Source organism: Peromyscus maniculatus, chromosome 5 (genome assembly GCF_049852395.1).
Source record: "Peromyscus maniculatus bairdii isolate BWxNUB_F1_BW_parent chromosome 5, HU_Pman_BW_mat_3.1, whole genome shotgun sequence".
NCBI lineage: Eukaryota > Metazoa > Chordata > Mammalia > Rodentia > Cricetidae > Peromyscus > Peromyscus maniculatus.
Window position 1 is genome coordinate 11,101,756 of NC_134856.1, and position 576,716 is coordinate 11,678,471.

At 45.2% G+C, this 576,716-nt stretch overlaps 8 protein-coding genes, 2 long non-coding RNA genes and 1 pseudogene across 27 annotated transcripts; 6 read left to right on the plus strand and 5 right to left on the minus strand.

Annotated features, from left to right (window-relative positions):
• Nucleotides 1-6,947: 6,947 nt before the first annotated feature.
• Nucleotides 6,948-48,006, plus strand: Bbs2 (Bardet-Biedl syndrome 2). Of its 4 annotated transcripts, none has more exons than XM_076571689.1 (17): nucleotides 6,948-7,290; nucleotides 15,980-16,207; nucleotides 21,113-21,238; nucleotides 22,148-22,210; nucleotides 23,772-23,849; nucleotides 27,881-27,985; nucleotides 28,090-28,176; nucleotides 32,172-32,307; nucleotides 32,392-32,531; nucleotides 33,277-33,421; nucleotides 33,504-33,675; nucleotides 34,665-34,794; nucleotides 36,974-37,105; nucleotides 38,848-38,985; nucleotides 39,710-39,822; nucleotides 44,659-44,807; nucleotides 47,545-48,006. In XM_076571689.1, the coding sequence occupies exons 1-17, from the start codon at nucleotides 7,174-7,176 to the stop codon at nucleotides 47,649-47,651; spliced, it is 2,166 nt and encodes a 721-aa protein (XP_076427804.1). In that variant the 5' UTR covers nucleotides 6,948-7,173; the 3' UTR covers nucleotides 47,652-48,006. The 4 variants fall into 4 exon arrangements, with proteins under 4 accessions (XP_076427804.1, XP_076427807.1, XP_076427806.1 ...); XM_076571692.1 differs by having other exon boundaries at nucleotides 6,970-7,290; nucleotides 15,980-16,211; nucleotides 21,117-21,238; XM_076571691.1 differs by lacking the exon at nucleotides 44,659-44,807 and having other exon boundaries at nucleotides 6,972-7,290.
• Nucleotides 48,007-50,461: 2,455 nt separating this feature from the next.
• On the minus strand, nucleotides 50,462-110,524 carry Ogfod1 (2-oxoglutarate and iron dependent oxygenase domain containing 1). 3 transcript variants are annotated; one of them, XM_006985205.4, is made up of 13 exons: nucleotides 80,538-80,951; nucleotides 79,138-79,283; nucleotides 73,939-73,985; nucleotides 70,487-70,587; nucleotides 66,279-66,395; nucleotides 65,457-65,548; nucleotides 65,118-65,246; nucleotides 64,627-64,740; nucleotides 62,314-62,393; nucleotides 61,771-62,084; nucleotides 54,416-54,538; nucleotides 53,883-53,941; nucleotides 50,462-53,187 (listed from the first exon to the last, which is right to left on the minus strand). In XM_006985205.4, the coding sequence occupies exons 1-13, from the start codon at nucleotides 80,689-80,691 to the stop codon at nucleotides 53,026-53,028; spliced, it is 1,638 nt and encodes a 545-aa protein (XP_006985267.1). In that variant the 5' UTR covers nucleotides 80,692-80,951; the 3' UTR covers nucleotides 50,462-53,025. The 3 variants fall into 3 exon arrangements, with proteins under 3 accessions (XP_006985267.1, XP_042133237.1, XP_076427808.1); XM_042277303.2 differs by lacking the exon at nucleotides 80,538-80,951 and adding an exon at nucleotides 110,370-110,524 and having other exon boundaries at nucleotides 52,423-53,187; XM_076571693.1 differs by lacking the exon at nucleotides 80,538-80,951 and adding an exon at nucleotides 80,243-80,317 and having other exon boundaries at nucleotides 52,423-53,187.
• Nudt21 (nudix hydrolase 21) lies at nucleotides 81,068-100,845 on the plus strand. The gene is made up of 7 exons (XM_006985204.4): nucleotides 81,068-81,200; nucleotides 84,995-85,195; nucleotides 85,903-85,966; nucleotides 90,143-90,232; nucleotides 97,131-97,206; nucleotides 98,597-98,711; nucleotides 100,599-100,845. The coding sequence occupies exons 1-7, from the start codon at nucleotides 81,085-81,087 to the stop codon at nucleotides 100,618-100,620; spliced, it is 684 nt and encodes a 227-aa protein (XP_006985266.1). The 5' UTR covers nucleotides 81,068-81,084; the 3' UTR covers nucleotides 100,621-100,845.
• On the plus strand, nucleotides 109,476-160,903 carry Amfr (autocrine motility factor receptor). Of its 2 annotated transcripts, none has more exons than XM_076571687.1 (14): nucleotides 109,476-109,910; nucleotides 122,116-122,208; nucleotides 126,964-127,128; nucleotides 128,253-128,405; nucleotides 133,907-133,947; nucleotides 134,114-134,246; nucleotides 139,872-140,005; nucleotides 140,941-141,051; nucleotides 143,439-143,629; nucleotides 146,675-146,778; nucleotides 154,237-154,371; nucleotides 155,578-155,661; nucleotides 157,969-158,153; nucleotides 159,354-160,903. In XM_076571687.1, the coding sequence occupies exons 1-14, from the start codon at nucleotides 109,656-109,658 to the stop codon at nucleotides 159,499-159,501; spliced, it is 1,932 nt and encodes a 643-aa protein (XP_076427802.1). In that variant the 5' UTR covers nucleotides 109,476-109,655; the 3' UTR covers nucleotides 159,502-160,903. The 2 variants fall into 2 exon arrangements, with proteins under 2 accessions (XP_076427802.1, XP_076427803.1); XM_076571688.1 differs by lacking the exon at nucleotides 109,476-109,910 and adding an exon at nucleotides 110,055-110,299.
• Nucleotides 111,052-113,985, minus strand: LOC143273244 (uncharacterized). Its single transcript, XM_076571694.1, has 2 exons — nucleotides 113,811-113,985; nucleotides 111,052-112,986 (listed from the first exon to the last, which is right to left on the minus strand). Exons 1-2 carry the CDS (start codon nucleotides 113,966-113,968, stop codon nucleotides 112,731-112,733), a joined length of 414 nt encoding a protein of 137 aa, XP_076427809.1. The 5' UTR covers nucleotides 113,969-113,985; the 3' UTR covers nucleotides 111,052-112,730.
• LOC143273112 (uncharacterized) lies at nucleotides 112,056-117,525 on the minus strand. The gene is made up of 4 exons (XM_076571471.1): nucleotides 117,390-117,525; nucleotides 116,669-116,829; nucleotides 113,992-114,985; nucleotides 112,056-112,256 (listed from the first exon to the last, which is right to left on the minus strand). The coding sequence occupies exons 1-4, from the start codon at nucleotides 117,523-117,525 to the stop codon at nucleotides 112,201-112,203; spliced, it is 1,347 nt and encodes a 448-aa protein (XP_076427586.1). The 3' UTR covers nucleotides 112,056-112,200.
• A 2,583-nt stretch (nucleotides 160,904-163,486) lies between the features above and the next one.
• On the minus strand, nucleotides 163,487-324,428 carry Gnao1 (G protein subunit alpha o1). 2 transcript variants are annotated; one of them, XM_006985202.4, is made up of 9 exons: nucleotides 323,566-324,300; nucleotides 323,322-323,364; nucleotides 237,901-238,042; nucleotides 188,841-189,001; nucleotides 183,639-183,767; nucleotides 182,692-182,821; nucleotides 169,781-169,934; nucleotides 165,557-165,772; nucleotides 163,487-164,565 (listed from the first exon to the last, which is right to left on the minus strand). In XM_006985202.4, the coding sequence occupies exons 1-8, from the start codon at nucleotides 323,681-323,683 to the stop codon at nucleotides 165,585-165,587; spliced, it is 1,065 nt and encodes a 354-aa protein (XP_006985264.1). In that variant the 5' UTR covers nucleotides 323,684-324,300; the 3' UTR covers nucleotides 163,487-164,565; nucleotides 165,557-165,584. The 2 variants fall into 2 exon arrangements, with proteins under 2 accessions (XP_006985264.1, XP_006985263.1); XM_006985201.4 differs by lacking the exons at nucleotides 163,487-164,565; nucleotides 165,557-165,772; nucleotides 169,781-169,934 and adding exons at nucleotides 172,790-176,884; nucleotides 178,904-179,057 and having other exon boundaries at nucleotides 323,566-324,428.
• Nucleotides 324,429-324,764: 336 nt separating this feature from the next.
• On the plus strand, nucleotides 324,765-467,038 carry LOC121829328 (uncharacterized). 4 transcript variants are annotated; one of them, XR_013051158.1, is made up of 7 exons: nucleotides 324,765-325,704; nucleotides 326,174-326,332; nucleotides 327,870-327,991; nucleotides 406,774-406,847; nucleotides 408,056-408,185; nucleotides 452,474-458,149; nucleotides 466,994-467,038. It is a non-coding gene; the product is annotated as an uncharacterized LOC121829328 (long non-coding RNA). The 4 variants fall into 4 exon arrangements; XR_013051157.1 differs by having other exon boundaries at nucleotides 408,056-408,150; XR_013051156.1 differs by lacking the exon at nucleotides 408,056-408,185 and having other exon boundaries at nucleotides 452,474-453,076; nucleotides 453,766-458,149.
• Nucleotides 339,389-408,131, minus strand: LOC143273245 (uncharacterized). 8 transcript variants are annotated; one of them, XR_013051150.1, is made up of 6 exons: nucleotides 407,847-408,129; nucleotides 406,261-406,785; nucleotides 405,489-405,689; nucleotides 402,000-402,091; nucleotides 399,141-399,282; nucleotides 398,071-398,203 (listed from the first exon to the last, which is right to left on the minus strand). XR_013051150.1 is itself a non-coding variant. In XM_076571696.1 (5 exons), exons 1-5 carry the CDS (start codon nucleotides 407,896-407,898, stop codon nucleotides 339,742-339,744), a joined length of 324 nt encoding a protein of 107 aa, XP_076427811.1. In that variant the 5' UTR covers nucleotides 407,899-408,130; the 3' UTR covers nucleotides 339,389-339,741. The 8 variants fall into 8 exon arrangements, 2 of the variants coding, with proteins under 2 accessions (XP_076427811.1, XP_076427810.1); XR_013051152.1 differs by having other exon boundaries at nucleotides 406,554-406,705; nucleotides 407,847-408,128; XR_013051149.1 differs by having other exon boundaries at nucleotides 406,261-406,705; nucleotides 407,847-408,128.
• On the plus strand, nucleotides 464,177-466,568 carry LOC102921866 (forkhead box protein H1-like; annotated as a pseudogene).
• A 24,025-nt stretch (nucleotides 467,039-491,063) lies between the features above and the next one.
• Nucleotides 491,064-512,763, plus strand: LOC107402241 (uncharacterized). Its single transcript, XR_006072771.2, has 3 exons — nucleotides 491,064-491,145; nucleotides 493,543-493,623; nucleotides 512,406-512,763. It is a non-coding gene; the product is annotated as an uncharacterized LOC107402241 (long non-coding RNA).
• The last annotated feature ends 63,953 nt before the right edge of the window (nucleotides 512,764-576,716 follow it).

A 576,716-nucleotide genomic window follows, 5' to 3' on the forward strand; every position in this document is an offset into this window, starting at 1 on the left:
AGAGCAAAAAGTGCTCTTAACAGCTAGGTCATCTCTTTAGCCTTTATTTATTTTTAAGAATTTTGTGTATATGTGTTTTGTCTGCATGTAGGTCTGTGCACCACATGCATGCAGTGCCCCCAGAGGCCTGAAGCGGGCGCTGCATCATCTGGACCTGGAGTTACAGATGGCTGTGAGCTGCCATGCCAGTGTTTGGAATTGACCCCTGGTCCTCTGGAAGAGCGGCAAATGCTTTTTTACCAATGAGTAATATCTCGAAAAAGAGCTGATTATTACTTTTCTTTTTAAAATTTGAGACAGGATGTCACTAGCTGGTCTGTAATTGTAGACCAAACTGCCCTCGAACTTACAGCAATTCCCTTTCTGTGCTGGGACCATGGGTGTGTCCTGCCACACTCCACTAGAAAGCTTTTCTTACAGTTTTTTTTTTCTCAACTGTATTCAGCTCAAAATGATCCTCATGCTGAAGTGGCATGCTTGGAATAAACTGCTACTTGTCCACAGGATGAGCACTTATGGCACTATGGGCATGTTAAATTGAACTCAGGAGAAGTGAAGAGGCATCTGGGAATTGCACAGAGGGGACCTGTCACCTCATCCCTGGGCCCCAAGGAATAAGAGAAGGAGGTGGTGTCATGGAGCACAGTGATGCTCCAGCCGGGACTGAGAGGATGCCTCCTGGAGCTAAGGCTGGAGACGGGGGATCACAGACGGCTCTGCCTCATTATGCTCAGCATCGAGGCGAGGCGGGGAGCACAGCTTTGACCTTCCTGCCCTCCCATGCTCTGATCTGGCAGAGCAGAGGGGACTCGGGGACCACATCGCTCATGTCAGCTCCCCAGGGCACCGGCTGGGACAGAGGAGGGAGGGAGTGGATCTGGAGAGGCAAGCGGAGATGATGCCACCAGAAACACAAGTTCAAAAACGAGTCCCAAAGGAGCTTTAGAAACGGTTCCTTCCTGTGCTGCTGGAGGTGCTGGGGTTTGCAGCGCTGGTCCCATTTTAGTGTGCTTCTCACTTTGTCTAGCATCTGGACATTATTCAGACTTAAGCTATGAGTGTCTGAATATTGTGGACCCTAGCCTCACTAAGTCAAGAAAGAGCCCTTGGAGGAGGCTCACATGACACTTAAAAGACTATGGGACTCTGGATATTGGGATGTGTAGCTTTCTAGGAAGCGACAGAGACTCTCCTCTGAGAAGAGACCACCAGGAGTGTGGGTAGACAAAGGCATTGACACTTACCACAGGTCCCTCGTTGTCTGGCCCTACTAGAACCTTTCTGGTTCTAATGGGTTTCTGAGGTGGGGAATGGGCACACCTAATACCAACGTTGGTGGTCTTTCCTTACCAGTTCTGTGGTTTGTCTGGGGCCAGTGAACTAGGAAGAATCTGGGGTTGATATTAGTTTCTCCATCTGGAAAATGGAGGTAATAATGTTACTTATTTCACAGGATTGGAGGTGAAGTGAGATAATCCAAGAGCTTCAGCAGTCTGGCACATGGTGACTGGTGAACAAATGCTAGTTAGTATTCTTATAGGCACTCCTTCCCCATCCACTGGCTGGAGGTGACTGTTCTTCCTATATGACAAGCTGGTGATGCCGAAACATACATGTTTCATGTCTTTTCTGACACGCATGTGTGAAATGAGCTGAGAGAAGAGACTGACATGGTCAGTCTCACCTTGTGGCTCACATCACAGAGCTACCAAGACTTCTAGAAAGGGAGGATGGAGGCTGGGAAGGCAGTGAGAGCTGCTTCTGAAGGGAAAGGAGGACAGCACACAGATCCTGGCCCTGGAAAACCTGTTCCGCTCCAGTGGTCTCCAGGCCCCTTTCCTTCCATGGATTGTGGAATGCCCACTCATCTTAAAGAGTGTGGGGACACCTAAAGCTGTGCTTTACAGACAGGCTATGTGGCAGCAGGAGTGGGACGAGGCATGGACTATCCCCAGATTGCCTCCATCATCATATTATGTTATTTTAAGGGGAGACAGAGGCGAGAAGATTGCCAAGAGTTCAAAGCCAGCTGGGCTACATAGTAAGACCCTATCTCAAAGACCAAAGCAGAATAAACGTCCTTCTCCAGCTGGCTCTCCTTGGAATGCACCCCATGAGTTTCAGCACCTTTCTCTAGCCCCATCAGGCCTTGGGAAGCAAGCTTTGCTATTGTTGGAAGCCTCCTGTCTTGCAGGACCTCTTGGTCTGTTTTTTACACCTGCACACCCTCTAGTGGAGATGCTCAGCAAACTCAAGGTGAGGACCAGGAGCGGGCGCTGCCTAAGGTCCCCTTTCCCTTTCCCATCAGTCAAGATCTTATACTTTGGTCCTAGTACAGCCTAGTAGAACTTGACTAGCTAGACTGGCTTTCCAAACCCAGGGCTGAAAAGAAAAGTGATACCATACTATCTGCTAAAAAGAGAAAAGCAAAAAGATGCTGAATTTATTACCATGGACACCCCAACTAGTCAGATAGCCCAGTCTCCTAGATGTAATATTAGTGACTATTTCCGGAGCCCCTTTTAAGCACTAGACATTGGCTTAAGCACCATTTGGTTTGCTTTCTTTTGCTGTGATAAAGATCATGACCAAAAACAACTTGGGAAGGAGAAGGTTTATTTGGTTCTCATATTCTGGGTCATAGTCATTGAGGGACTCCAGAACTCAAGGCAGCAACCTAGAGGCAGGTACCGGAGCAGAGGCCATGGAAGAATGCTGCTTATTGGCTGGCTCCCACGGCTTGCCTACTTTTGTATACCATTCAGGACCACCTACCCATGTCCTGATTATAGCACATCGTTGAGGGAAGTCAGGGCAGGACCTCAAGCAGGAGCAGTGACAGGAACCATAGAGGAGTATTGCTGGCTTGCTCTCCACGGCTTGATCATCCTGCTTTTTTATACAACTCAGGACCACCTGCCCAGGGGTGGCACCACCCACAGTGGGCTGGGCCCTCACACATCAATCATTAAAATCCTCCCCGCCCCCCCACGTGCCTACAGGCCAATTTAATGGAGGTGACTTCTCAATTGAGGTTCCCTCTTCCCAGATGACTCTAGCTTATTTCAAATGGACAAAAACAAAGGGAAAACTAACCAGGACAAGATCTACTAGTTCATCTGAGTCTCATGACATTCCTCACACATGGCACAGTTACCCACTCTCTTTTTTAGATGAGCACACTGGTACTCAATTCACAGCTGTAGTCTGTATGTGTGACTCTTCAGTGCTCTTGGGCTCTGGAGTCTGCCTGCCTGGGTTTGCCATAATCATTCTGCAGCTTACCAGCCATGTGACTTTGGGCTTAAGTTACAAAACCTCCAAGACTCAATTTCCTTCCTTGTAAATGGGGATGATGACAGTCCCTCCCTTTGAGAGAGGCCATGAGAACCAGTGACTTAAATCGTGTGTGCCAGCACTTGGCAAACAGAGTGAGTATTAGAGCCAACCTTAGTGGAACAGGCCTTTAGTCTCAGCACTTGGGAGTCCTGTTAGGAAGAACTGTTGCAGAGTCACAGGCCACCAGGGCAATGCATAAAGCAAGTTTGGCTTGGCTGAGTGGATGGAGTCCAAGCCCAGTCTTGCATGGAGATCTAGTAGGCATGGGCTTGTCTGACCAATGAAGAGGAAGTCTCAAGCTTGGTGTAGACCACAAGTGCATGGTGGCCTGGCCCTTGCCAACATCTCTTGGTCTCACACAGTGGGCTCCAGTCATATCCTTAATCTTGCCCATCCTGGCCCTTTGTCTCTGTGGTCCCCTCTATCTGGAATGCCCTTCTGTTACACCTTCTTGTAACTGCCACTTTTCTTTTATAAGCTCTTAATCCTAGTGCTATTTGTTTTGAGAGGCTCATCAGCCTGATGATCAGATAAAATGACCTTATTTGTTTTCATGTTTAATGTCTGTTATTCTCTAAACCTTATAGGATCTGTGATCCTTAAGGGGACAGATTATGCCTTCCCTGCTTGCCACTATATCTCTGTCTGGAACAAGCAGACCTTCGATAAATGTTTCCCAGAAAAATGAAGGGTCTCAAATGATATCTTCTAGAGACTCATTCTTTTCAAGTTGTTCCCAGCAGAGGTGACCTATCAACCTCAACCAGAAATTAACATAGTTCAGTGAGTTCAGCGAGCCGAGGGCTTTGTGGACATACAGTCCTTGAGCTAAAGAGAAAGGATTACATAAAAATGAAGTAAGTTCTACTGCAGAAGAACAGATTCAGGGCAATTTTCATCAGTGGGCTGGCCAGGAAGATGCTCCTGGTCTTCGAGAGTCTGCAGGTGATCTGTAGGGGTCAGGTGAAAGATGCTGGTGGAACTCAGAAGCATGGGCTACTAGAGAGTCCTGGAGGGCCAAGGCATGGATCTTGCCTTCCAACAAGCCACTCAAAATTAATCTTTTTATATTATCCCCAAAGGAGATTGCAACTATCCACAGTCACAACAACAGACTTGAAAAATGTTCATTCATACAACTCTACACAATGCAAACATCAAGCAGAGTCTGGGCTCATCTTTCAGCACTCACTGCAGAGCCTTCCGGTTGTTCATTTGTTCCTAGAAGCTCTGTCAACTTGTCTTCCAGGCCGACATCCTCCCGAGTCTGTCCCCCCATTCCTGCTCCCCGGTCTCCTATGGTGGTGGCTGCTCATCTCATTTGTCATTAGTAAAGGCCTATTTGAGAAGGCAGCTAGATGAGCCCCAGGCTTTAGCACTTGCATTTCCTCTGCTGGAACTTTCTCCCTGGAAGCTGGCTCCTTCACTGACTTTCTTTGCCTGAATGTCATTGTCTCAGGAAGGTGTCTTCCCTACAACCTTACTAAGGATTGTGTTCCCCTCACCCTTCACCTGCCCTTCTCCTAACCTTCCTGTGGTGCCTATCCTAACGATTGCACGTTTCTTATTTTCTCTGTCTACTGTGTTAGTTCCAAGAGCGAAGAGATTCGTCTTTTACTGTTGTTTATTGTCTGGAAGAGCGTCAGGCACACAGTAGGCTTTTGAAAATGTGTGTGGGGTGAATGGTTGAAACTCTTCAATTTTGCATATTTGTATTTAAAAAATCTACCAGTAGTTCAGAAGCAACCCTCCAACCCCATTTATGCCTGTTTTAAAACGAGATTATTTCCTCACACACCTGTAGCCAGAAGTCTGAAATCAAGATATTAATAGGAGAATGTTTCCTGTGAACATTCTAGGGAAGAATTCCAAGCTCCTGGAGCCTTCAGGCATCTTCAGTTTCGAGTAACAGCTTCAGTTGCTGCCTATGGCTCTTTCTGTCTTCTCTCCCTCTTAAAAGGATACATATCATTAGAATTAGGGGCCACTCTAATCCAGGATGACCTCATTTCAAGCTCTTTAACTCACATCCTTATTTCCAAATAAGGTTACCTTTTGCCATTAGCAGTGAGGTGTGGGCCAGAGACACAGCTCCACCCTGCCACCTGCAGCAGCCTGAGGACTTCTTTCTAGAGACCCCTTTCAAGTGAAAAATGGGATTCTTAATTTCATTGCAGAAAAGAATTCCAGGGCCAGACAGTTTGAAGTAGAATTCAGATTTTGGTCAGCAAGATGGTTCAGCACATGCCATGGCCCCTAGAACCCATGCTGTTCTTCTCTCTCTCTCTCTCTCTCTCTCTCTCTCTCTCTCTCTCTCTCTCTCTCTCTCTCTCTCTGTTATGTAATATATATATATATATATATATATATATATATATATCTTTAAGCATAGTGGGAATTTGGGGAGTGGTTTTATAGAGGTGCTCAGGGAAAGAAGAATACACAGCCAAGAGCTTGGATGTGGGCTTTGCAAGGAAAGTTCCACTTAAGGATTATATCATCCACCATATAGACTACTTGGTAGCTCTCAAGTTACACCTCAATGAGCTGTTAAGAATTCCCCCTTCTTGCTCTCTTTTACTTTAAAAACTAGCTTACCAAGTAGCAGGTTTCGTCATGACATCTTCATTCATACTCCGTTTGGTTGACCCTTCTCACCTGCTAGCTCCTCCCTCTCCCCTGTCCTCCCTGTTACCCCCCCCCCCATGTCTACCGTTCCTTCTTTCCTCCTGTTTTGATAAAAGAGATTATAAGGTGACTTCAGAGGTGCCTCGAGTAGGGTTTGCAATCTGATGGTAGACCCACGTGTCACAAGGATGTGCACAGGGGTTAAGACATGTCATTTACTTAAGTCGGGTTTCTTGAGAGGGTTCTAGCAAATTGCTGCTTTTCAGCTGGGAAAGGAGAAAGGCCATACAGGTTTAAGACTTCAACATTCTTAGTTGAAGTATCTTTACATAAAGGGAATGTTATCTCTCCGGAGGTAACCTCCATAGCAACTGCTAATTGTGCTGGAATTCTTAGCTCTCAGCTAATCCTTAACTAGACTTGGGAGAGAAATGATCTTTCTTTCCTGCTTACATTCACCGCCTAAACCTAAACTATTTAAACATGAGTTGAAAACATTTTTATTTATTTATTTATTTTTAGTGAGGATTGTTATTTTCAGGTTACTATTGTCATTTGCATAGACATAATAGCTAAAGCAACGGACACAGCAGGCACTTAAGTGTTATTTATTTTTTTTTAAATATTGCATCTTATTTATTATGTGTGTCCACCTCACGGAGCTGGTTTTCTCCTCGAACTCAGGTCACCAGGCTTGGCAACAAGCATCTTCATCCACTGAGCCATCCGCCGGCTAAAGCCATTAGTTCTTGAATGAATGACCCTTTGGAGTGGGTGGTATAGTGTTTGGGGTGTACGGGATGCAGCTTGGCTGACGTGACAGAGGGATTCCTGGGGAGGTACTGGCTCAGACACCCGCAACCAGACGCCAAGGTCGGGTCGCACCTAACACTTATTTACAGCATCAGCCTGCGTCCACAAGGAAAGAGCGCGGTTCAAGCCGGCAGGACGCCCACTGCGCAGTCGCAGGAGCTAGTCGAGGCCTGCGCAGCTCTGCCGCTGGGCGGGTTCGCGCAGGCGCAGAGGGAGTCGGCGACTCGGGCAGTGCTCTTGCGCGCTCCGGGCGCGGGGCCTGGGGCGTTCGGGGTGTCCCGCGTGTCTGTCTGTCCCTTGCACCCCTCTGCCGCTGCCAGGCAACTGGTCTGCCAGGCTGTCTGCACTGCGCCTGCATCGGGCGCCTGCCTTCTGCCCCCCGTCGGCGCCATCATGCTGCTGCCCGTGTTCACCCTGAAACTGCGCCACAAAATCAGCCCCCGCATGGTGGCCATAGGGCGATACGACGGGACTCACCCGTGCTTGGCGGCTGCCACCCAAGCGGGCAAGGTAACCGGTCCCACCCGAACTCCGCCGGCGTCCAGATCCCGCCTCTCACGCTGCCCCGCCCCCAGCCCGCATTGCCTAGCAACCGGTCGCTGCCGTCCTTGGCCTGAGGCCTGTCTATATGGGGTTTCAGAGGAGCAGCTTCAGAGTAGTGACGTTTCTTATGGGCAGTTCTTAGTGTTGGACAGTATTGAGACCAGATCAGGAGCTTAGGGAAAGGAAGAGCTTGGCCAGGATTAGCAGTGATCGCTGACTCCAAATTCCTGCCCATAGCCTATGCTTGCTGCATGGAGTCTCTTGCTTCTTTACAGGGAGGGGAAAAAAAAAGACTACACAAATCCCAACGTTCAATTCAGATTGTACTTTTGGTCCTTGATTACAAGTACATTCAGATTCTCCCCCATAACTTAAGTATTCACTAAGTGGTTACTAGGAGCCACATACTGGGGTAGGTATCAGAGTCACAGTGATAAAAGATCATTTACTAAACATTCATATTTACATTTGACACTTCTACATGCTTTCTAAAAGTATTGACCTCTGAATCCCCAAAATCTAGTATGGAAGAAGCGTCAAATGTAAATAGGAATATTTGTTAAATGACAAGGTGAATCAAGACATTGATGGAGGCATGCACAAAATACAAGGACTATAGGGACTTCAAAAATGCAACTTCTAACAGGTACAGAGCCTCATACATTAATTCACCCAGCATCATTGCTACAAGGCCAAAAATACTAGTGTAGTGGAGGTATAGTGGATTCTTGCTTTACTGACATCTAATTCCATAACCTTCAGCAATGAATAAATAACTATGATGTGTGGGAAGTGGTCACTAATTGTCAGCTGCTGTTACTTTCTTTTTGTTATCCCCACTTTAGTGATTAGAAATAGTTCAGAGAAGTTCAATTTAGTGTCTGAGATTGCTCAACCAAAAAGTTCTAGAAAGGAAGCTTTATGTGGTAGCTCACACAATTCCAGTAATTCCAGTACAAGAGAGTGAGGCAGGAGAATTGCCACCAGTTTGTGATCAGCTTGGGCTACAGAGCGAGACCCAGTTGGAAAAAGGGGGGAAAAAAGTGGTGGGAGTGAGATTGAAAGCATTTTGTCACCCCCAGGGTGGTTGTCAGTCACACAGTTACATGTTGTGTGCTACTTTCTACGCGATGTCTTGGGATACATAGCTGGAGTACGACGATTCATTTCAGTGGGTTATGATTTCATTAACTGGTATAATAGTGAAGTGCTGAGCACTGGGCCTGATATGTGATGCTCTGGTTAGGAGGCACTAGGCAGCCTGATAGAGTGGTACACACTTGTTATTCCAGCTACTCAGGAGGTTGGGATCAAAAATTCAAAGCTAGCCTGGTGTCTTAGGGTTCCTGTCGCTGCAACAAAACGCCATGACCAAAAAGCAAGTTGGGAGGAAAGGGTTTATTCAGCTTACACTTCAGCATTGCCGTTCATTAATGAAGGAAGTCAGGACAGGAACTCAAACAGGGCAGGATCCCAGAGGCAGGAGCTAATGCAGAGGCCATGGAGGGGAGCTGCTTACCAACGGTTTGCTTCCCATGGCTTGCTCCGTCCACCTGCCTTCTTATAGAACCCAGGACCAGCAGCCCAGGACCAGCCCACCATGGGCTGGGCCCTCCCGCATTGATCACTAAAAGAGAAAATGCCCTAGAGCTGGATCTCAAGGAGGCATTTCCTCAGCTGAGGCTCCTTCCTCTGATGACTCTAGCTTGTGTCAAGTTGACACACAAAACCACCCAGTACACCTGGGAGACCCCCGCCCCCCTCAAAATTAAAGTTTAGAAAAGGGGAGAGGGTGAGGAGATTCCTTTCTGGATAAAGGCCCCTTCTGCCAGGCCTGATGACCGGGGTTCTAGCCGAGGGGCACACAGTGGAAAGAGAACTGACTCTTGTGAGTTGTTGTCTGGCCTCCACTGGTGTGCCATGGAGCCTGAAAACACACGCAAGGAAAGAATGCAGTAAGATAAAATTGAAAGGCTGGTGATGTAATCCAGGGGTAGAATGCTTGCCTAACATACTCAACACCCTAGGTTCGATCTCCAGTGCTGCCCCTGCCCCACGCACTGACAGACATTCTCAACAGATTCATATTTGCATATTCATATTCATGGATAGGAGCACAGCAGTAATAAAACAGGCTGAAGATATCCCATTGGTCTTACCTTAGCCGTTCTCAACCTGTGGGTCACATATCATCTATCTTGAATATAAGATATTTACATTATAATTCATAGCAGTAGTAAAATTACAGCTAAGAAGTAGCAATGGTCGGGGTTCCCCACAAATGAGGAACTGTGTTAAAGGGTTGCAGCATCAGGAAGGTTGAGATCCGCTGCCCTAGCCCCTAATCTGAGGCTTTACCCTGTGCTGGGCACTTTTCTTAACTGGCAGATACTGTGAGAAATGAAGTTTCACCTCTGGAGCTTACATTTGAGAGTACCAGACAGTTAACTATGTATGTGATGTGTGCATGGTATATCATGTTAGAGTGTATACTACGCTATGAACTGTTTATGCTATAGACACATTGATATATGCATTTGAATTATATACATATTATGTAGGTTAGGAGGAAAGAGGAGTAAGAGAATTGATGGGAGCTTGCTGGTTGAGAGAGGGTGATCAGGCAGGACTGGTACCATTAGTTCAGAGGTTTGAAGGAAACAAAGCAAGCTTGTAGCCATGTGGGCCGACTGCTTTGTAGGCAGAAGCATCAGCCAGTGCAAAGGTATTGGTGTGAACCAGAACACAAGGAGACTGTAGGGCTGGAGTGGAATGGCCAAGGCCAGGAGGTAGCCAGGAGTCTTGTTAGCCATGTTTTTGTTGTTGGTTTGTTCTGTATTGTGCAGAGAATGCTCTGTGATAGTGTACATTCAGATTGAAAGGGGTGAATTAAAGCACGTAGCAAGCGAAAGTAAAGGAAAAATTAGTAGACAGCAGGTAGGTAGAAGCAGCAGATAGACTGCAGAACATCAAATCAGGAGCTCACAACATCCAGCAGAAATGACTGGAGTAGCCTGACTAAGGGCGCAAACAAGACAACATTATCAGATCAGCAGAAACGACTGGGGAAGCCCTATTGGACCAGTCATACTGGGGTTCTCATCTGGGCAGATGAGAACCAAAAACCAAGCAATTAGTTCTCCCGTGGAATGTGGCTCAGCAAGTAGAGGTTTGCTCCCTGGGACTCAACGTGGTAGAAGGAGAGAATGAAATCCACAAATTGTCCTTTGATATCCATATACACGCCACAGTGCAGGTATGCACAAACAAATTAAGTTTTAAAGATTAGTAACATTTTATGATCCATATAAAATGTAAACATATTCTTTAAAAACAAACATTCCAGCTGGGTGTGGTGGTATATGCCAGTATACATGGAGACAGAGACAGGATTATCAAAAGTAGGAGGCCACTCTGGGTCAGCAAAACTAAACAAACAAAAAGCTCAGACCAAACAGCCAACCAAACAAAACCCCACAAAAGCACATTGCAGCCAGACCCGGTGGCATAGGCCTGTATTCTTAGCTACTCGTAGGCAGAGGCAGGGCTGCAAGTTGAAGACTGACCTGGGCTATGGAGCAAGACCCTGTCTCAAACATGAAAAAGAGCTAGGATGTAGCTCACTGGTAGAATGCTGGCCTAGGATGGTCAATCCTCAGCGTTGCAAATGTGATAAAAATAGAAGAGACATTCCCAGCTGACACTAAAACCTGCTCTGCCTCATCTCAGGAGGCAGAACTTCATCACTACATCCAGACCCTGACTCCGCCTGACAAAGATATTTTTTATTATTGAACAAAATTTCATACTATATATTCTGATCTTGCTTTTCCCCTCCTCCAACTCCTCACAGGTCTTCCCCATCTCTCTACCACCCAACTCCATGCCCTTCCCACGTCCTTAAAAAATAAGCAAATTAAAAAAAAAAGCCAAACACACGCACACAACCCCCCAAAATATACAAGCAAAACAAAACAAAAACAGTAAGACAAAAAATGTCCACACAAAGCAGTATGACACAAAAAGTCTGCAGAAACACCACTGAGCTTGTTTTGAGTTAACCATCTGCTCCTGGACAGGGGTCTGCACTGCAGTGTGGTTAACATACCCAGTGAGACTCCACTGGAGAAAGCTGTTTGTCTTTTGCAAGTAGGTACCAATTGCAGAGAGCTTCTTGGTTGAGGGTGGGAGCCCGTGTCCACTTCCTACTCTGAGCACTGAGACCCCATCTGGCTTGAACTTGTGCAGGCCCTCTACATGCTGCCACAGTCTCTGAATTCATACATGCATCGGTCCTGTTGTGTCTGGAGGACACTGTGTCTTTGCAGTCATCCGTCTCCTTTGGCTCTTAACAATCTTTTCTCCTCCCTTTCTGCATGGCTCCTGGGCCCTGAGGGGAAAGTTTGATGAAGACATCCTGCTTAGGACTCTTAGTCTCTCTATTAATTTCCATCTACTGCAAAAAGAAGCTTCTCTGATGATGGCTGAGCGAGGCACTGATCTACGGGTATAGCAGAATGTCATACAACTCATTATATTGTTCGGTTCTTTTAGCAGAATAATAGTATTTGGTTTTCCCTTAGCACAGTGGTTCTCAACCTTCCTAATGCTGTGACCCTTTAATACAGTTCCTCATGTTGTGGTGACCCCTAACCATAAAATTATTTTTGTTGCTACTTCATAACTGTAATATTGTTTCTGTTATGAATTATAATACAAACATCTGATATGTGACCCTGTGAAAGGGTCTTTCGACCCCCACAGGGCTCACAACCCACAGGTTGAGAACTGATGCCTTAGGCCTGGCCTATCCAGTCTCAGGTTTTGGCCACCTGAGCAGTATCAGGCCTGGGTTCCATCCCACGGCGTGGGCCTTAAATCCATCAGAGGATGGTGGGTTACTCCCCAATGTTCGTGCCATCACTGCACTGGCGTGTCTTGCAGGCAGGTCGCCTCTGTAGATCACAGGGTCTGTGACTGGGTTGATGGTTACCTTTCCTTTCTCCTCTGGTATTGTGCAGAATACTTTCCCGTTCCATGAATGCAGGTCAGTAGGGGTGAAGCCTCTCATTGGGCATCAGCTTGACTTCTCTGTGTTTGATGACATATGTAAGTGTTGTCTTCAAAGGTAGGGTCTTAACATTAGTTCTAACAAGGATACTTTAGAAAGAAGTTTCTTTGGGTTTTTTAAAACATATTTTATGTATAATAATACAGGTTACATATTAAATAGCACTCTAACAGAATGGTTTTGGTATACCTTTAAATAGACATAAAAGGGAAAATCCAACAGAAAAGGATTTCTAGATGGGTCATTGCAACAGATGTATTCAGTGACTAGTTATGTCTTGTTCCTACTGTACTAATGGCAGTGGAGTTCAAAGCAAGCCCAGTCCTGGCCTCAAAGGACGAACACATGTTGGATTCTTTTGCAATGTAAAAATGGTTCTTGCTTTTCAGTACACAGAAAAATGAATTCACAGGTCCACCTCTCTCTCTCTCTCTTAGAAAAATGAATTCACAGGTCCACCTCTCTCTCTCTCTCTTAGAAAAATGAATTCACAGGTCCACCTCTCTCTCTCTCTCTCTCTCTCTCTCTCTCTCTCTCTCTCTCTCTCTCTCACACACACACACACACACACACACACACACACACACACACACACACACACACACGAGACTGTTTTTTTTTTTGCCTGCATTCTGTTCTTCCTTATCATCTGATATTATTCTCTGTTGGTCTCCTTTCTAAATTTTAGACTACACCCCACTTATACCTGTTTACATATATACATTGCAAGTTGGGATCTACATATGAGGGAGAACATGCAGTCTTTCTGAGTTTGGGTCACCTTGCTTAATGTTATAAACATTGGTGTTTTTTTCTTGGGCACCTTTTATCTCTCTTTATAGATCTGGGGAATCAGTTGACTTAGATCACCAGTGTCTCAGCTAGGACAATGCTCTGTCACCTACAGCCATTCCTTTGGAAGGAAATGTCTGTTCATCATGCAGTTGAAGGGACAGGAAGCCTCCCTCGGGACTCTTTCCATGCAGATGAGACCAGGAGCAGTCTGACTCCGGGGTTTCATGTTGCTTTTGGCAAAAACTTGACTCTCATTCCAGACTCTGGGGTGCACGAGTTACTTCCCTTCTGTTTTTTTTCTCAGTGTCTAATTTCTAGAAGACTTTAGGAATTCCTTTGTTCAGAGCTATTACAAAATGAATATGATGTGGTGATTCATGCCATTCCTGGTCTGGGTACCAGGCCTCTTGATTGAGCCCTGTCACTTACAATCAGGGCCTTAATCCTTCTGACCCCATAGAAGTCAAGTGCAATTAATATCACACAAATGAGAACATTAAACAATATTCAAATGCTGCACACATTTTCTTCATGTTTTCTGGTTAGTTCTTTTGAATATATTTTAAATTAATGTGTGTGTGTGTGTGTGTGTGTGTGTGTGTGTGTGTGTGTGTGTGTGTGTATGATGTGTGCAGTGCTACAGTGTGTGTGGAGGTCAGAGGAAGTCACTTCTCTCCCGCCATGTGGGTCCTTGTGATCGAATGCAGGCGTGGTGGTGAGCTCCCTTCCTGCTGGGCTTTCTTGCTGGCCTCATTTTTTTCATATATATATTTGGTTTTTTCGAGACAGGGTTTCTCTGTGTAGCTTTGCGCCTTTCCTGGAACTCACTTGGTAGCCCAGGCTGGCCTCAGACTCACAAAAATCTGTATTTTTTTTTCTTAAACTAATTTGTGTAGGCAGTAGCTTAAAATTAATACTGTCTTTATACTAAAGTAATGAAATATTTAAAATTAGGGCCCAGGAATTTCCAATTTAGTGTTTTTCATTCTTCTGGCATGATGATCCCTTAAAGTTGGTGGGTTTTTTCTCTTTCTTTTTTCATTTATTTATTTATTTATTTATTTATTTATTTATTTATTTATTTATTTATTTATTTATTTATTATGTATACAGTATGCCTACAGGCCAGAAGAGGGCACCAGATCTCATTACAGATGGTTGTGAGCTACCATGTGGTTGCTGGGAATTGAACTCAGAACCTTTGGAAGAGCAGCCAGTGCTCTTAACCTCTGAGCCACCTCTCCAGCCCCTCTTTCTTTTTTAAAGATAATAAAAATTTTCTCAGTGAGAGGGAGCTGGAGAGGTGGCTCTGGGGTTAATAATTTTACTGTTCTTACAGAGGACTAGAGTTTGGTTCCCAATACCCATATCGTCAGCTCATAACCCCTGTAGCTCCAGCTCTAGGGGATCTAATACATTCTTTTGGCCTCAGCTGGTGCCCATACACATTTGTACAGACAGGCACAGAGACATACACGTTAGTAAAAGTAAAACCTTCGGCAGTTTCTGCAATGAAGTCCCACCGTCAGGCTGTAGACCCCCTTGCTTGGTAGCTCTTTAGAAGCCATAGGCCATTCTGATATTTAAGACACTCCACCCCACAGCCGGTTCTCTGTCTCGGGAACAGTGAGAATTCATTTTCTGATGTAAGCTTCATTTCCACAGGTGAAGCTCAGGGAAGTTGAATGATGAATGAAGTCACTCAGATGATCAAATTTATGATAATCAAAACTGTTGAATTTCTGTCTTTGGGACTAATTTGAATTCTTGGTCTTACTAGTGAAGATTATGAAACAATCTTCAAGAATTTGATTTAAATGATGTGTTTTAAGTTTGTAAAGCACATTAAACCGATGGACTATTCTAGGAGCTAGGAAGGGAGATTGGTAGGGACTGGTGTGTGGAAGGTACTGTGGGAAGTGCTTTTCTGATTCCTGTGATCACGTGCTGTATTGTACCAGCTCTGAAGCTGGTTACCAGCTTCCTGTGCTTAACACTAGCAAAGATGGATGCCTCTGACCCATTTGCATCCTGCTGGTGGGGAGCATGCATGCAGCCCTCTGAACCATTTGCATCCTGCTGGTGGGGAGCATGCATGCAGCCCTCTGAACCATTTGCATCCTGCTGGTGGGGAGCATGCGTGCAGCCCTCTGAACCATTTGCATCCTGCTGGTGGGGAGCATGTGTGCAGCCCTCTGACCCATTTGCATCCTGCTGGTGGGGAGCATGCGTGCAGCCCTCTGAACCTTTTGCATCCTGCTGGTGGGGAGCATGCATGCAGCCCTCTGAACCATTTGCATCCTGCTGGTGGGGAGCATGTGTGCAGCCCTCTGACCCATTTGCATCCTGCTGGTGGGGAGCATGCGTGCAGCCCTCATAAGCAGTAGCTGGAGCTCCCTGTGCACTTTCACGACAGGTCTAAGAACCCTGGGACTTCCATAATTCACCAAGGATGGAAGCTGGCTACCAACAGAACTGAGTGTGAATATCTTCTCTTTGTCTTCTGAGACAGGGTCTCTTCTCTCTCTGAGTCCTGGCTGTACTGGAACTCACTCTGTAGACCAGGCTGGCCTCGAACTCACAGAAATCCACCTGCCTCTGCCTCCCACCTCTTCTGCTGGAATTAAGGGCATGAACTACCAGGCCTGGCCTTGTATGAGTATCATAAGCTTTATAGATTAAGGTGACTTCTTGTTATTGTTGGAATCAACTAAACCAATTTTTAAAAACATACTATGTGAATTTGGCATTTTTGGATGTCTTAAGGGAATATGACTTTGTGTTTTTCAGATTTTTATTCATAATCCTCACACACGGAGCCAGCATTTCAATGCATCCAGAGTCTTCCAGAGCCCCCTGGAGTCCGACGTTTCGCTCCTCAACATTAACCAGACAGTGAGCTGCCTGGCTGCGGGAGTCTTGAACCCTGAGCTTGGCTGTGATGCTCTTTTAGTGGGAACACAGACCAGTCTTTTGGCTTATGATATCTACAACAATTCAGATTTGTTCTACAGAGAGGCAAGTACACCCCCTCCAACCCATCAATGCCCATGGTTTGGTTTGGTTTTTGTCAGACAGGAGGTTTTTGTTGATTGGTGGTGTTGGGCACTGAGCTCAGAGCCTGGGCTGTGCGCACCGGTTAAGTGCTCCACATCTGGGCTGCTGTGCACACGGGTTAAGTGCTCCACCTCTGGGCTGCTGTGCACACGGGTTAAGTGCTCCACCTCTGGGCTGCTGTGCACACGGGTTAAGTGCTCCACCTCTGGGCTGCTGTGCGCACCGGTTAAGTGCTCCACCTCTGGGCTGCTGTCCCCGGCCCTCGTCACTTGGATTGAAGCTGTTTGCTGCAGTGTTGTCTTTGTGGTGACAGTGGGAGCTCACCTTCACCCCGGTTTGTGCACATGTAGCCTACTTGTCCGGTTATGGTTGTCACACATTTGGTGACAGTTGGGAGTGTCTCTAGCATGTGTCTCTGTGACACCCTGTCTGTCAGACAGCCCTCTGGTTTCTTTGCGTTAAGCACCACAGCTTGTTGGAGGCCTCCCTGCAGCCTGCCGTCTCCATGTGTCTGCAGCTTTAACACTGAGCTGTCTGTATTTATTATAGGAAAGATAGGGAAGAAATAGTTTTTCAAAAGAATCTCCTATAAACAAACAGCATTTGAATTTATCCACCTAGGTGTGTGTGTGTGTGTGTGTGTGTGTGTGTGTGTGTGTGTGTGTGTGTGTGTGTGTGTGTGTGTGTTGAGATTAGGTCTTCAGTCTCCTGAGTGCTGGGATTACAGACATAGACCAGCTGTGCCTGGTTACACACTTTGTTCATTCATTTTAGTTAGTATATATGAGTACAATTTTTAAAAAGTTCTTTTAAAAATACTTTTTATTGGGGCTGGAGAGATGGCTCAGAGGTTAAGAGCACTGACTGTTCTTCCAGAGGTCCTGAGTTCAATTCCCAGCAACCACATGGTGGCTCACAACCACCTAATGAGATCTGGTGCCCTCTTCTGGCCTGCAGGGATACATGCAGACAGAACACTGTATACACAATAAATAAATCTTTAAAAAGAAAAAAAATACTTTTTATTTATTTTTTGAAAAATGTCTACATTTATACAATGTATTTTGATCATATCCACTGACTGCTCCCCTCTGGATCCACAGCACGTCTCCCTCCTCTTAGCCACTTTCTGCTCTGCTCTGGCCCCACCACCCAACTTCATATCCTCTATTTTTTTTGGTCCTCTGTTGTTTAAATGACACACGGAATCCAGTTAGTGCTGTGAATATGTGCGTTGGTGTGGGGCCATCCACTGGGACACCCACCAGTGGCCATACCCCAAAGAGAAGTGGCCTTCCCTCCCCAGCAGCCAGCAATTGTCCATGGTCCTCAGCTCGTTCCTTATAAAAAGGAATCATAGTATATACATACATTTAGGCTTTTATGTGTCCTGTATTAACATATAATTAAGATACTATACAATTCATCTAAAGTCCCTATTAATTAGTTTGGAACTTTTCAGAGTTTTGGAACATTTGCTACAATCAGTTTTAAACATTTTTATCAACTCAGAAAACCCTCCATACCCCAAAACAGGCACCCTGTTTCCCCTTAGCTTCTGGCCTTAGACAGCAGCAGTCTGTTTTCTTGAGTGCGGAACCATGTCTGTGGGTTTGTGATTGGCTTGTTTTTCCCAGCATGTTTCCCAGGCTAGCCCACTTTGTGCCGTGTGTTAGTGTTTCTTCACTCCTTGGTATGGTAGAATAATGTGCCGTTATATGCATATCCGGATTCCACTTATTGTTTGTTTGTGAGTTAATGGGCAGTCTGCTCTCTGGATTCATCCATCCATCCATCCATCCATCCATCCATCCATCCATCCATCCATCCGAGTTAATGAACATTCTGCTCCCTGGATTTCATCTATCTGTCTATCTATCTATCTATCTATCTATCTATCTATCTATCTATCTATCTACCTATCTATCTATGAGTTAATGGACAGTCTGCTCCCTGGCTATTTTGGGTGTCCTTTACAGCCAGGCGTAGGTAGTGTAAGTTTGTAATTCTGGCACTTAAGAGCTGAGTGAGGAGGATTGTGGATTTTAAGCTAGCATGGACTATATAGTAAGTTTAAGGCCAGCCTGGGCTATAAAGCAAGATGCTGTTTCAACAAAACAAAACCCCCCAAAGCCCTTTTAATTTGGTAATATACTGTTAATGTCTTTATTTGAAATTACTGTGTATTCTTTTTTTGTTGTTGTTTAAGAAAGGGCTTCTCTGTGTAGCCCTGGCTGTCCTGGATCTCACTCTGTAGATCAGGCTGGCCTTGAACTCACAGAGATCCACCTGCCTCTGCCTCCTGGAATTAAAGGTATACACACCACTGCTGGCTACTGTGTGTTTTTGTGTCATTCTGTTGCTCCTGATAAGCACCATGACCAGAAGCAATTTAGGGGAGGAAAGGGCTTATTTCAGCTTACAGGTTACACTGTTGCATGAAGTCAGGGCAGGAGTTCCGGAGAAAGGCTGCTTTCTGGCTCTCATGAGCTCATGCTTAGCTAGCTTTCTTTAAAAGTTGTTGTTATTATTTTATGTGTATGGGTGTAGTGTATGTATGTCTGTGCATCACTTGCATGCCTGGTGCCCTTGGGTGCCAGAAGAGGGTGTTGGATCTCCTGGAACTGGAGCTACAGCCTTCTGGCTTCTGCAGACTCCACAATGCACTTATACGGACAAATACACATAAACAAAATCAATTAATCTTTAAAAAATTAAAAGCCAGAAGTGTAATTGTGAAGCCAAAGGCCTTTCTCCTCCTCCTCTTCTTTCTTTCCCACTTCTTCTTCTTCCTTTTTCTCTTGTTTATTTTTGAGATAAGAGTCTCACCAAGTTGCCCAGGCTGGCCTTGAACTCATGAAGTAGCCAAAGATGCCAGCTAGTTTTTTGTCATCTTGACACAAGCTAGGGTTATCTGGAAAGAGGGGACCTCAAATAAGAAAATGCCCACATTAGACTGGCCTGTAGGCAAGCCTGTGGGGGCATTTTCCTGTTTAAGGACTGATGTGGGAGGGCCCAGCCCACTGTGGGCAGTGCCACCCCTGGGCTGTTGGTCCTGGGCTATATAAGAAAGCAGGATGAGCAAGCCATGGGGAGCAAGCCAGCAGGCCACACCCCTCCATGTCCTACATCCGGGTTCCTGCCTTGGTTTCCCCTGATGATGGACTGTAAGCTGTAAGTCAGATAAACCCCCATGAGCCCAGTTGACCTCAAGCTTGCAGGCTGTCGTCAGGGATTATATCCCAGCACCACTAAGCTAAATACATGTTTGATAGTTATTGTTAAATTGCTCCCTAGGGGACTCTTGTTTTCCTACCTCCCTGTTAGATTATGAGAGTACCTCAGCAGGCGTGGATTTTTTTTTAACCACTGCTTATGTAAGAGGGGGAAATGAATACCATTGGCTGTTTATTTATGCTTCCTTTCTACTGAGTTTATTGTTCATTATTTTCTTACTTGCCATTTATTAGCAGAAAATTAAGTTTGGTGTATTTATTAATTCATTTTCCCAATTCATTATTACATATTATGTTCTATCTATCTATCTGTCTATCTATCTGTCTAGCTATCTAGCTATCTAGCTATTTAGCTATTTATCTATCTGTTGTTGTTCTTTGAGACAGGGTCTTGATGTGTTTGCTGATCTCAAACTCCAGAGCTCAGGCAATCCTCCTGCCTCAACTCTGTGCTTAGCTGAGACTACAGGTGCAATCCTGACTACTTAATATTTAACATCAAACTTTATGTTTTGATTGGCTGGTCTTTTGGCAATTTAAATTTATGAGTGCTGTCTTTTTACACACACATATATATATGTTACAAGCTTTCTTTTGGGCCACCAATCAGCTCCCAAATAAAGACATGGAGACTTAATATTAGTTATGAATGCTCAGCTTTAGATTATGCTCATTTCTGGCTAGCTTTTTTTCTTTAACTTAAATTAACCTGTGTCTCATCATCTATGTTTTGCCTAGGGCTTTTTTTCCTTTCTTTCATTCTGTATGTCCTACTCTTCTGTCTGGCGGCTGCCTAACTCTCTTGTTCTCCTCCTATTTATTCTCTCTGTCCACCAGCCCCACCTATCCCTCTCCTGCCCAGCCATTGGCCGTTCAGCTTTTGATTAGACCAATCAGGTGCCTTATGCAGGCAAGGTGGAACAAATGCAGCACATCTTAAAATAATTCAGCATAAACTAATGTAACACATCTTTACATCGTTAAAATAATATTCCATACACATATATTTCTTTAAAATCTTTTAGGTTAGCATACAATGTACTGGGTTTCATCCTGCATGCTCTCAATTGCTGTCCTTCCCACTCAGCTCCCCATCTGCCCTCCAGCTGCTCCCTTTTTTCTCAGTTAGTAGCCAATTCAATTTTTTTGCATGTAATCCACTAGCCTTTCTATTTCCTACCTATTTTCTTTTCATGATAACCAATCTTTTCTTTATGTACAATTATATATATGTAATTTATGATCTATTTCCCTACACACACACACTCACACATATTTGAATGTTTCATACTTAAAGATTATATAGTGCTGTGTATGGTGGCACAAAAAGATTTCTATCTAAAAGAGGTAAATTTATTTCAGAACTTGGGTATTTAAAGGTGCGTGCCTTGGTCATCGGGAGATGACCAGAACCCCAGGATCAGAAGTCCTGGAGAGCAGCTTGGCATGGGAGCTGGGCTCTCCATGTGCTGGATTCTGCTTGTTCTGCCCGAGTCACAGTGTGGGCCCAGAGAAGCCTGGATGGCCCTTAGGAGGCGAGGGCAGAGTCCGTTGAGTATCTAGAGGAAACACTGGTAACTTCCCCCTCAATGTTCCTGTGCGTCACTGTGTCCTGTCTTTTCCTTCCTAGGTAGCAGATGGGGCAAATGCCATTGTGCTGGGGACACTGGGAGACATCACTCCTCCTCTTGCAATCATCGGTGGCAATTGTGCTCTTCAGGGTTTTGATCATGAAGGAAATGATCTCTTTTGGACGGTATGAAGAACTAAACATTTTGATACTTTTAAGCATTTCCACTTTTAATTTTCTCTAGATTTTTTAAAAAAAGATTTATTTATTATGTACACAGAAGAGGGAGCCAAATCTCATTACAGATGGTTGTGAGCTACCATGTGGGTGCTGGGAATTAAACTCAGGACCTCTGGAAGAGCAGTCAGTGCTCTTAACCTCTGAGCCATCTCTCCAGCCCTCTCTATATGTTTTTTAACCACTGATTGCATTGAATAATGCTTTCAAAAAACTGAACGGACTGATAGGGCTGGGGAGATGGCTCCATTGTTAGAGTACCCTCCTCAGGCAAGACCTGAGGTCAGTCTTCAGAACCCACATAAAAATGGTGAGTTTGGCTGCCTGAACCTGTGTCTCAGCACTGGGAAGGTGGAGACAGGAGGATTCCTGGAGTTTACTGGTTTCCCACCCAGTCTAATCCAGTTGGGAACTACAGGCCAGTGAGAGACCCTGTCTCAAAGGAAGTGGATAGAGGGTGACACCTGAGGTTGTTGTGATATCCCTAGGCATACACATATATATACATATACATACACATATACATATACACATACACATACACACACACATATATACATATACACATACATACACATATACATACACATATACATACACATACACACATACACATACATATACACACATGCACACGCACACGCATATGCATATGCATATACATATACACCCATGCCCACACAAGAATATAGAATATGTACACGTATATGTACACACAAAAAGAATAATTTTTAAAAGCAGGATAATATGTATATTAACTGTAGGTAGTATTGAGAACTCACTTCCCTTCATGAGCTGATATTTTTTGGATTAAATGAAAAAGGATGGTTTATTAATGACTTTGTGTTTTATTTTCAGGTTACTGGAGACAATGTTCATTCCCTGGCTTTGTGTGACTTTGATGGTGATGGGAAGACAGAGGTGGGAGGCGAAGTGGCCGTCAGTGCTCTGTGCAGCTGAATATGTTTTCTTCCCACAGTGACATTAGCTTCTCCTGGCTGTTTTTACATATGAGCTCACTGGTCTCTCTCCCCTGGCCCTTGCCCCCTCCTTCCCTCTCTTTTCTCCTTCATCTCTGCTCCTCCTCTTCTTCCTCCTCTCACTGTCTCTGTCTCTGTCTCTGAGACATAGGAAGAGAGAAGGCTGACAAAATTATTTCTTTTGACATTATTCTGATAATTCTGTATTAATATAAGAAATCACCCTAGAACTCAGATCCTTGAGAAGCTGGTATGTGTACAGTGTCTACTGTGTCCTAACGTAGCCCACTTTCCGTGGTGTTTGAGACAGGGCTCTGTCTTGAGCATACTATGTCAGGAACATAGACAAAAATGTGTTTGTGTCTTTCCACAATTCCAGAATTCATTAGAGATCAATAAATTCACAGGGTGCCAGGGTTTTTTCAGGTGGTCATTCTTTCCTGGCTGGCCCTGCCTGAAGCAAGCAGACTTCTTTGATTACAGTCGTACTTGCTAATGTTGCTCTCAGCTCACACACTGGACAGCACAGAGTAACCAGAAGTCTGCCTGTGTGTGTATACACGCAGGTTACGGTGTGGCCACACAGGGCTAAGGGCTCGAGAGGCAGGGGAGGTAACAGAGTCACATAGTCTCCACCATGCCCTGGGGAGCTGAGGTCCGATGCAGGAACTTCTGCAGCAGCTGCTACCCCTGTGCTGCCTGCTTGTCTGTCTGTCTGTCCGCTGTAGAGTCGGAGTACAGCTGCAGAGGAGTGATGGTCAGGACCAGGGCTGGGGGATGGACGGGCAGATGGCAGATTGAGTAGACCGCATCATGTCAGGGACTCAGCTAAGCTGAAGGCCCCCAGACCATCAGGAACGTGACAGGTCACTGCACCGTGGCAGTGTTAAGTACCCACCTCTTTGTGGGGTCCAGGTGAAGGAGCTGCACCCTTTCCTCAGGCTGGTAGGGCCAGTGAGCTCTCAGGCCTGGTTTTCCTGGTGTTATTTTGACACAACATGTGCCCCCACAGTCCAATTTTACCTCAGGAAAATGGCAGCATTCTGTTTCTAGAAATAAGTCATTTATCAGTCTGTGTGGCATGGATGGGTGCTCCTGGACAGATGGTACATTCTTGTGTTTACAGTCTCTGAGGGCAAGGCAGTTCTGACACAGCATGGAGCACGCAGCGGGAGCACACAGCGGGAGCACCCAGCGGGAGCACCCGTGCTCAGGAACCCAGTCTGAGCACAGCAGGCTTCCATCAGCAGCAGGGGGCGCTGCTGCCTCAGGAAGGCACTTGTCCTGGCAGGCTTGCCCTGCACTGTGGGACTGGCTGTGGCTTTTTCTCTCCCTACCAAAATCAGTTACATCCCCCCTCCCCCTGAGCACTGGATTTCTAGAAGGCTGGAACTGGTGGGTAGCAATAGCTGCAAAGGGATGGCTTTTGTTTTTAATTTATGAAACTTTGCTGGGTTTACACATTAGATTATGATCCTGTGACCCTCTCTTCCCTTTTTCAGCTTCTTGTTGGATCTGAAGATTTTGACATCCGGGTTTTTAAAGAGGATGAGATTGTGGCGGAAATGACAGAAACAGAGGTAGGAACTGCTACTTCAGATTGGTGACCTCGGGCTGCTAGAGAAGTCAAGGGTGCAGAATGGTGACCTTGGACTGGGTAGGACAGCAGTGCACTCAGGAACACCACAGCCCACAGTCTTCAGGAGAAAAACTTACATTTTTTATTATTTACTCATAATTGTTGTTATAACTGACAAGTTCTGACTATGTAGTTCTGGCTGGCCTGGAATTCGATGTAGACAAGACTGGCCTCAAATTCACAGGTATCCGTGTGCTACCATGACCCCACGTTTTTGTTTTTTTCTGAGTCTCATGTAGGCCTGACTGTTCCCACAGTTGAATGGTGGGACTACAGGTGTGCACCACCATGCCTGGCCCAGACTTCTTATAATGTGAAATTACACTTGTGGACAGAGAGGTGAAGGTGAGAAATGAGTGCAAAAAGCAATAGTGTAAAAGTGTGTGTGTGTAGAGGCACCGGGGACCCAGTTCATGAGAATGTGCTTATGTGAGTTTTTCCAGAAGGTGGGGCCTTGCTGCCACTGGATTCTTGTTGTTTTGTCTTCTGAGACAGAGTTTCACTCTGTAATAACCAAGGCTGGCCCAGAACGTGAGTAGCCCAGGTTGACTTTGAATTCATGGATTCTCCTGACTCAGCCTCCCAAGTGTTGAGATTACAGATGTAAGCCACCATACCTGGTTTTTCTGGATTTTTTAAAACTTGTTTTATTTTTTTTATTTTTGGTTTTTCGAGACAGGGTTTCTCTGTGTAGCTTTGCGCCTTTCCTGGAACTCACTTGGTAGCCCAGGCTGGCCTCGAACTCACAAAGATCCGCCTGTCTCTGCCTCCCGAGTGCTGGGATTAAAGGCGTGCGCCACCACCGCCCGGCTAAAACTTGTTTTATGTATATGGGTCTTTTGCCTACATGTAAGTCCGTGAACCATGTGCTTGCCTGGTGCTTGCACAGGCCAGAAGAGGATGTTGGATCTCCTGGAACTGGAGTTACAGATGGTTATGAGCCACTGTGAGGGTGCTGGGAATAGAACTTGGGTCTTCTGGAAGAGAGGCCAGTGCCCTTAGTCACTGGATCATCTCTCCAGCAGCTTATTTGATTCTTAGAGGGATTTATAGCTTTCCCCAAGACCCCCACCCCCCAAAAAAGCACCACTCACTGACCTGCCAAGGCTGGGTTGTACTTTATCATCTCTTTCGTACTAATTTGTAGTGAGTCTTTTCCTATTGGGTGGTAATCTTTTGGAAGTGTTGGATTTCCAGTTTTGTCACTATTAGATGTGATGCTAGAGTTCTTTGAAGCACCTTTTCCCTGAGTCCTAGAAAAGGAGAGTGGACCATGGGATAGAGCCAAGGATCAGAGGGAACTAGTTGCTACTCTGTCCACAAAGGAAGAAAGGGAAACCTTTCACTAAGGATCCGCTGTCTTAGTTAGGTTACCATTGCTGTGATGAAACAGCATGACCAAAGCAGCTCGGGGAGGAGGGGGTCTCTTTGGCCATCCCCTGCATCACAGTCCATTGAGGGGTGCCATGATAAGAACGCAAACAGTCAGGAACCCGGAGGAAGGAGCTGATGAAGAGGCCATGGAGGGGTGCTGCTTACTGGCTTCCTCCTCATGGCTTGCTCAGCCTGTTTTCTTATAGAACCCAGGACCACCAGCCCAGGGATGACACCACCCACAGTGGGCTGCCCCCCCCCCCCCATTGATAATTAAGAAAATGCCCTACAAGCTTGCCAACAGCCCCATCTTATGGAGATAATTTCTCAGTGGAGGTTCCCACTTATCAGACGAATCTAGCTTGTGTCAAGTTGACATATCCAGCCAGCACTCACAGGGAGTCTGGAGCTAACTGGAAACATAGACTGTAGAACTGCTCATTTGCAGCCATTTTCCTGTCTTTTGGTTTGCTGTTGGATGGCTCTTCTGTAGATGTCTACCCAGGCTCGACAGTTAACAGTACACAGTACTAAGTACCACAGGAGGGTGCTTTGGGCTAAGTAACCCTGGAACCTACTCAGTGCTTTGTATTCAGTTAAATGACGTGTGTGGTTTGTGGAAAACTGTAGGTGTGAAGGAGATTACATAACCAGTCTCTGCTTTACACAATTTGTCTTTTAGTATCTTTTGTATTGGGGCAAGAATTAGAAATAGGTCTGTAGGGTCAGAGATCATTAAACCCTGTTCAGCATCACATTCTACCCTTTAAAGTGTGTTCAGTCCTTAGAAAGTCCTATAAATGTTTCTGTGTGGTGTATGCATTTCTGTTTGTGAATACGCACCATATGAGTTTGCATGTTTGAGCTTTTAGTTTGGAAAAGATTGTACATTCTTTTACCTCAGGCAAACAATAAATTATATTATAGAAAAAATATGCAGATAAAAGTCAGTTGTGGATTACAATTTTTGTTTGTTTGTTTATTTTCTCAAGACAGGGTTTCCTAGCCCTGGCTATCCTGGAACTTGCTCTGTAGACCAGGCTGGCTCTGCCTCTGGAGTACTGGGATTAAAAGCATGCACCACCACCGCCTAGCCGATTCTTGAAACAAACTGTAGTCTAAGTTAACTAGTCAGTCAGTAAAGCCTTTGGTGTTGATGTGTGTAACAGCATCTATTGTGTGCTTGGTTCATTTCCTCCTAATTACACATCTGTGACTTTTTAAAAATTTCCCCATGGCTTGATCTAACTTTGTGAGTTTGTTTAAATTTGATTATCCATCTGTGAAGTAGATGACGCGGACGGTAGAGAAGAGGACTCTTTTTGTTGTGCCCGTGTTGTGAGACCTCTAAGCAAGATCACCACAGCCAATACCCGATGCAAGTAGAAAGGGGTTTATTGATAGTAAGCAAGCCCGGGCTTGGTCCACGTCCAACACACTGGCTAGCCAGGTGAAGGAGGACGGCCCTGAGCTCTCAGAGTGAAGGGTTTTTAAAGGGAAAAACCACAGGCTAGGGGGTACAAGCCTTTGCATTTCAGGGTCATACTTCAGTTAACAGGGACATTTAGCCAAGAGAAGAACTATGGAAGACAAAATACAGTTGGAGACTCTCCCAGTACTATCGGAGACTTTGATGGATTAAGCCTTTGTTTGAGCTTCATGACTATTTCTTGGCCAGCAGCCTACTCACCCTGGGTGGGGAGGGGTCACCTTGACCGGAGTATTAGCTGGGTGTTTATGTCTCTGGAACTTGGTTCAGCTAGAAATGAAGTTTTCTTTAAAATGGAGTTTGTCTTGCTCTCACTTTCCCCAGCAATGGGTTCGAGTGCCACTGGGCTGGCGTTTTTTCTTGGTGCTTGTCTTCTTGAAGGAAAGAATTCACCGTGAGGCACAGTTCAGGTGGTTCATTTAGCCATGTGAAGCAGAGAGATCTTGGGCTTGATGTTTTTATGATTATTTATGAGGTAGATGCCATATTCATAGAAGTCGGGTGATGTTTCTTTCACAAAGTGTTTGGGGGAGAGGGACTCAAAAACAGGGGTCTGCTTGGACACAGAGCCTTCCTTGAGCAGCCCCTGGGGAGCGCCTTAGTTCCTGACACCGTGGGAAGAAGCTGCCTGAGCTTCAGGGCTGTTCGCCCTCCAGCGGGCACTCACAGCTCTCAGGATCCCGTGCCCTAACTGCCTGCTGCTTGTTCCGGAAGGGCTTTCAGATCTAAATACAGATACCACAGGGAGGTTCTTGACTCTTCACCCAAGATTGAGAGGGCAGTGACGGACCAAAGAAACTAGCCCCCTTAAATCTGGCTTAGTGAACCAGTGACTTTGAGGCTACAAGCTTCACCAAAGAAAAGTCTCCCGCCCCTCGACTGTTAGCTCCATAAACTTGGGGAAGGGAGAGGAGAGGCCCTGTGCTCCTTATGGGCCCTACCCCTGCTTCCATGAGTGAATGTTAGTGGCCTGTGTCATGAGGATCTTGTGTAAATACTCAAGGAGGCAATGGCCATGTCAGGCCTGGAGAAGCGAGTGATTTTATAAGGTTACACGTGAAGTTGAGTTGATCCATACTGAACAACTGTCTCGTGTGTTCTTGTTGCAGATAATCACCTCTCTGTGTCCCATGTACGGCAGCCGGTTTGGTTATGCCCTTTCCAATGGCACAGTTGGAGTTTATGACAAGACAGCCCGATACTGGAGAATTAAAGTTAGTGCAGTCCAGCCCTCCACCTCCATCCCCCACCCTGTTCAGGGACTGTATATCTCTGACACTGAGAGACTCCTTTACTAATTATTGGAATTCTTTTTCAGTCCAAAAACCATGCCATGAGCATTCATGCTTTTGACATTAACTCTGACGGCGTGTGTGAGCTGATAACCGGGTGGTCCAATGGAAAGGTAAGTTTATGTTAGGGAATGTGTGTGTGACTCTAGCATCTGCTTCTGGCATTGGCTGAGTGCCTTAGATAGAACCTAAGTCTGTCTTTCCAAGGTGGACTTGTCCTTTCAGCCTTGTAAGCCATACTTAGGAGACAAATCTCTTCTTTCTAAATCTCTTCTGTGAAGGCATGAGAATCCATTCATCAAACTGACTGTAGGTGTAGGCCAGTTTAAAAAAAGAAGTTAATAATCTAATAATGAGCTGTGTGCACAGAAACTTAGAATTTAACAGGAAGAATCATGTTAGGATGTTGATTTCCCACCTATAACTTCAAATACAATCCTTTTGCTTTCTTTACTTTTTCAACTTCACATCAGAATTTCTTAGTGTTTTGGCAAGTCAAGGTTGTCTTGTTAGCTTCCAGATCTCCATGGGTACTGTTGTACTAACTCCTCTGTAAGTGTGGACTGCCTAGGCCATCAGCTAATTCCTGCCTTTTTCTCTGTGCTCTTCTTCACTGTTGGCTAGTGCCTCTGCCTTCCTTGGATGTCACTTAAAAATCAGTTCTCACTTGTCCTTGGCACTTGTAAGAGAAGACTGTGTTATCATCACTTACCCAGACATTTCAAAGTTCATACGCTGATTATGTTTGCTCTGTTAGGCTGTGGTAACAAATGCCATTGCCTGGGTACCTTGTAAGCGGTGGGAATTTATTTCCCCTTGTTCGGGGGCTGGGGACTCTAACATTCAGGTGCAGTAGGTTTGGTGTCTGGGGAGGGTTGCTTCCTTGTAGGTGGCTGTCTTCTTACTGTTACCTCACACAGCAGAAGGAGCTGCAGGATCTCCCAGGGTAGGGAATGTTTTTAAAAATATTATTTATTTTTCTGTTTTTGAGATATGGTCCTGTTAATGTTGCCCAACCTGGCTTGGGAAACTGTACAACCCACATTGCCTTCAAACCCTCCTCTTTTTTTTTTTTCCTTTTATTTTATTTTACAATAACATTCAGTTCTACATATCAGCCACGGGTTCCCCTGTTCTCCCCCTCCCACCCCCTCCCCTTACCCCCAGCCCACCCAAACCCTCCTCTTAACAGCAGTTAAGATTCTAGGTGTGTACCCCCACACCTGGCTTTGGGGGCGTCTTATATGAACACTAATCCCACACATGAGGGTACCTTCCAGTGGCACTGTACTATCATCTTGTAGGTGAGGTTACAATGTATGAATTTTGGGGAGAAGCAAACATTAAGATCCTAGCCAACCACATTCTTGGGGAATAGAAATTGTTATGATTGAGTCAAAAATTTGGAGTTACTACCAAGAGCCAGGCATAGTGGTATATGCTTATAATTCCCACACTTAAGAGGTAGATGAAGGTCGGGCTGTGTTGGCGCATGCCTTTAATCCCAGCACTTGGGAGGCAGAGGCCGGCGGATCTCTGTGAGTTTGAGGCTAGCCTGGTCTAGAGAGTGAGATCCAGGACAGGCAACAAAACTACACAGAGCCGGGCGGTGGTGGCGCACGCCTTTAATCCCAGCACTCGGGAGGCAGAGCCAGGCGGATCTTTGTGAGTTCGAGGCCAGCCTGGGCTACCAAGTGAGCTCCAGGAAAGGCACAAAGCTACACAGAGAAACCCTGTCTCAAAAAACCAAAAAAACCCAAAACAACAACAAAAAAAAACACTACACAGAGAAACCCTGTCTCGAAAAACAAACAAACAAACAAACAAACAATCGAGGTAGATGAAGGACGATCCTGAATTCAAGGCTAGCCTTGGCTATAGAATGAGACTGTCTCACTAAGCCAAGGATAAAAGCTACCCTCGATGACAGGACCTACAGTTTTATAGTAAACGTTTTCAAACTAAGGATTTCTTATTATCGAATCTGTTGGAGAGTGTACATAAGAAAGTTATACAGTTATCCATCCTTGACAGAAATAATGAAGCGCCGGGCGGTGGTGGCGCATGCCTTTAATCCCAGCACTTGGGAGGCAGAGCCAGGCGGATCTCTGTGAGTTCGAGGCCAGCCTGGGCTACCAAGTGAGTTCCAGGAAAGGCACAAAGCTACACAGGGAAATCCTGTCTCGAAAAAAAAAAACAAAAACAAACAAACAAACAAATAAATAAATAAATAAATAATGAAGCAAAGGAAAATGCACAGATCCCACTGCGCATGTCCATGTAAAGATACTAAATAAATGCTGCTAGCCCATTGACTTTGTCAAAGTCCATTACTGAGTTGAGGGACACCTGCTCCTTCCATATCGGAGAAGCAAAAGCGTAGAGTGGTCACAGAAATAAATGCAGTCCTCCTTAGTTAGCAAAGGAGCACTCTTGTTTGCCACACATTGTGGAGCTGCTTGGTAGGCTCCACCGGAAAGAAGAGGTTCACTCAGCCTGAGCTAACGGGGTGGAGATGATGTTTGAGAGTTCTGGTGAAGCGCAGGCATGATGTGTCATAGATAACGTGGTGGAGTTAGTGAATGGGATGTGCTCCAGAGAAGGCTAGGCTGGGAACCTGTGTATTTGGGTTGTAAAGTTTTGCCCAGAAGGATATTTCTGAGAAGATAAACGTAGGTACTAGCATTGGCTGCCTGGCCTTTGGTTAACACCTGCATTGTTATCTGGACCAGTCCTTTCACGTGAACGTCCTTCGTTAGTGTTTTTGAGATGTCTTTGCAAGTGATCAACTGTCTGTTTTTGGGAAGAGTCCTAAGAAGTCCAAGGGGTTTTTGTGAGGAGAGGATAATGTTATTGAAAAGGTTGTATAGTTGTACTGTGCATGGTGGCACACACTCTTAATCCCAGCACTTGGAAGGCAGAGGCAGGAAGATCTCTGTGAGTTCAAGGCCAGCCTGGACTACATAGAGTTTCAGGACAGTCAGGGCCAGTGAGACTGTCTCAAAGAAAAGGTTACTAGAAGGTAGAAGATTGGGATAATTTGGTGTTGTTTAAATGTTATGTGTAAATATATTTTTAAGTGTACAAATCATAATGGTACAGTTTAAAGAAATTATATGTATCTATTTAAGGGGGAATCAAGTGTGCCATGGAACACTTGTCAAGATCAGAGGGCAGCTTGAAGGACTCCTTCAAGTTCACTCCTCCACCATGTGGGTCCTGGGGCCTGACTCGGGTGTTAGCGCGAGGTCATTGGTACCTCCCACTGAGCCATTTTGCCACAAAGATGTGATTCATATGTAAACCTTCTTTCGTCTTGAGATAGAGTCTTACTATATAACCCAGGCTTGCCTCAAACTATATAGCCTTAGCTGGTCTTGAACTCAGGGCAGACTTGCAGCATCTTGATTGCTGGAGGCAGAGACGCACAGCAGCTTTTAGGGCTGGTGTTTATGTACACCTCTGTGTGTGTGTCTGCGGCCCAGGCTGTGCCGACAGCTCCAGGACTGTGCCCTCTGCCGTGCGGGCCCCGTTGGCATGCTCGTTCTGTTATTGATCTCCATGTGAACCTGAACAGAACGGTAAAAAGCTTTCCTAAGATCTCATAAACGGCATGTGGCAGGGGGGAATCTGGGCCCGGGCAGGTGGGCCTGGGAGCCCACGCCTTTTGTCCTGTGCCTCTCAGCGGACCTGGTTCTTCACAAGGAACATTGTGGGAAGGGCAACTTCTGTTGAAAGAGAGCGAAGTGCATCTCTGTTGAGGACACTTTGGTCCCTCTGGCCCCAGCAGCTGAGGATGTCTATAGGAGAAGCCACAGGCTTCATGGTATACTCTTAAAAACAAACGAGTGTGTGTGTGTGTGTGTGTGTGTGTGTGTGTGTGTGTGTGTGTGTGTGAGTGAGTGAATGGCAAAGCCTTGCATAGTCCAGGCTGGCCTCAAACATAAAATGTAGCTGAGGATGACCCTGTAGCTATCCTCCCAAGTGATAGGATTACGGGTGTGTGTCACCGTACCTGGCTGGACTATGTAACCTGTGGAGTTAGCTTTTTTGTTGCTGTTGTTTTAAAACGGCAGCGTAAGTGACTTTGATGTTGTTTCATTTTCAGGTTGATGCTCGAAGTGACCGGACTGGAGAGGTCATATTTAAAGACAACTTTTCTTCTGCGATTGCTGGTGTGGTAGAGGGAGATTACCGGATGGATGGCCATGTGCAGTTAATCTGCTGCTCAGTGGATGGGGAAAGTAAATGGGGATAAGAAAAGTCCTTGAAAAGTCAAAATGTCGAAAGTAGACGTGGCTGTGCTTAGGGTGGTGTCCTCTGTTCAGTCCGAGGCTACCTGCCAGGCACAGCGGAGATGAAGGGGAACCTCCTGGACACGAGTGTAGAGCAGGACCTGATCCGAGAGCTGAGTCAGAAGAAGCAGACTCTGCTGCTGGAACTCCGCAACTACGAGGAGAACACCAAGGTGGGACTCCGCTGGGGGGCGGAGTCTGCAATGCTGGGACTGGCCAGGATGATTCGCAAGTGTGGGGAGTGCAGGGTCAGTGTGGGGCCCCCTGACCTCCTGCAGAAGTGGAGATGATGGCCTCAGCCTTTTGGCCACTACCATAGTGAAGAGGCATGAATGCTGGGCACCGTGGCACTCAGTGCAATCCAGTACTCAGAGGCTAAGAGGAGGCGCCTAAGGTCTAGCCTGGATTACATAGCCAGACCTTTTCAAAAAAACGGAGCAAGAAGGGCGGGAGAGATGGCTTAGCAGTTACTGTGTCTACTGCTCTTGCAGAGGACAGAGCCGCAGGTGGCTCACAGCTGCCTGTAACTCCAGCTTTGGGAGATGCTGTACCCTCTCTGGACTCACCAGGCATTGCACTCACACATGCACAGTCCTCCCTGCCCCACACATGTTCACCTAGTTAAGATTAAAAATAAAATGTTTTTAAAAGGAGAAATAGAGATGAGAGAAAGAGACAGACAGACACATTTGTAAAGGGCATGATGAGGTGCAGTGGACCGCAGATAGGGACAAGGAATGGGAATTTCTCAGAGCCAGATACAGCAAAGGAGTGCCAGCATGGTGGATGGATTTCAGAGGAGTCACAAGGTCAGATTGTAGGGGAGGGGAGCCCGTCCTGAAGTGAATAGCCGTTGTATTTAACTTGGACTTTCTTCTGAGTGACGACTAAGCTGACATTGTGCGATGGTGTTTACAGGCAGAACTGAGCAGTCCCCTGAATGAGGCTGATGGGCAGAAAGGCATAATTCCAGCCAATACCAAGCTCCACACCGCCCTCTCGGTTAGCCTGGGGAGTGATGTACAGGATGCCCATGCGGAATTGCGCATCTCCACTTCCAATGGTAAGACACTACCTCGGCTGGTACTGCTAGGTGCCCGCGCTGCCTTGGAGTAGTTCCTAAAACGTCATTCCTTCTCTTCCAGATACCATCATCCGAGCAGTATTAATTTTTGCAGAGGGGATTTTTGTGGGTGAAAGCCATGTGGTTCACCCCAGCGTTCACAACCTCTCTAGCTCCATCCGTGTCCCAGTTACACCTCCCAAAGATGTCCCTGTGGATCTGCACCTGAAGACCTTCGTGGGTTACAGAAGCAGGTGACCCTTTTTGCCACAGGTCATTTCCATAGAGACTTATGAGGGCAAGATGGGTTGGTTGGCTGTTAGAATTACCCTCTGTGAGACCAGAGCAGCCACTGAAGATCTGCCTGCTACCAGTCAGGGTTTTCCCATGACCTTTTATTTTCCTAATTTGAATTCTTTCCAAAGAAAAAGGAGGTGTGTGAGTTTCCGATGGTTATTTAACAACGTGTTTGAGTTCTTGGTGAAAGTCGGTGGTAGAGTTCATGCTTAGCACACGCGGGGCCCTGGGTTTGAGCCTCGGCACCACACGTGGAAGAATAATTTGATAGTTATTTAAGTCTAGTTTGGCCACTAACACTCTGAGGGGTGGGAGACATTTATATGAGGTGCAGTGTTGAGAGGCTGGTGGGAGCCCTGCTGTACCCATTGAAGATGATGGCCTGTTCATGCTGGGCACGGTGGTGCAGGCCTGCAGTCCCACTGAAGCAAGAGGATCAGAAGTTCCCGGCCAGCCTGGACTACAAGAGAGTTCAAGGCCATGCTGAGCAACTTAGTAGACCCTGTTTCATAAAAACAACATCAACAAAATCTGTTGATCAATAAAAGTCAAAGGCTTTTTGTATTCTTTCAGGGTGTTGTAAAGCCCTGGCGCATGAGTGTATGTATATGTGGACAACTTAGATTATTTCTCAATCTCGGCCCCGTTCGTTGTTACAGAATTTTAACCCTCAAGTTTCCCTCTTCCTTCAGTGTAACCCTTAGATGTCAGTCGGTGGTGACCCAGGAGTGAGTTATTTTCTGGGCCCTCGCTTTGAAATAGCATTGTACTGAGTCAGGCATGGTGGTATATTGTAATCCTAGTACTCGGGAGACAGAGGCAAGAGGACCAGGAGTTCAAGGCCAGCCTGGGCTACAGGAGACCCTGTCTTAAAAACGTAGGAGGTGGGGAGTACAGATGTAACACTACACCAAACACTTCTCTTGTGTTCATTGGCTGGCTGTAGCACCCAGTTCCATGTATTTGAATTGACAAGACAGCTCCCCCGATTCACCATGTATGCGCTGACCAGTCCAGACGCGACTAGCGAGCCTGCCAGTTACGTGAACTTTATCATTGCAGAGCGGGCACAGAGGGTGAGTGTTGTCTTTTCTTTCAGTTCAGAGTTGGAACATTAGAGTCCTTTCGATGTTCTTGGTGGAAGGGAGAAATGTGAAGGCCATGCTGGCAGCAGTGAACATGAACTATGTGGAGTTCGCCAAGAAGCTTTTAAGCTTCACTTACTTTATTATTAACAAGTGTGTGTGTGTGTGTGTGTGTGTGTGTGTGTGTGTGTGTGTGTTTATGATTGTGTGGTACATGTGTGCATGCCGTGCTGTGTGTGTGAGGGTCAGAGGGCAACACCGGCAGCTGGTTCTCTCCTTCCTCCTTCCTCCGTGGGTTCTAGGATTCAAACCCATGTCATCAGGCTGACATGGTTTACTGACTGAGTCATCTTGCTGACCCCGGCTAGTAACTTATAATAAAACATTACTAATTTTAGGTGTGTGGCACAGGCCTGTCTGCATTCCCAGAGCTTCAGAGGCAAGAGGGTTATGAGTTGAGAACAGCCTGGCTTACATCATAAATTCCAGGCAGCCTGGACTGTATATTAAGACCCTGTCTCAACAGAACAAAACTCATAATTCACTGAAATTTTTCTTCTTTGAACTTTGAAAGTTACACACACATGTATACACACACATGTACACATGTACACACACACACACACACACACACACACCCCTTAATTAGAACTGAATTCTTCCTGTTCTTAATTCCCCCCTTTCTTTTGTTATGGAATTGGTCGTCTTGACTTAGTGTTTCAAGAGAAGCCCAGGATGAAGTGCAGAGAGGGGTCTAGGGTAGCACTGTGCACCTGCATTCCCAGCGCCTTGCAAGATGAAGCTGGAAAGATCACCTGAGTTCCTGACCAGCCTGGGCTGCATAGGAAACGTCTTGGGGGAGGGGAGGGGAGGGAAAGAGTAGGATTTGGAGGTGGGGGAGGTTTGGGTTTTTTAGCTTAAGTGCTACCTTAACTTCATTTTCAGTGATTTGAGGACTTCCCCTCACTTTCAGTTTCCTTATCTATAAGGGGAGGAGCCTGGAAGATTCCATGACTGGTGTCAAAGGCCTTATAGCCTTAACATGTGTGGCAGTGGAATGTACCTTTGATTGGGTGTCAACTCTTCTTTTCCTTCTTATTAAGTCAGTACTTGCTTGTCTTTTTCCTGTCCAACCCTGCGCCCATAACTTTCCCATAATTCCTGGGGGGGGGGTGCAGGAAGAGGAAGCAGCAGGGCCGAGGAGGCCTGGGAGGGAGAACTGTGGGAGCTGGAGGTGGAGACAGCTGCTTCGCATTGCAAAGAGGGGGAGAAAGGCCACCAGTAGGCAAAAGGCCACCCCATGGCCTCTGAGAGGGCAAAGCCCAGAATCACACACCAGAAGAGCTGGTGCTTCAGGGAAGGCTTCCCCACACAGTCCCAGCCCCAGTCCCAGCCGCCACCACAGCTCTGGCAGCCCAGCCCCAATGACTCGGCTGCTGTGCCGATGTCCCCTGAAATGGCAGCTGGTGTGGGAGCTGCAGCTGGGGACGAGTCAGTTCAGGAGATATGGGCTGCCGGGCTGCCGGCCCATCAGTCAGTGTCTCTGGTTGTTGGTTCAACACAACTGCAGACGGTGGTCGGCTCCTGACCAAGGAGCGGATGGAGCACAGGTTGGAGCAGACCTGCATTTTGAGGGGTGAGCAATGGCGGGAGAGCCGCTCCCAGGGCAGAGAAGACGGTGGGAATGTAGTTCAGAATTCTATGTAGATTTCAGACCACTGGGCAGGCCCTTCTAGATGGCCCCCTGAGTGAGTCTTGCCTGGAAGGTGACTGCAAACCACTGTGAAGTATTAACACCAGAATTGTGTGCAGGTAACTTCTGTCTGAGTGTGCGCATATACACTTAATCAGAAACAATGGCACAGTAAAATGGAGCGCCCTGTGCAGACAGTCCTGTCCACCTACAAAAAGCTTCCAGATAAACAGAAATAGCACTTACTGCAAGTGCCGCACAGTTGTGCCAGCTGTGGGACCAGCTGTAGTTATGAGTGTTGCTGAAGATCAGGGGTTAGGGAGAGGGGGTATGATTTACATGTACTTGACCTGTGTGTGGTGGGGGGAGGTGAAGTCTAATTTTTTTAAACCAAGCAGTAAAACTAGAGAAAGGAATTCCTTCCACGGTGACTGTACTTTAAAAACTGAAGTGTACTTTGTTCTGTTCATTTCTAAGATGGTCATGTGGCTCAACCAGAACTTTCTGTTGCCAGAAGACACTAACATTCAGAATGCCCCATTTCAAGTCTGTTTCACATCCTTACGCAATGGTGGCCAGCTCTACATAAAAATAAAATCAAGTGGCGAGGTAATGTATGGTGCCGTGGAGTTCTACTGTGTGTGCAAAGTGAGACGTACCATCAAGATCACGAAGCAGGTTTTCCAGCCTGGTGTCAGCACCATTGTAGACACTGGGGTTCACTCTGGAAGAGAGGGTTCCGCCTCGTTCTTTCCTCTCATTCCTTCCATGTGTAATTTGGTGAGAGTTGGTGTCTTCCTTCATGTTACCGTGACAAAATCCCCTGGCGAAAGCAACAGAGGAGAAGACTTTGAGCGTTAGTTCCAGGCCACAGGCCACTGTTGTTGTTGACTGGCAGGAGCTGGAGACAGCTGGCCACATTTCCGTCTCAGTCAAGACAGAGAGCAGAGTGGATGTGTGCTCCTGCTGTTTGCTCGCTCTGTTTCCCTCAGTCCAGGCCCCATTTCCGGGTATGCCTTCCCAGCTCAGGTAACCCAACTGAGAAAATCCCTTAGAGGCATACCCACAGGCCCTCCAGTCCAGACCATTCAAGTTCCTTTACAGTTGGTTCTAGATTGGGTCAAGTTGACAGTTAAAAATGACCACGAGGAGCAGAGTGTGCTGGCTCAGGAGGCAGAGGCAGGTGGATCTCTGTGAGTTCAAGCCTGAGCTGTCTCAAACAATAACAACAACAAAAACCAAAAGTAAAAATGTAACCGTGATGGCTGGGAGTGTAGAGGGGTACAATTCTGCAAGGTCTAGAGAATGATCTATTATAGCCATGATGGCCATGCTTTTAACTTTTATTTTTATTTTGAATGAGTAAATTTACTGAGTATATTGCAAGCAAAAGTGAGAGGATCAGTAGCGGGCAGCAGAGACTGTAGTAGCCAATAGACAGCAAAACATCTTCAGATCAGGAGTTGACAGCATCCCACAGAGATGACTGGGGTAGCCTCACTGAGAGAGCAAACCAAGGTAGCGCCATCAAAGGAGGTACACACCGTCCAGCAGACATCCACTGGAGAAACTGAGGCAGTCATTTGATGTTCCCGACTGAGCTTCCCCTTCATGACTGAGCTGCACATTGTGGAACTTCCAGCTTCCATTCCCACTGCGGGCCTTTTTCTATCATGAGAGAAAAATGTCAGAGATCACTTACCATCCAGCTGTTCTCAAGGACACCATGTTTTTCCTGTTAGGCTGTTTGCTGTGTTTCTTTCTCCTGGTGACAAAGCCAGATGCAGTGGTCTGACCTGTAGTCCCAGCTACCCGGGGGGGTTAGCTTTGAATGACACTTGGCATGAAATCATTTTCATTGTTTGCCTAATGTTGCCTTTAGTTGATAAGGGTGGAAGAGCGACCTTTTAGCCAGCTGCAAGCAATAATGACTGTGGTTTATAATTTCCTAAAAGGAGCAGCCTCACTTCATCACTGCACATAAACACATTCTCAAGAACTGTGTGTGGGTGGTGGTGGTGGTGGTGGTGCATGCCTTTAATCCCAGCACTCGGGAGGGAGAGGCAAGTGGATCTCTGTGAGTTCAAGGCCAGCCTGGTCTACAGAGTGAGATCCAGGACGGTAGGCTACACAGAAAGACCCTGTCTTTAAAACAACAACAACAAAAAAAAACAAAACAAAACAAAACAAAAACCAAAACAAAAGAAAAACAAATCCAAACAAACACCCCCCCAATAAAAAAACCCCCAAACCAAAAAATCAACAGTAACAACAAAAGAATTGGAGAAAGTTGGGTGCTATTTCTCATCTGTCTGCAAAGATGCTAAATTTGCCCATTTTTCTCTGGGTAGATCACTGTCAATACTGACGATATTGATCTGGCTGGTGATATCATCCAGTCGATGGCATCTTTTTTTGCTATTGAAGACCTTCAGGTAGAAGCAGATTTCCCTGTCTACTTCGAGGAATTACGAAAAGTGCTGGTGAAGGTGAGATCATGACAGCCTCAGAGCTGAAGTATTTCTCTTAGAAAATGAGTAAAGATGTGCATGTATAATGCATGTATAACTGCATGTATATAGGCTATATAATAATCATGGTCTAAAGAACTTTGTAAAACCTTAGATGAGCATTGGTGAGTTCCTTAAGGGACTTCTGTAAAAGTGGTTACCTCTTCAGCCCCAGTGTTTCCTGGTTCCAGAGGATGCTCTTTCAAGCACAAATCACATCATTACTTTCTCTCCATCTAAGCTGCTGTTTCCACTTTGGTCTTGAGATCATTCCTTTCCAAAAGCCCAAATTCAAAATTATAAAAAGAAAATAAAGCTTATGATCCGCTGCAGTGTAAAGCGACACTCTTGGGGCAGGCAGGGGCTGTGGTGGAGCACTTGCTGCCCAAGGTTCAGTTTGTAGTATTACACTGCCCCTCCCAAGGTAAGACCCTCCCAGAAGCCAGAATCCCACCGTCATCATCATGAATCACTAAAACCTTATGTTGCTGGGACTCTTGGTGCTGACACAGGAGGTCTAACCTGGGGTGTCATCACTGAAGGTAGTGTAGCCCGTTTGTTTAAAGGAGGTGAATGTAGGGTACTTAAGATGGTATGGCTGAGTAGGAGGGGCTCTGTATATGGCAGGCAGTGTCTTCTCCGTCTTCTAGGCTTTCCAGAGGTTTGGGAATCTTGTTAATTTCTGAGTGTTCTTGGTCTCCAGGTGGATGAGTATCATTCAGTGCATCAAAAGCTCAGTGCTGACATGGCTGATAATTCTAATCTCATCCGAAGTTTGCTGGTCAGAGCTGAGGATGCTCGTCTGATGCGGGACATGTGAGTATTTACCATAGCTGGGATTGATAGACCCCAGATCCAGGGTACTACCTTCTCAAGTGGGCGCCCCAAGAACCCAGACTCTGGTCCAGTTGATGCAAACAGCAAGAGGTTTATTGATGCGGCTGTACAGTTGGGCAAACTCTTGTCCTGAGAGCAAGAGTTGCATCCTACTGCAGCCACATGGGTACTTTTAAAGGAAAAACCCACAAAACCCACAAGATCACAATTCCCATACAATTTTGTTTTGATTGATTTATGTCTAGAGGCTAATTTCACAAGATCATGGTCTGATCAAAAAGTGGGTATAGTCACGCCCGCATGCACATTCCTCCCGAAACCTCAAGGGGGGTATCAGGGTGGGAGTGAAAGTTACACAAAGGTCACAGTGGTCCTTCCTGGAACACTTGCAATTATCCCAGTCGCATCTCTTAATAGAAATCTCTTTACATTGTTACATTGTGGCAGGGGTGGCTGAGTCAGTTTGCCCTTGGAACTAGCTTTTTAGTTCCTCATTCTCCTGGGGCTTGGGGTGTGTGTAAGCCTGAAGGGTTAGGGTCTTTCAGGATAAATGCACAGTGAAACAAGTGAGCGATAAGGAGTAGGAACTCTTAGATGCTGCTGGGTGGAGTCTACATTGATTCGGTTACTGTGGGAATAAGTTGGCATTATTGGTAAAACAGAACGCTACATTGATTCGGTTACTGTGGGAATAAGTTGGCATTATTGGTAAAACAGAACGCTACATTGATTCGGTTACTGTGGGAATAAGTTGGCATTATTGGTAAAACAGAACGCTACATTGATTCGGTTACTGTGGGAATAAGTTGGCATTATTGGTAAAACAGAACGCGTACTCTGTGACGCAGCAGTTTTGCTTTCAGTGTAAGGCGTAGAGAAATCTGTGCTCATTATAGCGTGCATATTTACACAATATTCATAAGGACATTTTTATAAGAATCCTGTATTTGTCTGCTTCCCATTGCTATAATAAAATGCCTAAGACTGAATAAGGTATAAAGAAAAGTGGTTCATTTAGGTTTTGGAGACTCAAAGTCCAAATGCCGCTGCACTGGTCCTGGTGAGGGCCTTCCTGACTGTATTGCCCAGTGCTGGATGGCATCATGGCAGGAGTACATGCAGAGCAAGACATTGCATAGCAACACTGGAAGCCAGACAGACTCATCTTTCTCTTTTATAGCAGTTCTCTTGAGAAAACTGAGATCCAGTGATATCCAATGAGACCTTCCTAATCCTTTTCAAAGGCAGAACCCTTAGTGACCTAATGACCTCATACTATACTGTTTAAAAGATCCTACTACCTCTTAATATTAACACACCGAGGACCTTTGGAGGGCACACTTAAACTGTATCAAAATCATAGCAAATCTCTATAGCAAGAAATCCAGGAGAGTCTGCTTAAGAGTTATAAGGAATTTATTAGGATATAAATCAGAAAAGACAACTCACTAAACAGAATAGGGGAATCACCACAGGGTTCTGGAAGGCCGAGGTCCTGTCCCACACTGCTCTTGCCACGTGAGCCATCTGCACCATCCAAGCCCAAAGGGGAGAGAAGAGCTCGGCCTGGCCTATGTGCTCGGGCTCGTGCCTCTCTCTCTCTCTTACACACACACACACACACACACACACACACACACACACACACACACACACACACGGTGCTAGCCTTTTAAAGATCCTGACCTCAATTCTTCTGGATAGTAACCATCCTCACACTCAGTCCTCCTGCCTTAGACCTCCTGCGTGCAGGGGTGGGGATGGGGTGTGTGTGTGTGTGGCTACAGTCCTGCGGGCTTCATCCTCCTTGGTCACTTGCTCTGTGCAACTTTGGTGAATCTAATTATGGAGAAAAAGTATTACTAGTTTTTAGATTTATTAATTTTGGAAGTGACATTAAAATGGTGTTACATTAGCCAGGAATACAGGACAGGGTAGGATGGCTTTTTATTTGTTCCAGTCCTGTTTGTCTCTCAGGAGTGCTCTGAGGCTTCTTTCGTTTGGTATCAGCTACTTCAAGGTTTTTTAGTCTAGTCTCTAAAACCTGTTCTTGTGCTGGGCAGTGGGCCACGAGGTGGTGGTGGCACACGCCTTTAATCCCAGCACTTGGGAGGCAGAGGCAGGCGGAGCTCTGAGTTTGAGACCAGCCTGTTCTACAGAGTGAGTTTCAGCACAGATTGGGCTACACAGAGAAACCCTGTGTCAAGAAGCCAAAAACCAAAACAATAACAACAAACTGTCTTGTAGCCATTTTTTCCATGTTAAGTTTGAGCCTAAGTATTATCTATTCTTTATTATAAATAGTAGCTTTGTTTTACATTGCATTTTCTATAATTATAGTTTTCTGTGTTAATGCACAATTTATTTTATAAAATGCTATTTAAGAATTTCCAGATGTGCCGGGCGGTGGTGGCGCACGCCTTTAATCCCAGCACTTGGGAGGCAGAGCCAGGCGGATCTCTGTGAGTTCGAGGCCAGCTTGGGCTACCAAGTGAGTTCCAGGAAAGGCGCAAAGCTACACAGAGAAACCCTGTCTCGAAAAACCAAAAAAAAAAAAAAAAAAAAAAAAAAGAATTTCCAGATGTGACCGGTAGTGCACACTTTTAATTCAGGAGGCAGAAGCAGGTGGACTGAGTTTGAGGCCAGCCTGGTCTACAGAGCAAGTTCCAGGACAGCCAGGGATACACAGAGAAACCCTGTCTTGAAAAACAAAAACAAACAGAAAAAAGAATTTCTAGATGTGTCCTGTAATGAAGTAGAGTTTTGCTTTTGATAGCCACCTACTTCTGGGTCTCTAGCTCATGCTTTTGTTTCTCTGACACTGATATCCTGAGCATTTGGTTTGCACAGGTGGAGTTCTGGAGGAATGAAGTGTGCACAAGCCTCCATGTTCTCAGAATCGTTTGTGCCTCCCTTGCAGATTCTGTCTGTCTCTGTCTCTCTCTCACACACATACACACACTCACACACATACATGTGCATTTTAATTTATGTAAATATAGTTGATATATAACTTGTAATATGCATATAGAAGTCAGTTCACAGAAACTTCCCTGATTACTGCTAAAATCAGCGTGTGGGATGTTTATTCCTTTGGGTTTCTGTTTCGATACCTCTTCCTTCTTCATCCCCAGGGTCCATTTCTTACCCTGCAGTTTTACCCTTTCCTCATACCATGTAACCTTTTTTTTTTTAAAGATTTATTTATTTATTATGTATACAGTATTCTGTCTGCATGTGTGCCTGCAGGCCAGAAGAGGGCACCAGATCTCATTACAGATGTTTGTGAGCCACCATGTGGTTGCTGGGAATTGAACTCAGGACCTCTGGAAGAGCAGTCGGTGCTCTTAACCTCTGAGCCATCTCTCCAGCCCCCACCATGTAACCTTTTAAGTTGGGCTTTTTTCCACTTACCATCGTGCCTTTGAGGTTTATCCATGTTGTTGCATGTGTCAGCAGTTTTTTTCCTTCTTTATTGCTGACTACTGTGCCACACAGAGACATGCAGTGGTCAGTTTATCTTTTCACCAGGGGGTGGATATCAGTGTTCCCTAACTTTGGTGGTTACATTTTTCATACAGGGTTTTTATAGACATGCCTCTCCCCTCCCACCCCCCACCCCGCCCTGAGACAGGGTTTCACTGTGTATCCCTGGCTGTCCTGGAACTCACTCTGTAGACCAGGCTGGCCTTGAACTCAGTGATTCACCTGACTCTGCTGGGATTAAAGGGTGCACCACCTCCACCTGGTTTAGACATGCATTTTACTTTTCTTGGAATAAGACTGCTGGTTTATATAGTAAGTATATAGCAAGATGAGAAAAAGAACTGAAGAGTTTTTTTTTTTCCTTAAAGAGAAAACTAAAGCTGCATATGTTATAAGAAGCTGCCACATTTGCAGAGAAAGAACCATTTGTACTCATCACTCATGAGTTTCAGTTCAGCATTTTTACTTAAATAATTTTCATTGTGTTTAGGAATATTTTGTGTGTTTTAAACTTTTCTTTTACATTCATTTACTTTGTGTGTGTGCATGCTACTGTGCATTGTGTAGAGGTCAGAGGACAACTTGCAAGAGCTGTTTCTTGTGGGTTCTGGGGATTGAACTCAAATTATCAGGCTTGGTAACAAGGACCCTTATCCACCGAATCACCTCTTTGGCCCATGTTTTTTTAAACTTTATAAAATATGAAGCTGAGTCTGTTCTCTAGAAATATTTTATTAATAAGCCTCTTTATCTAATAAATTACTAAATTTGAAACTTAAAGAATACCAGCCAAGCAGGGATAGGCTTCTAAATCTAAACAAGTCATAGCCCAATTACTCAGAACGCTCTCTTGTTTTCTATTTATCTGGAAGAAAAAGGCTTTTTTTTTGTTTTTGTTTTTATTTTTTGAGATAGGGTTTCTCTGTGTATCTTTGTGCCTTTCCTGGAACTCACTTTGTAGAACAGGCTGACCTTGAACTCACAGAGAGCCACCTGCCTCTGCCTCCTGAGTGCTGGGATTAAAGGCGTGCGCCACCACTGCCCGGTGAAAAATGCTATTTTGATGGGAAATTTTGGATGTTTTCAAAGCAAACTTCATTAATTATTCTATGAAGATACAACTAAAAATGTATTTTTCCTTCCTTCCCTCTCTTCTGAGACAGTATCTCATTGGTGGCCCAGGCTGGCTTTGAATTTATAATCCTCTTGCCTCAGCCTGGCAAGTGCTGGGATTAACAGATGTGTGTCATCATGCCTAGCTGTTTCCTTTCTTAATGTGTCTAAAAAGTCTATTAAATGTTAATGGTAGGTTTCTGTTGATTTACACAGGAAAACAATGAAGAATCGTTATATGGAACTCTATGACCTTAATAAAGATTTGCTAAACGGCTATAAGATTCGATGTAACAACCACACAGAACTGCTAGGAAACCTGAAGGCAGTGAACCAAGCGATCCAAAGAGCAGGCCGCCTCCGTGGTGAGTCTGTCCCTGGCACCGGGGTTTGTCTGCTCTGTTTTGAAAGATGAGGATTGTGGAGGCTGTGGCTGCATTGTGGAAACTCGCAGGGGGTCCTAAAGCAGCCTGCCTTCAGCACCCCGTAACGGCTACACCTGGCCTTCTCTCACTCAGACCCAGGGATTTGGTTTTGTCCAGATTTTTTTTTTTAAAAGAAATAAAGTCTTGTGGGGCACACCTTTAATCCCAGCGCTTAGGAAGTAGAAGCAGGCAGATCTCTTGTGAGTTCCAGACCAGCCTGGTCTACGAAGTGAGTTCAGGAAAGCCAGAGCTGTTACACAGAGAAACCCTGTCTCGAAAAACAAAAAAAGGAAATGAAACCAAAAGAAACCAAGCCTTAAATTCCTTTTCTAAGGTCTTGCTGTAGCTGCTAAAGTTGTGGTTCCCAGCATGTGGTGGCAGCCCCTTTGGCCCCTTCACGGGGGTCGCGTATCAGATGTTTACATTACAATTCATAGCATAGCATAGCAGGATTAGTTATGAAGCAGCAAATCAATAATTTTATGGTTGGGGCTCACCACAGCACGAGGAACTGTTTTAAAGAGCGCAGCACTAGCAAGGTTGAGAACCACTGTTCTAAAGGGAAAGTTAGTGTTCATTGACGGGAGCCATAGAGCCTAGTGTGGGATCAGCGGACCAACTACCGAGCAGTGGGTTTCCTGGGGCAAAGCACCCGAGGAAATGGACTCTTAAGTGTCAAGGCTCAGTAGTCCACGGGACAGCGTAGGGGTTTGTAAAATCCATGCAGCTTGCAGGCTCTTTTCTCCATTATATTGGTGATTCTTTTGGGTGGTTTTTATTTTTTTATTTTTATTTTTTTCCAAGACAGGATTTCTCTGTGTAGCTTTGCGTCTTTTCTGGAACTCGCTTTGGAGACTAGGATGGCCTCGAACTCACAGAGATCCACCTGGCTCTGCTTCCCGAGTGCTGGGATTAAAGGCAGTTTTTAGTTTTACTGTGTCGGTCACACATGCAATAACTGTAATCTTCCCGGGAAATTCTGTTCTTTCTCGAATATTTTCTCCTAAGATTCAGCAGGGGACTATTGCTTCTCAAGTCTCTTATCTGGAATTACTAACTACAACTCTCAATCCTGGGAACTTTTCTGACTCAACAGAGATAATTAGGTACATGTGAGAAAACAACACTTGAACCATTAACCATGTCTCACAGTTCTGGAAAGGAGAGTAAGGCGTGCATACACAGAATAAGGAAAAAGCCCCAGGAATACACATGGTGCCAACTGTTGAGAGAAAGTTCCCTGGGCACCAAGCATATGGAGTCAATGATAGGATCTAATGTGATCCACTGAGAAAAATGCAATGTAAAATCTGTAAAATCTTTACCATACACAGGAGCTTATATTGGTATGGTATAGTAGGATGGAAAAGAGTGCTTTGTCAAAGTCTGCCTTTTGCAGAGAGATTGAGACATGGGATCCTCTTGCAGAAAAGGGAACTCTGTAAAAGCATACCTTGCAGACATGAAAGAATTGTCTGGGTTTGAATATTGTTGTCCTTAAAGCATTGTGCCCCTGTCTATTACTTTTTAACATTGTAACCACAAGTAGCTGCCAGCTGACATACGTGCTGTGAGAGCAGGATGTGTCTGGCTCAATATTTAGTTAAGCTGTAAAAATGCTGAACTCTATGACTAGAATAAGGTTATGTAAGGGATGGGAAGGTGTATTTGGGGAAGGACAAAGGGGAACAATGGGGGCTTTCATACTGATTACAATGTATTTCTTAAAAGTCAAAAATAGGAGCCAAGCTGGGCAGTAGTGGTGCACACCATTAATCCCAGCACTCAGGAAGCAGAGGCAGGTGGATCTCTATGAGTTCAAGGCCAGCCCGGTCTACAGAGCGAGATCCAGGACAGGCACCAAAACTACACAGAGAAACCCTGTCTCAAAAAACAAAAACAAAAACAACAACAACAAAGGAGCCAATAATAAAGCTGTTCATGTAACCCGGTAGAGAAACTCTGTTAAAGTATAAATAAAGACAGCTCAAGCCACTGGGAGCCACTTGAGTGCGATCCACTTGGTGATCAGAATTTTCCTTGAGCCGTCATCCCTTCCCTGCTCAGGACCTGAACCTGAGCCAAGGCTGGACCCCGGCAGTTTATAACCCAAAGGAAGCAAATAGCCTTAAATAAGAAAAAGAAAAAAACAAAAACAAAAACAAAACAAAACAAAAAAACCCTGACTGAAAATTAAGGAGGCAAGGGTCCAGTTTGGAAGTGCAGAGAGCAAGCCAAACCACAGGAGGCAGAAACACAGCCAGAGAGCCGCTGCTGCTGTTCTGAATCAGTGCTGGGAGTGGGAGAGCTATGATTCATCTCTGCAGACTTGCTTTGATTCTGGCTTGAGATGATGACCTCAGTTCTCTAAATTCTGTCTTTTCTAGGGGGTAACAAGTGAGTAACTCATGTAACTCTTTTCCTTACCTCGGTTTTATGCTGTTTTCAAACTGGCCTTTAATGTCTTTCTTTTTTTTTCTTCCCTGGTTGAGATAGGGTCTCACTATGTAGCTCTGGCTGTCCTGGAACTCGATCTGTAGACTAGGCTGGCCTCAAACTCAGAGATCTATCTGCCTCTGCTTCCCAAGTGCCAGGGTGAAAGGTATGAGCCACTATGCCTGGCTTAACTTTTAATTGGGACACACTGACCAGATGTTTTTTTTTTTTTTTTACACAGTTGGAAAGCCGAAGAACCAGGTGATCAATGCTTGTCGGGATGCCATTCGAAGCAACAATATCAACACACTCTTCAGAATCATGCGGGTGGGGACTGCTCCTTCATAGGAGAGCAAGACCAAGGAAGGAAGCGCCTGCGGAGGTTTATGTCTAGAAATCCAGGCCGATTTGCTCCCAGTCGCATCCTGGTGAGTCCAGGCTGCTGAGAATGAAAACCGTGGTGACTTAAAATGAAAGGCAGGTGTTCCATCTGACAGTCGGTCTCCTTTCTTTTGATATCCATAGTAAGGTTGCTGATTTGTGAAATAGTGTGACTACCTTACAATATCAGGCTGTCAGAGTTTAGCTTGTTCTTATATAAAGTTAGTGTATGAGTTTATCTCCTTCCCCCTTGAAATTGTAAGTGAATTTTAAAATTTGAAATGAAGTATTTACTTTTTCATTAAAAATAAAAGATACTGGTCTTTGTTGTTGATTATAAATTACCACCATAACAGAAATGCACAAAACATCTTTATTTTGTGGGGAAAAACAAAAATACAGACATTCAAAATTTTTAATCATCCAAAGGTGTGTGTAAACAAATTTATATTAAGGAAAACAAATTTCAAGGCGGTCTGTCAGTTGGGGTAGCATTAGTTGGAATACAGATCTCCAAAGGCATCACTGGCTGAAGCTTTTCATTCATAAGGACCTGAGAGAGACTTGCTTAAGGAACCACTCAGGCAACTATTTCATTCTTGTATGGAGTGGTAGCCTTTATCACTCGCTCGGAGCCCTGCCTGTAAGGCTGCCCCAGGACCTTGTGTTTGTCTCTACCCAAGGAGAAAGGGAAGAGAGGACAAAGAGGAGCCATGCTTCCTAACAGTGCAGGGTAGACACATTGACACACTCAAAGTGGTTATCACAGGACGAGATTGCAGCTGACCATTGTGTTTTCAACATAGTTTGAATTTCTCAACAGTGAACATGCATATTTATATAATCTGAAAAGATAGAAAGCAGTTATCTAATCCCAGCACTCGGGAGGCAGAGCCAGGCGGATCTCTGTGAGTTCGAGGCCAGCCTGGGCTACCAAGTGAGCTCCAGGAAAGGCGCAAAGCTACACAGAGAAACCCTGTCTCGAAAAAAAAAAAAAAAAAAAAAAAAAAAAAAAAAAAAAAAAAAACCAGAAAGCAGTTATCTTTGGAGGGAAGTCCACCTTGAGGAAAAGGAGTTACAGGAACTGGAAGTTCACAGCTGGACACAGAGGTGTACTTCTGTAATATTAGCAGTTGGAGGATAGGGTGTACACAGAGACCCTTCTCAAAACACCAATAAATAAGAAAGCAAAGTAAAAGGAACTAGAGGCTCACTATTAGGAACTAAAAGAGACATGCCACTGTCACACAGACACGGCACAGCGTTGATCGAGAGGAGGTGCTAAGAGTCCACATTCCTCTTTTGTCCTCTGCCCAAAGCAGCAATCAGTTAGGACCAAGAATGGAGCAGAGTTCATGGGGTGAGCAAGTTCACTGTGCAAATACGACCGTGTACTTGAACAAACAAGGCGGAAACTTTCAGGCTTCCAATGTGTACACGTTAAAAATACTCTATATTCAATAGCCTTAGTTTACAGAATAGAACTTCTTTATTGTAAACTATAATTTTTATAACTTTGACTTATAACAATGCTTCACACTGTATAACTGTACAAAAATATTTCCTTCAAGTTATTTTCAAATTTTTAAAAAAACTTTCTGAAATTTTTGTTAAAAACTAAGACACACGCACACTGGCTCAGGCCCTCATACTTAGGATTAGTATCATCATCATCACTGCCTTTCCCTTGTGTGTTCTGTTCTACTGTGGTCTTCAGGGGAAGTAATGCCTTCCTCTGGAATACCCTTGAAGGATCTGCCTGAGGCCACATGGGAGTTAGCGCCTTAACAGCAGTGCACCCTGAGCGGCTAGTGTGTGGTGGGCACACAGTGGCGGCTGCTACCGACTGTTCCCTGCACAGCTGCATGCGCTGTCCTCTCATGCAGTGGCAGCACAGGTGGCCTGTTCATCACCATGACCATGCGTGATTTCGAGTATGCAGACTTAGGGGCTCACTGTCATATGCCGTTGATCTCAATGAAACATCAATAACGTGGCACGTGACAAGTGAAAAGAAGCAGCCTGCAGGTCCTACTGTTCTTGCAGGCCAGGAGGCTCTGCAAAGACAGAAGGACCCTTCAGGGTTCTTTCTGTTCAGGCATTTCAACTCAGGCTTGTAAAGATCCTGTTGTGCTGACAGACCATAAGCATATGGGGATGAAGGGGAGAGTTTAAGATTCAGCCACAGGTCTCCAGAACAGGAAAAGCTAGGTGGTGTTGAATAATGCTAAGAGATACATGCTTTGGCTCACAGAACGCTTTCATTATCTAGCACTTTCCCCTGGGTCTTCCTGGAGTTAATCCACTGACAAAATGTTGGCTAAACTCATTCTTTCTCCCCCACTCATGAGAACACACCAAAAACTAAGGAGTTGGATGTAGTAGTACATCGCTGTAATCCTGCCATGTGAGGCAGGAGGACCTTGAGTTTAAGGTCAGCTTGGCCTGCAGAGTTGAGTACCCAGTTCAGGAAAAAACAAAAACAAAAACAAGAATGACTGGAGGTATATAGCAAGTTCTGGGTCTGAGTCCCAGCACCCTAGACAGAGACAGAGATGGGGGTTGGGAGGAAGAGGGAGGGCAGAGAGCGCACCTGCCTTTAGTCTGCAGCAATTCAGAAAGGGCAAGCTTCAGAATTAACCCGCAGCAACAAAGTATTGGTAGTACCGCTTGAGCACAATGTGGTTTATAATGCTGTGGAGTCCAACACAGTATACATGGACAATGCCTATCACCTCTGGCATGAGAAACTAGATCTGGATAGTCTTTGGTTTTGGTTTTTGAAACAGGACTTGCTATGTAGCCCTAGCTGTCCAGGAACTCACTCTGTAGACCAGGCTGGCCTCAAACTCAGAGATCTGCCTGCCTCTGCCTCCCAAGTGCTGGGATAAAGACATGGGCCACCACTCCAGCTCTTTGTTTTTGAGATAGGATCTACTATTGCCCAGATTGGCCTTGAACTCACTGTGTAGCTGAGGATAGTCTTGACTTCTTGATCTTCTTGCCTCTACCTCCTGGTCCAATTAAAGTTGTCTGGACATTCTCATCTCATTATTTAAAAATTACTTTGTTTTATGATTAATATCAGAACACCTAAAAACTTGTAAGTATCCATTAGGCTATGGCTATGAGTGTTAAATGTGTTTTACTCAATGGGGCAAAGAAAACAAACTGAAGCCCATCAATGTAAAAGACGATGATGTAGTGGGAGCTGTTTGAGCCATGCCCTGAAGCACCGCCCCTAGTGAGGTAGCAGGTAACTGGTACACCTGCCTATGACCTTGAGGTACATGCCCCTGGGGCATGGCCGCTGTGTGTGTGTGTGTGTGTGTGTGTGTGTGTGTGTGTGTGTGTGTGTGTGTGTGTGTGTTACCTTTAAGACCTGGGATGCATGTACTTGGCTCTCTCTTCACTACCTCATGGTTTTGGATGCTGGGATGGACCAGGGCAAAGCTCTCCAGAGAACAGCATTGGACCATGCCTCACCCTTCCAGGATCCTGTGACAAATTCCTTTATTCTGTCTTGTGAGTTAACCCCCAAATAAATTCCTTTGATCATTAAGCAGACTCCATGGATTGCTAGCAATATAATCCCAATAAGATGGTATTTGGATGGAGTTTTAAGACATGAAAGAGAAGTGTGAAGGAGAAATTTAAAGGTCCAGTGATTTTCTATTAGTAAGTAAAGTCCACACTGACACCTGCAAGGATGGTCAGAAATGGAGAAAGCAGCAGACAGACACGGGGTGGGGCGGGGCGAGAACATCTGGCAGCCATCGTGCGTACCCCACAGTGGGAAGAGCTGTGTCACAGCCCCTGGAGCAGAGCAGGAGAAAGAATGAAAGGAAATGAAGGCTTCTTGTAATTCTGACTCAGCCTCTTAGTGCTAGCCTTTCAAAAGGAAGAAGGAAAAGGCAACAAGCTTACACCTGGCCGGCAGCATGTAGGAACAGTCACTGCAGGCTAGACTCACAGAAGCCACAGCTCCAGGTCTGGAAGGCACAGACCAGTGCTTCTCCACCTTCCTAGTGCTGCAACCCCTTAACACAGTCCTCATGTTGTGCTGACCCCCAACCATTAAGTTATTTTTGTTGCTACTTCATAACTGTAATTTTGCTACTGTTATGAACTGTAATGTAAACATCTGATATGCAGGATATCTGATATGTGACCTCTGTGAAAGGGTTGCGATCCGCCGCAGTAGACACTTGAGAGTAAATAAGTAGGGCAGTAAGCAGCCTGTCTTCTTTCTCAGCCACGTAATTCCCAGGGCCACGTTAGTTTTCAGCCACCCCTTTGCCAAGCCCCACTACCCATCCGAGTCTACAACCTGAGAGTCAGGGTGGAACTCAGCCCACGGTGGGGAGCAGTGTCATGACTGAAAGTGGGCCACAGCACTCAGACTCAACATGAACAGGGTTATACACGTTTCTACAACCACAGATGAGTGAAAAAGAAATCACTGGGAACGCTGATAAACCTCGAGGGCTCTGTGCTAAGTGAAACAAGCCAAGTATGAAGGGATAAATACTGTGTGATTCACTTAAGAGGCAAAGAGTCAAATTAATAGAGAAGAGGCAGTAGCCAGTGAGACTATTAAAAGGGCATGGAATTTCACTTTGGGGAGACAGAAAACATTTGGATATGGATGGCAGTGATGGATGCTCTGGAGCACTGTCAGTGTGCTCAACTCCACAGATGTACATACATACATACATACATACATACATACAAGAACTGGTGGCCCTGGTGGCTCATGCCTATAATTCCAGCATTTGGAGGTTGGGGTGGAAGGATCAGTAGTTAAGAGCTAGCCTGGGCTACCTAGTAAAACTCTGTCAAAAGAAAAACAAAACAAAACAAAACAAAAAAACCTCAAACCAAAAAATAAAAATGTTATCCTGCTAAATGTTATGTTATATATATTTTACCACAATAAAAAAAAAATCACCAAAGTTAGAAGTTGCTGAGGCGGTCACTATAGAACCAAAAGAATTCAGTGGGGGCGGGGGCTTAAAAAACAAAACAAAACAAAACAAAACAACCAAGGGATAAGTACATAGCTGGCGACCGATGTCTGGGTTGAGGACAATCATGAATTCCATAAATGGGACGACCAAGATTTGTTTTGTTTTGGGGTCTCACTGTATAGCCCACACTGACCTTGAACTTGAGGTCCTCCTCTTTCTGCCCCCCAAGGCTGCATTACAGGTGTGCAGCAGCACAGCCACTAAGGACAGCCTGGCGGAGGGCCCTGGTACCTGCACGCTTTCTTCCTGCACCCCATGAGGACCCCAGGCTTCCCAGCACTGAGGAATGCTGCTGGCTTTGCCCAATCCTGTTACTCATAATAGACGAATGCAAAGTCCCAGAAACCACTTCTGTTTGGGAAGGTTTTCTGTTGCTCTAGGCTTCGGTGGTTAATGTGCTTCACAAATTTCAGAGTTTCTCTATCTCTGTAGACCAATGCCAGAGAATTGTTTTCTGGATTCACTATGAGCAGCTGAAACAGGAAACATGAGACACATCAGAATGCAGAGCTCATTCTCAGCTCTGCAACGATTCACCACAGGTAGTTTCCACAGCAAGGATTTAAGTTGGGGATGAGGCAGCCTTTTAAAGATCCTTCCTTAGGAGATGAGCTAATGAAGAGGTCAAGACATTTTCCAACAGGCTCTGCCTCACTAGCAACACTCAGAAGAAGTTTTGCCTAATGCATTTTCCCCCAACTATCTAGAAATGTGAGTGGGCATGAGCCTCTTAACTCATAGGTTGTCAGTAAGGTACAATACTTGGTGATTTTCCTTTCAAAGCTTTACTGTAAGCTGAGTATTTTTTTTTTTTTTTTTGTAAAATTAGAGCCACAAGGCAGGCCAATGTGGATTTATCAGCTAAAAACACTGGCTGAGGTAATAAATTTTGTATTTCTTGTCAGCCATGGTGATTCACACCTGTAACTTCAGCACTTGTTTGGTGGAGGCAGGCATATTGCTGTGGAAAGTATGAAGCCAGCCTGGGTGAGCTAGTGAGCTCTAGGACAACCTGGGCCATATAGTTAGACCCTGCCTCAAAAACAAAAAACAAACAAACAAAAAAACCAAAATGAAAAGCATCGAGTAACTAAATGACCAGGTGTCGTAAGAACAGAACTGTTTCAAGAGCTAGAGAGGAGAACTTGCTTTGAGAAGGGCCACCTACCTCTTCATCTTCACCTTTGGCGATGTAGGAAGTAAAGCCGCCATACTCTGGCTCCCAGCCTGACAAGGGAAAGACAAACAGCACTGAGCTCACACTGCACGCACTGCGTGCTGAACAGCAAGGGCCCTGGGACTTCTGTCCTGGCGTCCAGCATCTGCCGTTGTGGACTCCCTTTCCCTTACATGCCTCATTTCCCAGACAGCTGAACCTGGGAACACAGGCTTACTAAGTAACACTGAATAAGAAAATTAAAGGAATTAAATGTTAGATATACTGGAAGGGCAATTATATTAAAAAAATATAGACCCCATGGTTGTGCTGAAGATTTAGGGAAAAAAATAAGGTATGGTCTACCTTTCCACACTCAGATATAAATCTGATTTTGGGGACACTGAAATTCATGACCCCCAACATCCTTTAGAACTGTGAGAGCATGGCCACAGAAAAGTACTTAGGAGTTGGATCAGCTGGAGAGAGTCCCCCTGGAGAGCCTGCCTGAACTAAGGAGACAACTCTGCCTTGCTCCTTCCTACCTTCACAGCCACAGTAGAGAAAGAGGTCCAAGGCAAATTCAGTCTTGCTGTTGTCGTGGACTAAAGTGTAGTGACCGGTCTTCCAGTGCCTCAGCTCCCCCTGGCACATGGGCACACCTGATTCTAAGAAAACACAAGAGGACGTCCAGCAGATTTTGTACAACTTTGATACAAATGCAGGACTGCGAGGGAGTGCTGATAGGGATGACAGGACACCATGTGGGAACTATTCCCACATCCTTCAGCCGGCCTGCAGGCCCACCACACAGTCTAGTGACAGTCAGCAGTTATCAGGTCTCATTATTTAGTGTGTGTGTGTGTGTGTGGGGTGTATTGACTTTCAGTCTCTCTCTCTTTTCTGGTCTCTATGATGATCTTTCACTCTCATCTGAAGCCCTCCAGTAGCATGCCTGCAAGGGCTCCCCCTCCCATTCTCTGAGGACCTCACTTAAGTCAGAACCCAGCTTAGCTCTTTCCTGCCGATCCAGTCAGCTTTCCCTTTTAGCCTATCTCCAGTCCTTTATCAGCTGCAGACTCCTAGAAACGTCTTCTCCCGGGAACCCGGGGCCACACCTGCTCCACTATCCTCCTTGCCCTCCATTACAATCTTTCATTCCTACCCTCAGACCACATGTGCAGCAGCCTGCTTTCAAGAGCTCCTCCTCCACCTCCCCTCCCCCTCCCCGGGGACCCTGCCCCTTAGTGTGCAGAGCATGCCCTAGCTCTTCCCACAGTTCCTCTCAGCCCTTTCTCCTAAGCACCCTCTACCAGGGAACCCAGAGCCACACCACTTTCCTAAGATCCAGAGAGGGCAACAGAAGCCAAGGAGTGGAACACCCACCCAACAAAGACACAACAGACAGCAGCACCTAGAGTGATCTCAACCATCCTAACTCCAGATGCCTAGACACCAGCACAAGAAGATAAACGTGGAGAGCCAGGACAAAATGCCCGCACCAGAACCCAGTTACCCTACTACAGGAGGCCCTGAGAGAGACAAGACAGGGACTTCAAGACAGCAATATGAATCTATCTGTTCAGGACCTTCAAGAGAATATGAATAAATATTTTAATGAAGTCTGAGAAAACACAAAGAAACCGTGGAAAGAAATAATGAAAACAGTTCAAGATATGCAAGTTGAAATAGAATCACTAAAGAAAAACCAATCTTGGACTGGAGAGATGACTCAGCCATTAAAGGCTAGGCTCACAACCAAAAATATAAGAAAACGCAATCTGAAAAACTGGAAATGGGGGTTGAGGATTTAGCTCAGTGGTAGAGCGCTTGCTAAGGCCCTGGGTTTGGTCCTCAGCTCCGGAGGAGGGTGGAGGTGGAGGGAGAAAAACTGGAAATGAAAATTTAGAAAGTCAAACAAAAAAACATCAGAGATAAGCCTCACCAAGAGGAAATGGAATAGAGAATCTCTCAGGCCCTGAAAACAAGGTAGAAGAAACAGATACTTCAAGGAAAATGTTGAACCAAAAAAAAAAAAAAAAAAAAAAAAAAAAAATCAAACAACCCCCCCCCCCCAAAAAAAAAAAAAACTTCAAGAGAAAGACAAAGCAACATATAAGGGCAGACCCATTAGAATAACACCTGACTTGTCAATGAAGACTCTAAAAGCCAGAAGGGCCTGAATGGATGTTCTACAAACTCTTAAGAGACCACAGATGCCAGCCCAGATTACTATACCCATGAAAACTATCAATTACCATAGATGGATAAAGTAAAATATTCCACAATAAAACTAAATTGAAGTAGTATCTACCTACCACAGAAGGCACCAGAAGGAAAACTTCAGTCTGAAGAGGTAACCACATATGGAATCTCAGACCAGTCAATCAAAGGAGTCAATCCCCACATCATAACAAACAAACAACAGGAATCAGTAAATTAATTCTGCTCATGGGTAAATCTTAACATCATTGGTCTCAATTCCCCAGGAAAAAGATACAGACAAACAAAATGAATGGGAACACACGACACACCCTTCTGCTGCATCCAAGAAACACCACACCACCAAGGACGGGCATTACCTTAGGGTAAAGGGCAGGAAAAGGTTTTCTAAGCAAATGGACTCAGGAAGAAAGCAGGTATAGCCATTTTCACATCTGACAAAAGAGATGTCAAACCAAAACTAATCAGAACAGATGGGAAAGGACACTAGAAAGTCATCAAACGAAAGATCCACAAAGAGGGTACTGGAATCTTAAACATTTATGCAGCAAACACAAGGGCACCCAAGTTCACTAAGAAAAAAAATACAGGTAAAATCACATACTGACTCACACAGTGATAGTGGGAGACCTCAATACCCCATTCTCACCAGTAGCAGGTCATCCAGACAAAAACTAAACAGAGAAATACTGGCGTTAATGTTACAAATGAAATGGAACTAGCAGATATTTACCAAATATTTCACCCAAAGATAAAAGAATATACCTTCGTAGCAGCTCGGGCAACTTTCTCTAGAGTTGACCGCATATGTGGAAACAAAGTAAGTCTCAAGATTTATCTGAAATAACCCCTGCATCCCATCTGACCACCATGGATTAAAGCTGGGTATCGACAACAGAGAACATACAAACATATGGAAACCAAACAACTCACTACTGAATGAAAAATGGGTCAAGATAGAAAAGAAGGAAATTAAAAACTTTAATTTTTAGAGCTGAATGAAAATGAAAACACAAATTAGCTATGGAACACAATGAAGGCAGTTCTAAGAGGTAAGTCCATAGTGTCAAGTGTCTACATCAAAAAAAAAAAAAAAAAAAAAAAGAAAAAAGAAAAAAGAAAAAAAAGGAATCTCATATTAGCAACTTAGCAAAACACCTGAAGGCTTTAGAACAAAAAGAAGAACTAACACCCTAAAAAAGTGGACTGCAAGAAATAATTTTTTTAAAAAAAATTAAAAAAATAATTTAAAATTAAAAAGAAATTCAGGGCTAAAATCAACAAAATAGAAACAAACAACTGCAAAAATAATACAAAGAACCAATGAAACAAAGAATTGATTCTTTAAGAAAAAACAAACAAAACAAAAAAACTGTGGCCAAATTATCTAAAAGATGGAGAGAGAAGATCCAGATTAATAAAATTAGAGATGAAAAGGGGGCATCACAACAGACACCGAGGTAATCCAGAAAATCATAAAGACATACTTTAAAAACAATCTGTTTTCCACCACACTGGAAAACCTAGAAGAAATGGATAAATATCTTGATATATATGACCTGCCAAAGCTAAATCAAGATCATAGAAGCAATTTAAACAGACCCATGACACCTAAAATAGAAGCAGTAATCCCAATCAAAGAAGGCTCAGGCCCAGATGGATTTAGTGTAGAATTCTACCAAACCTTCAGCGAAGAAATTAAGCCAACGGTTCTCAAATTATTCCACAAGATAGAAGGTGAAGAAACATTGCTTAGTTCTTTTTTTTTTTTTTTTTGTTTTTGTTTTTAAACAGGATTTCTCTCTGTAGCCCTGGATGTCTTAGACCTTGCTTTGTAGACCAGGCTGGCCTTACACTCAGATAGGCCTGCCTCTGCCTCCTGAGTGCTGGGCTGAAAGGCATGTGTCACCATACCTGGCTGCCTAATTCTTTTTAGGAAGCCACAGTTACCCTGACACCCAAGCCACACAAAGACCCAACAGAGAAAGAAAATCCCTTCTGATGAGAGATGCAAAAAATTTCAGTAAAGTACTTGCAAACCAGATCCAAGAATACATCAAAAAGATTACCTACCATGATCAAGTAGGTTTCATCTCAGAGATGCAGGGATAGTTCAACATAAGTAAATTCATAAATGTAATCTACCATATAAACAGACTGAAAGACAAAAACCACATGACCATCTTATTAGATGCAGAAAGGACCTTTGGACAAACTCCAACATCCCTTCATGGTAAAAGTCCTGGAGAGACTAGAGATACAAGGGACATACCTCAACATAATAAAAGCAATTTACAGCAAGCCCACAGCCAACATCAACCTAATTTGAGAAACTTGAAGCATTTCCACTAAAATCAAGAACAAGACAAAGATGTCCTCTCTTTCCATATCTATTCAATATAGTATTTGGAGTCTTAGCTAGAGCAATAAGACAGCTGAAGGAGATCAAATAGGAAAAGAAGTCAAAGTATCTTTATTTGCAGATACCACTGTATATAAACAACCTGAAAAATTCCACCAAGAAACCACTATAGCTGATAGACACCTTCAGCGAAGTAGCAGGATACAAAATTGACACACAGAAATCAGTAGCCCTCTATATACAAATGACAAACAGACTGAGGAAAAAAAAAATCAGAGAAACTATCATTCACAATAGCCTTAAAAATATCTTGGGGTAACTCTAACCAAGGAAGTGAAAGATTTGTATAATTAAAAACTTTAAGACATTGAAGAAAGAAATTGAAGAAGATAGCAAAAGATGGAAAGACCTCCTAGTCTCCTGGATCAGTAGGATTAAAATAGTGAAAATGGCCATCCTACCAAAAGCAATCTACAGATTCAACATAATCCCCATTATAATTCCAACACAATTCTTCACAGAAATTGAAAGGACAATTTTCAGGTTCATACAGAGACACACACAAAAAAAATCCAGGATAGCTATAATAATCCTGAATGGTAAGAGAACTGCTGCAGGTGTCACTATCCCTGATTTCAAATTGTACTACAGAGCTATAGTGATAAAAACAAACAAACAAACAAACAAACAAACAAAAACAGCCTGGTATTAGTAATGAAAACAAACACATTGATCAATGGAATTGAACTGAAGACCCAGACATAAGGAATTTCACAAACCTATGGACACCTGATTTTTGTCAAGGAAGTCATAAATACACACATGGAAAAGACAGCATCATCAACAAATGGTGCTGGTCAAACTGGAGGGCTGCATGTAGAATGCAAATAGATCCATATTTATCACTGCACAAAACTCAAATGGTCAAGGTCCTCAACCTAAGTTCAGATACTCTGAATCTAAGAGAAGAGGAAATGGGGACTAAGCATGAACTCATTGACACAGAAAAAGACTTTCTCAACAGTACACTCATAGCACAGGCACCAAGATCAACAATTTATAAATGAGGCCTCATGAAACTGAGAAGCTTCTGTATGGCAAAGGATGCTGTCATCTGGGCAAAGTGACAGGCCACAGAATGGGAAAAGATATTACCATTTACACATTCTAATAAAGGGTTAATATCGAAAATATACTAAGAACTAAAAAAACAAACGAACAAACAAAAACAACATCTGGACAACAAGAAAAATAAATAAGCCAATTTAAAACTTAGTACAGAACTAAGCCAAGTGTTCTCACAGGATGAAACACAAATGGCTGAGAAACACTTAAAGAAATAGTCAACATCCTTAGTCATCAGAGGACTGCAAAACTACTTTGAAATTTTATCTTACACCAGTCAGAATGGCCAAGATCAAGAAAACAAATGATAGCTCATGCTGGCGAGGATGTGGGGAAAGGGAAACACTTATTCATTGGAAGGGGAGTGCATACTTGTACAGCCACCATGGAAATCAGTGTGGTAGTTCCTCAGGAAGCTGGGAATAGATCTACCTTAAGATCCCCCTACTCTTGGGCACATACTCAAAGGACTCTACATCCTACTACAGAGATACGTGCTCATCCATGTTCATTGCTGTTCTGTTCCTAATTGCCAGAAATTGGGAACAGTCTAGATGCCCATTAACCAATGGATAATGAAAATGTGGTGCCTTTATACAATGGAATATTATTCAGCCATTAAAAATATGAAATTTGTGGGTAAATGGATAGAGCTAGGGAAAGTCACCCTGGGTGGGGTAACCTACACCCTGATATGGATGTTAACTTTCAAGCACTGGGTGCTGCAGTCCGTAACCACAGAGAGTAGGTATGGAGTAAGACTAGCGAGGAGGGGAGTCTCTCCCATGGGATACAGGGAGGGACAACTAACACCAAGGGCCATCTGAGGGTCACAAGGAAACCTACTACTGTAGGAGTGTCCTAAGACAGATACAAACATGCAAGAAACAGAAACAGAGTCACCAAAGAATGGGGAAGACAATGCCCCAACTAGACATCTTTTGCCACCAAGTGAAACTTCCAGTACCAGGAAGGAGTTACATCTAATTGAGTTGTTGCCCAAAGCATCTCACACTATTGCCAAGACTACTGATCACTCTCCACAAACTGATGGTAAGGCCCTATCACTGAAGACAGCGCTTACATATCTCATTGAACATGGAGAAATCAAGCTGGTGCCTAACTAGAGGCTTCACCCCAACTGATTAGTGTTCATGGTACTGGAAGGTTCCCCACATGCTATCAGAGGAGAAAAGGTAACCATCAACCCAGTCACAAACTCTGTGATTTACAAGGGTGAGCTGCCTGCAAGACATGCTGATGCAACAGTGGCACAGCACTATGGGAGTAACCCACCACTCTGATTGGTTTCAAGGCCTATTCCATGACATGAAACCCATGTCTGACACTGAGTGGGTGGCTCCAAACCAGAGACTGGATAGGCCACTGGCCTAAGGGAAAACCAAACACTATTGTTCTACTGCACCCATAGATCAGTGCCTCGCTCAGCCATCATCAGAGAATTCTATTCTTCTTGCAATAGATGGAAAAAATACAGAGACCCACATATGGACAATATGGAGAGACTAAGAGATTTTGGAAAACTCAGTCCTAAGTGGGATGTCCTCATCAGACTCTCCCCTCAGGGCCCAGGGAGCTATGCAGAAGAGAAGATGGGATCATTGTTAAGAGCCAAAGGGGATGGATGACTCCAAACATACAAAAATAATGGCTCTAAGTGACTCCTCCAGACACAGCAGGAGTGATGCACACATGAATTAAGAGATGGTGGCAGTATGTACACTGCACCGTAATGAGTCATGTGACAAGGACTGTCTAGGACCGAGCAGCCTCACATGAGAGTGTGGTACAGAGGCTTCTCTGAGAAGTGACGCTGCTCAGATCTGAAGAAGAAGAGATGCAGGATGAACATTTTCGGGAAGAGGACAGCTAGTACACTTCTTCAAGTGGGAAGAGTAGCAGTGGCGAGGAGCGCTTCTGCTGGAAGTGAACACAACATGCTGTGTGAGCCTGTAGCACTGTTCGCGGCTCCTTCGCTTTCTGGGTATAGATGTGACCTCTGCCATCTCCTAGAACAACTCGGGATCCAGGAGAGCTACCTTGGCTTTGTTCTCCTGTTCCTGAGATGGAGGCAGTGTTCAGCAAGGATCTGTTACATGCATAAGGATAAATCACTGGAATGTGAATGGTTTCAGGTAAAAATAAAGGTGAGTCCTAACACTAGCTTACCTTTCTTTGCTTCATCTTCCTGTGGTTCCAGGTCTGTCTGTTCACCACTCTCCTGACTGGGGCTGCCCATAGCTTCCTGTTTATCCTCGGGCCCTGAGGGGCTTTGGCTAGTCCCTTCTTCAGTGCCATCAGCAGCACAGGCTGCTTCTGCCTCTCCTTTGTCCTCAATCTCATCATCTTCTGACGGGGCCAGGAAGTGGAGTTTCAGGCCGGTGAAGTTGGAGAGCAGCAAGAACAGTGCCTCGGAGCGGAAGAAGCCCATGCACTCCTTCAGTATATCGGGGAGACTGCTTTCTTCCGCTTTCTCATAGAACCTGAAAAGCAGCAACGGCGAGCTCCTCAGCCCCACGTGTGAGCTCACCCATGCAATCAAAGCTGGTCTCCCGAAATGATGGCACGGCCAGGAGACTGGTGAGACCGCTAGGACTGCTGCAGCATGTCCTGGGGACTAAACATTAAGGCAAGTGTCCTATGGAGATGACTCATGCGGATGGAAGGGAGGTGCTGAATACAGATGGAACCATCTGTGATGGGGACCTCTACCTTTTGTTGGGGGGACCACGGCTATTCCATTCCACACCTCCTTTCTCCAAGGCTTCACAGACCTTTGCAAATTTCTCAGGCTGGAAAATAAACACAGAAGTTAGCAATTCTTCCTGCAATCCCTCCCTCTTCTGACAGGAGAAGCAGCTCTGCAGAGTGTCAGCTGGCTGACTCCTAAGGGGTCCATTTCAGTATTTCCTCTTTCATACAAGATCTTTGGGGCAGCTTTAGCTAAGAGAGCTAAGTGCCATTGGGCTATTCCATTAAGTGTTTGTAAGTTTATTATTAAAGAATTTTAAAGCAAAGTGATGGTGGCACACACCTTTAATTCCAGCCCTGGGGAGGCAAAGGCCGGTAGATCTCTGTGAGTTCGAGGCCAGCCTGGTATATAAAGCGAGTTTCAGGTTCCAGGACAGTCAGGGCTGTTCCACAGAGAAACCCTGTCTCAAAAAAAAAAAAAAGAGAAGAAAGAAAGAAAAAGAATTTTTGCATGTATGTGTGATGTATGCACATGAATGCACACACCCAAGCATATGTGTGTGCAGACTAGAGAAGGACCTCTTGCAGACAGGGTCCCTCACTGAACCTGGAGCATGTGGTTCCCTGGCCTTCTCCCCACTAGGCTGGTTGGTAGCCAGCAGTTCCAGTCTCTTGTCTCTGGACCCAGAAATAAACAAACACATGAACACATGGGCGCTAGAGATCTAAGCTCAGATTCTCACACTGTGAGACAGATGGTCTTACTCACTGAACCATTTCCCCAGCTCCTAGTGGTTGTGTAGTGTATGTTAAGTGGCCAATTGCTAAATCTCACATTGCTAGCGACACCACCTCTTGGATTCTCAGGCTGTCATGAGGAAAAGTCAAACTGTATTAGCTAGTGTCACTATGACGCAGCTTGTCCCCTCACTTAATAAGCTTTCAGATTTTGAATCGTCAAATACAATATGGAAACTTTCTATTGAAATGTATTCACAAGAGGCTTTAATTAAAAAAATATTTATCATATATATGGAGGACGAGCTCTTGGGACTATTATTTCACACAGCTCTCCCGACCCTGCAAGAAAGCCCAGGCAGGTGTCATCCCAGTGCAACCAATAATACAATAAACACCTAGTGTGCTCACGTGCTCAGCTTAGGGAACCTGAGCAGGACGTGACTTCTGACTTCAGCTCCTGTACTCAAGTTGCCTCATCATGATCAAACATTCACTATAAGTAACAACATATCTAAAAAAAACAAGCAAATACCATATTCATCAAATGAATAGAAAGAAAACAAACTAGGTACCAAGTCCCTTTTAGGGAGGAAGCTTGTGTGTGTGTGTGTGTGTGTGTGTGTGTGTGTGTGTGTGTGTGTGTGTGTGTCTGGCCATTACAGTCCTGGGCAGGTTCAGTGATTAAAAGTGTTTATTACAGAGGACCCCCCCCTGTAGCTTCAGGTCCAGGGGATCTGATGCCCTCTTCTGGCCTCCTTGAGTACATGTAAATAAAATGAAATATAAACCTTAAAAAAGTCCATAGAGCCAGGTGGTAGTGGTGGCGCACGCCTTTAATCCCAGCACTTGGGAAGCAGAGGCATGCAGATCTCTGTGAGTTCGAGGCCAGCCTGGTCTACAGAGCAAGTTCCAGGATAGTTAGGGCAGTTACTCAGGGTTCTCAAAAAAAAAAAAAAAAAAAAAAAAAATCCATAGAGTCCTAGGGATGTCACGCACACACCTGATAGCAATGCTTATTATAATTTGTGCATTTGATTTGAAGAGTGTTGTAGAATATAATTTCAAGGTGTGTTACTTTTGTTTATGTTGCATTTGGTTAACTCTGTGAAGCTGTGTTACTGTGCCTGTCTAAAACACCTGATGGTCTAATAAAGAACTGGCCAACAGCAAGGCAGAAAAGAGAAAGGATAGACAGGGCTGGCAGGCAGAGAGACTATATAGAGGGAGAAATCTGGGAAGATAGAGATCTAGCAGCTAGAGAAGGAGGAGGACACCAGGGATCAGCCACCCGGCTACACAACCAGCAACTGAGTAAGAGTAAGATACAGAAGTGAGAACAGGAGAAGCCCAGAGGTAAAAGGTAGACAGGATAAGTTAAGGAAAGCTGGCAAGAAACAAGTCAAGCTAAAGCTGGGCATTCATGAGTGAGACTAAGCCTCCGTATGTGATTTGTTTGGGAGCTGGGTGGTGGGTCCTCCAAAAAGAGTAATAAAACAAACAACAACAGGAGAGACACATAAACATCTGAGCTAGGAAGGAAAACAGTCTAGATCTACGTCAACAACACATATAAAACCGGCTATGGTGGCCTACCTTAAGAAACTCCTTCAGGAGAATTTCAGACCTTTCCTCAAATTCTTCTTGAATTTGCATTTGATAATCCATCTCCAGATAAGCAGGGTTGATCCACTCATATAAAATCTCATGCTTATAAAAAAGCAACAGATACACGAGATCCATTAATATCTACAGCTTGTCATTCCACAGTCTTCACTTTTTACATTCCTCCTATCAAGCCCAAAGTACTAGAAAACTCTGAGAAAACATTTTCAAAATGTATCTAAGAAAAATGCAAGTTCAACGTCCAGTTTCAGCATTGGCAAGATCTAACTTTAAGATCAGAAAAACAGGTTGGGTATAAAGTTCATTGGTAGAACACTTTGTTAACATATGCAAGCCCCTTGGTCTAATTTCTAGTACTGCAAAATACGTGTCAGCTTGCATGGTCCTCACAATAGTAAAATCAGAAAAACAACGAATATGATAGAGTACATAAGATAGGAATCCCAGTAATTTATGCTTACGTCTTGTGGGATGTGAGGGTGTCGAGGAATTGGGGGCTCAAAGTAGGTGGGAGGCCTGGCTAATGAAGGACCATGAAACCAGCCACTTATAGATAAACGGGATGTTTCTTCAGACAGAACTTCAGACACCTGCAAGAGCAAGAGCAGCAGCACATCAACCCCAAGGATGACGAGGGAAGAAGACACGAGCTAAGTCACATTAACTTGAGAACCCATCAAGCTAGGTATGAAAACAACCTCGTGCGACAGCCCAGCAGGAAGTGGACACACTTAGACAGAGGGTGACAGGAAACAAGCTCTTGGTCCTTAGTGCACTACAGACTTGTCTACAATATTTACCTGGTGGAAGGATACCGGAGACACTTCAAAGAAAACCAGTTTGTTCCACGAAGGGATAAGAGACTTGACAATCTGCTTTGGCTGAAAGTGTTCTGCATCAGGAGAGAAGACATCCGTAAATGGGTTCATTAGCATTACCACTTACAGGCTGCCTCATCCAGCTGTGGACGGTCTCAAATACTCCCTTCTAGCTGTGTGACTCAAACTTGCTAGTCTCTGGGTGACATGCTTCCACCACACTGTCCAGCTGTTAGTGAGGAGCGTGGATGAACTTGTCATTTTCCTGGTGTCAGCCTGTGGGAAGTCACTCAAAGAACCCGAGCCCTTGTCAGACAGGCTGCTGTTGGCGGACTCACAGACACAGGTCGCTCAGTATGCCTTTTGCCTTTCCATGGCCAGTACAAAGAACAAGATCTCCTTCTCATCTTAATCAGCTTTGTCTCTGAACAAGTATTTGGAATGTAATTTCAAGAGGTGGTTGTTAAGGCTAGCATTAATTCTACCTGTGGTAGTCACTGTGCCAAGTACATGGTTTCTTTTTTCTTTTGGAGTTTTGTTTGTTTTTTCGAGATAGGGTTTCTTTGTCTAAAAGCTCTGACTGTCCTAGAACTCGCTTTGTAGATCAGGCTGGCCTCGAACTCACAGGGATCCACCTGCCTCTGCCTCCCGAGTGCTGGGTGGGATTAAAGGCATGCACCACTACCACCCAGCTAAATACATGGTTTCTATTTCCTTTGACACATTATATGTCAGACTGGTGATCCTGAGGCTACTGGTTGGAATTCAGGAGTGGCTACTGAAGGTGGTAAGCATGCATTTTACCATCAGTGTCGTAAAGGTCCAGGGTGCCGCCCAAGCTCCTGTCCCAGGAAGGAACCAGGTACAGAATGAAGGCGATCCTGCGTCCCTCCAGCTCATCGTCATGGCAGAGCAGAGCATCTGCAATCATTTAAAGCATAATTTAGATCACTGTACACAGAGTAGCTGCTATCTGCTTCTGCTTCCAATCAGTCCCCCTGACATTCATCTGTAATGTCAACTCTAGCTTTAACTGTCGCTTTAGATGACACTTCTTCTCTTTTGTAAATGTAGCAATCAAACCCATGCAATATAGAAAGCTTTAAACACAGTGGATACAGACAGAGCTACAATATAGTTACCAACACTATTTTTCGACTTATTTTTGTTATATTTTTCCCTCATATGTGCATTCACTTAAAGAAATGGTATGCTATAGCGGTGAGTTGTAGGCTGACTTCTTTAAAATTACAAATTTTTATGGAGTATTTTTCCATATCAATATACACCCTAGACATCACTTTTAATGGCTGCACAATTAGTGTACTATATAGACTGTAAATTTACCTTTTCTCTAATTGCAATTCTAAATTAAATTGTTTGTATTTCTTGGCTATTCCAAAGAATGCCTTAACAAATTTTACTGTTCATGTGTACATGGACCCCTCTGTCGTTTATTTTTTTTTTTAAACATTTATTTATTGTGTGTTGGTGGCGGGAGAGGGACATGTGGACCAGAGGACAACTTGCGAAGTTGGTCCTCTTCCACTGTGTGGGTCCTAGGACTCAAACTCAGGTTGTCAGGTTTGGAGGCAAGTACCTTTAACCCACTGAACCAAGCCATCTCGCTGGCCTGGCTCCTTTGCTCTTGTTCTCATTAGCTGCCTAGCCTAATTCTCTAAAGCCATTGGTGGGGTTGAGCAAGGGGGGCATCTATGCAGGATGGGACGGGGCAAAAGGCTACACTGAACTGGGACCGTTTACACATGAAGGGATTGGTCCAATACGTAAATATGTCGAAGATAACGGGCCTAGGTGCTGCACCATTGAAGAAGGTTTACAGTTAAGGAAAAGAAATCTAGAATAAACCCTGTAGTATTCAACTAGCACTGGAGAAAGCAATATGAATTCAGTTTCCTTTATCTACAGCTATGTAGGTATAGCAATGCAGAAATGTTATGTGTATATGTTTGTGTGAATATGTAGAGGTACATATTCTAGCATTTTCACTGAAAGGGTCTAGGTGACAGCCTAGTGACACAGACTGAGTCCAGGCCTTGACTTTCAAGTACAATTCTTCACTAAAAGGAAACAGGATGCATGCACTCTAGGTCATTCTAGACCTGGCATGGGAAAGAGGAGGCAAGCCTTGAAAATCCTGCTTTGCAGAAATTAGGAAATAAAGAATAAGAACTGGGCTGGAGAGATGGCTCAGTGGTTAAAGTGCACTGACTGCTCTTCCAGAGGTCCTGAGTTCAATTTCCAGCACCCACATGGTGGCTCACAACTGCCTGTATTGAGATCTGATGCCCTCTTCTGGCCTGCAGGCATACATGCAGGCAGAACACTGTATACACAATAAATAAATAAATTAATTAAAAAAAAAAAAAGAATGATAAGAACATAGCAAGAGGGCCCCAGATCAGCTCTAGGGTACTCTCCTCGACCAAATCAAAGACAATATAAGCCTCAATAGAATAACAGCAATTGCAATAGCTCACTACATAAACAGTAATCCACAAATTCGTACTGATATAAGTAAATTGATGAATAAACATTGGGGAGAAGTTTTCAATACAGTGGAATGACAACTAAGGAAAGCAGAAGAAATGACTACTAGAAAATCATCATTTGGCAACTGACATTGCAGTAATTTAGCTATGAAAATCACCTGTGAAAATAACTGAACCAAAGTTTGGTGAGAAACATCATAATTACATAATCTTAAAGCAGCATGTGCAAATTCCTGGTTTGACTCCTACAAATCCTTAGTCAGGTTTGGTAGCAAAGTCTTACAGTCCTAGCTACTGCAGAAACCAAGCAAGAGAATCAAGATAAGGCCAATCTGGGCTCCAAGGTGGGTTCAAAGGCAACCTAGGCAACTTAGATGACAACTCCAAAAAAAAAAAAAAAAAAAAGTAAATGAGGCTACAGCTCAGAGGCAGTGTTTGCCTAGCAAGATGAGGCCCTAGGTTCAATCCCAGTAGCAAAACAAACAGCAACAGCAGAGGATCTGCACAATCTGCACACTGACAGGAGAAGCAAAGCAGTGGCCACATCTGACACCAGGGTCCCAGAGTCATTCAAGGCAACATCACTAATACTGTGGGCGTCACTTTGAGCCATCTAGCAGGACTCAGAAAAAAGAAAGCTCAGCATTAGCTATGACACTCCTTCCAAATGCATGTCTTAAGGAGAATCACCCAATCACAAGGAAACACCAGAGAAGCCCAGACTGAAGGAGCTGTTAAAACACAACTGCCTCTAAGTCTTCCAAAGCATCAAGGTCCTGGAAGTCCAGGAGAGACCAAGAGGCTATTTTAGAATAAAGGAGGCTCAATGGACAGGACAGTGAATGCAGTGTGCCATCCTCAAAGAGACCCCTTGGTATCAAGGACCAAATAGTGACAGATGAGCAAGGCTTACGAATTTTCTCACTCTGAAAGCCCATTATAGTCATGGAGGAAGAATATCTGAAATGTTCAGGCCTATGGTATCCCAGAACTGCAACTGTCTTTCAAATAAAACAGGAAAACAAGTTATTTGTGCTATGCCTGCCACTTCTATTTAAGTTAAACTACTTCAAATTAAAAAAAAAAAAAGAAACAGAAAAACTGGATGTAGTAGCTCACACCTACACATCCCAGCACTCAAGAGGACGGGCAGATGATCTCCATGAGACTGAGACTAGCCTGAATTATAGAGTGAGATCTTGTCTCAAAGAAAATAAAATAATAAAAAGTGAAAGACCCTAGCCCTTCAGGCTTACACCCCCAAGCCTCAGGAAAAGAGAAAATTCAAGCACCAAGAAATGAGAAACTAAAAATCTAGTTCCAAGAGCAACCTGACTTAGCCATTGTTCAATCTCCCCTGCAACCATATAACAATGTAAAAAGATTTCTAATAAGAGATGTGCTCAGCCGGGCGTGGTGGCGTACGCCTTTAATCCCAGCACTCGGGAGGCAGAGGCAGGTGGATCTCTGTGAGTTCGAGGCCAGCCTGGACTACCAAGTGAGTTCCAGGAAAGGCACAAAGCTACACAGAGAAACCCTGTCTCGAAAAACCAAAAAAAAAAAAAAAAAAAAAAAACCAAAAAAACCAAAAAAAAAAAAAAAAGAGATGTGCTCAACTGTGACTGGGATAGTTGCAGGTGTTCCAGGAAGGACCACTGTGGCCTTTGGGTAAACTCCACTCCCGCTCTGATACTCCCCCACCCCTTGAGGTTTCAGGAAGAATGTACCTGTTGACATAACTGTACCCACTCTGTGATCACTCTGTAACCAGACCATGATCTTGTGAAACGAAATTGTATGGGAATTGTAATCTTATGGCTTTTGTGGGTTTTTCCTTTAAAAGCCCCCATGGGGCTGCAATAAGAGGCGGCTCTTGCTCTTGGGAGCAGAGTTTGCCCTTCTGTATAGAAGCTTCAAAAATAAATCCTCGTGCTTTTGCATCAACTGGACTGGAGTCTGGGTTCTTGGGGCTCCCACTTGAGACCCTAAATTTTACCAATTTAGACTTCCCCAAGACTATACATGATAGCAAACCTGAATCGAAATTTAGTAAAACAAAACCAAGCAACGCTTCCCTCTAAAAAGGCACACATATTCCAGCGGACATTTGTGCATTTGAAGGGGAAGTGGAAGGCAACAGTCACCACTGAAACGGCAAGGCAGGTGACAGGGACTATTACTAGTTACACAGTCCATTTCCTATATTAACTACTAAATTCAAAATAAAGAGAAGGAAACTCAGCATTAAGGGAACTTTAGAAATATAAGGACAGACTTATAGCATCACCTGTGGAGTTTTACAATACTGTATGCAAGTTGGCATGAGAATTTTTCTGAAAATATGATTAATAGCTGTCACATACCCAAAGAGAAGCACGGCTTTATCCTTTGTGATATGATGGCTATTTCTGCATAGGAGCTGAGTCCTTACTAGGAAGACCCTGATGCTGCCTTTCCACCAATGTGGAGTTAAAGCCTTGAAATCTTTATCCTCCTTACCAGTGAACTCGTATTTAGCACAGGACATATCAATGGTTGGTTCTAGGTCAATGCTGGAAACCTTAGAAAGCCAGTCCCGAAAATCTTCAAACATAAGTTTCCTAGAAGTGTGAACAAAAGACAACCTGTTATGCCACAGCATAGGTTCATCTGGAGCCCCGCCATTCCTATGCTCTCTAAAGGTCGCATTTCATTCAAGAGACCATTCTCAAATTTCATTCATGAGACCCTGAGCGACTGAGAGACGCTCTGGTTTAAATTTGCATGGTGTCAAGTTCCCAGGGAAATCATGGAACTCTCCAGCTACCACAGTGCGCTTGCTCGAAGTCTCGCCATTTTGTTCTCTAGCAGTTTGCCTATGGCATGACTTCCCACATCAGCACTCTGGTTTTGTTGTCCATCACTACATCACTGTTCCATTATAAGTCATGCAGTTTCACACAGGCTTTTCAGGAGTAAATGTGAAAACTCAATTGCTTTTTTTTACACCAAATTGCTTCTGACACCAAATATGTGGGTTTTCCTGTTAACTACTTAAGTTTGGAAACAATCAGGACCCCTTAAAACTCAGTTCAATTCTTACACTATCTACAGGATTAAGGGCTCAGTCTCACAGGACTGGCTGCCTTCAGATCTAATTAGAGGACCAGCTCATGAGTTGTGCTGATCCTGTATAAACAGGAGGTCCCTACAACACCCTCCTCAAGTTGGATAATTTTTTAGGTAATTTTTTACTTCACCCACATCAGGAAGCTCACAACTATAACTGCAGTTCCAGGATCCAATGTCCTCTGGCCTCCAGGGGCATCTACACACAGATGAACTCAACTAGGGCACACACACAAACAATAATTTTTTTTTTTTAATGACTCAACTCAGGAACAGCTAAATACAAAAGATTGACAGCATAAAGCCCTGGGGAGAGAAACAGAACCTCTCGCATCTCCTTGGCACCTCAGGAACTTAGGGACGCTTTGCTGCACAGGCATGGTTGACTTAACAAACCACTGGCCACTGGGGATGCATCCAGCCAACTGTAAGCCTTTCTTCTCTTTGAAACAAGGTCCTGCTTTTTAGCCCAGGCTTGGCCTACAGCGTACTATGTAGCTCAGGCTAGATTCAAACTTGTAGCAACCTGACCTGACTACCCTCCTTGTTTTTCTGGGGCTGGAATGGTTAGAGCTGAGAGCTGCCGCCCTCTTGGTTATCTTCTTGGCAACTGTCCCTTCTTCTCCAGCCTCTAGGAGTTCTCCATTACCAGAAGCCCAGGTGTGATAGAAAGTTGTTTTTCCCTAACAAAGGTTCTCCATTCACCTTTATTAATCTTGACACTTAAATTTTAAATCTTAGCCGGGCAGTGGTGGTGCACGTCTTTAATCCCAGCACTCGGGAGGCAGAGGCAGGCGGATCTCTGTGAGTTCGAGGCCAGCCTGGGCTACCAAGTGAGTCCCAGGAAAGGCGCAAAGCTACACAGAGAAGCCCTGTCTTGAAAAACAAAAACAAAAACAAAAACAAAAACAAAAAACCAACCCCCCCACAAAACAACAAAACAAACAAACAAAACCAAAACAAAACAAAAAACAAAAAAAAAAAAAAAAAGAAAAGATAACGAACATTTCCATTATAAGATAAGCTGGCCCTCTAGTCCTTTGTATAGAAGTCTCTTTAATACAAGTCATAACTAGTTCAGCCAGTCAACCCTGAAATAATAATAACTTTGATAAGTATAAACTTTTAGCTGGACATGTGGCACATAACTGTAATCCCAGTACTGAGGAGGGTAAGACAAGAAAGTTGTTATAAGCGCTGGGCCAGTCACTGAAAACAGTAAGAACAACAAAAACAAACACAGTAACAGCCAAAAAACAAAACAAAACAAAACAAAAACCACCACCAACAAAAACCAACCAAACAAAAACAAAAAACCCAAAACAACCCCCAATCCAAATGTTTAAAAGTCTTATATTTGATCAAATTATACACATGAAGATATAGTACTTTTGGCTCATTCAAATGCACAGAACAGAAATTCCTATAAAATGCAATTGTGCTGTCAGTAACTACTCCTGGGAAATCTGTAAGACCCACTACCATTTTCTTCCAACGGATACTCCTCAAACCAGAACATCCCATAAGGTATTGTGCTGGGGCTGGGACAACCCTGGAAGTGTTCTGTAATCTCTAAGGCACAGCTTCCAATGGTGCATAATGAGTCAAGGCAGCCAGCTGCTACACTGGGCCCCAGACAATGGCAGTGGGTAAGGGTGGGGATAAACATTTCTGAAAAATCAACTGCTATCATCAACTCCCAAAACTAATGCTACAGAAAGCTCCTTTCTATACACACTGTGAAGTAACACAGGGACAGGGACAGGGACAGGGACAGGGACAGGGACAGGCTTCTATCTTCTCTCATCTTTGGCATTTTTTATTTTTATTTGTGAGAACACACAGAACACACATGGCAAATAAAAAGGCCATTTTCTGTAATAGTCAAGCATGTCCAAGTCTCCCATTATTTAGTTGTGACTCTTTGAGTATGGGATAATGCTCAGTCATGGATGACAGGTGTTTTGGACTAATGAGACCAAATGTCTGAAAGTGAGATTGTTTCTCTTTAGGAGTAAAGTCTAAATTAGTATGAAATATGAGTTATAGTTAACATATAAGCAGTACTTCTAGATAGAAAGAAATAACCTGTACAGGCTACTATCATATAAGGGACTGTCTCAGAGAAAAAAATAACTCTTTGCACATAGATGAAAAGCAGCTACTATACAGCATGTTCTCATTATTGAAAAAAAATCCTAAAGAAGTAAAAAGAAAATGTTTTTAAAAACTCTAATCCTATTATTCTACTTGAAGTCTTTCAGTTTGTACATAAACATACAGTTTATGTCTGCAGCACATTCTTTCCTTTTGAAAACAGTGTATCCCAATGATCTAAGATGCCTTTGTTTGTAATAACCATCCTCTTATACATCCCTAAGAGGAGAAAATATTGCTAATTAAACTAGAACAAAATAGCAACTATAGAGGACACTAGATTTTAGAGTTTTTTTTTTAAAGTATGATTGAATTAACAAAATAAAATGTGACTATCTTGTTTATTAAAATTCACACACATATTCATGGTTGCATAGTTTCCTGTATGGTATCTTTGTGTACTTTTTTTTTTAAGATTTATTTATTTATTATGTATACACTGTTCTGCCAGCATGTATACCAGCAGACCAGAAGAGGGCATCAGATCTCATTACTGTGGTTGTGAGCACCATGTGGGTGCTGGGAATCGAACCTGGGTCCTCTGGAAAAGCAGCCAGAGCTCTTAACCACTGAGCCATCTCTCCAGCTGTTACACAGAGAAACCCTGTCTCGACAAACAAAACAAAAAGCACTCGATGCTCTGCTTAACATATATTTGGTACCCAAAAATGTAATTACTTGCTTACCTTAAAGCTGAGATGTGAGGCTCTTTTCTCTTCTTCAAATCATCAGACTTGATCATAAAGAAAAAAAAAAAAAGAAAGGAAAAAAAGGATTTCCTTGTTATAGCATATTGGATGCAAAGAAGAACAGTGAGGACTCTGATAGTAGAACATTGTGGCTGAGCCTAGACTGAAGAGAACGACCAGGTCTGATAACAATCCCTTCATCTTACAGCTATGATGTGGGCAAGTGACTTAGTGTCTTTGTACCTTATTCATTCAGCAAACACTGAAGTAGTTACTGCAGAGAAGTTGACATTTGTTACGGAGTCATACAGTGAACATAAAGTGTAATTCATTAGCATAAAGGTGACAAGTGCACAGGAAAAACCAACAGAGAGAGGAATGGGTTGAGCCGAGAGTAGGAAAGGCCTGCAATTGTAAGTAGGTGAGTCAGGTAGACTGCAATGAGGAAAAGCACAATTTGCCCCAAATACTGGAGAGACTCAGTGGCTGGGGGAAGCGCAAATGGGGGAGCAGTAGGTGAGAGTCAAAGGCCTATTAGAAGGCATTGTGTTGGCCTGGAGGCAATCTGTGTATGATGGCTTTTACCCAAGAAAATGAAGAGTTATTAAGTTGTCAAGCAAAGGAGAAACGTGAGGTGATATCTTGAGAGAAAACTCCCCATTATGTAGAATCTAGTATTTTCATCACTTGAAAACCATACAGTTCCATGGGTTTCACACATTCATCATGCAGCCAACCATGCTACATAAGCCCAGAATTTAACACTACAAAATGAAATCTTGTATCTATTAGGCAGTTGCGCTCAATCTTTTCTACTACCAGCTCCTAACAAACACCACCCTATTTCTTGTTTCTATGGGCCATCTGCCTATTCTGGACATTAAAAAAAAAAAAAAATCATATAATACACAGCATTTTGAGTCCACAATTATTTTAATTTTTTTTTTTTTTTTTTTCCCCCGAGACAGGGTTTCTCTGTGTAGCTTTGCGCCTTTCCTGGAACTCACTTTGTAGACCAGGCTGGCCTCAAACTCACAGAGATCCACCTGGCTCTGCCTCCCTGATTGCTGGGATTAAAGGCGTGTGCCACCACCGTCCGGCTATTTTAAAATTTTCTATGTATTATAAGTAGTAGGTGTATAAACGTAGATATGGCTGTGCCATGGTGCACGTGTGGAGGTCAGAGGACAACATCAGGGTTCAGTTCTCCCCTCCCACCTGGTTGAGGAAAGGTCTCTCTTGTTTCTACTGTACTGCATACTTTGGGCTAACTGGCCCACAAGCTTCTTGTCTCCACCTCCCATCTCACCAGAGGAGGCCTAGATTACAGATGCTTGCCACCATATCTCACTTTTTATGTGGGTTCTGAACTCAGTGGCAAGTGCTCTCACCTACTAAACTATCTCAGTGTTCCCAGAGTCTCACTGGCTTCTATTAGTTAGCAAAACATTTCTAAAGTTCATCATGTTGCTGCTCTGACTTACTTTTTATGATTAAATAATACTCCACTAGATGGGCATACTGCATTTTGTTTACCCATTAATCAGTGGGTAGACGTCTGGTTGCTTCTATAAACATTGTTTCTATGAATATCTGTGAGCAAGTTTTTATGTGAACAGGTATGTTCTAATTCTCTTGAATTCACTTACATGAAAAGAACGAAATGGTAACAGTTAGATAAGTGGGTGAAGGTAGGAGACGGGTTAATACACTCAAGTGGTTATCATGGTGAGAGATACAGCTTGGAGGGGTGAATGCTGTTGATGGTGGAAGTGTAGGAGGTGTTGGGGATGCAGTGAAGAAAGAAAGTGTCCTCAGTGGATGGGACATGAGGAGTGAACAAGGACTTAAGAATGGCTCGTTTCGAGCTGAGGTCAAGAGGAGCAACAGAATTAGAGGGAGGAGACTAGGAGTTTAGTGTTGGTTGTAAACCTGTGACTCCTAGACATCCAAGGAGACAGAAAGCCATGAGACTCCATGGAAATCTGTGCTCAGTCTTAATTCAGGGATCAAACTATTCAGGATCGGGTATTCTGGCATTAAGGACTCACCTGGAAGTTGGGTCTATGGACTGGTGAGATGGCTAAGTGTGTAAAAGCGCTTATGTACAAACATGGTGACCAGAGTTTGACACTCAGATCCTACATAAAGATGGAAGGTGGGGACCAGTTCCACAACACTGTCCTGTGACTGCCCCTCCCACCGTGCCCTCCCAATAATATTAATTAAAATACAAACAGATGTTGGTGACAAGGGGAAGACTTAGTAAAGGAAATTAAGAGCGTATGTGTGGTAGTTTGAATGAGAATGGTTGACATGGGTTCATATATTAATTAATATATATAATGTAATTAATATTAAATGCTTGGTTCCCAGTTGGTGGACTATTGGGAAGAGATGTGCCCCTGGGAATGGGCTTTGAGGGTTCAAAAGCTCACACCATATCTATTGTGGATGAGATTTGAGTTCTCAGCTACTGATCTAGCATCATGCCTGCCTGCCTGCTGCCATGCTTCCCACTATGATGGTCATGGACTCCAACCCTCTGAACCTGTAAGCCCCCATTAAATGCTTTCTTCTCTAAGTTAAGTTGCCTTGGTCATGGTGTCTTTTCACAGCAATAGAAAAGTAACTAACACAGCATGGTATCCTGAAAGGAAAGTGAAAATATGTCCCTAGGAAGGAGGCATGCAAATGCTTCTAAAAGGTCAAGGATTATCTGCCTTTGTAGCATAGTAGGTATTGTGTTGGTCTCTAAAAAGTCAAAGAATAGCTGGGTGTGGTGGTGCACGCCTTTAATCCCAGCACTCGGGAGGCAGAAGCAGGCAGATCTCTGTGAGTTTGAGGCCAGCCTGGTCTACAGAGTGAGATCCAGGACAGGCACCAAAGCTACACAGAGAAACCCTGTCTCAAAAAAAAAAAAAAAAAAAAAAAAAAAAAAAAAAGTCAAAGAATGACAAGTGAAGGCTGTATTTACTAATGCTGAGGCTGAGAGGAACCTTGGCAGGCACAGTGGTAAAGGTAAAAGAGTGATCGAGTGTGCTTACAAGAGGAGGAAAGGAAAGGACGTGAAGCAGTTTGGACAGCCCTTAAAAGAACCGTGCTAGTAGATGTGATGTCACAGGCTGGTAATCCAGCACGCAGGAGGTAGAGGCAGGAGGAGAGTCAGTTTGAGGCTAGCCTAGACTATATCTAGAGACCTAGCCTCAAAAAAGAAAACAAAAAACAAATAAATAAACAAACAAACAAATAAATAAATCTCGGGTGATGGTGGCCAGGCCTTTAATCCCAGCACTCAGGAGGCAGAGGCAGGCGGATCTCTGTCAGTTTGAGGCCAGCCTGGTCTACAGAGCGAGTTCCAGGACAGGTTCCAAAGCTACACAGAGAAATCTTGTCTCAACAAACCAAACCAAACCAAACCAAACCAAACCAAACCAAACTAAACCCAAAACAAGCAAGCAAATGAATAAAAAACAGGATGGAAGCTGAAGGGGAAAATTAGATCAAGATCTTTTAAATTTTCATTTAATTGAAAAAATTTTAATGGAAAAAAAACCTAATAGAGTTTTGTTATTGTTGTCATATTAAATTGAATGATCCAGAAGAGAAGGAAAAACTTACATGGTTTCCTATTTGTAAAACAGGAATAGTAGTACACTCTGTCACAGGACTCTGATGAGGACTTAATAACCAAAACGCTTGGGCTGTCATCAAGTATGTACTAGTAATGCTTAAAAAATATAGCCAGGCAGTGGTAGCACACGCCTTTACTCCCAGCACTGGGGAGGCAGAGGTAGGCAGATCTCTATGAGTTCGAATCCAGCCTGGTCTACAGAGTGAATTCCAAGATAGCTGGATCTACACAGAGAAAGCCTGTTTCAAAAAACAAAATAAACAACAAATACAATATATATTATATAATATAAATATATATAAAAATATTTTACAAATCCTAATGTCAGAGATCCAATTATCTGTCAAATTTATAGCACATGCAAAGAAAAAGTATACAGGTGAAGAGATCTTGTCCAAAAGTGAGCAAGGCAAAAAAAAAAAAAAAAAATTATTCACAATGGGTAATGGCTTTTTTCTTTTTTTCATCACCCAGAGCCATTTTTTGCTTTTTTCTCAAGCTTACTTTCACTTGTCAAACAGCAACAACTAAAAACCACCCTGGGGTTGAGACTGCTCAGTCATTGCAATGCTTGCCTTTCCAGCCTAAGAACTTAGGGCCGATTCCCAGAATCCACAGAGAAAAAGCTGGGTGGCATGTGCTTTTAATTTCAGTGCTAGGCTCACAGGTCAGTCAGTCTAGCCTGCTTGATAGCTTCATTCAGGCCAATGAGAAACCCTGATTCAAAACAAAGGTGGATGGTGCCTGAGAAATGGCACACACGTATATCCACAATTGCTGAACACACACACACACACACACACACTCACACATACACACTCACACACTGGTATCTCAATTTAGTAATCAGAGATCACTTAGGATTGAAAAGTTGGTATAATTATAAAAGCAATAACTTGTTTTTTCATTAACCTGGTAAACTTTACTGGAATAAAAGTTTGATTTGCATTAGATTTTATGGATAATTCAATCATTTGTACAAGGCCTATAAATTAGAGTGGAGTAGGATCCTGTCAGCTGACCAGATGATCAGTTCCAGCATAAAAGAATGAGGTATTAATTAGTCACCCTCTTATTCCAGATAAAATCAAAAGAGAAGTGCAAAAAATAATAATAATTCATCTGCTTCGTTTTTGAATTTTCAAAATATTTCAGTTTTATTTTATGTGTATAGATGTTTTGTCTACATATATGTCGTGTATCACATGGTGCCCTTGAAAGCCAGCAGAGGGTGCTGGATTCCCTGGGACTGGAGTTATAGATGGGTGTGGGCAACCATGTGGGAGCTGTGACTGGAACACAGGTCTAATGGAAGGGCAGCCAGAGCTCTTAACTGCTGAGCTATCTTTCCAACCCTTTTTTGAATTTTTAAACCCTGACAGCCTTTTAGAGTGAGTGGTCCCTGTATTGAAGATGACCCCACACTGGGGACACCAATGGCTTGTATTTCTGTGCTAGACCTGGGTCTTCTGGAAGAACAGTAAGCACTCTTAACTATAATGAATTTTTCTATAGCCAAAGACTTTCTGAGGAGGAAGAGCTAAAGTAATAGGAATAAATACCTGCTGGAACTTATATAAATCATTGTACTTTTCATGGAAGTCCAGGCTCAAAAGTTCCATCTGAAGTCCTTCCAGGAAGTCTTGGCTTTGGATGAAGTTGGGGATTACACAGTGAAGAAAAGGATCCATGTCCAAGACAATAGCTTCTGTTGGAACAAAAATATTGCCCCTTGTCTTTCTTCTCTTCCATATTATACCAAGTAGCAAAACAGAATACAAAAGGAGACAATCATGAATTTTTGGGAACCTAATATTTAAAGTTTAAGATTCAGAGAAGAGCCGGGCGGTGGTGGCGCACGCCTTTAATCCTAGCACTCGGGAGGCAGAGGCAGGCGAATCTCTGTGAGTTCGAGGCCAGCCTGGGCTACCAAGTGAGCTCCAGGAAAGGCGCAAAGCTATGCAGAGAAACCCTGTCTCGAAAAACCAAAAAAAAAAAAAAAAAAAAAAAAAAAAAAAGATTCAGAGAAGAATTGTGAGTTGTGTCATTCATTACTCATTCAAGACTACCGTTCTCAGATACTGTGCTTACATGCTAGTCTTTAATGACTCTGTGTGTGTGTGTGTGTGTGTGTGTGTGTGTGTGTGTGTAGGGGGGGGAGTATATCACTAATGGAAGCTCTTGCTTTTTTTAAAATTTTTTTAGTTTACTGATTCTTGCATCAATGCATTTTAGATTAACTCATTTTCTCCGGAAGAAGTAAATCAAGAATAGCAAATTAAATGAGAGTAGCAAAACTGGCTGGCCATTTTCTCTTTAATCCTACCCTTATTTTCCCCAAGTTTTCTGTGGGGAGGGAGTGACTGCATTTATATATATATATATACTCGGTTGGTTTCTAACCTTCTAATTCATTTCACTTCCACCAGATTCACACTGTATAAGGTAATAGCTTGTAGCTAAGTCTGGAACGATGGTTCCTTTCAAGATACTTTCGTTTCATGCGTCACGTAGCCCAGGGACAAGGCACCTGACAGTGGTAGCTCCAGGTACTAGCTCTCGGGCAGCTTTCAACATCTGTGCTGGTCATGCGGCATTTGCTAGATGTTTACTGGTTCTCTGGGAAACATTTGTGAATGCCTACAAACATTAGTTTGTCAATCCTACCTTCCCGAGGGGAACACTATTAACGATTCCGTTTTATAAAAGAAACTGACGCTTAAGCAAAGTTAAATACATTGCCCAGTGACGTATCATCAGCAGAGGGATTCTGATTCTAGAATCAATCCTCAGTTTACATGTCTCCTACTTGCCCACACTCCCGGGTCTATATTTATTTTCCTCCCCATGCTTGTCAAATCAAGCAGAATTTGGAAAGAACCGAGCAGCCAGAGTCGGAGGTGGCTAAGGTCCTTCCCACGCCTCCTCACGCGGCCGCTCCTCCCTCACAGCACCTCATTACCATGGCTGAATGGTGTCCGGCGGCTCCAGGCCTCAGCCACCTGCTTCCTCACTGTTTCTTCCGTGACAGCGTCCGAAAATTCCGCCGCTACCTGCTTCTTTCCCTTCTTCATTGGCCGCGCGGGGCCCGGATCGGCGGGCCGCTTCCCGTTCATCTCCTCACCAAGCACAGACCCACGCCAAGGAAGTCAGGACGCTATTTCCCTCCAGAAACTACAGTTCCCGAAATGCCCCAGTCCTTAGTCCCAGCATCACCCAATGGGAAGGCACCAAAAAATAAAGAGGCTGGACCTATACAAAATTAACCAATAAAAGATCAACATATTGCGCCGTCTTGCTAGCAATTGGCTGAATAGTCGCGGAGGAATGCCTCCCTACTTCCTGCCGCCAGAGCCATTCACTTCCGGTGTGCGTTCGCCTCCTCTTGCTGTCGACTGTTAATGGCGGGCGGCGGGTGCTGAGCGGGACGCAGATAACCGCTGTCCGCCCCGCGGGCGTCTCCCCTGGCCCCCGCTTCCTGCACGTCGCCAGTGTCGGAGCTGTTCAGCATGTCTGTGGTGCCGCCGAATCGCTCGCAGACGGGCTGGCCCCGGGGGGTCAACCAGTTCGGCAACAAGTACATCCAGCAGACCAAGCCCCTCACCCTGGAGCGCACCATCAACCTGTAAGTTCGCCGAGGCCCCGGCGGGCAAACCCCTCCCGAGCGCCCTCCCTCACCCCGGATGCGGGGCGGCCCTTCCGGCGTGCGCGCTTTCTTCTCTCCCAGACCTCTTTCTGGCCCCCGATGTGGCAGTTTTCCTGTTTTTGAGGAGAGACTTTTTCCCCTTTCCCTTTATTCAGTCATGGTTAAAACCCACGTTTGCCTTGAATTAATCATAATGTGTATGTTCTTTCAGTCCATTGTTGGTGTTTTCTTTGCACATGTACTTGTTTTTATTTGAATGAATAACTATAATTTTTGTAGAGTGTACATTTCTTTTACAGTAAGTTTTCCAGATTTACCTCTAACGGCCTAGAGGTTTTTTTTCTTTAAATGTGTAGTATTCCATCAAGTGACCACATTTTATTCATTTTCGTGCTGTCCGGTCCATGTCTTGTCTACCGAAGTGACACTATCATCGCAGGCACCCAGTGGACCTAGACTGAGAGTACACACTCTGTCTGGTGTTCTTTGGGACTGTTAGAGGTACCTACATGTTGCCCAGGGAGCCTATTTGTGGGCTGGTTTGGTTTTTAACACGCCTTTCTCTTAAGCAAATCATTGCTTTTCGAGTTCTCTCTCAAACCAAGTTTTGCTGTAGCAAGAAATTGAGATTGGGATATAGCTTACTCAGTATTTGGCATCCCACTGCCCAGTGTGGAGCTGATTCTAATGGAAGAAAGTGGCCAGTTTAGGCTGGTTGTTTGTTGAAAAAGTGCAAGACTTTGCTGGTAGTGGTGTTTTGGTGTTTCTCACTTTCATATTCAAATAAATGAACTTTTCCTTCGCGGTGGTGGCGCATGCTGGGTCTCAGTGAGTTTGAGGCCAGCCTGGTCTGCAGAGTGAGTTGGAGGACAGCCAGGACTGTTTTACAGAGAAACCCTATCTTGAAAAACCAAAACAAACAAACAAACAAACAACAACAACAACAAGTAAAGAGAAAAAAAGAAAGATTACTATTATTAGTTTTGGCAAAACAAGTACCGTCTTGGTAACAAAATAGGAGATTTATAAAATCTGCATATAGCTGATAGTTGTGTCTATGCAAATTAACTTTTGTACCAAAATACATAGTAGCACTTCAGTTTCCTGTCACATAAATACAGGATTTCTATGAGCCAGCCGGCAGTGGTGGCACACACCTTTAATCCCAGCACTCCGGAGGCAGAGGCAGGTGGATCTCTGTGAGTTCAAGGCCAGCCTAGTCTACAGAGTGAGTTCCAGGACAGGCTCCAAAGCTACAGAGAAACCCTGTCTTGAAAAACAAACAAACAAACAATTCTTACGAAATGGAGAAGGCAAGTGCTCTTTAAAAAAAATGAACGAGCATGGGAGGGTTTTGCTAACTGGTAGACAGTTTGCTTAGTGTGCACAGACCCCGGATTCATCTCCAAGCACCTCAAAAAGTATAAACTGAAAGCACAAGTTCCGTACTACTTCAGTGATAAGCCAGGACCACGGGTTTTATATATACTTTCCTTGATTCCTCGATCAGGCGACTGTGTGTGTAGAATTGTTGAAATAGATGTGCTTTCAGAGATGTTTTACAGGTGATCATGTTACTTTTCACTTCCCGTGTAAATGCAGTGTTGAGAAATGGATTGCTGTGAACTTGAGTTCTCGGGGGTGAACTATCTATTAAATGGTAAATCTTTGTTTCTGCAGTGTATTTCCATTTAGGGAAACCTGGTTGGGTGCTTTTGTAACACAGTGTGCATACACAATGTACACTGTACTTTGAGATGCCCACAGTATGATGTGGAGAATATGTTCTGTGTCCGGCTCAGATTTCACAGCCTTCGGAAATGCTAATGTTTCCTTCCACTGATATCTTGTGATGTAGGAGATAGCCCTTGCAACAGAAATGTATTGTAGTTGGTCTTAATTCTTTTATTTTTCTTTCTTTTTTTGGTTTTTCGAGACAGGGTTTCTCTGTGTAGCTTTGCGCCTTTCCTAGAACTCACTTGGTAGCCCAGGCTGGCCTCAAACTCACAGAGATCTACCTGCCTCTGCTTCCCGATTGCTGGGATTAAAGGCGTGCACCACCACCGCCCGGCTTAATTCTTTCTAATGCAGGTGGAAAACCAAATGTTAACACATTTAAAGCATTGTGCAGTACATAAAGCTATATGTGTAGTAACTTTTTCCTAATAATGATGGTTATTAGATCTACTGCAAAACTATTTGTAATCTTTAAAGACCCCTGAAAATGGTATATTCTCAGTATTTTAGAGTTACTTTGTTTATGCTTAGAATTTGACTTTTGGAATTAATGTTTTTCTTTTGGTTACCTTGATTTCCCTTCTCAAGAAAACTGAGGAAAGTATGTAGTTGTCTATTAATATCAAGAGTTTTGTGTGTGTTGCATATGTATGCTATATGCATTCATGCAGATGTGTGCACGTGTGCACGTGTGTGTGTGTGTGTGTGTGTGTGTGTGTGTGTGTGTGTGTATGTTTGCAGTATTTGTGACTGTATGGGTGTGCCTGTGCCCCAGCACACGTGTGGAAGTCAGGACAGTCTTGGGTTTCATTTCTTACTTTCCACCTTGTTTGAGAATAGGATCTCTCTATGGGATCTTGTGGGGCTAGCATGCTCAGATTTGGTTTGTTTGGTGCTGGTTGGGTTTTGTCTGTTTTGGGGGGTGGGTTTTGGGGATTGACTTTAGGTCCTCATGCTTGATAAGCACTTTTTTTTTTTTTTTTTTTTGATAGATGAGATACTTTGGGATTAGCCATGTTCAATCAAAACATTCTTTCTGGAAAAAAAACAACAACCTATAATCAAGGGGCTACAAGGTAGAATGTGTGATAAAATAAATGTGGATTTTAAAGTTTAAGGAAAATTTGCTCTTTACTAAGCAAGATGAAGTTTTTAACACTTTAAATCATCTTTTGAAATAGGGAAAAGAGGCTATTCAACTTAGCTGTGGGTGGGAAGAGTAAGCATACTGGTAGGGTAAATGCAGAAGTCTTAAGTAGGCTCAGCGGGAGAAAGAACAGGTCTAAGCCACTATGGTGGTATATCCCAGCACTTGGGAGGGAAGGGCAGGCTGGTCTCTGTGGTCAAGCCCGGCCTGGTCTTCCAAGTGAGTTCCAGGCCAACTCTGTTTCAAAAAACAAGCAAGCCAGAAGAAGAAAAGTTGATCTGTAAAGGAACTAGAAAAAAATCTGAGTATTGCTTCCTGGGAGAAACAGAAAATAATTGGAGAGGGACCAGTGAGGTGACTCTTCAGGTGAGGTGCTTACTACCAAGACTGGTGGTGTGAGTTGAATCCCCAGAGCCCACAAGTTATCCTCTGACCTCTGTACATGTGTCGTAGAACACCATGTGTACACGTGTACAAAAGCACATTTTTTAATTAAGAAAGCAAGAGCGATACTGATAGACAGTGGTAGCTCAGCATATATGAGAAAAGAAATTAGCTGTCAGTGCCAGTTAGTTAATAGAAATTATAACTAGGTTAATTTGAAGAACCAGGTTGGTCATTTGGTGTCATGAAATGATTGAAAACCAGTATGGAACCTTAGGACAGTGTTGTGTGTTTGACATATGGAAGTTCTGGCTTCAAGAGTCCAGACAGCCGCAGGATTGTGATCTTTGCTGTCTCGGAGCTGGTTAGGAAGCCTTGGGCCGATCGTCTTTGAGCACAATGTAGCTTTGACCACTGTTTTGGTTTTTTTTTGTATGTTATTTTGAACTGTCCTGGTAAATAAGACCATCTGTTCTCATGCTAAATGCTTGTCTTTGGTTCACAGGTACCCGCTTACCAATTATACCTTTGGTACAAAAGAACCCCTCTACGAGAAGGACAGCTCTGTTGCGGCCAGATTTCAGCGCATGCGGGAGGAATTTGATAAAATTGGGATGAGAAGGACTGTAGAAGGGGTTCTGATTGTACACGAGCACCGGCTACCCCATGTGTTATTGCTACAGTTGGGAACAACTTTCTTCAAATTGTAAGTAGTGTTAGAAATTAACAGTGTGACAACTTGTAATAAAATGCAGCTTGAAACACAATTTTAGCCCTTATTTATTGAAACAAATACTGTGAAAGAGTCTTGAAAGATAACAGTCATGGTTAACAGTGTAGTGCTTGTTTCCTTTCCAAAGTAGAAATCTGCATGTTTTTATATATTGTTGATGTCCTTGAACTAGATCAGTCCCAGACCCGATGGTAACATTACTTAATGTGGTTGTTTTCATGCAGTTTAATCACTTGAGCCCATAACTCTTTAAATATTTACTTGTCCACTGATAAGATTGTGCCAAAAAGAAAGGCCTCAAAACTAAATTAATATTTTTGAAAAATGCACCATTCCACAGACCTAAAGAACGTAGTCTGTTCTCTGGGCATTTGCTAGAGTCCATTAATTATAACTTTCCTGTGAGGAGGCTGTGGTGGATTGCTGGCCAGTGACTGTGTTTATTTTATATATATTGGTTTTTCTGTTTAAAACTAGGATTGTATACGATGGTCTGGTACTTAACATTATGTGAACTTTTTATAGCACATCTCCTGCCTTTGGTCCTTGTTTGATTGCCTATCGAATGGTACTGAAATAGGTCTTACTGAGTTACTTGATGGAAACAATGATCATTGTGTTCTTGCTATTATCCCCAAATTGTATTAAGTTGAAAGCTGAAATTCTTAACCTTTTTACAGACCTGGTGGTGAACTTAACCCAGGAGAAGATGAAGTTGAAGGACTAAAACGCTTAATGACAGAGGTATTTTCCTGTTTAACCACTTCAATGATTTTATTTCCATCTGAATGCCACCAACTTTATAATTGAGTTTTCATATGTCTTATGAAAATAAGTTTAACTTGAATAGTTAGTAGTTAGTAAATATAACTTAAACCTGTATTAATATAATTTATTTATTAGTATATTTATTTTCTGCAAAATAAGTGTATCTAATTTTAGTGCTTGGGAAGCCGAGGCAGAAGTACCTTGAGTTCGAGACCACTTAGGCTACACAGTAAGATCTGTGCCAGCTGGGCCACAAAATGAGACCGTGTTGCTAAATAAAATAAAATAAAATAGCCGGGCGGTGGTGGCGCACGCCTTTAATCCCAGCACTCGGGAGGCAGAGGCAGGCGGATCGCTGTGAGTTCGAGGCCAGCCTGGGCTACCAAGTGAGCTCCAGGAAAGGCGCAAAACTACGCAGAGAAACCCTGTCTCGAAAAAAACCAAAAAAAAAAAAAAATAAATAAAATAAAATAAAATAAAACAAAATATTGGGGTTGGGGATTTAGCTCAGGGGTAGAGTGCTTGCTAAGGCCCTGGGTTCGGTCCTCGGCTCAAAAAAAAATGCTGAAACAATAATGGTAAATTGCCTTTTCACAAAAGTGAAAACCAGAGGAAACCTACTCACTTTTCCTCTGGTTCTCCTAAAAACACTACCAACAAGTCAAGAGAAAGGTAACATTTGAAAGCTATAGATTCAGGGGTATTTAAGGAAGGCAAAATGAGACATTAGCAAAATTGTAAATAAAATAGTAACAGTAAGTTGGAAAGAGCTGGAAGGTATTTGAGCTCACCATGGCAGTTGGCAGAGACTGGCTCAGCAGGAGGGCAGCCCAGAACGCAGCACTGAAGAACAGCAGGAAGGCTGAGGAACTGCAGGTGCTAGGTTCCAGGGTCTATGAGCCCATCCATGAGCTGGCTTGCTTGAATCTATAAAGGTTCTATTTATCTATCTACGTTGTTTTTTCCATTCGGTCCAGTTAAGCAGCAACTGACTGGTGACTGAGGCTGTAAGAATTGGATAAGCCAACACTTACCTGTAAAAGTTTAGGAGATGGGGAGAATATATGAAAGCTTTCATCCTAAACAATGAGCAGTCTTTGAATCCAGCTGTGAAGGGGGTTGAGAGCATCTGTGCGGAGTGGAGCACAACAGTAAAACAGAGAATGTTACTCTGTGCAGAAGGCTGCACATTTCTGCTCTGAAGAGAGTGGCTAGTCCAAGAAAAAGTAGGTGATGTTATTTGGAGTCTTCTAAGGAAGGAGCATAGCTGTTACAAAACTCCTGCACCCTAGCAATGCCCATTATTTCACTGTGTTGCCCTTACTTGTGAGCAGATAATCATGCAAGCATCGCTGGCCTGTGAAGAAAGCTTTTTAAGAAAATAAGGCCTACGCCGGGCGGTGGTGGTGCACACCTTTAATCCCAGCACTCGGGAGGCAGAGGCAAGTGGATCTCTGTGAGTTCAAGGTCGGCCTGGTCTACACAGTGAGTTCCAGGATAGCTCAAAGAGTCACAAAAATTAGGATTTTCTTGAGTAATAGAGGAGATGCTGTCTCTATGAAACAAGGGGCCATTTGAAAGACTTTAGCAAGGCTGGCAGGGTGGCTCAGTGAGTAAAGGTGCTTGCCACAAGCCTGGTGACCAGGGTTCTGTCTCAAGAGGAGGAAGAGAATTGACTCCCCAAAGTTGTCCTCTGATCTCCACATGTGCACTGCACACTTGCCATGCATACATTGTGCAATAATAAAACTAAAAAAGAAAGTCAATGCCTCGGATCTCCCAGAAGTAATACAGGAAACTCAAAAATCTGAAGCATGCCTTCATAATTCTGAAAGGATACAATTTGCATACCAGAACTCTCTAATATAACTATAAAGCAACAGTGGGAGAAATAATTATCTTAACATTTGCAGAAATTTCAAAACTGTATTATCTCTTATACTCTTTCTCAGGAAACAATAGAGAAAGTTTGCTTCCAAGATGAAGGAATAAAGTAGGAGAGATGATACAATAATCAGAACATTAAGGTCTAGCCCTGAAGGAGAAAGAAAACCCTCGTGTCCTAGCTGTGAGCTGGGCTATGCACAGAGCAGAGCAGTGTGATACAGAAAAGTGAAGCTAGATAGTGATTGTTGTTTGAATTGAAAAGACATCCAAGCTCTCAGATAGTGTGGGAACAAATCTGTTGATAGCAAATGAAATGCAGCAGTAACTCTAGAGGATAGTTGTCCAATTTAATTATAGTTTACTAGTTGTTCTTTTGTGAAGGTAGTCATTAATTTAAATACTGAATACTTATTTAATCAGATACTGATAATGGGAGGGTGATGGGGAAAAACATGAATGAACACTATGGTTTTAATACCTAAATTCTAATCTACAGTTGAGGGAGGTGAATCTGGTAAACATCCCCTCAGCCAAGTAATCATGATTCACATTAATGGGGAGTCATACTGATAGCAGGAGCCTTTGATGTGATTTGATTTGCTATAAGAATGGCCTTTTCCCTCTTTTGTCTTCCTTGCCAGAATCTGTAACCTCAGTCTCACTGAGAAATACTATACAAAGTCCTGAGCAGTATTCCTCAAGACTGTCAAGATCCTCAAGCTACAGAACTATACTGTCTAGAGCAGTTCAGGGAAAGTAATGACCACATGTATTGTATCTTAGATGGGATCCTGGGCCTGAAATGGGACATTGGATACAGAATTAAAGAGACTGAAAACTGTATGGGTTTCTTCGGTATAGTATTGATTCATTAGTTTAACAGATATGCTATACTGATATTAGATGGTAACAGTAGAGGAAAGGTGTAGGCATTATGGGGAGTTCCTGGCTCATCTTTGAAAGGTTTCTTAATATGTAAAACTATTCTAAAACAATTGAAAAATAAAAAGAATACTTTTAAACGTAGAGGCAAATATTGGGGAAAACAACTAGGAGCTGTGTTGTAGCCAGTTAGGAGTAAGTGAAACAGGACAGTTGATTGCTTACTCACTCTGAACTTCCGTAGAGCCATTTTTGAGCAGTGAAATGGGTAGAATATAACTGTTAAGTTTACTTACATTATGGTATGATTGTTTGCATTTATGTGTGTATGTACACCACGTGTGTGCCTGGTGCTCTCAGAGGTCGGAAGGATGGAGATAGATTCCAAGAATTGGAAGTACAGATTGTTGTGAGTCACCATGTGGGTGCTGGGAACCAAATCCAGGTCTTCTGAAAGAGCAGTCAGTGCTCTTAATCACTGAGCCATCTCCAGCCTGAATCTAACTTGATCAAAATGAGTTCATGTTATATTACAAAGATTAGTAATGGGATTTTGTGAGACTGGAATATATACATTCTTGTAACTTTAGGTAGATTATTTGTAGAAATGATAGTTGATTCTAAAAAATCTGTTGTGTGCTATTTTTCTGATGTTAAATGGTCATCTTTGATTTTTCCATGCATAGCCAAAGCAAAGAACAGATTTTTTTTTTAATTTTATTTTACTATACCATTCAGTTCTACATATCAGCCACGGGTTCCCCTATTCTCCCCACTCCCACACCCTCCCCTTACCCCCAGCCTACTCCCCATTCCCACCTCCTCCAGGGCAAATCTTCCCCGGAGGACTGCAATTAACCTGGTAGACTCTGTCCAGGCAGGTCCAGTTGAATTGTTGATTTTTTTTTTTGGATTTTTCAAAACAGGGTTTCTCTGTGTAGCTTTGCGCCTTTCCTGGAACTCACTTGGTAGCCCAGGCTGGCCTCGAACTCACAGAGATCTGCCTGGCTCTGCCTCCCGAGTGCTGGGATTAAAGGCGTGTGCCACCACCGCCCGGCAGGACAGATTTTTTGAGACAGGGTCTCACCATGTAGCCCTGGCTAGCCCAGAGCTTGCTTTGTAGATTGAACTCACAGAGATCCTCCTGCCTCTGTCTCCTGAATGTAGGATTAAAGTAGGTTGATAATAGATTTTGAACTAATCTTGTCTATCTTGACAGATTGAAATGGGTAATACATTGCAGAGAAGAGATCTATCAGGAAGACACTAGCTGACTGATGTCTCCGTTAGGAGTATCACTGGACTAAAAATAGTCTCTACCACAGAAAGGTATTGTTACGTGTGTGTATTTAGTTTACTCACTGTATTGTATACTTTCCACAGATACTGGGTCGTCAAGATGGCGTCCTGCAGGACTGGGTCATTGATGACTGCATAGGTAACTGGTGGAGACCGAATTTTGAACCTCCTCAGGTCAGTGTTCAGTTGTGTGAATCAGGCATTTGGTTAAGCAGAAAGCTCACTTAATTCCAGACTTTAAAAAGATCAGGGCCAGCAAGATGGCTCAGCAGGTAAAGGTACTTGATGCCAAGCCTTAGGAACTTGAGTTGGAACCTTGTAACTCACATGATGGAAGCAGAGGATCAATTCTCTTAAATTGTTTTCTGAGTTCTACATGCATGCTGTGGCATGTATACACAGACACAGACACACACACACTAAATAAGTAATTTTTAGAAATGAAAAATAATCAAAGTAGACCATGGCTTCCCATTTCTCATTTCCTTAATTTTGATTTAAAAAGCATTTTCAAAACCAAACAGCTTGCTGGACAGTGGTGATGCACACCTGTAGTCCCAGCACTTGGTGACAGAAGCAGGCAGGTTTCTGTGAGTTCAAAGCCAGACTAGTGTACACACAGAGTTCCAGGACAGCCAGGGCTGTTACACTGAGAAACCTGATCTCAAAAAACAAACAAAACCAAAACCAACACCAAACAGCTTTTCCCTTTCATGTGTATGAGTGTTTGCCTGTGTGTGTGTATGTGCTGATGCCCAAGGAGAGGATTGGATTCCCTGGAACTGGAGTGAGGATGGTCCTTAGGTACCACATAGGTGCTGGAAGCTAACCCCCACCCACAAAACAAATGGAAAATTTCTAAAATTAAAAAAAGATCAAAGTAGACCTTGACTTTCAATTTCTCTTTTTTAACTCCTTAATTTAGATGTAGGAGACATTAACAAACCAAGCAGCATCTCCTCCTCCTATTTTAGTGTATGTATTGATATTGAATGCGCTGTATTACAAGTCTGGCCTGGCACTGCTCTCTTACCTCTAGCTCCAAAGTGTTGGGACTACAGAAGTGCACAGATAGTAAACCACAGTTTCAGGGTGGTACTGTTGGTTGTTTTCTTCTTTTTTGGGGGTGTGGGGAATTGAACTAGGCCTTATGAATGCTTGGCCCACCGCTTTCCTTTTGAAAGAAATTTTAACATGTAAAAGTAGAATTGCAGTAAATAAAATTCACCTTAAACAGCAATTCATGGTGAAACATTTTTCATTACCTCCCTCTTCCTCCTGCTGCTGCTGCTGCATCTTCCTGTCCTCACCATGGACTCCCCCGCCCCATCCCCCCAGACAGGGTTTCTCTGTAACAGTCCTGGACGTCCTGGAACTCGCTTTGCGACCAGGCTGGCCTCAAACTCAAGAGATCTTCCTGCTGCCTTCCTAGTGCTGGGATTAAAGGTGTGCACCACCATGGACTATTTTGAAATAAATACTAGGTATCATTTCAATTGTGAATATTTTAGTGTGAATTGTAAAAGGTAAGGATTTTATTTTATAAAAAGATGGCAGCCAGGCAGTGGTGGCAAGCGCCTTTAATCCCAGCACTCGTGAAGTAGAAGCACTCGTGAAGTGGATCTCTGTGAGTTCGAGGCCAGCCTGGTCTACAGAGCGAGTTCCAGGACAGGCTCCAAAGATACACAGAGGAACCCTGTTTGGAAAACAACAAACAAACAGATGACAGTGGAGACTAGAGAGGTGGTTCAGGGGTTGTGAACATACACTGTTCTGGTAGAGGACCAGAGTTCCATTCCCAGAATATATCTTAGGTGGTTCACAACTACCTGTAACTCCAACCTCAGGGGATCTGACACCTCTCACCTCTGTGGGCTCCTGTGCCCAAGTGTACAGACACATGCATACACATAACTAAAAATAATGAAAGTAAAAGGATGGAGAGATGGCTCAGCAGTTAGGAGCACTTGCTGCTCTTGCAGAAGACCAGAATTAGTTCCCAGCACCCACAAGGTAGTTCACAACTGTCTATAACTCCACTTCCAGTGGATCATACCCCTTCTGGCTTCTGAAGATATCAGGCACACAGTTAATTTCTTTAAGGGAGTCTTTAGTAAAGTGGTCTGTGTTTGGGACAGTGTGAATACATTGACTTTCCCAGTGCTCATTCCCAAAGACCTTGGTGTGTGTGAGAGAGAGAGAATGTGTGGGTTTCCCCATAGAGCAGGTGCCTAGTGTCTGGACTCCCAGGGAATCACCCACAGCGAGAGACTGGTGGTGGACATAAAGCCACACGGCCAGCATGTACATTGGAAGAGAGTCTGGCTGTCTTAGCTAAGTAAATAGCTTGTTTTATCTTAAAACTGAAGCAGAACTTCCTTGTACTTAAGGACAGTTCTAAGTCCTGGGTCCTCTGGAGGACATTCAAGTAGAGGAAGTGATACATAGCTTTTACAAGTCCTGCTTTTGAAAAACGGCTGTGTGGAAAAGTTTCTTCATAAATAAATGAATTAATTAATTAATTAATTAATTAAATGAATGAATAAATAAATAAATAAAAGCTGGGAATGGGACCTAGGGCCTTGTGCATGCTATATAAGTATTCTACCACTAAGCTGCATTCCCAACATAAGAAAATACAGTCATTATCATACTAAAGCAATCTCATCAAATATATAATCACTATTTTCATATGTCTTGATTTTTTTTGCCTTTTTTTTTTTTTTTTTTTTAAGGCTGTAGTCCTGGAACTTGCTATGTAGATTGGACTGGCCTTGAGCTTACAGAAGTCTTCCTGCCTCTGCCTTCCAAATGCTGTGATTTAAAGCATGTGCCTATGTCTTAGGGTTTCTATTGCTTCGATGAAACACCATGACCAAAGAGCAAGTTAGGGGAGGAAAGTTTATTTGGCTTATACTTTAGCATTGCTGTTCATCATTGAAGGAAGTTAGGACAGGAACTCAAACAGGGCAGGATCCCAAAGGCAGGAACTGATACAGAGGCCACAGAGGAATGCTGCTTACTGGCTTGCTTCACATGGCTTGCTCAGCCCACCTTATAGAACCCAGGACCAACAGCCCAGGGTTGACACCACCCACCATGGGCTGGGCCCTCTCTCATTGGTAACTGAGAAAATGCCTTACAGCTGGATCTGAAGGAGGCATTTCCTCAACTGAGGCTCCTTCCTCTGATAACTAGCTTGTGTCAAGTTGACACACAAAACAGCCACCATGCTTGTCTGTTCTAATTATTTCTGTATGTTTTTGTATTTGCTTAAATTAGGATAGTGTCATGTTTCTTACATTTACAGGGTTGTTAGCCCTTTTTTCCTACCCTATAAATCATTTTGAATGAAAATAGGTGGTCTTGTGTTTGAATTGCCAATAGGATCCATGTATTGTTGGAACACATGTTCCTTTTAAATGTTCCATGTATTGATAAATCTGTTGATTGGATCTGGCCTCCGTTAATGGGGCAAAGGGAGCAAACAAGGTAAGCTAGTGCGTTGCTGCTATGTAACAGACTACAGGCTGAACATTTCTAATGCAAACATCTGAGATCCAGAGGCTTTGGTTGACATGAAAAGGTTTTGGATCTTATAATTTTGGACTTTTAAGTTGTGGATACTCATGAGTGTAAATATTCCAGAGTTTACAAAACTTCAGAATTGGAAGCACTTTGATCTTGTGTCTTTCTAATAAGGGATACTCAATCTATCTCCAAATTTAGTAGCCTAAGACAATAGATATTTATTAACTTGGAGTTTTCAGAACCTCATGAAGTCACAGACTCTTAGCTGGGACTACATCATGAAGCAGATCGGGACAAGGATCTAATCCCTAATTCACATGCATTCAGACTTTCTTAGCTAGTAGACTAGAGTCTTCAGGTTTTGCCAGTTGTTGATAGAGCTAGCTTCCCAGAGTTTTTTGTCATCTTCAAAGGAGAACTCCCTTGAAGACAGCTACCTTCCCTAGAGCATGTAATTGAAAAGAATGTAAGAAGTGATGTCAGGGAGTGCCCTAGAGGGAAGCTGTGGTGGGTTAGCTTCCTGGTCTTGGCAGTGGTAAATGATCACTTCTGTATTCTATCTGTCACACTCTGGTCAATAGTGGGAGAGAGTCCATCAAGGTGTGAATTTGGAAGACCTGTATGTTTGGAACATCTTGAATGCTGGCCTCCATAAGATGTGGTTTGTCCTTCTGTTCAGGTCTCATACTGTCTGGATGGGTGTGGTGGCCCATGCTTGTTTAAATCCTGCTATTTGCGTGGCAGAGGCAGGTGGATATCTGAGTTCAAGGCCAGCCAGGTATGCACAGGAGTGCCAGGTCAGCTTACAGTAGTGAGACTAGTGCTTACAGTAGTGAGACTTTGTCTCAAAAGAGATATAAATTTTTTTATACTATTTGGTTGTTTTTTGTAATGATAACAGCTCATTGATGATGGTTTCCTACAGTCATGAAAGCACTGGAGATGCATTTCTTGTACACAGAGAAACAACCTCACAGTTATTTGGTTACTCTGGGGTATATGGTTCTAAAGGAAATAGTAGCTGCTGCTTTTCCTTCCTTAAGTTTTCAGAATGCATTCATCCTTCAAAGATATATTATGGGTGAGTAGGACAGATGTGGATACAGATTGCTTGAGAGGTGAGACAGGAAGTAGCAAAGTATAGAAAGAGGGGGACCAGAAGCAGCCCATGCTAAAAAATAAATAAAAAGCCGGGCATGGTGGTACATAACTACAAAGTCAGTATTCTGGTAGTAGAGGCAGAAAGCTAAGGAGCTCATGGCCAGTCTTAGCTACATACTGAGTCCAAGGCCATCTCCAGCAACATGAGACCCTGTCTCAATAAAACAAAAACCACCAACAACAAGAAACACCAGAGCAAAGCCAAACAGCACCACATAATAGTATTGATCTTACTGTAGCCATGAGCAGCTAGATTAATACTGCTAAGGGCTGTCAAGGAACCAGTGTTGAACATCTCCAAATTGTCAATCAGAAAGATAGAAATCCAGGGACTCCTCCCTTTGGGTAGGGCTTGAATGGATTCCCTACAGTTTCATGAGTTGAAAAACTTGACAGACTCCAGAAAAGCTTGGAGGCTTTTAGAAAGCAGAGTTGAAACTATGAGAGCATGGAGCACATTTCCTGTTACTTCCAAATATGCCTGGCTAAGATCTGAGGGGGAGGACATGAACACCTCATTAATTACTGTGTCACTATGACCACATGAATTTAAGTACATTTGCTGTATTAATTCTGTTATAATGATTGATAATGTTATTGATGCTCAGATTTTCATACATTGGCTAGTAAGGCGGCATCTTAAAGTTGGACCTTAATTCTTTGGACAGATCAAAAGTCCTTTGTTGGAGAGCTTCTTTTCATAACAGTGTGTTCCAGGTCAAGTGTTACACAATATTGCCAGCAAAAGATGTTCTGTCCTCTCCTGACTGCCTCATGTAGCTAAGGACGAGCACACAGGGCTCTGTGGATGCTGGTGTTCCTGAGAATTGTCACAATACATTTGTGTTCTAGCTTTAGGAAGCAAAGTTTCATACACAGATGGTGAAGTTACTATTTCAAAGATAAACAACAATTATTCTAAATGGGCTTTGGTTTCTTGGACATTCCTTGATCTAATTGGAAGGAAAGTGCTCAGTGATAACTAGGAAGTCTTCCAGGTTGGTTTCTGAATACCCTCCTTTATCTCCTCACTATGGCTCACTGAAGCCTAAGGTTGGCCCTGGAAGTAAGGATGTAAGTAAAGTGCTGTGTTTTTATTTCGTTTTAGCCAGCTTGCCTGCTTTCATTGGGTGTCATTGTGGAAAGGTGTATCATGTCCTTGTTTCAGTCTTTTCATGGAAACTGCACTGGCTTAGTGTTAGGACCAGGACTGGAGGAGAACAGTCTTTCAGAAAGGGGCAGCTGCAGATAGAAGGAAATTACTTTGTTTGGCCATGATCTGTTGAATTGAAGCATAGGTGTTTCTTCAAGTGTGCTGTTTGAACTCCTTCTCACCTCTTTATCCCTCCACTGTTAATATTCTGGTTTTCATGTAGACCTCCAAAATCTGGGATAGTTGCTTCATTTGTACTTTAAGGGTAGTGCTGGTGAGTAATTATCCTAACTTCAGTACTGGTTGGGTGCCAGTGAGGAATAAAGAATATGGCGTAAGCAGTAGACTGTTGTAATGACTTAAGGACTGAATAGATGCAGTGTCAGTGTGGCGTCACTAAACTGGGTGTTCTTGGGCAGCCATGGCCTTTAGCCCACTCTCCCTGTATGTCTCTTTTCAGCCCTTTGTAAGTCCTATGCCCTCAAATACAACTCCAAAAGGAAACAGATTTCTGAATATATTGTTGGAGAACTTGGGGGAGATTTGTGTAATACAGACATGGTAAAGGAAGAAAAAGTCCTCTCTTACCCCCCCCCCCCCCATGTCAAATTGTTGTCAGGCAGTAGTTCCTTCAGTTCTTTCTATCCCTTGAGTTTTTCTAAACATTTGCGTCTTACCCAGCAGTTAAGACTCGCCCAGCCGGCAGAACTCCACTTAGCTCATCTTGTGTTCTTAAAGCATGTGCCATGTGTATGGTGGGGGAGTAGGAGGGACAAAGAGCATCTTGTCAAATATCTCAAGGACTGTCAGGTTTTCATGGAGTAAACATGACCACATCAGGATTCTAGAGCATTTTAGTGACACTTAAAAATGGCAGCAGCAACTTTTGTTAAAACCAAAATTTGATTGTTGTAAATTTCTCCAGTCATACATTCTTTGAGTGTTTTACTTGAACAACTGATGGATTTATTGCTTGTTAGTTCATGGGTGAAGGCACTTGATGTGTCTGTTATGTAGGTGTTCAGTCCGGAAGGGAAGCCAGACAATAGTGCCCACGGTAAGTGTACTGGAAAAGTGTACACAAGAGAACAAGTGAAGCCATGGCATGTGTGTTACAGTAAGACTGAGTTAGGATATGAGGATAGTGGAGAGCTTGATAATTAGGATATGAGGTATAAAGAATAGTGATGCTTGAAGCCTACAAGTTATTCTCATTTTCTGTTTTAGTATCCATATATTCCTGCACATATTACAAAGCCCAAGGAACATAAGAAGTTGTTTCTGGTTCAGCTTCAAGAGAAAGGTAAGGCATTTATTTGTCTGGAAGACAGCCATTAAAAGCTCTTGCAAAGCTCTCCTCTCGTCTTCTCCGTTTTCCTTGACTAGCTTTAGGTTCACTGTAGGACTGAAAACATATCACACTCAGGCCTGTTAGGTTTTAACAAGTAACTGTTCCACCCCAACATCCTATCCCCACCCCACTCCCCAAAAAGCAAAACAAACCAACCTGAGATATCACGTAACCTAGACTGGCCTTGAAGTCTTGACCCTAACACCTTCCCTCTCGAGTGCTGAGGTGACAGGCTTTCGAGGCCACCCTTGGCTTTTGGTTTTTGTTCTTTTATATTGAGACAGGTTCTTGCCTCCAGATCAGTCAAATCAACCTTTCTCTTTGATTTGTTTTAATTATATGTAGGTGTGTGTGTGTGTGTGTGTGTGTGTGTGTCTGTCTGTCTGTCTGTGCACTCATGTGTGCTGGGGTGAGAACTAAACTCCAGTCCTCTGGAAGAACAGCATTGCTCTTAGCTGCTGAGTCATTATCAACCTGCCTGACAGCCTAGCCTGCCCCTTCCCTCACTTCCTTCTCCCTCGCTCCCTCTCTGACTGTGAGTATCCTTAGGAATACTGTCATTGACCTGAGCTCACCAATTACGCTAAACTGGCTGTCCACCTGTCTCCACTTTCCTGGCACCAGGATTACAAACACACACAGCTTATGGGTTTTGGGGGTTGAACTCTGTTCCTCATACTTGGAAGGCAAGCCTCCAAATCTTGATCTTCCTGCTTAGCCTCTGAAGTGCTGAAACTGTCACAACACCTGGCTCCATTTCTTAACATAGTTTTATATGAGAATTAAAAATTAAATTACAATTCCTGGCCAATTCTCATCTTGCTTTTTAAGTTGTTTATGTCATTTCTCTCGAGAGGATGAGTTTTGAATATATGTCCATAATCTCTAGAAGACACAGATAACCAACCCAAAATGACTGATTTTTCTTTAAAAGTTTTTCTCAGGACTGGGGAGATAGTTCAGGTAAAGTGTTCACTGTGCTGCAAGATTCCGAACCTGAGTTTGGCTCTTCAGCACCCACGTCAAGAGATGAGCATGGCGGTATACCTCTGTAACCCTAGACCGCTAGCTAGGCAGAGACAGGTAGAATCTGGGGGTTCTCTGGTCAGCTAGTCTAGCCCAAACAGTGAGCTCTAGGTTCACTGAAACTCAAAACATAAGGTGGGAAGTACTTGAGAAGACACCCTGATGGCAGCCTCTGGCCTTCACATGTGCTTGCATGAGCAAAGAGACACACATCAAAGCTTTTCTCAAATGTAAAATTGATTAGTTATGAAGTGGGAGTAAACGTTAAGGAAACTGAATACTATGTTGTTGGTTTTTTGTTGTTGTTGTTTTGTAGCTTTATTTGCAGTACCGAAAAATTACAAGCTGGTAGCTGCACCATTGTTTGAATTGTATGACAATGCACCAGGATATGGACCCATCATTTCTAGTCTTCCTCAGCTGTTAAGCAGGTATGAAAAGTTGAACATTTCTGATAGAACTATGTAAAATATCTAATTAAAAATATTTGGAATCACTTGAGAAGTGTTAGTTTACAAATTTTAGGGCTTAAGGAAAATAAAGACATTTGAAGGTTTTTGTTTGCTTTGTTTTTCCCCTTTCTGGTATAAGGTTTCTCTGGGTAGCTTTGGCAGTTCTGGAACTAGACCAGTCTGGCCTTGAATTCATAGAGATCTGCCTGCCCCTACTCCGAGTGCTGGGAGTAAAGGTGTGTGCCACCACTGCCCAGTCAATCAATGTATTCTTAAGTTGTATGAAGTCGATAGATAAAATACAACTAAAAGTACCCCGAGACTGAAATTATAGCATGATGTTCTGATATTTATGCAGTGGTTCTTCCTCAGATCTGCTGTCTTCCACAGTTAAGTTTGCAGTCTATTCAAAGAGATGGTAAAACAGTCAATATTTAAAATATGACATGGTTGTCTATATAAAAATGGAGATAATGAAATCTTTTAGTATAGTTTATTCTCTTTCTGTTTTTGGAACTTACTGTACTTAGGCTTGAATTGGCAAATGGGAGACAGTCCTATAATTTTATATGGAGTCTGAATTTTGAGGCAAATAGGATTTTTTATTTGGGGGAGAGGGATTGTTTTGTTTTTCTACAGTATCTCTACACAGCCCTGGCTGTCCTGGAACTCACTCTGTAGACCAAGCTGGCTGAGAACTTAGAGAGATCTACCTGCCTCTGTCTTGGAGTTCTGGGATCAAAGGCGTGCGCCACCATGCTCCACTCGAGTATGCATTTTCAAAATGGATTTGTATGGTAGTATACTATGAGTTCAAAGCCAGCCTGCTCTACATAATGAGTTCTAGGCCAGCCAGGGTTATGTAGTGAGACCCGTGTCAAACAACAAAAGGAAGAAAAGAATATGGATTGTATACTGGAGAGATGGCTTAGTAGTTAAGAGTGTATACTGCTTTTGCACTGAGCTTAATTCCCGACACCCATGCTGGGCAGTTCATTACTGTCTGATGCCTCTGGGGCCTGTGCTCACAGGTGTGCACACAAACACTTGCACTCCCAAACTCTCGCACTTGCTTTTAGTTAAATCTTGTGGATTGTGCAGTTAGTGTTTGGATTTGAATCCCACCTTTTTATGATTTATTTTCTGTTTTGTGTGCATTGGTGTTTTGCCTGCATGTCTGTGTGAGGGTGTCAAAGCCCCTGGAGCTGGAGTTACAGAGAGCTGTGAGCTGCCATGTCTGGACTGGGAATTGAACCTGGGTCCTCTGGAAGAGCAGCCAGTGCTTTAACTGCTGAGGCTCTCTCCTGCCCTTCTCAATACTTGCTGGTAGTAAAACTGTGGACAAACTCTTATACTGTGTGCCATATGCTTCATATGCTAATGAGGATGGTCGTTTCTTCATAGGACTATGGGAACCAAGTCAGATAACATAAAGTACTTAGAACATAGTACCTGGAAGTGGTTAATACATGTTAGTTTAACAGCACCCTAGTCATTGGCCTTTTTACTTTGCCACTAACCACCCTTCAGCTTTTGCTCCTCTGCTATATAGGCCTCTTGCTGTATCAGGTGCACATGAGCATATATCTGCACAGAGCAAAGGATTGTCACAACTTTTTATGTCTTCAAGCAAATTTTGTAGTTCATAATTAACCATATTTACATTCTTAATGTTTCTCGTGGTACGTATTCAGCTGCACTTCTGCAGTATATAAGCATGACTGATGAGAATAAGCTGTCTTAGTATAGAAATGCTAAACATGTTTAAGGAGGGGAGAAACGGCCAGGTCATTTCCTTCTTGTTTAAGGTGGAAATTGTATAATTAGTAGTGTTTTTAATAAACTTCTTTTTTTTTTTTAACTCAGGTTCAATTTTATCTACAACTGAATTCCTGCACACAGAAGTAAAGCCGTCTCTGTGAGCACAGCTTACACACACAGAAGAATTGTAGAGAATTTTTGGTTTTCTCTTGTTCCCTAAATTGCCACCTCCTTACTGTTCAAAGAGTAAAATTAATATGAACTAGGTAGTGGTGTAAACATGTGACAGTGTTCATTAATTGTTTGTTCTATTCATACTTTTTTTGTACAACATTAAAGAAAGTGAACTTCCTATTTGTATTATTATTTGTAAGTTTCTCATTTAACTCTGAAAAGTCTTATAGTTGAGGATCCTTTTTTTCATGCTTTAGACTGGGGAATGTTAAAACATGATTGTGGTTTAGATGAGTGGAACTTATGGGCCTTTTACTCCAACACTGCTACATTAGGCATATAGTCTGAGACTTCCAGGTGTTTGTAATGGTGCTTTCCATTTCTCTGGGAAACTAAATTTATCTGATTAAGTCCAACGCACAGTGTGTACCAAACTAAACTCCAGTGAGTTCTGTTACAAAGAATCCCCACTTTATTATCTGATGAGTATATTTCATGTAACTGTCTAGGCCTTACTTCACAAGTCAAAAGGCATTACACATTTGGGAAACCATTAAGATTAGGTAAGTTGAAAACCACTGGAATTGGTATAAAAAGGTCCATTTAGAACTCATCATTGCAGTATTTTGCTTTGTATAGTGGAACAGTGATTATTTGCACTGCCGTGAACTGCTTATTGGGCATGACAAAAATAACATCAGGTTTTAAACTCTCAGACAGTTACAGTTATGAGAATCTGAAGTGTTATATACATAATGATAAAAATTTTTATTTTTAGCAAGCAGTAAAGCTTTTCAAAAACATTTTAAAATAGGATAGGTATGGTGGTATACACACATGGGAGCCTAATGTTGGAGGATCAACAATTCCAGGATAGCTGAGTACCTAGCAAGTCCCTACCTCAAAACACAATACAGAGGAATAGTTTGAATCATTAGATTCTAGAGGTCAGGACAGGTTTTGTCAGCCTAAGAGAAAATAGCAAATTTAAACTTCCAATACACTGCCCAATTAGGATGAAATAGGAAATAAAGTTTTAGGATAAAGATGGTTGGGTATGGGCCATACACCTTTAATCTCAGCACTCCAGAGGCAAAGGCATGCAGACCTCTGAGTTCCAGGCCAGCCGTGGGTACATAGTGAGACCCTACCTCAGCCAAGTTTGAAGGGCTGGGGAGTTGACTTATTGGTTCAGAGCACTTGCTGCTTTTGCACAGGACTTGGATTTGGTTCCCAGCACTCACATGGCTCACAGCCATCTGTAACTCCAGTTCCAGAACATCTGACATGGCTGACCTTGGGCACCAGACATGCATGAGGTCCATATAAATACATGTAGGCGAAACACTTACAGAAATAAAAAAGAACAAAGGACTTGGCTGGTTGTGTCGTTACTTATGGTTAACATAGTTGTTTATTACAGACTTATTGGTTGTAGGCTTAATGTCATGAAAGTCTTACAAGGTGTAGCAAGTCGTTAATAGGCAGAAATATGCTTGATTAGATCTCACATTTTTATGGTCTACCACAAGGCCTATCTTCTGAATCCTGGGCAGTAGCAAATGTATGCCAATACAAAGTTCTCTGTTTAGCTTTGACATGTCAAGAGTGGCGGAGGAATTAAACTCATTCAAGTTTATTTAGCGTCAAGTCAGCCCTGGCAGTGACTAACCATGCCCATGCTTCATTGTGGGTAAGCACTAGTCTACATGACCAAGAGTAACTGATTTCCTCTGAAAAGCCACTAGTTCCTTGAATACTCCTTTCCCTCAGGGACCAACAGTTTCTGCAGTGGTTTATGTTAGCATATTCCTAGTTTAGCATGGTTTTATTGATTAGAATCCAGCTAATCCTTCAGACTGGGGAAGGCAGACACCGATAGGTCAACTACGCTCATCTTCTGTGATTGGGCACTCAGATGCTACAGCACCTCAGTGTCACTGTTGCAGTCCTGGGAAGGTGGAGAGGAATTTTTTCTCATCTGTGATGGAGTGTGCTGGCAGAGAGCAGTTCTTAAGTTGAAGAGTCATCTGATTCAAATCTACTCCTGTCCCTTGTAACTTAAGCTTTGACCCAGAAATTCTTGGTCACTTCTTCCAACTCTAAGTGCTTGAACCAGCCACTGATGTTCTGAGATCTTTGATTTACATTACCTGGTGTTCTAATCTTGGGATGTAAGGGAGCTAGTTTTAAACCAAGTTCCCATCACAAAGTTTTAAAGCCTCTTGGTCAATTACAGGTGGATCCCAATACTCTTCAAGTACTTCAAGTATTCAAAAAGAGCCCAAGTGTCAAGGCTTTTTTGATGAGCCAGGTGGTGGTGGCGCATGCCTTTAATCCCCTTTAATCTGCACTCGGGAGGCAGAGCCAGGTAGATCTCTCTGAGTTCGAGGCCAGCCTGGTCTACAGAGTGAGATCCAGGACAGGCACCAAAAATTTACACAAAGAAAAAACCTTGTCTCGAAAAAACTGAGGAGAAGGAAAAAAAGACTTTTGATATGTAACATCACCCTCAGGATATAAATCTTGGAATGTCATTTTAATGATGTATATACTAAATGATGGAGAGTATTACACCCCACACACACACACTTTTTTTTTTTTTTCTTTTTCCTTTTTGGTTTTTCAAGACAGGGTTTCCCTGTACCTTTGGAGCCTGTCCTGGAACTCAGTCTGTAGACCAGGTTGGCCTTGAACTCAAAGAGATCTACCTGCCTCTGTCTTCTGAGTACTGGGATTAAAGGTGTGAACCCCTACTGCCCAACTGATGTTTTTTAAACTAATTTCTTACAGATGAAAGCACTCATATTATTTTCTCATTAATGCTAGTAGTAAATGCTCTATACAAAACTAAGTGACCCTAGGAAATGTTTAAGTCAGTAAATGGAGAAAAAAAGTTTAACTCAATTGCTTAAAGTCATATTTAGGATTGATCTACCCTTTTGGAGAATTGGGGGAAAAAATTTCCAATGGATGGAAGACCATTGTGCTATCTTTTTTTTTTTTTTTTCCCTCTTTTTTCCCTTTAAGAGTAGGCAGAACTACTAGGTGGTTCAGGAGGCAGAGGCAGGTGGATCTCTGGGAGCTCAAGGTCAGGCTGGTCTACACAGTGAGTTCCAGAGCAGCCAGGACCACACAGAGAAACCCTCTCAAAAACAAACAAAAAGAGTAGGCAACACTTCAATGACACAGAATCTGAACATTAATTTGTATTCTTTTAAAAAGATTTATTTATCATGTATACAGTGTTCTGCCTGCAAGTCAGAAGAGGCCACCAGATTTCATTATGGACGGCTCTGAGCCACCATATGGTTGTTGGGAATTGAACTCAGGATCTCTGGAAGAGCAGCCAGTGCTCTTAACCTCTGAGCCATCTCTCCAAGCCCGTATTTTTTTTTTTTTAATATGCAAGGGTGTGATGCCTGCATGTACATCTATGCACCATATGTGTACAGTGTCCACAGAGGCCAGAAGAAGGTATCAGATCTCCTGGGACTGGAGTTAGACATGGTTGTGAGCTGCCATGTGGGTGCTGGGAACCTAAATCCTGTCCTCTGGAAGAGCAACCAGCAGCCAGTTCTCTTAACCACTGAGCCAAGTCTCCAACCCTCCCTCCAGGTTCTTCTAAAGGCCTGCGGGATAGAGTCCCCTGTGTTTGAGTGCCCCTCAGTGTACCAGGGAGTTATGGCATTTAGGGCTTCATTTTTAAAGTACCCGCTTAGTCAGTTGACATGAATACTTGAGTAGTCTCTCCTCCATATTTGAGATCACCAAACTTAAAAGCTCTAATTCTTAGTGTTTGGAACAGTATGTGGATTGCTGACTGCTGCAGAGAATTTTCAGTTTTCTGTGTTACACTGTTAAAGCAGCTTAGTCAGCTTCTGTAGCTCAAGATTTTCCAACACATTCCGATTCTTTGCTATCACTTGGGTTAAACTGGACTCACTTGAGTTTGCCTCTGTTTAAATATAAGCTCTAATTCAGCTTGAGCCATAAAATTCACTTTAATATTAAACATACACATAGATGCCTATTTTGAGAAAAAATTTAGCAAAGCACAGCTATATCAAGACTAAGTTAAATGCATCTTGTATTTTAGTGAGGAATTAAGTCTAGATTGAAGAAATGCATGAAGTATACTGTTCTGTTGAGAGAAAGAGCAATGTGTTCAAAAACTTGAACTTTGGCTAGGGATATTGTTCAGTGGTAGAGTGCTTGCCTAGAAAGCTCTGGGTTCAATCCATGTTCACCCCAAACAGGAAAGCTGCTATTGTGTTCATATACAGTACACAAATACTATTTATAGTTGTGGCTCTGACAACTTTCTTAGTTTGTTTATAGGAATGTATAAAGAAACTGAAGTTTTGTTTATATTTTTATATTTGTAAAGCAAAAGTTTGACTAAAATGGTCATTGCTCTTTTTTAAAATCTTATTTCAGTAAAAGCATTTAAAACTGAACAACCAATTGCCTGGGATAATCCTGTTTGGTGGAGGGTCCCTAAACTTAGTGTATTAGGAGTGATCCTGCAAAGTTCTGTTCCCTTGTCTGTGGTCAGGTCCACTGGGAAAGGGACCAGTTTGGCATAATGGCAAGGACCTGATGGTCTGGACTATGGATGCTGTCCTCACCTTCCTTTTTTCTTGTCCCTTAGCATGGCCTTAGTAGAGTCAGTTACCTGCAGTTGATGGAGTCACTGGGTTTAGAGCCTAAAGACTGAGATAAGTTGCAACACAGTTGTGTTAACTGCATATTGTTCATGTCATTAGTGACTGGTTCTTCATCTACAGGAGTACAAGTGTGAGCTACTTTAATCTGGTTTCTGGTTAAGACTTTAAAGGGGGTGCTGGAGAGGTGGCTCAGCAGTTTAAAAGCACTGGCTACTCTTTCTTCCAGAAGACTCGGGTTTGATTCTCAGCACCCACATGGCAGCTCACAACTACCTGTGATTGCAGTTCCAGAGGATCTAAAACTTGTTGGGCACCTGCACACGTTACACATAAATTCATGCAGGCACACACACATAAATACTTATAATAAATAAATCTAAAAAAAGACTTTAGAGGGTTTGTTTAGTCCTTGAAAAAAAAAATCATGAGTCTGGTACTTACACTGTGGCATGCTCAAAGTCTTAGCTATTTAGGAGAGGTTAAGGCAGGCTGATCGCTTAAGCTTAGGAACTCAAAACTATCCAGACCCTATTCAAAATAAATAAACCTTGCAGTAGTGCAGAGAGAGGAGAGGGAGGGAGGAGAAGAAAGGGAGGCAGAGAGAGATGGGTGCTTGTTGGGTACGGTGGTTCATGTCTGTAATCCTCTAACACTTGGGAGGTTCAGGTGGAATTGCCTCAAGCTGGAGGCCAGACTGGGCCAGAGTGAGGGCAAGTGTCTCAAACAGGTCCTTGACAGAGGATGAGGTGCACAGCACTTTTTTGAGGGGAAAAGGAACAGAACAATGACTATTCTAGTAAATACAAAAAACCACACAAACAAACAACCCAAAGACCATTCAAAGTCTTTTGCATTCTTTTAAAATGCAGCTTGGCGGGGCTGGAGAGATGGCACAGCAGTTAAGAGCACTGGCCGCTCTTCCAGTGGACCCAGGTTCAATTCCCAGCACCCACATGGAAGCTCAAGCCTGTCTATAACTCCAGTTCCAGGGGATCCCATATCCTCACAGAGACATACATGCAGGCAAAACACCAATGCACATTAAAAAATAAATAAATAAATTTTAAAAAAATAAATAAAATGCAGTGTGGGTTGGATTAATTTCATCTGTTATGCATGTTGGATTTTCAGAAAGCCTATGCTTCTGAGATTAAAAAGGCAGCTCTGGGCTGGAGAGATGGCTCAGAGGTTAAGAGCACTGACTGCTCTTCCAGAGGTCCTGAGTTCAATTCCTAGCAGCCATGTAGTGGCTCACAACCACCTAATGAGATCTGGTGCCTTCTTCTGGTGTACAGATAGAATACTGTATATATAATAAATAAGTAAATCTTTAAAAAAAGGCAGCTCTGTTACTGGCAATATGAAAGGACAAGTTTGGTATCTAATATTACTGTTTTGTGGCTTAGATTGGATGTGAATCATAAATGAGTATGGTTTAAAAATCATGGTGACTCACATCTGACCTTGTGAAGTAGAATACTTCCCTGGAAATTTACCATCCTTATTTCTTCAGAATAAAGCTTTCCAATATTTGGACAATAGTTTTAAGGCTCAGTTGTAGTTTTGTTTTGTTGTTTTTTTTTCCCCTTGGGGGCCCTGCCATATATATATATATATATATATATATATATATATATATATATATATATATATATTCATACCAGGCTGGCCTCGAACTCACAGAGATCTACCTGGCTCTGCCTCCCAAGTGCTGGGATTAAAGGCGTGCGCCACCACTGCCTGGTGCTTTTTACCTTTCTTTATTCTATATCTTTCTTCTTACTTCATGGCTATGTGGCTGTGTGGCTGGCCTCTGGTGTCCTCCTCTCCTTTTCTCACTTCTCGCTCTCTTCTCTAGATTTCTCCTATTTATTCTTTCTGTCCAAAGCCCCACCTATTTCTCTCTCCTGCCTAGCTAGTGGCCGTTCAGCTCTTTATTAGACTTGTCAGGTGTTTTAGGCAGGCAAAGTAACATAGCTTCACAGAGTTAAACAAATGCAACATAAAAGAATGCAAAACATCTTTGCATCATTAAACAAATATTCCACAGCATAAACAAATGTAACACATCTTAAATGACTATTCCATAACACTCAGTGTTTTATTTTTACATGGGTGTGCGTGTGTGCACATGATATGGAAGTCAGATTATAACTTCTGGGAGTCATGGAAATCAAACTGGGGTTGTCAGGCTTTGTAGCAAATGCATTATCTGCTGCTCAGCCATCTTTCGAATGACTGGGGAGAGAACCAAAGAGAACTTAAGCATATGAAGCCCTTTGACAAGGTGTTTATATATATTTATTTACTTACTATGTACACAATGTTCTGCCTATTTTATTTACTTACTATGTACACAATGTTCTGCCTGCAGGATAGATCTCATTTTAGATGGTTGTGAGCAACCATGTGGTTGCTGGGACTTGAACTCAGGACCTCTGGAAGATCAGCCAGTGCTCTTAACCTCTGAGCCATTTCTCCAGCCTGACAAGGTGCTTTTTTTTTTTTTTTTTTTTTTTTAAGATTTATTTATTTATTATGTATACAGAAGAGGGCGCCAGATCTCATTGCAGATGGTTGTAAGCCACCATGTGGTTGCTGGGAATTGAACTCAGGACCTCTGGAAGAGCAGTCGGTGCTCTTAACCTCTGAGCCATCTCTCCAGCCCCCATGGTGCTTTTAAGACGTACAAAATGCTGGTTAATTTTCAGATTAAAAAATAATCTATAGATTTCTATAAGTAGAAACAGAGCTGGACAGTGGTGGCACACACCTTTTAATCTCAGTACTGAGTAGGGAGAGGCAGGTAGATCTCTGAGTTCAAGGCCAGCCTGGTCTACAGACTTGAGTTCCAGGACAGCCAAGGCTATACAGAGAAACCTTGTCTCGGAAAAACAAAACAAAATCTATCAAAAAACAAAACAAAATCTGTATTTGGCATAAAAATACTTTAAAGGCAATTTAGCCCCTTTAGAAAATTTGGAAAATCCACCAGCTACTTACAGAGCATACATTCTGGGATAGGCATTATTACATGGCTTGGGAATATAATGACTAAAAAGAATGCACCCCATGTTATTTTATGTACTTCACATATGAAGGTGTACTGTGCTGTTTATAGTGTATAATTGTCTTTTAGTGTAGTAATAGGTGTGTAACAGCAAATTTGAGAACTTCACTTCAGGGAACTGGTAACCCAACCTGTCACTTCCAGTTCTCTCATTTACTCTACAGTTATTATTTTACATTCCATGTATTTGCCTTATCAGTGGGATCACATAGTATTTAGATACTCTTGTGTGGCTTGACTCAGGCTTATCTTCAACATTCTCTTTTACTGTAGCATATCTCTGTACTTCATTTTCAAATCCTATATTCCATTGGAGCTTACCTCCTCCGGGTTACTAGGAATAATGCTACTGTCAACCTCTGTGTAGGAGTTCTGTGTGGGTGTATGTTTTCATTTCTCGTACATGTTTAGCCAGGTAACTGCCAGGTCAGATGGTCACTCTCTGGTTTACCTTTGAGGAACAGGCATTGTCCAAGAAGCTCAGCACCATTTTACATTCTACTTGTAACCTATTTTTATTTCCTGTTCTACTGGCTCCGATTAAAAAAAAAAAGACAACAACAACAACAACAGTCTATTTTCGCGGCTATTTGTAAACAGAGACAAGACTTGATTAAAGTGGTGCTCAAGGCTTCTATTCTTTCCTAAGCATCATGTCCCCTTTTAGGGACACCACGGGAAGCCGCTAGTCCGCAAGGTGGTGGAACGGGTTTACCTGCTCTGCCCGGGAGGAACAAGGGCCCGGGGCCGGGGGGCCTGGGTACCGCGCCCTGCCGCCTGACCACACACACAGGCCTGCCGTCATTGCCCACGGGCCCGGCTCACTCCGGAGTCCAGCCGGGGCCGAGTCGGCGGCGTCAGTGGGGCCCAGGGTCGCCAAGGATGCTGCAGGGGGCCGGGACGCGGGGCGCTAGGCCGGGTCCTGCGCCCGCCAGGCTGCGGCGCGCCCGCTGGGGGCGGGGGACGAAGGCCGCGCCCCCGCGCCCGTCCCGCCCGCGTCCCGCTAGGGGCGGCGGCCCGCCCCGAGTCCGCCGAGGCTCTTCCGCGCCGGCAGGGGCAGCAGCGGGAGCGGCGCGGGGCGGAGCGGCGCGAGCAGCCAGGAGCGGCCCGGCCCGGCCCGGCGCGGCGGCGGCGGCAGCGGCGGCGGCAGCAGCGACGCCAGAGCCCGTGGGCGCCGTTCGCGAGGCCGCCGCAGGCGCCTGGCCGCAGCGCGGGGAGCCCCGGGCGCCGGAGCCCGCCGCCGCCGCCATGCCGCTGCTCTTCCTCGAGCGCTTCCCGTGGCCCAGCCTCCGCACCTACACGGGCCTCAGCGGCCTGGCCTTGCTCGGCACCATCGTCAGCGCCTACCGCGCCCTCAGCCAGCCGCAGGCCGGGTCGGCCGAGCCGGAGCCGCTAACGGCCCCGCTGCAGCCCGAGGCGCTCGTGCCGTCGCGCCTGGCCGCCGGCGGCCCCCGGGCCCGCGAGGTGGCCCAGTACCTGCTGTCGGACAGCCTGTTCGTGTGGGTGAGCGAGGCCGCTGGGCCGGGCGCGGGGGCGGACGGACGGGCGGGCGGGGGCCGCCATGTCACCCTTTATCCGCGGGGGGCGTGGCCGGGCCCTGACCCGGGCCGAGGAGGCCCCGGGGGGCTGACACCTCGCGTGGGGCCCGAGGCCGGGCGGCGCTGCGAGCACTGCGAGCCGCGGCGGGAAGGAAGGGGTCGGGCCTCCGGGGAGAAGGGCCGAGGGAAGGGCGGTCGGGCCCCGCGGACGCCAGGGCAGCAGCCGAGTGGCGTCCGGCTGGGCGATGTGGTGGGCGAGTTCTCGATGTAGAGAGTCGGGGGCACATTTTAAGCCTTTGAACGGGTTGGGACAGTCATTCTCTCGACAAGACAACTTTGAAACGTTGCTATTTGGTAATGGATTACCCTCCCGTGGGCGCTACTTAACGAAGCAAACAAACCAGCTGCGTCCTTTTTCTTTTACCTGGTGGTTGGTGGCTGTTCCCTTTGACGGTCGAAGGCAGCCAAACATCCTGATCGGTGTGGCAGCGCCTCCTTTGAACTCGATTACTCGGTCTAGCGATCCATTTTAAAACAAGGTTTCTAGTTCTGCCCGTGCGAGATAAGCAACGTTCACCAGGCACAAGGACTGTCTTCTTCGTTTATTACATCATTTCAGGCTGGGCAGAGCGGAGGAAATTTTGCTCTGACTTGCACTTGAATGCGTCTTCTCTAAACCCTCAGAAATGCGACAAGCTGCTCCAGGATTTAAAATTTGTCACTTGGATTTACTATGGCTTGTGGGATCTTATCTCCTCCCGAGTTCTCGCTTGGTGCCTGGAGTAGGCTGTAAATGACTGAGGGGTTAATCTTCTAAGTTTGTAGAATTATATGCAACTCATTTGTTATAATTATTCCCACTGTGCTTCATCAGGAAGCAGTGGGATTTGTGAACTCCGGGGGCTGTAGATTAAGCCTCCTGGTCCTTTGATAAATCGTTTAATAGAAGGCGGTGAAGGGTGAAGTTCGCATTTCCCCACTCCTGCGTAAAGATGAGCTGTTCTGTACCAAAAAAGGGAGGAATGAAAGAATTCTGAAAGACCCCCGGCTGAGATCTTTCTCCGGGAGAGACCCCAAACCCAAGGAACACACCGAAACCACAGATCAGATGCAAAAGCAAGAGGGTTTATTTAGACCAGGTACCTGGGGCGAAGTCTCTTGGAGGACTTGCGCACCTTCTTAGGGCAAGGGGGACTTTTTATGGGATCCCAGGGGCAGAGGCGCGGTTACAGAAGCGAGAAGCATAGTTACAGGGTCCCTATTGGTTGTTTCAAAGAAGGCCAGGGTGAACTTGGGGTCATATGTGTGTGGCTGATTTGGCCTTGTCCAGGCCAGCTGCTTATTCCTCAAGGCCAGGGGCCCGCCATAAAATATCAACTGTCTTACTCCCAAGGCTGCTGACCACAGTTATCTCTCTCAAGGCTGGCCATAGCTATCTCTGTCAAGGCCGGGTAGCTGGCTATGGCTGTGAACTCCTGTTTTTCTGATTCCTGCAGAATGGCGTTTCTAAGGCCAAGTTATTGGGGGGGGCATAACATCGGCCCAACGCCCCATATCCTCATAATGGAGCGGGGGTCTTTCATTCCCCCATTTTCTTTTGTACCAAATGAAATCTTTCATTTTAGGATGGAGAATAAGGGGTTAACTCTATCTCTGACTGTCTGAGCCTCTGATATTGCTGGGTTAGGATCAAAGCCTGGGCAACAGAAACCTTATCCTTGATGAATTGCACCAATCTGTTGAGGATGTATGACCCAAACAATAAAATGAGCAGGAGGACGATTAGGGGGCCCATAATGGTGGAGACAAGGGTCGTAAACCATGGTGACCTTTGGAACTATCTTTTAAATCTTTTCTGTTGAGCATGGCTACTTGGAGCTGTCTGAATTGGCCGGTCTCTATAAGGGCTGCAGTCTTGTATCTACCCCAGCAGCTATTCCGCCCATGGTAATTTTTTTCAGTAACAGGGCCAGCGTCAGGGAAACAGGCTCTCTGGTGATGCCCCTCCCAATGTCAGGAGGACTATTAGGGGGATCAAGGGGACCCCCGGGTGAGTTTTATCTTTAGTGGGTTTGGAGAGCGTTGAACTAGATGTCTCGGTGCCCTCAGCTTCGTCGGGTTCCTTGGCAGTCTTTACATGCGACGCGTGGACCCAAGCCGCTATCCCGTCAACCTCGGCTCTAGGTTCCTGGATTGATGGCGTCGGACCTAGACAGAGTCCCCAATCTTGAATGGGTGAGGCACCACCGGGCGGTTCAGTTGCTCCCGGCAGGCAGGGGTTTTTGCACCGTCTTTTGCATCAGTTGGAGGGCTAGTGGCAAAAGAGGAGATATCAGAGTAAAGGAAATTTACAATTGGTGGGGGAGCCCCATACATGATCTCGAACGGGGTTAGGCCATGAGGCCCAGGAGTGTTCCGGGCTCGGTAAAGGGCTAGGGGGAGTAGGAGCACCCAATCTCTAGTGCCAGTTGCAAGCGTTAATTTGGTTAAAGTCTCCTTAATGGTTTTATTTGCACGTTCTACCTGTCCTGAGCTCTGGGGGCGGTATGCACAATGAAGTTTCCAATCAATCCCCAGTAGCCTGGCCACCTCCTGACTTACCTGGGAGACAAAGGCGGGCCCATTGTCTGACCCCAATATCTGGGGTATTTTATACCTGGGAAAGATGTCATCTAGGAGTTTCTTGGTTACCACGTTAGCGGTCTTTTTCTTGGTAGGCAAGGCCTCTGTCCATCTATGATGTAAGCGTGTCGCTCGGGGCTTTATTTCGCCCCCATTTTCTTTGTTAGTTCCTGGTCCTCCGGGCTTCCGCCATCCGGAGGGCCTGGGTCAGCGCGATCAGCTCTGCCTTTTGGGCCGATGTTCCAGGTGGCAGTGGTGAGGTCCAAACTATCTCCGATTCGGTGGTGACGGCTGCTCCAGTCCTCCGTTCTCTTTCTTGGAGGAAGCTGTTCCCATCCATGAACCAGGCAGCAGGGTTGCGGGGTTGAGGGAGACAACTGGTCTGCACACCATTCGATCTGAGGGCTGCTGGACCAGAGCTTTTACCGCATGGGAGGATAACACAGTTAATGGCTGTCCCAAAGTCAGTTTCCCTGCATCCTTGAGCAAAACAGCAATAGCGGCTTCCCCACGCAGACAGGGGGGCGGGCCATCCTGCAGCTACCGGGCTTTTATGGCCCCAATCTCTGTACCAGCATTCCTTTTGCAAAGCCTGAGTTCTCGTCCACGAACAGTTCAAAGGGCTAGGACTTGTAGGGGGGTCCCTTTGGGTCCTGTCCAGATGCCAGCTGAACCTTTTTCTCGGTGGTCCTTTGATACCTCCTGTTACCTGTGGCCCCCTGGACCAAAGCTGTGCGGTCACTGAGAGAGCTTCCGGTATGGGTCAGGACTGAATGTTGAGCCCCGGTGTCCACTAGGAAGGTCACTGGCTGCCCCCCCATCTTGAGAGTTAGTCTGGGCTGGGGGGGGGGCGCTCCTGGCCGTGACCTTCCCAATCTTCCAGATTGAGGACCCTTGGCTTAGGTCTCCGAGACCCTTGAGGCTTTTTTTTTTTTTTTTTTTTGATCAGTCACGAGCCCAATGTCCTCTCTGTTTACAGTAAGCACTTTGTCTTTGTCAAGCAGTGTTCTTTTTTTGATCTCCCGTCCTAACTTCCTAACTCCCTCTCTGACCTGTCCCTGAGACATTACAGTGGCCAGGACTTTTTTGTTTGTTTTTCCTCTCCCTCCGTGTCTCTCTAAGTTCTTTTTTTAAAAACGCGCTGCCGGCGTCTCTTTCTGGTAACCTGAGCCCAATCGGTAGGGGGTTAGAGCCCCTGGAGACCCGCTAAGAGCAACTGGCCAGAGATGTAGGTGTTCCCTACCTTCGCTGCTTTGTCCCGCCTTTCTCGTAGGCGACCGGCAATTGGGGAGGAAGCAGGAACTCATCCTCCGCTGTTTGGGGGCCGCTGCAGGAGCCGCCGGTCCCTCCGGCGCTGTCGGGGGGGTTGTAACACTCGGGGCGGGGTGACTCGGCGTCCATGGGTGACGCCGCCCCCTAGTCACCTTTTTCATATTGGGCCGGAGCCGGTCGTGGCACATCGCTGCGGGTCGCCGGCCAGGGGGCGGTCCCTCGCCGACCCCATCCCCGGCCCCGCCTGCGTGCCCCTGCTACATCCCATGTCCGCCTGCGCCGCCGCTGCCGACTGCGCCGCTCGGCCGCCCTCCGCGCTATCCACCGCCCCTCCGAGCGAGCGGCTGTGGGGCGTTGCCGGGACCGAGGCCGCCTGCGCCGCCGCAGGCTCCCCGCCACCCGGGTCCGGCTGGTCGCCGGCCCCGCCCCTGGCCCCGCCTGTGCCGCCGCGGGCCTCCGCCGCCCGGGTCCGGCCAGCCGCGCCGGGGGCCGCCGCGCTCCATGGCGGCTGGTCGCCGGCCCCGCCCCTGGCCCCGCCTGCGCCGCCGCGGGTCCCCGCGACCAGAATCCCCTGGTCTGCACCAGCTCTAAGTTGGCTGTTAGGCGCCACGCGGAAAACCACGGCCCGGCGGGGCGGACTCCTCCGCCCGCACGGGAGACATGGACAGCCGGGGAGAGCGGGGAGTGAGGGGAGCCCCCCCCAGCGCCGCCCCGGACCCCCGCGACCGCACCGCGGCCGCGCGGACGGGAGGAGGCGCGGGGAGCTCCGGCACCCGCCGCCGCCACCGCCATCACCGCTGACGGCCTGCGGGGACTGGGCAGGGGGCGTCCCGGCGCCCTAGCTTCCCGGCGGCCCCGCCTGCGCGTCGGCGCCATAACCTGCTGCCACCTGCGCACCCGCCTGCGCGTTCTCTTCTCCCGCACCCGCTTGCAAGCCTGCCCGCGCGCCCGCCTGCGCCGGAGCAGCGGCCTGCGGGGAGAGGAAAAGACTTGCTGGTGTGGGGTTAGGGAGGAACAGGGAGTGGGAGGGATCCGCCGATCTGGCTTCCTCGGCCCCGGGATTCGGCGAGCGCTGCTGCCGCCGGGGGGGGCAGAGGGAAAGAGAAACGGCTTAACCCATGGGGGAGGTTCTGTTGTCAGGAGTCTCTACATGGCAATGTATGGGACCTGGTCCGGGTGGCCATGGGGACTGGAAGCAAAAACTTTTTTTTCTCCACCTGTGAAATAAGACTGAGGTTAAAGGTTCCCTGATGAGGCCATCTTATATCTATTTTTTTCTTGATTACGACTCCTTCGTTGTTGGCTCGTGTCTTTACGTCTGACCAGTGTTTAAGCATGAGGCTCAAGGGGGTGATGACAGTCTGTCCTATGGCTGTTTTTAGGAGGAGAACGGTTAAACAGAAAACAAAAAACGACAGACCAATACAAATAACACTGACACGCGCTGCGCGGCTTCGGTTCCAAACCGAAAGCAAAACCAGAAAAACCGTGCCCCCGGAGGGGTCTTTAAACCGTGCCCCCGGAGGGGTCTTCAGACCGTGCCACAGAGGGCACTACAGATCGTGCCTCAGAGGGCACTTCAGACCGTGCCTCAGAAGGCACTACAGATTCCCGTGGAACTCCCTTCCAGGGTTTCAGATTTCCCTAGGACGTCTCCTAGGGTTCAGCGGCGAAGTCCAGACCCGTCGGTCCCCCCTTTCAGATCCACTGACACAGACAGATTATCAGACGCAGGCGCAGAGACAAACAAACAACATTTAACATTCAGACAAACAGACAACCCTCAGACTGGACAGGGATGACATAAATCAAGGCCGGCCGGCTTACCTCCTGATGGTGGGTCGGTGGTCCCAGGGAGGGGTCTCAATCCCCGTACGGGCCACCAAATGAAAGACCCCCGGCTGAGATCTTTCTCCGGGAGAGACCCCAAACCCAAGGAACACACCGAAACCACAGATCAGATGCAAAAGCAAGAGGGTTTATTTAGACCAGGTACCTGGGGCGAAGTCTCTTGGAGGACTTGCGCACCTTCTTAGGGCAAGGGGGACTTTTTATGGGATCCCAGGGGCAGAGGCGCGGTTACAGAAGCGAGAAGCATAGTTACAGGGTCCCTATTGGTTGTTTCAAAGAAGGCCAGGGTGAACTTGGGGTCATATGTGTGTGGCTGATTTGGCCTTGTCCAGGCCAGCTGCTTATTCCTCAAGGCCAGGGGCCCGCCATAAAATATCAACTGTCTTACTCCCAAGGCTGCTGACCACAGTTATCTCTCTCAAGGCTGGCCATAGCTATCTCTGTCAAGGCCGGGTAGCTGGCTATGGCTGTGAACTCCTGTTTTTCTGATTCCTGCAGAATGGCGTTTCTAAGGCCAAGTTATTGGGGGGGGCATAACATCGGCCCAACGCCCCATATCCTCATAATGGAGCGGGGGTCTTTCAATTCAATTCGCATCTTGTTTAATTTCCAATCTCGTTGCACTTGAATTAAAGGATAAAAATTTAGAATGATGTGACGAATGCTTTTGACAAATACGAAGACTAAATAGTGTAGTTCTTGATGCATTGTTTTAGGTCTCAGAGAGCAGGACTTTCAACAGGAACCACCATTGCAAAGCTAGAACAGCCAGTAGTATTGTTTAATGATTTTTTTTTCGTAAGTTTCTTCTTGCAAAACCCATGTTCAAATTCCAAGGTTAATACCGCTTCATAAAACATTACCTAAGGCCTTTTGGGTTTTCTGAGAATTGTTTTTAACAATTTTTTTTCTTCCTATGGTCTTGCTGCATGCAAATTGATCATCATCATCCCCCCCCCCCCCATTTCTCAGTTGAACTCGATGCAGTTTTTCTTCCCTCTCTTCTGGAGTTTTGGCATGCTCATTTTGGTTGTACGGTGGCTGCCCAGACCTTTCTTGTGCGCACCGAATTTCTTTTTCTTTTTCCTTATCATCTAGCACTTTGTGCTTCAGCACTCCCAAAACACCTCCCCTGTGGCCTGCCGGGTAACAGTGAGTGACTGTGTGGTGGGCCTTTGTGGATGCTTCTTGAACCCTACTCCTAGGCATTTATATTTTACCCCCCCCCCCATTAAAACAAAAATGCACCACTGCCCAGGTCAAGCTGGATGACAAGAACTGGTCCTTTGTCGGTTGCGAACCTTACTCGTTATTATTTTGTTTATTAGGCTCTCCAGAACGTGCCTTTGTAGAACACAATCAGTATTGCAGGAGGTTTTGTATTAGCACACCTAGGTGGAAACCCTTCAGAGATGCTGTTTTCAGCACTGTGGAAGCCGGCCGTGAGCAACACTTTCCCCCTACCCTAGAATGACTCACATGTAACTAAGGCAGACTACGATAGGTGGTGATAGATACACAAAACCCAGTGGGGTTCGGAGGCCGGGGAAAGCAGTGCTGTGGGGACGCTCAGCCTCGGGAGATGGCAAGGGTCTTAAGCAGAGAATTGGGGCGGGGGACAGGTAAGGCTCAGTGTTGTGTGGGGACGAGTGTCAGGTCTGCAGAGTGCTCCCTGACCTAGGCAAATCTTCGGACTTACCGGGACATTGAGAGGGTGGGATGGAGCAGTAGGTACCCGGAGGTAGCCCTGCTGTGAGGAGGGAGGTGAGGAAGCCTTGAAGCTCTCGCTGCTCCAGGGGTGGTGCCCGGGTTGACTTGTAGCTGGTGACAGCCATCTTCAGTTGTCACTCTTGGGCCACATGTGGTGAGAAAAGGAATTTCAGAACTGGTCAGGTCAGTTCTAACTTAAAAATTTTAAAGACAGACTCTACAAGTTCATCGTTCAAAGGCCAAAGGAAACAGAAGTGATAGACAGTGAAAGTCAGTCTCCCTCCACCTGTTTCCGGTTGGCAGCTTCTTGTAACTGGTGCTGGCTTGTAGTGGGAACCTGCATAACATCCAGATTGTCTCAAGTCGTTTACACTGTTCATTTCTGTGCATTACACGTGTGTCCATGGGAACACATTCTTTGTTTCACATCTGAACCCCCCCCTCCCCGTGGTCGCTCCTTTGAATTTTTATCTAAAGTTACCTTGACATACCAATTACATATCCCTTCCTGGGATGATGTTAGGGCCTCATGTGGATCCACTGGATGTGTGTTTACCTAGTGAATAAGTCTTCAGTGATGGACACGAGCGCTCTATTTTTCTGCTGTTATACAGGTGAACGCTTTTAGCTTGTTTGGATTCTGCCTATGAGAAAAAAGTAGTAGCTGTATAGAGCAGATAAAATATTAAAACAGCTCTTCACTGTTGTCTAAGTGAAGGAAGCAGTTGCTCAGATCAGGCTTACTGCAACTAAGCTGCGTGGGGTTTTTGTTAGTTTGCTGTTTTTTGAGACAAGATTTCCAGGTTCCTGTCCTGGAACTCACTCTGTACCAGGCTGGCCTGGAACTCAGAGATCCGCCTGCCTCTTTCTCCCGAGTGCTGGCTAAGTTTTGACTTTATGGTTCTTGTTTGTTCCATAGCTCTGGGACTTGAAGTGTTGCTCCAGTTAGGGACACTTGTTTTGATTTGTTTTTCTTTTCTGGTTTTGGAGACAGCTCTGGTTGCTCAGGACAGACTGCGCTGCCTGCTCTCCTTGCCAGTGTCTGTGCCTCAGCCTCCCCCCCCCCCACCATAGGACTCCTGTAGACCTGGGCCGCCCCCCCTCCCCGCATAGGACTCCTGTAGACCTGGGCCGCCCCCCCCCATAGGACTCCTGTAGACCTGGACCGCCCCCCCCCTCCTCGCATAGGACTCCTGTAGACCTGGGCCGCCCCCCCCCCATAGGACTCCTGTAGACCTGGGCCGCGGCTCCCCCCATAGGACTCCTGTAGACCTGGGCTGCACCCCCCCCCCAGGACTCCTGTAGACCTGGGCCGCGGCTCCCCCCATAGGACTCCTGTAGACCTGGGCTGCACCCCCCCCCCCCCGGACTCCTGTAGACCTGGGCCCCCCCCCCCCCCCATAGGACTCCTGTAGACCTGGGCCGCCGTGCTTGGCTCAGTCGTTAGTTTCAGCTGAGATGGAGAAATTACTATATTTATTAAAATGACACAATACTTGTGAAGTTAAGGCTTTTTTCTTTAAAATGTTAAGACTTATTTTTATGGGTATGAATGTTTTGCCAGCATATATAAATGTGTACTAATGCATGCCTGGTGTGTTTGGAGGGCAGAAGAAGGCATTTAGATTCTCTGGAACAGGGGTTCCCGGTGGCTGTGAACTATTCTGTGGGTGCTGGGAACTAAGTGGGTGCTTGCAAGAGCAACAAGTGCTTTAACCACTGAGCCATCTCTCCAGCCCAGAGACTTTGTCCTATAACTAGAGATGTAGACTAGTCTGTTGTTAATAGTCATTAAAGTATTCCAGTAAAGCACTGTTCAGAACCTTTAAACAATGTTAGTTCTTCCAATTCTTTGTTGGTTTCCTTTTCTTGTGAAGGTTATTTCTTTTTAAATACATTTTCTTCCTAGTGGTTATCTCCTTTCTTCTTCCCTTCCGTTTCCCTTCCCCTCCCCTCTCTCTGTTCTTTGAGTCAGGGTCTGGTTAAGTAGCCCAGGCTGGCCCTGAACTTGCAGCCCTCCTGCTTCTGCCTCTCATGTAGCTCGATGAGAAGTCTGTCACCAGGAGTGGCTCCATCGGCTTTTTCAAGCCCTGTTTTGCTTAGACACACTGATTTTCAGATCTCATTTGGATTAAAATAGAAATGTTTATCATGGGTTGATGGGATTATGAGAGACTTTTGCTGTTGGAGGTGGGAGAGAGTATAAATTGAACTTTTCAAAAAAGACTAAAGAAAAATTGTGTGTGTGTGTGTGGTGTGTATGTGTGTGGTGTGTGTGTGTGTGTGTGTGTGTGTGTGTGTAGGGGGGGAGGTGAGTGCAGGTGCCTGTGGAGACCAGGAGGTGTTGGATCCCCTGAAGCTGAAGTTACAGGTGGTTGTGAACCTGTGGTTGCTGGGGACTGAACTACCTGGGGTAGAGGAGGAAGAGCTCCGAACTGCTGAGCCGTCTTTCCAGCCCTTCAAAGAAACTTTCTATACGTACTTTCTTTAAGTCAGAAACTTGAAAAAGCTTAACTGAAAGTGGTAAAACTGAAGTTTGTTTTGTGGCCGAGGTACAAAGGTGCTGTTTGGGGTAGAGAAGGAATGACAGACTCTAAGTTTGGTTTCTGAGTTCAGGGTCAAGACCTCATTTTTCTACCTTTCTCCCGTTCCTTGAGCACTTATTGGATGTATTGCATTTGTGTTTTTAAACTCACATGATGATATGTAAACCAGGAAGAAGCCTTTTTTAATAAACGTGTTGCAGTTAAGCTGGGGGTTTTGTTGATTTTTAAAAATACCCTGTTTGCCTGGTGAAGAGAGATTGGGTATGAGGGCTGTGGTTTTGTGTGCCAACTTCTAATTTACATGACTGAAGTCCTCATTGACTGGCAGAATACAGGGGACATGCACCTTTTGTAAGTTTACTTCGGCACCTTAAAGAAGAGTATTGTCAGGTCTCTGAAAAAAAATTTATTTAAAATTCTATTTGAGATTTTATTTATTTTTATTTTATAGGTGTATGGGTGTTTTACCTGCATGTATGGTATGTCTGTGTACGTGTGCGTGTGCGTGTGCGTGTGTGTGTAAAATGAAGGGTGTTAGATATGAGACTGGCAGTTGTGGGACACCACATGGATGCTGGGAATTGAACCCAGGTCCTCTAGAAGAATAGCCAGTGCTCTTAACTGCTGAGCTATCTCTCCTTTTTATAAAGATTTGATTTTGTATTAAGTACTCATGTGTGGCCATGGAGGCTAGGGATGGTAGATCTTCTAGACCTAGAGTTTAAGGCAGCTGTGACCAAACTGTGACCGTATGATTCTGGGGTTTGTTTTGTTTTATTTGTGACTGGCTCTCACTTTGTAGCCATGCTGGCCTGGAACTCTGCTCTGTAGACCAGACAGACAGAAAACTCAGAGAAACCTGCCTGCCTCTGCCTCTGAAGTGCTGGGTGTATAAGGAGTCAAAGGCTGTAGGATTTTTGATGAACTATTTTTCCCCACCTAATTAATCGAAGGATTTAAATACCAAATCCTTCGATATCAAACAGTTCTTTCCCCCAGTGGAACTATTTTTATTTTAATCCTTTAAAAATATCTTCTTGGCCCCATTAGGCAACAGAATAGAACTAAACATGATTTAATCTTTTTGTATTGAGTTAGGACTGCTAGTATGTGCTCTACCACTGGAGAGCTGGTGGGAGATACAGAGGAACCTGGAGAGAGGTGAGGGTGTCATATTCCCTCACCTCTCCCCTTTTCTCCCTCACACTTCGTGCGGGGGGTGGGGGGTGGGGGGGCACCCCCACCCCACCCCCTCCCACCCCCCCACCCCCCGTTACAATTTGCTTTTGAAAGTAGAGGGACAGCCAGGTGGGGCATAGTGACACATGCCTGTCATCCTAGGTGGGAGACTAAGAAGTTCAAGACCAGTCTGGAGTACATGAAAATCTGTCTCAAACAATGACAGGAGCCAAAGTGAGGGAAAGGTGACTTGTCCCATTTGCTGGTTAGGTTGGAAAATACCACTTAAATTTTTTTAAAGAAGACAGTTTTCTTAGCATATGGAAGAAGGCCTTGGTTTTGACACTGGTCTCTATTACCTGACTTTTTCTGGAAGTCCTCCTAGCCTCCCTTGCTTGTCGGTCAGCATATTTGAGTTCTGTCATGACGGCTACCTAAATGTTCATGTAGGGACATACTTTGTGTGGTGATTGATTGATTGATTGATTGAGACGGTGTCTGGACTGGGCTTTCAGTCCTCCTGCCCCAGCTTTCCTAGTGTGTGGATTCCAGGTGTGTGCCATCATGCCAAGCTTGCTACATACAGTTTTATAGAGACAGTGCAGAGTTTTTGTAGGGGCCCGTCAAGTCTGAAGGGAAGGTGGCCTGCTGGAGGGTACCCCCTGGGCAGGGGTGTGAGGAGGGTACCCCCTGGGCAGGGGTGTGAGGAGGGTACCCCCTGGGCAGGGGTGTGAGGAGGGTACCCCCTGGGCAGGAGTGTGAGGAGGGTGGCCTGTTGGAGGGTACCCTAGGACAGGTCTGACTCAGTGAGCCATGAAGCGCTGCTTCTTCTCCCCACGTCCCATCCTGTGTAGCTTTGGTAGCACGGGTTTGCACTGGGGAAACCAGAAGGGTTCCAGCTCTGGGAATGACGCCTAATTCCCCAGAGGAAACCTTACACTGTGTGTGTTTTTCCCCAGAACTAAACTTGTTTCTTTGATGTGTGTACAGGTTCTGGTGAATACTGCCTGCTGTGTTTTGATGTTGGTGGCTAAGCTTATCCAGTGTATTGTGTTTGGTCCACTTCGAGTGAGTGAGAGACAGGTAAGTGAACAGATTCATGTAAAGAAACTTTAGGGGCTGGAGAGATGGCTCAGAGGTTAAGAGCACTGACTGCTCTTCCAGAGGTCCTGAGTTCAATTCCCAGCAACCACATGGTGGCTCACAACCATCTGTAATGAGATCTGGTGCCCTCTTCTGGCCTGCAGTCATACATGCTGTATACACAATAAATAAATAAATCTTTTAAAAAAAAAAAAAAAAAAAGAAACTTTAAAAACACTATTATATTTGGTATAATTTCCAGTATATAGAAAAGTTCCTTGAATACTATAAAGAATTCCTGGATGGGCTTTATCCAGATTCACTTTGTAGTGTTGCGCGTGCGTGTGTGCGTGCGTTGCATATATTATGAGTGCACTCACCTGTACTTGCACACATGAGGCCAGAGGAGAATTTTAAGTCTCCCCCTATTTCTCCTCCTCAATTTTTCAGCTGGGGGCTCTTAGTGAGCAAGGCTTAGTCATAAGTGCTTGTAGTGCTGAGCCATTTTCCCAGTTAGTCCTCAGACTCACTTCTTATTTATGCAGATTTTCTCGTCCCTTTGGAATTAAGTAGTGAACATCATACAGTATTACCCTGGAACTTCAGAGTATGTTTTCAAGAGCAAGGACATCTTCATGAGTAGTCAGAGCACAGTGATAAAACCAGAAATGTTAGCCTTGATCTTTGTTTCATTGTACTCGGGGAGCCCGTCTGTCCCATTATAACTGTTTCTTCAGGATTTTGATTTGTTGAGACAGGACCTGGCTGTGTAGTTCTGCAGGTCTGGAGCTTGCTCTGTATACCAGACTGCATTGAACTCCACAGTCTTCACGTCTTAGCACCCAGTGCTGGAATTATTGCTACTTCCGGCTCAGAAGCTCCTTTTGATACTTTATTCTTCAAAATCGCCTTCAAAATCTCCTCTTCAAAGCTTTGGGTCTTTCTGAGTTGGAAGTGGACCAGGCTGTGGCAAGCTGAGTGGCAGCAGTTGGTATCAGGTCACAGTTTGCAGAAAACATTACCTTCAAGCATTTGAAACTTTTGCTATTAACCCAACTCAGCCTTTTCAGTATAGAACACATCTTTTATGCTGTTCTTTGTTGGCTTATTTTATTATTAATGGCACCCAGTAGCATTTATTATGAACTATTTTGAGAGCCAAGCAGTGATGGCACACATCTTTAAATCCAGCACTCGGGAGGCAGAGGCAGGTGGATCTCTTGAGTTTGAGACCAGCCTGGTCTACAGAGTGAGTTCCAGGACAGCCAGGGCTGTTAGACAGAGAAACCCTGTCTCAAAAAACAAACAACAACAACAAAAAGAGCTATTTTGATTTAAGACTCCAAGAATTGACATAGATTCGCTCCATGGGTGCTTAAAGTTTAAGGAATAAGAGTAACCTTAGAGGCAGAGACACTGCCCACCTAGGGTGGAAGAAAGACTAAAAGTGAAGCACGTAGAGCCTGAGAGCAGTGAGAGGGTGTTTAGTGTCTCTCTCTCTCTCTCTGTCTCTCTGTGTGTTTTTAAAGATTTTTTTTATATATACGAGTGTCTTACCTACATGTATGTACGTGTGCCATTTGCATGCCTGGTGCCCATGGAAGCTAGAAGAAGGAATTGGATCCCCTAGAACTGGAGTCATAGATTACAGAGGGTTGCCAGCTACCATGTGGGTGGTAAGGTAGTGTCCTCTATAAGAGCAGCAAATGCTTATAAGCACTGAGCGTCTCTCCAGTCAGAGAGTTTTTGATTTTAAATATATTTAAAACATTTAATGCCTATTATGGCATTTTAAAAAGCACATTACAGGCCAGGTGGTGGTAGTACATGCTTCTAATCCCAACACTCGGGAGGCAGAGGCAGGCTGACCTCTGTGAGTTTGAGACCAGCATGGTCTCCAGAGTGAATTCCAGGACAGCCAGGTCTACACAGGGAAACCCTGTCTCAACAAATAAACAAACAAACAAACAAATGAAAAGAAAAAGAAAAAGGAAAAAAAAAGCAGTTAAGCATTAAATCACTTAATTCACCACCTATTCTGTGAGACACAGAATTATACTAAGTATACTTAGTATATACTTAGTATACTTATTGTACTAAGACCTATTTTGTAGCTTGGGGAGCTGAAGCATGAAATGTCAAGGACCCCACAGTTGTGCAGTAGCAAAGCCAGGAATTGTAACCGGCAATACGTCAAGTTCTCCTCCTTTCCCTGCCCAGGAAACAGACATCCACCCAGGATTCTAGGCTTTCTCTGTTGGGGCATGGTGTTTGGAACCAGGGTCCACACTAGCTGCGTACACTGTGTAAGGGCAGAGGTAGCTTTGCTGCTGGGGTCTGCCTTTGCGGTGGATAGAGCTAGAAGAGACTCTTTTCTTTCTTTTTCCAACTTAACTTTGTTCTTTGAACACAAGGTATCTAGTCAGAGCCCTATTTAAATTCTTAAATTAATTCTATTCTCTGTGTTGGGGTCTTGTTGACCTCAAACTCAGGACCCTATTGCTTCCGTTATCCAGTTCTGAGTGCTGGAATCAGAGGTGCCCCATAACCATACTCTGAGCTTTAACTTTATTTTAAATTTGTAAGTATTTACAGTCCTTAAAAATCGTATATTAAAGTCCATTTTGAAGTCATGCTTTTGCTGGGCATGGTGGCGCACGCCTTTAATCCCAGTATGTGGGAGGCCGAGACAGGCAGATCTCTGAGTTTGAGGCCAGCCTAGTCCACATAGTAAGTTCCAGAACAGCTAGGGCTACATAAAGAGAGCCTGTCTCAAAAGAAAGAAAAAAAAAAAGTCATTCATTCATTCTTATCTTTACCCAGATTCTTACTACCTCCATCAATAGCTGGGTAGTCAGATATTTTAATACCTGTAAGAGCTAGAACTTATTTGTTGTCCCTTTGCCCCAGGAAAGTGTCAGTGTTTACAACTGAAAGTTTTTGATTTGAAAAAGATTATAAGGACTGGAGAGATGGCTCAGCAGTTAGGAGCACTTATTGCTCTTGCAGAGGACCAGGATTTGATTCCCAGAACCCACATTCTGGCTCACAACCATCTGTAACTCCAATGTTGGATGTTCCAACACTTCTGACCTCTAGGAGCACCAGGCACTCACGTGATGCAGATATAATATGCAGACATTTGTACACATAAAACAGTTAAAAAATAATATAGCAAAGAAATAACATAATCTGCTGCTTCTGGAACACCGTAACAGTTAGTTGTTTAGAAAGCAGGTGACTATTAGAAATACTAAGACCTTTGTAATCTTCCTTTATATAGTGCTAAAGTAGGAACTCATTCAAGTATATGTAACTTCATAAAATATTCTTTGGATAGGGGAAAATTAAAAACGATTTGAGTCCGCTTGTTACCATTAAGTCAATATGCTGATATAGCTGGAGAATATTTACATACATTGGTAAAATTCTCACACTAATAGGTGAGAGAAAACTGTTAAAAATTAAAATATTTTTATATTGGGGGGGCTGGAGAGATGGCTCAGAGGTTAAGAGCACTGACTGCTCTTCCAGAGGTCCTGAGTTCAATTCCCAGCACCCACATGGTGGCTCACAACCATCTGTAATGAGATCTGGTGCCCTCCTCTGGCCTGCAGTCATACATGCTGTATACATAATAAATAAAAAAAAAAAAAAAAAAAAAAAAAAAAAAAAAAAGGGCCGGGCGGTGGTGGCGCACGCCTTTAATCCCAGCACTCGGGAGGCAGAGCCAGGCGGATCTCTGTGAGTTCGAGGCCAGCCTGGGCTACCAAGTGAGCTCCAGGAAAGGCGCAAAGCTACGCAGAGAAACCCTGTCTTGAAAAACCAAAAAAAAAAAAAAAAAAAAAGAAAAAAAAAAAAAAAAAATATTTTTATATTGGGCAAAGAAAAAAGATAAATATTAAGGACATTATTATTATTATTTTTTTTATCTTTTTTGGTTTGGTTTTAGTTTTGGTGTTTTTATTTTATTTTATTTGTTTTTTGCTTTTTGAGACAGGGTTCTGTGTAGCCCATGCTGGCTTCCCAAGTGCTGGGATAACAGGCAGGCACAACCATACTTAGCTGTGTGGCTAGACACAGTTTTAAATTTTTTTTTTTTTTTTTTGGTTTTTCGAGACAGGGTTTCTCTGTGTAGCTTTGCGCCTTTTCCTGGAACTCACTTGGTAGCCCAGGCTGGCCTCGAACTCACAGAGATCTGCCTGCCTCTGCCTCCCGAGTGCTGGGATTACAGGCGTGTGCCACCACCGCCCGGCTAACAGTTTTAAATTTTTTCTTGTTTAAGATATTTTATTGATTACATACTGGCAAGTGACATTTTAATTTTTATTGTTTTCTTGTGTGGAGTATATGTGTGAGCATGTTTTATACATTGTATGTGAGCCATCCCCCAGCTCTGCTTAATATTTTGATTCTTTAGAAAGTCTAATCTTTTCTATTGTTGATTAAGTCAGAGTGCAGAAGTTTTAAAATAATATGATAACCCTTGCTGATCTTTTCTACTGTACATGTAAATATAAAATATTTCCCTTCTTAGTATATAAGGACTAGACTAATACAACTACTTTTTAATGGCTGAAACTTCCTAGTTGTTCCAGATCACAAGTTTCAGTTCACAGATCACTTGGGCTGTCTTACCTCTGTTTTCTTCCCCTTCTGTGCGGAGTGCTCCATAAGCTTGCTTTTGATATGTTAACATCTCTTAGGTAGACTTGGTATGATGGGACTCACTTTTACATACTTTTTTCTTTTTAGCATCTCAAAGACAAGTTTTGGAATTTTATTTTCTACAAGTTCATTTTCATTTTTGGTGTGCTGAATGTCCAGACTGTGGAGGAGGTGGTGATGTGGTGCCTCTGGTTTGCCGGCCTTGTTTTTCTGCATTTGATGGTTCAGCTCTGCAAAGACCGATTTGAATACGTGAGTTTTTAGCCAACCTCTTTCATTGCTCAGTCACATATGTGTGCCAGGTTTGATGTGAGAAGGAATGTGAGAAAGTCACAGGTTGTGTGCTTGGGACAACTCTCAGAGGGGACTTCTAGGTCATGCATCACGGCCTGTTTCTTGAGGCGCTTCCCAGTTCCTCAAGCACTGTGGTCACTCCCTACTAACCTTGCCTTAGGTCAGTGTGAAGGAGCTGTGATGTATGCATTGTATACAACTGAACTCTTCTGCATGTTTTCTGTTCTTGTCTCCCACTTCCCCCCCTTTGCCCTGGTTGGTGGAGCTTTTCTTTCTCATTGGTTTGCACTGTTTTTCTTGGGGTCAAGACTGAGTGAGCTACTTCTGCTTCCTGTCTGGGTGTAAGATCTGCCTGTGACTTCAGGCCAGACCTGCACAGTGAGCACCTGATACAGGCTGAGGCCAACAGGTTTGAAGTGCTGCCTCCCCTGAACCCGCTCTAGGACTTTGTCTTCCTCGGTGTTTATGGAGATGGCATTGCACTTCTGTGTGAGTTAATCTCACTCTTAAAGGCCTGCTTTCTTTTCCAGTTCCATTCTTGTTAAAAATAGGAGCTTCTAGCCTTCTTTTCTGGGCTGGTTGTAGACTACACGCAGTACAGAAGGAATTGTAACTCCAGGTCTCTTTTCCAGACAGTCACTTGTCCTTGCCTGGTATTAACATAGCATTATGAGTAGTAGTTCTGTACCTGATTCCTTCCGTTGTTCTATCCCTGACAGGCTAGGCCACAAGTGAACTCTGAGGTGGAAGATTAGAGCAAGACAAACAGAAACACAGCAGAACAAGACACTGTTCTGAGCCCTATATACTGTTAGAGGAGATAACTGAGCATCCTTCTAGAGATTGCAATCTCATGGTAGGAGGATACTGGAGAAATGAGGTGAAAATATAGTGTATATTGTATCTGGTGAATTAAATGATAAAGACTTAAAAATCTCAAAAATTCTCACGGCAGACTTTGGGCTTTTTGTGTTAGTGTAGTGCCCCAAGCGAAGCTCCCAAGCTTGATCTTGAACTCTGAGTGCAGTTGCCATGGTGGTGGAATGAACAGTTGACGGTCTTTCCTCTTTTGTCCCTTTCAGCTTTCCTTTTCTCCCACCACACCCATGAGCAGCCATGGGAGAGTCCTGTCTCTGTTGATCGCGATGCTGCTCTCCTGCTGCGGACTGGCAGTTGTCTGCTGTGTCACAGGCTACACCCATGGCATGCACACCTTGGCTTTCATGGCTGCAGAGGTAAGGTGCTGGACACAGTCATTAGATTCCTAAACACTTTCAAGGAGAACAGAGTGTTGATGAGAAACTATTTTAAGAGGCATTTTGTCTTTGACTTTAACAGGCATTTTTACCCCCAAGACAAGGTTTTTCTGTGTAGCCTTGGCTGTCCTGGAACTCAGAGATTTGCCTGCCTCTGCCTCCCTAGTGCTGGGATAAAAGGCGTGCACTAACCACTGCCCGGCTTTAACAGGCATATACTGTATTCCTGCTTTTTTGGGTACTGGTACCGAATGCTTTTATATGTGGCATTTCATATAATCCTTGCTGTAGCCTAGTAAAAGAATTATTTTTCTCAACAATTCAACAACTAGGGAGCTGGGTTGGCAGGTAAGCACACTTGATGTGCAAGTATGAGGACCTGAGTGTGATTCCAGCACCACTGTAAAGAGCTGGGCATGGCTGTCCGTACATACTTGTAACCCCAGTGCCGTGTGGGGCAGAGGCAGGAGTATTGCTGAGGGGTGCTGGTTACCAGCCTTGCTCTAGAGAGAAACCCTGTTTCAGGATAATAAGACAAAGAGTGACAGAGCAGAGTACCTGACATCGTTTTTGGGCCTCCACGTGCACATACACCACATACAGCAGTTACCACATGCCAGGGACTGTGGGGGAAACTTTTTTTTCTGTGCTGGAGATTAAACCTAGGGTTTTGTTCATTCTGGACAAGGGCTTTACCACTGGGCCACAGCCCAGGAGGAATCATTTAAAATTCTTTACACGTATTGACTCATTATTAATTCTGCTTGTGGAAGAGACCCTGAGGCCTAAGGTATGAACTGTTTGAGGTTTCAGAGTGGCTAATGCAGTTCAAGTCCTCTCACTCCAAAGTGGGAAATGTGTTCTCCTTATGATACGTGACAAAAATGGTCTGTGGTGAATATTATATATATACATACGTACATATATATATAAATCATTTTAGAAGCTGAATTAAAAATTTATATAATAATCATTTAAATGCTGTTCATTATTTTATTTTAAAGGAATTTTATTTTCGTGTGTGTGTGTGTGTGTGTGTGTGTGTGTGTGTGTGTGTGTGTGTTGCTGGAGATTGATCTTAGGGCTTTTAGTCATGCTAGGCAAGAGTTCTACCACTGAATTATTTCTAGCTCTCTATGATTTTTTCTTTCTTTCTTTCTTTCTTTCTTTCCTTCCTTCCTTCCTTCCTTCCTTCCTTCCTTCCTTCCTTCCTTCCTTCTTCTTTTTTTTTTAAGATTTATTTATTTATTATGTATACAGTATTCTGTCTGCATGTATACCTGCATGCTAGAAGAGGGTGCCAGATCTCATTACAGATGGTTGTGAGCCACCATGTGGTTACTCGGAATTGAACTCAGGACCTCTGGAAGAACAGTCAGTGCTCTTAACCACTGAGCCATCTCTCCAGCCCCTCCTTCCTTTCTTCCTTCCTTCCTTCCTTCCTTCCTTCCTTCCTTCCTTCCTTCCTTCCTTCCTTCCTTCCTTCCTTCCTTCTCTCTCTCTCTCTCTCTCTCTCTCTCTCTCCCTCCCTCCCTCCTTCCCTCCCTCCTCCCTCCCTCTTTCTTTTCTTCTCTTTTCTCTTCTCTTCTCTTCTCTTCTCTTCTCTTCTCTTCTCTTCTCTTCTCTTCTCTTCTCTTCACTTCTCTTCTCTCTTCTCTCCTCTCCTCTCCTTTTTCTTTTCTTTTTTCTTTTCTTTTCTTTTCTTTTCTTTTCTTTTCTTTTCTTTTCTTTTCTTTTCTTTTCTTTTCTTTTCTTTTCTTTTCTTAGGGCCTCACTATGAAGCTCTGGCTGGCCTGAAACTCTTTATAGACAAGGCTGGCCTCAAACTCAGAGATATCCACCTGCCTCTGCCTCCAGAGTGCTGGGATTAAAGGTGTGTGCCACCACCGCCCCACCTGAAAAAATTTTTTACTGGCATTTATTTATTTCATGTGTGTGCTGCAGCGTCTGTGTAGAGGACGACCTGTGAGAATAGTTGTCTTCTTCCACCCCGAGTCCAGGGTTAAATTACAGTGTCAGGTTAGTGACAAGTGCCTCTACCTGCCGAGCTGCCTCACCAGCCTGTTAGTTATATAGCGTATTTCTTTGTTCCTTGACAGTTTTATCCATGAGTATAATATATCTTGCTCATGTTCATCCCCAGCTTTCCCCTGGACTCCCCCTGGACCTCTGCAACATGCCACCTTTCCACCTTCGCATTCTTCCTTTTCTTGAATACCCTGTGACTGAGTACAGTTGGTACTTCTTGCATAATCATGGGTGCAGGCTATCCTCCCTGAATATTTAAAAATAAAAAATAACTTGTTAAAATTTATAGGAGATACTATTTTTTTTCTCTGTTCCATAGAAACACAATTAAAAATTAAAGGTTTGTTTATTTTTATTTTATGTGTATGGGTGTCTTGCCTACATTTATGTCTGTACCATGTATGTGCAGTGCCTATGGAGGCTAGAAGGGGGTGTTGATCCTCTGGAATTGGCGTTATAGACAATTGGGAGCTGCCATACGGGGGCTGGGAACTGAACGTTGATCCTCTGGAAGAGATGAGCTGTCTTCAGCACCCCAAACCCAAAGTTTTTGTATGTCTCAAAATTTTTTTAGTTTTTGGTTTTTCAAGACAGGGTTTCTTTGCACCTTTCCTGGATCTCGCTCTGTAGACCAGGCTGGCCTCAAACTCACAAAGATCTGCCTGGCTCTGCCTCCCAAGAGCTGGGATTAAAGGCGTGTGCCACCACCGCCTGGCAATTATTATTATTATTTTTTTAGTTTTATTTATTTACTTTTTATGTGTCATAGTGTTTTGCCTGCATGTATGTATATGCACCATGTGCATGCCTGGTGCCTGCAGAGGTCAGAAAAGGGCATTGGACCCCTGAAACTGGAGCTGCAGAGAGTGGTTGGGAACCACTGTGTGGGTTCTGGGAACCAGACCTGGGTCCTTTGCAAGAGCAGCAAGTTCTGTAAATTCCTGAGCCATCTCTTCAGCCTGTTCATACTCTTTATATTTCAATAACTAATATTTACCTTTTCCTCAGCCAAAGACAAACTTTATAATTACTTTTATCTATAATTGCTAATTAGAAAAATGAAATATAGCAATTCCTTTTATTTGTGATTTTACTCTCCATGTTTCTGTCATCTTCAATAAGCTGCTATCTGAACTTATTAAGTGGAAAATGCTGGAAATAACAATTCATGAGTTTTTTTTTATTTTTAAACTAAGTGTGGTGTGTGCGCTGCTCCTCAGCTCCCACACTTGGCCCCACAATGTAAGCCGTAAATTCTGCACTGTTCTGAGGAGCACAGTGACACTGGGAGCTGTGCTGGCTGAAACCTGAGTCGTTTCCTTGTTTAGGGCATCCACATTGTATGTGCTACTCACCCACTAATCGTTCACCTGCAGTGGGTCCTAGTGCTTGTGTTTGAGTCTCCTAGGTACTTTTTTGTTGCTGTGGTAAATACTCAACAACGCAACTGAAGGGAGAAGGACTTTTTTGGTTCTTGTATATACTGAGGGATGGTCCATCTTGGCAGGAAGAGCTGGCAGCAGGCAGAGATGCACGGTGGCAGGAATGGGAAGCTCGTTGTCACACTGCGTCTGCACTGAAGAAGCAGAAAGCAGCGGATGGACGCTGCTGCTATAATCTCTCTCTGTCCAGGCCAGGGTCCCAGTCGGGAGATTCCCAACGGATGGGTCTTCCTACCCCAGTTAACCCAATCAGGATAATCATCCCTATAGGCATGCGTAGAGGCCATCTCCAGGTGGTTCCAGATTCTGTCAAGTTGACAGTCAGTACTGAGTATCTGCTTAGTAACAACCACGGTGTACAAGAATAACAAACCAAAGGTAGCACAGGTATAAACCAGGAGGACAGGCTACCTTTAGTGTTATGTGGTAATGCATTAGTGCATATAGGAAAAAGCAGTCTATATAGCAAGCACACTTTGTATCCCAGTGCTCAGGATGCAGAGACAGGCTGATCTCTGAGTTCAGGGCCACCTGGTCTATATAGTGAGTTCTAGGACACCCAGAGCTATATAGTGAGACCCAGCCTCAAAAAAGAGAAAGAAACAACATACCTACTTTGGATAAGAGAGATCTATGTAGTAGCTGTTCTGAAGCTAGTTATCTATTCTCAAAAGAGATTAGGTGTAAATTTTTAGGAATTTGTTAGATGCAAGGTGAAAGTTTCTTTTTGCCCAGAGTATAATGTGGTGCCAACAAAGTTAGAAAGGGGGCTGGAGAGAGGACTCAGCAATTCAGAGCACTTACTGTTCTTGCAGTGTATCTGGGTTTCATTCCCAGCCACCCACATGGACGCTTACACTGTCCTTAACTCCAGTTCCGGGGATCCCACACCCTCTTGTTGTCTAAGGGTACCAGGCATACATGTGGTATGCGTAATGCACATAAAATAAGTATTCAAAAATTTTAAATTAGGAAAACATTTAAGTACTTAGCAAAAATATTTGTGGTCCCAGTTGAATATATCTGTGAAAGTATATAATAGTGCTCCCTCTTAAGAAGACCTATTTGAAACCATACAGACATAGTAATTAGTTTGCTTTAAATATATTTTATTACGAAGTATTACTTGAATGATATTATTACTTGCTTTTTTGTTGTTGTTATCTTTCAGTTTAATACTCAACCGCACTGAGAAAAGGTATACCTGAAAGTAGACACATTTAAAGTAGCCTGAGGGGCTGGCATGGTGGCACATACCTATAGTCCCAGAACCCAGGAGGATCTCTGAGCTTGAGGCCAGCTTGGTTTACATACCCAACTTTAGGCCACCTGAGACTAAAGAGTGAGACCTTGTTTCAAAAAAATAAAACAACAAATAGCCCACCTCCCTTTTTTAGATGATCCCCAGGCAGTATACACTCGCCTTGAACTGATTCTTCATGTGTTGGGGTTATTGGTGTGTGTGATCATGTGTGGCTTGAGGGAATATTTATCAAGGCCAGCTTGTATTAAAAAAAAAAAAAAATACCGAGCTGGGTATGGTGGTGCATACCTTTAATCCCAGCACTCAGGAGGCAGAGGCAGATCTCTGTGAGTTTGAGGCCAGCCTGGTCTACATAGTGAGTTCTAGGACAGCTAAAGATACACAGAGAAACCCTGTCTTGAAAAATCAAAAAACAAACAAACAAATAAATAAATGCCACGAGAGTCTTGTTTTTCGTTTGATTCCTTTGTTCTCTGTTGTTCCAGTAAATGAAGGGTACAAAAGCCTGAGGGTAGAGCTGCTGCTCCTGTGTAGTGTGTGGCTGGCATCACAGTGTTACCCTAGGGAGATGCCCTTGCAGGGGCCCGAACATGGTGACTTAGTGACGTGTCACCAGAAGAAGATTCCATGGAGACTGGGGTTGAGGAAGTAAAAGGGCGATAAACTTGACCATTTACTTCTCATCTTGTTGGTTTTATGGAAATCTGCTCTTTTTAAGTAAACTAAGAAGTATTTCTCTTTTGTAGTCTCTTCTTGTGACAGTGAGGACAGCTCATGTAATTTTAAGGTGAGTAGAAATTTGGGAGGGGTGATTGACATTTATCTGTTCAGTTGATTTTGAGATATAATAGTATAAAATAGATAAAAATGTGACTAAACTATAACATGTTTAAGTTAAATCTTCTTGTGATGGTAAGTTAGCATGTTTTTCTCTTTTTCTGTCTAAACTATAGATATGTAATTCACCTCTGGGACCTCAACCATGAAGGGACTTGGGAAGGAAAGGGAACCTATGTGTACTACACCGATTTTGTCATGGAGCTCACTCTCTTGTCCCTGGACCTCATGCACCACATTCACATGCTGGTGAGTTCCCTCAGAAAGAGCTCTGACAGAGGATGAGATTTTCAAGACAGGAACCCTGGTTTGTACGTTTAAAAAATGAAGTTAAAAAAAAAAAAATGGCGGTGACACCTTTAATCCCAGCACTCAGGAGGCAGAGCCAGGCAGATCACTGTGAGTTTGAGGCCAGCCTGGACTACAGAGCGAGATCCAGGACAGGCACCAAAACTATACAGAGAAACTCTGTCTTGGAAAAAAAAAAATTGATGAACCACTTAAAAAATTGAATGACTGTGGTTGAGCAACCTTCGTGTTTGGCAGCTGGGTGTAAAGCAGTGCTGTGGACTGCTTTCCTTGGTGCCCAGCTCAGGAGGTGAGGGCTGTACTAGGAGACTTAGTTAACTCTGCCGATAGTGAGGAGAGCGTTCTTTGAGAACAGTAAAAGGGGTTTTCCCTATAGTGTCTGTGGCCTTCCACTGAACACTTGCTCCTTAGTGGTAGTGGGAATTCTTGCCGCATTTACCTCCTTATAGATTTACAGTTTTTCACTTTGTAATTAAAAACAAAGTGCTTGTACTTCATATCTTAAATTGGTGTGTCATAAATTTCAGTGTTCAAACAGGGTCAGACTAGCACTTGTGAGGCAAAGGCAGGAGAATCAAGGTCAAGGCCAGCCTGGGTATATGCTGAGGCCCTGTCTCAAACATCAAGGACTACCTGGGCATGTATCTGAGGTGGAACACTCACCTGGCATATTCAGTGCCCTGCTTTAGTGGTCCCCAGCACTAAGGAGGGAAATGTAAGTCTCCGTGACAGGTGAGCATTTTAAAAGGAATCTAACCTTTTAAAGGCTGGAGAGATGGCTCTGCAGTTAGGTGTATTGACTGCTCTTCCAGAGGACCTGGGTTCAATTCCTAGTACCCACATGGCAGCTTACAACTGTAACTTCAGTTCCATGGGGATCCGACACCTTCAGACAGACAAATATGATGGTGAGAATCAGTGTAGTCATGGAGACCTATTTAAAAACTCGTCACAGTGACGTTTAAGTCACTGGGCAGAGTGCCCAGTTCACATTTATAAGTGAAGAAATCGGAAAATGAAGAAAACAACATTTTATATTTTTTAATTTTATAAATTTTATCGTAAAAATCTTGCAAGTAAATAAACATTACATACCAAATTAAACAGACCCAAAGCCTATACAACATAATGAAATTATATATAGTTAGAATTGACATTTGAAATGGAAGCTTCACATTTTGTTGTATTTAACTGCTTTTTTAAAAAAAAAATGCTCTGTTACATTTATTGTGTGTGTGTGTGTGTGCGCGCGCGCGCGCGTGCGTGCATGCACATGAGCGTGTATGTGGATGCATGTGTGTTCAAGCCACAGTTTATGCGTGGAGGTCAGAGGACTACTTGGTGGAGTTGGTTTACTTCTTCCACCATGTGAGTCCTGGGGATCGAACTCACATTGTCAGGCTTGGCAGGAGGCACCCACAGTTACCTACTGAGCCCATTTCACTGCCCCTTTAAGTGATTCTCATATATTTAAGTACATGTTCATAAATTGAGTTCATATTTTGGACATACAGTTTTTGTGTGTGTTTACTAATGTAGTGTGTGGTGTCAAACCCAGAGACTCATGCATGGCAAATGAGCATTCTACTTGAGCTACATTCCCAGCCAGCTCTTTAATTACTGTGTTATAAACATTTCCTATGCTAGCAGCCATTCTTCCAATCATCCTAATATCTTCAGATAAAACTTTTATCACAGCCGGGAGGTGGTGGCACACGCCTGTAATCCCAGCACTCGGGAGGCAGAGGCAGGCGGATCTCTGTGATTTGGAGGCCAGCCTGGTCTACAGAGCAAGATCTAGGAGCAAAGCTACACAGAGAAACCCTATCTTGAAAAATCAAAAACAAAACAAACAAACAAAAAAATACTTTTATCACATAGCTACACTATGATTTAATTATGTGCACCCTGAAATAGGCTGTTTAAATTATATTCGTTCCTTTGCTATTTCAAGATTTTATATAATTAAAAAAGATCATGTTAATATATTTAAGGTAGTTATATATTGTCTTTTTTACTCAAAAATATTATTTTCTTAGTAAATTAATATTCAAATCTACTTTGTATAAAATGTAGCATTAAAATATATTCATAAATTATTCCAATAAATATAATCTATATTTTATATACATATAATTCAAATACACTTTTATATAAATTTACAACTTGCCTGTTTTTCTTTTTTTTTTTTACGTTTTATAAAATCTTTATTGACAAATAATTCACATAGTATACAATTTGCCTGCTTGCACAGTTTGATAGACTTTAGTCCAGCATCCTCATAGGCCCATGACACCATCACCACTTTCTATTTTAGAACATCTCTGTCTTCAATTTCATACACACATATAATGTATGGCGATTACATTCCACCTTATTTTTTTAAATGAGCATAATGTTTGCAACTGTAACCATTTTTAAGTTTACAATTCAGTGGCAAGAATTACATTCAAGATATTAATTATACTCATTCATTAATTATACTCATGATATTAATTACATTTGTGGTATTCATTGATTACATTTGTAATACCCATTCAATAACTATATTTATGATACGATTTATTACATTCATGATATATCCTGATACTATTGTCTGTTTGTGGGGCTTTTCCATCACACAAAACAGAAACTCTATACTTAGGAAATTATTGCTTTATATTCCTTTCTTCTCCATTTTGAGATAACGTCTAATCTTTCTGTCTCTATGAATTTGTATATTCTATATATTTCATGTAATACAGTTCTATAGTATTTGTCCCTTTTTTTTTGAATGTAAAAACATTTTATGGGGCTGGAGAGATGGTTCAGAGGTTAAGAGCACTGGCTGCTCTTCCAGAGGTCCAGAGTTCAACTCCCAGCACCCACATGGTGGCTCACAACCATCTATAAGAAGATCTGGTGCCCTCTTCTGGTATGTAGGTATACATGCAGGCAGAGCACAGTATATATAATAAATCTTAAAAAAAAAAACAAAAAAACAAAAAAAAACCCAAACATTTATGCACAACTGCAGGAGAAATAATATACAAATAGCTTGAACATAAAAACAGGTTATATTTCAAAAGTCCAGGGTTATTTGAAACTGGAAAATATTTTCTCTGTAGAAAATAGTGAAAATGATAACATTTCCCAATAAGCCCTTTTAAGCCAAATAATAGTTGAATTATACATAGATTAGATTCTGGGATACAGAAGAAACCTATCTTCATCTGTTCAGAGAGCTATGTTTTACTTAAGTTGTGTAAGTGAGATTCCTGTTCATCTTCCCCTTCACGTTGGATTTATGGCATTTTTCTGTAGGCTAATCCATAATCTAAAAAAATTTTAGCCTCCCATCCTGAAAGTACAGCCAGCATGTTCTTTCATCAGCTTGATATGGTACAAATTCTTAATAGTGAAATTTTTATTAAAGCTTGCCCAGTGATTGGGCAAAACCAAAACTTATTATAAGCCACAGTCATCCTAGGGTCCCCTCTGCTAGGTAGCCTCCCTGGATCTGTGAGTTGCAGTCTGATTGTCCTTTGCTTTATATCTAGAATCCAGCCTGCTTTTCATTTGGGCATCTTCATCATTTCCATATTTCCTCTTTTATAATCTCATGGGTGCTTGGGCTGGGGATATAGCTCAGCTGGTAGAGGGTTAGCTTAGCATGAATAAACCTGGGTTTGATCCTGGCACTGCATAAACTCAGGGTGGTGATACATGACTATAATCCCAGAATTTAAGAGGAAGAAGCAGGAAGACCAGGAGTTCAAGGTCAACCTTCACTACATAATGAGTTCCAGGAGAGTCTGGGATACAGAAGATTGTTGTATGGTATGTTGTTTGTGTTCTGAAAAATAAAGCTTGCCTAGAGATCAGAGTGCAGAGCTAGCTACTAGTTAACCATAGAGGCCAGTCAGTGGTGGCAACACCTTTAATCCCAACACTTGGGAGGAGGAAGCAGGAAGATTAGGAGTTAAAGGCCACCCTGGGCTACAGGAGATTGAACCAGTCTAAAAGAGAAACAGGTGGGAGGTGGTAGTGGTGGTGGTGGAGGTGGTTCAGGTGGTGTACACCTTTAATCCCAGCACTAGGGAGGTGGAGACAGGAATATAAGGTGGGTGGAGACAGGATCCTCCCGCCCCCCGGCCCCCCCCCCCCCAGTTTGGTCAGAGGATCCAGAGAAGTAAGAAGTGACTATGGCTGCTCTTTTGCTTCTCTGATCTTTCAGCTTTACCCCAATATCTGACTCCTGTTTTTTGTTGTTGTTTTTACCTTTATCTGCATTTATTTTATGCTGAATTTATTCCTGTGCCATAAGTTTTTGTTTCCTCAGTTTCTTCTGAGATATAGTTTTCTTCTGTGCACCGTCCTCTTCTGGCTTTGGAACAGCTTGTTCTTTTCCAATGAGGATCATCTCGATGTGGCAGGGGAGCTCATGTCCGGGTTCATCTGCTCATGAGCTCCATAAGTTCATCAGTACATCTTGGGTGCTTCATTCACTGGATGTGTTCAATGACTAGAGAAGCTGCATCTAAACCCTTCAGTTCAGCATCACTCTCTGCATTTTCAAGCATGCGCAGCAAAAATTCAGCAGTCTTTTTTGGCTACCAACCCTGTGTCCAGCCCCACTGTTTGGCCTGGGCGCACCTACCAACTCCACCATTATACTGCCGGAAAGGCACACATTGTTTCTTTAAAGTGATCTTTCAGATATTTAGCTTTGTGGATATGCATACCCTTGATGGCCTGGGCAATTTCAAGGGTGTTTGTAAAGTGAACCCGAAGATTTGAACCTCTTGATTTGCATAATTTTGTAGGGTTTTCTGGGTCCAGAGAGTAGCGAACCATCTTCACATATCACCTCAGGCTGTATACAGGAACCTGACTCCTGGTTTTTATTGAATAAGACTAATTAGGATCACGCATCAGAAGATCCTACTCCATTCTACAGAAATGTGTGTATGTATATGTATGTATAAGTCTACATGGCTGGACATCTTTTTGCATTAAACTTTTAAATTTCTGGTTAATTACTCAGGAAAGGCTGTCAGTGGGATACCTAGACTGAAGAGCCAAGTGTATTGTTTAGGACAATCAAGTAAATACATGCATTTACTTCCTGAAAGATTGTTCCATTTCCCTTTCATTAAAGAGCTTCTGTCATACATGCACCTTTATCACTAGCAAATTCACTTGTGTGTGCATATGTGTTTGCGTGTGTGTTCGAGAGTGCACGTGTAATTTCTATACATGTATGTGTATGTATGCTCACCTGCATATAGATGTGAGTGTGGATGCATGTGTGGAGGCTGGAAGTTGATGCAAGGTGCGTTCCTCTATTGTTCTCCACCATTATTTTTTTAAATAGGTTTTCATTACTGAATCTGGCGCTCACTCATGAACTAGGTTTCTCAGTGAGTTTCAGAGTCCTGTCTCTGGGGTTACAAATGTGCATGGCCATGCCTGGCTATATGTGGGTGCTGGAGACCCTAAGTTAGCATTTTACCCACTGAACTATGTCTTTAGCTCCTCACATTTGTTTTTATTGTATATTTTACTTTTCCCGTCTCTCTTTAGTTGTTTGGCAACATCTGGTTATCTATGGCTAGCCTGGTCATCTTTATGCAGCTCCGTTACCTGTTCCATGAGGTACAGCGGCGAATCCGTCGGCACAAGAACTATTTACGTGTGGTAGGCAACATGGAAGCCAGGTAAGACAGTATGGCTCGATGCTGGCCAAGTTTACTCTTTAGCTTTGTGTGTGTGGTGCTGAGACAGGATCTCACTGTAGTCTAGGCTGACCTCCTACTCACTCCTACCAAACACATCTTCTAGGCCAGCTTTAAATTCATAATCACCACTCCCACCTTTCATTTGAGCTCGTTTAAGGATAACAGTTTCTGTATTCCACCAAAACTTGCTTTTGTACACTTGTAACTAGATAGAGAGTTCAGGCTGTCGTGTCAGACCGCTTAAGTATGTGTCCCACTTAGCTGCAGGGCGGTCTGGGGCAGTTTACTAACTCCATGTAGTACTCCAGTGACCTTATCTTTTAGAGATGACATAGAACCTTCTTACTGGCATGTGGGGAGGGTTCCAGGAGATACAACGTTCTTATTTTTAGTCACTGTTGTTACTACTGAGTGGAAGCACCTGTACCATCTCTGTTTTGGGAAGGTGTGTCTTGATTACACTTTATGCATGCATGTTTTGGGCATGGCTCACTGAAGATACTCACTTGCCAGCCTGAGGCTAACTAACCCAAACCAGAAAGTGCAGGAATAGTGGGGGTACCCTTTTTACTTCTCAGGGACAGTTTGGATCTCTGGGGTCTGGTTCCTCTGATACGTCCATAAATGTTCTGAATGTGTCACAGCCAGGCGGCACTGCTGCTGCAGGATCAGTGTTTGTGCTGAAGTTTCTCACTTTTCTAAAGGCTGTGAAGAAAAAGTTACTGTCTTTAACTCATCAGTTCTGCTGTGTAATTGTGCCATTATTGTGGTCAGGTGTGGAGCATGGTGTCATCATGGGATGTGTGTGAAACGGAGCGTTCCTGCCATTGTTGTGGTCAGGGGTGGAGCGTGGTGTCATCATGGGATGTGTGTCAAACGGAGCGTTCCTGCTGAGCCTGTTGTGTGTTTTACAGGTTTGCAGTTGCAACTCCAGAGGAGCTAGCTGTCAATAACGATGACTGTGCAATCTGCTGGGACTCCATGCAGGCTGCAAGGAAGCTTCCCTGTGGACATCTTTTTCACAAGTAGGAGCTTTGGACAGGGTATTTGGGAGTGGCCTTCTGTCCCGGGGCTCAGGGCTTTTTTTCACATGGATTTGAACATAATCCCAGCAGCAGAGCAAGGATGTTACCTCAGCCTGGCCTTGGGGATGTTGCTCGGGGCCTGAGACTGGCTTCTTTTTTTTAAACTCCCAGCCTCCTCTTTTGCCCTCAGACCATTCTTTACCCACATTTGCCATCTTACTTTCTATTTATTAGTTTTCTTCGTAATTTTTCTCCATTTAAGTTCTAAAGTAACAAATATGTCTATAATATTTTTTAAGAGTTTTCATCTTCCAGGGAGAGACAAGTCTGTTTTTTGCATTTTGCACATGCTCGGAAGCAGCGTGAAAACACTACAGAGAACTGGGTTGAAATGGGACTAGACCAAGGCCACTCAAGTGATCCATCTGCAAGGATCACAGGCTAGGCCATTCCATAAACCTCCACGATTGGAGAAGATCTCATATTTCAGAGAGCTCATCAAGGCTATTTAAGCTAAATAATTATGCACATGGAATTTAGAGGTATCTTTTGGCCCCTTGACTCTTGAATTTTTTTTAATCTTAAGGCTTTCAGTCTTTTCCTTTTTAATATCAGAAAGGCTTTGGAGCTGGAGTAGCCCACTCAATAAATGTGCTGACAGACTGTTTTATATGCTAGGATTAGGTACTGTGTTAGACTGTGAGGGTAAAATGGAGATAACATGAGGTCTTTGAGGAGCTTGTGTCAAATGTAAGTGCTGAACCTGAATTAACCAGCACATTTAGAATGTGCAAGTCTAAAATGACCTGTATGCTTTATAGAAAAGAAAGTGTTGTGTGATATTTTGTGTTCTGACAAACAAACCTTGCTTGGAGATCAGAGTGCAGATCTAGCTTCTAGTTAACCATAGAGGCCAGGCAGTGATGGCACACACCTTTAATTCCAGCATTTGGGAGGAGGAAGCAGGAAGATCAGAAGTTCAAGACCACCCTGGGTTAGGTGAAATTGATCCCGTCTAAAAGAGAACACAGCCAGGTGGTGGTGTTGCACGCCCTAAATCCCAGCACTAGGGAGGTGTCGACAGGAATATAAGGCGGTGGAGACAGGATCTCAGCCCCCCCCATTCATATTATTATTCATTCTAATATTTCATAGAGGTAATAAGGTGGCTCCTTTGCTTCTTTGATCTTTAAGATTACTACCCTGATATTTGACTCCTGGTTTTTATTGATAACACTACTTAGGATCACACTTCAAAACAGGGTCACCTGAAGGGGTGGCACTCGCCTTTAATCCCAGCACTCTGGAGGCAGAGGCAGGCAGATCTCTGTGAGTTAGTAGCAAAGGGATAGGATTCAAATTTGGAGGGAGTGACTTTTGAGGAGGAGCAGAAGTGAAATCTGTGAAGGATGTAAAATGGGAGGTGCAGGGAGCCGCCCAGCAGTGGGGAGTCGGTGTGTTGATGGAACTGGGCAGCAGCCGGTATGTGAACTCATGGAAGAGGAAGGAAGGAGTGTTTCTGCTGTGGTGGGAGTAGTCAGCAGGGTCTCAAAGGCCACTGGGTGGGCAGAACACCATTGAAGGTTTTTTTTTTAAATTTATTTATTTTTATTTCACGTTTATTGGTGTTTTGCCATGGGTTTTGGGTCTCAGGAACTGGAGTTACAGACAGTTGTGAGCTGCCATGTGGATGCTGGGAAATGAACCAGGGTCCTCTGGAAGAGCAGTCAGTGCTCTTAACCACTGAGCCATCTCTCCAGCCCCCCATTGAAGGGTTTGAAGTGAGGTTGGTGGAGAGAGAGGAGTGGATTAGTACATCTCCAAAGTCACTGTTTTGAAGACAAGGCCATGGTTATAACCACATTGGTCAGTAGCTGAAGTGGTAAAAAGAAAGATCACTTGAGTAGAGGACTCAAGGATGGAAGACGCCGGCTGATTAGGCCACCTGCATTCTGAAGTAGCTGACTGGAGTTGGGGAGGTGAAGCTGTGTGCAGGGTGAGAGGAGAGGCCGTTACCAGCGGTGTGATGGGTACCTGTGTTAGAGTGAGGCGGGGAGAGAGTTATCTATAAATGTTTGTCAGCATTTAGATCTGGCTAGTGGTAAATGGAAGTAAAGTAAAATGAGAAAAACTAGGGCTGGAGAGATGGCTCAGCAGTTAAGAGCATTGGCTGTTCTGCCAGAGGACCTGGGTTCAATTCCCAGCACCCATATGGCAGCTCACAACTCTGTAATCCCAGTTCCAGAGAACCCGACACCATTATACTAATGCACATAAAATAAAATTAAATAAATTATTTAAAAAACTAGTAATTCTGGTGAATTCTCACGAGTATGCTCAAGAGCAATGGAATATGTTCATATCTTTTCCTTTGAACTTTTTGACAGCTCCTGCCTTCGTTCTTGGCTAGAACAAGACACATCTTGTCCAACATGCAGAATGTCTCTTAACATTGCTGATGGCAGTCGAGCCAGGGAGGACCAGCAGGGGGAGAACTTGGACGAGAACTTGGTCCCTGTGGCCGCTGCTGAGGGCAGGCCTCGCTTAAACCAGCACAACCACTTCTTCCACTTCGACGGTGAGCTGTCTCCACCTCTGCAGCTCTCTGTCTGGGGGGTGAAAACTGCCCGCTTAGGACTGTGTTATAGAATAGACGTTCTATTATAAACTGCCCTAATACCAGACAAATGTAGTATCACTTGTAGAAATTCTTCTTATTACATATGTTTATTATACTCGTTTATTCTGTGTATGTATTTATAGCACATGTGTACATATATACTCCATGCACTGTGGAGGTCAGGGTAGTTAGTGAATGTCGGTTCCATTCTTGTATAATGTGGATCCTGGGGATTAGATTTGGCTTGTCAGGTTTAGCATTGAGTGCTTTTACCTACAGGGTTATCTTGCCCCTTAGTATTACATTTTAACTTCCTTTATTTGGTTTTTAATACAGGTTATTTTTTTCTCTCTGTGTCCCAGACTGGCCTTGAATTTAAGATAGTTCTGCCTCAGCCTCCCTAGAGTTAGGATTACAGGCATGTGCTACCCTGCCTGGCTTATATCTCAGTTCTAAAGTGTTTAGGGTGGTAGGTGGGTAGGTTGAACTGAGGGATTATTCTGTGCCATTAAGAAGTGGGGTGAGGTGGGAGGTAGAGGTAGTAATATTAAGTTTACCTCCAAGGAGCCCACATAGCTAGTTTAATGGTTAGCTTTTGCTAATAATTGGTTGTGTTGGTGTGGTATATAAGCATGTGATGAAGGCTCCTTGAGTTGGCTTCTCAGGGAGCACCACAGGTGGAATCAGAACTGGAGCCCTGTTCCTTTGTCCATAAAGCATGACTGTTCCTGCAGTCTGTATTCTGAGCTCATGGGCATTGTATTGGGGGAGGTGGAGGGCTGATTCTCTTCACTGGATTCACATGCACCCAATGGATATTGAGCCCATAACTTCCAGTGCCACATGCATGAATTCCCACTCTGGAATTTTCTTAGGAGGGGTGCTGTTCAGACTCTGATTTAAGTCTCTGAGGGTGAAATTTGGTGAGAGTATTGGTGCAGTTCTGGAAGGCCCAAGGGGAGTAGAGGCAAGTGTCTGAAATGCGGTGGAAGAGGGACCTCAAGGGGTTGGTTGATTGTGCTAATTAAGAAGGTGTAGTGGGCACAGACCTTTAATCCCAGCACTTGGGAGGCAGGGGCAGGTGGATCTCTGTGAGTTTGAGGCCAGCCTGGGCTACAGCGTGAGTTCCAGGACAGCCAGGGCTACACAGAGAAACCCTGTGTCTCATAAAGAGAACTGTACCAGGCACAAGTTTGATCTCTATCAGTGCTCACTTGAACCCAGGGCCTTACACATGCTAGGCCAGCCTTCTGCCACTGAGCTGTATTCCCAGCCTTTTCCTGCTGTTTTGAAACAGGATCTCATTATGCTTCCCAGGCTGGCTTTTCACTTGTTAATTCTCTTGTCTTAGCCTCCCAAGTAGCTAGAATTACAGGCCTGCACCACCAGACTTGGCTTGCTAGTACAGCTTCTGCAGTGTGTTAGTGGATTTCGGAGACAGAGCCTGGTTCTATAAGCTGTCATTTTATTAATTGCTGTTACTACAAATGTAGTCAAACAAAGTCACTTTGTCCCTTGTGTGTTCTTGAAATAAACAACCATTGTATATTAACTACGTTTTATTTGGCAAGACCTCTTGTATCCCATGCTGCTACTTGGTTGTAAAGGACTGAAGCAACCCCTATACATGAAGCTTGATATTGAATTGTTTCATAGCTGGCACATGATGGCTTTGTATTTTGAGCTTCCCTTTCCTAAAATAACAGAAACAGCACCATCATGATTATATTACCCACAAACCTAGTATTATAGAATCTTTGGAATTTTTAATCTGAAGACTAAGGTAACCCCTCCCCTGTCCCCAAGCCATTGTCTCACTGTGTAGCTCTTGCTGGCTTGGGACTGACTCACTGTGTAGACTAGGCTGACCTCAAATTTACAGACATCCTTCTGTCTCTGTCTTCCAAGTGCTAGGATTAAAGATGTGTACCAGGGACTGGAGAGATGGCTCTCCAGAGTGGTTAAGAGCACTGCCTGGTCTCCCAGAGGACTTGGGTTTGGTTCCTAGCACCTATATGGTTTACCACCATCTGTTAACTCCAGTCTCAGGGGATCAAACACTCTCTTTTTGGCCTCTGCAGTCACTGCATATCCGCAGCATACAGACATACATGGAGGCAAAACACTCATATACCTATTAAAAACAAAGGTATGAACCACAATGTCCAGACCAAGGTCAAATCTTTAATCATATTATGTAGCTGGAGTTTTCTCCAGTCCTGCCTGGGCCCACAGCCACTCAGACCCAAATAAACACACAGACGCTTATATTAATTAAAACTGTTTGGCCTAATGGCTCAGGCTTCTTGCTAGCTAGATCTTACACTTAAATTAACCCATAATTCTTATTTATGTTTAGCCACGTGGCTTGGTACCTTTTCCCAGTTCTGCCTTCACATCTTGCTTCCTCTGTGTCTGGCTGGCGACTCCTCACTCAGACTTCCTGTTCCCAGAATTCTCCTCTCTCTTTGTCCTGCCTATACTTCCTGCCTGGCTACTGGCCAATCAGCACTTTATGTATTAACCAATCAGATCAACACATTCACAGCAGACAGAGCAATATCCACAGCAATATTAAGCAGAAAATACTTCATAAAGGTAATTGTGTAAGTGAGTCCCCCACGTTAGATGTGATCTGTGCTGGCTGTAAGGGGGAGTGAAACTCAGCTGTACCAGGTACAGAGTCCTAGGACCCTTTAGGGGTTCTGCTGAGAGAATGGATTAAGGTGGAATAGCTGTTTGGCTTCACATCCTGCCATATCATTAACCTGTCGGATCTTGGATGTGTTACCTAACTTATCAGTGCCTCAGGGACCAAAGGTCAAGGCTGAGGCCTAGAGTCCTATCTCTAGAGGGATGGGAGGCACAGGTCGGTTCTAGTGAGGACAAAATAAGGTAACCTGGGTACAGCACTTGGCAGAAAGGCTGGTGTGAAGGACTACATAGATGGCACTGGGACAGGGAGCAGGCACTAATTCTGTGTTGGATTCTGACTTGTTGTAGGGTCCCGGATTGCAAGCTGGCTGCCAAGTTTTTCAGTTGAAGTGATGCACACTACCAACATTCTTGGCATCACACAGGCAAGCAACTCCCAGCTAAATGCCATGGTAAGAACCGATAACCGCTTAAGATGAGAAGTCGTGAGGGCATGAAGAGTTTAGTGTATATGACCCTGCTGGTTTCTCTCTTTCCTAGTAGAACAGCAGAGTTTTTCAGGGACCACTTCCCTTTCTTTCCTTTTCCTTCTCCCTCTTCTGACTCCCCTTCCTCTCTTCACAGGAAGTTGAGTCCAGGGCCTTCCCGTTGCTGTGCATGCAGGCCATCCCTGAGCTTTACACTGTGTGTCTTTCAGGAACGGTGGTTTCTGGTTGGGGAGCAGCTTACAGACACAAGAAGCTAATGTGTTGGTGACGACTAGTGAGTGCTTAGGCAGCTGAAACTAGTCTGAAAACTTGCTGTCATTCACTTGTGTGGCAGATAATCTAACCTTTGTGTGTGCTACTAGATTCATGTAACTGTGACCTAAGCCTACATTGAAACTACTTGAGTTAAGCAAGAAATTGAGAAGGAATTATTGACAGAAGTGAATGATATAAAAATTGTGTAAGAACTGTCAAGTATACTTTTTGTCCCTCTGCCTGGGGGCAGGGGAGGGAGAGAGAGAGAGAGAGAGAGAGAGAGAGAGAGAGAGAGAGAGAGAGAGAGAGAGAGAGAGAGAGAGAGAGAGAGAGAGAAGAGAGAAGAGAGGAGAGAGGAGAGAGGAGAGAGGAGGCGGGGGAGAGAACCTTGTAACTTAGAGGCATTGCTGTTGGCTCAAGGAGATTGTCCAAATACTTTTTTTTCTTTTTCTTTTTTTTTTTTTTTTCTGAAGCTGTGTGTTTGTTTGTTTGAGATAAGGTCTCCTGTCTGGTGGGGAACTCTCTATTGTAGAACAGTCCTGCCTTTGCCTCCTGAATTTGGACCCGAAGGCATGTGCCACCATACCTGGCCAGCCTAATTTCTCCATTGAAGAAATTGGTGCTGAAAGTCTGTCCCCGTGACTCGACTGGACTCAGCTTAGCAATTGTAATGCCAGCAGGGTAGCCAGGAGTCTTCTCAAGAAGGGCAGTTTTTTGGTAAGCTGAGAGACTGGCAGGATGGCTATTGATCTGCAGGAACTGCACAGTGCACCCAGCTGCAGAGGCGTTGGGTGAGGACGTCCTGGGAACTCGGAGCTTACCTTGTTGGAGCAGAGCGAAGTTCATAGCAGACTTAAAGACAGAATAGAGAATCTTACACACCTTTCTGCTACATGTGAGTTTGGATGGATATGTAGTCAGGTAAAGCCACTATTATAGTACCATCTGGAGCATTTTTCATTGCCTTAAAAAAGCTGTGTGCTCTGCCTCATCCATCTCCATAGCTTTGTTTTTGTGGAATGTCAGACAGTTGAATTTGACCTACTAATTCCTCCATGCCTTATCATGGGTCAGTAGCTCATTTTTTTGAAGAGTGAATTATATACCTTTATCTGGATGTATAATACTTCATTAGCTCTTGTACTTTTTTTGAAATAAGATTTTTTTTTGTTGTTTTTTTGTTTTTCGAGACAGGGTTTCTCTGTGTAGCTTTGCGCCTTTCCTGGAGCTCACTTGGTAGGCCAGGCTGGCCTCGAACTCACAGAGATCCGCCTGGTTCTGCCTCCCGAGTGCTGGGATTACAGGCGTGCGCCACCAACGCCCGGCCAGAAATAAGATTTATTTTATTTTTAGTCTTGTGTGTATGTGTGTGTGTAGAGGGGTTATTATCCATGGAGGCCAGAGGTATCAGATTTCCGGGAGCTGGACTGACGTGGATGCTAGGAATTGAACTTGGGTCCTTTTGGAAAAGGAATGCATGTTCCTAACCACTGAACTATCTCTCCAGCCCTGTCTTGATTTCTTTATCATGTAGTCATGAAGTCCTGTGGCATAAGTCCTCTAGTCTTCCTTTTCTTCTTCAGTGGTGTGTTGGCTATCCTGGGTTTGGGTTTTCCCACATAACCTTTAGAATCACTTTGTCCATGTCTGTAAAGTAGCTGGGGTCTGGGCTGAGATTACATTCACTCTAGAAATCAAGTTAGGAGAGCTGACAGACATCCACCTGCCTCTGCTGGGACTGAAAGTGTGGACCACCATGCTTGGCTACCTTATTTTATTGTTTGTCAAAGGGAGTTCTTTTCTGTTCTTTCCCCTTCCCTCCCTCCTTCCCTCCCTCCCTCCCTCCTTCTCTCCTCCCTCCCTCTCTTCATTTTTCCTTCCTTTCTTTTGAGACAGGGTCTTTCTATTTAGAAAAAAGGAAAAAAAGAAAAAGAAAAGAATCTCGTCGTGGATGCTGTAGTGTGGCCTGTTGAGTCTCACAGTTTACCCTTTAGTCCATCTTTACTTGGAAATGTTCACTGCCAGTCGTTGGTCTGGCAGACACCCGGCTTCCGCTGTCCCGCCTGTAAAGGGCTCTCCCTGGGGCTCCTCTCGGCCATCCTGTTGTTGTTCTGTTTCATGGAGATCCTGCTGTTTAGATCCACAGATTTGTCCCCGTCCTGCCCCAGCAGTTCATAGATGAGGCAGATGTTGAGGTAGGCCAACCCACAGCCCTGGTTCTGGGCTGGGGTGGTAGCTGGGTTGGTCAGCTCGCCAGCTTTCCCTCATCGCTGCCCTGGCAAGCTTTTCAGCATTGCCTCAGGCTAGCTCACCCAGGGTAGCCTGTGGCAAGGAGCTGGGCCACTTCTCCTGCTCTTAGGCCCTCAGATCTGGCTCACCACACTCACACCACTAGGGTCAGCTCTACTGTTTTGCCCGGGCGAGGTGCAGGGCCCGCTCTTCCCCATTGCTCTAGGGGGCATAAGAGAGCGTGTGTGTGTGTGTGTGTGTGTGTGTGTGTGTGTGTGTGTGTGTGTGTGTGTGTGTGTTGGGGGGCGGGGGGCTCTGCTGCTCTCAGGCCCTCAGGGCTGGCTCACATGCATCCCTGATAAACAGGGTCAGCTCTAGTGTGCTGGGGTGGGGGTGGGGCGCAGGGCTAAAGTTCTCTCATTTGTTGGCAGAGCATCTTTCTGTCACCCATGCCACCATATGGCCTCCGAGGGAGTCGGTCAGCTCTCCTGTTTTCATGCTCTCAGCGTCAGCTTACCTCTGTCTCTAGTGTGCTGGCCAGGTGAGGTGCATGTCCGTGGTGAGGGGTTGGGCCATCTTTCTTGAATGTGTGTGTGTGTGGGGGGGCAGCTATCCCCTGAGAGGCAGGGCCAACTCTCTTGCTGCAGTATACAATGAGGGGTAGGGCCAGTTCTCCCAGAGCCAGTGAAGGGCAGGGCTGGCTCAGTACAGCATGGTTCCTATGACCCCTGTGCTAACATGGGCCATGGCTTCATCACGGACCCCAGCTGTAGCAGCACTACGGATCCAGACATGGCCCTCCTAAGCAGCTTGGGCCCTGTGGCACCATGGCCCCAGTGGCAGCACAGGCCACCCAGATCAGTATGGCAGCAGGAACCATGGACATCACCCCAGACCCTGGCTGCTGCAGGGCCATGGACCCAGACATGGCCCTAGGCTCGGATGCCTCCATGGCTCCAGGTGGCAGCACAGGCCACCCAGGTCAACACGGCCTCACCTGCCTGGCTTCTTGTGTGGTTGTCAGGGTCTGAATTCCGACCCTCATGCTTGTGCAGCTCTTAGCACCAGGTCATCCTCCAGCTCCTCCTCAGGTCTGAGGATGCCTGAGCAGGACTCGCAGTTCCAGGTGCTTTTTCGTTTGTTTGTTTCTTGGATTTTGTTGTTGTTTGCTTTTGTTGTTGGCTTTTCCCTCAGCCACTTCACTGTTCTCTTGCTTGTTTAGTGTCTGAAGAGAAGTGGATGCAGTTCTCCTCTTTGCTTCTCTTCAGGGAAGCTCTTTTCCCCTTTGCCTTCTTACAAAGATTTTGGTTTTTTTCCCTTTGATTTTCTGTAGCTTGAAAATGATTTGCCTGGATAGTTTTTATTTATTTTACTGTTTTGCTTATTTTGGGGCAAGTTTCCGACTTAGTGTTCCGGGAGCTCCTGGGCTGACTTGGTAGCTGACATTAGTTTGGGGGAAGTTGTCCTTTGTTGTTTGTGTACTTCCTTCTCCCCTTGCTTCTTTCCTCTGAGTGTTCGTCCCGTATGTGTTCACCTTTGTACTTGCCTCAGTCTTCAGATATTCTGCTGTCATTTCCAGTCTTGAGTCTCTGTCTTTGGGGTTCAGAGTGGTGCAGTACCCTCAAGACCAGGGTTCTTACGCAGCTGGGGCAGGCCTGCATCTCTGCTCTAGCGGGCCGGCTGGCTAGCTTTGCCGTGGCTCTTCCGCAGGACTTGTAGCTGTTCTGCTGCACCTTGTTCATCTGGTTTTTCATGCCGTCTAGTTAGCATAGACACCAAGGACTCTAATGGGTAAAGGAGTCAGTGTAAACTTGAACTCATTCAACTCCCAGTCTGGACACCCCTGTCATGTCTTTTCAGATTGTGTAGTCTTTGAGTTTATATTTTTTCCCATCATGCTCTGTGCTAGTGTGGAAATTGAACTTGATGAAAGTGTCTAGGGATTAGGTGAGCCAGAGGCCTGGGATATGGTTTCAAATGCTTCTCAGCCTCCTGTCCACTCTTAGGAGAGGCAGAGTGACTGGAGAGCCCTGGAGTTAGAATTAGGGAGGTAGAGCCAGGTGGAGTTGGGTGTTCCCCACCCCCACCCCCCACCCCCAGGTAATCTGGACTCTCACAGCCTAACCCAGCAGAGTAGGCTCTGGTTAACAGAGTTTTTCTGGAGCAGACTTGGTTAAGAAAGAGGTGCTCTGGTTGGTGAGTTTCTCCCTTCCTTGCTGGAAGCAGGAAGAAATGTTTCTCAGCTATTTCCTGCAGGACCCAGGCAGAGTTCCTGGGGGTTAATCCTGGGTATTACTATGTGTGAGGGCTCCTTCTTCTCTCCCCCATGCCTCTGTTCCCCTCTCTTCTTCCTCCACTCTGCATGCTGAGGGCCTTGTGCCTGCGAGGCAAGTCTCTTGCTAACACACTACACCCCTGGCCCTTGCTTCCCTGCTTTTGGAGGTAGGGTCTCTTAATCCAGGTTGGCTTGAATTAATGATCCTCCTGCCTCAGCTTCCTTAGAATTGGGATTAGAGAGCACAGCCACGGCTATTTTTAGTGAAGAATGTGTGACTAGGAGTGATCTTTGGATAACCAGAGGTTGAGGGCACAAAACCTGTAGAAATACTGACTGAAAGGGCAACATCATCCTTCAGGTGGAGGGTGGGGCTGGAGGGGAGCAGGGAAGAGGAGGGCTTCACCGGTGGAAGGAGAGCCGCAGACAAGGTGTGTGGGTGAAAACGAAAAGATTGGCCCATGGTAGGCAGATGTTAGGAGCAATGGAATGTGTACCAAGATGTGCAGGGAGAGGAAGTGTAACGTGCGTGCGTGCGTGGGGTCGGGAGTGTTCTGCCTTCCACAAAACAGTGGCCATTCTGGCCCAGCTGCACTGTGGACAGACTTGAGGCCAGTGTGCCAAGGGGAAAAGCCAGGGACAGAAGGACAGGTTGTAAGTGGTTTTGGGTCACAGCCAGCTCCTGCTAGATCCTCTTGCTCCTGCGCTCTCTGAGATCATCACCATGGTCGGTATGGGCGCTCTGGAGTGGATGGCCTAGTGTGGCCACTGGGGGGAGGGGGGGAGCTACAAGCCAGGGGTTATGAGCCTCCTGAGAGGGAGTTGGCTTAAAAACTTAAGTGGGCCCTATCTGTTTTTTAGCTATTTGAATGGTCTGAAAGTGACTATTTTTAGCACAACTAACTTACTGGAACTACACATTTTTAATTAAAATCCAATATTTAACTGATTGGATTTTCTGGTAGAAAGTGTTAGTCTAATAAAATGAATCCAGCTTTGTTTCTTCTTTCTCTTTTTAATTGGGGGTGGAGAGCCAGGTGAGAAGAGAATAATTTAATCTGCTTGTAGAGACTTCCCACTTGGCTTTGGTTTTGTTAGGGTGAATATTCCACTCCACAGACAGTAAGGGTCTGCAATGATGTGCAGTCTTGGGGCCCTCTGGGCACTGAACATCTGCCTTTGTCTACCCTGAGTGACTCAGCAAAGCTTTGGGCAGTTTGACCTGTTCTTTCACATCTGTGTGTTGAGACACCCTCCTTCCTGGGTGCAGTTTGTGGTGCTTTTCCTTTGTCCTGTTACCCCCAGTTCTGTATTGTACCCAAAGCAATGATCTTTCCTGCCTCCATCCCTTTCGCTTTTTTCCTCTCTTTCCTTTTCTCTCTCCTTTTTTTTTTTTCCTTTCTCTCTTCCTAAATTAGGGAGATTTTTCTACAATTGAAACCTAGAATGTAAACATTTCTTTCTTTCTTTCTCTTTTTTTTTTTTTCAAGACAGGGTTTCTCTGTGTAGCGCCTGGAACTCACTTGGTAGCCCAGGCTGGCCTGGAACTCACAGAGATCCGCCTGGCTCTGCCTTCTGAGTGCTGGGATTAAAGGCGTGGGCCACCACTGCCCGGCTCTGAATGTAAACATTTCTAAAATACACACACACACACACACACACACACACACACACACACACACACACGTTCTAGGGTACTTGGGTTGAAGTATGGGACATTGTTTGGGCTTTCGTCTGCCCTTCCTATACACATGCCTAAAATTCCAAGTGCACTCTGAGATGGATCTAGAGAATAGTTTGAAAATCACAGTTCTAAGGCAGTACACTAGGTATTTTCATGATCCTACTATGTACCTAGGTTGGTCTTGAACTTGTAGACCCTCCTGCCTCTGCCTCTGGATGCTAGGGTTATAGTGGAATGTCACCATGCCTGGCTACTTTTAAAAAGTTAAAAAAAAATATTTTAGAATTTCATATGTGAGTACTCTATTTAAAAATTTACATTCTTTAATTGAATTTTTCTAAGTTGCAGTATAATTTACATACAGTAAAATGTGCTCTGGTTAATTCAAATTTAGCTTTCAGAGCTGTGTAGGCCTTACTCAATCAAGATTCAGAGCTGATCTAGTCGTCTTGTCCTGCTTCCAAGGCCCTTTTGGAGTCACCCACCCAGGGCCTCTTCCGAGTACTCCCCTGAGCAGCACCCCCAGCCTTGTGCATTGATTTTCTTTTCCTCTACTTAGTCAGGTTTCCTTCACCTTGCACAATGGACATGAATACTATGCATGCTATATCTGAACATTGAACTTTAAAATGATCCCTTGTACATACAATACATGTAGGTAAATACTGGCATACATAAAATAAGTAAATCTTTTAAATGATTCCTTTTAAAGCCAGAAGATTCTATTTGAGCCTGTCTTGGGATCCCACTAGATTTCTCTCTGCCCTTTATTTTGAAATTGATGCCGTTCCAGAGGTCTGGTACCTTGGAACAATGAAGAGACAGTGGTGTGCAGGTAATCTGCTGAGCCAAAGTAGCTTGCCTTGACCTGTGTTTTCAAGGTATGATGTCACCCTCTGTGTCCAGGACCTGCCACACACACTGACCTTGGCATGCTGCCGAGAGTGACCTTTGCTGTGGGTTCTTTTTATTCCTCCAGGCTCATCAAATTCAAGAGATGTTCCCCCAGGTCCCATACCACCTTGTGCTCCAGGACCTCCAGATGACACGCTCCGTGGAAATAACAACAGACAACATCTTAGAAGGACGGATTCAAGTTCCTTTTCCCACACAGGTAGAATTAGGGCTTTATACAGGACAAATGTATTTTGTTTTTCCAAAGATTTAATTTTAATACCTAGATGTTACTTATGATTTGAGGAAGGGTTTCTGTAAACTTCGTTTTATAAACTTTGTTTTGTTCAAATCCTGCATGAGAACAGACCCACTAAAGATAAGCACAGATAACAGGAGTAATTTTTGTACAGAAACGTGCCCGGATCACCCTGCCCTTGCTGCAGGTTTGTAAGGGAATACCATTGGCTCCTGTCAGAGGTTGACATCTGTTTCCCTTAAGAGCAAAGAATGAGTATTTAGGCTTGGCTTGTTCCATAGTTTGTTACAACTAAAGCAGCCACTGCAGTGAGTGTGCCGATGAGCGAGACTGTGGTCCAGGAAAGCATGGCTGTAGAAATAGATGGGAGGGTGACTATGGCCCTTGGGCTATGGTTTATGGATCCCTGGACTGGGAAGTAAGGCTGATGTGCATTGTATTGTAGGCGTCTATTAGGTGTAGTTTAGACTTTGAACTTAGTAAACAGGTCAGAGTTCCTGCTCCTCACTGACTTCTTTGATGGGCACAAGAAATAGTGAGGGAGGAACACTGAGACTTGGTATATGGCCAGATAAGCGTCTACCAAAAGTTACTCTGTACAGTCGGTGCAGATGTGTAGAAATCTGTCAGTCAAATTTAAGAAGATGGAGCTCTTTGGAAGAGTGCGGCATTTGGAGTCAGCTGGGCTGAGGTGCTAGCCATGGTCCCTCAGGCCTCAGCTGGCTGGCTGGCTGTTAGCTGTCTTTGGAGGTGGCAGAGCTGCCTCGTGTGGCCCGACAAAGTTGTCAGTTAAATTCATAAACCAGCTGGCGGGTCTGGAGGTGGAAGATCTGAAGGGAATATATGGGCAGGATCCAGAGAACCCTAACCTGGAGACTAACCGTGAACCTGCACCCCAGTGCGTGAGGAGAGCTGATGAGTACACTGGAACAGTGCTCACTTGGCACAGTCGACATTGGTCGTTGTTGTTGTGCGGTTGCTAGGATTGACGGACGCTGAATGTGGAGTAGTTTGCTAACCACTCAAACATGCCACTCTTAGGTGGGCCTCTGAGTCCTGGGTCTCACCTCTCAAGTGTGAGCTGTGTTGAGAACCGTTGCCCCTCTGTGCCCTGGTTTTTCCTGTGCCTGTCCCTTCATTCTGCCTGCCTGCTGTGTTTGCTTCCAGCGGTCAGAGAGTCTGCGGCCTGCACTCAACAGCCCGGTGGAAAGGCCCAGCGCTGATCCAGAGGAGGGAGAAGCTTCTGTCCAGGTGAGGTCAGCTCCCTAGGAGCTGGAGACTGTGGCGTGGCCCTGGGTCTTAGTTACCATCACCTTGCTGTTGGCAGCAATCGCTTACGGGAGGAACTGTTCACTTTGGCTGACAGGTGGCGAGGGTGGGGTGGACTAGTTGAGTTCATGGTGACAGAATTTCGTGATGAAGGACATTCTTATCACCATCGGCTAGGAAGCAGCGAGCAAGGTAGAAATAGGCTGGATATCATCTGCGGATTTACCTGCTAGGCCCCACTGTTAGAGCTGACATTTTCATAGCCACGCCTGGAACTGGATCAGGCCGTGGTAGTGTGTTCCTCTAATCTCAGCTCTCAGGATCCTGAGGCTGGAGGAGCATGAGTTTGAAGCCAGCCTGTGTGAGACCCTGTCTCAGAAAACAGAGTTCTGAGGATATGTGTGTGTGTGTGTGTGTGTGTGTGTGTGTGTCTATCTACATACACATAAATCTGTCTATCTATCTATCTATCTATCTATCTATCTATCTATCTATCTATCTATCTATCTATCTATCTATATATCTATATATCTATCTATCATCTATCTATCTATTAGTGTAATGAAAGCAAGGAATTTTTAGGAACTTTGCCATGCACAGGAAATGTCAAGTCCTTGGCTAACAGTTCATTAAAATGCCAGTCTGATAGATGGCTATGACCATAACTTGACCAGATTAATTACACTTGCATAATTATGTGTAACCTTTGCCCTCTGTTCAGACCCAGAGTCAGTGTCAGTCCTGCAGAGGTGAAGGTGGGACCACGGGACCCCGTTATTTATCTGCTCCTCTTCCCAGTGTAGCTAATTGAACCACTGAAAGGGAAGCAAGAGGCCTACTCCAGCCTGGCTTAGTAGTGGTCATTTGCTCTGGGGTTGGTGGTAAGTCTGTCCACATGGGGGTCTGTCCGTATGTCCCAGCAGTGAGTGAGACTTGGAGGACACGGCAGGGCAGGCCTGAGGCAAACCAGGTGGGCTCTGCCTTGCTTCCTTTTTCCTTGTCCTCTCCTGGCTAGCTGCTCTCTTTGGCGCCCTCAGAGGGTTGGAGTGAGGCTTTATGACTGTCTGTGCTGTTGTTAGTTCTTACTGCCCCAGACAGAACCAGAAGCCTCACTCATACTTGGCTTGCATTTCTGTTGGCCCTTCATGAACACCCCTGTACCTCTCCTGGGAGCAGATCACCCCCCAGTGATCCTTTTGGGCAGGGTCTGCTCCCTCTGTACGGCTGTCACCTGAGCTCTGGGACATGTGTGCCCACTGCCATCAGGCGTCCCACTCGCTGCCGTCACACCCCATCTGCTTTTCCCTTTGCTCCAGCCAGTTTCTTTGAGACTTTGAACTGTCAGGTTCCAGCGGGTGTGAGCGAGGCTGCCCTCATAGCTCTAATCTTCCCTGCTTGCTTTCTTCCCACAGTTGAGTAATACCCCATTCATGGGTATCTAGGCCCCTCCTCTCTCTCTGTGGCTGTGGTCCTGGCGATGAAACCCTAGGCTTCCCACGTGCTAGCTAAGTCCTCCACTAACTTACATCCCTCCTCTGTGGAGACAAAGTCTCACTAAGTAAGCCTAGACTTACTGTGTGGGCCAAGTTCCATATGGCTGTCTTAAAATCCACTCATGGGCTTGGCTGAAGGCAGAGAGAGTCAAGGGTGGGAGACGAACAGGTACTCGAAGTGGAAACACTGACATGAAACGGACTCTCAGCTCTGCTGCAGCCATGAGGTGGGTGGTGGCCTGGCTCTGGCCCATAGAAGTCTGAGTCTAGGAGCAGGAGCAATGTAGGTGGAGCGTACCTTCTTAAAGACGTTTGGATATGTGACTTGGCTTTTGAAGCTTCAGCCCAAACCAGGAAAGTCCTTTGTTACCCTTTAAACGCACAATCTGCTGTATCTGTTTTCACAAAAGATCCTATTTGACTATTTTCAGTTTGGGGACATGCAGCATTTAAGACTTGTTTAAATTCTTAAGCAGCTGGTGGAATTGAAAAACATTTTGGAGTGCTAACCAGCAGTTTACCTTGTTCTGTTCCAAGAGTGCAGGTTGGAGGTGTATATTATGTTTCTCATACTGGCAGCCATTTACTTACTTCACTGACAGTGAGCATCATGAGTCTTAGCATCGTGTGAGCCCTGACAGCTGGCATGCCTTCCCAGAGCCCAGGTCTCCTGCTTCGGATTCCTGTCTGGCAGAAGGGCCCTGTGGTCCAGCAGAGGCCTGTGCAGAGATGCCCTGGCAAGGGAGGAAGCTCTCGGGAGGGAAAGGCCTGTGCTAACAGCTGCCTCTCTGTCCAGACGGAGCGTGTACCACTGGACCTCAGTCCTCGCCTGGAAGAGACCCTGGACTTCAGTGAGGTAGAAGTGGAGCCCAGTGAGGTGGAAGACTTTGAGGCCCGGGGGAGCCGCTTCTCCAAGTCTGCTGATGAGAGACAGCGCATGTTAGTCCAGCGCAAGGATGACCTCCTGCAGCAGGCTCGGAGGTGAGTGGGCTCTCCAGTCCTGTCAGCAAACGGAGGTGACAGGGAGGGATGGCGGCTTGGCACCACCTGTTGTCAGCCCTGGCCATGAGTTCTCTCTCTGCCCTGTGGTTCATCCACATGGCAGACATAAGATAAGAAACTGATACCTAGGGTGGTTAATCCTGCCTTTAAGACTCCTTGAGCACTCTGCCTCGAGTGGGCCAGCAGTGTGAACAGAGCACCTGCGTTCCATGAGTTCCCCCATAGTTGGTGGCAGCTGGGGCACAGAGTGTTCCCTTGGGTTGGTAGAATCCTGTTTCAGTTCTTGAGGACAAGACCAGTGTTATTCATTCAGGTGGGTTTTGTGCCTCGCACAGAGCTGTCACTATAAGTTCCCATGCTGTGTCTGTGGGAAGGGAGTAGGCAGAGGAGAGTCTTCTCCCCGGGAATTAGGGTCATCCATTGAAGCCTATGCTCTGCCCTTCCTCCCTGTTCCCCACACCCTTCTTAGCCCGTCTTTCCTTCTTTCTTTCTTCCTTCCCTTTCTTCCTTCCCTTCCTTCCTTCCTTCCTTCCTTCCTTCCTTCCTTCCTTCCTTCCTTCCTTCCTTCCTTCCTTCCTTCCTTCCTTCTTCTTTCTTTCTTTCTTTCTTTCTTTCTTTCTTTCTTTCTTTCTTTCTTTCTTTCTTTCTTTCTTTCTTTCTTTCTTTCTTTCTTTCTTTCTTTCTTTCTTTCTTTCTTTCTTTCTTTCTTTCTTTCTTTCTTTCTTTCTTTCTTTCTTTCTTTCTTTCTTTCTTTCTTTCTTTCTTTCTTTCTTTCTTTCTTTCTTTCTTTCTTTTTCTTTCTCTCTCTCTCCCCCTTCCTTCCTTCCTTCCTTCCTTCCTTCCTTCCTTCCTTCCTTCCTTCCTTCCTTCCTTCCTTCCTTCCTTCTTTCCTTCCTCCTTCCTCCCTCCCTCCCTCCCTCCCTCCCTTCCTCTCTCTCTCTCTCTTTCTTTCTCTTGTCCTCTCTCCTTTTACGGCTTTGGGTTGAGCACAAGGCCTCACACATGCTGAGCAAGTGCCCTGCTCCTGGGCTGCACTGACCCCAGCCCACACCAAGAGTGTTTTAGGTGACCTTGAGTGACAGCTTGTAAAGGTACCCGTGGAGAAGGGAAACTGAAAACAGCAGCCTGCATATCTTCCCGTTTCTCATCTTTCTCTTGCGCCTTCCTCATTTCTTACAGGCGGTTCTTGAACAAAAGTTCTGAAGATGACATGGCCTCAGAGAGACTCCTCCCCTCTGAAGGCACGTCCTCTGACCCTGTGACCCTGCGCCGGAGGATGCTGGCAGCTGCTGCTGAGCGGAGACTTCAGAGGCAGCAGACGACCTAGTGCTTCCTCATCTTCCTCAGCCTCCTGCCCGCCTGCCCTCCCGCCCTCCCGGAAGAGGCCTGTCCCAGTTTTGCCTGCCGTGTGGAGACCCGCGACTGCATTGCCGCTGCATAAAGCATGTGGTCTTACTAGTGTGTGGACAGCTGACGAATTTAATCCTTTGTAATACTTTCTATGTGGCATTTCTCTTCCCCTTAGAAACTGCACATTTTAACTCTAGGCGTGACCTCTTCTGGTGTTGACTGGACTTGTTGGGAGGGGGGCAAGCAGGGGAAGTGGGCACTTGGACACTCAACTGCCTGCGCAGGTCGTTTCAGTTTCTGCTTTGGTGTAAGCCACGGCAGATGTTAGTGTCTTTAGCGCCACAGCTGGAAGGAAGCGTGGGTCCTGGGGAGGGTGCATCCCAGCAGCCAGGAGGTGCACAGCAGGAGTCTGACTACACCATGACAAGCTACCCTGTTGTCAAATGCTGTGCCTAGGGAGGAAGCATCCACCGTGTTCCAGAGGCCAGTCCCACAGGCACCTGGACCTCTAGACCAGCAGGGCATCATGTAGAAAGAACTACTTTAGTACCTGGAGCAGAAAGAGAAAGCTCAGGGCTGCAGAATGAGGAGACCCTTCTCTGCTCTTAATATTCAGGACCGACCTGAGCCCCGATCCACAGCTGGCTTCACTTCCGTTCACTCTGGTGCTCCTGCATCACACAAGCGTGCCCCTATGGCCTCCTCCTTTTTCTTCCCACTCTGCTTACTCTAGGCATGGGAAGGGATGAGCAGCAAGCTTTGCTTATGGTTTTACTTCCTTGGTCAGCCCAGTTAGGCTATGCTAAACATATGGGTTTGATCCTTGGATAGGTATGGGCCTATGTTTTAGAGGACATTGCTGAAGAAATACCTTCTGTATCTTTCTCCCCTGGAGCCCTTCATTCCCTGCTTTTGTTCCTGTGGGTCTCATTAAACAGACAGGGAAGACACTGAATAATCCACATGCCTCAAGCAGACTTGGTCCTGGATTTTCTCCAATTCTCCGCGTATTTAAGGATTTGAAACACGCAATCATAGGTTACATAGTTTTATGTCCCACTGGATTTTTTTTTTAATGTTTCAAAACATAGTTTTATGGTAGTCCTTTTGGGAAGAATCCAGTATTATCTAAAATTATTGGCAAAGTTAAATGTATTTTACATACCGGAAAGTTTTTAGAATGTTGACAAGTAATTGAAGAAAGGGTAATAGGTGAATAGGCGAAGATAATTTATTTCAATAAATCTTCCAAAAGCCTTACCTTGAACTGCTGTTAGTTAAATTCCTGTGGTTTTTTTTTTTTTTTAAATTTGTTTTGCTGAGAGCATAGCGATTTGTTTTTATTGTAAAGCAACAATAATAAAATGCAACCTCTTGTAGTGTGGTGTGTGGTTGGAAGCTGAGGCAGCAGCAGTCTTCCGGGGCCGCTGGAATCCCGTTCTGCTTCTGTCTCTGTTTGGGTTGGGATGTCTTCTCATCCTTGGGAACTGGAGGGTGGGAGTGAGGTTCTAGTGTTTTACTTGGAGAAAGGCAACACTGAGCTTTTCTTTGCCTGGTATTCATGATCTCTTCCCATACTGCCCATGAAAATGAAGGTGAAGCAGATTCCACTCGTTACCTTTCAGATGTGCGGAGGTGGAGACCACTTAGAGTCAGTTTCAGAGGGTCCTGAACGTTGTAGAACATTGAACAGCAGGAAGCAGAAGTGCTTTCCCATAGCTTAGGAGAAGGCCCTTGATTTGCCCCTCTGGACAGCTTGGGTCAAAAGGAAGTTGGTAGAGAAATATCTGGACAGTCAGGGCTTCTGGCTTTCACCACTTCTTGGGGACACTGGACGGTGGTAAGTAAAGGTGGTGAGATTGGTTCCGTTGCTATCACTGTCCTCTGGCAGCCAGGCCATTGGCCCTCCAGCTCAGCTGTGGAGCAGCAAGGCTCCAAGGAGCTTCTGGGAAATTTTGGAACTATTCTTGTGCTTCTGTTTTCCTCATTGGTCATATTTAATTTTTGTCTTCTTGGGTCCTTACTTTTTGGCTTTTAAAATTTGAGGCTTTTATGTAGCAGAGAGAATGATAGTGCACATTCATTTTGCCGGTGGTGGTGTGACTCTTCAGTGCCTGGGTAACCTAAACCTGACCTTCCCTAGAGCAGGGTAGAGAATGCTTTTAAGTTGGGAGCCAGCAGGCTTGATCCTATGTTGAGATTTTAGGAAAGGAATCTCCTCCAAGCTATTTGGGAGCAGGGCACACAAATGGGAGGGTCGCTCTGTCTGTCTGTCTGTCCTGGAAGGCTCCTTGTCCTACCTGAAGGTCTATCTCCCACCTCTGCTTTCCATAGGGTTTGAAGTGGTTCTGACCCTGCTGTATATGGAGTTTGTGTGTTTTTGCTTTTTTTTTTAAAGATGTATATAGGTTCTGCCTCGATACTTGTACTAAACCTTCCTCTCCCTATCCTTTCCAAAAACTGCTGACTGTCCTGATCTTTCTCTTAAGAAAGAAGACTGTTGGGGTATACCATAGTGGGTAAAGACTTGCCTAGCATGCATGGCATCCTGGATCCCATGCCCAGCATGAGGGAAATAGAAAAATAAGGTCAAAACAAAATAAAACATTGGCTTTTATCTATCTGCAAAATCCACTTGCAGGTTGGAAAGTTGGGAAAGAACTCAGTAGACTGTAACTTATTTGGAGGTAAACCCAGACCTGGCAGGAACAGGTCTTCTTCAGCCTCCCATTGGGGTCTTGCTTTGGGTGTAGGTTGTATGAGTTCTGAGGGAACTGGTAGAGAAAGCACTGGAGAAGAGGCGTGGCTTGGTTTGGGGGCGGGCCAGGGATTGCATTTATTAGGTATTCAACATGATGACAAGACAGGACTGTTAGCCTTGCTCTGAAACAGTATTGTGCTCCCTTCACACACACCATGCTGGATTCAAACAACCAAAGGCATGTGCCATGTGTCAGGGAGAGGCCTTCCTGAACTGAGAATTTCCATTTGGGTGCTGTTGAGTGAAGATGTGACTAAGCAGACCCCTGTAAGGTCCCCCTCTCACTGCAGACACAGAACCTGTTTTTAACTGCTTGCCTAACGACTGCCCTGTGCGGTGAGGCATTTGGTAGCCCAGTGTCAACCCATTTGCTAGTTCTTCTGCAGAGCCACGGTAGCTGGAGTAGCGAGCCCCAGCAGCTGGAGAGCCAGGCTGAGAGCCAGGCGGTGTTGTCTTGCTTCCCGTGGGGTCTACCTGCGGAGTACCTTGTACCCAGCTGCAGTAGGCCAAGCAAAGCAAAAGGAAACCTTCCGGGAAGTGATGCAGAAGGCTGAGGCAGTTTGGCCCTCTTGGAGGGAAAGCCTGGGCACCGGAGACAGGAGAAGGGCGTGGCTTGTTTTTTCCCCTCTGCTTTTCCAGTCTCAGACCCACCAGAAACACAAAACCCGCTGACTGGAGGAAGCTGCAGCCAGAAAGTAGCTGCCCGACTCCCGGCACTCATTTCTCTGTGTGTGTGTGTGGGGCGGGGGGGACCACATGGTGGGGGGGGGGAAGGAAAGACGGATGCCAGGCAGCCTTCCCAATTACTGTGCTCTCCACTGGCTCCCCTCAGTGACAGTGTTGAGGGACCTGGAAGATCATGTGGAGAGATTCCTTACCCACCACCCTCCCAGGGTGTGTGGCCAGGTGGCTCCTTTCCTGTCACAGTGACGCTCGCCCTGGCACCGGCGTCTGGAAGGCAGAAGGTCAGACTCAGTACAGACAAACATTCTCTTTATTGAGCTACACATGAATTTCCATTAGAGAAGTAGGCTGGCAGTGTGTCAGTTGTCACAGAAACCCCACCGATTGGGAATAGAAAGGCTTACAAAGACCCGCGGGCTTTTGATTCATTATTATTATTATTATGTTTTTTTTTTTTACTTTTTTCCTTTTTTCAAGTTTTTTTTTCTGTATTTTTAATTTTTTTGTTTTGTCTTTTCGCCTCCATTATTGAAATGGCTGTGACTGGTCTTCAGCAAATCTTGTCTTAAAAGTGAAACTGTGAACAGGTCTGGGATTAGATACTAGTCAAGTAGAAATGACAGGACTGATCATGAAACTGTGGCTTTAATGTAAACACTACATTCCATCTTAAATTTTTTTTGTTTTTCTTCCATCTTGTGGTATTTAAAAACTTTATTTTTTTTGTTCTTTTTTATCTGCAGCACAAACATCCCAACATGAGAGAGCGAACACAGATCACTGGAACAGAGGAGAGATCAGGAGAGGGACACGTGAGGGAGGACTCCTGCCCGAGGCTGGAGGCTGTGGTGTGACAGGAGAAACCCCAGCCACACAACCCCATTCCCCAGATAGCAGTAGAGCTGGCCAGGTGTGTGATGGCAAGTACTCATTAGGACAAAAGGAAACCCGAAAAGTAACAACACGCAGGGACTCAGGAGGGGGCGGGGTTCCTCGCTTCTATGGGGCTGGGTTTTTATAGATGGGCGTGGTCTGTGGCAGCTACCCGCCAGAGCTGTGCTTTTTCTATGCCAACCTGGAGTGACGGTGTGTGGAGTTGCGTGGGTGGGCAGGGCAGAGCTGCCACTGCCTGGTGGCATATGAGGTTTCCGGACAGCCAGCAGGCATGGGGGGTTGCAACAGGCTGCAGAGAAGCCCCGGGAGGCGCCAGGCCCAGCACGGCTGCTGGGTGCCGGGCTGCTGGGTGCCGGCCCCAATGGGAGCTGGGGCCAGGAGGGGGAGGGGACTGATGTGCATGGTTTTTTATTTCAAAATAAAAGGAAATATGGATGAAATGATGAGTTTTCCTTTTTTCTTTTTTTTTTTTAAAGCTACAAAGCACATGAGAAATGTTCTTTTTTTAAAATTCTTTCAAGTTCTAAATGTAAAGACTCAACTAAAACCGGATTCTACAGCATTCTACAGAAATACACAGCCGTCAGTCACTCTGGGGTCGTGGGTTAGACAGGGCTTGGTACAGAAAGGCTGTGTGTCTTACAAAGGCCAAAGGTCATGCTACCAGGAGATGAACATCAACAGCAAAGTCCATGAAGCAGTCTGTAGAGAGAGAGATAGGGCCAGTCTGACCATGTTCTTGATTTTAAAAACCAACCACCCAACAAACCCTAGAACATTGCAACTAACGCAGGGGTAGGGCAAAGCGGGGTGCCCTTTTTAGAGAAGCCCATCTCTGCCTTGTACCCTGCTTCTGGCCCTGCCTGCCAGTCCAGCCCTCCCCAGACCACTCACCCCTTGTCCACATGCCCTCTTGGAGGGAATCTGGCTTCAGCTCTGTTAGGCGGGTTTGGGCAATGGCTCATGTGTTTCCTCCCCTCAGCTATTTGAAAAGGCAGACCAGGTTTCCCATCTCTCTCATTTTTCTCTGTTCCCATAAATAAAAAACTCAGGAGACAATGGATTGATTGGAGCAATGATTCTTCTAGATTCTTGAAATAAACAACCACCACCACCACCCAAAAGAGAGGGGTCCTTCGAGTTTTCTGTTGGGGCTGTAAGGTAGGGGGATGTTTAGAAGTTGGCGATTTCTTAAAGGGTTTTGGAATTTGAGCAGGGGCAGGGCAGAGCTGAGCGGGCAGCCTCGTGGTAGGATGCAGAGCAGGGCAGGCAGGATGGACAGACCCAGGTCTCCCTCTGCCTGCCCTGCTCAGAGAGTGGGGCTCGGAAAGTAAAACCCTGGGGCTGTCCAGAGGATTCCCAACCTAGGCTCCTACCATGCCCGGTGTGTGCGCACGCACGTGTGTGCACGCACATGTGTGCATGCTCATGTGCTGTCCCAGGAAAACTGACGAGCTAGGGATGGTGGTCAGTTCTGTCCGTAGCTCTTTCGAGTATTAACTAAAAACATTTTTCTAATATATACTTGTGTATAGATAAGGTTTTTGTTATGCCTCTTTAAAGTTTATTTACCAACTTGCACTGGTTAGTGGTGTGTGTGTGTGTGTGTGTGTGTGTGTGTATGTGTGTGTGTGTGTGTGTGTGTGTGTGTGTGTGTACACGCAAGCTGTTCTGTGAGTGCTGGAATCATTACCAAATAGGTTGCTATACAGGACAAGAGATCAGTACAAGCCGCAGCCCCGGAGATTGTTGGCAATGATGATGTCGGTGACAGCGTCGAATACCACCTGGATATTATTCGTGTCTGTGGCACAAGTCATGTGACAATAGATTTCTTTGTTGGGCGAGCGGTTTTTGCTTTCAAACTGTGTTTGGATGTAGGCAGCTGCATCTTCATAGGTGTTGGAGCCTGCAGGAAGATACAGAAGAATCGGCAAGAGGCCCTAGTGAGAGTTGGGGGTGGACAGGGGAGTGGTCAGGAGGCAAATCCGGGAGGGGGTGGGGGGCGAGAGGAAGGAACAGCAGGAGTGCCACGCCCTCCTCCAGGGTAAGGCAACACTGGAAGGTAAAAACCACGGAAGGCCTGGCGCTGCCTGCCTTCTGCCTCCTCAGCTCTTACTTACGTGTTCGTTTAGATGTGCATGATGGCTCGGGGACGAGCAAGCCACAGGAGATCTCATTTGTTTTAGATTAACAAATCTGGATGAAGCCCCTCTCCATGACCTACAGTTGAAATCTAAACCAACTCCATGACTTTTTTTTTTTTTACATTTAGTTTTCTGTGTATGGGTGTTTGCCTACATGTATGTCTGTGCAGCACATGTGTGCATATGTCTGCAGCAGCCAGAAGATGATGTTGGTCCCCTGGAACTGGAGTTACAGACAGTTGTTAGCTGCCATGTAGAAGCTGGAACCCAAGCCCAGATTCTCTGGAAGAGTAGCAGGCGCTCTGAACCATCTCCCCGGCCCATTGGAGACTTCTAAGATTTATTTGTATTTATGTGTATGTATATGCGCCTTTGTGAGGATATGTCCATATATGTGCTGTGCTGGAGTCTATGGAAGCCAGAAGAGGCTTCGGATCCCCCTGGAGATGGAATTGCAGGTAGTTTTGAGCCACCTGGTGTGTGCTAGAAACTCAACTTGGATCCTCTGGAAGAACAGGAAACACTCTTAATCCCCGAGCTATCTCCCTCTGCAACCCTGCAATTCTAACAAACCTGTAAATGAAGCCTAAGGAAGAACGGCACCAAAGGGTCTTGTGGTACTTCACATGTGGTGGGCACCAAGCCAGCCTGCGCTCTGCTGCAGGAGGTCTTTCTGAGAGGTCCCTGCCTGGGCTGGGCCACCACTAAACAGCGGTTCTTGGGTGAGTAGCCAGGTCATGGGAACAGTGAGAGGCTTAAGGGATATCATCGTGTGAGGCACCCACCAGGCTCTTTCAGTGCCCCTAACAATTCCTTGGGTGTCCCCTTGGCTCTGGCAGGCCGGGTGGGGTTAATGGGCAGATCTGTGGGTAAGACAGGGATGTTTTCCAACCAGCTAGTCTAAGAGCTTGCGGATCTGCCCCATAGGAACCTTTTACTGAATACCATGTGATAATGGACCAGGACAAAAGTATGGAAAACCCCAGAACAAGGAAGATGCCCCGTCTCCTTCCGTCTGTCAGGATGTGGCCTAGTACAGAAACAGCAATGGTATTCTGGGAGCGTGTGAGCACAGGCTGGTTGGCCAGGGGTGTGGGCCCACTTTCCCTCTGAAACAAAAGATAGTTCCAGGCTGGAGTTCCAGGCTAGTGGTGGGGCACCCCTCAGGTGGGGTCGGGGCTAGCCTCCTCCACCCATCATCGCTGAGAGCAGAAGCACATTCAGTGCTGAGCCACAGCAACGCCTCCAGAGTAGAGAGAGGGTGGCCGGGGCTGCCTGTCAGGGAGCTTCTCCGCTGGAAAGCTCCCAGAAGAGCAGGAGGACTTCCAGATGCAGGCGCTCCCACACTGCCACATCTGTGAACCCAGTGTTTTTACACAGTCCCACTGCGACCCTGACCATGTTGGCCCACGTAGTCTCTCAGCCACCGCCTAACGCCCCTCCTACTTGTTCTGTGTCCGCGTAACTCGTGGTGGCATGTCATTTGTGACTTTATTATCCCTCATGCTGTTTGAACTCCATCTGTATCCTCTGCAGGCCCCGGAGAACCGGGGACACCCAGCAACTGCTCCACATCAGTGAGACCTGACCACTCAGGCCACATTCCTAATGAGCCTTAAGACAGCACCTGAGGCCGTTAGGCCTCCTACACAGCCACACTTTTATACAAAGCCTTAGGAGTTGGGGGGTTCTTGCTGCAGCTGAAGAATTCAGCAGTGGCTGCCAAGAGCTGTGCCTACAGGTATGACCTCCTTGGCCTTTTGGGGTGTTTTTGCACCTGCTTTGCCCGCAGAGGGCACCTCCTTGGTCCCCTCAGACTTCACCCTCTCAGAACTGTGACAGCAATGACCAGCAGTTATGTAAGCCAGGTACTACACACCGGTCTCTCTCACCACCCTTCTAGCCACCCTGAGGTACCATCATGGTCTGCTATGGTACCCAGATAAAAATGGGGTGCCGCGGATTAAGTAACTGGCTCCCTCTGTACCTGGCAATTCGCAAGCACCACAGTGCATCCCAGCACGGGCTGGCGGGTCCTCTCCTCACAGATATTTTTGGTAGTGAAGAAACGGGGAGGGGCTGTCATCCACCTGTGCTACAGTTTAGGACCCTTTTGGCTGGTTTTGGGGACCTGCGTGGCCCCAGGACCTGAGTCCAGTACTACAGACCAACTCCAGGGCCATGTCAGTGAGTTCCATGTTCATGCAACATGTGCTCATACCTGGAGGATGGGGTACATCCTCTGCCTTTGCAGGGTGTTGGTCCTGTCCTCAATTCTGCCCCAAGGGAACCCTAAAACTGTCCAGTCTCTAGAAGGCTGGCCTCTGGCACTGAATCAACCCTGCCTTTCGCCTTTCCCTCTTGTACTCGTTTGGAAAGAGTTTTGTGGGGTATGGGCAGGGGGCTGTCTGTGATCCATTCCCCTAAGAACCGAACGAAGTGTGTGTCTGGGGGGGGGCGGGGGGGGGACGTCCAACAAAGGCAGAGGAAAAGCAGGCAGGTGCGGAGGAAGCTTGCAATACATGGAGTGGTTTCATCTGGGTGAGGGAAGGTGGGGAGAGCTGGGAGGGGGAGGTGGGGAGAGCTGGGAGGGGGAAGGTGGGGAGAGCTGGGAGGAGGGGGAGGTGGGGAGAGCTGGAAGGAGGGGGAAGGTGGGGAGAGCTGGGAGGAGGGGGAGGTGGGGAGAGCTGGGAGGAGGGGGAGGTGGGGAGAGCTGGGAGGAGGGGGAAGTGGGGAGAGCTGGAAGGAGGGGGAGGTGGGGAGAGCTGGGAGGAGGGGGAAGTGGGGAGAGCTGGAAGGAGGGGGAGGTGGTGAGAGCTGGGAGGAGGGGGAAGTGGGGAGAGCTGGAAGGAGGGGGAGGTGGGGAGAGCTGGGAGGAGGGGGAAGTGGGGAGAGCTGGAAGGAGGGGGAAGTGGGGAGAGCTGGGAGGAGGGGGAAGTGGGGAGAGCTGGAAGGAGGGGGAGGTGGGGAGAGCTGGGAGGAGGGGGAGGTGGGGAGAGCTGGGAGGAGGGGGAGGTGGGGAGAGCTGGGAGGGGGAAGGTGGGGAGAGCTGGGAGGAGGGGGAGGTGGGGAGAGCTGGAAGGAGGGGGAAGTGGGAAGAGCTGGAAGGAGGGGGAAGTGGGAAGAGCTGGAAGGAGGGGGAAGTGGGAAGAGCTGGAAGGAGGGGGAAGGTGGAGAGAGCTGGGAGGAGGGGGAAGGTGGGGAGAGCTGGGAGGAGGGGGAAGTGGGGAGAGCTGGAAGGAGGGGAGAGGTGGGGAGAGCTGGGAGGAGGGGGAAGTGGGGTGTGTGCAGAGCAAATTGGTGGCAGAGCACAGGTTCCCGAGCCACCCTCACAGGCCACCAGGCCACCTTTTCCTTTCACAAGGAGGTGGCTGGGCTGGGCCAGGGTGAGAGAGGCACCTCATGAGAATTTAGGAGGCTTTCCCACTAAGTCCTGGGACGTCAGGAATGACCAGAAAGAAAGCAAAGGGACACCAGTGGGCTTGTCCCGCCTTCATCCCTGAACCATTCACTATGACACCCGTGGCTCTGGAAAGGCCACTGCCTACTCAGGGACATGTCCACAGCTGGTCATGTCTCAGTGCCTCTCCAACATGCCGACAGACTCCTGCACTGGCCCCTTGCCTTCTAGCTGCCCTGCAGAGCAGCCTGTCCCTGGAGTCCACAGGCTGTGGGATTCCAGTTGGTGTCTTGTGGGTGTGCGTGTGTGAGGGGATCCAGGTCCACAACCAGGCCTGGGGCTTTCTCGTGTACAGGGCCGTAACACCCACCTGGGTATTCAGGAAAGCAGATGGTCAAGGGCGACTTCTTAATCTTCTCGCCAAAGAGGTCTTTCTTGTTGAGGAAGAGAATGATGGAGGTATCGATGAAAAACTTGTTGTTACAGATGGAGTCGAAGAGCATGAGAGACTCGTGCATGCGGTTCTGCAGCCCCGGGGAGGGGGAGGGGAGAGAGCAAGACAGAGAGACACAGAGACAGGGAAGAGAAGAAGAGAATTAGGTGTCAAGAGAGACTGGGCTGTCCAGCACCCAGGAGGCCCTGGGCTCCAGGCTCCTCCATGAGGTCAGTGTATAAAGCCTGGAGTTGGAAATGCATCACGGTGCATCTGATGCTGGCATGCCAAGCACCCACCGTTCCTGGCCAATGGGAGACTGGCCTGGGAGCCAGCTGTGGCTCCCTGGGTGAGGCTGAGGTTAGGAGTCCCAGGATCAGAATGGCAGAGCCACCATCCCTGTGATAATCTCCCTAGGATGTGTGAGCACAGTGCTGGACCGGAGTCAGGGAGCCGGATTTCTCTGTCTGGACCCTTCTTCTTCGGCCCAATCAGGCTTCTCTCATGGGATGACAGGGGGGAGGGTACATGCCAGGAAGAGGATGGGGTGACTGCTACTAGCATCCTTGAGAGTGGCCACTCAAGGAGTGTGCGGAGCCATTTTCAGGGATGGAGACAGGGGATGCCTCCTCCTGCTGGGCCTAAACCAGCTACAGCCAGACCTACAAGGTCTTAAGCATGGCAGATATAAATTCCTATCTTGTATACAGAAATTTGTTTAGTAAATGTCTGAATGTGATGAGCACCCAGAATAAAGCCCGAGTTTCAGGAGAATGGCCTTTTGCCCTGGGTAAAGGTCAATTGTTTTACTTTAGAAGCCAAGCACATTCACCTGCTTCTTGCTATAGGCCAGCCTGTCACCCTGTCAGTGCCCCCTGTCTGCAGAGAGGTGTGGAAAGAGACAGCCTCTCTTAGTGTCCCAGATAGTCTGCCCTCGCTCTGGGAGGCTCATCACCTGAGTCTGAACTCAAGTGCTCGGCAGTCCACACTAGATCTCTGGCAAGTGACAGAAGGACAGACGAGTGTGGATGCCCATGGACCTGAGATGAAGAGCAGGAGCTGGGTTCACTGCAGGCCTAGGGTCCATTCTGCCTTCCTGTCCGAGCAGGAGGTGAAGGAAGACGATAGTGATGACTGCTGGTCCCTGAGACCCACCCTGTGCCAGCACCCTTCCCAGCACTCTACCTGTCTAATGTCATTTAGCCTCATCAACCGGTAGGGGACAAGAAGGTGATACAGGTATGACCCTCAAGAGCAAAGAGTAGTCCTGGGAGGTGTGGCTCAGTTGGTAGAGTGCTTGCCTAGCATGCCTGAGGCTCTGGGTTCTATCCCCTGCTCTGCAAGAAAACAAAAATGAACCAAAGCGGACATGCCCTGGCCCTGAGCTCCGCCCAGAACTTCTTGGGGGTGTTTTCCAGTTAGTGTGGCAATCTGGGCCTTTCAAAAAGGAATCAGGGTCACAGCTGACTCCATGCCCTGCCTACCACTGTCTCTCCCAGCCTGTGAGCCCTGTTCTTAGGGCTGACAGTAATGTGGGGTGCACAGCCCAAGTTCTCAGCTGCTTCCCACATCCCCGGACAACAGAAAAGCCACAGTGCCTTCTTGTATCTGTAGTGAACTACTGCCCTTTGAGTCTGCTAAGCAAATCCAGTGGCCTTCATTCTTACTCTCCAATAAAGCCTCCCTGTCCTTTGCACAGGACTCACTTGCCCACGGAATCTTGGTGGAGGTCGGGCCATGTCGGCCTATGTTCAGGGCCTAGCACCGTGACACTGGCCATCACTGTGAGCCTAGTAGGGAAGCTCCGAGACCCCAAGTATTCAACAGGAAAAGGCATTGCATCCTCTAGGGCACCATGTCCTATAGCTGTCAATGCAGAGCCTCAGCCAGAAGCAAGTTCTCATGCTCAGCTCCACTGCACATTGCCCCAAGAGCTGCTGAGTCGACAGATGCTGGCGGACACAGGGCAGACATCTGGAACTCTAAGGACCAGAGGGAAACCACAGAGGGGTCACCAGAGCTGCCCAAGCTAAGGTTGGGGACCACTTGCTATGGACAGGGCTGAAGGACTCCTCAAGGGTTGATATGCTGAGGCTTGGGGGACTCAAGAGCAGTTCGCCAAGGCTCCTGGATCCCTGCCTGCTGCGTCTCGGCCCACCAGTCCCTACCCCCACACTGTAGACCACTCACAGGCCCGTGGTACAGTGACCACGTGCACTGACAAGGTCTGAGGGCCTGGGGGCAGCATGGATTAGCAGAGATTCTGGGGTCGGAGGATGTACACAGACCTGCTCTGCATGGGTGGGGCGGGCAGCAGGCCTGGACAGAACTCTGGGAGGGCAGTGAGAAGGGGAGCTGCTGGTGGGGGAGCGCCGGAACCGAGACCCCTCCACACTCAGTCTGACAGCCACCCCTCAGGAACCCATTACCAACATGCCCAGAGCACAGCCTGTACTCACAGGAGGAAAGAGATGCCAGGTCCCTCATATCGGACATTACCATCTGAGAGAAGCCAGGGATCACAGATGGCCAACAACCACCTGCCTGCCATTACCTTCGCACGGAGCCACTGCAGCCTTCCTGAGGCTCAAGTCCTCCCAGCCCTCTACCTGCCCAGGTGGAAGCAGAGCTGAGAACAGCAGGAAGCCATGCCACAGTGACCGGCACCAGCACCAGATCATGCACCATGGTCCTAGGTATCTTCAGACACCAGGTGCTAGGGTGCTAGGACCCTGGGCCTGGGAAGCAGCTCAGCACAGGACAGATCCGTCTTCTGCCTCGAAGTGAGCGGAGTGCCAGGGGCCCGAACCCGGCTCCCAGCAGTGCTATGCCTACTACTCTGCTAGGCTGCCCACAGTCCCGAGACTGGGGAGAACAGAGGACTCTGTCACGTGGGTTTCTCTGGCAGAAGCTCCTCGGCACTGACACAATACATCACACTCGTGCTAGAAAGAGCTGGCATTTTTATTAATGGAGGGTGACTAATAAATACATTATGGCAGCCAATAAATTATTACAATAACTAGGTATTTATTAAACCAGCAAGTCACTCTTCTTACAAAATTACAGTTAATGAGGGTAGGTGATGGCAATGGGTGGGGGGGGGCACTGCACCTAAGAAAGGCTCCGCTAAGGGGAACATGGGGTACCCGGCCTCTGGCCTGGGACAGAAGGTGTGCATAGGCCACAGGGGTCGAGTCAGAAGCCAGGGAGAAGCCTGGGAAGTGGGGGGCTGCTGCCCATGCAGGGGAGGCAGCTGTGGCTGGTGCAAGAAGCTAAAGCGGGGTGGGGGAGGAGGCCGAGGGCTTCTGGGAAGGGCACTGTTTCTGCTGGTGGCCTTTTGTACTTGGGGAAGAGAAGAAAGCTGCCCCTCATAGGGTACCCCACTCCGACTACTGGGCCCAGGACTTTGGATGGAGACTGTTATTTCTGGTTTTCCTCCACCTGCTCCCTCCTTGACATGGCCATCATCTGGCATGGGAGAGTGTCTGTAAGCCCAACTCACTCTAAGCAGGTGTGTATAAGGCTTTTTCTTACTGAGGGGTGGGGTGTGGGGAGGCCTGCTTACAGTCCTGGCCATGTTCTTTGGGATGCTGGGGCTTTCTCTAGGATGTAGTCAGACAAGATCAACAGCCTGGAAGTGCTTGCCTCCAGTAGTCCAGACCGAATCTCTGGTGAGAGGTGCCGGAGTCTGAGGACTGGGTTCCTGAGAGCCCTGGGGGTGTACCTGGAGCTTACCAGGAGGCTCAGAGAAAAGCGATGGCAGCTAGAAGATGCTCTGTGCCCCGGAATCCTCAGAAGAGGGTGGCAGGCTACTACTGGGCGGGGAGGGAAGATCTGGAGGCTTCCTGAGTCTCTCCTGGGTGTGGGAGATCTCCTTGTCAGGAGGCTGGGCCGATGGAGAAGGGGAGGGGGTCAGAAGAGAGTGAAGTCTGCCCTCAGGGCACTGGCTGTTTGTTAGCAGGTAGTATGTGGGATCTGTGGGTGCATCTCTTGCAGCAGTACTTTCTGCAGAAGGCAAGGGCTGGGGTGAAGCAGTGTCAGCCTTCCCTGCGGGGGAGAGGGGGGGCTGTGGATAGCCAGGTTATGGGGTTGAGGGGGACACTCAGTGATATCCAGTGCAGTCCACACAGGTCAGGTGCCTTCAGCTCCTAACAGTAGGGTGTGGGCCTGGACTGGGAGGCTGAGACGATGGAGGTCTTTTGCCTGGTCCTAAAGGATCCAAAGGGACAGGGCTCTAGGATCTAGGGGCTGCACAGAGGGGATCATGGGAGGCTGAAGGCCAGCGCTACCACTGAGTGGCTCAGACTGGGAGGATTCTGTCTTCATCCCCAAAGCAGAGTTTAACAGCACCCTCCACAACTCAGACCAGACCCTTGGGGTCCTCTACCCGTGTTTAGAGGGAAGATTCTCGAAATGGTTGTTGGTACAGGCACAGGACTTGCCCACAGGCATCTAGCAACGAGCACGGTCCCACGAATGTGGTGAAGGCACTCTTCCTAGAAACTGGCTCCTGGCCTGCTGAGTTAGACCACTCAGAAACCGTAGGGTGGCCTGACATGGCCCCTACAGATAGGAGACGGTCCTCTGGTCTGGTCACTTACAACTCTCCCCAACACCCAAAGCCACGACGGAGCCAAGCCTCATCTATCACACACGTTTGCCCCCATGGTAGAGCTGCTGCTGGTGATGACAGAGACAGGGAGTCTTCCCTGCGGACCACGCTCTTGAGGGCTTAGAGGAGGCAGCCTAAGAGCTCCCCCTCTCGATGGCCAGAGTGCGAGAATTGAGAGCGGTACAAGACACTAGGCACAACACGGTGGGTCAAACAGGAGTGGAAGGCTGGGTCCAGGCCCTGGTCTGGCTGAGGGCTCTGGCCGCCATGCTGCGGTGATCTCAAGTGGCAGCCTGGGGAGCGGGAGCTGCATGTTGACAGGAATGGAGACTTCCACCTTCCTGGAAATGGTCCTAACAGATGGGGCATGGCCAGTATCCCTTGACTGCAGGTGCTTTTAAATTTGGGGTTACAGTCTGGGGACTCAGGTGTCCACACACAGTGGGTGATGCTGAGAAATAACTGCTGTATCTTCAATGTGGGGCCAATGAATTCATTGGCCTTAGCCACCACATCAGGTCACTGAGACTGTAGGCTCCGGGAGTCTGTTCTCTGCTCCCTCCCAGTACCTGGCACAAGGTCCTAAAATATTGGCCGTGTAGACAATGTGGGTTCAGGGGGAAGTGGCAGGGCAGCCAGACTGGGGTGAGCTTCCCAGAGGATCAACTCTGCAAGCATTTGGCACTGGGGAAGAAGGTCCCTGTGTTTCGCTGGACTGCCAGAGTTCTGTTCTTGTTGGAACCAACAAGCCCAGAGCTGTTGGCATGGCCGGGGAGGGCGGGGGAGAGACTGTGAAAGAGCCAGGGTCCTGCCTGGCCTGGGACTGAGCACTGTTCTGAGTGGAGGTCAGGAGAACACAGGGCTTGAGGAAGGCAGAGGCCCTGCTAGGTGCAGCCCTTTCCCCCACCCACCTCTGGACACATCTGCATCCCTAGGTCCAGCCTTTGCGTGAGCACACAAGCCTGCCTGAGCCACAGGCCGTGGTACGGCTGACTGCAGATGTCAAGGAACAACAGGGAAATGTTCCGACTGTTCCAAGTCAGCTGAGGCCAGGGGCGCCAAGACCATCCCAGCCCTTTTTGCCTAGGCACCTCTGCAGCCAAGTCCCTCCCTGGGCTCCTAAAGCTCTTCCCCCAGGGGGCTGGGTGTATGTCTGAGTTGGCTTATACGCCTCCCCAGCTCACACTTCGGGGTGCGGATGGCTCACTGCTTGCTCTCTGTATTCAGGAGACCAGGAATATACCAGGGCTTCCTGACTTCTTGACCAAGGTGGAGTGAAGTACGGCACTGGCTTCAGTAACTGGCTTAGTAAATTACTTAGTAAATTAAAGTCTCCTGTGCTTGACTCAAGAGGCTTCGGTCCCAAGGGCTCTGCCTACTCGGGCTGTGACTGGAGAAGCAGATCTATCCACTCACACTCAGGGCAGCCGAGCCTGTCTGAGCAGAACCAACAGATGGCTTTCAGGACTTACAATCAACCTATGCAGGAAGAGCTGCCCGCCCCTCAGCTTCCTTCCCACCCTAACGCATGTGGCACAGGACTGTTTGCCCATCCATGTACCACTGCAGTCAGCCAGCTTTAAGGAATATGCTCAGGTCCACAGGAGTCAGGGCTGAGTTTTCTGGGGAGTCCAAGCGCAAGGGAAGATGACCAGAGAAGGGCTAAGATCCAAGATGAAGGAGGAGGGAAGCCTTCCCCAAGGTCCGAATCTCTGCACCCCAAAAGTGCCTTGATTCCATGTTGGCATTTGGCGACGGAACTGCCCTCTACCAAACAGACGCTAAGGAAAGCTGAGAGATGGCATCTACTATCCCCTAATCAGCCAGCACCTGCCACAGGGCCATCACCAGCCACCCTATCACCCCAGCTGAGGAAGAGACATCAGGACTTTGAGTAGGAGCACAGGGCACAGGACACGCCCATTCCTAACCATATGGCAGCGTTGCCCACTCAGGCTCTGAGTAAAACACTTAAGAGACACAGGTGGCCAGCGAACAGCTCTCAGGTGGCATGCAGCTGTCTCTGGCCTCGTGGTGTGTGGCGCTCCACACCTTTGCCCAACCCTGTTCCCAAGTGTCATGCAGCTGGAGTGGGGTAGTGTGGGGATGCTCGAAGGATGCCTCGTCCTCCCCCAGGGCCAGCCTCTGGGTTTTTCTGCAGTGCACAGAGCATCTGAGCGGTGGCAGAGCTCTGGGTCCAGGGGAGAAGTGAGCAGCAGGCTGGCAGGAGGTCAGGGCTCAGTAGAGTCCACAGCCCCGCAGATTTTTGGCGATGATGACGTCCGTCACAGCATCAAAGACAAATTGGATGTTGTTGGTGTCCGTGGCGCAGGTGACATGGGTGTAGATTTCCTTGTGAGCTGATTTATTCTTACTCTCATACTGCCCCTGGATGTGAGCCACAGCTTCTGTGAAGGCACTGGGGCCTGCAAGACGAAACAGTCAGTGAGGGGAGTCAGTGAGGGCAGGAACCTGGAGCCATTCAGCATGGAATCCCTGGGCTGGCCATTGTGTCATTTAGGGCAATGGCCATGGAGCGGGTGCCAAAATCCTCTCAGGACCACTAGAAAGCAACAGGCATATGGAGTGGGAGCTTTAGGGCTCAGCTCCAGCAACAGCGGTTCATGCCGGCCAGCTGGTGCTTGGAACCTAGTGCCGCTATCACCCTAGGAAGCAACAGAACACCGGCCGCCCAGTGACTGGCTGCCTGAGGCTGGGGATTGCCTGCGAAGCTGCTGTTTTCTCCCCAAAGGCCTGCTGGTTGCAGAGTCCAATTCTGTCTTACCACAGCGGCAGGTGGGGGTGAAAGCACTGCTTTGAGCAGGTACTGCCTCTCTGTGTGCCCGTGAGGCGGCAGAGAGGGCCAGGACCCGCCTGGCACTGTGGGGCGGTAGGAGGACCGTGTATTCTGCCTGGCATCCTGAGCTGCTGTGGCCTCCTTCCCCTGCTCCTGGACGCTTCCCTCTCTTCCCTCTTCGGACAACTGAGAACTGACTTGCTCACATTCTTCCAAGGTGTCCCCACATTGATCTAGTTCTCTGGTAAGTCCAGGGAGAGGATGTCTGGGAGAAAGCAGTGGCTTGGAGAAGAACAGAAAGGCAGCACTTGACCTCTGCATGGAAACCCTCCCTCCACTGCTCCATCTTCAAGAATTCAAGGCTAACCTAGACCAGACGGGGCCACTAGCTAAGGGAGGAAGAGGAAGAGAACTGGAATTGGAGCCACAGGCAGAGCTAGGGCAGCACATTTGAAGGAGGAGTCCCAGCCATTTCAGGCGTATGTGTTTAGACCACAGCCTGGTTGTGAGCATCTACCAGACCATAGCTGTTCGCTAAACCAGGGCTGGAAGTAAGGCCAGTCTCCTCTCAGGGTCCCTTCCTGCCCTGACTCAGTTCCAAACTGATCTTGGTGACCAACCCATGAGGGCCTCTCACAGGCCATCTTAGAGCTGAAGAAGAACGTGGCTGGTTGGTGTGGTGGGCTAAGCACTATTCTCCTCAGTTGAAAGCTCATGGGGTCCTTGCCTACAGAACTACCAGCCTGATTTTGAGAAAGGAAGGGCAGGCTGGAGAGCACTGTGCTGCTTGCCTGATTTTGGGTCATGACCCTACAGGCCCATGCTGCTGGAATCTGTATCTTCTGCTCTCTGTCCTCCAGGACCTGGTCAACTGAGACCAGCTGACAAGGGCTGGCTTGTCCTGGGCTTACAACAGCCCACCATTTTTGAAGGGGCTGCCATTTTTGAAGCTCCTGGGCGGGGGCGGGGCTGGTTAGGCTGCATATCTGGCCGTCTCACTTAGACCGCTATGTATCACTGATGGCTGGCCTTGTCCCTGCACTTCTCTGCAGTGTAGGCAAGGCCCTGGGCTGTGACAATCTTGTGGCCACTTGTGTGGGAGGTGCCGTTAGAATGGCTGTTTATCATTGTGATCACGGCAGTGACAACAGATCCGTAGTGATCACAGACTTCAGCAAATACCACGCTTGGCATCGTCATGGGCTTCCTCCATCCTTATAGTAAGTCTACAGGGGGTGGGGGAGAGAGTCACTGTGACAGCCTCCATCTCATGGAGGGAGAAGCCAACCCAGAAAGGCTATGTGACCTGTCCAGGCCACTCTCCAGGGGCTTAGTTGGGGCTGGACCCTGCTAGACTACTCGAAGACCAGGTTATTTGTCTCTTCAACATTGTGGGTTCCCACTGTGCATGCACCCTCTGCTTATAGACGACTGACTGGACCTCCCTAGGGCTGTTAATATCACACTGGAGACTGAGGCCTAACAAGCCAGGGGTCCAGGCCTTAGCTGGCTCTAGTCCTGTTGTTCTGTGGGGGTAGATTCTGCAGGGTGAGCTGGGTGCACTCAAGCACAGTAAATGCCCGGAGAGGCCTGGTTTCTTGGCTGCCCCGTAGCTGCAAGGGGCTGTGTGGGATGAGGAGGGCTCTACCTGTGTACTCCGGAAAGCAGATGGTCAGTGGGGACTTGGTGATCTTCTCCTCAAATATGTCCTTCTTGTTGAGGAAGAGGATGATGGAGGTGTCTGTGAACCACTTGTTGTTGCAGATGCTGTCAAAGAGCTTCAGGGACTCATGCATGCGGTTCTGCAACAGAGCGAGAGGCAGGTGAGGGCGCTGGCACCCCGCACCCTGGCCTACGATGCCTACGGCATAGCGAGACAAGCAGGGGACGAGCCACCAATGTTCTTAATGCATTACTGGGGACAGAGACAGAGGGCCCACGTGGACAAACAGGACATGTCCCTGCTTCATTCCACACACAGGCAGGTTCGGGTGGAGCTGGGGTGGGTCAGGAGTGCTGTCCCTTCCAGAGAGAGCTGGCCTGGGCGGGGCACTGAGGTCACTGCAGAGGCTGCAGTCCCTGGAGAGGACATGCACCATGCACGTAGAGGGCAGGGGTGCAACCACCATCTGACATGTCTACACGAAACCGTGGATCATGCAGACTTCTCTATCAGGGTCTCATTCATTTTCGCCAGCGAGGTCAGGAGGGTGCACGCATTCAGTTGGATAACATTAACCGAGGACTGAGGCCCTCGAATTAATCCCGAGTTGGAAGCAGATACCAGGGGGACAGCGTCTCGGGGGTGATGTTGCTGTGGCCTTGGTTGGTTGGGTGACTTTGTTGGTTGACTGGGATGTGCCTGGGCTGAGGGAAGCTCTCTCTGAGAAAGCTGGGAGTTGGGGCTGGTTTCTCAGAAGAGGGGTCAGGAGAACCCCAAGAAGAAACTTCGCAAAACAGATTAAAACTGAGAGGAAGCCAAAAACCCAGTAGCAAACCTCAGAGAAGGGAAAAGAGAAACCCTGAAAATTGATCCAATCAGTCTCAGACCCAGGAAGTCCAGGGCAGCTGTGCGAGGCGCCTACACAGGCCTCAGCGGCCTTGTGACAGGTGCTGTGCCCCTGGGATGGACGGCTGTGGAAAGGATGGGCTCAGCTCAGAAGCCAGCATGGAGCACAGGCCTGGGGCCGGCAGCGGCGTTCACAGCAAAGTCACCCAGCGGGGCCCTGAGAACCTGCTGCTTTCAACTCTTAGCTCATGTTTGATCAGAGGGAGGTGCTTCATACCTGCTGGGCTTGGAGGGTCTCTCAGAATCTGCCATGGTTTGGGCCTTGCTTTGGTAAGGAAAGGCCCTGCAGGCGCTGGTGGCAGTAGTGGTGGAGAAGCTGTGGCAGCCTGTGGCCTGGCTGAGTGGCGCTGAGAGCAGGCACGAGGACAGGATGAGCCCGTGGGGTCCCAGGGTGCAGCGGGCAGGGTGGCTGGTCCGGTGGTGGGCAGCCACTAGCCGCAGGGCCTTCCTGGCCTAGCTCCGGGAGCTGCCTCCAGACATCTTTGTCTCTGTAGCCCCAGTTTTCCTCCCCAGGCCAGGGAGGAGAGGGCAGAGCTGGCTAGAGTGGAAGACTGAGGACCAAGGACTGGGCCGTTGGTGCCTACATCTTGCCTCTCTAGGGAAGAGCATCCACACTCTACCACCTGTCCCCTGGCTACGCCATCTAGACAGAGGAGCAGGACTGCTCCTTACTGTGTGGCATCTGTGCAGACGCTTTCAGCTCTTAGCCCATGAGGCTGTTTGACCATCCTCACCCCATAGCACACGCCTGAGGAAGGTGTGGCGATTACGCACGATCACGCAGCTGGCAAGAGTGATGCCAGGCCTTGGGTTGGATCCATCTACTCCCAAGCTGTTCAGTTCGCACACATGTCCGTCCCCCATACACCGACGATTGCTAGTTCACAGCAACAGTATTGTTTTACGGCCACTACAGCTCGGAGGCACTGCTGTGGGCCGCTGGTAAACTGGAAGGCAACCCCTGTTCCCTGGAGGCTTGGTGCTTTCCCCTGGCTGTTGGGTGGCCAGCCTTGGGGAGGGAGAACCCTGGAAAGAGCTTGCTCTGACTTTGGCCCATGTGTTTTTCCTTCCTCAAGGTTCTTGCCTCCAGCCCTTGTGGAGAAAAGCAAGGGAAATGAACTGGAGGGACGGGAAGGGCTGAGAGAGCAGTAAGTTAGGAAGGACCCTGGAGGGCAAGTGTCTCAGGGCCTGGGTGCACAGCGGCAAGGCTGCTGAGGAGCTTATGGGGAAGTAGACAGGGCCGGCCACCCCGACTTGGACATTCCTGTGTGTCTGCTCTGAGGACCTGGCCCCACAGTTTAAGGTCCTGGGCCTTTGCTCTGGCAGGGCAGGTTCAAAAGAGAGGCCATGCTCCAACGTGAAGGGTCTCTCACCATCCAGCCTCCAACTCCTTGACTCTTTTTCAATCCCATGCTGGATGTAGCATCTACTCCCAGAAAAGAGAGGCCCCAGGGAGCGGGCACAATGGCTCTCACAGCACAGAGGCATCCCACAGTGGTGAACTGTGTACTGGACCAGCCATTCTGATGGATGTACTAACAGGAGAATGTCATGGGCTTTGCGTAGTCACAGAGTCTAGGGTTCAAAGGAGTCCAGGGCATGTTTTCCCCACTCCACACTGGGGCTTGGGACTAGACCACTGTTTGCCACAGCCACTGAGAGTGATAGCACTAAAACTCAGCCATCACTTGATGAAAGTCTGGTCCACCCCTCCGACCAGCAGCTTGGCTTCCATCTGCTAAAAGCCCCATCACTCGGCGTGAACTACTCAGGACGGCGGGTCCCCCTCTACCAGAACTGTACCCTCTCAGCACATACCCCAAGAGCTCATCCACCCCCTCCATAGACACCAGTAATGACCGGACTGGAACTGGTAAACAAATAAGACTCATAAGGAAGACAGGCCTTGTTCAAGGCCAGCATGACCACAGGCCCCTCCTCCGACCCTTGGTGTTGATCCCAAAGGCTCAGGGTGAAGCATTCGGATTGTATTCCATACAGGAGGGCAGACACCAAAGTTGAGTCCACAGCCAGGTACCCCACTCTCAGAAGTGGGCTTGTCTCCCATGACCCAGTAGGACATAGTGAGGCCTGGGTCCCTTTCCAGGCTTTGTGCACAGGCCCACAGACTTGTGGGCTGAAACTCCAATGGTAAAAGCTCAGTGGATATACCTAGCTCAGGGCAATCACCAGCAGTAATATCTGGCTAGCTGGGCACTGTTAAGCAAAAATGCTTCCATGACTGGTAGGTAACCTTAGACAAGGTGGGTGGTATTACTGTTCCTGCTTTTCAGACAACAGGAGCCCAAGCAGAAAGGGTGCTGCCTGAATTTAGCTCACACCAGTGAGCAGCAGAGCCAGGGTGAGACCAAGGGGAAGGCTGGCCAGGGCCCTCTCAAGCCAGGTGGCAGGTCTCAGAGGCTGAGTTTGACAGAGAGCCCAGAGCCACACTTGACACTCACCAGTATGCCTGTTTCTTGGTGCCCCTCTTGGCGAGGGAGCCCCACACCTCTCCAGCTGGCCAGTGAGTGTCCCAGCAAGCGCAGAAGCAGCTAAAGCTGCCTTTCCTCTCACACACACGCTCTTCTCGGCCGCTGCCTGGCTTTGTAGAATTTGCTCGATTTTTTCCTGGTCTGACAGCTCTGTGACTCCACTGTTTACTAACAAGGTGCTTACTGGCAAGACCTCAACTCTGGTAAGTTATCTGCAGCAGTTTGCATACAAGCTGCCTCTGTTGTACTGGGCTCACTGGCATTTGCCTTGACAACACAGGATGGGCGAGGGCACCTGGCACAGGCCATCTGTGAGGCCTGAGGACACTGAACACGGGCTTGTTCTGTGGCCAGCTTTCACTTCAGCTCACTCACCGTGGTTTCGTCCTCGTGGAGCACCTGGTCATAGCCGCTGAGTGCGACACAGAAGATGATGGCCGTGACATCCTCAAAACAGTGGATCCATTTCTTGCGTTCAGATCGCTGGCCTCCAACGTCAAACAGCCTGCAGGAAGTCAGGGAAAGCTGGCTGTGAGGGTGGGGTGCTTGTGATCTAGCAGTGAGAGTGCTGAGCCATGGGAACACAGTACCTCATCCTGAGAAACCAACCGACTGATAGATGAACTCTGCCACCCTGGGCCTGAAGGCAGTTCTCATTACCCGAGACCTGTCCCAGGACTGAATTTGTACAAGTAGGGTGACTCAAAGACCTGCCTCACCTCTTGGCCTCTTTTCTAGTTTCACCTAATGTTAAGAAACCACACCTGGAAGATAGCCCAGGGGTCACCAGGCCTTAGCCCATGAGCGTTACTCTTGGGAGATGCAACCCTCCAGTAGGGCTCCAGAAACCTGGTAGCATAGTTCAGCTGCTGTTCTTAGTCCTCAGAGCCCCTGGATCTTAGGCATGTTCTGTGTCTGGGGAACCCCACTTTTTAAGGCCTTCTTTCTGTAGGTTCTCCAGGATGTGAGAGAATCGCTCTCTCAGCCTCTCTAGCTTAGAGACTGTAGTGGTGTTTGGGGTCTCCCTGGCATTGCTTGGGCCTACTCACCTGGTTCAGGCTTACCCACCCTGTCCCCTTCCTGGGGCCTCTGAAGTAAGGCACCTGCTGTTTTCTGCCTTTGAACTTGGCAGAAAACAAGTTCTCAGATGGGCTTCTTCTGGTACCTAGCTGTCTGACCAAATGAGACAGATCCTTGAGGGAAGACACTGTCTGGCTACCGAGATGAGGCGAGGCAGGGTGTGGACATTTCCCCATCTCTCTGGCTCATCACCAAGCCCATCACTAGGGCCTGTCAGCAGGCCCCATCTCCATAGGCCTCACCTGAAGTGAAGGTTCTTGAATGTGAAGTGGGTTTCTACGATGCCGGTGGTTTTGACCCTGGTTCGGAGGATGTCCTGCTCAGTGGGCTGGTAGTCAGCGGCTCCAATCCGATCCAGGCTGTCCAGGTAGCTGGGGATGACAAAGTACAAGAGTCCATGGACCTGGGCTCTGCTTGCTTGCTACCTTTGGAGTCCAGTGTCAGCCACAGTTTTTTTTTTTTTACAAGGCTCACTGTGGGACCAGTTAGTGAATGTGAGGTCAATCAAGAGAGAACGTGAGGGTCTTAGACTTGCAGTCTCTAAGGTCCCCAAATTCAGACTCAAAGGAACAAAGCATGAGGCCCAGCTACCCTGGGATGGACCTGCAAATGAGATTGCCAGGTTCACAGCACAGTTCTATTAGATCTTCATTTAAAAATAATACTGGCCAATAGGCAGGATCTGCTCTTTTAAAAATGTATTTATTTACGTTTATACTATGTGTATGGGAGTTTTGTCTGTATGTATGTCTATGTATATCTGTGCACCACATGCATGTGCACCACAGAGGCCAGAAGAGGGTGTCATATCCTCTGAAACTGGAGTTACAGACATGTGTGAGCTGCTATGTAGGTACTGGGAATTGAACCCATGTCCTCTGGAAGAGCAGCCAGTGCTCTTAACTGCTGAGCCATCTCTCCAATGCCAAGTTCTGTTCTTTACATGTATTCACGTTCCATCTTTAATTTCCCTGTGCCAATACTGCTTTACACATTAAAAAACAGAGGCTCAATACAGCCAAGTCCATGGCTCCAGAGTCTTCTGTGTGCCTCTCCCATTTTATGTATGCTCTTGTAAGCAGGGATCAGGGGGTCCACCTCAGCCGAGCAGTGGTAGGGCCTCCCTGGAACCCAGATCTTTAGGATCAGGGTTCCCCAAATGCTCCCAATGGAAGGCAAACTGGGGATGTGACAAGGGGAGGGGCTGGGGGAGCAGAGCAGATCAGTGACATTGGACTCCCCCTGCCCCACAGGTTCCTTCGGAGGCCGGAGTGCATCTGGGAAGGTTCTGCTTTCAGTCCTCTGTGCCCGACTCTCCTCGTCCATAGCTACTAACTAACGGCCTCTTCTGTCAGGCTAACATCCTCCAATCTGGTGGACACCGGCCTGGGGAACCCTTTGTCTTGCTGTCCCTACCTCAGCTGGGCAATGTCCTCTGAACATACAAGCTGGCCCCTGGTCTCACTTTTTGCTGGCTGAGTCTCACCAAAGCCTCCCAAACCTGGTATGCTAGTTGCTTTTATTTTCAATTTGACACAAACCTAGACATATTTGGGGAGAGGTAATCTTAGTTAAGAAAATGGCTTCATAACAAGATTGGCCCACAGGCAAATCTGCATGGCATTTTCTTGATTGATGATTGATGTGGAAAGGCCTCACCTAAGGTGAAGAAGAGTTATGGCCCACCAAGGGAGTGAAGACCAGGGCAGAAGTCTAGCAATGGACTGGGTCCCTTTCTCTCTGAGCTCAGGATCCACAAAGGGCAGGGTTGGGTCAGGGAGTATGGTAATTAATTGGAGCTTTAGGATGTTAACGGCTCCTTCTGGAGTGGTGTAATTTCATAGCCCTATCAGGGCCGGTTTAACTCCTGCAAGAACGTAACTCTGGACCAAAAGTAGCACTTATGTATATGTATATGGTTTTTTTGTTTTTTAATTAACTATACAGCATATCTGACAGCAGGCCAGAAGAGGGCACCAAATCTCCTTATAGATGGTTGTGAGCCACCATGTGGTTGCTGGGAATCGAACTCAGGACCTCTGGAAGAGCAGTCAGTGCTCTTAACCTCTGAGCCATCTCTCCAGCCCGCCAAAAATAGCACTTATGAAGGCAAGGTGTGGTGGCATGTACCTGTAATCACAGCACTCAAGAGGCTGAGGCAGAAGGATGGAGAGGTCTGAAGCCAGTCTGAGCGATAACACAAGTTCCAGGTAAACATGGGATCCACAGCGAGACCCCACCTCAGGAAGAGGCAGGCAGAGTGACACTAAGGCCCTCTACTTGGACCCCTCTCCGTCTCCTGTTGGTTTTCTCTCAGAGGCGCGCAGGAGACCCGACTAGGGGAATACGATCCTATCCAGCAAAATTAGAAGGTGGTGAGGAGAGCCAGAGAGTGAGATTCAGAGGGAGTGGAGGGACAGGTAATTGCGAATACTGACTCAAAGTGTCACGGTGACCACAGGAAAAATGGAACAATAATCCTGAAACCAGCAGAAAACCGAGGGTGGTGGGAAAGCATGGGAAGGAGGAAGGCGAACTCAACTCCATATTTCAAAGTAAGAGTCAGGAAATAAGCCGAGTGGAGGCGCACGCCTTTAGTCCCAGCACTCAGGAGGCAGAGCTCTGTGAGTTCAAGGCCAGCCTGGTCTACAAAGCGAGTTCTAGGACAGGCACCAAAGCTACAAAGAGAAACTCTGTCTCGAAAAACAAAACAAACAAGCAAGCAAGCAAACAAACAAACAAAAACAAAAGAAGAGTCATGAAATACTGACTAGTGTAGGATAAATAACTGGAAACAGAAGGGAGGAGACAGGCCGTGTGTGTGTGTGTGTGTGTGTGTGTGTGTGTGTGTGTGTGTGTGTGGCTGGCGGCAACACTGCTATTCACTTTATATACTGGTCTCCCGTTGAAATGTCTTTGCAAGGGATTCATTTTAGTATTAATAAAATGGGTAAAACCTGAGGAACATTTGATGGACTTCCAAAAGACAGACTGAGGCCAAGAGGCCCTCTGGGGCCCAGCAGGGGGCAGGGAAGTGTGGGAGACCTGCTTCCAATTTTTCCCCAGGGTACTCTTGAGGAGGGAGAAGTGAGAAATGTTTAGATAGAGGATAGAGGGGAGAGAGACAGATAGACACACAGGATAGCGCGGGAGGGCCTGGATCAATATCCACCGGCCCCTTCTGTCTTTTAAAGGGCTTTTATAGGAATGCCAAGGGGTGGAGCAAAAGACCTCCCCCAGCACAGCCAAGTGCAGACCCTTCCAAACACCTGGTAACCATTCACATGGTCAAGCAATCCTCCAATGCAGCTCTGCTGGGTAAAGCAAGCTCAGACCTCTCTAGGAACCTTTGTGGGCCTCCGAAGGGAGCCCTGCAGCTCGAGCTTCCTGGTCATGTGGAGGGAGCTGACTGAGAGGCGCTCCATCTGGTTTCAGGGCGGCCATTCTCAGGCCTGTGATCTGAGTGCACACAGGGAGTTTGGATCTCTGCTCATCAAGGTGTCCCTAAGAGCTCATAAAGCTTGGTGGCCTGGGTTGCCACTATCTGCTTGGGGCCTGTAACCTACCTTAGGCATCTGCCTATGCGCATTCTCACCCAGGTGTGAGAAACAAGAAGAGGTTCTTGGCCTTACTCTGGTCCCTAGTTTGCTAGCTGCCCTCATAGCCAATGAAACAGCCACGTGTCATTAGGGAGTGCTCCTTTGTTGGGTCGCGCTGGCTATGCTGGTATAATGTAGATTTCAATTTTTAGATTCTTATTTTGAGTCAGGGTCTCATAATGTATCCCAGGCTAGCCTCAAACTTGCCACCCTGCTGCCTCCATTTCCTGAGCAGTAGGATTACAGGTGTCTATCACCTTGCCTAGAGATATTGGTTTATTAATCTCAGTACTATTGATGTTCTGGACCATCTGTTGTTGGCTCTGTGTTTTGGGACTGTCCTGTTCAGTGTAGGGTATCTAGCATTATCTCTGGGTACCTGGAGCATCACCCCATAGCACAGTGACAAGGTGAGTCAGACGAGGCCAGTGCACACACATCCTTGGACAGTGGGTAAAAGCCTGCAGCACCCTACTGCAAGCTCTTCTTGAAAGCCTGGGTACCGGGTTACAGAAACTAGGGACACCCTTCAATGCCAAGATACACCCCCGTGTCGCCATCCGTTCCAGGACTCCAGAGCCACCCATTCGGGAGAAAGTGCCAAAGGTCAGCAGGTCTGTCACCTCGGTGTCCCAAGAAGGGCCCGAGACACTTTCTCAGCTGTGGCTTTGACCACTTCTCATTTCTCTTCATCTTCTCTGCCCCGCACCCCTTTTCTTCCTCCTTACTTAGTTATAGCACAATACTGAAGGCTGTATTTGCTGACTTGTTCTGTTTCTTGACCGAGAACTACTTATTTCTTGTGTTTGTTTTTGTTTTAACTTTAAAGCTAGAAGAAAGCTGGGAGGGGGTGACACCGGCCCTTGGGAGGCCGAGTTAGGATGACCACGGGTGACCCACCTACACAGTGAGTCTGAGGTTACATATGACCCTGTCTCACAAAACAAAACAAAGCAAAAAGCGTTTTTAAAAACACATAAAGTAATGGATTTCATTATGACATTTTCACGCATATTTCAGAAGTCTGTTTTGGTGTTAAATATTGTCCAGGGCCTAGCTTGTGCTAAGCAGGTACTCCAGCTAAACCTCAGCCTCAAGTCTATTGTTTTCTTTTTTTTTTCTTTCATTTTTCTTTATTAAGAAATTTTCTACTCACTCCACATACTATACATGGATGCCCCTCCTCCCTCCTCTCACCCCCCAGTCCTCTTTCCCAAGCCACCCTGCATCCCCACATCCCCCAAATCGAGGTCTCCCATGGGGAGTCTATTGTTTTCTTAAAAAGAGAATAAGATGGTAGTATCTGAGTTGTTTGCTGTCTGTATATCTTTGTTGTTGTTACTTGTTTTTATTTTTTGTAAATGTGTTTTGAGGTAGGATTTGTCTATGTAGCCCTGGTTGGCCTGGAATTCTCTATGTAGACCAGATTGGCCTTGGGTTCATAAAGATCCGCCTGCTTCTGCTTCCTGAGTGCTGGGATTAAGGGTGTGTTCCAGGGCACCTGCTCCTGTACAATTCTTGAGTCATACTTGTGGTCTGGGGCTTTCTAGAAGAAATAAACCCTACCTGCTAGCCTTGAACCTTCCCTGTGGGTACAGGTGTGGTCCCGGAGAGGTGGACTAGATTCCTGCCCTCCAGAAACTTCCTGTGTGGCTGTCTCTTTGTTTTCTTCCTCCCTGGCCTCTTCCTCATCCTGGACACAAGAAGTAAAGTCCTTCCTGTCCCTCCCTGATGTCACTACCCGAGTTTTGTATCTCAGCCAGAATCTTCCCATCTCACCATTCCCCAGCCTCCCACCCCTGCGCCCACAGGGTGCTACAGCCCGCAGCCTGCCTGGGCACTTACTATTTGGCAGAATCATTGAGCTGATACTCCCGAGATCGGTTGAAGCACTCCTGGATCCCCGAGTCGCCCCAGAGCCGTGTCATGGCGGACAGCAGTTCCGCAGAGAAGGGCTCCGTGTCTTCCATGCGGCTCACCACATCGCACACCATCTTGGAGTCCGCCTGCAAGGACAGAGACACAGCTCTGAGGCCGTGGGGGGCTTCTGATGCAGCCTCCACCAGGACTGCAGCAGCCCATGCCAAGGTAACACTCAGTCCCCCCTGCTCAGGAGATGCGGGCGGTTTTGGGAGCCTCAGGCCTCACTTCCCTTTGAAGCTATTCTGCCTCAGGAAAAGTTCTAGAGGAACAAACTCCGTGGTCAGGCTCAGCTCTCTGCCCTTCCACTCTCCACAGCAGCCCTTCTTCCATCTGTCTGAAATGGGGCTTTTGAGCAGGAGTTTTGTGAGTGAGTGTGTGTGTGTGTGTGTGTGTGTGTGTGTGTGTGTTGGGGGGGAGGGCACACAATTTTATAGCCTGTGTTTTTGGGCTGGAACCAGTCTCTATCTGGGCGAGGGTCTGGTTATTTGAGAACACTGGGTAGCTGAGGGACTGGACCCAGGTGGAGCTGTACTTTACAGGTATGTGAAGTTAATAAAGATGCTTAAAACTCATGCAATACTGACTGAATCACACGAACTCAGGCCCTTAAGTTAAACGTTTTATTTGGGCTTTGCTGTGTAGCTCAAGCTGGCCTTGATCTCATGATCCTCCTATGTTATACCCTAAATTATCCTGTAATCCTCACCTGCCCAAGGAGCAGGTAACTTCCTGGGATTCTCGGAATTGTAGTTCTTGAAAACAACAGCTAAGCCTCAGGAGAAAGTACGGTGGCCTATGGGTTTTGTCTTTTACAAGCCCCGACGACATGTGCCTTGGGGCCACTTAGCTGGACATTGCATCTTGGTCAGTATTTAAACTTCAATAAAAACTTGTCTTAAATTTGGCCCCAAAATGCTGGAACTGGTTTTTCTCCCTCGAACCTCAGGATTAACACCTACCTCAGCTCATTGCTGAGATTACATGAGCGTGCCACCGTGCCCAGCTTCAAATTTAATTTTCTTCATTTGTACTTAGTTGTCTGTGACCTGTGGCCTGCTAAGTCATCCAGGAGAGGGAAGGAGACAATGGACCCAAGCTCTCTCCTTCTTTCTGCTCTCTGTCTGAGGGGCACAGTAGAATGTGCTTAAGGAACATCAAGAGAGCCTGAGACTTGCCAACTGCAGGAAAAGCACTGGGCGATTCACAGGTTTTTCAAGCCCACTCCTCATCTAGGGTAACAAGCAGCTTCAGAGCTGAGAAGAACATGGATCAAGAGCAGGAACACTGACTGTGCTCTCAAGGATCTTGGAAAGTCCCAGGCTGCACCACTGCCCCCCCCCCCACACACAGCAGCACTTTACAGCTTATATAGGACTGTTAGCACACACACTGCCTGTGGGGACCTTCACCACCACCTGTGAGGAGGCTCTGAGGACAGCATGACTGGCTGCTCCTTCCCACCCCCTCTGCCTTCCCCTCTAGAGTAGAATACACTTCTGTCTCCCGAACCGGTGGCTACAATGTGAGTTAGCCAGTTAGGAATTAGCAGGCTTGAAGGCCACTGGGTGGTCTTTTCTCACCAAAAGCTTATAAAAGCAGGAGCTGCTGCTGGGGTTCCTGAGCACTGGCCAGGAGAATGGGATCTGAGCTGAGTCTCTGGCCCTAGGTGGAGGAGACGCGACCTTCTCAACTGTCCAACGGTCATTAATAGAGACCTGCCTATCTGCTAGATATCTCAGCATCTGTGAGGCAGGCAGGTGGTTCCAGGCCAGACAGGACCACACATCAAGACAGAGAGAGAGAGAGAGAGAGAGAGAGAGAGAGAGAGAGAGAGAGAGAGAGAGAGAGAGAGAGAGAGAGAGAGAGAGAGAGAGAGAGATGCGGACTGGGTAAAGGGGGACCTAACCTGGCAAGATTTGTAAGATTCCTATCTAGGAAGGTTTTCTGGTAAAGAACACAGAGCACTGTCTTCCTCCCTTCAGAGTTATTCAAACGGGCCGGCTCATCATCTGCAAAGGCAGGACAAGGCCCTGCAGGGCGGCAGTCCTACTACATCAGGAGTAGTCAGAAGCCTGACTCAAGTGTGGGGTGGTACAACAGTCCCCATGGGCACTGACCACTCACACTCTGAGTGTTTCACTCTACAATGAACCCTACCTGATTCCTTTTTAAAAGGTATTATTTTAAGTGTAAAGATGTTTTGCCTGCATATATATCTATCTGCACCATGTGCATGCCTGGTGCCTGTGGAGGCCAGAAGAGGGCATCAGATCCCCTGGAAGAACAGCCAGTGCTCCCAACTGCTGAGCCATCTTTCCAGACCCCCATCTGTCTTGTACACTATGCTCTGGGTGCCTCATCTGAGTTCTTTCAATAGAGGGAGATTCAGATAACAGGAACTTCCTTTGGCTCATAGAATGACATGGGGTGGCAGTGTGTGGATTCAGAGAGAGGCCTTGCCTGCTTTGGTTGGTTGCTGTGGGCCTCTGTCATCACCACGAATGTGTCCGGGCCCCCATTTGTCCCAGCAGAGGACTTGGGATCCATGTACACAGTTGAGCCCACACAGGGTCCCTCAGCCAAGCAGCTGAGTTTAGGGGAGGACTGGTCCGTATGTTGCTGTGGCACCAGGCAACATAGTACTCATGGGTATTAGTCAGGGCTACAGAGGTTAAGCACTCAGTACCATCACTTCCCTGCTTCCTTCTCAAGGTTGTATTCTTAGAGGCTTCACCACAGGCGAGGGGAGACAGGTTTTAGGGGATACACCCTGATAAGCTTATTCCATTTGAAAAATCCTGGACTAACAATACATGTCACTAGAGGGCAGACAGAAGGGGCAGGCCAGGTAGAATGGAGGCTACTGGGTTCACCGAGGCTGCGGAGACTGGCCGGAACCTTGCCTTTTCTTATGTTAGCCTGCACAGCTCTGCTTTGAGCCCTTTCAACACCAGCCTACCAAAGCCAGTGGAGAGATACTCAGTCCGGCTGACTAGTTCAGGAAATAAGCGGGAGGTGCTGAAAGCCCTAGGCACCCTCGGGGGTGGGAGAGACAAAGGAAATAGGTCAACATCTGCAGGGTTGTGGCAAACAGAGGTTCTGCACAAAGGCTACCTGGAGACTCCTCCAGAGTCCTGCTGTCCGACTGGGTGGCTACCTACATGTTAGAGCCGGTCCACTGCCAAAGGCTTATGGGAAAGCTGTCAGCTGTGCCCTCCCGACTGCCTGCTCCAGGAAGGAAGTGCCTCCTGGCGGGAAACTGGAAGGCCACATCTACTGCAATAATAATACAGACACGGCTCTTTGAGGACAGTGTTCCACACACCTGGGCCCCGGGGTTTCTAAGCCACCTCACCTGACAGGGAGGGTTGCCCACTAAGGCCGCCTGCTTCCCAGGGTCAATCTGGAAAGTGGGTGAGTTTGGACTTTTGGTGCCCCAGGCAGCCAGAATGACTCAATGAAGGTAGGTGGAGGAAGGGGGAGGCAGCCTCCACCTGCAGCTAAAAACAGCTGCAGGACCTGTGAGTCAGGGCAGTGTTTCTGCTTGTTTGGGCTACCTGGCCCGGCTGCCCTTGGGGCATCTCTGAGTTCTCTGGGTCTGTCTTCTGACCTGTGCCAGGCAGCCAGTGGACGTAGCTAGAGTTTCCTAACTTCCTCGACCCCTTTCCCGAGGAGCCTGTCAGCCTGTGTGGCCACAGATTCAGAGCAGGGCACAGGCCAGGCAAAGCTTCCGGAGGGTCGGAATCACGCTCCAATCTGAGTGTCCAGATGACACAGAGGATGTGAAAGGTACACAGTGGCTGTGTGTGGATGAACTGTGGGCCCTATAAGGTCACCCTGTCCCCAGATGTGAGGCATGGAATTTTATGGTTTCTATCCTGGAAGGCAAGAGCTGTGCTAGGGGTGGTCCTGGGGTTCTCAGCACACAGTTCAGGGTTCCAGACCTCCCCCTCCTCCTCATGAAAGCTGAGTGGGAGGAGCCCATGCTAGTCCCTGTCTGCCCCTGTCCCTTTTCCTCTCCCTAGCTGTGACATACCACGCATGATGCTCACCTGGCGGAGAAGCCAGACTGAGGCCACAGACAGCGGCTCTCACTCGTTCCGTCCTCACCGGCTGTCGGGGCCTCAGTCTGCTTCTCTGCAGCTCGGGTACCTCACAGGCGGAGATCTCTAGTCTCCTAACACCAAGACTCTCTTCTTCTCCTTCTGCCTCCTCCTCCTCCCACTCCCCCTCCTCCTCTGCTTCTTTTTTCTTTTGAGACACGGTTTTTCTGTGCAGCTTTTGGTGCCTGTCCTGGATCTCACTCTGTAGACCAGGTTGGCCTCGAACTCACAGAGATCCGCCTGCCTCTGTCTCCCGAGTGTTGGGATCAAAGGCGTGCGCCATCACCGCCCGGCTGACTCCCTTCTTCTTTAGAAAACCCCCACATTTTTAGCTGGGCACAGTGGCACACAACTAAAAGGCTGCACTCTTAGTGAGTCAGGTAGTTGGGGGATCACTTGACAAATCCCAAACAGAAGTAGGCTCATGTGTAACAAGGAAGTATCATTTTAAAGAGAAGATCCAGGGCCGATGAGATGATGGTGCATTGGTTAAAGCCCAATCCTGATGACCTGAGTTTGACCCCTGGGACCCATCCTGTGGGAGGGGCCTACTACACATTGTTTTCTGATCTCTACATACATACTAAGCCCCTGTCCCTGCACACAAAATAAATAAATAATCTTTTAAAAATAAAATAAAGATTATATCCATGAGGCTGAGGCTATAGCTTAGTGTTAGAATGCTTGACCAGCACCCATGAGACCCTGGGTTAATTCTCACTGTGCATGAATGAATGACTAAATAGGACCCAGCCCTTCCCTCCCAGCTTCGTGTAGGCTACTTCTGCTCTGGCCATGCCTACCTTGAGGGTCCCTCATCCACCTTGTGTTGTGGCTGGTGCTGAATGTGTCTGTTCCTTGGCCAGGGCAATCTCTCGACTTCTCATGGGACCCTGGAGCTCACACAGGGCCCTATGTACAGGTGCTGTGCAGCCGATCTTCAGTGAAGGCTTTCATATCTGAACATCAGACCTGGCCCTAGCATGTATTATGCTAGAGCTGACAGCCCAGGACTCACATCTCAGACAGTCAGGACACCTGAGGCCAGAGCTGAGGTCACATTAGTGCCGGATCCAGACCCTGACACAGTCTCGGAGGGCAAGAGGAGCTTCACTAACATCCCTGGAAGCCTATGGAGGGGACCAAGCAATTAACAGGGAGAGCCATCCTGTCCCTTTGCTTGACTGCCCTAAGGCCCGGGGAATGGGGCTCACCCTGACCTTGACCTTTCTGCCTAGGATTCCTCCCAAGCCAGAGGTGCAGCTCACATTCAGCACCCCCTTTTTCTAATATGGCTCCACAGCACTCTGCCCACTGCTGTTCACAGGGTGCTTAGATAATATGAGGCCTGGTAGAGCACAGGCCTGTCCTTGGCGGAGACTCATGAGGTGCTCTAGTTCAGATGTCTGTGTTCCCCTCAATTCCTATGTGGAAATCTCAACCCCCAGGGTGCAGGAGTCACCACGCAGATGACAAGGTTGTGAGGGCAGAGTCGTCATGAATGTTCTTCTAAGAGACCCAAGAGAGACCCTTACCCCTTCCACCATGTGGAACATGGATACAGCAAGAAGACAGTGTCTGTGAACCAGGAAGTGGCCTCATAGATTGAGAAACCTTCTGTGGCATGGCCGTGGACTTCCCAGTCTCTGGAATTGTGAGAAGTACAATTCTGCTGTGTATGGTTACTCAGTCTGCAGCAAAGATACCCAGCTGCCCGAGAAGACGACGATACCAGATCTGACCTTTTGGAGGTTACGAGTGGACACCACTGGAGATACCATCTCTGGAAAGCCTGCCATGGGATCCTGCCTTGGCCGGGATGCAGGAGGCACAGCAAGACCCACCTTCCTCTCCACTGGCCAGGCCTTTCCTGCTGGGCCCTGCGCTCTCCACCTCTAACGCGCTCCCCACCTCTAACGCGCTCCCCACCTCTAACAAACACGCTCCCCACCTCTAACAAACGCGCTCCCCACCTCTAACGCGCTCCCCACCTCTGATGCTTCCACTCTCATCTGCTGGCAGCAGAGCCCCAGGTTCCCAGAAGGAAGACAGCAGTCTGAGTGTGGATGGGGATGGCACTATCTCCTTGTTTCAGGAGGACAGAGATACTCTATACAATTCTACTGGCCTGTGTACAGCTTGGGGTGGACACAGAACCCATATTTGTCAAATTAAGCTTACAACCAACCACAGCACCTCATCCAGCCCCCAGGACACTTGTAGAAACTATTGGTAGGGAATTCCAAAGCCTGCAGGGGTGTGGAGTGGTCTGGAGCAAGCAGAGCCATGCTGGGTAGAGCCAGTGCCTGGAGTCTATCATACCTGTACCCTAGGCACCACTGGGCTTCCCGAAAACTCACTGGAGCCCCTTTGTCGCTCAGTTTAACAGAGGACATGCTGCTTGGCTGGTCACTTTATGTTTGTACTTGTATCTCAGCAGCGCTGACTGTTCCCCCCTTAACCAACCAGGCTCAAGTGAGGATCCTTTTCTCCAGCTGCGGCCCACAGGGCTCTGCCAGCACCGGAGTCCCCTCCCCTCCTCCCGTGGACAGCACCCTGGATCCGGAGTCCCCTCCCCTCCTCCCGTGGACAGCACCCTGGATCCGGAGTCCCCTCCCCTCTTCCCGTGGACAGCACCCTGGACTCGGTGCCTGCGTTCTGTAAGGTTTTGTGCAGCTCCTCACTCTCGCAGAGGGCTGGCATGGCACTCATGTGCTGTGGGTACTGGCTGTGCTGGACAGGAGGGAAAGTGCAGTGGCACTCGGTTGGTAGTCCGGGAAGGAGTCTGTAGACATATATGCCTGCCTGGGTATGACGGCATGAGCCCTTTCTGTTCCTACTGTCCTGCAGCAGGCTGGAGAGCAGAATCAGGGAGGAAGGGTCTTCTCTGCTGGAGAGAGAATATAACGACACTTGCTCCACGTACAGGCCCGGATGGGTGGGCCCATTTTGTCTCAACCCGGGCTCCCAGTGTAAGCAGAGGCCCAATGTCCTTGCTCTGAACAGAGGATGGCGATAACCTTGGTTTCTCCACAGGGTTATCATGTAAAACAACAGGACACACAGCACAGGACAGCAGCTGTGCTAGCCTCTACCCAGTGGATGGGCATGCTCTTCCCCACCTTTCCAGCGGCAGTGGCCACATAGCAGTGAATATGACAACCCCAGTGACAGGCCTAGGAGGTCAGGACTCTCCTCTGAGGCGCAGCTGGTACTGCAGGTCTGAATGCCAGTAGTCAGCACTGTTCTTATGTATTTGATCATGAGGCTGGGAGAAGTTATGACTTCTAGATGTCAACCAACAAGATACTTCTTTTTTTTTTTTTTTTTTTTTTTTTTTTTAAATCACATCAATGACCAAGGAACAGCATGATTATCCTCACTGTTTTAAATGGCAGAGCCTTTCTGGTTAAATGGATCTTACTCCTAATGCAGACAGGCAAAAGGACTGATGCCACTCTGGATGGATGAGAATCACTTTGGAGAACCCCAGGGCTCTAGAAGACCCCTTGTGTAGACCTGTGCTTAGCATCTAGGATGACAGGTGGTGAAATGGAGATGGAGGGGCAGCTTGGCCTAGTTCCCCAGAGGCAGGCTGCCTTAGGCCCTTGCCAGGGAGCAGAGACTGTCCAGGGTGGTTTAGGGCAGTGATGCCCTTGAACTGGAGGCAGGCAATAAGTCCCCTAGTATGAAGGATAGGCCACAAGACCATGTGCTGCGGGCAGATCCTGAGCAAGTGTTGCAAGCAGTACTGGGATCCGGTGCCAGCTCAGCCAGTGGGGCAGCCCATTGGTACCCACCAGGGAGGCTGTTGCTCCAGAAAGCTGTCTCCAGCTCATCTACAGAGCTAGACTCTGTTAGGGAAAGAGAGTTGTCAGCTCCCAGGTCCAGTGAGGGCCTCGTCCACAGCTCTCGTCTCTCCCACTTGCTGGGCCACAGGCAGCTCCCATGCCAACTGCCCTAATGTCTCAGATGTTGCTGACGCCTGTCTGTACTGTGCTATGTCCCAGGGTGCGGGTGAGTAGCGATCAGGTGAAGACAACGCTGGCCACATGTCTTCCACCCCAACACCATAAGCTGCAGGAGCTTGAAGGGTGCCATCGCTTGAAGGCAGAAGGGCAAACCTGGTCTTCTAAACCCTTCCCTGTTCTCGAGTGCAATTTAGAATTTTCTGTTAGAATTGGCAGCAACGACTCCTAGAGCCAGAGGATCACAAAAGACCCAGGTCCTCTCAAGAAGGGAGATACAAAAGGGTAATAGCGGAGCGGACTAGGGATCTGTTGGTGACCCGGGTTCGAGTCCTGGCTCTGTACCTGTTTGCCAGTGGCCTTGGACAGACAGACGGCTTACCCTCTCGGAGCCTCTGCTCTCCCTCTGGCACCCGGTGCACAAGGCTATTTGTGTGGATGAGATGGGCTGAAGATGTGACACAGCTCTGCAGCACGAAAGAGCCCTGCAAATGCTAGTTATTATGAGCAAAGATGAAGTGCCACAGACACAAACAGCAAGCTGACATAAATAAGCCTGCTTTGTACAAGACTTTCTAGGCAAGCATGATAATCTTGATAACAATAATCATAGTAATTATAATAATAACCCCTTCCATCTGAGTAGCTGCTTTGGATCGCTCAGAGTTCTCCTCCATCTCTAATCTTTGAGGCCAAGTGAAATGGAAGTGTGAGTTTGGGCGTGCACCCCCCCCTCGCCCCCAGCTCTCCAGCTGCAGCCAGGCCCTCATTGGCCCCACCTTGCCCCTTGTGCTGCAGTTGTCTCCCTGACCACCAGAGGGCAGGAGAGCACAGACCAACAAGAGGAACCTGGTGCCACAGACCAGGCGGGGCAGAGCCCCCTGGGCCAGTGTGTCAGGGCTGTTTTTGGGTGCTGACTAGCAGCTCTGGGGCAGAGACCCAAGATGCTGAGGACCACCGAGGCATTGCAGTCCCAGCAGGCAGAGAGTGGCAGGGGTGGCAGTCTGAAAATTGCCAGACACACCTGGCTGAAGCCTGTACATGTGAGGAAGCAGTCTTGTTTCCTTCACCCTCACATCTCCACCAGGGGCTATTTTCCTGGTGCCCGCTCTAATTGTGGCCCTCTGTACAAGTGGCACCCACCTACCACCCATTGTAGACACGGTGGCATGTCTTAGGCAGTAGCAGTAATTGGGGTACATCACACAGTTGGTGACTGGGACGGGATGTGCTTGGGCTCTTCCTTCCTTTGAGCTTAAGGCAGGACCTCTGCCTGCAGCATGCCGTCAGCTCACAGGGACTCGTCTGCAGTGTGGAACCTCGAGTGTTCACCCTTTGCTGTGGGGGAGAGAACCTTCATGATTCCCTCCAAAGACCCTGCAGCAAAACTGAGAATCTGGTACAGTTTATACCCTCGCCTTCTCTCCCCAGTTAAGACAATGCCCCTGCTTTTTAAGTCTGCCCCTCTCCCACACACCTGCCCTCCACACACTCTGCACCTCTTCTACAGCTCAATGGGACCTGGGGACAAGGACAGCCCATGTTGAAGCAGCCTGTGGCTGCTCCCCTGGCACACAGATGGGTCAGGGCTCACACAGAGTGCTGGTCTCCCTCATGAGGCAGTGTGGGGTTCTGTGGTGGAGCAGTGATGGCAATGGGGAATGAACGCTTCCTGCAGAGTCTCTCACAACAAATGCTGAACCTCAAGGTATGGAGCCTGAGGCTCTGGCCCCCTAGCACCTCTGTGAAACAGGCACGAGGGACTTGGAGGAATGGGGAGGTGTGTGAGGGCAGGCGAGGGTCATGAGATGCAGGATGAAGGCCCTGCTCACTTTGTTCAGCAACATTACACTGTCTGACCATCACGGGAAGCGGAGTGTTTGCCACCCAGCCTCTCCAGGTCCTAAGTATGGCGAGGAATGGTATGTACTCAAAGCTCCAATTGTCTAACCTTTGGGATAGTCTCACCTGGCATGCCCTTCTCTCCCAGAGGGGAGCAGACCCACTCTGAACAGCTGAGGCATCAAGCAGGCTACTTACATCCACAAATTAGCTTTGGTGAACGTGACAGAAAATTTCAAATTCAGGCTGCCCTCCCTCCTCACCCTCTGCATCCTTTCTTCTGAGTTCAGAAAGGAGAAGAGAACTCAAATTGGATAGACTGAATTTCTAAGAAACGAACAAGAGCAGATTCAGATTATTCACAGAGTTTGGTCAAAGGGAAAGAGTGATGATGGCCAGCCTCAGATCCTCAGAATACAGAGTAACAACAATGAATGGTCTAATTAGGGCTGCCTCGCCCGCCAGCAGATATTAGCACCCCAATTAGGGAAGGGAAGGGATGGATGCTGGGGCTCCACACACTGGGGCCGGCAGAGGCAGGATGTGAGGCTGACAGTTTGGCAGAGTGGTACCTCTCTCCAGATTATTCACTGACACCCTTCCAGACTCAGCTCCCACACCATTCATCAGAGAGGCCGGAAGCTTCTGTGCAGGACCAGTGAGATGGCCCAGTGGTTAAAGCTCCTGCTGGTCAAGCCTGAGGATCTGAGTTCGATCCCCAGGACCCACTTAGTACAAGGAGAAACCAACTTCCAAAAGTTGTCCTCTGACCTCCACATGTGACACACACACTTTCACTCTCTTTTAATAAATAAATAGTGAACAAATAAATGTAAAAAGAAAAAGATAAAAGAGGGTCGGAGCTGGAGGACCTAGACTCCTGAGCCGGCTTGGACAACTTAGTAAGAGCCTGTATCTGAGTGAAGACAGACCGGAGTGGGGATGCAGCTTGATGGGGAGAGCTTTCCCTAGCACACACGAGACCCCGCTTCATTCCTGAACGACAACATGTACACACAAGCTACTTCATATTTCGGTAAATTTTAGACAATTTCTGAAAACGATTAGTAAAATATTCCTTTCGTTTTAAATGAAGAATTTGTGTGAGGGACACAATTTTCCATAGCAAAACATGTGACATTAGATCAAGTATAGTCACACCAGACAGAGCTATCTTCTGTGAAGCAAGATTTTAAAGACATTTGTGAAGATAATAAACTATGGAATTCTTCATACTAAGATATTTTTGGAAAATTTCATAAAATGTTATTTATATCATGATGAGTTTATCATATTTATTATTTTTTGAGTTCTGGAGCAAACCCCAGGCCTGGCTCATGCACTCTACCACTGAGTTATTCCCCAGCCTCCACACCTCACTATGCTGCCTAAGCTGGTCATGAACCCTGAGGCTCAAGCAAACCTCCACCTCCATCTCCTAAGCATAGTAACATCATGCCCAGGAATTACTAGTACTTTAAATGAAGAAATATTTAAATCTTCCTTGGTTCTAACTTCTTTTTTATGTGTATGGGTGTTTTGTCTGGATATATGTCTGTGTATCATGTGCATGCCTGGTGCCTGTGGAGGCCAGAAGGGGATGTTGGATTCCTAGAACTGGAGTTACAGATGATTGTGGGTGCTGGGAATTGAACCCGGATCCTCTGGAGGAGCAGCTGGTGCTCTTCACTGCTGAGCCGTCTCTCCAGCCCTCAGTTCTAACTTCTAATGCAATTACATATAAAGTCTAACACATACAAGCACAAATTAAAAAGTTTGAAAACTAGCAGAGCAGACTATTCTTTCCCAGACATCATTCATTCCTCAACACCTTCATAACGTCTGCTCAAGTCCTGCGTCAGCTGATGACTAATACTAGCTTTCTTATACACATCTTTGTACTTTAGAAATGTCATATTCCTATGGAAAATGAAGAATCTGTATAAAGCAGTCTAAATAGAAGGCACCCACAAAAATAACCACGGTGACAGCAGAACACTATTTTTAATTCTAGCAGGACCCTGTGGTCTGGTGCAGGCTCCCAGCCCGAGGCCTTTTGCTTCGTGTCAGGGACACAAGGTCTCAGGTGCCTGACACAGCCTGAGAGAGGCAGAAGGAGAGAGCTGCTCTCTCCCTTAGAACCCTGCTGCTAAACCCTGCTGCGGCGACTCTGCTCCTCTGGCCCCATCCTATCTTACAGACCAGTGGCATGTGCCTCAAGGGGCCCTGAGTAAGTCCAGTCAGCAATGGAAAGTACAGCTGCTGAGGCTTCCATCTGCTGAGGTGTGGCGGACAGTCTCATGGGTTGAGAGGAGCGGCTTTAAGCTACAGCCAGCACTGGTGAGTCTCAGGCAGATGGATGTGGATGCCAGATGTGGATGCCAAGTGTTTTCCTCAATGATTTTTACCATATTCTTTTGAGACAGGATCTCTCACTGAACTGGAAGCTCACTGGGTGGCTAACTAGTGAGGTCAAGGATCTGCCCCCACCCCCACCCAGGGCTAGGTCACAGATGCACTTTAGAGCCCGGCCATTTATGTGCATGCTAGGGAGCTGATCTCAGGTCCTCACGCTTCTGTAGCAAGCGCATTACTGATGGAGCGAGCTATCTCCGCAGCCTGTGGGCTCCATTTCTTTGAAAGACACCAAATGTTGCTACTTCCTGTACTTTATTATCAGAGAAACTGAAGTATGGTTGGGTTCCAAGACTTGAATGTCCCTTGGCCAGTAGGGGTCAGAAGCCCAACCCTTGGCTCCCGAGCCAACGCCACAGTCCACAAACAGCACTGCTTGCCTCTGTGGTCTGTCTTGTCTTTCCAGGTCTGGTGGAGGAGGTGGGGCCATGTCCCACGGGAGAGGGTGGATGGCAGCCTGTGTACCCAATTCCCTCTGGACAGGTCTTTTGAAGGAAAAGCTGGCACCTGGGAGGCTTTCTTGCTATCACCACCTGCTCGCCTCAGCCCTGCCTTAAGAGAACAGAGCTCCCAGAGCCTGGGTGGTGCCTACCCTGGGGACCCAGGGTTAGCATGTTGATTCCAGCAGTGTTTACATGAGGCAGGCGGGGCAGTGACAGGTGTGAAAAACAAGGATGACAAATAGTCCTATCAGCTAAAACACAGGTGAGGTGGAGACAGCTGTGACCAAGGACCAGCAGAGGTCGCAGCCTGTCGTCCTGGTGAGGTGGGAGGTTCCCAAGGGTGGATGCCCACTCCCTGGGCTCTTGGTGCCTGGCCTTTCCAGAAGAAGAAGCATAAGAGACCTGGGAGCTAAGAACGCTTCTATGGGCCAGAGTGGCAAGGAGGAAGGAGGACCGTGTCTAGGCCAGCCCAGGGGCATGTGGGTAGTTGAGCTGTTCCATCCGGGATGCCCCGGCCTGACAACTTCCTCTGGGGTCTGGGATGAGGTGCATCGCTTCCTTCCCCACTTGGCCCATCTCATACTGATTCTCCCGACACTGGCACTGGGGGAAGAAGGGCCTGGGCCCAGACCTAGAGGGTAAGGATGATGGGCTCACTGCTTCAAAAGAACAGCATGGTGCTCCAGGAGCACCAGAGTCTGTAGTGGTGCTCCCTTCCCACTTTGGGGAGAGTGGCCTCGGCTCCAGCTGGCATTCATTCACTGAAACTGTAGGGTCACTCACCAGGTCATCAGATGCCCCTGGGCTCAGGGTCCACTCTCCAGGTATTCTTGGTATCTCTGCTCCCACCTCTCTCGCACGCCCTCTCCTCTGCTCAGTGGGTTACAAGAATTGCTGAATGTCCCTTGGCCAGGAGGCATTAGAAGTCCATCCCCTGCCTCCCGAGCCAACGCCACAGTCCACAAACAGCACTGCTTCCCTCCCTCTGTGGTCTGTCTTGTCTTCCCAGGCCTGGTGGAGGAGGTGGGGCCATGTCCAGGGGAGGCGGTGGATGGGGGCCTGCCTACCCCAGTGCCTTCTGGGCAGGGTCTATTCAGGCGGTTCAAGTGCAAGAGGGGCGTCTGCTGTAGGAGTGAGTGGCCCCTTTACCCACACACACTATCTGTGTTCTTCTGTCCCTTGCTTCTGTCCCTGCACGGTATATGCATCCTCTGCTTAGATTACAGATCCCTGGGTATCACGTTAAAGAGAAACAAAGTAACATGTCAGCTGATGAGGACCCAGGTAAGTTCTGGAGTCTCAAAGTATTTGTGCCATGCTGTCCAGGTTCTCCATGCCCCAAAGGGAAAAAGTCATGTTTCACACGGAACACTACATGGCACACAGTAGGCATGCAATAAATAACTATTAAATCTCTGCCATGTTTTATATTACTCTAACTGTAATTGACTTAGTATCTGCAATTAAATGTTTTTCTACTTAAACTCATTTTGAACAACAGGAAACATAGTACAACCTAGAATATCAATTAGGGATTTTTTTTGGTGGTAGTGGTATTAGGGATGGAGCCCAGAGCCTGGCACATGCTAGGCAAGCATTCTACCGCTGATCGCTAGCTCCATCCCTAAAAAGATGTCCAACACATTAAAATGAATGACTAACTTGAAATAAAAACTGTGAGTAATTCCATCACAGGACAGATACCTCAGGGAGGAGCCAGGAGCCAGATGGGTGAGCAGCCTAGGCAGAAAGTAGAGGGGAGAGTCGTTTTCAAACTCTAGGAAAACTCTAGGATCTGACCGCACAGGACCTGGGCAAGTCACTGTGATTGGGTGTGACTGCGTCCCTAGCTGTCAACTGCGGTTGACATGCACGAACTCCTCCCAGGGTGTCTGTAGGAACCCAGGGTGCTCTCCAGTGTAGAAGCAGTAATGGTAACAGCAGAGGCTGCTGCACTGCACATCTCCATGCACTACACTAAGGTGGACAAGAGGGGATGTCCAGGAGCCCCCGAGGGCAGACAGCTGCTCACAGCCCCACCATATCTCTAGACACACCAGGAAAGAAGACCAGCCATCTTTCCCAGAATTCTGGAAGGAGGGAGCAGGCCTCCCATACCTGGTAAGCCTTGGGGGCCATCGGGAGGGAGTCCTTCAAGAGTGCGTATACACAAGATCCATGGGGAGACTGGGGCGGGCACCAGACCGGGATCAATCGAGGCCCTTCTGTTCAGTGGATTGGTACCCCCAAAGTGGCCTTGGCTGGATAGATGCTTGTTGCTCTCACGGATGAGGCTGATGAGTTCCCCCAGCAGTGGCTCCAGTGATTCCCAGCAGGCCCCCAGGAGGGCTGCAGCCCCCTGTGGTCCCTAGCCTTTGCCCAGCCTGCAGGCCACATTGTGCCCATGGGCCCCACGCTGCTCTTTTCACTCATTTTGCATGGCCAGTGGTAGGCAGTGTCTTTGAAGTCCTGTTTTCTGTTCCAGTTGGAAACTTTGCTCAGAACCAAAATTAGAGAGGCTGTACAATCAGTTTGCAATTTAAAATGCCACCAAGGCCTCTTCTCCCCTCCCCCCTTTAAAATGTCATCTTAATTAGATGGCACCTGGCTTCATGTTTTCTGCATTTCAAGATAATTTCCTGAAGGCCTTTTCTTCCTTGTAGTTATTTTTATCCTCAGTGTACGGTGGAGGGAGTGACGAGAGGCCTGTCTCGTAGCTCAGCCATTGGGGTGGGTGGGCTGTCCACCAGCTCCGGAGGTTGGAGAAACCCAGTTGGAGGGGTGGCCAGGCTACTCCATGTACCTCAGCACACATTCTGGACATTTCTGGGACACAGGGCCGTGCTGGGGCGGGAAGGGAAGAAGCAGGGGTAGCTGGGGCCAGGTGTCCTGTCCCTCCCCTCTCCTCTCCTCTTACTCACTAGGACAGTCACTCATTTTCCTGGTAGTCATCCTTTCAACAAAGAGGGAACAGGCAGCCTTGGGGCTAGTCTGCTGTGGCATCTCGAGGAACTGTGGCCATTTCTCTGCTCCATCTACCATGGGCACGTTAGGGGAGACCTGTTAGAACCTGATCCAGGTTTTCCTAAAATTCATGTGCTGTGATGCCAACCCCCAGTCACACAGAATACAACTGTATTCCAGGGTATGGTCTTTAAAGGGGTGCAGCTGAGATGAGATCATGAAGGTCCTTGTCAGCATGACTGACATCTTGTAAGAGATTAAGGCACAGACACACAGGGAAGGAAGACCATTCGAAAACACAGGACAAGATGTTCACCTACAGCATGTGGAGAAAGGTCCCAGAAGAGACCAGCCCTGCCGCCTCCTTGATCTGACTTCCAGCCTCTACAACCACGAGACAATAAATGTCTGTTATCCAAGTCCCCAGTCCGTGGGACTTCGGCCAACTTAAAACCAACCCAGCTCCCAAGCCCCCTCCCTGGGCTGTGGCACACACTTCTTTCTCTTCATTGTCCTGCACTCTACCTACAGGCCAGGCAGGCTCTGGAGTCCCACCTCCCGTGTCCCACTCACAGCCATTTTTGTTCCTGCCACCTAACTACCCCGCCCCTCTCCAGGCTTTGCACAGGTCCCTGATGCCAGTTCCAGACTGGCCCAGATGGAGCTCCAGGCCTTTGCTCTGGCTCCTCCAGATCTTCAGGCTGTAAGAGTCTCCTCTTCCTCTTCTGTCTCAGTCTAAACAGAACCCACAAGGGAAGGGTAATTCTGGCCTCCTCCTACCCACTCCCCAAACTATCAAAAGCAGACTTTTCGGCTCTTATCTCAGCACGCTTTTCTCTTCTTTAATTGAACCATCAGTATGTAAGTAGACAGTTTCATCTCCTTGTTGACCTTCTCTTCCCAGGGAGCTGGTAAGCTCTGAGAGGGCAGGGCCCTCTTCCGCTCTGGTTTTCAGTTATGAGGAATGGCTTGTAGAATTCCAGGCCACAAGTCGAGGCAGGTGCCAAATGCTAGCGCTTTGTCCTTAGAGGGCCAGGCAGTGATAGGATGAACTGAAGGTAGGATTAAGGAGGCAGAGGAGGAACTGCCCAGAGTTCATTCTCCAGGTTTGTGCTCACTACAGCAGGGAAACCTAGAAGAACGGATAAGCTATGAGAGGAAGCAGGACTCTAGGACTTCTGGCTTTCCTGATGCCTCCAGAGCACCTGGGGTAGTGTGCTGGCTGTGTTTCAGCAGAGGTGGCGGTGTCTTCCCTCGGCATCTACCTGTGAGTAGCACAGTGCACAACCATGAACAGGCCTACACGTGGGCAGAGCAGGTCATTAGCGTGTGGTAAGTCTGAAGTGGGTGGCAAGTGACACTATAGAAGTGAGTCATATATGGCACAGGACAGTCTGCAGGGAGGTTCTTGATTTCTATCTAAATTCTAGACCCTTTAGAATTCCTCCCAAGTTATCTGGATTGGAATATTGCAAATGAAAACTGCAGAAAATGTATGTGAGCAGGAAAGTGTAAAGTGTTTGCCTATGTCTGCCCTCCCTCAGAGGAACTAACATGATCCTTGAGTCTAATTGTGTAATTAATCCTGAGGGGCTCCTTTCCCTCAGGAACCAATAGCTAGATCCCTCAAAAGTTGAGACATGAAGTCAAGTTCAATCATCTAAGATGCTCGTGTTTTGAACAAGAGGGTGATTCTCACTGGTGATAATGTCCTCCTGGGCTCAGCAACATTACAAGCAGCAGCTTGAGGAAGGACCAGCAAGCCACGTGACTGGGATGGCCCCAGGGCTTCACTAGGCCGAGACAAGACTGGGATTCAGCAGAGAACTTGGGCCTCCAGAACTCCAGGCAAAGCCAACTGAGAATCAAGGGAGTTCCAGACAGGGGCTCACAGACGTCTGGGCGAGGACTGCTGTTTCTCCCTGGTGAGGTGGCACCGAATGTGGCCGTCACCTTCTGTGGTTTGTATACAGTCTATTCTTCTCCAGCCCAACACCCATGCCAGGCACCCTCTTGTATTCAACAAGCCAGGCATACAGTAAGTGATGAATAAACATTTGTTGAGTGGATTTGATAAAGAAAGATTGAAAAGTCGGGTGTTGGTGGTACACACCTTTATTCCCAGCACTTGGGAGGCAGAGGCAGGTACATCTCTGAGTTCAAAGCCAGCCTGATCTACTAAGTAAATTCTAAGACAAGCAGGGCTACCCAGAGAAACCCTGTCTCAAAAAAAAAAAAAAAAAAAAGGAGGAGGAGGAGGAGGAGGAAAAGAAAAGAGAGATTGAAAAAACACTGAACCCAAGGATTAGGAAACTTAGGGCTCCTATCACATCTCTCCCTCTTGACAGGCTCTACAGAATGAAGGTTGCACTAGACAGACAGAGATGGTAGCTCCTTCAGCTGGAGACCAATCCACTCAAGTAGAGAAGACGCAGAGGACAAGCTCAACACTGGCTGAAAACCATCAAGTCTCAGGGATGGGCGGTAGTGGTCAGTGGGAGCACAGATGCCATACGGCACCACTCTGAATTTCGTCATGTTGGATCATCTCTGAGGTCACTGTCTACTGTCACTGGGCCCTTGTGGCTGGCATGCAGGGCTTTAGACATCTGCATGTCAGAGGAGCAAGTCAGAGGGTAAAACTCCTGCCCAAGCCTCACCACCAAGATTCAGGCTCAAGCTCTGCCCCTTCTTGGATGACGCTTCTCAATCTTCTCCACATCAGTGTTTGTCACTCAATCCTCAGGCACACTGGTGACACTCTGCGAGGAGTCAACACCTGGCTTTCCTCTGAGAATCACAATGGGCCCTGGATCACACTAATTGGTTGGGGATGGGTTTCTGTGTATCAGCCTTGAAAAGACTGAGAGGGTGGGGTCTGGGTCTCTCTGGCTGGGGCTGGCACATCAAAAGCATGGTGAAGTCATAGAAGTAGCATGGCAGGCTACCGGGGACTCTGGTAAGCCCCTCCCTCTCTACTGACCTCACCCTGACTGGCCTTGGCAGTTCCACTTCAGGCCAGAAACCCCCCTGAGATAGCCCAAAGGTACCCAAGTCCAGGCAGACTAAATAGGCAGCATGTCTTGGGTACGTGCTGGGTGCTGAGACAGCATTTGATCTCTGTGGAAATTTGGGGTAGCATTATTTATAGGCAGAAAAAGTGTTTTCTTCTTATGAATCATTCAATTAATTATAAAGCAGTGCTTGTAATAATTTGGGGCATGTAAGAACAAGGAAATGTCAGGGCAAGCCACAATTCTAAAGCTTAGGACACTGGGTCAAGCGAGGGAGCCAGTTAGGTGGTGAAGAAATCAGAAACACAGGAAGAGGTCCTAACAACTGGCAGGTCGGGGTGAGTCGTGTTCAAAGAACCTTCAGAGAAGTAGCCGGCACATGAGCCCTAAACATGCAGGGCACTGTCCATCCCAGAACAGAACACGTAGGCAAAACACCCATACACATAAAACAAAAATTTCAAAAATTCTCAAAAAAGGAGAAAGAAAGAAAAAAAAAGGAGAAAGAAAAGATGCTGCCCGCATTTCCTCGTACAAGTCGGGAGGCGGAGACAGGAAGGAGGTGGCCAGCTCTAGGTTCAGGCACTGGTATTTGCCAGTGGGACTCAGCAGGGGTGAGGGAGGAACAAGCTCGGATTGACCAGGGGCAGGGGGAGGAGGGCGTGGGGGTGGAGATTCTTCAAGAAAAGTCACCAGCTTGACCTACCAAGTGGCCAGGGCACAGGGATCCTGGGCTGGTAGAGAATCCTTGAGAACCAGAACGCCACAGTGACCAGGAGAGTCTGGGAGCTGGAAAGAGGGATGTGAGACACAGGTGCCCCCGTTGGAGACTGTCCCCGTAGGACCCAAGGATGGGGCACGCAGGGTCTTACATCCTCCTAGTCACACCTCCACGTGAACCAGCAGCAACTCTGAGCAGACCTGGGTCTGGAAGCCAGGCCTGTCAGCCTCCAAGTCTAAACCACAACTTCACAAGTAGGTGTGGACCAGCATCGCCTCTCAGCAGGCGCTCAAGTGAGACTTCACTACAGACCAGCACCCTGAGCTCCCAGAGACAGCACAGGGGCAAGGGAGTGCCAGGTGGGCACTGGGTGAAAACACGGGGAAAGGCTGTCCTAAGAAGCTGAGAGGCAAAACGCCACCACACGAATTCTTCCTGCAAACTTCCAGGAGGAATGCAGGAAGAAGCACCCGATGTTCCAGTCAGCTTCTCAGAGTTTCCCAAGAGGCACTCAGGCGATGGAAAGGAAAGCTGAAGACATGGCAAGGACAGACACACTCGTTAGGAAAGAGAAATGGAAGTGGAGTTCCCTCTCAAAGGAGAAACAGGAAGCTCAGCCCCCCCCCCCCCCCAGTGCCCGAGAGGCCTTCTTTGGCCTTCTAAGCATCGTCCCCAGATCAAAGGAAAACGCCTCAGCTTAGCCACTGGTAATGTGGAGAGACTGGGAGAGATGTGGAACAACGTGGCTGCAGATGACCAGCAGCCTTAAGGAAAAAAGGAGGCTGAGTTCAAGGAAAAATACAGAAGGACAGTGCTGCCACAGACATAAGGGACCTGCTGCAGAGGAGGGAGGACAGGGAGGAGAGATGTCAAGACTGAGAAGAGGAAAGGAAAGAAGGATGAGGATGAGGAAGAGTAAGTGGTTCTAGCTTTTTCTTGCCTATAAAATATTCAGCCCACCATGTACACAACTCCTTTTAAAGAAAAAACGTTGGAGTGAGTAAGATGTTTTTAAACTGAACAGTTACCCCAATACCAAATGTGTAGTTATTCCTGTCCTGGGATCTTACCACAGACTCTGGCTGCCCTACAGCACTGACTACTGATGGCTGTCCCCATGGGGACAGCAGTTCTTTTCATCTTCAATTGTCTCTGATATAGTTCATATGGAATAGACGCTTGTTAACTGAATACTACTATATTGCAAAAAAAAAAAAAAGCAGCTGTTTGTTGACATTCTGAATACTTTCTAAGTAAATACCATTTTTTTTAATTAAAAAAAGAATTCACTACAATGGCCACTGCCTTACAAATTGCAGACTTGCAGACACCTACAGTCTCCTGCCAAATCTCTCAGCCAACACCACAGCTTAGCTGTGTTCTACATGGAAGGAAGGATGATGGAGCCAGTACAGCTGGGGTCTGGCTAAAAATAACTCCTCAAAAACAACAAGAAAGTCAACAAAACAACAACTGAGTATCAGTCTCCCCCTCCCAACACATGACAGGTAATTCTGTTTCTGAGCTAAGTGCTTAGAGAGCAGACAGAGAAAACCTGTTTTCTAGTATCTTCTTCCCAGAGCACTCAGACACGGTGCATAACAGCTACCAGCTGGAGAAAGCTATAAGCCAGGGTTAGGGCTTGAGCCCAGATCGTGGTGATTTCCACAGCCAGTGCTTGGGACTCCCCAATGCTTCCTCTGGATGGGGCTCAATCCTCAAAAACAACCCTCAAATCACAGTGGTATGCTCACTAGGTCCATGAACACTGGAGGCGGAGGGAATTTGGTGCAGCCAAGGCAGACCCAGCTCCGCACGGTACTCCACCGTGCCCAAGCTCTGTGGTCTGGAGCACTGTGCTGCTTGCTCTGTTCCCTGTCCACCAGTGTCAACTGTACTCATACAACTTGGGCCAACAGTAGAATACTTGGGAACCTGAGGGACTGCCCTTGCACTGGCTGGAGAGAGGTGAGACCGTGGCCCCTTGGGAGAGGGCAGGCAAACCCCAGCATGCTAGGGAACTGGAGTGTGCCTGGCTTCTCCAACTAAAACTGTAGATCGCTGCAACGTTGAAATTAGTAGGAGAAAAGTCAAACTCATTTGTAAAATAACATATAAGAAAAAATTCCTCTAAAGGCCCCCTAGCAGTAGGATCAGGTTCCATCCCTGGTGCGTGAGCTGGCTTTTTGGAGTCTACTACCTATGGTGGGACACCTTGCACAGCCTTGATGCAGGGGGAGGGGCTTGGACCTGCCTCAAGTGAATGTACCAGGCTCTGCTGACTCCCCATGGGAGAAATTACCTTTTCAGAGGAAGGGATGGGGGGTGGGTTGGGGAAGGAAGGCTGAGGGGCGGGAGGAGGGAAGAGAGGGGGAACTGTGGTTGGTAAAATGGATTAAAAAATTTCTTAATAAAATAATAATAAAAAAGAAAAGAACAATTCCTCTCGTTGGTTCAGTTGGAATCCCTGAAAGAGGCTACATAAAAGGCTGGTGGTCTCAAGCAATCCACCTGCCTGAGCCCCCTTTATATCCAGGACTTCAGGAACATACCACCACCTACAAAGCCAAGTTGCATGTATTTTCATTTGCTTCTCAGGGATAAGCCCAACGGCATCAACCCATTTTGTTGACAACTGTATCTTCTAGCTGGCACAGGCATGGCAGACAAGCTTCTCCAAACTCTATTCCTTCCTGTCCTGTCATCGGAACTTTGGTCCAATCCATGGGACACCCCTGTCATTACTCCTAATATGCCCCGTTTATCAAACTCACCCACAAGGAAGCTGGAGGTGGGTAATCTCAGATCTGCTGCGGATTATGGGACTCCCCACACACCAGCATTCCCATTGCTAAGCTCTCAACTTCTCTAGGTGCTATGAGGGCTGAAGGAAGGAATAGAAGCCACTTAGGACAGGGAGTGGGCAGTAGGTGTCAGCTCCTGTATGTTGTGCAGCTGGCTAAGGGTGTGCTATAGCTAAGAGCCAGGTGGGTACTCAGGGCAGCCACCACCTGCCTTGACGATTGCCTGGCACTTCTCTCTGCTCTAAACTTCGGGTGCTATGAACTGGACTCCACAGCTAGCAGCTTAGATGCCTGGAGTACCACATGGGGGGCACACACACACACCCACACACCCACCCACACACACACAAGTACCTCACAGGGATGTGCCCACATATGGCTGTACAGTTACACATGGGTTTTCATTTCTGGGCTTGTAGCCTTAGAGCCTCAGGTTACAGGCACCCTGTTCCATGATAAAGTGTGGGCATCTAAAAGGTTTCTGGGTTTGGGCTAGGCTGTCCTCTCCTCACATAAACTGTGCTGATCTCTCCCAGAAGGGTCATAAAACCGGCTGAGCTGCTTGTGTACCAGTTGATTTCCATCCTGCTGAAGATGCCCTTTTGATACCCACTGCTCTGTGCAGACCATCCCGTCTGCTTGAGCCTTACACACATTTAACAATGTGTCCAATCTCAGGTCTCCATAAATTAGGTGTGAGTGTAGCTTGGAGGTTTCAGTGTATAGAAAGAGGCTTTCAAAATCCCTGAGTTATTTGATATATCAAGTCAATAGCTCATTATAAGAAGTAATTCAGAGACAAGAAAGAGAGGGAATAAAAGTTGTAGAGAATAGTGCTGATAGGCCCGGCCCCTTTGAGTTGGGTGGAGCTGGGGACCATGGTGGCCCAGCAAAAACTTGGCAATCACAGCTTTGCCAGTCACATGCAGCATCACGCCAGCCCCTTCTGAAAGGGCTTTTCAGGGGATTCTGTGCATTGGATTGGAGAAAACACGGCTCAGGCCCCAATTCCCCAGAGCATGGTTTGCGTCATAGTGCCCCCCCCCCAAAAAAAAAAAAAAGTCTCTGTGGCAGGCGGCTCTGGGAAGGCTGAGGTCAGGGCTGGAGACTGCACCTGGAGCAAAGATGAGAACGTTTACCTGGGCCGTGGGCTCTCATCTTGCCCGTAGGATCAGGTGCTGGGGATGTCACTCAATCTCTGTGAGCTTCAGTTTCCTCCTCTGGAACAGGTGTGGATACAGTGAGCTTCCTCAGCCTCCAAGTCCTCTCTGTCCCTGTGTCAGGGTATGCTCAATCTGTGGGACGCCTGCCCTTATGTTCTTAATACGTTTCATTTACTTAATTCACTCCTAACCAAGTTAAAGCCTGTACGTGGACCTTCCTTTAAGGCTAGCACAATTATTACTTCTTGGATTCGCATTAAGATGAACATATCTCTATTAAATGGAGCCTGTTGGCTGGGACGAAACCAGAACAGGGTACCTGGCACAGCCTGGCATATCCATGCTCAGCATGGAGGCGCTGCTACTGCCTCTGCTGTCACTGCTGCCACTGACATACTGGCAGGGAGGTGACGGCAGGGAGGTGATGGCAGGGTTCTCTGCAGGAACTTATCCTTCTGGCTCTCTAATCCCCTCCTGACAAAGGCCTGGCCCCCTAGGCCTCTCCCCTCCTCACCTCACCTCTTGTTTGCACATACAGAAAAAGCATGCTATTACTGTTGCTTCTGAGTTCTCTAGGGAGCAGGAGCACACCCTCCCTGGCCCTGCTCAGCTGCACACATTTTCCCTCCCTTCACAACTCCCTCTCCCTCAGTGTGGCAAAACTGGAATTTTGAAGGAGGGGGAAGCACTCTATCCAGCACCGCCTGGTTATTTTTCAATTCTGCCTTGCTGACTAACACAGCATTTCCTAATTACAACTCTACTAGGAAGCTGTACAGTTTCATTAAAAAAAAAAAGAAAAAAACCCACCCGAATTCAGACCTTACAAAAATTCTCACCTTATACAAACAAACACATACACCAGCAAGCCAATCCAATCAAGCAGGTGTGCTGGGCCCAAGACATCCATGCAGCTGGAGGTTGTGTGCCAGCAAAACAGGATCGGGTTTAGATTCAGGACTCCAAGGCCAACTCTAGAATCTGTTCCCACCAGCTCTGTGACGCCGGCCACGGAGGCTGGCCACCTGAGCTATGGCTTCCTTCTTTGTGCTGTATTCTGGCTCGAGAGGTTGCTGTGTGGATGAGGGGGTCCGGGTGAATGTGGGTGCTTTGTAAGCTGTGTAGCACTGCCAATGCCATCTGGGGGAAGAGGTCACACATTTGCGATATAATGGAGCTTGGAGGCAGGTGAGGTTTATCTGACCCACCTTGGGCTTTGTCCTTAGTGCCCATTAGCTGGGGGCTAATCTCTGTGGGCAGATGTTTCTTCTTCCAGGGGTCTAGGACTTTAACCAGGGCTCTAGAACCCTAAGAGCCTAGGAAACAGGAAGGGCTCTATCTCTATGTGGGGAATTTCAGGCATGGGAGGGTTGTTTTGAGTTTCTTAGTTGATGCACACCTTTCAAGAAGAGGTGTAGGACGGCACCACATTCTGGAAACCTGGGGTCATCTCATGAAGAAATGGTACCCCAGAGCCAACGCAGACCTGGAGCCCACTCTGCTCTGGTCACAGGCCAGTTCTATTTCCCAGAAGTGGCTGAAATAGCTAAGGTGACAGGGTGGCTCCCCAGCTCCACCTATCCCAGGCCTGAGTGTTGGCACCTAGTAGCCAGTCACTGGCTGAGGGCCAGCATTGCCAGGTTCTTGGGCGAGGCAACCATCTGGTCAGAGGCACCCTCAGAAGCCATGCTCTGTGGCCTCGGCAGGCATCTGCATATCCCTTTGTGTCGGTGGGAAGCAGCCAGAGCCCAGCCACACTGCGGTAGATACCCAGAGGAGACTAGTGAGCTGCTTTTGTACCCCTGTTCATGCAGGCAGGCGTCCTTGAACACAGCCTTGTTGCGGCCTGATAGAGCTTGCCTCTGCATGGGAAATAAACACTGCTCCCTTCAAATCTGAAGGACTTTGTTTAGCTGAGCTCAATTCCGGAGACTGTCACCCTGGCAACGAGTCTTTGGGGGATTTACATCTCATGCATCACAACAGAGGAAGGGCCTTTCAGCAAGGAAGGAGGGCACAAAGACCATAACAAAACCTTCCCCCCATCCCGGGAACACTGCCACAAAACAAAATACCAGAATCAAGAACAAAAATCTCCCACAACCCATTTGGCCTTGGCTGGCAATTAGCCAAAGAGAAATTCAAACTTAATCAAACTTTCATGTCTTCTTGTAAAGCTCAGGAAATCAGTAATTGGCTCTATAATTGAATTTTCTGATCACGTATCAAAGGACTGGGCCCTGCCAAAGGCGAAGGAGTGGCCTGTCTTCAGTATGGACGGCCAGAGGCCCAATGGAGGCTTTTGGAGGCAGGGCAGCAGGAACTGCTGTTTGGCTAAGAATAGAGACTGTTATTTATAACCAGGGATGAGACCATTGACAGCCAAGCCTTGTCCTTGGAAAGTGGTCTCCCCCAAAAACCCACCCAGGAGCCTCAAGTTTCCAGCTTAGAAAGGCAACTCTTGGTAACTGTAGCAGCACATATAGGGTAGACAATAGGGAAGCAGAGGCAGGGGGATAATGCTGGAGCATCAGGAGAAGGGCTACTGATGGAGTAGTTATCTGGGCGGATAAGAAGGGGCTGGCTCAGGAGCCGTTCTGGACCAGGAAGTGGGATGTAGAAGAGGCAGCCAAAGTTTCACTTACATAATGGAAGGAAGCTGGTGCTTCCTATATACATACTGAGGAAGACAGAAGAAGTCGGGATGTGCAGCCTGGGGGCACTGAGAGCCTAGCAAGAGTGTCAACAGCATGTCTCAGCTCTGATACACTTGGCTAGGTGCTGGGTCCTAGAGAGAAGTGTTACCATCACCATCTCATTGCCTCCTCACAACAGCCCAAAGAGGTGGTGCTTTACTATCTCCATTTCACACTTCACAAAAATAAGGCTCAGAGGGCAGAGGTCAACGTCCTGGGAGCTGGGACTTGGACTGTCTATGAATCTTCTTTACCTGTATTTTATTCTTCCAACTCTCAAAAGCAGGGTGAGGGCTAGGGGGACAAGCTTGAAAGCTGACAATTCAACATTCAGCAATTAATGCATTTAAAAACATTCCCTTTTCTAAAGCTACAGTCTATATATACTCAACAAAGACCTTGTGTGCAGGATAGAAAAAGCCCCAAGATCGCTCAGTAAAGGTGCCTGCCGCTGGGACTGATGACCTGAGTTTGGTCCCTGAGACCCACACGGTGGGAGGAGAGAACTGACTCCTAAGTTGTCCTCTGACCTCCACACGGCAGTGCATGGCACTACCGCCCCCAATAATTATTAAAAATTAAAATCCCTTTATAATTCATTAATAAAGCTCTAATAAGTGCTGAGAATAAAAAGTTAAAACATATCGTACCATAGAATGACCAAAAGGCATATTCAAAGGTGTTAAATTTCCCGAGTCATCAGGGACGAGGAAAAAAAATTGAAAAGAATAACAATCCAAACGCCAGTGACAGTGTCTCGGAATGGAAGCTTACATACTTCTGGTGCAGCTATTCTAGAAAACGCTTTTGGGATTTTACACAATTGTCATACTCTGTCATCTGACCTAGTAAGAATATTCCAGCAGCATGGGCAGTGTGAGGCTCAGAAACAAATGGGGTCTTCCTGGAGTGGCCTCCTAAGTTACTGCCAGAGCCAGAGCTGGCACACCTGCAGTCAGAGTGTGGCTCTGCTACTAGCCAGGTAAGCAGCTGTGCTCATTGATAAACTGGTACTAAGAACACCCAAATCACAAGGTTGTCGGCACAGTTAAATGATACAGTACAGTGTTCCCTAATAACCTAAGCATCTAACGTCACCCAACACGTGATCTGTGCCAGGTTCTACTGTCAATCACTTGACACACCAGCTGCCATGTGCTTGGCCTGTGGCGGAGGGCACGCCACAGAGAAGGAAGCAGACGCAGCACACCCTGGGACCACACATCAAACAAGGGGGCTCTGCATTTGAGCAAAACCCCGTACAGTGTCCCCAACTTGCCACTCAAGTATCATTTTTATTCACCTGTATCTGTATAGCCTAGAAATTAGTCTTATATTAAGTATATGTGAAATTATATATTTGATATGTTGGTGATTTATTTTCAATAAGCATTTATATATATTATTAATTTATATATACATATATAACTGCAAAAGTTTAAGTGGAAGGCTGACCTTCTACCGCTGAAACCTGTACTTCACCAAAGTATAAATGCCAGGTCAAGGAGCTGCTGTCATCACCTGGGCGATGTCCCCAGACCTCTGCCTGGCACACAGAACCAGGAAGGATGCTCCAGAGCCACTCCACATGGCGCATTCACCCCAGCATCACCATTTTTAGAGCTGGGATGTTCTGTCACATCCGTGGATGACAAGGTGAATCTTCAGCTTCACTCCATGTCACAAGAAGAGGGAAGCACTCTAAGTTAGGTCCAAGTACTAACTGGCAACAGACAAAAGAGCCAAGAGACCAGGCTTCTAACTGCGCTGGAGGCAGTTTTCCCATGAGTTGGCAGCAATCTGGTTAAAATACACACCAGGGCTATCTGTCTACTGATAACAGCATGTTGTCTTTTCTTCCTTAGGGAACAGCAAGGCATTTTCCAGACTCCTCTGAAAAGTGTGACCAGGAGACCACGTTTTGACCAAAGGACTGAATGTGGCCTGGCTCAGACACAAGCCTGTATGTAACCTTCTCTGTCTGCTGGTCAGTGACAGGAGCCCATCAGCTGAGTAGAGCTGAGGGACAGCAAAGCCACTCTCCACCGAGGAGCTGGCCACTGCCTGCATCAACAGTGTCCCCACTAGTACCCACATTTCACACTGACTGCCATGGGGGAGCGGAGAGAGTTTACTTTCGTGCCAAGATCAGAGCCTAGATCTAGGAAAAGAGGGATCCAGTCCTCAGAAGGCTTCCCAGAGGGCTGTGTGACAAGTAAAGTCTTCTGTAATTCCAACTTTCCACACCACCCCATCTCTTCTAAGGCCCAGGTCTGGGCTTGGACATCCGAGACCTCTGACAGCACAAGCCTGCCGGGTACTCAGTTCTCTGAAGATGGCTTTGGGAGGCTGGGCACCGAGGCACAGCTGGACCTGCAGTCTGAGAGGACAGCGCAGGTCAGAGACTGCAGGAAGGCAGCTCTCTCCTGGGCTGAACTGGACAGGAGCAGGAGGGCCCTTTCAGGTGTGGAGAATGGATTGGAGAGGTGTACACTGATGGTGGGGACCAGCTTGACAACTACTGCTCAGAGCATTCTCCTATTAATTCTAATCAGTCATGGACCCTGTCTCTGTTCCTTACACCTAGCAAGGACACAGACATTGGTCTCTCTCTCTAACACACACACACACACACACACACACACACACACACACACACACACACACACACACACTGTACAGACACACAGACTGACAGACACATACATACCACAGACACAGACACACCTAGACACATACCACATAGATACAGACATAGACAGACAGACACAGAGACACAGACACACACAGACACACACAGACAGACAGACACACAGACAGACAGACAGACAGACAGACACACACACACACACACACACACACACACACACACACACAGTGCAATAAGGCCCTGAAGGAAGTAACTCCCAGATGTCTGAGTGTCAGGGGGCCAGGAAAAAGCTTCCAAAGGAGGTGACTGCAGAGCCAGGTCTGAGACTGGTAGCTTAAGAGGAGACAGTGCAGACAAAAGCCCCAAGGCCAAGGCCTAGGTCTCAGAAGAACCTGTGAAGGGCAGGATACTGCAGAGGGGCAGGATACTGGCTACACAATTTGCAGTTCCTTTCGGCTGTTGACTGGCACAGATTCCAGATTTGCACTGGGCTGAGAGGCAGTGGGAGTCGGAGGGTAGGGCAGGGGTGTTGCTGCAGCAGCAGCAGCAGCAGCAGCAGCAGCAGCAGCAGCAGCAGCAGCAGCAACGTTTCATAGCAGCATCCCATCTCCACTCGATGTCATCCACATGCCCGAATGGTGCCATGGAACACTTGCCCATGCGCTTGGTGTTGGAGGTGTGGGCCAATCAATAAGCTATGTGCAAACTGTTTGTGACAATGCCCTCACCCAGTTGCCCAAAGGCCTCGCTGGTTATGGCACCCTCTGCTTTAGCCTGCTCAGTAGGTTCGGCCTTCTCACTCATCAAGTAAAGTTCTGGAAAACCACCTCCAGCTCTCAGCCACTCAGGGAACCGTGTGGCTGATCAGACTGCAGCTGACAGCTTAGATAGCCCGTCTTCTCTGCCTGTATCCCCAAGACATGGCTGCCCTTGACACAAAGACAGTGACAGCAGCACTTGATGTGCTCTGTTGTCTTAGTGGCTCTAATTTGTGGGTTGGTGACTTACATATAGAAGGGTAGAAGACACATCCTGAACGTTTTTCTTTGGCGTGCTCTAAACGGGAATTGAGAGCCGATAGAGACTCTGGATGACTCAGAAAGTTGGTCTTTTGTAAAAGAAATTTACAGACATCTACCTTTGTAAGCTCCTGGCAAACATAGACAGAGCTTTCTACCTGACAATCAAGCCAGCCCTGCCTGTGAAGCATCTTCACACAGGTACAGAGACTGTAGTTGATGCCTGGACCAGACAGGACCACAGAGGTGTTACCTGGGACACTCTGACCAGAGCACAACCTTCTCCTCAGAAGGCCCTTGTCCAAGTTCTACACAGAAGTGTCCTCTTTGCACCTCAGCCTCCTATGCTTCAGCAATTGGTAAAATGGCTACGTTCTTCTTCTCATCTAGTGTTGATTTATGTCATAGACTAAGTGGTCAAATCCTCAGAGGAAAAGAGCTGGTTCTCAGCTTCTTTACAGCATCCACACGAATGCTCCCACCCGGCAAGAACAACATCTTTTCTTACAGGCCCTTTTCTGGTGCACAGTGCCACACTAGGTGCTCACAGGGGCTCCTCTCCTGGCTGGCCGCACTGTCAAGAGCACTGGCCCTGGCCCTGGGAGAAAGTCGTCTTCAATTCACCACGTGCCCTGCATTTGGAGCTTGGGTTTTCTTTCCCCTTTAGACACAAAGGAAGAGCTTTGCACTTAGCTATCACCTAAACTTAGCTCCTGAGTTCTTCTGGGAGAACTGACAGCGCTTTTCAGGATTCCTGTCACCGTGGTGGGGGCGGGTGGAGGGGGAAATCTTAGATCTGGCTCCTGAGCTTTAACAGAGGAAAAAAAAAAAAAAACAGAGGCTGCAGGGCGAAGGACATGTCTGTAGTTGAGCAGGTGGCTGGGGACAGAGCTGGGCTCTGCTTTTCTGTGAAGGGTCAATGCTCTTCCTCTTGTCCACTGAGCTTAGGCTTGGTGTACCCCTGGTCAAGGATGGACTACATTAGACCAAGAGCCAGGGCCTTGTCTTCTGATTATTTTGGGGGTCTCAGGCAGCCTGTGCTCCTGATTCTCCTGACAGATTCCAGAAAGCCACACTGAGGCCTGCATGGTAGTGCATGCCTGTAATTACAGCACTTGGGAGGCTGAGGCAGAAGCATTGTTAAATTTGAGGTCATCTGAGGGTGCACTATGAAATTCTGTCTTTAAAGAAAGAAAAGAAGGAAGAAATCACATCGAAGAGTACCATCTTCTACACTGGCTGCTCTCACCACCAGGCCAGAGGCTTAAGAGATAAGGATAGTTTTCCAGTTCCTTCCCCACTTCTTAACACATACTTATCCCCAAGAAGTCAGGCACCAAACAGAAGCCGGGCTATATTGGAGGTCCTCCTCCTCCAATATAGCTTGGAAGCTTTTGGACCCAGGGTCCTGGGCCCAAGGACATGCTTGGGTTCACAGTCCCAAGCATGGTCAAGATGGAGACACTTGGGCAGTCCTTCTTCTTCTCACCAAGGCTGGCAGAACCCTAGGGATGGAGGTGGGGTAGGGGCTTTGTTGTTCTACGGGCACCTTGGCCTCATCTGACCATGGCACTGTCAGCCAGCTGGGGCATAGCTGACATTAGAGTTGTTATGGCACTGGCCTTTTCCTTATATTTCAGCATTCGATGATTCTTGGATGGGAGGGGCACAGCTCAGCACCTGGTCTAAGACTGTGGGTCTTGGGGTGGGGATGGATGACCTGGACTCACCTCCTCACTAATAGTGAGCCACACTGCCTGAGTTTGATCACTGACTAGTAGAGTGCCCTTTGACGAGTATTTCTGAACTACAGACTTGTCAACTGTAAAATGAGGATAGTAACAGAACTGACATATCAGTCATGATCCTGTAAACATAGCGCTCTCATGGGGGCAAAAGAGAAGGCATGACTGAGTTAATATATGGAAATGCAGAAACAGGGCCAGGCACCCGGCTGCCCAGGACCGCTCCTTTCTGCTATTCCTGGAGGCAAACAGAGTGCAAAGGAGACCCCGAGTCTTACGTAGCTTCCAACTACACTGAAGGATGATGGTAGGCGAGACTGTGGCTAAACCTGGGCTTCTCTACCACAGGCTGATGAGCCCCACTAGGGCTTTATGCCTTGGGACAAAGGAAACAGCAAGATAAGCAGCTGCCAGTGGCCCTGGAAGGGCACTTGGACATGCCAAGGCCATAGAGCAGGTGGCATGGGGGTGTGGGAGTGTGGCTCTTGGTCCCCATTAGAGCTGGGCTCCCAGGCAGGAAGTCTCGGGGCCAGATCTAGGCACCTGGTTTTAACCCCAGGCCTGCTTCTCCTGACATTATTCATTTGAGTGAATCTCTTTACACTGTGCCTCCTGTGTCCCCTTGTATGAAAGGAGGGACCTGGCTATGAGGGTTACTCCAAACATAAGAAGGTGTGGGAAACACGGTGCCATAAGTCAAGAGGCCTCCTTGCTATGGTGGGTGCTTACCACAGGGAATGTATGCTGTGGTCCCCACAAACAGATGCAGTTTCTGTCCCAACTGGCTCCATGAGATGTGAGCTGTACCCATGCTGGAGGAAGCCTGACTCAGCCTAGGACCACAGACTCGGAGCAATGTGCTATTCTTGGGGCTGCCACAGACAGTGAGGGACACTCCATCAAGGTAAGAGCTATGCAGCTGCCGAACCTCCTCTGAGCAGGCGGGAGGAGGGCTGAGTCTCTGAGGCTGAGTGGTTAAGGACCAGCTCTCTGGTGAAACTATTGAGTGTCTAGATAGTAAAGCAAGGTCCTTGCCCTGCAAGGAAAGGCTGGCCCTCAATGGCCAGTGAGGGTAAGGAATCTGACATCGGGACCAGGAGAGAGTCCTGGGTCTTGGATTAAAGTCTGAAGCAAAATGACATGATGAGACCATATCCAGTCAGAAGACCTGCAACTCTACTACATACCAAGTCAGTCTCTCTAAAGACTGCTTGTCACTGGGTCTTCCCTTAACTTAGACACCACGTGGCCTACACTGTGGAGTCTGGACTCCTTGGCTTAGCATACACGACCTTCTCCAGTCTGATGGCCTTTCCCTGGTGAGAAGGATATATGACCCGGGCCCCCGTCCACACGAGTGGATAGCCATGCTGTCTGTCTGACTGCTTCCTGGTGGAGTACAGACTCCTGTGTTACACCTTCCTGCCTCTATGGCTACTGGTTAGCAGTGGTAGTTAGTTTGTTTCAGATCACGATGGGATCAGAAACCCTGTGACAGAGCAGGAAGAAGGAGGTCCCCACTCTATAAGTAAGAAAGGATTTCTACTTTGTGTATGCTGCCATAACAAAGACATTGTTATGGCAGATGAGCCTAGATCCTGCCCGAGAAACACTGATAGTATTTACATCTTGCCAATGAAGAAACTGAGGTCTAGGGCTGTTAAAGAACCTGCCTGGGGTCACAGAGCTGAAATGGGGAGCCTCCTGCACCCTTGGCCCTGTCTGACTGCAAAGGCTGTCCTCTGTGGTTTTCCATGAGAAGACACACTATTCTGTGACCTCAGCACCAGGTTCTTGCTGCACAGTGGAATGCCTGTACTTGGTCCCAGGAGGGAAATGTCAAGGGCATCATCATTTAGGTCAGTGGTTCTCAACTTCCCTAATGCTGTGACCCTCATGTTGTGGTGACACCCAACCATAAAGTTATTTTCATTGCTACTTTATAACTAGAATTTTGCGACTGTGATGAATCTGTTTCCCAATGGTCTTAGGTGACCTCTGTGAAAGGGGGTCATGACCCATAGGTTGATAACCACTGATTTAGGTTCACAACCACAGACTGAAAACAGACTGAGCCCCTAGTAAGAGCCTTGACCTACAGGTCTATTGTTCCCAGACAGCCACCCTGGGTCAGGAGAACCACCTTTCTACTCCTTGGCCAGTTGTCATCCGGGAAACCAGCTGGTCTGGGCTCTGGGCAGCACGTGGGGTTGCCATGGGAAGTAGATCAGGAAGGCAGGGGAAGCAGCAGGGCTCCCACAGAGCTGGAAGAGAGACTGAGTTCAGCACTGAGCTATTTCAGGACTCTGCCCTGGGGACCTCAGGCCAGAGATCTTGGGGGAGGGGAGTTTGTCTGGGCAAATGATCCTAGTCTACATGTCCTCAGGAAGCCATGGCTGCTTCTGGGCTGCAGAGGAAGGGAGGAGAAGAGCGGGGCCTGCTAGCTTCATCACATGGCCCAGTGATGAAGACTGCTGTCTGGGTCAGAAAGGGTCTGTGGGCAGCAGTGGTGGAGTGTGTTACCGTGACATTTGCTGGAGCCTTTGTGTTGCAAGAACTGGCTTTGGTTATCTGAGTATAAACTCTATCCCCGACTTACAGATGAGGGAACCGAGGCCAGGGCTGGGGCCGAGTTAAGCTGGCACTGAAGAGAGGAGGTAGCAGCATTGTGGTTGCTTAAGCTGGCAGTGGTTTCTCCTGAGATGCCCAGTGTAGGGAGGGTAGGGCTGGAGTAGTAGGGTCTCCATCTGCTCCCTGACAGACATCTGCAGGGGTTAGTTAGTACCTTTTGCCAGGCCACGCCATGGGAAACCAGGAGGGGTATCGTGTCAGGCAGGCTATGGGCAGACCCAGAACAAGCCCAGTTCTCTGGCCTGACAGTGCTCCTCTCCATCCTGGGATGCCTGTAGGAGTCTCACAGCTCTCGTCTGTTGTCACTGTCCAATTGCTCTGAGCATTCTGCTCCAGCCATGGTAATCTTCCAAAGCAAGCCAAGGTTGCTCACAACCTGCAGTGGCTGGGCCAGGAACAAAGCCAAATGCCTTCCGTGCCTAGGAGCTCTTCTTACAGGGCTGCCCCACCTCCTTCTGCTGCCTTACCCTCGGTTCTGGTCATTTTTGACTCTTGGGTGCCACTGACACTGGGCTGCTTTTAGACTCTCACACTGGGTCAGGAGCCCTGCTTCTTATGGCCTGGCATGTGCTCTCCTCCCCGCTCATGTCTCTTACTACAGCTAGTTCCTCCCACTTCGTATCAGCTTGGCCTCAGAGAGCAGGCAAGGAAGAACTGGTGTGTGCGTGTGCGTGCGTGTGTGTGTGTGTGTGTGTGTGTGTGTGTGTGTGTGTGTGTGTGTGTGCGCGTGTGCCTGTGTGTGTGTGTGTGTGCGCGTGCGTGCGTGCGTGTGTGTGTGTGTGTGTGTGTGTGTGTGTGTGTGTTATATTGTGCACCTCAATAAACTTATCTGGGGTCAGAGAACAGAACAGCCACCATATTAAACATACGTTTAGGCAGTGGTAGCACGTGTCTCTAATCCTAGCATTCTGGAGGCAGAGATCCATCTGGATCTCTGTGAGTTCAAGGCTACACTGAAAACAGCCAGGCATGGTGACTCACACCTTTAATCTCAGGAAGTGATGGCAGGAAGTAGAAAGGTATGTAAGGCATGAGAACCAGAAACGAGAGGTTTTCAAACTTTTAGGCTTTTAGCAGCAGTTCAGCTGAGATCCATTCAATGAGGACTCAGAGGCTTCCAGTTTGAGGAAACAGGATCAGCTGAGAAGTTGGCGAGGTGAGGTGGCTGTGGCTTGTTCTGTCTCTGATCTTTCAGAAGTCACCCCAATACCTGGCTCCCCTGAGTTTTTATTTAATAAGACGGTTTAGAAATTTGTGTTACGTGTGTGTGTGTGGGCGGGCGGGGGTGGGGGCGGCAAGGGGCCCTGTTGGCTCTTGGTTCACCACTGTGCCCAGTGCTTACAATCCTATCGGCATACAGCAGGGCATCGCAAACATTCTCAAATTAATACGTGAATGAATGAATTAGTGAATGAATTGGATGCTATCAAGAGAGGGGAAGATACCTTCAGTTGGAGGGGTGGGGAACAGCATTCCTAGAAGTAGCTGCCATCTCAGGAGTGTTTCCAAGGCTAAGACACCTGACAGGGCGACTCTACCCAGTGTCCCCACACGGCAGTCCTGCAGCCTTCTTGGCTCTTGTCCTCCTTCCGAGCCTCTCCTTCCCTCCTGTGTCCATGACTTGGGGCTTCTCTTGCCGGGCCTGGTTCAGAAGAAGGCCCTATGCTCCTCCTTGCAAGGTGACGAAGTGGGCAGGTGCCGAGGCTCCCCATCTCCTGGCTTCCCTGAGAAGTGGCACCATTTCTTTCCTGTGGTAGCTCAGCGGCCCCTGGGTGCTGCTGTCCTTCTGTCTGGTTAGCAGCTGTGACACTGGGGATCACAGCCCGCCTTTATGGAGTTCTTAGGAGTGAGCTCCGCTCTCGTCTCTGCCGTGTGTTAAAGCGTGTCGGTCGGGGCAAGCCTGTGAGCAGGTGCCCGTGTCAGCTCTGCTTTTCAAACGAGAAGCCCAGCTAAGTGGGAGCCTGAAGTACAAAGGCAGCTTTGGCAGGCCCAGAACTCCCAGCCTGTCGGCTGTGGAAGCCTGCCTCTGGCCTTCCTGGATGACCTTACCACTCCCAGAAGCTCTAAAGTGAGGCTCACCATAGCAGCCCCAGGTGTCTCAGACAGGGTGGGAAAGATCCCAGTTCCTGGCTAAGTGCCTATCTCCCCCGTTTATCTCCTTCAGTAGCCCCAGTGGGAAGGCAGGTGAGGCCAGCGGTGTGGGAGGAGGGCTGAGTGTCCATGTGTTCTGTCACTTGGGATCCCGGAGGGCCCTGGCTGTCCCCTAGGGGAAGAGGATTGCTGGTTCCAGGCCAGCTTGGTTATCATGTACAGACCAGAAGTAGCCTGGCTGGCCTTCCATCACCATGTGAATCCCTCTCCACACACGGGCACAGCTGTCAGGGCCAAAGTCAAGGAAAAACTTAACGTGGCTTACGATGGCCTCTTCAGTAGCCACTTCTGTTCCATTCTTTTATTATGACTTTCTGGTATTCCTATGGGAAATTCCCTCTTATCCTAGGAACCCCTCAGCCAATCAGAGTCTCATCCCTTGGTCACAGTAGTTGATTCAGTGCCAGGCCTTGGTCGGTACTAATTGGGCCAATAAGATGGCAGAGATCCCAGGTCTTGCATAGTACTCAGGGGAGAGATGGCCCTGTGCTCTGGCTTAGGACAACTGCTGCAGCCTGTTTCCTGATTGGTGGGGAAGCCCTGTGGTGGAGTCTGTGGTTGGAGACTGGCTGCATATTCAGAGAGAATCCGGGAGAATCAAACCTCACCTGAAGTAGTGCCGCTAGACAGTTTAATCACTGGTCAGCTGACTGTCATTCTTGTTTTATGTTTCGAACCCAGGGCTTTGTGACTATGAGGGAGTGCATTCTTCCACAGAGCTATGTAAGCTTCAGCTCTCCAGCGGGCTGCTTTTTATTTTAATAAGCCAGTTTGATTGTGTCTTCAATCACTTGCAACCAAAGCTTCCTAACTTACCACTAGAGGTTTCTGGGAATTGTGCCAGACCGCTGAGGTCTGAGAAGGGGGTGCTAAGGAAACAAGGATCAGGTGAACACACGAACGGTTGTGGGTGTTGATGGTGAGGTGGACACTGCTTCCAGCTTCCAGGATGGTGCTGTCTAAAGGTCCATGCTTTCCTGGATGGCACTACTGGGAGGACGTGGGATGTTTAGGAAGCAAGGCCTTGTAGGGGATCCTTAGGGCACCGGAGACATGCCCTTGACGGTGACATGGGTCCTAGCTCCTTCTCTGTCGTCGTTTAAACAGTTATTTATTTTATGTGTGTGTGTGTGTGTGTGTGTGTGTGTGTGTGTGTGTGTGTGTGTGTGTGTGTTTTGCCTGCATGTATGTTTGTATACTATGTTGCTTGGTGTCTGCAGAGGCCAGAAGAAGGCAGAAGGTTGTGAGCTTAGGCATGTGGACCTTAGGAATTGAACCTGAGTCCTCTGAAAGAGCAGAAACTGCCATTAACCACTGAGCCATCTCTCCAGCCCCCTGTCCCCCCGTTTTATGATGGGATCTCACTATGTAGCTCTTGCTGTCCTAGAACTCACAGAGATCCTCCTGCCTCTACCTCCTGAGTGTTGGAGTTAAAGAGGTGTGCCCAGACTTTTTTGTTCTTCTTGTTCCCTGGTTTATGATGTGAGTTTTCTTTGCCAAGTATTTCTCACCTTTAACATGGCACACCCATTAGTAGACCAAAGTCCACCTGACCTTGGTCTAAATGCTCCAAATCTGTGAATAAATAATTCACATTTTTTTACAAGTTTTTCTTGTAAACTAATTTCATCAGGTACTTCATTAGAATAACAGAAAGCTGAGTACATAATTCCACCCCACATGAAACACTGCAAACCCCTTACATACACTTAGTGGGATCTCCATGCTGGGTTAGGTTCATTCCCTGGCTCCCTTCAACAATACAAAATGTGCCTTACTGGTTCAACAGGCTTCTCTCTATGTGTTCAGGAAGGAAAGATTCATTTACAAAGGAACATGGACTAATAGAGGGCAAAGATCAAATAAGGCATGAGGTATAGCCCCAGAGAGACCTCTTGGGGTAAACTGTACAAAGCTCACCACCAGCTCCAGCTTGTGTTCCATGACAGGACCATGTGGCCAGCTCTAACACTGTAAGTTAATACATTGGTAAATCCTAGACTTATTTTGTAGGGAGCATAACCCTATTCCATTACATCTGTGGTATGTTTCAAGCATATGCACTTAAAATACATTAAAATTCTTGTTTCTGATGTTCTTAATTTCTCAATATTCCAAAACTTCTAAATATGGCCCTGGCCAGACAGGCTCTCTAAGCAGTTCACAATGTCTTCTAAGGCAGTGGGTCTTTTGGAAGCTTGTCAACTTAAAGCCCATTCTGAGCCCAAAGGAGGCACCCAGAATACTCCCTTTCCAAAGACAAGGTCCTCCTGTGGCAGTGATGGGGTATGGGGTCTCAGACACTCAAAGGAAGTGGCGGGTAGGGGGCACTCACCTGGGTTGATAATTGGAATTTTAATTCTCATTCTTGTAATCATATTTCTTGTAAACTATCAGATCAGAGCAATTGGGGCTGCATGGAGTGGAGGGATGTAAAAGTGAACCACAAAGAGATGGTGGGAGAGACACATTATGGCCTGTGGTTGATTCTCATTTACTGTTCACTTTTCCTTCTTATTAAAAAAAAAACAACTTGTCGGCAGTCACCCACCATGTAGAGATTTAGTGGTCCACACTTGGACAGCCATTTCCCTCTGCATGGTGTGGCAAAGAAGCCAGGCATGGCAAACTAAGAGACTGGATGCTGACTGGGGCCTTGGCAATGACCAGGGAACCTAGCATGCTGGAGAAGGTCGAGACAAGGGTACCAGGCCTGCACTGTGGGCATCTGACCCTACTTGCTCATCTGGGGAGAGTCTTGCCTGGATGCTGCTGCCACTAGGTTTGTGCACCAAGATTTACCTGCCACCCAGCTGTTTCTTTGCCCACAATTCCTCTTGGGGCAGTATTCGAGCTTCTGAGCTGATGTGGGAAGACAAAGGCATGAAATGAAGAAATGACCCACCCATGTCATCAGCCTGAGGACCCATCATCATTCCTGACCTCTGGGTGAGGTTTTCCATTGACTTAGCGCATCTACGTTGTTCTGATTTATCCTAGTTTGCAGGGTCACCTGCTGGCTGCTGGCTTCCAAGCTTCTTTCCCCCTGTAGGACCTGCTAGAGCGGCCACTGTGGAGTGAGGGGAAGCCCAAGGCTGCCCTACTTCTTTCTGCCTCTGGACTCCTTGTGAGTGTGTTATGTTCTCTTCCTTTGAGCCAAGAGCGCCCAGCATCCTGGGGCTGTACAGTTGTCCAGGTAGCCCTGGGAGTGGTGGCTCTTGGGACCCTTCTCCAGCAAACAGTGCCTGTCCCACGGTTTGGGCCACTACATGTGTGGTGATGTTCACCTGAAGCCTAATGCATCCCAGCTTGCACAGTGAAATCTAGGAGCGACTTACTCAAGAGAAGGGGCTGCCAATTGGTGACAGCCGAGGTCTCTTGCATCTCAGCACATGGACAGCATAGTCATCAGGGGCAAGTCTTCCCCTTTGCTGCCTGAAGATCAAGCTGGAGAGCATGTCCTCCCAGCCTGCTACTTGGGCAAAAGTTTAAGGAAGGAAGCACAGGGGACTTCTGTGTTAACTGTACTTTCTCCCCAGCAGTTTAGTTCAAATGTGACCTCTTCACAATGTTGTGCAGGAATCCTACTCAGTCTGGATATCTACAGGAATGCCCTTCATCTTTGAGCTTAGTCCACAATCCTTGATCTGATGTCTGCAGACAGAATCCAGGGTCAATGTGACTGCCTATCAAGTGCTCTCAACCTGCTTATGAGACAGGGAAAACTACAGGTCAGACAAAAGGGGTTCTTCTTAGCCCCATGTCTTAACCTCACTGATGGGAATAATCATCCACCAGGCCCTGCCTTCTCACCAAATGCCAATCACACAAGAAGTGGACTTGTCCCCACCTGTTCCGTTCTTCTTTCCATTTCTCCAGGATGCATGGTCAACAGTAGCCAGAGCATAAGCAGAAACGCCAGCAGCAAAGGTATAATCCTTGGGTACACTGCTGCTTAGCTATGCGCTGATCCCTCCTCTCAGATATTATACCTATTGAGTCACTTAACCTACAGACAGTCTCACCATGTTGGTGGCTAGCCTTCATTAGCATCACCAGTTGTGTTACTGAGGGAGAGGAAGCTTCTGTTGTCTCAGCAGAAAGAGGCAAGATTTGGTCAGGGGAGCAGACTAGTGCCCTGGTACGCCTGCCATGACTGAACTTCCAGGAATATGAAAAATGCTACCTGCTGTGTCTGTCTCCTGCTGGAACCCACCACTGCACCAGTGCCCAGCTGGAACACATGGAGGAACCCAGAAAGCCACTCCGGCCTTGCTTTGGCCAGTGAGGGGTCAAGGCATGAAAAGCAGCATTCTCTTTTGACCTCCCAGACTCACTATCTGGCTGGGGAGATACAGAAACACCAAGGAGAGTAGTGGAGACAACCGTTGGTGCTGTGGCCCCACACCCTGGCACAGCAGCCGGCTCAGCAGAATGAAAGCAGTGGGTGCTGCCCTCAAAACAGGAGCCCAGGGCCTGACCCAGCCACATGGGACATGGAGCAGGCTGCTCCAGCCGCATGAGTCATGGGCATGAGCATGGCAGGGCTGGCAGAAGCTTTAAAAACCAAGGCATCTGCCTTTTCATTTTAGGGACCTCATCTCTGCACAGGATTGCCTCCCCAACCCCAAATCTTTGTATCCATCCCTGATACCTCGTGCACTGTTCTCCAAGTACACGATAAGTATTTGTGAAGGAAAGAAATGCAGTCTTAAGTTGGCTGAGGAACTGGAAGGAACTGAAATACAGTGCAGGACCCTCAGGTCTGGCCATGGCTTACTGCATGTTCTCTTAAGCAAGTCTCTTCTGTTTGGGCCACATGGGCATATTTGTCCCATGTGGAAAGGAAGTCACAGAGTGAGACTGTCTTGACTGGAAGAGTTTCAAGCTCTGTTAATCTGGGGAGGTGGGGACAGGCTGTGGGCTGGGTTGGGGGTGCCTCAGTGTCTGGTCTGTGCAGGTACCTCTGCTTCCTTTTGGCCCCAGTTTGGGATAAGTGAATCTGGGGTCTTCATCTGCTTCTATTCACAGCCTCTCCTCAGGCCTGACAACGCCCTGTGCATTAGGCTGGGGGACACAGGCCAAAGGCATCTGTATCCTTCTCTGATATAGACTTTGTGTGAACCACACTGTGCTGTGGAGACAGCACAGCATTTCCATGATTAGAAAGATCTGTTCCGAGTTCCATCGGGCAACTCAAATCTCAACATTTCTTTTGCCCAGTGACATTCTGGAAACTAGGTATGAACTTTGATTCTGCCTCTCCCAGGAGCTGCCCTATCTCCAGAGCAGGGGTGAGGCATTGGTGGAACAAACAATCCCTGGAATTTCTATTCCAGCCAGCACTGAGCCTCAGCCCTGCTTGGGTCAGTGGCACTGAATGGCTAATTCCAAGCATTGCACCTCCACAGTAACCAAGAAGAACTGAGACAATGCCCTGCCTAGTCCTCACTAGACTTCTGGGAGGATAGTTCATCACTATTTTTCTAATCAATGAAATTAATAATTTTAAACAAATAATGAACAGAATAGCTGGACTGTGCTGAGGATTTTTCTGAGTCTGGCGGTATCTATGTACAGCTCTATGTGTGGTCTCATTCACTCCTCTATCAGTCTTGTACAGAGGAGACTATGGAAGCTGGAGGGGTCAGGCAGCTTTCCCAGGGCCAGACAGTTGCCGGTGGTAGAGGTGGCATTTGAATCCAATAGCCATCATTTCTAGTGTCAGGCATATGTCAGATGTGTATTCTGTTCTCCAGTAGCTTATAATTAAGAAAAATCAGCATGTGTACAAATTTTTTTTTAAGAAGAAAATGATAGCATGCCGACCATCTAAGCCTCACACGTTCAAGGTATTTCTTTGTTCCTGCATGGGTGGGAAGAGGGCTTAACCCTTCTCACCCATCACTAGAGTCAGCTGAACAAGAAAACAGGGTGGGTTTAATCAAAGTTTTAGGTGACAGAGGAGTGTTCAGAAGCCAAGACTGGGAGGTGTGGGGGAAATGTATCCTTTTATGTCGAGGCTCAGTGAAGACCGACAGCTGTGTAGAAACGGACTGGACCAAAAGACTGTGGTCTCACGTACTTGTGAACGAGAGAGGCGCTCAGCAAGGCCTGCTTGGGTTCCTTTGCCACTGAAATGGAGGTCAAGGGAGCCACACACTATCAGAGACTTTCTTTGTAAGGACCCCTCACACAGAAAGAGAAGTTCATGACTGGCCTTGGGGAAGAAGTTCTGGCTTCTATGACTAGTGGAGGACTAGGGTAGGGACCGGAGGCAGAGAGAGACCTCACCTTGGAGGCTTTTGCATTCAAAGTGTTCAGCTTCTGTTGTCTGCTGTTCCATTAGTTTATATTTTATAAATGCAAAAACATATTTTATATCTGTGTACATACACACACATGCACGTGTGTGGTAAAATGATTAACGTGTGATCACTCCAAGACTTCACTCCTCCACTCTCTTGTTAAGGCGAGCCTTCAAGCCAGGTCACTGTCCGGTCCCCTCAGCCCTTCCTTCCATAGTGAGCTCAGCTCAGCCCAGGGCTGAGGGGGAGAAGGGGAGTTGGGCATTTCAGCTGGAAAGGTGAAGGCAATTGTTCCAGGATGGTGGATGAAGGGAGCGGGGGAGGAATGGAGGAGGGGAGGGACAGAGGGACACAGAGAAAGCCATGGAGAAAGGGAGATGGTAGAGAGGGAGCCCCTCACAGTAGACAAAGAGGGCAGAAGGAGGCAGAGGGAGGGAGTCACGGAAAAACGGCAGAGACAGGCAAAGGCAGCCCACAAGCTGGGGCGGAGAAGGCGTCTCTGGAGAACTGGGCGCCAGTGCAGGGCGGCTCCCAGGATGTGGGCTAAGGCAGACACCAGGAAGACAGGGAATAAGAGACCTGCAGCAGGTGCTGCTTTTTGGTTCCTTTTCAAATTCCTTTTCTGATTAAACTTGGACAGGATCTTTCACGGTGCCCTGGTAGTCTCAGATTACTATGCATCTGCTTCAGTTTCCCAAGTGCTGGGATTACAGGTGCGGACATTCCTAGAGTAGGAGCTCTTTGGCCTGGCGGCCTGAGCCTGGCTGTTTATATGAGCCTCTCTGTGGACTGTAGTTTTGTTAGGCAAGTATGTCTCTGTGTCCACACACATGCTTTCTGTAGAAGGACCCTGGGCGCATCACTCTGCTGCTCTCTGCCCCGTGCCCCTCCACTAATAAGGACAGCAGTAGCAACCACTGCAAGGTGGTTGTTAGGGTTAAACATTAAACAGTATTCTTAAAATGAGAGTGTACATTGTTTAACAAAGGTCCTAGGAGATCAAACGCGGATGTCTCCACTCTCCTGGAGCCAATCTTGTGGCTCCTATGGTCTGACTCCCCCATCTACTTGTTGAAGCTCTTGGTCCTGAAAGCAGACTGCCAGGCAGCCTTCTCTGTCTCTGCCTCAGGCTGGTCCTCTGCTCCGGGCTGCTCACACAAGCGTTTCGTTCCTAGTCCTCCTTCTTGCCAGATGTCAGTGCGTCACCAAGGCCATCAGTTCCTCTTGTCCCTAGACCTCCCTGTGCTCCTCCTCCACTCCAGACTGCTCACCTGACCCCACATCTCACGTGTTCTCCACTGCCACAGCTCCCAGACCTGCTCCCCACTTTGGCCTCTCTTTGATGAGGCCACCCTAAGGCTGCCATCAGAAGTGTCTAAAATCTCACTTCATTCCATCTCTTTCTAGCACGGTCTATCAATGGTTGCATCCTGTCAGCAGGATAAGATCACACACTGGCTACCTTCCAGGGCTTACCAAATCTGACTTACCCGTATTCCCAACTTTCTCACCCTTGCCCATACTCTAGTCTTGTTCCTCAGTCAGCCATCTCCTTTGGTCATTACCAGCCACTGCCTGCACTCAGGACTGGGTGGCTGCTTTGGCCATCCCCCCCCCCCACACACACACATACGGGCACCTTTCAAACCATACCTAGACGTCAAGCACTGTGGTCTTTCCTTCCCCTAAGGAGTCTCCTTTATTACCTCAAGAAAATGAGGTCACCTAGACAGGCACAGGAAAAAGGAGGCACACATCAAGGGGGCTAGAGACTGAGGCAGCTGGACTGTTACAGGACATCATATGACCCTCAAAGGTAAAGCAACAAGACCACCCAAGACCACCGGGGCTAACATGGTTGACCAAGAGGACCACTAATTGCCTTTTGCCTCATTAAAATGGCATCTCCATATCGATGACCTGGTAAAATTGCCACTCCCACTTTGCCACGTATGGAAAGCCCCACAGAAGGACAAAAAACCAGGAGAAATCTGATTGGGGAAAATTCCATCCCATTCTCTGCCCCTGCCCCCTGCCATTCATTTCAAGAAATATCCTCCCCTCCATTAAGATTCACCAAAAGATGAGCTATTCAACACCGGACAGCATGAGCTTGAGAAGCTTGCATTCACACCGAGTGTGTAACCGTCCTGCGGTGAGTGTCCTGTCTGCTGCTCACTCTGTCCGCCGGTCTCTGAATTCTTTCTGACAGTGCTGGGAACTTGGAAACACCGAGTGAAGTTCTCAGTCTGGTCCCTCTGTCTTTGCAACCTTCCCAGCCTTGACCACAGGTAACAGAAAGGCCATGCTCAAGAGTGTGAGTCCCATCTTCCCAAGAAGACGCCCAGCTCCTCAACACCTCATCGTCAGCCTGGAACCTCTGCAGCACTTCACCCAAGGCTACACACAGGTACTGGGCAGTGGACACCTGGCCATTTGGGGGTGAAATCCCAGGTGCTGCCCTCTTCTTAGAATGGGAAAGTGAGAATAGAATTCCACTCAAGGGATGATTTTTGATGACCTACTGTGTTCGGATAGAGTAAACACAGGGCTCAGCATAGCCCTTGGAGAGAGCAGGTGCTCTTCAGATGATGACTATTTTTGTGCTCCCATTTGCTAGTGCTGTGAGGATGACTGAGACACTCATCTGCAGCACTGCTATTGGTGTGAGGATGACTGAGACACTCATCTGCAGCCACTGCTATTGCTGTGAGGATGACTGAGACACTCATCTGCAGCACTGCTACTGCTGTGAGGATGACTGAGACACTCATCTTTAGCCACTGCTATTGCTGTGAGGATGACTGAGACACTCATCTGCAGCACTGCTACTGCTGTGAGGATGACTGAGACACTCATCTTTAGCCACTGCTATTGCTGTGAGGATGACTGAGACACTCATCTGCAGCACTGCTACTGCTGTGAGGATGACTGAGACACTCATCTTTAGCCACTGCTATTGCTGTGAGGATGACTGAGACACTCATCTGCAGCACTGCTACTGCTGTGAGGATGACTGAGACACTCATCTTTAGACACTGAGATTGCTGTGAGGATGACTGAGACACTCATCTGCAGCACTGCTACTGCTGTGAGGATGACTGAGACACTCATCTTTAGCCACTGCTATTGCTGTGAGGATGACTGAGACACTCATCTTTAGCCACTGCTACTGCTGTGAGGATGACTGAGACACTCATCTTTAGCCACTGCTATTGCTGTGAGGATGACTGAGACACTCATCTGCAGCACTGCTACTGCTGTGAGGATGACTGAGACACTCATCTTTAGCCACTGCTATTGCTGTGAGGATGACTGAGACACTCATCTGCAGCCACTGCTACTGCTGTGAGGATGACTGAGACACTCATCTTTAGACACTGCTATTGGTGTGAGGATGACTGAGACACTCATCTTTAGCCACTGCTATTGCTGTGAGGATGACTGAGACACTCATCTTTAGCCACTGCTATTGCTGTGAGGATGACTGAGACACTCATCTGCAGCACTGCTACTGCTGTGAGGATGACTGAGACACTCATCTTTAGCCACTGCTATTGCTGTGAGGATGACTGAGACACTCATCTGCAGCACTGCTACTGCTGTGAGGATGACTGAGACACTCATCTTTAGCCACTGCTGTTGCTGTGAGGATGACTGAGACACTCATCTGCAGCACTGCTACTGCTGTGAGGATGACTGAGACACTCATCTGCAGCCACTGCTACTGCTGTGAGGATGACTGAGACACTCATCTGCAGCCACTGCTATGGCTGTGAGGATGACTGAGTCACTCATCTGCAGCCACTGCTATGGCTGTGAGGATGACTGAGTCACTCATCTTTAGACACTGATATTGCTGTGAGGATGACTGAGACACTCATCTGCAGCCACTGCTATTGGTGTGAGGATGACTGAGACACTCATCTTTAGCCACTGCTATTGCTGTGAGGATGACTGAGACACTCATCTGCAGCACTGCTACTGCTGTGAGGATGACTGAGACACTCATCTTTAGCCACTGCTGTTGCTGTGAGGATGACTGAGACACTCATCTGCAGCACTGCTACTGCTGTGAGGATGACTGAGACACTCATCTGCAGCCACTGCTACTGCTGTGAGGATGACTGAGACACTCATCTGCAGCCACTGCTATGGCTGTGAGGATGACTGAGTCACTCATCTTTAGACACTGATATTGCTGTGAGGATGACTGAGACACTCATCTGCAGCCACTGCTATTGGTGTGAGGATGACTGAGACACTCATCTTTAGACACTGCTACTGCTGTGAGGATGACTGAGACACTCATCTGCAGCACTGCTATTGGTGTGAGGATGACTGAGACACTCATCTTTAGCCACTGCTATTGCTGTGAGGGTGACTGAGACACTCATCTTTAGCCACTGCTATTGCTGTGAGGATGACTGAGACACTCATCTGCAGCACTGCTACTGCTGTGAGGATGACTGAGACACTCATCTTTAGACACTGAGATTGCTGTGAGGATGACTGAGACACTCATCTGCAGCCACTGCTATTGGTGTGAGGATGACTGAGACACTCATCTTTAGACACTGCTACTGCTGTGAGGATGACTGAGACACTCATCTGCAGCACTGCTATTGGTGTGAGGATGACTGAGACACTCATCTTTAGCCACTGCTGTTGCTGTGAGGATGACTGAGACACTCATCTGCAGCACTGCTACTGCTGTGAGGATGACTGAGACACTCATCTTTAGCCACTGCTGTTGCTGTGAGGATGACTGAGACACTCATCTGCAGCACTGCTACTGCTGTGAGGATGACTGAGACACTCATCTGCAGCCACTGCTACTGCTGTGAGGATGACTGAGACACTCATCTGCAGCACTGCTACTGCTGTGAGGATGACTGAGACACTCATCTGCAGCCACTGCTACTGCTGTGAGGATGACTGAGACACTCATCTGCAGCACTGCTACTGCTGTGAGGATGACTGAGACACTCATCTTTAGCCACTGCTATGGCTGTGAGGATGACTGAGTCACTCATCTTTAGACACTGATATTGCTGTGAGGATGACTGAGACACTCATCTGCAGCCACTGCTATTGGTGTGAGGATGACTGAGACATTCATCTGCAGCCACTGCTACTGCTGTGAGGATGACTGAGACACTCATCTGCAGCCACTGTCACCAGTTATCCTCGATGCCCCAACAGGTATTTTCTGATCATCAGCTTTCTCTGAACACTGTTCCTTTTGTGCCCACTGCTACACCCGGAAGGCACAGAGAATGCTGACTGGAACAAGAATGAAGAACCAGAGGCACCCCTGTTCTCCTTCCACATGCCCTTGGTCTCCTGGAGAAGAACATGCAATATGCTGTCAGCCTCCTGTCCCACCTCTGGGGAGCAGCAGATGGAAGGGATCTGTCAGGACTCTGCTGCCCACCCTAGGCAGCCGCTCCGTCAGCCGCCCATTACTCCAGCCCTCTAAGTGCCAAGCTAAGCTGAGGCGACTCTGCCCCATGGAATTAGGATTTGTGCATAACATATTAAATTTTACATCTATCTGTCACAGATAATTTGTCAGACCCTGAGAAGGCCAGGATAGCTTTCGTCTGTGAGGTGGGAAACGTGTATCAGTCAGTCATGTCACCACAGACTACTCAGGCTCCAAGGCAGGCAGCTGCACTGAGGCCTCCAGCTGCTCCCCTGGGTGGGTGGGGAGCAAAGTCCAGCTTTGGGACAGCATTTCCAGGTTGTTTTCACACTTCCTTCTCACCCTCCTTCCTTTCGCTTTGCTTTAGCCTTGCTGTGGCTGGACCCCTTTACACACTTATCAGAAAACTGTCCTTGTTTCAGAACACTGACTACAGGAAGGAGGGCCTCGCACTTCCCAGGAGAGGCCGAAAGTGCATCACTGGGGTGAGCAATGAGGGGCAATTCCAAAGGCTGCTTCCCTCCACAGGGTAAGGACAGCTCTCCTCAGGAGGAAGATGGTACCTAGTGAAGGGGACTTTGTTCCAGAAACATTCTTCCGGTCAAGTTAACTGTCTGGGGGCAGGTGTTTAGTCAGGCTGTGCTGACTCAACTTAAAACATTCTCTCACTCTTTCTCATCTACAGGACAGACCAGGGATGTATTTATTTTTTGCTTTTGTTTTTGGTGACTTTCTGGAGAGATTCACCTGTCACAGAAGTCGCTGAAATTTGCCAGGGACGGCAAAGGCCTAGGCTGGTGATGGCCGCCTTCCCTCCCACGCGGAGCACAAGCTCTCCCGGCCCCAGCAGGCATTATCAGGAGGAGGGGGTCACAAGGGCCTCTCTTCCTGGTGCCCGGGGCTCAGAGACTTCCTACCTTTCTCTCCTTGTCGCCGTACTCCACGCCCAGAGTGTCCATGGCCCGGACGATGGCGGCCAGAGACTGGATGGTGTTGCTGTAGACAACAGGCTTGTACTGCTTTACATCTTCTCCAGAGAAGCCGTCTTCATGGATGATCCTGGAGGGAACCACAGACCACACCCGATGAGTGCAGTGTCCTGAGGCCACATGGTCACCACCGGGCTTGGGGGTCACAGGGCAAGCCCTGGCTCACACACACAGGGAGAACTGGGGGACTGGGTCCTGGGGGAATGACGGATTACTGAGTTGCTCTACAGGGGCTGTAAAATCCAAACAAACCAAACAAAAACCCCACTTATTTGAACTACTGAATAATAATGACCTGAAATATAAACGATTGAAAACATTAGAGTCTTCACATTCTCTACACAAGGAAGGGAACGAGGGGTTAAAGACAGCTGAAAACATGGAGTGGTCAGCACATGCTCGCTGCTGCCGTGGAAGAACAGTGGAGGGCCCCGACTTGTATGCATTCAGAGAATCCTACTCAAGATCCCTGCAACACAATCTCAAGCCCTCAGCCAAGCCCCGCCCCCTCCATTGGTGGGGACCAAACCCAGGCTCCAATGTACTGCGAGGTGAGGACAGTTCTCCAAGGGGAGATGGCAGCCACACCCACAGCTCACTCCCAGTGCTTTTAATGAAGGTATGCCCGGCTTAAATAAACAACCAGCCTGGTCCATGCACAGGTAAGAGACACACCCCAGCAGAAACACCAGCAAAGGGCATTTTCAACTCTTCCACAGCTGGTATTAGCCAGTCCCCCTGTTCTGCTGAATCTCAACATTGACAGAGTCTGCACAGGGGACAGCACAGATCAGAGGCAGTGTGACACCCTCTGGCAGCCTTTGATACAAGCTCAGAGCTGACGGAATCCTGGAAAGAGGAAATCACATCCAAACTGCAAGAAGAGTCTTAAATGGAAGTCAAGAAAAAGCAGACAAGTTTTAGGGACAGCATCGGAGGTTATTTGTGCTTTGATAGACTTTGTGAACCAGTTTAAGGCCACATATCCAGAACAGGAATTAATGGCACATCTAACACACACAGGATCCAGCATGAGAGCTTAGCCTTCCTTCCTCCCTATTCAAGGCCCCTCTCTATGCCTTCATTACCTCCTTTCTGTCCTGGAGAACACCACAGACAAGCATCTTGAAAACAGCTTTATTGAGATTCATTTTATATACTACACAGTCTGCTTGCCTAAACCATGAAGCTCAATAATTGTTTTAGCAAATTCACAAGACTGGGTAACCATAACTGCATTTTAACTGTATAATGTTTTCCCCCTTGCCCAGTGTAGCCCTGTACCCATCACCAACCACCCTGCATTCCCACTGCAATCCTAAACCCACTAATCTACACTGTTGCCATAAATTTCCTAGTTGGGGCAGTCTATACAGATGGAATGGTATGGTCTGTGTGTGTGCTTGTGATTGGTTCTTTGCTCACGTCATAGCACGTCTCAGTAACTGCTTCCTTTGTACGGGTGTATTACCATTTGGTCATCCGGACACCAGCAATCCTGCACCAAAGCGGGAGTCAGCCCTGGCTGTGGGTCTCCCTTCTCAGCTTCTCCAAGAAGCAGAGCACAGCATCTGTGTGGCCATTTTGTGGGTCTGATCAGTGCTGTGTTTTTATAGAAGCTTCTTTTTATTTGGAAAGACATTTTATTTTATGAGTGTTTGCCTGCATGCATGTAAGTGCAGCACATGCATGCCTACTGCCCCCTCAGGTCAGAAGACTGTGTCAGATTCCTGGGAACTGGGGTTACAGGCAATTGTGAACTGCCTTGTGAGTGCTAAGAAGGGAACCTGGGTCCTCTGCAGGAAGAGAAATTCCTCTTAAGTGCTGAGCCATCTTCACAGGTCCTGCAAAACCCTCCTGATGGAGAATGGACTCACACAGGCCACAGGTGTGTGACCCCAGAGAGTCCCACAGGGAAACACGAGCTCTCTGCGCAAAGCCCAAGAAGAGAACAAGTGACAGCAGTGTGTCCCAACGGTGGACTGCAGAGATGAGGGTCAGCGCGCAAAAGTCAAGGCAGCTGAAACCGAGAGGAAACTGCAGAGAACGAGTTCTTGGCATCTGTGTGGGGTGCCTGGGGGTCACTGGCTGAATAGATGAGACTCCACAGCTCACAAAGAAGGGCAAAGAGAGGGAATGAGCTTCAAGGGGCTCGGAGACTGAACACTTGCCAGCACTTCCCCAGGCCAGGAGATGAATCTCCCAAATGCTAGAGTGGAGTCCCTGGGGGCTGCTGGAGCCTTCAGCAGAGATGCCAGAGACCACAGCAACTAGGTTATGATAGCCCTTATGTCCCTCCCGACAATGCTAGAAAGCAAGTCTGAGAGATATAGTTGCCCACAACTAACTCAGTTACCCCAAAGAGCAACAGACGAAAGACACCAGCCTTTAAAGGAGGATGGCAAAATCTAGACACTCAGCAGAGTAATGTGCATGGTACCACCCTCCAGTGGGAAAAATCCTGCTCTGCAGATAAGCGGGAAGGCGTGGCTCACAGCGAAGACAGGCGCTAGCCAACTAAAGTAGATGCGGACGTGATACGGATGGCAGAATTAACACATGGCATTGCAAAACATCTACTTTAAGTATGATGAGTATCATTTAGAGAGAATGGAAGATACAGAAAGTGAATAATAGCTGAAATAAAAGTTGTTCTCAAGGGTGAAATTACTGGCAGATCAGACATGCACAAGACTGACGAACCTGAAGACAAAGCAACAAAAACTAGTCAAATGGAGGAGAAAGAGAAAAGGGTGAAAACACCTTATAACACACACACACACACACACACACACACACACACACACACACACACGCGCGCGCGCGCGCGCGCGCGCGCGCAAAACTTCTCATAATGTACAGGATGGGGGTCCATGCAGAAGGTGCATGTGGAAAAGTGGCACATGACTCAAAAGTCAATTACAATCACAAAATTGTGTGATTACACATGGGAATTTCAGAGCAAACACAACATCTTGTAGTCTCAAGTATGGACAAGATCTAATTCTTTATGAATAAAGTTAAACAAGCATATCTACTTTATTTTTTTTAAAAAAGATTTATGTATTATGTATACATTGTTCTGCCTGCATGTGTCCTTGCAGACCAGAAGAGGGCAGCAGATCTCATTATGGGTGATTGTGAGCCACCATGTGGTTGTCTGGAATTGAACTCAGGACCTCTGGAAGAGCAGTCAGTGCTCTTAACTGCTGAGCCTTCTCTCCAGCTCCGCATGTTTATCTTATTAATAACAAATAATGAAAATTTGTTTTAACCTTTAATAAATGGTAAAATTATATGATTTAATTTTAAACTTGTAAAATGACTTATTACCATTAGATATTTGATTTGTTTGCCTATTTTATATATTTACATAACTGGGGTCACATAAAAACTTCTCTGGCAAAGAGGTTGCATGGGGAAACCCTTCTTCAGATGCCTGGCTGGCTAAAGGACTTCTTTCCCTACGGAGTTGGAACCATCATTTCCCACACGAATCTTCACACTCACCACTGAGGTATAGGAAGGCTAGGTTTTCATTATATCCATTTGACAGACGAGACTGAGGCTGAGAGAGATGAAGCCATTGGCCCAGTCTCTCTCAGCAAATCCATGATAGAGCTAAGGCCAGAACCCAAGTCTCCAAGCTACCAGTCCTTCCAACCATGCCTGATCCACCCCCAGAACATGCAGTTTATTGCCTCATCAAGTGTCAGCCTAGGGTCTGGGGTGACCCAAAAGAAAAATGCAGAAACGATGCAATGTGGGGCACATGTTCAAAAGTTATGAGTGTTAGTCCTATAATGTCACACTGGCAAATATTAGCTTAAATTGGGCTTCCGGGGGTAAAGTTTTACAGCATCCCCAACTAAACAGTCATAAGACCTGCAGAGCACAGACTATGTTGTGGTCCACACTGGACAGCAGTTAAAGTGTCGCTCATCATCCAGACTCCAGGGCCAAGCTCTGCAGTGCAAAGCTTCCCAGGACATTTTCTCACAGAGTCTTCCTCTTCCCCCACTTTCTGAGTTCAGGATTTGATCTCTGTGAATATCAAAGAAAGTCCTCTTATTTTCTGTCTCCTCATGTCATTCCAGGGAGGCAGAGCAGCGACGGCAGCAGCTCATGTGACAGCCAGGCCTGATCCAATACCACCTCTGCTGTTAAGGAACCGTGTGCAGCCCTGGTAAATGACCATCTGCCCAGGCATGGCTTCCTCATTCGCAAGTTGTTCTGGGAAGTCAGATGGCTATGGCAGAGCATGCCTGTAATCTCAGCCCAACTGGTGGAAGCAGGAGGATCAGGAATTCAAGGCCAGCCTGAACTACAAGAGACCCTGTTTCCAAAACACACACACACACACACACACACACACACACACACACACACACACACACACACACACACACAGAGAGAGAGAGAGAGAGAGAGAGAGAGAGAGAGAGAGAGAGAGAGAGAAAGCAAGAGAGACCACATACAGCGAAGACACTTCAAACAGCAGCCAATGGGAATAGCGGTCTCATTCTGAAGCCAACCTCCAAATACAGTTTCTTTGGGTTCTGGCACAGAGGCAGCCCGTGTTTGAGGTTGGCACCCTATGCTAAGTGCTCCACCTGCTGCATTCCTTGTAATCTTCAAAGCAGCCCTGGGCTTGATAAACACCACCAGCTCCTCTTTACAGATGAGGAAACAGGCCCAGTGAGGTCAGGCCACTTCGCAGAGGCCATACAGCTGGTGAGCAGCATCTAAGGTCTTGTTTGTGACCCATGGGCAGATGGTGAGGGGCATGGCAGCTTCCCTAACCCTAAGCTCTCACCTCCAGAGGCTCCCAGACTGCACACACATGCACACATATACAGAGTGTGTGTGCATATACACATGAGGATTGCAGTGCCTATCTAATGTTCTGAGGTCCTGGAAAGGAAGGAAAGGGGGCTCCTGAGAGCCCTCAGAGGTATACCCCAGGGAGTTTAGTCACATAGGATGGCTCAGGCCTGGCTCCTGGAGATAGCAAGATTAGGGACTGAAAAGCAGAAGAAAGACCCCATGAGACATGTAGCAACAGCCAGTAGTTCCATGTCCTGCCGAAGCCTTAGACAGAACTGCCAAGCGAATGTACAGAATCGAGTCCCAGTGATGTCATGTGGTCCCTAGATCCATCCATGCCTGAAACGAACTCTATCCCTACTGATATGACTGATACAAGCCACAACAGTCTTTATTTTTTTGCATAATCTTATGTGACTTGAGCTTCTGTCACTCATCCAACTCATGATTAAAATGTTCTATAACTTGATAACAATAATTTGAGATCACCTCTCAGCATATTTGCTTGTCAATTCTTTGTTTCTACCCCAGCCTTGGGATCTTGTTTCATCCATCTTTCCCCTCCCTCTTCATAGTTCTTGGCATAGAAACGGTGAATGTGGAAGCATCACTCCATCAGCAGTGTGTACACAAATGTACAAGACACATTCCACTAAGGAGCGCACAGGCAAGTCTGCATGTGTGAATATACATGTATGTGTGCGTGTATCCTGGGGTAGGGATCCACCACACTTTTTATACCTGCAGAGCCAGGGCATCAAATGGAAGCCAAGGTATTTCTCACAGTGCAAACCTAAAACCCAGGAACTCTGAGAGAATGTCCTGGTCACCAAGCCAGAAGAGCCATGGGAAGAGGAGTTTGACCAGACAAGGCTGACTGCAGCCTGAGTATTCAACTATGGATAGAAACTGCCAGCTGGACTCTTGGCTCCTGGCAACTCTGTTAAGAAGGTGGTTGCTGTGGGATGTTCTGTATGTCCTGTGGGAGCCCTTCTTGGGTTCTTTGTGGCGTTACCCAGCAGGTCCGTATAGAGGATGATTAGGACCATGGGCCTGAGTGCAGGTGTTTGAGATGGTCTGCACTTGGCTGTGCTGGGGGATGGTCTGTATGTCAAGTTGCTCTGATTGGTTAATAAATAAAACCTGATCGGCCGTGGCTAGGCAGGAAAGATAGGTGGGACTAACAGAGAGGAGAAATAAAAGGACAGAAGGGCAGAAGGAGACGCTGCAGCCGCCGCCATGACCAGAGAGGCTGCAGCCGCCGCCATGACCAGAGACACTGCAGCCGCCGCCATGACCAGCAGCATGTGAAGACGCCAGTAAGCCACCAGCCACATGGCAAGGTATAGATGTATGGAAATGGATCAATTTAAGATAAAAGCACAGTTAGCAAGATAAGGACAGTTAGCAGGAAGCCTGCCACGGCCATGCAGTTTGTAAGCAAAATAAGTCTCTGTGTTTACTTGGTTGGGTCTGAGCGGCTGTGGGACTGGCGGGTGACAAAGATTTGTCCTGACTGTGGGCAAGGCGAAAAAATCAAGCTACAGGTGGTCTTGAGGGTAGATGGAGGGAGAGGGATGGTGACAGGGTCGCTGACCATAGCAGGTGACCAATTCCCAGCAAGAGGCAGTCAGTGGTGGACCCTTGCCTTCCCTACACTGACTCTGCCTTGGGATCCTGCAGGAGGCCCAGACCTGGCTTTCCTTGTTCTCAGCAATTCTCCCTGGGTGGGGCTGCTTTTAGCTGCAGGAAGACTGCTGGGCACAGAGGCCTTATATGGTCACAGAACCACAGGCTTGGGAGCAGGAAGGGACCTCACACAATCATCTGGCCTGGCAGCCTTTCTCTGAATCATGGGCCACTTTGAGACGGTGACAAATGTACCAGCACACTGTTTTCCTTCATTTCTGGAGGTTTGTGAACACCTGTCATAAGCTACAGGGACACAGCTCCATCACTGGGCTGGATGCAGGGTCCCTTTCCCCTGCCATGTCTCACCATCCTCTGCTACAACCCTTGAATGATTTAAACGGGGGTGGGGGGTGGGGGGTGGGGGTGGTGGTGCCAGGCACTAGCTGTGTGATGTGGTAATTTCCCGTAACTGCTGGCTGTCAACTGTTCTCACTGTGCTGTGGTCAGGACCAAAAGAGCAGCTGCATGGGCAGGAGAGCATCAGCCACAGTGACTGCTGGTACATCTGGTACCCAGGAGCTGTCCTGTTGCTGTCCTCCACAAGAAGAGGGCATGCAGTTGGTTCTAAGAGGGGGCATCAATGAGGCACACCATTGAATGTATCTGTGAGGGCATTTCCTGAGAGGTTAGCTGAGGAGAAGACACACCCTGAAGGTCGGTGGCAACACCCCATGAGCTGGGGTCTTGGACAAAAGATGAAAGCCAGCCGACCATCGCCGTTCCCCTTTCTCTGCTTCCTGGTTGGCCACCAAGGACCAAGGCATGTCCTCTGCCATGCCTTCCTCCCTCTGATGAACTGCACTGCTGTCAGTGAAGTAAATAAACCTTCCTCCTTTCAAACTCTTTTGTCTGGTATTGGGTCACAGTCATGAGAGAATTACCTCATAGGGGAGCCCTGGAGGACTTCCACTCCCAGAAAGGTGACAGGGGGCTGAGAAACTCCAGTGGGCAAGGGAGGTGAGCAGGCATGGAGATTCTGCTTGTTTATCAAGTGAACATCCTGGGAGGACTTAGGGTTGGGAACCTGACTTCCCATTTCGGTCATCTTAATGATATTCAAGTGTCAGAACAGGGATGGAACCTCATAAGACACTTGTCTGGGATCTGTTTGTCTCATTGATAACTGATAATGGTGTCCAATCACCATTGGCCTCATTAACCAATGAGCAGTGGAATGTGACTCTGGAGCCATGGACCTCCCTATTAGGTGGGCAATGACAATCCTGGCCTCATAGAACACGTGTACAATTAAACAGTGAACAGAAAGTTCCTAGCATGTAGGGGCTCCACAGAGCCCATTAGAACACTGGGCGTGGGCAGGGGGACAGGATGAAAAGACTGGGTATGGTGTAGCGGGTGTCCTGTGCAGCCACACTTAGAGAACTACAGGGGGAGAGGGCATGGGAGCTGTGGAGAGCAGGAGGAGGAGGACGATAGGCTGGGGCACAGCCTACAGCAGCCATCACTTTTGGTGGTAGCATTCAGGGCTTTGTTATTGTCTCTTTCTGTTTGTTTCTGTCTTAAAAATGTGCATTTGGCATCTAAAAGAATGGATCACTTTCTTTTCTTTTCTTTCTTTTTTTAAAAATGATTTATTTACTTATTATGTATACAGAAGAGGGCACCACCAGATCTCATTACAGGTGGTTATGAGCCACCATGTGGTTGCTGGGAATTGAACTCAGGTCCTCTGGAAGAGCAATCAGTGCTCTTAACCTCTGAGCCATCTCTCCAGCCCAGGATCACTTTATTTCTTAAAGGTTTATTATTATTATCTCTGTGTGTGCATGTGCACACATGCTTCGTGGGCACATGTGTCACCGCACACATGTGGAGGGCGGAGAACAACTTAGCAGAGTCCGTTTTCTCCGTCCACCCTTATGTGGGTTCCAGGGATGAACTCAGCTCTCCAGGCTTGGGCAGCAGTGCCTTCACCTGCTGAGTCTTCTTGCTGACCTGCAACAGTGGGTTATTTTTCAGCGGGAACCAATACTTTATGTTTAACATGGTGACCATGTTGACAGGAACAAGAGCAGAAGGGTAAAGCGCTGTCAGCTGGGGTCTCCCGACACCATCATCTGGGTTTGGCTTGACATGGGGGCCTACTCATTGCCAGGCCTATGGGGCCAGTTCCCTGCCTTCTGGGGACTCACACTGATGTCAAAATAAGGCTAATGATGAAAACATGTAGGCAACAGTTTAAAAATGGTATCTTTCAAGGGCAGTGATAGGTGTATGCATTAGCTATGGGGGCTGCCACATAGCAACCATTGTCCTCACCCACAGAGCTGTTTTCCTGTCTCTCCTGCAGCTAAGAGTGGCCACATGATTTAGTTCAATCCAGTAAGACTAAAGGGGAATGTTTAGACATGCCTCTGACAAAGATGTTTTACTTCCGGGTCCCAAACTGTTTCTGTTGCCCATCTTCCTCTTTTCCACAGAGCTCCTCCCTACAGATATTCCCCGGCCTCCTGCCTGTATATTCAGTGGGAGGAGTCAATGAAGGAGCTGAAGCCATACCATGCTAATGATGCTAAATGCCCACCATTACGGGAATGAAGATCAAAGAGGCACAGGAGCCCATGATGACCGATGAACTGACAAGTCAACCCTCGTAATGACAGATTCACGCTTTCACCATGATGCCCTCTGCCTGGGCCACAGAAAAGGTTCTGCTCCAAGGTCACATGTGGGGAACTGTGGCTTAGAGATAAGAGCTATGTCCATAGGGACACAGCCAGCTTGTGACAGAGCAGGGACAAAATCCCCAGAGGCCCTTCTATTGTGCTACAGGCCTCTGATGGCCCTGGAGCTGAGGATGATGGGAGATCCCAGGTGAGAAAAACATGGACCCATCTGCAAAACAGATTCTCTTGACTTGACAGTTCCAAGGTCTATGTATTTACTTCTATTAATTCATCTCTTAGTTACTTTCATGGATTATCTGGGTCCCTTCTATGTGCCAGACAAAATATCAACATTGGGGATTCAAGAGTAAGTCAACACTCACGGTGTCTACACTCATGAAGCCTGCTTCTAGTAGGAGTTCTGTAGAAGCTGAACATTCAAACCGTAAGTGGTAAGAATAAATGGTAACCAAAAGGCTCATACTCTGGCTAGGGCCAGCCTACCTGGAGCAGTGCTGACAGCGGATCTGGAGTGGCTGGGCTGGGGGGAGCAATCCAGATACAGTAGGTGTGTGCAGACGTGAGGTCTCTGGGGGTAAGAGGGATGAGTGCTGACTGGATGAGAGCAGTGCACATGCTCGGGGGGAATGATTCCTTATGAATTCTGCCCAGAGTCTGGCTCAAACATTCTCTACTATAGAAACTCTGCTGACTCTTAAGAAGAAGGGGTGAGAGCAAGCTGACCCAGTGGGGTGGGGGTGGGGGGACATCACAAATGGCAGCCATGTCTAGAGGTGCTGGTAGGAACCAGCAGAGCAACTTGGAGTTGGGCGCCGCAGAGGGAAAGCTCTACAGGAGGGGGAAGTGCTCCACCTAGAGCCCTTCTGTCCTGTCCCTACTGGAACTGTCTTTTGGTGTGTATACACACATGCATGTACTGTGTATGTGCATGTGGAGGCCAGAGCCTCAGGAGGTCTTCTATCATTCTCCATCTTATTTTTTTTGAGACAGAGTCTCTTACTGAGCCTGGAGCTTATCAATTACTTTCCTAGCCAGTTAGCTCTAGGGCTCTGTGTGTTTGCCTCTCCCCAGCACTGGGAGCACAGACATGCACATCCGAACTCAGATCTTCATGCTTGTGTGGCAAGTACTCTACTGAATGAACCATTCTCCAGCCATCAATGGTCAGTGCCATTGCAGCTGCTTCCCCTAAAGGACCGTGGAGTTGACCTGGCTGCCTAATTCAGGACTAAGAGGTCCCCATCAGGCCCCAGGGTACAATGTGTGGACAGGCTCGGAGAAGAGTGAGTGTTAACAGCTAACAGTGCTAACAGGAAGAGACAGTGTGTAAAAGAAGTTTCAGGTAAAGAACAGGAAGTGCAGACATCCTGGGGGTACCCTGTATGCTGGGGCAATGGAGAGACTCCGGAGTGACTGGAATGGAGGAAATGACAGAGCAGAGGGACAGGTCTGAAAGCTCAGCCGGGGCCCAATCACCTATGCCTAACTTGCTAGGTACATTTCGGCTTTTAACTACATGTCAAGCCATGCTCACCTACTAAAATAAATGTTCATCTGTGCACCTCCCAAGCCATCTCAATTCCCTCCTGTGCCACTGCTCCAGTCCTAGAGCACTTTGAGATGGCAACTCTCCTCCTCTTTCCCTGACTCCACAGCCCGGTCTGAAGGCCTGTTCTGGGAACACTTATGGAGTCCAACCCACACAGCTGAGCAAAAGAGGAGGAAGATAGCAGCCACCAACCACCCTGCCTTGGGGAGGAGCTACACCACAGGCTGGCCCGGGTCCACATGCATAGCTGCTCCCAAAATGGCATTCCACTGTGGCTTCAGTTCACTATGAATACCACGCTCACTTACACAAGTCTTCTTTCCTTTGAGACAGGGTCTTGCTGTGCAGCCTAGGCCGACCTCAGGTTTGCATTTGTGCCACAGCCTTTGGAGTGCTGACATTTCAGGTACACACTACTATACCCGGCTGACAAGTGTTTCTTAAGTAGCCAAGTGCTAGAAGGCAGAGCTGAGACTATATGGCTGAGCCTGACTTCAGGGCCACTGCTGAGTACTGGTGTGTGTGTGGGGGGGGTGCGAGTTACAGAGCATAGATATCAAACTCAATCCATTCTGGCTAGGCTTCCTCACGTGGCTTTGCATCATCCTGGAATCATCACTGGCTGTATGGAGTCCATCATCTGAATGGACCATGAATTATCATCCAAGTCCACCAGTATCCATTGAAGTTTGTTCTGGGATGTGACCCCTTGCCACTTTCAGATCTAGTTGCCAGGGGAACTGACTGCCATGCTTCTCCTGGGGAAGCAAAAGCAGCAGAGTTTGTGTGGATGGAGGTTGGTTGACCCTTGGCCTCCCAGCTGGACTGTAATAAAGTCTGAGTACAAATAGGATCCTTGGCAATTTTAAGAGATAAAAGATCCAGTTAAAACCTTACTGGCTTAATGGTGAATATGTATGGAATGAGAAAAATTATTTAAAAAATAAAAAAGTCCTTTAGTAATTAGTGCTATATAGAGAGCCTGGCATGCTAATAGTAGAAAAATATAGAATGAAGTTCTAAAATAATAGCAATAGGCAAACCAATCCCCAGGGGAGCAACTGGCACAAACAAGGGACATGTCCTGATGACAATGACTTGCAGAAATCTATTATAAAGATGCCATTTCTAATAAGATGCAACTCTAGCCAGAAGCAAAGATGTCAGCTGCCAGTTGTCACCAGACAGAGCCAGGAACAAGACTGGGACTTGTTGTGACTCCAGGGCACAGCCTCTGCTGCCCTCACTAGGGAAGAACACAGATCCGCCCTTCCCCCACGCTCCAGGTGGGGTAGGGATGGGGGTGAGGGGCAGCCCCTTTCATCCTCCTAGTGCAACTGCTGGTCTGCACCTGGGGCCTTGGCCTTGCGGTAGAGATTACAGATCTTGGACCTGAAGGCAGAAGAACTGGGGTTCTACAGAATGGTCACTAATACATTGTCAACCCCATGTGAAACAGAAGAACCCTTCAAAGGCCAGCATCTTTAGCCAGGGCCTGGAGATCAGCTCGTGTTAAATCAGAGCTTTCTGGAACTCTGTCTACCTCCTGTCAGGACACCTCTGGCCTCCTCACCACCCTCCACTTCAGTCACTAGAACAAACATTACACTGATAGCAGTAGATCATACCCTGACCCACAAGACCCAAGATCTAGTTTGGGCTCTGCCATGGAGCAGCTAACATAGACAATTCACTGGGGCTCTGGGCTCATTTCCTCTGTGTCCTGTCAGTCTCTCAGGTCGGGTGTTGGCTTTAAAGCTGGTTGTGACCACTTCCTGGGGTGCCCCGTGTCTCAGACTGTGACCACTTCCTGGGGTGCCCCGTGTCTCAGACTGATGCAACTCCACGGTCATGCCTGTGTCTACATCTTTGCCACATGCTGCCTTTGAGGATGTAATAGCTCTGGAAATGTGGAGGTGCATGCAAGGCAAGTCTTGAAGGGAGCTCTTATGGACCAAAAAGCCTCTCTGCAACAGAGATGTGTTCATGGCTCTGCTCAAAAGGTCACTTCCTCAGGCCCCACTATTTCCCCCATCTCTCCCCTCTGAACGCATGTCCTCATCTGTCTACCTAGCATTGCATATCATTTACTGCCTGACATGCCAATATGAGCCCTATGAGGGTGGAGACATATCCTCATTCTTGCTCACGGACCGCAGTTTCCGGCTGAATACAGAGGTTAATAGGCATGGATGGCAGTCTTCATAGTCTAAGGTGCCAATCCCACATACCTCTGAAGGCAGGCCTTACGTCTGGAGCCAGGATGGATGAAGACCTCTCAGGCTGCCCTCCACTGCGCATTCCTGTTTGTCAGTCCATTTCACCTCAGTGCCGAGGGGCTGTCCCCATCGAGACCTAAACTTTGCTGCCCTCTTCTTGGTGCTGCTACCTACTCTCTGCTCCCAGCTCCTGACACCTGGGTCCTTGTAGGGTATTTTAGGGTCAGGACAGAAGGATAGTGTTGCTACATTTTCTATGCTTGCTTCTGGAAATACCCAAGACTGTTCTTTGAAACTCGACTGAAATTACCGGTCCTGTAGCAAGGAGATTACTGAGAGCTTTATGGAGTCTGAGCCCTTTATAATGCTTCATATAAAGTCAGAACTTCTTAAAGACAGCGCAGGGCCTGTGAGTGAGGCTAATTCGTTCCATGTTGGTTTCATTGCCTACACCTAAGTGACATTCTTGGCTTCCCATTTGTCCAGTCGGAGCGTCCCGTTGGTGATCTTCAACTGCTGACATAGTGGAGTGCTGGGCTGCGATGTTTACGGAGTGTTAATGTGCATCACTGGGCGCTTCATGGCCGTGGAGTGTTAATGTGCATCACTGGGCGCTGCATGGCCGTTTCTGCCCATTTCACGGAAAGTGCCCCAGCAAGGCTGAGCCTTTGCTCATCTGACCTTCCTTTCTGGATGTGCCCTGTCTGGATGTGCTTGAAAAGCCTGTGTTCCTCACTCAGGAGCCCTGGATGAATTCTGCACCACAGGCAAAAGGGAAGAGACTTTGAAAGCCTGCTGGCCTCACTGACAAGGCTTTACCCATCTCAGACTACCAAATACCTTCTTTTCAGACAAGTGGAAAAGGTTGAGTGAGACCAGGTAGGGTGGGTTGGTCTATGTAAGGGCTCCCAGGGGGCTGCTCTGACTCTTGCACACCTCACTAACTGTGGAGTGTGCTGGTAGGTGACTCACCCCAGATACCCATAAGCAAGTTTGTGCTTTGCAAATGGCGAGCGAAGGCTGCAGCGGACATCTGTTGTTCTTTCTTGCTCAGCTTCTTTTTTCCCTTGGAAACAGAATCTCAATAGGAAAGGAACTGTTATCCCTCACACATTAAGGTCTCACTCGCCCCTAACTTGAGTGCCAAGAATGAGTCCTTCATCCTCTGTTGGTCAGTCAGTCCAGCCCATACTTGGATCCAGAGATGCCAGAGGCTAGTATGGCTTCAGCCGCTCAGGTATGTAAGCCAACATGTTTCAGACAAGTGGGAGTGGGTTTCAGTTACTGGTAATCAGGATTCTTTTGCCATTTTCTTGTGTGTAGATGTGGTATGCATGTGTACATGTGTGTGTAGGCATGTTTTACCTGTGTGAGTGTACAGATATAGGCCCAAGGTTGGTATTGGTAATCATCCTTGATAATCTTCCATCTTATTAACTGAGGCAGTGTCAAACCCAGAGCTCATCAATGCAGCTAGTCTCCTTAGCTACCTCATTATGGAGATCCCTCGGCTCTGCCTTCCCAGGTCTCCATACCCACCTGGCATTTATGTGGGTTCTGGGGGTCCAAACTCTGGTCCTCACACTTGCATGGTGTCTTAGTTAGGGTTCCTATTGCTGTGAAGAGAAACCATGACCACAGCAACTCTCAGAAAGGAAAACACTTAACTGGGGCTGGTTCACAGTTCAGAGGTTTAGTCCATTAGTGTCCTGAGTGGGGGTGGGGGTGGGAGCATGGCAGACATGGTGCTGGAGAGAGCTGAGAGTCTAGATCCAGATCGGCAGGCAGCAGGAAGGAGAGACACTGGGCCTGGTTTGAGCTTCTGAAACCTCAAAGCCACCCCCAGTGACACACTTCCTCCAACAAGGCCACACCTCCTAGCATTGCCACTCCCTAGTGACCTCGCATTCAAACCCACGAGCCTCTGGGGCCATTCCTATTCAAAGCACCACACTGGCAAGCACTTTAACGACCGACCGAGCCATCTCTCTGATTAGCAGTCATGACTCTTGCTGGCAGTGAAGCTGCACATCCTTGGAAGTTTCTTTGAAACCTAGACTAGCCAAATAGATTTGCTGATCTGAGAGGTGGTGTCTGGTGACAGCATGCTCCTGAGGACGTGACACTGGAAGAAGGCGGAAGCTCCATCCCTACCTTACAACAGCAGCCCTATGACAGACTGCAGGTGACTTCCTCTGAGAGGCGCTTCCGGCACCAGCTGCTCCCAGACACCGTCACCTTTCCCCCCAACACCAATCGTTAAAGACCTCAGCAACATCCCTGTCCTTTCTCCTACAGGACAGACAGAGGCTTGAGGTCCTTTCCATTCCTTTGTTGTTTTGTTTCGTTTTTAAAATGAGGACTTGCTTTTCCTCTCCTTACCATGAGGCTAGACAGGGACAAACACCAAGAACACCACACAGGCCTGCAGGAAAAGTGGGGAGGAAAAGTGTCCCTGTCTTGGTTCCTGGTTCAGGCTGCTTGGCAGCCACTCAGGGAATAGTTTGTAGATCTGCCACCAAGTCTAAGCACTGCCCTGGAGGGAGGTCCATTTTAGGTGCTGCTTTCAAACAAAGGGTTAAATGAAAAGAGGCTTCCTCAGCTCATGACTAGTAGTGAACATGGTAAAAGGCACCAGTTACCCCAAACAGGGGCTCCTGGGGGGAAAATCTTGTTTTCTCAATACCCCTGGGGGAAGTGTTTAAGGAGAAGTTTGCCAAAAGGAAGTCTGATTGCTTATTTCTTTCTGGAGTAATTAATCTCTTCTCCAAACGCAAGGGCAATGGTCAGTTTCCATGCCAACTTTTGGAGGACAGAGGGCATGGTTATACCCTACCCTACCTCCCTGAGGGCAGTGTGAGCCACATTCTTCTGCCTGCTGTGCTCTTTGGTTGGCCTTTAAAAGAGAATAAGGAAGAGGTCCAGGTAAAGCTTTGCCTTGCTAGACAGACCAAGAGCAACACAGTCAGGGATGGAGCAAAGCCCAGTCCCCAGCTTTTCTTCCCTTGCTGGTGGATGCCACTCTGGGGGGTGGGTTTAAACAGTGCGGCCGCAGCCTCCTGGCTTTCCCATTCCAGCCTTTCTCAAGCAGAAGCTCCTCATTAATAACCATTATGGTGTGGTCATGCCTGAAACAGAGAGTCCATAAAAATCATTTTGTGGGTTCCCACATCGATCTCCCTCTCGAGGGATGTTCAAGGGGGGTGTGTATCCTGGCCCTCAAAGCAAAGCACACATTGCAGCTGCAGGGGCCACCCTGCACAAGACTCTCTCCGACTGTAGGAGTTGGGGCTCAGTGGGTGGCGTTGTTAGCTGTGGGACAACAGAAGGAGAGGTGGTCCTCCTCCCCTGGTGGGTTTGGGCCCCTTCTCAGAGGCTGTTGCGGGCATCTGGTAGCACTGGGACTTTGAATGACTATGGCGCCTAAAGCCGACAATCGGTCTGAGGAGGGCTGTGCTTCCATCTTGGCGGTCTGTTCACTCTGTCAGACTCTAGGTGTGTGTTTCCGGAGGATGTAAAGGAAAAGATGCCTTTTGTTCATTGTCCAGGCTCTCCCTCCCACCTGCTTGTAGTACTTGAGCAGTCAAAATGGTCCTGGTGAAGGCCAGGAATGGCCAGTGTCTGTTCATCCCTTCAGAGGCTGGTGGTGCACTGAGGCTTCCTAGCTGTCCACACCTGAGATGGGTATGTAAAGATCTCACCCCAGCACCAGCACAGAAAAAGCTGCACAGCTGTCTGTGCCTGTCCCGTGCTAAAGAGCAGAAGACCAGTCCGCAGATCTCCTGAGACCATGTGTGTGGTCAGGAAGTGCATGTGAGCCTATACTCCTCACACTCACAGTGCATGACAACCAGGACTTCCAAGGAATACTGAGGATTCCAAGCACATTCACAGCAAGGCTGGTCTGGGCAGCCTGTTCATTCTAGCGAGACTTCTGACAACCCAGAAGAAGGGGGAAATTTCTGTTGTCACAATGGCTTAACTGCAAATCTTCCTCCTCCTTAAATACTGTTCCAGCTTCATAGCATAGCTCTGCTCTGCACAGCACCAGACACATGGTATCCAATACAAGGTATGAACAATGAATGGAAGGATGGGGAGGTCCCTTCCCCTGTCCTGCCACCATCACACTCATATCTGCTTCTTATTACCATGGCCATCCCTGCTGATACCCATCCAAAGACGTTTCTGTGTCCACACAGCTTCCTGCTCCAACATACATGTTCACAAGGATGGGATGGTGTATGAGTGGCAAGGAACTGGCAGAGATGGTGGGATGTGGTAGTGGATCATTTGGTTTCCCAGCACTGGATAAGCTCAAAGAGGGATCTCAAGATCGAAGCTGAATTCCATAAACATCTGTCCCATTCACCCCAAGCGCAAGGCATGGCTTTTTGCCTCTGATGTACAGATCAAGCAGGACTGTTCACCACATTCGAGATTGCTAGGGCCCTCAGCGCTAGTTCAGAGGAGCACCCAAATCCTGTGGGTCTTCCCAAGTGGTGCTGTCCTCACCCAAACCTAGCTGCTCCTCCTGCACTGGCTCTTGCTTTGCTCCAAGCAGTCTTTCCAAATTGCTGACTCACACTGATCACAAAACATTCTTGGGGCTATTCAGCTGGCAGGGCAAGAGAATATTCTGTTTTCCTGTGCGGACTCTATTGCTTTGAGCCTGTTACCAAATTCTGGGACCCAGATCATGGACCACTTGAACCCAGGAGTGTGCCTGGTGGTACTTTACACAAAGATCAAAGTGTTTTGTACTGTAATATTCATTACAGTCAAGGAGAAGCATCAACAGGGCCTTGAGGCCACACCTGGGCAGTTTCCCTACCCAACTTCACACTGAAACTTCTCCCCGCCTGACCCCTCCACCCCAAGCCTAGTGAGCCCCGACCAGCCCCTGTGCTATGTCTCTTCCCAAGGGCTACCCTGAGGTCTTTCTTGGACACAGTGTGGATAACAGCTAGGTCTGTATCCCACATGGCCCATAGTGCAATTTGGAGACCTCACCACCAAGTCTTCCTTAATGGCAAGTCCTAGAACTTCAGGAATATTAGCACCACCCTCACAGAATGAAGTTGCTCAGGGTTCAGTTCTACTGTCTGTCATGATGGTGGAAACATGGTGAAGGGCCTGGCTGATGCAGCTGAGACACCGCAATCCACAGCAGTGTGAACGCCCAATCGCTCCTTTCACGTTATTAGGAGTTTTGGATGTTACTGAGTGATATAGCAGTTCCTTCTGATTTAACGTCAACATGTACTTCCTCACTTAGTCCTCACAATGAATCGCAGGAATAAGCAATGTCGTTTTATGCCCAAGAGGTCCATTTGGCCAATGCTTTGCAGTTGGTAAGTAGCAGGGCCTACACCTTCCACCTTCCTACCCTGGTGGCAGCTCCATTTCACGGAGTGGGGAGGTAGGAGTGGGCCTATGGCCCGAGCCTGGGAGATGCCTGGACTATCCGGGAGCTGTACTTCAGCCTGCAGTGGTTCTGTGTTTTCTCTTCTTTAGGTAAACATCCATAAATCAGAAGAATTCCCACAAGAGACTGTTTTCTGACTTCTAAAAAATGGACACACTGACTTGCCAACTGCTGTGGGTTGGGTCAGTGGCCTCTTTCCAGTGATGACACACAGGTCCCCTCTAGACCACAGGCTGGCTGGTCTGCTGGCCCTGTTGGCATTGTGATCCCCTTCATGGTGTCAGTCAATGGCATTAGCCACACCTGCTGATAGAACAAGCCCACAGGAAATGAGGAAAAACACTAAACTACTAATTTATTACTTGTATTTTACTCGGTCATCCTAACAAACACGGGCAGGAGCCAGGAGAAGTCCACGGAATCTGGAACAATTAGTGTGAGCCACAGCAGAAAGATGTTCCCATCTTTTTGTCTGGCCGCACTGGAGGACATCCTGTGGCCCAAGGACTTGAGAAGAAGTGTGAACAGTTAGAAGGTTCTGCACACCTGTGTGGCTGGCCACTATTCACCTTTGTACTTGAGTGAGGCTTGCTCAGACACATGGAACACTGACAACAGTCATGTGGCCTCAATGCTGAGAAGTAGCCCAGAATTGATGGGTAGCAAAGAATCAGGGAGTCTTAGAACATGGTACCCAGGAAGACATCATCACCTACACTCTAACTGCTAAGGCCTTTGTGGAAATGCGTGTACAAGCAAGAAACAAGGCAGAGGAAGTGCTGTGCTAGACTCTTTTAATTAGAGGCCAATTGGTAAAGTTTTAGGGCAAGAGTCAAAAGCCACAGAGAGGGCTGAGGTGTGATTCTGTGGCAGAATCTACCCAGGGCTATCTAGGGCAAAGGTACTTGGCCAGGAAGTGGGACAGGTGCCTCTGCACTGGTCAGCAGCAAGGAAGGAGCCTGGTCTCCAAACACAGGGCTTGGAGCCCTGTCAACCCAACGTCTCTACTAACGTTTACCCAAAGTAGTATGTGAAGGCTCCTGCTGGACTGCCTCTCCCCACCAACTCCCTCCATCAGTCCCGCCACGGCAAACTCGGCAAGACACATGCTCTGCAAAGACACACGCTCTGCTCTTTGTTTGTTTGTCTAGAGGGACTTTAAAAAGCGTTATAAGAGGTGTCAAAGTCACTGTTGGTAATGCCAAGCTCAAGCTTTCTTACCTGCCATGGTCAGAACTGAAAAAGAAAGAAACAACTTCCCCGTCATGGGATACAAAGTGTCCTGCACTATTAGAAATCAATCACATTGGAGCATATGATTCTGGAATGCAGTTCAGCACCTAATGTGATGCAAAGGGCTGGGGGTGGTGGTGTCTTAGAAGTTAAGGAGAGATGCCAGGCAGTGGTGGCGCACACCTTTAATCCCAGCACTTGGGAGGCAGAGGCAGGTGGATCTCTGTGAGTTCGAGGCTAGCCTGGTCTACGTCTACAAAGAAAGGTGCAAAGCTACACAGAGAAACCCTTTCTTGAAAAAACAAACAAACAAACAAACAAACAAACAAAAAGTTAAGGAGAGAATGAAGGGAGGAGAAGACAAGACAAAGAAGAGAAGACAATGGAGAAAGGAAGATGGGAGATGAAGAGAGGGGAACGGAGGGGAGAGAAGAGAAGGGAGAGGGAGACCCAAGAAAAGGAAAAAGGGGGAGTGTACTGACTGGTTTTGTGTCAACTTGACACAAGCTAGAGTCATCAGAGAGGAAGGAGCCTTAGCTGAAGAAATGCCTCCATGAGATCCAGCTGTAGGGCATTTTCTCATTTAGTGATCAATATGGGAGGGTCCATCCCATGGTGGGTGGTGCATTCCCTGGGCTGCTGGTCCTGGGTTCTATAGGAAAGCAGGCTGAGCAAGCCATGGGAAGACAGCCAGTAAGCAGCACCCCTCCATGGCCTCTGTATTAGCTCCTGCCTCCAGGTTCCTGCCCTGTTTAAGTTCCTGTCCTGACTGCCTTTGGTGATGAACAGCAATGTGGAAATGTAAGCCAAATAAAACCTTTCCTCCCCAACTTGCTTTTTGGTCATGGTGTGTGATCTCAGCAACAGAAACCCTAACTAAGACAGGGAGACAGGGAAGAACAGGGAAGAAAGAGAGAGAGGGACTGGAGGGAAGGAGACTGACAGGGAGGGGAAAGGAAGAGGGAAGGAGAAAGAGAGATGTGAGTGAGAGAGAGCACTTCAGTCACAGCTGGCCCATTAGCAACTGTGAGAAGTTCTTAGAACATGGTGCCCAGAAAGACATCATCACCTACACTCCCCTTTGTTTTAGGATGAAGTGGGAGTAGGGGAGATAGGAACTGGTTCTGACCCATAGGCTCACATCTTCATTTCCCTGCAACTTAGGAGGCCAAGCAATAGCAAATTCATGAGCTGCAAACTCTAGATGTAGGGTTGGAGGAGAACCAGCGTGTGAGGGGAAAGGGATTGATCCAGCTGTCCCAGAAGTAGAAAGTCACCTTCCTCAACACCATCAAACTAGAGGGAGAGAGAATTCCACCCACCAGCTACAGAGTGCTGCTACTGAGATTCCACAAGGAAGAGAGCACAGTATTGAATGACTAAAGCCCCAGCAGAAGATCAGGCAGAAGCGGTGCACATGCTCAGTGCAGTACAGCTGCTTTAGGAGACAAATAACAATGCAACCAGAATGTGCAGTACCTGGAGAGCAATTCGGGACACATGCAGAAGTTTTTCTATACATTAAAATACTGTCTTCCCATCTGCAGTAGAAGGGTCCCTGCTGAGTTGTGAATGTGAGCCCTGTAAGAACAAAGGGGAATATGACTTCCAAGTATACAACAGAATACGAGGAGAGTATGTATACAGGAAGAGAAACGATCTGGAGGAGAGCTCCAAGAAGATCTAGAAGAAGAAAAATGAAGTGATGGAGGGTAGCCAGCAATCAAATAACAAGCAGAAGGTAATTCCTGACTGAAGAAGACATTTGTGCAGACTGAAAGGTGTATAGAATTCCAAGCAGAAGGACAAGAAAAGACATACAGAATTCCTCAACTTGAGGATGACCAAACAGCATTGTAAGACTCCAACTAGGTAGGATGGAGGAGAGGTGTAATACTCCAGGCTAGCTAGGCATGGTGGTGAATGTCTGCAACCTCAGATGCTATGCCAAATAGGGATGCATAGCAAGACCCTGTCTCAAAAAAATAAAAACAAAATAAACAAGCATCATGCTTAAAACACAAGCAACACGAAACAAATCTGGAAAGAGAGAGACAGAATGAACATATTACCTAACCGGAAAAAAATCAGGCTGTACTGGAGTTCTTTTCTGAAACGTGACCACCCAGAAGAGTAGAAAGTCATGTGGGCTACTTGAGAAGGAACCAAAGCTTCCCACACAGTTTGGCCAGCATTTTTAGGGGGACGATCTTGAACAATATTCAATAATTCTTAGGTATTACAGCCATTTATGCTTGGCTTAATTTATGTGGTGGTCTGAATAGGAATGGCCCCCATAAGCTCATATATTTGAAGCCTTGCTCATTAGGAAGTGGTGCTACTTGACAGGGATTAGAAAGTGTGCCCTTGTTGGAGGAAGTGTGTCACTGGGGTGGACTCTGAGGTTTCAAAAGCTCAAGCCAGGCCCAATGTCACTCTTTTCCTGCTGCCTGCCAATCTGGATGTAGGCTCTCAGCTACCTCTCCAGCACCATGTTCATCTGCATGCCACCATGCTTCCTGCCATGACAATAATAGACTAAACCTCTGAAACTGTAAGCCAGCCCCAATTAAATGTTGTCTCTTCACAGCAACAGAACACTGACTAAGACAATTTAATAATGTAGGAACAAGCTTCTGTCATGGCTCACAGTAATCATTCCAAACACGAGGTCTCTTATGTTGTTGTCTGTTTTTGCTCTTTTGGGGGGCCTGCCACCCAGTTCCCAAATAAATCACACACAGAGACTTATTCTTAATTATAAATTAAGCCCCAAGTTAAGACCGGCCTTAACTTGGCTTATTTATAGCCAGCTTTTCTTAACTTAAATTATCCCATCTATCTTTTGCCTCTGGGCTTTTCCTTTTCTATTTTTGTATACCTTTCTTTCTTACTTTATGGCTTGCTATGTAGCTGGGTGGCTGGCCCCTGGAGTCCTCCTCCTTCTTTGGCTACTTTTTTCCTCCCAGACTTCTCCTTCTATTTATTCTCTTTTCTGCCAGTCCTGTCTATCCTTTCTCCTGCTTCATTATTGTCCGTTCAGATCTTTATTAGACCATCAGGTGTTTTAGACAGGCACAGTAACAGCTTCACAGAGTTAAACAAATGCAACATAAACAAAAATAATACACCTTAAAGTAATATTCTACAACACTCTTAGATTCCTAGACATCCCATGTAGAGAAAATTTTAAATGCAAACAACAAATTCTCCAGAAAAGAGACCTCATTATGGAAGAAATGAACAGATCAGGAAAGCAGATGAGTAAGGATCTGCTCACCACACCTCTCTTCCTTCCCCTTTCCTAAGTCTACATGGGCACTGACTCAGCTCCGAGAGGAGCATCCACAAACCAAGACTTTATACAGAAAGGCCATATTCAGTGTAAGCTCCAGTGACAGCCCTAAGTCCTAAGCAAATGAAGAGGAGAGAAGACAAAGTGTTGCAATGGTTCCTCAAGCTGGAGACAGGGTCATTACTGTAGATGCTCATCTTACGGAAGTAGGGAAACACAGGAGACATGGAGCAGAAGAGGGACCGCTAGTACTGGGTCAGACAAGCCTTCCCAAACTTTACAAAAGAAAGCCTCTACAGCAATAAGCGCCCCATCAGTCAACAAATATAGAACATTTAAAAACACAGCCAAGTGCTGGGGCTATAGCCCAGAGGGAGGGCACTTGCTTGTTTTGCTCTGAACTTTGGTTAGACCCCCAACACCATGGGGAAAAATGAGAAGAAAAATACTAAGTTCAAAACTAAGAAACATACTCTGGATAAACCTAGAATTAAAAAGGAAGCTGGGCGGTGGTGGCGCACGCCTTTAATCCCAGCACTTGGGAGGCAGAGGCAGGCGGTTCTTTGTGAGTTCAAGGCCAGCCTGGTCTACAGAGCAAGATCCAGGAAAGGCACAAAGCTACACAGAGAAACCCTGTCTTGAAAAACCAAAAAGGAAACTATTAAAATTAAAAAGAAACTGAAAACTATAGAAAGCAGTTTAAGTAAGCATTGCAAACCACTTCCCAAGGTGGACAGCAAAGTCCTGCTCAGAGGCAGGCCACAAGAAGTAAGGCAGGAGAGCACAGGACCATGGACGAATGCAGTCAAAAGCAAAGCAAGATTCAAAACAGCAAAGGAGTAGAGAGCTTTCATAAGCCAAAAGAACCTACAGTAAGTAAAACAATGCTTATTATGGGTGGTTAGGAGAAAAACAGCAAATATAAAAAGCTTAGGAACAAAACCAGAAACTCAACCCAGCTGCATAAGAGCTGTGGAAATCAATTTGGAACCCTGCATCCAACCCTCTGTGGCCTCAGACCTGCGAAGTGATGATCCCATTGACAAACATAATCAGTGAAACTGACTCAGCAAGGGGAATGTCTGAATGGACATGTCCAGAGATGCACCGCTGAGCTGAAGAGGCACTAGGGTCCCAGAGATTGGGTGAGTTTTGTCCAATTGCAGCCCGATCTCGGAGACTCTCCATCACACAGAAGGATGCAGAGCTTCATAACTAATGGTATGAAAACACCACAACTTGAATTGCTACACCCCAAGGAAGACAGTATATGAAAAAATCCTGCAATTCTTATTGATGAGCTCATTATTTTATTCAATAATAATTATCATCCCATACTCTAGTTTCTCTTCACATAAAATTATCATCCCATTTAGAAAATAAAATAATAAACATAATAAAATTCATTTGATTTAATAAAAATTATTGGATAAAATATATTCTATAGCATTCTATAGAATATATATATATATATATATATATATATATATATATATATATGAGATAAAGTCATGTCAGAACACTGCATCCAACCCTCTGTGGCCACAGACCTGAGAATTTGATGATCCTATTGTCAAATATAATATCAAAACTGACTCAGCAAGAGGAATGTTTGAACATGTCACCAAGAAAGAACTGCTAAGGTAAACAAAAATATATACATAAATATAATAATACTACTGCAAAACTTAAGTTTTTTTCAAAATTATCAAATTAAGCTAGGCAGGGTGGCTCATGTCTGTGATTCCCAGGATAGCTTAATAAAACTAAGGTATATAACACAATTTTGAGAATTTTCTAATAAATGATTCACTGTTGAATAGTAAGCTCCAGCCCCTTGTAAATTCTCTCATTGATCCTGAAGGACTTATTTTAAACAACAGTGTCTTAGGTTATTTTATCTTTCACTTGCACATAGAGAATAAGCTACAGAGACAGACCTTGTCTCATAGATCACAAAAGTAAAAAAAAAAATGTAGGGGCTGGAGAGTTGGGTCAGTGTCTAAAAGCATTTGTTGCTCTTGCAGAGGGCTCAGGTTTGATTTCCAGCACCCACATAGTGGCTTCCAAATGCCTCTTCAGTCCCAGGGGATCCAATGCCCTCTTCCAGCTCTTGTGGGCCCTGAACATATACAGTATACATACATATATTCAGGAAATAAAAAAACACACTCATACACATAAAATATTAATTAAATCTAAAATAAAATAATAAATAATCAAATTGAATCTAGTCAAGAATCTAAGGGGAAAAAATCATGTTACAACTGAATGTGTCCATCTGGGATAGCGGAATGTTCATCAACATTATCTGTGACAACCACCATGGGGTGCAGGGTGCAGGTCACAAGGGAAGCTAAAACAGCACTTCTTGGGGGTGGATAAAGAAGGGCTGGATTTAATACTAGTATAACATGAGTGAATGAACACAACCCATCGGTCCCCACTAATATGTATAGTTAATAATACATGTTAAGCAAAAATTAAAAAAAAAATTCAGATCATTTCTAATAAAAAACCATTAATGAAGCTAACTACTTACAGAGCAAAAACTAGCAACACCCATCGGTAAGTATGTTGTGGACAGTGACAAACACCACTGTTGTTATTTCTCAAGATCTACTAAAACTAACTGGAAAAGCAGGAAAATGGAACCAATGTTGCAAAAAACCCGAAAATAATCCTGACGATGTTGAATATCTGGGAAAGTTAAGGTGCTATTGTTTAAAACAGTCTACTGTAATTAATAACAATGTCAATAAGGGGCTGGATACAATATAAACATTAAAAATTGAATAGTTTTATCAACCAACAAGAAAAACCTTAAATTATGTTAATTGTCTTAATTTAGCCATTCCACAATGTAGACATATTTTAAAATAACTTATATGTAATAAATATTATATAAATTTCACAGTTAAGTACTAACTTACGGCTATGGCAATGAGAAGATTAAAACAATCTGAGGACACAGCTGGGTGTGGTGGCATATGCCTTTAATCCTAGCCCTTGGGAGACAAAAGCAGGCAAACTTCTCTGGTTTGGAGGCCAGTCTGGTCTACATAGTGAGTTCCAGGCTAGCTAGGGCTACATAATGAGGCTTGTTTAAAAAAAAAAAAAAGATGTCTTGAATGGGACAACTGCACATTGTAAAGTTTACCCACATGGTATAAATTTAATACAAGTTTAAATTGTATTTCAATAAGTTGTTTTGGGGCTTGGTTTAGATTTCAAATCAGAAGCTCAAGCATAGAGTTGGCATTTCCTTCCCACCTCCAACTTGGGGAAGAGAGAGGTTCAGGCTTGGCTCCTCTTCCACTGCCAGCCATATCCTCAACTCTGCTTCCACAGGACAGAGGCTTACAGTCCACTGGGTATGAGCCCGATAAACCATGTCTGTATACCTTCATGTGAGGTACGAACCCGAGAATAGTCAGCAGGACAGCATGGCTCAGAGCTGGGAGGGCAGTGCTGAGATGCATGCCCAACAATGAATGAGAAGAGCAGCCAATGTCTTCCCTATTCGGCTATTTCTCAAATTCACCTCTGGTTTGTTTTAAACCAGTTGATTCTCAAGCAACTAAGTCTTGCATTACAGCCCTGCTATGTAGCCTGGACACATACCCTATTAAGAAGACAGGGGGCTGTTCTCTTCTCCTATCCTCAGGCAATAAATCAGAAGTTTGGAAAGATGTTATTTGTTCAAGGTCACCAGATAGCAGGCAGCCCTTCCAACCCAGTCTTCTGACTCCATATCCCAAGCTTCCTTCCTACTAATCTCTGTGATAAGACAACATTGCAGGATGAGTCACATGCTGCTGAGATCCAGGAATGATGGGGATGATAGGTCCTGGCACTACACCCAGGGTCCTCTCAAGTCCTCTGGGAGAGCTGACTGAGACCTGGGATGGGCAAGAGGGGTTTGGGGTTGTTCTCTGCTCACATCCTTAGCTCTGGAGATGCCTGGTGCCATTTTTATCTTGTGGGACACTTTGAGGTCAAGTGAGAGCAACTCCATAGTAGAGCTGCTGGCAGAGGCAAGCATCAGCCTCAAGTATCCCTGCAGCCTCAGGATCTGGCTCCAGTACAGTGTCTCCTCCAGATGACTTAGAGTCCACTGTAGGAAAGACCCCAGTGAGCAGTGCAGAAGCAGGCCAGTGCAGAGCAGAGCAGCAGGGTGTCTTTCCCTTCTGACCCCCAGCCAGGAGGAAGGATGTGCGAGGCATCTGTGAATCTACTTGGGTCTTCTGAGAGGGACGTGGTCAGCCCCATGTCTGACAACTTGGTAAGGTTCATGTAGGGCTGGTACCCAAAGCAACATTGCCAAGATGCCATGGGATGGAGGAGGTGCCCAACCTGTGACCAGTGAGGAATGACGGTCCAGAATGTCGTGCTCAGTGGGTGATGTGTGACATCTTTCACCCTCACAGCAGCCTAAGCCAGGCTGTGCTACAGAGGACAAGTGGAGGCTGCCAGAGATCACTTTGTTCACTTGAGTCCACACAGTACGAGGAGGTGGAGCCCAGCTGTGTGGCTGGGAAGCTGTGCTCTAACTGGGCACTTTTGTGCACCCCTCGTTTGGAGTATATGGATGGCTCTGCTCACTGATGAAGCTGGCTAGAAAATGTACTTACTGAATTCCATAGTCCTGACTGAAATCTTATGCAGCCTGGCATCTGGGGTCAACATCAAAGACTAGAGTTAGAAAACCCGGCTCACAGAGGCTGTCCTGCCCTGTGCTGAGTGCTCTGCCACCCAAGACTAATAACCAAGAAGTGCAGAGTACAGTGCACATGATGTACCTCGTACCTGCAGATATGGTCTCAAGGTATCCTAAGCACCTAAGTATATGGTCTGGCTCCATCAGCTCATTTGAAGTACAGTTCCCTCCAGCACCCTCTCAGAGGCCCTATTAAGAGGACAGGAGGATGTTTTCTTAGGCTTTCTATCATTTTCCCACTGCTCCTCTTCCTGAAGGGGCCAAGCCTGTTGTTTATACAAGTCTTCCAGGGGTTGGAGACAGTAGCTGGAAGGCTCTCATTTTGTCTGGGCCCCAGAAAAGGTTCTTAAAAAACAACACCTGGAAGTCTAGCGGGGATGATCTGGAGCCATGTGTTCATCCAAGACAACAGCAGCCTGGTTGATCAGCTGGAGGCAGAGCTCAGGAAGCTAAGCATGATAGTCTGATGGGAACGTGGGCAGAGGGGCCCTGCAGCACTGGCTGACTCCTCCAGGGAGAGGCTAAGTACCTGGGTCTTCAGAGCAGACTGCTTCCTGCCACCTGGCAGGCAAGACCACCAGCCAGCAATAGTCTGAGTGCTGTCAGGGGAGCAGACGTGGGTTGGGGATGAGGAGCAGATCATTCTTCCTGAGGGAGGCTGTAGGGGAATTCTGCCTGCGCATGACCACCTGGGGCTCTGTGTTACAAACCTTCTTAGAACCCATCTTAGCAGAAAGGGAAAATATTTGCTGACTGTCTTGGAAAAGTTAATTAACTGTTATTAAAACATGCCCTTGAGCTTAATGAATCTCTTTATTTTGCCATTTACATATCACAAGGCTTCTAGCGACAGCAGCTCCCAAGCTGACTCGCCAACCGAACTTCATTCGTGCTGTTTAAGAACTTTACTCAAATGCACGCGGTCTCACAGTTAGCCATGGATGCGGTGGGCAGGAACTCTAGACTTGGGGGATCGTAAGACAGACTTGCTGGTTTCTATCCAGATGACTCAGTTTCTTCATCTTACGAAGATGATTCCCACCCTCTCCTCTCCAGGAATACTACGAGGGTTAGTGCAATGTCTGTGCTAGCCTATTCTAGTCTGTAACACACATCGAAGGGACAGTGAAACAAACTCTTAAAAAAAAAAAAAAAAAAAAAAAAAAAAAAAAAAAAAAAAACTCTTGGACATTTCTTAGACTTCGGGGTGGTATCTTGGCCAGAATATCTTGTATTACTTAGATCTATTCTTTCACCTTTTGCCGACACCAGGCGTTTGGAGGTCACTCACCCCCAACTCTTGGGAATGCCTAGGCCGTATTAAACTACCACCCCCAGAACCACACAGCTGCTGCAGAGTCGGACAGCAAGCAACCCTGAAAAGCAGGAGACTTCTCCCGGCCTGCTTGGGGGTTGGAGGCTGAGGCTGTCATCCTGTGGTCCTGTGGACTGAGCCGAGTGTGAGGTTAACCTGATGAAGGCGGAGCAGAGGGAGGGAAGACGCAGATCCTGAAGATACCTGAGGAGCCCTGGGACCAGGCTGTCCGATGCCTGTGCTAAACGTCTTTATCTAAGCAGTGTGGGCAGGGTTTCTGTCATTTGCAACTGAAAGAGTGTGATACAGGATCTGAAGGAAAACAGGCATGACCAGCAATCAGTCTCAGTTTCTGGTTAGGTTTTCCAAAGCAGAGCTCTGCCCTACTCTGCTTTTTACCCAGAGTCAGCACACTAAACCTGGCATCAGACACACAGAGCTAAACTGAGGACATCCCAATTTCCCCACAAGTGGTATTTCTATTCTAACTTACCAGGACCCCACATTCTTGACAAATTCCTTCCTGGAGATGATGGATAGGCCTAGAAGGAATCTCTGAAGACCTCCAATCATCCAAAGTCACTAGTAAGGTATGATGAGGCTATGGTTCCATCTTAAGGCTTTCATTCCCTGCCACAGTGTGGGCAGCACATCAGCCTCCGACTTCTCATGCCTTCCATGCTTCTGCGCATCAGCTCAAGCCATTCACCGCCTATATACCCATGTCCTACTTCTCAGGGGCAATTCCTTTTGACTGCTCAAGATGGGGGCAAATACTATTGGTGGCCCAGTCATCTACCATGTTTTTCTTCTTTGCTGACCAAGTCCCACCTGTGATCTGGTATCTACAACACTTGATTGGTTTGAATTCATCATGCAGCTGTATTGCACCAACCACTGATGGCTTAGGAAGAGCTTTGGGACCCAAGTCTGTACAATGAGATGTAAAACAACTGTATCTGTGGGGTGTCTGAAACAAGAGAGGCTAGATAGGTCCTCACACGGCCCTGCATTTTCACGTTCAAAACCTGATGCCTGGAGTTGTCAAAGTGCAGAGCTAACTTTGAGGGTGGCAAACAGAAGATATAGGCCCCTGACAAGCTTCACTGGGCAGCCTTAGGACTGCTGAATTTTATATTTCTTGATATGTGAGTTGTAATTTCATGCACAGTTTATCATTTGGAGTTGGGTTTTCTGCTACATGCAGCCAGGAGCTCCCTAACATTCCTCCTGGCAGTGCTGGCCCAGGGTTAAGCTAACCAACCCCGTTACCCCAGCCCTCTCCAGCCCACACTCAATACGCGCTCTGCCAGTGACAGCAAAGCTCCCGTCACTCTACAGTAGATCTCTGAAGGTCAGTCTTGACGTGTTGAGGCCACCTTTGGACTCATTGGCAAAGAGCACTGTGGCAGTCTACTATGAACCTGAGGTGCAGACAGCTTCCAGAGGCCAGCAAGCTCCTGCCTTTGCGTGGTTCTCACCTTCCTCCACATCCCAGTGAGCACCATCTCCATTTTTATCAGCTACTTAGTCCCAAACTTTCCATTCACCCTTGACTTCTCTCACCCACGTTGAACATGAAAGGAAGCCCTGTCTGCTTTACCTCAAAACACATGCAGAGCCTGCCTACTCTCCCACTTCCCTCCTCTGTTCTGGGCTCCCATGGCCCCTCCTGAGATGACTTCACTGGTCCCCCAATGATCTCTCTGCTTCCATTCCCATCCCTGGGTCTGTAGGTGATCGATATCTCCAAAGGCTCTCACCAAACTCAAAATAAAAGCTCAGGTCTTCACCACTGCCTCCCATATGGACCAACCCCGGCCTCCGGTCCTCCTTGACTCTCTCTCCCAGCCCCATTCCACTGTACTCTAGTCACAAAGACCTCCTTCCGGCCTCCCTCTTCCCTTCTGTCCTTCTGTCCCTTCTTCCTCCTCCCCCAATTCTGTTTTGAGATTTTTAGATGGGGGTACTGCTGTTTTCCTCAGGCTGGCCTGAAATTTGTGATCCTCCTGCTTCAGCCTTTGAAGTAGCTAAGATTATAGGGAGTGTTCCAGCAAACCCAGCTTGTCGGGTTATTTTATTACTTTGAGATAGGGTTTCACTATGTGCTTCTGGCTGGCCTGGAACTCGCAAGAGATCTGCTTGCCTCTGTGTGTCCCACCTTGCTGGCTTAGTTTCTTTTTGTGGACACATCCAAACCACTCCCGTTTGTTTAGAGAACTTCCTTCATCTCTCTGCTCACCCGGAGATGCTCTGTTACCTCAGAGATGGTATCTCTGGTCATTCCCAGCAAATCACAGTTCTGTCTGCCCTCCGACTCCACTGAAGTTCTCCTCACAGCCTACTTCTCTTTGACCTGTTGGCGTTCTGTGTGTGTACTGCTTACTTCCCTACCCCACATGGCAGAGCTAGCTCCACCACTGCCATCTTTAGGAAACCCAGCCTCTGGGCTGGAGCAGGCATCTGGGAAACACCAGCTCTTCTCCTATCTGCCGCTGCTCTCTCTCGGCACAGCCCTTCCTTCACACAGCAGCTGCTCCCAAGCCTGCCTATCAAGCGCAATGTTCACGATCGGATGACATCAGCATCTCACTGTGTTTCTGGCAGGAGCGAAAGTTTCTCTTGACACACATTGACAAGGATCAGAAGGGCACACAGAAGACTAGGAATGGCAGCTGTGAGTGGAAGGGGCTCTGCAGACCAATCACCCTCAGTGTAGTTTATACTTAGCATGAGGAAGGGACAGAAATACGCTTGACTGTTAAAAGCTCTTCCAGAGTTGTGCCCGTTGTTGTTAGTGTTGTCTACAGCAAAGTGGGTTGTGTTTATGAAAGACACTGCCATCTGAGGACCAGGCAGATACAATTCTCCCTCAGAACCCTACAGCCTTAAAGAACACCACAGAGATACTTCATGCCTTTACATAAATGACTTTTTGAGGGTTTCCATCCTCAGTGTACCTGTATAAAAATGCACATTCAATGCCATGATTACTTTGCCTTTATATATCTAGTCTATAATTCTAAATGTTATATAGGGAGTATGTTTTAAAGAACTGATCTACATTACCAGCCTTCTGTCTTAGATAGATCTAATTCTAATTCTCCATCTTGGGCAGACTGCTTACAGATGTTTATAATTTGGCCAGTATTGTCAAGTATCAACTACATTCCTACCAAGAAGCCGTTAGCTTGCTGGGGAGATGGATGGATGCCCATCTTTGAGATTTCAGGGAAGATCTGAGTTGGGCTTTTAGAAGCCCAACCCATCCTAATCTTATACTTTATTGGACATCTACTGTGCACAATTGTAGAGCTCCATTAAGCTGTACAATTAAAAGGCAGGGCTGGGCAGAAGCTAATTATCAAGTATGGGAGAGACAATCTGGAAAAAAATTCACCCTAACAAAAGGGAGCAGAATGTCAGCTATGGCACCAGGGGAAAGAAAAGCCCAGGTGTAAACGGGCCGAAGAGAGAAGGAAGCCAGAGGGCTGGGCAAAGTCAAGTGCGGCTCCAGGAAAGCCATGGCACTCTGGGCCGAGCAGCAAAGGTGGGTGTGACAGCTAGAGACGTGGGGCATGTGGGTGGGGTTATTCCAGGTAAAGGAAACCATGCACCCCAAGGCAGGGCGACAGCAGGGTAAGGCTACTTCCCCAGGTGGTCATTCCAGCCTGTGTGCTCAGCTCTTGGGCCATGCTGAGGGGACGTGGAAATGGGAACAACAGGCAAAGGGAGATGAGCTCGGCCAAGATTTTCAGCAGAACAGGATAACACCGAGCAAAGAGGAGAAAACCTGGCCAACTAGAGCTGTTACTCATCGGGAAGGCCACATGGGGCCTGACTTGGCCAAGCGGGCACCTGACTCTTCAGACCGTATACTGATATATCCTTTCACGTGTATGAAATGTTACATAATGAAAAGTCCCACTTGATTAACTCACTGAGTGATCAACAGACAAAACTGCTGCTCCTGTCGCTGGAAGAGGAGGAGAGGAGGGCTGCAGTAGGGAAGGGGGTGGGCAGGGGGGGACAGGGGACAGCAGCAGATCTGTGCAGCAGATGCCGGGGGCAGAGGGCATGTGGGGGAATGCAGAAGCACGAAAGAACAAGGTCCTTGGCAGGCACTGGGGAGTAGTGCGGGAGCCTTTTCTAGGGGAACCCAGAGGGAGGGAGCTTTGCTTCACCAACACGCTCCTGAACTCCTTCATTCCCAGCTGCCGAGTTTGCCTGAGCAGTGTTCAGCCTGGAGACACTGAATCTGATCACCCAGCACCTAACAGCAGCCGCTGTGCACCAGCAATAGCGGAGACAGGGGAGTCTGTAACAGGATCCTTATGTTGGTACAGAGCTGCGATGTTGCCGATTGTGACCTGGGCATGTCACTATGAACACAGGCATGCCTGAGAAGAGGTTTCCCCAACTGATGCCTCTGTGATTACAGCTGGCAGATATAAACATGGGCTGCCTGTAACATGACCTTTGGAGGAAGCTTACCAGCTGCTTGGATGGGGGAGGGGCGAGTCTTGCGATCTCTGAGCAGTTGGATAGAAGGGAAGGTGTGGGTGTTAGCGCATCTCTGACATCATGTCAAAGAGGGTACTGCAGTCAGCCATGTCTTCCCACTGGGGATGCAGACAGGTGTGTGCCATGCGGCACTGGCAGCAGCGGATAGGTTGTGAAGAAAGCAAGCTGACCCAGGGATCTGGGAGCCCTGACTTCCTCCCTCGCCCACCCACAGGCCCTGCAGAGGCCTCAGCATGGAGGAACCAGGGCAGTCGTTGTGGGAATGGATCATAACATAATATCTGAGCATGTCCAACCTAAAGTGCCCACCAATCCCTCCTTACAACAGCTGCGTCTTCTCTCCGAGAACTTCTCATAATTACAGTGGGTTTAGTGTAAGCCTGACCCATAGACTTAGACCGGTGGCTGTCTCAATCACTCTGTTTTCTGCTCTCGGTGGGCCATGTTTTGACACAAAAAGACAGTTTCTAAATCTTACTGACTCCTCCGAGGCAGCGCAAATGCCACGTGTTCACAGAGCTTTCCTGGGGTCCTGCCTCTCCTTGGGCCAAGCATTTCTTGCATGTGTGTGTCCCCTCATGTTGCGGCTGTGGTACAACGCCCACCTTCTAGGTACAGCCGTCACTTCGTTTGGGGTCAGAGGCACATCTGCATTACTGTCCTTCGTATCCTCAGCATACACAGGGCCCTCCCTGCTATGTCTGTGAGCTAGTGGGTGACTCGGTGATCAAGGTTTTCTGAATGCCTGGAGGTACATCAGCCTCTAACTGGTCAGGGATCTCAAGTTCTCCACACAAGGACTAAGTGTTACCTCACTGGATTGGACCAAAGGAACATTAAATGTTCCAGACAAATCCATACAACTAAGATTTAGGAGGTTCACAGAATCAAGGCAGCACTCCCTCAAGGGCTCTCAATGGATAGCTCTGTCCTGAGTAAAACAGGCCACACCTCCTGGTGTCCACAGTGGTAGGAGAGGCATCTTTTAGACAAACCGAAGTACCCATAAAGAAATGAATGGCTTTTTTTTTCTTTGCTCAGTTGCCCTTAGACTCCTGTGTAGACCCATCTCAAAGGCACTACTGTGTTAAACTGTTAGAAATACATGTATGTGTCACTGCTGGAGAAACCAGCAATGGCGAGGCCCGAGGCAGGTGTGGTAAAAGGCATCTGTGGGTGCAGCATCGCCTCATTATTCCCAAATGGGCTTACTTCCTGGTTCTCCAGCCATGACTGAAGCTGAAGCTAATAATGGGACCCGGGCACATCCATAGAAAAGGAACTGGGAGTAGCACTGAATATTGTGGCCCCGTGTGTCTTCCCAAGAGCTTGGCATTAGTGGCCGGTCCACCTTCTTCTGCCCACGTGGCTTTGGCCTGCAACAGCAAACTCCTATGTGCTGAGAAATAATATCCTTACCTAGGACCTAAGTGATCCTAGGAAGCCAGAGTCCTAGGGAGGGTCAGTCCCATGGAGGTCAAATGATCTTGGAAAATATGCCAAAATGGTGGAGGCCCCCAAACCTGAAAGTGGCCTTCTCCACCCGGTGGCCCCAGTAAACAGGGTAGAGAGATTGTTCTACCACACACTGTGTTTCAAACAACGTGAGATCTGATTTCTAACCCTGGTTAAGCAAAGCCAGAGGCACAACTGCTAATCAGAGCTTCTCATCAGCTTGAGGTAACTATGGTTACTGCTCTGGATGGATGTAATTCCAGCCAGCAGCAAAGATGCTCCACAGTCTTGTTGGCAGAGGGGCCTGATCACAGAGAGATCTGTCATAAGTTTCTTTTTCTTACTGCTAAGTGCTGTCCACAGTCTTACTGCTTCAAGGCCTACAAGATGAAGTCTCTTACATCTAGCCTGAGATACGGTTCAAAGGATGAAGGCATCGAGGCCCAGGAATGGGAGCCTGATTTAGAGTGAATTAGTTTAGACAGTCACCTAGATGGTGTTCCACCAGTTTCTTTCCCTATATGCAACTGAGGGGACTCAAGCTCCCCAGGAGCAGGGGCCCATTCTTTACATGCAGCAAATACACTCGGTGGCTCAGAGTGAAGTCTGGAGACAGACTGCCATCCTGCCTTTCTCAGGTAGAGCGGCGTCTCTACGGTCAGAGCTCCAGTTCTGTGCTTCGCTGTCCTTATGTGTTCGTAAGGAACAGGAACACCACCTCGGGTCACTCAGCCTCAGTCTCCTCAGGAGCAAAGTGCAAGAGTTTCACATTAGGGCCCATTGCAATGGGTGATTTGTGACAATAAAATGGGTTAATATTATTTTTGTGCATGGTGACTTAAATGGGTTAATTTAAGCTAGTTTATTTAATTAAATTAAATTTAACTTAAAAGCTAGTTGGTAACAAGCCTAAGCTAAGGCCAAGCTTTCATAATTAATAAGGAAGTCTCTGTGTCATTATTTGGGAGCTGGCAGTCCAAAGAAAGACCTACTACAATTTGATTTATAATTAGTTGGTTTTGGGCATTCAAATATGTGCAATCACTATCATAGTCAATTCTGGAATTTTCAGTTCCTAAAACAGAAACTCTGCAGCCTTCATCTTCTGCTCCCCCTCCTCATGTTCCCACCTATCTCTAGTATTAGTATCTGTTGTCTGTTTTCATTTGAGCAAAATAGTATAGCATGGTCTTTTTTGATTGAGTTCTTACATGGTGTTTTCTCAATGTAGGATATATTAGTACTTTTTTTTTTAATGGTTGGATAATATTCCACCAGTATACTCTCCGCATCCTTTCTTTTTCTGTTTTGGTCCACTTGGACTGCTTCTGCTCTTTGGCTATTACAAATGGTGTTTCCATTAATATTTTTGTACAAGACTGTGTGAACTTTTTTTCCTTTGGGTGTACACTCAGAATGGAATTTCTGGCTTACACCGTAACTGTAGGGCTGGTCATCTAGAGAACTGTAGGCTTCCCCATCTTCTATTCCCACTAGTGATGGAGGGTCCAGTTTCTCCACATCTTCACTCACCAGTCATTTCACCTTTGTTAGCGTTCTAGTAAGTACCACACAGTGTCTGGGGTTCTGATTTTCATTGCCCTGCTGGCTAATGATGGAGAAGTGATTATCAGACCCTGTGTTTATTTTAATTGGTTTATTTGTTTTTATAAATGAGGTGTAAGAGTTCTCATATATTCTATATCCAAACTGAAGATCAGATAGATAACTGGATTCTAAATATTTCCTCCCATTTCTTGGGTGTCTTTGTATTCTTCCCAGCACAAACACTTTAATTTTTGATGATGTCTGATTTATGTGGTTTTCTCTGTTGCCCTTTAGATTTCTTAGCCACATTTCATGAAGACTCACCCTGTGTTTTGTAGTCTTGTCCTTCCATTTAGGTCTTTTGAGGTGGCTTTTGTATACAATATGAGATCCCAACTATATTCACATATCTCTGGTTATCCAGTTATCCCAGATCCATTTGTGGAAAAGACGACATTTTCGTCATGATACGATCACTCTGACATAGATATGTGCGTTTATTTCTGGATTCTCATCTCAGTTCCACTGCTTCATCTCAGGACCATACAGTCTTGATCACCACTGCTTTGTAGTGAGTTTTGAACTGCCAAGCTAGAGTCTTACTTTATTCTTTTCTAGCGCTGCACTGGCTATTCTTGGTCCTTTGAAATTCCAAATGAATTTCAGAATCAGCTTGTCAAACTCTGTCTACAAAGAAGGCATCAGGGATTTTGACTCATGGTTCATGATCAAGTTTTAGACCATTTGTGAATGTTTGTGTGTGGGGATAGTTCTTTAAAAAATATTAACATCTTTTTTATCCTCTTCCCCCCCCCCCACAAGGTCTCAGGCTGGCTTGGAAATCATTACACAGCCAAGGATGGACTTGAACATGAACAGTCCTGCCGCAGCCTTCTGAATGATGATGGGATTACAGGCACGAGCTGCCATGGCTTCCTCCTCTGGTCTTCTTACTACCACTATCCCTATCACCTCTTAAGAGTATCACAAGTAAAGGAGATGATCCGGGTTAAGCACCCGTGTGTCCGTCCTAAGAGGTAAGAAGGTGCTTTGTATCAGTACTTTTGCTACAGTTGCTGGGGCTGTCGTATATTGGGAAGGGAAAGGTTTGAGGGGCTAGCATTGTGTCTCCTAACTCTCACAGAGGCCAGGTAGGAATATAGGCTGCTTCTTGTTCATGACACAGGGAACCTCCATGTCCACAGCATTTCCATTCCCTAAGCACGGACTCCCATTGAGGCTCCTGCCAGGCTCTCTGCCAGCAGACAGCGGCTCTCTGCTTGTGTTCAGCTCCCCCAGGCCTGGACCTGAGAGCTCCATGTGAGTATATATAAACACACACATACTCAATCAAAACACCTTCTCTGCAGCCTTGGCAAGAAGGACAGAGGACTGCAGGGCAGAGAAGGGAAGAGGCCTAGCTCAGCAGCTTTTGAACTCCAGCTCTCCCGACCTTGCTTAGTAGTACTTTGATTTCATTATACAAATCAGAAACAAAAATATCTCCTCATTTTAAGAGGAAAATTTCTATCTCTATCTTAAGTGGAAAATCAGCACTTCATACTTTAAATAGGAGTGAATGATGAAAGCAAATACAGTGGAAACAAAAGTCACACACATGAGGCTTTATTATAAAGACTAGCGAGAGTTACGGAAGCATCCACAGGCTAGTACTAGATGGAGACACTCTTCAAGCGGCTCAGGAGGACTGGCAGAGGGCACCCAAGGCTGAGGAAAGCTTTCAGGAGTAAGGCTGAACCTGGCACAATGGCACAGGTATGTAATCCCAGACTTAGGAGCCTGAAAGAGGGAGGACCTCAAGTCTGAGGCTAGCCTGGGCTATTTCCAAGCTCCTGCCTCAAAGGAAAATAAATACATGTGAACACAAGAGAGAGAGAGAGAGAGAGAGAGAGAGAGAGAGAGAGAGAGAGAGAGAGAGAGAGAGAGAGAGAGAAGAGAGAAGAGAGAAGAAAGGAGAGAGAAAGGAGAAGAGAGAAGAGAGAGAGAGAAAGGAGAGAGAAAGGAGAGAGAGAGAAAAAGTAAGAGGAGGAGGAGGAAGGAAAGAGATCCAAAGTGGGAGGGGACGGAAGAGGAGAAAAATGGGAGGAAGGTAATCTTCACCCTTTGCCCTGCTGCTCGTCATGGTGGCCTACCTCAGACAGTGGCAGCAGTTTGTATCTCAGCACTGCTGCCTACCCTAAGTGGCAACTTGTAGGAGCAGAGTAGCAAGGTCTATAGAAGAGTCCGGCATGGCTTTCTTGGGCCACATCCACAGGACTGCTTGGTGCTCACATTCTGTCCCCACTCCACAAGGCAGTGAGCGAAGCCTGGGCCATCAAGCACACAGTGGTCCTCAGTACAGACTATGGAGCCCTAAAGACACCAGCGGTGCTACTGTTGTCCCCTGGAAGAGACATTCTTCTGGAGACACCTGCCATTCCTTGGCTTCTACCTGCTTTTCCTTTCTGTCCTACACAGCAGTAGTCTTCCTTAGCTGAGGTAAACAGAGTCATGGTCCTGCTGCGGTTCTCTGACTACCCTCAACATACCCACTCAGAGGGATGACCCTGGCCAGAGCAACTCTTATGCCTGACCATGAGTTCCCCTGAACCAGAAGATCATCCCACTAAACCAAGACTGAGTCATGGCTTGTAGAGCTCTCTGTAGAGATTTGTGGAGGAATTGGCAAAGTGAACATAAAATATAAGATTCAAAAAAGTCATGACAATGTAAGAAATGCCACCCAAATGACATAATTTAGATGTACAATATGTATGGGGCACAGCACCAAACAAGGCAGTCAAAGAGGGCTATGATGGGACAAAATTCAAGTCATTTTAGGGAAGTGGCTGAAAACTAAGACCCCATTCCTAACGCCTCCTGTAGTATGAAGCATTGCCAGTGTGCCCAACGCCAGCCTGGCTGCTGAACGGACTTGGATACCCAAGGCAGAGAATGCCTCCACAGGCAAGCGTGGCCAGCCCAGGGAATGGAGTCCCCTCTAGCCTGCCTCTGAGAGATCTGGAGCCCTGCATACCTTCAGTCAACAATGGTGAGAGGCCACTTCCTGGGGACTACTGAGGGAGATTTTCCATGCACTTGAGAAAGTGTTCCGGTATCCTATGTCAAGTTCCATCAGGGCTGGTTAGGCACCGTCCGGAATGCAGGGTATGTGTATGAAGCCTCCTGCCTTCACTGACCAGACCGTTCCCTCATCATTCGCTCACAGCCACAGGGCAGTGCAAGCAGTTCTTATGACTCAGAAACTTGACCTATAAGCATCCTTTTGGACCTAAGATTCCATTTTGCATGGTTCAAGGACGGCTGATGAGATCTATCACTGCTCCCCCCTCTGCCACGGGGCATCACCAGAGCCACTGCCCAATTCCCTAAGATATGCTGTGCATGACCTCACTTTGTTGATTGTTTATTTGCTTTCTGAGACAGGACCTTGCTAAGTATAGACCAGGCTGGCCTCAAATCCAAGATCTGCTAGGATTACAGGCATGTGCCACTACCACCCCACAGGACTTTCAGAACTGTAAACAAGCCTCTGAAGGGCATAGGAAGGTGTTGGGGTGCTGCTTCCTTATTACATCATTTTCTTTATAAGTATACATTCAATAGGTCCCTTAACCTGGGACACCTGTACCCCAAAACTTCATGAGGGCACTCAGAAGGTCTAGAAATGCCCAGAGCTTCTAACAGCACTTACCGTCTAATGAATAAATGTCAATAGCATTGAGGGTTGGGAAAGAGACCCTGGCTGAAGCCTCCAGAAGTAATTAACAATGACATTTGTAATGTTCTAGCATCTGGGTTAGATACAGTGGTTGCTATATCTGCCAATCTACTTGAGACAGAGAATAATAAACATCCAGCCATTATCTCTAGAACTCATCTCTGAAACAATTTTCCTTAAACTCCGAAGAATGTGATACTGCAGCTCCTTTAGAGGACAGGTTCAGAAAGGGAACAAACACTTCCATCTGTCAGTGCCTGGACAGGCCTCTCCCCCAGCCTAAGAGTTGGGATGCGGCCTGTCCCACACATCCTCAGACCATCTTTCCTTGCAGGGTTTTCAGCCATTGCCAGAATCCAAGGGTGGCGAGGGAAACACTGACTTCGATGCTTCCTTTCTATTTCTCTTTTTTTTGAGACAGGGCCTTGCTTGTTCTGTAGCCAAGGCTAGCCTTATATTCGTCATCCTCTTGCCTTGGCCTTCTTGAGTGCTAGACTACAGGAGTATGCCATTACACCCAGCCACAGCTGCTTTTTATTAAAATGCCTAATCATCAAAAGGAGTTCTTTTAAAATAAGATCCTTTTATTTTTTTCTACTGAGACTACCTGCTCAGTGGTTGAATGCCATCAGAACAATTCCCCATGATTTCCACAGTGTCAATGTGCATTTTACAGAGCTGGCACCTACTGTGGCAACATCTGGGTTGGACTTAGATCCCAATCAGAGCTCAAAGTAGGAAGGTTCTGAGGCTCACTATCTTGGATTGTCCAGCTCAAAACTTTGCAAGGTCTAAATGTGAACCTGAGATGCAACAGTCATGTGTATTTTCTGCTGTCTCTGTCTCTTGGGGCAGAGAAAGGAACATAAGGTAAGAGCTTCCAAACACCTACATACACGTTCAAAAGGCTTACAAAGTAACATGCAATTATATGTGTTAGTGTAGAGAGATGTTCAGAACATATAAAAACAGGCAACAAAATTATATATTTTGGTATGATGTTATGTTTTGTTTAAAAACATATACATATACAATAAAAAGAATCTGGAAATGTATATTCCACAAGCTAGTATGGCTTCCTTGGAGTACTAGAGGCCAAGTTGCTGGAATATCTCTGAAAAGCCCAAGTGTTAAGCTCAGTGCCCAGTTTGTGGTACCACCGAGTGGTGATCTAACTTTTGAAAGGGGATCTGTGTGAGAGGACTGGTTTGTGGCATGCCCCTAAAGGGACAGTGGGACCCCAGCCCCTTCCTTTTTCCTCTCTTTCATTCCTGGCCGGGACGTAAGCCAGCTTCTTCTATTCTGTGCTTCAGCCGTGATGCGCCACCTCAGTAGAGGCCCCAAAGCATGGGTGCTGACTGGAGATCACAGTCTCCAAAACTTAAATAAATCTTTCCTTTTCCCGATTACCTTAGGCATGTTACAATAACAGTGAGTTATATTTAAACACAGGTTATATTTATTCCTTTTCATTGTAAGGTCTGTGTATCTGTTTTCCATACTAAATAAATATTAACTGTATAGTAGAAACGGTGTAGGAAGGCCTTGTTCCACTGTCTTCAATGGCCTGTCATCTCGTGTCCTTCAGAAGCTGGTCAAGTAGAAGCTGACTCAAGGAAGCCACGGTCCCTTGAGCCTGTCTCCCAAAAGAGCCGTTTGGCCATTTCTATAGCTATGTTGGTGTGCCTGACAAGAAAGAAGAACACCCATGGGATGGGAAAGCAAGCCTCCAAGGCTGCAGCACTTGCCACGACTCCCTTCCATGCCTCAATCTGGTCTCAGTTTGAAGTGCTTGTGGCCATCTGGGCCTCTGTGGGCATGTGGATTACTGTGGCCTTCAGGGGAGACTAAGCTTTTCTGGAATAAGAGGAAAGAAATGAGCTCCTAACCTGTACTCATTCAGCCTTGCTTAACCCTGAGGTCCTGATGGTGCCTCACAGGCCGTCAAAGGTGAGGAGCTGACTCTGATTCTGACCTTCTGAAAACTTCATCTGGCCACCTGCTAACAGGAGGACACGGCAACCTACTGAAAAAGCAGTCCTACAAAAGGGTGTGACAGGATCTATGACAGAGACCTCAGGTCTGCCACATGTGCCTCATTCTATGCGCCTCCTTTTGTTCTTGCTTCCATAAAATGTAGGAGCACACATGAAATAATGCTTCGGGCCCAAAGCTCTGAGAGAGACGTGGAGGGAAGGAGGTTGTACTGTGGGCAGTCACAAACTGCACTGTACAAGCGGTGACCCAGGTACCAAGACACTAACTTGGTATCTTTCTTCCACCATCAGCCAGACTGACAATGTGCAGCTTCTCAATAAACAAAAAAAGGATGCACGTTTTAATTTAGATGACTTTGTGCTTCACAATGTGTCCCGTTCCCCACCCCCCAGCCATACTGTTGTTATTTCTTTGCAATTTCAGAAGTTATGAAATGATTCATGGTTTTTGTTGGAGCTGAAGTCAACCAAGACCATTCATAATTGTGAACGATCTCTGTTATTGTTACAGGGAGAACGCCAAGGCATCTGTGCTTCCCAAAAACACATGGGGGAGAATTCCAGTTTGGAAATGGAACGGCTGTGTTTCTCCCCCTCGAGTTAAATTTAAACAGACTCATTTCCAGGGAGATGGCTGTGCTTTGGTTGGAGCATCTCGGTGGCCTCCAGAAAGCATGGTTCCTTCTCTGGGGTGGGGCATCCATGTATAACACTCTGTACACTGGTTATCATACATGAAGGGCCTGTTTGTCCTTCAAGAGGGAAGAGCTCATTGAGGCACATGTCTTGTTCATCTGTGTGCAGCTCTGTGAATACATACTAGGTGCTTAGTAAACATTTTGGAATGTCTATATAAGCCAACTCATGTCATTATTCTTCAGTTCTTTGATTTGATTCTTTGCATTACATTAATTTGTACTAGTGAGTAATATCTATGAGAAAGACTGACCTTAAAATAATGACAGCAAACAGTTTTGAGTACATATTACATAATAAACACTTCATATATAGCAATTCATTTACTTCTAAGTTTTATTAATTAGGTCCTGTTATTACTCCCTTATTATAGAGGAGGTACTAAGGTACCAAAATAAATTAAAAGCATGTTCCAGATGTCGGCAGTAAGTAGTGGGATTAGATGCAGGTGTCCAAATGCACAACCCTACATGTTCAACAGTGTCACTGTGCAGAGCATTTCTGACTGCAGATGAATTGTATTTGGCATCTGAGGACATTTAATGGTGGTTACATTTCAAGCTCTATTGGTGAGTCTGACTTCCGATACTATCAAAGTCATTCAAAGCCCTACGGTATCTGGTGACTACAGTGGACCACAGAACTTGGGAATAAAGTTGCTGGTGTCACTATCAAGCCATGAGATCAATTTTCTCTAGTAAGGCATGGATGAACTTAGAAAGGTCACTGCAGGAGAGAAGAAAGATTGGAGAGTAAAACAGTGCCAGAGTGGAGTAAGCAGGCTTCTGCACAGTGATCAAGGACTGTATTCCTCCTCTCTAAATCCGGCCAATGTGCTGTGGCCAGGTAGGCCAGGAACAGTGTCATTCAGATCTATGAAGAAGTCACACTGGCAATGTCCAAAGTGTTAAGAAGGGCACCTCTACCTCCTCTTCTTCCAATATGTTTTTAGTGGTTAATTATAGACGTGGTCTAAATTGTTCAGTGTCCGTGACTGTGTTGTATGCAATGGAATTAAAGAATTATATCCTACTTTGAAAATCCTACTTTGAAAGTTACTTCTGAGGTTCAACTTGCAATTTAAACTAAAGCCAGAATCATATATTCATAATTTCTCCCCAAAGTAGATGAAAGTGGATTTTCCAGCAAAGACCAATCATTTTACTTGCCTCAGGAAAATCCTGGAAGCAATGAAGGGAGAATGTTGTTTCTTATTTAGGTGAGAACTGAAACCTAGGGTGACTATCAGGGAGGCCTGGACTGACAGGGACTTTGCCTTAGGACTGATACCAAAATGGGCTATCTTGTGTGAACCATCTCATAGGAACAAAGAAGCACTGATTCCCCAGCATGATTTCAAACAATACAAATTCCAGTTGTGTATGTAAATGCTCCCCCACCCCACCCCACTCTAGCCTCCCAGACAGAGTCTCTCACTATGTAGCCTTGGCTGGTCTTGAATTCCCTATGTAGACCAGGCTGGCCTCAAACTCACAGACATTCACCTGCCTCTGCCTCCCAAGTGCTGGGATTAAAGTAGTGTGCCATCATGGCCTGCTAAGTGCTCATATTTTACCAACTTCCTCCATTTGTATTTTCCTATTTTACAGAGGCATGAGCTCCACACAAGTCAAATGAATAAAGAAATTCTCTGCTATACTCAGTGCACAATCATTTTAGCTCAGCAGGCTAAGGGCTATAAGACTGAATGACTCTCTTGGCCTCAGGCTGGAGCTGGGGTGATTCTGAGATGAGAGAGAGGTTTCATCCTGAACAGCAGGATAGATGGGTGAGGGGCACTAAGGACTGCAGAACAAACCCTATACTTTCATCAGCACCCATGGCAGATAGAAGGTTTTCCCTGGGGGATCAGTGTGTGCTTTAGGAGGGAGGCAAGCATACCACTAGTTTCCAGGACCAAGGAGTCGGCAGGTGGGACCAGGGGCTGTAAGTGGCCCATTCATCCGGCCTATCTCATGTCTAGTTAGCCATCAGTTCCTATAGCTCTACCGGTTTCCTGTAGTCTCTGTGGTTATCAGCTTGTCTGTAAAAGACTGGATTATATAATTTGTCACCTCCCATCTTGTCTAAGAGTCTAAATCTATGTCAAGTTACTCAGTGGTCTAGGTAAACTGAGCCACCTGCAATAATAGGAAAGTCCTGGATCTTCCTAAGGGAGACAAATACTAGAATAAATAATTTTTGCTGGCCACCAGCTCTCAAGGGAACATCACCTCTATATGTCTTCCTCTCTCCCAATTTTACCCTGTACCTGTCAAGAGTGGTGTCTCCTATAAAAGTCATGTACCCAGCAACCCAGCACCTATTTAAACACTGAGGGAGGTATGGAGTGAGGGACATAAATGACACTTTCACAGGAAGCTAGTGGCTGATCATTAACAAGCCTGGGGCAGTGCCACTGCAGATAGCCACACTGTTCACCGCACCCCCCCCCCCCCCACCGCCCGCCTGCCCCATGAGATGGGCTTTCTGACCCAGAGAGACAACCAGGGAGACAGGTGGACTGGTTCCCTCAATCCCTGTGCATGCCAAGTGTAGTTCCTGGAATAGGAAGTCTGAGGAAGAAAAGACTGGCCCTGATCTGAACTACTCCCTCAAGAATTCTGATGCCCTGCAGAAGCCATCTAAATAAAGAGACAAACTATCCAGTGTTTGGGTAAACGAATGCTTCAGAATGAAGAAGCCAGATCAACTCCAAGAGAATTTCCAGGCCTTCACAGAGCAATCCCCACCCTGCCTACTAGACTCTTAAAGCAGAGCTCAGTGAATATAGGCCTGGCCCAGTCATAGCTGCACTTATTCCCAGATCAGTGCTGCTCTGGCCTCCTCCTCAGCCATGAATGTTCCCAGCCTCCTGACATTCTAGGCTAGAGGAGGGTCCAGGCAACGCTCCGGCCTAGTAGCTCATGCTTTTGCCTCTCTTAGACTGCTTGTTATCGTATTATGCAGCTAGAGGCACTGAGATAAGATTCTTCTCAGAGTGCCACCTCCTCCCTTCCTCCAGACCAGAAGCCCGCCCGGGCTACTAGGACCACTCAGGCTTTAGGAATCACTGATGATGGCTTTTTCTGGAGTGTAAACAAAGTGTTTAGATGAACATGCCTCCGTGGAACGGAGCAGAGGCGGCCTTGCTTCAGCAGAGCTTAGACAGCTGAGGGAGACTGAGGGCCTGGGACAGCTCAACACCACACTTCCCAGCAGAGATGGTCAGCTCAGGGTTTGGACTGCTTTCTTTGGTCCAGTGCCTTGGTTATGTTTCCTCAAGAGAGGGTAAAATCAACATCAGAAAGACCAAAAGTTCACATACTGCTCCACAGTACCAGCCCACAGAAAGGGGAATGTGGGGCCCTTAGGGGCTAATTATGTCAGGCCGAGGGGCTCTATTTTCCCTTTCTGAGCTATGGGTACTTCTCTCTTCAAAAGCAGCCCCACAGACAGCACCTTTCCTGTGATATTCCTTAAGCTAGCAACTCTGGCTGGGGCAGACCCAGAACTATATGTAGTAGCCAGAATAGAACTCTACACGGCTTAGAACCTCAAGGCCCAAAGCACTCATTCAGATGACACTGTCACCTTCCAGGAAATCATCTCACGCTCTGTTTCTGAGTTCCACATGGTGATATACAGCATCTAGGTGCTGGCTTCTCATTAACACACACAGAGGGGAGGGGGAGGGAGCACAAGGCTTGCTCTGTTGAGAGCAGTTCCCTTGGTGCTGGTTCTGCTGGAACCTGACTCAGACATGCACCTTGCTTTCCAGATAGAGAAGACCCCCGTTTTCCTCACCCATTCATTTGCCAGTCTTTATTAAGCATCTACTTTTCTATATCAGGAAATGCTGGGGCATAAGAGTGATCCAAATCAAGGTGCTGTTGGACATGTTTGTTCATGGCTGCAATCACTACTTGGAGACAAAGGAAGGAAGATCAAGAGTTCAAGGCCATCCTCAGCTATCTGGCAAGTCTGAGGCTAGACTGGGTTTTGTGGAGACCCTGTCTCAAAGAAACAAATCAAAGCGTTGTCCACATACTGAGTGAGGGCGGCATGAAACACTACCAGACAAGTGTTCATCAGGACTGGCTCTGTAACAAACACCCAAACCCTCGGAGGCCAGGCTGACCCTATGTATGCTCATGCTCATCTACTTTACAGGTAGGAAAAGAGGCTTGGCCAGATTAAACCATGTTCTCTGATGACAACTGGATGCAAATGTACTTAGTGCTATGACACAGTTTTTCCAGTCACAGGGGCATCACTGAAGCCATTTCCTAACGGTGTTCCTAATGGTGAGTTCTTTCTGGCACGTGAAAGCCATCCGTGTAGCTGTGTCCTGTTGTACTCACAGAATGGAAAGAGCCTCTAGGCTTACTGAGGACAACAAAACCAACCAGAGACTACAGAGAAGGGGCTGTCTTCCCTTTGTCCTTTCAGGACAAGAAGCAAAAATCAGTTTGGAGGGCATGTGACCTCCATCACTTTTGAGAGGGCCTGGATATTATTTTTTCCACCAGTGTCATCTGCTTTTGCGATAAAGAAACAGTGGACTCGTATACACTAAAAGGTAAACATCAGGACATCCTGTGTACACAGTCCAGTTTGCCTGTGGGTAGAGATAGACCATCGGCCAAGAGCATCTCATGCAAAAAGAGAACTGAGATCAAACCAGTGAAGGAAACTGTAATCATACAAAAAGAGTAGCAGAGACTTTTCTTGACCTCAGAATTTCTCAGAGCCTTTAACACACTAAAGTACATGGTGTCTCATACATGTAAGGGCATTTTCTACCAAGCCTTACAACTCTTTGGGAGAGGTGTGTTACACATGTTCAAAGAATCAGAATTCCAAGGAATGTAAAGCTGGGAAGTGCCTAACTCGCCAGAGCCATTGTTTCCAGTCAGAAACACCGTTCTGTCTCTCTGGGAACTGAAGATGTATAACTGTCATCAGATTACTGCACAGCTACAAGGCTTTACATGGTTACCTGTCTTAGCACAAACAGTAGGAGGCCTTTACCAAGCCTTAAGGGAAGATCAGTCAACCTCCCCACTCTCCCCACTGCCCTCTCTCTTCTCCCTGGTAGGTGATCAGAGGGAGAAAATAATAATAATAATAATAATAGCAAAATATAAAGAAAAAAATAAATAAAGCTATTTGTCAATTCCTTGCTGTTGAAGGTTCTTGGGTAGGGTCTTACCCTCTGTGAGCACTGGTTCCTACACATCTAATAGACAAGAATGAACCAGATGGTTGTGTGTGTGTGTGTGTGTGTGTGTATGTGTGTGTGTGTTGGGGGGGGGTGGCTCTCCAGCCTCCACATTTTCCTCTGTTCTATGATCTGCCAACTGGCTAGGAGAAGGCCTAGTAGGTAGTTACATTGTAACTAAGATACACCTTTGCCTGGACCTTGTACCACCTTGCTGAGCCCGGCTGCACAGGATAGGGAAGGCAGGCAAGAACCTAAAAGGAGCAGAAGCCCTTTGATTGGAGGAGTCAGTTTGGTGACTCTGGAAAGACCCAAAGATGAGCCCTGGAAGTGTCTCTGTTCAAGTGTCTTTACATGGCTCAGAGAAGGGGCCCACTCTTCCTGTCCTCATCCCCCACTCCCCTGTGCTCCAAGTCCCTCCTAGCTGCTTCCACATGTCCCATCTATCCAGTCCACTTGTGGAGGACATGCCAGGAACTCTCCTAGGTAAGGAGACACAGCAGGGAACAAACGGAACTCAGCCTTGCACTTGGGCATTTATTCAAGAAAGAAACACCAGAAAAGGCATAAGTGAGCGTAGGAGAGGTGGGGGTACCTGGAGAAGAAGTCAGCAAACATGGGAACAACAGCCATGAGCTGACGCTTTAGACAAGCTGCCACACAGCAGTGTTGGGTCAGGACCCAAACAAAAGGAGTCTCTCTCTTGGGTAAGAAAGTCTTTGGAGTCCACCTCCCATCTTAGATTTTAGAGGACTTGGCTGCACAGGAGACAGGTTGGCCCTGGCCCTAACTCCAGGTAAGGGTGCATTCTAGTTTTGACTTGTGCACCTTCGGTCTCCTCGCCTTTCCTGTCCCTGAACCCTAGCTTCACGATACAGTCCTGTATCATGGGTGGGGATTAAGCAGGAAAGGAACGCTGAGAAAAGCCTTAGTTGTTGACAGAGTTTGTTACATTCCAGTAAGGTTATCGTACAGTGGGGCATCCCTATCTGTCTCTGGGCCTCAGTTACCCATCTGGGGACCATTAGGGCTGGCTGTTCTGAAGGAGCCCCAGTTTGACACTACTGCATGACTCTAAGAATAGATTCCCAGGAGGGGGAAAACATCAACTGTGAAGAAGCCTAAGAGTCAGTCTTGGAATCTCACTCTTGTGTTAGAGGGGATGCTTGGAAACCTAGCACTGAAGCACCAACCTAGATCCCTTGGCTCTCTGAACCATGGTCTTGTGGACTGAGTCTCAGCAGTCCATTTTGCATACCACACCAGAACTCTGGTGATAGGAAACAGACCATAAGGCTTATTTCAACAGTATCAAGTATCCTTGCCCATTCTCAGATTGAGGATAAATATCTGAGCTATAAAACCTGCTTGAGTGTTAACCCCTTATCACCGGGTCAGGCCGTGCTCCGTTCATCCAGGTGCTGCCATCATCCAGGTCTGAAATAACAGATGGCCAGGCTCAGAAGTGAATGTCCTGCTTCCTCCAGACAAGCTGTGTTTGCACAGGGGACACATGGCATGAGCTCCTACTGTGGGCAATGGAAGAAACCAGGTCCCTACCAGCCTGCAGAGGCCTTTTCAGAGCTCACGGCAGGAGCAAGCTGTCCAAGAGGCCAACAGAAGACAGCAGCTCTAATGAAAATTTCTGTTTTCTTTTGTTGTTGTTTGTTTTTAAAATTGTTTATGCCAAGTCGCTAAACAATCAAAAGCACCACTTTGATGATAAGGCAGGAGAGATTTGTTTTACTATACAGGGGAAATGCATGAGGGAACATGAGGTTTGAAAATAAAAAGGCAAACAGATGCCCAAGAAACTCAAGCTGATGTGGCCACTCCCGGTGATGAGTTCCAGTGGCCCTGGCCTTCCCCTTGCAGGAGGGCTCCTTGGAGGGAGAGTGGGACAGCTCTGGGAGGGAAAAAAGCTGGCTTTCTACAACTCCATAGGTATTCACGAGCACCTGCTGTCTGCCAGCCATGGCTTTAGGCACTCTGGAGTTAGGTAAAGTTGAGTTTCTGGGCCATACAGGTTTTTTTTGTTTTGTTTTGTTTTGAAACTGTAAAATGCAGATAACAGAACTGATTTTGTTTTGTTCTTCTGAAAGTTCCCCTGTCCATCTAACCTAGCAGAGCACCCACTAGCCAGAAGACAGATAATTACTATGTCTGCCTGTCCCCAATCATGGGTAAAGATAGCAATCGAGTCTTCCAACAAAGCAGATTTCCTCCAAGGATCCTGCCTCCACCTCCCGAATCCTCTAGTATACCAATTTACTAAGCAGCATTAGTAAAGAGAAAGTTAATCCAATCAGCAAATTCTTACTAAGCTCCCACTGTGTGCCAGGGAGCATGCAGCAGACAATCCCCTCTCTTACAGAGTATACACGGGGTAAGACAGCTAAGAAAGAGTAGTGTGTGTGTGTGTGTGTGTGTGTGTGTGTGTGTGTGTGTGTGTGTGTGTGTACATGCATGTGTGGGCGAATGGCAGGGAGACTGCCTGCAGCAAGCTGCAAACTCGCTAGCAGAACCAGGACTCAGAACTGGACTTCCTGGCCATGCTATGCTCTACTTCCGATGCTGCATGGCTGCTCAAGTCCAGCAGAATCGGGGTAGTGCAGGATGAACAAAACGCTTCAGCCCCAGAGTCAGAGAAAATGTCACATTTCCAATTATAGTAATTTTTTAGTTAACTTCTCTATTTCCTATTTATCTTATGCATTTTAATGTGCATAACCTAAAGATACAGACAGGCAGAGGTTCAGAAATCTTTCACTAAAGAGGCCCCCAGGGGGTGATGCCTGGCAAGGCCGGCTGCTCTCTAGGCTTATCTCTGTCTGTCCTAGTCCAGCCAGGATACGGCCCCTTATTCCACCTAGGGACATCCTTCTCTATGGCTTCCCCTAGAACCCATAAACTGTCTAGATGAGGCAAGCTGGCCTTTCTCCTTGCTTCTGGAAAGTTCCATCAGCCTCGGCCTTCTGGTCATGCCACTTTTAGGGAGAGACCTACCTGTCAGTCCTGCTTTTCCACTTGCAGTAAAGGAGCAGGGCATTGCCCCAGTAGAGAATACAGATCTCTGGTGCCCCAGAGAGCCAGACTGCAGGCTGTGGGCTCCTGGAGACTGCTAGATGACAGCAGCATTCACTTAGCACCAACCACGCCTGGTGATGATGAAGTGGGCCATTAAAGTCATTACTTTTTACCAGAAAGAAGGTCAAAAGCTGCCAACAGAAAAACAACGCCTTCAAGCCTCACTTGTAAGCAAAAATAATAAGGATTCAGCCGAGGAAAGAACTGAGATGGTTTTAGCATCACTGACTCAGTTGTCACCACTGATGCTGGGGATGCCTGTGGTAGCTGGCATTGGTCAGGAGCACAGCTGAGCACGGTAATCAACAACAACACACCATGGCCCAGTGACAGGCTCAGGCCAGAGGTGGGCGGAGGCAGGTGCTTATGCCCTCAGGTCTGCAGGGAACAAGCCAAGAGGCGGCCCTAGCAGGCCACTAAACTTTGGCTCCTCTAGAACAAAGGATTCGGTGATGCCTCCTGGGCCAAACAAAAAAAAAACGATTCCAGTGGACAGGTGGTAAGACAGTGGTGAACGGAGGAGCTGGTAAGTGGCTGTGGGGACACATATTTGAGGAAATTACATTGACTTTTTCCTCTTCGTCATCTTTTTTTAAACTGCCGAATTGGCCAATGAAACAAATGAAAGGTCTTTCCTTCTATTTCCCTCTCTTGTATCACCCCTCCCTGCCAACAAAACCACACCATGCATCTTAGAGTGGGAGACGGCATTAGGACCCCTTTTCCATTTCTGCTCTAGTCTCAAGGTGGTCTCAAACTCCTTCAAGACTCCCCCTCCCCCTAAGACCCCTATGAGACATAGAGCTCAAGAGGAGATGGGTTCCAAAGGTTGGTGTTGGGCACAGTCAAGCCCAAGCTCAACTCTGCCATTTGTGGTTGTATAAACGTGGTTAACTTTCTTCCCACTCTCCTCCTCAGCTTATCATTCTATAGCAGAAGACAGCACCAAGCTCTCCGTCACTACAGAAAAGACCATTTACGACACAGAATATGCAGGCGCCCAGAACTTATATACTTAGGCATCAAAAGATGCACAAGGCCACCCAGAATCATTTTCCTGACACCTCCCCATCCTCCTCACCACATCTAACTGTTTGCGCCTCCGCAGATGGTTCACCATCCATCCCAGTGCTGAGGCCAAAGACCCGGTACTTATCTTTAGTCTTTGCTTCCTCATCCTCTACAGCCTGATCCAGTGCTGTGCTAGGCTAGCTCCAGCAAGCTTCAACTGACTTGTAAGAGCAAAGTGCATGCTGTTCTTTGTCCACAGGAGCTTGAACAGAGCCTTGGTGGGAATACAGGGCATGTTACAAACAAGGGTTTCTCTGCCAACACTTGATTTCTCTGCATATTATGATCTTATTGTAAGTAGGTTCTAGAGACTAACTATACTGTCTGATTCTAGAAATGTCTCACCATCTACTGCCACAATTGCTCTCCCAGCTACCACCATCTCTTTCTTGCCCGGTGACTAGGCCATAATGGCTTCCTCCTTCAGTCGTCTGCTTGCTCTTGCCTCTCTTTAACACAGCTTCGCAGGGGATCTGTGCACCCAGGGTCCAGGACAGTACACTCCATCTTGCTGATGGCGTAAACTCTGTTTTCCTCGTGTTTCTCTCAGTGCTCCCCAACTCCATTGACCTCCACCATCCTCTCACAAAGGCAGAGAGGATGGGTCGAGCCCCATCAGCTCCCAACTGGGTGCACATCCACGGGTATTGACCAGAGACAAATCCAGCTAGCACTGCGAGAGCCCAGGCAATTTCTGCCAGCACTCTCTGAGCAACGAAAGTCACCACTTCCCAGTCCACATTTCCTCATCTGCAAAACTAGCAAATCCTAAGTGCCTCAGAAAATAAAGCAAGCCAACAGCAATGCCACAAGAAGGCTGTGCATGGGAGGAACACACATCAGTTCCTTTCTAGGTCCTAGTTATACAGTTCAGGTTTTGATCAATCCTCATCAAACAGACGCAGTTCCAGTGCCATAGCCTGCTCTGCAGTAACATGGCAGCTTCTTCCCCCAGGACTCATGTCAGGTGTCACGAGTGGCCTGGCACCACATCAGGGTCCAGACATGTTGGGCACCAGTTGGCCCCACCTGAGCTGGATCCCATGGAGGGCACTACCCGCTGTCCAGAAAGATCTCACAGGCTGTCAGGCTCTTTGGCCTCAGTAGAGCCAAGGAACCCTTGGTATAACAGGACAGCTCTGTCTTTGAGGTAGAAGTGAGTGCTCTCCATTTTATTCCTCTCAGAGGAGCCGAAATTCAGGGACATCATCTGTGATGCTCAGTTACAGATGGGGAAGCAGAGCTGAGGCACAAAATGGATCTTAAACATAAGTACATATAAACAGGCAGGTTAAAATCCAAGTCTCCTGACTGCTGTGTGGTCAGCTTCTGTCGGAGCAAAAAGAGATTAACACAGACAACAGGCATCTGGCTGATATCTTGTTGGGAAGCTGTCTTGGGAGTATGAGGAAAAGCCAGTCAGAAGCTGCCTTTAGAAAGTAAGAGTGGGACTGTCTGCCCACCCCCCATCCCCTCCCCATCCTTTCCCACCTCACATTAGTTCCTATTTCTGTAGCTGTACCAGAGCCTGGTACAGAGGTAATGCCTTTCTCCCTCTGGAGTAATCCCTGGCTTGGCTTATGCCACGGGGTATAGAGACCTCCACAAAGTGGTTGGCATGGTGCAAAAGAAGACATACAGGCCAGCGAGACACAGGTGGCAGGCTGGCAGTCCGCCATGGCCTACTGTCATGGAGGCAGTTCCCTCCTCACTGCCCTCAGGCTCCCAGAGGAGAAAATGAGATGCTGGACTCAGTCCCTCCTCCAGTTCTCTGCATCTCTTACACAAGTCACTTACTCCTTTGAGTTGCTGGTCATTCACTCAACACACATTCCATGAGCCTCATGCCTGGACCAGTCCCCGGCAGATGGTACAGAGGTGGGTTGACAGGAGAGATACAGAGGTGGATATAATACAGTCTTTTCTCCTCAAGGAGTTTTGATCTTGCTTCTTAGGCACTTCATTAACATCTCTAACTATGTTTCCTCAGCTGTAAAACAGGTTTTCCCAGAGAATAATTCCCACAGGCAACAGCAAATTACCAATGTGCCACAAGTTACACTTCATACTCAGCCCTCAACGTGGGGATCATGGTCTCACTTAACAAAACCAAGGAGTCATGCAAATGTCTCCAGGTCACTGTGATGAGTGGACTAATGGCTTCCCAGCGGTGTTGCACCCCGACCTCAAACCTCACATGTAATAGGGATTTTGATGTCATTAAGGCTATGAGATGTGGGGATTATTCTGCATCATCCAGGTCAGCCTGTCTAATCACATGAGTCCTTAAAAGCAGGGAACTTTTCTGGCTGGGTGGAAATAGAAGGATGTGACCTGAGCTCAGGAATGAAACAGCTGCCTCTAGAAGTGGGGAACAGCTCTCAGAAAAGGGGGAGTCTGAACTCAGAGGCAAAAGATTGAATTCTGCCAACAATCTCAGCAGTAAGGGCTCTTCCTCTACAGGTCCCAGAAGGGGACAGTCAGTGATTACCTTGATTTTAGCCCGTTGAATGCTGAAGCAGAGACTGAGAATTGTGAGGAAAAACACACATCATGTTGTCTTAAGTCACAAGATCCATGGTGACTTGGAATAACTGCATAGGAACATGTACGCCCAAAAGGTGTTGGAGCTGGAGGATGCCAGCCTTACCATATGCAGGACCTTTATGCATAGATGTAGATTCTCGGCCACACTGTGATGCTCAGCATAGAGAATGCACAAAACACCACCAAGTCATCATACTTATTACGTCAGCACTCGAAACATCACTGCTGCCCTCATCACCAGTTCTCAGAATCCAGCAGCAAAGTGGTGTCACATGGTTCCCCCAGTGCCAGGCAATGGGGATGGACTAAATGTTCCCCGAAGCATCTTTCTCCTAGGGTTTCTTTGGTCTGTTCCATTTATGCATGTTTTTAGTCACATATAGGTAAGATGGAAATTCATGCTGCAAAGCAAGTCTCCAACCTTTGGTGGGGCTGTTAGGGTTCCCTGTGTTTGGTGAGCACACAGGAAGGGAAGATCCCATGGTAGAATGTGTGGTGGAATGTACACTCTTGGTTGAGGAGGGGGCGGCATGGGACTTAGGGTTTGGGGAGAGGGGAAGAGTTCTAATCTAGACTGTATCACCTTGGCTGCAGAGGGCCATACTCCAGGCCCATCGAAGTATTTATGTTAAGGATACTTTTAGACAGCGGCCCACTACCCTTGGTTCTGACCTTAGAATGCCACAATTAGAGCAGGGAGGTTTTCCACCACCATCCTGGGGTGCTGCAGAAATGAAAGAAAGGGCCTGCAAAGCACTCTGCAAACTGAGGAGCTGCCTCACTTGCCCTCCAGAGCTGTGAGCATGCTGCTGCTCTCCCTCCCTCCCTCCCACAGACATACTCTGTGCTTAATAAGGCTCCCATAAAGATCTTTCCTTCGAGATAATCATAGACTCTCAGGGGCATGCCACTCTTAGCTGTCAGCATCATTTAGAAAGACCTTATAAAGGCTTTCTGAACCTTCCGTTCATCTCAAGTTGAGCTCTCTCAAGCACTCCATTAACCCCCCTTGCAAACCCTCTGCGCTAGACTCTCAGTTCTTTGCCTAAGTTTCCCCAGCGTCCCACCTGTCCTCCTGCCATCCCTGACAGAAGCAGAGGCCTGGGGTTCATTGAGCACACCCTGCCAAGCACTGTGGCTGGCTCTGGTGCCAGTCAGTCCTTCTGCCTCATTTCCCTCCCTACCACAGCCTGGAAATTCAAAGGCCATAGAACACAGGCATGTGCCTATCTCTGTCTGCTCAAATGATGACAATGATCGTGAGAACCATACCTGTGCTCTCATCCTCTGCTATGACAAGTTGCCATGGGAGAATTTACAAGTAACTCTTCTCAAAGAAGACTCTAAAAGCCATCTGGTCCAGGGATTCATAATCTGTAGCAGATTAATTCTAGGTGTGGGTTATGGCAAGTCTCTCTCTAGATTGCCTTGGGAGATGTTTGTGATATGATAACAAAATACCAGAAACTGAGTGACTTACAGAGACCAGATTTATTTTCTCGGAGTTTTGGGGGGCTGGGAATAACAAGGTGCTGAGTGTCTTCATGCTGTGCTCACAGGGAAAAGGGGGTCATGTCAACCCCTGCAGGTCTTTTTATTAAAGCTTTAATCCCTTTGGGGAGGATGGAGCCTTTAGGACTTAGTCATTTCCTAAAAACCACAGCTCTTAATACTGCTACACTGGGGATTAAATTTCAGCCTGAATTTTGGAGGGGTCACCACATCAAACCATAGCAGACCCCATATGCCAACATTTATTTTTTTAATTAAAATTTAAAAAGCAGGACCATTTTTTTCCTAAAGAGACTCTCTATGGTTTTTGCCACTTTCTTCAAGGAGTCTGACCCCAAATCAGTAAGAACCAACATCCTAGCCCTAAAGTTCTCCAGGAGGTTGTTTACTAAGATGTCATTCTGCCAAGAAGCCTGGAGCCCGGCTAGAGCAGGCTCTTAGTAAACTGTTTCTTCAAAAAAGGGTTCCAGAAGCATCTTCCAAGATGGTCTCTGTGTTTCTTCCCATGGGGGAGGGGAAGAATATTTAGAGGAGGTAGGGAATTTTTTCTTTTTTTCACAGGCATATGTAGACCTCTCCACCCCACGTTGGGATCTGGGAGGCTTGGGTCCCTGTCCTAGGTCTGTTTTCAATCTATCTTTACCTGGAGAAAGAGAGCAAACATCTGTCTTGCATGGCTGTCTGTCCGAGGAGCCAAGGGGAGCTGGCTGCACAAACCTGACAGTGCGGAGGACCTGTGTCACGTCCTGCACTCTTCCTGTCACCCTGTCCCATCAGTCCTTTTGCCCTTCAACACCAACCAGGCTGGTACTAAGTCTCCTCTGCCTTCCTGACCGCACAAGGACTTTCTCTAGCTGCAGGCATTCAAGTTGTCTGTCCCTGTAGAACTCCAGGCTGGACCTTGTCCTCCCAATGAGACACAGGCAGGAGGCATGGTGGTAGGTGATGGGTTCCCACTCCTTAGCGCTTCACACATACCTCCAGAAGCTTCTCTTTTAGGAATGGTCTGTGGGGCCCGATTTCAGAGGTCAGAACCTTGAAAAGCCAAATATGGTGACTTTGCAATGGGAAGGGGCCTGTACCAGGGCCAAGATGGGTTTGAGTCTTCACCTCCAGGTTGACGTGGAGGGGTCTTCCTCTTTGCTTATTAGTGTCTTTATCTGGGATTGGGACACATGATAGAAAAGTTGATCTTCTAATATCTGATTTTATTTTTAAGACTTCTAAGGCTGGTTTTCATGTAATCATGATCTGACAAACTGAGGGTTTTGAACAAGCCCTTGTCCTGGAGAATTTCAACCATTTAGAGATTTTTTTTTTTCTCCCTGAGACAGGGAGGGCAGAGGGCAGAGGGCAGAGGGCTGAGTATTGCCTGCTAAAGGGTCTCTGAAATACCAGGAAGGCAAGGGAATAGAAAAGATTAGAGATGGAAGATTAAAATCCCATGTGGTGGTTTCAACCCAAGGCCAATGCAACAGAAGAAAGGACAAAGGCCTAGGGGCACCTTGTACATTCACTCTGATGACATCCATCTCTATCAGCAAACAAGTCCTTGATATAAGGTAGACAGACACACACCTGTCTCCCAGGGCACAGCATGAGGGTGCAAACAGCTGAACACACTTCCTCGGTGCAGTCTTTCATCTTTTAAACTGCGTGGGCACATACCCACAGCGGAAAGACAATCGAAGGGGTGTAAAGCCAGGGTTGGTCTCTTCTACCCGCACCTGGAGTGTTGGTGACTCTCAGGTTCTGAGGAGACATCTGTGAAGTGACAACTATAAAGAGATATGGACAGTGAGGGGATCTGGCCAAACAGAATGTGGAAGGGGTTCCATGAACAGGGCACAAAGTCAACAAAAGTGTGGAGCCAATGGGATCTGCCATAAACACTGCAGGGAGCCCAGCAGGTTCAAGCACCAAAGGGGGCCTAGGAACTGGCAAAGGACGAGGCTAGACAAGGTACCCAGAAGGCGCAGGGCCGCGTCAGGCAGTAGGGCAATAAGCTGCTGCTGCTGAACTCTAGTGGAAGCAGAGAAAATGCCCTTCTTAAGCTCTGGTCTACAGACAGATGTCCTGGTATGGTATGATGGGGCCCTGGTTCTCATCAACTCTCATGATGGAACTTTCTGGAAATCTCTCTTGCTAAGCCTACTGTGGGAAAGCACTAGTGTTCTATTGGCTTCTCTGCACTGTCACCTCTACCCCACCCCCATAACTAACACATGGGCAAGAACCAAATGACAGGTGGTACTGGTCCATCTCTACCTACCAAGGAAAGGTCAGTTCACTCATTCTGGAAGGTGTAAGTCAGATGGGCATCAACCTTAGGGGGCAAAGCAGTGCCCCAAGCTTCATACAAAGAGACATATTTTTATCTTCAGGAAAGAGCAGGGAGGACAGTGAGAAGGACACTATGGTGGGACATTTGAGAGGGTTTCCTGGCCCAGACGGAACTAAGCATAGCTTCAAAATTGGCAGTTCCTAGAACATCAGAAATATGCAAGGTAGATCATAATATGAAGTCCAACAGAATGGGTCTTGAGTGTGTTTCAGATGATTCAAAGAACCAGATGAGGAATCAACATTTCAGTCTAATCACAAGGATCTGTTGTTCCCTTAGCATGGAAGCCACACCAGCTGCATGTGATTTCTCACTCTCTTTTGGAATCAAGACTCAAACACCATAACCAGCATCTTCAATTTAGCATGCACACTACTTTACTGCCAGTGTTTAGTGAAATCGGTGTCCGTTTTCAATCACTTTGAAAATGTTTGCAGCAATCACTATGATTGAATGAGTACCCAACCTGTCACTTTCCCCCCTGAATTGTCAATCAGAGAGCTCACAATTAATGCAGCAGCAAAGCTCTGAAGGCAAGGACATATTACAGAGGTCTTTCTGTTTATTAGGTAAACTCAGAAGATTAAAGATTTTGGCATAGGAGCCAGTTAAGATGGCTCAGTGGCAAAGGGGTTTGCTGCCAAGCCTGAAGACCGGAGTTCTAGCCTCTTGGATTCACATGGTAGAAGGAGAGAAGAGGACTCCTACAGGCAGTCTTCTGCGCATGTGTGCTCTGCATGCACACCATGCTCCACCACTAAACAAAAATAATAAAAACTCATTAAAAACATTCTGGCATGGGAAAACTTACTGAATACAGTAGATAATCATTTTTCAGTCCTAAGTCACAGAAAATAGAGCCAACCCATGAAATAGTTCTGTTCAGGTCAAGAGCTGCTCTGTTTTCCTCTGCTTCTGCCTGGCAAAGATGCCCTTTCCAGGCCCAGGAGGGAGCCTTGCCTGTGGTGACATTAGCTGCATGGCTGAACCCTGGGTCAAATATTTTACCTGGATGAATTCGTTTCTCTCTGAGTACAATTCCATGGGGTAGGCACTGCCATCATTTCCCTCTTACATTTGGGAAATGGAGGCAAGGAGATAAACTGCTGGCTACGGTTAGCAGCAAGTGGAGGGGCCCGAACCAACGTACCAGGCTATTCTCTAGAGCCTGTGCATAGAACCACTAGGCTCCAAGACCCTCTACGCCTTGGCACTCTTACACATCAGGAACTGAGCAAATCTGGAAGTGCACATAGTTTGATAGCTTATGTTGGAGCCTTGTAAAGCTTTCACATCATTGGTATTCTCAGCAACCAAGACAGACAGGGGTCGAAAGGCACATTCAAGGCAGCAAAGTTAGAATTTGAACCTCACACTTGCAATGCGAGGAAAGCCTGAAAGGCTGAAGAACAGGATGTGCCGTGAAGTCCTGGGCTAGGCAGTTCTGGGGAAACTCTTCTCAGGGGAAAGTGTGAAGGCTGAACAAGTTCACTGGTGGTCACTGCCAAACAGTTAAGTAGTGAAAACTAGGATGGCTGCTCTGCCCTTGAGGGCACAAACCTCTCCGTACTGACATCCACTCCACTTCTTGAGGAATTGGACTCTTCTGAGATTAGTGGGCTCAGGGAGGCATTATTTAATTTTCTAGGCTTTCCTTTGTTGAACAACAACAAAAGCATTATTATTAACTTTTTACAATTTGGTTATTTACATATAATTTATACACATAAATCTTACATGGTTTGACAGATGCCTAGCCTATGTGTTCACTACCTTCCTCAAGATGACATTTCTTACAGACCAGAATTGGGCTTGCAGACCCACCCCAAACTCCTCTCATTACTTAGAAGTGCTCTAGCACCTGCTGAACGAGCTGCACGGTCTAAGATCTGCAGAGAAAGGGAACAGACATGCAGTTTTAGACTGTGGAGAGAAGAGAGGGTGCAGTCAACAACGGGAGCATCTTCAACAGGAAGAGGGAGGATGCCCTTCCCTCTCCCTGCAAATAGCAAACAATAAAGAGCTGTGCTCTAATGGTTTCAATAATTCTTAACCCTCTGGGGACTCAAATGCACAAATCATATGTCATGTAAACAAGCTGAAATTTCACATCAGGTTACATTTTAACAACTAATACATGAGAAAATACACGGCAGTATGAACAAGGGTCACTCTATGTATATAAATCACCACAAATAGTCACTGTTTGCCACAGACCTATTTGGCAAAGGAGTTGAGGAATATGAATCAGGATTCTCACCACAGAAAATTTACAGCCTGCATAAAGAAGCTAGTTCTGCACATATCAAATGTTTGTCAATTAGTAAGCAACAATACCATAGTAACTCATTCTTATGTTCCTAGTACTGGGTTAAAAATGTACTTTACTGAGACAGGGTCTTATACTGTTGTCCATGCTTTCCTGGAACTTATGGCAATCCTCCTGCCTCAGACTCCTCAGTTCTGGAATTATAAGCTTTTTTGCTTCTTTCTCCATTTTTTCACATCATCTTCAAACTTACTTGCTCAAGGTCACAATGCTAGAAGGTAGCACAGACAGGATCAACCCAGGCAGGGCTGACATTGGAGTTGGCATTTCACCATGTGCTGAAACTGCTTCTCTGTAAATAGCTTCTATGCAGAGCTTACTGCTGAGTTCCTAGTGAGCAGGACCATTTGGTACTGTTCACTGCACTATGCATATTATGTGTCTACAACACTGGCCTAGATGAAGGGATCATCTCCATGGAAGAGTGACAGCATGTAAAAACCCTCTAATCATGTGGTACAAATATCAGCTATTAAACCACTTCAAGAATGGTGATACCAGTGTGGGTTAGTGTGTAGAGGGTGGCCCATGGAGCACAGGAGACTTGGGCTGGTCTTTGCAAGCCAGATCTGCAGAACAGGAGGCAGGGAGCGCGTCTCAGCACCAGCAGCTGCTGAGGCAGGGGTGTGGGCAAATGCCCGAGGAAAGGCATCCTGCAGCGAAGACAGCTTGAGATCAGTGTGGTGGGCTAGGCTGTGGTGCAGCCTCGAAACCAAGGGGGTGGGGAAGGGAAAGCATCTGATGTGGCTGAGCAGGGCAGCGAGAGGCAGAAGCAGCCTTGCTGGAAGACAGCTGAGGAAACTGGGCAGGAGATGGCAGTGAGGGACTGGGGTCCAGAGCAGGTAACGGACAGATAAACTGACAGGCAAGTGCTAGGAAGATGAAATGATAAATGTGGGGTAGCACCCGGGTAGGATGGCAGAGGATTCCAAATCACTCTCTCATCTCCAAGAGAGAAGGAACCCCTCTAAGAGCAAGCTTGAGATTAGCACTGCTCAAATATCATTTTTATCTTTTTACCAATACCTTTAACTTCTCCTAAGCACGAGTTACTCATAAAGCCACGATTTTGTTGTGTGAGTGACACAGTAACATATGTGATCACTCACATACTACAGTCAGGCTACATTAGGGGAGTCCTGTCCTGTGGCACTGGCTCAGGATCTACAACTAGGTTACAAGCTCGCTTGCTAAGCATGCTCAAGGCCAAGCCCACACCTGTGTCAGCATACTGACTGAGGTCTGGGGACCAGTCTACTTATCCTTGTGCAGGTCTCAGTATTGGTGGTCTGGTGATCATAATATGGAAAGCAAGGGCAGAGTTGTGGGTGGGGAATGCCATTGATGGGAACCTCCTCTACCAGGAGACCAGCTGGACCAGGCAGCCCACCCACTTTAGTACTCGTCTCCTACAGACCACCCAGAAAAGCCTGGCCATGTCTAGATTGTATTGACTCAACCCAGTCCTTTTATAGCAAGAATTCTTCCTTCAATGTTCTTCCTGATTCAGGACTCCCCTCTCTCTCCTCCTCTCTCCCCCTCCCTCCCTCCTTCCCTTCTCCCTCTCCTCTCTCCCTCTCTCTCCCCCTCCCTCCCTCTTTCTCTTAACACACACACACACACACACACACACACACACACACACACACACACACAGAGAGAGAGAGAGAGAGAGAGAGAGAGAGAGAGAGAGAATAACAGTCTGAATGTCCAAAAGACAAAAGTCTGTGATGAAGTTTCCTTTCTAACCCCTCTCTGTAGGTGAGATACATCATAGATAGCTATGACAAGAGGTTTTTGTTTGTTTGTTTGTTTTTGTAGTTCATTTGTAACTCCAGCCACGCAAACTTCTTTGTGTTTTTTATGACATATAAAGCCCACCTGTGGCTCAGAGTCCATGTGCTTTCTATTCCTGCTGGGAGAATACCCTTCCCCATGTGTTCTAGAAGATCCCTTCTCTCCACCAAGTCAGTGCTCCAAATTCATCTCGGAGCTGACTTTCTTGACAGCTGTTAACACTAATAACACCTCTCTACTTATTACCCCCTTCCCTGCCTCATTCTCCAGCACAGCATCTATCAACTACTGGCTTGTGTATTTTGCTTGTTTATTGCCTGTCTCCTCTCATTAAAACACGCCATTAAGGCAGAGATTTGTGTACCTTGCCCAGTTCCAATACCTAAGATTGTGCTTGGTACAAAGTCAGGGCTCAGAATGTATCTACAGAATGGACATGATGAATTAACAGTAATGTAGGTGTAAAGTATTTTTCCAACCAACTTCATGTGATGGTTACAACAGCTGGAAACAGCCAACTTCTTATGCTCCCTTCCCTAGAATGACTAATATGAGTCTGGACCCAGCAGTGGCTGTTGGGTCTGGCTCAGCTTTAAACTTTTCCAAGTGAGCAGATGCCATGGAGCCAAACACGGGCAGGGTCCTGGAAATACCTCTGCCTGTCAGGCAGCTCTGCCTAAGGTGCACCCAGGTGTGCCCGTACCATTTTATAAAAAGTGCCCACACAGCATCTGCGCTTGAGAGTCTTCACGCTTACCTTCTTGTTGCTAAGGCCTGAATCTTTTGAAACAACAACAACAACAACAAAATGATAGTACATCTCTTTCTAAAAGCTATTTGTCCAGCAATTCCTGTGAACTGAAACTCTGCTGGGAGCGAAGAGAGAGACACTGAATAACTCTGGACAGTTAGGGAACACAGTGACAGCAGCTGTCATTGGTGCAGCATCTCACCATTGCAAGCTCATTTTTATGCAATCCTGTGTCACAAACAGGCAGAAATGGAAGGAAAAAAGGTCCACGCACTGCAGCTTAAGCACCCACCTTTAACTGTGCTGATAGGTCCACACTATTTCTTTCTGTCCTACACACTAGTGTGAAAAGCCTGGTGGTTCAGTTTTCTGGGCCATTATAGATTCGGAGTAGAACAGAGGAGAGGGACAATGGTGGAGCTGGAGGAACACCAGAGCAGCCAGATATGGCAGGGGACAGCAAGTGAAGAGGCGGGGACACAAGGCCTGTCAACGAGGAGTTAACTGCACTCCAGGACCATTCGAGGTGGGAAGGACAAACAGTTGCACATCAATTGTCCTCAGGGACTCTGGCTTTTAGCACAAGGCAATAATAAAAAATGATGACTTAAGGTCATTAGAGCAAAGGTTAAATACTGCTACTGTATTCAGCATTCAAGTCACTTTCCAGACACCACAGGACTAATTTCTTTTGTAAATGTCCCTTCTAGTTTCTAAAACTCTCCTGGAATTGATAAACAGAGCAAAAAGAACATTTACATTCTTTCAACAGTAAGGCCCACTCTCAAAGCAGAACTGTGTGGGATTTCCGGCTGCTCTCAGTCGTTAAAGACCTTCCTCTGCCAAGTAGCTGAGGTCTGCATGCTCACATTTCAGAGCCAGGCTGACATCCAGCTCATCCCTTCCTTTCCTCCATTGTTTAATTCTGCAGTTGCATAATTTATTGTCACCCCGTGAAGGGCCATGTGTTGCAGAGTAGGAAGCTGTCACACTGAATAGAGCACCCCTGGGCTGTGTTCACAAACAGAGCACCCCAGGATCCCTCAGCACCCCTGCCCCACCAGATGGGAGGAAGGAGCTGGGAATGATACACCCATAAATTCTCTATAGTCCACTGTATAACAAAACACAGTGGTAAAACCCCAACCATTATTCTGGAATCAAGACTGAAATAGCACACTCAAGGTAACTCCTAATTTGGTTCCTAGAATTCAGCAAGTTGGGACCTGACTTCTTCCGTGAGGAGGGAATATGGTGGAGAGGGCAGGAACTCAACCAAGAACTGACAATAACCAGGTGGCAAGAACCTGGAACTGCAGATACAGTTTTACAAGAGGCAGCAGAAGATCTGCCAGTGGCCAAAATGAGACAAAATTAGACGAAATGAGAAACCGGGAGGCCAAGGGGTTTCAACGAGTATCTGAATTCTAATATTGGTGACGTAGTCTGACATGCATGTGGCAAGGCAACAGGTCTCGAGCCCTAGTTCTTCAATCAGGACCCAAGGAGTGATCCTGAGTAAGGCTTTGGACAACTTCTCTGAATTGTACATTGCCTATATATGAAGTGGGGATATCATGACCTTTCTCTAGTGAAAGTCAAACTGGCCTTATCTATTATGCATTGTGGTGATATTTTATCTGTGTACCCCAATAAAGTTTATCTGAGGATCAGAGGAAAAAGCCAGCCACTATTGTAAACATAGAGGTCAGGCAATGGTAGCACATGCCTTTAATCCTTTCACTCGGGAGGCAGGGATCCGTCTGGATCTCTGTGAGTTCAAGGCCACACCAGGAACAGAGGCAGGAGTGGTGGTACATACCTTTAATCCCAGCACTAAGCATAAAGGTTTGGAGATCTGTACAGACAGGAAGTGACAGAGCTGGGCAGGAAGAGGAAGTGATGTAGCTGGGCGGGGAGAGGAAATGAGATGGCAGAACAGAAAGGCATATAGGTGTGGGCATACAGGAAGTAGATCTCTTTGGCTGAAGATTTCTAAGTGGTAAGAACATGGCTGGCTTCTTTCTGCTTTTCTGATCTCTCAGCTTTTTACCCAATATCTGGCTCTGGGTTTTTTATTAATAAAATTGTCTAGCAATTCGTCTACAATGCATTTCAAACAACAGGAGTCCAAGAAATGTTATTTTCTTCCCCCAAGCTGGCTTTCTCCAGTCTCTTCTTAATATTATTTCTTTGTAAATCAGAAGAAATAAGGCTAGATTCATTCTTGTTCTGCTTCCAGTCACAGGAATTAACTACTAGAATTTATTCAAAAATTAAGGTTGATGAATACAAAAATTAGTCCATAAAATGAATTATACCTCTACATACAGGAGCAACAAAAATAAATTTTCTATAAAGCAACATCAAAAGAATGAATACAAGGCACAGGCTAAGAGAGAATATTTACCAAAAAAAACCCTATCTAACAAAGGACTGTTAGTCAAATTATATTGATTATTTTATTTTTAAATTGTGTGAATATGTGTGTGTGTAGGGGGCAGGGTATGTGCATGTGAGTTGTAGATGCCCATGGATGCCAGAAGATGGTGTCAGAACTCCCAGAAGTGGAGTTACACAGGGGCAGTGCTGGACACCTAGCTGTGCTCTTCTGCACCCACTCTGGACTGCCAAGCCATCTTTCCAGCACCAAAACATACTAATCCTGAAGACTCAACAATAAGAATGATAACAACTTTCTTTAAAAACTGAGCAAAAGACCACAACAGACACCTTGCTGGAGGAGACACAGAGACGGCAAATGAGCCAATGAAAGGATGTCCAACTCACATGTCACTAAAGAAGTTAACATTAATAAGAAACCACTATACACACGTATGAAAATCCACAACACTGACAACACCAAACGCTGGGAAGAACATGGAGCAACAGGAACTGTCATTCATTATTGGTGGGGACATAACATGTACAGTCAGTCACTCTGAAACAATTTAGTAGTAATTGTTTTGTTTGTCTTTTCAAAATTTCATATTCATTTATGAAATCCAGCAATTGTGTTCTTTGGTAGAATACCAGAGCTCAAATCATGTCTCCCACAAAGCCTGCATAGAAGTGCATAGCAGCTAATAACTGCTCTACAAAAATAATCACCAAAATTTGGAAGCAACGAAGACTTTCAACCAAATACATACACTGATTTAAAAGAAGAACAACACAGAAATCTACGGCAATTCAGATAATGAAATCTTATTTGGCACTAAAAGTAAATGGACTTTTAAAGCCATGAATACAGATGAAGGAAATTTGAAATAAGTCAGTCTGAAAAGGCCGCAATTCCATGTGCTTACAACTCTGTGACATTCAGGAGAGCAAGCTATGAACACAGTGACAAGATCAGTGGTTGCCAGGGCTTAGAGGAGGAAGGATTAGTAACAGAGGGGGCACAGGAAGATTTAGGGCAGTGAAAATTCTATGTATGCTATTATAATGAGGGATGCATGCCATTGCACATTTGTCTGAACCCAAGGCTACACATAAAGTGCAAACCCTAAGGTGAACTATGACTTTGGGTAACTGTGATGTGCTGCTGATGTTCATCACTGTAAGAGATGTGGGAATATAGACAATGTGGGATGGTCAGCAACTCTAAAGCTAATCTTGAAAGGAACAATTACTAGACCATGGTAGGAACTGAGAATCTTCTTATGAATTAACAAAAAGTAATCAAGATAGCTATGGGAAACATTACAATATATCTTAGTGGAAAGTATTATAACCTAAGCAAACACAACATGCTCATGGATTAGAAAGACTCTAGAAATTTAAAGACATCAATTCTAATCAAACAGATTAGAGAATTCAAAGAATCAAAGTCACAAGAAAGGAATGTGTGTGTGTACATACATATGTACATAAAAATTAATTCTAGCATTTGTACTCAAAGGGCCAAAAGCTTAGGCATGCAAAAAGGAAAAGGCAAAAGAGATTTGCTAAATCAAATATGATGACACATTATAAAGATATAGTAATTAAGACAGTGTGGTGATGGATTAAGAATAAAATCAGGCACAAAACTCCCTGATTTAATGATATAAACACATCACTGAAGGCAGGGAGAACCTCACAGAATAGGGACATCAAAAATGGCCTTTCCATAAGTGATGCTGGGATAAGTGAGCATTCATCTAGGGGGAAACAAAACTGGACCCTATCACACAGCACACACAAGAACTAATTACAGGTGTATTCAACACCTACGTAGGAAAGGGGGAAAACCCTCAAAGGTTTCTGACAATAGTGACAAAAAAGAGGACAGTTTTTGTCACCTTGAAAGAAAAGCTCCTTAATGATGACACAAAAAACACTAGTTATAAGAGAAAGAAAGTATGGCTTATTAAAAATAAGGACATTTCTTTATCACAGATGCACCATCAACAAGGTGAGAGGACCAGGTACCGAACAGCATTTGCAAACCAAAACAGAAGAGGACCAGTATGCAGAACCATGAAGAGCTCCTACAAACAATGAGAAAATCAGAACCTAACGAAAGACAGCACAAGAACAAGGTGTTTGGCAACCAAGGAAACAACTGCTCAATAAACACATGAAATGCTATTTATTCTGCTTCTGGACTCATCTAGAAGACGGGGAGGGGGGGGGAGCGGACAGACACACAGGAAAACCATTACCCCATAAGCTGCAGAACAGAAAAGGGCTGATAACAGGGATCTCCTCCACCAGTGAGAGAAAGCATGACTGTCACAGTGTGTGGAAAGTGCTGCACACTACCTAATGCGGTTAAAATCCTTAGCAATCCCACTTCAGAACCTTTTACAAATGCACATGCCCCAGAATACAAACACACACACACACACACACACACACACACACACACACACACACACACACAAATATATTCAAAGTAGCATTCTTTGTAATTGGCCCAAACTTAAAATGGCAGTAGTAGTCATGTCTGGGGTATAACAGTAAGTACTACACAACAAAGAAATATACAATATATATTTTCATAATCATCAAAATATTTCTGGGTGCTCCATAAAAACATTAAAAATCCATAATAATGAATGATATAGAATGTTATATAATATTATATAACAATGAAAATGAACAAATTCCAGCTCTATATACCAATTTGTATAAATATTATAAATATAACACTGAAAGAAAGATCATAAGACTTGACATCTAGTGGTAGAGTTCCAATTATGTTAAACTCAGGCAAACACTAGACAGTGCAATTAAGGAATTCACACACCGGTGGTAAACTCTATAGAAAGAGTGAAAACACCTGTCAGACACCTGTCAGAAAAGCCAAGGTCACAGGGAGTGAGAAACGAGCTAGGACCAAGAAGGGATATTTAGAGACATTCCTGGGTACTAGCAAAATCCTACGTTTTCACCTACTGATAATTACTTAAGCACTGCCTTTTAAAAATATTCAAAAGAGATGGAAAATGCATTTTGTGCCTATTTTGTTTTATGTAACAATTATATATAAGGGGCTGGAGAGAAACATCAAAAGCATCAGCAGCTAGTGCTCTTAATTGCAGAGGCGACTCTCCAGCCCCTTAATTAACTTTGTTTTTTAATTAATTAACTAATTTTTATATGTATGGGTGTTTTGCCTGCAAGTTGTGTCTGCAGCATGTGCACACTGTGCCTGGAGGCCAGATCCCCTGGAACTGGAGTTACAGACAGTTGTGAGCGGCCATGTGTGTGCTATGGCTCGAACCTGGGTCTAGAAGAAGGACCAGTGCTCTTAACCACTAAGCCACCCCGCCAGCCCTAAAGACCGTTTCAATGCTACTCTTTTCAGGGAGTCGTCCCAGACCTCCACACTGGTGGGAGCTCCCAGGGCAGCTTCTACTTCGTGTGGCTGCAGAGCTCACCAACTATAGAAACAGCTCTGCTACCAAGGGCAGAGGTGAAATTCCTTTTGACTCACTCTGATCATCTTTCTACAGTGTCCTGCCTGCTATGGTGAGCGCTCCATAAATAATCAATAGCTATGCTGCAAACACCTGAGCTGGTAAAAAGTCGTCACTCTGAACTAAGCAACTGGTAACAAGAACAACCTGAACTGAGTTAGTTCCGCCACGACAGAAGACACCCTGGGACCCAAAATACTGGATCCCACTGTGCAGCGCTGGCCACGCTGACTCGGATAAACAATCTTGATACTAAAACACCAATAGCTACCATTTGAGGAATTTGAGATATGTGCTAAATGCTCTCAGCTGTGCCACCTCATTTAATCCTCACAGTGTATTTGCAATGTGTTAATTTTTTGTCTCGTCAATGATTAAATTGAGATTCAGAGAAACTGAGTAATTTCCCCACACACCATGCTGACGGCTAAGCAAAGGGTAAACCCCAGATCTCCACAGCTCAGGCGTCTGGACGCTGCCTTATGAATTTCTTTTTGCCTTGGTTTCTTCGTCTATAAGCTGGGGACACAGTGACATCTGTGCAGCTAGACTAGATATGGCTCAAAGGGATGAGGAACTTGAGGGCACCACTTGGATGTAAGGAATAATGTAATTCTTGTGGGCCGGCACCATGAAGCAGATGGCTTCTATCCACTCCAGGCTTATAAACCAGTTGTAAAAGAAAGCTGTGTAAACAGGAAAACTAGGAACACACATCCATAAACTGATGTGAGGAAGTCCTGAGGAACAGCAAGTATACAGTCTAAACTGTAAGGAAGGCATGGATGACGGAACTGGCCGCCTGTGTGGTGTGGTGCCCTCTCCCTCCAGACTTCCCTGTCACCACCCTTCATACAGTGGCTTACCGTGGTTCCTTTTTAATTTTAATTTTTGTTAAAAATTATCTTTGACTGCTTCATAAATGTATATAATACATCCTAGTCATATTTACCCTCGACTCTCTCTTACCCCATCCCTCTTCCCCCTTCTGAGACAGTCTCTCTCTATAGCCCAGGCAGGCCTTGAACTGGCCATTTTCCTGCCTCAGCTTCCTGAGTGCAAGGATAATAGGTATGTCCTATCACACATGGCATCCTGTGTATTTTACTAGAAAAGTTTACTGAAGTATAATTTACTCAAAGTAAATTCACCCTTTTGAAAAAATACACAATTGTGTGACCATGAGCACAATTAAGGCGTGGACTATTTTCACCTCCCACAAAAGCTCCCCTGTATGCCTTTACAGTCCACTCCTTCCTCAACCCGCATCCTCGGCCCTAGAAACCACGGATACAACTTCTGTCTTTTGGTTTTGTCTTTCCCTGAACACAGAGGAATCTTTTAGACTTTTAAATTTAACTTTTACATTTCTACCCTGCCTCCAGTGTGTGGCATGGTTATTTTGCCAATCTAACACAAACCCAGACATACCTGGGAAGAAGGAATCTCAACTGAGGAATCATTTCCTCAGACTGGCCTGTGGCCTTGTCTGTTGGAGCATTTTTTTAAACTGTTAATTGATGTAGGATAGCCTGGCCCACTTTAGGCTGTGGAATCCTTAGGCTGGTGGTCCTGGACTATATAAGAAAGGTAATTACGCAAGCCAGAGGACATACGCCAGTAAGCAACACTCTTTGCACAACTTCTGCTTCAGCTCCTGCCTCCAGATTCCTACCTTGAGTTCCTGTCCTGACTCCCCTGTCTGATGGACTGTAAAGCAGAAGATAAACCCTTACCTTGCAAAGTTGCTTTTTGGTCATAGTGTTTATTATAGCAAAAGAAAGTAAACTAAAACAGTATGTGTGTGTGTGTGTGTGTGTGTGTGTGTGTGTGTGTGTGTGTGTGTGTGTGTGCAGTTGGGTCTATCTGTAGTATCAGTGTGGTTAGTTCTCTCCTTCCACCATGTGGGTTCTGAGATCAAACTCAAATTGTCAGACTTGGCTGCAGGCACTTTAAGCCACTGGGCCACCTCACCAGCCCTCCAGGGGTCTTTTAAATGCACACTCACATCTCTCACAGCACTCACAATGAAACCCAAGTGCTACTGCACAGCCCCAGGCCCACACGCTGCCCCATCTGCCTGTGTAGCTTTGTTGGGCCTCACTTTTCCATCCCTGTGGTCCAAGCTCATTAGTTTTGCTTCTGCTGATTTCTGCCCCAGGGCCTTTGCATTCTGGCTTTCTTTCTTTTTTTTTTTTTTTTTTTTTTTTTTTTTTGGTTTTTCGAGACAGGGTTTCTCTGTGTAGCTTTGTGCCTTTCCTGGAGCTCACTTGGTAGCCCAGGCTGGCCTCGAACTCACAGAGATCCGCCTGGCTCTGCCTCCCGAGTGCTGGGATTAAAGGCGTGCGCCACCACCGCCCGGCGTCTGGCTTGCTTTCTTATCCCTTCTCTCCCTAACTATTCTCCATTATTTAACTCCAATTTCCTCCACTGGGACACACATCACTCTATGAAACAGCTTCACCTTCCTTTCTTCCTTCCTTCCTCCCTCCCTCTTTCCCTCCCTCCCTATCTTCCTTTCTTAACAGTGTCATGTCCTGAGAGCAGAAGCTTCGTCCATCTTGCTGAGCTCTATTCTTGGAAGAGTACAAAGTGCCAAAAAGCAGCTGGTCCTTCATTGGTATTTGTAAAATAAACAAACATGTGCCAACATTAGAGAGTAGCAAGGCCCTTGATGGTTACAATTCTAAGGAGGCATCCAAAGAAGAAATAGCATATACCCTCACATGGGGGTGCAGGAGAACGAGGGGGTACTCAGGAACTAGGACATTCCCCTCTGTTATTCTACCACCTCTCCCCAGTGCTCCCATTGATGGGGCTGTGGAAGAATGAGGAGATATGGCAGGAGCCTTTTGTTCACCGGAGTCCTTGGGATAGTCTATCTCCTAAGACATGGGTTCCTGGGCTCCTTTTCGACTGCCCTGGCTGATGACATAGCCATGTCAGGCTGACAAACCTTCCTTCTCTCCATGTATATTCCTTCAGGGACCCCCTAAGTTGTCTTGCCTTCCTGTTCTGGAGTTATCATCAGCATGCCTCTTGTGGGACAGCAGCACCTGGTCCTTCCTGCAACATAGGATCTTGACCTGGTGGGCTCTATATCCTCAGGGGAGAGAGCACATGGACCACCTGCTCCTTCCTGCAATCTAGCATCTTGATCTGAGGGGCTCTACATCCTCAGGGGAGAAAGCACATGGACCAACAAGTATGAGTGTCCACAACCCCCTGATGTTCCAGTTTCTTTCTTACTTAGCACTAGAGTCTTGAAAGGGTAACTTTGTTATATCTATTATTTCACCTGGGGATGGCCAGGGGAGAAGGAGGGAATTCCTTGCTGGGAGAGCATCTGTTTTGCTGAATAGCAGGATTTAAATTATGATCTCAGGACTGAACCAGAAACTTAGAGATAAATCCAGGTTCCAAACATTACACGTAGAATGCCAAGTCCTTGAGAAGCTAGGGAACTTGCCAAGGCCACATGGACTTGAGTTTCTTGACTCCTAGTCCAGATTTCTTTCTATCACCGAGATTTTCTTGAGTTTGGTTCCTGTCTTTTTCCTCCACTGAAACTTCTCTTTCAAAGGTCAATAGTTTGAACACAAAATACCAGAGCCTTGACTCTGTCCTGTCTTCCTGGTGCTCATTCCCTCCTTGGCTCCCTCAGCTTCCTCGCTCTTCTGTCCTCCGGTCCCTTTGGCTAGGTGGAGCTTCCCACAGGGAGCCATGCAGTTAGGTGCCCTGGCTCACTCCCGCCGTGTGGTTTCTTCCTGTCCACTTGTATATGCACTCCAAGGAATGACATCTACTCCCAGGATCCTACCAGGAAGGAAGTTGAGTTCAATTCTCCTAGACTAGACCCCTCCTCTAAGCTCAAGAAGCTCCTCTCAAACCAACTGCTCAGAAAGTGACTCTGGAGAACCTAACCTTCCTGCTCATGGTTTGACCCTCTTAGCCGTGGCTTTTCCCGCTACTCTGATTTCCAGTCTGCTGGCCTGGATTCCAGCGAATCCACATATTCAAACTGGAAGATGCTCTCATCCCCATGTTCAATCAGACACTAGGTCTCATCTGGACTGCCTCCAAGATTTTCTTTCCTCCACCTCTGCACCTAAAAGATCAGGAGAAGCTGCAAAGCCAATCTTCCTCCCCTTTCCAAACACTTCTCACATTCCCCTAAGCCTCCAGCTCTTCAAACACAAAACTGCCCAGCACTCCCTATGAGGGCCCGTGCTCAAGCTCTGATTCTGGGCTTTCCCTAGTACTCTTATGTAGATGTAACCAAGCGTCTTATTAAATAAGAAACACAGAACCAATGCAAAGAAGAAAGCCAAGAGGTCAGAGCTAAGAGCTAAAACCTTACCCTTCCTTCTGCGGTGGTCCTACCTCTCCGAACCAGAGCTACTTCCTGTGTTAAAGTCTTTATATAGAGTTTCTGTTCTGCCTTCTCATTGGTTGTAAACCCAACCACCTGACTGCCTCGTCACGGCCTGTCTGTATAGACCTCCAGGTTTTCTATGGTTGGTATTGAGATTAAAGGCATGTGTATCCAATACTGGCTGTATCCCTGAACACACAGAGACTTACCTAGCTCTGCCTACCAAGTGCTGGGATTACAAGCATATGCCACCACTGCCCTGCTTTCCTAGGCTTGCTAATAGCTCTGACTCCTGGGCAACTTTATTTATTAACATACAAATAGCATTTTAATACAAATAAAATATCACCATATTCTTAGGTCTCCTTGCAAGCTCTTGCCCTTCTGTCAGGATGATTATGGTTGTAAGAGACAGAATCCCAGCTCAAATAAGTTTTGGTAAGCCTGGGAGTACAGTTCAGTGGTAGAAGTACTTACATGGCCTGGGTTTAGTCCTCACTACCACAACAAAAACTAGTCAGGTAAGTTAGTGGGAAAGACAGGATCTGCTTTGTTCTCCGAACTTCAGAAATTGCAGTAACACCATCAGACGTCTCTCAGGCTTCCTCTCTCTTCTCCCCATTCCCTTTCTCCCAGTCTCTCACAGACTCAGTCTACCTCACTGTAAGCAAGCTTCTCTCTGCAGGAGACAATGTAGATGAGAAAACCTAGCCTCAGACAGTTCCGGGGTTTCACCCTCTTAGCCCCCTACTGGGTACAACTGAACAGCTTCTTTTCCATAAAAACCCCAGAGAAAGGCCTGGCTTAAGTCACATGCCCCACCCCCCACCTTGGGGGGCTGTCAATCACTTTGGACCGGCCTGAATCATGTGTCCACTTCTATATTTGAGCAGCAGTGACAGGCAGTCCCACTACTGGCCTGCAGCCAGAGAAGAGACATCTACTGAGCTTTCATCTCTCCAATTCAACCCATCCCAATTCAACCCAAGCTTCTGCCCAGATCAAACCTCCCATTGCTGCCTGCTCTTCACACTCAGGTCTATGGTTGTCTCCTCTGATGGATCCAGCTCTTGGGAGCAAGGATTGGAACTCTCTGTGATCTGCCTAAGGTCTGTCTCAAAGTTCTAACTAAAAAAAAAAAAAAAATCAGTCTGTTATTCTTATGACCAGTTGTTTGCTTATGAGGAGACTGCCTGATCTCCTGGAAACTTGCCCTGTTCACCAGTGAATATCTAAGTACATAAAGCTGGACCTAGCACATAACAGGAAATAGGTAAACACTGGATATGTGAATGGATAAATGGTCTGAATAGTGGCAAGCCCTTGGAGTTCCGGTAAATGAACACAGCTTTCCTTCTTCTCACTTCAGAGAGAAGAAGAAATGTGAAGGTAGAGGCCTCCCCTATCCCTGAGCTCCTCCACACACTCTCACTCTTACGGGCTCCATCAGAACCAGGGAAGGGGATGGATGGCCATGTCCAGTTCAAGCAGCCCATCCTCGGCAACTGGGGAGGGGGACTCTGCTCCTGCCTTACTGCTTTTCTTTTGCCTTCAATTTCTGACTCCATTGAGCCCCTGCAGCCCCAGATTTCCAAGGAACCCAAGCCTTTCCATGTTAGCCAAGAGAACAATATAAAATATAAAAATATAAAAATAAAGGCCTCCTCAGCCCCCAGACCTCCCCTACCACTCCTTACCTTAGTCTTCTTCCTTCCAAGGCTGGTGTATGGGCTAAGCAGGTCTCCTCCATTCCTGACCCACCAACGTCCTCAAACCCACATACTTCACCCTACTATAGTGTGGCCTTCCTCTCACCACTCCGTTCAAACTGTTCTTGCTCAAAGTACCCACTTGCCAGACTCAATGGACACTTGCCAGTCTTCACCTTCTCTAACAAGGACAAATCCGACTCAACTACAGTCACTTCTTCATCTTCAGTGCCCCGTGCCTTTATTTTCATGATGATGCTCTGCCTTGGGGTCCCTTTTCCTTTCCATCTCTCAGGCCCTTCTTTTGAAATTATTTTTCTCCTGAGCTTTCTGTGTGTATGCACACACGCACACACACACACACACACACACACACACACACACACACACACAGACACACACGCACGCACACACGCACGCCTTTTTACCTATCTCACTTGGCCTGTTGAGGAAGTCAACTTCCATAGCACTCACTGCCCAGAGGGACGGAACTTTTGTCCCTCCATCTTCCCTTTCTCTTCCTCTTACTAAAGGAGTGACAGCCATTCCACCAGAGGCCCCCACCAGGAATCCTGGGCACACTCTCGCCATTACTCCCCAAACTGATCTCCTCCTCAGTCAAGCTTTCAACCAATCTTCAGGCAAGTTCAATCACCTCACTGCCCAAATGTACCCTCTTCTTGTCTTCCCTCCAGCTGCCCACCCTCTCCGAATGCTTTCAGTTAGTTCTGAACATTTTTCCACCTGGATTGCACAAGTACCTCCTTTCCATCTGCTCTCTCAGCCTCTGATATCTACTTCCTTTTGATGGCAACTTATCTCCAGAATAAAATCCATCATTAGCATGCTAGGCCTTCCATGATCTGTGTCTGTCTCAATCTCCCTCCTTCATTTTGTAACACTCTTCTCACACACGGCCCTAGTCAGACTGAATTACTTCACATTCCTAGCGTCTTGAGTGGTGACATATCCAGCCTTGGGACATTCTGGTCCTCTACTGGCTTTCCTTTTCCACCTGGCTAACTACCACTTGTCTGGTTTCACCCCACATGCCATTTTCCTTTCAGGCTTTCTGCCTGATAGGGCACCTTCTGTCTTCACATAGCATAATGCACACACAGACACCATGAACTTCTTGACCTCAAGTATAAGAGCCTCTTACAAGGAAGGTCTGAAGTCCTCAAGGATTGGGACTAAGTAAGACCTTCCTTTCTACCTCCATGATCCCTAGCCTCATGCTTGTGGATGAGTGCACGGGTGGATCTCTTTCCTGTTTTCCCACAGTCTTCTCTAAGCCACCTTCATGAGCCAAAGCCAACACTTTCAGAAGCAGCTTCTCTTTGTTGCCACAGAGCATGGTTCACACTTCAAAAACGGGCATGGAAAATGATTTCAGGAGCTCTCTGGGTGGTTGCTAGGGAATACTAGTACTAGCGTCCAAATCAATGTGATAAATGAGGACCACTAGCACTGCTACATTCAGAAGAATATCAGCATCACTGGGCCCGTGCTAGTCTCTCAGTCACCAACCTTAGCCCAAACTGATGCCATCCCATTTATAGATGAGTTTCAGACCCCCAGATTCCAGTTTCCCATTGCCATACCAGTGGTGGCCATCTATTAAGAAGTACTGTGGAGTTACAATGGAAAAGAGAGGTTTAGAATTAGACAAATCATTGTCTGAATGAGCCCCGTCACTAACTTATTAACTTGTATGACATTGAACAAGCCATTTAATCATCTCTGATCCCTGCCTCTTATCTGTAAGACAGAAATGCTATTTCCTCATGGGTTGATGAGAATCCTCAAACGAAGATAACAGATTTAGTAGCCTATTCACTAAGAGCTTTCAATATTATTCTGACTTATACAAAACAACAAGGTACATTCCTGTGCACCTTATCTCTTTTCATTCTTTTCTTCAGTCAGTATTCTGTGAGCAGTTCCTTTGCACCTTTGCACTAGGCTCAGTGTTGAGTGCCCACGAAAACAAGTCATCGTCTTTACTTTTCGGGAGTCTTGGTGGGGAAGGGACACCCAGACCACCAAGGAAGAAGCACATTAACATCTAATTCACTTACAATTTGTGACATGCATGGGGGTGAGGGGAATGTTGGAGACGACCCAGGGTAATAGGTAACATCTAAAGCACAGGAAAGGGACTCTTCTCTGTAATATTTTCCCTCTTCTCCCCTTTCCTCTTTTGAGACAGAGTTTTAAAGTCCCCGTGACCCCCAGAAGTGATCCTGGTGCTTTTGCTAAGCTTACAAGTGCATGCCATCTCTCCTGGCTTACAGGTAAAAGTATCTTGATTTAAGACATACCTAGGACTCAGGGTAAACCCTTGGCCATGGAGTCTTATTCTTGTATATTACCTTCCATTCTCCATTTCGCTTGCTTCTCAGACAGTTGACAAATTAAGGGGCAAATTCTATTAGTCTTGCAGGATTCTATGAAAAGCACAATATTTTTCCTCTTCTCTGTGAAGAATATGAGAACTAAAGACAGCTCAGCAGATAAAAGCTGTGGGTGGCAAATACTCCCACTAACCAACCCCCCCCCCCTCCCCCGTGCACTTCAGGCTTCTAGGTTTCTCTTTGCATTTAATGTTATCTTAGAACTAGAAAAGACACTAGAGAAATTTCACAGTGAAAGCCAGCACCAGTTAAGAGATAAACCAACTGGGGCCCAGAAGGGCTTAAATGATCTGCCCAGAGTCAACCACTGAATGAGTAAGAATTACAACACATTTCCCCATTACGATTCCCTGGCCCTTTGGAACCTGACCCCAGACATGTTCCTTTAGATGCAGCCCATCATGGTGAAAGGCATGGCTGTTTCCACTTTTGAGCATCCTAGAAGCCACAAATCACTTCTCTCTGGTTCTCTCTCCTCCCAGTGACATCCTATTCCATGCTACCAGGACTCTTTTGGATCAACCTCTTTGGTTTGAGAACAATAACTGCATGAAAAGTTTGGTTAGCCATGGCTTTGTCAAAATACTTCTCAGAACTATGACTTTGCAGGCTGGCAAAACTTTGTGGTCTAGGTTCTACTGTATGGTTATATGACCCTTAAAAGAATTTTCACTAGCATCCCATACCCTTTCAGGATAGAACCATAATTGATGCTTTTTATGTGTAGTTTTGCAAGATGCTTGGGGGAGGAGATGAAAGGGGAGGTAGGAAAAGGGGAGAGGGAGAAAGAAGAGGGAAGAAGAGAGAGAGAGAGAGAGAGAGAGAGAGAGAGAGAGAGAGAGAGAGCGAGCGAGCATGCTACGCTCTCAATTTCATAGACCATCAAGGAACTTGGGTACACTTGGTCCAACTCTTCCAGGAAACTGCTCTCAGGAGAGCAGAGGCAGAGGTGCTGGTCTGGACTCCTGGTTCAGTGCTCTTTCCCACTCTGTAACATTACCCCACTCTCTTGGGCTGAAGCAGCTGCGCCATCAAAAATGTCACACCAGTTACAACAACATGATTTGTTATATAAGTGACGCTGCAGAGTAGGCAAGGGGAAGAGGCCACGAGATAAGTGTGAGCCACAGTGCCCCTCTTCCATGGTTCCTAAGTCAGCCACGTTCCAGACTTACAAGACAACTACATGGGGAAGGAAATACCCACTAACCCATCAAAGGAATGAAACTCAACTAACCTCCATCGTATACTGGTTTTTATGTCCCTGGCACTGTCGTAAGTCTATTTCCTATGTTAACCCATTTCATTCTTGTATCAACTTTAATTAGTTGCCCTTATTACCAACTCCATTTCATAGGCAAGAAAGCTGAGATGCCAAGAGGTAACTAGCTAAGCTCACACATCTGACTGGTAGTCGAGTCAAAATTTTGGGGCCAGCAGCCTGGCTGCAGAATATTCTCCATTCCAGAGAACCATGCCAACCTGCTTCTCTAAGTAAGAGGTTATCTATTCCCCTGGACCAGTCAGGCTGCCATTCTTTCCTCTCTTGTTCCATCTGCTAATTGCTGATTGTTGAACAATGTCCTTTCTACCAGGACCAGGAGGCAGAATGTGAGAGATGGGATAAAGTCAAATGGGACATAAGCTTAAGCAAATTCCTGTAAAAAGAGTTCATCGGAGCACCTTTAGGTCTTTCGGCAGTCAACAAATGTGAAGTGATCCCCTCATAGCGCCTGATTTCAAGCCCATGGAGTTATATGTATGAACACACATACATATATACTCCTTTCCGCTTTTTCAGAATTAAAAGTTGTTCTTTGCTAGAGTCCGTTTTGAGGGTAACCCTCCCCAATTTTTTTTTCAGCCTGGAATCACCCCTGCCATTGGCTTGCCAGTTGTCTCTCAGATTAAGGTGGGCTCCTGCAGTGACAGTCTAACTCAGTGGTTCCCAACTCGTGGGGCGTGAACCCTTTGGCAAACATCTATCTCCAAAAAATATTTGCATTACGATTCGTAACTGTAGCAAAATTACAGTTATGAAGTAGCAACGAAAATAATTTTATGGTTGGGGGTCACCACAACATGGGGAACTGAATTAAAGGGCCACAACATTAGGAAGGTTGAGGACCACTGTTATAAAAACCCAGGACCACATGGCATACAGGGAATCGAATCCACTTGAGCACATGTCAGAAAAGAAGGGCCTATTCTGCTCAAATCTCCAGAGTTAATTGACACAGTATAACCCAAGCAGCTGAAAACCACGAATGATCTTGTCCTAACTTTAACAGATGTGGCCTCCTAAGATGCACAAAAGAATCTAGAGCTCCAGGTTTAAAAGAAACAGGCCAGCACCTGAGCATTCATCCAGCTTCCTGTGCACAGAAAAGAAATTCTCAGTTCAGCCATGTCAATCTGCATAAAGCTTCACCTACTTAATCTAACGATGGCAGCCCTCTCCACAGCACACAGGCTCCATTGCAGAATCCACCGAGGTTCAAGAATTGCACAGCCAATTCTTGATGAGATCAGGGGAACTGCTGGCTGCCCTTCTGGCAAGAAGGTCTGCTGGTATTTACAGCTCAGTGAGCAGCAAGACGGGAGACAGCACCGTCCATCAGCAGAGGAGAACTCACCTGCTGCTACCTGCCCTGACATTCTGTTCGCACTCACACTGTCTCCAGAGAGCAAGGTGCACCTATCTGATAAACATGGAGACAGCGGTGGGGAGGGATGCAGAAACAGCCAGTGAAGGGACTGCAGAAACAAGCCAAGGCTCTGGAAGAGCAGCCCTCAGTGGACTGCTACCGCCACAAGAGGCCTTTGGGCAAGGGTAGGAAATGCCCTTTTAGATGGCTGTACTTTCACAAAGCACTGGCTGCAAGTTGCCCCCTTCCCTTCTATCAATGCCTGTCACTTACTAGATGCCGAAAGCACACAGGCTTGAAGCAGCCAAGCAATGGTCTTGACACCCAGTTATAAAGTCAAGGTCCACTGGGAGGAGGAAACCACCATCTTTTTGGCAGCAGATGACCTTTCAAAACCAGCACCTTCCCTGAAGGAGTGGTATACTAAAACCACTTGTAAGGGTTGGAATATTTGTATGAGCAGTGATATCTTCAATAGGCAAATCCTTAAACTTGTTTAAAAATGCACTGAACAGATACCCTAGGAACGAATGTATATCTGAAATGCTCCATTTTACTCTGTCTATATAAAGGTGAAGTCTACTAGCTAGCAAGCCACGTCTTTCTGCAAACTTCAAACTCTACTTACTAAAAAACAAAACAAAAATCTGATGCTCCTGAGAGTGTGAGCTAAGCACCCTAGCAAACTCAGCACCTTCAATCAAGGCAAACTGTAATGTTCAGAACAACTCCAGGGGTCAGTTTACACTATCAGGTCCAAGCATCTGTCACTTAATGTTCAAACAGGGAAGTCAGTTAAAATGTTATGCTATTGATTCTATGCTTCATAAACTATAATTCTAAGATAGTTTTTGTAAGGGTTTAGAAATCCAATAAAATTTATACTCTCTTTAAAATTTTTATTAGTCTGTGTAAAGGCATCACTGATTATCAGAAAAATGATGAGGTTATATCACAGGTAAGCTTACTCCTAAAACAAGCAAAGTTATTTAAAATGCCATGTAATAAAAAAGGAGGCATTGGTTATTCACAGGATATGTGAAACTATATTTGCACCATCTCAGTCATCACTGTTGATTTCTCAGAACTGAAATGTTTTGTATTGCATGACAGAGACCTTCCAAACACTAATTCACAGGCACTCACGCTGAAAAGAAAAAAATGGAGGCGAGGGAGTGATGGCAAGGTAATGCAGTGGATAAAGCACTTATGTACGATGGCAACTTGAGTTTGGTCTCTGAACCCTCCACAAAGTTGCCTTCTATACACACACACACACACACACACACACACACACACACACACACACACACACTAAAATTACCAAAGATTGTAAAGACTCGAGAATTGGGCTTCTGAAAATGATGTAAGTATTCCCTTATGACTTATATTGAGCAGAAAAATTCCAAAGGTCAGTCTCTGTAATGTTCCTAGGCTGATGAGGGTAATAACACTGTTCTAGGCTGCATCTGCTGCCAGTCCTTAATGGCTGCATCTCAGCCACTACGGGCACATCTTCCTATCCCTCCTCCCAGTCAGCACACCACAACCTGATGGGAACACCAGCGGAGGGCAGCGGCTCCCAGCTCTTCTGAAATGCTGATGACAAAGGATCTGATAACATCCGAATGTCAATATTCTTCTTCCCAACCAAAGGGCTACACTGCCAGGCCCCAATTCCTACCAGAAACCACTGGCTTCTCATAGGGTGTCACCTACAGTGGACTCTGTAACCATCTAGTTTCATCTGCCTAGGGGAAATAACACAGCGTCTGAACTAACTTACACATATGGCCTGACAGGCTCGTCTCCAATCATACTGCACAGGGAAACAGGAAATTGCTTTCTGCAAATGCTACCAAGGCTTTCTGGCCTGGCCCCACCCAGCAAGTACAATCTTCTTAGCTACAAATGACTCTCACTCAAGTGATGATCTCAAAAGCCATCTCTGGAAGTGAGGGCTCCAAAGAATCTGTCACTGGGATACAGTGACACCAATCTCACATTCTGTGGTTAATAACACAAGTCCTGCATCCAGCTTGGCACAAGGCCCTGATCTGATTTATTTCCAGCCAAGCTCATAGGAAAAACTGCCATTCATGAATGCTTCAGGAGGAGAGGTCAGCTGGGGCTTTTGTGGCAAAACTGGCATGGGCAGATTTTCTGGTGGACTTTCTGGGCAAACTAGTCTATTTCCTAAAGAGATTTGGTGCATCTTGCTCTTTTTTTTTTTTTTAAGGAAACAAAAATTAATCACAAAAATCTCAGTTTTGATAGGCAGTTTTCACAGAAAGGTGCTTGTGGGGGTGGGAAAAGGGAGGAATGCAGGAAAAGAGAAAAATGCTCTGATTTCTGATTTAAATGATTCAAACATCAGACACTTCATACACACACCCCATCCCAGTGCAACCCAATATAAGACAGGCAGGACTTCCCTCAGAAAAGTCTCCTACAGCCTTCCTTAAGATTTCGTGCCCTAGGCCTAATCAGGAATTTCCATTCTAAAGTGGCACACAGATCTCCTCAGAGAGCTCAGCTTTCTTTGAATAAAAAAGGCAAGTAACCCTTTTGGGGACTCAGTACATATTTTTAAACTTCTTATTAAATCAACCTAATTTATGGGGCATGTTCAGGAAAAGCAGGTAGCAAGCTGCTTTGGTGGATGCAAAGTTACTCTGCCATCCTCTCCCACCCACCCCCACCTCATTTGCCCTCCCCTCGCCGAGGGTTTCCGAATGTCTTCGGGGCCCCTCCGGAAGCCGAAACCACTCGGCCCTCTCCGTCTGGACCCCGACTGGGCTCCGAACACTGTCGAGATCCTCCGAGCCCCGCGCCCAGACCAGGCCGAGCGGAGCCGAGCGCAGCCGAGCTCAGCCCCATCGACATTTCCAGCCTCGGCTGGGCGCTGTCCACCACTTGCAACGCCTGAAACCTCACCCCAGTTCTGGAGGCCGAGGCTTCCACCGGACTCGCAGCCTGCCACAGAGGATTACAGACTTGTGAAGTTTTGAAACCTGCCCCTAAGGAGGAAGAGATGGCGCGGTTTGCATTTCACGACCCGCGAGTGCTCCAGGCAGATGCAACATGCACCTTGTTGCAAATAGCAATTCCCCAGGCCCCGCCTCCCCATCCATTTGGACCGCACAAGCCCTAGAGAAACCCCAGGCCAAATTACTGGTGGCTCAGAAGGGTGAGGCTAGCCGAAGGGGCCTGTGAGAAGAAAGCCCCCGGGGAGCTCTCGAACGCAAATAAGAACATGCCAAGCAGATGGGGGGGGGGGGGGGAGAGACTGTCTCCTAGTCGCTACTCCCTACCATCATGGCGCCGCCTGGAACTCGCTTGTCATGCCTGTTACACATGCAAGAATTTTTTGCTTCTTGGTTTTGAAACCGCAAGCGCAATTTGTCTCCCACCCACCTTCCCTCGAAAGGGGTTTTTATTTTCCATTGTTTTCCTACGGGATGCAATTACTTCGGCTATTCTGTCAAGTTGAAAAATAATCATTTTTGTTTACCGCACAACAACCTCTAATTAGGAGCTGTGTGTGCACGAAGGTGTCACAGCAAAGCGACATGGAATCCTCGCTAAACGGTCCTAACGAACTCCTCCGTCCTGAACTGACAGGCCAACGGAAGCAGGCCGGGAGGCCCGGAAGGCACGCGCCCGTTGCCTGCCGGCCACCCCTCCCCAGGCAAGGCTGCCTGTAGGCTCACTGGGAGCTGTGGAGTGAGTGAATGGGGCAAGAAGCAAGCCAGTGAGGCGAAGGAGGGGTGAGGCTCCTCACTGGGGAAATGTGGAAAGGAAGGAATATCCCATTTTGTTTTAATTTTCAACCATCACTCAAATCCACCCCCAGCTAATTAGGAGGGGAAACTGATATCTAAGGCAGAAGGGGGCGGTGGCAAGTGGGGCCTGAAATCCGCATTGGAGGTAGACTCCAGGGAACCGGCCGAAGCGGTGTAAATAAATGCAACGATAAGGGCTCCACAGTGACAGGAAACTGCTGGTGTCAGGAGAGCAAAGGCTGGAGGGCCAGGGAGGAGAGGGGCTGGAGGGCAGATGAGGCTTGCCTTCAGTCAGCCCCGCAGACAGTCCCCTTTCCACCTCTGCCTCGGATAAAGCTGTGTCTGTCACATCCGCCTGGAAATCCACCCTTTCCCCCTAGTGCACGCCCCCTCCCCTAGCCCTTGCTCTCGGTTAGGGGGAGGGGGTCGAAGCCACGGCCTCCAAGAATTCAGCACCAAACTCATGAACAGCAAACACGGGATTCTCCACCCCAATCTGCCAGGGCTGGGTCCCCTCCATGTTTCAGTCAAGTTCAAAATCACTGCCCCAAGAGAAGCAGGGGGAAGTGGGATTCCAGGGGTGGGGTGGAGGGAGGAGGAGAAATAGAATGAGGCAGAGACAGAAATGGAGGCAGCGAAACACACGAAATACTCCACGAGCAAGAGTTATGATCATAATCACGCCAATAGTGTGATGCTCTGATCAATATGGCGGACAGTGTCATTCATACAACTACAGGCGCTCCCCTTCCCTCCCCCAAAACACCCACCCCAGGAGTTGGGGTGGGGGACCCAGAACCAACGTAGGGAGTGGGGGAGGGGAGGCAAAACCAGGTCTCTGTGTGTGCACGAATTAAAAACCAGGCCTGGACAGCAATGTGGGTGAGCACGATAATAAAAACGGTATAAAAATTATTCTTAATAAAAGTACAAATCCCAGTGCCATAGGGACTTACTTCATCTGCTTCACAATGGTGCTTTTTCCTGATTCTCCAGCCCCTGTTGGGACAGAGGGGGGGGGGGGAGAAACTGGTGAGTGTCAGCTCAGGGGAATGGGAAGGGGGCTTCAAAGCATGCGAGGGGTGGGCGCTCCAGGGCACACAGTGGTGCCAACTCCGGGACCAGGTCTCCCGTGGGGCAAGTCCGGTGGGGGAACTGCGGCCAGGGTCGAGGGGCGGGGGTGGCTACCGAGGTCCTTACCCAGCAGGAGTAATTTCACGTCTTTGGCGGCGCTGATGCCATCTTCTTTGAGGTTTTTCTCAATCGCCTTGCTCCGCTCGAGGGCGGCTCTCTCCTCTGCGCTCAGAGTACATCCCATGGTGGCCCCTTCCCTGCCACAGCCCGCACGACTCGGCTGGCACGACTCCCCGGGTCGGCGCGCCCCCCACCCCCCCAAAGAGCAGAGCCTGGGCTCAAAGGGGGAAAAATCACGATATCCTCTCCTTGGCTGGGAACAAAATTGTCGAAAGACCAGAACCCCCCAAAAAAAGACAGCCTCTATCAAGATTCCAGCGGCGAAGACTAGCGGCGGCTGGCCGGGGTCTGGGGGTGTCGAGGTGAGGGTGGCCGGGGTCTGGGGCTCCGGAGCCGAGGGAGGAGGCGCCCGCGGGCCCGGGAGGCGCGGGCTGCAGGCACTGAGGCTAGTGCACGACCCAAAATAAATAAAATAGGAGTCGAGGCTGGATCCGCAGCCGGAGCCGGCGGAGGGTGGGGTGGGGGGCAGGGTGGGTCCTTCTGCCGCGGCTGCCGGAGGCGGAGGAGGAGGAGGCGGAGGCGGAGAAGGTGGAGGCGGCGGCGGCGCGGGGTGTGGAGGGAGTGAGTTAGGGGGTGCCGCTAGTGCATGTGCATCGCCGCTCCTCGGCCGTCGGTGCGTCCGCAGCGCCTTCTCCGACCCCCGCGCGCGGGGCAGGGCTGGGAAGGGGGTCGGGCCGGGGGAGGGGGCAGCTCTCTAGCGGGAGGCGGCGTCGCCGGGGCCCAGAGCTCGCATCGCTCGGCGGAGCGGAGAGGAGACGGGGAGAGCGCGAGGGAGCCGCGGCCAGCGGGGAGCGCGAGAAGAGGCGGGCAGGGAGGGGAGGGCACGCGCGCGCGCGCCGGGGCGGGCGGGGAGGGGGCGAGGCGAGCGCCGCGCGCGCGAGCGCTCCGGGTCCTGCGCAGCGCTCCGCCAGCCGCCCGCTGACGTCAGCAGGGCCGCGCGCCGGGCCCGGGGGACGGCGCGGGCGGGGGCGGAGCGCATGCCCGCGGGCCGCGTCAGCTCAGCGGGCGCGGGCGCGCGGCGCGCGCCTGTGCGAGGCGCGGCCGGCTCTCGGGTCCCCTCCCCCGCGGCTCGGGGGTGCGTGCGGGGCTGGGGAGGGCGGGGCCTGGGGCCGGGCGCGCGCCTGCGCCCCACCCCGCCCCACCCGGGCCAGGCTCGCGCGCCGCCGGGCCCGCCTCCTGTCAACCGGAGCGCGCCGGTCAGGTGGCCCCCAGCCCGCGGACCGAGCTGGGCTCCTGCCTCCAGGTCTCTCTCCCAGGCGCTGGCATCCTGTCTCAGGCAGCTCGCCTTTCCGATTGTGCCGGAGACATAGCCCCTAGCCGAGCTGTAGTGCGTCGGCAGATGTGAGGAGGTAGTGGGTCCGAATAAGCCCGCGCACGCCATCATTCAACGCTGGGGCCCACTGACCGACCCGGGTCTTTTGCTTCCCGGGTCCGCACCTCCTGAGCATCTAGTGTGTAGAGGCTGGCCTCGTGCAGAGGAAAGCAGCAGGCTGAGAAGAGGCACGGGCCTGTTTCGCAGGAGTTTTTGCCTCCCTGGGCCAACGTGAACCTTACCGCGAGATTCCCACCACCGCTGTGGATGCTAGAGGTGGTTACCATCCTAGGATGGCTTGATGCCAAAGGCCCAGGGCCAGTCGTTCATGAAAGCCTCTAGCAAATGCTTGTTTCCTTAAATTTTTCTCTCTGTGATGGCCGGTCTCGCTTGGTTGGTTCTTGGATTCTTATATTCCCAGAAAGAACATAAACCAGTAGTGAATTCTTCATAGATTTTTGATGAGAGGATGAGGTTTCTCCCTCTTTTCATCTTAAAGTAACAAACTACAAGAAGAAATATACCCGTGACCATGGCTTCTCAAATAAAGACCCAGAAACCAGGGTCAGTTATTCAGCAAACAGCTAGCCCCAACACTGGGGAAACCAAGTTGGCAGTTGCCAAAGACTGGTCATGTTCTGGGTGGTCTCGGAGAGTTTGAAGACATTAATTCTTACTGCACAAAATAGTGTTACAATCAGTTCCACCAGGCAGCCCCAGGGGCCTTCCTAGAGAGAGGAGCCAGCAGGCAAGGCTGCCCAAGGAAGAGACAGGCAAGTGGCCAGTGGAAAACATGTTTTTTCCCCCCTAATAGTTGGGCATTTCTGTGGCTCTGAAAGTAAACTTGTTTGCTTCATTTCAACAATAGGGAGAGAAATCCTGCTTTGAAAATATCACCCGGCATAAAAATACATTTGCAACGGGGGGGGGGGACAATTAAGGCCCACCCAGAAAAAATATTCTTCTCCTGCATTTTTTAAGTTTGGTGTTTCCCAGTGTGGGTTTGCCTCATTCTACAGATGGCTATCAAAATTTAAATGCTGTACAATTGGGATGTTTCAATTTGAGTCATAGTCTGTCTATCCTAGGAAACTGACAAAAGAATTCTATAGAGTTGTTTTATACAGCAAATAAATAATCCCTCCTCTCCATCTTCTTTCCTGTTTAGGTTGGGTGGGGTTAGTACTAGAGGATGAATCTGATTTGGCTTAAAATCAAGTATCACTAAAATCATCCTTCCAGATCCAAAATAGAGATCTCAGGCGCCCAATATTCTACAGACCTTACTTCCTCCAGAGGTTGCCGGGCGGTTGTGCAGATCTACCAAGAACCAGATGCAGAAACAAGTTTCCCTCCTACTGCAGTTCTGCCATTTCTCCAAGACCGCTTTAAGGACTGCAGGTAAAGATAGAACCATTTCATCGTGTGGGGGTGGGGTGGGGCGGGGCGGGGCTCTGCTCTATGAAATGGGTTTAGTGTTCTTTCTTATCAAGTGACTTCCAAGTAAAGACCTGATGCCCTTGGGGGCATTCTGGCTGTGTATGAAGCCATCCTTGACTTGGATGCATGTCTTTCTACTTGCTGTCAGTCCTTAGATGGCAGAGGCACAGACCTGTACCTTGAGTTTTCCTCCACTCCCTCGGTGTTTCTTAAGAACCTACTGACTGTGTATGTAAGGCTGTGTTCCAACACTGTAGATGTATTTCAGATTTGCCTACCCGGTTTTCTTTTTTTCTGGGTCACTTTGCGTCTTTATGGCTGAGTTTCATAAAAGACTAATAATAATCCACTTCATCTGTATAGTGCTTTACAGCTTACGGAGCACTTTTACAAAAATTATCCCATGTGATCCTCCCACAGAAACCTCAGTTAGGACTAGTGTGGGAAGCGTCATGGATGAGTGGCAAGAGCCTAGGCCAGGAAGACAGATTGATAAGAGAAACATTCTGAGATGTCCTACATTTAATTACAAACGGCCAGAGGATGTAAGAAAAGAGAGGTGGTAGGGAAGGTTAGCCTGTGGCAAACTGTAGGCCCCAAGGAACAAAAGACTGTTTTTATGTTTTTGAATATACTCTAACAGCTTTACTCAAATGTGCTCTGACTGCCTAGGGTATCCTTCTTGCAGCCCTAAGCAATACAGAGGGCCTAGCTTCTTCTCTGGTTGCTCTCCCATCACAAAGCCTTTGCTGCTTTGGGTAATCCCACACTTGTTACCAGTAGCCAATGTAGATTCAATGTAAATAATATGTAGGTAGCAATGTTTGCACTGTAAAGTGCTCTGGCTTTTTAGAGCTAGGGAATGAGCCGTCTAGCCCAACGGGATGGTGGCTGTTGTCGAATTTGTCCCAGCACCTAGTCATTTATTTTTCTGATTAGTATCTGTGATGGCTCAATAAACCCTTTTATTTCAGAGAGTTCTTACAAGGCCTTGGGCATTTTGATTTAATAAGATACAGCCTTGTACCCATTTTACAGATGAACAAGCTGAACCCCCACTCAGGACTTGAATAAATTCTTTGTGGTCAGCAAACTCATTAACGAGTCAACAAATCTTTGCAGTTTTGTGAACTGCTGAAAATAAGCATGCTATATAATATGTCAAGCATGCTCAAATCAGAAAGCCAAAAATCTCAAACCCAGTCATATTTTGATTCCCCCAAAGGAAAGAAGGATGAGAATATCTCAGTTTTTTGTAAATTATAAGTAATAAAAATTCCAACTATATTAAATTGATCCACAATTAATTCCTGTGGGAATAAAGAAATTACAGTTCTAATATTAAGAACTAGGACTTCTAGACCACAGACAGATTCCCTTTGGTTTTATTTTATATCATTCTCATAATTATATTTTTCTGATGATTTTTTGTCAGAAAACAGTTCTCACCCCACCCTTAGTCGAATGTTTATCATACATCATATTTTTAACTTTTAAGGTACTTTGACTGTCATGCATACTCCAGGAAAGGAGTATCTGTACAGCCTTCTACTTCTAGAGACTAGAGAGTCATGACATCAAGAAGACTCCCAGCTCTCACGTAGCCAGCAGAGGCTTTAGGTAGGTGATCTCAATGTTTCTTTTATTTTTTCTATGTCTAAAAGACAATCCCTTAATTGATATTTTTTTCTGACATATTTTATGCATGTCTCTCAGACCACCAGTGCCGTGGTCCTTAAACATTATTATCTATAGAACTACCTGAGATGCTTTATATTTTATATTTATATAAATTTATATTTGTATTTCAAATTTGGATCCTGGAGTTCCATTTTTTGGAATCCTCAGCTCAGTGAGTTTGAGGTGGTGCCTAGGGATCATTTTTAGAATCACACTTTCTTCCTCAAGCAATTCCTAATATTCTTTGGGAAACTTGCTACTGGAAAATAAGCTCTTTGAAGGAAAAGGGATTCCTTTGTATCCCAAAATGTCAAGGTCAAGAATGGCCCTTGTCCACCTGCTATCATAGTATTTGTTAACTAAAGTCATCTATATAAAAGCTCTTCTCACCTCTGACATTTGGGTTTTTTTCCTAAGACAAATTTTCCACTTGATTATTCTAGAAAATATTTAAGATTCAGTGAGTTCAAGAAGGTAATGTCATTAAGTAAAGTCCTATGACAAGAAAGGATACTGATTTTGAATCAACAAATGGGAGATTTGTTGGCCAACAGGCATTTGTGAGAAGAGAGTACAATGTTTTTGACACCCCTATCAGAAAAAATACTTGGCTAACTTTTGTGTCTTTTGTAGGGTTCATGAAAAATTAATGTTCTAAATATTTGCATATCATTGAGTTGAACTCTCAAGTTATGACAAATCCATTATCTGGTTACAGTTGTTAACATTATTGGTTGAATATACTTGGATGGCTCAGGTATCCCAAAGAGAATGTGCTTTGTGATTTTAAATTTTTAATTATTTGTCAATTTAGGATAGCAAGGGAATCCTGCAGGGATGCCTTTGGAGTGTTGGAAGAGGGCAAGGACTAGTGCTTTTTTGCAAGCAAGATTGACCAAGAGCTGAACTTGACATTGAAGTTTGGCCTAATATGAGGGCATTACCTAATAGTCATGGTTTTGTGTTGGAATTTTCTTGGGAAATCTTTCATCAGAAGCTCAGATTTTGATTTGTTATGATGGAAAGAACAACAAACACTCTTCAACCTACCTTGGCTGGATTGACGGAGTGCATTTTCACATGCACACTTGCAAGTAGTTTATGTCATACTTACTCTGTTCTGCAGAAGAAGGGATCTCCAGACACAAAGGTTTCTTGCATTCTCGTATTTCCTGTCTCCACAGAGCCTTTTGCACACATGCAACTCAAACACATTTTATACAGTAGCTCATTGGTTTTTCTGTAACCTTCAAGGACCAAAGCCTTATTTATTACCACAATGTTCTTTGCAAATAGAACTGTTTTTTTAAAAGAATGTTTTCTTCTTATTTTGCGTGTATAAGTGTTTTGCCTGTATGTATATACAGGGACCATGTGTGTGCCTGGTGCCTACCAAAGTCAGAAGAGGGCGTCAGATTCCCCCAGAACTGGAGTTACAGATGGTTGTGAGCCACCATGTGGGTGTTAGGAGGTGACCCAAGGTCCTCTGCAAGAGCAGTAAGTGCTCATAACCACTGAGCCAACTCTCCAGCCCATGTAGAGCTGTTTTTGTTTGTTCCTGCAGAGAGTAGGTGGATTGTTGTTTGTTAGTTTGTTTTTTTTTTTTTTTTTTTTTTTTGAGACAGGGTTTTTCCTTGTAGCTTTGGAGCCTGTCCTGAAACCATCTTTGTAGACCAGGCTGGCCTCGAACTCACAGAGATCTACCTGCCTCTGCCTCCCAAGTGCTGGGATTAAAGGCGTTCACCACCACTGGCCGGCGTAGGTGGATATTTATCTGACCGGTTTGCCTGGTCTGTACCGTCTGGAACTGGAGGGAGTAGAGGCTGCCAATTAGCTGAAACTTATTAAGTGGATTGAAGGTGATTGTCTAGACTAAGCGTATTTAATTTTGTTTGGGTGCTCCAAAGCATGTGTGGTTTGGGGTGTTCTACTATAGGTCTGCCAAGTACTAAGAAGATGAGTTCCACTGAGGCAGTGTGGTTTCTTAGTTGACATTTAGATATGTATCTCTTCCCCCAAAGGCCTACAAAATCCTGGTCTGTATGACAGAGAAAAACATTTTTATGAAATTCTTGTGTGTATGATGAAAAACATATTTATATAAGACTGGCAGAGGGCAATTCAGATCAACACAATTGTAAACAGACCCCTATCCTCAAGGCATTTGGCTGTAGTGATTTAGAACTTGAAATAAAAGGAATTTTTACTGACTTTCTTCTTAAGCTGTTCTTTCAGTCTGCCAATTTTCTCCCTGGTTACTGTCGACTTTGGAGAGGGATAAGAGAAGAAAGAACTCTGGGTTAGTCACATGCACGATAAATGAAAGACAGTACTGTTTTTTAATGACCAAAGAGGGGACATATACAAATCTTTTTTTTTAATTTGTTTTTGTTTGTTTGTTTTTCAAGACAAGGTTTCTCTGTGTAGGCTTAGCTGTCCTGGAACTCTCTCTGTAGACCAGGCTGGCCTCAAACTCAGAGATCCTCCTGCCTCTGCCTCCTGAGTGCTGAGATTAAAGGCGTGCACCACCACCACCCAGCAATAGATACAAGTCTTAATAAAAGCATTTGATGTAATGGCTTAATAATGATTCTGAAGTTGGTGGGGTCAATGTGCAATGACATGCTTTAAAAAGTCAGTGGTAGGAAAGATGGGGGTGACTGGAACAGTGAACCAAAAAGGACAGGGTTAGGGACCGGCCAATTGGACCATCCTTTCTTTGCTTCTGTTATCTCTGCCTCTGTTTGAGAAGGGAGAGCTGCCAATCATTTTTATTCAAAGTGGGGATAACTTCTGTGCCCCTTCTGCTCTACTCACACACTCGGCTTTCTCCCTTCATATATTTCCTCCATAATCATCTTCATTTTTTTCTTTTTTTGAGACAGGGTTTCTTTGTGTAGCTTTGGAGTCTGCCCTGGAACTCACTCTGTAAACCAGGCTGACCTCAGAGATCTGCCTGCCTCTGTCCTCTGCGCACCGGGATTCAAGGTGTGCACCATTTCTGCCCAGCTCATCTTCATCTTTTGTATGTGTGTGTTTTTCAAGACAGGGATTCCCTGTGTAGTTTGGTGCCTGTCCTGCATCTCCCTCTATTTATTTAATGTTTATTAGGAGTTTACCATGTGTCAAGAATTGTTAGATGCCAGGGATATAACACATATAGTTCCCTGCCATCCTGGTACTGTAGTCTCTGACTTTTGAACGGCAACAGTCTTTCATGCATTAATTGATCTGATCTTCATAACAATTTTTCAGAATTTTCATTTTATGCATAATGAAATTAAGATTAGAGAAGTTCAAGTGGTTTAGCCTAGGTCACACAGCTTATCGGTTACATGGTTGGGATATATACCCTTAATTTCTGCACTTCATGACACTGGACTTTCTGCAGCATTTGCTACTTATTTAGATCTAATTTGCTATTTTAAAATAATTTTTAGGCAATGTTTTACTGTCTCACCCAGGCTGCCCTTGAACTTGATATCCTCCTGTCTCTACCTCAAGCACTGAGATTACTGGCATGTGACACCATGTCCAGTGTCTAAATTGCTTTTCTGAATAGAACTAAGACTGATGATTTTATTCTTATTTTAGTGAGTTCTTATTCAGTAATTTTTTCCTCCCTTTATCAGATGTTATTGAGCACCAAGAATGAACATGTTTATTGTTTCGTTTTTGAGACAGGTTGAGCCTTCTAGCTCAGGTTGACCTCCTATTCCAGACAGTTCTCCTGTATCTACCTCTCTGGTTGAGATTTTAAGTTGGAGTCACCATGCCCTGCCATAAATAAATGTAATCCAAGAAATTAATGATCCTATGATATTTATTATGCCAAATCATTTCTAGGTCTTAAAAAGATTAGGTTATCTTTGTAATGTGTATTTATTAGAATACACTACATATTTTGTGGCACCCTCCCAATAAAAACGTCAACCTGAGATCAGGAGTTCAGAAATCATGAGTACGGAGATCGGGAGTACCAAGACTGGGAGTCCATGTTGTTTAAGTAAGGGAAGAGGTTGATAAACTTCATTCTCAATAAGTCTGAATAAATAAATGAATGCCATTTCCAAAGCAAAGGGCCCGGAATGAAGAGGCAGGACTAACAGTCTTTATTCAGCTAACACTGGGGGATTTAATTCACACTCCAGGCTTCCATTTCCTCAGCTAGAGTGGGTTTTAGGTACTTTCTGTTGTCTATACCTGTATTTCCAAATTTGAGTTGAGCAGACAGAGAAATGGTAGGGAACCAGAGAGGAGACTACAGCAGGCAGGGCTCCAGTGAGTAGGGGCCCCTCCCAGGGCAAAGTGAGAGTGTTACAAATCTGTTACTCAGGCATTGATCTGGGGGTGTCTGTTCCTCTGTGGGAACAGTCACTCTTACTTTCTTCTTCCCTTTAAATCAAGTCTGACTCTTTCTTACATCAATAGCGTTTGCTTTAGAAATATCACACCTGGGTGAGCATGACAGCCCAGTACGGTGAGAAGACCGCTTTAACTTTGATTTTCCAACTTGGAAGTGATGCCACTTCTAGAAATGCTGAGGAGGTTTGTTTGTTTGTTTGTTTGTTTTTTCTATCCCGAAAGATTTTCTCCAGATTGCAATTCTAACCCTTTCAGTTCAGTAGGCAGATAACAGTCAGTAATTACCAACCAGTTGATTCTGAAAGAATTTCATTATGGGTGAATAAGTGGGTATCATCCTTGGGGGCTGAAAGGACAGCTGAAGGAGTCATAGATCCAGGAGTGCACACGCATGTGAGTAACTAAGGGGCACACAAGCTTAATGAAGGGCTTGCCATTATTCAGCAGCCTCAGATAATCCTCCTTGGCACTGGCCATCACTGTTCCCATTATTTCTTGTTCCTTCCCTAATTGATGAAAGGGAATGGAAAGATTCAGAATGATGCTTCCACATTAGAGACACCAAGTGCTCTGAGCATGAAGGCACAAAGATTTAAGGTTTTAACTAATGGTGGCTAGAAACTTAGGTTTTCAAGAATCCTATAATATATGGTATAGGTATCGTGTAATTTGTGTTAGAACACTGGAACTCCAATCAGAGAACTTACCGTGAACAGTGTTAATGAGCACCGTGACATATCCTTGTAATCCCAGCACTTGGAAGGCTGAGAGCAGAGGGGTCCTGAGTTTGAGGCCAGCCTGGACTACGTAGGGAGTTCCTGTCTCTAAAAAACCAAACCAAAATAAAACCCCAAACAAACAAGCAAACAAAACAAGCAATGACAATAACAACTTGCTTCACATCAAAATGAATATACATCTACAAGTTTAGGTTATAATCAATGTTTACTGCATACACGAAAAAGTTATTATTTCACTACAAAAGTCATCTGCTACTGTAAAGGAAAGCAGAACCACACAGAAAACATGTGTGCTCTCTACTCTGTGGTGACTAAGCAGTGACCTTTCAGAATTCCTTAGGGACAAAGACAATTTGCTATTGAATCTAGATCCAGCCACACTCTACCCTCCTCAGAGAGCTATTTAGAAATCAGCTTTTCACAGCTAGCTGGCCTCATCGGAACCACTGAGATAAACCAGCATCATGAGAGCATGCTGAGGCTCACACCTGAAACAGAATTCAGGTAGTGGGTGGGAAGTTGAGTCAGATAGAACATTTCCTGTGCTTTCAGCTGGGCCAGTTAGCTCCCTAGGGCAAGGTAATCCTTGTCACAGATTCTGGATTAACACAGGTCATGAACAAGGAAAATCCAAGCATTCGCTTGGTTTCTGGCTAGTCGTTCAGTATCAACCTCTTGTAGGTTCTCTGTATCTGCCCCATCTCTTCAATTTTGTGGAAATGAGAAGCTAACCTCTTAGCCAGTCTGTGTGACTAGATCTTCCCTACAAGCTTCTATGTCTCAGATGTCCATCATCTGTTTATCTGGTACCTTGCCTGTTGTCAATGCCCGATTCCCAACACATCTAAGTTTGGGTTTCCACATGTTGATGCTATGGGACCTTCATTCTGGCCTTTTAGTAACTTATTGCCTAGTCACCCTCCTGTGTGAAACAACCAGAAAAAAGCAGACAAAATATGTGAAATAACTCTACTCAAGACCTTAGATGTCAGGTGACAGGGATTCCTGAGGGAAAGGAATGAGTGGCCCCATGCTGGATGCAATGTACTACCTTGAGACAGGTTTTAGGTTGTGGTGCAGTAAGGTGGGACCTAGATGGAAGGTAGCAGACTCCCTAAGTTGACATCTGGGATTGAGAGTCTGGAGAGATGGAGGAAGCTAGAGTTCCCAAGAACACTAAAGAAGAGGGTTGCACAGAGAGAATGCTATGTATCTTATTGTTTACAGTAAGAGCTATGGCATCCTTGGGCTGTGTTACACCACCAGGAGAAGTATTTGTAGAGATGCAAAAGCAAGAAAACTGCTTCAAACTGGAAAAATTTGAGTAGGTAATAGAGCGCATTCCTGGTATCCATTCGACTCTGGGGTTGATTTCTAGCACCATTAAGAAAAAAAAAATGGGAAAATAATCACCAAAAAGATTAGAGGGAGCAGTGACAGCTCTCTCAAAGATCCAGGGATGACATCTGTCCCTTCTAGTCAGACCAGAACATCTCGTGTTCGTGGACTAGCAGAGAATTTGAGGGGCTTGCTTCTGTCATGGGAATAATCAGCTCCAGATGAAAGGTTCTGTTGACCCTACCTAACAAACAAGCTTCACAAACAAGTGATCCAACTATTTCCCAAGAACTTAATTGTATCCTGGAACAAAACTAAAATATATTTAGATAAATATGACAATACCCAGTTCCCAGTAAGGTAACACTGGCATTGTCTATCATCCAAACAAATATTGCTAGGCATACAAAAAATGGAGAAAATATGACTCATTTTGAAGATTCACCAACCAAAACCAAATCAGAACCAATGCAAATATTACAGTCAGGGTTAAAAACATTGAGCTATTCTAACTGGACCTTATCTGTGAGCTTATTCTTAGTGATTTTTCTGTTTTGTTTTGTTGACACAGGTTCCCTCTGTGTTCCCTGGTAGTCCTGAAACCAGGCTGGCCTCGAACTCACAGAGATCCACCTGCCTCTGACTCCCAAGTGCTGAGATTAAAGGTGTGCACCACCACCACCCGGCTCATAATTTTTTTTTTATTTTAAACTTATTTTATTATTCATTTATTTATTTATTTTGGTTTTTTGAGAAAGGATGTCTCTATTTTATCCTAGCTGTCCTAGAAATTGATATGTAGACCAGGATGGCCTTGAATTCACCGAACCTCCTGCCTCTGTTTCCTGAATGCTGAGATGAAAGGCTTGTGGCACCATGCTCTGCACAAATCAGTCTTCCAGACATGAGAACTGTCATGCCTCCAATGAATACGGCATACAGATCAATAGCAAGTTTAATGTTAAGAGGGAAATAATGAATTTGGTGGCAGAAACTTCAAAAGAGGCACACATTTGGAGATGGGAAAAGTTAAAATTAGGCAGCTATAGAGCTGGGTAGATGGCTCCTCCAGTAAGATTCTGCTGTGCAGCGCGAGGACATGAATCTGGATCCCCAGAACCCACGCAGGACAGATATGATTGTTGTTGTATGAGTGTGGGTTCATGCAGGTCCACGGGAAGAAGACACAGTGGGGCACTTTAAGAATGTCTTTAGCCTTCCAGCTGCAGGGGTACTCAGCCTCTTTGAGGAAGACTGAGACACCTTCTCTTAGCCAAGGGCATTTTTAATTGTCCTCCAAGTTTACACTTAAGCAAGTTGATTTTCATATCTTCAAAACAACCTGACCTGGTCCTCCAAAAGGACAACGCCAAATGCAAATACCGGATTTAGGAATATCACAGTTTTCTGGATTTTTTGCAAACAAGTTTTACCTATGCTTTGTAGCCTTGGGAATCTCTCAGACAGTATCACATACAGGACATAAGAGAAGCAAAAGGTAACTGAGAAACAAAAGGTGGATTAAGGCTAGATGCTCCCACTCTTGGAGCCAGACCGGGTGTAGCCCAGGAGGAATTCTCCCACATCCTAGAGCTTCAGTGGTAAGACACGAGGCAGTGACCAGAGACTCCTGGGAAGATTGCAGGCCAGCTAACCTGGTCTACATAATAATGAATAAGAGATGCTGTCTTAATCAAGATATATAGCGTGAATTCTAATTGGTCTTAATAATAAAAACCCGGAGCCAGATATGGGGTAAATGCTGAGAAGTAAAGGAGCAAGCCACAGCCACCTCTTATCTCACCAACTCCTCAGCCTGAAAGGGGGCCGAGCTCCTGTCTCTGCCTGCCTTATATTCCTTTCACTGCCCAGCCATATCACTTCCTGTTTTCTCCTCCTTTGTGCTGGGATTAAAGGTGTGTGCCACGCTGCCTGGCCTTGGTTAACTAGTGGCTTAGCTCTGCTCTCTCATCTCCAGGCAAGCTTTATTTGTTAGAGCACAAACAAAATATCACCACATTTCCCCTTTTTTGTCTAAAATAAAAAAGGTTATAACCAATATCAGAAAAACTATATACAGTAAGTACAATAACTCTATACAATATATACAGGCAATAAATACATTAACAATGTCTAGTCCATTAACAATTTACAAATTCAGAGAAAATACTCCATATCTATCCTATCCTGGGGAGTCCAAAATGCTGTATTCAATTCACTTTCTATTCTAACTTGCATTACCAAAGCTATCTTTTAATGTCTCTGAACCTTATACACTTTACACCTCTTTAGTGAATTTCTTTTCTGAATCTGGTAACAAGGAAAACTATAACTATAAAGTCTTCAACTCCATCAGAGATCTGAGAAGGAAATAATATTACCTGAGTAATCAGGAAGTGCAAGCCAAGTGACTTCCAAAAAGTGTGAGAAATGACAGAGACAGCTGGATGCTTAGACAGTCACCCAAGGTTCCTTTGCAATGTTGGGGCATCTATCTTCAGCCTACTGGCCTAGAATATCTGACAGACTTATCTGTGAAGCAGGATATTCTGAAGGGCTGTTCTACCTTGTCTTGGCAAAGTTTGGCAGTCACTTTCTTTGTGTCCTACTTGTCCAATTAAAACCTTCCTTTTTAATTGGACAGAAAAGGAGAAATGATGTGGGATGTCCTTCTGTATGCTTCAAATATGTGTTGCTTTTACTGGTTGATGAATAAAGCTGTTTTGGCCTGTGGCAGGGCAAAATATAGCTAGGTAGGAAAGCCAAACTGAATACAGGGAGAAAAAAGGGCAGAGTCAAGAGAGTTGCCATAGAGCCACCCAAGGAACAAGATGCCAGCAGACCAGTAATGCCATGGCCATGTGGCAAAATATAGATGAATGGAAATGGGTTGATTTAAGTTGTAAGAGCTATCTAGTAATAAGCCTGAGCCATCGGCCAAACAATTATAATCAATATTCAGCATCAGAGTGATTATCTTATAAATGGCTGTGGGACCAGGCAGGATGCCGAAAAGCCTCTGGCTACAAAGGTGGAAGGTGAAGGCTGACACTTGAGGTTGTTTTCCGACTGCCACACAGGTGCCCTCACACACAAACATGCACACACAAAGATAAAAAAAAGATTAGGTAGATATAAATTATAACATATCAATAATTACACTTAAATGTAAGTAGAATAAATGCTCCAAGTAGAAGGCAGATATTTACAGAATAGATTTTAAAGATGCCCCAACTACATGTTGTCTCCAAGAACACTTTAAAATATTTTTAATTTTTTTAATAAGATGTTCTTACTATATAGCTCAAACTTGCCTTCTGCCTCAGACTCAAGGGCCAGCATTACTGGTGTGTACCACCATGCCCTGCTAAGAACACATTTTAAATATAAAAGTACAAATACATTGAAAGTGAGATGATGATGAAAAACATATGGACCATTCAAACAATAATCAAAAGAGATTAAATACTATAATATTAGACAAAACATTTTAACATACTTCTTATTGCTACTTTGAGAATTTAATATATGCATACAATATATTTTGAGGCTATTTAATCCTCTCCTTACTTTGAGAATTTAATATATGCACACAATGTATTTTGAGTCTATTTAGTCCTCCCCTTCCCAACTTCATGTCCTCTTTAAAAAAATATCTCTTTCTTTCTTTCTTTTCTTTTTCTTTTTTCTTTTTTGTTTTGTTTTGTTTTTGAGACAGGGTCTCTCTGTGTAGCTTTGGCACCTGTCCTGAAACTCACTCTGTAGACCAGGCTGGCCTCGAACTCACAGAGATCCGCCTGTCTCTGCCTCCTGAGTGCTGGGATTAAAGGCGAGCACCACCACTGCTGGGCCAAAAAAATATTTCTTTTTATACCCCATTGAACCCAGATTTTGTTGCCCATATACGTGCAGTATGGGGCCATCCACTGGAGCATGTTGACCCCCCAGGGACCAACCACACCCTGAAGGAAACAGACTCCTCCTCACCCTCCAGCCTTCAACTGTCAAAGCTCCTTAGCCAGGGGAGGAGGCTTGTAAGCCCAGCCCTCCACTCCGTGCTGGATGTTGATGTCTTGGTCTTGGCACTAGAGGGGAAAAAACCCATATTTTAACACAAAAACTGTTATTAGAGACAAGGAGGGTCACTTTATAATGCTATAAGGAAGCTATAACAATGTATAACATTCAAGCACATAACAATTACTAACACATATGAAACCAACAACTGAGCCTCAAAACACATGAGTTAAAAACTAACAAAACTGAGGAGAGAGACAGACAATTCCACCACAGCAGACCTCAGTGTCCTTCCCTCAGCAGTGGATAAAGTAACTGGGCAGAAGATCAACAAGGAGACAGAAGACATGAACAGTGTATAGATCATACAGGTCTACTGATACCTATGGAATACTTGTCCCACAGCAGTGGGACCCCATATCCTCTGACTAGCTTGATGGTAGATCACAGAATGAGCCCCACTAAACTGAAAGGCCTTCACATCAACCGTGTACACCTGCAGCCATAGTGGACCTACATTAAAAACCAAGGGCTGTAGCTCAGTGGCACCAGGCACGACAAACACAGCATTGCTGCACAGTGAGCTGAGGAAATAGCTCAGCTGGTAGAGTGCTCGTCTAGCATGCTGAAATCCTGGGTTCAATCCCCAGCACCAGATAAACCAAGTGTGGAGGAACACACCCATGACCCCAGCACTTTCGAGTTAGACACAGGAGGATCAGAAGTTAAAGACCATCCTTGGCTTCAGGGCAAGCTTAAGGCCAGTTCGGGATATATGAAACTGTGTTTTAATAAAATAGAACAAAACAAAGCAAAAATAACAAGGAAATGTGAGCATTGCACAGATATATGAAAAATAAGTAATAGGCTTCTATTTTTTTGTGTGTGACTTTCAGAAGAATTTTATTGTAGGAACTGCGTTAAGAGAAAGAAAGCAGAGAGAGCTAGAGAGCAGAGCTCCTTTATAGTAGCACGTGAGAGGGCACCGGGAGCCTTTCAGTCTGGGAGCCTGTCAGAGATGTGCGCCATACCTGGGGTGAGGTGTGGAGAGGGGACTGAGCTTGTCAGGTCAGTTGGCCCACCTGGGGTCCAGATGCCTCCCTCAGTCAGTCACTGACTCATATCCAGCCTTTAGGCAGAGTTGTGCGTGTAGATGAAGAACAGAGTTCTCTTCTAGCCTCCAGCAAGGACTTCTCAGAACTGCTCCTCCCTGACTAGTGACTGTTCTCATCATTTCCTCCTGTGAAGACATAACCCTAAAATTACCTAGGAACAAGACTAGGGATCAGAATCCCCAATAACAAGCTACTAAATAAACAAAGGGCCAAGACAGACATGGCGGTGTATACCTATTATCCTAGCAGTCTGCGGCCAACACATGACCATAAATTAGAGGCCAGTCTGGGCTCCATAATGAGATCCTGCTTAAACAAACAAACAAACAAACAAACAAACGAAGCAATTTAAAAATGGGCCAAAGAAGAAATGACAAAGGAAACTAGAAAATACTTTGAGATAAATGATAATAAAATTTCAGTATGCTAGAGTCTGCGACATTCAGCTAATATGCTGCATAGTGGGAAAGAGATCATTATAAATTTCAGCATTTAAAAAAGAAGGGGAAAAAAATCTAATGTTACTATCCTAGTTTTCTATCATAAGCAGCTTAGGAAGAAGAGCAAAATAAACACAGAGCAAGAAGATGAGGAAAATAAGATTAAAGAAGAAACACATGAAACAAAGTGGGAAACTGGGCCTGGAGAGATGGCCCAGTGATTAAGAGCACCATCTGCTGTTCCAGAGGACCTGGGTTCAATTCCCAGTACCCACATGACAGCTCACAACTATCTGTAACTCCTGGGGATCTGACACCCTCATACAGACATAAATAAAAATAAGTAAGTCATTAAAAATTAAAAAATAAAAATTTAAAATTAAAAAAAAAAAAGGGCTGGAGTGATGGTTCATTGGTTAGGAGCATTTCTGCTCTTGCAGAGGACCCAAGTTCAGTTTCCAGCACTCATGTCAATGAATTCAGTCAGCATATAACTCCAACTCCAGAGGACTCAATGCCCTCTTCTGCCCCCCTCTGACCTCCTCAGGCACCCACATACACATACACATAAATAAAAATAAATAAATAAATAAAGCCGGACAGGTAGATCTCTGTGAGTTCGAGGATAGCCGGGTCTACAAACCTAGTTCCAGGACAGCCAGGGCTACACAGAGAAACTCTGTCTCAAAAAAACAAGAACAAAAAAGTAGAAAACTGGTTGAAAAAGATTAATTAAAGATTGCTTTTTAAAGAATGTCAACTAAATTGATAAACATTTGGTTATACGGGCCTAGAATGAATAACTAAATTACTAAAATCAGAAATCAAGAGAGAATAATACTTCCAGCCATAGGGAAATAAAAGACTAATGGAGCTGGATAACTAGGTAACTTGATAAACTAATTTGCTAAGAAAAAAAATTCAAAAGATCTGACTCAATTTGTAACAAAGAGATAGAATTAATAATTTAAAATCAACCAACCCATAGTCCAGGCAGCTTCATTAATACATTCTACCACCACTCAAAATAAACCTGGCTTGTTGAACATCAAAACATCAACAACGAACCATTCATTCTCCCAAGGAGACCATCACAGAAAGCCACAACCAATGCAAATGCAGCAAACAAGTGCTGGTGTGGTATCCAGTCCCAGCTTACACATCTACAGCAGTCCCTGCACCCAAGGCTCAGGGATCACTGCAGAAGAGCGGGGGAGATCGGAAGAGTCAGAGAAGCAGGAAGTTTGCTGTGAAAATATGGCAGGGAGGCTACACCCATGAGGTTTCATCAACATGGCTGTCTAAAGGAGACCTGAACATTTAAGACACCAATGGGCATGCTAACAAGGAAGTAGGAAATCTCTCTGGGCCTCAGCTGTAGTCAAAGAACTATGGGCAGCTAGGGAATGCTGAGAGTGAGAGAAATAAATGGTCTTCTCAGAGAAGAGCCTCCCCAACTGGTGTCCAACCCCAACTGATCAACCCTGAGATCATGTACGTCCAGGTGACCTTATATGGACTAGCAGGTTATATTTATGTATTTAGAAATACACACACACACACACACACACACACACACACACACAATCAACTAAAGCAAAAGATGCCAAGAATTTGAGAGAGAGCAAGGCAGGGTACATGGGAGGGGTCACAGGGAGGAAAGGGGGAAAATGATGTAATTACAATTTCAAAAATAAAAAATATATAAAAAGTAAATTCTACCGAGTAGATAAATAATTGTTTCTAGGCTTAATATTGTTAAGATATTAAAATCACCCCCAAGGTCCTACAGGTTTAATGCTATCTCTGTTCAAATCTCAATGGGGACTTTTGTAGAAACAGAAAATCCTCCTTCAAGATTCTCCAACTTGTCCAAATGATCTTGGAAAATAACAAAGCTGATGTATTCAACATTTCTGATTTCAAAACTTGCAGTATAATTCTACAGCAGTCAAAGCAATGTTGTATAAACACATAGACCAATGGATCAGAGTAGAGAGTCTCGTAAACTCTAATGCTAAGATAATGTAAGGGGAGTCTTTAACAAATTGGGCTGGAAAGTGATATTTGCATGTGAAAGAAGTTTGAACCTTATCTGTCAAGAAAGATAAAGCTAATTCAGAATGGATAAAGGCCTAAACATAAGATTTGGAGCTATACAAATAGGAAAATTCTTCATGATATTGAGTTTAGCAATAACTTTCTGGTTTTAACTTCAAAGCCACAGGCAACAAAAGAAAGATAAATTTGACTTCAGGAAAAATGTAAACTATTGGGCATCAGAGAGCCAAAAGCAAATGGTAAAACCTAGATTTTAACACAGGCAAAGGAGAAATAACTTTCTCTGAAGAAGCTGAACAGAACATGGATTAGCAGTTGGCCCAAGCAAGGGAGAAGGATAGACAGTCACTATTGTGGCAGAACAGTGGTCTTAGACTTGTGACTATGTTAACTTACACTATAGAAGAGATTTTTTTTGTAGAGTGATTGAGATAGAAAGAGTTCATACCTGAGTATCTAATCACATGAATCCTTAAAAACAGAAAACCTCTCCTAGGTTTAAACCAGACACTACAAGTAAAATGCAGAGATTATTAGATTATATTAAAATTTGACCAAACTATATGTGCTCATTACCAGAAACAATTGAAATGTACAAATAGGCTTAAATGCAAAATAAAAATGGGAAAAGATATCTATACAAGTACTACACAAGCCAGACAGTGGTGGCGCACGCCTTTAATCCCAGCACTCGAGAGACCCAGGCAGGCAGATCTCTGTGAGTTCGAGGCCAGCCTGGTCTACAGAGTGAGTTCTAGGAAAGGTGCAAAGCTACACAGAGAAACCCTGTCTCAAAAACAAAACAAAAACAAACAAACAAGTACTACTCAAAAGAAAATTGGAGAGACTAACCAATATAAAAGTAGATTTTAGAGCAAAGAATAGCATCAGGAATAATGAGTGTCATTTCACAGTGATAAATGGATTAATAAAAAATAACAGTTCAACCATTTATGTATCTCAAAATATGACTTCAAGATACATGAAACTAAACTGACAGAAATTATAGCTCTCAGCATTCCTTTCTTAGTGACTCAAAACTGTGAAAAGAAAATCAATGAACACATAAAGGGGACTGGGGTGGTGGCTCAGTGGGTAATGCACTTACTGCCAATTAGGGGGCCCGAGGCCTGGGTCCCTCTGCAGGTGCAGCAGCATGCATCTGTGATCCCAGTTTAGAAGCAAGGTTGGAGGGGAGCAGGGGTGGGAGTAGAGATCCCATCTCAAAATATAAGCTAGAGTACAATACAGGAAGACACTTGACATTGACTTCTGGCCTCCACATTCACTTATACACACACACACACACACACACACACACACACACACACACACACACACACACACACACGAAAACTGCTACTTATAGATTTCCTTAAATGACACTTACAGGACCCTTTGCTCAGCAGGTATAGAATATACATTTTTAAAGTATGATTTGGAGACCTTAAGTTTTTTTTTTTTTTTTTTTTTTTTTTTGGTTTTTCGAGACAGGGTTTCTCTGTGTAGCTTTGCGCCTTTCCTGGAACTCGCTTTGGAGACCAGGCTGGCCTCAAACTCACAGAGATCAGCCTGCCTCTGCCTCCCAAGTGCTGGGATTAAAGGTGTGTGCCACCACCGCCCAGCAAGACATATTTTTTATATACTTAAAATATTCATATTACATAAGTATATTTTTTAACTACAATAGTTAATTAGAGATAAATGGCAGAAAGATTTCTGGAAAATCTACTAATATTTGGAAATTAAATAATATACTTCTTAATTACCATGATGCAAAGAAGAAACCAAAAGGAAATTTAGAAAATATTTTGGCTTGAATAAAAGTAGAAATATAACATACCAAAACTTGTGGGATACTAATAATAGCATCACTTAGATGGAAATTAGAGCATTATATACATAACTAAAGAAGAGGCCCCAGATCCTTTCACCCAAAGGAACTAGGATAATGAACCAAGCCCAACATATGTAAAGAAAGGAAATCATAGCAGCAGATCTCAATGAGCTATAAAAGACAAATACTAGGCAAAAATTGATGACACTTGTTCTTTAATAGCAGAAGCTTTGTTCTCTATCAAAACTGATAAAAAATGATGTATAACACAAATTACCACTTAAATGAAAACACATTACTACAGGAGATGCAGTTATTAATGACAGTGTGGGATTAGTATGGACAGCTCCATGCCAATAATCTCAGCACTCAAATGAAATGGGACAGATTCATTTTAAAAGACACAAAGTACCAAGAGCTTACTCAAGAAGAAATAGATAATCTGAATAATCCTGTATCTGCTTTAAAAAAACAAATTTGTAGTTTAAAATCTTCCAATGACAATAGTAGGAGGCACAAATGGCTTCATTGGGAATTCTGTTTCAAGAAAAAAAGATACAGTCATTTATCAGAAATGCTTTCAAAACCTGAAGAGAGAGAAACAGTTCCCAGCTCATTCCATAAAGCCGTTAGCTTTATACCAGAATCAGATAAAGATGTTCCAACAGAAGAAAATGGCAGGCCAGTATCCTTCATGAAAGTAGATTCAAGCATCCTAAGGAAAAATCCTTAGCCTTTTAATAAACGTAAAAGCTCAAATGCTTTTCTTGGGTGAAGTTTTTAGAAAGCCACATGCATTTATATTGTGACTAAAGTAAACACTGTATTTATATATCTACTAAAGTGTTCCCTGTTCTTCCTTAGGCACTAATAAAGTACAAGGAAACTTAGAGCCTAAAACAGCCACAAACAGAGACGGCTTTTCGTTGAGTGCTTTACAGCTGTCTCCGCTGCGTGAATGCAGGAGAGGGCCAGCTCTGTTTATATATCATTTAATTTTATGAACTCGATAGGATTTAATGTTAGGATGAACTCTATTTTGTGTTTCCTTTGGCAAGTGTTTTTACATTTTATAAAATCCCAAATTACCACTATATTTAGTCCCAGGCTTTTAAAATTCCCTCGGTTACTTAATCTGCAATATTTTTTATTTACGATATTTAGATAATAGTTTGCCTGTCCTTATCTTGTTTCTTTTGAACATTGTTGATGTTTGCATTAATAAATGCTAAATAAACATACTGTAGCTATATTTCAAAAAACTTGATTTGAATTATTTTTTGGATTTTTTTGACAACCTGATATACTAAAGAAGTTTAATGCTTTAATTTGCGATGTGTTTTTTTATGGTAATTCTAATAAATGATAGTCTTTGCTCACAGAACAATGAACCACATGTATCTTACTCATGGATTGTTTTGGTACAAATAATTTGGATAGCTTTTTAAATTTATGCTTGTGTATCATAACTATTCAGCTATATAGTTTCAAGGATTCTTATTGACTGGGAGTGATGGTGAATATCTATAGTTCCAGTACTCAAGATGCAGAATCAGGAGAACAATTGCAAGGTCAAGGCCCGCCTGACTTACATAGAGAGTTCCTGGCTAGCTGGGGCCACATAGTGACACTCTGTCTCAAAACTGAACAAACAAAAAGCGAAAGGTTACATGTGGCGCTGTGCTTGGTCCTCAGAGTGCTAGCCAGCTTTATTTTATATTTCAGTCTTTATGTTTGCTTTCACTCTTCTCCTGACTACATAACATGCGTTTAAAGAGGAAAAGATTCTGCAGCATCTCTAGGTTCTTGATAATACTGTCACTTTATTTTTGTTAGCACTTTTAACTTTGCAAATCATTTACATTGTTACCAAACCATTTAAGTGCCCTGAAAATAACCTCATAATTTATTTTTTAATATAGCATTCTTATCATTATTGGTTTCAGTAATCATTTAGACAAGACAATATCATGCTAAACATTTAAGACTGAAGCAAAATGTTCCTTGGTGAGATACTGAACATTTCACTGTGGCAATTCAGAGTACCTCGATTATCATAGGGATGATAAACAAATTAAGGACATAATTACAGGAAGAAACAGCTTTCCTTAATGGCCCTGCAAAGGTTACATTCAAATAATTATCCTTCATTTGTAGGTTGATAAAATAATGAAGATAACAAATGTGACCCTAATACTGTTTTTAGAAAACCACTCCTCTCATAAAAATCATCATATTAGTAGCAAAAATAAAAGCCATATTTGCCACTAGTTTATCCATCACTGGATCCATCAGACAATACGCATTCTTTATTTCATTTAATCCTCATGACAATATTGTATGAGTTTCTGTCCTCATTATGCAAATGAGGCAGCTCCTCACTTTCTTGTGCATAACTGCATCTCCTCTCTTGTCTATCTTTATGGTTCAGTCAGGGCTGCCCTTAGCCCCAGATTCTAGAGGTAGCAGTCAAACTTAAATTTTGCCAATTTAAAGTTTTTATCCCGGGGGCTGGAGAGATGGCTCAGCGGTTAAGGCTCTTTGGGCTCTTCCAGATTCAATTCCCAACACCCAGAGGCAGGCAGCTTCCAACTGCCTCCAAGTCCAGTTCCAGGGGATCCAATGCCCTCTTCTGACTTCCATGAGCACCTGTATACATGTGGCATACATCTGTGACATGTACTCACACAGACATGTACACATAAATAAAAACACAGAATATTTTAAAAGAAATCTGATTCCACAGAGCACAGTGCTTGCTTTAATAGTTCAAATAACCCACACTGAGCCAGTTAGCACTTTCTGGGACTATTCTGTTGCTATTTCCAGGGACAATATGGCCTATCTCAAACAAGATCACAACAGGACGCACAGGAATTCAGGATCTGAGATTATATTGCTGGAATCCTTGTATGATTAGTACTCAGACTTCCTGTGTCTCTAAAACTATAGTGGAAACTTGAGAACATTGTGTGTACTTCCAAGCCCTGCTTTTATGATTCACGTGGGCTGCACAACATAGCCATGACTGCGGCTCCTACTGTGCCTTATCCACTTGCAAGTATCAGTGAAGTATCAATGACTTTGGTGTGTGGGACGTATTTTTTTCCTGACATATTAAAATAAACATAACCATTAAAATATTTACCTAGGTACTATCTCCAATAATTTCATGGTTTTTGGTGGTCTTTTGAGAAAGCTTGCGTCACAGAAGACACCACATCATCTCATCCTGTTCAGAATGCTGCTTTTTGTCTGTGCATTTGTGTTTAAATCCTGTATTTGCATTGTAACCTTTACCTTAAAAGAACAGAAAAGAAGCCAATGGTGCAAAGCTGTATTTTGGCACATGAGAAGCTGAGGCAGGAAGAACACAAAACCGAGGCCAGCATGGGCTCTACAATGAGACCCTGTTTCAAAAGGGAAACATGAGAGGGCAGTTATTATGTCTTAATATGAAGAACTACTAAGCAGGAATGAGTGGGGTAAAGAGAAGATGGAGTGGGCAGATTAAAAAAGGAATGTCTTAAGTATCTTAGAAGCAACTGTATATGTCCCTATAATGAACACAAAGTATGATCTGAAAAACTCAGAACTAAATATGCTGGCAACTAAGAGCAGTGTGGTGGCTGAGTCTCAGTAACTTAAACTAGCCTCAAACTAGCTCACAAATCAGTTTTTGTTTGTTTGTTTTTCGAGACAGGGTTTCTCTGTGTAGCTTTGAGCTTTTCCTGGAACTCACTCTGTAGCCCAGGCTGGCCTTGAACTCACAGAGATCCACCTGGCTCTGCCTCCCGAGTGCCAGGATTAAAGGCGTGAGCCACTGACGCCCGGCCAGTTTTTGTTTTTTACCATAACAATGGAATTAATAAGCAACTCATTTCATGATGGGAAATATTTATTGTGAGATTTATATTTTGGTACAAAATACATCAAAACATTTGTTTCTATTTACCCTGGGGGAAAAGTCCTTTTCCAAGAGCATTTTCAGAGAGCAGCCATCCTCCTCATTGTACCTCTGAGTTGCTGTTCCATAGAACTCGCCCTTCTCTGTGTACATTAACTAAATAAGAGCTGTGTTGCCCCTTGATCAAGTTCACTTATACATCCTATCACAAGGATGTATTTATGTTCTAGTATACCTTAGTCACTTCAGGGGCAACTAAATAACAAATCAGGAATTCAGAATTCTCTGATTCAGTTGCTGTTTTCTGACTGCTCTCATACTTCAGGACAAGTATTTAAGTGCATTTTACCTTTTTTCTTTTTAAAAGGAAGATTTGTTATAATTTTTAATTATGTGTATGTGTTGTGGGTATGTGCATGTGATTGTAGGTGCAGAGCTCCAGGGTACCAGATTCCCCTGGAGGTGGAGGTACAGGTGGTTGTGAGTTGCCCAATGTAGGTGCTGGGAACCAAACTCAGGTCCTCTGCAAAAGAAGCATGTGCTCCTAACCGCTGAACCATCTCTCCAGCCCCATGCCTTACCTTTTTCTTAAGTAGCTCTGAAACTGGAATGTCTCAGGTGCTGGTGAGCTGGCTGAGATCCTAGCAGTGCTGAACTGTGGTATACCAAGTCAAAGAGAAGTATGAATGGCTGGGACCTTAGTTTCTGGGCCGCTGCCCCAATCTGTCCCTTAAGGCTTTGATACTATATGTGCAGAGGCAAACTTCAATACCATTACAGGTAAGTGTCTCCTCTTGGCAAAAGTGTATTGCTTTACTAGCTGATGCAATGCTTAAAAGGTCTGTATTCATGTGCAGAACCTCACTTAGACCTCATTTCACTCATAAAGAGTTACATCAAATTTTATTACCTTATTTTTCCTGGTGACAAAACTGAAGTTAAGTGATTTGATCATGATCAGGAGACTATTGGGTGGTAGAGTTGGGATGTGAACTCATATATTCCTGTCACTCTGTTATGTTAATTATTTGCTTTATCTAGGAAAAAAGACTCATGAGGGTTAAAGCAGTGGTTCTCAATCTTCCTGATGCTGTGATCCTTCACTACAGTTCCTCATGTTGTGGGGACCCCCCACATAAAATTATTTTTGTTGCTACTTTATAACTACAATTTTGCTACTGTTATGAATTGTAATGTAAAGATCTGATATGGGACCCCCCCCAGGGGGGGTCACGACCCATAGGTTGAGAATAACTAGGTTAAAGGAAACTAAGTATTTTCATTTGTGGTTGGTGGGGTGTTAACTCTTTGGATTCTCCTGCAAGACTTTGTCTTGTAAAAGTAAGATCCTTTTACCTCAGCAGAGCCTACACCAAATGCATAAATCCTTACATGATACCATATATATGAGGATCCAATCTCCATTTGAAGATAGTCTTTTGTATTTATACAGAATAATTTAATAGAGCAAACAAATGATTATGAATTGACTATGAGGCTTTTCCCATTGCCTAATATAATGACATTTTCTTGTGGAACTTTCAAGGTCACGTTCTGTGGTGGTTTAAATAGAAATGGCCGCCATGGACCTGTGTGTGAATGCTTGGCCCAAAGGGGATGGCATTATTAGGAGGTGTGGCCTTGTTGGTAGGTGTGAGCTTGTTGGAGGAAGTGTTTCACTGTGTGGGTGGGCTTTGAGGTCTTATATGCTCAAGCCATGCCCAGTGTGGCATACAGGCTCCTGCTGCCTATGGATCAAGATGTAGAACTCTCAGCTCCTTCTCCAGCACCATGTCTGTCTGCATGCTGCCATGTTTCCCACCATGACATAATGGACTAAACCTCTGAAACTGTAAGCCAGCCCAAGTGAAATGTTTTCTTTTACAAGAGTTGTCATGGTCATGGTGTCTCTTCACAGCAATAAAAACCCTAACTAAGACATCCTCATATCAAAGAGGCAGGGTAACTTCCTAAGAAAATCAATCACTTCTTAAAGCTGTATACTTATACTGTTTGAAGGTATTATTATTAGGAAATTGAAACAAAAGTACTAGAGTTCCCTTCCTAAGGCTATTGGGAAAAGAGAGCCTCTGGATTCTGTCCAAAGTTGCCTTGTGTAACCCTGGACACTTTAAAGTAAAAGCTTTAACTCAGCTGCAACATATTTTATTTTGTTTTGGGTTCAGAAATGTAATGGATTTTGTAGTGAGGTAGATTGAAATGCTTTTTCTAAAGATTGAGTAGGCACTAATAAAACTTTTTATTATATCATTTTCATTAGATTTGTAGGAAAGCTAGTGGCTGGCTCAATGGTTAGCCATGTAGATTAATCACTGTAATGAGCCTATGATGAGTATTTGACTCCTAGGAACTATAAGAAGACAGATATTGGCCATAATGTATGAGAGAGCACTGTTATGATGGGAAGGTATGCTTAGTGATGGCTCTCAGTTTCCTAACATGGAGGTATAAAGTTAATAAATGGTAGCTCATCAATGATAACATCACTGTGATGATGGTGTATCCCTTTCCCCATGATTCTATAATGATATTAATTTACATTAGAGAATGCTTTTCATCTTTACTCATTCTCTCCATATGTACTTTAGTGTGATTAACTCTTTGAACTATTTATACTCCTAAAGAATCTTTTTTTTGACATAGAACAGAAGACCCACAAATTAGGCCATGAGAACTATGGCCTAAAGGATGTATGTAAATACTGAATAGCAAGCAGGGGATTTGTCATGAACTCTGGAGAAAGATGAGATGAGAAAAACCAGAAGTGATTGGCAAGAAGGTCAATACAGTTGCCAATAGATTGAACAGAACAGGATTTGATTGAACACCAGATTGGGCTAGTGCCTTCCCTTTCAACTTAGACCTGAGTAATAGTAGTTGGTGCTGTGATTTTTCTACTTTTCCTCAAAGAAATAAACATGACAAAGTGTGTACCTGAATACACACACACACACACACACACACACACACACACACACACACACATACACACATCTATGTTATGCAACACATTCATGATTGTTACCCCAGGAGATATGGATCCACCTAAACAAATGTATTAATTCACACATATATCATTTGTAAGGAGGATCCAATATTGTGCTTAATGGAAAATCTTCACTTGTAGAGAAATAGTGTCTGAAAGCAGTTGCATATCTAACAGCTGAAAAGATTATTTTAGGTGGTACAATGACACTTCTTTTGGGGATAATGCCACAAAGCTCCACAAGATAATATAGGGAACCAAATGGAAGTCAAACCCAAGCTGACAACATCATACTAAGATGATCTACTAGAAGATTCTCATCATTGTCTAAAGGAAATTAGCCATATGATATGTCCAGTTTTCCATGGAAAGGTCTGTTTGTTAAAATATCATAACCCACAGTTCATGTGTTGTGTCGGGCCTGGGGCCTTTTAATTAAATGCTTCCTCAGAACATTTTCTGGTGCTCTTCAGAGCGGCTGTTTTATTTACTCTTTAGCATTCTGTGAAGTCTCACTTAGCATCCTTTATAGTGTGCATTTTTGATGAGGATGGTGTTGCTATTTTTACGTGGGCTTTGTGGATTCCTTTGAGGAATTCAGGGGTCCACGGAGAGGAAGTGGTGGTTAGCTTCTTGTAGCAAATCTGTCCATCCCCCTATCTCACAGAACCCCGTGTGAAGCTGTACCTATAAAAGATGATTTGCCAACTGTTTTTGCTCTGAAGGGACATCGCCTATTTTTAGCAACAAAGAAGTGTTAGGAAGGGGAGGGAGGCATATCTCAGAGGGACAGATCTGAAATGAAGCCCAGAATGCTGAGGAAAGGGGAGAGAAGGCAAAGGGGTGTTTGTGAAGGATGTTGAGGAGAGTGCAGATCTGACACTGCAGGGACCTCTCTTAAATGGTCTGCTGTTAGAGAATTTAGGAAATGTTGTTAAATCTTCAAGACATTGAATAAAGGAAATCAAGACAGGGCAAGATGAACTGGTTTGATTAGTTCTGTAATCTGTATTTTTAAAAGTTTAGGATTCAGATGAATTAGCAACACACTGAAGAGCAACTCTGCACAGGCTTGTGCAGGAAGCATGTGGAGGTGGGGTGGGAGATGACATTTTCAGATACAAGGTGAGGCACATGTTGTCCACAATATAACGAAACTGAGTTGGGTGTTTTCTATTATCCTATTTAAAGTTTAAAACAATGCTGGAAAGTAAAAATTACGCTATTTTTATAGATCATCTACCAAGGGGGGGTGTCATTCCTCCTCCCCTCCCCCCTCTCCAGCTCCCCTCTCCTCCCTTCTCTCCTCTCCTCTCTTCTCCTCCTCCTCCTCCTCCCAATTTCCCTTCTTTCTTTTCTTTCTTTCAAGGTTGGGCTGAAGAATTAATAGAACACACTGCCTTCCTTCCAAGGTTTCATGTTTTCTAAAGCCAGCAGAATTCAGCTTCTTAACAAGTGCTGTGGTAGAAACATGAGCCCCAGGACCTCAGAGTGAGAAGCACTTGATTCTGCTTGATGCTATCACAGAAGGCTTCTGGAAAGAGGCAATTTTTTTTCTTTTCCTTTTATTGAAAATGTTTTTCTCACATAATATATCCTGGTTAGTTTCCCCTCCCTCTACTCCTCTCTCCTCTCAGTTCCTCCCTACCTCTCCTCCCATCTGGATCCATCCACTTTCTGTCTCTCATCAAGAAACAAACATATTTCTAAGGGATAATTAAAATAAGATAAAATAAAATAGGATAAAACAAAAACTAGCACGTGGGAATAGGACAAAACAAACAAATGAAAGGAAAAGAGCACAGGAAGCCACAAGAAACAGATATAGATGCAGCAACTCACTTGTTTGCACACCCAGGAATCCCATAAAAACACTAAACTGGAAGCTATAATGTATATGCAAAGGACCTGTAGAGCAAAAAGGCAAAAATATAAAAAAAGTAAAATAAAAATTAAATTAAATTAAATTTTAAAAAAAGGAAAAGGAAAAGTCCTGACATGACATTATGAAACAAGAAACCTCCAAAGATGCTGTTGAGTTTATTTTCTATTGGCTATCTACTGTTGGCATGCATCCTACCCTTAAGGTATCCCCAGTGAGACTCGCTTGGAGAACACAAAATTTTCATTTGCAAGTGGGTATCAGTTGGAGATAGCTTCTGGTTTAGGGATGGAGGTATATGTCCACTTCTTTTAGCTCTAGGACCTCCATCTGGTGCAGACCTGAGCAGGCTCTGTGCATGTTGCCACAGTGTATGGAGTTCATAAGTGTATCACTCATGTTGATTTAGAGGGCCTTGTTTTCTTGGTGTCTTCCATCCTTCCCTTCTGACTCTTACACTCTTTCTGCCTCCTCTTCAGGGAATCCCTTGAGTCTGAGAGGAGGGATTTGATGGAGACATTGCATTTAGGTCTGAGTGTTCCAAGGTCTCTCACTCTCTGTTTAATGTCTGACTGTGGGACTCTGTATTTGTTATCATTTGCTGCAGGAGGAAGATCTCTGATGATGTCTAAATAAGGCAGTGATCTATGAGTATAGCAGAATGTCATTAGAAATCATTTTATTACTACTTTCTTTCTAGATCAATAGCATTTGGTTTTACCCTAGATCCTTTTGCTATCTAGTCTTAGATTCTTGGTCACCCAATCAGTGTCAAGTATGGGTTCCATCTTGTGGAGTGTGCCTTACATCAAATCAGATATTGGTTGGTTACTCCCACAAGCTTTGTGCTACCATTGAATTAGCATATCTTGCAGGCAGGACACAATTGTAGATCAAATGGTTTGTGGCTGGGTTGGTGTTTATATTTGTCCTTTGGTAGTGTGTAGAGTATCTTTCTGTACCAAAGATGCTAGGGGTGAAGGCTCAATGGAGGTTCCTGCTTGACTTCTCCATATTCAATAAGTTGTGTAGGTGTTGTCTTCAGCAATAGGGCCTTCCTGTTGGTTTGTGGAGTGCATCCTATAGTCTTGGCAACAGCCTGGGTTGCTTGGTGGTTCCCATAAGACCCCTTTGACTAACAACTCAATTATTTGTAACCTAATCCCAATATTGGAAGCTGAATTTGGTGATGAGAGATAGCCAACTGGGGTTGTGTCTCTCTTGTTATTTATTGATTTCATTTAGATCATCTTAATATATGTATATATTTTAAGAAGTTTCTACTGTATTAAGTTTCCATACCACACCTCAAATGGCCCTCAATCTTATCTGTCTCTCCCCATATTCCTTCCCTCATCTTCCTCCTCCTTCCCCCTTCCCACTTGATCTTCTTGTTCCAGCCCTCCCATCCATCCATAACTAACTACTCTATTACTCTTTCCTAGGGTGATCTATCTGCCCCCCCCCCAGTTCCTTACTTTATATATAATCTCTCTGTGTGGGAAGAGGTACTTTTTAAGTTAAATCTGAAAGGCTATGAAGGAGTCTGCCTGGTGGATAGGAGGATCAGGCAACAACTATAGTGTGGCTGGTACTACTGGCTGCCTTTCCAGTAGCCATTAAGTTCCTTCTTTCTGGACAAGATTTTGCTCAGTTACTTGTTCTGCTCATCCAAGGGAGAGTACCCCCATCTCTGACTACAAAAGCCTCAAGAATAAATTTGGCAGGCTTATTAATTTTGTTTGATTAGCCCAGGAGTAGAATATGTAATAGTTTGAACCAATGAGATATAAGAGAAAGTCTGATATGGCCTCCAAAAAGTACTTCTTGATCTAAAAAGGAAACACTGGAAGAAATAGCTCTCCTTTCTTCTTTTTGCCTCTAAGCATTGCTGTGCTTAGAAAGGATGCTTATTAGAACTACCACCGGCACCCTGCAATAATGAAGGGAGACAGCCTAAGGGTACATCAAAATTTCCAAGGATGGCAAAGCAAAGAGATAAAAGCACCACGGATCTTTGTTGAATGTTGTTGAGTTGCAGCACAGCCCTGTCTGCCTTTCAAATTGCTATTCTGTGATGTTATAATTGTCATTGTTGTACCAGACATCGTGAGCTGGAGTCTTCTATAATGGCATCTCCACTGATAACAGAGCATGTGCAGAAGCACAGCTCAGAAAGGTCACAGAGCACTTAGAAATCACCAATCATTCACTGTGACTGAAGTGTGGGATATTGTGGAGTGGAGTGTGAGGTGATGGCTAGAGATGAAGTGAAACAGGCAGAGCTCAGAGCACAGGGACTTCATGTGTTAGGATCAGACATTGGACTTTATTCTCTAAGCTGTGAAGAGTCACTGGGAAAAAACCCTGCTTATTTTTTTCATGCGTATGTGGAGTGGATGTGGATGTGTTGGCATGTGTGTGGGTGCATGAATGTGTGTAGGTGGGCATGCACATGGCATGTGGAGGTCAAAGGTTGATATCAAATGTGTTCCTTGATCTCTCTACCTTATGTGTTGAAGCAGAGTCTCTTACTTAACTCCAGACATCCCTAGTTCAGATAGTCTAGGCTAGCCTGTTTCTAGCTCCCACACTGAGATTAAGTTCCATGCCTGCTTGTCTTTTATGTGGGTTCTGGGGATCTGAACTCTGCTCCTCATGCCTGTGCGGCAAGTGCTCTTACATGTTGTGCCATATCCCCAGCCTCACTGAGGCATTAAGTCAATCAATATTATAGTTAGATTGGCAGTTTAGGACATTTCTCTAACTACAGGATGGAGGAGTGAGGACCTGTCTTCATGTAGAAGATACACTATTAAGATCATTCACTCAGGAGCAAATTAATTCACATACAGGTTGGTCTCTCTTTCCAATATGATTCCATGGTATCCAAGAAAGACAGAAATTACTGTAAGATGTTCAGAGAGGAATGAATAGTTAAAGAGACAGACTATAAAATGCTACAGATTTTCATGAAATAAGAGTGAGTTAGAGATCTGCTGGATTTCAAAGCGTAGAGTAGATTTGAATTGAACACTGAAAAACTTGGAAAACCTAGAGAGCAGAGTGGAGTCTAAAACACACAAATGAATGAAAAGTTGGATTGAGGTGGATGGTTTTATGGTGGGGGTGGGTAAACCTAGAATGGCCACTTGGAACCAGAAATGGTAGAGAGAAGAGAAGTTAAAGTTTATTCTAGTCCTGTTACTTAGCAGATGTGGAATACTGTGTTTTCTATTTGGTTTAACTGTAATTACAAACATACTTCATTACTGTCACTAATGGATACTGTGCACCCCTGATGTTATAGGATGGGAAAGATACTTTCACTTTGTGACATTCTTTCCTCAAACTCATAGTCATTGTCTAATCATGTTGGTGGTAAATCAGACAAACACCAACGGAGGAACATTGTATAACAGTATTTGATTAGACTCCTCAAAAATTAAAGGTCATTGGAAAAAAAAAGAAGACTGAGAAATTGCCATAGGCTAACAGAGACTATAGAGACATGACAATCAAATGTAGAATGCAAGACTAACATCCAGGAGAGAAAGGAAAAAGGAGCCATGGGTGAAACTACTGATGAGGTATGAGGAGAATGTGGCATTCAACTAGTAGTATTGTACTGATGTTGGTTTTGACAAACTAAACACAGGAATGTAAAATAATAAGAACAGGGAGTCTCTGTGGAAGGAATGTTAATGTTTTTGCAACTTTCCGTGTATCTGGAAAGGGTTCACAATGAAATCTTCATTTGCAAGCCCCATACTCTTCCCTGAGTTGTTATGAGGCTTAACTGGGGGAATATTTAAAGCCACAAGTACATGGTTGTACTAGTTACTTTTCTGTTGATAAAACACCATGGTGAAGACAACTTTCAGAAGAATTTCTTTGGGTCTGTTGTTCCAGGGAGTTAGAGTCCATGATGGCGGAGTGAAGGCATGTAGCAGGAGCAGGCAGCCGAGGGCTCATACACTGAAGGACGAACGTGAAGCTGAGAGAGCACACTGAAGTAGGGTGAGGCCCTTAGCTCTCAAAGCCTGCTTCCAATGACATACTTCCTCCAATAAGGACACACTTTTGAAGCCACACACAGTACCACCAAATGAGGACTAAGTTTTCAAATACTCAGAGGATGGGTCACATCTCATCCAACCACCACAATGGTCTCAAATGTTACTTCTCTTTACCCTTTCTCTGTAAATGAGCAAGTCTTCAAATTAAGGGTCCATAACAATCACTTGGTCAGTGTTTTTTTTTTTTAATTTGTTTGTTTGTTTTGTTTTTGTCAAAAATGCAAAGAAATCCCAGGACCCTTGCCCCAGAGATTCTGGCTTAGTAAGTCTGGAATCAAGTCCAGAAGAGTGTAATGCCACCTTAGAGGAAGTGACCCATGATCAAGCTCTACGAACTGCTGCCATAGATGTCCAGGAGTGAGCATTGTCTGTATGGGAAAGATAAAGGGAGTTATAATGCCTGCCCTACTTAGTGCACACAGGCTGGAGAGAGAAACAGAAATGTTGAAGCAAGCACTATGCAAGCTTTAAGTTACAATTTAGATCATTAAATTAATTTGGAGTGAAAGAGAGGTCTGATTAGGTAGCCTTTAATGATAACAGTGGTGAGGTTAAAACTAACTTTTATCTGTTTCAACCATCTAAAAATATCCAGCTGTTTTTCCTGCTGAAGCACTCAAATGTCCCATAGACAAAGGCAGGTTCAACCCCCTCAAGTACAGAGGAGCTAACTAAAGCCCAGAAAAGAGGTGTGACTGGTTCAAGGTCACAGAGCTAGAAATTGAATGAGATTAGAACTTGCTCGTGCAAGCCTCAGCCTAAGTGTGCTTTCTGCTTCCCCATGGCCACTGATGGCTGCACTCAGAATCACAGACCTCTCCTGTGTGTTCAGGACAAAGGAAAAGGATCTGACTTATTGAGGGGATACCCAAGTCCTGCTGGTATATTTTTCTCTTGGCTTATTGTGTCATACAATAACACAGTTTTGACTACCATAAAAAGAGATTCTCTGAGCAGGAAAATGACTGTCTGGGACAGACTTCAATCATGCTTGGCTTTCACATCCTCAGCCATGTCAGCAATGTGTCATCCACTTGAAAAAGCTCACCATGCCTTCAAAATGCTGACTGTCATATCAGACACACCCCATCATGGCTCAGCTTAACTGTGCCTCTGTAAAACATAATGCTTGTAACTATGCTATTTCAAGGTTATGTGTCTGTCACCCAAGGCTACTTCTGGGAAGAATAGAGGTCCAGGTGTATTACTGTGTGCTTATGCTATTGATCTGACTTCATATAAGCTGAATTGGATTTAAATTAAGGGAGACTTAGACTAGGAGTGTATTTCAGTGGTGAAATACTTGCCTAACATGCACAAGGCCCTGGGTTCAATATCCAACAGTGAAAACAATTCAGGCAAACTTAAAGGGGAAGGTTCCAATAGCAGAGGAGCAGACACTGCCTGTTACCCACACTCCCTTATTCAAGTCCTATCTCACAAGTTATCTTCCACGTTTTGGTCAGTAAGACACTGATGATAAGTTGGTGGATATGGGAAAAACATTGACTTTTTCAATAACAAGAGCTTTTGTAGTCATATTTAGAATCAAAATTATGTCTTAAAGAAGCCAGAGCTGCCTTTGGAGTTTGTATTGCATAGCCCTTTCCTGACTCCACCCTCAGTGGGAATATACCATGGAAACAGGCAGTATATCCCTGTAGAGTAGAAATGTAGCAGGAACCTGGAGCATTGATAATCTCCACTAGAAACTAAACTGTCCCCAAACTGCCCACTGCCAGAGAAGTCCTTCATGGCATTAGCTGGCTGTGGTAGGGCCGCTGTTATTTACAGTTGATTACATTCTTAAGTGCTCACTTAGAACCATCTTTTCTTCCCCATTTTTTCAACATAATCATATCACATATTTTCTTTCTTGACTAAAGCAGTGTTTAAAGGAAGCACTAAGATATTCTGATGGAAGAGATGGTGATGATTTTAGCCTGAGTCTCAAGGATACTTTTTAAATGGTGCTGGTTCTCAAAATGTGGCCTCCAGACCATCAGCATCTAACTGTAGACTCTCAGGTCCTGCTTCAGACCTATTGAATCAGAAATTCTGGAGGGTGGAGGAGTGGCATGTGTAATCATTTCTGAGATGATAGAAAATCAAAACTAAGCAAGGGAGACAAGGAGTGAGATGCTAGGCTGAAAACAGGAAGTTAAGCTCATATGTGCATTTTGATTGGTGACCCTTGCTTTCTCTCTTACCCATTTGCCTTTTCTCAGGAAGCTACAGGAGAAGGCATCCTGCCAGAAAGAGGCACTCCATCAACACACAGGTGGCGAAGGATCCAGAAGCAGAAGGAATGTGTAGGGGATTTAGGATTGTGTTGAAGGAAGGCCCCAGAGGACAGGTGTACATTGGGTCTGGGCCTAGAGAGAAACTGGTCCAGACTGGGAGGGACAGATGGAGGGCTCCAGGAAAAGATTCCTTTGACTGGTTCCATCACACAAAAGTTCCACTGGGTTGTTATTAGAGGGTAGGGTCTGAACCCTGGGGCAATGCAACAGCCATAAATGTGGCCAATTCTAAGGAGGAAAAGTTATTAACTCAAAAACAGAAAACAAAACCCACAACACACTGGCACAAAAAGGGGGAAGTAGCCATAGTCAACTCATTAGTGTGATATTTATATGTCTAGATAATATAATCTCTGAATATTTATTGGTTAAATTATTATGGCCACTCCACTGGAATGGCTACCCACTATATATTACGTAATTTAAAAAGAAGGGCCTGTGAGATTGCTCTGTGGGTAGAGGCACACTTGTTCAGGCCTCACAACCTGAGTACAAGCCCTAGATCTCATGAAGTTGCACATACGTACTTGTGTTCGAGCGCATGTGCATACACACACAGACACACACACACATATACAGACACATAAATACACACACATACACACATTTTGTTTTTAATGTGAAAAAAACCCCGGAAAATATCAGCTATGGTTATGTTGGGAAAATGAGCTAAAGAAGTTGGACATATACATCTCTCTCTATCTCTATCTCTATCTCTATCTCTATCTCTATCTCTATCTCTATCTCTATCTCTATCTCTCTCTATATATATCCTAAATTCTCAGTTACTAAAATGGTATATGGTAAGTTAATAGTTAATATCCAGGATCAGTGAACCAAGACAGGGCAATTTAAGTACATTGTTAGATTGTCATTGTTATTATTATTATTTGTGGTTGTTGTTGTTTTTGTTTTTTGAGACAGGGTTTCTCTGTGTAACAGTCCTTGCTGTCCTGAAACTCACTTTATAGACCAGAATGGCCTCAAACTCACAGAGATCCTCCTGCCTCTGCCTCCTGAGTGCTGGGATTACAGGCGTGCGTCACCACTGCCTAGTACAATTGTTTAGAAATATGAAGATAACCACGAAAGGAAGAGTGAATACATTAAAAAAAAGTTTGCCTTTAGGGAATGAGGTGTAGCTTCAATTTCTGTGTATCTTTTTAAATTAGTACAAAACAACAAAACAAAAAAACCCTAAAATCTACCTAATAAGTCAGTCCAGAAGTGTGTGTGTGTGTGTGTGTGTGTGTGTGTGTGTGTGTGTGTGTGTGTGTGTTAAAGGCTTCAATTAGCAAAAAATAAACCAAAATACTTCAGCTTGCCCCTGGCCCCGCCTAATGTCTCACTCTTGTTATAGGCTCTTACATTGGCTTCTCACCTTGCCTCATCTTGGAAGAAAATCAAGGCATGAAGTCTTCACATAGGTGTAACCATCAGGTCATGTCAGGGTCAATGCTCTCTGTTAACTACTTAGGGCTGAAAAGTAACTACTAATCTACAGACTGTCAGCTTGTGGCAGTCTCGTCTTTCTTCTTTGGAGTCTGGGAAAGCTAGGAGGGATGGTATGTACCAAATTTCCGATATTGTGTGTTGCTGTGGAGCAATCTTTGTACACTGTAAATAAGCATTGCTCTTATTATTAATAAAAAGGTGATTGGCCAATGGCTAGGCAGGATTTTCAGGGCAGAGAGAATACTGGGGAGAGTGAGGGCGGAGTCAGGGAGTTGCCAGGAGACACAGAGGGAGCAAGACATGCCGGAGGACAGATAAAGCCATGAGCCACATGGCAGCACATAGATTAATAAGGAATGGGTTAATTTAAGTTGTAAGAGCTAATTAGTAATAAGCCTGAGCTATTAGCTGCTTTGTAATTAATATTAAGTCCCTGTATCTGTTATTTGGGAACTGGAGTGTGTGAAAGAAAAGTCTGCCTACAGTGTGTGTGGAAGGAGTGTGGAAGTAAGACCATGAGTTTGGGCAAGCCTGGGCTACATGGTAAGACCCTGTCCCAGAAACAAAAACAAGCATGTGCATTGTGGACTTCCCTTGTTTCTGTCTTAAAGCTGTGGTACTGTTGGAAGTTTACACTATGATTTTAATACATCAAGAGATCAGTGGCATAGACTGCTAAATGCATGTATCTTACAGCTCTTGTTATTCAAAGGCCACCCTTCCTGGTTGATCATACCAGTGTTGGGGATCAAACCTAGGGTAAGCCTAGGTTTGACACACTGGATGAGCAGTGTACCTCTAAGCTCCATCTCAGCCTTGCAGTTGAGAGTTGTCTTCAGCACCGAGTAAGTATTTATGTTTGTTTCAGAGCAGTGAAGCTGGGGCCCTGCACATGCCAGCTGAGCGCTCTTCTGTGGCACTGCATCCACACCCAGCATGGTTCTTTCCTTTGGCAAGCTCCTGGGTGTTTTCCCCTTCCTGTTTGGAGACATTCCCTTTCTTCTTCATTTTTCTGACTTCCTTTTCCCTCGGAGTTCTGTTTCAATCTACTCTGAGCTCCTCTCTGTTATATCCCCAGTATTTTTTTTTTTCTTATAATTTTTCTGAGGTCTTAATATTTTAGCAGGTTGTGCCTTTCTTTAACATGTTAAATATTTCAGTAGGTAGCTAAATATTAACACTGCATAAATTTTTGATACATAAAATTTGTGAAAATACCCAGAGTAGTAAGCCTACACGGGTGATACATTTTCTTATTACCTCGTCGAAATTCCAAGTCTATTTGTAAGCTTAAGTAAATAAAATCCTAGAGACAGATATAACTCCTGTAAGTAGTTACTTCTTGCTTGTTTCTCATCACTGGAGTATTTATTAATTAGCAGTTATGGGTTCCTCTTGAGTACCAAATGCTGGCTCAGTCTGAAATGAGAAAGTAAAAACCATCTCATGATTCCCCCAGCATCAGGAGGACGGATGGGAAAAAACTGTAGATGGAGGTGGTGAGGAGATGCCTCAGTGAGGAAGTGCTGGCTGCACAAGCTTGAGTCCCAGAGTTCAAATCTCCGGAATCTACACGAAGCCAGGTGAGGTAGGAGAGATGGAAGAGGAAGAATCACCTGCAGCTTGTGGGCCAGCTAAGCTGGTGAACACAGCGGCCAGCAACACGGAAGGGACCCTGTCTCAAACAAGGCGGAAAGCAAGGACTTACGGAGGTTGTCCTCTGATTGGCACCGCAGCACCTGCATGACTCCCCCCCCCCCCCACCCCATGTCCTTCCACACAGCAACGAGTGGATGGATTAGACTGTTTGGTTTTCTTCCCCAAAAGCACTCCTAAATCATTCCATCAGTGCTGCAGATGGATAACAGTGCGAGACCTCTGCTTTATATGTTCATAGGTTCATTCCAGGAAAACCGAACATTTGAAGAAGGAAGCATACACACCCACTTGAAAACTGGAGCATACAAATAGTTTTAAAAACAATAATTTGTCTTGCAAAAAAAGATTTACCCAGACTCCTTCTTGTGGACTGTTAGATCTCATATAACAAGGGGGACAAAGCCAGTGCTATTACATGCATGTTACATGTATATGTTACTTGCATACCACATTCTTGTAATTTTTGTTTGGGATTGTTATGTGTTTTTGTTTGTTTTTGAGACTGAACCTCCCCATGTAGACCAGGCTGACCTTGAATTCACAGAGATCCACCTGCCTCCATCTCCAAGCATTTGGATCAAGGCGTTTGCCATCACGCACAGTTTGGAACTAAGATGGTAACTGGCTAGAAACCCTGGGGACCAGCTGAATATGAACTGCAAGTGTGTCCTTACTGGAGAGCTTTGCCTCAGTATTTCACGTGAGATTATGGTCCAAGTCTCTGCCTTGTAAGGTCTCTGGAAACGTACTGGAAGGTTTATAAACCCTAACTGTCCGCTATTAAATTGTTAAAAATTTAAGAATTTATATGTAAAGGTAAATTTAAATATGAAGAAAAGTCCCCCCAATATAAGAAGAATTTACAAACTCATTCAGAAAATTTAGTAGGTATTAAAATGCTGTCATATTTGCCCTTTGAAATACCGAAAGATACCCCCAAAGTATTCTCTTCCTTTCTCCTAGATGTGACCATGCTCTTGAAATTGTGTGTGTGTGTGTGTGTGTGTGTGTGTGTGTGTGTGTGTGTGTGTGTGGTTATGTAGATGGTTTGGGGAAATGGTTGTTTTGCTTGAAAGGGAACGAACGTTCTCTAATTGTTGGATGCAGCATTCCATGTGATTGCCATCACTGCATCAGGTCTGTTGTGTTATTAAATCATTTATAGTCCCGTTTATTTCTGGTCTTTTGATCTACCCACTGTGAGAGAATAATGTTAGGAACCTTTTCAGGGTTGTGTGCCTTTCACTTTCGTATTAAGATTTTGTTTTCCTTATGTTGCTAATGTTGTTAGTTATAGGTACGTTCAGAATTATCATGTCTTACAGTGAATTACTTATTTATTTTAAGATTGGGGGGGGGTCCTCACTGTGACTGGCCCAGAACTCACTATATAGACCAGGCTGGCTTCAAACTTAGATCAGTCCCCCTGCCTCAACCTTCTGAGTGCTGCCACCACACCTGATTTAAATTACCCTTTTAAAAACATTTTCATTTCTTTCATTATTTTATGTGTAGGTGTTTTGCTTGCATATATGTCTGTGCACTACATGTGTGCCTTGTGCCTTTGGGAGTCAGAAAGAGGCATCAGATCCCCTAGAATGGGAGTTACAGATAGTTATGAGCTGCCACATGGGTGCTGGAAACTGAACCTGGGTCCTCTGCAAGAGTAGCAGGTGCTCTTGACCACTGAGCTATCAACCCTATGAATTATTCTTTTGCCATTATATACTCATAGTGATACTGTTTGTCTCCTTAATTTTTTTGCTTATTATTAATGTGAGCTTTCTTTTGCTAGGTTTTATCTGATATATATATATATATCAGATTAAAAAATATATATGTTATATATATCAGATAAAAATATATATATCAGATAGAATATATATATCAGATAAAATATATATCAGATAAAATATATATATCAGATAAAATATATATACCAGATAAAATATATATGCCAGATAAAATATATATACCAGATTATATATATATATTCCTCCCCTTTCTGACTTTTTGACACAGGATGTTGCTATGTAGTCTCAGCTGGCATCAGATGTGAGATCCTCGTGTCTCAGCCCTCTAAACAGTAAGATTATAGGTATGCACTACCATATACAGAGTCCCTAGATTTACTCTCAAGCTTTCTGTAATTAAATTGTCATGGAATTGGATATGTCATGGGTAGCTCAATGTCTAGAGCACTTGTCTGGCATGTTCAACCTAGGTTCAACCCCTAGCACTCAAAACCAGCAAGTATGAATTGTGCATCAGCATATAGGTAGCTGGATTTCATTTTGAGGTCCAATCCAAGTCTCTCATATATTCAGTATTGAAGTTCTTTCTTCTTTTTATATCTACAAGATGAGACTATTATTGGCTGATGTTTCATTGGTTTTTCACCTCCTCGTTGTCTCTTACAGTCCATTCTTTCCTCTGGGTTACATGCCTAGGTATCTCTTTCAGTTGGAGATTTAAATGGCTTGCTGTCTTCAGGAGAATTTTCACAGTCCAGTGTTGTAGTCATGTAACAGCCGCCTTTGATAGGTAGGTTTTCTTAGTTGATAGTAGTAGTTGCTGTGGTCTGAGCAGCCTGCCAAGGCTAGAATTTCTATGGGATTCTCAGTGCCATCTCCTCTCCTCTCCCTGCCTGTGTGGGTGATGGTGGCCTAGCTCTCTGCCTTAGAGTATATTTCTAGGCTTGCTGCCATTCGCTTATGCATTCTTGTTACCTGGGAATTTCACTTCCTTTAAGCTTGGCTGTGCATTAGAACACCATGTCTGTAGGACTGGAATCACAAAGTCTTTTCTAAACACACTTGTGTTTATTACTAGCATGATTTCTAGTTGTATTTTACCCTTGGAAACACTTGCTTGTTTGGATACTATTTTCGCAGTTGTATTTTCTGTTTTGCAAGTGAAACACCTTTTGAGTATGTTTTGATCCACTACTGCTCATGGCTGATAATTTTCCTCTTTCCCCTCATCTTTTCCCATACTTTATGATTTCCTATCTGTATTTAGTACTTTCATCTTCTCACTGTGGCCAGTGATATCATGAACACAGAATTTAATGGCTGAGCATGGTGCCCAAAGATCACTCTTTCTGAAGTAGCTGTGTTCTAACAGTGTATTGGGAAATGCAATTTCCTTTTATGACATTAAAGAAGTTCATATAAAATGTGTCCTGGTGCTCTGTTAATCAGTTTTCTGCCACTTATCACAAATACTGGAGAAAATTAACTTACAGAGAGGCTTATTTTGACCCACAGTTTTGGAAGATTCGGCCCATGTACATTAGCTCTATATTTTTGGGCCTGTGGGGAGGCCACACATCATTGAAAAAGCACAGCAGAGCAAAACAGTAAATTCAGAGTTTGGGAGCAAAGAGAATGAGAGGGGCTTGGCCCACAGTTCCCTTTAAGGGCACACACACACACAACACACACACACACAACACACACACACACATATACAACACACACACACACACACAACACACACACACACATATACAACACACACACACATACACAACACACACACATATACAACACACATACACATACACAACACACACACATATACAACACACACACACACATACATACACAACACACACACATACATACACAACACACACACACATACACAACACACACACACACACAACACACACATATACAACACACACACACATACACAACACACACACATACACAACACACACACACAACACACACACATACACAACACACACATATACAACACACACACACACATACACAACACACACACATACACAACACACACACACAACACACACACACACAACACACACATATACAACACACACACACATACACAACACACACACACACAGAGAGAGAGAGAGAGAGAGAGAGAGAGAGAGAGAGAGAGAAAGAGAGAGAGAAACTCTACTGGGTACTATTTCTTAAAGGTCCTACCCTTCCAAATAGCCCATTCTAAGATCAACCCTGTAACACACAGGTCATTTGGAGACAGTACAGATCCTGTGTGTAGGAACCAATCATCTTGTACCATCGGTCACATCATCCTAGAAGCCACTATCTTTGTATTCCTATTTAAACATATCTGTGCCCTACAAAAAATTCAATGTTGATTCTTAAGGACCTTGAGGGAAATGAAATTTCAAAAACAAAATGTAAAGAATATGGGTAAATGATCAATTTCCTGAAAGGATCCTTCTCTGTTCTTCTGACCCTTTTCATTTTACACACACACACACACACACACACACAGAGAGAGAGAGAGAGAGAGAGAGAGAGAGAGAGAGAGAGAGAGAGAGAGTCATACACAAATACAGACAAATCACACACATACACACAGAGATACACATACACACAAAGATACAGAGAGAGTCATACACAAACACACATACAGACAACACATGCACACAGATACACACAGAGTCATACACAAACACACACACACACAGAGTCATACACAAATACAGACAATACACACACATACACACAAACAGAGATACACATACACACAAAGATACAGAGAGAGTCATACACAAACACACATACAGACAACACATGCACACAGATACACACAGAGTCATACACAAACACACACACACACACCACAGAGAACAACCAATTATCACAAAAATACCTTAAATACCATATGCTCTGGTATCACAATATAGTGAAAGTTATGGTCCAGCTTTCATCACTGATTTGAAGCCCATTTCAAAGAGTCAAGCAATGAAAGCTGTAGTCCAGTGAATGAAAGACAAGGCAAACTCCCACGAACCGTGTCATATTTGCACATCCAAGCCTAATGGGAAATTAGGCAGCTCCACTGCACACTGTCATTCCCATGAGTTCATCATACAAAGGGATGAAGATGTTTAAAGGAGCTGTCAGACTCAGGCCAGATGTTCCCAGCTGTGTAAGTGTCTAGCTCAACAACTAGTCCTTAGAAATTAAAAAGCCCATTGAAAATTCAAGATCCAACCAGAAGTTACATCTGGACTCAGATGTTGAAATCGGTGTCTCCTGCTGATCATGCTGTGGTGCAGCCAAAGGAATGGACCTGGCTGTAGCTAAATTATCAGTAAGCCCTTCTTTTCCCTGTGCAGTGGCACTTAAAATCTAACTTCTCTATGTTATTCCTTCTTGAGTAGACAGGAATAAGAAATCTACCTATTTTGGTCTGTAAAATTCTATTTAGAGAACTGGATAATAAGTATCTCAGTAAAGCTAACAGAGGGCAGACAGCCAGGTTTCTTAGCATCATAGGATATGGATTGCTCATAGCTCAGAGTTCCTTACCTTGACAAGTAAGAGCTGTAAAATAGGATAGGGAGAAAGACTTGGTTTTCCAATGCATGCAGCAGTACTAATGGTAACAGAGGCAGGAGTTAATATTAACAAACGAGTAGAATAGAAATCCAAATCATCACATTTGTCCATTGAAGCAATGCGTGTAGAACAATGGTTTGGTCTCAACCCCTAGAGCAAAATGCTGCCAATAAGTTAACTGTGTATCTTTTCAGAAGTTTGTGAGGCGTATATAAGTACATTCAAGGTCATCTTGGATGTTTTGGATAAAGAGGTCATATAACTTGTACCAAGAATATCTTTCATTGCAGGTCACCTGGAACTTTTATCATTCTTTTCAAATGATTGGCAGAATATTTCCAGAAGCATCTTAATATTATTCAACTGTTCTCCAATGGATGGACATTTAAATTGTTTACAACTTTCAATATTTTATCTTTTATAAAGCCTCATGCAAAAAGAATACTTTTCGCCGGGCGGTGGTGGCGCACGCCTTTAATCCCAGCACTCGGGAGGCAGAGCCAGGCGGATCGCTGTGAGTTCGAGGCCAGCCTGGGCTACCAAGTGAGCTCCAGGAAAGGCGCAAAGCTACGCAGAGAAACCCTGTCTCGAAAAACCAAAAAAAAAAAAAAAAAAAAAAAAAAAAAAAAAAAAGAATACTTTTCATTTGGAATTTTATATAAGCATGAGCCATATAAGAATAAATTCATAATAGAATTTTGACTTTAAGTTTAAACAAATTAAAAAATTTGATAGATATTGCTGCATTTCTACTCATGACAAATTCCTCAGAGTAGAATTTCTTAGCCAAGGAGGTTATATATTTCATCTTACAGAAATGTCATACCATTTTATATTCCTGGCAATAGGGTTGACTAGATAATTGGAAAATGCTTCCCCAAACATATCTCAAATATTTAAAAAATATACAATAAGTATTTCATATGTAAAGTTAAACTGATGGAAAACAAGGCAATTTTCCAGGATCAAAACAGAGAAGCAGCTATAAACCCAGAGGAGAAGCAGACATTGAGTTCACAGATCTCAGTGGGGGCATTTGTGGTTATATCTAGTCAAGATTTGAGTTTTTAATAGGCATGTGAAGATATGATCTTAGGCTCTGCAAGTAGAACAGTAGAAGCAAGACCTTGCCACGAAACAGGAACTTTGAAGCATAACATTTGCCACAAAGAGATGAGTTAGAAAAAAAAATAAAGCAAACAATTGAAATGTTAAGCCATGGCCTAAACACTGGATATGGAAAAATATCTCCTGAGAACTCATGGCCCCAAGCCTTCCTTAAAGTGGGATAGCAGTTCTAATAGAAACTGTCTTGAGATAGCTGGATACTTAACTTTTCAAAGAGTCATATCTGCATTGTAGGCTACAGATTACCATGAATGTAAGATTTGATTGGATATAAATTCAAAATCCAAAATAGCATTATAAAGGAAGACGTGGATTCAGAAGAACTGGAAGAAGTAGGCCAAGGTACAGCCCAAAGCTACACGGATGGGAAGTATGAATGACACGTGTTATAATGGGCATGGTAAGGACAAGCATGACTGTAGATGTAGAAGGGGGAATTGGAAGATGTGGAATATATCTGATGAGATAGTTTGAAGGGTTTCCAGAATAGAGATGTGAATCTTTAGATTCAGGAATTATTGCATTCTAGTGTACATGACATGTTAATGAAATAGAACTATGTTTCCCAAAACAACAACAACAAAATCAGCAAGAAGAGTGGTATTGTTCCATACCAGTGAAAGTCTCTTTAATGCCTTACTCAGTAGGATACAGCTGGATTCTCAGATCTGCTTTCTACTTTCAATCACATGCCATGAAGGTTCTGGAAAAACTAGCTTACAAGAGAATGAGAATGAGAAGGAACATCATGTATTGCTATAAATACAGTTTGACCTTGTGGAATTTCTGAGATGTTTCCCGACTTCCTTATGGATCCTTAGAGCACACTTGAGAACTGCTATGTATAGTGTGTAGATTCCTTTTATGGACCATGGTTAGTAAATTGGGTGTTACAAGCAAATGCTGTATGCACACACTCTGCCACTACACACTCTGTGTAAACTGTGTGAATTATGATTTTCCAGGGAATTAAAATCTGGAAATACTCAGATTTCAAACAAGGTGAAAACATTAATTTCATCTCTCTCAAGGATTCATAGAGTGCTTCAGGGTCCTACGGTGTTAACACCCAGTGCATTTGATAATATGTGCACAAGTCTTGAGTCATATTACATACTTTTGGTTACTAGGAAAGGGGTAAACTATGTTACTGTAGCATGATTGAGAGATACATATCAAAGATTAATACCATTATCTCACACTTAATTTGCAAAACTTCCCCCAAAGTGGGAGACAAAAATCATCTACCAGGACACCAGCACATTAAGCTTTATTTATGGTTTGCATTTGGATCACATACCCCTCAGAGCGTGAGGAAACTGGTAGAGCGAGCATTGACTCTGGAGAGCAACAGGATATTTTTAGTCGTCTAGACAAAGTGTCATCTACATAGCATGAGCAAAGTTATTTAAATTTTCTTTAACTAATCTGCATCTGTTTTCCATTTCTGCTTTTATATCATTAGAGAGATAGCCCCCATCTGAGTCTGTTAAGGGATTAAATTCTTGTGCTCTATCTATTGATCTCATCCACATTGGAGAAATATGAACCATATGTTTCTTCTATCTTGTCTCATATAAAATCTAAGATGCAAGACATTATTTTAGCTATGCCAAGGAGAAAAGCAATTGTAATAACCCATTAGGATAGCAGACATTTCAATTTTTATTAAATAAGTGCCTTCTCTTGGGCACTTTTCCTTCTGTTGGTTTTTCTTGTCCAACTACAAAGTGATAACTTCTGTTTTAGCCTATTATACTTTATTTTACTATACTTAAAAATGGATGAATAAATGAAAACCTAGCCACTAGGCTAAATGATAGCAACTGAACTCTCACTTATACCTGCTGGGAGAGGGAAAATCAGTTTTCTCCAATAGAGTGATGGTGGGCATATCAACCACTCCAGAACAGGCCTCATGTTTAGGAGTAGTTGACTAACATATAATGTACTCCACAGGGTTTTTTTTTGTGTGTGTGTGTGTGTGTGTGTGTGTGTGTGTGTGTGCGCGCGCGCTCTTATCTCGTTACAGTTTGGTATTTTTTTTTTGTGTGTGTGTGTGATTTTATTTTGTTTTCTTGGTTTTGTTGTTGTATTGGGGTTTTGCTTATTTTTTAAGAAAGAACTTAAAGTTGGGTGGGTAGGGAGGGGGAGAGGATCTGGAAGGATGGGAAGAATGTGATCAAATATATTTAAATTTAAAAATTGTTTTAAATTATGTATATATAGATGTGATACCTATGTATGTATACGATTAACATTTTCTTAAGTAGTTCTGCGAAGCTGTAGGCTTAACCCAATCCCTTTCTGCTGACATATAGACAGTAGAATACTAACTGGCCAATAGTTAACATGGAACACCCTGTGACACCCAAAATATCATTATAAAGAGGAGGTGAGATAAAAGAATCTCACTTGTTATACAGGGGTGTTGTGGACTGTCTCAAGGCATTCTTCTTGGCTCTGAGTTATAGGGCTAAATCAGAATCTATATCCTCATAGCCTGGGGTAGAAAAACCTAGGAGCAAAAATCACTGTAATATGATAAATTATATACACAGGGAATATTTATGGCGTCAGGGGGTTGGTGAATTGTGCTTATGGAATCAGAAAGGTTTCACTTTCTTCTCTTCTCTTTCCTTCTCTTTTCTTTTGGAAACCAGGGTCTCACTACGCAGCCCTAGTTGGTCTGGAACTTACTATGTAGACCACACTGACCTCAAGCTCACAGAGAGTCTCCCGCCTCTGCCTCCCTGCTGTTGGGATTAAAGGTGTGCACCATCATGCCTGTCAGAAAGCTTCTCTTTGGAGTTGGTCCTGAGTAAGATGAAGTTTTCTAGGCAGATACGGAGGATACGAATACTTGGGGGAAGAAGCAGCTGCAGTTTGGTGAGTTTGGAGTGAAAGAAAGGCAGAGAGCAGTTGGAAGTGGCTTTAGAGGGTGTGGAGAGCAGGTGGACAGTCTGTAGTCCAGTTTAGGAAACGTAACTTTAATGTGAAGGTCTCTGATTTTGCAAAGGATTCCCAAGGGTCTCTTGGAGTGTTGGTGAGGTGTGGGCATGGTTCTGTTTTACCCCGACTTTAGCGGGATCACTCAGCTTCTCTGTGCATGTGAGAAGCTGAGTATCTGTCTACTGAGCACATATTAGTGCTGGCCTGACATTCACTCCATTGCCTGCACAAAGCTTACCACCTAGTGTTGAAAACATTCCTTTTAAAAAGGTTGGAAGCCTAGACAGCTGGTAGGTAGCAAGTAGAAAAGTAACATCAATGATAGTGCCATTGATGTCATTAGCTCTGATCTGTTAGATTAGACAGCAGAGGGGTGGGCCAGAGACGAATGTGTAAAACCAATACTACTTGAGGAGCGTTAGCTGTGGAAATGAAGATGGCGTTGTGTTTAGGCAAGTCTTGGGCTTCTGGTCTGGATGAATGCATTGACCACAGGGACTCTAGGGGAAAGAGTAGGGTCATGAGGAAGAACTCTTAGGCCAGGGAATATGAGTAAGGAAGAACAGTAAAGAATGTTATCAAGGTAATAATATGAAAACAGGTATCCATGAGTGTATGGTAATTCAGGGAGGCCTGGGAATACACATCGACATGTCTCAATTTCACCTGGCAAATTTAACTGGTAGGATCAGTTTTAGTGGAAGCCAGATTGCAGTGGGCTGAGAAGTGAGTACGTAGCAAGGAAATGGGGATGGTGAGAATAGACATTGCTTCTAGAAGGATGGTTGTGAAGGCGGGAGGGAGAGAGTGATTGCTGGAGAGAACACTTGAGTGGGAGGCATGGGTTTCTCCTATGTGCAAGAGAGGAATCCAGAAGGAGAGAAAACTGGAGACAACAGCGTGGTGTGTGTGTGTGTGTGTGTGTGTGTGTGTGTGTGTGTGTGTGTGTGTGTGTATACGTGTGTGTGTGCGCGTGCGCACTTGAATTTGCTTGCATGTAATTACTAAAGGAGGCCCCTGAAGAGGTGCAAGGGAACTAGTTTTGAGCATCTTCACTGAGAAACCTGAAATATTTGAGGACTTAGTGGGAGTGTACTTAGCATTCCGTTGTATGTACACTTATATATTCACATATTTGGGGTGCTTTGGAGGCAAATTTTGTTGAGTTTTGAAAATAATTTCAGTTTTCTCCAGATACTTGAAGGATTGGTAGTATTAAGGAATTTCGGAACATAATGCACATCTTTGTAACTATTACTTTTTCTCTAAGTCATTTGAATTTTTGAGTATCAAAATTCTTTAGTTTGAATCTCACTGATACTTTAATAACCTACTCTGGAGTGCTTAGAATATGTGCACATTTTCACCCTAGACATGCCTTAAGAAATCTTTCCCTTTTCATCCATTTATACCTTTATTCTTGTTGGCATCTAAGTTTTCCATTAGGGTCAAAGTTTCCAAGAATCTCTCATGAGTATAAAAATGCACCTTATAGCATTCAACAGTGACTTTACATTTGCCTACTCATATCCACTTTTTGGATGAAATATTATCTTTGATTTCACAACTGGATACTATTAGAGATGCTGGGGACCCTCTAGAGTAAACCAGATATGCAAAGTCATCTTGAGGGGTGACTTTATGACAGGGAATGGCACCATGTTGTCTAAATAGTTGCTGCTGATTCTGCTTTACAAACATCAAGAATATGTAATAATCCATTAGCTCTTGCTTATGTCTGTTATCATTCCACCTATTGGGCTGGTGACAAGGCAAAGGGATGAGAAGTAGTTCTGGAGAGGTGCTAAAGATGTAAATTTCTTTCTTACACTTGCAGTAATTGCCAGTGATGGGTGGGAGAAGCATATTAAACACCACTACATGTCAGGTTCTCACTTCAGAAGCCTGAGCAATAAGCATCCAGGGGTGGTTCACAGGGCACTGAAATATCCATTTAGCCACAAGAGATAGTAACCTAATACAATGCAATGTTCCTGACAGTGGGACTTGTTAGTATGAATGACCCTTGAGAGTGTATTCATGTGGCTTCTAACCACAGTATTTATTACTGATGGTGAGAGATGAGCTGAGTCTTCTAGACATGGACAAACTTAGTTTTGACATTGATCTAAGGCTACAGGCATAAATCTCGGGCTTTTCTCACCTTATCACCTTAATTGACTAAGGAAACATGCTTCTGGTCTGTTCAGTGTCCCAATTGTACATTGTGGGAACTCCCTGAACATGTGTTATTACTGTTTCCTGTCTGTACTCACTGAGTATAAGGGCCAATAGTTTTATTGTTATCTCCAGCTTGACCACTTTTCTTGCTTCCTAACTGGGTCTGTACATTGCCCCATAATATAGAATAGCCTTTTTTTTTTTTTTGACAGTACCAAAATGCTAGATTGTCAAAAAGAAGTTGACAGGAGTATGCTATCTACTGTGAAAGGAGCTAATCAGAGCATCTTTTTAATTGCTATAGTAATGGTTTAGATGTGCAAAAAATGCTCAGGCTAAATTTGCATGGCTAATTAATTAAGTAAAACTCACAATTGACAAACATAATTAGCACATCCAAAATTGCAGCCACATCCTGGTTCTCTTTAGCTGGAGCCAAGAAAGAATGTAAAGTGCTCAAAACTCCCTGCTTTCTACTCTCTGCAGCTTTTGTTGCCAAGTCTCATTTTTAGGTTTTCTATACCTGGAACATAGCTAACTGCGAAACATTCCTAAGGATCACAGTTTTTAAAGAGAATTCTTATGAGTCTTAGCATATTTGTCCAATCCTTTAGCAGCTGATTTTTTTTCCACTGAATAAAAACTGCAAACAAGAGAAAGAGCTCTTATCACTTTTGAATCACTCATCCATATTGCTGTGACTAGGTAGATTGGCTTTTCTGGTAGGTTAATGTTTTGTATGTGAAAGTGGGTTGACATGGACAACTACCCAGCAGCAGCGCTAATGCCTGAGTACCTCACCCAGTCGTAGAATTGCATACACATGGCTGTCTGTGGCCACTCCTTGAGCTATCAAAGGAATTCAGAATCCAGACTCCTTGCTGAGTCAAAGCCATGCTGGGTCTGGGGAAATTGGGACATGTCTTCCCTCCAACTTTCCCTGTTCATTTAGTTTGTGTCTTACTTTATTGCAAAAACAATCTCTCTGTTTGGAGTGACATGGGGGGAAAGCCACTTCCTCTGTAGCCCAGATATTTTTTCTCCTTCCAGAATGCAAAGACTTCAGGTGGACCAATGCCCAGTTTCCGGGTCAGGTAGCATATTGTGTTTACCCATGACCAGTTTTATCCCTCAGACGTCACTAAAACCAAGTCCTCATTCAATTAACCACAACATAATGGGAATGGCAAACCTTTCTTCTTGCATGTTGACTCTTGAATACATTTACGGAATCAATCCTGATGGAGTGTGTGCTGTGTGGCAGACTGTCTTCTGAGCACGTCTGATACTAGAATGGACACATATGCTCCCATGTGTAGGTGTACACACAGATCTATCATTCATAGAATTTCATTTCCTTTCAGTTTTCTTTTAAAGGAAGATATTCTATGTAGGTAATAAGAGGTTTCTGTCTGTGGTATATACATGAGAAATGCATTATTATAATTCTATTTATGAAAACTTTTAAAAAATGCCCCAAAGTACTTTGGGGCAATACCCTCTCAGATGAAGGTCTAGAATCAGCAAACAGAATTTCCAAATGCCATGTAATATACGTTTCAGATTTCTTTTCAAGCCCAAGAAAGAGTGTTTTTCTGACAACTCTTTGCTCCTTCCCTTTCTCCTCCTCGCTTTCTCCCCCGATTCCTTCCCAGTGACACCACTGCCTGTAGTTCTGTAGGTATCCACTGTAGCTTGAATATTTTTTATGAGATATGGAATATAACCAATGTAGATGTAGTATTTAATTCTACATAACAATGCCATACTATGTGAATGTCCTATAGCTGTTTTTGAACTTGACCCATTTTACTGCATGTTTAGCTCATTTTTAAGTGGCTGTATATTATTTCCTTATATGAATATATTTTAACCCATCTTTCTGTCTTTTACCTACAGGCACTTAATAATATTTATAATTTTTTCCTAGTACAAACAAAGCTTAAAAGAACACCCTTAAGCCAGTCATGGTGGTTGCACACCTTTAATTTCAGGACTTGGAAGCAGAGACAGGTGGATCTCTGTGAGTTCCAGACCAGCATGGTCTACAAATTGAGTTCCAGGATAGCCAAGGCTGTTACACAGAGAAACAGTGTCTCAAAAAAACATGGAAAAGAAAAAAATCATTAAAATATGTACAGGACAAGGTCTTACAAATGTAGCCTTCAATTCTCAATCCTCCTGCCTCAATGTCTCACATGTTGAGAGTACAGGAAAACAACCAACATTCTCCTTCTCTCATATTCTCATGGTAGACAGAAAGGAAGTGGTTTTTTTTGTTGTTTTTTGTTTTGTTTTGTTTTGTTTTTTCCAAGACAGAGTTTTTCTGTGTAGCTTTGGAGCCTTTCCTAGAACTCACTCTATAGCCCAGGCAGGCCTCAAACTCACAGAGATCCACCTGCCTCAACCTCTTGAGTGCTGGGATTAAAGGCGTGCGCCACCACTGTCCAGATGGAAGTTTCCTGTCTTAGGAAGTGTCCTGTCTTGGGAAGTGTTCCATCTTGTGTGGTGGTTAGTTTTTGGCAACTTGACACCAACTGGGGTCATCTGGGAAGAGAGAACCTCAGTTGAGGAATCACCTCCATTGGATTGGCCTGTGGGCATGTTTGTGATTCCTTTTCTTGATTAATGCTTAATATGGGAGGATCCAGGCCATTAGTAGGTGGTATCATTACTGGCAGGTGGTCCTAGTTCATATGATAAATCACACTGATTAAGCTGTGAAGAGCAAGACAGTACCCAGCATTCCTCCATGGTCTTTACTTCAGTTCCTACAACTAGGTTCCTGCCTGGACTTTCCTAGATGGTGGAGTTGTAACTTGTAAACCAAATAAACCCTTTCCACTCCAGGTTGTTTTGGGACACCTTGGTTAAGTTACAAGCAGGCTCAGGGGCCTGCACAAACATTGATGTCAACGTTTAGGGATAACTTTCTCAAATGTAAATATCTCAGAGGTAGAATTATTGTACTGATTATTACTCACATTTTCACATTTATTGGATATTGTTCTCCAAATAGTGAGGTGTTCCTACTAGCAATGTATGAAACTTCCATATCCTAGCGAATGCCTGGTTTTCTCAGGCTTCTCATCAGCCTGCTGATCACAATGGGTTTGCTCTTCCATGTGTGCCTGCTAAACACCGGAATGCAGCTAGTTTGAATACAAGATAGGCACCAGGAAGAAGCAGTGAGAATGATCTGCGGACAGGCCAAAGCTGCCCCCCAACCCCGCATCCAGCACCCTGGTCCCCTACCCCCACCCCATGCCCGTAAGAAAGGCTGAAGGGGCTACTAAAGGAGGTGACACCAAGATGAGGGATGAGCCACAGGGATCTACAGCTTTGTCTGCTAAACCTGCTCCTCCAGAGTCAGAGCCCAAGCCTAAGAGGGAAGGTACCCCAGGGGAAAGGTGGGGGGGGGAGCTAACACTGGAAGGATGCGAATGATCCTGGGGAAGATGGAGACACCAAAACAGACCAGGCACAGAAAAACTGAAAGTGCTGGAGATGCCACGTGAATGTGTGCGTTTCTGGTAACTGTGACTGTTTGGTGAACACGTAGCACAAAACTGTCTTTCACCAAAGCTTTATACAAATGAAGAATTTTGTTTTACTTTTTTTTTTTTAAAGCTGTTTTTAGCACACAGAATGCTTCATTGTTTCAGGGGAAAGGAATGTGTATCACTAACAAAAAGTCTCCCAGGCTAGATTAAAGGTAAAACACTTTTCCCTGCTAATTTTGAAAGACAACCCTTGGCTCCCAGGAGGGAATTCCTGACATGGTGGACACACCTGGTCACCATGGCACAAAATGCCCTGTGGAGTGGGAAAACTATAAATTCATGTTCATATCCTCTTCTCCCTTTACCAGCAATATAGACTTAATTCCCTCAAAACCAGAGACCTCACCCCCTATGACTGGGCTTTTCAGTGACATCATTGAGTGTTCCTTAAAAGAGCAGCAGTTACTTTTCTAAAAGATTGTGATCGTTAGACTGATAATTCTGCCTTTTTCATTTCATTTTCTAAAAGTCAGAGTCGGCTGTGGGAAGTTGTTAAACAGCATCCTTAGTGTGAAATGTCAACTCTGAGCTACTCCCCCTTTTCAGAGCATCAGATGAAGACGTCATTGGGTTTTACCGTGGCTTTCTGATCCTTTATCTTGTAGTATATACCAGAAGGGAGTTTGAAACTTCTTGTTTGCTGTTAACAATTGTCTATCCATGTCCTGTCTCAAACGATCCTTTATAAAAAGCATCTTAAATAAAGCTGGATTCTGAATATTTGATATGAAAAATATTAGATATCTTCTTAATAGCAGTTTTTATTGATTATATTCTGGTAATAACTTGGACCTATTATGTTAGTAAAACTAACTTCTGGTTTTTACTTTAAAAACATGTCCGTACAAGAAGAAAATTTAAATGTAGATATGGGTCCCAGGACATCTCTAATGGCTAACACTGAGATAGAAGCTACACCCCATTGTTGAATAATAGTCTAAGTAGATTGTACCAGGCTTTTTCTTTTAGGCCACCAATCAACTCCCAAATCATGACACAGAGACTTATTATTAGTTTTGAATGCTCAGCCTCGCTTAGGCTTGTTTCTGGCTAGTTCTTTTAACTTAAATTAACCTGTTTCTCTTTATCTACCTTTGCCTCTGGACTTTTTATTTTACTTTCCTTCTGTGTATCTTACTTCCACTGCTTCTCATGTCTGGTATCTGCCTGGTTTCTGGCCCCAGCGTCTCCCTCATTCTCTCCTCTCTTTCTTCTCCTGTTCTTTCTCCCAAGCCTGGATTCCTCCTCCTATTTATTCTCTCTGCCTGGCAGCCCCACCTATCCTTCCTCTGTCTAGCTATTGACCATTCAGCTCTTTTTTAGACCAATCAGGTGCCTTGGGCAGGCAAGGTAAAACAAATGCAAAGCATCTTTACATAATTAAACTAATGCAGCATAAGTAAAAGTAACACACCTTTACACAGTTAAAGTAATGTTCTGCAGCATAACCAAATGTAACACATCTTTGCCTAGTTAAAACAATATCCCACAACATTTCCCGTTTTTGTCTAAATAAAAAGAAAGGTTTTAACTTTAGCATAGTAAGACTTTATGAAATATGTACATTTATCAAGTAAGAATTACATTTACAATATCCAGTCCATTTGTATTTGGCAAGTTCAGAGAAAATATTCCATTATTTATCCTATCTTGGTGAGTCCAAAGTTTTGTACCTAATTTACCTTTTACTATAACTAAAGAAAACTGTAACTATAACTATATAGTCTTCCATTTCAAAGACCCCAGAAGGATCTAATATTACATGAGTAAACAGGAGGTGCAGTGCAAGCCACTTCCAAACCTATAGAAATGACAGAGACATCTGGCTGCTTGGACAGTCACTCAGAATATCTGGCAGACTTTTCTATGAAACAGGAATTTTGAAGGCTGTCCTGCCTCATGTTGGCAAAGTTCAGCAGTTACTTTCCTTTGTGTCCTGCTTGTCCAGTTTGTACAGCATTCTGTCTGCAGTCAAGACAAGAGCAGTTTCTTTGCTCAGTGGCTTACTTTGCTACAATAAAAGCAAACACCATATGGAGTTTCTTCAATGCCCATCATCCTTTTATGAAGCAGATTGGTGCTGTCAGGAGTAAATATGTCTCACTGTCATGAAAATCCTCAAGTTATTAAACATCTTAAGTGCCATATTCTGTAGGTCTTTGAAGTGTTTGAAGATCATACATCTATCTAAAATATATCTGTTTAACCTTGAAAATGTACCCAACATGACTATAAGTTTGATTATTATAGGTGACTAACTACTAAACTGCATTTTTTAACTATACATTCATTTTTAAATGAGTTGCATAAGCACAATACCCCAACCAAGGGTAGAAGCATACATTCAGTGTAGCAAAAGTAACTAAATTTGTACCAATATACCAAGCTCCATACTAATGTAAAATATTTGAGGTTAATAGTTATCTTTTTATCTTATATTCCTATATCCCCACTAAATGACGACAAACATCCATAAACCAACAAATGAACAGAAACCACCCATCCCACCTCTTGGGAATGTGGGCATTGTGTTCCCTAGACTGCTTCCTATTGTCTTAGGATGAAGGCATCTTTTTAGGGAACCTGAAAAAATTGAAATAATGGTCAAGTCCTGGGAAAACTAGTTATAACATCTTTAATAAAGCTGGATACAGTTTGAATTTGGAAAAAATACACACCAGATTCTAAAGATTTGATATGGAAAGTAATATTAAATATCTCATTAATAACAGTTTTTATTGATTATATTCTGGTAATAACCTGGACCTACTATGTTAGTAAAATTAACTTGGTTGTCCCAGTTTGTGCAATGGGAAAGTGAGGACTTATCTGCAGTCCTGGCTAGAATAGTCTGTGAGGCTGGACCATCTCAGCCAGAACTTTGAAGCTGTTCTGGATGTAGAACTCTGAGGAAACTGCAACAGAAGCATCTGAGAGGCTGGATCACTTGGGCCTCCTACTTTCACTGGTGTCCTGTCCCCTTTTTCTGAAAACACACAAACTTTCAAAGGTAACATACATATCTGCCTTAACACAAATATGGACTGTGTGTTGTATGCAAGCAAGCCAAAAATGATTTTTTTATTTTATGTTTGAGCAGATAAAATACATGTCACTTATCTTGTAGTTTTTCTAGGTTTATTTCTTTGTATCTGTAGTTAGAATTTTCAGGGAATCTTCTCCAATCAAACCTGATCTCTATCAAACTTGAATGAATCCAAAGCCTTTCATTTCCTGTGGAAACAAAAGCACAACCTCTTCCCAAAAGTAATGCAGTTTTTGACTTCCATCTTAAAATTGAGGCATTTTTAAAGTATCTAGGCTCGTTTATTTCAGCTGTTCCTTCCACAATCCCATGTCTCCCAGCAGCTGTTGTTTGCTTATCAGCAATGAAAAATTAAAAAACACAATACTAATACAAGATCCAGACTCCCTGTGTGTATTTCCCATCTCTCCATAGCTTATCCTTTTTTAAAATTATTTATAAACTATTTACTTTTTTCTATGACTGTCTATTCCCATTTTCTTTTCTTTCTTAAGCCTGTGCACATTTTTAAACATACAAATCAATTTAGAAGGTTTTTTTTTCCGTCTGAACCTGCTTTACTGCATATCTCTAACCTTTTCTGTCTGCATGAGCAAAATCTTGAACTGCTAAGCTACTGCTGTGTCCTCTGCCTCTGCTTTCATAGCTGGTATCACCCCTTCCTTGGGTCTGTGAGCCTTAAAGTCTTAAGCTCACCCCAGTCCAGAGGAGTGTTTGACCTGGAACTGCATTCAACTTCCCAGCTCTAGGAAGTTGGCAGGGTTTTTCACATAGCTTTTTGTTTCTGTTTCACATTCTGGCTGTTTAAGTGCCCTGCTGTATGGCAGAGCTTCTTAATGGAGCTGCGTCTTTTCTTCTTGTAGCAGGAATCTTAACAGGTCTTATTAATAAAATCAAACCTGAAGTCAGGTATTGGGGTGAATGCTGAAAGATCAGAAAAGCAGAAAAAGCCACAGCCACCTCATCTTGCCAATTCCTCAGCTGATCCTGTTTCCTCAGACTGGAAGCCTCTGAGTCCTCATCCAAATGAATCTCAACTGAACTGCTGCTCAAAAACCTAAAAGCATAACCAGCTCTAGTTTCTGGTACTCACGTCTTATATACCTTTCTGCTTTCTGCCATCACTTCCTGGAATTAAAGGTGTGAGTCACCATGCCTGACTCTTTTAAGTGTGGCTTTAAACTCAGAGATCTGCATGGATCTCTGCCTCTTAAGTGATAGGATTAAAGATGTGAGTGCCACCATTTTCTGACCTCTATATCTAGTGGCTGTTCTGTTCTCTGACCCTAGATAAGTTTATTAGGGTTGCACAATATTTTGGGGAATACAATATCACCACATCTTCTTTTTCTTTTTCTTTTCTTTTTAGCTTTCTTAGGCCCTATGTGGAAATATGAGCCCTACACTGGAACTCCAAAATGGTGTTTTACCTTCGTTACAATGACTGTGCTTTAAACTACGTGGCCTGGCTGTTAAGGCCATAGCCAGAGGAGAATTCCATTCCCCCAGACAATGGCTCTGTTGCTGCCACTAAATGTAGTTCTAACTACATCTCTATAGTTCTAATAGAACTTGAAATTCAAAGGCTAGAGTGAAAACTTGTGAGCTCAGAGAGTTACAGTAGCAACTCCCTTTCTCTCTTTGCTGGCCTCCCTAAAGCTACTCCCTTCCACACCACCCCAGCTAAAAACAACTACACTAAGCTCCTCCCTGCCACTTCCTGTCAACCAGTTGCTAACCCCATCTCTCTGAGCCCAGGTTAATTTTATTTAATTAATACAAATGCAGCACATCCTTACGTAGTTAACAAGGACAGCATAAACAAATGTAACACATATTTGCCTAGTTAAATAAATATCCCACAACAGTAGACTTTTGTGTTTTGTGATCTCAGCTAAAGCGGTCATCTTTAGTTCCTGTTTTGCTGTGAGTGAAGATAATAAATGAAGGTTACATCCTGTATGAGGAGGATCATGATCATCTTCCTTTAATCTTTCAATATGATCAACTATATTGATTGTTTATTTTCTTCAACTCATTTTTAGTTAGTGTACAAAGTAATGGGCTTTATTAAGACATTTCCACACATATATCATTATGTTTTGTTCTTGTCTCTCTATCTACTGTCTTTTTTTTTCTTTTAGTTTTTCGAGATAGGGTTTCTCTGTGTAGCTTTGCGCCTTTCCTGGAACTCACTTGGTAGCCCAGGCTGGCCTTGAACTCATAGAGATCCGCCTGGCTCTGCCTCCCGAGTGCTGGGATTAAAGGCGTGCGCCACCACCGCCTGGCTTCTATCTACTGTCTTATATTCCTCCTCCCACCTCTTGCCAGTCCCTTTCTACCCAGAATAGACCTCTTTTTTTCTTTTATGTTATATATGTTCCATTTCTCTCTCTTTTTTCTCTTCCCCTTCCTTTAGGCCTCTTTCTCTCTTCTCAGTGCTTTTTCTATGCTCCTGTCATTCATCTACTTTTTTTTTTTTTTTTTTTTTTTTTTTTTTTTTTTTCTTTTGGTTTTTCGAGACAGGGTTTCTCTGTGTAGCTTTGCGCCTTTTCCTGGAACTCACTTGGTAGCCCAGGCTGGCCTCGAACTCACGGAGATCCGCCTGGCTCTGCCTCCCGAGTGCTGGGATTAAAGGCGTGCGCCACCACCGCCCGCTCCTGTCATTCATACACACACACATACACATACACACACACACACACATATACATACACACACACACACACACACACACACTCATACATACACTCACATACTGTCTGTCTATCTATCTATCTATCTAGAGAAAAAGAGAGCATGTAAGCTAAATCTATCTTGGCATTCTGGAATGAACCTATCAGGCCATTTTGCACTCTTTTGTACCACCCTGAATTTCAATCACTTGACTTTTCTTTTACTTAGGAAATCTCTCCTGTTTTCGTAGAGGAGATTGCTCTATAGTGTTGACATTTTTACTCTCTTTACTTGCATCCAGTTTATATAACAGCATTTGTGTCTAATAACAACTATTACCAAATGCTTACAAATACCAGAGGCTTAGCATACAGTTCCCTCATTGACTCCCTACAACAGATTTATAAGTCATTTACCTGTGGAGAGGAGGAAACCTCCTTCGGGAACTTGCCTAATGGCAGCACTTGAACTTGAAAAAATGGTAGACTGGATTTGTCCCAAATCCTCCTAAGACAAAACACCAAACATCGAAGAAAGCCCTGACAGAGTTAAATGAACGGTGAGCCCGGAAGAGAAGTCGAGGCAAGCACCAGAGTTTTTGGCTGTCACTTCCTTCCTCTGAGCTTCAGTTTTAATATCTCTTAACCGGGTGCAGGAGACAAAGCTAAGGTCCCGAGCCAGGCGGGCAATGGGCCCAGAGCCCTCCGGTCAAACTGAGACCTGTGGAGTGACCCATGCAGTGAGTCAACAAAGGAGAGAAATGTTTACTCCCCCACACTCTCAAGGTAGGCAGAGGAGCGTTCCCTTCCACCATGGCTTCAAGTGACTGTGCTGGGGGAGGCAGGCTCCGGGGTTGCTACTGCTATGTCCTATATTTAAAAGAACCTTTGCAGAAATGAGTACTTACATTGTTACTCAGTCCTCTTTAACCTTTGATTGTATAGATATAGACACAACACTTCAATTTCCAAACAAAAGAGAATTTTTATTTTTATTTGTGTTCCAATTTAATTACACAATGTTAAGAATAAGCAATTAGTTTTTAAAACTTTGTTCAGATTTCCTTTGTAACTTTATGTTTAATATTTGTAAATTTCACATAAAATGTAAACGTCACATAAAATATACATTCTCTATTTAGGGGTAGGTAGGTGTTGTGTTCTCTTAATATATGTGTCCCATAGATATTTGTTCATTGTATTTTCTGGTTATTTGATTTATATATTAGTAACTGAGAGAGCTGTGTTAAAATCTTCCACTATGAATATACATTTATTCAAGTTTTGTTGTAATTTTGTCTTTTACTATGTATGCCTACACAGTATTGGTAGATAAATATAGATTAATGAAAATTTTCTTTTTTTTTTTTTTTTGAGACAGGGTTTCTCTGTGTAGCTTTGGAGCCTGTTATGGAACTCACGAAACAAACAAACAAACAAAAACAACAAACAAAAAAAAAAACCAAAAATTTTATATTCTTGTAGACTTAAGAAATTCATGTTAGAGCTACCTTTGGTGGAGTATGCCTATAGTCCCAACACTTGAGATGCAGAAGCAGGCAGATATCTGTGAATTCGAGATCATCCTAGTCTACCTAGCAAGTTCTAGGCCAGCCAAGGCTACATGGTTCATGCTGACAAAAGAATCACTTTAAAGGAACCTGCTTATCTCTGCTGATTTTAGTCTTAAATGACTTCTTAACATTTTTGGTTGATCTCTGCTTTAGGCATGTCTCATGAAAGTGGCCGCTGCTGGCATTTGCTACTTTATTGACAGTTACAGGAACTTCTTTGATTAACTGAATCTAATCTCTTTCCAGAGATTATAATAAATTAAATGGCTGGATTTATTTCTACCATGTGGTTTTCCATTTACTAAGCTCTATATGTTAGATCCATATATTTTTTATTATTCTTTCTTTCACTTCTACACTGGTAATTGAAAAATTTGAGATTATGGGGTTTTTTTGTTTGTTTTTTTTCATCATTTCCTCCCATTTTTATTTGGTTTTCCAGGCTCCCTAATCTCCACACATAGCAAGGCATTTCTTGGTCTTTTCTCATAGTACGTCTGTCTCCACCTACCATTTCGCTGTTAGTAGAATTTTAGTTTGAGCTAATCTGAAAGTCACGGTCAGGTTAGGTTAGCAGCTGTCCTTCTTGACCTCCCAGGCATTTGTTCATTTCCCTGATGACTGTGTTCCTCATGTCTTACCCCTTTCTGCAGGCTCCCCCTTCCTCCCCCAACTGAAATGTGTCCCTTCATGATCTACTGTAGCTGGGAAAACAGTGACTCTGCTCCACCTATAATTCCGTTAAACTGAATTTCCACCATGTCCTTCTTAGATGTGGATTTAGTTTTGGTTTTCATCTCTGGGCAATTGACATAAACATTTGATCTCAGAGATCATTTCTTTCATCACTCCTCAGCCTGGAAAATTCTTAGCAGCCCTCATCTATCACTTCTCATATGATATCTTTCTGGCCTGGCTTCTCTTTTCTGCTCATTGAATTATGTGAAACACATGTAGAGGTTTCTTCCATACTTTCAATTTCCAGCCTTTACTGTAATTATTATATTTGTTATTTATTATAAATAGAATAATAGTCATTGCCTTTTAATTTTGAGTGATCTTGAATTTGTGTGTTAGTTAAGTACAGATAACTTAATGCTCCCCAAACAGTTTTTTTTGTGTGTATGTTCATGTGTGTGCAGGAACACATGCATATATGTGCACATGGATGCAGAGGCCAGAGGTTTATGTTGATGTCTTCCTCAGTAGCTCTCTACTTTATTCTTTGAGACAAGGTCTCTCTTTGGACCTAGTACACACCAGTTTGGCTAGACTAGTTGGCCAATGAATCCCAAGGCTCTTTCCCTCTGCCCTCCACCAGTGCTGAAGTTACAAACATGTTGCCACACCCTGGTTTTACATGGATACTGGGGATCTGAACTCAGGTCCTCAGTGCTTGTTGCTTTAGCAATAGAGCCATTGCCCCAGCCCCTTCCTAGATGGTTTGAAAATGAGCTTCGGATCTGATGTACCATTAGAGTACATTTGTGTGTATATTTGTGTGTGTTGAAATGTGTGTATATTTGTGTGTGTTGAAAGCCTAGATTGCCTGAAATTTATTTATTATTATAATGTAATGACCATACTTCCTTATAGTTTTATGATTGCCCACTGATATCATTTATAGAAAGTTGACCCCACTCAGAACATTGGCTGTGCTTATGTGTCAAGCCTCCTTAATCCTCTTTGGAATGGCACATTTCTCCAGTCTTTGCTTAAGCTGAATATCTTGATGCCTTTAAGGAGTCGTAGACCAGCTATTTGGTAGAATGTTCCTTGCAGGTTTGTCTGGTCTTTTCCTCATGACTGGTTTTAGTTATGCATCTTGGCAAGCAGATCAAAGAATTGATGCTGAATCCCTCATATCAATGTGTCTTACTTAAGGCGGTGTTCACTTGGATAATGTGACGAAGATGGCATCTGCCAACTCTCTCCTTTTAAGAGTTATCTTTTTTTCCTTTGCAATTATTAAGTATTTTTGCAGGAGCTATTTGAGACCATGCAAACATCACGAGGGTTGGCTCAATTTTTAGAGTGCTTGTAGCATGCACAAAATCCTGGGTTCAACCCCAAGCACCACATAAACTGGGCCAAGGTGGTTCATGCCTGTATTTCCAGCAGTTGGGAGCTGGAGGCAGAAAGGTCAGGAATTTAATGTCATCTTGGATTGTATAACAGATTCTAGGCAAATCCTGGGCAGCATGAAACCCATGTCTCAAAATGAAACAAATGCCCCTTTTTCTTATCATACATTTGCCCAATTAGTTCCCACAATTAGTGGCAATTAATACCCTAGTGTTTACTGACTGGAGATTTTTTTATTGATTGATTAGAGTTTGTTGTAAACCATAGGAGCAGGTGGCTGGTTGGTTGGTAGGCATGTGTGTGTGTGTAGGATTGGTGTGGTGTGTGTTGAAAGCCTAGATTGCCTGAAATTCAAGATCCTCCTGCCTCAGCCTCCAGGGTGCAGAAATTACAGGCGTGCTCCACTATGCCCCACTATTTATTTATTTATTTATTTATTTTTTGAATGCATGTAGTACTTTGTCTTCAGAGTGGCTTTTGACTCACCATTTTGAGACAGACAGATTCCCAGTTATAAAACTAAAACTATTATCAGCAACTTTATTACGCATATAAGATTCCAGTTTTGTGTTTAGCAAAAATAAAAAAAAAAAACAACAGACAAAGCACTTACTTAGCATGCGGCCTGTGATTTAGCTAATTTAGAGACTCAGCAATAGTCATGTCTCTCACTGGTCTCTAGAATCTTCGCTTTTTCTCCACACACTCAGCTTTGATCCTCTTGTCTGTTTTAATGAAGAGAGAAAATGAACTAAAAATCTAAACTATGATACTTTAAAACTCAAGTTTAAAAGTTGATTTTCCAAGAGGATGGCTTGAGGGTGGCATATTTGCGCAGCACCACAAAACCAAAACAAAGCCAAAAAAAAAAAATAAGAGTCAATTTGGTTAACAAGATTTGGTTTTATTAAAGTTACAAGTTTGACTGTTACAGCACGCAAAAATCAAATCTCAACTTCTCTAAAATAATGTCCTTATCTATTCATGAGACATAGGATGAGTGGTAAGAAAAAGAGAGACAGACACGGAGTGAGACAGACAGACAGATAGACACACACACACACACACACACACACACACACACACACACACACACACACGAGAGAGAGAGAGAGAGAGAGAGAGAGAGAGACATAGAGAGAGAGACAGAGACAGAGAGACAGAGAAACAGAGACAGAAGAATTTAGAGAACCCATATCCTTAAAATGAAAGAAACCAGATAAAGTAAGATTTGAACAAAATAGGGATTCCTTAATTAATTGGAATCCTATTTAGAAATAGTCAGTTTGAGAGTCTGGGTGGGGGAGAATAGTTTTCACAATATTTAAAAGTGTCACGAGGGGCTGGTGAGAGAGCTCAGCAGTTAAGACAACTTGCTGCTCTTGCAGAGGATCTTCTTGCCTGTAACTCCAGCTCCAGGGGATTTGATACCTTCTGGCCTTCAAGGGTGTGCACTTACACATGTGTGTGCACATGCTCATGCGCATACACACACAACACACATCTTTTTTTAAAGTCATGCAAAATTTAAATAAATCATCAAATTAAATATTTTGGTATTAAAAATGCTAAAAGTAAAACAATAACTGGAAATTCTTGCTAGGAAGTGCCATCAACATTAAACCAGTTTACTGAGAGTTTTGAAAACAGGTAGAAAGCCTGGTGTTCTACCAACGTGTCCAAGGCCTTCTGAAATAAAGTCCAACATTTACATCTATTCTTTCTCTTCCCTTAAACTCTTTGGTTTAGTAGCTTCTTGGTATTGTTTTAATAGTTAATTCTTATATTTAATGCATATATATATATATATATATATATATATATATATATATATATATTTAAACCTTACCTTACCAACTAGATTATAAGCTTTAAAATAAGGCTTATATCTCCAACATTTTCTCTTATCTTACACAGCATGTTAATATATCTTGGTGCTTGAGCAACCTAGCATGATGATGATGATTTTGCTTTTTCAAGACAGGGTTTCTCTGTTTAGCTCTGACTGTCCTGGAACTCACTCTGTAGACTAGGCTGGCCTTGAACTCACAGAGATCTGCTTGCCTCTCCCTCCTGAGTGCTGGGATTAAAGGTGTGCACCACTACTACCTGGCCACTTATTATTAATTTTTCAGTGATTTCATTTTAAATATTTTAATAATGTCTTAGACTTGAATATATTTTCTTTAACTATGAAATCTGAAGATATTTGCTCCATTCTGAAATGTGATTTCATCACATCTAAGAATTCAATTCCAAGGCAGGGGAGATGTCTCAATGGGTAGGAATTTTTTTTCATGAGGACCTGAGTTCCAATCCCCAGTATCCATGAAAAAGTCCAGGCATGGCTGTATGCACCTGTAGTCCAGAACTGAGGAGCAGAGACTTGGAGAGCCCGAGAGTTCACTGGGCAGCCAGTGTAGCTAAAATGGTAAGCTTCTGGTTCAGTGAGAGACCCTCTCGAGGTCCTAGGGCAGAGAGCACCAGGGAAGACACCCAACATCCTGCTCTGGCCTCCACATATGCACACACAGGAACACAGACTTGTGCACTCACATGCATGTGACATACATACATACACACACATACAAATAAATGTGTTGGTTAAAATGATGGAGAACAAGATAAAGCCATCTCTTATTTTCATCAGTTAAAGAGGCTTCATGAAGAGGTAGATATAATAACTGCAAAGGAATCCGACAACATGAACTTGTTTCCCATGTCAGAGCTACACAGGGGCGACTAAGAGGGCTTTGTCTTTTTAAGTAGCAAAATTAAAACTTCCTTTTCTACACCTGGTTTCCTTAGAATATCATACTTAGTGGGTGTGGAAATTCCGGACTCCCAAAGGCATTTATCGCTCATGCCCTTCCACGGCTGGACTGGTTTCCCCTTTAACTCTGAATGGGAGGGTGGGAAGCGCGGCAGTGCTGCAGGAACAGTTAATCTCTTAAACCTAACAAGCGCCTACTGGAGTGGGGTAGGAAAGGGGAGGCAGCAGCGTTGTCCTAGGCTTCCCTGTGCTGGCGGAGTGTCAGACAGGAGGCCAGCTATTTGAAAATGAGCCTGATTTTTCTTACTCCTAACTTGAATTCCTTTATTTAGGAGCATTTTAGGGCATGGCTCTTGTTCCCTGCAACAGTGGCAGAACAGAACAAGTGTCTCCCGGGCAAAGCCCCCAGGCCTGCTGCACCAACCCTTCCTCCTGCCTTTCTCCACAGAGGAAAAACTAACAGGTCCTCTGAACAGCCACCAGAGCTGCTCGGCAGTTCAGTGCCATTCAGGGTGCCTGGTCTCCCCATTGCCACCACCACCTGCTGGTCAGCATCAGCTGAAGGCTCTGAGCTTCAATTAGTAAAATCACATTGCTCTTTATTAATTCTTAAGACGAATGAGGTTAATAAGAACAGATCTCACGAATCTACCATTTACTGACATGCCAGTGTCCTTTAAATGTATGTGTGATGATCTAACATGTCACCTGACTCTCTATGGTTCTTTTGATTACTTTATACCCTATGTTATGGAGGAAGTTTGTGGCCTCTCACATCTAGTAGGTAGTAAATCTTTTGAGGTCAATGTTTATATCTCCTGCTTCTTGATATTGTTCCCGCTTATTAGGATGGTGCCTTGCAATAAATAGTTGTTCAATAAATAAATACATTAAAATTGTCATTGATGAGGATGGAGAGATAGCTCAACCATTAAAAGCACATACTGCTTTTTTTAGAGGACTGGAGTCAGTTCTCATCAATTGTGTTGGGCAGCTCCAGGGGATTAGATGTCCCTGTTTTTTTCAGGCATCTATACTCACATGCACATACTCACATATAGGCATACATGCATACACATGATTAATAATAAATCTTTTAAAATGTCATTGATATGTAATAATGTAAATAATGTAAACATGCATGCAAAACAGTAATAGTGAAATCTTCAGACAGATATGTGAAATGGGTGGTGTGTGGAGATGCCAGCCGGTTCTGCTTTGCATGTCCTTGGTGTGACCACAGGCCACACGGCAGTTCTGCAGTGACGGTGCCTCCTTTATGATTTAGAGGCTGAAGGGTACATCCTTACTTCCTCTCTTGCTTTTAGTGTTTTTCAACATGATGTGCCAATTCTTCTGGCTTCAATGGCCCAGCAGGAATCACAAACAGCTTCAGGGCCCATTTTGGGTACCATTTCTCTTCCAAACACACAACGTATCTGCCATTTTCCTGCCTACTACCATTATGGTTGGTTCATGCCATCTTGGCATTGAGTTACCCAGAAGCCTTTAGGGTTATCTATATCAACTTGCACCAGTTATTTTCTTCAGGTCATCACTTCAATGTTTATCATCCAAGAAAACTTTTTTTTTTTTTCACTAAAATTCCCTTTGGAGGTATGGCCTGAAGAAATGGAAGCTGTGTATCCTGCATCCAGATTACACGAAGCCTTGTTTCCATGGTTTGTGCTTGTCTTCTTCTGCTAGACAAAAAAGAGATCTGTGTTCTATAAACAAAAATCCAGACAGAGCAGGGCTAGTTGATTGGGGTTTTCTGTAATCTAATACAACAGCAAGTTTAATGACTCAAGAGAGGCCGGCTGTATATTGCAGTTCACGGCTCATGAAAAGACATACTATATTAATTTTTAAGCTGGTCTCTTCAGCTGAGTTATATTATTTGGGTAATGCCTTCTCTGAATTAACTGATGATATTTGAGCTCCAGAGTCACAAAGCTACCATAGGAAGAGAATCCTTGTACGTGAGTGAGTTATTGAATTCCAACAGGATTTTCTCCACTGTGGAGGAGACTGGCTGGTGAATGGACAGTTAATGCTTTAGGGTAAAATAAATATTTTTATATGTCCAAGTACACTCCTCACCTACTAATAAATGTGGGTAGTGAGCATCAGGGGTCTCTCCTATAATACTTCAATGTTGCACATTCATCCAGGAGAAACTCCAACACCCTTCACACAGCATACAGGGCCTTCGCCCTCTGGTGCCTGGCTCTGTGCCTGCTTCTTCTCACAGCCTCTTCCCATTCTCCTTTCCAACTAAGTTGGATTACCTTCAGGACACCAAATGTCCCCACTGGCCTACTTACTCACAGGCTTTCTGCCTGGACTTTTACCTAACTTCTCCTACATCTATCTCACTGTTAGTAATGGTGAGTGCTGAATGAAAGATTAGGGCATGCATAGATTCTCTCCCTGAATCTTATAACAAGCCAGAAGTACTATGATTATTCCCATTTCACAGATGAGAAAACAGAGGCTTGGCAAACTTAAGAGCCCTGAGCAGTCCCACACAGCTATTAAGTGGAGGCATAGAGAGGGGAAGCTGAGTGATCTTACCCCAGAGCTCAGTCTAGGTTGCCCTCCCCCTAGCATGCTGACTAAACCTGGCAGACTTCTATGGTCATTTAGATACCACTCTTCCCCAGAAAGCTCTGCTGGTAGGCTTCCCTCTCCTCTTGAATGTGTTCATTTTGCACCTTGCATTTATCCACTCACAGCACTTATCATCTATTACCCCGCCCCCCCCCCAAACTTGTTTTCTTGTCTGTGTCCCCAGATAGCCTGAGAGGCCCCAGGGCAGATCCTGCATGTCCTCTTGCTCTATACCCAACTGTTCCTAAGAAGCCTGGAGTTCAGCCGCTGCCCAGGGCTTTTGGAATGGTGAACTCCGCTCCTCACTTCCTTTCAATGCCGTGCCAATGGAGACCCTGTGCAACTCATTGCGCAGGAGAAGGTTAATACCACTTACTGATTTCAGATCCAAGGGAGAATTAGCGACTTCTCCTTTTGGGGGAGTCCAGAATTACGTGAGCAGACTGAGGCTTTCTTGTGGTTAGGAGGGCCTGGTCACGCGGATCAAGGCTATTGCTCAATTACGCTTTTGCTCACTGCAGCTACCTCCTTACCCCCATCAGATTGTCCTTGGTAGAAAACCAGAAGCAGGAAGTGGCTGGTCACGCCACAGAAAAGTCACTGAGGGATTCTCCTTCCTCTCTTGGCTTGTTCCCTAGTATCGCGTCACGTTGAAGGTGGAAGAGACATTGGACTGTAGTTCATTAACCCCTTTTCACTGAGAAAGAAAACTGAAGTCCATGGGCCGGGGGTGGGTGGGTGGGGTGAGGTGGGGTGGGTGGGGTGCAAACTCATCCATAGTGACTGGTCTAGCCAGAGCTGTGATTTATACTTTTCATTTAAATAGAAAATTTATTGAATATACTTTAAACATTATAATATGTTTAACAAATAATTTACTTATTTTTTGAGAATTTCATACAACGCACTTTGATCATATTCACACACTATCCTCCAACTCCTTCAAGTCCACCTACCCCATCTCTCTACCCACCCCATGTCATGTCTAGAAATAGTCTGTATCATCCCATAGCAGAAGTTCCGAGCACAGTTGATTAGGTAAGAGAGAACATGAAGAGTATCTTTTTTTTTTTAATTTCTTTTTTTAAACAACAAATTCCCTTTGCTAGCTAACATCCCACTGTGATCATTTTAATTCACGCACCCTCATGACCTAGTCAACCTTTTAGGCTCCACTTTTCTGTCTACATCATATTGAGGACCAAGCTTCCAACATGAACTTCTGGAAGATACATTCCAGCCATAGAAGGAAGCTTTGAGATGAAACATTTATTTTCATGTGTAGCTCTCATAACTTCATCATACACTGCTTAAAGTACATCTTTCTTTCCTTTGTGTAGCACAGACAGGCCTTACTTTTCAAAAAATTAACGTTATCAAGCTGATATGGTAAAGTAATCAAGAGCAACTCCCGTGTGAGCAACTTATTCTGCAATGTTCAAATACCCCTCTGAGTATTTGGGGCAGTTTTTGGTGTCCATTGGTACATACTTCTCTTTAAAAGAAAGTGACATTGACTCTCATTAGCTGTGTGTATCCTCTGACTACCATGGGTGCATGGAGATGACGGTGTTCTTGCTTACTCTTCTGGGCAACTTTGGATGCATAGCTGAGTGGACAGGCTGGCACTAGGATGTCTGACTGGGCAGTCAGCCTGACTGTGCCCCCAGCCCACTTCCCTAAACCCTTGACTTAGATCATTAGCAGAAGACTTTAAACATTTAAGTCACATTACCAGCATTACCTGGCAAAGATTTCTTTTCCCAGTGTTGACATTGTCTAGAAATTTGGAGCAATTATTTATCCAGAAACATTTTCTTCATTATAATTCTATCGTGTTGTAATAGCAAACATTTGGAAGAACCAAATTTTTGCTTAAAATTGGATCAGACTGTTACTCTCATTTGAAAGGCATGTTTTAATTGTAGTTTAATTACAACAGTAATGGGAGATTTCTTTAATAATTCTCATGGCATTAAAGTTTCTTGGCTTAACAGACTTTTGAGGGCACTGAGGATTGAACCCAGGGCTTCATGCATGGTAAGCATGCACTCTTACCACTGAGCTACATCCCTAGCCAAGCCCAACAGATTTTTAATAACATTCAATGTCCCAAGAAAGCTTTCCTTATTTCCGATCTCTATTCAAAAATAAAATTCATCTGATTCTTCAGAGCAGTGGCTCAAGTTACCTGAGGCCAGGTTAATTTTGTTCCTGCTGTCTAGAATAGCCCCATTCAGCCACCAGCCTATCCATCTATTTAATGAATGTGTACCGGGTCTTCTTCAAGGCAAGCAGGGCTCAATTATGGGTTCTAGCTAATTTTACTCTTTCCTCTTTGTCTCACATCCTGCTTCCCCCCAGCTCCTCCTTAGCCTTATGTGCTCACAACAAAAGTTCAATAGGAGACTAGCACTGGCGTGATACAATTAAATAGGACAGCACAGAAAAGCTGGGGGCTGGGGGCTCAGAGGGGCCTCTTACCTTCAGCAGGAAGGCAGAATAATGTGGCTCCTGTTTGGGGCTTGGAGAAGTTTACACCATGGATATGTGAGGTGTATTCCATTTGTTTTGACTGAACGCCGTTTTCCTTCATGTGAGAAACCATATCTAAGTGGGGTCACTACGGAGAGCACACATTTCCCAGTAAAGAGAAGTGTTATCATCTTATTGATGCCAGCAAAGCCTGTTAGGGACTATTAATTTTATTGTTCATTTAGGCATGCATGGTTGCCACAGCAACAACACTAGTTCCTTCAAGTCCTTTGCACAGTGAGCATCTGTTGAGAACCCTGCGAAGGTGTCAGTGCCTCTCTCTTTCCTGTCACAGATTGGACCCCTTTCCTGCTCTCCTCATGAGCTGCATATTTTATCAAGAACATCCCCCAAGAAGACACTTCTGGAATCAGGCAAAGAAGAAATTTACAGGAAAATGAAGGCTTTTCTTTCCTGTGCACTACTGCAGAAGAATGGATGTTTTGGGAGTTGGAGGATAATTAAAAATCTTGGGTCAGCTGAAATGTGAATAACTGCTTGGCAAAGTTCACAGCCAATCTTTTATGCATGCTAGCCAGGACACTGAGTGTCTTGATTAAAGCCAAAACTGTAAATTCTAGCTCAATCTCCCAGTGGCATGCAGTAATAGGGTATAATTTCTTGCCAGCGATTTCATATTCCAAGATCATCATCTTCTTCTTAAGAACAATATAGATTTAAGAAAATATGACTCTTAGAGGGATTCATTCTTTTTTGTTTCTCCCAACACTCAACCAGGGGCTGATAAAAAAGATGTTTTTGAAGGCTTCAGGTGTTATGGATAGACAATTGTCATTGAGGGTATTATTCAGTATGAGTTCATATAGTCGATCCAGTCGTACATTGTTTCCTCTGTAATTTATACAGTTGAACTACAGGAGAATTTATAGATAGATTCCATATTAGCCAGGGGAAAGCTGTGGGGCCTGGGCAGGATGTCTTTCAAAAAGGTTATTATATATTTATATGTTTATTTATTTTTGGTTTTTCAAGACAGGGTTTCTCTGTGTATCCTTGGCTGTCCTGTAACTCACTCTGTAATCCAAGCTGGCCTCAAACGCAGAGATCTGCCTGCCTCTACCACCTGAGTGCTGGGATTAAAGGCATACACCACCACCACCCAAGGCGTGTATTTATTTTTTAATTGTGCGTGTGCGTGTGCGTGTGTGTGTGTGCGTGTGCGTGTGTGCGTGTGCGTGTGCGTGTGTGTGTGTGTGTGTGTGCGCGCTTGCACATGTGGATATTGGAGGATAACTTGAGGAAGCCAGTTCTCTACTTCCACCATGTGGACCCCAGGAATCAGACTCAGGTGGTCAGGCTCAGAGGCAGGTACATTTACCCCTACCCATCTAGCCAGCCCCAGGCTGTCTTTTACATTGGTTGAGAGGAGATATTGTAAATGCTTGTAGAATCTTTGTTAAAACCTAACATGTAAATGTTAGGGCACCTGAGTGAGTGAGTTTATCAAAACATCATTACAGTTTCCTCCTCCTTCTGTCATTACTCTAATCATGCTGATCAAGAAGGGAGTTTTGTATTCACTTTTGCAAAGAACTTACTCATTCCTCTTCAAAATTCTTACCTAATGATACCTATTGTTCAATCATAAGTAATACTTAACAGTAAAATCTTTTACTTGGAGTAAATTATCTTTGAGAAAGATTCAACTTGGGATTCTCTGTTGATCAAGAAATTGACATTTCCCCCCTCCTCCGTTTTAGGGAAGAAATGTCTATGCCTAATTCCATCCTTAAACAGGAAGGCTAAGCTTAAAATATTCTGGTTTCTGCAGGATGGTGAGTATGGTACTTTGGCAAGCCTTTGTGTGGATTCCCGGGACTCATTTCTCCAGAGCTTCCCAGTGTGCTGTGGTCTTTTTACTTAAATTTCTGCACTTACCAGCATAGAGTTTTCCCTTTCCTTTATTTATCCAGGATCATAAGATCATAGTACTTTTGAGTTAGAAAACACCTACGTCTCCCCTTGTCCATTTCTGTCCTCAGAACTTGGTAATACTTGACTACGCTTTCATATCATCTACTTTTTAAAAAATTATTATTATTATTATTATTTGGTTTTTCGAGACAGGGTTTCTCTGTGTAGCTTTGCACCTTTCCTGGAACTCACTTTGGAGACCAGGCTGGCCTCGAACTCACAGAGATCCGCCTGCCTCTGCCTCCCGAGTGCTGGGATTAAAGGCGTGCGCCACCACCTCCCGGCCATATCATCTACTTTTAAAAGCTTGCTTACCTGGGTATGTTTACAGCTTGACACAAGACAACAGTTTTGTTAAACCCAAACTATTATACCAATGTGGTTTTAGCAAAAACAGCTTTAATACAAGTAAGGTGTTTTGTTTGCTTGTTTGTTTCTCCAGATCTGGTTTAAATTCATAGACTGACCCTGGTCAGATCTGAATTTTGCTAGTTCTCAGTCTTCATCTATACAATGAGACTAGACTTCTCTCAGAATTTCTTGTGACATTACCTGAGATGATGTGTGGGATGTGGGAGGTGCTATATGTACATGTGAGCTAGTGGCTGTTTATCCTGGCTATCTGCTTTTGGAGTCTACATCAGCCTGGTAGCTTTCATGCAAATTTCCCTGCACTAAACAATTTCACTAGAAACATATGTTGCAGAAATATCCATACATATCACACAGCAACACATGTTAACTGACACTGTTATTAAAAAGCTGGAAACAATATTAATTTTTCACTAGTGGGAAGAAAGTTAAATAAATATCCACATAGTAGTATATACTGCCATTGATGCATTCTGCAACTACATAGAAATAGCTTTTAGACAGATGGTGTATGAAAAATCATTTCATCAAATAGTATAGAGTGTATGACTCCACTTATGCTGAGTAAAACCATACAAAAATTCAACAAGCCATACCTGTGCATGGGAACACATTAGTATATAACTGGTAATGTCCCATGTCACTGAGCTATCTCTTCTTACTGTATTATATTGTACAAAGACTAGAGATTATGAAATGAGTCTTGAGGTTGGAATGTTGCTTCAGTAGAAGAGTATGTGTTTAGCATATGTAAGGCCCTGGGTTCAATTTCCAGGAATCTTCCATCTCCAAAAAAGTTTTAGAACCACAATGATCAGCTTCAGATCCTGAAATGACACTTCCTGTTGCGTGTTTATGGCTAAGGACACCTTCTCTGTGCTTCATTTTCCACCTCTAAAGAGACTGGAAAATTTTTACCTAAAGCTGATCATTTCCAATAAGTAAAAAATTCCTAAATTCTGAATGGGTTTTTACTCTGAAACCCAGGGCAGCATCAGATGCTCTTGGGAAAATAGAATACATAACAATTTTGTTGTTTCATGGGCTTCAATTTTATTTCGTGTCTCAACTGAAACTCCCTGGTTAGGGGCTTTATGACAGTTCCTCTGTCAGCTGTAGTAGCCACCAAAGTGTTGGGTCCCCAGCAGACCGAATGGATATCTGTTTTAAAGGAATAACACCTTTGCTTTTCTCCTTCTTTCTCCTTTAAAAAAAAATATAATCTGGCTATGTATCCCAGGCTGGCCTTAGACTCACAATCCTCCTGCCTCAGCCTCCTGAGTGCTAGAATAACAGGTGTGTGCCATCACCCCTTGGAGACTTCTTCTTTAACAACAATAACAGCAGCTCAAATATTTCTATTAATTAAATTATTAACATAACAATAAATGACTTGCTAACCCAAAAGTTGTTGAGTATCTGCTACAGACCAAACGATGGCTGTCACACGGTGAAGGCTTATGTGACTGTCTAACTGGATTGAGTCCGCTCTACCTCTCAGTTTCAACTGGTACAGTTTTGTACTTGGCTTTGAATGGACTTGACGTCACTTGTCGTCCTGCTATGAAGAACAGGTGAAAACTGTGAGAAGAAGTCAGCAGGGACCAGAGAAGCCGATGGAGCGTGATGTGCTCCAGGTGATGGCAAAGCCACAGGCAGACCTTGAACATCTTGTTCCCTGATGCAGAGGTCTGGGGTCATTGCTCTAGTTACCAGCAGTCCCAGAGCTTACATAGCAGGCCCAGGGCTCAGAATCTATCTCATTGCTACACTGCCTGAGCTGGAAGCTCAGCCCCCCCACCTAACAGCTGGGTACTTTGACAAAGTACCTTCTCTTTCTAATTCAGTTTTATCATCCATTAAGTGGAATACTATAACCTTGTTTTGTTGATAGAAAGACATAGCACACTTACAGTACCCAGCATGTAATTAACACATCTAAGCATCCTCAAATGGTGACTATTATGATTTTAAAGTTAATCATATCAAACTGTAGTTAATAATGTAACACACACACACACACACACACACACACACACACACACACACACACACACACACTTTGGGACAGGGTCTCACTATAATGCTTGGAACTTACCATGTAGACCAAGTGGGCTTTAAAGTCACAGAAATCACCTGCTTCTTCCTCCTTAGTGCTGGGATTAAAGGGTTGAACCACCATGCCAGCCAATAACATATTATAGTCTTGAAAATTGCTGAGTAGATTTTAGGTGTTTTTGCTACAAAAATTAAAAGTATGTGGTCCATATATTTATTGATTTGATTTTGCCAACCTATGATGTGCATTTCAAAACAAAAATTTTGTACATACATATACATAATTTTTGTTAATTTGAAAATAAAATTAATCTTATCAAGAAACAAAGCAGTTGGACCTACAGGAGGCCAGTGAAACCGAAGAAATGTGGAAATGAGAAGAAGGTGGATTTAGGGAGGGAGTAAATAAAGAGAATCTAGGCAAAGAGAAAGTACAATTGACACAGGCCAAAGACGCAAAGAACCCTGAGATTTTAGAACCAGGATTCACTGATTCATCCAGCCAGCCACCTATTCTGTACACATTTACTGAGTACAGACTCTGAGCCTGCAGCTCTTCTCGTGGCTGGCTCTATGCTGTGACCCAATATCCCTTCTTATAGCAGCTTGGAGTTTTTGTGGCAAAAACTGTGTTATTGGGTTTCATTCATGTCACACTAAGGGATTCCTGCTGCACTGGACAGAGTGCTGACCCCTAGCCTTGAATTTTTCTGTTTCCAGATAAATGCATCTATATGCAGGAGCAGCCAGGCCCATCTACTCTGGGGCTGTGGGAAATGTGGCATTACTTTTAAAGTATCTGCATCTAATTCTACACAGTGCAAATAGAACTAAAATTTAATAAAGCTTATTTGTTTCCACATGAAGCAGGAGGTACCTTGAGACCCCAAAGAACACTTTGCAATAAACATAACCTAGGATGCAGGGTTTTCTCCTCAGCCACTCAGCCAGTTTACTGGGCTCATTACTTCCTGAACGTGGTTTTCTATGTTCTCCCCGGGAAAGAGGCAGTCCTTCCCTCCAGGGAGGTCAGGAGGATTGCAGTGCTTTGCCTCATGCAAACAGACCCCGGGGAAGGAGCCTTCACCCGACCTGCTGTGCTGAGGATTGAGGTGCCCTCAAGGCCTGAGAGCTAGTCCGTTCTAAGCCAGACTCCTAGGGCAGAGGTACCAACCACTATCTGCCTGAATTGATTTTCAATTTCAGCAGCACATTCACTGTTTCTTGCTTCTTACATAGATTTAATCTGCATGGATAATAATTGCATTTGGTGGACCCAGTGAGCAAAATGCATGATTCAAGGCCTTCTGGTCCTTGACTGACTCAGAGATCAGTTCCCTCTCTACAGAAAAGGAAGCAGGGTTCTGGGAAGTCAGGGGATGAGATAGTGTCAAGTAGCCAGTGGTTCAGAGCATTGAACTACACCCAGAGTAAATAGTCTGTGGCCACTGTTCTTGCCACCATGCTAAAACATTTTCATAACAGTAAGAGAATCTGCTCAAAATCTCCTGGACTAGAGATCATGTGATAGGCAGGTAAGACAGTCTACAGATTACGTTTGCACCCCTGAAAGAATATTTAGAGTTTGCAGATATCTGCTCCCTTATTTTGTTTAATATCTCTGCACAGCTGTGAATCAAGTTGTGTTCTAGTGAATAAGCCTGCCTGTGTGCCTGGAGGTGATGTCAGTGTGGCTCCCTGGAGACTTAGAGGATAACTCCTCTTGGGTTTTATTTGGTGATAAAAATAATCTGTGGTGGTTTTGGTTTTCCCTGTCTCACAAGCTGGGGGAGTAAGGCAGGACGCCATTGTCTCCTGCTTTTCCATGTGGTCATTATCCATATTCCATTCAGACCACACTAAAGACCACTGGTTTTCAAATGGTGCCCCAGGGACTGTTCATGTGGTTATCTGTGGGGAGGGAAATGGAGAGGTGTACAGGCAAGCAACACTGACCAGAGTAGTTCTTCAGAAAGCTTGCATACTTCCAATGTGAACTCACCACTGGAAGACTGCCATGTTTTCTATTTTAAGGTTCAGTGTCACCAAGCAACTCCTTATGCTACTGTGTAGTGTGGCATGTACAGATGAAGATAATGGGTGCTGGAAGGGGAATGTCTGACTTCAAACCCTGGCTCTGTATATGCTCAATGTCTGATTATGGGTAAATGACTAAATCTTACGTTTGCTTACTCTCTATAAAATTCGAATTTTATCTCATTTGCATGAGGACTAACTAGACACTACTTGGCACTTAGTAACCACTTACTGAATGCTGCTGCCTGGTGTTGTTAATATCTCCTGGTCATGGAGACCAACACCATGGAGACATTAACTTGATAGGTCAGGAGACACAGCATCGGTTCCAGAGTCTCAAATGGCTGCACAGACTTGGAATAGTCACTTGATCCAAAATCATAAACCACAAGACACAGAAGCAAGCATCTGACCCAATACCCTCACTCTACAAATGAAATTAGGGTCTGAGTGCAGAAGAGCCTCCTCTGAAGTCCCGGGGGCACCAGTGTCTAGCCAGGATGAGCCAGCACCACTCTGTTGACTTCTAGCCCAGAGCTTCCCATCATTACTTTGGAGACAAAAACCCTTGCCAAGAATTCTTAGCTTTGCTCAAGACTTGAAGACTCTAAGACCAAGAAGAGAATGGTTCCCTGCCATGCTCCCTTAGGATTGTGGCCATGCGGAAGCAGCAGCCAGTAGAGTCCAACATTCACAGATGGTATAAGTATCAGAAGCATAGCGGTGCATTTAAAACGCTACTACATAATGGGCTGGAGGTACAACTCGGTGGTACAGCATGTGTTTCGCATGTGTGAGGCCCTGGATTCTAACCCCAGCACTAAAAAAGAAAAAAAGTAAAGAATAAAGAAAACATGCTTACTGTAAGTCACCACATCAGTGGATAGCCAGGAAAAGCTGGGCAGGTTCTTAAATCCTGACAATAGATTGCTTTGCCTCTTCTTTTCTTGGCTCCTGCAAGGGAGTTTAGAACGATGTTAGTGCCATATAGGTTGTTCTCTCTCTGTCCTACCCACCCCAGCTCCTCTCCGACGCTCTTTTAGCCATGTTTCCCTTCCAAATTGATGTCCTCTTCATAACCCACTGGGCCCAGTCAGTGTAGTCTGTCTGTGCTTGAGTGTGGGGCCATCTAAGCTGAGCATGTTCAGCTATCCAGGGACGACATTCTGAATGAAAACTGACTCTGTGCTCCAGTAGTTCTCTAACCGCTAAAGCGCCTCAGCTAAGGGTGGAGCTTCATGTTCCCCTTCTCCATCTGTGCTGGGATGTTGACTGGCTTGATCAGTGCAGGCCACCATAGCTGCTTTGGACTCAAAGTGCAATGCCTTTGTTGTGTCCCAAAGACACTGTTCCACGGCAGTCCACTCCAAGCTCTGGATCTTAGAACTTTCTTTCCCCTCTTCTGCAATGTTCTCTGAGCTACACAAGGAGAGGTGCTGTGGATATTACTTTATGTAAATAAAACACTGATGGCCAGTGACCAGGCAGGAAGTATAGGCGGGACAAAGAGAGAGGAGAATTGGGGAAACAGGAAGAAGGAGAGAGAGACATGGCAGCCACCGCCAGGACAAGCAGCATGTAAAGATGCTGGGAAGCCACCAGCCACGTGGCAAGGTATAGATTTATAAAAATGGGTTAATTTAAGAGAAAAGAACAGTTAGCAAGAAGCCTGCCACGGCCATACAGTTTATAAGTGATATAAGTGTCTGAGTGATTATTTTATAAGTGGATTGTGGGACTGCGGGGCTTGGGGAACCTGGAGAGAAGCTCTCCAGCAACAAATGGCGCCCAACGGCTCGAGTTTCCACCTTAAACCTGAAAATATTTAATAACCAATTCTAAACAGAGCCAAAAACAGGTTCCTGCTTCTTGTCTCATACGGGCAGCTAGACGCTGCAAAACGCAGGTTTAAACACCGGCGGGTTCCTGGCGTGTGCGTTTGACCAGCAGTATGGCAGAAATGAGGCATCTGCCAGCGGCACATTACACTATGTGGTAGATTTAGTCTTTACTAGTATTAAAAAAAAAAAAAAAAAGGTTTCTGGGCTACACGCTGCTTTGATAAAAGCGTAGACCTACTATTTCTGAGACTTGATGATTCCCAGAGCTGGCGAAAAACGTACCACCGCCATGTTGGGAAGCTGAGGTAGGCGGAGCCATCAGTTACAGCACCGTTTCAATCTTAGAATGGTACAGTTTAAAGCAATAACCTCAAGGTAATATAAAACATAAGTCACGTAAAGATGGCTACCACACAGAGAATCTGGATTATGTTCTCTTTGATATTCGTAACTGAAGAAAAACATTTGATTGCAAAAGCTGTTGAGTTATGCCAAAATATATATTTTAAAGGTACCTTGACTTCAAAATTTGGATTTAAGGATATGTTGCTTTGGAAAAGAGGTTCTGCTTTTGTTTCCACAGAAAGCCAGAGGCTGTGGATTTGTTCCAGATTAAGATACATCAGGTTTCACCAGCCAAGACCCCCTGAAAGGTCTCCGATGACACCATGGCCCAGATGATCCAACATCCAGAACGGTTTCAAGGCAACTGGTTCACACAATACAGCCTCACGGACTACCCCATAGGCCTAAAGTTTTCTTTGCGTCCCCATAAGATACAGCGCCCCCCTCCAGCAGGAAGTAGTAAGAGATGCTACGCCCAAATTCCCAAATATACCAAGCTGGCTTTAGAGGTGGAATTGGCTCACTCCCCCTCTAAACCCAGACATATTGCTTTAAAAAAAATGGTTAAGAGATTCTTGTGTCCCAAATCAGAAGAGCCCTCTGGTGTGGGACAGAGAAAAACCAATATTTTTATTTAAAATAGGTTGATTATAAATGTGATCTCTTTCTAAAAAATAAAAGGGGATATGATATAGATATATAGGAGGATATAGAGATGATAATAAGATAAAAGGATAGATTAATCAACCTACTTTTAAAGAACAACTTGTTTAAAATGTTTTACATTGGTATAGATTTTAGTTTATGCTTAAAATGTTTTACATTGGTATAAATTTTAGTTTATTGATACAAGCTTGAGGTTAATTTTGTTGTACTGTATATATATATATTTCTATTCTTGTTTGAGGTATTATGTTTATGTAACTCATTTAAAATTGTAATGGATAATTAAAAATAGGTTAATAATTAGTCATTTATGATAATCATATTTGTAACCATGTTAGTTAAGTCTTCTAGGTATACATAGATATATTTCAGATAGATAGGTAATCTTCAAACACTTCATAGACCTAGAGAATATGGCATTTAAATAACTTAGAATTCTATTGACATGAGACACAATTGCTCCTGGCTGCACCAATTTGATCCCGAGAGAATGTTGGGCTTCTAAGACATTTCCATTTGGAAGTTTGTCTTCTTGGCACAAAATGGCCTACTGGGCAGAGAACTGCCCTTGCCTTGACGGCTGACAGTACGAATACAATGCTGTCCTTCCTGGACAAGCGGGACACAAGGAAAGCGGCCACTGTACTCTGCCAAGACAGGGTGAGATGGTCTTTCAGAATTCCTGCTTCTGAAGATGGTCTGTCAGATACTCTAGGCCTGTAGCCAATTTGAATACACCAATAATGCTGAAAAACATTGGGTGACTGTCCAGGCTGCCAGCTGTCTTGGTCTACTCTTGCAAGATTCCCGAAAGTTGCTTGCATCCATCTACCATTTCTCAGGTACCATTATCTTCCTTCTCAGGTCTTTGATGTGGTTGAAGACTAGATAGTTATGATTTCCTCGGTTATGATAAAAGATAAGTTAGATATAAAACCTTAAACTCACAAATATAAGATAGATAGGACATCTTCTTTAATATTGTAACTGTAATTCTTGCTTGATAATTGTTTTGTTATGTGTGGTTTTGCTATGTTAGAGTTAAAACCTTCCTTTTTAAAAAAAGAAGAAAAGGGGAAATGCTGTGGATATTACTTTATGTAAATAAAACACTGATGGCCAGTGACCAGGCAGGAAGTATAGGCGGGACAAAGAGAGAGGAGAATTGGGGAAACAGGAAGAAGGAGAGAGAGACATGGCAGCCACCGCCAGGACAAGCAGCATGTAAAGATGCTGGGAAGCCACCAGCCACGTGGCAAGGTATAGATTTATAAAAATGGGTTAATTTAAGAGAAAAGAACAGTTAGCAAGAAGCCTGCCACGGCCATACAGTTTATAAGTGATATAAGCGTCTGAGTGATTATTTTGTAACTGGATTGTGGGACTGCGGGGCTTGGGCAACCTGGAGAGAAGCCCTCCAGCTACAGAGAGGATGTAATATAGATATCCCATTTAGGGCTGATCACTCCACAGTTACTGATCTTGAGACTGAGTCTTACCTTATCACTCTGGCTTGCCTGGAACTCACTGTGTGGACCAGGCTGGTTCACATTTGTGGTGGTGATCTTCCTGCCTCTGACTACAGATTGTTGGGACTGAAGGTATGCACTACTATCTTCAGCTTTGGAGGTTTCCCTTTGAGCTGTCATTACAGACCCTTTGCATCCCTTTTCTTCACTGCTCAGATTCTCAGCCAGATCCTAGAACCATAGATAGACCTATTATCCACTCTTGGGTTTTGCTTTGACTGGTAAGACACCTCTTCTGCACCCGGTCATAGCAAACTCTTAACAAAACCAATCTTTTGTTGTTTAGCATTCAAATACATCCAAGACGGTCTAGATCATTACATATATCATGCCTGTGATGGTCAGTGTTGTCAGTGTGAATAGACTGAGAAACACCTAGGAGATTAATAAAGCACACTCCTGAATGTGTCTATAATGGTATTTCCAGAGTTAGTTAAAATGTGTGTGGTGGGGAGGTGGGTGGTGAACATGGGTAGCACCATTCAATAGGCTGGGGGCATAGATGGAGCAAAAGCAGAGGATGAAGTCCTCAAATGTAAGCATTCTCTGCTTCATGTCATGCTACAAGTGTGCTATACCTCACACTTCCTGCCATGACACTTTGCCTTGCCTTAGGCCCACAGCAACCAAGCCAGTGGACCAGAACTGAAACCCTTGGAAACTGTGAGCACAAATGAGTCTTTCTTCCTTTAAGGTGTTTGCTCAGATCATTGAGGCATTGTTGAAAAGGCCAACACAGTACCTGTCCATCAATTCCTGCCCAGTCTTCACAGGTGAGGGCGTTCTGCTAAGCCCACAATGGTGCTCCTACTCATTAGTAATCTCCAGTTCCTTAGAACTTTCAAAGCCCAGACCATCTGTAGCTGAGAGTTGATGCATCGTTGTGGCCTCATCTCTTAACGAGTTCCTTGAGATTGTGTTCTTGCACATCTTACCCACCAAAGCCGTTAGCAGAGTCCCTTCCATCGCAGAAGCTCAGTTAGACTCAATTCAGCAGCTGTTGGCTGGCTGGTGCGCATGGAGTAAGGAACTCACGTTTCCACAAAACTGATGTTTCCTTATCCCCAGAGTGCTTCATCCTCAGGAGCCATTGTGAGTCCTCTGCTAACACCTTTCTCTGCTTGAGACCTTTCCAAGGCTCCTTGATGCTTGGGCATTGTCTTGTTTTGAAAACTTGTTTTAGAAATCTGTGGGACACATTTTTTGAAAGGAAAGTCAATTAAAATTAATGTTGCTTACCTTTTTCTGTTGGCAGAAACTGATGATCCTAGATGGACAAGCAAAAAATGATTAGAATGCGATAAACTAGAAGGACCCAAAGAAACAGGGGTGAGTAACTGCTTGCTGGGTTCTCAATTACACACTCCACCCGATCAGCAAACAGAACTCTGGCTTGATCTCCTGCATTTGAGGAGCAAACCTAGTTGTGTTGTTTTGTTGAAATAAAAAATTTCTGTAGCCCTCTTGCTGGGGCCCTTGGCCTATTAAATTGTTAACTAAAACTGTTGGTCAGAGTACCACAGAGGTCTGTTTACCAGGCAAACCCAGTGTTTCTTTGCCTAAGCTCAAATTCTCCACCACAAATGTTAGCCCCAAATTTGGGGGAAAAATGAGAAGAATGCAAGGATTAATCCTTGAGGGCCTTTCTGCCCCCATTTCTGTTTGCTTTTGAATTTTTGTATTCAGAGAATAATAGGTGAGCCCTTCCATGGCTAATTAAAACACATGCAAATTGGAATTTTCAGGCTAGCAATTAAAGTAAGGAACTTAATGTGCAATGTTTACTTTCTGGCTCCCAGATTGTGAGTTCAGGTTCTCTTCCAATTGCTCTCTTTTCTGTTTTTTGTTTCTTTTCCTCCTCCAAGGAAGGAGATTAAGGCAGCCTGTTTTGACAATAGCATCTTGTGAAAGGCGGGGCGCTACATGCTCTTTGATGTCTGCGACTTGAAATCCAAATTTAAGAGGCCTGATGGGTCTAACTAGTATTCAGAACTAATATTTAAGCCTCAAAGCTGAGGCCATTTGCAGAGAATGTGCCCTTGCAAAGTGGCTGTTGATTCTCCTCTCACACCTCAGCCCTTTGTCTGACAATAAAATGTTCCCTTTCTTTTAGGTGAAGCTTGTGCGGTGAACACACCACATGAATGTGGTGCGTCCACTCTTCTTTTGGCTGCTGTCCACAAATTTATTTATAGCTGTTAATCTTGGCTTGAGGCTTTGGGCAATTCATTTATTATGGGTAAGAAAGGCAGGAGAAAGAGGTTCCAGGAACACATTGTGTTCTGTACATCCATGGAAGTATTTTTAAAAGCCCCTTGTTTGAAATACCTGTGAGATCTGTGGTTAAGGATTGCTGAAGATCTGAATCTGTTGGTCTCATTCCATTTGTGGACCTCAGATCATAGTTTCAGATCTGAGGCAACAAGATACTTTGAAATGTAATAAATATCAAAATCCAAGAATAGTTTCTTTCAAGAGTTACTTTTCTGCTAAAATCCCAACACAAAATCATTTTGCTTCTGTTTTGGCGTTCTTAGGTCATAGAGAGGGTTTACTTCAAGCCATGTCTCAGGAGCGCTCTTGCTTCTGCTGGTGCATCGTGTTTGTGATGTCATGAGTGGTTACCATGGAGGTAATTATCATGATGTGGGAGATGTGCGAATTCAGGTATGCAGAAACTCAGCCTTGAGAGATAGATTTTTGAGAAAAGAGACAAATTCCCTTTCATTTCAACCTTCTTAGTAACAAAAGGGTGAAATAGAAAGGGATATAAATATGAAAACTGAAAATTAGCTTTTGAACACAATGCTTTTTATGCTTTGCATAACATATTGGAAAGTCTTTCATTTGTTTTGTTTTTTTTTTTTTAAATTACATTTTGGTCACATATCTCGTAGGGATGTTAAAAATAAATTTTATGTTCTTCCCTGGAAAAAAAACAACAACAAAATATGGCTGATAGCAGAATACCACAAGATATCACATCCAACGGCAATATTAGATGAAGCCCAAGGACATCAGGGAAATCTTTTGAGTGCTGCCTTAGGAGGCTCAAGGTGATATGTTTTTGCCCAGTTCTGGGAGGGTGGGGAGAGGCTTCTGCAATCTGCAAAACACTACAAAAATAAGATACAACCAAGCAAACAGTGCAGCCGGCCTGGCCTGCTGCTAGCATTTGACAAGCTCCGGGAAATGAGATTGCAGAGCTCCATGGGGAATTTGCTCCCCTTCATGTTAATGAAGTACTGTACATTTGTTTCTTGGGACTAAGGGTGGTAGGGGTGAGGATTTCAGTGCTGCTGAGCAAGTGTTTTAAGGAAATGATCCCAAATCCCCTGCCTCTGGCTTGGAATAATCAATGTCATTACTGCTTGTTTGGGAGCTTTGTCTTTTCTTGGAAAGGACCCAGAGCTGGCAGACAGAAGTAGTCAGTGTGGTGGCTGGTGACAGAGGGACTCTGTGAAACAAGCGGCCTGGGTGTCCTTGAGCCCTGGAGTCTGTGTGAGAGATCTGGGTTCAAGTCACAGCTTTGCCTCTGTGGACTTTCTTTAGCCCTCAGTAAAGCTCTTAACTGCTGTGCTTCCTCATCTTATTCATGGAAGGAGACTGTTATAACGGCAAACACAAGCATAACGAGGAAAAATGTCTGAATTATATATAGTAGGCAGGCTACAGATACAAAGAATTAGACCTTATTAATTGAAGTTCCATGGTAGCAGAATGACGTTCAGTTTTTTTTTCTTTCTTTCTTTCTTGTTTCATGGCACCCTTTGTGGATATTCTGAGTATGAGAGGCACCTGCTTCTTTGGTGAGACCTAATACTGGCAACTAGCTCACCATGGAAAAGAATGTAATGCTCCTAGGGAGTGCTCAATTTCTGCCAGGCCAAATGTGAATTTCCAGGCGTTTGGGGTCTTCCCTGATTGTTCTTCAGCCAAGCATTCAGTTCCTCACTCCATCATTGTTGCCTTCTTCAAGCCTGACCATTTCCTGTGCCTCTGGCCTTCCTTGTGGCTGTTTGTTCTTGGTCTTTTCTTACCCAACCAATTCTATCTATTCCTTGCATCAGTTAGCTGTACTGATACTTCCCTGTGAATGTCACCAGTTAATAGTGTCACGTATGCAATATGCCGGTTGAACACTGCACAAGGACACTGCCAGAGAAGGGAGACAGGATTTTAAATCTAGCCAAGTCATATGTTCTGTGGAGGGGCTATCTGCATGGAGGAAAGTACCTTTCCCCAATCACAAACAAACAGTGGGAGAGGGTAGGGGTGGCTCTGTATGCATTGATACAATTAGATTTTGTCATCTATTCTTGTCCTGTGCTTTCTGGAAATTGTTAGAATCTTGTGGATTTAGGCTTTGATATATTGGTAGACAGTTCACACAAAATGAAGCACAGCTATTATAAATCAGCGAAGATTGCAATAGACGCTCTGAGGGTAATTACTCTTCCCTTGTCAGGCCTCCGTACCTAGGAGGTCTTTAACAACAGAGAACTACATCTTCTGTTGATCTTTGATTTTTCACATAACTGTAAACAGTGAGAAAACATCAATTCATTTCTTTTTTAAAGTCTTTGGTCGATATCTAGGCTCCTTAGGTGGGAGGAGTTCTAAGTACTAAACCTGTGAATCCCTCTCAGACTGAGGCTGGATTTTGGGTGAGGGCTGTAGAATATGGGTTTGTCTTCTTACCTATTTCTAGAGGCTCAGAACACTGGGATTTGTGGCAGATCAGAAAAATAGGCCCGGACCTTGTTCAAAGGCATGGTTGTAGTCTGTGTGCTGAGGGCATCAGGAGGAACGCCATATGTCTCTGACTCAAGTGTGGCAGGGTCATCAGTGGGGAAGACAGTGGCCATAATGACTCTAAGAAGCATTAGCGGAGCAAGAGCAGGTCCAGAGAGAGCTGTGGGGTCACTACGAGGCCTCAGACATCTGCTCTCCCTATCAGAGGCAGGCACAGATGGAATGATTGGAGAGAGAAAGGCGGCTGCAACTGGTGATGTGGAGTAATCCTGCCCAGGTGTCTGCTGAGATCCATGTGCAGCTGCTGAAAGAATGTCACTATCTCAGACCAACCCACCAACCTCGAAGCCTTGAAAGCTTCTAAACACATCCTGTCCCAAACTGATATCAGGATCTTTGCAAGTAAATATGACTATCTAATGATGCTCCATCTTTCCAGATGGTACAGCCTATTCATCTGGCTTGGTAAACTCTAGTTTGGTAAATTAATTTTCTTGGCTCACTCTCTATTCCCAGCTCTCAGGTCAAATTTGCATTTGCACCTCTTCCCCGGGAACGGATGCAGCTCCCTCCTCAGTGGACCCCCGTGTCTTCCCCTGGCTCTTTAGGCCCTTCTCCTTATAGCAGCTGGAATGATTGTTTCAAAATGTGGTTGCAATGTGTGCTCCCATGGCCAGTTTCCCCAAACCTCTTCATGCTTTCCAGTCTCTCTTAGGATCAGAACTTAAATCCTTAACACAGACTCTACGACCTCTCAAGGTCTTGTCCCTGTACCATTCCCAGCTCCTGGGAGGGTCAGCTTCTCCCACCCAGCCCCACTGCTGAGTCTTGAGTGGCTCCTACTTACTCTCAAGCCCGGGCCAGGCAGCTTCCTCAGTGTGGAGTGTTCTTTTGTGACTGCCACCCCACCCTCCAGCTGCCTTTGCCTAATTTAATTTTTCAGATATTCGCTCGAATATCACTTCTCGGTGCCTGATACACTGTAGGCTAAGTTAAACCTACACTGAATGAATAGATGCAGGAAGGCTGTTCTGGAGCAGAAAGCCATTCGCTGTGGTGCTACAGGGTAGGCAACCTGGGAGGAAGAAACCAGAGGTGAGGTTGGGAGTTAACTTGCTGCTGACTTAGCCCCTTCTAGGGACAGGTGCACTGTGCAGCCTGTAATGACAAGGACTGGACCAGCCTAGAGCTGGGTTCTAGAGCAACAGCTCTGAGAAGGGTATGTTGAGGCGTGGAGGAAAAAGGGTCTTGGGAGTTAGGACATGGCAGGGGCCTCTGATGAACACAACCTGAACTGGCAGTCCAAGGGGGAAATGGAGAGGTGGGATGAATGCATTTAGTATTTTCCCAGTCTCACTTTCCTCCATTAGGAAAGGCACGAATTTATCAATGGACATTGCAGTTTTAAGATTTTTCAGGCTGCCTGAAAAACTCAAACAATGCACATGGGGAAGAATGTGAGGTGGGAGTGTACATTGTGATGCAACAATGAATGTGCTTTATTATTATTTTTTCTGGGAATATGTGGTTAGTGGAAGTTTGGAAGATAGGTTAGTCTGAGCTACTACTGAACCTGGTGACTGATGGACAGCAGAAATGCATTTCTCATAGTTTGAGAGGCTGGCTAACCTGAGAGCATGGAACTAGCATGGTGGGTTCTGGTGAAGCTTCTGTGGTGTTGAGACAGTGGAATCACTGTATCCTTTCATAACAGGAAGCACAGTCTAGCTCTCGGGCCCCTTTCTAAGAATGTCAAGCTCACCCATGAGACTCAACCCCTGTGGCCCAATTGCCTCCTAAAGGCCCTGCCTCCAAATCACACTAAGACTAGATTTCAGCAGGTAATGCTAAGGCCTGACGTCCTGAGCAGATAGATGGTGGGTTGTTGTGTGAGAGAGTGTGGAACCCAGGGGCACCTCTTTTGGACTGGACATTAATTCTTTCTATTAACTGACCTGATCTGAAATGCCCATGACATCCTGTCTTAACAGAGACATCTCAAGAGTCCTGTAGTAAAGAAGACATGGAGAGGGGGATAATGTGGAGGGCAAATGTGGAATGACTAAACAAAGATAATTTTTTCTCTTAGGGTCATATCCTATTTTGCCGTTCTTTGGTTCTTACATCCCAGTTACAAAGATAACTCCTGGGTGATACAGTGGTGGGATGTACACAGTGTAGAAGTGTAGAACTGGGGGCTACTAAACTTTAGCCTTTTGCAGTTTTTCTAAAATTGATGTAACATCCTTTTCTAGACTGTCCCTGGTACAATATCCCTGTGTTAGTGCTTATGGTTAATGCATCTTATGTCATTTGACATTTGGAGTCTAGAAGTAGGGATGCTATGTTTGGTTGAGTAAATTGTGTGTTGCCCATTCTGGCCAGCATTGTTCACATAGGCAAGGAGTTCCCTGGATTCGTGCAAGTCGGCAGCCCAGCCCATAAAGTGTGCAAGACAGGAACACGGCTCATTTTGCTGCCTCATAATGGTGAAACGCCTTGTTCAAAGTCATGTAACTAGTAAGTGCTGGCGCTGCATCCAGGGCCCAGCTTCTGAGTCTAAATCCCGTCTTAATTTTGCTGCAGTCCTGGTTGTTCTGTGATTGAGTAAATAAGTGAGCAGGGCTGAGGCAAAGCTTCCATTTAGACTCTAAATGGCACACATGGCAGTGATTTATCCTGAAACCTCTGAGTCCCATCGGCAGAAATCAGCTGCCTGCATCTCTAGTTGTCTGCGTGCCTGGGTGAACCCCAGATGACATGGCCTCAGATGTTTTTCTCTTACTCCCTAAGTCCTTTGCCTCTTCTGGGCTTAGGCTTTCCCTGACTGTCCCATTCTACTAGGTCTTCTCTTTCAGCCACTACTAGGTCAACATATTCTATAAGGTGTTCATTAATAAACTATAATACAATTTATAAGAATAAAAGGTATCATATTAATATATAATATATGCAATAAATAATAAAAGATAAAATCAGTCAATCAACAGCTCAAGTGGAATTTCTGGTTGTGTTGGTGAACTGTGAACCTGGGGGTTCTTTACATGGACACCCAGAAAGAACCTTAGAAATTACAGAGTGCATATGAGGAGGGTAGGTAGTAGAAATTAGTTAGTGAGTTAGTGGAATCGCTAGGGGCTGGTAGCTATGACTTTTCTATGGTAGTGTGTTTCCTCTAGCCTAACAGCCCTTTTCACCTCAGTAGCCCTACATTTAGACCACATATGGCCTATTATTGTTGGGAAGGAAGGAGAGGAGTGTCAAAGGGGAGAGGGAGCTGTACAGCAGTGTCCTGGACCCTGATGTGATCCCGGGTCACTGCTTTTAAATGCCATTAGGAAATGCAGTCTGCACAGAGCTCAGGGCCTCTTCCCATCAGACTAATGCACCTGGGGTGGAGGGCGGGGCAGTGGCTGGCTGCCTGGCAATCTCTCAGAGCCCAGGAAAGGGATTATGCTAGCTCAGTGGGCCTCATCACCATAATAAAATGGAAGTGATGCTTAGCAACTCATCAAGACTCCCCATTTAGGCGATTATCCAGTTTCCAATCCCATTTCTAGAGAAAAGAGGATTGCCGGACACTTCCTCCACCCCCATCGTCACCCTGCTCAGGCAAAGCTATGTTTTCTGGTAGCTTCATGAGATACACGTTGGAGGGAAGCACACAGCAGGCTGGGGGTTTTGCCCTCTTTGTCTTCCAGAGCTGGCAGGCCACAGCAGGGTAGCCATCCCCTGAGAGGTCAGAGTAGAGGAGAAACAGCCCAGCAGGGGCCTGGAACAGCTGGCTGATGTCACTCATTTCCTGCAGGGGACTCTGGTGGCTGGCTGGAGACTTGTCACTCTTCTTTCTCCCCCTGAGTTCTCCCAGGTGTTACTAAAATGAGCCCTGCAACTCTTTAGGCCGTTCTGAGCTCAAGCCAGCTTCTTAGCCTCATCTCCATGGAATCCACCCATAAATCAGCCTCCCCTAATTGGAACAAGACAGGAGGAGATGCCCCTGAGCAGGGGGACTCCCATGCCACACTTCCTGTGCACACTAGCCTTTGGGGGGGGGGTCTGTCTCAGAGATCTCTGATGCTCACTTAGTCCAGACTTCTAATTAGCCTGGTAAGGAGAGAGTGCTAGAAGAGACCAATAAGGTGAGCTTTGCTGGGCGAGTGTGAATGTGGTCCTTCTCCTAGGAAGATATTGGATGCTTCCTGAGACCCCTTTTAGTGCTGTAGTCAGGGGTCTGCGTGTCTTTAGTTTAACAGTGACACCAGGGCCAGAGAGGAGGGGAGGAGGCCTTAGTGTCTGTCTCTTACAACTCATCCCACTGAATGCCCTCTAGCAGAGAGTCACCTCCTGTTTGGGGAAGGCCCTGAGTTTGGGTGTTTAGGAGCACTTGCTTGCCTTCATTGGAGTCCTCTGAACTTACTTTTGACCCTCCTTCATTCTTTGGCAGCAAGTATGACTTCTCATGGATGTTTCTAGGAAGAGTTTTTGTGATGTATAGGAATGTAATAGGTAGACAGGCTTATGTTCAGATCCCAGCTGCCCACTTAGCTGGTTGGAGGATTCTAGTACAGTCATTGAGCCTCGGTTTCCTCACTTGCCGGTTGACGTTGGACAATATATATGATATTCCTTTCTAGCTAGGATCCTGCTTGCCTGCCTAAGTGTTCTCAGGGTGAATTTCTTTCCAGGTAGAGTAACCATTATACCCAGTAAAATGTGTATTTCAGATCAACTGTGAATACTTTTTTAGTACAATTATGCTTCAAATATTTCATGGGGTTCACTTATATTAAAAACAAAACAAAACAAAACAAATCATTGTTTATCTGAAGCTTGGGTTTAACTGAATATCATATACATTAAAATAAACTTTTTTTTTTATTAGACAGAGTTTCTCTGGGTAGCCTCCACTGTCTGGAACTAGCTCTGTAGATCTAGATTAGGCTGACCTCGAACTCAAAGAGATCTACCTGACTCTGCCTCCCATGTGCTGTGATTAAAGGTGTGCACCACCACCGCCCTTAAAATAAACTTTTAATTCTCAGGTTCATCTTAAGTCTACAGAAAAGCATGAAGGTGATCTGAAGAGTTACCATACCTCCACACCCTGTATTCCCTATTACTATCTTCATTTGCCACTATTAATGAATTAATATCGAGGCAGTATCATTCCATCATTAGTTAGATTTCTACAGTTTCCCCCAGTATCACTTTCTGCTCTGGATTGCAGCCAGGACCCCACATCACAATTGTCATGTCTCCTTAGGTTCTTCTTGGCTGTGACAGTGTCTCAGATGTTCCTTGTTTTTGATGACCTCAGCAGCTTTGCATGTGTACGGGTCAAGATGCTTTGTGGAGGGGCCCTTACTTTGGGTCTGTCTGATGTTTTTCTCTCCACTATGTTGGGAGATGAAAAGGCTAATCGTATTTTCATCCTGTCTTTATTAAGGGTATGTATTGCCCACACGACTGGCCATTTCCTATGCTGACCTTGATTGTGTGGTCTGGACAGTTTTTCAGATTCAACTTCCAGATGTTTGATTTTGCTAAGTCAGGTGATTCTATTCCAGACACCACTCACTTTTGACCAGGTCCCCGTTCACTGCTGCAGACTTGTTTCTGCTCTTCTCAACTGCTGACAGTTCCTCTCACGAACCACTACCCTCTGGCTGGCCTGCTGCTAGTCCCTTACACTTGTTCTTTCTTCTCTCTCCATGTTCCGCACCTCTGAGTCCCATGTGCACCTCTCCTTTACCTGACTCACTTCTCAGTTGTGCCCTGATACTCTGTTTAGACCCAACTCCCTTTGGGAAGATTCTTTCCACCTATTCTGTCAAGACCAGGTGGTGGACCCAGTCTGGTGGTACTTGCCATCTTGTGGTTGTGATCTGTTAACTATCTTCATAATCCCAATCCACTTGTGATGTCTTACACTGCAACTCAGAAGTTTATGAGTGAGTGGATGATTGTGCCAGACTACCCAGGTAAAGCTTCTAAGGCGTCTGCTTATAAACAACAGATGCTCAACACATGCTTGTCTTTCAAAGCAGAGCATTCTTCCCTAGATCTAAACCACACTAAATTTGTACTTGCATGACACCCTTGTGTTATGCATGTTCCTTCTTGGAAGAAGGATTCTGGAGCAATGGTCTCCTGGGTTCTCTGAGGGCTCCAGTGTCAAGAGTATCAAGGAAGCCAGAGTTAACAGAGATGTAGGCTCTTCTTGGTTAGTTTGAAACTATAAAGGAATCCTTCTACCAGTGGAGAAACTTAAAATTATGAGCTCTTTGGTTCAAATTTCTATTACTCCCCCTTGACCATTGCTACTTAGTGAACTGGGCCTTCGCTTTATGTGCAGCCTCATGTTAATAATATTTGTATGTATTGCTGCTGGTCCTTGGTGACAGTTATACTTATGTATGGATTTACATGTATGATATTTTTTTTTCTTTTTGCTTCTACAGGCAAGTTTTGACCTGATCTTGTATGCTCAAAGGGAGGAGGCTCCTCAGATAGTGGTTCCAGAAAATTCTAATGTACCTTAGCTGTTAGTTACCTATGCTGTCCCAGGTGATGCTCACATCATTTGCAATTCTCTCAACAAACTGCAAGGTAGACATTATTATCATATTACAAGTGAGGAAAACACAGTGTGGGATACTTTTTATTTATTTATTTTTAAATTACACTCATGATATTAATCACATTTGTGGTATTCATAGATTACATTCGCAGTATTCATTCAATTATATATATATTTGATTTTAAATGTCGAATGTCATTTCTTGAAGGGGGTAGGAGGTCTTAATTACAGGCTTACAGCACAATGGGAGGACCCAGGAGGGCAGAAGTTCGCTACTGATGTTTTAAACAATCTTGCATCTAAGCTGTTAACGCCCATTATTCAGGATATACAGACAAGGAACTTCCCTTAAGAATTCAGGAGGTTGGAACCTGGCAGGGAATTAGCATTGGGAGGATATCAAGGTCAAGGTCCGCAAGCAAGGCAACAGTTACCCAAAACGGGGGCCAGGGCCCTGCAGGTCCCCCTTTTATTAAAAAATGAGCTTCTGACTTGGGTTGCGTGGGATGTCAGCAGGTCACCTTACCTGTTATGGAGATGCCTGCCCAGGCCACACAGGTGCTCTGTCTTAGGTTGGTGAGTGCCCCCCAGGTATTACCCATCTCTGAATACTCATTATCATACCGGCTCAATCGTGTGTGAGCTGCATGATTAATTGCTGCCAAAGATCTCAAAGTGGCACTGGGCTTGCAATCTGTGTGTTTGATACAGAAAAGACCAACAGAGGTCCTATCTCACCCATAGCCAGTAGGCTAAAGGCAACTGAGCCATTCCCTTCCTTTCTTTTTTTTGTTTTTCGAGACAGAGTTTCTCTGTGTAGCTTTGCACCTTTCCTGGAACTCACTTGGTAGCCCAGGCTGACCTCAAACTCACAGAGATCCGCCTGGCTCTGCCTTCCAAGTGCTGGGATTAAAGGCATGCGCCGCCGCCACCGCCGCCGCCGCCGCCGCCGCCGCCGCCGCCGCCGCCGCCGCCGCCTGGTGCCATTCCCTTCTTTATCAAGCCATACTGTATGTTGGAGTCCTTGTAAGATGGGATACATTTTTTTTTGCCCCAGTTTTATTGTGTCATGTTTGATTTTAGGGCTGTGGACTTCAGAGCCCAAGCTCCATGCTCTGAGTACGCCTGGCTCTTGTAGGTTAGAAAGTTCTGCAATAGATGGGAACAAATTTAGAGACCCACAGCAAGACATTGTGCAGACAGAGAGACCATGGAACACACAGCTCTAAATGAGATGTCTCCATCACATTTCTCCCCTCAGAGCTCAGGGAACCCCGCAGAAGAGGGGCAGAAGGAGTGGGGTGGACAGAGGGGATGGAGGACATCAGGAGAACAAAACACTTTATAACAACTGAGCAAAGCTCATGAACTTACAGACACTTAAGCAGCTTGCACAGAGCCTACACGGGTCTGCTCCAGGTCTTCTGCACATATACTATAGCTCAGTTTAGTACTTTTATGGAACTCCTGAACGTGTAAATGAGTGGATCTCTGATTCTTGTGCCTTCTCTTGGGGCTCTTTTATTTTTCTGTTGGCCTATCTTGTCCAACTTTGGTATGGTGTGCTTTTTTTATCTTATTAATTTTATTTTGTTCAAAATAAAGAAAATTGTCATTTTAAACTTTGAACACTTAGAAAAGACATTCTGCAATAGAGAGATTTCCCTATAGGCTTATGCTCATCAGAATGTTTTTTGGGTCCATGCTTCTCTTTGTGTTCCCATCTCACATCACTACAGCAGACCCCTTTAAGTCCATGTCATATACCTTCAGAAGACTTTTCAGACCCCTAGCCTCAGAACCCCACCCCTCAGGCTGCCCTCATGCTGTCATTGCCTCACACAAGATTCACAAGCATACCCTTTTTAGGCTTACACATGCTCACTTCTGAGAGCCTGTGCTTTATTTCTCTTCTGTGTCAGATTCCATCTATATTAACTGCACCAGTCTTTTACATGGCCATCTGCAGACCGTGGACATTTCTACATCAGGATGCTGACTCTTGGAAACGAGAAGCCTTCTCTCTGTGCTTCAGAGTCTCCCCTACCTTTAAGTTCCTGCTGGAGTCCCCCATGAATTTCACTGACTTGTTACTCGCTTCCCTCTTCTCAGTTCTGCATGTAGCTATATAACATAACTCCAGCTTGTGTGAGACCACCGAGTGTTCCTTCTATTTCTAATTTAGTTTTCCCTGTCTGGAGTGCGATCTCCTAAGGGTCAAAAAGTTATTTAGTAGAAAATTAGCTTACTTGATGTGCAGCTTACACACAATAGAACACACTTAGTCTAAGTGCTGTTTGATCAGTTTTGACAAATTGAGAAGTTTTGATATAAGATCTTAAGAGTTTGATAGAATTCTGTGGTGAATCCATCTGGTCATGGACTTTTCTGTGTGGGGAGATTTGATTATAGCTTTGATCTCACTGCTAGTAATGGGCTTGCTTAAGTTATTCTCTCTTTTGTTTTGGTAGATCACCAAAACAAAATTTATACACTTACAATTCATTCACTTTTAGATTTTTCAGCTTTTTGGAGTGTAAGTTTTCAAAGTATTTCCCAACAATTCTTTGGCTTTTACTGGAATCTGTTGTTACAATTCCCCTTTCATCTCTAATTTTGTTAATTTGAGCTTTCTTGCTCTTTGTTTTGTCAGTTCAATCTTAACTTTTTAAGAGAACTAACACTTTGATTCTGTGTACTGTTCTTTTCTCTCCCATTCTGTGGTATCTCTTGCCATCTCTTTACCTGATCTGGAATTGGCTTCTTGTTTTTCTCGAGTCTTGAGATGAATCATGAAGTTGTTTATTGAGATCATTCTAATTTTTTTTAATAGGAGGCTTTATAACTGCAAATTTCTTCTTAGGACTGCCCTGGCTGTGTCTTAGGGAGCTGGGTAGGTTGCATTATCGTTTATTTGACTCTAGAAATTTCTGTTATAATTTCTTCAGTCATCCGCAGTTTTCACAGTAGCTACAGTTTTTCTCGCTGTTGGCTCCTTTTATTCTACTCTTGCCTGATAGGATACAAGAAAGTGCCTCTCTTTTTGTATTTATTAAAGCTGGATTTGTGCAGATGATGTGGTGACTTTTGGAGCGGTTTCTATTGCTGCTGCTAAGAGTGTGTTTTCTTTGTCTGTTGGTTGGACTATTAGTATAGATCTGTTGACTCCTCTCACTTACAGTGCGTTCTCTCTCTGAAGTTTCTGTACTTGTTTTTAGTTTGGAAGACCTATCTAAATGTGAGAGTGTGGAATGGAAATCTCCCTGTTATTGTTTTAATTTGAATTTTTTGATAATTAAAAATGTTAAACACCCTCGATAAGTTTGTTCATTATTGACCATTCACATATTTTCTTTTTTGAAGTATATACTTAAACATGTATGATTTACTTTGAAACTTTTTGGTTATGAGTTCTTTTTATATTTTTGAGTAAGTCTTGCCAGATGTACATGTTGTATTTTCTCCCAGATTATCTTTTTACTATCTTAATTATGTCTGTGAAGATGATGGATTTTTAGTTTTGATGTAATTCAATTTATTGATTGTAGTCATTTAAAAATGGTTAACATGTTTTTGACCCTGTGAAATCCTTATGTGACCCAATGTTGTGCACATTTTCTTAAGGTTTTTTCTAGAAGGTTAAATTTTGGTTTGGCTGTACACCCAGCACATGGCCTCCCTTGTTGAATGTTTCATGTGCACTTGGAAAGAATGTGTATTTTGTACCCAGTGAGTGAATGCTACTTAGGTCAGGTTGCTTGACAGTGATGTTCAAACCATCTATATTTTCATTGATTTTTCTGTCTACTTGTCTTATGAATTATTGAGAGGACTGTTGAAAACTCCAAGTTTAATTGAAACTTATCTGTTTCTCCTCTCATTCTTGTCAGTCTTTGTTTCGTGTGTTTTGAAGCTCTGTTATTAGGCGAATCCTCACTTAGGCTTGTTACGCCTGCTGCCTCGGTGAGCCAGTTTCTTGTGGCAAGAATACGTCTCTCACGGTCTCCTGCTTCACATTTTACACTGTGTGATGTGAATGCAGCTTCTCCAGCTGCACAGCTTGCGCAGTGCACCATTTCCTCACAATATTATCTTTAAGCTTTGGATGATTTAATGTAGAAGGTGGATTCCTTCAAGTGTACAGAAGATTTTTTTTGTCTAGTCTGACAACTTCTGCCTTATAATTTCTATGCTTTTTTTCCACTTGTATGTAATGCAGTTATTGAAATTATTTGTCTGTCATCTTGATAGTTGTCTTGTTTTTATCCCTTTCCTCCACTCCTGTCCTTCCTTCCTTCCTTCCTTCCTTCCTTCCTTCCTTCCTTCCTTCCTCCCTCCCTCCCTCCCTCCCTCCCTCCCTCCCTCCCTCCCTCCCTCCCTCCCTTCCTTCCTTCCTTCCTTCCTTCCTTCCTTCCTTCCTTCCTCCTTCTTTCTTCTCTCTCTCTCTTTGAGACAGGGTCTCTCTGTGTGGCCCTGGCTGTCATAGAACTCATTAATTAGACCAGGCTGGCCTCAAACTCATCAAGATCCAGCACCTCTGTCTCCTGATTGTTGGGACTGAAGACATGTGCTCTCATGCCAAGCTTCTGCCTTTCCTTATATGAAATTTTGCATTTCATTTATAATATCTTTTAAAATGAATTTTATTATGATTATTTTCTTTTTCTGTGTGAATAGTTGTGGTTATATTAAAGATTGTACTATATATCTTTAATTGTCAAGTTCTACCCATAAAAGTGTACTACCTCCCATGTAATGTAAGACCTTTAAAACAATATAATTTCATTTCCTCCTTCTGTGTCCCATGATATTGTTTTGATACATTTCTATTTACATATGTTGTGAACCCTACAAAACATTTCTGTCATGTCTGCTTTGTTCAACTATCTTGCAAAGAATTTTTTAAGTTAGAAAATGTATATTTACTCATTCCTTGTCATTTCCTGCATTGTTCACTGTTCAGCATAGACCTTAACTTTTCTTTTTATTGAAAATAAATTCTTTTCTCACATAATATATCCTGATTACAGTTTCCCCTCCTTCTACTCCTCCAAGTTTCTCCTCCCCTCCCCTCCCAACTGGACCCACTCCCTCTCTGTCTTTCATTAGGAAAGAACAGGTGTCTAAGAGATAATAAAATATTAAAAATAAAATATGGTAAGAGAAAACAAGAATTATCATATCAAAGTTGGGAAAGACAAACCAACAGAAGGAAAAGACCCTGAGAGAATGAACAAAAGTCAAAGACTCACTTGTTCACACTCTTGGGAATCCTGTGAAAACACTAATCAGAGACCATAATGTATAGGCAGAGGGCCTGGTACAAACCCATGCTGCTTCAGACTCTGTGAGTTCATATGAGCTTCGATCATGTTGGTATAGAGGGCTTGGTTTTCTTGGTGTCCCCATCCCCTCTGGCTCTTACACTCTTTCTGTCCCCTCTTCTGGGGGATTCCCTGAGCTCTGAGGGGAGGGGTCTGATGGAGATTTCCCATCACATTTAGGGCTGAGTGTGCCAAAGACCTGATGTTTTATTTGGAATCACGTTCCTTTGGCTTGAACACATTCATCTCACATTATTTAAGCAATGGTCGGCTGGCAGTGATTCAGGACTGTGATCTTTATTCCTGAGTGATATTTTCATTTTCCATCGAAACTTTATTGACACCTTTTTCTTTCAGGGTTAAACAGTGTCACTCCATTGACTTTTCACTTACATTCTTCAGGGTATTTTATCTTTTCCCTTGGCTGCTGCTTTGAAGTTTTCCCTTTATGATTAATTTCTGGTAATTCATTTATGCCATTGCTGTTATGTTGTGTGTTGATGTTGTATTGTGTGTTTAATATGTTGTGTGTTGATATTATGTTATGTGTTGATGTTATTCTGTGTGTTGATGTTATATTGTGTGTTGATGTAATATTGTGTGTTGATGTTTATTCCTGATGTTATTCTGTGTGTTGATGTTATGTTATATGTTGATGTTATGTTGTTGTGTGTTGATGTTATTTTGTGTGTTGATGTGGTTGTCTTTATATTTAACCTCCTTAATGTTGACTAAACTGGTGTTGTGGGTTATTCATCAGAGAAGTCTGCTCAGACAGGGGTTTAAGCCAATAGAAAGCCTTTATTAGCTAGCCAGTGACTACACTGGGTGTTCAGGATCCCAGCGTAGCCCCAAACTTTCTCAGGTGAGCTTTTAAGCACAAAAGCTGTGTTCTGGGCTGACACACTTCAGTTAATAAGAACAATTAGCCAGAATTGGAAATACAGAAGTCAAAAAGCAAGGTTAGTATATTTAGAGGCTTCCCCAGAACTATGGACTTTGATGGATTAAATTTTTAAGTCTTTGTTTTAGTTTTGGCAGGTGGTGATTTCTACATGCTGAGTTTTATGGCCTGAGTGGCACTTCCATCATGGAGTCAGTTGTGCCAAAGTCTCAGGGCCTACTAAGTCTGAGGCCCTGTTACATGAGGATCTGTGATTATGTACCATTTAAGTATGCAAAGTTTTCAACCATTATTTCTTCAAGGATGTATCTTCCTTCCTATCTCCTTCTAGGACTCCAACTTCATGATAGACTATTTGGTATTCTCTAAGTTCATTTGGTGTTCCTCTTTTAACAGCTTGCATATCCTTCTGTATGCCACATTGACGTTTTTTATGAAGTGGTTCTGTCTTCACTTATCTGTTCTTGTGCACTATCCAATATATTAACCCCATCAAGTTAATTTTAAACTTCGAATGTTGTTTTTTGAGTTTCAGATGTTGTTTTTTGAGCCCTAGTAATTTTATTTGGATTTTAAAAAATGGTTTCAATTTTCTCATCTTTGATTTATGTTTTCCTTTATCTCTTTGGAAAGAGTTTAGATGTTTTTAATTCATTGTCTGTTAATTTTAACTTCTCTGTCATTTCCAGTTGGTTTCCAAGTACTATATATTTTTGTCAGATGTAGCTTGAGTTATCCTAATTCTTTCTATATCTAATAACTATTTTTTAATTGAATGTAAAACATTGTTAAATTGTTGAGTGGATTTGTTATCTTTCTTTAGAGTGCTGAGTTTTGTTCTAGGAGACAGTTAATTTGTTATTATTAAACAACCCTACACACTTTCAAGGCTTGAGTTTTCTAGGGTCTTTGTGATGGTTAATTTGTGAGCACACTTTTGGGTGTGCCTGCCAGGGCACTTCTAGAGATGAATGTATCATGAGTACTCTGAAATAATGAATGGACTAATTCTTGGATATATTTATAATATGGTGGTATTATTGGAAGGCACTGAAGGGTAGGAAGTGGGGACTCCTTGGAGGAAGTAGGTCACTGGAGAAGTATTCACAAAGGGCATATCTTTTTTTTGGAGGAGGGTTGTATTTTCTTCCATCTCACTCTGCTTCCTGTGAGGAACAGCCTCTGCAATATGTCCCTGAGCCATGATAATCTGAAGTGCATGTTGCTAAGCAACCATGCACTGAACCCTCTGAAATGGTGGACCAAAATTTACCTTTCCTCTGTGTAGATTCCTTATGTCAGATATTCTGCCAGAGATTTGAGAAAGGAAAGTAGTAGTATTTTTAGTGAATTCCATGGACATCTAGCTAGTTTTCTTCCTTCTGGTTGGTTATAACATGAATGTGTCCCAGGCATGTGTAGGATCTGCTGGTTCTTCAGCTCACAGACCTCTGGCAGGTGTTCTTTGGAGGTTGCTTTCTAGGTAGTGTTGTGGAGTAGTGGTGTACAAGTATAAAAAGATGCAGGGTCACCCAGTGGAGTTCGTAGGTGCACTCTTACTCCTTGAAGCTCTTTAGTTAGTATTTTTGTCCCTCACTTCCAGCCACCTGCTCTTCTTTAACTTTGACCCACATTTCGTCATCACAGGAGGCTCCCATCCTCTACTGGGATTTCACAATCCTATTTTGGGGTCTGGTCCAATGTTACAAGTAGAAACTCGGGGACTCATTTAAATTATTTTCTAGTATCTGCAAAAACATTGTTCCATAAAATTTTACAGTATTGTATAAAACTTTTGGTGATGAGGGTAGTATGTTCCCTTAATTCCATCATAGGCAGAGCCTGTTCCAGGAATCATTTTTAAAGCAAATTTTAATAGTTGTCACAGAGTTAGCAAGTGTAGGACACAAAGCAAGAGAGAATCCCCAGGAGTCTGCTCACCTGTGATGTTAGAGATGCTCTAGGATAAACTATGATATTGGGGCAGTTTTTTTTTTTTTTTTTAAAGATCGAAGTCCAAGGGAAGATGGACCCCTCATTTGGGAGGAGACTATCACAGGTGTAAAATATTGGGAAATTATTGCTCCTTTTCTCTGTGAGGTCCAAGGTGACAGACTTGATCCAAGGCCACAGATACAGTCACCATGTGTAGTGAACATTGTAACGGATTCACATAAGGTGAAATTTTTGAGGGATCCCGTCATGGCCATATGACTATCATCAGTCCTTAGGAGTGAGTGATGATTGTGTGAAACCCACATTTTCATTTTCAGACCACAAATGACTCAGCATTTTAAGGGAAAGGTGGACCAAAGGAGATTCATAGAGTTCCTGAGCCAATAGCATACTGGGAATAAGAGGGCTTGAACTGAGAAGAGATAAGGAGGGAAAAAAGGTTGTGGACTGACACACCCTGGAAGCCTTCAGAGATAAAATGTCAAAGAAAGAGGCTGGGTTGACAGCGCCATCATAATGTCTCTCTGTACAGGAAAACGAGGACAACCACTTAGGTTTACAGGGCATGGGAGAGAGGGAGAAAGGGAGAATCCATTCATCCGTTAAATATTTTCTGTGCCTGTAGTTTACTAGGCACTGACATGGGCAATTTCCAGTGTTCTTAGTGAAAGAGAGTGTTGACACACATATATTTCCCTGTAATTAGGGAAGGAACCAAATGGCATATGTTCCTGGGTGGTTTCCATGGCTGCATTCTATTCTCTGTCTGCATCCTGGTGAGTTTCATTTTCTCACCCTCGCCCTGGCTTTCCTTTCCTTATGGCCTTAATGTTGGGAGATCCTCTTTACCACTCCAGAAATAGAATATATTCACAGTTTGGGTGGGGAGAAGTTGGATTATATCAAAGAGGAGGTTCTAGGAGTCAAGTGAGATGATTTCAATTCACCTTGTAGAGACAATTTACAGTCTTAAAATACTGGTTTTTATTTTCTGGAAAGGACATTTTGGAGCCAGTAACATTTTATGACATCACTGGGGAGGATTTCCAGGCCTGGGCAGAGCTGGGTAGGCTGGAGTAGAAAGTCCATGGACTTGGGGATCACAGAGACATTCCTGATTTCAAATCCTCAGTGTGCCTACTCATTAGCTATATGAATACATTTTTCATCGTCCCAGAATCCAGACTTATTACCTGTGAAGTGGGGTTATTTTTACTTAGAGTTAAGTAGAAGGTCAAAAGAGGAATATGAAAAGGGTTGATTGCTAGATGTGGAACCGGTAGACATCTGCTAGCTCTTTCTTCTGTGGTGCTTTGCCTCTCATGTCACATAGAACTGAGGATTCTTTGGTGGAGGGCTATCAGTTAAAGAGACTGGTTATGAAAATGCATTCTCCTTTCTCAGACTCTCTCTCTCCCTCTCCCTCTGTCTCTCTGTAGTTACATCAGGGGATGTGGCATTTACTAGCAACTTAGACTTGTTTCCTAAAAGGCTTTTGAGGAAATGAAACCCAAGGCCCAAGGATGCTTTGGTAGACCTTTTCCTCCATATTTCTTAATCTCTGTTCTAAAACACCATGTCTTTTACTCTCTTGGGCTCTCTGAGGCAAGCAGTTGAATAATTTTATCCCTTGGGCCAGAGGAGATAACTGATTCTGAGGTACCTTGTTCTTGATTGCCAAGTCCTTTACCATAGTGCTATCTCTTGATGTGATGTCACCAGTAATCAGTCATTGGCCTCCCAGGAAGTGGCTTTCCCACAGGCCCAGACTTGGAGAGTCATGTGACTCAAGGGCTGCTCTCTCTCTTTCTCATTCATTGTGAGGCCCTTGGGTTCAAAAGCTTGGCAGCCTCTTTGACTACTGAAGTGTAGCATCTACCTTTTGTGAACCTTCATCCTGGCTGCTGTGTGGTGATCATGAAGCCAGATTTGCTAGGCAAAAGCATTGGCTTATGGAACATCTAATTGATGACTGGAGGGATGAGATATTACCCACCAATCATCTCTCAGTGGTTTAAAGAGGCTCCTTCCTGAACTTTAACTCTGACCATGAATGGTTTGGCCCACTCTTGCCACTAGAGAATTTCTTTGAGCAATAAGATACAGGTGTTTGAAGTAGGATCCCGTCATCATACAAGGAACTGCTGGTGCTGCCCAAGGTTGGCAATGGTCTTTGTGGTGACCCCTACGTGATTAGTAAGTTAACATGTAGTTGAACGATTGTTGAGCATGTACTATATTCTTGGTATCATTCTAAAAATTCTGGGGAACTGGTAGTCAAAAAATCAGTTCTGGTTCTCAAGGTTCAGAGATTTTCACACAGTGGCCATGACAAACACCAGGGCCTTTCTACGCAGGCTCCAAACAGCCTGGGTTTTGTTTTTTCCCACTCAGATGTTTCAAACACATCCACACTCCTCAAGCCCCTACCTGAGCCTTCACCCAGCTTGACTTCACTTCTTATCAACCTTGCAAGTCCACCTGAGTGTTCTTAGACAACCCAGACATGGGAGGTCCTCTATACCTTTCTGGTCTCAGGAAAAGGCTTTACCACATACCCGTTTGTCCCAAAATTCAAGTTTCATCTCTGTTTTGTGCATTCCTTTACCATACTGTGTCCAACAAAATAGCTACTAAAGACAACCCAGGTCCTAAGTACTTTGCATGAATTATCTCCCTGAATCTCACAGCCTGAGAGGTACACAGTCTCAATATCCTACTTTACAGATGAGAAAACCGAGGCCAGGGGAGGCTGAGTCATAGTTACTAGCCAGTGAACAACAGAGCCAAGGTTGAGTCAAGCAGCATGTATCCACAGCATGCTCTCTCCCACAGTGCCTCCAATGCAGTGGGAGAGGTAGGCACTGAACCAAAAATTCTACAGATAACCATCTAATTACCATGGTGATGCGTACTCTAAAAGAGAAGTGTAAGAAGCTTTGCTTGCCTCTGTCAGGAAAGAAACGGTTTCCTTGAAAATGAGGCCCAGTGCAGCATGCAGGACTCTCTTCATGACAATGGCAGCAGAGGGTCTTCTGCAGGGAATGGCACATGTCTATCATAGACCAGAAGAGATTACCCCTAACTGGCCAGCCTCCTGCTTTCCATAATGCACAATGACCTGATCCCTTTAAATTTCATTTTGTTCTATGTTAGCCAATAGGCAATTGCTCTGATTTCTCTTTTGTGCCCTGTACCAAGGGTTGACATACTTTTTCTATATGAGGCCAAATAGAAAATATTTTAGGCTATGTGGGCCAAATAGTCTCTGCTGCAACTCTTCAGTTCTGTAGTAATGTAAAAGCAGCCATAGAAACTAACGTAAATAAGACCAGCTGCTGTGAAAATTGGTCTGGAGTTTCCTCAAAGAGTTACCCTATGGCTCAGACACACTACTACTAGGTATATGATCATGAAGTTCTCAACACACCTACATTTATCACCACAGGCTTCACAAAAGGCAAGTTAGAGAATAAGCCTAGTTCTCATTGGTGGGTAAATGGATAAAGAAAATGTGACATATATGTGTGTGTATGTGTGGTGTGTGGTATGTGGTGTGTGTGTGTGTGTGTGTGTGTGTGTGTGTGTGTGTGTGTGTTTTGTTTAGCCACAAAGAAAACAGTCATGCCATGTGCAGGAAAACAGATGGAATCAGAAACTACCACTCTAAGTGAAATAAGCCAGCCTCAGAGAAAAAGAAGGAAAGAAAGAACAAAAGAAGACATCACAAAAAAATGAAGTCATGGAAGTAGAGAGCAGAGGGGACTAGCAGTGCATATGATCAAAGTGTGTTACATACAAAATGGGAAAACCGCCATTTTGTGCAATTACTACAGAAACTTAAAAAAAATCCAAAGACAGTATGTAATGACCTTTATTGATTATGTTTCAATAAAACTTTACTGATGGGCACTGAAGTTCAAACTTCTTATACTTATTACATCATAAGTATTACTCTTCTTTTGTTTTTTTATGCACCCATTTAGAAAATGTAAGATCTATTATCTTGCAGGCTAGCTGAAGAAAACCAGAAGATTGGATTGGCCGAGATCTGTATTTCTAGTCTGTGTACAGACATCTTTCTCTGTTTTGTTCCAGAGTTCTCTGTATATCTTCTTTAATCAAGATGAGACTAACATCATCCTGATACTAAGACTACATGTCGTCCCCCACCAAGGGATGCTGGAGAAAGAATGAAGGACAAATAGAGCAGAAGAGCTGCTGTTGTAGCTGGCAAGGCTGTGTCACTTCTCCATGGGGCACATTCCAGCCTTCTCAGCTCCTGCCTCATGCCCCTCCTCTTCTTCTCCTCCTTGACTTGTATCTACACCACAGTTTTGTGGCCTCCCACTGATCACCACCTCCACTCTGCCTTCCACGCATCACTCCATAGCAGTTCCCGCAAAGATCACGGATGCCCTCAGCTCTCACCTTACTTGCAGTGGACATGACTGACTCTCTCTGTTCGAAATACTCTTCTGATTTTGGAAGCTCATCCTTAGGCTTCTTTTTGCGTACTTGTTTCCTCTTCCTGGCTTGGCCAGCTTGATCTCCTGAAGACCAAAAGACCAGGGTCTTTTCTCCTTCAAGTTTCTCTTCTTGGTCCTGTACTTTCTCTTTGAATTTTTCCCAAGTCACAGTCCATGTATCTGGCTTTTACCTCTCCACTGTCTTAAAGTTGTTCAAATGTTACATGTTCCAAATCAGACTCATTCATTCACCCATTCAGTGCACATAGAGTTACTAAGAACTTGCATCAGTGAACTAGTGATCAAGGACACAAATTTGAGTAAAATGAGAGCCCCTGCCCTTTGGAGCATATAGTTTAACGGGAAAGCAAATTTGAGCACCTCTGACTTCCCACAGCTCATCTCTATTATAATGGCCCTTTCCCATGGTTATTGTCTAGGTATATGGATATCCAATCCAACCAGTTCTGGAAGCCAGAGGTATTTTTAACATTTCCATTATCAACTCCCACAATTTTCTGATCAGTTTCTTGAGTCTATTTTTCTTCACCCCCACAACTTCTCTATATCGCCTGCTGGATCCCTGCTTCATCCACTGCAGACCTCTTGCAATCTTCATATTTCTGAAGTAAAGCTCTCATGTTGCTACCCCTGAGTCTTGCTTCCACCTAAGAACACCAACTGAACTACTTCCAGGACTCATCAGTGTTGTTCTTAGAATCAAGTACAGCAGCTTCCGACCCGTGCCTTAACGAGCCTATCTGCCCTACTGGCTTGTGCAACCCCTTATTCCCATCACCCTCTTTCTGACCTTGAACTTGTCTCTTCTCTCTGTCAGGCATGCTAAAGTCAACTTTGATGTTTGGATGGTTCAAACTCACCCTTTGGAATGCAGTCTTACTATTACTTCCTTGGCAAGGCCTTTTTTGGTTTCTCTAGGGCAGGCTTTAGAACACTCCTCAGGGCATCGGCATTTGTTTCTGAAGGTTGAATACTTTGGTTGATATTTATCTCCTCAGTAATTCTCCAAGACGGGGTCCTTGCTTTGTACTCAGAATTCTACTAGAAACTTCTACAGGGCCAGATAGAAAGTAATTGTTCAATAATATCTATTTGTTAGCCAGATAGAAGGGGTTTTGCTAACTACTCTAAATTAGTGACTGGATGGAAGGAAGAATGGGTGAAAAACAACATAATTTCTCTGCCCAAGAATCACTTTTCTTATTTCTCTTCCTGCCCTTTCCAGGCCACTCAGGTGCTGCCTTCTCTATTCCTCACAGTGGGAATTCACCTCCCTCTGCCTCCCGTTCTCTGCATCATGACTGTCCCAGCTGTGATCATCTTGTTCCTTTCTCTGCTGTGCTGACAACAGCTGTGTCCTTGAGGTACAGATGTTCCCTGACTTCCAGGACCAATCTTGTTCATCTTTGTATCTTCCAAGCTCAAACAATACATTGAGAATTGATTTCTTCATATGGTCTAGGTCTTGTGAACCATCCTCCAGACATGACGTCACCATCACTAAGGGGCTGGGAAGGGACACTTTAACCACTTCTACTGCTATCATTTCACTGCTCAACCACAAAAAATAGTCCCTTTCCTGGCCTTCCCACCAACCCTAACACAATGATTTAGTGTCCTAACTCACGGGTTCTGAGTGGATGGTGGTTTGATGAGTTTATTAGCATGCTCCTTCATTGCCTGGGGATGCATTTTATTCTGCCTGCTGCTTTGTTACATTTACCTTTCTAAGAATTTCTTTGCCTGTGTTTTTAAATCAATACTTGTGTTTACAAGAACCCAGTTACATTCAAACTGAAAATCCACTCTTCTGCCCTCAGTTTTCTTGCTAAACTTTGGTGGCCAAGACGGGAACATAATAACTCAGTCAACTTCCTTTCTTCTGCATTACTAGGAAAAGGTTGGGGGTGTGGGTTAGGACTGGAATGCTCACCTAACATGTGCAAGGACATGGGATTGACATCAAAGAGGAAAGAAAGGAAAAGGATAGGGAGAAGGATAGAAAGAGAGAGATTATATGGTGTGCTTCTTCTAGAGATTTTACCTTATACATTTTTGGTATGATTTCATTTTAGCACAGCTGGTGCTTTGTGATCCCAATGGCATTAGCTTATTACACACTCCAATGTCGTTTCTGCTTACTCAGCATTTTTATCCATTCTGTGCGCACGAGTCTCTTTGGTCTGTGGGGAGAGTAGGATGTTCTATTTAATATTCTGATTAGCTGAGTTATAATTGGTATACATTTGATTTTCATAAAATTAGCCATACAGTACAATTTCCTCCATTGTATTGCTATGATGGTTAATCTTGACTGTCAACATGGTTGGGGTGAGAGACCTCTAGAAGACTCTGAGTGTGCCTGTAAAGGCATTTCTAGAGAGGATTAACTGTCTACCTTTCATGTTGGCAGCAGCATGGGCCCAGGTGGAACAAAAAAAAAAAAAAAGAGAAGGATGAGGAATCACCACCCTAGGAGTTCCTTCCTTTTGACTCACAGCTATGGGGTGTTCTGCTTTCTTTGACCATTCTCACGCTGTCGTGACATTCTGCCTTGCTACAGGTTTAAACCAGTAGAGCTGACTGTGGCCTGAAACCTCTGAATCCATGAGCAAACCTTTCCTTTCGAAACTCTTCTCTTGGGTATTTTCTTACAATGCTGGAAGGCCAACACACACAACTACTAATTGTTCAACACACCAGGGATGTGTTCTATGTGCCTGGTCCCATTGCAAGGACTTTTACACCATTTCTTACGTAGTCATGCCATGTTGCGGTAACGCCCGCATTACCGATAACCGTTCACCATGTCCGAGCGAAGGGCTGTGGATTAAAAAATAGAGACAAGAGACAGCGGGTCATCCGTACGATTGGATGTCGAATGCCGTTTATTGAAAGAGGGAAGAAACCTTAAATACGTACAGGCTTACAGCACAAATGGAGGAACCCCCGGAGGGCAGAAGTTCGCTGTCAATGGTCTACATTCCAGACCCAATGTTCTATATTCTTGCATCTAAGTAGTTAACGCCCAAAATGCAGGATACACAACAAGGAACTTCCCTTAAGCATTCAGAAGGGTGGATACCGACAGGGAATCTGAATAGGGAGGACATCTGATCAAGGTCAAGCAAGCAAGGCCGCAGCCACTCCCAGTCGGGGGCCAGGGCCCATGGCGCCCACAATGCCAGACATCCTGCAAGGTGGTTTGGATGAAGAAATCATCACAGAGACATGCTGAGTAACTTCCCTAAGACCTCAGGACTGAGGAAAGGCAGGATCCGGATTCTTGGCTCCAAAGCCTTTAACTGTCATACTTCCCTGACAGTGTTGGGGATTGAAAACCAGTTCCCCTGCATGATGATCACGTCTTGCCACTGAAATATGCCTCCATCCCCTTCATGCATCAATTCTCAATTTATTTTCCTTTTATGACTCAGAGGGCTCTGAAGGCTTTCTTATGTCTTCCAGGCAGCCATGACAAACTGTCACTGTGTCATAGTTCAGTGGTTGAGGGGCTTTGACTGGGCCTTTCTGATTTTTCTTCCTATTCTTTGGGACCATAGAACCTTCAAAACAAAGCATTATAAATAGATCCTAAGATTCTAGGCTCAATGGGATGGAGAAGCTTGGGGCATAAAGAGTTGGTTTTAAATCTTATCTACATTCCCTTGACAGAGTCTGTATTTGATATAGAGGACCTGGATCAACCAGTCCATCAACAAATCTTCATTAAATGCCACTAAACGCAGGGCACCATGCTCAGTGCTGTGGGCAGCTGTCCGAGTGCCTGTGGTTTATACAGTCATGCAGTGATTTGCAGCTTCTGATGAAAAAGACTATTTATGGCATGCCAGAGCTTATGAGGCTGATGGCTGCTAAGTCTTCTTAAGCCTTCAACCGAGATTGCAGGTTTTTCTTGAGGGAAGAGGAAAACAAAACCAAGCAAGCAGCCATCCCTCTGTTTGCAAGTAAGTTGAGCTCCCGTGTTATGAAACAGTGGGAATTGAACTGAAATTGGCTTCCCTGGGAAAAACGAGAAGCAAGAGGCCACATGAGCTCACTGTTTCTGCAGGGAGGGTAAGGATGGCGTTACAGAAGAAAGGAAGGGGGAGGGGCAGCATTTCCATGCTATGTCTCAAGTATGCATATTTTTCTTTTAAATGACTCTGAACTTATCTTGCCATTTGGAAATGTTAGCTTCGGAAAGGGCAATTAGCATAGGGACATGTGGAATGGTTGAGAGTGTGAGGATTGTGGGGTGGAGAGAAGAGAGGTAATGGATTGTCAAAGCTCTCATGGCTGCCTGGCATTAACTATGCCAACCCAGTTTCAAAGAGCACTAGGTGGGAGTGATGCTGTGGGGGCACAGCACACGTGGGGCCACCTCGGGTGGCCCAGGGAGACACTTTGCTTGATAACCTTCTGAAAATGCATAGAGGGTGGCATGGAAGCAGAGAGTGCCCCCATGGAGGGAAGCCAGTGTCACCCCTGACACTCTTTCCAAAGACTCTATGTTATAGATTGGATGTCAGTGACCTCCCCAAGTTTCTATGTTACATCCTAATACCCTGCATGACAATATTTGGAGGTAGAGCCACTGGGAGGCAGTTAAGTCACAAACGCAAAGCCCTCATGGATCAAATGCATGCCCTTATCAAAGAAGTCCAAGAGCTTCCTTGTCCCTTCTGCCATGTGAGGCTCAATGGGAAGGCACCATCTATAAATGTGATCTTGGGATTCCCAGGCCCCAGAGTGGTGAGCAACACATTTCTGTTGTTGGGTGCTATTATAGCAACCAGAATGGACTAAGACACCCTATATCTCTGAGGAGCTATCTTTGATGATAGACTTTGAAGGGCAGTGTATGACTTCACCTACACCTTAACTGAACTATGTATGGCTTGTTAAGGTCTTATGGTGTTGTAGGGTACTGGAACTGTGTGCTCTGGGGCTGGACTGCATAGGGTCTCAGTTCTTACAGTGTGACCTGGGTCAAGTGATTACACCCCTTCAGTATAAAGTAGGGGATATTAATGGTGCCTACACCTCAGAGAGGTTTCAGGAAGATTAACTAAAATAATATCGGAAGCTGCTTAGAATGGTGTATTACACGCTCAAAGAAGCTGTTACTATTATTATGACAAAGGTCAAGCTGGGTCCAGGGCCATTAGCTGTCCAGTAGAGGTAAACTGACACTGAAGAAGACCAGCCAAAATGGAGCAAAGCTTCACTATTATCATCACCATTATTGTCCTCATCATCCTCATCCTCATTCTCACTTGTTTTTCAGGGAAGTTTCACCGTTAGCGTTAATCAGGAACGGCAACTATATATAACACTACTTATACATAGAAAAATCAAGAAGAAAAACAAAGAGATTTTAGCTTCCAGCAGAGCAGCCTAAATGGCTACTTAGGTAATTTTGACTGCTCATTTCAAACTGCTTTTATCTTCAAAAAACCAAAGATGGGGGCAAGAACTCTTCATCCCACAGGTAGCATTGCTGGAGACTGATGGCAGCTGAGGAGAAGAGGGGCTGTGTTTGCAAAGACTCTTTGAAGTGTGCCAAGGCATGGCAGGGATGTGCTGTTGGTGTGGGTGTTTATTTTTCTGGTCACATCTGCATGAAACGTGCGGGGTTTGTGAGGACTCGGTGTTCCCAGAGCCCCTCGGTGCCTCCACAGAAAGAACTAGAGGGTCTCATGGTGTCTGTTATCGGGTGCAGAAGGAGTGTGCTCCTCCAAAGATGGATTTCCTTTGGCTTTGCTAACACTGTATGGCCACATGCTAGCTGTGGGAAGTGAGTCTGTGTGCTCTGTCTGGAGCCAGGAATGGTGCCTGCCCTGACATGAAGGAAGGAGTAGGTGGAACTCTGAGATCTCAGGATCCTCGGGGCTGCAGAAACAGGTGTGGCCTGCTGGACTCTTACAGAAATTGCATCACGGAGTCAGTCAGGTGGGAGAAGCCAGCATGGCCTTGCACTCGTGGGAAAAAGCCATGCCTGTGAGACAGCAAGTTGATGAGACCCTACAGCATCCGCCTCCCCGCCTCCCAGCTTCTAGCAATAGAATGATGGTTGATCAGAGGCCTGTTTGTTGGTTGTCAATATTTTAGAGAGTGCTTTAAGAGAAAAACATTAGGGAATAAGTAGCACTGGATGGTTTCTTTTGTGTTTCCATCCTACAGTGTGAAGGTATCTCAGACTTTTTCATTGCACAACCTGCGTGTCCTTATATGGCATCCCTGGGCCTGGGAGAGAGTCTGTTTTGGGTAGAGAGATTTAACAAATTAAGTGTAAATATAGAAAAGAAAAACAATAGCCATCTTTTTTTTTCTACTTTTTTTTGTCTTCTGTCCACACTCGTGAGCATATAGTTTGTATTTGGAGCAAGTTTCTTGGGTAGAGAAATATCAGTCATTTAGCCTAGGATTGATACTGCAAACGAGAGACTTCACTCCTGCAGATTTTTACTGTGTCCGCTGTCCTGTTCCCAGTCCTCGTTGGCCTCCAATGTATTGGCGGAATTGTGGATTATCCAGAATTTGGACCACTCTGTTGGAGGGTCAGGCAGTCTTAGAAGGGTCCTGAGGCAGCTGTGCTGTGTGGCTTTTCCTGAAGCAGATGTGAACAACTGTTTCCTCACCCCAGACAGGATGAATAATGACTAAAGAAGTGATTCTACCCGAGTTCAGTTTGGTGAACCAATAGGTTTATTGGGTTACTTACAAGACCACGGTGACTCAAGACAGCTGCATTACCCCAAACCCACTGCAGCAGGAGTGAAAACAGCATCCCTGGAGTTCCCTGCACAACCTGCTGGCAGCTCTCCTTTGAAGTCTCTTTCCAGGTAATTGTAGGCTGCATTTGTGACCTCAGGGAGGGCCTTTGTTAACTCTACCCTTTCTGAGTTTCTTCTACCTATTGAGTTCCTCTGGTTTCCGGAGCCTAGAAAACCTCTTCCCTCCGGACAGGAAGAAATGTTTCATTCCGGAAGAGTTGGCTAGACACACCACAATCAACTGAGTTCTCTGAGGTGGTATGGCCAGTTGTACTGGTTTTGGTCTGTCTGTGGAAGGCAGGCCTGCGGCTCAGGTTGCACCTTGTCATCAGAGGAGTAGAATGCTGTGGCCAGGGAATTTTCTTTCTCAATTTTAGATGCTGGCCATTTGAATATTTTACATAAAAGACCCCCTCAATCAAATACAATATTGTTTACAAAAGTTCCTCCTCTCCAAGACATGGTCCCTACCGCTTTAATACCTGCTATAGAAAAACCTCTAAGTCAGTGTCATGGTGCAGATTTGTTATCCCAATCATTCCAGAGCCTGAGCCCAGAGGATCACACACTCAAGGACTGCCTGGGCTAGTGAGTATGATCAGAGCACCCTGGGAATTAGCAAGACCCTGTCTAAAAATAAAACAAAATAGAATAAAAGTAAAGTAAAAAAGAGTCAGGACTATACAGCTCAGAAGTAGAGTTTCTGTATAGCACATATAAGGGCCTAAGTTACATCCTCTACTAGAAAGTGTTATAAGGGCCTAAGTTACATCCTCTACTAGAAAGTGTTTGAAACTGTTTGGGCCCAGTCTCATTTCTTCTGCTTGGTCCAGCTTTCATTTCTTAAACCAGTACCAGGTGGATATTGAGCGTGGCTGCAGGAGCAGATTTTGGGACCAGCAGTAGGAAGCTGCTTAAAAACCCAGCAGTGAGACCCGTCCATCACAGGGCTTTGGAAGAAATCTCCCATCGCTCCTAGCTGCAGCCTTTGATGTTCTCAACTCTGTCGTCTGGAGATCCCCATCTTCATGTTTTTAAATATCAGCTTGGCTGCTATGGGCCTGCTGCTCAGGGCAAGCGTGCTTGTGTCTTGTGCCTTTGCTTTCTTTGTGGAAGAACATTGAAGAGGTGTCATCCCCTGGAGGAAAAGTGCTGTGGAAACACAAGTTTTTCTTTCTCGCTTTCAGGAAACGTGTACATTTACCCAGCTCTCGTATTTCTTCCTGCTATTTGCATTCTTTTTTTTTTTTTTTTTTAACAAGGGAAGTTGTCAGATTGTTCTCTGTCCTTCTCAATTTAATTTGATCTCTTCATCAAAACCCCGTTTCTGTGCCTTTCGCTTTCCCATGGGACAGTAGAGTGGTGCTGAAGCCGACCACACTCTGGAGTCTGCTTGATCACGGACTACGGGGTGGGGGAGGGGGCAGCTGCCTGGAGGTGCTAGTGCGCCATTTTCACCCAATAACCACCCCAAACCCAGCTTAGGCAAAGAAGGAAGCAAGCTTGTGTCAGGATGAAGTGCAGGGTGATGGCTTCTGCCGTGGGGGGTGGGGTATGAAGGGGAATGCCTTGGAGTGTGTGGGGGTCACCTCTCTTCCCTCATCCCTGGCAGTCTGCTGTGGGGGTAGCAGACATTTCTAACCTCCCCTGGAGAGCCAACACTGGCTTTCTCTGTCCTTTATCACTTCATTTGTAGCTTACTTCCCATCAAATCATGCGAGATTTATGCCATATTGGATATAATGGTCCCAACAAGTTTCAATATAAGGACAATTTGCTTTTTTAAATTTGTATTGGGGATAAAGTAAGAACCCTCTGCTAAAAACAGAATTCGTGGGGAAATGTCACCAGATGTATATGCCCTTTAGATTCCTCCTTTAACAAGTGCCACCAAATGACAGGGAAAAGTGTAAATCCACAGGGACAAAGAAGGGAGATAAAATGATGTTAGACAAGGACAAGAAGTCTTTGGAACATGAAATGGAGAGTTGGGTGCTGTCCTAGAGAAGGGGAGCTAATGAGAAACGAGTCAACTGCACCCCAGAACCCTGGAAAAGCCCAGGCACTCAGCAGCTCTCAGAGTTGGGAGCTCGTGGTGATGAAGACTTTTTGAATGTGATGGATTTTTGTAGGCTCAGTTTTGCTTGACCCAAAGACCTAGGGTGACAGACACTCCTGGTTATCAAAGATGAACCTGAAACAGTGGCTCCTGGGCATATTGTCTCTCACAAACGGGGAACTCATGGGAGTAAGCAAAGTAGAAGCAGATTTTATTAAGAGATAATAATGAAAGTGAGAAATTAAGGGAAAGTGAAACTCCCAAGGGTGGGAGGGACTCTCAAGAGAGGAAAAGCCATTGAACTTCCCGACAGCGGCTTTGCATAGGCTATGGCAGAAACAAGTCAAAGGCTGACGTACTTACTCAGAGCTTGGTCTGTCCTCCAAATGTATTGCTAGCTGAGCTAATGGGCAGGCTGGCATGCTCCTGGCTTGTCTGGAGATGATGATGAGCTGTTCATGCACAAACCTGCACGAGTTGGACAGAACATTAGTGGATGGTGGACGATCCCTTCTCAGGAGATCTCTGCTCCAAGTCTAAGCAGCCAGTGGCTATTCTGCTCCTGTTCTTTTCCAGCACACAGTCCATTCCTGGGTAACTCTGAACCAGAGAGAACTCTGAGTTGAGCAAGTACTGGGAGCCAAGGAGAACGGTCCTGTGCTGAAAGGTTCCGGTCTAAGACTCTCCTGCTGGGTGTTTTCTGTGATCTGATGCCCAAGTCTTCACTCCTCACTGGTCAGGCTTCTGTTACTGTGACAAATATCTGGTGGAAAACAACTTAACTGGTGGAAGGCTTCATTTTGGCTCAAGCCTTCAGAGCTTCAAGTCAGTGATAGACTGGCTCCATTGGTTGGGGCCTTGTCTTAGTGTTCTATTGCTATGAAGAGACACCATGACCATGGCAACTCTTATAAGGGAAAACATTTAATTGGGGCTTGCTTACAGTTCAGAAGGTTAGTCCATTATCATCATGGTGAGAAGCATGGCAGCATGCTGGTAGTCATGGTGCTGGAGAAGGAGCTGAGAATCCTACATCTGGATCCACAGGCAACAGAAGGAGACTGTGTGCCGCACTGGGCAAAGTGTGAGCATATAAGATCTCAATGCCTGCCTCCACAGTGACACACTTCCTCCAACCAAGGCCACAACTACTTCAACAAGGCCACACCTCCTAATAGTATCACTCCCTATGGGCCAAGCATTCAAACACATGGGTCTTTGGGGGCCATATCTATTTAAACCACCACAGGCCTGTAATTAGGTAGAGCCTGTGGCAGTGAACATCTGGTAGAGCAAAGCAGTTCAGCTTGTGGTAGACGGCGCGCTTCCATTAGTAGGATTCCTCCTTTTGCTTTGTTCCATTCTCACCTTCCCCTAGCCTATTGCTTCCCCTACTGTCATTCACATTCAGGGCATGTGGTCTTCCCTCAGTTGCTGTCCTGCATGGCAGTTGTCCCTGGAAACACCCTAAAGGGCATGTGGTCTTCCCTCAGTTGCTGTCCTGCATGGCAGTTGTCCCTGGAAACACCCTAATAGGCACACCTATGAATGCTCCTTATGAATCTCTTAGGTGTGTTTCAATCTGGTCACCTTGACACTCAAGATTAACCATCACAGCAGGAGACTAGTGACTCCTTCCTGGAAACAGGATATCCCAAGAGGAAAGACCCACAGATTTCAGCATGAAATGGCTAGTCCCTGCTCAATAACTGCAGCTCGCATCATGTCACCCGCCAGAAAGCCCTACACATGGACTCAGGGCTCACAGTAGCACTGTAACACTGCTTCCCATGTGAAAAGATGGCCGAAGATCAGCAGGCATAACCATGTCCTGCACCTGCCAGCCCAACAGAGACGAGCATCAGCGACAGGGACCACAGCAGAAAGAAAACAGTCATCAGACGGGTCAGAAGATCAGCCCCAGGAGTTATGGAGGAAGTAGAACAAACAAGAATACAAGCCAGGTGTGGTGGGGCACACCTGCAATCCCAGCACTTAGGAGCCTGGGGCGGGAAGATGAAGAGTTCAAAGCAAGCCAGGCCTGCAAAGTGAGACTGTGTGTACATATCTAAAAAGTCCAGTGGAGAAAATGAGAGGCATAGCATGTGGCATTCAACTAAAGCAAAATTTTGCATCTTTTTGGAGGTGTTGCAGACCCTTCTGACTATCTGGTAAAGCCTTTGGATCCCTCTTCAGTTTTTTTTTAAAGTCCTTTTCAACATCAATAAGTTTTCTTTTTAGAGCAGTTTTAGGTTTATTGAAAAGTAGAAGGGAGGAGATAAGAGGGATAAAAACAGAGTGATGTTTTAACATATACTAAATGCATGGGAGCCAAATTCATTGCAATAATCAACAACACAGTGATACAGTGATGTGAGGTTTTAAGGGGACACGTCAGATCTAGAAGCAATCTCCTGTGACTATGGAATAGTGGCGTACAACAACAATGTATAAGAAGCTCGAATTAGCATGTAATCAAACAAAATATCTCACATCTTCATGGTGACTAGGAGACTAGGTTTAATCATATATTTGTTCAACTTTGTAACTTTGAAAACTATATATGCATATCAGTTTTTAGAAAGAACAACAATTAGTTTGGCAAATAATTAGAAAGCACAACTTTATTTTTAATCAGACAGAAGAGGCTGGTGAAAACAAATTTAGTGAGAGCCTCGAAGGGAAGACGGGTGAACAACTTCAAAATAAAAAATTCAGTTTGCCTGGTATTTTACAGTTTGCATTGTGCTGTTTCACACATTCTCATCCGTGATTCTCACAATGACCTCTAAGAAGGGGAAGAGTGATTATTAGCACATCACTTTATAAATCAGACACTGAGGTAAGAATCAAAATCAAGTCCTCCGACTCGATCAAGTGAGCCCGATAGGCCAGGGAAGAGGGAACTTCCATCCATCATAGGGATGCTCAGGGTCTCAGGGTCCTACAGCCAACACTCATAGGAAGTGGGACTGCTATCTGAGGCTCCACTCTCAGGCCAGAAGTAAAGATTTAGAGAAGCCGTTGAACACAAGTTATTTGAGACAGGCCAGACCTAGAAGACAGAAGCCCAGAGACTTTCAGAGGACTTCTCTTTGCTACAGTCGCATGCTGGTGTGGTACCTGTGGTTGTTTCCAAGATCCCACCAGCAACCTCTTTCCCCATTACCCTTGTCTTTGCTGAGCTGACAGCTGCCAAAGGTCTTTTTTTCAAACATCCACATTGCCTTGGCAGACCTGTCAGTAATGATGTCTGGCTTCCTTTTTCACACAGCTGGGCCAAGACTGGTGTGACATCCCTGGGCACAACGATTCTCTAAAGGGAGGTGCACAGAATCAAGGCTTAATTGGGTGCTTCTTGTGGAGTCTCTCAGTTGGAGGTAGAAAGCTAGTTTTTCTTAGTTCTGAAACATTAAGCATTTGTCTAGAGTTGCTAGGAGCTATTTTCTCTGGTATATGGAGAAAAATTCTCTGATGTAAAATTGAATGATATTAAAATAGATACAGGGAAAATGAGGTGGAAAGAGGAGAGAGAGAGACAGAGAGAGAATGAGAGAGAGAGAGTGAGAGAGAGAGAGAATGGACATACTTATCTCTGGGGATCTAGGCAGAGAAGGAGAACAAACAGGGAAGAGAATAAGGATTTCTGGTTCTGGTTCCTTACTGGGTTTCATTTCCCATTCTGAGGTTTGGTTTCTGGAATTTCTTCCTTCATTATGTGAGTCAATTTAGTGTCTTTTGCACCCAATAAAGCCAACAAGCAATTCCTCTTTCTTAAATGAAGTTGTTGCTTCCTTGTGAGCCATAGGGTCCTGGCTACTCATCGGGAGTGCCTAGGCATTGTCAGATGTCAGCATGTGCTTCCAGTCCCCTGTCTTATTAAGGCCTCCACTGCTCAGGAAATCCTGCATCCGGAGATCCCCCTCCAAGCTCCCCAGAGCCTCCCTATGCACTCTTTCTGTAGAGCTGTGCCTGGACTTTCTTTCCAGATCCCAAAGTGCCATTTGTTCATTCATCCATCGTACTAATCACGTTTCTCATTGTCGCAGCCAAACACCTGACAGAATGTGTGAACTGGAAAGATGGGTTTACTTTGGCTCCAAGTTTGAAGGTGTAGTCCATCATGGCGGGGAAGGAATGGTAGCAGGAGTGTGACATGGCTGGTCACGTGTGTCCTTTGTCAAGAAGCAGAATGGGATGAACTCTGAGGCTTGGCTGCCTTCCTCCTTTCCACCTTTTATCAGTCCAGAACCTCAGCTCGTGGGATGGTGCCTCTCACATTCAGGGCGGATCTTCCCTCTATTGTTGCAACTCTCTGGAGATTCTTTCAATGGCACGGCCAGAGGTGTGTCTCCCATGTGATTTCAAGTCTGGTCAACTGACATGAACATTAATTATCATTTCCAGTAAGTGTTTGCAGAGCACAGATTTGATGGAAACAGAAACCAGCAGAGTGGACAAAGACATGACTGACTATGGGTCAATGTAAAAAGTAATTCATTTCTTAAAAACAAATGGAAAGTCATGAAGAAGAAACGGCCATTCTGGTGAGGTCTGGAAACCCCTATAGGTGGTGTAGATGGGTAAGAAGTGAGCTTCTGCCAATGGAGTGGAAGAAAAGCATGCAGACTCGATGGTAGGCGTGGTTTCTCTTGCAGGGAAGCCTGTTACCAGCAGAAGGTTTGACTTGTGGAGTGTGGTGGGGAGGCTCTGAGAAGCCTGGTTTTCATGCCCTGCTATCCAGCCAGGCCATCTTGTCACCTACTCTCAGCTACAGTGCCGAGGGTGGAGGAAGGATGTTCAACAGCTGTCTTCATGGTACATGGACTTTCCCATCCTCAGCCTGAGACACTGGATTACACGGTAGTTTTAGACCTGGGAAGACAGGGAGGCTTATGGACGTGGGAACCTGACAGACTTGCCACTGTCGTCATGGACAGAATTAAATCAAGGTCATGTGTTTTTTCCACACCAAGACTGGTGGCATCTTTGTGGATGTGTCTGCTTGGGGCTAGGTGAGGGCGGGGGACCAGTGCTGGCTTATGGGGTGCCTTAGCAGCATGTTTGCCTTCGGGGGGCCTTGTGTGCTACCTGCAGCAGGAATCTGTCCTCTGTCCCAGATCTTCCTTTCATTAGAATTTGTCATAGGAAAATCTAGACTTTCCCTCCATGGTACTACTTCTTTGTATCAATTCAGTGGGTTAAGATTAGCCAGCTTCTCATGAGGGAAGAAAGAGAGCTCTATTTTTCCTTAGCCTGGGGAAGATAAACTTTGACTTTCATGTTGCCTATCTACTCAGAAAGCTTTCTTCTGTAGGATAATTTGATATAGGTAGAGAGATCACTTTACCAACATGGTCAGAAACTAAAATCCCCTAAATAAATAGGTTTGTAGTTCTTTCTTATTGTTTTTAAACAAACAAACAAACAAACAAACCATAAACCAGAATAAAACCAGAAAAAATCTCTCTGCCACTCTTAGATTTTTCAATAACGAAATTGGTTTGACCATAATCTAAGTCATCAAAATCTGTTCCTTCTAGTCTGAACATAGTAGCAAATATGAATTTATCAAGTATCTTCTGCCTCACCTTGATTTCTATGTCCTGAAAACCTGTAGCTATATACCCTTGCCAATTAAAAAAAAAAACTAGACATAGTTATGTGTTTAAAGTAAAAGAATAGTCTCCAAAACCCAGCCCAAAGCCCACTTCCTCCAGGAAGCCTTCTGAGCAGGAAGTAGTGATCAAGATGGTGAGAAACAACCAACAGTCTATTGTGTCCCGAGTTCTATGTACACCCTGAAGTTACTAGGAAACAACAACAACAACAGTAATTATGACAATGATAAATTCAGAGGCAAATGAATCACAGAACTAAGAAAGTTGAGATTTAAGCTTCAGGCTTCCTCACTTGCATAATCCTCCAGCAGTGTATTTACATGGTCTTGTGTTTTGTGACCATTGCCAAAGACAAATATTTTCACTCAAGTCAGAGGTCCACTGTCTCTTTTCATGTCAACTTTCCTCTTTTCAACATACATTTCTATTATGTGGCTTTGTAGTGGCCATTGCATATTCACTGTACTCCTAAGCAGAAGTTGAGTGGAAGAAGCATTAGTTTGGGTTTAGTGGATATACTTGTGGCATCTAGGGAAATTCCCACTGTCCTCTGGGCTAAGTCATCCAGTGCAAAGAAGCAAGGACATCAGCAAGTGATGGGCACTGTTCTCTCAGAATGAACTGAAGATTAATCACATCATAAGAAGATCCGAAGTACCCTGAACTCTCTTAGCTCACGTGGAAAAGGTACTCCTGAGAGAATTTTCCATATTTGACCACAGCCCTAAAAATGGATACCTCACTATAAATAACAAGTTTTAATTTTTTTCTGAACTGTGTCAAAAATAAGAAAGTGAATTTGGCTAGCTAGGGTAGATAAAGGGGCTGGGCTGGCTTTGTGTTTTTTGTTTTTCTGTTTATTAATAGAAAAAAAACCTCACAAAATTATTGCCATATGAAGGAATGGTTGGAAGTATTAAAAACAGAGTGAAATGCATTATGAAGGGACATCAGGCAGGTCATTAGCAAGAGTGTTACCCTCTAGGTGTATAAAGTGTGGCATTTATCAGCTTTGGAAAGTTGCACCATGGTCTCTTGTCTCTTTCAGAATGAGTAAGAACTTTCATTCTTAAGTTGGCACTCATAGCTCTCCTAGCACCTCAGCCAGATCAGGCTCCACACAGCTGGACCTACCCCTAGAGGAAGCTTGGGGAAGGTAGAGGCTGTGGGGTTTCTCCCTCATTAGTCAATCATCTGGAAAGACCTACAGATACTCTGGTCCTAAAATGTGTTTTGCATCAATGGTGAGAGCGTGTCTTGAGACTTCTTCATCCTTAAATATCCATTCCTGTTCTACTAAAGCTACTTCCAGTTCTGGTAGTTCTGGCGAACATTGTAGGCGAAGGGGTAACAAGGAGGACTGTATGCTGTCTACCTCAGTTCCCAGAGGTTGCTTGCTTTCTCGGATCAAAGTTAGGTTGCTAGTCCAAACCGCCCCATACCTTCAAGGAGAAAAGTAAACCCCCTTTTTCTGATTAGTTTTTGGGTTTCAGTGGGATAAAAGTCCCCTTCATGGATTATTAACTTTGGAAGACAGAGCATCCTTATGGTGGTTTGAATGAAAATGGCCCCCATAGACTTATGGGAAATGGCACTATTAGGAGGTGTGGCCTTGTTGGAGGAAGTGTGTCATTGGAGCTGGGCTTTGAGGTTTCAAGTGCTCAAGCCAGGCCAAGGGTCTCTTTCTGCCTGCTGCCTCAGATCAAGATGCAGAACTCTCTGTGGCCCTACAGCAGCCAGGGTCTGTGTTGATGTCCATGGCTTCAGTAACCGCTGAAAGCCATGTAGGTGCCTGGAGTCTGGTCAAACACCCGAGTTCATGTTGGTGTCTGAGAGCCATGCTGCCCGCTAGGGCCATGCTGACCTGATCGGCCTGTGCTGCCACCCAGCGCCATGATGACATCCAGGCCTAGGCTTCAGCATAGGGCCATGTCTGGGTCCATGGCCCTACTGCAGCCAGGGTCAGTGTTGCTATCCATGACTCCTGTTACCACCAAAGGCCAGGTAAATACCCAGGGTCTGGGCCACCACCTGAGGCCATGTTGGCACCTGAGGGTCAAGCTTCAGCTGGAGCCATACAGATCTGATTGGCCTGTGCTGCCACAAGGTATCCTGGGTACAGGCTACAGCTGAGGGTCATGTCTGGGTCTGTGGCTCTAGCGCAGCCAGGATCTTTGATGGTGTCGGTGGCTCCTGATACCAACCAGGGGCGGCCATGTTGCTGTCCGAGGACCACACTGCCACTGGGGTCATGCCTATTTGAGTGGTCTGCTCTGCCAACTGGGGGCTGTGGTAACATCCGTGCTTGGGCTGCAGGATCATGGCCATGGTCCTACCACAGAAGGGGGGTCTGTGTTGATGTTTGTGGCCCTTTTTGCCACCAAAGGCCACACAGATGCTGGAGTCTAGGCTGAAACCTATGGCCATGTTGGTGTCCCAGGGCTATGCTACCCCCAGGGCCAGGCTGATCTGAGGGGCCTGCACTGCCACCCAGGGCCATGGTGTCACCTGGGCCAGGGTTGCTGCAGTGATGCTGCTGCAGATGGGGTCTGTGTTGATGTTCATGGTCTGTGTTACCAAAAGGGGGCCATAGGAACCAAGCATGTTGAAATCTAAGGGCTGTGCTGAGCCGGCCCCACCCCTCACTGGCCCTGCCTCTTGCTGGACACTACATCAGGAAGGCTATCCCCACCCCTTATGGGAGAGCTGGCCCCTGCACTGGGAAGTGATGGCCCAACCCCTCATCATGGGCATGGGGGATCTGGCCTCAATGGCATGGGAGAGCTGGCTCTGCCTCTCACCCGAGGAGGGAGGTCCCAGTGGCCTGGACTGACCAGCTCAGCTACCATTCAGGCTCACATCCTGGGGCTTGGATTGGTCCACCCTAACATCTATGACCTGCTAGAGCGTGTGATAGCCACAAGATCTTCATGACTCAGAGCAACAGCAGCATATCCAAGAGGAATTTTGGTGAGGGTCCAATCATGAAGATGTGTCAGAGGCCAGAGGCCTTGAACCAGACCAATGACTCATTGCAATGAGCATTTGTGGGTGGGGCTGACTGGACAAAAGGGTATATTGTGTGCCACAGCTCAGCTCCCAATGCCACTAGGACAAATGGAAAGGTATTGGAAAGGTGGGAAAGATGAAGGAGCGAGGTGTTTTTTGTTTGTTTTGTTTTTAATTAATTTCAGAGGGGGGCCAGTTCTTTTGGTGGGATGCTGCAGGGGTAAGGGCCAGATATGAAGGGACTGGAAAATGTGCAGGATTGGGGTGCATGATGTGAAATTCCCAAAAAATCAATAAAGAATTATGTTATAAAATACAAAAGATGTAGACCTCTCAGCTACTTCTCCAGTACCACGTCTGTCTGCATGCTGCCATGCTTCCTGCCAGATGATAATGAATTAAACTTCTAAACTATAAGCCATCACCAATTAAATATTTCATTTCCAAGACTTGCTATGGTCATGGTGTCTCTTCAAGCAATAGAAACAAGTCAGAAGTTGGTACCAGAGACTAGGGTATTGCTTTGATAGGCCTGATGCTTTTGTTTGGAAGAATGCGGACTTTGGGATTTTGGATTAGGAAAGCAGTTGAATGCTTCAAGTGGAGCTTAATGAAACACACTAATAGGAGCATGGGAGACAGTGGTGCTGAGGGTGATCTGAACTGTGGGGGCCTGGCTCAGGAGGTCTCAGAGAAGACTTTTAGTTATGTGGCCTAGAGGCAATTCCTGTGATATTCTGGCAAAGAATGTGGCTGCTTTTTGCCCTTCTTCAAAAAATCTGCCAGAGGCTAAATTAAAGCATTTTGGATTAACAACTTTGTCAGAAAAGATTTCTAGATAGCTTGGTATTGGATATGTTGCTTGATTATTAGTGGCCATGCTTATGCAGCTCTATAATGAAAAGGAGCAAGCCAGGAAGCCACACTCCTCCATGGTCTCTACATCAGCTCCTGCTCCCAGGTTCCTTCCCTGTTTGAGTTCTTGTCCTGGCTTCCTTCAGTGATGAACTACAGTGTCGAAATGTAACCCTTTCCTCCCCAACTTGCTTTGGTCATGGTGTTTCATCACAGCAACAGAAACCCTAACTAAGACACTTGTGTATCCATCTCCTAATGTAGACAGGGCTGGTCTTACCAAATAGGAGTTCCTCCACATACAATATGAATTGATTGAGAGGGGAAAAGTGCAGCCATTTATCTGAAAATGTTCCCCTCCATTGGTGGTAACTAAATATCTTTATACTCAAATCTTTATATATTGTCTTAAAATATTAATGACTTCAAAGAGGTCAAGCGTACCTATCAGATGGAACATTTCTCTCCATGCTTTGACAAGGTATCCTCAGTTCAATGAATTCCCCCACCCCAGTTCAGGGAAAGGATTAAGTCCATAGAAATCTTAGCTTTTTCCTTATGGATTCCTCTTACTAGTTTAGCAGTAGCAGATGGTCAAGCCTGAGAAGATAAAATAGGAACTGGCCATGTTTACACTTTTCCTCCTACCATCTCTTATAACAATCTAACTCATTAGAATTAGAGTCCAGTTCTCCAGCAGATGAGATAGGAGGTGAGGTTCTCCTCAGCCCTGTGTCTTCCAAACTCCCAAATCTATGTTACTAGTAACCCAGCGGTCCTTTTCATACCTTTATGATTACATTCATCAGGACGAATCATTTGTGATTGTAACTACACATAAATGTCTAGAACCCCACAGATGGGTAGCTTTGAGATTTCAGTCTCTTCCCACTGATGTTTAACTGGGCTTATTTATATGAAGGGTACATAATGTAGGAACGCCATGAAGAAATAGCCTCCCTCAGAGAGGTAGCATAAGGTGGCTAATGGCATGCATGCTTGCATGATTACTTTGCTAATTTTTTGTGCTCTCAGTTTCTCATCTATGACATCAGTGTATAACTCTGTGAGTCAACTGCTGGTTTGTCTGTGAGTCCATCTCTGTGTTTTTCTGTTCTCTTGGGAGAGTTTATTTCCCTGGACCTCTTGTCACATGACCCCTTATGTTGAGGAATAGTATTTTAAGGTGTGCTACTTTTGTTTATGTTGCATTTGTTTAACTCTGTGAAGCTGTGTTACTGTGCCTGTCTAAAATACCTGATGGTCTAATAAAGAATTGAATGGCTAATGTTAAGGCAGGAGAAAAGATAGGTGGGGCTGGCAGGCAGAGAGAATATATAGGAGAAATCTGGGAGGAAAAAGGAAGGAGAAGTAACCAGAAAAGAGGAGGGCTCCAGGGACCAGCCACCCAGCTACATAGCAAGCCATGGAGTAAGAAGAGTAAGATTTACAGAAGCAAGAGAACTGGAAAAGCCCAGAGGCAAAAGATAGCTGGGATAATTTAAGTTAAGGAAAGCTGGCAAGAAACAAGCCAAGCTAAGGCCGGGAATTTATAATTAAGAATAAGCCTCTGTGTATGATTTATTTGGGAGCTGGGTGGTGGGTCCCCAAAGGAGCAAAAACAAACACCACCACCCTTATATAGGGTTAGCCAATAGGAAATCTTGACAGAAGGTAGGAGGGCAACAGAAAGGGAGGGCCAGATCTGTGGCCATACCATCCTGAGAATGCCTGATCTCATAAGCTAAGTAGGATTGGGTCTGGTTAAGACTTGGATAGGAGGAAGAGAGATGGCAGGCATTCCTTCTTGTTCTTGTGGTGTTCTGGCTGTAGTCTCCACCAGTGCCTACCAAACAGCTCTCCTCCATGGTCTCAATTCCTATGTGATGTCTTCATGGCAGTTGTGGTTGATTTTGGTTGGTCCCAGCTTTTGGGCACTACAGACTTTATCTTCTCTCATTGTCTGTCTAGCCTCAGGACTGAGGGCATCTTCTTGGTTTGCTACTCTCTGAGCTGCCTCACAGCTTCAGGTCTCTCAGTATTTCTGTCACATACACAACTGTATTCAGTGCTCTGTATTAGAAAGACATAAAGAGGTTTCTATTTTCCTGAAGGTAACTGAATAATTATTAAAGATAACAAATCCACAAGGAGGACTAAGCTAAGGTATGGAAATGTTTAATATTGTTCCAGAACACAGCAAGTGTCTAGTAGATAGCAAATGTCAACACTGACCTTCCTCATCAATGTTTCAGAGAGTATTGTGCATGGATATTTTTTTCTTTTAATCTTAGTGGTTAAAATATGACATCACTTAGAGAAATCTGAAATGGTCACATCTGCTAGGAAAGACTACTGAGCATATCTAGCTCATATGCAGCCTCCAGTTTCCATAGAAACCAAGCAGAGAAAATTTATTAAAGGAAGCCTAGAAAATAGGTAGATTCAGGTCTGTATGATTATTTCTCAAACCCTTTAGCACACAAGCAGGCTGCTATTACTGTTATCTTATTGTTTACCTAATATCCTTTTCTTTTGTAAGATGCAACAGACCCAGGGTTTTTTTCCTATGGGGAAGAGGACACGAAGTGTAGGATTTCTTTGCCACAGCATAGTCCCTATCACAGCCCCAGTAGCAGTGATTCCAGGGCTACTATCATTGTGCTTATCTGTCACGTAGCTGGATAAATCCACCTCATTATCTTGTGACTGTTCAAATGTTGTTTATTGTTTACTGTTAAGATCCAAGAGCAAAAAACCTAAAATATTATGTTAAGCAAGATTCTTGACTGCAGGGGGACCAATTGAAATACCAATTACCATCCTGGCTGTGAGAGCTCAGCTGGACTGGAAAATATTAAATTTCTCTGTGTTGGAGTGGGGAAGCAGGAAGGATTCTTGGGTCATTTGATTACAAGCCAAATCCTCAAAATCCCTCTTTAGCCATCAGGGCTGGTGGCAGTAACAAGGGAGACAGCTCTGAGTCAGATCTGGCAGAATTTGAATCAATAACCAGGCAATCTTGCTCAATTTCCAAGCAATTTTAAATCTTTCTCTTTCAAATGCCTTGAGGAGGAAGAGATTGAGGGGATGGGAGGGAAATGCAAACATCTAGAATAGCAAGGTGAACTTCACTGTTCTGTCAAAAGATTCTTATGTGTCCCCAGAGGTATTCTCAGGACACAGGAAGGCTGTGTTGTCCTGGGCACCAGCAGAAGGACCCTCTGCCTCCACAACAGCCTTCCTTGAGCGGTATGTACGGCTAAGTGCATGCTTAGCTTAGCTGGTTAGAGCACAGAGAAAATAAAACACAGGCAATAAGGACTTCAGGGCTTGTGACTGGCTTTCAACCTGGGGGGCAGAATGGGAGAGTAGACAGAGCTGTGGGCTTGCTGTCAGAGGCTCTGGGACAACCTCGCTGCTGTCACTTTCAAGCTGCGTGACCCTGAATAAATCACTTCATTCATTTGTTTATTTTTCACGAGTGACTTGGGATGGAGTGCGTGGCTCAGCACAAATATTGGCAGAAATCAGAAGGGCTTGCTTGGCGAGCACACGGTGCTCACACAAACGTCGGCACACTGGTGAGACAGCATTGAGAAGGTACTACTGCAGCAAAGACGTGTGTCAACAGCCCAGGAAACCCTTTCCTTGGGAGCTGCCTAAGGAAGAGGGTGAGAGGGAGCTGATTTCTTTTCCTTTTTTTCAATGGCAGTGAAGGGAAGTCTAAGGCAGAACCACAAAATCTGTCCCTCCTGTGTGGCCTCTCCGCAGCCCCCACTAGGCTGGGTTGCTATTGGCTATCTTTAATTGTTCTAGGATGACTTTTTTTGTCCATGCTTTCTGGAGTTACAGATAAGAATGCTGGATGTAGCTGGAGTCTTTGAAGGCATCCAGCAGTTTCTCTGTGCTCCTCGTTCCTAACAGTAACCTAAACGCCAAATGCTCTCTCACTGGACTGTTGTTTTTCTCAAGAAAGATGTCTGCTTTATGATTGAGTTAAAAATATAGAACTTCACATAGAATTCAGGAGTGAAGACTCCATCAGGCTGACCTTGGTTGCCATGACATCCAGACGGCCATTTAACCCACTCCAAGAGGAGTCAGCTCAAAGGGGGCAGAGGTAAATCTCAAATGTGCTATCATTTATGTTCCTTCATGGTGAAGATCTCTACAATTGCCGGTGAGCTAATCCTCCCAACAGGCCTGAGCTGGCGAATCAATACTATTATCCCCTTAGTGCACAGTATTATTACCCACTTTCAGGCTCATTATCTACCAGCCAATTATTCCATCTTTAAAGTCCCATCAGTGTCATATTGGAGCAATGCCCACTTTGTGGTTGTGACTTTGTGTTATCCATGAGACACTAAAATTGCTCTGACAAGATCAAATGAGGCCAGAACTCAGGTAGGTGATATAAGAAATCCTGGGAGGCTGAATAACATCAGAGTTTAAGGAGTTTGTTCAAGGTGCCTTGGGCAGCAAGCCAGGGAACTAGACCACCTGCCTACTCGCCCAATGACCTTGAAACATCCCTTCTTTCTGAGATCCTGCTAGTGACTCTGTAGAATGGGAAACTACCCTAACTTTAGTTTTTTTGTTTTCTTTTCTCCTTTACAGAATTGTTGGGGGAAAATGAGACTATTTCTTAGAAGAAAACGCAGTGGAGAAGTGAAAGTGGCATGCATCTAAGCAACAAAAGAAAAGGAGCACCGTTCAGATCAGAGTGCAAACAGAGGAACTCAAGCATCAGTTTGGATGGATGGCTTAAAACAGTCAAGTAGAGCTGGGCATCATGGGCAGGCCTGTAAGCACATCAATCTGGTGGCAGAGGCATCTCTGTGAGTTCAAGGCCAGCCTGGTCTATATATTGATTTCCAGGACAGCAAGGACTACATAGAGAGACCTTGTCTCAGAAACAAACAAACAAATGAAACAAAATAAAAAGAAAAAAGTTTAATCATGAAGAATTTAAGACTTATTTGTAGTCTTCCAGTGAGACAAATGGCAAGGCCTCCTGGGCAGAATCTAAGGTCATGTGACCAACTCATCTTACTTGTATTAGGCTTTCCCAGGAAATCTGATGGCTCTTTGTCTATCATCAAGTCTAGAGCCCCCTGTCCTTACTCTCTCAGGACTGAGGATGGCCATGAAAACCATGGATAGCATCCTCAGAAATGATTTACCTAAGGGTGGAGCAGAAGATTCTTCATCCACATCTGGGTGAGTGCTAGGCCCGCATAGACGGAACTACATCACCAGCCTTTTGGGGATTGAAATTTTATTTATTTATTTATTTTTGAGACAGGGTATGTAGCTCTGGCTGGCTTGGAACTTTATAGGTAGACCAAGCTGGCCTCACGTTCACAGAGGTCTGCCTGCCTCTGTCTCCCAAATTTTGGGATTGAAGGTATGCGTCACTACACCCAGTCCATGGATGTTAGAGTTCTTAATGGTCATCAAGCTCATTTTCTCTTCAAGACCATTCTGGGAGTTTCTCTTTTCAAGAAAGAAAATGAGATCTATAGTTGTTTCATAAACATATATATGATAAATATAGATATAATAAGATAAAAGGATAGATTATTGAACCTACTTTTAAAGATCAACAACTTGTTTAAAATGTTTTACATTGGTATAGATTTTAGTTTATTGGTACAAATTTAAAATTAATTTTGTTGTACTATGTATATATTTCTACTCTTGTTTAAGGAGTTATGCTTATGTAACTCATTTAAATTGTAATGGATAATTAATAAATACAGATTAATAATTAGTCTTCTATGATAGTCAAACTTGTAACATGTTAATTAAGTTTTCTAGATATACATAGATATATTTCAGATAAATAAGTAGTCTTCAAACACTTCAAAGACCTACAATATGACATTTAAAATGTTTTAAAAATTTAGACTTTCTAGACAATGAGACATATCTGCTCCTGAAAGCACTGATTTACTTCAGAGAGGAGGATGGGCATCAAAACACTCCATATGGAGTTTATTTTCACCTTGACAAAAATAGCCATTTGTACAAGAAACTGTTCTTGCCTGGACTGCTTAATCAACTGGACATACAAAACCCATAAAAAGGTGACTACTAAACTTTGCTTGACAAAATGGTCCTTCAGGTTCCTGCTTTACAGAGAAAACTGCCAGACATTCTACAGGATACAGAGAAAAGTGACTGAGAGACTCTAGGCCTGTGGGCTAAAGACAGGTGCCCTAACTTTACAAAAAAACTTTAGATGACTGTCCAGGCTGCCAACTGTCTCTGTCTACTCTGACAAGACTCCCAAAAGTTGCTTGCGTCTGTCGCCCATTTCTCAGGTAATATTATATCCTTCTAAGGTCTTTGATGTAGTTAAAGATAGTTATAATTTTCCTTAGTTATGATAAAAAAGTTAGATGTAAAATCTTAAACTCACAAATATAAGATAGACAAATTATTTTCTTTAATTTTGCCAAATACAAATAGACTAAATATTATAACTATAATTCTTGCTGGATAATTGTTTTGTTATCTGTAATTTTACTATATAAAAGTTAAAACCCTGGTGGTGGTGGTGGAGCATGCCTTTAATCCCAGCACTTGGGAGGCAGGGCCAGGCGGATCTCTGTGAGTTCGAGGCCAGCCTGGTCTACAGAGTGAGTTCCAGGACGGCTTCCAAAACTACACAGAGAAACCCAGCCTTGAAAAACGAACAATCAATCAAACAAACAAACAAACAAACAAAAAACCAAAAAAAAGTTAAAACCTTCCTTTTTCTTAAAAAAAGAAAAAGTACTATAGATATCACTCTATATAAATAAAATACTGATTGGCCAATAGCCAAACAAAAAATATAGACAAGACAAACAAACAAAAAAATTCTAAAAAATAAAAGGCTAAGACAGAGAGACACTGCCAGCCACCATAATAAAAAACAAGTTATAAGGTACCAATAAGCCACGAGCCACGTGACAACTTATAGACTAATAAAAATAGGTTAATTTAAAATATAAAAACAATTAACAAAAAGCCTGCCATGGCCATACAGTTTATAAATAATATAAGTCTCTGTATGTTTACTTGGTTGGGTCTGAGCGACTGTGGGACTGGCGGGTGAGAGAGATTTGTCCTGACCGTGGGCCAGGCAGGAAAACTTTAGCTACAATCTATGAAGAGGCTTATTACAAAATTAGGGGGTCAGAAAGTTCTCTGTCAATAGCAGCCTATTTCCTTGGGTTGCCAACCTCTGCTTTTAGATAACTCTTGTGGTGAGTAGGAGGGAGATACAGAAGAATCCCTGGGAGCCAGCCTGCTAACTTGGCATGTGTAGTGACAACAAACCAAAGACCCTGACTCAAGGGTGGGAGGGAAGGACCAACAGCTGAGATGGTCCTTTGACCTCCAGGTATATACCATGGCACAGGCACACTCACACATCAGTGCACACTCACTCACTCACACATACACACACATGAATGCATACACACACAAACACACACATATACATGCACACATATGGATACACACACAAAAACAAACAAAGAAAATGGATCTTAACTTCATTACCAATTTGAACATTGTGTATAATCACTAATATAGTCTATATTTATTTTGGAAGTTCCATATGTATATAACTTAATGTAGTCATTTGACTACTTGAGAGTACTATCTTGATCCTTCCATCATTCTCAATAAGGATTTTAGATCCAATACCCATATTGTGGATGGTGGAGCTTAGGTCAGTGAAGACCTGTCCTGTCCTATGAGGTCAATGTGGCATTTCTGTGTGAAGCAAAAACAAACTCCCTGTGAATGTCAGCTGTTCAGGGAACATAGATTAGCTGCATAAAGGTTCTGTCCTCCTAGGTAATGAGGAGTTGCCAAAGGTGGCATCCTTTTAGGACATCAGTCTCTGGGCCTTGAGATTGCTCTTCCTCTTCAATTCCATCCTGGTAGTGAACATCCAGGGTCTCTGTTAGAGTCCATGGACTCCATCCAGTCTTGAAGCCCCTCTGAGTCTTTCTGGATAATTGTGGCTGGGGAGTTAAAGACTCCGAGTCAAAGGACATGGTAGAACTATTGTCTAGGCAATGATGGGAACCACAATGGGGTTAGGGAAAAAAAATGGGTTCTGCTGATAATCCCAAATGTCAAGTGATAACATAGAATCAGAGAGGTCATACAAGCTATCACACAAACTCTGGGTTCCCTGTGAGTAGCTGGGATGCATGTAGGTGGCCCAACCCTGGAGCTGGCCAGGGCTTGGAATCAGGACACTGACAGATGAATTCTCCTGCAGAGTAGCTGTTTAATGAGATAGGATCTCATGGTGTTGCTCAGGTTAGCCTCAATTTTCTGAACTCAAGTGGGCCTCCTGCACTAGCACCCACCCCCACAAGTTCTGGGACTACTGGACTATTTATGTGCCTGGCCAGAGCAATATTTTTTTCAGATGTTCAAACCAAAATCTATAAGATTGAAATCATATTGAAAATGGTTATGAAAATGTTTTTAAAACCTGCAACTATATGATATAATAATGTGTGCTTAACGTTATTTATCTTTGCGTATTGTGAATTGAATTTAGAATGCTAAGCATGTACTCTATCACTGAGTTGATCTTAGCCGGTATCTCTATCTATCTATCTATCTATCTATCTATCTATCTATCTATCTATCTATCTATCTATCTATCATCTATCTATCTATCTATCTATCTATCTATCTATCTATCTATCTATCTATCTATCTTTTTTTCAGAGCTGAGGATCGAACCCAGGGCCTTGCACTTGCTAGGTAAGCACTCTACCACTGAGCTAAGTCCCCAGACCCTATTTATTTATTTATTTTTAACATTTTAGAGTGGTTAGATAAAATACTAGGTCTAGGAATGGTATTATAGTTTAGTGGGTAGAATGTATCCTTAACCTGTATGAGTGATGGATTCAAGTCCCAGCTCCGTATATGCTGGGTATGGTGGTACACAGCTGTAATCCTAGCACTTGAGGAAGTAGAAGGTTAAGTTTAAAGTCACCCTCAGCTACCCAGAAAATTTAAGCCCAATGTAGGTTTTGTGAGACCTTTTACGAAAAATGACAAAAATGAATGCTTTAGCAATTGTTCTAATTTTGAAGAATGAGTTTAAGTGTCATCTTAAGACATGTGGCAACTGAGGATGTCTGAGAATTCTGTTGGTAAAAATGTCACAGTTCTTGTGGTTGGTTGTCTTCATTCATAACCAAAGAAAATATCAATCTTTAATTGCAACAGAGGTTGTCAGAATTTTTCTGTAAAGGGCCTGATCATAAACAGTTTGGGTTTCATGAGTCATATGGTCTCTGCTAACAAATATTCAGCTCTTTTGACACATGTGAAAGCAGCCACAGATAAGATGTAAATGAATGAGCATAGCTATATTTTAATAAAGTTTTATTATGAACAGTCAAATTTGAATTTCATATAATTTTCACATGTCCTGAAATACTATTCTTTTTTTTGATTATGTTTTCCATCCATTTGAAAATGTAAAAAAATATTCATGGCTCACAGGCTAAGAAAAAAAATAGGTGCAGAGGAGCCAGATTTGGTTTGTGGGCCATAGTGTACTGACCAATGAGTCAGAGTGAGTCAGAATAATGGTGCAATCTTTAGATATCATCTAGGTTTTGAGAGATGTGGTCCCAGAGGAAATGGAGGACCTTGGTAGAATCCCAAGAGGGAAGCTCAGTCTAGCACAAGTCCAGATTCAGGGACGGCTCAGTATAGAAAATTAGGGCTGGAGGAAGGTCCAGAACTCCCAGGAGAGCTGGTAACATAGATCCTAGTTCCCACTATATGATGAGCAAAGGTCCCTGAAAAATTTATTGCTGCAGCCACAAACATTGCTCAGTTTAGTTACTGGCTTTTCTTTAGTGACCAGCATACAGCCTGACACACAGAAGGTATTCAAATGCCATATGTTAACGGAATGACTGAAAGCTATCCAAAGCTTTGTAAGTGGAATCAACAGGAGTTGAAGCTTCAGGAGATGAGGACAAAAGTTGGGAGGGGTCGTTGCCACTGGGCAATACTTCTCCCTGATTGGGGCGATCCCTGCAAATCAGAGTCCATGATTCTAAGTTCAGGCAATGTGCTGAAAGCTGGTCATAAAGACAACAGTGTGTTTTCACTATGCTCTTTCCTTTCCCCAGACACAGAAAATGTTACAAATCTTACTCTCCAGCATTCAGTAAGATCATATGACACAATTCTGTCCAATACAACATTGAAGGAAGTATTATACAATGCTTCTGGTCTTGGCTCTTGGTAAGTCTCAAATTTTTCCATTCATTTTCACTTTTCTCCATGTTCCTCATAGAATAGGGTTGAAGATACTAGATATTAGAGCCACATGATGGTAGGGGTAGGAACCCCAGACTGGCCACTGGTGGCTGAGAAGTCACCCAACTTCCCCAGACTGTGAGAAAGTTTTTAATTTGCTGAAGTTTTTTTGTTTTTGTTTTTAATTAACCTAACAGCCTACCTGAGAGTGCACTTCATTCCCAAGGTCAGAGGGAATTCACATTTCTTAAAAAGAAGCATTCTTCGAGTTCTCTAGACATAGGCCCCAATGTGTGAATTCAAGTACAAGTGATATGGTGATATGGGAGGTGTAGGAAGTACCATCAGGACAGCAGAGAGAGTACAATGGGAATGGGAGGAGCTAGAAAGGGTGTTTTCCCAGCCAGCTACTTCCCACTGGAGCTTAATCCTGTGGGGGAAACTGATCCAGAGTAGAAAGCATACCTCAAAGTTCTCCCATCAAAGGGGATGAGGCTAGCATATGAATACATCACGTTCTGCCAGTCATTGATCTAGGGCTATTGGGTTTAATATCCCAGCCCAAGAGGTTAATGGCACTTAGGCTATGGCAGATGGGAAGAGGCACACGGGGGCAGTTGGAACTGGGCTGGAACATGCTGAAGTTGTGATGCCTCAAGAACATGGGTGGGAACCAACAGCATCTTTATAAACTATTTAAACACACACACACACACACACACACACACACACACACACACACACACACACAACTATTTCTGCAGCAATTCAGGTCACCATGGCTCTGATTTCACTCAGTTGAGCCCTCTGCTTTCAGATAGAAACAGTTTGAAAATAATTATAGTAAAGACAGAGAAAGGCATCAGAAAACAGCCTTGCAGTGCTTACCAGTTTTTTCTCTCTTTGAACCTCTCAACTGTTCTTTGCCTCAGTTTCCCCACCTGTAAAATTCAAGGAGCTTGCATGATGACCTACCTCCATGTCCTCCTCCAACTCTAAAATTATAACTCCAACATCTTCCAGCTTGAACACTAGCCTATGTGCCTGTTAGTGAGAGCCTCCCCAGTTACTAGGGTGGGGAGAAAGCATAGGACCAGAGCAGAGAGGGGAGCTCATGTATGAGGAATTTTCTGGGAACTAGAAGGCAGGACATTTTGACCACTGAAATGGGGAGTTAGCTGGAGCATTAGTCGAATTTTTTGAGGACATTTGACTGGGGTCAGAACCTTGATCAATTCACTAAATATCTCATGGACCAAAAGATATAAATTTGAGGGAGAATTCTTATGTGAAACCCACAAGGGTCCGTTTAAGGAGTCAAGGATTTATTAAGATACAAAATGGGGAAAAATACACTCACAGATACAGAACCAAGTAAACAGCTGTCATTGTCCTCCATTCTGCCTGGTTAGCTTAGTCGGTACAGCATGGACTCTTAATCTCAGGATTGTGGGTTTGTGCCCCACATTGGGTGCCAAAATGTAGCCAGAAGTTTCCCTGTGTTCCGTAGCTGCTCTGTCCCAAATAAACATACAGACTGTTTCGTCTGTGGCTCAGGCTTATTGCTAACTAGTTCTTTTATCTTAAATTAAGCCATTTTTATTAATTTTTATTAATCTATGTATTGTCACATGTCTCATGGCTTTACCTGTGTTCCATTGTATTTTGCTCCCCCAGCGGCCTGTAGTTTCTCCCTCACTCTGCCTTTCTTCTCCCTGTTTCTTTGCTTGGATTTCCCGCCTGGCTATAACCTGTCTTGCCATAGGCTAGAGCAGCTTCTTTATTAACTAGTGGTAGCAACACATATTCACAGCATGCAGAAAGACCATCTCACAGCAGAGAATACAGATTATAGTATGATTTTAATTTCTGTTTAGGAGACTATATATATTTAGTATGCTGGGTTAAGAAGACTCTTGGCTGGGGGGTGGGCTGGGGGGAGGGAGAGGGGGGCAAGAGGGGGAGAACAGGGGAATCTGTGGCTATTATGTTGAACTGAATGGTGTTGTAAAATAAAAAAAAAATAAAAAAAAGAAGACTCTTGGCTAATTCTAAGGTAGCTTCAAGATGAGAAGTCCTGAACTAGGAATCTGAGATCTGATAGCGTTCTCAATTGATAGTGTGTTTAGTGTCATGCTATCTTGGTTTTTAGCCCCATGTAGTCCTAGTAACAAGACAAAGAATCAAGCATGGTGACTAGATACTCTCTAAGTTCCAGCTAAGCTTTAACATTTTATGTGTTAAAAAATCAAACCTCTAAGATATGCGGTAGAAGGAAAGATGCTAGAGTCTTAAGTGATATCACCTTACTTCCTCTTTCTGTTTAAATCCCAGGTCCTTAGTTATGTGGCAAAGGTCATCTATGTAGTACATCAGTCCACTGGGAGTGGTCGTTGCTGAGCACAGAGCCTTTTTCCCTGAGTAATTTCCTCCATCCCAGAGGAATGAACATGGAGCAGCCTTGTGAAACCTAATGCTCCTGACCACAGATGGTTAAACTAATTAAGAACACTCAGACACTTTCTTCTTTAGATCCTGGTTTAGAATTGAAAACTTAAATGGTGCTTGTCTTGTCCCTCAGAGTGGATGTCATATTTAAGGATGAGACTCTGATCCTATCTTCAGCAAGGGACCCATAGACTTTTTCTTTACTAACTCAGAAGTTGAGTGTAGAGTTAACCATACACCCCACTTATGCAAAACAATGACCCAGGTCCCCCCCTCCCTTTTTACATGTTTCCATGTTTTTAATTCTCTTATTCACTAATTGCTGGGATTTCTTACTGGCTCATGATGGTTTTCTGTTTACTGGCATTTTTTTTCCAGAGCTCTCTATCCTGTTCCATTGATCATTTATTCTGCTTCTGTGTATTTTTAAATTAAAGATTTATTTTATTTTTAGTTGTAATTATAAGTATGGGTATGTACATATGAATGCCTACAGAGGCCAGAGAAGTTGGATCCCTTGGAACTGGTGTTACAGGAAGTTGTGAGACACCTCATGTGAGTGCTGGGAACTGAACTTGGGTCTTCTGCAAGAGCAGAAAGCATTCTTAACCACTGAGCCATCTCCCCAACCCTGTTTCTGTATCTTTATAAAAATATTTTGAGCTGGGCAGTGGTTGTGCACACCTTTAATACTAGCACTCTGGAAGTAGTGCATATAGAGTGCTAATAGTAGCACTCTGGAATAGTAGCACTCTGGAAGTAGATCTGCAGGCAGATCTCTGAATTTCAGGACAGCTGGGGCTACATGGGGAAACTCTGTTTCAAAAAACAAAATAAAAAAAAACACCATTTATATAATATATCACACACACACACACATAGTACATCTTACTCTCATATAGTACAGATATTTCCTGTTTGTCTAAAAATTGATTTTGTTATTCATGTACATTCTTCTTCAATATAGATCTTATAATCAAATTGTCAAATTCCTTCAAAGAATTCTGGATTTTTTTATTGGAAACATATTGAACTTATGGATTAATTCAATAAGAATTGATATTTTATACTAAGCTCTTTTATCTAACAATGTGCATATTTCTTATTGAAATACATTATTTGATGTCTTTTAATTATTATTTTTAAACAATTTCTCATTATGTAGGCATGCTGGCCTCCAACTCCTGAACCTTCTGCTTTAGTCTCCCCAGTGCTAGAGATATAGACATGAGCCAGCACACCAGGTTGGAGGAGGAGTGTCATTGGGAATGGGCTTTGAGGTTTCAAGAGCCTACACTAGGCCCAGTCTCTCTCTGCTGAGTGCAGATCAGGATGCAAAGTCCTCAACTTCTTCTCTAGCACCACGTCTTCCTGTCTGCTGCCATGATCCCTGACAGGATGATAATGGATTGACACTCTGAAACTTTAAGCAAGCCCTCAATTAAATTCTTTCCTTTATAAGAGTTGTCTTGGTCAAGGTGTCTCCTCACAGCAATAGAACAGTAGCCAAGACAGAAGTTGGTACTAGGAGTAGGGTGTACACTCCTGTAATGTCAAAGGTGGATATTAGATGTCTTCTGGAGTGCCCTTCACCTTATTTTTTTTAAGACAGAATCTCTCACTGAGCTTAGAGATCACAGCTTTGGTTAAACTGCTGACCAATGAGACCTGGGGATTTTCCTGTCTCTACTTTCCAAGGCTAGAATTGCATGTGTTCACTGCTGTGCTACTGAGGGTTTAATCTCACATCTTCATGCTTGTACAGTACATGCTTTCCCATCTCTCTAGCCCTCACTTTTTTGAATGCATAAAAATTCTATGCAGTTGGGTGGTCGTGGTTCATGCCTTTAATCCCAGCATGCGGGAGGCAGAGGCAGGCGGATCTCTGTGAGTTCAAGGCCAGCCTGGTCTACAGAGTGAGTTTCAGGAAAGGTGCCAAAGCTACACAGAGAAACCCTGTCTTGAAAAACAAAAACAAAAAACAACAACAAAAAATTCTATGCATTTTCATGTATATTTTTAAAGGTTAGTTTAGAGATCTTTACAATTTTGTTGCTATATTGGCTGGCATTTTAATTTCTATTGGTCCTTGCTGGTATGAACTGTTTCTCCCAAATCAGAAGTAATAGGGTAGTCAGTATTCCTTTGCCCTTCTGTCACTTCAGGGCAAAGGCATATGTTTATGACATAAGTGGGCAGTGTCTCAGGTGTGGTCTTAGCAAAAATGAAATAAAGCTGTCAGCCTATATGGGAGGGACCCTCAAATTACACATTTAATGGAAGTTTCTAACCAACCAAGCTCTATGTTTCACAAGGTCAACTGCCAATACATCACAAGAATTTAGAGCTCTTGAACTAGGATTATCTTAATAGTCATCTAGTTCACCTTCTGGGTGCTTTTATCTTTTCTCTGGCTTATTAGTTTTGTATCTGGCCAACAGTTGTTCCTCAGAGATATGACCACTTTGTGAGGGAACCCAGCCATCATCAGTGAGCTCCTTTGCCTACCTACAGGAGCAGTAATACTTCCTTCATTGTATATCGTTATTACGCCCCCACTATGTATACATCTGAATAATGGTTCTTTATTTTATACTGCAATGATTGCTCTTGTATCTGGTGCACTCATAGAGCTATGAGTGTCTTTGGGGAAGCAGCTATGACTTAATGCATCTATCTATCTATTTATCTATCTATCTATCTATCTATCTATCTATCTATCTATCTATCTATCTATCTATTTAAATTCTCACAGTCTAGCAGGTTATTGGTACCTAGTAGGCACCAAAAGACAATGAATAAAGATGTCTATATAGAATACTTTCTATGTACCTTTTCTGGTTCTCCTGGTGCCCTAGTCTCCTGGACCCCCAGCTGATTGTCACCTCAGCCCCCTATACCAAGCTGGCTTTGGAGATGTGTAAAAGTTAAAACTTTCCTTAAAAAAGAAAAGAAAAGGGGAAGTGCTGTGGGATGGTCTATATGTTAAATTGCTCTGATTAGTCAATAAATAAAACACTGATTGGCCAGTGGCCAGGCAGGAAGTAGGCAGGACTAACAGAGAGGAGAATTGAGGGAACAGGAAGGCAGGGAGAGTCACTGCCAGCCGTCACCATGACAAGAAGCATGTGAAGACACCAGTAAGCCAGAAGCCACATGGCAAGGTATAGATTTATGGAAATGGATTAATTTAAGCTGTAAGAACAGTTAGCAAGAAGCCTGCCATGGCCATACAGTTTGTAAGCAATATAAGTCTCTGTGTTTACTTGGTTGGGTCTGAGCAGCTGTGGGACTGGCAGGTGACAAAGATTTGTCTTGACTGTGGGCAAGGCAGGAAAACTCCAGCTACAGCCCCCACTGTGCCTACCTTTCTGAGAGACTACTCATGAATATCACTCTGAGAGACTCTACTACCGCTCCTCAGCTTAGGTCTACATGGCTTCATTTCCTGAGTCCCATTATTGCCTGTTCGGGATCTGGCTCTTCTCCATGGGGGTATTTCCATGTGATCTGGTTAGGCACTTGTGTACTTAGAGATTTTACCACTCCTGCCACTGTTGTAGGATGTATGACCTGACGTCCCCAAGTAACTGCCACGGGGACAGACCAGTCAACCTGGAAATGGAGGGTAGTTAATTTTTCGAGTTGTCAAATTTTTACCTGTGGGAAAGCCTTCCTTCCCTCACCTACTCTCTGACCGTTTCTTGGTGCAGATTCACCAATATGTCTTTTTGTTTGCTTGTTTTTTGATTTTTTTCAAGACAGAGTTTCTCCCTGTAGTTTTGGTGCCTGTTCTGGAACTCACTCTGTAGACCAGGCTGGCCTTGAACTCACAGAGATCCACCTGGCTCTGCCTCTCGAGTGCTGGCCAATATGTCTTTTTAAGAACATCCTTTGTGGAGGGCTGCCTCCCTTGCTTGGGGTCTTTCAACAACTCTCATCTGAGGCTTCCAAAGGCAGAGTCTCCCTGGAAGTCCCCAAGAGGAGAAAAAGAGGTACCTGCAGCATGAAAAGCCCCTCCCCCCACCTGCTTGGCCATGATCGCCTTGATAATTCAGGCCACACCTTTCCTCAGGCTTAAGCTGGCCCAGATCACCATGGTTAGGTCCAGGCAGTGTTCCCCTTTTTCAGGGATGATTTTGAGAGTTGGAAGGACTCTATCTGCCAAAACTGATCCTCTAACCAGTGCTTCTGCAAGATGCCCAAGGACCCTGTGAAGCCTCAGGCCAAGGGCGACTTCTGAGCAGTGGACGTGGGCCTGATCCCAGCAGAGGCACTGCGCCTGCAGAACACTGCCCTGTGCCTACGATGGCAGACCCGGGGCACACACAGCTTTTGCCAAGGACCTGCGCCCCTATGTGCTCCATGGACAGCTTCATTGGCCATCCAGCTCCCCGCCCCCCAACCATCCAGAGAGGGTTTCATCAAGTCCCTGCTGGGGGACCCTGGGAAAGGATCAACATGGCCCCAGCAGCCTACACTAGCTGGACAGAGCAGCTCAGCTCAGAAAGGCACCTGGTCTAAGGGGGAAGAAAGGGCGGGCATTTCACCCCCTAACTCCTCTGAGAAGCCTCTGAACCCCCTCTCCTGCTCGCTTCCTGGGCCCACAAGAATAGAGGGGGGATTTCCCAAGGGGAAGTTATCAGGCCTTCTCCTCTCTCTAGAGCAAGGCACCTGGCCTGTTCACTTACTTCAGGGTTTTCCCAGATCCCATGTGAATGTCCATCAGGGGGTGCAGAACTTCCTTGTGGGGACAGCTACCTACCTCTTACCTGCCCATCTACACTCCCAATGTAGTAATGCCCTTGGCCACACTACCTCCTACTTCTTGTCCCCAGTGTCCATCTTCAATCAGTCCAGCCTGCTGGAGCATAGGTCCTGAATCCTAAGGGCCCAGGACAGTTTGAAATAACCAGTGTGTGTTCATGTAGTTCAGCATCCTGTGGTTGTGTAAGGGTAGCATAGCTCCTGTGGTCTACAAGTTGGAAGGGACCCCTATTGTAAAAAACCAATTATTAAGAGAGAAACAAATATTTACTAACATGTATACTTCCTATGTATACAAGAGATATGCATGTGTACATGAGTGGTTCTCAAAGAGGTACCCATGGAGTCCCACTTATGCAACATATTCAGCAGAAACCAGGAAACTTTTAGAAAAGTGACAATCTAAAGAAAAGGACTTTGAGACTCTGGGTGAAGTCAGGTAATTACTGACAAGTGGAGTTGGGCTAGGGAAGCTTGTTCATGTGGATTCCCAAGGTGTCACCTTCAAGACAGGAAGGGTCCAAAGTTATTTTTGTTGGTTAACCTTTGACCTCCCTGGTGCAGAAGTGTGTGTGTGTGTGTGTGTGTACACTTTGTAACTCCATGTCCTGTTCCTAGGTGAGTGCATGATGGTGGAGGTCTCCCTTGCCTCTGGTTCTTTTGTCTGCAGCTTCATTTTCTTTCTGGTTTGGGGGTGGTGTATTTTCACGTCAGGGTTTGCATCTAGACAGCTGTCTTTAAACAGGAATCTAAATTCCTTCCTCTGGAGAGTACCACCCAACAAGAGCATCTATGAAGTGTGGGTCAGCCACCCTTGGGACCTGGCTGCTCCTGCCCTGGGCTGGCTGCTCTCCTGGTACAGCCTGTAATATTTCAGGGCAGGCAGGGGCTACTTTTCCCTTCCACCCTTGGACACCAACTTGATAGAGAGCCAGAGGGAGGAGCATGTCCACAGCAACACTTTAAAACACCAGGCACAGCCTTGCTGAAAACCCACAACTTTAAGCGGGTTACTCCAGAAAAGGTTTGCCTTGGCTAGATACGGCAGGGCTGGCCAACCATGTCTTGACTCTTCCCCACACAGGGACCAGGCCTGGAGAAGCAGGGCTCAGGCTAGTGCTTCCTCTCTTGATCCCATGTTCTCAGGACCTCCTGCCATCATCTCTCCATCCATCTGTTACCATGGCTTCTTGATTCCAGGCTGGGGAAGAGAGAGCCCAAAGTGGGTCCAATCTGAAATCTTGTCCTATCAGCTGCCTGGGTAGGAGGTATCACCTTTGTGGCGGGGGGGTAGGAAATGAAAGACTGGACCCTGCATAATTTGGGGGTGATGGAAGTAGGGGAGAGATTCACAGTAAAAGAATTTACAACATTGAAGAAAAAAAAAAAGAACATCATCCTTTGTGAACAAACAAGTACACTGAACAAGTGACCCGCCATGTGTCTTCATGGCTCATGATGCAAACTCGCTCGTGACCTCACACAGTGTCTAATACTCACCCGGTATAACATGTCATGTGCCCTCTGCTTCTTTTTCTCCACTCTCAGTGTCAGATCATACCTCTCAAATAGACTCTTAGTGTTTAATTCTTACCTCATGCTTTTGTTTAACAGGAAACTTGAGCTAAGACAGAGAGCACAGGGGAAACCAGCAACAGCTGACCCTTCACACCAGAATTATCTTTTGAGGGTCCGACCTTAGCTCTCATTGAATGTTTACCTGCAAGGCAGTGCTATGCCTGCTCATGCAGGTACGTGTAGAGGCCAGAGGTTGATGTCTGGATGTTGTCTTCAGCTACTTCTCCACTTTATTTTTCGAGATCTAGTTTCTCACTGAACCTGGAGCTTACCACTTCAGCTAGATGGTTCCACCCACCCCTGTCCTCTTCCCCCGAGGTTACAGGCAAGCTCCACCACACCCAACTCTTTTGTGTGTGCTAGATACCTGAATTCAGGTGCTTCTGCATGTGTAGCAAGCATCTTACCCACTGAGGTATTGCCCAGCCTCTTTCCTCTTATGTGTCCTTTCTATGTGTCCATCTATTCTGTCTTGAATTCTCTTCTCTAAACTGGCTGTTTAGTAACATCCCTCTCAACTACACTGCTGAGAATTGAATGCCACATACAATAAAAGTATTGCTCCTAAAAGAGTCATAACCTGAAGTCGTCTTTTCCTTTGCTTTAGAAGGTAAGGGAATCTGGACATGGTACAGACTACTGCATCTATAGTATTCTGTTCTACATTATCTTATTTGACCCTAACAACCACTGGGCCATGCAAAGGATTTTCTCATGTTACACATACAGCTAGTTCAATGATTTTCAGTGTCTTCCATATCTCATTAAGCTGATAAGTGGGTTGATTAGCATTTGAACCCATCTCCAAAATTCCTGTGTCCCCAAACCCGTAACACATTTAGCAGTTGTGATGGTTTAACTAGAAATGCCCCCCCCCCTAGACACATATGTTTGAATGCTTGGTCATTAGGGAGTGGTGCTACTTGACATGGATTAGGAAGTGTGGCTTTGTTGGAGTAGATGTGGTCTTGGAGGAAGTGTGTCATTGGGGGTGGATTTTGGCATTTCAAATGCTCAAGCCAGGCACAGTGTCTTTCACTTTTCCTTCTGCCTGCTGATCTGTATCTAGAACTTTCAGCTACTTCTCCAGCACCATGTCACCATGCTTCCTGCCATGATGGTAACAGACTAAACCTATGAACTATAAGCCAGCCTCAAGTAAATGTTTTCCTTTATGAGAGTATAAGCAGATTTTTCTGTCCTGCTTGCCAGCTCCCAAATAACCACACAGAGACTTCTTATTAATTATGAAATCTTGGCTGATAGCTTAGGCTTGTTTCTAACTAGCTCTTATAACAAATTAACCCATATCTTTTAATCTATGTTCTTTGACGTGGCTTGGTTACCTTTACTTTGTAATGCCCAAGCTGCTTGCTTTGCATCCTGATGTCTCCCTGTGACTCTGCTCTTCTTCTTCTTCCTAGCATCCTTTGTGCCTAGAATCCTGCCTAACTTTTGGTCATTCAGCTTTTTATTAAGCCAACCAGAGTGACATCTTCACAGTGTACAAAAAGATTATTCCACAACATAAGAGTTGCTGTGGTCATGGTGTCTTTTCACAGCAATAGAACACTGACTAAGACAATTTAATATTGTAGGGACAAGGTTCTGTCATGGCTCACGGTAACTGTTCCAATCATCAAGTGTCTGAATGGAGACCCAGAGAGTCCCTTTGTCTGAAGCTGTGATGATGAAGCCTGGATTTCATTGGAGACCCCCAGATGTTGGAGATGCCAGAATTGTAGGATACCTTCCAAGGCGAGTTGCTAACAGGGTGTGGAACCAGCCCAAAAGAGAGAGAAGTGTGTTGTAGTCACAAAGCTGAAAGGAGTTGGAGACCTGAAGAGTGCTTTGACATCAGACCTGGAGATGCAGAGTTTGGAGTTCGCCCGGCATGGCTGACACTATCAGAAAGAATGGCAAGCTAGCCTATCATCATCCACCCAAGACACTGCACTGCTGAGCCCAACAGATGTGGGAAACAGTAAATAACATCTGACTGTGTGCTACAGTTAGGACAACTGAACTAAGATGAAGAGATCTTCAGGGTAAACATTGGGCAACCAATTATATCCAACCAGAGAAGCAGGAATCCGAGTAACTGAGAAACCTAAGATATCCTATGAAACAAGGCTCACCCATAGAATAGTGAGGGAAAAATATAATCAGAGTTAGAAGTGTGCCCAAGGTAGTTCCACAGACTCAGATACACATGGAAAGCTATCTAGGGAGAAGTAAAAGAACCATGTTTTGCCTTCTAACCTCTGCAATAACTCTATTATGATTCTTGCTGTGCGGCTGTCCACAGGCTTACATTTATCTTTCAGACTTTTCTAGCAAAGAATTATCCTGCCTGAGAGGGAAGACAGAAGATAAACAGTCATGTCATTTGTAACCTGAGGAAGAAATGTCAGCAATTGAGAGCCCTGTGCCACACCATCGATCGCACTGGGCAGTGTCCATTGATGGGTTTTCATTTAGTCATTTCTCAGAGCCAAAGCACTTCCCGTGGAGAGGCAGTTAAGACATCTCATTGTTCTCTCCTCCATTGCCAACACCATGTTTTCCTCATCTCCTAAATGAATCACAGATGGCCCCTGACTTATAGTGGTCCGTCTTATAATGTTTTGACTTTACAAAGGTGCAAAAGCCCTATGTGCTCAGGAGAAGCTGAACTTTGAATTTTGGTCTCTTCCTGGGCTGCTGACATGATGCTCTCATGAGGTGCCGGGCAGCGGTACTGAGCTGTCGCTCCCGGTTAGCCATGAGATCACGAGAGCAAACAACTGATACTCTGCCGCGTTATGTGTTGCTAAGCTGTGCTGTTTGCTAGGTTAGTTGCATTAATACACAACCCACTTAACGATATTTTCAACGTACAACAGAGTAAGTGGGACATCTGTGGTGTCATAATCCCAGCTCATTTCTCTACCCATCCTTCTTCCTCCCTCCCTCCCCCTCTTTACATTGGTGATAGAGCTGCTTTCAACGACACATCTTAGTGTGGCAAGTTATATCAACGTCCCCCATGGTTTATCGCCCTTACCCCTGGAAAGCTTAGATTTTATAATTTTTTAAGAAAATATTCTTCACCTGTTGGTTTTGAGTTTGGCCATGTGACTGGTGTCAGCCAATCAAGTGGAGGGAAAGTGGTGATGGGTGGGGTTTAAGAAGCTTGTGGCATTTCCTCATTTGTTCTTCCTCATCCTTGCTAGGAGAGAGACACACCTAGCTCAGCTGTCGTTCCCACCTTGAAGGAACCTTGCTTACTGTATCAGCTGCCCATTCCCACCTCTGCTTTCTTTCTGATCCCATAACATTCTGTTTTCATTTCGCTGTAGCCCCCAATAACGTTTCACAGTCGGTTGTTTCGGCCCTGACTAGTTAGATACCCAAATCTTCCTTCATGTGACAAATCCTGACTTCTTTTCAGCCTGGTAGTGTTCCCAGGGAGCCCCACATACCTCCCTCTGGGTAGTTCAGGGTCTGATGAATGCAGAAGATGCAGTTCTGATGAATGTAGTTGTGTTTATTTCTGTACAACCACCACATAAGGACCAGGAATTTAGTCCCACCCACTTTTATGTCTTTAATATTTGGCAGAGTGGCCAGCACACAACAGATCTGGGTACAGGTTTTCTGAATTGAGTTGAAGCTTTCACGTGGTATGGAAGCTGTGGGTTTGAGGATCTAAGCTTGTGTTCCATGCTTCACCAGAGATCCTAGAACATCTGCTAATCTATCTGTTCCCAAAATGGCCTACTCATTTCTTCTGTGTCTGATAGCATACCCCACTGTGTTTTACAGGAAACTGAAAAGAATATTGCCAATACATGAATTCAAAGACACTGCTTTACTGACTGTTAAGAACTTGAAGACACAATGCGAACTCCTTTACCCATCAATGAGCTGTCACATCATTAGAACTAGTGTGAGGCCAAGAGAGGAATAACGCTCCCCTTCCCTACCCTTATAGCCAACCAAAAACTCTTTCTAAACAAACCCTGAGAATGTCAAAGTAACACACCAAGATTTGGTCCCTCTGTTCTCACACAGGGATCAAGGAAGAGCAGAGAGTGGGTCTCAGGGCCATCCTGGAGCTGTGTTCCTGGCCCCCACACTAATCCTGGGGACAGTGTGGCCAAGCAAAGATGGTTAATGAGTTGACGTTCCTGCATACCACCTCATTCTCAGCTTTATTTATTTCACTCTTCTGATGTTTTCTTTTGAATATGGCCAGATTCTTCTTTACTTATACAAAATAAAAGGCCCACCCCTTGGCATTTTTTTCTGAAAACCTGCCAGTCACCTGCCTGTCCTTCCTGTTTATTTTTCTCCTTTCCTGTAGCCTCGTACTGGCTTTGGTTTCATCACTCTACTGGAAGTACTAATTAGGGTGAGGTTCCCTCTTGCCAGGCCTCCAGCTCAGCTCCGTCCTCCTCAGCTTTCACACACACCCTTGGCTACTGGGAGGCATGCACGGCCTGTGTCAAACCACCTTTCAGTCCGGCCCCATCTCACACTGAGCTTCTCTTCCCACAGACAGCCATGGGTGGGGTAGCACCACCCTGGATACAAAAAAGTGTTTCCTTTTCTGCTGCACCACAGCTATGTTGGTCTCCCTACAGAAAAGAGAACCTAGCACAAGTAAAAACTCATACACAATGCTGAATATAACTCTTTTTTTTTCATTCTTAGTATTGATCACTGTAACTTTTTTCTTTCCTCCTGATCAAATTTGACTTATGTTTGAGTTTCTTCCAAGTCGATTCTTATGCTGTCTTTCCTGGCTGAAGGCAAGCTCTTTTCAGTGAACTGCCTCTGTGGAGAAGGTTACACTAATGTTCCCAGTATTTCATATTTCCCTTTCCCTGGACAGCTTAGATTTTGCAGTTCCTACCGAAAGCGGGAGGGAAATAGTTCTGACCCATTGGTTTGGGGTTTGCCCATGTGGCTGGTTTCAGTTCTGCAGAGGATGATGTTGCTGACACCACAGGGTAGGCTGAATAGCAACCTCCCTAGACTCCCATGTCCTAATCTGTCAAACCTGTGACTTGTTAATTATATGGTAAAGGAGCTCTACCAATGAGATTAAACTAAACTGAGGATATTGTGATTGTTCCGTTTTCAGAGTGGGCCCTAAATTCCATCATAGATGCCCTTAGAAGAAATCCATGGAGGGAGATTTGACTACAGAAGAGTGGTGAGGGTGGCCAGAGAAGCAGAGACTGGGGTAAGGCCGCCATATACGAAGGAAGGCTTGCAGGAGGAAGCAGTGCTGCCAGATCCTGACTTTAGCCTAGCAAGCATGTTTTGGACTGCTGGCCTGCAGGACAGTTAGAAAATAAATACATGCTGACTTAAGCCACCAACCTTTGTTGTAATTTGTTGTAGCAGCTAGTAATTATGCTTCTGGGGCACAGTGTGATGCTTTGACACATGTACATGACGCAGAATGGTAGGATCAAGGTAATTGGCATACCTACCACCTTAGACATACATCGTTTGTTTGTGTTGGGAACATTCAGGATCCTATCTGTTTTGAACCATTCAGTTAATTGTTGTCAATCTTTACTGTGCCGTTGAACTTTAGAAGGTTGTTTTGTCTAGTTGTTCCCTTGCACCTATTAGCCATACCCTCCCCATTCTTTCCTCCCCAGGCCTTTCTCAGGATCTGACAGCCTTGTTATTCTGTCCTCCATTTATCTGAGATCAAGTCTGTAGCCTTCATAGGTGAGCGAAAGTATGTGGTATTGTCTCCGTGCCTGAACTATTTTACCTAGGATCTGTCCCCTGCCCCAGCTGATTCAAATGACAGACTCTCATTATTTTTATGTCTAAGTAATTATTCCACTGTGAGTACACATCACACTTTCCCTCATTCATGAAGTTGTCAATGGGCACTTTGTTCCATTCCTTTTTTTGATTTAGTAAACAGTGGGTGCTTCAATAAACTTTTGAAGCTGGTTTTTCTTCATCTACCAGTTCCAGTTCCTTTGGATATATAGTAAATAGTGGAATTGCTGAGTCACAAAGTAAATCTTTTCTAGATGTGTGTGTGTGTGTGTGTGTGTGTGTGTGCGTGCACACACTCATACTCATACTGTTTTTGTCCATGTTCTATTGCTGTGAAGAGACAACATAACAATGGCAACTCTAATAAAAAGAAAACATTTAATTGGGGCTTGCTTATAGTTTCAGAGATTAAGTCCATTATCCTCATGGCGGGAAGCATGGCCAGCATGCAGGCAGAAATGTTAGCTGTGAGTTCTACATCCTGATTTAAAGGCAGCAAGAAGAGAGAGCCACTGGGTTTGGCTTAGGCTTTTGAAAATCAAAGCATACCTCTGGTGACACACTTCTTTCAATAAGGCCACACCCACTCCAACAAGGCCACACCTCCTAATCCCTCTCAAGTAGTATCACTCCCTAATGACTAAGAATTTAAATATATTATCCTATGGTGGCTATTCCTATTCAAACTACCACACGTACACATGTGTGTTCTATTTGTAGAGTTCAGAAGACAACTTCAGCTGCCTTTCCTCAGTCACCTTCTGTCTTTTTTGAGACAGGGTCTTTTACTGGCCTGGAGTTTTGACAAGCAGCCTACGTTCACTAGCCAGTGAGTACCAGAGTTCTTCTTGTCTCTGCTTCCCATTTTGTCATTGTCGGAGCTACAAGCACATACCGTCACCCTGGTTTTTTAATGTGGTCTAGAAATCTGACCTCAGGTTGAAAGACAAGACTGAGCCAATTCTCTAGATCTATTTCTATTTGTTTTTGAGGAGTCCTTACTGAAGGATATCTGCTGTTTAATGAGCATCATTCTGATTATCTACAGTTCAAATCACCTTTCGATTATCTGTAATACTTAGCACAGCATAGTTGTTATATTGTATTATTTGGGCAGTAATGACAAGAATAAAAGTCTGCACATGCTCAATAGGGACCCAAGATTTTCTTGGCATTTTTTTATCGCATAGTTGAGTCTTTGGATAAGGGGTCCACAGATACAGAGTCTGGCTATATTTTCCTACTGAGAAGTTGGTCTCCACGGAAGTCAGTCATCACAAGGTCACCAAGCCAAGGCTCTGTGGCACTAATAACACCAAATAGCCTCTGTTTCTTGAGAGAGCTGTTCCACACAGCGAGGGCAGGGTTCAACTCTTCTCTGTCATGGCTTTGCTCGTCTCAGCAGCCATGGGAAACAAGGCGAGCATTTTGTCCCTGCCTCAGGGAAGCTTGGCTAGGAGAAGATCCTCGAAGTCATAGGACCCTCATTCTGTCTCTTGGCAGGTAGATATGTAAGAATGAAGGGTAGATTTTTCTCCTATTTTCCAACTGTTGTTCAGGGTAAAATTTCTGTAGCTCAACTAAATTTCTATATTTTATCATGTTAGATCAAAAAAATTAAAAGTACTTCAGTATATCCAGTTGCTCTCATTTTTTGGGTTTTTTTTTTGCTAAATTGATGTCCTTTCTTTGACTCTTTGAAGCTGTAAAAGTATCTGATTTACATCTACTTGAGACTGAAGCTTGGAGTGGAAGGTACTGGGGATTATTTCCTACCTTGAAGAGAACATCGCTCTTGTGAGAAAAGGAAGACAGAGGTAACCCAAGCCTTGCTTCCATTTCCCTAAAGATGTTCTATAAAGAACATCATCCATTTAAATGCCCCATGAGAATATATTACACTGTAAGGTACATGTGACATGTTCATTTAAAGTAGCTATATGGAGATATGGCTCATGTCCCACATAGTTCACCCATTTGAAGTGTATGATCCAGTGTTTTTTAGCTCATTCAAATGGTCGTGTGCTGACTGTCAAATCTATTTTCTTGGGAACATTTGTGTATCTTTCAGAGGAACACTCTATGCATCAGCACATACCTGTAACCTCAGCATACAGGACTGTGTTCATCTCCGCATGCAGGAGGCCGGGGCAGGAAGATCTAGAGTTTGAAGCCACCATGAATGGCAAGTTCTAGATTAGCTTGAACTACATAGCATTCCTGCTTCAAAAACACAAACCACCACATCACCATCACCACCACCAGCAGCAGCACCACACACCACCAAAAACCAAACCAAACCAAAGTCCTGTACCAATGAGCAGTCACATTCTTGTACTCAACCCACCCTGTGCAAACAACAGTATGCTTTACCTCTAGGTATTTTCCCTTTCTGGACATTTTATGTAAATGGAATGCTACACCTGGTTCTTGGGACTGCTTCTAATGTTTCCTGGGTTCGCCCATGTTGTAGCATGTATTATTACTTCATTCTTCTTAATTGTCTGAACAATATTTCATTGCGTGGATTGACCACATTTTGCTTTTCATTTACTACCAGTGAATATTGTAGGCATTTCCCCTTTGTGGCTGTGATAATAGATCGGGGCTGCTATGAGCATTTGTATCAAGTTTTCGTGTGGACATAGGCTTTCAACTTTCTGGATTTTTAAATTTTTATTTATGTGTGTGTGTGTGTGTGTGTGTGTGTGTGTGTGTGTGTGTGTGTGTAAGTACATGTATCTCATAGTGCACATGTGGAGGTCAGAGGACAATTTTCAGGAGTCAGTTCTTTACTTCTATCACATGGGTCCTGGGGATCAAACTCAGGTTGTCAGGCTTGGTGACCCACTGAGCCATCTCGCTGGCCCTCAGATTTCTTAAATGCATGCATGTGGGAATATAATTGTTATACTGTATGTAACACTGAGCTTCCATTTTTGAGGAAATTCCAGATTATTTTCAGTGTATTCATTTAAAATAAATTCACGATAGCTGGGGTCAGGGGCTACTTGGAGAGAGGGAGAGGATGAGAAAGGGGTTCAGGATGGTGAGGTGCCAGGAGCTGTAATGTATGCTCAGCCAAAGCATCCGGTCCCAGATTGACTGCTGCCATGGGAACAGATCCAAGTTAATCTACGGAAGTGCAACAGAGCACACAGGGTGCTGCGTGTGCTTTGCCCAAGAAGTGCCCCAGAGTCAGGTGCTGTGATTGGGGTGAAGACTGAACAGGAAGCCCATTTTCAACCTGGGGGCAAATAGGAGGCGAACATGTTTTGTTTGTTAGCCTAGGCAATGCTGTGAACGAGGGACTGACCTCCAAGACCATTCTCAGACCAGCCCACCCGGCAGAACAGCCAGCCTGGCTGAGATCATGTTTTCGGACCATTTTTTGTCCTTTCATCTGCTTAAGCTAGTTACACTGTCACTTTGAGCTCTGGCTCCGATTCCTCTGGAAAGGCTCCGTCCAGATGTTCATGTATTTAGCAAATGCACTTTTCTGATGCCTTGGCACGGCTGCTTTCAGATGGGGATGGATATTTGATGCTGTTGGCTGTTGGGAACATGCACACTCAAATGAACAGCAAAGTCTGTGACTCAGATCCCCTGTGTCTCTAATTCTTTTTGTAATACAGCAGATATATCATTTAAAGAGAGACTGACAAGGGAGCACAGGCAAGTGGTGCTGTTTTCCCCACGGCACCCTCTCGTGGGTCATGCAGGAGCTCTTCATGTAGGGAAGGGCATCTTGTGTCTTCCTACATTATAGGGCAACTACTTCCATCTTTATGTAGGGATTTGTTTCCCATTTAAAAACCATTTCTTCCATATGTATGCAGAACCCCTTAGCCTACTGAGTTTCAGGGCTTTTCCCAATACCCTGTGTTTTTGATTCTCTATGAGCTAAGCATATCTCAGAGAATATTACATTTTCCAGAGTGCACTGGGGCAAGGGAATAGAAATGACTTTTTTATGGCCACCAGATTGCTGGAGGATCTGCCTCCCATGCCTCTCTCACTCCCTGCCTCTCTGTCCTCAGACTTGACAATCCTGGGACTTTATGGTGGTGTTCACTATTACATTTCCAAATGTAATGTCTAGCACAGTGCCTGGTACATGATCCTGGAGACCAGTCTGTGTCTTTTTGAATACTGATTCCAACAAGTACTGCTTGTGGGGAGACTTGAATGGCTCTCCCTTTCTTTATGAAGTGTAGTTGACAGCAGCACCCATCTCAAATACATGTACACCGCAAGAAGTAAACAAATTAGTGTACTCGAAGTGATTAGAATAGTGTCTTTTGTAGACTTGGTGTGTATGTGTGGCGGGGGAGCTGTCCATGAATGTTGCCTATTACCATGATTGGCTGAGTGGATGAATGAATGCCTAGGTTATAGGACCATCCCCTCGGGAGGTGTCACAGTGTCCTTCAATCCGTTAGACCCTATTCTACACAATCAGGTCTTAAGTGTGGGCTGGGAAGCTGGGCTAAGAAGGGCAGTCCTGTGAAGGCTGATGCTTCAGGCAGAGGGCTTTTGGGCATAGTAAATTCCTCCTGGATATCCATTCAGTCCTAGCTACTCTCAGAGGATTCTGGGGATTCAGAAGCACGAACACAGGCTATGTTCTGGATACAGTTCTCTGCCTTCAGTGATCACCAGTCTGGGTTCTAGTAGATCTTGTCTGTTTCATTCACACAAAAGTCTTTGGATGCTTAATATAATTTTGTGAAGATTTCCAGGTCCATTAGACTTCGCTTAAGAAAATAGCTGAGTTCTCAGCATCTCAAAGGGAGTCTTAGGCTGACAAAAGAATGGATGGAGGACACCGGTAGCTTTGCTGATTTCACTTCTGGGTGCAGAGCAATGTTCTCATGTGAATGCTGTCTTCGAAGATTTCATCTATCCATGATGGCCTGTGGCCTAGCTGTGTTGGGTGGGGATCCTGAGGTCTCTCCGAGAGTGTGTAAGAAGGACATGTTAACACTTCTGAATAGCTGCCCAAGTATGGGACATATCCAGATCCTGGCAGGGAAAGGGGTGGTAAAGGCCTGTGTTTCTGACATTTTCCTGGCTCTTTCTGCATCATTTACCCATCCCTCTTCCATTCCATGATTCAGAGATGCTGAGGTGAAAGGGATTCCATGACTAGTGAGCTCTTCAGCAAGACAGTCCAATGAAGAGTGCCACAGGGAAACGAGTGACTCCTTAATGATGACCCCAGTCCCAGCAAGATGCACAGAAGTGACCCTTCATGAGACCCTTGCATGTTTAAGGTGAAACAGTGCTATCTGTGATTTCTAAATACTAGGAGCAATGAGGCAGCTGAATTGGAAAAAAGAGCTTGCCACTCAGCCTGAGTTCAATGCCTGGAACCACAATAAGAGTGGAAAACCAACTCCTGAAAGTTGTCCTCTGTTCACACACATACTATGACATGTATGTACCTGCACACACACACACACACACACACACACACACACACACACACACACAAATATTACTACCACTAATAAAATAAAATAAAATAAAATAAAATAAAATAAAATAAAATAAAATAAAATAAAATAAAATAAAATAAAGGTTGTCAGATTTCTAACTGCCAGACTGAGTCATGACGGTGGCCTTATCTGGAAAACTTGAAAATATAGATTCCTTGGCTCTAGGGTCTCTGCTGGAGCATAGCCGAGGGGTCTGAATTTTTATTCAACCTCTCCCAAGTAATTCCACCAGAGGGTCAGGCCTGGGAAGCTCTCAGTCAGGGCTCATTGCTGGCTGTGCCTCAGCACTGCAGTGTGCCTGTGGCATGGCCATGCTTTCAGAGACTGATTCCATCTATTTGGGTAGAAGGTTCTAGAGAATTGGGTTTTTATTTTCAAGACAGGGTTTCTCTGTGTAGCCCTGGCTGTCCTGGAACTTGACCTGTAGACCAGGCTGGCCTGGAACTCAGAGATCTACCTGTTGGAATAATTACTTACTTTTATGTTTTCCTACAAGCATATACTGTATATTAAACACATCCCCTGCCATACTCCCCCACTCCTGACAGCTCCCATGCCCCCTAAACAGTTTGTTCCTATTTTCATGTTGTAGATGCATAAGTGGTTTTTGTTTTATATAAAATCTAGGAATCACAAAGGAGAGAAAACATAGGATACTTATATTTCTGAGACTCCTTTAATTCACTTAATATGACAGTCTCTAGTTGCATCCATTTTTCTGCAAATGCTTGAGTTCATTCTTCTTTATGGCTGAGAATAATTTCTTTGTGTATATAAACTGCATTTCTTTATCCATTTCTCAGTATTTTCTTTTCTCTTCTGTAGGGAGCCACTATTCTAAGATGGCACTGGCTTCCTGGTAGCCTAACTGTAAACAACTCCATATTTGGCTATGATGCACGAGTATGGTAATTGGCCTTATGTCCTCAGCCTATCCCGTGGCTCCCCGTGCTAGCATTCTGGCGGGACCCAATCACAGTACGGCACGTTTGCCTGATTCCCTATATAAGCAGCTGCAATTTAGTTCTCGAAGCTGCCCCTCACCTCCCGCTCTCCCTTAACCAAGAGGCGCTCCAATAAAGTGTGATCTGAGAAGAATCCTCGCGTGGTGGTCGTTCTTCCTCGCTGGCCGAGGAGTGCGCCGCAACTGGTGCCGAAACCCGGGAAGGAAACTTCGGACACCAGGTGAGGGGTCAAAGAGGATTCAGAACTCAACACACGGAGCGGTGACATCGGTAAGTTCTCTAGGAACAGTGACGTCGGTAGTAAGTTCGCCAGGAACGGCTACGACGTCGGTAAGTTCTCCAGGTATGCTGATTACTGGGATTAATCCGCAGCCCTTCGCTCAGACATGGTAAACGGGTATCGGTAATGCGGGCGTTACCGAGACACTCTTCCTTCCTTCCTTCCTTCCTTCCTTCCTTCCTTCCTTCCTTCCTTCCTTCCTTCCTTCCTTCCTTCCTTCCTTCCTTTCTTTTTTTTTAAAAACAGGATCACATGTAGCCCAGACTAGACTCAAGCTCACTATGAACCAAAGGATTGTCTTGGATTCCCGATCCTTCCGTCTCTGCATCCTGATTGTTGTGATTACAGACCTGTACCACCACACCTAGAGTCTCTAGCATTCAAGTCTGTCACATGACTCTAGGGCTGGTATAGTAGAGAACCAGCCAAAGTTGAAAAACCTGATAATCAACTACCCTTTTCCTTAGTAAAGGGAGTGATGGAATGCACGCCTGCAGATGTGACAACATGATACTGAGTGTCCTGGTCCTTCAGGGCCAAGAGACCATTCAACCCAGAAGGTCCCCATCACTTCTCTGTTTCAGAACAGAATACTTCAGAACTGTCAAAGAATTGCTGTTTTTGCTAACTTTTTCCTTTGTTAAGGAAACAAAATTCAACTCAACCACCATTTATCTGTACCATTCTGTAATTTTTTCAAATGATAAGGCTTGATGGATGGCTCAGAGGTAAGAGCATTTGCTCTAGGCTCAGTTTCCAGCAACCACACAGCCTCACAACCATCTGTGAGTCAAGTTCCAGGGGATCTAACATTCTCTGCTGGACTTTGAGGGCAGCAGGCACACATGTGGGATATAAATAAATAAATAAATAAATAAATAAATAAATAAATGTATGTATATATATGCAAATAAAACTCTCAAGCCAAAATCAGCTTTCACAGCTGAGACAATTGAGACCTTGGGGAAGGGAAGGCCGTTGGCTCTGGCGCCCAGGCAGCAGGGCTGGGACCAGAACCTATTCTAAGGATGTCTGCTCATATTGTTATATAATGCTCAGGTGAGAGCATGTATGGATCCTAACATGTATGGATCAGAGCCGCTGGGAATGGGTGCCTATTCCCCTAGCCATGCTCAAGTTTACTTAGAATGGTCACCGTGGTGGTCAGCAAGTCAACGGCTCTGTGCTCACCTGTAGAAGCCTCACTTGAGATTTGAACAGGAGGATGGTGACTTCAAGGGCAGCCTGGGTTACATAGCAAAGCCTTGTCTAGTGATAACTAACTAACTAACTAACTAACTAACTAACTAACTAACTAACGAGGTAAAATCTGAAACTTCTAGCAACAATAGGATGTGGAGTGTGATTATGTGGGTCTTTGGAGCGGCAGAGGGGACTTCAGTTGTAAAATATAGGAGCATATTACTGTTCTGTCCCACTAGGACACTGTACTTCGAACATTAAAAATCTGTGAAGAATTAATTTTCTGATTATCTCCTGCAGAGTCCAAGTATCTTCTCTTACCATGTTGTTAATTTTAATAAGTCAACAAATTGGCTAATTCTCTTGGAAAGGCTTTCATTGAGAGAATGACCATTTTATACAGTTCTCGCAGAGAAGGAGGAAAACAGACTTCCAAATGCATTATCAATAAGTAGGGCATTTGGACCCTGAGATAGGAAGTGGACAAGATGTGCTGAGCTCTTGGGTGCAGATGCTCAAGTCAATACTGAAGGAGGTGAGGCAGTGATGGTTTTGGCACCGTTCTTGTCTCCTCAGGACCAGTGCAGGACTTCTGAAGGGCAGGCCTAAATCCAACTTGGATCTCAAGTCTACCCAAAGTGGTCAAGTTCACTGCCTTGAGCTGAAGAACAGTCAGGAAGCAAACACAGGAAGGGACACACTCCTGAAGGGCAGGGGCATGACCTAGTGTTTCCTAGCACATGACTGGCCCTTATAGATAGTAACACCTAATTTGTTGAAATGAAGTGTCTTTTAGGGACCCAAAGGCATTTCCCTACATTGCAATCAAGTGGAGATCTGGACTAAACCAGGGCAGTTTTGTGAGGGTGGAGTAAAGAGCCTGGGAGCAGTCAGGAGGGACTCGTGTCTGCCACGAAGCCATTGGATAGCTGCCCTGAAAATGGGTCGCGAAGGTGCCCTCAATGGGAGGAGGAACACAGGACAGAAATGTCATCAACCTCATAATTTGGCTGCTTCCCTAGCCCATCCCTCTTAAACCTATTTCCCGGAGCCAAACTGCAGGTTTCATATCCCAGCTACAAATCCCTCTGGACACTCTGGTTCCTTTGGGATCCTACCTACCAGAGGTAAAGAGACAGAATGAATCAAGTTTCCTCTAAAGTTATCATCTGACTTCAGTTTTGACCTGTTTCCTCGCCTAATTTAGTCAGATAAACCCACATACCTTAAAACTATGCCCTGCCCCGCAGAGGTGCTGTGACTCACTTAAGCACCTCCTGAAGGGAGGAAAGGAGCTCCCAGCTCAGCCGAATTCCTGCCCCGCAGCATCTCTGTCTCCCTAGACTAGAAGTGGAACAGGCTGTCACTGGATGACGAAGGAGACCGAGAAACCCATGGCCACAGAGGCTCAAGTATGAACAGAATGTTGAGAACAAAGTCCTTATTTGGGGGTTAGAGGCAACTGGAGCACATGGAGATAAGCGACAGGCCCCCAGTGTCATCAGCCTGTGTCAGAGCTGGGTCCAGAACAGGATTCTGCCATCATTAAATCATACTGACTCCCAAGTGCCTGCTGGAATGGACTCATTTCTCCCTAACTTTAGCCGATAGTATTTTGGAGAAGGAGGAAGAGGTCAATATGGATGCTGCATGGCGTAGCTAATTCATAGGGATTCAGTTGGAAAATGCCTGCTATATGTTGCATGTGTGTGAGAGAGCACACAGTGACTCTACTACTAATAATATATGATGGTATGTCTCTATGCCTGTGTGTGTTCGTAAACATTTAAATTGGGTGAAGGGCTCACCAGGACTGGGGAGAAGGACAAGCACAAGGACTCAATCCAAGGCTCTTGAGCTCTGAACATACCCAGGAGAACCTGCCCTCCTCCACACTGGCCCAGGTGTGGCTTGAGATGAGGGCACCACTGCCCTCTGCTGTACTGAGAGGTGAATCTGCTCCGTGGCAGCTTCCCCTCGGCCAGGCTGGGGGTGGACACCAGGAGAAAGCTGCACACCAGCTGATCTGCACCTCTTGAGGTCATTCCCCCACCTCTGATGTTCTTGGCTGCAGATGGTGGAGCAGGAACACCTGGTGCTTGGGGGCTCACTTCTGAGTAAGGCTGGCCATTGCCCCAGGGTCTCCCCAAGCCCAGGGGGACGGGGTGTCTCTGAAGAGTCTCCAAGTTCTGGCAGTTACTTCTCTTATCTTCCTGGCCTTACTGGGAGGTCAAAGCTCAGAATATCAGAATGCTTCTTAAAGGTAAAGCCCCTATTGCCTTAGGCTAGTCCTCTCATTTGCAGGCACAGGCCCTTGAGAGAAGAAACCTGAGGACTACTTCCCTGAAAGAGCTCCCGGTCCTGCGTTTGCAGAACTGGTTGACTGTATTCTCATGATTTGCCTTACATGGTCTCTCTAAACCGGGGTGGGTTTGCTACTTTTTGATTGGTTTAGAGGTGATTTTCTAAGACAGAAAATGTACCTCCAGCTCGAATGAAATTCATCAGGTTTTAGATGTGAACAAATTCATCTTCAGAGCAGCAGCAAACACGGCATTCTGTAATTAACTGGGTAACATGAGGTCACAGCTCCCAGCAGTGTCACCCAGCCTCATTCCTAACATCTTGGAGACCTCAGTGTGTGGCTGGCTCCCGAGTTCTAGGATATGTCTGTTTTTTTTGATGGGGTCACCAGGGAGCCTCATGGTAGAGAATTATTTAACTAACATTTTTCTTTACATAATAAAATGTTTATGGATTTTTGGTATCCAATTTAAAATGAGCTATCCTAATCTATAATGCAAGGGCAAAAGTTATTTCTGCTTCCCTTTTGATGTTGTGGAAGCTAACATCAGAAGAACCACCCAAACTTTGGCAGTTGATGTTTGTTTTGGTGTTCATCCTATGTCAGGCTTTCTGCCCGCCCAGGGAATACAGCAGTGGCCAAGGCAGACATGGTCTTTGTGCTCATGAAACTCACAGCCCATCAGGGAGAGACACACAGGTAAGTCCCCACTTGATTATATAAGAAATGTGCACTCTAAGTGCCATGAATTGGATTCTCATGGCAGCAATCTCTGCTGGTCAAGGCTTCAAAGAAACTTCCCTGAACTCCACAGGCTGAAAAGAGTTGGCCTAGCATGCTTACAACTTGGTCTTTAGCCTGTAGCCCTATTGGGACTCCACCTTTAGGAGGTGGAGTCTAGTACAAGGAAGTTAGATCATTGGGGGCATGCTCTTAAGGGATATATAAGGACCCTAGGCCCTTCCCTTCTCTCTTTCTTTCTAGCTACCATGGATGAGCAATTTTGCTTTAACCTGGGTTTTCCCTGTAGTGACCTCCCTACATGCCCCAAACAAGACAACCAAATGACTTTGAAACTATGAACCAACATAAAAACTTTCTTCCTTTCAAATTGATCATTTCAGACATTTTGTCAAAGCAACAGAAACTTATGTAACATAGGACCCAAGATAAGACACAGTGGTGAGTCCTCCAAATTTTCTTTTTATGTCACATATTCCAGGTGTGGCACCAAAGAACACACCAGAAACCCAAACAGGCATGTAAAAGCTAAGCCCCAACAAAAGCTTGCTTTCTCTGCCAAATACTGGGAAGAGAGACCACCTCTCAGCATAAACTGTTTTCGGACAGAACTTGTCTCCAGTCAAATACTATGAAAGCCTGTGTGTGTGGTCCCTTTACCACCCATGCCAATGAAGGCCGGGTAGAGAACCATGGCTTTCATTCACTGAGGCGGCAGCAGCTCTGCTTGGGCAGTGCCAGACAAAGCGAGGAGGAGAACTGCAACCTTCCTTTCGTGAACACAGGAACAACGACCACAGGCCTTCTTCCTCCCACATGCAAGTCCTCCAGCAGTGGGGACCACTTGGGGAACCCTCGAGCTTGGGCTTCCTCTTCTACTTGCAGTAGTGAGGCTGCCCTTCCCTTCCTGCTGGACGAGTACCGGAGGGCCAGTAGAAAGTAAGCATCCCCATTGGTGAGATGTACTTGGATACCATGGTGACGAAGTGATTACTAGTAAGTAAAAGGCCATGCAAAAATAGACTCAGAAGCAGTATAGACAAATGAAATGGTCCCCTCCACACCAAAACAAACAAACAAACAAACAAAGCTGTTCAAGGAAAGCTGTGAGATGAGGAAGATATTGGGAAGGAAAAAAGATTGCGGGAAGAAAACAGAGGAATGTCAACTACAAAGAACAAAAAAGAGAAAGCTAAGCTCTAGTGAATTTTTTTTCTTTTCAAGGCTGAGAATGAAGCAAGGATGGCCAGTCCCATCGTCCACATTCAATATGATGTTGGGACCACACAAGAGTATATCAAGACAGAAAAAGAAAAGACAAAAGGAAGAAATAGTTTTCCTTGGTAGATAGCGTGATTGACCGTTTGGAAGCTCTTAAGGAATCCTTCAAACTAAGCCAGACATACCCTGTATCCTAATGAATGAAATCAGCAAGGCCCTAAGAAATCAGACATATATGAAATGATTTATAGCAGTAGACACATGGATACTGCAGCTGAAAAATGAAAGATATATTCACTCAAAAGTGGAATATTTGAGTATGAATCTAAGAAAACATATACAGAACTGCATTATGAGTGCTGAGGAAGACCACAAAGACCCAAAAGAGACAAGCATGTGTTTATGGGTTAGAAAACTCAGTAACACTTCACTTCATCTCAAATTGATGTACAGGCTTAACAAAATTCCTATCAATATTTCTGCAAAGTTTTTTCTTTCCATTTGTGTGTGTGTGTGTGTGTGTGTGTGTGTGTGTGTGTTTGTGTGTGTATGTATGTAGGTGTGTTTGCATGTATGTGAAGAGTATACATGTATAAGGCTCCATGTACATGTGGAGGCCAGAGGCTGATGTCAGAATCATCCTTGATGGTTCATGCATTTTACTCAATGAGACAAGGAACCTAGAACTTGCCAATGTGCCTGGCGTTGCTAGCGGTTTGCTCTGGGGATCCCCTGTCTCTGGTTTCTGAGGCTTGGCCACCATGCCCATTTGGCATTACATGGATTGTAGGGATCCAGACTTCTGTCTTTATACTTGTGTGGCAAGCACATTAACCTCTGAGGCACCTTACCAGTCCTGCGTTGTCTTTTGTGGACATAGATAAGAATATTCCCAAATCTACATGGAAAGGCAAGAAAATTCGACTAAGATAATTTTGGGGAAAAAAATCAGTCTTCCCTATGCTGAAATTTATCATACAGCAGCTGTGTTAAGATTTGTCTTAGGGCAGGTGGTGGTGATGCACGCCTTTAGTCCCAGCACTCGGGAAGCAGAGGCAGGTGGATATTTGTGAGTTTGAGGCCAACGTGGTCTACCAAGTAAATTCCAGCGTTATACAGAAAAACCCTGTCTCAACAAACAAACCAAAACAACAACAAAACAAACAAACAAACAAACAAACAAACAACAAACAAACAAACATTGTGTCTTACTTATGTTGGCAGAGAATAAACACAAAGGTCAGTGGGGCAGAATAGAAAATGCAGAACTAGCCAGGTGGTGGTGGTGGTGCACACCTTTTATCCCAGCACTCAGGATGCAGAGGCAGGTGGATCTCTGTGAGTTCAAGGCCAGCATGGGCTACAGAGCAAGATCCAGGACAGGCACCAAAACTACACAAAGAAACCCTGTCTCGAAAAAAACCAAAAAAAAAAAAAAAAAAAAAAAAAAAGGGAAAAAGAAAACACAGAACTAGACCTGCAAAAAACGGATCCGACTGATTTCTGGCAAAGGGTAGAGAGTAACTCAGAGGGGGAAGAGAGCCTTTTTGAGAACCTGCCCCTGAGCACCTAGACAGTTCACACAGTAAATGGCACATATATAAACCTCACTCTGTCTTACATTTCACACAAAAATTCACCCCAAATCAATCATGACCCTACATGCAAAATACAAAACTACAAAACTTTTAGAACAAAATATAGGAGACCGTTAGAATCTAGGTTTAGGCAGAATTCCTAGACAATGTGTTATAGCACAATCCATAAAAGGAAACACTGACAAATGGGGCTTCATTAAAATTAAAGACTTCTGCAAAAGGCTGTTAGGGAGACCAATAGACAAACTCTACCTGGGAGAAAACGGCTGCAACCACACATCCAACAGAATCAGAACCTAGACGATACAATACAAAGAACCCTGAGAACTCAACACAGGAAGTCCAATCAGAAGACGTCTGAAAAATATGAACAGACATTTCACCGAAGAGGATCCATAGGAGGATCTGCAGGCAAATATGTCAATGTCCTTAGCCACTGGGGATATCCCAATGAGGACCATAATGCGATGCTGCGACAGACCCGCCGGACTAGCTAACTATAGAGCAGTAAGAATCTTAGATGCTGTTGCTGTGGAGAAACTCGATCACTTACACACTGCAAGTGAGACTGAAAAATGGCACAGCATTTTAGGAAGCACTTGGGCAGTTAAAAAAACAACTGGATGTGGGGCTGGGGAGGCGGCTCAGCAGATAAAGTGCTGCTGTGCAGGCAGGTGGACCTGAGTTCAGATCCCAGCACCCACATAAAAGTCAGGAATGTGTCTGCAATCCCAGTGCTGGGAGGCAGAGGCAGAGGACTGCAGGAGCTGCTGGCCAGTCAGTCTGGGCAACTGCTGAGCCCTAGGTCCAGTAAGAGAATGGGTCCAAAATATGATGAAGAGTAATTGAGGAAGACAGGCAGCATCTATCTCTGGCCTCTCACATGTGAACATGAGCGCGCGTGCACACACACACACACACACACACACACACACACACACACACACACACACACCATGCAGTTATATGCCAGTCCAGCAATTGTACTGTGGCTCATACACACCATGATACACCATTCAGGGAAAAAAAAAAGGGACAAACTGATGGAATATATGCCAGTGTGGATGGATTCCCAGAGGTGCACACTGAGTGAAGAATCCCATTGTTTCCTTGATGTATATAAAGTGTTGAACTGATGAGGATGGAGAGCAGGTTAGCAGTAGCTGGCAGTTAGAGACAGGATGAAGACAGGAAGTTAATGTGGCTGTAGACGTGGGTGTGAGTGCTCTCATATTGTGGTGATGGAAGTGTTGGTATTTTGATTGTGTAATGCAAGATGTTACGGTCAGGCATCACTGCATGAAGGACATGTGGAAATGCTTTACATTATTTTTACAACTGCATATGAGTAACTATCTGAGAATAAAATGTTTAGAGAAATATGTCATGAGTACCAAATAGAAATATATTTCTTGAGGCCAGAGAGATGGCTCAGTGGTTAAAGGTGCTTACCATCAAGGTCAATGCCCCCGAGCCTGACAACCTGGGTTTGATCTCTGGAACCCATGTGGTGTGAGGAGAGAACCACAAGTTGTCCTATGACCTCCAAATGTGCATGGCGGCACACATATATGCACACACAAACACACATTCACAATAAACAAATGTTAAAAAATACAATGCGTTTCCTAAGCCAGACATGAGGACTTATGTCTATAGTCCCAGAACTTAGAAGACCTAGAAGGGATTTCAAGTCCAAGGCCAGCTTGGGGCATACAGTAAGAGTGAGGCCAGTCTGGACTGTACAGTGAGAGTCTCTCAAAATAGCGAAAGACACATGGCAAAACTGCCACTGTCTTCTGATTTGTGCCTTCCAGTGCCTCCTCCTTTGAGTCTTTGCAGTCCTTCCCTGGCAGCCAGAGTATGCTGCGACTCTTCACACCTTCCCCTGGTTGTAGGGCTTTACACACATGAGTCATGTCACCCTACTTTCTGTGTGCTTGTGATATATTTTCCATCTGTCACACTTCCATTTGGGTGCATTTTTGTATCTGCTTCACCCTTCCTTCCATCCCTTCCCCTCACATTATTTTCCTCCTGCTTCCTTTATAATTTAAAAACAAATACATTTCATCTACTATAGCTGAATTAATTTATTTCAAGGCCCGGATGTTCCGGCAGAAAGCCAGCTCGCTCTCAGTGTCTCCTAACATAAATGAAAACACAGTGCCCTTCTGTGATGCCAGAATGCACAGAGGTGGCTCTTCACCAGCCAGCACGCAAGTCTGCAGAGGACACCAGCTGGCTGGCCTCCAGTTCATTTCAGACCTGCTGCTCCCCACCTGGAGATGGTGTCGTTTCCCACAGGTTGAGGGCTCAGTCCTTCAGGTGGGTCTCATGTTGGACATCAGCCACAAGTCCAGGCCTTCATAACTTCTGACCCATGTCTAGAAAATGGGGCTTCCATACCCCCTCTTCCAGCTCAGCTCAGGGAACTCAGAGAAAAACTGTACTTTTACTAATGGGTTTATCATTATCTCAGGATTTTTTTTTTTTATTGTGTGAAGAGACAACAAGACCACAAAGAAAGCATTTAATTGAGGTGGTGGCTTACAGTTTCAGAGGTTTAGTTCATTATCATCATGATGGGGAGCATGGCAGCTGTGGTGCTGGCTACATCTTGACCAGAGGGCAACAGGAAGTAGACTGACTGTCACACGGACTGAAACGTGAGAAAAGAGACCTCAAAGCCCTCCCCCATAGTGACACACTTCCTTCAACAAGACTACACCTGCTCCAAAAGGCCACACATCTTAATAGTGCCACTCCTTCTGGGGGCCAATTTCTTTCAAACCACCACTATCATCAAGGACACTTAAAAAATACTAACAAGCATTGGGTGAAAGTGAAGTCTGGAAGGGAACTGGGTCCAGGAGCCTCTGCTCTTTGCAGTTGGAGCATAAGACCTCCCTGCAGGCAAATGAGCACTATCCTGTTCCTCCAAGCCTCCAATGCTCAGCTGCCCAGAAGCTCTCTGCTTCTAACTTGTTCTTTGGGTTTTTACAGAGATGTCTTTGCACAACCAGGATGTAAGCATGAGCACCTATGTAGAAATGGGATTGGACAAAAGGGTGTGCCCTAATGCTAGCAGACAGAGTGGGGAAACCCTGCAGGGCCCATCTGTCCTGCATCTCCTCCTCCAGGGTAGAGAACAGGACCCCCTTCTGGAACGGGAATCTTAGAATCTGCTAGCTGGTAAGGTAGATCAGAGAATTTCTCTATGGTCTACTCACATCAGGAGACAGGGAATGGATGATTAGAATACACTTTTAGTTTCTATGACCCACTGTGAGGAAAAGAAACTCTAATTTCTATGGTATACCTTTGAGAAAAGAAAGGGACAAGTGAAGTACTATAGGAAGGATTGAGATGGAAGAAGGGAAGGAGGGAGGCAGTGAGCTGGCGAGAGAGCTCCTGTGGTCCAAGAAGAATGCTTGGGTGGAGAAGAAGGTACCATTCTGGAAGGGGACAGTGAGGAGTAAAGAGTATGGGGGGGTGTCAATAGGGCAAGGGGACAAATAGGAACCAAATATATTGGTAATTATGTCAGAATTAAATTCACTCCTTTGTATGTTAATTTAAAATGTGAATCACTCTGGGGCTGTGATAGAGTTCTGTGGGTAAATGTACTTGCTGCCAAGACCAATGACCTGAGTTTGATCTCCAGGCCCCACATGAAGGAGGAGAGAACCAGCTTCTGCACATACGCACTGTCTTGTGCATGTGTGTGTGTGTGTACATGCATACGCAAACTACTACTAATTATTACTTATAAATATAATTAAAGATTATCACTCTGAGCCAGATGGTGGTGGGGTGGTAACTGTGCATACCTTTAATCCCACTTGGGAGGCAAAGGCAGGTATATTTCTGAGTTCAAGTCTAGCCTGATCTATTTAGAGCAAGTTCCAGGACAGCCAGGGCTGCACAGAGAAACCTTGTCTTGTTAAAAACAAAACAAAACAAAACAAAACAAAACAAGCAAACAACAACAAAAGATCACACTGAAGCCATTCATTCCAAAGTCTATTCAAAAAGCAAGAGCAAAAGGTCAAAATACTGTTCTATCATAATTATCGTTACTGTTCTAGTCACTCAGGAAATATCAAGGGGTTATGGGATTTATGAGCCAAGAACCATGGATGAAAATCAAAATACATAAACCACAGCAGCAGACATAGCCTGTAGCTTACTGTAGCTTTTTCTCATGTGGTAGTTTTTTCATCCAGTGTTATAGAACTTTGGTTTGTGAATTTATCCTCAGTGAGACTTCATAGGATCTCGCAAAGCCTGTGTTGATAGGCTTTCTGTAGCTTTCTGTAACAGTGACTTTACACTAATCAGTCTGGGCACAAGGGAGAATTACCAGCTCAAGACAGTTTGCAGTCTTCTTGGGCTGGAGATGTAGCCCAGTAGGAGAACCTTTACCTAGCATGTGAGAGACCATGAACTCAACCCTCAATAGTGTGTGTGTGTGTGTGGGAAGCAACCCAAGTAAGCAAACAAACAAATAAATAAAGCATTGCTTCTTTTCTTTTCCAGGAAAGGCTATAGAGACTAGCATTCCTGTTCCCCAAGGTAGGCAACTTGGGGATCCCTCCACCTCATGGGTAATCCGAATATGAATCCCAGCTGCTGTAGCACTTCATCATTATGGGGGTCTCTCATCTTCTGTTTCATGAGAGGCCTAAGTTAAGCATTAAGCTTCTTCTTTGGGTTCTCTCTTTTCTTTTTTATTTGTTTGCAAATTGTTTATGATTACCTTGTAGATTCTATTAACATGTTTAGTGCTTTGCTATATCAGACACAGCTTCCTTTGCTATTATAATATACATATTTCAGTTATTAACATATACTGGTTTCAATATGTTACTATTTCCAGTGAACTGTGAAAACCTGACTTCCATTTAATGCCCTTTATCTTTACCATATTTTAACACTAGTGTTGCTTCAAAATAAAACTCACCAAGAGCTATAATCCATTGCATGTAAGCCACAGTTTTATTCTTTCCTCTTTCAGAAAGCCTTGGGTTTCTGTCTTTAACCATTTCTTCTCTGTTTGAGGACCCTCCCTTGCATTCTTAAGAGACATTCTTCTAGTGATAAACTTCTACTTTCTTTACTTGGGGATCTTGACTTTTCCCTTTATTTCTGGAGGATGGTTTTGCTGGATATAACATTTATGGTTGGCAATTCTCTCCTTTTAGAACTTTTAAAAAAATGTTATGCCATTTCCTCTGGCCTCCATGATGAGAGAAATATGTTGTCATTCAACTTGTTTTCTCCTTTAGTTAATGTCACATTTTTCTCTGGCTTATTCCAAAATAGTTTTTCTGTAGTTATCTTCAAGAACTTTAAAAATCTCGTGTCTTGGTCTGGATTCTTGGATGTGGGGACTATGAGGGCCAGTGGGTGGGAGTACAAAGGCTTTCTGGGTTGAGCTCCCTGTCTTGACAGAGTTCTTCTTGCTGGTGTCCCCTGGACACCTGCTAGCTCCCACTTATTATGATCAACAAGACTTCTGTGATTATTTTGTAGTGCTCTCAAACATGTCTGGTGTTTGCTTTCATTTATTTGATCCAGGGGAGAAATGAGGTACCCAGCTACTTGGTTGGTAGCTAGGAGGTTGGAAATGCATTTATTAGGTTGGATGCAAGGTCAGGAGAGGCAACTTTTCTACCCCTTATCCAAGGACTAGTGAGGTCTCTAACTAGTCCTTCTTTCCAACATTCCAAATTCTTCTATCTGAGTTTATAGCTGTCTCTAGCTGGGCAGGCCAGGAAGGAGCAGGTCCACACAATCTTTCCCAGACTGTATGTCCTCTACTCATTTTCAAACTTGGGAATTTGAAATTCTCAATGATTTTATTACCTAATCAAATTAACAGTTTTTATTCATAATACTTTTTTAGTCTTTCCCATATAAAAATTGTGCACAGATTTAAAAATATTTCTATTTTCAGTTGGCATACTAGTTGTATACAGTATGATACTTCCACATCTATGTATTATATGTAATATTTATATGAAGATAATTGGCATATCTATATCTTCGACAAATGCTTTTCTTTATGTTGGGGAACATTGGAAATCCTCTTTACTGGATACTTCAAGATATTCACCAGCTTAGCACAGGTGTGAGTGTGCCAGCCTTCAAGTTGTGAGCATGGGAGGGTTCTCCCCACTTCTCATCTGTCTTGTGATGGCATGGGCGGGGGAATGATGCCTTCTGTCTACCCATCAGCACCTGAGGCAGGTGGGAGAGCTGGCCTTCTGGTCATAAGAGTGGGAGAACTATCTCTGACCCCCACTAGCTGCAACACTCGGGAGAGCAGGCCCTGCACCTCACCAGAGAAGCACAGTGGAGCCAACCTTGTTAGTGCAGGTGTGCGGGAGCCAGCCCCGAAGTTGTAAGTGTGGGAGAGCTGTTCCCATTTCACATTTGGCAGACCAATCCTACAGCTGCCAGGCTCAGACCCAAGGGATGTGACTTGGCCTACCCCATCATCCACCCCATCTATGATCTGCTGGAGCACATGAAGGGACCTGATCTGCAGACCCAAAGCTGAGGGATCTCCACAACACAGGGCAACACCAGGATATCCAAGAAGAGTCCTAGTGAGGGCCCAGCATTGATTGTGTAGTAGAAACCAGAGGCCTTGAACCAGACCAATGACTCTGCAAGGAACACTTGCAAGTAAAGATGCATGGACAAGGGTTCAAGGCGTGACTCACTGTGTCACACTGCAGCTTCCATGACCAGATTTTTAAGCTTTTCTCTTTTTTAAATTTTCTTTTTTCCCTCTTTTAAATTTTGTTTTATTTGGGGAGTTTGCGGGGGTGGAGGGCAGATGCAAAGGGATGGGGAAATGAATGGGATCAAGATACATGATCTACGTGTAAAAAACACATAGAATAAAAATATAAGAGATATTCAACGAGTTGTGGTGAGCCGTATTATCCTACTGTGTTCCAGATCACCGGGAAGCTATTTCCTCCTGCCAGCTGCACCTTTATCTGTCCCGTCCCTGTGACCCCCAACTCTTCTCAGAGACTGGTAAGCACATTCTGTTCTCCATGTCTTGAGATAAGCTCTGTAGATTCTTCATGTAAATGACAACATGTAATATCTGCCCTTCAGTCCCTGACTTTACTTAACATGGTGCCGCCCAGGCCCATCTGTGTTGCTACAGATGACAGGGTTTCTCTTTAAGGCTGCATAATATCCTACTGTGCACACATCCCACATTTTATTTATCAATTTGACAGTGGATCTATTATCAATCCCTTATCTATAATCAACTCAAGTTGATTATTTCTATGTAGATTTTGTATGATACATTATTGCTTCATAATGTATCACACGTGAATTTTTGTTGCCGCCACCCCACCCAACATTGATTCATTTAATAAGTTTTTTTCCTTCTCATGCTGGGGGCAGAATACAGGCTTCATACATCATCCTAGGTGAGAGCTCTACTCACTCCTAAGCCATGTCCCCAACCCGTAGATGTAACCATCTCTGTATTGGCTCTGTTTCTTATTTAATAAGACAGTTGGTTACATCTACACCAGCCTTAATAAAAAATATTTTTGAAAGATTTGAGGAATAGTTATGGTTGGGGAAATTATTCCATTAAGAGTGATTCTCTGAATGTCTCTCAATTCACTCCCTTCCATGGCCAAATCAGCTGGGGGAGACAGATGGGCTTCGAAAATACACATAGTTGGGAAGAAAAGATGACTCTGCCCAGTGGAAGAGAGTCGAGGGACAGTTCGGAGGGTGCAAACAAGAAGAGACAAACTTCTGCTAGTATTGCCAGGTCTGAGAGGGGTCACGGCTGGCTGGGCTGGCGGAAGGGTACCTGTGACAACTGTGTCAGTGACGGAGGAGGGCACAAAGGGGTGTCCGTGTCTGCAGGGCTTCCACAGCAACACCACCCATGCTCTAAGCAGAGGAGACCGGTTTCCTTAGAAATGATACCAAAAAAGGAAGGGAGTTCATGAGGAGTGGATTTGCCTTGGTGAGGAGCAAAGAAAATTCTAGAAAGCTGAAAATACAGCTTTATTTGGCGAAACTGAGACAAGTAGTGTTAGGCCATATTGAATAAATGGCTTGGAGGGAGAAACTATTCACAGTCGTTTTGAAGGTTACCCGGAGGAATTTTATGTTTTAGGACATAGTCATCAAAAACAAAACAAAACAAAAACAAAACCAAAAAACAAACAACAAACAAACAAAAAACAAAAACAAAAAAATCCCAAAACTTTCCCTGATTAAGTGATTTTCCCCATTAGATCCATCAGGTGGCCTTTTTTTTTTCTTCTGGCGAAATACCTGAAGGCTAAGAGAACAAGGAGGAGGAGGAGTTTTGTCTGGTGCCACCCACTACAGTGTGGAGAAGAGAAGGATTCACCTCTCACCCTCTGCTCTCTAGGTTGCCAGTGACACCACCACGTTCCAGCTTCTTGGAGTACAGAATCAGTCATCCTAACCTGCACCAAAAGGGCCTTAAATCTGTGACACTGTGAAAGAATGAATATGGTCAGATAATTCAGATGGGAATTTCAGACTTTGGGGACTGGATGGGAAGCTTGACGTAGAGGAGATAGCCTTTGGGAGAAAGAATCTGACTTTGAGTAGGCATTCAAGAGCGGTTTTGGAAATGTAGTGTTGAAGCAAGCTGTGAGGAATAGTTTCCATGCCTCTCCTGGAGGCTTGCATAGCGTTCTCTCACTCCACTCGTGAGAATCATCAGGACTAAATCTAAGCGCTTTCTCCTCCTCAATCCAGTGGCCAGCCCTGTGAGCCGCAGTGAGGGAGGAGGTAAACGAGGCCAGGTGTTTCACCCTGCATCTCTGTTGCTATGGTTTCTCCATTGACTGCACACTCTAGTCTCTCTAGACACCGTGCTCTGCTTCTCATCCTCACTGGTCCCTTTCCTACCACTGAAGCCTGTGTGTGGTAGCTGCCCAGCTGCTGTTGCTGACCTTGGTCTCTGGCTGCTCTGCATCTTGTATTGGCCACAGTGCTATAAGTAATCCCTTTGTAAAACCGCAGCCAATCAGCTGTGTGTGTGTGTGTGTGTGTGTGTGTGTGTGTGTGTGTGACTTAGTTTCCCCAGTCCGCTGACAGAATCACTTGTCTAAGTAGGTGATGTAAAGCATGTATGATATGCCCCTCTTTCTGAATTCAGAGAACTTTAAAGATGCTTCTTTAGGAAGGTAGGGTACAATGTTTTAAAAGGAAAACTGGCCAGTGCCTATGGGCAAAAACTTCCTTCTTAAAAAAATGTTTCTCAAGATGAATCTCAGCCATTGTTACCTCATTATCAAAAGTACAGAAATCAGACAACAAGCCAGCAATCAATTCTTGTTTTTATCCTCTCCTAAAAAAAATGTAACATTAGGCATCAGTAAGGCAAACTGCAAGACTCTTCTTCACACTGGGGAGTATGGAAAACTATAAGAGAAATGCTCCAGAACCAGGATCCTTGGGCTGTTGATACATGTGGTGCTGTGGGATGTTCTGTAGGTCCTGTGGGAGCCCATTCTCAGGTTCTTTGTGGCGTTACCCAGCAGGTCCGTATAGAGGATGATTAGGACCATGGGCCTGAGTGCAGGTGTTTGAGATGGTCTGCACTTGGCTGTGCTGGGGGATGGTCTGTATGTCAAGTTGCTCTGATTGGTTAATAAATAAAACCTGATTGGTCGTGGCTAGGCAGGAAAGATAGGTGGGACTAACAGAGAGGAGATATAAAAGGACAGAAAGGCAGAAGGAGACTCTGCAGCCGCCGCAATGACCAGAGAGGCTGCAGCCGCCGCCATGACCAGAGCCACTGCAGCCGCTGCCATGACCAGCAGCATGTGAAGACGCCAGTAAGCCACCAGCCACATGGCAAGGTATAGATGTATGGAAATGGATCAATTTAAGATAAAAGCACAGTTAGCAAGATAAGGACAGTTGGCAAGAGGCCTGCCACGGCCATACAGTTTGCAAGCAATATAAGTGTCTGTGTTTATTTGGTTGGGTCTGAGCGGCTGTGGGACTGGCGGGTGACAAAGATTTGTCCTGACTGTGGGCAAGGCAGGAAAATTCAAGCGACAATGTGGCCTAGAAAAACAGACTCTTAATTCTTTTGAGCCATCCTTTCCACATTGATAAAATATAGAGATTGGGCTACATCATTCTTAAATGATGTTTTAGCTGTAATAGGCTATATGATTATCAGGGGACAGAAGGAAGCTGAAGTGTAGTTTATGAATAAGGAAGAAAATGTCTATATCGTGAAGACTAGGGAGTGTGGTGTGTAGATGTGGAGTACTGGGGTGTGGTGTAGGGATGGGGTACTGGGGTGTGGTGTAGGGATGGGGTACTGGGGTGTGGTGTAGGGATGGGGTACTGGGGTGTGGTGTAGGGATGGGGTACTGGGGCATGGTGCAGGGATGGGGTACTGGGGTGTGCTTCAGGAATGGGGTGCTGGGGTGTGGTGCAGGGATGGGGTATTGGGGTGTGGTTCAGGGATGGGGTATTGGGGTGTGGTTCAGGGATGGGGTATTGGGGTGTGATTCAGGAATAGGGTGCTGGAGTGTGGTTCAGGGATGGGGTATTGGGGTGTGATTCAGGAATAGGGTGCTGGAGTGTGGTTCAGGGATGGGGTATTGGGGTGTGATTCAGGAATAGGGTGCTGGAGTGTGGTTCAGGGATGGGGTACTGGGGTGTGCTTCAGGAATGGGGTGCTGGGGTGTGGTTCAGGGATGGGGTGCTGGGGTGTGGTGCAGGGATGGGGTATTGGGGTGTCGTGCAGGGCTAGGAGGGATCAGAGAGTGTGATGTGCAGATGAAGAGGAATAGGGAGGATTCTTTCTTGGGTTAGTCTTAAATACAAAATGGAGGCAAGGAAAGGCACTGAAAAGTCAATTTTGAGGAACTAGAGAAATTCATGGTGTAACTTGGGATATTACTTGATGGTACAGAAGCAGAAAGTGATGACATCTCTCCATGGTGACAAGAATGCCAGTTCTAATTTCAGTTCATCCTGACACTAGAGTCAAGCAATACTTACTTAATGAACTGTGTGAACTTCTGAAAGGGAAAGTGTAGGGATAGAGACTCCAAGTTTGGGGGCGTGGCTCCCCCTAGCTAGTTGTGTAAATGTGACCCCTTTCTTTCTTCTTTATGTTCTTGAGTGAGGCTAAATGATACTTTATGACCTCTAAGGTCACTTCCACACTGGAGTCCTAGAAGCCTATAATTCAGGCTATGATCTCAGGTGGTTTAGAATTTTTCAGAAGGTAGGATACTGAGTCCTACAAAGCAAGAAGTGGTGATATAGGCTGAGACCAAGGAAAGGATGTGGAAGAAGGAGAAACAGTAGACACCATCATCCTCTTCCCAAGCTTTCTGTTATGGTCAAATGGTGTCTTGCTCCTCTTCCAAATTAGTTTGGAAGAATAGTGCCACATGCATTTCACTGTTCATTGTAGCTATTGACAAATAGTCAAGGATTTCTTTCTGTCCAGAACAGATGTAGCTTTTGTGGAACTTAAAGCATATATGAAAATATAAAATACAAAAAAATCTTAATTTATAAAGTTTATAAGGTCCATGATTGTGTAAACACATTGTTTGGGTCTCTTCTGGGGACTGTAGGGTGCCCCATGCACTTCACCAGTTTCCTAGAGGACTTTCATTCCAGTCTTCTGATAGAAGCCTGTGTTTCCATCTCTTCTAAAGTTATTCATGTCTGTCTAACTTGGGTTAGTACATGGACTATAATCAGAATTGATATCTGCTACATTGTGGTAAAAGACTTCTAAGCCTGGAGGGGCAGGAGGAAGGAAGAGAGGGGAATCTTGGTGTGTAAATCTGGTTGGTATGTAAAATGAATAAGAAATTCCTTAATAAAAAACAAACAAACAAAAAGACTTCTAAGCCTTTATGTGATGTGACACAACATTTCCACCTCGCCTGAGAACTGTGGAGGCAGCTCTCAGCATGAAGCTCCCACCACCTGGGTCCCCTGGACTACCAGAACGCTACGGTTATGGAAAATGCACGGTGAACAAAAAGCCATGTACAGTGTGAAACCAAGGGGACTTTGGGATTGTTTGTTACTGCAACATACTCTAACCAAACCTGACTGTAACAGTGAGTGCTGATGTGCTTTCACGGGTATAGTGGCAGATGAAACTCAGAAAGGCCAAGTGTCTTCAGGAAAGGTCAGTAGGTGGCCAGCCTGCAATGGAGCCCAGACGGCTTGGTGAATGTGGTTCAGTACTCATTTGCAAGGCATCTACATTACCCGATTTCTCCATTCTCTCTCTGTGTGATCCCTAGCGATGTCTAGATGTTTCCTGGAACAAATGCTTCACATCCTTTTGCACAGCCCAGCTGGGTCTCTGAAAGGAAATGTTACAATCAGACAGATGAAAATCCCCAGAGAAGGGTCTCAGGTTCTCTTTTCTGGAATTCAGATGAATTAGAAAAGTGTGCATTTTGAGTATAAAAGAAATACACCCACAAACACCTCATCTATTTCAGACTGTAAGCTATCCTTGCATATGGTATGTGGCCAACCACACCCTACCCCACAGAAAACTGAGTCTTGAGAGAAATTGCTTTAGTTTAAATTCTTAGTGACCACTAGACCCAAGCCAATGGGGTTGTTTTGACTGAGGGAAAAGAGGCACCTCAAAGAAAGACTCATTTCCCAGGAAGTGTAATACAAACCTCTAACTGCACTTCTGGCTCTAACACCAAGGGCATAATGGAGGGAAGGATTCCCATTGGTTGAAGATGCTTGATCCAGGGCACTGATGCAAACATCTCAGGACCCGTAGCAGCCGGAGATCTGGCAGGAGATTAATAGGCTTGAGATGAAATGAGACTCATCCGGAAAGTGAAGAAATATTGCCTGCAGAATTGCACTAGACAGCATTGACCTAGACAGCATTGCACTGGACAGAACTGCACTGGACAGGACTGCACTGGACAGGACTGCACTGGGCAGCGTTGTACCCAACGCAGTTGGTCCTGTCACCCATCTGCCCTGTCTTTGAGTCAGGAGGACGTTGTCAGATTGGAATTGGCATGCTAGAGAAGCTATGAGACAGTGCAGACCTTCTCTTTGTGAGAGTTGAATCCTGTGAACTCTCTGGGGCACTTTGGACTCTGCTACCCACAGGTAAGAACTTCAGAGTTAAGTATTCTACTAGAAGGACTTTTTCTGTTGGCTTAGGCTCCCCATCCCCATATGCACTTCTCCGTCTCTCTCTATTTCCTGTTTTTTTCATTTATTTTGATGCCCCCAAAGCCTATCACTTCATGAGACTTTCCAGACTCCGTCTCCTTAAAGTACGGTTCAGAGAAACTCACAGAATATGAAGCACAAGCTAGACCAAGAGGCAAACCTCAGGAAAATTGGATATTTTTTCCTTTTCACTACATCTTTCTCCTCAAAATAAGTAAATTCCAAGTCCAAATCATTAATAATACCCCACTATCCAGAATAGTGAGGGAAAATACAGTGTTTTGTTAGAAGGAGGCAGTTATATAGACTTCAAGTAGATTGTCAATGCCTGGCTCATTACAATACAGGGAAAGTATTTAAAAGTCTGGGGGTGTGCTTCTGGCATTTCAGAAGGTCCATCATGGGCTGGTGGGTTCATTAACTTGTTATGTTCTGAGTGATTCTCATTATTTAGGACACCAACTGGGTGAATATAGGAGGCTGAGCTGAGCCTTTGCTGACACGTGGACCCCCTGGGGGGAATTTATATATATAATCTGTCTGATGTAAGCTTGATTTCTTTGACATTTCTCTCTTTCACAAGAATAAAAGGCTGAGAAAAAGCGTCTGTTTATTTTAGCTTTACTTTTGTTTGGGTTCTGAGAAGCAGGAGGCTTGTAATCCTCTGGCTTCTTACCATCTTTCCAGCGATTTCCCATCTATGATTTCATCTCTCTTTCTAGCATCCTAGGTAGCTAGAAAGGGACAGTTAGCATCAGCCTCATTCCTGCAAGCAGAACGCTTGTCATACGTGAAGTGGATTCTATTTTGCCTCCCAAGCTAGAACTCCCCTGTGTCTCCATCCATTGCTCTGCATCAGGAACTCAGGGGTACAGAATCTTTTCCCAGTGTGCACCCCACCTATTTAATGTTTGGGCCAATAGCTGCAATCTCGAGGGCCCTTCTCTAAAGAGGCAACTTGGTACAAGAGAAACATTTATTCAGAAGCTGGGAAATTGAATCTCACATCCAAGCTTCACCTAAAACTTCTTAGCCTTTTGCCAGGAGCCATATATTCCGATTCCCCTGAGCCCAGCTTCCCTCCTGTAAAATGCCTTAGTCATCTTACCTGTAAAATGCCTTAGTCATCTTACCCTGCCATCTGTGTGAATATCTAGTGAGGAATGACTGCAGCTGTTGGCAGGGAAGACTTGCAGGGCTATGTGGCTGGGAGAGGTGTTCCTTTCCTTGTCTTTTGGTCCTACTGGTAAGGTTTCCTTTAGAGTGTTGGGTGCTGGGAGGGAGGTGTTTTGAGATTTGCCTGAAGTTTAGGAGTTTGGAAGTACCTAGTTGTCCACAAATGGCACATCTGTGAACTCAAACCAACAGAAGGTCAAGCGCATGTCTAAGTAGCAGGTTGGTGAGGTATGTAGGTCAGACCGGGGTAGACGCATTGGAAGCTCGCACCCTCACTCCTCTGGCCCACTCTCCCTCTGCAGATGGCCCTTTAAAGGCACCTCTGCTCACCCTCATCACCTTGCCTTTCTGATTTTAACATCAGCCTTCTTTTGAAGAGCTCTGAGCAATGAAGGAAGTGGAGTCTATCTATGCTGCCCATGACAGCAACTGATAGCCACAAACAGATATTGAATACTTGAAATGTGGCTGGTCTGACAGAGGTGCTGAATTGTTAATTTAATTTAATCTGCATTAATTTAAATAGCCACCTGTGGGCACATGGACCAGAATCCTTCTTTTCATTAAGTTTCAGTATGCGGAACACTGTTCAATTGCTTCTGTGTTATTATTATTTTGAAGCAAGGCCATATGGCTAAAGATGGGTTTTGGCATGTGGTTGGGGACATGGGAGGGGAGAGAAGAGGAAGCTTGCCAGCAAGGCCAGCTTGGTGGCTCTCAGGAGACCTCTAAGGGAACATCTGGCTCTGTCTTCAGGTCCAGAAACAGGGTTTTTCAGGGCCTGGAGAGTCAAATTGATCTTCTGAGGTGGGAGCTCTTTAATCAAGCTCCCCAAATGGATGCAGTCAACCAGAAAGCTAACATGTCAGTGTGCAGGGAGTCTGGGAAGCCTCTGCCTGCTAGGCACTGGGTGAAGGAAGGAAATCCGAGGTCTAACATAGAGATAGTTTGACGAGTGTGCATGCATCTGGAGCAAGTAACATGAAATCACTCAGATGGTTGATGGGTATGCGGTCACTGCACAAAAGACCTTACATGTCCTGGGAGGGAGGCAGCTCTGTTCCTGACGGTAGCCTTCCCTGCTCCGAGAGTGCTTTGGTAGTTATCAGCAGTTTTGTTTCATTTCACTTTGTTTTATATTTACATTTTAAATAGGGTCTTGCCACACAGCTTAGGCTGGCCTTGAACTCATGATCCTCTGGCTTCAGTCTTCCCAGTGCTAGGGTTACAGGCATGTACCACCAAAGGCTGGCTATAGCGGCAGGTTTACTCAACACCACTTCGTTTTCTGAGTTTCCATGGTTGTTTTAGCTCACTTGCGCTGCTCTAACCGAATGCTATTGTCTGAGAACCTATAAACTGAAAGCTTCCCCTAGAGTCAATATAGAACCAGGAGTCCAGCCTCTGCTTCATAGACAGCTATGCTTTTAGAATTACGTCCACATCTGGTGACAAGAATAAAGTGCTCTCAGGGGACTTAAAATAAGGGTGCATGGGTCTTCTCCCTCACATAACCTCACATGCTCCACCTCCCAATACCATCACACACAGAATCAAGTTTCAGTGTTAATTTAGGGGACAGTTGGCAAACATTCAAGCTGTTGTACATACTGATGCATTCTTTATTTGTATCACACATATAGCCAGATTCCTGGCTTTCACTGCACACTTGTAGGGGAATGTATTTCTTTAAAACTACTTAGCCTGAACAGCCCTGAATGGGTGTTACATTTTTGTTGTTTCCAGATCCTTGGTGGCCCAAAATACTGACTGCTTCCATTGCCTGTGAGCACTGTATATTGGTTAGATATTGATAACCGTGGTGTGATTGACCCTTGACAGGTATTTTGGCATAAAGATTGATCATTGAAATGCTTATTGGGGCCACACAATAACACGATGAGGGACCCAAGGTGGCCTGGTTGCCGTGACACACCTGGTAACAGGTAGTGTGGAGCAGACTGGGGGTGGACATGCTAGAATGGAAGCCCAGACACACTAGATCTTCTTGAGAAAGGAAAAGTGAGTGGATATTACGGTGAAGTCTGCTGCTGTTGGATCATGAAGTGTCTCCCGAAAGTACGTGTTTAATGGTCTGGTCTTGGGCCTGTGACACTATTAGGAGGTGGTGGAACCTTTAGGAGATTGGGCGTAGTAGAAGGAAGTCAGGTCACTGGGATGTGCCCTTGAGCAGGATGTTGGGACACTTGTGGGAGCCTGTTCTGGGGTTCCTCGTGGCTTTACCCAGCAGGTCCGAATAGAGGATGATCAGGACCACAGGCCTGAGTACAGGTGTCTGAGATGGTCTGCACTTGGCTGTGCTGGGGGAGGAGGTCTTTTGCTCCACCCCTTGGCGTCTCTATAAAAACCCTGGACCAGAGACAGTCCGGGCCCGTTGGAATAGGTTCCAGGCCCTCTCGAGGCTATCCTTTATTTTCTATCTGTTTATCTCCGCAAGATTCTCCGCTATAAACCCTTCTATCTAATATTTCCTGCTGATCGCACTCAAGAAAACTCGGGGAAGCTGTGGGGGTGGTGGGTAAACGCCCCACAGACACTGACTCCTCCTCCTCTTCTTCCTCTTTCTCCTCCTCCACTTCTTCTTTTTCATCTTTTCCTCCTCTTCCTTCTCCTCCATTTCCCTCTTTCTCCTCCTCTTTCTCCTTTCCCTTCTTCCCGGCCACCCTGAAGTGAGCAGCTTTGCTCCACCACACACTCCCTGCTATGATATGCTACCTTGCCACAGGCTCCTGAATAATGAGACGGACTACATATGGTTGACTCTGAAACCACAAGTCAGAGCAAACCATTTTTCCTTTTAAGTTGATTATCTCAAGTATTTTATCACAAGGATGGAAAACTAATACATCTACTAATTTTTCAAACATGGAAACTGATTTCGTTAAAATGTGGTCCTGGGACTGGAGATTGTACTTCAGTGGTAGAGTGTCTAACATGAGAAAGGCCCTCGGTTCAGTCCTTTGCATTGCAAGAAAAAAATAATATGACATGAGCAGTGTGATATAAACCTACCAAAATATACCAATAAGTTGTATTTAACTCATGAACTAAGGTTTAACATTTCTGGTTATCACGGGAGACTCCAGCCTGTTCCTTTGGGTTCTTGTTAAAAATAACTCACAGATGTTGGGGAAGGCACATCCCTCTTTCTGCTCAGACTCTGAATTAAGTGTCAGTGAGACGATGCCTTAAGATTTCCTCTTGCTTGATATCAGTGTCCCAGGACTGACATAACCAAGTGCCTTAAGAAATAAAATTGAGCCGGGCGGTGGTGGCGCACGCCTTTAATCCCAGCACTCAGGAGGCAGAGCCAGGTGGATCTCTGTGAGTTCGAGGCCAGCCTGGGCTACCAAGTGAGTCCCAGGAAAGGCGCAAAGCTACACAGAGAAACCCTGTCTCGAAAAACCAAAAAAAAAAAAAAAAAAAGAAATAAAATTGTGTTTTCTCACAGTTGTGAAGTCTGAAAAAAGCCCCAGATCAAGATTTTAGCTGCTTTGGTCTTCTGAGATCACTTTCTTTGTTTTGTAGATGGCTACTTCTGCTGTGCCTACACAGAGCTTTTTGTGAATAGGCATCCAGATATTTATTCTCCTCATCCCTCTCCTCTACTTCATTCTTTTAAAAAATTATCCCTATTTTTAAAAGGTTCTATTAGTTCTTTGAGAGTTTTGTACATGCTTTGATCATACTCACCTCCCCCAACTCTTCCCAGATCCACCCCTCCCTTCTCTACCCACTCAACTTTGTATTCTTAAACAAAACAAAACAAAAAACATTAAGACCAATCTGTGCTGCCTAAATATTCCTGCATGTATGGTCTTTTACTGGCGTGTGGTTGACTTTTTTAAAAACAATTAAAAAAAAATGTTTCTTCCTTTCCCAGTAGCTAACAATTGCCAATAGCTCTACAGCCAGGGGTGGATTTCATGCTCAACTCCCGTTTCCATGCTGGGGTCTGGTCTGACTTGGGCTTGCACTGGTCAAGTGTATGCTATCACAACTGCTACGTGTTCAGCTGCCCGTTGTGCTGGAAGATGCTGTTCCCTTGTAGCCATCCACAGTGTCGGACTCTTACACTCTTCCCACCCCTCTTCTGCACTGACCCCCAAGCTTTGGGAGGAGGGGATGCAGTATACACATTCCATTTAGGACTGAGCTTCTACAGAATCTTATTCTCTGCACCTTGGCCAGTTGTGAGTCTCCGTGTTAATCACCATCTAATGTAAATAGTAATTTCCCAGACGAGGGTTGAGAGGTGCATGAATTGATGGATATAGTGATAAATCATTAGTAGTTGATGTCTGTATATGTAGTAGGTTCTGCCCTGGTGTTCATGACCTGTCTATCCATAGGTTCTTGGCCTAATAATAGTGTCAGGTATGAGTACATCTGTGGACTAGGACTTAAATCCAATCAGAAAGTGGTTGGTTACTCCCATTCTATTTGTGCCACTATTGAACCAGTGGGCTGGTCTTGTCAAGTCATTCGTTGTTGTAGTTTGCAAGTATACCTGGGCATGGTTGGTGATTACTTTTCTCCTCTGGTAGCATGTGCAGCACCTTGCAGCATGATGAAATCTAGTCAGCAGGGATGAAGCTTCTAGGTCAGTACCAGTTTGATCTCTCCATGTCCTATGACTCGAGCATAACCAAAGGCAATGGCAATAGCCTATAATGTTCTGACACTGGGCTTTTTATTTGTTGTCTTCTGGTATCTATTAAGGGCATTGTTGCCCCATTATAGGGTACATTTTCTCATTTTGTGTGTGTGTGTGTGTGTGTGTGTGTGTGTGTGTGTGTGTGTGTATGCATGCACACACGTGCATGTGCATGTAAGTGCATGGATACATGTGTGTAGAGGCAAGAGGTGAACATAGGGCATCTTCCTTGCTCACTCTGCATCTTATCTTTTGAGAAAGGGTATCTCACTGAACATGGTGTTCTCTAATTGGCTAGACTGGCTTGTCAGTGAGCTATGGGGATCTGTCTGAATTCACCCTCGCACTATGGTTGTTTGTAATACCTTCTCTCTGTGTCAACATGTGGCCCTTTGTGCACAGGTATCCCAGATATCTCTTCCTAGTCTCCTCTCCTCCTCCTCTTTTTAAGAGATATCCAGTCATTTATTTTTTTAAATTATGGATGTGCACAAAGACATGCAGCCTTTCTCTGTGGGTTCTGGGAGTCTGAACTCAGGTCCTGATGCTTACATAGTAAGCAGTTTACCCAGTGAAACTTCTCTCTAGTCTCTTCTTCCTCTTCATAGAGGAGCACCGTTTATATGGATTAAACCCCACCCACTCTTATAACTTCATTTAACCCTACTTATTTCCTTAAAGCAGTTATTTAGGGATTAGGATTTCAGCATTTGCGTCTCCCAGGGGAGAAATCCAGTCTGTAGAATCTTCTTGCAATCTGCACTTTGTCAACAGGTCACAGAGCAAGACCATTACTCCAACCTGGCTGTCTTCCCCTTGCCCCTCGGGGTCCTCCCTCTACCTTATTTCATCGTACGCTGTGCTTGGTCTGTGGTCTCTGTGGACAGGACCATTGAACTTCTCTGCCTTCTGCCTTTGATTAGGCTTGGCTCATAAGGAGTCTAACAATAGACTGAGTGGGGGTAGGGCTTGGAAGAGGTTGTCATGGGCTGGCCATGTCCCCTCTGTCAAGGTCACATCTCTTGTCCTCCAGCCTCTGTCACCAGGTTCCCTATCTGGCCCTTGGTGGTAATACTTCCATGATTACTGACCACAGGACCTAGCATCAACCCCAGGACTTCCTTACTCCCGACCACATTTGTGAGAAGAGTCTCTTTATTACACTAGCCTCAGATCACCCAGCCTGTAGGTGTGGAACCTTGACTGGCATTGCCACAGTAAGAAGTCCCATTGATGGGTCATTCTGCTCACCTTCTCCTTCGCAGCCTCGCTCTCCTCACTCAGTTTCTAGACAGCTCTGCCTTGGCCTGAGGCTTGGCTGCCTTCCCTCAGTCCACACACTTTCTTCCTGAGGTCAACCACATCACGACTCCAGCTTTCTGAATGCCCTTGCCATCATCCACCGCAGCCTCTTTCTCAGAAGAAAGAGCTGGTTGGAAAACGCAGTCCTCTGCGGCCGCTATTGCAGTCGGGTGAAAGGTCCCCTATGTGCTTGTAGATTTGGAATACTGGTCCCCACTGGCGTCACTATAAGGTTGTGGAACTGTTTAGGAGGCTTCTTGCTATAGGAAGAGAAGGGGCCCTGGATGTGAGCTTTGGGTCGGGAGAGCCCAGCCCACTTCCTGTTGATCTCTGCTTCTGTTCCACCAGCATGTGACGAGGTCCCAGCTGTACGCTCCTGATGCTCTGGAGCTTCCTGCCTCCATGCCTTCTCCTCCACAATGGCTATATCCCTTCAAACTATGAGTCCAGAACAGACCCTTCCCTCTTAAGTTGCCCTTTGTCAGGTTTTTGGTCATCGTAACAAGAAAAGTAACTGCCTGGACAAAGAGATGGCAGTGGTTTGAATACCTATACCAAGCAGGCAGGCGTTTTTCCAAAGATGAAAGGATATTAGGATGGCTTTGGCCAGTTTCTTCTCATGTTCAAAGACCTCTGTGGGCACAGCAGGGTCCATTCTTTATCCACAATGTTTATACTGACCCCACCACCCCCTTAGAGTGATGTTTCACAGAAGATTCAGACGTAGTCCTGGCTATCAATACCTATGGAAATTGATGCATGGGTCCAAGTCGGTAATGCGTTCAACATCCAGAGAGAGTAAGGGAGACAGACACTTGCATGATAATGTAGTACGAGGTGGGGCACATGAAGAAGGCACTGTAAGAGCCTGTCAGCAGCAGGCATTGGTGGTGGCACAGGGAGGTATTTAAAAATGAGAGAGTGGGATCAGGCTGCCTGGCTTGGAGTCATAGTTCACTTCTTAGTGCTTCTTCTGTGTCAACCTGGGTGCTCTGTTTCTTAAGCGTTTGCTTTCTCAGCTGCTAAATGTAGGCAGTGATAAATGACATGTGATTTGCTTTGTCCAGTACCTGGCCTATCCTGGGTGCTTAATTCTAGCTTTGGGGATTTAACCTACGGTCTCATGCATGGTAGCAAGTGCTATACCTCTGAGCCCTTTTAAATTTATTTTTAACTCTTTGTTTTGAAATGGGTTCTTTGTGATGGTTGCCTGTGTGTGTGTGTGTGTGTGTGTGTGTGTGTGTGTGTGTGTGTGTGTGTGAAAGTGTGGAGGTCAGAGATTCATCTTGGCTATCACCCCTCAGCAGCTGTCCACCTTGTCTTGAGTTAGGTTCTCTCTCTGGGATCTGTGGCTTACAGACTGGCGTAGTCTGGCTGGTCAGCGAGCACCAAGGATCTGTCTTTCTCCACTTCCCTTGACTGGACTCAGGCCCTCATGCTCGCAGGCCGAGCGTTTTACTGAGTAAACTACCCCTCCATCCCCCGTCAACAAATCTTGATTGTCATTTTGGCAGGACCCAGAATCACTTAAGAGACAAACTTTGGGGCACATCTGTGAGGAGGTTTCTAGATTAGTTAGCGGAGATAGGAAACCTTACCCTGGGTGTGGGTGGCATCATGCCATGGGATGAGACTTAGAACCAGTAAACAGAAAGTGAGGTGAGTACCAGCAGTAATCTTTCTTTGCTTCTCCTAAAAATACTTATTTTGTTTATGGGTATTTTTTCTTCATGTATGTCTGTTGCCCACAGTGCATGCCTGGTTTCTGATGAGGCCGGTAGGCATCGGATTTCCTGGAACTAGAGTTACAGATTGTTGTGAGCCAGCATCTGGGTGCTGGGATTGAACCCAGGTCCTCTGGAAGAGCAGCCAGTGCTCTTGACTTCTGAGCCACCTCCCTACCTCCTCTCTCTGCTTCTTGACTGGGGAGTCAGTGTGACTGGCCACCTCCTGCTCCAGCCTCAATGCCAAATGAACTAAATCACCTCCAATGAGCCACAGTAAACCTTTCCCTTCTCCAGTTGATTTTGCTGTTGTGTTTGTTTTTGTTTCCCACTGACAAGAAAAGGGACTTGCCCAGGCTGGCCTTGAACTCAGTGTAGTCAAGGAAAACCTTGAACTTCTCACTTTCCTAGTTGAGCCACTTCAGTAAATGAGACCACAGGCCTGGGCCACCAGGCCCTTGCATAACTTGTAATTTAGCAAAGACTACGCAAAGGAATAGGGTTTGGGGAGACTTGAATAATGGGGCCAGTTTATAGGGGGAGATAGATATTCTAGAACATACATAAACATAGAAAAAGGCTCAAAATAAGCATGATAGAAACTGTTAACCTAGCATTTACAAGGGGGCTATTTATTAGGAAAAACTTCAGGGAAAGTTTCAGGTAAAGCCATATCACTGAATACCAAATGAAGTGCCTGTAGATATTTTATAGACATTGAAGAGTCACTAAAAGGTGGTGGTGGGGCTGGAGAGGTGACTCAACCCTTAAGAGCACTGGCTACTATTCCAGAGGACTCAGGTTCTATTCCCAGCACCCACAAGGTGGCCCACAACTGTCTACAACTTCTGTCTCAGAGGATCAAATGCTCTATTCTGGCTTCCTTGGGCACCAGGCATGCATTTGGCACACAAACATGCACACAGGCAAAACACCTATACACATAAAAATAAATGTTTTGAGGCAGGGTCTTTCTATGTAGCTCTAACTGTCCTGGAACTCTCTATGTAGACCAGGCTGGCCTTGTACTCATAGAGATTCACCTGCTTCTGCCTCCCAAGTGCTGAAATTAAAGGCGTGCACCACCATACCTGGCCCAAAATAAATAAAATCAGAGAGAGAGAGAGAGAGAGAGAGAGAGAGAGAGAGAGAGAGAGAGAGAGATATGAGGGAATTGGGGGTGGATTTGGGAGGAATTATGAAAAGGAGTGGAGGGTAATAAAACACGATCAAAATTTATTGTATTTGTGTACATGCTTCTCAAATAATTCATAAAAATATATATTAAAAAATAAGGAGAGTCAGATGTGGTAGAGGGATGCCTTTAAACCCAGCACTTAGGAGGTTGGGGTAGGCAGATCTTTGTCAGTTTGAGGCCAGCCTGGTCTCCATAGAGAATTCCAGGCCAGCCAGGGCTACATAGTGAGACCCTGCCTCAAAACAAAACAAAGCAAACCAAACCCCCTAAAGCCCAAGGGGGCTAGACAGACGACTCAACAGTTAAGAGTGCTTACTGTTCTCCCGGAGACCCCAAGTTCAACTGGGGTCTCCTGCTCCTGAGGGAGCTGATGCCCTCTTTGGCGTCCAAGAGAACCTGCACTCAAGCGTGTACACACACACACACACACACACACACACACACACACACACACACAGACACACCCCCATACACTTTAAAAATAAATAAATCTAAAAAAAACCCAAATGAACAAACAAAACAAACGTGATGATTTAAGCAGGACTATGTATATTTAGATAAAATTTAGCAAATTTTCACTCAGAAGTTTCTCTCCATTTTTCCCTTCCTTTTATTTTATTTTATTTTATTTTATTATTTTATTTATTTGAGATAGTTTCAAATGCTATGGCCCCGGGTGACTGGGGATTCACAATCTAGTTCACTCTAGCCTCAGTCTGCATTGACCCTCCAGCTTCAGTCTCCCGAGTGCTGGGACTACAAGTCTGAGTCGCCACGCCCTGCTTGTCTGGAGCTTTCTGTCAACTGTGCTGACGGTGGATCGAAAGGTGGCCAAGGGAAGTGTGAGGCTCCGTGTGTTGTCTTTGGGGTAGTCATAAGACCTGCCTGATGAGAAACTTGACACGTGTCAAGCTCTCGACGTCACGCGGAACCAGCTTGGCAGAAGGCAGCTCAGGCGAAAATGATATGCCGAGCCACTCAAGTCAGATGGCCACGCCTGACTGCCTTCAGAAATGAGGAGCAGGCTCCCAGTCCTGGAACCAACTGTAACGGAGCAGCAGGAACACTGTACATTTCTGATTTTAACGTGTAGTTTTTTTCAGGAGCAAAATTACAGAGCCTACCTGTATTGCCACCAGTGGTGTTGGCATAGAGGTGTCAAGATCCACGTCTTGGTGATGGTGGGTGGGGCACAGGGTATACATATGCCGGCTTTGACGTGGGTAGCCACACAGAGCATGTGGTAGGAACTTGAGCAGCTGATGTCTGTCGTCAAAGAGCACATCCCCATGCTCGTTCAGCCCCCCTCGCAGTTCCTGCCCCGTGCTGGCGAAGATGCCTGCTAACATTTACTCAGTGTTTTTTTAGATAGTGCCTTGGCTGGCATTTTCACTCGTGGGAGCTAGCTGTCCCAAATGTAGCAAGAGAGTGCCCCAAACCCACATACCAGACCGAGGAAGATGCAGAGAAAGGCTAGATGGTCACCTGGGAAACCAAGGGTAGTTAAGGAATGTAGTAAGGATGGAGTCTATGAGTTCCTATCCTCACCTCTGGGGAGAATCTAAGGCCCCTTCTGTGATCTGTTAAAGGTGTGTTGTCCCTCTTGAGGGTGGAGGTGCTAGAGGTGTACACTGGAGGTAAGAGAGCTTAACAGGGGTCTTTGGTGAGAAAGGCTGAGTATGCATACCCTCATTTCACACAGATGATTGGAAAGGCTTGTAGAAACTTCAAAATATTTTGGTCAAAAGAGAAGGAAAAATTAACTTCTCACTAAGAGGAATCCAAACCACATTTTTTTTGGTGAACATCAATACGACCTTTCTAACCATTGATAATTTTCTCTTTTCATTTTCCTAGTTACAGGATCAAGATAAATAGGCTCCAAGGTGGTGAAGGGAGAGAGCAAAATAAATTCTGTGTTTCATTAAATTGGAGGGCATTAAACTGCCTTTGCTAGGGCAGTTAAAAGCTATAATTAGGAAAACCCATGTGGGCTTTGGATGCCAAACATTTGCTATATCTCAGGTTCTAAACTATCCCTTTGGTGGGGAGAGATTTTTCTGGAACCCTAATGTTATAACAATGCAAGGAAAGAACACCGAAGTGTTTAGGGTGAGACCAGGGCTGAGAACCAACATAGGGTGGCCAGCCTGGCTCTGTACACACTGTGTGCAGGAAAAGAAGGGAAGCTTCTGAGGCGGCTCTGGGAAATCCATGAAAACATGCAAACTGTAGGTTTCATGGATGCATTTTTACAGAGAGCAGTTGATAGCTTTCAAAATATTCCCAAAATGTCTAGGAACATCTCTGCTGTAAGAGCCAAAAGCATCCAATCATACCTCATATTTACGTTTATGAGATATAAACAAATAGCCCATTCTAATATGTGATTTAAGAGAATTCAAATTAATATTCATGTTATGTATTTTATCAAAGCGTTCTAACTTTGTAGGAAATATTTCTAATAAACAAAAAAGTGTTGTTCTTTTCCATTGAACCTATTCCTCAGGGGAGCCTAGAAGGTGGAGACAGCGTCGAGAAGCCGGGCGATGCCTGACAAGGGCTTCTGACACGATGAGATGATTGCTTACCTGCCTGGCATCCAGGAATGCTCCCTGCATAAGACCGTCACATTCCTGTGTCAATGCTGCCTGCCACACTGTGTCCCCATCTATCACCAGTTGTGGCCCACTAACCAGGCTGAGACAGGAGATCTGGGAAGTGGGGTCAGCAGAGCTACAGACTGACCTTTCAGTGGCTAAATGCATTATTCAGATTGATGAGAATAAGAACTGGGACTCTACTGGATTATTAAAGAACTGGAACTCTACTGGATTGTTAAAGCCCGAAGCTTCAACTGGAGGAATGATAGGTAAGCGCATATAAAATTCTCTTTCTGCACCCCGATCTTCTATATTTCCTGACTCTTCATATGCAATGATTTAAAGAGCAGAGTGAATGAGAGAGTGTGAGGTGTGTGGCCACATCATCCATGGAGAACATTTGATTCCTCTCAAGTGTCTTCGACAGCTCAGCGAGCTGACAACCTAGAAAATATGTGCTGTTATTTTGGTAAGAGCGGAAGAATAAGTACAGTTTTATGTCGGAGTTTTCCATGAAAAGACCTAAGCTCAGGAAAACAAAAGGAAGTGATCCATGGGCTGTGATCTGTGGTATCCCAGAAGGTTCTAGGTACCTAGGAAGATGGGGGTTCCAGAAGCAAGGAGGATGACAGGGAACAGCCTGTTCAGTGCCAATGTCTTATCTTAGGGCAGAAGCAGAGGCAAATATGAGCTAAGGCAGTGTTGGTCTGGAAAGAACCCAGACTTGTGAGACAAATGGCTCTGAGGCTTCAGATCCAGGCAGAGAGGCTGAGATGCCACACATTCCCATCCTCAAAGGGCAGCCATGAGTTCAGTGCCTATTTCCATGTGTGGGCTCCAAGTGTTAGGGTGGACAGGGACCATGGAGGCATTCTGGACAAGCTCTGTAGACTCACAAGCATGTTGCAAACCAGGACTGGAGCAGGCCATTCCTGCCTGTGTGCAGTAGATTTACCCACCATCTCCTTATTTTCTGTTTCCATGCTGACTCAGGAGTAAGGCCGGGAGCTGCCCATGACTTTCAGAATTCCCAAGAAAAGACCTAAAAACACTTATTCTTTTTGCCCAGGTTCATTCTTGCGGCTAGAATGTCAGTGGGTGTGAAATTGGCTCTGTTTCATGGTCACTTTGGTAGCTATGGAAACTCTGCCATTATGGCAATAAAGCAGACCTAAAGCATGTGCTGAGAAGTGTGATGTCATTTAACATCCCAGCATCCCCCTGTGGTGAGAACTGTAACTCTCCTTGCTTATGTATGAGGGAATCTGTGAAAGAGATGTTAGGGAACTTGCCTCCTTCACACTGACAGTAGGTGACAGAGCTGGAACTCAAACCTAGGCTGTAGCTAGAGTTTTCCTGCCTTGCCCACCCACAGTCAGGACAAATCTCTGTCACCCGCCAGCCCCACAGCCACTCAGACCCAACCAAGTAAACATAGAGACTTATATTGCTTACAAACTATATGGCCATGGCAGGCTTCTTGCTAACTGTTCTTATAGCTTAAATTAATCCATTTCTACAAATCTATACCTTGCCACGTGGCTCGTGGCTTACTGGCATCTTCACATGCCACTTGTCCTGGCGGGTGGCTGGCAGTGACTCCTTCTGCCTTCCTGTTCTTTTATTTCTCCTCTCTGTTAGTCCCGCCTATACTTCCTGCCTAGCCACGGCCAATCAGGTTTTATTTATTGACCAATCAGAGCAACTTGACATACAGACCATCCCCCAGCACAGCCAAGTGCAGACCATCTCAGACACCTGCACTCAGGCCTGTGGTCCTAATCATCCTCTATGCGGACCTGCTGGGTAAAGTCACAAGGAACCCGAGAACGGGCTCCCACAGGACATACAGAACATCCCACAGCACTAGGCTGTCATGCTTCAGTGTCCAAGCTCTCCTGCCTCTTTCTTAACTCTTGGAATGAGGCATGGGGCTGTCCTTCACCGTTGCCTTTCCCCCAGTTAAGCCTTTCTCTTGATTAGCCAAGCTCGCCAGCTCAAGGGAGAAAGGAAGGAACTGTCTTTGGGCATGCGTCAGGATGAACCTCACAAGGTGGGAACAGAGGTCCAAAGTAAGCCTTACTTAAGAGTCCACTTTGCCACCATTTCCTGCATGTCAGAAATGATGAGGAGTGTGCACCCTGGCAGCATTTTCTTCTTTAAATCCTATATGGAGGGTCAGCAAGAGAGAGAGAGGGCGAGAGAGAGGTGATTCATGGGGGCTGTCTCAGCTCCATAAAGAACAAGGTGAGAGGGCGTGATAGCTGAACTGAATGGGCTATCCACACAAGTGCTAGCACATGATGTCCTTTCTAGACCTTAACTCCTGCGTCAGGGAAATACTGGTGGTGGATAGCACGGCACAATCAAACCTAGGCTATAGGACCTTCATCCCTGTGAAATTTTATGTTCTCCTAAATGAAACTGCTAGTGTCCCCTCAAATTAAAAGCTTGAGAACACTCAACTTGTCAGTTGGCCAGCTAGTAATTCATTTTGTCATGAGCTTTGTGGCCTCTTGTGTAGAGTAAAGTACAGGCTCTTAGTGAGCTGTTTAAATATTGACGAGAAGCTCAACATTGTTTTTCCAACTCATTGAAGAGAATTTATGATGCTGTAAAATGAAGGGACATTGCCTTCTGAAGAAAGTGGGGGATGAAAAGCTGAAGAGTGTCCCCCTTTCCAGTGTTTTACTCGTGAGTCTAAATCAACATGTATTACATTTTAGCATGCGCTAATAAAGCCTGATCTCAGAGACAGGATCTATGACAGAAACTTGAAAACTGCATTTCCAGGTTCTCTGCATGGTCATCTGAGGCCTGTTCTCACTCTTGAGTCAAGCCCACCACCAGAAAGATGTTTAGGCCATTAGAACTCCATCTAAATCTTGTGGACACCTTTGAAGTTGATGATGTGGGTATGAGAACCAGATCCTGCTTCCATCAGCTCACCAAGGAAGTTGAGACTGCAGGCTACCAGCAAAGTTGGGAACCCAGGTCAGCTTTGGGAGCAACAAACCTGTGACCATTGTCTAGTTCCAACCTGAACCTATCCCTAGAGCTTGAAAAGGGCTTTTTTTTTTCTTTTTCTTTTTTTTTTTTCATCCATTAGCTATGAGCTATGCCTGAGCTCCCCCACCTAATGCCTTCCTGGGTCTATCAATGTTTATGGGTGATGTATGTGTGGCCTTTACTGCAGTGTCTAAATGCATTGGGTCTGCACTTTAAGTATAAGAACATGCACTTTGGATCCCCTAGAGAATTTATTTAGTCCTGGTCTCTGCAAAGCACTAAGCTTTCAGCTTTGAGCAACTGAAGGTTAGTCTTTGGTGAAGACTGTAGATCATAGGAGCCTGCCCTTTGAGAACCGTCTCCTAGCTGCAGCCCAGGAGGCTGTCTGTCCCCTAAGGAGTGTTGTCACAGGTTCAGGTCTCAGCCAACCTTACTCCTTGTAGTTTTCTCTCAAATCTTTGCTTTCTAATCAGTTGTAGAGCTTGTCCCTTGTTATAAAGAAGTAGAGTTTTTGCATGGGCTTGTTTTGATCCACCTTGCTGTGCCAATGACATCTGGCACAAGACCTTCTACAGAGTACAAATTAACAAATGAATGATGAATGAAACCATCAACCAGAAAAGTGCCATTCATTCCTAGAATCTTTCACCAAATCAAGGACCACAGAAACAGAAATTCTCTGTGGCTTTACTTTGTAAAATGTCTTTTAAAACACTGTCCTAATCAATTACATTAGAAAAAATCTCCAGACTCAGTGTCTTAAAATACCAAGCTGTTGCCTCTCTTGTTGTTGGTTCTGTGGACACACTAAGCTCAGCTGGGTGTTTTTTTGTCTGCGGTCTTTCATGCAGGTTTCATTGTGTAGATTCTGGGGCTAGAGTCATCAGAAGGATTGACTGGGCAGATATCCAAGATGCACTCACATTGAGGACAGCTGATGTCAGCTGCCGGATTACCCACACTTGTGTTGGACAGGACCAGCTTATAACACTTGGCCTCTCCACATGGCTTGGGTTTTTGACAGAATGGCAGCTGGCTTCCCAAAAGGAATATCCATCAGTGAGCATTCTGAAGAGCCAATAATGAGCTGCAAGCGTCTTATTATCTAGCTGTAGGATCCATAGCATATCACTACATTTTATTGGTTGAGTAGGTCACAAAGACCAGCCCAGACACAGGAAGGCTCCAAAGGCATTGACAGTGACAATCTTTGGAGCCAGTCTGGCTACAAGCAAATACATTGTTTTGGGGACTTGGTAGAATCCTTGACTAGCATGTGTGAAGACCCAGAATTGAAAAAACAATATATTTCAAATATGATATCCCGGAAGACAACCCATCTCTGCAAGGACCTTCCTTTGTCAGGAAATTTGCTGTACTGCTGAGCACTGGGAACAGCTCAAATATCAGCTGGATTTGGAGGAGGTAGGTGGTAGCAAGGAAGGCGAAAACCAGTGGCGTCTGAGACCATGGTTAAGGAATTAAATTTGACAGAGATAATTCAGGATATAAAATTAAATAGTGAGATGGAGGGTTGGGTAAGTGCTATAGAAAAGCTTGCCTATCCCTTTCACTGGCTCAATGTATGTTGGTGTGGATTGGATAGAAAGGCAAGCACAGGTGAAAAAGTTATTGGAAACATTTTTGTCTACTGTTGAAGTCACATGTAATTCTAATGAAGATTGTTCAAGAGGTGAGAAAGTCACCCTACCGCCCTACTAACTGGACCCAAACATGCTCATTTTTCCTATTCATGCATGCGTTGTGTCCATGGCATCATGTTGTGTTGAGCACGGGCTCTGTGCCTTTCATCTGGACTCATTTTAGAGTTTCAGCGTTTGCTGTGGCCTTTGCCTGCATCGTTTTTGAGCCTTCATTCCATTCAGACTGAGGGAGCTTGGCAATGGGCCAGTGAGCTGGGCTTGATTAGGGAGGTGACTCAGGACTCCCATGATGCTGCCCTCACTGGTGCGTGGATAAGGCTCTAGGGAAGCTGGATTTGATACCTCCCATTCTGTCTCCTAGCTTGGCTACCCTGCCAGGGATGAAGCCCTTAGGGTGCTTCATCATTGTTTATAACTGCCAGCAGGAAACATCTATCCTTGAGGAGGAGGCAAGAGGAGGATGCTTCCTCCTTTTCTCTTCAGCCTTTCAAGGAGCATGCTGTTTTTTTTTTTTTTAAATGTTTAACCTGGCCACAAAGGTTTAGATTTCTTGTCCCTATGAGGGCTTACATTTCTTCCAGGAAGGGGGATTTAATTTTACTGTCATAGCAATATTTAGGGCAAGAATCTGCTTAGTTCTTTTTCAGACACTGAGATGCCAGACTTGGCACATTCTGGACAGGTAGAGGGCACTCCCTGCCATGTCCTCTGCTGTCTACCCACTGTGTCCTGTCTGTCCCTCTTCAAAGCCCACTTCCCATTGTTCTTTGTCTTCCTAGCGGCCTCCTCACAGCCAGTTTCTGAACTTTTAAACCCTTGCTCTTTGCTCAGTCAAATTCTCCCAGAAGACATCATGTTATGAATGGACCCTGAACTGGAAATCAGGGCACTTCAGAGCACGTCCCTCTGTTCCATCTGTGTGACCTTGGTTAAGTCTTGGCAATCCCCTGGCTCTACCTTCTCCAGATTTAAAATGAGAGACTGATCTCTTTTGTTTCTTCCTGTAGTGAGTTCACGATCTGAGTCTTTTTGGCCTTTAAAGGTCATGCTCAACACAATTCTATAGAGTTCTGGAAGCTTGCCGATCCATTCATGTTCATTCCCTCCCAATAACCTTGAGTCTTCTTGCTCATAAGACACCATCTCTAGACAATGTGGAAGTGTATGGTATTATTGAAAACATGGATTGGCTCTCCTTTTCCTGCCCTGCCTCTTATCGCTCTTTCTTCATCTGGTAAGTAGGCTCACACTGCTCTTCCTTGCTGCTGATGCTCTAAATCTCTTCTTAGGATAAAGTACAACAAATGGAAGCAACTGTCTGAAGACTGAACTTCAAACACTCTATTGATGCAACACGCAAACAACATCCCAGTCCCAGTCGAATGCCCACAGACTGATTTGGTTCTCCTTTGATGAGGCACAGATGCAAGGCAATGACTACCCTCTTGGAGGGAGGAGTGATTAGCTAGAGGGCTGCAGAGTCCCTGCTAGCTGTCACCAGAGTATGAAGAACAGCTCCAAGGACGAATGCTCAGCCCTGGAAGTCGATGTTTGCTCACTTCAACACTGTGCAAGATTCTGTTGTGCTACAAAGATGATAGAAGCAGTCTTGAGGGAGAGGGATATGATTTGGTTTAGAAATCAGAAAAAGTTAGAGATTTCAAAGGCCATTTTTGAGTTCTAAGAAGTCATATGTTTGGTGGAAGCTACCATTGTGGTTAACCAGTGGCCATCACATGCTCCCCAGCTGCCCAAGATGTTCCCTATCCTCTGCCTTCTACCACTGGCATCCAACCTATACCCCCAGCTCCTGGGCATTCTTTCACGTTCTTCCCTGTGTTTGGGATATACTGGCCTGAATGATCACCATTATCATTTTATTCACTCTTTGGGGCCAAACAATAGGCCTTGGAGTCTGAGTAATACAGGATTAAATCCCAGTTTTCTACTTCTAAGGAAGGTTATCTAATTTCTCTGTATGCCTTTAATTTTCTTATTTGTAATATGAAGCTAGTAATCCCTGCCTTACAGGGTTGCAGTGAGAATTACATGTGACGGCAGGAGACTTCACAGCACCAAACACAGTATCTGGCATTCACGGGGCCCAGTGAGCAGCTTTTACTGCTCTTCCCCTTATGTGTTCTTTATGGGAACGATAGAGTCGGTTTGGTTTGGAGATGGCTTGTTTTCATCAGGGTTAATGTTTTGGAAGCCTAGTGCCTAGTCTGAAGATGCTAAAAGGTAATAGACTCCTTAAGAGGTCCCTGGGAGAAACAGTCCTAGAAAGGGTTAACGCTAGCTAGTCTTGTAGAGTACCTTAGTCCCTCTGAGAGTAAGTTATTATAAATGAGGAAGACTTACGTCTCTTTGGTCAATGGCTTCTTGCTTCACCATGTGAGCACCCTCTCAGTTCTCTTTCTTGTGCCCCTCCATGAAGACATCTGTACTATTATCATGAGCCACAGGGGCGCCCACTAGAGGCCAAATTGACGGGACCAGTATACTTCCAGTTTCCACTGTGAGCTGAACCAATTTATTTTATTTATAAAATACCCAGCCTTGGGGATTTTGTTATGTAACAGAAATGGAAGGATATACTATTAACAGTGTTGTATTTATGTAAACATATAATTTATCCCACTGATTGAAATTTATTCTTCATTGATAGCTTCTTAAGGGTAGGAGTTCTTTGACAATCCTGTTTATTCCTTTCAATGTCAAGGACAGAGATTACAGTAAAGCAGACTCCGCATGTTTGGTACAAATGAATTGAATCAACTACATCATTTTATTTGCCCTTTCCTTCTGATTTTACCCAAAGACGAGAGAAAGTCAACCATGCAAAACAAAACAAACAAAACAAAAAACCAGGACAAACATCCTATATTTTAAATGTAAAGCTCTATTTTCTCAAGAGTGCAGCATTGGGGTCTTCTTGTCAGTTCTAGGGAGGAGGGAGGCAATTGCAAGCATGACCTTTTGTATGTGCTTTCAGTATTTAGAGCTCTGCAGGGTGCTTGCTGAATATTTAAGTGTGTTGCTATTCATGATAAAAGCTTGTCGAGTGACAGATCTAGGAGCAGAGAGGTAACTCAATAATGGATTTCATCTCAGACAAATGCAGGAGAAAGCTTGCTTAGGGTTGTAATTGCTCCAGCTACTCAGCCTCATCCCGAAATCCTCCACAAGGGCAGTTCTGCTGCGTGGGTGGACTTCCTCCTGGTGAGGGGCCCTGCTGTTCACTCCTGATACAGAGGGAGAGGCCCCATGAGCCAGGTGAGCTCTGCTCAGGAGAATTCCCTATGTTCTGTTAACAAGTGGTCCAGCTTGTGAGGAAGTTGTCATAGGATCGGACTTTGGCTTCTGTGTTGGGGACCCTAGCAAGACAGATAAAGCTTAGGAAAGCAGAGTCAGCACAAATGTGTGGTAAGAAGCACTGGCTTGGGCCCGCTGCCTGGGTTTGCCTCCCAGCTCCACACCCTGCTTGCTGGTGACCTGGGGTAACTTACTCAGTTTCATCAAGTCTTGATTTCTCCATCAGTAGCTTGGAGGTGACAGTGTGCCTACCTCCTAAGTTTATAATGAGGGTCGCAGGACAGAGCTATATCAGCATCTGGAACTCTGCCCGGGGCACGGTACGAGCAACACCATCACAGACAACACCATCACTCTACCAGAGCTGGAAGGCCTGCTCTGTGGGTTGTGCCGCTTGCACACCTCAGCTGGGCAGCATTTGGCTCTTCACTAGGAACGGACTCCATGGGTGGAAAAGGACACCGCCTTCAGTGGTCCATGCAGGAGACGAAGGTCGGTGTGACAACACTAAGGAGTAGAGGAGGCAGATCTGAGGGAGGTATAAAAGGAATTCGTGATCATTTCATGCCCAGCTCAGGAAAGGCCAAGGTGGCCAAGATCCAGAATCTAGGGGCCAGTGACACCTTAAAATAACAAGAGATACTGTAGGAAAAGAGGTTTGTATGAGGATATTAAATAGTGTGATGGCATTTGGAGACAATCAAAACATTTTGGAGCTCTGGCAAGAGGTCCAAGTAGAGCTTTACACTAAACACCACAAGAGCCAGTAGCCAGAGAGCTTACTGTAAAGTGCCTGGTGTGTGGCCCAGGTCCAGAAGTTCACACTTCATTGGTTTTGGGCTATAAGGTCTCTGTTGCCAGTACTCTGTGTCATTTTAGTTTGACAATAGTTATAGACCATGTTTAAATGAACGATTTAATAAAACTTTATTTACAAAATAGGTAAAGGAGTAGCTTGTCCTTGCTCCAGAGTTGTGCTTTGCACACAGTAGGTACATTGTGTGTTTGTTAGTTGGCTAATTTACTAGCTCTGGGAGCACAAATACACAAACGTGTGTGTGTGTGTGTGTGTGTGTGTGTGTGTGTGTGTGTGTGTGTGTCTGTGTGTGTGTGTCTGTGTGTGTGTGTCTATTCTTGTTGGGGCTTGAACCTGGGGCCTTGTGAATGCTAGGTAGCACTCTACCACAGAGCTACACTCCAAACTCATGCAGGTTTTATAAACAGTTTTGCCAAATTATTTGAAGTACAAACAACTTTTGTTAATGATACCCAAAGACACTCACAAAGACAGATCAGAAAAAGGGTGCTTGGATTGTTTATTGCTGTCATAATATAAAATGAGCTACCACAAGTTAGAGATATACTCTAGAACACCAAAGGATCTAGCTAGAAACGTTATCTGAACCAAGTCCTAGGCTATTGGTTCAAGGCAGGACACTTGGATCTCCCTGAGAAGGGGAAATAGAAGAGATTTTGTGAGTGGACTTCGGGCGGGTGGTGATGGGAACATGAGAGATCAGGTTGTAGGGGCGGGGGTGGGGGATTACTGAAAGAGACTACTGGGAAGGGAGGAGGTGGATTTCAGGGTCAGGTAAAAACCTGGCATGAGGGAATCTACAAGGATGTCCCCTGCTAAGACTCCTAGCAATAGTGGACATGTAGCCTTAACCGTCCATTTCCTGTGACCAGGTAAGACTTCAGGTGGAGAGAGTGGGACACCAACCCAGCCACATAACCTTCAATCTGCACTCTGTCCTCCCTATGGGATATGCTGGGGTATGGTGGCCTACAGATTGAGGGAGTGGCCAACCAATGGCTGGTCTAGCTAAAACCCATGCCAAGAGAGTAAGCCCACCCTTGACTGGAGTACCAAGACCCATAGGCTGGATGGCCCAAAGACCTAGGATAGAACAAAACATGACTGGAGGGAAAAATGTCATGATGTCAATGTAATGATGCCTATACTCATAGATTGGTGCCTAGCTCAGTTGTCACCAGAGAGGCTTCATCCAGCAACTGGTGGAAACAGATGCAGACCCATAGCCAAACATTGGGCAGAGCTGGGGGAATCCTGCAGAAGACAGGGAGAAAAGATTGTAGGAGCCAGAGGGGTCAAGGACACCACAAGAAAACCCACAGAATCAACTAACCTGGGCTTGCAGAGGCTCACAGAGACTGAACTCACAACCAGGGAGCCTACATGGGACTGACCTAGGCACTCTGCATATATGTTACAGTTGTGTATCATGGTCTTCTTGTGGGACTCCTAACAGTGGGAGCAGGTGCTGTCTCCAACTCCTTTACTGGCTTTTGGGATCCCACTCCTCATTCAGGATCACCTTGCCTTGCCTTAAAACATGGGCAGGTGCTAAGTCTTATTACAACTTGATATGCCATGTTTTGTTGATACTCATGGGAGCCCAGTTTCCTGAAGAGAAATGGAGGAAGAGTGGATTGGGGGATGGAAGCAGAGGAGGATGTGGAGAGGGACTGGGAGGAGAGGAGGGAGGGGAAACTGCAGCTGGAATGTAAAATCAATAAATTAAAAAGAACACACTAAACCAGAACGGTGAGAGAACCAGAGGATTTTACCCCGCACTGAGGGCCTTGGGAGAGGCTTTGGCTTCCAGGAGAGTACTCTTAGAGCACTCAGGGACCCTGCACGGCACTCTCTCCAGCCCAGAACATTGACTGCAAACACATTAAATAATTAAGAAACAGAGCAGGAGAGTTCATAGCATCCCTTGTGAAGAGCTGGCCAATGGGAGGAAATGGAGCATTTCCAGTGGAGGGAAATGGAATAGAAGATGGGGAATTGGAACCATTCAAAGGAGTGTGCGCTTTGCACTCAGGAAACTAGTCAGAGAAAATGGGGGAGACAGAGAGGAAGAGGGAGGGAAAAGGGTGGAAAGGAGAAGGAGAGGGAGACAGGGTTCCTTTCTTTGAAACAACCAGATAGTAAGATGCGTTGAAAGTCGTAGCTGCAACACTGAACCTGCACTGTTCAGTTCCTTGGCCTCTTTCCTAGGGACGATTCTGAGGTCTGTCAAGAAATGGGAAGCTATCTTGAAGAGGAAGCTTGTGTTTGACCACAAGCTGCAGGCAGCTTTTCTGTTTCCAAGAACAATGTGAAAGGGGCATGCAGGAGCCCAGGGTTCCTGAGGGACCTGGCAACTCGGGGGTATGGCCGCAGCTGCCTCTTGTATGCTTGTGTGCATGCACACACAAACATGTGTACACATGAATTTGCACACATGTATAAATATACACACATATTTGTGTGCTCTACATGTGTACCTATGGCTGGATTATATGTGGACAAGCAGGTTTTATATACTGAACTGGGTTGCTAGCTGATGCTGCACCCTCTGAATCCCCCCCATCTCCACATGCAGCAGGAGGACCATTCTGTATTTAACTCTAGAGTTTAGACAGCACTGGGGATGGCAAAGATCAAAGGAATACTGGATCTTAAAAGTCAAGGTTTCTTTAAAAAATGTAAAACCATCCATGTCCTTGGATGTTCTCTCCAGTGTGGCAATGCATGCTGGCCCTGAGCAGGGGCCGTTGACACAGCTTTGCTTCTAGCATGCTCTCTACAGTTTGTGCAGGTCCGAAGGGCTTGCTTCCCAGCCTGGCAGCACTGATGTCCTGGATGCATTCACACTTAGTCCCTTGACTGTCGTACTCAAGGCAATCTTCTCTGCTCTTCTACCAAATCATTCTTTTCAGAGCTCAATCAAGTTCAATCAGACTACATCTTGCATTGGACTCCCCAGTCCCCAAAGGCAAGGTATGCAAGTTCCCTTATCTGGTAACAGGGCTTTTTATCATGCCCCCCCAAACATGGCCCCCTCCTCCTCTTTGACTTTTTCTTCTCTTCCACACAGTGCACCCTACCCTCTCATTTTCTTTACTTTCATCTGGTTCCCCATGCATTTTTCATCAACATAAACACCTGGTGGACTTCTACCCAAGCTTGGGGACCCAGTTCATTGCTCTTGTGTGTGGAGCACAGTGGATCTCCAATACCTATCATATTTCTGTGGTTCTCGTGTCTGCTTCTTTCTTCTGTCTGGCGTGACACCTCTTTCTTCTGTCTGGACATGGACTTAGGGTGCATTTGATCAAATCCTAGCTCTTTTGTTTGCTGTGTGGATTTCTTTTGGACTCTAACCTTTAGGTCTGAAAAAAATGAGAATGTTCAGAGGGCCTAGTGACAGGGTTGCTGGAGGTCTCAGTTCAGCCGAGTCAATGGTGTCAATGAATTTACTCATACCAGAGCCTAGAACACTGTAGGTATTCAATAAATATACTTCTACTTTTCAAAGATATCTCTCTCTCTCTCTCTCTCTCTCTCTCTCTCTCTCTCTCTCTCTCTCTCTCTCTCTTTGTATTTCTCCTCTGCTTGAGATTGTGGAAGCCTAGAATATGACTGAAATATCTTGGCCACTCAAATGCTGTGGTAGTGCATGGCTGACTATGGGTTTCTGATTGCTGATGAAAACGCAGCCCAACGGAAAGTCAGAAGATGCACCTGCCTGTTTGATGGAATGGTGTGGTGGATCAGTGTGGGTCCCAGAGTTCACAGCTTGTAGTATATACTCATGACTTTTTTGTTGCCTCAAAATTATTCCGTTCCTTGGAAAGAACTGAGTACCATCACCTAGGTTTTGTGATCTAGGTATGTAAACATGAGATAACAATACAATGCCAAAGAAGTAAAGGGCAGTATTGCTGAGAGATGGGAGTAGCTTTAATAGTGAAAACAAAACAAAACAAAACACACCCAAGTCAGGTGAGGGATTATGGCTGAACTTTGCTTTCTAAGACTTATTTCCAGGTCTGAATGGGAAGAATGAAGCTAGAACCTTTTGTGAGTGCTATTGCCTAACAGTGGTTTTCACAGCTTGAGCAGCCCCTGCATTAATGTATTCGGGAGCATTTTCCAAATTCAGTTCCCTGTGTATGATCTCAAGTGCTCTGACTGACATTTCAGAGTCAGGTTTGTTTTAGGGTCGAAGCTCTGTGACCTTCAGAGCATACTCATTGCTGCTAAAAACTAAAACAAAACAAAACAAAACAAACAAACAAAACAAAACAAAACAAAAAAAAAACCCAAAAAACCTAACTTGAATGCCTACCTCCAAGAGCTTAACTGGACAAGGAAATGGTACATATCCAGTACAATGCCTGGTGCCAGCCCTGAGGGCTCATTTCCCCTTGGAGCAGCACAGAGCACATTGCTACAAAGAGGAAGGAAGAACCAAGCTGAACCCCAGCTGGGCCCCTTGCATGTCCACTCCAGAGGCTGAGCCTGCTGGCCTAGACCAACTTGTCTTCTTCCCAGCATGTTTGATGGAGCACATCCAGCTCAAATTGTCAGTTGTCAGCACGTCCCAGAACTAGGAAAATATCAGAAGGAGTTATTGACTGTCTTATTGATTTAATCAGATACTTTTACACAAATTATAGTCCACAAAATCATGGTCTCCCTGTGGTCTTGAACAAGGCAGAGCGTCAGTGTAGATTAAAGCGGAAAGTACCATCATCGATATAGATGGGGGCCAGAGGAGTCGAGATGAATTGGGACAAATGCAGGAAAAGCAGAGGGAGGGATTTGTTCAGAAGACATTTTTCTAGTGCTAGAGACTGAGCCCAGGAGGTGCTCTACCACTGAGCTATTTCTGAGTCAAATGTGTAAGGAGAGGGAAGGCAGGAGAGGGCTTGTGGTAGGAACACTTCGAACAGTATTACCTTCAAGGCAAGAAGAAGCCTTTACAATTTTTTTGAGCAAGAAAATGAGGTATTTGGAGCTTTGCTTCAGGAAGATAACTCTGGCGAGAAGGTGAGAATAGATTACTTTGGGAGTAGACAGAACAAGTGGGGACGAGAATGCTAATGGGTTTTCCTGCTTTCATCTGGAAAAGAGGTGATAAAAAGTTGTGCCTGGGCTCTGAGAGTGAGAACAACGGCAGACATATTGTAGCGCCCAGTCTGCAGCACTGTTGACTGACGAGGAGAAGGGAGAGGAGGAGTGAAGGGTGATTCAGGCCTTCAGTCTGAAGAAAGTGTGTGAGTTTGCTGATTTAACACACAGGGTATAAGTACATCTATCATTACCAACATATACTCATTTATTCCTCATGCAGATGTATGGGGGTATAGTCAGCTTTATGTTAAATAATATACATGTTAAATAATATATACCAGTAGCAAAATATGCACACATATATGCATACCATACATACATACACATATACATATACATATGCAACACACACATGCATGCATATACACATATACATACACACAAAGGCACATACCCATATACACATATAAAAACACACATACACAGAGACATATGACTATACACACATACACATATGTACACATAGTTATATAGATAAACACATCAATACACACCTATATATACACACACATGTACCCTGATACACACACACCCCACACAGAATTTACTTTAACTGGATGTGAAAGGGTGTACTTGAAAGTGAGGGTTTGAGGTTTTCACACTGGCAAGGAGGAACTTCATGGCTTTGAAAAGACATGTTTGTCTGACTAATAGTAGTAGCTGCAGCGACTGAGTACGTATGTGTCTCTATCTCATGCACTTTGCTTCCCTGGTCCTCACAGCAGTCTGCAGGTAGAGACTGTGTACCTTGTACTTAGGCGTGACCATAAAACCCATATCTGGACATGAGAACATGTACGGGAGAGTTTCAGGTGAGACACTGATTTCCTGAGAATAGGAACAGCGGGAGATGTGCAGCTGGCAACCCCTCTGTGCCTGTTTTTGGCTTAACTGTGTCTGAGTGATAACTGAGGCCCCAGCCGCCACTTTCCAACACAAATGACAGGTACAATGCTGGAAAGCGGATGGTCCTAGATGTCAGGAGCAGGGGACACAAAGGTGTGACCTCGTTGCAATGCTGAGTTACTGTACCAGCCTTGAACTCACTGTGTTAATTTTTTTTGACAACTGCAAGCTCTCTTTTTTGTTCCTTGCAGACAAACACACTGTGGTGTTCAGTGTCTTGCCCAAGGCCAAGCAAAGAAATGGTGGAATTGGGACTTTCACTCGTTATTCAAAGTGGTGTTATTAGCTACTTGTGATAGATCATAAGAAAGATATTTGGTCCTTGTCCCTGATTCCTGGCATGGAGTTGTTAACTCCTGCAATTTTCTGAGTGGGAAGGATAGTAGGAGCATGCTTTGTTTTAATGAACCCACTTTCAAGGAGCCATGAGAACCAGGATGGGGGCTAGTCATCAGAGATACCTCACCTTGATTAGAAGCTTAGAACATTCAGCATTATGCTGCCCCATCTTCTGGACAAGGGGAAAGTGTGGAGATTGAATTAATTATCAATCACTAATGATTTAATCAATTGTACCTGAGTAAGAAAACCCCTTAAATAGCTCCACAAATCCCCAAATGATGACATTTTTGAACTTTGGATTTGGTACATAGAGTCACGTGCTGGAAGGGGAAGAGCCATCACTCCAAGGGTCAAAGACTCCTGCACTTGGAGCACTTCCAGACTGCCTTACCTTTCACCTGGCTACTCACTTATACCTCCTATAACAAACTAGTAACTGTGTGTGGAGTGCCTTTATGACTTCTATGAGCTCACTTGACGAACAGAACCTGAGGAAGAGGTTGTGGGGATCCCTTTCTAGCTAATGTCAGAAGTATAGCTGGCAGACAACTCTCATTATTATCTTAAGTAGGGACACTTGTGAGGCTAAGTCCTTTAACTTTCAGGCAAGAGACAGAACTGAATTGTGTTTTTGGACACTATGTTTATCGAGAGTTGGAGAATTAGTGGAGGGAAAATTCCCCACATAACTGGTGTCAGTAATGCCATCAGAAGAAACAACCCAACCCTACCCACACATTCTCTCTTCCCATATGCTGGAACTATACAGGGCATATTTTGTGATGGACACATGCTGCCCCTTCCATGGTGTCTACCTCTCTTTGTATCCACAGTGAATGAATCTTAGGTAAAATAGGACTCTGCTCCCTTATTCCCACTCTTGAGTTGTTCATGATACAGGGGAGGGGCTCATTCAACATCTTGGCCTGCTGATAGTTTCTGTCTGAACTGGAAGCAAAGAATGTTTTTTTTTTTTTTTTTCCCATCTTCAAATGGCAAAAAGAAAATCGTTAAAGATTATTTTGTGACTAGGAAAAATTATATGAATTTAAATTCAATTTCACTGAACATGAATGCAATTATACTAGAATGCAGCCGTGCCCAATTACTTTGTGTGTTTTCTGGGGCAACCTTTATGCTATAGCCTCAGAACTGAACAGCTTGGAAAGCTCGAGATATTATTACCTGACTTTTGAGAGTATGGAGCCTGGGAGGGATTAGGCAAATGGACAAACCATTGTAGGTACAGGAAAGATTTTCCCACATAAGAGGAATATCTAAAGCTGAGTGTTCTCAAGAGATGTTTTCCCCTTTAAAAGATATTTTTACAAAAGGGACAAGGTTGGGGAGGGCATAATTTTTGAAACAGATGAGGGGGACCCACTTGGACACTGGGAAGGTAGAAAGCACTATTAAAGTCTACTAAAAGTAATGTTGATATAAATAATAATTTCTTTCAGTTTATATTTATAAGCACTCTTTCTGATAGGCGTTTTCCAGTAAGTGAGCAGAGACTTGGGTATGACACAGTTTAAGTCTCTTGCTGCTGGGGTCACCTTGAGCAAAAGAACTACCAGCCTAGCAACCAACTGGTCTACCCTTGTGTCCACACCAGGAATCTTGAACACTCCATAGATACCTTGAGATAAGATTCTGCAGCTGCTTTTCTCAGCTCTTGAAGATACAGCCCAAGCCAGGCCCGTTTGAAACCAAGATTTTGTTTTTGTTTTGTACCAGAGTTTTTTCTTTCCTTAAAAAAAAATGTTTCAGCCTTGATGAATCATTTTTACTTTGGTCAGAGGATTAGAACTTCATCTGGCGGGGGGATGACTTTGATGAATGGCATGGTCCTTAAGGGTCAAAAATACAAGTGATGTGATCGATGAGTTCACACGTACTTTCCCAGGCTGTATAAGCAGCTTGCTTAGACTCCTTGAGTGACTTATTTGGGTGGGTTATTATTGCACTATCTCCCATAGTATTGTAACATCAAGTCCAACAGAGACTCTCAAGTGGTATTTCTTTGCCTACCTTAGCTAGTGCTAGTTGAGCTAGTAACATGAAGGAAGCAGCAGGGACATCAGAGGATGGTGGAAGTGGGTGACAATGGCTATGGGCACAGTTTGAGCAAGCATGCTGCAGAGAAGGGCAGTAGCTTCAGGGACTAGGAAGACACTGGCTTTGTGGCCGAAACCTGATAGTCAAAGACCCTAAAGGCAGTACTCCAACTCAACACTACCTGGCACTGCCTGCCTCCCAACCCCCTATTCTGGGTTCCTTTCTTCTGAGCCCCAGGCCAGGACTTCTCAGTGTAAAGTGCTGGCAGCTGCTTCTTAACTACTGAAGAAATGATGTAGTAGAGGCTTTGGTCTGGTGGCTGGACAGCCAAGGAAATGGCTGCTCAGTGAAGCTGAGACCGACCACAGACAACACCCACAGGCCTGGATCTGTTTGGAAGTACTATATGGTACCACTGCAGCAGAAAGCTTGCTGATTCTCTTTGGGATCCTGTCCCTGGGGTCCTGTCCCTATAGGAGTGGATGCCGACAGTTGCGTGATTTCAGCTGTACCCAGCACTTAGTTCCTAATGGATCTCTGGGTTCCCCCATCCCAAGCAGTGTCAGGTACTTGCTCCAGTTGTACCCCAGCTTCTTAATTCTGTACCTCCAGGGGCGTTTGCCTCAAGTCCTGGTGGCAGCCATTGACAACCCAAGGAGCAATCCCAGAGTGGCCAGGGCAGGAAGGAGAAGGGAAGTGGAACTTGAGAGGTGACAAGAGCTGATAAAAGGCTGGAAGAAGCCAGAGTACAGAAGCCACAGGCTCTGGTCACCAGAAGAGTTCCTACGAGCGTTCACGTCTTCAGGGCCAAGGGTCTCGGCTCTGGGGCTGACAGCTACACTACTGGCCGATGTCAAGGGGCAAAGGTTCCCTAGGCCTGTAGGTTACGGGCTGTCGTTCCCTCCTGTAAAACACTGAGGGAGACACTGCTAGAGACCAGCACGTCCAAAGGTTTCTGGGCACCCACAGCTTGTGTCCAGGCAGATCAAAAGGACCCCATCCAGCTGATCGATGCCAGTTGGGGATATTTGTTAAGTTTAGTGATCTTTGCCCGGTGAATGTGCACATGAGAGATGGAACCACATGCCTCCACACATTTGAATTCCACACAAATGGAGAGAGAACAGATCAAGACTTCTTTTTAGTTTTTGGGTGCCAGGGATTGAACTCATGCCTAATGCTCCAACGTGGAACTTAACCCCTAGACCTATGAATTCTTTTAATGCACATTATATCATTCTGAGTCCAGTGATTTTTCCTGAGCAAACCTGATTGGCCTTTGAATTAAGGCCCTCAGAGCCTGCCACACATTGGTGGTCAGCTGCAACTGTCACGTGCTTACAGAATTCTGTGTGCAAATGGGACACCCCACTCAGATCTTGGTTCTGTCACACATCTTGCTGTGCTCATGGGCGCCGTACATAATGTACCCACAGGGGAACCACTGGTTTTAGGATCCTGTCTTAAGATCCAGGAAGAATTTGGAAGAAGTGGTCACTGTGTCTGAACAAATTACTTGGAATATCCAGAAGGATGGGGAAGAAACCCTGTTCTTGATATCTCTGTGCTTTGTTTACAGAAGAAATAACAGCTAACCAATGCTTATTGACCATCAGTGATGGCTTTGTCTCCAAGCTATATGGACAGACCAAGAAGCATGGCAGGGGAAAGGAATGGAAGATGTAAGTGCTCGCTACGGCTTCTAGTAAAGTCAAGTGAGACACCCTGCCTCAAAATGTACAGTGGAGAGGGGCAGGGGGAGACACCTGACATCAACTTCTGGCTTCTGATGTGCAAATATGCTCACACATAAATCTTCACTAAATTCTAAAAAGTATATATGGCATCAATATTATATTATATACCTATAATTTGCTAAAATTAAATACTGATTGCCAGCTGGGCAGTGGTGGTACAAGCCTTTAATCTCAGCACTGGGGAGGCAGAGCCAGGCAGATCTCTGTAAGTTAGAGGCCAGCCTGGTCTACAGAGTGAGATCCAGAAAAGGCTCCAAAACTACACAGAGAAATCCTGTCTCCAAAAACAAAACAAAACAAAACAAAAAATAAATAAATAAATAAATAAATAAAAATTACTGATTGCCAAACAGAAAGCAATCTTTCATTCATATGGAAAAATTAAAGGGTCTTTTTCTTAAATAACTCAGAGGAGAAATGGGGAACTATCTTAGTAGACAACAATAACAAAAACATCCTTTATCAGGATCTGTAGGACACAGCCTGTAAGAGATGGTAATTCTGGATGACTCTCTCATCATCATCATTGTGTGACTTTACCTAGGAAACATGAACAAGTATCTATTCTTTCATTCTAGATAATGCACCAACAATAAACCAGGGCTAGCTTAGCGATGCCTAGTTTATCAGGGTTCCTAACAGAACCATGGGGAGGAGTTTTACAGGAGTCTGGATGACTCAAGGGCAGCTGTGCTGCCACAGAGCCCACCCAGCATGAGTGACAACGCATGAAAGCTGCATCCCTGCCAAGCCCCACAGAGTCTTGGCTCTTGCTTGTACATCCTTGGAGGGCTCACAGATCTTCTACGTTTCCTGAGCTTCCTTTTCTCTTCAGGTGCTAATGTTTCCATTCAGAGGAAACAGCTACATCAGTGGTATTCAATCTTCCTAATCCTGTGACCTTTAATACAGTTGCTCACGTTGTGGTGACCCCCTCAACCATAAAATTATTTCCATTGCTACTTCCTAACTGCAATTTTGCTACTGTTATGAATTGTAATGTAATTATCCATGTTTTGCAATGGTCTTAGAAGACTCCCCTGAAAGGGTCATTGAGGTCAAATGACCCACAGATTGAGAACCACTGAGCTACACAGTAACTATGAGACAAGGAGAACAGATTGCTTCTCCAGGCAGAGAAATGTTTAACAGGTTACGACACACCTTGATCATGGATTCCTAGCTTCCGGAATTGTCTGGCAATACATTTCTGTTGCTTAAGTCATCCAGTCTTTCATGATAGAAGCTTTAAGAAACGAATGCCCAGTTAAAGCGAAAGACAGAGAAAAAAAAAATGTTACCAGTTCCCCTTTGTGGGTTTTTAGTTTCATTGATAAAATAATTCAAAGATGGACTTGAAAGGAAGCTTGAGGTCAGTTGTATCTGGCTTGAGAAAAGCAACAGGGCAGGCAAGCTGCTCAGGGGAGGAAGATGCGGAGGAGAAAGAAACCACAGCATTTGTGAGCAGCCACAGAGAAGATATTGGGGATGGAGTCACTTCAGAAGGTGGGGGGCGGGGGAAGGGGGGGAGAGGAAGAAGGGAGGAAGGGAGAAAGGAAGAGAGAGAGAGGCTTTGAAGAAAAAGGTGGTACTTTCTCAGTAACTTGGAAAAGCCAGCAGACTAGTGCTGCACAACAGAGGCTTTTCAGGTGGCTGCACTGAAGGTGGGGCTTCCAGGAAGGACAAGCACATTGTCTCGGGAAGGGAGTAATTATTCCTCCCATCTCTTTAGCATGGTTTTAGGTGAACTGTTTTTTTTTTTTTTTCTGGCAGGAGTGGGGATGGGTGGAAGGTAGGGTGTGATGTCAGAGATGGATTCCTGGCCCGGTGATTGACAGGCCAAGCTGGATTAACTCTTGAGAGGTCATAGAATATAATGTTCTAATCTTGGAGCAGATCAGATGTCATGTCTTCACCCAGGACTAGAGGTAGATTTTACTCTTTTGATTAGGAGGAAATAGATTTCCTTTAATGTGCCTCAACATAGCCTTGCTATCCATCCTCAATGCCCTCTGAGGTTACTGTGACATTTAACCATTAAGAGTTGAGATCCTAAAATCATCTAGGAGATGGGCTGAACCTGGGGAATTGATGAGATCCATTTTTACCCTGAAGATCTGGATGTTCAGTTCCTAGGCTGTTTGCAGGAAGGGCTGAGTGTCTGGACTGAAGCTCAGGTCACACTCTCATACAATGACCTTCAGGTAGGTGCTGCCTTAGGGGAAGACAGGTAAGAAGCCAGAGACCCCTGCTGACATTCCTGGCCTCTGTGAAGGACCAAGGACATTTCCTGCTTCTGGACAAAGACAAGAACCCATCCCTTTTGGGGTCCCTAAACTGTACAGTCAATTTCTCTCTTGTCTTCATCAATACTACTACCTTAAATAACAAAGCAAGTATTTGGAAAAATAAATTACATATTATATTTACAAACTTGGAAAAAAAAAAACCAAAATCTACCAAAATAAATCGAAAGATGCCAGAAGGAAATTGTTAGTAATGTCAAAAGTGGGAACCAATTATAAAACAGATTGACAGTACTTCAAAAGTCTAATCTCATTAGATAAGGCAATAAAGAAAGAAGAAATGCTGAAAGAGAGAGCCAACAAGGTAAAGGCAATTTAAAACTAAGAAATCACTTGGTTCAGATTTAGGCAGATGTGAAAATCTAAATGATATGACTTCTTGGTCAATAATAACCATTAGAAGAGGTAAATTGTCTATGTAAACTGACTTCCATATAGGAATTGAAGAAAGTGAACCAAAAATGGCCTTCCTTCCAAGGATGGTACCAAAGAAAAAAATCTGCAACTTCGAAAGAGCAGAAAGTTCCAAAGTTTCAGCACTGGTTAAAATGCTAAAATGCTTTCTTAGTGTGGCAAGGTGTCCCCTAAAAGCTTAGAGTATCTTTACTGGGGAAACAGACATTCTAATTACAGGCAAGGGCAGGTTAGCAGTGTCCACCACTGTCTCTTATTACTGAAAATTATACCGGGTGGACTCTTGAATTCAGAATGGCCAAAGAAACCAACAGTAACAGTTTGGCTGAGAGACTGAAACTGTTCCTGTCTGCAGGTGACATGACTGCCTATACATCAGACAAGCTGATTGCAGAGCTCACTTGAAAAAACAGTGAGAAAATACAATGCTAAGAATTAGTCTTATTAGATATAAGAACATATAAAAACTTAATAAGGCAAGATAGCTGCATTAAATAAATAGACATGCTCAGGAAACAATATGAAAAATAGATAAATTCTGTGGTGATTCAAAACTCAATAACAAGGATGTCACAAATTAGAGGATAATTCAGAAAGTGAAACTGGAAAACTTGGAAATATTCCAAAGTTATCAAATTCTTGTTCTGGCTGGTGTTGTCAACTTGACATGAAGTAGAGTCATCTGAGATTTGAGGACTTTAACTGAGGGGTTGCCTCCGCCACATTGCCTAGAGGGATGCATGTGGTCCATTTCCTTGATTAATGATTGATGTGGGTGGTGCCACCCTTGGGCAGGTGGGCCTGTTATATAAGAAAGCAGACTGAGCCAGCCATGAGAAAGCAAGCCAACAAACAGCGTTCCTTGATGGCTTCTGCTTCAGTTCCTTCCAGGTTCCTGCCCTGACTTCACCACAATGACTGATGCTGATGTGGAGATATAAGCAAAATAAACCTAAGTTGCTTTTGGTCATGGTGATAATCACAGTGATAGAAAGCAAACTAGGACAAATTTGAATGTTAACTGTGGATATGAAAATATAAAGAGGAAACACAGAAGAATTTTCTAGAAGCTGTACAAGAAAAGATTGACAGCAGAGCTACCAAGAAGAATTGTTATATGTGTGGATCTGAGTTGAGGGCACCAGCCGAGATTTCCAGGTTGTTGTGTCCCAGGACAAAACATTGAACCAGGCACTCATAGTGGTGTGAACAGAGACACTTTATTAAGAAAAGGAAAGGCACTCCTGGGTTTGCAAGTTGACAAGTGAGCTGGGGAAAGACATAGACTGAAAGGCATTAGCCAGGAGGCTTATGGCCTTTACCGGTGGTTTGAATAGTACTCACCTTCTTCTCTCTTTCTCAGGCATACATGTTACATGTTGCTCAAGTGGGGAATATACATTAGAATTACCAGAGTGGCTTACAGACTGTGGTCCAGCTAGTCTAACAATGGCTATCTCCTGATAGCAAATCCAAGAATCCAGTAGTTGTTCAGTCCACGGGGCTGGATGTCTCCTCTGGTCTTCAGCATGTGTCAGAATCCTGAAGAAGTAGTCTGTAATGCCAGGGAAGGAATGCATCAGCAGCAGACATGTAACCCTGACAGGGAGAGTGAGGGCAAGCAGGCAAAAAACAAAAGCCATTTTCTTCCACATCTTTTATCTCGGTTGCCACAAGAAGGTGTGGCCCAGAGTTCGGCGGGTCTTCCTACCTCAAATGATCCAGTCAAAAAAAAAAAAAAAAGAAAATCTCTCACAGGTGTGCCCAGCTGCTTGGACTTTTAGTTAACTTCCAATGTAGTTACGTTGCCAAACAAGAATAATCATCACAACTGGATTCTTTCATATTTTACTCTTGAGGTCTGTCTGTCTCCTGGCAGAAAAGGAGACTGAAGCTTGCTATTCTATCCTAACAGTAAGTGAAAACCTAAACAAATTCTTAAAAAACAACAACTCCTCTTAGATTCTAAGAATCTTAAGATCATGGGCCAAATTATTGTCTGCAAATCTGGGAAGACAGAGAATCACAGCTCACTAACATTTAAACTCATGAATGGAAACCTCTAGAAACCAGTTCTTAGGGAGAGAAAAACCCAACTTACAATTGACCAATTGCTGGAGAGTCTCTTTGAAATATATTTGAGAATAAAGTCTCTAGAGACCCAATAATGGGGGAGAGGAGCACATTTTCAGGTCACCTTTACTTTCAAGAAGTCAGCTAGGTTCTCACAGTGAATTCCAGTGCTTTTGTCATGGAGGAGAGACGTAACCCTAGTTCACTCTGCTCTAGCAAGATCTGCCTTCAGAAGGTCTTGTGACCACATCCTGACCTGCTGGGGTTTACTCAGTACATAGCCAGTCCCAGCCCACTCTACCTGTCCTGTGCCACTCAGGTGTGTCACAGCCCCTGACACAGGCTCCGTGAAGGTAGGAGAGCAGACTCTGTGTACTGTGGGCTTCCAGTGATTAAGTCTATGCCAAAACAAAGTCACCAGTGGTAACAAATCAACCATACTGGTGGAGCATGCTGATACTGGAAGAGGCTGTGCATATTTGAGGGCAGGGATCTATAGGATGGGGAATCTTTGTACCTTTCTCTCAATCTTTCTGTTAATATACAACTCTAAAAAAGCAAACAAAACAACAAAACAACTCCCTATGGTAATTTGAAGAGAATGGCTTCCACAGGTGCCTATGTTTGAATGTGTAGTCAATGGGGAGTCTTTTTTGGAAGGATTAGGAGGTGTGGCCTTGTTGGGGTAAGTGTGGCATTATTGGAGGAGGCATGTCACTGGAAGTGGGCTTTGAGGTTTCTAAAGCCAATGGCAAGCCCAGTCTTTCTCTCCATCTGCTGCCTGTGGATCCGGATGTAAAACTCTCAGCTCCAGCCCTAGCACCATTCCTGCCTGCTTCCTGCCTCTGAAACTGTAAACCAGCCCCGATTAAATGTCTTCTTTTGTAAGAGTTGCCTTAGTTATGGTGTCTCTTCATGTTAATAGAACAGTAACTAAGACATACCTCAAAAACAAATAACAAAAGTCATCCTAAAATAAACCCATAATAAAATAGCTGGATAGGGAACAATAAAGAAATTACAAAATGGGACCAAGTATTTGCATATTTGCAACTCAATAAAAAAATAGGCAAGTACATCTTTTCTCTCTTATAATTCAATGATGTGTTTATCTAAGTTGTTCTATTACTAATAAAGACTTGGGAGTCAAATATTGGGGTGAAAACCTGATAGATCGAAGAAGTGGTAGAGGAGTGGCCAGCTGATCTTTTCTCTACACTTCCCAGATGGAAGAGGAAGTTCAAAAATCCCGAGAATCTCCAAGTCCCTCCCTATTCCTGTGCCTTTCTACCTATATTTTAGGTCTTCCCTATACTCTATGATTCTTGTCAGCTAGTCACTGGCCTTGCTCCCTGATTCAGGGTTAACTTTATTGGTACAGTCTCCGGGAATCACAATACAATCAAATATCCCAAAACAAATAAATAATGAATTAAAATTTGGACTAAGGATATGAAGACTTTTCTTTAAAGAACATATTGAAATGATCAGCTACACACATGAAGAGATGCCCAGCATCATCAACTATCAGGAAGTGCAGATGGATGTCACCATGAGAGACCACTTCATAATGAGCAGGATGACTTGAATATAGAAACAAAAAAATCAGTCAAACAAACAAGAAAAAAAGAGTGGATTTGGTGAAAGTTTGGAGAAATTAGAAGCTTCATTTAGTACTGATGAGAGTATAAAATGCCTCAACTATGTAAGGATATAAAGACATGGAGAACAATGCCTTGATCTGGGAACGCAAAAAGGAATAGGTGAAGAGCTCTAGAAGAATGGTGGAGAGTTGGGGGCTGATAGGTAAAGAATATGTGCTTTTTATTTTCAGGGTGAAGACAGTGTTCTGAAATTGATCATGGCTATGGCTGTACAACTCTGGTCACACTAAAATACTTTGTATTGTATATTTTAAATGTGTAAATTTTATGGTTTTGAATTATATTTATCAAAAACTAAAGCTGTTATATTACAAAACATCCATATTTATAGTAACACCTGAAATCATCTTGGTGGATGGAATAAAACCATCTTTAGCGGTCACACCCCAGTGAACACAAATTGAGTAAGTAGAAGCAACATAGGGGTGAGCTGAGCGAAACTCTTTTAAGTGAGGCTCATCATGAGGAAGCAAAGAATTCTGCAGCATGGCACTTCCATGGGACAAAGTAATATCAGTGTCCTTCACGGGGGAAACACCACCACTGTTCTAGACTGAAAGAGAAGGAATGGATATGTCAACTAAATTCAAAGTATGACCGTTGAGTGAATCCTAAATCTTAGATGTTGAAAACAAGGGACCAAATTCAGAAAGTTCCTTTTGATACTTTTATCTTGTGGAGTATTGCCTCTCCCTTTTCTATCAGCTTTAGTGATTCAGATTTCACAGTGAGGTCTTTGATCCATTTGGCGTTAATCTTTGTGTAGGGTGATAGATAAGAGTCTAATTTCACTTTTCTGCATGTAGACATCACATCTCATTTTCCCAGCACTATTTGTTGACAAGACAGTTGGTAAGCTACCGTGGGTGGGGGAACTCTCACAAGACCCCTAGATGGAGAGCTACAGACAATTAATGACTGCTGAGGGAGGGAGATTAGTCTTCTCCGGGGATAGGCCATTGAGTTGGTTATTCAATGCTAAATGTTCAGTTCTAAAAACATACATACAGGAGCAACACTAAATGGACTCAGTAGGTGATATTTATGCATTTATTCATTTATAGAGAGATTGCTTTACATATATATGTAATAATATTTAAAGAAAAAATTGAATTTGAAAGCGGAAGCAGGGAAGAAATAGGAAAGAAAAGAGAAATGGGAGGAAATGATGCAAATGTAGTACAGGTACACAAAATATTTTAAAAATTAAGGAAAAAGAAGCAATAATGACACAGAAGAATGAACAAAATGTGAACATAGACTAAATGTTTCATAATAGTATCAATATTCAAGTTTAAGTAAGATAATATTATTTGTATGTGGGAAAATGCTCTTGTTTTTAGTACAAATGCACTTAAATGTTAAGGAATAATGTTTCATGTTTGTCACCCATCTTAATACACAAACACAAAGTAAAAGTGACCAGTTAGCAGTGAGAGAATCTCCAGCAGATAAAAGGTATGCATGTGTTTATTTCCGAATTCTTTCAGGTCTCTATGGATTTTACATAGTTTAAAACAGAAAGCTGGGAAATGAATTAAAATAAGGAATTAAGAGAAGAACTGGGGCGGTGGTGGCGCACGCCTTTAATCCCAGCACTCGGGAGGCAGAGCCAGGCGGATCTCTGTGAGTTCGAGGCCAGCCTGGGCTACCAAGTGAGTTCCAGGAAAGGCGCAAAGCTACACAGAGAAACCCTATCTCAAAAAACCAAAAAAAAATAAAATAAAATTTAATTTTTGCCGGGCGGTGGTGGCGCACGCCTTTAATCTCAGCACTCGGGAGGCAGAGCCAGGCGAATCACTGTGAGTTCGAGGCCAGCCTGGGCTACCAAGTGAGCTCCAGGAAAGGCGCAAAACTACACAGAGAAACCCTGTCTCGAAAAACCAAAAAAAAAAAAAGAACTGACTGAAGCAATGGCAGCTTTGGGTCTCAGCAATAAGGGAATTGTCCCAATCTGTGGCTTAGTGTACACATTTCACTTGACTATATGTATATACACAGTACTTAAAATGATTACTGATCTATCAACAGGGTTGGTATTAAAAAGAAAACTTATGAAGTGAAGTGAGGATACAGATCGGACATCCACACACTTTAGCTTGAGTGAAAACCAGAACAAAACTTGAGAAATGGCATGTCAATATGTGGTAAAGTTGCTCTATGACCCACCATTCCATTCTCAATTATAGACTGGATAGAAGTCTGTATGGTGACGTACCGACATGTCCAGGGTGCTCTGTGCAGCCCTGTTTCTCTCAGCTTCTACTGACAGCAGTTTATGTGTCCTTCACTACGAGAATGGATGAGTACGCTATTTTCACATAATAGCATACAATAGACAATAACAATGAGTGCATTGCTGCTTTACAGAACAACATGGGCAAATTCTACAATCTCTGTCCAACAAGAGGCTGAAAAATCGAGACACAAAAGAAATACATATATTTCTTTCAAACACTGAAATTTCATTTGTTATCAGTGAGAACCATGGTTTCTTTTAAGGCATAGTAATGAATAGGATGGGGAATGAGAAGGCTGATAATCTATCCTATGTTACTATCTGGATTTCCATAGCCATGAGTAGGTTTGCTTTGCAAAAATTCTATCAATTAAAGCAAATAGTAATCCAGAGGCAGAAGGATTGCTTAGTAGTTAACAGTGCACACACAAATATAAACATAGATCAAAAAATAGAAATAGTTCAGTTGATTGCAGGTGTCTGATTCAATGGATGCAAAGTGGGAATCTTACCAGAAAGAATGTAGGCTCAGATTTTGGGTGTAGCTCTTCCATCCTGCCTCTAACATGGTCAGGATGTGCAATCCTCTCATGTCGTAGTTAATAGGCACTAATAGACTCTTGCTAGAACATGACATTTATCTCCTCCTCATTTGTACCATACAAATGAAGTTAAAATACTGACACCCTGTTGGCTCAGAGGCAAGCTAGTTCCAAAGTGTCCCACTTTCTCCTGCTATTCAGCATTCAGAGTGGATTCAGAACAACAAATGCCTGGCCCAGTTTGAGAACACCGCCCGGTCCTATGGTACACGTCACGGCTTGTTCTTCCAGTGAGTGCTGATTAAGGGCTCTCCCACCTTTCCTACACAGATGTGCCGAGTGCCTGAAGTGTCTATAAGAGCTGTGACAAGTTCTTTCAAGGCCAAGGGGATGCAGTGGGAAGGAGGGTGGAACAGAACTGGAAAGACTCTGGTGTATGTATTTCAACTGCACTAAGATGGGAACCCGGGAGAGCCACAGAACTATATCATTAGGGGTTACCATGGCAAGAGGCCTGGACATAGAGCCAGAATTCTGACTCGGCACCATACCTGCGATGTGACCTTATTCCGGAGTATCACGTTTGATTGTCTCCAAACCCAAAGAGCCCTTTGGATGCCCTTGAAGGTGTCATTTCCTGCTAGCTTGAATTACGATCTTCAAGGAGTTTTGTCTTCATCAGTGAAGTGGGAAGAGTGATTCCTGCTACTCTGTCTCCCAGGGTTGTTGGAAAAGGTGTGGAGGTTCCCTTAGTTGGAATAGGCTGGGCTTGGAAGCTGCTTCCTAGATTTTCAGCAACATAATCATTAACCATTAACCTCACTTTCTTTTATGGCCCTTTTCATAGGCTGCATTTAGTTGGAGCCATTATCTTACATTAGCTGGCCTTTTAAGGTCTGTTCATCGACAGAAAAGAGGCAATTCAGATTAATCACATGGAACCCACAGAGCAGTTTTCCACTGGCTATTGGAGAGGGCTGGGTCCTCCCATGTTGATTCTACCATCTCTCTCCCTTTTCACCTGCATCAAATGGCTTTGGGACAGTGATACACAGATAAATATATACATATGGATATGTACACACACACACACACACACACACACACACACACACAGAGAGAGAGAGAGAGAGAGAGAGAGAGAGAGAGAGAGAGAGAGAGAGAGAGAGATCTCCCAAGGTTAACTGTAAGTACTGTCTATAGAGAAAGGAAAGAATCAAGCTGTTCCTCTTTGTGAGGGTGGCCAGGGACCAGGATACCCTTGTGAGGGACTTGATAGACCATCAAGGGAGTGTGGATCAGGGTTGCTGACATCAGTGCTCTTCCTCTCTTGGGTTCATATGGCTTCAGGCAGCTTCAAACCCTTATAGTTTCTCTGGAGTGGAGAAGTCTCAAGGGATGCCTACTCTGAAGAGATGGACAAGAGCAAGCAGCTCCTTCCTCAGAACAAATTGGAAAAGCCATCATATTGCTTACCTGTAACTGTGATGAGAGAGGGAAATGGGGGGAGGGAGGGATACCCCTCGCTCTCCATATAGCTCTGCATTTCTTTCTCTCCCTCTGTCCATATATATATGAGTGAGGGAGAGACTTTATGATGCTAATGTATTAGTGACAAAAAAATCCAGGAGCACTGGGAGAGTAAACATGCCAGATGGAGGCCTGGCTGAATGAGACCCAGTAACTTCTCACATGAAGTGTACAACGTCCCATTGAAATCCTTGGAGGCTGTGCCAAGTTCATTATGTCCCCCAGACCCTCGTGTTTATCAGATCCTTAGAATAGGACTTTTGTTTAAAATAGAGTCTTCACAGATGAAATTAGTTTAGTAAGGATGAGGTTGCAGTGGATTGAGGTAGACCCTATCCTCATGATGGATATCTTAATAGGAAGAGGAACATTTGAGTAGAGAGGAAGACATACTGTATGGAGACAGAGAGTGTAACTAAGGTGATGTACCCACGAACTGAGGAATGCCAATGGTCAATGGCAGCCATCATAGATTACAAAAGTGCAAAGAAAGATTGGTCCCTAGATCTTTTGGAGGGAGGGAAGCTCTGCTGTCATCTTGATCTTTGGACTTGCAGCTTCCACATTAGTGAGAGAATAACTTTTGTGTTGTAAGACACCTTGTTTGTGGTGGTTTTTGATGTTGGCCCTAGGAAATGAACACAAAGGCCAGTGGTGGTGTTTTCTGTGACTCTGCATAGAGTGTATGGTGTGCCTCACCAACACAGTGCTGAGCTCTGGTTTGTTTCACCAGCAGCCTGGCCCCAGATAGAAATCTCCATTCAAAGATCCCTCTTCAGGGATGCACCCATGAAATCTGAACATTATGGCTGCCTAAACGAGACTCGCACACACAACGACAGTGTCAGTTGACACTCCAACATCAATGGGGGAAATCTAAGGGGCCCCATCCCTAGAAGAAGAGCTACAGGCAACTCAGAGCTGCCGAGAGAGGGAGAGTCAGTTGCCTCCTTGGCTAAACTGTCTGCTAGATCATCTAATCCTAAGTGGTCTGCTCTAAACACATAACATACGAGAAACACTAAATGGACTCAGCAGGCTATATTTATGAATACATATGCATTCATATGTATATGTAACAATAATTAAAGAAGAAGAGGTGATAAATTTGAGAGAGAGTGGAGACATGGGAGGAGTTGGGAGGAAGAGAAGATGGGGTATAAATAACATAAATGACTTAAATATTCTACTTATGCACAAAATTCTCAAAACAGTGTAAAATAAAACAACAACAGAAGGTCCCTGTTCCATAGAAGGGCACTGCTGATTACAGATAAGCCACCACTGGATCTGTTCCCAGCCCCATGGACGTACCTGTCTCCCCTCTGTGCTCCATTTTACACTCATTCTTGGAGATCTTGTGGTTCATTCACACAGACCTTAAAGGCCTCTGGTCCCTAGTGAATGTTCCACTTTTCCCCAAAGTTGTGTTGGTTTGAATGAGAACGGCCCCTATAGGCTTATATGTTTGAATGCTTGGTCCCAGTTAGTGGAACTGTTTGGGAAGGATTGGATATGACTTTGTTGGAGGAAGTGTGTCACTAGGAGTGGGCTTTGGGGTTTTAAATGTTCACACTATTTCCAGTTCTCTCTCTCTCTCTCTCTTTCTCTCTCTCTCTCTCTCTCTCTCTCTCTCTCTCTCTCTCTCTCTGATACTAGAAAGCTGTTCTGTAGGTCTGCTGGTGCATTGGTCTTGGTCTTCTGGCCTCCAGAACTGTAAGAACATACAAGTCTATAGTTTAGGTCACCCCGTCTATGGTAATTTGTTACAGTAGCCTGAGCTGTTTTCCTATCAGCGTAATCCCACTCACTCTCATTCTCCCTCCTAGCTATTCACATGTTTTAAAAGCTTTTTTAATTGGTAAACTTTTTATACAAAAGATTTAATAATAAAGGTTTCAGATTTTGTGGGCCATGACTGCTATTTCTTGTGGTAGCAGTCACTGGTAGTATTTGAACAAATGAGTGTAGCTATATTCCAATGAGACATTTTCAATGGATTTTTGAAATTTGAATACTGTATCATTTTTGCCTGCAATGAAACATTTTTCTTCTGATGTTCCAATGAGGCAAAAGTCACTAAGTTTGTGGGGTACACACACAAAAAAAGATAGGGACTGTATTTAATATTTCCTGGGAAACTTTCTCCCTCTTCTTCAAGACAGTCTTTGCATGATGATATTTCATTGTGGACACTCAAGTATTGAGCACCCATAGTGGCCAGGGGGCAAGCTTGCATCAGATGCTGTGACATGCTCTGAAAAAAACATGGTCTTAGTCATGAGCCTGGGCAGAGTTGGAGGTAATTCCAGGGCTCCTCCTTCTCACAAATCCCCGGCAACCTGCAGTCATGGAGATGTGTGTTTCCATCTAAACATCTTTTGCTCCTGTTATATGCTCAGTGCACAGTGGGACCAAAGACTCAGTTTAGCACATTCTGATGGCTCGCTGGCCTTCGGATTATTATTTTTTTTTTTAAAAGATTTTTGTTATGTATATGGAAGAGGGTGGCAGATCTCATTACAGATGGTTGTGAGCCACCATGTGGTTGCTGGGAATTGAACTCAGGACCTCTGGAAGAGCAGTTGGTGCTCTTAACCTCTGAGCCATCTCTCCAGCCCCTGGCCTTTGGATTTTTTGAGTCTCTTTTATGTCTCATGACCTCCTGTTCTTCTGGAGCTCATGGAAACTCAATACTTGTTTGATGAGTGACCGTGGTATTGGAATATAAATTTGAAGACTGTCTTGAGAAAGGAGAAAGTTTCCAGGGGCTTCCTGTCAAGCTATACTCCCCATCCTTAGCCCACAAACTCTGTGGTTTTTGCTATGTTAAGTAGTTGGAACATCAGAGGAAGAATATTTTATTGCAGGCAAAAATGATAAGGTATTCAAATTTCAATATCCATGGATAAAGTTTTATTGGAACACAGGAAGTAGACAAAATATTTTTGTACTAAGATCATTGACCCGTTTATTGAAGAAGCACAGGTTTTAATTTATAGGATGCTCCTAAACTACTTCTACAGTAGTAGTTTACATCCCAACTCAGGAACACTCGGAGAGCTGCAGGGCTTTTGTTGCTCGATTTCCTCGTCTGCTTGGTGCAGAGACACTCTGGTCCCAGGGGAGCTTATGCTGCCTGTTGGAGGGGAAAGATGAGGGGCACAATAGTGCAGTTCAGTGGGGAATCCAGATTTCAGGTGGTAATAAAGAACAAGGAAAGTCAAATGGCAACATTCTGTCTGCCCCATGAGCTCCAGCCAGATGCTCTCAGGCATGGAGGCTAGAGATGCATGAAGTGAGCGTGTGGTACCCCAAGTTTACAGATGAGATTTCTGCAAGGAAGCAACTTGCCTGAAGCTAGGTGGAGACTTGACCATTTTCTTTCTTTAGCTGCTTGTCTGGACTTAGCTCCAAAGCATCCTTACTTTGGAGAAAGAGCCATAGACCTGCTTTCAGGACATTTCTAGCAAGCGCAGGAGTCGTCACCGGCTGGGTGGATACTGGGATTTAAAAAGCAGAATGTAAGATAGGAAGGATCTGGATCCTTTTTACTTAAGATATGGTTGTCAGATCAGCAGCACAGACACTACCCAGCTGCTAGTCTCCTGCAGGGTGACAGGTGTTTCTAGGGCTTGTGCTAGACCTTGGATGGCATGAACCATCTGGAGTTGAATTAGTTCCTAACCCAAATGTATCTCAGAATACCCAGGGAACTTACATCAGGCTAATGGAGACCTGGGGTCTATCCAATGCTCCCTACCCTCTTCTTCTGTGGTTGGAATAAGCTATAATTCCTCACAGGGTCATTTTCCTTCTGTAAAATCCCTAAATCAGTCATTTTCAATCTTAACTGCCCATTGTTACTGCCTGGAGAGGCTTTAAGTTGTTCTGATAGCTGAGGGCCCACAGCCAGAAAATCTGTGTCAAATGATACATTTTCCACATCATTGTAATTGGTCCCTGACTTCTGAAGATTGGGCGTGCAGTTTTGACTTTATGATGGTGTGAAAGTGATATATATTTAGTAAAAAGCACACCTTCGATTTTGATCTTTTTCCAAGTCAATGATATGTGATATGATACTCTCTTGTCATGGTGTCAACCAAAGGAAATGAAAAATATTTTGGAGTGCTCTGTGTGGCTAAGCTAGCATGTTTGGTAGATGGCATGTATGGAATATCCTTGAGCTTACAATAGTTTGTCTAGCTCTAACATCATTAGCCTCTGTATCCTGCAGGCAGTGTTGAGAGCCAGGGAGCCATATCACTGTTCTCAGACCTAAGGACACAGCAGCACTTGGCTACGTGATCCTCAGAGATTCAGAAGCGCGGGTGCAGCTCAGCTCTGGATTTATTCAGTGAGTCAAGCATCTGCCTCCAAGAGATGACTGCAAACAATGCTATAGTTAAACAAGGAGTGATGAAAACGTAAATGCTCCTTCAAGGCTCTCTATCAGTTTTAACGCGTGATTTGGAAGTCAGCATGTGGTAAGGCTGAGCATGAGTGTGTCCAGTAGGCTTCATACATGATGCAAGAAGAGCAGCTTGGGAAACCCTAGACTCTGGCCTCTGAGGTCTTTCAGCTCCGATTCTGAGGTCTCTCAGGGTAATGATTCAGTTCCTCCTCCCCATGCTGGAGCCACTTGTTGACAGTAAGCTCAGGAGACGTCACCATTTGTAAGCTCAGCTTCGGTGTCCCCTGAGAGAGCAGCCAGCTGGCAGCAGTTTGGAAAGCAGTAAACACATTTGACTTTTCTCTATTGGCAGTGCCACCACGGACATGATGTCCGAGAAGACTGGGTCTCTGGGTCGAGGCAGGCAGAGGAGCCTCTGCTGCTTTGCACCAAACCAAGGGCAAGCCCGATTCCTGCTGTTTGCTCTGTATGCTGGCCCTAAGGTAGGTACTAGCCAGAGGCAGCTATTGCCCGGACACCAGTTCTAACCCTGGAACAGGAAGAAGTGTCTTTAGACACGGTCTCTTGGGGTCAGCAGCTCTGCGGAAGACTGGAAGAATCCAGAGCTAGAATAAAGGGCAGAGATTAGCAGATTCAGGCTCTGGGGCTGAGCTCTGACCCTGCTGAGAGATCCTGCTGGTGCCTCCTCTTCTCCATGGAGCGTGTGGCAGCTTAGTGGCGATGGAATTCATTGTGCACAATGGAGTGTCAGTTGCTTCTTGCTAATGGATGACTTCAAATGTGGAGAAAGATTTATTCACCAAGTCAAGCATAAGCCTCTAAGAGACGACTGTGAGTAAAAACATTGACACGCCTAAACAAGAAAATTTAAACACATCTTCCACATTCTCTATCAGTGTAACTGGGTGGTTTGAAAGCTTGTGGGGATTCGGCTCAGGGAATTACTGATTAAGGTTCCTTCCCCTCCCCTGTCTGGCAGTCCTCTCAATATGCTAGTGATGTGGACAAAACAAGAGACAGACACATGAGTTTGGTAGCCTTTCACAGTCCCCAGGATTGGATTTGTTGGTATTTAGTGTGTTGTTCTTGTGTGGAGGAGTCAGGAATACCTTCCTGATGCCAGGCAAGGGTCCAGAGCCTCGCGGCTGGGAGGGCCTTCTTCAGAGGACATCTGGCCAGCTTCACAGTGACACTGAGGTCTGGATAAGAAAAGGACCATACGGGGGGGGGGGGGGGAAAGGGGGGCCCGATTGCGGGGCTTGAAGCCAGGCCTCTTCTCTGTTCTTTCTATGAAGTGGAAACGCTAACATCGGCCTCACCGAGATGTTCCAGGGATGGAAAGGATATACATCTAGACCCTGGGAAGGTGGGGAAGGATTGGCTGTGAACTTTTCTACATTCGTTTTGTGAGGAGCCCGCGTCCTTTGCCACTTTCCCAGCTGTGTCTACCGCTAGCTGAGGTTCCCAGGTCCCTGTCCCCCATTGGCTGGAGCACAGGCACAGGCAGACACAGCCCCTGACATTTTCTTTGAGATTGTGACAGCTGGTGAGACTTTTGACTAAAGGCATAAAGAGCAAGCAGCAAAAACAGTTACTGTGTTAAAAGTGGTTTAAAAATGTGCTGCGCCATCTGTTTGGCCAGGGAGGTTTTGTGGGGCATGCGTGGGGGAAGAGGCCCCATCTCCCACTTCTGGGTCTCACCTTGGTCAGGGCCAACACTGAGAAACTTTTCCAAGTATGCAAGTACCCGGTGTCTTCTACTTATCCCAGCCTCTTTTCTGCTCCCCACGCTCCTCATTTTGTTTTCTGCAAAGACATTTTCTCCACTTTCTCGCCTGCTAATGAAGTACCAAATGGGTAAAACACAGTGGATTGGCTCAAAGGTGGGCTTTTGTTTTTGGCATTGGTTATGTAAACAGGCACATTGTAACAGAAATAGAACTTAGGAGGTCTGTGTCTTAGCTGAGGACAGAGCTCAGTGGTAGAGGGCTTGCAGTATGCACAAAGCCCTGGGTTCAAATCCTAGCACTGGGAAAAAAGAGAGGTGATCAGACTTTACTCTGTATTTCATTCACATCTTAAAGTACTCCACATTAGTCTGCTGACATTTCTTATTAAATTCATCTCTGGTTTTTTGCAGTTTGGTTCTCTTTTCCTTAAAAGATGATAACAACACACATTCTAATTAGTTATTTCTGTGTGACATGAAGACTATTAATGCTGTGTGCTGATTTGATGCACACTTCTTTCAATGAATTCCTGTTTAATTACACGGATGTTTTGTTTCTCGTGTGTTTTTGATGTAGGCCATTGTATTGGCTTCAAATATTAATAGTTCTGGCTCTTTCTGTTCAGTGCTGAGTTTCTGTCCTTCTGTCTGTCCCAGGACAAGCCTTGAGTACATTAAACAGTAGCAGTGCTCTGAGGTCTGCTCTGATTCTGACTCTAGCTATGATGTGGGCTCTGAATCCAGGGCAAATAAACATCAACTTTGTTGTCTGTTTTAATAAAAAGAAGATATTAAAATTTTATCGTTTCAGCTTGTTAAAATCATTTCGTGGAGACGATTTCAGTCTATTGAGTCACATGGATTTTTTTTTTAATTTAAACTAGCCTTACAGTTCTGTCACTGTAAACAGTAAACTGCTGTTTTTGATTTTCTGATGTTTTATCTAGGAGGTTTTTATGTTTACTCCTAAAGGAAACGGTCCCTCCCATCCCATTTCCACTGTGTTTTTCTTGTCCAGTTTCGGTACTGGGCTGTGCTAGCCTTATAAAATGAACCAAATAGCCTCTATCTCCCAGGTGGAGTGCAGCGTATGGAATTACAGCTTTCTTGAATGTTTGGTAGAATGTGACTGTTAACTTTTCTCACACCTGTATGCTTTAGCACAGGTTGGGGATGGGTAGATTTTTATTTTTCACACCTCTTTGGTTAGTGGTTCTCTTTTCTAGTTTTCTTGATGTACTGTTTCCCAGAAAGATTTCAACTCACCTTCCTTTGAAATAATTTTGTGTAAATTAGTATATAGTTACCCTTTAATTTTAAAACATTTGAGCCCCAGAGTCCCTAGAATACTATAGGCTGCTGCCATTGCTGTTGGCTGCCAATAAAACAATGGTGTGGTCCCATTGCTGAAGACACCAGACACTTTACACAGAGACTTAACTGGACAAAGGGCTGAGACTCAGTGACTGTTGAGTGCTCTGTCCTAAGTGGGACATCTGTATCAAATCTTCCAAGGCCCGGGGAATGTCACCAAAGGAAGACTGCAAGAGCTGGAGGATGGGAAGGAGAATTGTGGAACACTGTTCCCGAATACGATGTGGTCGCTGCAACCATCAACATACACACAGCCGCTGTGGCTACTAGTCCATGACCTAACACGCACGCACACACGCACGCACGCACGTATGCTTACACGTGGGTGGTGGTGGGGGGACTGATGGGGAAGGAGGAGGAAGTCAGCAGGTATGTGAAGGAATATGGTCACTATGATCATGATTCATGGTATACATGTGTGCAATTGTCAAAAAGTTCTAAAATCGGTAGTGGCGATAGCTTAACAAATGAGGGCATGCGAAGACGGCTGTGCAAGTGAGGTGCTTGCCTACCAAGTATGACAACTGGAATTTAGGTTACTGGAGTCCATGGAAAAGCCAGTGAGCTTGATGGCCTGCCTGTGTTCCTAGCATGTGGAAGGCAGAGACAGGGACTCCCCAGGCCACTGTGGTTCTCAACCTTCCTGATGCTGGGACCCTTTAGTACAGTTCCTCATGTTGTGGTGACGCCCAACCATAAAATTATTTTCACTGCTGCTTCATAACAGTAATTTTGCTGCTGTGATGAATTGTAATGTGAATATCAGATGTAAAAAAATCATAATGTAGCTGGGCAGTGGTGGCGCACGCCTTTAATCCCAGCACTCGGGAGGCAGAGGCAGGCGGATCTTGATGAGTTGAGGCCAGCCTGGGCACCAGAGTGAGTTCCAGGAAAGGTGCAAAGCTACACAGAGAAACCCTGTCTCAAACAAACAAACAACAACAACAGCAACAACAACAACAAATCATAATGTAAATATGCGACTCCTGTGAAAGGATTGTCTGACTCCCAAGGGGTTGTGAACTACAGGTTGAGAACTGCTGTCCTAGGGCAATCTGGCTAGGCAGACTAACAGAGACAGCAGCTGCAGGTCCATCAGGAGACAGAATCTAAACATATGGGGTGGTAAATGATCGAGGAAGACACTTGTGTCAACCTTGGAGCTCTTCATGTGTGCTCTCGCATATATATACACGTGTACCTACACACATGTGCAACCCACACATGTGAACATGCATATGCCACATACAGACATATATACCATCCTAAACTACACATTGAATTGTGTAATGGGCAAGTTGTATACTATATGAATTTTTAAATAAAAATGAATCTTTCTAAAGTTAAAAAATTGTCCATTGCCAGTTTACTTCCTCTTAATGTTGTTTCCTTTATCCTGCTCCCTATTCCTACTCTCAGCCTTTCATAAGCTGTAGACCGAGTTATTGATATTTCAAAGGACCAGCTTTTAGTTGTATTGATCTGTGTTATTGATTTGTTTTATAGCTGGCTAATTTCTGCATATTTACTGGTTCTTTCCCCCCCAGTTTCACTAGGATTATTTATTTTCCTCTAACTTCTTGAATTAAAAAAAGAGTTCACTTTCACTGTTTCCAAGTCTCTTTTCCCCAAGAAATTTAAGACCAACCTTCCTTGCCTTAGTATACTTCATGCCTTTTGGTACATGACCTCTCCATGTTATTCATGTCTAGATAGTATCATTGTTTTTTCTTTGTTAACTAAGAATTATTTTAAAAGATGTTTAACAATATAAGGTGCATAGGTTGGCTAGCTATTTGTTGTATTTTCTACTTTCCATCACAGAAGGCATCTGACTGCTTCCCTATGGGACCTGCTGACATCCCCTTTGCAACTTAGCACATGAGGGATTTTTTTCTTCTGCAGTGCTGGCAATGGAACCCAGGACCTTGCACATGCCAGGCAGGTGCTGTGCCAAGGAGCTATACCCAAGGCCCTTGGTCACAGTTACAACTTATGGTTTGTATACTCTTCTCCTCTCCTCTTTCTACACCTACAGCTGTTTGATGTGGTAATTCTGAGACCTAGAGAATAAAACAATAGCCACGATGAGGAATCATCACTTTCTCCTTGTGCATCTTTGAGTTTTTACTTTATATATGAAAGCCTGTTTTCAGGTGCCCAGAAGTTGGGACATCTTTATGGATGTCACATATCCTTTGCATTCTGTTTGTGCGGTGCTGGTGATTGAGCCCGGCCGGGGCTTTGTTCACGCTGGGCAAGCGCTTTGCCCCGGAGCCACTGGACTCGGTATTCCTTCAGGTTGAAATAGCTTTCCCCTTATTCCTTTCATCATTTACCTTAACCTGTGTTATGACTTCTCAGAGTATGCTGTTTTTATTGGAATTTGTATAACATACGTTTTCTACTCTCTGTTTTAGTGTCCTTGTGCCATTTTATTTTACACATGTCTAATAAGCCACATGTAGCTGTATTTTATGTTAGAATTCTAATTTAAGAATCTCTGTTATTCAATAGGGATTTTTACTCATTCACACTGAGATTATTGATGGAGCACATTTTAATTATAATGAGTTGTATTCTTGTACCTTCAGCTCATTGTAGAAGGCTCATGCAGAGCTTTGAGATGTCAACACCTATGCTGACTCACGTCCCGCACCTCTCCAGTGAAAACGTTGAAACTGTTATTTCTTTTACTTCCTGCTTCTCATTCTTCTCCACCTGAGCACTAACATGCTGATATGCCTTAGGACTTTAGTTAGAAAATATTAATGCTTTTTTATTTTACAATTTTTTATATTCTAATGAAGATCTTAGAGCACTAACCCCCCCTTCCCTGTCCTCCCCCCACCCCGTCCTGTGTATTTCAGTCTGGTCGTTTCCTTGGTTTCTCTAGATGAATTTAAATTATTTCAGTTCACATATTTTTTTTCTCCAACTTATTTCTCATTTACATGGTTCCATTCTGTCTTAGAATTCTTTGTCATGCGTTTGAAAACAGAAAGAGAATCACCAGGCTGGCAAGATTGCTCAGTTATACCATTTGAGTCTACAAATGAGAGGAACAAGGACTGGAAAGATGTTGAGTAGGAGACAGTGGAGTGAACTGGAGTTGGTTTGTGTCACCCTCTAAGTCGCCAGGGATTGGGGTGGTTGTTATGCGGCATTATTTCATCAATTGCTGACTGATACATCACTCTTCCAACCCTGACTAGGATACTAAATCTTAACACAGCGCTTTGTTGATCCAAAGGCACGGCCTAGCAGTAAGAAGGTCAGGTTTGTTTCAGGTGAGTGAAGTCAGTTACTTGCAGAGACTTAGATGGGGGCTGTAGCAGAAAGAGACAAAGCAACCCCCCCAACCCCCTCATCCCCCATCCCCCACCCCGCAAACCCAAATACACCAGACAGCCAACTGTGCTCTCTGATGACTGTGATTAGGAAGAGCAAAGAGCAAAGAGAGATTTTGATCAGAAGACAGTAGACTAGGGCTGGGTGGCTTTTTTCTTTTTCCTATGAAGCTTCCCACTAAGACATTGGCCAGTCATCCTGCCCTGCTCCTGAAATACCATCTAATTCAGGGACCCTCGGAATCTCCTCCAGAGCAATGGAGGAACTGATACCTTCCAGGTGAACAGTGTGGAAGCTGGGAGTCAAGTCTTCCCCAAATGTCCTGATCTGTGTGTGAGGTGAGGCCGGGAGAAGCTGTGCTGTCTTCCTTCCCACCCAGGGAAAGGATGGATTTTAAAGAGCACTTCTGCAATCGTGTTTCTGTTGCTTAAGAGAATTCCAAATGCTACTGAAAATTCCATTCATTATTTAAACAGTTCCAGCTCCCCTGAGAACCTAAGTGCTCAGCAAGAGGGGAGGGCGCTTTCACAACCATGTGCCTGGCGAGGCGTGAGGGGCCCGATTGGAGGCGGAAGTCAGGTTTGCAGTGCTCCGGAAGAGTCTGTAGAGGTGGGCCAAAAGCCCATGGAGTGGTAGTGGGGACAACAAGGACAGAGCTGGGAGCCATCACGACCATTCAGAGCGTTTGCCTGACGTCCCTGGTCCTGAGAATCATCTGACTCACTTGCTAAAAATAGATCTCTAGGTTTTCCCAAGCAGATGTGGTTTCAGCAGATCCGAAGTGGGGTCCAAAGACTCACACTTTTAGGGAAGACCCGAGCTCATTTTGGTAACTAGCCAGGCACGTCGAACACTGACCAATCAAGCTGCCTTGCTTTAGGGGTGCACTTCAGGGTCAAGGAGATGGTCTCACTTTAGGTCATAGGTCCCTCAGTTAGCACTGGCTCTCCAGGACAAAGCCACCGAGGCCGCCGTGGCATGGTTTGAGATGTCCATTTTGCAGCCACGCTGTCCGTCCTCCGTGTGTTTGCTGCTCCCTTGCTTCTGGCGGCTCCGCTCACATTCTCTTTGTAGGAAAAGCTGAAGGCGGGGCCTCTGGAGACCGACAGAGCCAGGCCCAAACACTTGGCTTTGGCTTTGGACTCGATTCGGGGCCACAGGGAAACTATTGCTCTCAGAGTCATTGATACGAGCCTTAGGTCACAGGATGCTTCTGCACCTAGTAGGAACATATATTAGATAGTTCTATGTCACTCTGAGCAACTGCTTGAGAGGACCCCTGCTGGGGAGGAAGGAGTTATTTTAGCCCCTCGGTCCAGAAAGTTCAGCCTATGGTTGTGTGGTCCCAGGTGTTTGTACTGAGCGCCATGATGGCAAGAGCACATGAGGAGGAGGCTGAACACCTCACGGTGGACAGGAAGAGACAGAAGGGAAGAGGCTGGGACCAGGCATAACCTTAAAAGGCATTTCTCCTGTGACCAGGGGCAGGCTGGGCTGAAGCCTCCCTAAATAGCGCCACCAGCTGGGGACCAAGATGTAACCTGTGAGCCCAGGGGAGACATTGTTATATGCAAATCATCCCAGTGCTCAACAAAGAGATAATTAGTGCTAAGGAAGTACGGCTCCATTCTGAGTGGTATTAGCTAGTAAATACTCGGTGAAGGAAACAGCTTTAAATGTAAGGCAAGAAACACATTTTAAGTGTGACCGTGGGTGAGATCCTGGCTTGGGACGGCCAGCCAGAAGCCCCGGGAAGGGAGGCCTGCACACAGAGAAGGTAGGCAGGGCCTCCCAGGCCCGGGTTCTGGAAACTGAAGTCTGATTTCAGGTTGAACAGTAAGTGTTGAAACGCACAGGAGCCTGGAAGCTTCCTAGCATTGTTGCCTGTAATAAAGAAAAATCCAGACTGAACTGGCTGCTTCGATTAGAAGTGATGTAACAAGCAGGCTTTGGCCTAGTTTTCTCAAAGCAGGCAGGTCCCCTGGCTCTTCCCACACCCTTTTCTGAATTGTCAAGTGACAGCTACTGCCACCTAGTGGTGAGGACTGCACTGCACGGGCACGGGAAAAGCGTAAGATGTCTCAATTCCTCCAGGCGGGGGTCCACTTCATGGACAAGCCAAGTTCCCAGACGGGAGGGGCCTTGTTCCAAATGTATATTGTCCGTTCTCAGTGGAACTAGGACTGGCTTTCTTCTCTCTCTCTCTCTCTCTCTCTCTCTCTCTCTCTCTCTCTCTCTCTCTCTCTCTCTCTCTCTCTCTCTCTCTCTCTCTCTCTCTCTCTCCTCTCTCACACACAGGTCTTGGGATTTTCTCTGCATAGAGGTGGATCTCTTTTGGCCCAATGGCACGTAATTTTTTGCTTTGGACTGAGAAATGCTCATGTTGGTTAGAGGTTGTAGCAGAATACTGACCCTCCAGCCACAAATACTTAGAGAAAACTCCTCTACTCTGGGCTCCTTGAATTACAGGTGAGGAAACTGATGTCACTCAATGGCTGACCACAGCTTTAGCCGGCCCTTTTCCAGACCGTCTTCCTCTTTTGCACACTCAGGTATAGTAGCTAAAGCTAACTGTGTGTCAGGCAGATCTAACTGCTTGGCAGAAGTGAAAACCTTGCAAGGTACCCCCACGGAGTTTGCAAATGAAGAGGAAGGCATGGATATTCAGACTTCAGTATCTACAGCAGACGTCGATATCAAATTTGATGAGGTCAAGTAATGAAAACTGCAGAGAATGACTTTTACTGTGCCCTTGGGCAAGCTTGTAACACCTGAGAGCCAAGGAGATTCAGCTTGGAAACCAAGGTGATTTGTGAGGAACTCCAGATGCGGAGTATGAGCTCTTGCCTTCCTCGAGCCAAAGCCTGGGGTGTGGTCTTGGGAGTCACCCTGGCATTTGGATCTTCTAGTTTCTGTATTCGTAAATCAATCCCTGGGTTGTTGGGAAGAACCAATAGAGATAATTGGGGAATAGATATGAAAATGACTTGTAGAAAGCACTCTATTTATAAACGGCTTATTTGCTTTTTCACAATTGAGTTTAATTAATATTCAACAGACGCTTGTGACTCCTAAGTGTTCGATTCTGTGAGTCTGGCTGACTGTAAATGGTTTAAACCAAAACCTACGTTAAAGCACTCTCAACTGGAGACAGCATCCTGACCTTCTTTCTACTCAGTTTCCAGCCCCAGCTCCGCTGTGAGCACCTGATATCTAGATGTACACATTTAGAAGAAATTCTCAAACAGATCTCCCCAACAACTGTGTCATTTTACATTCTAGAAGCAATGTGTGACAGTGCCCTTTGGCCCACAGACTCCATATTTGTGTTGCCAATCTTTTCTATTTTAGTCATTTTGGTGGGCATGGAATCGTATTCATAGTTAAAAATTGCGTGAATATCATGGACCTAAGTCACAACTTATTAATCATGTGGATAATCTTTTTTTGTGAAGCAGCTTTCATGCTCTTTTACCCATTTTTAAAAAGTTGTCTGGACATTTTATTATTGATTTGTTGGGGGCTCTTTATATATTTGATACAAGTTTGTCAGGTATAATTTTTACAACTCATTCTCCTGATTTGAGATTTTAAACTTCATTTTTTGATAATGTTTTCTTAAAAGCAGAGATTTAAAGATTAAGTCTAGTGGTCTACCGTTTTGATTTATGTTTAGTGTTCTTTTAATATTCTCAGAATATTTTTGTCCATCCTGAGGCTGAAGATATTGCCCCCTGTGTTTTCTTTTAGCTGTTTCATGGTTTTCAGTTTTATGCTTAGGCCAGTGATCCTGCCTGTAGTTATTTTTGTGAGTAGAGAAAAGGGAATCAAGATTCACTTAGTTCCACGTGGATGAGAACCCTTCAAGCACCATTGGTCAAAAACATTTTCCTTTCCCCACTGAACTGGCTTAAAACTTTGGAAGTTAGTTTTTAAGATAATAAAAATCTTCTTAAAATAAGTTTATTAAAAAATGCTTGTGCATGAGCCGGGCGGTGGTGGCGCACGCCTTTAATCCCAGCACTCGGGAGGCAGAGGCAGGCGGATCTCTGTGAGTTCGAGGCCAGCCTGGTCTACCAAGTGAGTTCCAGGAAAGGCACAAAGCTACACAAAGAAACCCTGTCTCGAAAAAAAAACAAAAACAAAACAAAACAAAAAAATGCTTGTGCAAAATAAGTGAAAACCGAAGTCCTACAGATCACATGGTATGGAGTATTTAGGGGCTGTGCAGTCCCACACATTCTAACTCCTGTATACAGCCACTGTCATAAGCAGACACAAAAGAGTCTGATATCCCCAAACCTCCATCACACCGTCTACATGTCTGTCCTCTGACTGACACACACCACCTAGATTACTGAACACTACAGTAGCTCCTAAGATCAGGGAGTGTGAGGCATCAACTAAAGAACACTTAGCCTGGATGATTTTTCTATTGTATTTCTTTTTAAACTTATTGTATTTTTTTACATTAGCTTTATTATGCTCTTTTAAAAGATTTATCTTCATTTTCATTTATGTGTCTGTCATATGTGTGGGTGTCCATGGAGGCCAGTGATCTCTGGCACTGGAGTTACAGGTGGTTGTGAGCACTTGATCTAGGTGCTGGGAACCGAACTCAGGTCCTCTGGAAGAGCTCCCAACTGCTGAGCTTCCTCTTCAGCCCCACACTGTGTTCTCTCTTCCTGATTTCTTTGGGTCAATTTTGTTCTTTTCTAATTTCTCGTAGACTCTCTGAATACTGACATTTCTTCTTCCTAACACACACCTCTAACATGATAGCCTCCCTCCAGGTTTTAGATGTGGTCTACTAATTTGGGAATGCTATATGCTGATTTAAATTTACTTCAGGTATTCCCTAATTTCTTTTGAAAGTCTTTTTTTTTTTCCAGTTTTAAATATCCTAGAGGTATACTGTTTGATATGTTAGTTAGTGTTTGGAAATTTTCCTACTAATATTCAATTAAACTCTACTGCAGTTTGGAATGAATTTTGTGCAGTTGTTATTCTGAATTGGTTTGTGTGTGTTCCAGGATCCATGGCTGTGGCTTCATTGGTTTGTTCTTAATGTGCCCTTAAAAAGAATGTGCGCTCCCTCTTGTTGGAGAGAGTATTCCTATGGCTACTCAGAAAAGCTATCTATTTGTTGAAGATCTTTGATTTATTCGTATCTAAAACCAGACTTTCCTGTCCTATTTTTTGTTTGGAAATGCCTTTTGATTTTATTTATTTATTTATTGAAAAAAAATTCATACTATATATTTTAATCATCTTTCCTTTCTCCAATTTCTTCCAAACCCTCTGCACCTCTCTACCCACCTACCATTGCTCCCTCCAGCCCTTTCTTCCTTCTTGAGTCAGAACTGTATAGCAATTCCAGCATTCTCAGTCCACCACACACCCACCTCCTGGTTTCTGGCTCTGCCGGTTCAGGTCCAGAGAGGCCAGGGAGGATGCAGATGACTCAGCCCATCCAGGAGTACTTTGCACCTGGCCTCAGCCCTCTATCTGCCCGCTGCTGCTCACTTTGCAGCCTCCCCTGGCTGCTCTCAGATTTTGGAGTTAATGATTTCAGAGTTAATATTTCCACTGGGAAGCTACCTCCTCATCCTCAGGTAATGAGGAAGCATGGAGGGAAACATCAGCCACAGTTCCTCATAGCCTACCCTGGCCTGCTAATGTATTCTACTTCAAGGCTGTAAGAATGGCTGTGGAATGGACATGTGGCTTAAGGTACACAGCAGGAGTCATTGCTGAGACTTTTGTGTGACCCAGAGAGACAGAATCTTCTTCTGGAATTAACTGCTGGGGTGAATTCACAGCTTGGGAAAGGTTTACTTGAGAGCAAATTGACACACGGATGAAAAAGATCTGTTCAGAAAAGGAGAGAGGCAAACTCCTAGGGAGTTTTCTTTAAGCACCTAGATCCAGCCGTTCCTGATGTCAGTAGGCATCTCTTACATTCTGGACTTCTTAAGCAAAGCAAACTGGACCCAGCAACAAAACAATTTTTTCAGCCTTAGCCAGAATGAGTCGGTGCTTCTGTCTTTTACTATAAAGGAGTCTCAATCGCCTTTCCTGTGTCTGTGTGGTTTAAGTTTCCTTTCAACTCCATTAGTTCCCCAGCCAGGATTCAAGGGGCCCATTGCCCCATTAAGCCATAGAGTAGCACACTCTCTGCTGAGAGGGCAAATAGCTTATCTCAGGGTTCTCCAAACAGGAATGACTGTCCTCAGAGAATCTCAACATGAACACTGAGCAGAGAAACAGGCAAGGTTGATATGAAGGCAGGCTGTGTTCCAGGGCGACTTTCAATGGTCAAGAGCCCATGTTACTTTGAAAGGTAAGGCAGTTTCCTAGGGTAGATGAGAAGGACTGCTGCTCCCTCTTTTGCTGGTCCCTATGAAATCTACGTTGTTGGCAACTTGGAGATGATGTAATTTATTCACTCTTGGAACTCAACGTTCAAAATGAGGGAAAATGATTAGAAGTGGAGAAAAATGACAGACCTTTTAGGAATGGGAAAAGGAATATTGTTTCTCCATGGTATTTTGCTCTGTCTGTTATATCAAGATCCTGAATTATGGGGAAAGTGACATGTTTGGCATGTTTAGGTGAAGCATGTGCCCAGTACAGATATTAGGAGTCTCAGGTCCATGGAGATAGTTTTGCTGATGGAGAGGAGGGCCCTTGGGGAAGGACTCTTCTCAAGGTTGCATGGAGAATTAACTGCAGTGTGTAGCTTCACCCTGCAGTAGATTCTCCTGCCAGGAATATTCCCCCGGGGTTTAGCCACCGTCCTTTGTCACTCAGTCCTCTGGCAGTCCCCGAGGTATAAGTGGGTTTTGTCCGGCAAGGTCTGAGGTATGAAGGAGGCAGCAGCAGCATCAGGAGGGTTTATTGTGCACTTAAGTGCCCCACACAGTGTTGGGAAGACCTTGGAAGCCCAAATGGTCCCTACCTTCTAGGAGTTTCCAGCCCAGTGAGAGTGAGATACAGAAGCGCAGGCTACTTAGGGCTGTGTGACTGGACCAGTGTTACACTCCGGTCAGGACAAGTCAAAAAGGGTGTGCCCAGCCCTGCTAGGGACAGGGCTTGGTTAGGGAGACTTCTCCAGCAGAGCAAGGTCTGAAGTTACATCTTGAAGGTCACACTGAGTTCTTCGTGTTAGTGAGGCATGTGGGCAGGTTCCGACGGAGGGAAACATATGCTCTCCTTGCTTCTCTTGTGACATTTATCTCATACTGGCCTTTGTGTCAACCCTGTAGGTCTGCCTGGTCTCCCAAAGCCCCTTTATGGCTGTATGGAACATCCATGTGCCTCATTTCTCTCATCTGTCAAGAGAGTGTAATCACAACGTTCTTTCTTGATAATTATTCAATATGTAGGGATACACAAGAAGCATACAGAATGATGTCTTATGCACAGTGAGCAATCAATAAATAAACTACAATAATTAATATGTAACAGGTGCTCAAACCCATTTCTCTTCATTAAAATGTTCCTTAACTTCAAGTGACATTTATTGTCTAAAATAAAGTCTTTATTCTGCCTGCTGGAAGCCTCTAGCAGCTTCATGCCCCATTCTCAGAGAACATCTCTCTCAGTCCTTCTTCTACTGCTACAACTGAATACCATACACCGAGTAATTAATAAAGCATAAAGGTTTATTTGGCTCATGGTTCTGGAGGCTGGTGGTCCAAGATGGAGAGAGCACATTCAGGGAAGAGCTTGCATTGGTGGGCACAGAGTCCTCAGGTGGTGCAGGGTTTCTCCTGGAGAGATAACAAGTAGCTAACTTGAATCTGCTTATAAAGCCACTGATGTCATCATCAAGGCTCCATTCTTACGATCTCATCTAATCCTAATTACACCCCAAATGCCCTGCTTACAGATCCACTAATGTATACTTCACGGACTAAGTTGCAATGTGAAATTCATAGGGAACAAATACCCAGAACATAGTGGCGTCTACTTAGAGCACACGTCTACTTAGATGCGAGTGAGCTAGATTGTATGAACTATGCCGGTATCACATAGAGAATAATGAAGCTTGAAGGAGCACTTGCTGCTAACACTCGGAAGCATCAAAGAAGATGAATCAGTGCTGGCAGAAGATGTCAGGGCCAGCTAGGGACACTGTGTGTGATTGGATCCAATCATAAAGAGATACCAGGATGACCCCTCTTGCTGGCTCACAGATGTTTTGCCTTTGAGCATCATCACCGGGAGGCTGTTATCCATTGGCATAGCTAACCCAGAGGATTCTCAAATGCATACTCCGGCGAGTACTGCAGTCAACACACCAAGGAAGGTAAGGGTCTGGCCTGCAAAGTGGCCATGACAGCATTGTGCACAGCAAACAAAACACTCTCCTCGCTTTTTCCAACCGGCAAGGATCCCGTGAGGCTTTGGAGGATGGCCTTGGGAAGAACAGAACTGACAGAGGCCTAAAGCAGGTGGTGGGCTAAAGTGCACAGTAGCAAATGTCGTTCGAAGCCAAGGGGATGTAGGACCTGAGAACCGGGGCTCTTGTACTTGGTGACTATGAAGGACCTTCATGCAGATTGGAACTCAGACAACTCTGGCAACCTCGGCTTTTGTGTGTCATCTCTGACTCAGTGTTTTCATATGTGGCTTCCTGTTTACTGAATTCTGTCCCTGATAACTTGGTGGTGAAGTGGTTGTCAGGCAACATGGCTGTCTCACAGCTTTTAGAGTCCCAGGAGGAGTAGGTGGAGTGTGTCTGGGAAGGACAGGGTTCTGGCAGAGGAGAGAAACCAATCAATAAAACAGGTTATCAGGGCAGCTCAGGGAAAATACATACAAGGTAACACTTGGGCATTTGTCCAGAGAGAACCTGAGGTTGCCATTTTTAAAATGGTGTAGAACTCCGAGTTGAGACTAATGAGCTATGGAGACGTGGTTCTTGGCAGGGCTTTGTTGCTTAACTGGATGTTGGTGTGTGAAAAGAGAAGATGTGGAAACCCAAGAGGGCTGTGCAGTTACTTTTATGTATCAACTTTGGGCAACTGGGTGCTCAGATATCTATCAAACACCATTCTGGATCAAACACCATCTCTGTTTGTGGAGGTGTTTTTAGACGAGAATTGGAAGCTAGTTAGTCCTCTCCCATGTGGGTGGCCCTCATCCATTTGGCTGAAGTCTAAATAGAGCAGAATAGCAGGGGCTTCTCTCCTGACTGCTTGTGCTGGGACAAGCTCAAACATCAGCTCTGGGGCTCAGCCTGCCAGTGTCAGGCAGAACTTTCCGACAACTCTTCCCTTCCTCAGGCTTTCAGAATGATGCCGATTGCATATCATGTCTTCTGGGTCTCCTGTAGCAGATCCTGGGACTTCTCAGCTTCCATTGTACTGTGATGATTCAGTTCCTTATTCTCTCTCTCTCTCTCTCTCTCTCTCTCTCTCCCTCCCTCCCTCCCTCCCTCCCTCCATCTCTCCCCCCACACACACATTTAATGGATTTCTATTCTATTTCTCTGCAGAACCCTGACTAATCAGATGGAGAACATAATGGTTGAAGTGAGCACGGGACTTGGCGCTTCCTGCACATCCTTATGAGTCCTCAGGCTCAGGCTGAGCACCATATTTCTGCATCTAGCCTATGGATCAATACTGCACTGATATTTAAATAACAAATATTTATTGTGTATTTAGTCTTGTCTACAGTGATGATGTATTTCACATGTTCATTTATTTAATCAATAAACAGTTATTAGGTATCTACTAAATGTCTGGAATGTATTATTGAACAAGATAAGAATCCATATGCTCTTGAAGTTCACTTTGTAGCTGAGGCAGTGTAGAACAATAAACAATAGACATAGCATTCACATTAAGCACACAGCATGTTCGAAGGTAATTTATTGTTATACAAATATTAAGTAAAGGGCATTGAGCTTTGGGCTTGGGTTGCAACTTTAAACAGGTTGCTCAGGGAGCCCTCATTATGAAGATGAAATGTGAGCAAGGAATTAAGAAGCATGTGAAGGAGGGAGCAGACCCGGCAGAGGAAAAATATCACATGCAAAGGTCAATGCATTTGAGGAAGGGAATGGTACAAGGCTAGTGTGGCTGGATGGGAGTGAATAAGAAAAGAGAAGGGAGGGAGGCCAAGAATAAAAGCGAGAGAAGTCAGAGCCTGTCAAGCCTTGTCGACCATTGGGAAGGCTGTAGCTTTAAGAAGAATTTAAAGAGTTATGTCAGTGCCAAGAAATAGGAGAGGTCAGGAGACAGTCGTATGAAGAGAGTGAAGCCAGTCTCGTAGTGACGAGTATGTTTCCTCTCATTCGTGGTTCCTATACATAAAATCATGTATGTATCTATAAAGTAGGTGTGAAATTGTCTAGGGAAAAGAAGGGGCATAGTGGGAGGGGAGAAGGGGAGAAAAGATAGGATGGGGAGGACACAGAGGGGGAGGGATGCTTAGCATGCAATACATACCAGTAAGAAAGTTACAAAAGGAAAAGACGTGGCTCTAGCCTACACAGGAGTCCTTGCCTCTTTCTTACAGAGGGATGACCAAATGGATCTTATCTGAGCAGAAGTCCCCCTGGCTCCTACTTTCCAGTGATCCAAGTAAGAAATGGTGGTGGCTGGGACCAGGGCAGTGCCAGGCAGGTGGATCAACACACTGAAAGTGACAGAGAAATCCAGTGTGGCAGGAGTAGGGTGAGTCAGGAAGATTCTGGCATAGGATGAGGTTGGATGTGACCCATCGAAACAAGGAAGGGGGACTGTGGAAACGCCTCTGTGAGTCAGAGAGCTTGTTATGCATGCATGAGGAACTGGGTTTGAATCCCAGCACTCAAATAAAAGTTGGATGTGACCTCATGCATACTCATAACTTGGGGTATAGTCAGGTGGGAGAAATAAGAAGATGGCCGGGGCTTGATGGACACCTGATCCTAGCTCCACAATCAGTGAGAGACCCAGTTTCAACAGAATAAGGCAGAGACTGGTACAGCAGGATGCCCAACAGCCTCCTATGACTGCCATACATGCAAACATAGGTGTTCATTCTCCCACATGTATAACACACACACACACACACACACACACACACACACACACACACACACACACACACACACACACATCCCACAAGTTACAGGATCGCTTGAGATGTGAGATGCAGCCAGATTGTGTGCACTTTGGGCAAGAGGGATGCACAGGTAGGCCTGCTGCTTGCTCTGCATTCTGAGGGTTCTAAGGAGGGGGCTGGATGTGGGGGATGCTCTCAGCCTTCCATCTGCACAGTGTGCTTGCCAGCAGGCTTGTGAGCCAAGCACCTGCTTCCTCAGTGAGGTTGAGGACACACCTTCTCGGAAGGGCGAGAAGCACCTCTGATTGTATGTTGGACCCCACCTGCTTTTGTCTAGTACCTGCTTTGATCCACGCACCCCAGTTATGGCCCAGGGGATCTCTGCTTCCAGTTTGGGAATAACCTGGCAGACCCGATTTCCCATCTTTCCACTCCTTGGCTGAGTGTCTTCAACCTGCCCCACAGCCTTGACATTGCTGTTCAGCTCGGACGTCAAGGACATCCTGGTCAGGTGAGGGGAAGGGAGGCACCTGGAATGTCCTCGTGCTGGAGAAAGCACTTGGAGGCTCTCGGGGGCCATGTCTAGCAGACTTTATTATAATCTTTTCTTGCCTCGACTTTGGTTCACTGGTCCAAGCTCCAATTTGTTCAGGACATCCCACTGTGTCTTCATTCTTCTAGCAGACTTTGCCTTATTATGTTGACCCGGAAGTGAAGCCAATGTGAAACACCAAGCTGAGCAGTTATAAAGAAGGGAATCTGGGTTCAGGACTACTTGACTATCAGTCGGTATACTGCCCTTTTCTTTTTTCTTTCCTTCCTTTCCCTTCCCTTCCCTTTCTCTCTCTCTCTCTCTCTCTCTCTCTCTCTCTCTCTCTCTCTCTCTCTCTCTCTCTCTCTCCCCCCCCTCTCTCCCCCCTTTCTCTGTCTCTGTCTCTCTCTCCTTTCCTTTTCTCTTTTTTTCTTTGTCTTGAGCAAAACTTGATCTGAGTTTTCTGTCCAGTGCTGTAACAGGTGTGGGTCTTGCTTAACTGAATCTGGATACCTGTGAAGACCCCCATGGAGAAGGGGGCGGGTACTTTGAGGAGCCAATGCAGCGTAGCCTTGACTACTCAGTGCGCACTCATTGGCTGAGCAGCATTAACATCATTTAGGAACTTGTTAGATATCTCAGGCTATTCCTCAGATTGTAGAATTAAAATATCATTGCTTTATTTCAAAACAGAGATCAGGTAATGATTATGTACTCACTAAGACCTACGGAACACTACAGTTTGGGTGTAGTGTGAATGTGTCCTGCGAAGATCAGTGCTCTGGAAGCTTGGTCTCCAGTGTGGTGGTAGAACTTTTAAGAGGAGGGGCCAAGTGGAAGGTGATTAGGTTATAGGGGTGCAACTCGGGAAGGGATTAATGCAGTTATTGCAGGAAGGACCTTGATTAGTTCCTGCAAGAACAGAAAAAATGAGATTTCTGAGCCCTGGATCTGGCTTCCTGTATTATTATTATGTGATTGTTTTGCACAAATTCTAGCCATTATCCTGCATTTACCATGAGGCCATCATCAGAGACTGTACCAATGGGGTTTCTTTATCTTGAATATTCAGCCTTCAAACTACAAGTTACAAGAGCCTCTTTTTGTTGAAAAGTACCCAGCCTCAGGGATTTTGTCATAGAAAATACAAGAATCATTTCTGTGGAGGACCAGAACAAATCTCTTTAGGCCTCTGTAATTGGGAGTTTTGTGGTTAATTGAAGTTTGGGTTCAGGGATTGAATCATACCTTTGATTATTGGTTCAAGGACAATGGATACACTCACTTTAAAATACCTTTGTTGGTTTTCTCCTCTAGAGAATGGAGGTTGTAACTGTAGATTTAAGAAGAATTCGGGGCATTTTGCTGGTGGAAAGTGCTTGGCACACTGTCAAGCTTAGGCAGAGAGAGAGCTCAGAATACGCCAGAAATGTTTTTCTTTTCCCTGTAGCTCTGCAATGGTTGCATTATCTTCAACCCACCCGATAACTTTTGATAGATTAAATGAGACAACAGATGGGAAACATTTTTGGAATGTGTAAATTGATTGAAATGGAGTTGTTTTTAAATCTTAAGAGAAGATCATTCATAAAAGTGGTTTCATCTGTGTGGTTAGCTGTCGGCTGGCTTTGACATGAACCTCTGGACAGGGAAGGATCTGGGTAAAGGGGCGAGGATAGGTCACCTCCTGAAGAGGGCACAGAACTCTGAGTTGTAGGGGGAAGTGGGGGAAAGAACATGGATCTCCCGGGAGAGACTGAATCACATTTGGGCAGGGACCCTGGCAGCAGTGAGATAGACCTAATCACAGAGACATTCATGTGACACTGGTGTGCCAGCTGCTCTTTGTCCCATAGTTTCCTAATCGGCTTCTGTCTTAAGAAATGGCTCAGCCACCGGTGGTGCATGCCTTTAATTCTAGCACAGAGCCAGGCAGATCTCTGTGAGTTCGAGGCCAGCCTGGTCTACAGATGAGATCCAAAACAGGCACCAAAACTACACGGAAAAGCCCTGTCTCAGAACACAAACAAACAAAAAACAAACAAAGAGATGGCTCAGGGGCTGGGGAGATGGTTCAGTGTGTAAAGCTTACATGCAAGCTTGAGGACCCAAATTCTGATTCTTAGCATCTACGTAAAAAGCTAGATGCAGTGCCTCAAGCCTGTGATCCCAGCACCGGGGAAGTGGAAACAGGAAGGTCCCTGGGACTTGCGGACTAGTCAGTCTAGCCAATCAGTGAGCTCCAGGCTCAGTGTGAGAGTTCCCGTCTCAAAAATTAAGGTAGAGAAGCAATTGAGGAAGACACCCGATGTTGGCCTTTGGCCTCCACACACATGTAAACATGCACACACACATGTATACAAACAAGTGTGCATGCATACACACACACACATTTGTATCTCTACATATTGTACAGACCTCAGGAGAACTCCATCTGGGAGATGTGATCTAGTCTCACCTCAGTGTAGGGGAGCACAGGGAGTACTTAGAAGAAGCCAGCACAGGGGCCGGCAGGAGGAGAACCCTGCACCCTAGGAGTGACCCAGTGTCTTTAGGGAAGCACTGTCAAGCAGGAGGCTGGTGACACAGCTCGGGCCTTCTAGGATTGTTTCTGGGGTGTGATTGAGGGCTGGGTCTCAATCTGTTAGAGACTGTCAGTGAGGTACTGGTTGGCGAGAAGGGCCTTCGGAGCACGGCCAGGGCTCTAGAATGGGAACTGCCGTGAAGAAGGGCTCCGCTTAACCCTCGACTCTAGGACCCACCCTACTAGAGAGCCTGAGACGGGTTTGAGATTTGTGAACAGGAACACAGTACACTGAGTCCCCCTCAGTCTCTAAGCAGCCTGAGGTCTGAAATGAAGTGTGGCTGAGCAACAGCAAGTCCGACTTCATCCCCCGGGGGCCTTGCCACGTGATGAAGAGAGCGGGCTAGATGGCGGGCAGACCCGGGTGCCCGTGCCCCGGTCTCTTCAGTTGCTTGCTGTCAATAAGAGTTCTGGAGGATCTCTTCACCCCTTGGTAGCCTCATTTCCCCCACTAAAAGCACACCCTTTAGTGTGAGGCTAAGTTACCAGCAGCCCAAAGCTCAGAGTGCAGGGTGTGGGCAGAGCGGAAGCTGGCAAGGTGGCTGGTTGTTGCCTTCAGAATCTGGTGGAGTAGGGGGGTGGGAGCACAAAGGGCTGGTAAACTCAGAAAAGGTCTCTCCGAGGAAGAGACATTCCAACTGTGGGAAAAGAGAGACAGCCCCACAATTCTTAGGGAATGTGGAGTTGACTGTGGCTGAAATGGTAGGCAGATCCAGCCCCCAAGGTGAGGCTGTGAAGGAACTTTTGGATAGTGTGATGATGACAGACGCCTTTTCTCTGGGCAACTCTGATCTCTTCTGGACTGTTCATGTTTCCGGGCTGGAGGCTTTGGGTGACTGTTGCTAGCAAGATGGTCTGTTGCCATGAGGTGGACGCTGAGGAGCAGACATGGCAGGCAAGCTGGATGACCCAGGTCTCTCTGTGTCTGCTGGTCCATGTATCCCCCTGTGAAGACAGCTCCAGGCCAGCAATTGTCTTCTCTTCCTACCTTCCCAGTCTTGTACAGGTTCCCATCTATCTTAGAACCATGCAACAGGAGGATTCTGGGAACTATAGTTCCAACTATTCAAAAGTGAGATGTCAGTTATCACAGTGCTGGTACCTTACTTCCCAAGGTAGAGAAACTTAAGGAGGAAGACGACAGAGTGTTCTATTTCACTTGAGATGCCTGTTTAAGATGACAACTGTGACCCTGGGTCCTGCCATTCATGTCCTGTGGACTCCTCTCCCTCCAAGTGTGGGCTTGGTGTAGGGACTTGCTTCAGGAAACAGAAATGAGACATTCCATCACTTTTGAGACCAGGTTTTAAAAGGATTTGTGGCTTCTGTCCTCAGTAGTCTTGCCTGCATATTAGTTCCTTCCTCTGATGCCATTCAGCTCCCCATTTGGTAGCTGATTCTTCAGGGACCCACATGACAAGGAACTGAAGGAGAACTGTGACCAGTGGTGGATCTGAGTGAGGACCTGAAATCTATAGTTCCAGGACCATCCAGGAACTGAGCATGCCCATTGACAAATAGGCCAGTTTGGAAGCAAAATTTCCCTCTGTGTACCTTCAGTTGAGACCACAGCCCAAGCCAACAGCTTGTCTCCAGTCTCGAGAAACAACTTGAGCCAGAGACTCCCAGATGGTGCATCCAGATTCTGGACTTACAGAAAATGTGATACAACAATTATTGTTATAAACTATTATATTTTCAGAGAAATTTTCTGTAACTGATAATTAATATATGTGGGGGTCTCTGAGACCACCATGGACAACAGAGTAATGATCCTTGTGAGGCAAGAGGATAGTCTGGTTCAATACAGCTAAGTAGCTGGGATTCTTTTAGGCATATTTAGGCACAGCACAATTTGGTGAAAACTTTCTTGGTGATCATTAATCCTGGGTACACAATAAATTACAAAGTAAGCTAAATAAAGATCGCATGTGACTATATTGAAACTCTGTGAAGTACACTTGAAGCCTCCCTTAGAGATGGTTCTATAGGTTGACTGAGGAAAAACAAGCTCAAGGTAAGGGTCTGAGGGAGGATCCAGTGTGGTCTTGGTCACAGACAGCACAAAGGTCAGCAGGCTATTAACCACATCCACTGCCAGCCTGCTGGGGGATAACAGGTTGTGCATTCTGTCCCTTGAAGGAACAGCCATGTGTGTTTAACATTCCAAGTTCCCCTAGTGCATATCTGTGAACACGAAGACCTCCCATGCCTCCTACAAACATAGGTGTGTAAATGGGCATCACGTAAAGGAAAGATGGACAGCATGGAGGGTCAGTGGGGAACCGGGCACAGCTGGGGCAAATTTGGTGGCAGAGACCTCTAGTGGAAGGCGTTCAAACCCAGTTTGGGTTAGCTGATGGCGACACTTCTTCATACAGCCTGAGCTGGAAACCCACCCTTTGGCCATTCGACTTAGACTCCTCCCAGGTAGACATTATCTTCAGAGGGAGAGGATTCACGGTTGCACAGGGCAGATGTTTTGATGTACATTGTCAGTAAGATGTTAACAGTCAGCCCCAACATACTACAGGAGAACCTGGGAAGTTTTCCTGGCAGAGTGAGTGGAGACTTCCAGAAGACCTCAGTGCAGAGTGGCGGGCTGCCTGAGGAGACAATTGCTTGGGTCCACTTCCCAGTCCCACCTGTTCTGTTCTGTTTCCAGTTCTTCCCACCCTCCCCTTCTCCGGAGTCTCTCTTCCTTAACTCCTCACTTTCTCCTTCTAGGCCTTTCCCTCATGGACCCCTGTCTCCCCCAATCCCCTCCATCCTCTCCTCACCTCTTGTTCTTGTCTTCCCCCTCCCTCCTCTCTCTTCCTCCTCCCTGGCCTACGATGAAAGACCTCCCCAGCCTCCATCCTGATGAATTATGCAAACCCTCCAGCGGGTGTGCCTGGCATCCAATTAAGTCCTTGGCCAGGTTGATAACACAGACAGATGAAAATGTAATTCATTGGGCTTGACATTTAGGCCCCAGTGTGAGTAGCGGGAAAGAGAAACAACGCGCCTGGGTACCTTGTGTGTGTGCGGAGGGGGGCCTCGTGGCTACCTGTGCTGGCTTAGCTAATGCCTGCTTGGAAAAGTCAACTTCCACACTGTGTGTGTGGTGGGTGAAGGGACTGGGCAAGGCCCGTGACGGGCTTTGAGCCAAAGCAGACTTTTTTTCCCCTTGTTCCCTTCAGACTTTTAATTTGGAAATAATTTGAGATTTACACAAGAGTAGCAATCATAGCACTGAAAGTCCCCATAGATCCTTCACCGAGCTTTCGCTGATGCTCATGTCTTATGCAACCACGGAACAACGATCAAAGCGAAGAAATTAACATGGGCACAATCCCATTAACGAAGCTACTGATGTGTTTGGGATTTCACCCAGTTTCTCACTAAGGTCCTTTTTTCCTGCTCCAGGATCCAGGCCAGGACCTCACATTCCGCAGCGGCCGGTTGTGATCTTGGCTCCCCAGGGAGAACAGTTCCTCTCCAAGGCCCAAACCAGTGGCTCTCAAACATCATAATCTTAGCAGGGATTTTGCTTAAAGGGCACATCCTTCAATAGACATTCCGATGCAGGAAGGCTCTGCTGCAGCCTTGGCATCTTTACCTTTAACAGGCAGCCAAACGGAGAGCTGCTGACCCCGCCCTTCCCCCCTTAGTCGCCTGGTTCTTAGTTCCTTTGCCAAAGCACTTGTCACAGTCACCGTATGGTGGCCCTCATCTCTTGGCTGAGCCTTAGGATAAAGCTGTATCCCTCCATCCATCACCCTGGGCAGATCTGTAGGGAAGGGAGTTGGATCTATGAGTTTCTCCCCTTTCCACTACTGGGCCGGTCAATAGCTGGCCAGAGCAAAAACCTCACACAAGCCCTATGTGGAGAGGGCAGCACCTGGGACCTGCCTGCCTGCACAGGGCTCTCCATGCTGTTCTTTAATCCACAGAATAAGCCCGCAAGGAAACAAGGTTCCTTTTCACTTTATAAAACCGACCTGGGAAAGAAAACATAGGAGGCGTGGTTAATTCTGGCCTTGGGGTAATGCAGTCCTGGAATACATTCATAGTTTAATATTTTTATTCACTGGAAATTCAAATGTGGCCGAGCCCCCTATCTTTTGTCTTCTAGTCTCAATTCAGTAACGGTCTGTGGCTGCAGAGACTGTAGATAGTCCCAGACTCGGAAGCGACCCTAGTGGTTGCAGCTGGGGTCCCCTTGTGCTTGCCTGCCCAATGCCTGTCTTACCTCGGAGGCCACAAGTAGCAGGATATGAGGATCATGGGTAGCTAGCTGTCCCTCACTGTCTCTCCAGGGTATGGTACAATAGGGAGCAGGGACTTAATAAATACCTGCTGCGTAAATGAATGATGACGTGCATGAGTGCATACACGCGTGAATATAGAAATGAATGGCCATGGGTGTGACTGTGTAAATGAGTGTGTAAATAATCACATGCATGTGTGTATATGTGAATGTCCTCAGGCATGTGTGTATAAATGAATGGCCCCAGAAAGGAGTGCTTAAGTACGTGAGGAACCACATATATTATTGTCTATGTGAGTATATCTATGGGTGGCTATAAACGTGAGTGTACAAGTGAGTAAGTGAGGCTCCATGTATACGTGTATAAGTGAGCTAATATGCAAATGCTATGTGCATGCTCAGATGGACTTGCTTCTGCACTGATGATGATTAGACATGTTAAGCTGGAAAGAGACTCACAGTCTCCAGGGACAGTACCCTATGAGCATGAACAATGCTCCTCATCTTCATGCTTTGCGCCTTATCTTTCCCAGCTGTGAAATGGGAGCTTGCTTCTTCTATACCTAGGTTTCTCCGATTTATGATCTTACTTCCTTAACCCCACCCTCTTGAATAGGTTAAAAATTGGGCTAAATGGGGCTTGCCGCTGGCTCCTCGGTATTTCTTCCTACTTTGCTATTTCTCCTTTCCTTTCTTCCTCCTATTCCTCTTATCCCATGACAATGTTCTGAGCACCCTTTTTGTGCTTGGCCTGTGGCTTTCTGTTTGTTTGTTTGTCTTTTGTTTTTTTCCTTGAATGCTCCCTTCCACACTGTCAGATGGACTCTGAATCCAGAGCGAGCTGGCATAGTATGGTTCCTCGCAGACAAGGAAAGACGTTGGGAGCGCCTTGTATCTTTTAAAATAGACCTGTTGTCGTCGGAATGTATTTTTAGCCCTGTGAGAGATTGGCATGCTCCCTGTACCACCATCTGCCAAAGGCAGTTGCTAGGCAACTGACACTGACGACAGCAAGGGGATGGCTTCATGGAGGATCTGGGGACCCTGGTGGCTCAGTCCCTCCGCACTGTCTAGTTCTTACATGACAACGGCCAGGTCCAAGAGAATCAACACTGCTATCCTGGGAGAGTACAATTCAATTCAATCCAAGGCTCGTGAGCTGAGCACAAAAGGGACTGCCCAGGCAACAAGGACAATGGGAACTGCTGTCTCTTTGGTGGGCAGAGCTTTTATTTAGAAAGGTCAGGTGCCACTGCACTCACTGAGCCAATGTAGCACAGCCACAGCTCTCCTAACACCATAGGCATGGGCCTGAGCTGGGCAAGTGGTCAGTCCAGAGCTGGCGCCATGGCAGGAAGCAGTAGGCAGATGGCCGGGGCTCCTGGGCTCTCGCCCAATTTGGCTTCTTTTTCTCTGTGTGTTGTCTGCCTTTCTCTGGATCCTAGTCCTAGCTCCTTCAAAGTTAGGATGTCAAACCAGGTAAACCGTATTCATATAAAGGAAGGCAAAACAATCACAGAACAGGACCTGGCATCGGATCCTCACTGTGCCTCGTATGGCTTGTCTGTGAACTCAGGGAAGCCTCGCGTCTCAGAGCCACAGTCTCTCCTGTGAAAGACAGAGCTGCTCTCATTTTCCTCCGGGAATTCAGGAAATAGTACCTTGATGCAGGTGTAGATTGCAGCACAGAAAATAGATAGATATTGATCAATTTCAAAGCAGAGAATGTAAGTCTTCTACTAAAATCACCTATCCTCCTCATTAACAGACTCGAATCTGGTCATGCGTGACTCCAGCTTCCCTTGCAGACAAAGTCTCACCCAAGATACCTGGAAGAAATGGGATGGGTACTCCTGCTACCTCACGCACTTGCAGGAAAATGGCTTCTCTGAGAGTTCCTTGTAAGCCAGGGCACAGCTATGCCTGTAACAACACCTGTTGACAAAGCAGAGTTGGAGGCAGTACTGGGGATGAGGATGAGATGGCAGAGCAAGAAGATGGCAGGAACCTGGGCTGTACTGGGCTTAGTGTAGCTCCATCAACCTGAAAGAGGATGGAGTGGAAGTGTTTTGTTTGGGGGGCTCTGAGCACTGGTGGGTAAGTGGGGAAGGTATGTTATCAAGTAGGCACCACAATGGATGGGCAGAAGTGTGTTCTATAGGGAATCTCTGGGAACAGAGGAGGATATTACTTTGATGGCTGGGCAAGGGGTGAGGGAACTGAGCCGATGTCATCCTGACACTCTTCAGTTCCTGGGAGCATCAGTTCCCTGGCACCTCCAGTCTTCTGTGTGTTACAGGCAGAGAGAATGCCAGCAGCCCAAAGGCAATCTCCTGTCATACATAGTCTTTTCATGTTTAGTAGGCTGGCAGGGAACACAGAGAAAGAATCAGCTTGCTCACATGCTAGAAGACATAACAGAACCCACATTTCCTGACCTTCCCAGGTGACCAGTGCAGCCAACATAGAGGGAAATGGGGCCACATGCCTCAAGTTTGCTGTCATGGACCTGTGGGCCATAGTTTCATCCTTTGGCCCCTTTGGTTTACTCATGGAAGCTCATAACTAAACTGCAACTCAATAGATGGTTGGCTCCCTCTGTCTTCAACTGTGGCACACCCTTGGGTCATGGTTATAGACATCCACGATGCCTTTCCCTTTCCTTGAGACACCCATTGCTGCTCTCTGTCCTACCCCAGTGGTCTTCTAGTTCATCCTGGTATCGAGCTGTTTTACTTTTTGTTTGATTTAGTTTAATTTCCAGGCACAGGTTGGGTGTGATGACAAATATGGGGGGAGCTTTGGACTTAGTCAGGGGACATCCCTCCTTACTTTCTGCCCTGTTTCATAGGAAAAGGCTTGAAGGGACGATTCTTGTAATTCACCACTGCCAGCTTTGCCCACTTCACTCAGCAGGTTGAGATGCATAGGACAGTGTGCAGGCAGTCCAGATAGGCTTCCCAGTTCCTTGTCATCCCCAGCATGGGATGGAGGCAAAGGGCAGTGATTCTCATAGGTGACAGGACAATGTAGCTTTAGTGTAAACCTAGGCAAGTGAAAATTGCCATTTTTGGCTTGTTTTGAATCCAAACATCTTCCCACTTCCTCTCCTAGGAAGCCCTGGGATGAGCTCTTGGCCTTTCCAATGCCATGGAGGCTCACCTGCGATAAACTGGAGTGGTACGGACATGCTAACTTGCCCGAGGTCACTTGCCAGCCTGTGTCAGAACAGTAGGTACACCTGACACAGAACCCTTGGCTCCCATCCTGGCTCTGCCTCTCAGCCTTCATCAGGCTGCTCTCCCTGCTGAGACCTGCCCTACTGCTCCAATGCTGGTCTACTCAATGAGCAGTTTATGTCACCACCCTTGTAAGACGTGGCTGAGGGAGTTTTCCCCAGCTCCCACAGCACAGCCCGATCAGGGTGACTATCACATTCCATGGCTGTGGCTGTGCCTGTGGCTTCCTTCTAAGGAGGAAACCACTTTTTTCTTACTTTTACCCCCTTTAACATAAACAGTAGACACAAAGGAACTACATTTTCAACCCCAAGCTTTCTTTTCCCTCCCTCCAGGGTCTTGAGCACATCAAGATGCAACAGACAGGCTTCATTGCTGACCATCCTGTTCCCAACTGTGCCATGTGGGAGAATCCAGACGCCGTGTACAGCTGCATCTCAGTGTGGCCCGTTTTGGCTGGAATTCAAGGAGTAATTACATTCAAATGACTATTATTACAACCCACGTCAATCAGTGGCCTTCTCCTCGAATGCTCTCATCAGGAAATGGGACACTCTCAGAAAGACGCTGTCTGGTTTGGCCAAAGCGTCTTTCTGGTGACCAGGCCATGTGTGCCATCCAGAGGCACTGATCATCTGTAGCCTAGCCTATAGAATATAACCTGTATGGTGTCTGACTGCAGGTCCCCAGAGTTAGGCAGGTCTCACTTCAAACCCCACGCGTCACTTCCTCTCTGTGAACTTACACCTGGGCTTGACTTCTCTACATCTCCGTGTTCTGATGGGTAATGTTTGGCTTTCAGGGATTCAGTGAGATAGCGTGTTTAAAGCGTCAAGAGTTCTATGGTGATTTGTTAATCAGACTTCCCTTTCCTCTCATTCATCAATTAATCATTGGCTCTTTGTTCTCTACTGGGGGCATGGATCTGCAATCACGAAGGCTTTGCATCAGCAGCTGGATGCTGAGGCCCAAGCTCGTCTACATTTTAGGCTGCCTTGGGAACACAAAGCAACATGTACAGGGAGACTTTCCTGTAGTAACTGGAGCTTGCTCTGGAGTGAAGAGTTTCACTTTATTGGTAACTCTTCTGTAGAGGAGGTGGGGTGAGTTGGGGGAGGGGTGTGTCTTGGGGAAAAGGGTAAGCAATGGGAATTGGAAGACTCCCACAATCATGAAGTCCCCCCAACTTTGTAACACTACCTTGAAAAATATCATGGGTGGCAAGGGAAAGACTTTGTTCCTGTGGAAGTCTGGAGGAGAAGAATCTCTTGAATAGGTCCCTGGTGACCTGGTTAGAAAGGACATTGTTATGGTTTGAATCTGAAATATCCTCCTGTTTGAACTTTTGGTTCCTAGCCAGTGGAGCTAATTTGGGAAGGTATGGGTCTGGCTGCTAGATAGGTCTCTATGGGATGGTCCCTAGTTCCTGGCTTTTTCTGCTTCCTGTCTGCTTGATGTGAACAACTTCCAGCACACACACTCCTACTACACATTCCTGCTGCCATGGCCTGAACCACCATGCCAAGCTGTCCCTTCCACAATGACACCCCTTGAGATGACGACGAGCCCAAAGAATTCTTTCATCCTTTAATTGTTTCTGTCAGCTCTTTGGCCACACTAACTCCAAAGCAACTAATAAAAATGCTTATAAAGTCAGGTGGCAGTGGCATACGCCTTTAACCACAGCACCTGGGAGGCAGCGCCAGGTGGATCTCGGCAGCCCTATTTGTATGCATGGAGCTTGAGCTTGGGCTGGGAATTAATTTTGTAAATTTGCTCCATTTGGTTTAATACAGTATTTTCAAATCTTTTTTGGGTGAGAGAGAGCACAGGGAGCTGGGGATGCAGAGAAGGTGAAGTCAGGTGGCCACTCTTCTGCTGGGCAATACGGGAGGCGTGGACTAGTTTAGCTTCCTATTGCTGG

Bases quoted from the DNA above. Each gene is read 5' to 3' on its own strand.
- Bbs2 (XM_076571689.1), top strand. From the start codon at position 7,174: ATGCTGCTGCCCGTGTTCACCCTGAAACTGCGCCACAAAATCAGCCCC. The intron at 23,850-27,880 runs GTAGGAACTGCT...TTCTTGTTGCAG, and splicing joins CGGAAATGACAGAAACAGAG to ATAATCACCTCTCTGTGTCC. The intron at 38,986-39,709 runs GTGAGATCATGA...CTTGGTCTCCAG, and splicing joins TACGAAAAGTGCTGGTGAAG to GTGGATGAGTATCATTCAGT.
- Ogfod1 (XM_006985205.4), bottom strand. From the start codon at position 80,691: ATGAACGGGAAGCGGCCCGCCGATCCGGGCCCCGCGCGGCCAATGAAG. The intron at 65,247-65,456 runs GTAAATATTGTA...TTGCTCTTGCAG, and splicing joins CTCCGGTATCCTTCCACCAG to GTGTCTGAAGTTCTGTCTGA. The intron at 53,188-53,882 runs GTAGGTGGCCCT...TTCCTGTTTCAG, and splicing joins CCAAAGGTGAAGATGAAGAG to CTGCTCATAGTGAATCCAGA.
- Nudt21 (XM_006985204.4), top strand. From the start codon at position 81,085: ATGTCTGTGGTGCCGCCGAATCGCTCGCAGACGGGCTGGCCCCGGGGG. The intron at 85,196-85,902 runs GTAAGTAGTGTT...ACCTTTTTACAG, and splicing joins GGAACAACTTTCTTCAAATT to ACCTGGTGGTGAACTTAACC. The intron at 98,712-100,598 runs GTATGAAAAGTT...TTTTTAACTCAG, and splicing joins CTTCCTCAGCTGTTAAGCAG to GTTCAATTTTATCTACAACT.
- Amfr (XM_076571687.1), top strand. From the start codon at position 109,656: ATGCCGCTGCTCTTCCTCGAGCGCTTCCCGTGGCCCAGCCTCCGCACC. The intron at 122,209-126,963 runs GTAAGTGAACAG...TTTTCTTTTTAG, and splicing joins TTCGAGTGAGTGAGAGACAG to CATCTCAAAGACAAGTTTTG. The intron at 140,006-140,940 runs GTAAGACAGTAT...TGTGTTTTACAG, and splicing joins GTAGGCAACATGGAAGCCAG to GTTTGCAGTTGCAACTCCAG.
- LOC143273244 (XM_076571694.1), bottom strand. From the start codon at position 113,968: ATGGACGCCGAGTCACCCCGCCCCGAGTGTTACAACCCCCCCGACAGC. The intron at 112,987-113,810 runs GTAGGGAACACC...ATGCGGTAAAAG, and splicing joins GGCGGGACAAAGCAGCGAAG to CTCTGGTCCAGCAGCCCTCA.
- LOC143273112 (XM_076571471.1), bottom strand. From the start codon at position 117,525: ATGGCTGTCACCAGCTACAAGTCAACCCGGGCACCACCCCTGGAGCAG. The intron at 116,830-117,389 runs GTAAGTCCGAAG...GTTACCCGGCAG, and splicing joins CCCACCCTCTCAATGTCCCG to GCCACAGGGGAGGTGTTTTG. The intron at 112,257-113,991 runs GTGACTAGGGGG...TTTTGCCACTAG, and splicing joins TCCGGCCCAATATGAAAAAG to CCCTCCAACTGATGCAAAAG.
- Gnao1 (XM_006985202.4), bottom strand. From the start codon at position 323,683: ATGGGATGTACTCTGAGCGCAGAGGAGAGAGCCGCCCTCGAGCGGAGC. The intron at 238,043-323,321 runs GTAAGTCCCTAT...GGTTCCCTCCAG, and splicing joins ACCATTGTGAAGCAGATGAA to GATCATCCATGAAGACGGCT. The intron at 165,773-169,780 runs GTGGGTGTTACG...ATCTTCCTGCAG, and splicing joins CTGCTTTCCTGAATACCCAG to GCTCCAACACCTATGAAGAT.
- LOC143273245 (XM_076571695.1), bottom strand. From the start codon at position 407,898: ATGAGACCAACAGATTCAGATCTTCAGCAATCCTTAACCACAGATCTC. The intron at 402,092-406,757 runs GTAAGCAACATT...ACTCCCTTGCAG, and splicing joins GTTTCTGCCAACAGAAAAAG to GAGCCAAGAAAAGAAGAGGC. The intron at 398,721-399,140 runs GTAAGTTCCAAG...CCTCTGCATCAG, and splicing joins AAGCCCACTTGGTCTACATG to GGAACAAGATGTTCAAGGTC.